This window comes from Polypterus senegalus, chromosome 5, assembly GCF_016835505.1.
Source record: "Polypterus senegalus isolate Bchr_013 chromosome 5, ASM1683550v1, whole genome shotgun sequence".
Lineage (NCBI taxonomy): Eukaryota > Metazoa > Chordata > Cladistia > Polypteriformes > Polypteridae > Polypterus > Polypterus senegalus.
In genome coordinates, this window is record NC_053158.1 from 153527370 (window position 1) to 154104085 (window position 576716).

At 37.7% G+C, this 576716-nt stretch overlaps 6 protein-coding genes and 2 long non-coding RNA genes across 8 annotated transcripts; 4 read left to right on the forward strand and 4 right to left on the reverse strand.

The window, feature by feature from the left end:
- The first annotated feature begins 3830 nt into the window (after positions 1-3830).
- On the forward strand, positions 3831-46788 carry cry-dash (cryptochrome DASH). Its single transcript, XM_039753522.1, has 14 exons — positions 3831-4046; positions 8778-8950; positions 17524-17617; positions 19101-19231; positions 24381-24529; positions 25581-25669; positions 27503-27576; positions 27933-28022; positions 34918-34997; positions 35394-35453; positions 37518-37675; positions 41115-41234; positions 42032-42208; positions 46287-46788. The coding sequence occupies exons 1-14, from the start codon at positions 3984-3986 to the stop codon at positions 46395-46397; spliced, it is 1569 nt and encodes a 522-aa protein (XP_039609456.1). The 5' UTR covers positions 3831-3983; the 3' UTR covers positions 46398-46788.
- Positions 36421-88171, reverse strand: LOC120529598. Its single transcript, XR_005633773.1, has 3 exons — positions 87914-88171; positions 86252-86338; positions 36421-36494 (listed from the first exon to the last, which is right to left on the reverse strand). It is a non-coding gene; the product is annotated as an uncharacterized LOC120529598 (long non-coding RNA).
- On the forward strand, positions 52538-68783 carry myd88 (MYD88 innate immune signal transduction adaptor). The gene is made up of 5 exons (XM_039753523.1): positions 52538-53187; positions 58972-59100; positions 60998-61178; positions 67112-67203; positions 67798-68783. The coding sequence occupies exons 1-5, from the start codon at positions 52872-52874 to the stop codon at positions 67950-67952; spliced, it is 873 nt and encodes a 290-aa protein (XP_039609457.1). The 5' UTR covers positions 52538-52871; the 3' UTR covers positions 67953-68783.
- Positions 88172-98891: 10720 nt separating the features above from the next.
- oxsr1b (oxidative stress responsive kinase 1b) lies at positions 98892-344280 on the forward strand. Its single transcript, XM_039753524.1, has 18 exons — positions 98892-99160; positions 186908-187020; positions 212048-212156; positions 221310-221451; positions 269009-269064; positions 277520-277629; positions 280411-280512; positions 284795-284928; positions 286489-286537; positions 289463-289528; positions 291366-291488; positions 305803-305838; positions 316239-316400; positions 319364-319443; positions 332388-332440; positions 332896-332964; positions 337321-337385; positions 341847-344280. The coding sequence occupies exons 1-18, from the start codon at positions 99091-99093 to the stop codon at positions 341919-341921; spliced, it is 1614 nt and encodes a 537-aa protein (XP_039609458.1). The 5' UTR covers positions 98892-99090; the 3' UTR covers positions 341922-344280.
- Positions 270701-292587, reverse strand: LOC120529600. The gene is made up of 3 exons (XR_005633774.1): positions 292448-292587; positions 289802-289889; positions 270701-270728 (listed from the first exon to the last, which is right to left on the reverse strand). It is a non-coding gene; the product is annotated as an uncharacterized LOC120529600 (long non-coding RNA).
- Positions 344281-388235: 43955 nt separating the features above from the next.
- Positions 388236-444868, forward strand: slc22a13b (solute carrier family 22 member 13b). The gene is made up of 10 exons (XM_039754184.1): positions 388236-388610; positions 408233-408336; positions 425848-426002; positions 426104-426272; positions 432181-432301; positions 436850-436944; positions 437631-437845; positions 440855-440963; positions 444285-444494; positions 444733-444868. Exons 1-10 carry the CDS (start codon positions 388236-388238, stop codon positions 444812-444814), a joined length of 1635 nt encoding a protein of 544 aa, XP_039610118.1. The 3' UTR covers positions 444815-444868.
- A 28052-nt stretch (positions 444869-472920) lies between these two features.
- LOC120529601 (xin actin-binding repeat-containing protein 1) lies at positions 472921-505329 on the reverse strand. Its single transcript, XM_039753525.1, is given in 5 exon segments — positions 472921-479437; positions 479439-480677; positions 484187-484243; positions 484579-484730; positions 505194-505329. Coding segments are annotated over 2 exon segments (7515 nt in total). The 5' UTR covers positions 484187-484243; positions 484579-484730; positions 505194-505329; the 3' UTR covers positions 472921-473161.
- A 19508-nt stretch (positions 505330-524837) lies between these two features.
- Positions 524838-541899, reverse strand: LOC120529912. Its single transcript, XM_039754121.1, has 5 exons — positions 541766-541899; positions 528265-528319; positions 527399-527761; positions 524994-525084; positions 524838-524842 (listed from the first exon to the last, which is right to left on the reverse strand). Exons 1-5 carry the CDS (start codon positions 541897-541899, stop codon positions 524838-524840), a joined length of 648 nt encoding a protein of 215 aa, XP_039610055.1.
- Between the last annotated feature and the right edge of the window lie 34817 nt (positions 541900-576716).

The window sequence follows — 576716 nt, forward strand, 5'->3', positions numbered from 1 at the left end:
ATATCCTGCCCAAAGTTACTATTAAAATATGTTTAATAAAGTTTATAAATATTTTTTAATATTGTTCATTACAATAGGTAAAATCCCATCATGTCCCTTGGTTTTATTAGTCTTCCATACATTGAGGTTCTAAAGCACATGTGATTTTTCTGTTTTTAAAATCTGTAACCTTTGAGCTTATTTTTACTTTTTTTCTGGGGCATTCCATTTATTTATAGCTTATCTCTGCCTCCTTATCTTTTCCTTCCATAAACTTGGAATTACGGATTCTGTGTTGACTGCTTCAAGCCCTGCCCTTCTGACTGATATCTGATTTCTTGTACTTGCCTTCTGATTTTCCACCCACAGAGTCTTCTCTAAGTGTGCATTTTCATGACCTCACTCTCCTAGCATTAATACTATTTGGAACAGTGGCGTAACCTGGAAGATTTCTGAGTCACACCAAGGAGTTGTATAGGTCTGGTTGTTTCTTTATTCACTTAACTGATTGTTCAGGCTATTTTTCCCTCTGTAGTGTGGACTGCTGCATATCTCTCCTGGCAACTCCTAATCATCTTTTACAAGTCATGCTATATTCTTTTCCTCATTTTACCCATTAGTCCCCATCTTTGTTCTCTCCAATGTCATAAAATAACTTTAAGGATTTAGTTCATGTCTGTTGCCCTGGTCTACAGGTTTCTGCATGGCTCTTCTCCTCAATATCATCTAGTCTCTGTATATCACTGCAAGAAGCCTCCAATTTTTTTCCAAAAAACAAGGTGGTTTAATCATTCACCAATCCTTAACAGATTCAGAAATGTTAAAGACAATGAATTGTGATGGACGGCACACATGGACTGGTGTACCTGCCAGGATTGGCTCCATTTCCTTAACCAGCCAGGAGCCCAATACAAAAGAGTGATCGGAGAAAGCTCCATATCAAGGCTATAAACCAGCAAGAAGGCAGCATCCATTGACTTTGTTACCCATTTGGACACCTGCAGTGAATGCTGGGAACTGTAGTCCAGAGGGGCTGACCCTACTAGGGGTCTATGGGTGCCGCCTAGGGGTGTTGCAGGGAGTTGCACTCTCTACATTATGAGACTTCACCTATGATCTAGCACTAGAAGTACTCCTGGATCAATAAAATGAATCACACTGCCTTATCCAAGCAAGTGCAGCCTTGAGGGGAGACAGGCAACACTCATCTGGGAGGAGTAGTGGAGAGAAGAATGGAAAAGAGAGGATTATATTGCTGTGCTGATGTGTTCTGTTCAATAAAAGCATGTATTTTTAACCTGGGACTGTGCTAATGCATTCGTGTTTGGGTTTTTCGGCTCTGTGGTGCCCATTGTTGATCACAGTATTTATAAATGTTATTGAAAAATAAACACACTATATGTGGGATATCTAAAATTATGGTAATTAGGAAACTCAATTCACTTGCTAAATAAACCATGCAGACTCAAAATGCAAATAAAATCACCAGTTATGCACTCTACCACAAACCTAATACACAAAGGGTAAGAAATTTAAAAAAAAAATCTACGAAAGCTGAAAGTTTTACTCTGGTGGTTAAGTTTAAATATGAAATGGAGTCAAAATCAGTGTAAACTGGACAGGTGATGCTTATGCGGTACAGACATGTCACTTTTGGTATGAAATAATGGTTAGTATTGACAAAGCAAAGCTATTTTTAGGGCACAAGTCAGATAAAAGTGTTAAAAAATAATGTTTTCAAAAATTAGGAGAAGTGATAGTTCAGTTGAGGTGGGTGACACACCCTTTGCCCCAGTGGAGCTGGGCTTGTCACTCTCTTTGTGGAATTTGTGCACTCTCCTCATGTCTATGTTAGTTTGACTCTGTATGCTTAGGTTCTTACTCCAGCATCCCAAACATGTACAGTGTCAGTTTATCGGGGGACACGACACTGACCAAGTGTGGGTGTGTGTCTGTCTGCGCTTCTATGGATGGGCACTCCATCCTGGGTGGGTTACTACTTTATGCCCAATACTGCTGAGAGAAGCTCCAGCTCTCACAACTCTGAATTTGATAACACTGGAATTGAGATTGGGTATATGCATTAAGATTAGAGTAGTGCATGGCAGAAAAGTAAATGGTTAACATGAAATCTTTTATGTGGAAAAATATTTCTTGCAAGGTGCCTTGTTTTCCATTATACCATGAATGATTTTTTCACATTTCATTTTTGATTCCTTTTCCCTAGTAATAGTGATGGTGGCAACAGGAAGAGTTGGTTCCGATTCCCATCAAGAGTATCTAGTTCCTTCTGGCAGATTCCCAAACTGGACAGAATATATAATTTCACCAAGTAACAGAACAAATATCTTTATCACTAAATTTGTTCCCTTTGGAATAAAATCTAGTTGCTCTTTAAAAAGAAAAGCCGATGATCCCCCATGAGATTCCTGACAGAAATTCATTTGTATCTCTATGGCTTGATATTTTTTTCTTCCAACATCAGTCCTCTTCAAGCTCAACAAGACATGTTCAGTACAGTTATCACAAACTTCAAAACTTTATATTCCCTTTCTACTTACTTCTGACAAAAGGAACTCACAATTACTGGATCTTAAAGACAGCTATCATATGAGCATTTTTTTATCTAGCTATCACTTCTTCTTGCACAATTGCCCATTTATATGGAAAGTTAGCAAGAAATGAAATGTACTATGGAAATACTGTATGTACATTGTATGATATTTAATAGGGTTATCAATAAAACAGTTGTTTGGACAAGTCTTATCTCATAGTGAAATAATAATCTGGATGATTTTTTAAATGCATATTATGGACCGTGAACACATTTTTACATTTGGTCATGTGTAGTTTCATTGATTGCAAAGATGGGGTAATTATGGTACAAATAAGAATATTTATCATGCACCTGGCTCATTGTTTCTGCAGTGTAAATGTGTTACAGCTAACTGACCTTATTAATAACTTGTATTAAAATCCTCCATCTGTTTTCTAATTTTGCTTTATTCAGTGCAGGCTTTCAGGAAGCTGTCCTAGTACTACTGGGCACAAGGCAGTCTGTCATAGATTCATCTAACACTCACTGTAGCAATTTAGAATCCAGGACTAATACCTTTGTGATATAGGAAGAAACCTGCAAGAACGTAGGAAGAACATGAAAACTGCTCGGAATTACTGACTTGACTGTTAACCGCAGTGCCATCATACAGTACATTTTGGTATAATGTTCAGATTCTTCTCAGGTAGGCAAGAAAAATAAGTACCATGTTTAAGGTTAAATCAAAATATGGTCTTTTGGTTTTAATGGTTGGATGTACAGTGTCTTTCATAATATTAAATTGTCATTAGAGAATCTTCCAACAATTTGCTTCTATATTCAAATCTAAACTTGAATAAAACATTTTTATAACTTAAACTAATATATCTGCTTTGCATCTCGTTTGGGTAAAAATGAATGTTAAAGCAAAATTCAAACGAATTTAAAAATTTGAAAAAACAAATTACGTGTCAATAACACTATCAAAAAGATTACATGGAGAAGTAACCGAAGATTTTTTTAATTACTATTATTATTTTGTTTTATTTTAATTGAAAGCAAGTGAACCAATGTGTTGAAAATTTAAAAGCTGTAGGGTGGATGATTACAAAATAAAGACACGGCTAGCTGCTCAGCCCAAAACTCACAACAATCAGAGCGGCCACGAACTAAAGCAGGAGGAGCTTTAAGAACAGAGCTAAAACGCAGTTCTTAAAGTTGATTTGCTGCAGTTGAACAACCATCCAATAAACTTCGAGCGCTGCGCAGATCTGCGCAGGTGTCTCTCTGCGTGAACACTCCGAGTTTGGTTATAAAACGTCTGTTTTGTAACCAACAGCTGGAGGAAGCGTGTTAATGTAGGGTGACGACAGAGTGATTGTTGTTCGTGTATTTGCCTTTTTTAATACGTAGGTTTTTATTTTAACTTTTTTTATATTTATTTCTGGGTAATTTTAAAGAAGTCAGTATGTGTGCAGCAAGAGCTGTAATCTGCTTGCTAAGAAACGACCTGCGTTTTAACGACAACGAGGTAAGACAAAAAGAAACGTAAAGTAAAGCAAGGTAAGGTATTGATTTATTAATATAAGGGCACTTCCAATAACTGAATGAATTGTCACATTGACAATGCCCCTTTTCATTGCTTTTACATGTGTGTAAAATAATTATTTTATTTTGCAGCGTGCTGACGTTGTTTGTGACTTGTGTTTGTGTGTTTGCTGCCTTACTGGTGTCTGACAATACAGTACTCCCAAACCAGACGCGCTCAACGCGAAATTTCGAACAGCATACTTTACCCGACTTTGGTACATTAGAAAGGGGGAGGGGGACAAGTGGGCTTATGAGACAGTGTGCATGCGTGGTGAATAGCCGTTTTTCCCACTCCACATATCGATTGAATTCGGACCCTTGCAAACCTATTGAAAAGGGGTGTAGGGTAGATGCTAATTTTCGGAAGACCGCAATGTCTGATGGGACGTTTCAAAGCCAGTGGCTGCATTTGAGGATTATTGCTTAAATTATTGCACTAGAGCTTGACACGGTTAATAGTGTGCACGTCGGCATATTGGTAAACATTTATGATACTTTTGAAATCACGTAAAATTGAATTGATCGGAGGTAATAAGTTAAGTTGAAGGGGTCTCCTGGTAAAAGACTCCCTTAGAAGCAAGTCTCATTGTTAAATAAAAATAGTCTGAATAAATATGTTAATGTGTTTATTGCTTTTTAAATGTAGATGCACGTTCATGTTATTACATATTTCGCAATTGACTATTTATTTTGGTGCATATGGTATTCAGTACTTAGCATGCCATTTTCTCGTAACTTTTAAGTAGGAGGGTATGATGGAGGAGGAAGTTGGGAGCATGCGCTGATTACAGCGCTTTGGCGCTCCCATAGACATATATAGATAGACACCGCATTCACTGTGTTGCCCAGTCGACGCGATACGTCAGCACGTCCGCCATATTGCGAGTGGCAAAAGTGCCGTTTAAACTAATACAGTACAGGTAGACGTGGAAACCGGGTTTTCTGATGAAAAACAATAACGTTTAAAACAGTATCGTTTACATACAACAGATTTTGGCGAGTCGTTTACGTGCAGTTATTTATATCCATGTATACACTAATAATGGCAATTATTAAATAATTATTATTATTAAATAATTTCTCTAATATAAGTAATATTTATCGGACTGCCTTCTTCCATCTCTGAAACATTTCTAGACTTTGTCCTGTTCTTACATAACACAGTACTGAAGTATTGGTTAATGCCCTAGTCACCTCACGTATTACTGTACTGTAATGCTATTCTATCTGGCATCCCACAAAATCTTGTCCATCGCTTACAACTTCTTCAAAATTCTGCTGCCAGAATAATAACTTGTTCTAAATCCACTGAACATATTACACCTATTCTCTCTCAGCTTCACTGGCTTCCTGTTAACTACAGAATAAAATACTAAATACCGCTCTTAACATTTAAAGCTCTCCACAACCTCACTGATCTCCTACAGACTTGCACTAATCTCGCTCACTCTGATTCTCATCTGCAGCTGTACTTTCTGTACCACACATCAAACTCTGTGCTGTGGGAGCTTGAGGGTCTCTCATAGTGCTCCTCAACTCGGGAATTCTCTTCCCTCTCATATACGTCAGCTCGATTCAATAACACATTTTAAAACTGCCCTCAAAACTTATCTTTTCAAACTGGCATACCAATTGTGAATTTTGCACTGTTACTGCCAGTTATCTTTGTTTGTTTTCTAATTATTGCTTTTTGATTAATCATTCTCTTGTTTTAATTTTACTAATGTTGTTTAATTTTATTGTAAGGCGAACTTTAGTGCTAAGATTATAAAATGGGATTTTATAATGACAAAATATAACCAAAACAATTGTTCAGCCTTACCTATGAAATGTAATCCCCCGGGATCTGGTTTGGAGCGTACAGCAGTTTGTACAATCCCAAGAGGCACATTATTCATTACTTCACCCCACAGCATTGCCACTCGCAATATGGTGGCGACGTTGACATATAATGGTTCCTCAGGCTGCTCTGGTTTCTTTCCGGTTTCTTGAACTGGTGATCCTAAATTGTCCCTAGTTGGTGCTGCCTCAGGCTGCTCTGGTTTCTTTCCGGTTTCTTGAACTGGTGATCCTAAATTGTCCCTAGTTGGTGTTGGTGTGTGTTTGTGTGTGTGTGTGTATGAGATTGCCCTGTGATGGATTGGGTTTGTTCCTGTCTTGTGCCCTGTGCTAGGTGGAATAGGCTTCAGGAGAGCCCAGTGACCCTGTTCATAACTATGTGGTTTAGAAAATGACTGAATGACTGACTGAACTGTGTAATGTTCTAATCAGCTAATCATGTGGCAGCAATGCATAAAAACATGCAGATACAGGTCAAGAGCTTCAGTTAATGTTCACATGCTTCAGTTAATTTTCTAACATGCTTAATCCAGACCAGGGTTGCTGGGGTGAGTATGGGGGTTGCTGGAGCCTATCCCAGCCTCCACAGGGCACAAGGCAGGAACAAGCCATGGACAGAGCATCAGTCCACTGCAGGGTGAACACACGCTCACACACCAAACACACACTAGGGCTAATTTGGCATCTCCAAATTACCAAACCTGCAAGTCTTTGGAGAGTTGGAGGAAACCCACACAGACATGGGGAGAACATGCACACTCCACACAGGGAGGGCTCGTGATACAAACATTGATCTCCTTATTGAGTGGCAGCAGCACTACCACTGAGGAAATGTGATCTTGGCGATTTCAACCATTACATGATTGTTGGTGCAGAGAGCTGGTTTCAATATTTATGTACCTACTAATCTCCTAGGAGTTTCTTCCACAGTAGTCTCTAGGGTTTACTCAGAGTAGTGTGAAAGACATCCAGTAAGTGTTCTTCCATGGCATTCTCAGTCTCCAGGTCTGAATCCAATAGAACACCTTTGGAATGTGCTAGAATGGGAGAGTCGCAGCATGAATGTGCAGATGACAAATCTGCAGAAAGTGTGTGATGCAGTCATGTCAACAAGGATTAGAATCTCAAAGGAATGCATTTAACATCTTGTAATATCCATGCTGCAAAGAACTGAGGCTGTTTTGAGAGTAAAAGAAGGCCCTACCCAGTATTAGTATGGTGTGCAAAATAATTTGCCTGCTTCCTTAGTACACATTTTTATTTGCCCTTTTGTATTGCATTTCTGGAAGGAACTGGTATTCTAGGATATACTACTGAGTGATGGAGAAGATCAGGGGGTGGATAGCACTCTAAAGACTGAATAACTGGTATTGCACTCCAACTCTTTGAGGGCTAAATATTTTTTCCAGAAAACATAGTTTCTGAAAAGCAATAATTTCACACAGAAATCAACATAAAACATCTGTTGCTGCATGCTTTGGCTGCCAGTTTGCCAAGAGTGTGCAGCAGGCTTGCTGCTAGGTTGTCTTTGTGTGGCTGGGGCAGCAGCAGCGGTCACGGTCGCAATGCATTGCAATCTGGTGTCTACCTCTTATCACTGTTAAGTGACAGTTCTCTCTGGCAAACATTGTCAGCACCACGATTTGCCGGGAACCTCACATTCGTTTTCGATCACTTGTATCAAAATCGGAGTTCAACAAGTCATAGTCTAGTTCAGAGATAATAGGCAAAACGTCGTCCACTGAATATTTTGCTTTACACATCCACTTTGATCTCTTGCCAGATGTCAGTGCCATTTTTGCCGTTGTTTGCGCATTGCTACTCGTATGAGTGCAGGAAATCTCGGTCAAAGCAATGAAGCTAACTTTCCTTCTAACAACGAGAGTCCAACTAAAACATAACAGTTGGTTTTGTCACAATTTGCAGATGATTGCCATTGTCAGCTCAGCTCTCCTTTTGACAAAAGTCGACATCACTCCTGAAACAGTTAAAGAAAAAACACTTTTTTTGAAGAGGAGAATGCTAGTGTTAGACTTATATAATGTGGAAGACAGATATATATCAAGGAAAGCAGTGTAATGAAACCTGAATCAAATGTTCACTCCTCTGGACTGAACAGAGTTCTTCTACCTATGAGCCAGAATTCAAGATGACATGTGCAGACCACAGGTACTCAAGCATTGCACTGAAAGCTAGATTATCTTTAATCACTTTATCTCTGAAAAGATGACTAAGAAATTTTTACAGTTTGTAATTAGCCAGGCTATTACTGTATATTAGAGGCAAAGATTATTGCCTAAACCACATTGCCCAAGTAGGAATCGAGACATTATTTCTAATAGTGTAATTTTAGAGTGGAACACTGTCAGACCCTGATAAAAACAGACTATCTCCAGATCTCACACTGCGACATAGAAAAGCCATGTAAAATTAATATTAAATCAGCTAAACATCCGTAAGCTAATCAGAAGAGCAGATCCTACAGCATAAGTCTAGTTTTACCCTTTCTAACTTTTAGTATGTTGTGTTTAGATGTAAGTAATTATCACATTTCTGTAATCCTTATGGTAATTGAAGCATAGCATTTCTTTTAATAAATGTAGTTCAGTTACTTTGATATAATTCCAATGGTCAACATCCCATTTCACAAAACAACTAAGAAAAGGTACACCTAGAGCCTTTGTTGGAGCCTGTTTCCCAAAAGTAAAGAAAGCAATTAATTAAATGTCACATTCCAGTTTTCCAAATACTCTGAGGTGTATCAGTGAGAATGAGTCATGAATATAATTCAATTGAGAGTCACTTTTCAAGAGGTGATTTTTTTGTCTTTCAGGTACTGTATTGGGCCCAGGCAAATGCAGAATATGTTGTTCCTCTTTACTGCTTTGATCCAAGGCATTATTTAGGAACACATACCTTCAATTTTCCAAAGACAGGTCCTTTTAGACTGAAGTTTTTGCTGGAAAGTGTGAAGGATTTAAGGGAAACCATGAAGAAAAAAGGAAGGTATGAATCAATAACTATGTGTTTGTCAGAGCAGATATACCAGTTCAACATAAATTATTATATGCCTGTCTACCCACCCATTTTCTTAGGCCACTTTTTCCATTATAAGGTTAGTGGGAGCTGGACTTTGTTCCAGCAGCTTCCAGCTAAAGTCATGATCCAACTCTGAATTAGATACTATTCTACTGCAGGGCACAGTTTTCTGCACATCTACTCTCCACATCATTGTATTTCTGGAATACCTCTATAGCAGATGTAATGCATTTGAATAAATTACTACAGCTGGAACAAATAGTTTCAACTGGAACAGAGCAATAGGCACACATTAGTATTCATGGTGTAATTTCAGGTTAAGAAATCTTCATATTCTAATTAATTATGTTCATGTGTAAAAATTCTGTTTTGGGTCAAATGTAGTTTGATAATCTGGATAAAATCATTGTGGAAACACAATGTAATCTGGAGTGACAATTTCTTATTTCAAAGTAGCAAATATCAGGGTTGGTCTGATACTGTAGCATTGTAATGTAAATCAATTTAAACATTCTGCTGAATAATGTCGTCCAATGCGCCTCTAATAACAAGTAACAAAACAGTCACTGAAGAATTAAAACAATTCATTACTCATTATTCCTTTATCTGCCATATTGAAACAACTTGAAAATAGTTAACTTTATAATTATTCTTTTTAAACAAAAAAAGTGAAAACAAAGAGCTGCCAGTTTGCAAAATATCCCAAAGTGTGCATTTGAAGCAATCAGACCTGCTCAGGGTGGATACATATCACATTATAATAATACACACATTTTCTGATAACACTATATTTTGTGCAGATCCACTCATAGTGTAAATGTGCCTAATATGTTTCTGTGGATATTATCTGGTCCATTTAGTGTACTTTCTTAAATTCAGAATATCAAAAAGATTGATAACTTTCACTGGCCTATGTGTGTACATATATATTGGTGATTCTGATAGCCTCATCTCAAATTTCCTTCCTGTGACTTTTACATCTTTGATAGGCTCTGGTTCTCTTGTGATCTAGAATGGGGTTATTTAGGCGTAGCAATATATGGATATGTAGAATATAACACTAGAATGCTTTGAACCCCACAGCCTAAATCCCTAGTGAATCAGCTTTTTTCTGTATATTTGTGTGTGCTGATCTAAACAAAGAATACTACTTTTAACAAATTGTTCAGGGTACTTTATAGTGAAGAGGAAGCTAGCACCTCCATATTTCAATATTGAAACCATGTATGGCACTGGAGAAAATGTTACTCACATGTACTACAGTTAAATTTCTAATGTATCAGAATCTGTCTGGAGTCAGCATATCCTCCCTTTTCCTGCATGGGTTTCCACCAAGTATTGTGGTTTTCGTCTACATTGCATAGACATGCAGCCTAGGATAATTGTTGAATCTAAACTGCCTCTGAATTAGTATATGCTAATGTTGGTCATCTAGTGGGAATGTCTGTTAGTGTGCCATATAGTAAACTGGCCTTTACTCCAAGACAGGTTCTCACTTTCCAGCTGTTGTAATTTTGAGAAGACCCAGACTCTCTATGGTTCTGAATAGGAAAACTGACATTATGAGCGCATAATTAAACAACATACTTAATTTGCTATAAGCACTAAATTAATGTTTGAGAAGCACTATGAAACTCGAATAATATAGTATCTGTGTACACAACACAACTACTCATGCGGATGCTCTGTGTGGCTCTTGCTCAGAATCCGGCTATATGTATGATGTCATCCCTACATGCTTGCCAAGACTGCCTGAGGCCGAAAATTTCGCAACAGACTGTATCTCATTTTGAGACAACCTATTGTAGGGTTCCCAAGACTCAGCATGAAAAGTATAGGAGTGTCATTAAGTATTTTTTGCATCGCATTATTATCGTTGGTTGCCATTTTTAGTCCGAGTTTTAGATTTTCTTAAAATGAGATTCATATAACATAATGTTCTAGGAACCCACAAAAAGTATTTGTTATTCTGAAAATTTTGTTACTTAGGTATCTGTCGTAACAGGATTTAACCTGTATATACCATTAGATAAGTTTACTATCATTTTTCTCAATTAACACATTTCCCTTTATGTTAAACTCTATACTATTCATTGTATTATTAAAAATCAGTAACCAATAATGCTTTAATTGGACTGACTTTAACTAGTAATGTCATAAGTGCTAATGTGATGATAGTCACCAATGAAGTAGTAAATATGGTAGATGTTATGTGTTAGATTAGATTCTGATTAACTCCAAATTGCATACAAACATTTATCCTTAAAGTCACCTTGTCCTCTCATACCAAATATCAATGGGCCTATTTAAAAATAACTACCTAAAAATATTTTCTTTTACATATTACTTTTACACTGAATGTTGACCATTTTATGTTAATCACATTTTCTAAACTCTTCAATTAAGTTATTCCAACTGTTGTACAGCTTGAATTCAGAACAATTTAAATTCCTAATAAACATGGAGTATTCCCATTAATAAAACAATAGTTACAAATTTTCAATAAGTACATCATGAAAAAAGCTATTTTGCTTTACTGTGATTGCAGATAATTAACTTTTCTTCCTGTATCAGCAATCATTCCATGATTCAGATTGTCTTTGAAAGATGTTGCTGCAGAAAAATCAATATTAGGTTGTGACAAAATTCCTTCTATAGAGGGGATTTAATATGATAATAAGGGTTTAGGGTCCAGTACTCCAAAGCTAAGGATATTAATATCTAAAACTCTTGATCCAAAGCAGCATCTTTTGGCATCAACGGTCACCAGCACGGTTGGCTTTTTAGCAGTACAGACCCGTGATCCCTTTAACTGGAACTTGAGTACATTGTAATAAACAGAGGTCCAGTGGTCAGTTAGTTGATGGCCTCATCTGTGGCTTAATCCCTCTCTGGCAAGGCTTGTTTCTCCTTGGAATCGAACAATTCTTTTTGTTTGCAGATCTTTACCACAGCCTAATCTTTGGATTCAAATTTAACCGCTGTTATCTCCGATGAGCTAGGAAGAGCAGCTTCTACCTGCAGGTATAAAGACTTAAAGAGTTTTGCTCAGTGTTAGTCAGTATTGCAATACTTCATCTGTAATTGTAGAAAGTTACTTATGGACACCATATTAATATCTTTAAACACGTTTTTTTTGTTGGTAAATTTTTTATTTGTCAATGTTAATACAGCCTTTGTCAATTTTTGTAAAGCATTTGATTCAGTTGATGGAGCTGCCCTGTGGGACATCCTGAGTATTTCTGGGATCCCCTCAAGGTTGCTGGATATCATGGCCGGCCAGTACACTGGTACTGTGAGTGCTGTGCAGAGTGGAGGCAAAACCTCTGTGTTTTTTCCTAGTTGATTGTCAGGTTCATCAGGGGTGTGTTCTTGCTCCTACTCTGTTCAATGTTTACATGGACTGGGTGTTGGGCAAGGTCGTGGGGTCCAGCAGCTATGGGGCATCTTTTGGTGAAGAAAGATTCATTGATCTTGACTTTGCTGATGTTGATGTGATCTTTGCAAAGTCAATAGGGGCTCTCGAGAGACTGAGCAAAGAGTCTGAGTGCCTGGGCTTATGAGTGTCCTGAATAAAAACCAAGATTCTAGCCTTTAATGACCTCTTGTGCACAGCCATCAGCAGTGTGTCTGTCTTTGGAGAGAGTGTCAACCTTGTCGAGAGGTTTACTTAACTCGGCAGTGACATTCATGTCTCTGGTGACTCTTCCTATGAAGTTAGTAGACGGATTAGGAGAGTATGGGTAGTCATGAGGTCCATGGAAAGGGTTGTGTGGCACTCCCAATATCTAGGCAAAAGGACAAAAGTCTAAGTCTTTAGAGTCCTGGTGCTTCCTGCCTTGCTATATGGTTGCGAGACATGGACGCTATTCAGTGACCTGAGATAAAGACTGGACTCCTTTTTGGAACTGTGTCTGTTCGGAAAATCCTTAGGTACCACTGGTGTTTGACTTTGTGTCAAATGAGCGGTTGCTCATGGACTCCCCAAAGAGGCACATTGCCTGCATTGTGAGGGAGTGTCAGTTACAAAACTGCGGCCATGTGACACGATTCCCAGAGGGTGATCCAGCTCGCAGGATTCTCATTATTGAGGACCTGAGTGGCTGGACCAGGCCAAGGGGACACCCACATAACATCTGGCTGCAGCAGATAGAAGGTCATTTTCAGAGAGCGGGACTGGACCACGTGTCTGCCATGCCTGGTGTTGCCAACCAGGATCCTGACCTGTTCTGTCATAAATTGGGTACGTCAACGCACTATACCTGTGCATGCTTCTTAACCTGACCTGACCTGAATGTTAAAAAAATAATCCCATTATAGTGAATACTGAAGTAATGAAAATTTCAGAATAACAAAAAACATTTTGTGGGACTGACAAATGTTCATAGAACATCTAGTTAAATTAATCTTGTTTTAATAAAAATGTAAATCTGAGTATAATAAACATTTTTTGACTAAAAATGGCTACCGAAGATGATAATGCGATGCAAAAAATACTTAATACTGCTCGTTCACTTTTCATGCAGAGTCTCGGGAACCCTTCAACAGGTTGGCTCAAAGAGAGAGACAGTCTGTTGCGAAATTTCCAGTTTTGGGCAGATTTGGCGGTCATGTACCCGTGACATCATACACATAGCTGGATTATGAGTAAGTGCTTCATCTAGCATCTGCTATAGCTCTTCTCAAATTTTCTTTCATATAAACAAAACAAAGTGAGAAACAGCGTCAGTTTACGCTGAAAGAAAAATTAACAAACCTAGAAAAAGTTTGTTCCAAAATGAAGAAAAATGATGTGGCATTTTGGAATTGCGCCTTCATCTTCATCTAATGACTCATTTTTATTCTGTATTTTCATACCTGTATTTCTATTAAAAAAGTTACATATAATGTCTCTTTTTCATTCTGTGTTCACACCTGTATTTCTATAAAAAAGTTATATCTGTCTCGTTTTCATTCTTTATCTTCATACCTTTATTTCTTTAAAAAAAGTTACATCTAATGTCTCTTTTTCATTCTGTATTTTCATACATGTATTTCTATTAAAAAAAAGGTTACATTTAACATCTCATTTTCAAATAAAATGTTTTTTTGCAGTTTAAATACAGGTATTGTCAAACTTGTGTCACAGAGTTTCACGAGAGACAGGAAGGCAAGTCCTGGTTTTCAAAGAAACTACAGGTACTTTATTACTGTATAGAGAAGGCAGGTACAGTCTCAAGACTTCATTCAGAATAGGAGTAGTTAGGAGCCGGGCCACAGGCGATCATCCTACTTTAGCTCCAATCTTCAGGTTAGATGAACACCAGCGGCTAGGAATCGCCACTGTGCTAGACATGGTCTGGGGAAGACAGATCAGGAGAGTGTGAGGAATAGCAGATCAAAGTCCAGAGGTAAATGTTAAACATTGTGCAAGGACCATGTTACGTGGTAACCCTGATGCTGCAGAGGACATCCAGTTTCTTTGTCCTTGGTTTACTGTTTACCAGATGCAGCAGAACAGCTACGGAGCTATCCTTGTGCCGCTGCTGGGATTACACCTGTATAATGCTAACTTACTGTACATGCTCTGTTCATCACTGACAAGGGGCTTTACACAACTGAAGGACACAGCAGAAATGATTGACAGCAGCCCAAGCCCATAGAGTAGACATATGACTGAAGAAGACCAGACATAATTGCATTTGTCTTGTATAGTGAGGTGTGAAATGGAAAAGATAAAGTTTGGCAAAGTTCAGTTGTTAGCAAGTGCTATAAAGCTTTAGTGCCAATGCCAGATACCAGTTGTAGCAGTGAGTGTAAGTGTTGCTGTAGCTGTAAATGCCAGGGCTCACTGTTGCCCCTTTAATCCCTACAGACAGACACTCAGGACACCAGGTAAAAGCAACAAGAAGTATTTTAATACTTTTTCTTTTAAGCAGTACCTCCAAAGCACCCCAGCCACAACGAACAGGCAAGCAAATATCCAATATGGTAATAATAATAAACAAAATTTCTCCTCCACACCTCCCAGGAAGCTCGGTCCTACTCCTTCCAACTCCGGCTCGCCTGCTGGGTTCCCATCAGTCCTTTAAATAGTCCTGAACGTGCTTCTGTTCTTCCTCCCATGTAATGTGCCAGCACTTTCAGGTCAGATGGAGAATCCTAGTTATTTAATCAGCCTGGAAGTACTTTGGGGCTTCCGTCCTCATGACTTCCTAGTAGAGTGGAACCTCGGGTCACGATCGTAATTCGTTCCAAAACTCTGGTCGCAACCCGATTTGGTCGTGACCCAAAGTAATTTCCCCCATAGGATTGTATGTAAATACAATTAATCCGTTCCAGACCGTACAAACTGCATGTAAATATATTTTTTTAAAGACTTTTTAGCAGAAAAATAGTTAATTATACCATAGAATGCACATTGTAATAGTAAACTAATGTAAAAACATTGAATAACACTGAGAAAACCTTGAACAGAGAAAACTAACATTGCAAGAGTTCACGCTACAGCCTTACAAACCGCTCGCTGTAAACACTTTTTTTTATGAGTTTTAAGCACAGGGAAAAAATGAACATTTGAAAAATCCTTAATTTATACAAAAACTAACCATAAACAACCAAGAAAACTAACCTTGCATGAGTCGAGTTCTGGCATGAAGGAAGTGAGGAGGAACTGGGTGAAGAGGAGATTACAGTTTTGAGGTAAAGTCCCTCTGCACGATGCACGTCTGACCGAAAACAATGTACTGTACAGGGAGAGACTGAACACGTGCATAAACCACTGGCGTGTATGAACCGGAAAGGAATTGAAATAGAGAACAAAGAGTTCACAGCGAATACACAGGGAGAGACTGAACACATGTGGAAATTATCTGCACGTACGAACTGGAAGGGAAACTGGCTTGTTCATCACCCAAGTGTTTGGTCATGAACAGATGCAAAACTTTGGCGAAATTTTTGATCGTAATCCAAATTGTACGTATTCCGAGATGTTCGTGACCCGAGGTTCCACTGTACTTCCGGGCTGCAAGGGAAGCATGACTCCCAGGTCCTTTTACAGTTCCCCCTAGCGACACCCAACAGGCCTTAGAAACCAAACTCCCAAGTCCATGGATGTCCTGCGGGAATCTGGGGCACCGCTACACTCCAGGGGAGCTGCCATCTAGCGTTTTGGGGGTTGCAGTGTCCTGGAAAAGCTGCCTTCCTCCATTCTTCTATCCTTTGTGCATCCCGGCCGAGTTGAGCTGCCGGCCGTCCCTCACACAGCAAAATGACAGGGAGTGAGTAGAGGCAGAAGGGGCTTCCAAAACAATGTGTACGGATGGTGTAAATTTAAGTTTAATGGGTTTCCCAAGAGCTACTAAATTATAATACACATTTGCCTCTATGGACTTTGAAAATCATATCTTCTGATTTTAAAGGAGGCCCCTGATCGTTTAAGAAACATCTAAAACATAATACCAGCAGTTATTTTCTTCAAGTTCAAGCAATAGAGAAAACAACCTCAAAAGTAAATACATTCAGTTCATTACATGAATCTTCTAAATGTGCTTACTGTTTACATCATTACTGTTTGTAATAAGGCAAAAGTTAATGTGATGTGTTACAACTACTGTATATTGTCTACCAATAGCTATGGCAAAACAAAAAAAAAAAAGCTCAAACGTATAATTGATGAAAAAACACAAAAAAAATACTTGCATGCATGACCTAAACAAGTAAAAACTGAAAACATCTAATAATATATACTCAAACTTCACATTATTCCTACTGATTACCCATTTCAATTCAAAAGAATACACTTTTTCTGTAAAATTGTGCTTTGCAATGACCATCAACAAAAGCCTAGTCATTAGGAAAAGCAGAAACAGATATAATCCAGGAATTTTTACTCATGTGCGAATTGTACAGTATATAGTGTGTTCATGAGTAACCAGCTCCAGTGATCTAATAATATCATTATTACTTATTTTTTGACTGATGCCTTCATACAAGGCAACATACAATATCTGAGATACAATTGGGTACAATTTATTTGTTTTCCATAGGTAGGTTGAGTGATGTGCTCACGGTCACACAGTGTCATTAGTAGCAACTGAATCCAGTCTAGAAGTCCTAGATTCAAAGCCTTAACCACTAAACCACACTGCCTGTTAATAATATTAACCTTTTGTGATACAAACTAGAAATATATACAGGTATATAAAAGTATAAAAGTTATAAAGTACTTCTGATACATCCGATTAGGTGAAGTTTGCTGCTTTATGAAATTTTGTAAGACAACTAGTATTAGAAAATGGGCACCTGAATAAAAACACATAACACATTTATATTTATATAATTTATTGAATGAACAGTTAATATGAGATTTTGATGGAATACATAAAAGCATTCAGAGTCAAAAATCTGTAATAAAAGAGGAAATCAGGAAGGGGAAAATACTTTTGTACACCTCTATGGCAGAAAACCTTTTGGCTCAGTATAAAATATTAAGTTGATCCAAAGATGCACTAACAATGAAAACTGAATATAGTAATGTTTAATGTATACATGTTTTACAGTAACTTGGTGGTGAGAAAAGGGAAACCAGAGGAAGTTATCCAAGAACTCATTCAAAAACTGAAATTTGTGACAGCTGTAACATTTCAAGATGAGGTAAGCAAAATAACATAACACAACATTCTCAAACCTGCTTAATTCTATTCAGTGCTGCAGAGCCCAATAGCTTATCTTGACAGCTTCAAGTTTAAGGCAGGAACCAGTCCTACAGGATCAGTGCAGTGCCATCTCCAACACACCTCCACTTGCATTCACACAAGGAACTGGAAGTGCCATTTGTCTTATTCAGAACATCTTTGGAGATGTTAAAGAAACACTGTAGAAATCAGAAGAAAACCCACACAGACGGTGGGAGAAAGTGCCAATTTCATACAGACAATGACTGGACTTGATGAGTTCTGGATCCATGGTGCAGCATTGCTAACTACTGCACTACTGCATGATTAGATAGAATAATAATATATAAAAATTATAACCAAACTCCATGAAATGTCTTTTTTAACAATATTAGAAAAACAAGATAATGAAAGAAAACTTGGCCCATAAATGCATCACCGATTATTTTTTCTAGTTGTACGTCAAAGAGTAAACAGAAGGAAAATCCATGCACTAAACATGTTGTAACTGAAAATGTTTGGGCATTCAAAATTGGATGGATCTTTTATATAATGTAGACTCCTGGCATTGCTGTCCTCACTAATAAATGCCAAAAATATCTGACCTCATATCTGCCTGGGTGGTCTGCTTTATCTTCAGCAGCAGAGATCTTCGGTTTCCTTTTTATTGTGAAGTTGTGTTTTAACCAGTCATACTGATCATAAAAGAAGGAGCATGTGCATAATAAGCTTTTTAGACATGGCATCCCAAAATGACCTTGAGGCTAAATAAAAGTTAAAATAAGATCACTTTTATTTGCTTAGGAATTACAACATCATATTGCCAGTTTTTGCATGGTTTTGTGTGTATGCCTACAGTAACAAAACTCTTGTTGTATTTCTAGTTGACACAAAAAGCTAAGCCATGCTAGGAGTCTGTCCCATGTGTTAAGTAAATTTTAAATATGAAAATGTCTTATAGGGTCATGTAGGAAATATTACACATAGGACCATGACTATAGCTTACAAAACCATAATGAAGAGTTTTTCTCATAGATAATTCTGTATGCCCATGTTTAGAATCTTAGCAGTGTCACTGTCAGTATGGCTCAATTACTTTTTTCTGATTAACTCAAAGAAGTGCACATTGGGTTAATTTATGACACTAAACTCCTGTATAAGAATGTGCCATGTAATGGGCTTTTGTTCTGTCCTGTTTTCCTCATATTTTGCACTTAGTTACTGATTTTATCCAGTTTTTCTGTCTTACTTTGCTCCTACAGTTACAGTACCAGGAAAAGCTTAATCTTTGCATTGTCTCTTAATGAAAATGTAGGTTCAAAAATGTAATTGATGACTGGTGTGTTTTTATTCACTTTGTGAACTGATTGTGTTGGTCAGTATATGAAACAATCAAAAATGCTTTATACAGATTACAAGAAAAAGTTAACATTTATAGGAAAATATTTCTATGTTTGTTTCAGGTCACAATGGAGGAAAAAGTCGTAGAATCTGGAGTAAAACAAGTTTGTTCACAACTGAATATCAAGGTTCAAACATTTTGGGGATCTTCCCTTTTTCATAGAGATGATCTACCATTTCATCATATTTCCCAGTGAGTGAATAAAATTTTGGTTGGTTATGGAGGGAAAAAAGGTAATGTTTTGATTGTGGAAAACCAAAGAAAACTACTAGGCTAAAGCTAAGGATCTGTGCTGGTATCTGGAAAGTGGCCAGTTCAAGTCTTGTTACTGCCAGAAGGGATCTTATCTGTTGGGCCCTTGATCAAGGTCCTTAACCTGAAAATTGCTCCAGGGGTGCTGTGCAATGGCCAATTCTATGCTCATGCGAAAAGGCAATTTCCCTTCTGGGATTAATAAACTATATAGAATCCCTAGGGAAAAGCAAAGGGGGGTAAGGTGATAGAACATTTTGTCTCCTTTACTTGTCCTGTCACATGTAGTGCTTTTACAATACTCACTTAACAGTCCAGAACAGTCCAGGTGGAAAATGGCAATCTCTCCATCCTTCACTACACTTCACTTCAATATGATTAAAAAGAAACTCTTTTCGTTCATTCTATACCCTTAATCTATGCCATTTATAGAAAAGTAGTAACTGAAACATTAGACTGAGGGAATTTCTTTATTTTCTTATTTTTAATAAACCAATTTGTTTAAATGCATATATCTAATATAAGTGATTTTAGGCAGTCAGTACAAAATAAACAAGGTTTATTAAAAATGTATATAGTGTGGTATTGCTGGCACTCTATTCTCAATTTACAGAAACATTTAACAAGGGAAAAGTCAAATATAATCTATATAGTTTCTAAAACTTACAAAATGCTCTCAAGTTAAAGTTCTGAAATTTTAAATCCACTTGAGTTTAAAATTTAGTAAAAGCCTTTGAAAAACTTCTGAAGCAGAAAGTAATGGCAGCATGAACCAATTATCAAGAATATAGGCACAACCAAGCCACAAACATTGTAAAGGAAGATAATTGCAAGCAGTTCAGACATGCATTACTTTAAATAACAATTTTCACAAAATGTTGAACTGATTGATTCATTAACTTGACTTCTGAACTGGTCAGCTCAAAGCTCATGTGGGTTGAGTCTGTTACTCCATCAGTTTTCCTGGGTCTCCAGTTATATTTAGGCTTATTAAAGCTCTGACCGTATATTCTTTTCAAACTCCATGTTTGTTCACTGAGTTCTTACTTTTTTCAAATACTGAAGCTAATGCATGTTACCCATGGTTCAAGAACTGCTCTTACTCTATGCTGTACCATTAGTTCATGGCAATACATACAGGTGCTGGTCATAAAATTAGAATATCATGACAAAGTTGATTTATTTCAGTAATTCCATTCAAAAAGTGAAACTTGTATATTAGATTCATTCATTGCACACAGACTGATGTATTTCAAATGTTTATTTCTTTTAATTTTGATGATTATAACTGACAACTAATGAAAGTCCCAAATTCAGTATCTCGGAAAATTAGATATATTGTGAAAAGGTTCAATATTGAAGACACCTGGTGCCACACTCTAATCAGCTAATTAACTCAGAACACCTGCAAAGGCCTTGAAATGGTCTCTCAGTCTAGTTCTGTAGGCAACACAATCATGGGGAAGACTGCTGACTTGACAGTTGTCCAAAAGATGACCATTGACACCTTGCACAAGGAGGGCAAGACACAAAAGGTCATTGCTAAAGAGGCTGCCTGTTCACAGAGCTCTGTGTCCAAGCACATTAATAGAGAGGCGAAGGGAAGGACAAGATGTGGTAGAAAAAAGTGTACAAGCAATAGGGATAACCGCACCCTGGAGAGGATTGTGAAACAAAACCCATTCAAAACTGTGGGGGAGATTCACAAAGAGTGGATTGCAGCTGAAGTCAGTGCTTCAAGAACCACCACGCACAGACGTATGCAAGACATGGGTTTCAGCTGTCGCATTCCTTGTGTCAAGCCACTCTTGAACAAGAGACAGCGTCATAAGCGTCTCGCCTGGGCTAAAGACAAAAAGGACTGGACTGCTGCTGAGTGGTCCAAAGTTATGTTCTCTGATGAAAGTACATTTTGCATTTCCTTTGGAAATCAAGGTCCCAGAGTCTGGAGGAAGAGAGGAGAGGCACAGAATCCATGTTGCTTAAGGTCCAGTGTAAAGTTTCCACAGTCAGTGATGGTTTGGGGTGCCATGTCACCTGCTGGTGTTGGTGCATTGTGTTTTCTGAGGTCCAAGGTCAACGCAGCCATCTACCAGGAAGTTTTAGAGCACTTCATGCTTCCTGCTGCTGACGAACTTTATGGAGATGCAGATTTCATTTTCCAACAGGACCTGGCACCTGCACAAAGTGCCAAAACTACCAGTACCTGGTTTAAGGACCATGGTATCCCTGTTCTTGATTGGCCAGCAAACTCGCCTGAAAATCTATGGGGTATTGTGAAGAGGAAAATGCAATAGCCAGACCCAACAATTCAGAAGAGCTGAAGGCCACTATCAGAACAACATGGGCTCTCATAACACCTGAGCAGTGCCACAGACTGATCGACTCCATGCCACGCCGCATTGCTGCAGTAATCCAGGCCAAAGGAGCCCCAACTAAATATTGAGTGCTGTACATGCTCATACTTTTCATGTTCATACCTTTCAGTTGGCCAACATTTCTAAAAATCCTTTTTTCCATTGTTCTTAATTGATATTCTAATTTTCCGAGATACTGAATTTGGGACTTTCATTAGTTGTCAGTTATAATCATCAAAATTAAAAAAAATAAACATTTGAAATACATCAGTCTGTGTGTAATGAATGAATCTAATATACAAGTTTCACTTTTTGAATGGAATTACTGAAATAAACCAACTTTGTCATGATATTCTAATTTTATGACCAGCACCTGTAGGAATCCTTGTCTGTGATTGAAAATAGTTTACATGGTAAGGGCGATGTATGACTTTCATCACGGCATGATCTGACCTTAGTAGAACATATGAAGATGAAGCAAGTTACAGGGCCAAATAAGGTAAATAATGTGCTGTGAACCATGAAAGATTAGACATTTTCTTATGAAACATTCTGTAAAATGGTGTGCGTTCAGAAAAAAAACAGTAAGAGCGGTTCTGTCATTGTAGTATATTTAGATCCTTTATAAATGACAGCATCCTCCAGATTCTCTTTGAGGCTACAGGTGGTTTATAAAAAAAAATACTTGCTTGGAAAACGTGAGGTTAAAGATCTTTATAAAGTTATTTGGAACCAGAAGGTAGTTTAGGGTATCCTTTTTGGATATGTTATTGGTAGTAGTTTAGTTCACATCTGTAAAAGGTTTACCATTTAGTTTTTTTTTTATTAGTTTCTTACCTTAGGATTATTATTTCCTACTATTATTTTTGATACCTACAACAAAACACAAATATTTCTCTGTTTTATTCTCTCTTCATTACAAAAATTAATGTAGACATGCAACTCAGATGTCCATTTACACAATGCACTTAATTTATACATGAAAAAATATTTTAGTTTCCACTAGTGTGTGAATACTGCGGTGGGCTGGCGCCCTACCCGGGGTTTGTTTCCTGCCTTGCACCCTGTGTTGGCTGGGATTGGCTCCAGCAGACCCCTGTGACCCTGTAGTTAGGATATAGCGGGTTGGATAATGGATAGATGAATAATGAGTGAATAGCCTCACTTCTGTGTGACCTTAACATTGTAGAACAGAGAATACACTTTGATATATTGTAGATATGAATATTGTTTGAATAGAATGCTTCAGAAATATACAGAAATGAAAGGAAATTTAGCTAAAAGCACAAATTCTAGTGTTTTATGTTTAGTAGCTTAAAATATGATAAGGATATGGTTGCACGCAAATTTAAATGAAGGCTACACATAGTAAGGTAACATGAACAATCAATATACTTAAAGTAAATATAATTTAATAAAGCAAATTGGATGAACAGGTGTGCAGCAGTCAAGGTCTGCAGCATACATGGGAGAGATCTTTGACATTCACTGTGGGTAGAAGCTTGTTGTATTCTCCACAATAGGGATACTTGACCCTCTGAGATACAGTAAGACGGAAAGAAAGAGTGAAGCCACAGAGAGAATTGCATTGCTACAGTCACAAGTACTTGAAAGACCTTCAAGTCTGCTCTCTGTAATCAAATGTAGCTTGAGTTCATCATAATTGATTTTATCAGAGGTTGCATGAAGTTTTGGCCAATTTTTCAAAACAAGGCAAAATAAAAAATTAAAATAAAATAAACAATGACAAATCAATAAAATACCGGACGTTGGCAACTTCTTTACATTTTCTAAAATATCATTTTGGCCTATGTTTTATCTACCTCACAATTTAAAACATTTATAAAATGAGTACATTTTTCTTATTTATTTATTTTCTTATTTATTTTTCTTACTGTGTCTTTTATTTTTCTATTATTCATTATGTAAAGCACTTTGAGCTACGTTTTGTATGAAAATGTGCTATATAAATAAATGTTGTTGTAGTACTACAGTATTTAGAAGTGATATGTAAAGATTAAAACTTTTAGGGTTTGACAGATGAAAAGGGTATCAGATGTTTCTAATCCTCACATGTAAGTCTCTTGTGAAGTCGTTTTCATTACAATGCTTGTGGCAAAACTTGGAGAGAAACTGCATTTCTATATGGAAGTGTTATGCCTTGTTTACTAGTAAACCTAAATACAGGTGTATGGCTGAGAAGGTTTTATTAGATCTCTGAATTAAATAAACGATTAAGGAATGTTTAAGAAAAGACATTCACTTGTATTGTAAAAATCTTTATCTGTAGTCTTCTTCAGCACATAGAGATTTTATGACTTTAAATTGAAATGTTTAATTTGAAATACAAGCCTATCAAAACCTTATCAAAACATTAATGTATATATCGGTAATAATATGTATGTGCTTTTTTACATATCTTCATCTCCAAAAATAGTAGTTCATTCTGTTTTGCTAGGACTGTGTGGTGTAACATCTAGCAAGCAAACCTGTCACTCATTTCTTTCTTCTATCGAATATCAATATCAGCTTTTGTCATTGCAGCTGTGATTCAGTGTTCAGTTTGTCTTTTTGCTAGTGCTGCTGTCTGTAGGCTGTACCTTTTTATCTGGCAGTGTTACATTCTGCTTAACCAGTTACTAAAAGAATACTTTAGTTGTTCAAACCCAGAAAGGACCTCTCCTCCTTAATTTTCCTTTCCAAAATGTTTATTTACATTTATTTCTGTGCAGGTTGCCAGACGTGTTCACTTACTTTAGGAAAGCTGTGGAGTCTCAAGGCATTGTACGGCCCACATTTGCAATGCCCAGTCAGATGAAGCCCCTTCCTGAAGGAGTGGAGGAAGGAGACATTCCATCCCATGAGACCTTTGGACAAACCTGTAAGAGCCTTATTGAACAAAATATCTATTTGTGGCTATGGCAATCCAATGATGGCTTAAACAGTGGCAGGAAAAAGAGAGAGAGAGAGAGAGAGAGAAGGAAATCCTCCTTTTCAATTGGAGAGCATTTCAAGATTTGAAGGAGATGCCTCAAGTCATATCAGTGAATTAGGTGATCAGAAAGTAAATTTTCTGGAAGAACCCAGAAAGGTGAGAAAACGTGAAAGACTAGAAAGATATCAAATTAACTTCTGTGAGGTAATACTAAGGGTATCCCAAGTAAGAAAGATGGAACCATACTAACTAAAATGAGGCGGAGGTAGCCCAGTAGCAATCATGGAGGCATGGCCCTATATAGGCAGGTTAGGTCTGTATGAAGTGGCATTGGTTAAGTGCTAGCAGCTTTGGGCTAGTGGTCCCAGAACTTTGTAATTCCACCTCAACCACAAGAATTATCTTGAAAAATTGTCCAAAAATAAATATTTAAATAATGTTTCCTGTATGTGTGAAGTTTGAAGTGAAGACTGGACATAAGCATAGTCTCACTGGCATGTGCTAAGATTGTTCCAGAAAGTGAGAGAGACAGAAAGTGATCAGGAAGTCCCCATTAAGCTGGAAAATGGGGAACCCACCTTATGTTGTAAATCGGGACAAAATATTGTGAAAGATAGAGGCTGTAGGGGCTTTGTTTTCTATTACTTAAGGACTCATGTCCGCCTCAATCCAATTGTAAGATGCAAGAACAGAGAAGGCATTTTTTTTTAAATATATAAAAAAGCTTATTTTAGAACACAATTTAATGTGGCAACTTAATATACACCATGATTGTGAAGAAATAACTTTGACTTGAAAAATATCAAAAAAACCAGATAGTGCAGTGTAAGAAAATGATTTCTTGTTTTTCATTCACAAAGTAGTGAGTCAAGTAGTTCACAAAGTTAAATACTACTGAACTGTATCCCATTCAGTTAAGTAAAAGTTTAGTTTGAAAACTTAGTGCTATGTTCATTCTGAGACTGATGTAGACCATTCTGGTTTTGTCTGTTGATAGGTCCCTTACTGGACCCACGCAGTGCATTTCCCTGTGAAGGGGGTGAAACAAAGGCACTGGAACGACTCATGTACTACTTCTGGGATAAGGTAAGTTAGCTTTCCATATTTTAAAGTATTACGATTATTATTACATATCTGTTTGCCTTCAACTTTGATGAAGTTATTGCATAAATAGGCGTGTATCATTCACTCTAAAGAATTGTGAGGAGAAAATAAATTATTGGAAAAGTCTGTGCAAGGTAAAATAACTTGCTTAGTGAAAGCAGATGTGATAAATACAGTAAATGCCTTTTAGGTCAGCATTAGAATGTTAAAGGTTAATGTCATTTAATAGAAATTTTCATAAGCATGTAAACCTAGTTGTGATATTTTGCTGTACTCATGATGAAATGGCCAGTGTAGTGTTTACAGAGAAGTACCCTGCTGCAACAAGTTTCATGGGTTTTTTCTTTGTTTACCATCTGTTTTCACAATTAGCTACATGTCTAATTTTCATTGCTATTCTATGCAGTATTTAAGGATGCCTTTGTTAATCAATTCTGTATTTCACAGAAGTTACATGCTTCCTGAAAATAGGTCTTTTACTCTGTGACCTAATGCTAGACCAAAAATACCAACATTAGAATACACATTAGAGAACATTGGTTAGCTTGACTAACATTGAGTTAAATTATTGAATCAAACAGCTATGAAAGCCACACATTAATATTATAAAACAAAAATCTAAAAAATCTAAATAAAGGCAAGTATTTCTCTCTGTAGCTTAGGCCTTGGCCTCAAATAGTCTGTGAGAAAGCAAGTCAGGGGGCTGCAGCAGGCTTTCTTATTGTCTTATTCAAATGTTTCAGGGGGCTGCAGCAGGCTTTCTTTTCATCTTATTCAAATGTTAATTACACAGATTAATCCAATAAATTGTATAATTCCATATACACCTTATGCCTTTTTTACTTTCTTTAACCAGAATGCTCCATCTGCTGCTTGGCTGCATGTGAGATTTTGTGCCTCACTGTCCATTAATATCTTGCTTTCTATTTTGACTATTTCAATGTTATAGCCTGTCATAGGTTCAAATCCCCAAGGCAAAACAAAGACAATTTATGAATCCCCACAATGAATCTCTTAATCAACAACTTGATAACATTCCAGAATTAAATAATTATCAACAATACAAATTAAGAGAAACTTAATAGAAAAAAGTAACGAAATTAACAAAGAAATCCTAAAGAATGGGAAACTAAATAGGAATGTGTAATACTTAAAAGCAATGCACAATAGTTAATCAAAGACACTGAAATTAGCATAAAGAAAGTGAAATCTTCAAATATACAGGTCTAACCTCAAATAACAAACTAAAAACCACTGAGGAAGCCAAATTATTTGACCTTACTTAAAGTTACTCTGTAATACTACACTTTAAACCTCAAAGGGTAAATTCACAATTCGGAGCAGAAAAATGTAAGGCAAGACCATAACATGTGATCATAATAGCATAAACAAAGCTCAGAAAAGTGTGAAAATCTTTCATTGAACGCTGATCCTTGAAAGGGGGGCTGCAGAGAAGATGAACTCGACACATACAGTATATAATTCCTCGCTAAACATCTGAGCAAGGACTTGTACTTTTATTGTTTACAGTTGTGCTTCATGTGTCTGCCACAATATGCAACTCACTTGAATACATTACGGTGACTAAAGATTTTTTTCTGGCACAGGACAGCCTTTAATAAAGACTGGAAAATGCACATTTTTACTTAAGAACGCAGATCTTCAACATTGTGAAAATATGTACGGTTCTACTGAATATTTCTCACCCTTGCTTAGAAGGGCCTAGGAGACATTCTGACCACTTTATTAAAATACCTGCGCTTATTTATGTACAAATAAAGTTAATACATGTTTTTTTTACTTTGCTTTTGGCAGAATTTAATTGCTTCTTATAAAGAAACACGCAATGGACTAATTGGTGTAGATTATTCAACAAAATTTGCTCCCTGGTGAGTTATATGTGTGTGTGTTTTAATAAAGTTATATAAATCATCTTCCAAGATGTGGAGTTAATATGTTTTGTAAGAGGGATTTCTAGGGAGAGTGGAACGGTTGCTTGCTTTTTGAAATAGCAAGAGACAGAAAAATTGTTTAGTGTATCAACTCAAGTTCTGGTAAATAATATAAGGAACCTATATATTAAAATGTTTGAACATTTCTCCTCAATTAATAGTTACAGTATATGGCATTGTTAAAGTAGAGTATGATTTGTTTACCTAAATATTTATTGATATTTACTTATAGTAATTAAAGAATTAAATCTCAAACATTGGATGGCTATAATTTTGTTTTATTGTTACTATAGGCTTGCATTGGGCTGCATCTCTCCAAGATATATTTATGAACAAGTTAAGAAGTACGAGAAAGAGAGAACGGCAAATCAGAGCACATACTGGTAAGCTGAACTTCTCATTTTGTGACTGAAGTTATGATCAGTGTTTTGATTTTTTTTTTGTGAACTCCTAAAAAAGATTCAGGCCTCAAAAGCAACAGTCAGACCTGCACTCCAGTACAGATCTGAACCAAAAATATAGACCTCACCTTTCCCGAGCAGCCTAGACCCAAATTCAAGTTGCAGGCGTACAGCCTACAAAGGCCCAATAGTTGTGCAAACACTTTAAAGGAATACTCCACCCAAAAATTATATTTATTTTTATATTACTTACCTAATATACTTTGTGGTGATGGCCAAGAAAAATTATTAATCTAATGTTTTCATGCAGAACAGAGATAACAAACTTTCCTTCCAATCAAAGGTTTTATGGTTTCTCCTTTTGTTGGCAGGTACTTTAATATTTTGGGACATTTGCATTATGTTGAGGCTTAAATCTTATTTTAGGTCTGCCGGGCCTGAAGCAGGCCTCTGGGGTTAGAAGCAATGATTGCTCAAGGGTAATCACGTGATCGGTTACTGTACTTATACAAGGGATATCCAGAAAAAAAGGTTACAAGTGCCCTGGAGGGTGCAGGGAATTTTTTTTTTTTCGAAGGTTGGCATACCTGCGTGTAGGGGGTTCCTAACGGTCAAAATAAGCCCGGGACCGTGTCAGTCAGTTGTGAAATGTAATCAAAGCAAGAGAGTTCGTCAACCTCTGCTGAGGCTGTTTGCTCCACCTACTGCCGATGCGAGATTCGTTCGGTCATCAAGTTCCTCACTTTGCGTCGCAAATCTGTGGCCGAGATCCATCGTCAGCTTGTGGAAACTTATGGACCTGAGGTAATGTCACGTCAGCATGTTTACAAGTGGGTTAGGTCGTTCAAAGAAGGTCGCACTGCCACTCATGACGAAGAAAGGAGTGGGAGGCCGTCTCTCGTTTCAGAAGAGCTTCTGCAGCAAGTTGATGAAAAAATTTGCAGTGATCGTCCTGTGACGATTGACACCCTTCATGAAATGTTCCCACACATCTCACGAAGTCTCATGGGTTAAATTGTCTCAGAAAAACTTGATTACAGGAAGCTGAGTGCAAGATGGGTGCCAAAAATGTTGACTCCAGAACATCGCCAAAATCACATTTTGGCTGCATGTAAATTTCTTCAGCGTTATGAAATCGAGGGTGATGTGTTCCTTGACTCTATTGTGACTGGAGATGAAACTTGGGTATGTCACTATACTCCTGAGTCCAAAAGGCAGTCCCAACAATGGCACCATACCCATTCCCCATCAGCCAAAAAATTCAAAGTTCAGTTTTCAGAGCAGAAGATTATGGCATCTGTCTTTTGGGACAGAAAAGGGGTTTTGTTGGTGGATTTCATGGCCAAAGGGACCACCATCAATGCTGAAACATATTGTGAGACCCTAAAAAAATTTAAAAAAAGATTAAAAACAAAAGGAGGGAATGCTGACTCGTGGTGTGTCCCTCCTTCACGACAACGCCAGACCCCATACCGCTCGTGTGACTCAGGACCTGCTTGTGTCCTTTGGATGGGATATTGTTACCCACCCACCCTATTCCCCGGACCTTGCGCCCTCAGATTTTCACCTTTTCACCAAACAAAGAATTCTTGGGTGGGAAATGTTTTTCCGACGATGAGGAGGTAAAGGAGACAGTGGAGAAGTGGTTTTCCGAGGTGGAGCGGAGCGTATTCGACGAGGGTATAAAAAAGCTGGTGCCCAGGCTGAAGAAGTGCATCGAAGTTGACGGCGATTATGTTGAGAAATAAACATATATTTTGGAACATACCCTGTAAATTTGGTTGAAATATATTCATTTTTCGATTTTTAACAGCTGTTGTAACCTTTTTTTCTGGATATCCCTCGTATATATATTTTAGGAGCATTGCTCACAGATTTTACATGGTTACTCACAAAGAGACCTGACTTTCAAAAAAAAAATGAATCTATCTAAAATTTATTAAATTAAATACCAACCTCTGAGGTGGACTGGCATCCTACCCAGGGTTTGTTTTCTTGCCTTGCTCCCTGTCTTGGCTGGGATTGGCTCCAGCTGAACCCTGTGACCCTGTAGTTAGGATATAGAGGGTTGGATAATGGATGGATGAATTACCAACCTAATTTAAACCAGTTTTAAACAAAATTATGCTATATGTAACAGTCTGTGCTGGTGTTTCATTGTCACTTTAACAATCTCTAAGTTAAAAGCAAAAGGGAATTCAATTATTAAACTGACGAAGTAGTGTTTGGGTTTAAAATGGAATGCTTGACTCTGGGATGTTTGTTAAAATAGACTTCACGCATAACAGCAGGCAACATGTGATTCTGGTGTAATTTGCAAAAAATGTTTGAAAGTACATCGTTTAAAAATGGACCTCAGGAAAAGCATGGAGTGATTGAAAAGTGGACCAATTTGAAAAAATATTTATATCAATTCAGTCACAAAAATGTAAAAATCAACCAATTGGTTTGTAGTAAAAAGATTAACAGAATCTAAGCAAGAATGTGAAGAAAAAAAGAACGTGTGCAGTGAAAACAAGTGGCAACTTACAAGGTAAATATTTTAATAGATAATATTTTTCTGGCTGTGAAAATAAATTCTTCTGTGTTGGCAGTCCAGGATAATCATGTTCATGTTGCCAAATACATGAAAATATCAAATAGTTGGTGAAGTAAGAATTACGCCTTTGAGTTGATCGAGTGCATAAATTCAACAATAAAAGTCAACGTGTTAAATGAAGTTACAAAATCAGCCTACCACACTTTGATAGTTAATAAATCAACTGGCATGACAGTTTAAAAAAGGTTCATTTTGTGTATTAAATTTAGGAATGAAAGCAAATCCATTTATAAAACTGTGTTCGCTTGCATAATAACATTAACAGCTTGTGACAGTTTATCTACTGTTGGTACTATTCACCAGTTTTATGGTTCAAGATACTGATTAAGGAAAATTAGAAACTGGAATTATAAAAAAAGCTTAAGATGTGGCTACATTTACTAAACAACAGGATTGCTTCAAGGAGCTATAGTATTTTCATATTTAGACATTTGTGCACATTTTAGGCCTCAAATACTGACTGCGAAAGAGGATTTAGTCCAATTATCAATATAAAATTAAAATACAAAAATCGTTTAGATGCCGAGCATTTGGAAAACTTGATGATAATTAAATTAATTTTAAATTTTGAACAGATTGTTAATGTTCATAGAGTTTATCACTTATGGAAGACAGAAAAGGTTAAGAGAGACTTTTGAAATATTCAGTGAAATTCTGAGTAGGAATAAACTTTTTATAACAAACCTTTTTATATTAGATTAGTTACTTTTTTGATATTTAACTTTAAATATGCAGTACAGTAAATAATCATATGTGTGATTTTTTTTTTTTTGTGCTATAAATGCAAAAATACATTGATAATACTATTTTTTAAAGCTTTTTCTTCTTCTTCTTTCGGCTGCTCCTGTTAGGGGTCGCCCCAGCGGATCATCTTCTTCCATATTGTCCTGTCTTCTGCATCTTGCTCTGTTACATCCACCATCTGCATGTCCTCATTTACCACATCCATAAACCTTCTCTTAGGCCTTCCTCTTTTCCTCTTTCCTGGCAGCTCTATCGTTAACATACTTTTCCCAATTTACCCAGTATCTCTCCTCTGCACATATCCAAACTAACGCAATCTTGCCTCTCTGACTTTGTCTCCCAACTTTCCAACCTGAGCTGACTCTCTGATGTACTTGTTTCTAATCCTATCCATCCTCATCACGCCCAATGCAAATCTTAGCATCTTTAACTCTGCCACCTCCAGCTCTGTCTCCTGCTTTCTGGTCAGTGCCACTGTCTCCAACCCTTATAACATCACTGGTCTCTCAACCGTCCTGTAGACCTTCCCTTTCACTCTTGCTTATACCCGTCTGTCACAAATCACTCCTGACACTCTTCTCCGCCCATTCCACCCTGCCTGTACTCTCTTTTTTACCTCTCTTCCACAATCCCTGTTACTCTGAATTGTTGATCCCAAGTATTTAAACTTATCCACCTTCACCAACTCTACTCCCTGTATCCTCACCATTCCTCTGACCTCCCTCTCATTCACACACATGCATTCTGTCTTGTTCCTACTGACCTTCATTCCTCTCCTCTCCAGAGCAAACATCCAACTCTCCAGGGTCTCCTCGACATGCTCCCTACTCTGGCTACAGATCACAATGTCATCAGCAAACCTCATAGTCCACGGGAAATCCTGTCTAATCTCGTCTGTCAACCTGTCCATCACCATTGCAAATAAGAAAGGGCTCAGAGCTGATCCCTGATGTAATCCCACCTCCACCTTGAATGCATCCGTCACTCCTACTGCAGTTTTCACCACTGTCACACTTAACTTTTACATATTCTGTACAACTCTTACATACTTCCCGACTTCCACATACAATACCACAACTCCGCTCTAGGCACCCTGTCATATGCTTTCTCCAGGTCCACAAAGATGCAATGCAACTCCTTCTGGTCTTTTCTATACTTCTCCATCAACACCCTTAGAGCAAACATCGCATCTGTGGTGCTCTTTCTTGGAATTAAGCCATACTGTTGCTCACTAATCATCACCTCCCTTTTTAACATAGCTTCCACTACTCTTTCCCATAACTTCATGCTGGGGCTCATCAATTTTATCCCCCTGTAGTTGCTGTAGTCCTACACACCCCCCTTATTCTTAAAAATCAGTACACTTCTTCTCCACTCCTCAGGCATCCTCTCACTTTCCAAGATTCCATTAAACCATCTGGTTAAAAACTCCACTGCCATCTCTCCTAAACACCTCCATGATTCTACAGGTGTGTCATCTGGACCAGTGGCATTCCCATTCTTCATCCTCTTTATAGCTGTGCTTACTGTCTCCTTGCTAATCCTTTGCACTTCCTGATTCACTATCTCCACATCATCCAACCTTCTCTCTCTCTCATTCTCTTCATTCAGCAACCTCTCAAAGTACTCTTTCCATCTGCTCACTTGTGAGTACATTTCCAGCTTTATCCTTTATCACCCTAACCTGCTGCACATCTTTCCCAGCCTGGTCCCTCTGTCTAGCCAATCGGTACCGGTCCTTTTCTCCCTCCTTAGTGTCCAACCTCTCATACAACTCATCATATGCCTTTTCTTTAGCCTTCACCACCTCTCTCTTCACCTTGTGCCTTAACTCATTGTACTGTTGTCTACATTCTGCATCTCTCTGACTGTCTCACTTCTTCATCGCCATCCTCTTCCTCTGTATACTCTCCTGTACTTCCCCATTCCATCACCAGGTTTCCTTTTCCTCCTTCCTCTGTCCAGATGTCATGCCAAGCACCCGTCTTGCTGTCACTCTTACTACTTCTGCTGTAGTTGCCCAGCTGTCTGGTAACTCTTCATTGCCACCCAGTGCCTGTCTTATCTCCTCCATAAACTCAACCTTGCAGTCTTCCTTTTTTAACTTCCACCATTTGATCCTTTGCTCTGCCCTACCTTTCCTCATCTTCTTCTTGATCTCCAACATCATCCTACAGACCACCAACCTATGCTGCCTAACTACACTTTCCCTGCCACCACTTTGCAGTCTTTAATATCCTTCAGATTGACTCTTCTGCATAAGATATAATCTACTTGTGTGCATCTTCCTCCACTCTTGTACGTCACCCTATGTTCCCTTTTCTTAAAATTCGTATTCACCACAGCCATGTCCATCCTTTTGGGAAAATCCACTATCATCTGACCTTCTTCATTCCTCTCCTTGACACAATACCTACCCATCACCTCCTCATCTCCTGTTCCCTTCAGCAACATGTCCATTGAAATCTGCTCCAATCACCACTGTCTGTCCCATGGGTACTCTGTCCATCACCTCATCCAGCTCACTCCAGAAATCTTCTTTCTCATCCATCGAACACCCAACTTGCGGGGCATATGCACTAACAACATTCATCATCACACCTTCAGTTTCCAGCTTCATAATCATTACTCTGCATGACACTCTTTTCAACCCCAAAACACTATTGACATACAAATTTTCCTCCCATACACACCATGATAGAACAATTTAATCCACCACCATCAACCTGGTCTTACTCCCCTTCCATTTAGTCTCTTGTCCGCACAATATATCAGCCTTGCTTCTGTCCATCACATCAGCTAACTCTCTCCCCTTACCAGTCATACTGCCAACACTCAATGTTCCTACTCTGAGTTCCACTTTCTTTACCTTCCTTGTCTCCGTCTGCCTCCGGACATGTCTTCCCCTTCTTCTTGTCCTTCTTCGTCCAACAGTAGCCCAATTTCCGCCAGCACCCTGTTGGCTAACAGTACTGGTGGTGGCTGTTGTTAACCCGGGCCTCGACCGATCCGGTGTGTAAATTTATATTGTTGTCCGCATATTGATCTGACAAAATTTTACACCAGATGCCCTTCCTGACATAACCCTCCCCATTTATCCGAGCTTGGGACCAGCACGAAGAAACACACTGATTTGTGCATCCCCTGTGGCTGGGTTTTTTTTTTAAAGCTTTTTGCTCAAAGGAAAAAAAATTGCACACACCAGGCTGCTCCTTAAAGGGAACATTGGTTAGGAGTTTAACCTATTAAAAGTGTGGCCTAATCCAGGTATGCATGGCAGGCCTGGAGGCCTGGCCTGGCTTGTTAAGGCTTTTGGAGGCCTCACACCCTTTTTGCTTTTATGAAGGTTCCAGTTCATGACATCACTACTGCTTCTCTCTGCATTTCCTTGCAAAATCATTCTTCTGTTTCATGTACTTCACATTCCTTAAAGCATTTTAATCAGTGCTTTAATTCAGTCTGGGGTCACAATGTGTACTTTCTTCATCTAGACTAACAGAAATGTCAATTTTCATTTTTCTTTTAAATGATTAGGGTGATTTTTGAGTTATTGTGGAGAGACTATTTTCGATTTGTGGCCTTAAAGTATGGAAGAAGGATTTTTTTCCCCAAAGGTAAGATTTTTGTATTTCTAATAGAAATTGTATTTGGTGCACTGATTAAAAAAATTCTGCCATCTCTATTATTTTTACTATTATTACCATTTACTTTTTTACTCTATTACTTATTTTCTTTTTCTGTATTATGCAAATAAATTTATTTATTTACCTTTTCATATTTGTACTTCTTTCCTTTGACCTTTTGTAAAATACTTTGGTTAATTATATGTGCCTAGTGAGCACCTGAAGCTAGAAAATATACTAAACCACATATCAGGAACTGGTGCTTCATCTGAGTGCTCCACATATATCAAAATGATATAAATTATAGCAATGTCTTTTGCAGCACGTTTATTTACCACTGGAAGACTGTTCTTGTTATCCATTTTGTGTTTTATCCTACTTTTTTAGGTCTTCAAGATAAGGCTGTGGCCTGGAAGAAAGATTGTAAACTTTTTGATACATGGAAAGGTAAACAATTTAGAAAAGAGCACAAAGTAATTGTGAAAACTGTATATATATTATGTAAATATATATATATATATATATATATATATATATATATATATATATATATATATATATATATATATATATATTGTGAAAGGCGATATATAGGCGCTCAACCCAACACAGACTGGACACGGAGGCACACATAAAATAAAACTACTATTTATTTTTCTTCACCTGTGGGCGCACTTCTTCCCCGTGTCCCACAGGCAGTACACAGTCCCAAGCACAGCACACACCAAAACACCAATAAAGATATAGAATATCCTCCATTCCTCCTAGGCAGTTTCATCTTCTCCCTCCTGACTCCGGCTCCTGAGTGGTGGCCGCTGGCTCCTTTTATTAGGCACCCGGAAGTGCTCCAGGTGCTCGATTGCAGACACCTGGCTACACTTACGGGTGTGGCGAAATTACTGCCAGAGGGGTTCAGCAGCTCCCACTGCAGCACCCCCTGGCGGTGCCTGCAGAATCCAATAGGGGTGCACCAAATTTCAACTCCCATGAAGCCCTATGGGAGTCAGAGGCACCGCTGCAACCCAGGGAGGCTGCCAACTAGCGTTCGGGGGGAGGTATTGGGTCTCCCATGCTTGCTGGCCACAATATATATATATATTGTGTGTGTGTATATATATATATATATATACACATATATATGTGTATGTTTGTGTTTGTGTTCATTTCTTTTTCTATGTTGTAATGAGAAGAACCAAAATAGAGCATACAGAGTTGGGGACCAAACGAATTACCCATTTATTGAAGTGAAAAATAAATAGAAAAAGACATCAAAGGAAAACTCATGGATGCCTCACTTGAAAGGAAGCCTGGGATTGCCAGTGCTCTGTGACTCTCAAAATACTCCATACTATTCAGAAACAGGTTCCTAAGTGAACTCCTACTTCCAGTGCCATTGTCCTTTAAATAGCCCCTAGGAGTGAAAAGGGCTGGGGCTTTGGGAAAAACTGGAAGTCTTTTCGCTCTCCATCTCTGGACATGTCTTCAGAGCTGTTAGGAAAATAGAAGAAAGTTTTAGTGGCCATGTTTCCTCACACGTTAGGGATGAGTGGCTTACCTCACTAAAGCCCTGTAGATGCTCCCTATGTGCTTGTGTGTGACACTGTGTTCCTTTTTCATTTAGTTCATTTTCATTTTTTCATTTAGTTTAATTTTTTTCAAGTATTTTTCTGTTTTTCATTCACTTTGCAATTTTCTTTTCATTCTTTACTAATCTCTTATCTATATATGTTATTGATGTTATCTAATATCTGTGGTTATCTATCCTGTGGTTTGTATATTGAACCCTTTGAACCTGGCACTTTGGCTGATGCTTTAGTCTTATGCTAATTATTCTAATTAATGAGTTTATTTAACAAAAATCTAAACAATAACAAAAGCAAAGAGTTTTCAAAAAGAGAATGCAAAAAAAAGTAAATAAACTCAAACTATAATCCAAAAATTTGATACAACAAACCATGCCAAAGTTAACGAAAAATCACTAAAGGAGCACTTGCAACAATCTGAAGATAATCTAAACTGGACAGTATAAAAACACTCAATGTTCTCTTGAGGGACCTAGAGTACTCAGATCAAATTTAAAAGCTGAGGACCACCAATAACTTCAGAGAAATGAAAAGACACCACAAAAGATCACCTGACTTAACCAAAACAATTTCCATAATCAAAAAAACCCAAGAGATTTTCCTATTGGATATAACAAATTGATACATAATTTTGCCAATAGGAATACAATTTTAATTTTATCTTTATTATAAGAAATGATTTGCAATATATTGCAGAAACACCTAATATTTTAAAACATAAAAACTATATATCATATACTATTATATCATACTATAACTCAAGAATGGGGAAAATATCATATTATGGTGTCTAGAAATATTGTAATGCTAGTATAACAGTCACTTTTTATTAGTGTTTATTCAATATTGCTGGTTTCAGTCATATTTACCTAAAGTGTATTGTGAAAATCTTTCAGTATCACTACTGTCTGATTTGTTTCTTTTTCAGAAGGAAAAACTGGTGTGCCATTTGTAGATGCCAATATGAGGGAGCTGGCATTGACAGGTTTTATGTCCAATAGAGGGCGTCAGAATGTGGCTAGCTTTCTCACAAAGGACCTCAACTTAGACTGGAGAATGGGAGCTGAATGGTTTGAGTACTTGCTGGTAAAATATTTTTGTTTGTTTGTGCTTTGTGTAAAATGGCACTCTTGTGTAAAACATTTTCTGTACCTGTTTGCTCTAGGGAGCTAGCATCTGTCTCAGCACCATTGGATAGGCTCACTCACACACTCATATGGAGATAATCAGTTTAAAATGCACACACTCACCTACAGGATGTGGGAATTAAACAGGTGTTCCTACAAAAACGACACAAATTCTGCATAGACTCAGACAGTGATGAAGTCAGAATTCAATCCCAAGATTTTTTATTTTTAAAGGCAAACATTTGTACATTTTTCAAAACAAATCCTAGCAAGTTATTGTTTCTAACATTCACAAATTCAAGGGCACAGTTGGAAATTAAGGGTGCTGCTTCACACAAAGATTTAGATGAATCTGAAAAAACTACAGATTCACAGGAGTTAAAACTTAGGGGAGATATTGAATCTACTGAGCTATTGGGCTTTAAAAACTTCATAAACAGAGTGGTCCCTTGCTTGTACAATTTTATGTTTATGCACTGTAGCATAGAAAATGCATTGCATTGTCACAGACTGCTTACAATTAGAGAAGTGGAGGAACTGTTCTCATTGAGTTAATTAAGCAGCCTCTTTCATTAACAGTACTGTCATCTACTATATTCAGATTACATAATCTCACCTTCCTTTTTTCTGAATCAGTTTTAATCATCACAAAATTATGGGGAGCCTGGCAGCTCTAGGAATGATGAAAAATAACTATTCGAGCACATCATGTCTATCGATCGCATGGCACACTTATGCCTGCACATCAAAACTCGTTCTTTGTAATCCAGTTTATATTTGCTATTTAACATAAATGGGATTGTTCTGAGAAAACCCTTTCAGACATTGAGAGAACATTCAACCTCCTCACAAACATGTACTGAAGTCATTAGGCGGTATGTCACTAACCACAGGTCATGTATGGATTTTATAATGATACTAGAAATGAATTATAATGTTAACTGTTTAAAACAATTTTATTTATATATATATACTGTCTAGTACAGTTTTCCTTTGTGTTACAAATAGAAATACGACAGCCTATCATTGTCCTACTTTATGTAATAATTCATCACTTGCATCTTATTTCAGTCACCTATTGTATTTTATTACTGTAGTATCCTAATACTGTGCACTTATTTAGAGAAAAGATTTGAAAAATATAAGTCACATTGGGACATCAGATTTAACACTGTTGAAATATTAATTCCAGGCATCATGCTAAAAATGTGGTGAAGAGAATTTTATAGTGTCTTATGACCTTGACTAGAACAGAAAGGGGAACTGAAATTAAAGAGCTTAATAACTTTTAATGAAAACATGTACATATTCCCTGGTGCTTGTAAATCATTGATCTGAATTATATTCTAGTTATAACATTTTTTTCTCTCACCCTGTAAATGAAAATAAATACATTTTTGAGGATGCAGCCTAAAACTGCAAATTAACCAGTTAATTCTGAAGCTAAGCACTTGTTTATAAAAACTCTCAGGTTAAATCAACCTGGGATAGTGGCTCTGAATTTCATTTGCACAAGATGTCAAATTTGCTGTTTTACCAGTAAGCTCTAAAAATGACCTAAATGACCTAAACCTAAGTGCTGTTCAGATCTTAAGAATATCATAAAAGAGGAATCTTAGTGGCTGTTGTGTGAGGCTTTCTTAAAGGCCTTCTTAAAAGCAACAACAGTGGGAATTCAGGCTTGATCACCAAAATCAAATGTGCTAGATAATACATGTAGTCAGGATATGATTAAGGCAAAACCAACAACTAAGAAACTGCTAAAGAAGTAAACTTTCTTACACTAGAGTGTTTTCTTTACTGGAAGGAAGTGAGTACCTAAAGGAAGTTCAGATGGTTTCTGACCAAGTGGCTTTTTTAAAGATGGTCACTAAAACCGTGCCTCATGGCATCATACGCACGAAGGCCACATTTCCTGAGAAACCTGGTATCATAATACCCCAATCCAAAATGTCAGTGCATGATGATGTCACAAACAACTAAAGAAGCACAAAAAATATAATAAACAAGAATAACAAAATAAGAAAATTATGTTATGCGTTACTGAACAAATGTTGGTTTATAGCAGCTGTCCAACGACTGATCACACTTTATAGATACTTGAGGACAGTGTAACAATACTGTACTGTGCATCATGAAACAATGCAGCAGAAGAGTTTTGGGACTTGAGTTTGAATTAGAATGCTGAGATTCAATTTGATTGAGAATTATTAGAGGCATTCTTATGAATTATTAGCATATCTTTGTTGTTGAGATCTCAGCAAGATTGCCTGAGGACTAAATTGAAGAAGTATGATCATGAGATGAAAATACCAAAGGGAATAAAAATAATTGTCAAAGGAACAAGCGAATGTCTTACAGGAAAAAAACAACAGAACATAAATCAACAAAATCAGTGGAAAAAAAAATCCAGAAGACATTCCCTTTGTTTTGTCACTGGTGGTGTTGACCAGAAAGAAAGGAAGAGGCTCCAGGAGTTAAGATAGAAAACTAGGAAATCAAGCTAAACTGTGGGCAAGTCAAAAAGGAGATCAAAAATTTCAAGTCTAAGGAATGTAACGTTAGGTTTGTCAGAGATATTATTTAGAAAAGCAGCACAAAGAATTCTTTGTTTATCCACAAACTTGGACAATGAAATTGCCATGGTGTTGACTTATAAACCATTGCCCCAATGACATAATTTAACATGGCCTTCCGGGACAAAATGGAGATGCACGTGAAAACAAAATGGCACAGTGCAAACATTAAGCAAACAAAACAGTATAACATTTCACCCAAGAGGAAACAACCTAGGAATCAAGAAAATAATGTTATGCCTGGATTTAATGATGTTTAAAATGTAAATCCACCCTAAAGAAATTAATTAGAAAAATGTACAGAGCCCAGAAAAAATGAAAACATTGGACTAAATACCCTTAACTAGCTCTGTCAAAAGACATTATTTTTAAGAAAATCTAATATTCAGATACATTCTGCTTGAGTTCTCATATCTGATACAGGTGGAGCTCACCGACATGGCACATCATGTGGTCTCATTGTCATGTGACTGGCAATGAGCAAAGCAACTGCAAACGACACAGCATTAGCGTTTTAAAGATAGATATAAAAAACACAAAATGGCATTGTCAAAATATGGTAAAATATATAAATACATAAAAATAAATGTGTAAAAATTACAGAGTGAAGCTTTTTTAGCTCAGAGTTGCTCACAAAACCAATTCACAATAGTCTACATCTAGTTGGTTCAGAAGTCACACTTGGGCCTCTAAACAGTGTCCACAAATTATTGTTCCAGGGCATTAGTGGTCAACATCCACATACTGAAACAAAGAAATACATTGTCATGGTATATTTCTTCTGTTTTCCTGAATTACTAAGCAGAATGTTATCTGTTGCAGATTGACTATGATGTATGTAGCAACTATGGGAACTGGCTATATAGTGCTGGGATTGGCAATGACCCTCGAGAAAATCGAAAGTTTAATATGATCAAGCAAGGTCTGGATTACGATGGGGATGTAAGTCTCAGTTATCTGTTAAACTATAATTGGAAACTCTTTCTTTTTTGTTTCAAAGTAATCTATTTTAAATTTGAAGTTTAAAAAAAGTTTTCTTATTATGTAACATATCTGTGGGTGCTTTTGGGTATTTCGTTTTTCATTAATTTATACGGAGACTTTTGTTTAGTTGAACTCAATTTGCTTTAGAGTTTGCAGCATTTCCACTTTTACATTCTTCCGAGACAGTTGAATATCACTGCAAAAACGTCAAGCTTTAAGGTGATGAAAAAGTAATTCATTGTTTTAAAAATGTGTAAACTCTTGCCAAAATAAGGTTCTCAAGATAAGAAAAAAAGTTTGCAATTTGTCATTTTGAGTTTTTCATATACTTTACAACTTTGGAATAAAATTACCCATCAGCTCTGGGGTGTTCAAAGATTAATGAGGAGGTGAAACGATTGATAAGGTGGTGGTGAGTGAGACAAAATGATACATTTCACCACCTTTGTGAATCTGGTGAATTCCAATTCACTAATTATAAAAAATTGGAATGTTCAACAAAGTGGCTTCAATGACGCAAATGTTTTGCTGATCTTGTTTGTTTATTGTGACCTACTGTATTTCTGAGGAAAAGCTGGAAATATCTTTCATTCTGTAACTTAATGTGATTGTTATGTGGCATTTTTATATTAGGGCAAACAGTGTTATCCTATGGTAATTTCCTTTTATAGTTTGACCCTCCAGCCTTATTGAATGAATGAATGCTTTTTGTCAAATTGCCAATTCTTCATCTTAGATTACATTCCATTTTTTAGGGTGAATATGTCAGATTGTGGGTTCCAGAGCTGAAGGAGATTAAGGGAGGAGATATTCACACACCATGGGCACTCAGTAGTGCATCTCTATCCCATTTCAACGTGCATTTGAATGAAACCTATCCATCTCCCATTATTGTGCAACCAGAATGGAGCAGACATGCCAACCAGAAACCAGTAAGTCACTCTAAAAACTAGTTATGTTATTTTCTTTACATTAAGTAGTGTTTTTTTTAAAAAACAAGGAACCTGATTGGAAGCTTCTACCGCACACATTATATGCAGTACAGTACATGCTTAACAAATTGGTTTAATTCACTTCTGATAAAAACTGAGGTGAATTTACAATTGACAAAAGACTTTTTATAGGCATTAAAAGTGGTGCAAAGAGAATAAAGGAGAAAGACTACAATCCAGGAACAACTATATTAGTGTGAAGAAATCGGCTGAAAATAAGCTATTAGAACTATTTGAGCCAACTGCAATTGTACAGCAAGATAAATTAAAGGATGCCACTAATCAGTGTTTGAAATTAAAAGAAGGAAGTTATGTGATGCTGCAGTTTAATAATGGCAAAAGGCTTTTTTAAAACAGGACCAGTCATGTAAAGTATGTCAAATGTATGCAAAATGCATAGTAAACGTACTGGTTGTCAGATTAATCTTGCATGCATTTTGTGATGTTTTCTTTCATGGAGAATTGTTAAAGCTTTTATGTGCACTTTTAATTCTTTGTGAATATTGCCTTCATTTTTAATAAAGTTTGCCAACTAGTTTTGCCTGCACTGCTTACACAGAAAGACAGCTTAAGTCCATAGGTCGTGGATGGGCCATACAGATTACATATGCTGCATCCCCAGTTACCATTATGACTTTTTTGTGAAATATCAAACTGCTACTTTGTCCAAAATTCTGGATGATTGCCTTGGTCAGATGCAGTGTCATCTTTGTTATCATTTTGAGAATTTTCTGTGTCCATTCCACAATGACAAGGGATCTCTTGTGTTTGTGGTGTAATCGCAGCTTGGCTCTGCTTATCCCTCACCCCTTTCACTTTTTCAACCATGAAAGCGTATTTCTGTATACAGAAGCCCATAGTTGTTAAATTTTGTTTTGGTTTTACATTTTTGTTTGCCTTATACTGTATGTTTTTCTGTATGTTTCCTTCAGTGTGAACAAATGTTTTAAATATCAATGATTCAAACATACCATAAATTTCCTAATGAAATTTGGTTGAAATCACTTCAGCTTTTTAGTCCTGCGTCTCCTGACAAGTACAAGAAAACCCCTCATACGATATACTGTTTAGTGCGTCTTAATGTTTAGTTATGCAAGACAGCAAGCGTTTTGGGGTTCCTCCCCACTGTTTTTGGCCCTCTAGTCCTGAAAAACTCTTCATTTTTAGGCCATTTTGTAGCATACTGTATTTACAAATTACACCCTTATGAAAGGGAGTAAATCAATGTGTGTCTTCAGCAAAAATGATCAGCAGGACTTGAAGTGGTGCATGCCATATCAACCAAATCTCAAGAGTTCACTACCTAATGAGATCCAAATTACTCATTTTCATAAAACTTTAAAAGAAGAAAGTAGGATTGGTAGTATAGATATGTAAAGTGTTGTTTTATGCTATTTTGAGGCTGCTGATCATGAATATGATAATATTTTTGATATGTGATTCTTTACTGGTGGTTCCAGCCCTCTAACAGCCAGTACTAAATAAGCATGTGGATTATCATTTTAGACTATTTCAGGATCAGCGATTACAAATATGATGTTATTCTTGATCCCTCTACTAGGGATCTAGCCCTCTGTGGACCTCTATTAGAGGTTGGTATAAAATGATAGATTTCTATTACAGTTGAAAATATTTAAACATTAAGCATTTAAATTGAAGCACACATTTGATGTATTGTTTTTAATTATATGCTTCTACCCATCCATCCATTATCCAACCCACTATATCCTATCAACAGGGTCACGGGGGTCTGCTGGAGCCAATCCCAGCCAAAACAGTGCGCAAGGCAGGAAACAAACCCCGGGCAGGGCGCCAGCCCACCACACGGCGTGCACTAGGGACAATTTAGCATCACCAATGCACCAAACCTGCATGTATTTGGACTGTGGGTGGAAACCGGAGCACCCGGAGGAAACCCACGCAGACATGGGGAGAACATGCAAACTCCACGCATGGAGGACCCGGGAAGCGGACCTGGGTCTACTAACTGCAAGGCAGCAGCTCTACCCACTGCGCCACCATGCCACCCTTATGCTTTATGCCAGTTCAGACATTATTAAAATTGATATGATTTTGGTTCTGTTTGTTTTGGTACTTTCCTGCTACAACATTTTGTGTTATTTACATTGCCATTTTGATGTCCCATTTCTATGACGCGATTTGAAATTGATGGGGCATGTCAACTGGAATTTATGTCAGGTGACGTCACTAGTGCAATGGTTTACAGTATAAGCCGTCTTCACAAAGACTTCTATGTTCAAGTTTGGGAATATTGTGACTACTCTTTACCATTTTCTTACTAGTTTTCTTGGCTTCAACGTTACACTCTTTTCCTTGACTTTGATTTTTTTTATACCCTCTTTGGCAAGATTATAGATAGAATCATTTCCAGATTCTTTACATTTTTCTTGCACACTGTTCATGGTTTCAGAACAACATTTCACTGCTGTACAAATACTTAACAATTCTATACAGCAAACAATTAACCCCTAATATACTGTATATTAAATTGACCTATCTGATCTGAACTCCTCAGAGTTTCACATTCAGAATATACCATATATATAAATACAAATAACCTGGTATTTAATGTTGAATTTTTACCTTGTGTATCATTTGTAGATTTGACACACAAGAAAAAAATGAGTTTCTATTATTAAAACAACAAAGTGTAGAGCCAGCATTTGGCATACCATCAGGAGTTACAAAGATAACATAACAGTTAGGGAATGCTTAAATTAACATTATAGAAGTAGTGGAGTGTTGTTCCATAAAGAAACAAAAGAAACAACTTAAACAAGAAAGAAGAAAAATGGGAATGGTTTTAAACCAAAAATAAAGTAACTTGTTGGTGTCATCTGCATTGCAAATTCAACATACACATCACATTAAAAAAAGTTTTACTAGAGTCAATGTATAGACAATCACTTCACCAATTTTACAATCACACTTCTCAATGAAAGAAGTATTCAGCTACACTGTATACCAGATTATTGTTATCCTTTATTGCTTGTATTCAGATTGATTACAGTAATCCCTCCTCGATCGCGGGGGTTGCGTTCCAGAACCCCCCGCGATAGGTGAAAATCCGCGAAGTAGAAACCATATGTTTGTATGATTATTTTTATATATTTTAAGCTCTTAGAAACTCTCCCACACTGTTTATAAATATTCTCCGCACAGTTATACAGTAAACCCTTGTTTATCGCGGTTAATCCGCTCCAGACAGATAAATGAATTTCCACGAAGTAGGATTCTTTATTTATAAATCTAATATTTTCGCAGTTAGAGCATAGAAAACCTGTTTACGACCTTCTAAATACGTTTTTTAACATTATTAGAGCCCTCTAGACATGAAATAACACCCTTTAGTCAAAAGTTTAAACTGTGCTCCATGACAAGACAGAGATGACAGTTCTTTCTCACAATTAAAAGAATGCAAACATATCTTCCTCTTCAAAGTGCGCGTAAGGACAATAGGGCTGTTGCGCTTTTAAGTATGCAAGCACCGCGATAAAGCAGCGGCAATGAAGGGATCAATGTGAAGGTAGCCTTTCAGCATTTTTACAGGAGCGTCCGTATCTTCTAAGCAAACAGCTTCTGTGCAAACAGCACCTCTGCTCACACCCCCTCCGTCAGGCGCAGAGAATGTCAGAGAGGGTGAGATAGAGGCAGAGACAAGCAAACAATCGAGCACCGCGCAGGAGGCATATCTTATAGCATTGAGGAGTTTTAGTTAATATGTAATACGTGCTCTGATTGGGTAGCTTCTAAGCCATCCGCCAATAGCGTCCCTTGTATGAAATCAACTGGGCAAACAAACTGAGGAAGCATGTACCATAAATTAAAAGACCCATTGTCCGCAGAAATCCGCGAATCAGCGAAAAATCCGCAATATACATTTACATATGCTTACATATAAAATCCGCGATAGAGCAAAACCGCGAAAGTCAAAGCGCGATACAGCAAGGGATCACTGTATATATATTTTAATTTGTATTTTATCTTTTTTTTCCAGGCTAATTCCTCTGGACATAGACGAGGAAGAGGAGGTTCTCACCATCTTCCAAAACAGCACAAGGACCGTGGAATAGATTTTTATTTTTCAAGGAATAAACATTCAGAGTAAGCATACAAAGAAATGTAACAATAACTTTTGGGATGAACTGTATATACAGTGTTTACTCAGTAAAAACTATACTGTGTGTGTCAACCAGAGAAGAAGGGAATATGTTTGAAAGAAATGCCTTACAGTGGGATCTCGGGTTCAAAAAGTGCAGTGTGTACAGTCTGATGCAATCTACCTACTTGCATTGAAACTTAACAAGTTCTCATCCCATCATGAAATCTGTAAGCTATGGTGACAGTTGATTCTGCAGTTCCTAACTTATGTGCCTTAAAGCCAAAAGCAACATTGGCATTGGTTGATGCTAAAATGCACCTCTTTAAAATCCTGTATTAAATGTTTTTGGAAGATTAAGACTAAGTAAAGAAGTAAAACCCAGTCTGAATAACATATACATAGTTACTAATTTGTTCAGTGTGCTTAATTGAATGGATATGACTGCTGTTGTGGAAATATGAATTATCTAAATTAAACTGTACCTGACTACTTCTCTGAAAAAAGAGGAAATGGTGAAATCTGTTTCCTGTCATGAAATAACCAAAGCTCTTTTCTTGTTTGTAGTAAACAGCTTTGTTTTATTTCTTATAAAGAGGAAGATCTACTGATACACCTTAAGTGACAGTGTCAATCTTGCCAAAATAACCACCTGTAGATCCTTTTTTGGCCCTGATTCTTGAGTAAAAAGACGAGCTTGATTTAGATGGCGTTTATTTCCTGCCTTGCGCCCTATGTTGGCTGGGATTGGCTCCAGCAGACCCCAGTGACCCTGTAATTAGGATATAGCGGGTTGGATAATGGATGGATGATTCAGATGGAAGAATGTTGAATACTGTAGAATCTCTTGATTCACTAGCCACTTGTTTGTGTTCCTTCAAGGTGAGATTTAGCAGAATGTGGCTACAGAATGGCTTGTACTCTTAAGCGTTTTAACGTGCATCCATCCATTTTAAGTTCCCTCTCTGTCCGCTATGGGGCTATTATCTACCGAGGGAATTCACTGCTGCGTTTCCGGCCGCTGTTTACATTTCCCCGCGAGCTAACTCTGCGGCAGTGCGCGGCAAACTCCATGACGTCATCAGCAACTTAGAGACAGCTCATCCCGATGCTGTTTTTATTGCAGATGGCGACTTTAATCAATGCAATATACAGACTGTACTTCCTAAATACCACCAACACGTGAACATTCCAAGCCCGTGAGAAGAACACACTGGATCACGTTTGCAGCAACATACCCGGTGCATACAGGGCTGCACCCCACCCCCACTTCGGACAATCAGGTCATGTCACCCTTTTCCTGTACCCAGCCTACAGACAAAGGCTGAAACAAACAAACCCTATCATTAAGCAAGTGAAACTTTGCACCCCAGAGACTGAGAGCACCCTGCAGGACTGTTTTGCTCAGACAGATTGGGATGTGTTTAGGGTTGCAGCCACTCTAGAGGACTCGTCTATCAGCATACAGGACTATGCTGAGTACGTGACTGGGTACATTATCACCTGTATTAACAACATCGTGCCCACAATACCAGTCAGGAATTTCCCCTAGCAGAAGCCCTGGATAAACAGTCAGGTACGCCACATGCTGCGTGCCCGCACTCTTGCATTTAGATCAGGCTCTGAGACAGAGTACAAAGCTGCGAAGTACGGACTAAGAAAAGCCATTACAGCAGCTAAGAGGCAGTACAGAGAGAAGCTGGAGGGCTTCTATTCTACTGCTGACTCTGGACGGGACTATTGTGGCAGGGCCTACAGCACATCACAGACTACAGGACCACCACCAGCACAATCAGCTCCACAGACAGTGTGCCAGATGATCTTAACACTTTCTGCACGTGCTTTGGGACATCCAGCAACAGCACAAAGTGGAGGAACACACACTCCTGGACCACACAATTCCCCCTCCTGTCCCCCAACGGTCTCTTCAGGTCAGGTACACAAAGCACTAAGGAAGATCAACCCCCATAAGGCAGCAGGACCAGACAACATCCCTGGGCAGGCTCTCAAAGCATGGGCCATAGAGCTGGCTGATGTTATGTGCTCCATCTTCAACCTTTCCCTCAGTTAGCGCATCCTTTTGTCCTGCTTTAAGACTACGATCATCGTCCCCCTTAATTACTATAGTGTCATTGTTTGTAGACTCACTGTTGGATGCAGACCTAGATGCTTAGAGCACAGCTTATTTGTGTCTGCAAAATCCATTCATCCATTTTCCAAACCCGCTGAATCCAAACACAGGGTCATGCTGGAGCCAATCCCAGCCAACACAGGGCACAAAGCAGGAACCAATCCTGGGCAGGGTGCCAACCCACCACAGGACACACACACTAGGGCCAATTTAGAATTGCCAATCCACCTAACCTGCATGTCTTTGGACTGTCAGAGGAAACCCACGCAGACACGGCGAGAACATGCAAACTCCTCTCAGGGAGGATCCGGGAAGCGAACCCAGCGCTACCACTGCGCCACCATGCCGCCCTCTGCAAAATCCAGTGCAGCTTTATTGAAGGCAGTCTCAGATCGAGCCAAGTAGTGGTTGTGATTTTTGTGATCACTTGTGGCGAAGGAAATCAGCCAGACAATGGCAGTATTGTTTCCTAATTTGTGTTATTGTAGGGCGGCACGGTGGCGCAGTTAGGAGACCTGGTTTTACTTCTCGACGCCTCCCTGCGTGGAGTTTGCAAGTTCTCCCCGTGTCTGCGTGGGTTTCCTCTGGGTACTCTGGTTTCCTCACATAGTCCAAAGACATGCAGGTTAGGTGCATTGGCGATCCTAAATTGTCCCTAATGTGTGCTTTGTGTGTGTGTGTGCCCTGCGGTGAGCTGGCGCCCTGCCCAGGGTTTGTTTCCTGCCTTGTACCCTGTGTTGGCTGGGATTGGCTCCAGCAAACCACCATGCCCCTGTAGTTAGGATATAGCGGGTTGGATAATGGATGGATGGATGTTATTGTGAAGGTTTTACTGTATGTGTGTGTTCCTATTAAATGTGATGCTTGTACAGGTTATTGTGTTTTCCCCAGTTATCAGCTCTTCATGTAAAGCACATTAATCCTAATTCAAATCACTGTATAAATTATCTATTGCTATCTACTCAGTCAGTGTAATTAAGTTATTGGATTGTGCTTGCTGCCCTACTGTTGTGGTAGGCCTGATCTCTAACAACAATGAACAGACTTACCTGGATGAAGAGGTAATTCTGTCACTCTAATGTGAGGACAACAGGCTTCTCCAGAATGTCAGCAAGATGAAGGAGCTGATTGTGAATTTTGGGATAAAATAGTAGATGCATTACCACCCCACAGTATTAACAGCACTTAGGTGCAGAGGGTAGACAGTACGATACTTTGGTGTCCACATCACAGAGGACCTGACCTGGTCCAAGCACATTGACTTTGTGGTGAAGAAGGCACAACAGCATCTTTACCACCCCAGGGATTTTCGGCTGTCCCCTGGACACTAAAGAACTTATGCATATCCACCATTGAAAGTATCCTGACAGGAAGTAGTACCGCCTGGTCTGGAAATGGCAGGCAGCAGTACAGCGAAGCTCTGTATCACACGTGGTAAGCTGAATCATTCAGTGTGCACTCTCTAACTTTGAGGACATCTATATCAAGCAATGCTGAAATAGGGCAAAGAAAATTATTAGTGATACCAGCCATCCGAACAATGACTTCTGTGCTGAGGTAAGAAAAATGGTACAGCTGCCTAAAGACCAGCTCAGAGAGACTAAAGAGGAGCTTCTTTCCACTGGCCATGCACATTTTAAATGAAGATAGTGCCTGGAGCAACATGATACCCTACTGTCAATTCTCATATGTTATGTGTAAGTATGCTTGTATGTATTTATTGTGTTTAAAAGGGTTACTAATGAACACTTTTAAATCACCTTTTTTTTTTGTCCGGTGCCTCCTGACTCCTGAAAACCACAACAAATGATATATCATTTGACTCGTCTTGATGTCTTAGTTATACACGGTGTCTAGCTTTTTGGGGTTTCCCCCCTCTTTTCTCATTTTTAGGCCATTTGTACATTATATTCTGTGCAGGAAATTACACTCTTATGATAAAGAGTAACCCAATAGATGTTTTAAGCAAAAATGATCAGAAAGACCTGAAGTTGTGCACAGCACATCAGTGGAACCCAGAGGCTCACCTCCTAATGGGATATGAGGGATTAAAGTTACTCCTCGGTAATATTGGCAAGTGAAGTGTCATCTTATGCTACGTATTTCTTGGTTGCTGAGCATAAATATGATAATCTGATTCTTTACGAATGGTCCTAGCCCACTAAGAGCCACCCTCAGACAAATTTCTTTTTTTTTTTTTTTTTGCATTTTCTTGATTTTATTTAAATCAAATAACATTCCATACAAGCAAGTCAAGTTTAACAATAACAAATCAATCCCCACCCATGAGAAAGAGACCAAGGCCACCAGAGTAAAACTTTAAACTTGTAAAAATAAGTAAATAGATTAATTAATAAATGAATAAAACTAAATACAATAAGAAAATTTTCAAATATAAGCATGTATTGTTTAAGACTAACTTAAGGTCAGTGATTATGAAAACTATGTTATGTTTGATTTTTAATGCATTACTCAGGATCTAGCTCTCTATGGAGTTCTTTCAGGGTTAAAAAAATGCAAATTTCTATTAAAATCAAGAATATTTTACACTTTAAAGCATTTAAATTAAAGCACACATTTTAATATTTCAAATAATTGATGCAATTATTCTTGTCTATTATGTACTACCTAATAAAATAAATCATTACATGTCTTATGCATACCTTGAATTCGCGTATTCAGATTTTTTTTAAATTAATTTATTTATTTTTACTATTTTTATTAATACAATGCACAATACTGCTACCATTATATGTATTGTTTTTTTTTTTTAAAGGTACAGCCTTGGATTTTAGCAATTAAGAATTCCACTTCATATTGTATTGTGTATAATCATATATGACAAATAAATTTGGATTTGATTTAGTTCAATAATGCACTTCTATTTGATAGGTGATAGCTGGCGGCAATGGTTGGAGAACACGACCCGCTGTCTTGCCAGTCCCAAGGTAATGATGGCCTTGGGATCCATCTATGTGTAAAGCAGGAGGTTACAATATTATACCGTCAGAATGCTTTTCGGTATCTGTGCCTGTAACACTTACGTACTCACATTTTAAAATAATGACAAATGTACTGATATCAAACAGAACAGTGGCACAGGCTTTAATAGTAGGACCAGGGACTGGGGTCTGCTTTCCAGCTCAATCACCATCACTTTGGAGTTTGCATTTTTTCATGATGTTTGTTCTGGTTACAACTAATCAGAACCTAATTTTGAAATCTTCTGTAATTGCTTTGTGCAAAAGTGCACATATGTTTGGGTTTGCATTTTTTCAAACTGGTGTCCCAACTAGCGTGACTTGCACCCAAAACAATCAGATGGACTAAAGCTCTCTAGGCTTCTGTAATGGACAAGAAATTAAAAAAATGGATGGTTGAATGATATTGCCAGGTACTGACACACAGTTTTTTCCATTAAAGACTCCTGGTTAGATATGAATCCAGCATATGTCTGAAAAAACATAAAGATGAATATTCCCATCACATTATAACATGGAGGAAATGAACACTGCTATGCCAGACTAGCTAATCTCTCCGTTAAAGTGGATAACCATGAATGCTGGTGCATATTTACTTTAGGCATTTTAAATACGCTGTGTCAATATAGGACAATGCTTGTGTGGCGCTGGTTACAGCCGGTAACCGTGAGTTTTCTGCGACACCGTTCTGTGTTAACATTCAGATTACTTAATATGGTACGCAGAAATGAGTTGAGGAAGTAAAACTGGCAATATCTTTAAATATTACATGGCTCGTGTATCATATGGCTACTTCTATTTTCTAACATGCGTAATTCAATTATTGAGACTTAACTTGGAAACTAAAACTGACCAGGACGGGACGCCAGTTCAGGGCAGAGCGCACGCATATCGACATCCGCACATTGTAGAACTCATCCGACGCCAACGCCTTTTTGGTTTACGCGTTGCCCGCCCATAATGTCTCCAGCCACCAATAATGGCACCAACAGCCTTCTCTTACTCCTAACTCCGCCCCTCAGTGACGTAACTTGATTTCGCTTCCTCGCAAAAGTCGATAGTCTGAGATTTCCCGAAAACGAAGACAAACCGGAAGAGGTGCGACACCAGGGAGCTGATCACCTACAGCAAAATAATTTTTTAGGTTTTTAACAACACGAAAATATGTTTTAATTATTTAGATGGGAGAACGTACAAATTAAATATGTTGTGTATGTTGTAGACCCAGTATTTTAATTTCCGAGAGCACAAAATAGCTGCAATATGTGGCTTTAAGGCAGCCGAGTAATTTCCTACATCGTCCGGGAACCCGAGCAGCTCAACTGCTACAGGACCAAACTATTTTCCGCTCGCACTTTTTCTCACTGCGATATGGCGGCATTTGACGGCAAAGACGCTGTAGACTTCGATAGTATTCCAGTCGCGGCTCTTAACGTGGACGTGAGGAATCGACTGGGTCTCTACCTGAATCCTCGTAACGTTGTCGCAGCGGACTGGACCGCTTTTGCCGAAGAGACGGACTTAAGCTATCTAGAGATTCGCAACTATGAGAAGTATGAAAACCCGACGAGGAAAATCCTGGACGACTGGCCGTCGAGATGCTCGGACGCTACCGTCGGGAGGCTACTGAATATTCTTGCCAAAGTTGAGAGACAGGACATCGTCGAGGATTTGCGCCCGAGTATCGGTGAGTATAGTGTACAGTAACTGCTGGGTCTTTTTGGTCTCTGTGGCACACTATAAAATGTGCACACGACGAGGGAAACTGTACTGAACAATCGGAATAACTTAAGTAAATCAAAGAGAGCTGGATGTCTGTTTTACAGCGGGTGGAGTATGAGACATCATACTTATCATGTAGATTAATTAAATCGATACTTTATCATTAATTGCACTTAAACACGCAGTAGGTTATTTTCATTAAAAAGTAGCTCCTGTATCTGCGATAATTTATCCAGTTAACATGTAATCCGTTTTAGTTAATAATCTACCAATCAGTATATTTTTGGGGTGTCAACTAGCAAACACAAAATCAAGTTTCACATTGTAGTGTATACATAATAGTTGTGTGTCTGATTGTGTATCATTTTGTATATTGTTGTTGGTGGCACCTCTGTGTGGTGCTGTAACTCATAACAAGGTTTTTTTTATAAATTTAAAGGCACCAAAAGTCATTTTGCTAAACAAAAATAAGAAATGAAGAAATTATCAAATGCTGTATGTGAAATGCAATAAAAGATAAATACAAAGTAAACCCAAACTACATGGAATCGGGTCCTTAACCATCTGCCATGTCTGGTGTCCATGTGCCAAAACTCTTTCACTCGACTTCCTCTCTCACTAAATTTCCAACCACACTGCCTTCTGACTTTGAGGTCAGTGGATCACTGGATGCAGGCAGCCTTGAAAACATTTCCCCAAAGGTTACATCCAGTTTCTTGAGAAAACGGATTCAAAAATTCCAGGGGCCATCCAAATAGAGTTTGTGCTCAGGATGCATGTTCTCCTGAGACCTTGTATGTTATTAAAGGGCCAGCACTCTGTATAGCTCCTGTATGGCCTACCCTCCAAAATATGTATGAGCATCTCACCTGTCCTGTGTGGGGCACTTTGCAAGCATGTAATGGTGCAATCCCTGTGCCATGGTGATAGCTCAGCAATATGGAAGGACCTGGGAGTAGAAGCACTGCATGTTTGGATTGTATTTAGATATTTTGAGCATGGAGATAGAATGCCCCATTGGCACCCCCGATGGAGATATACAAAGCATGGATCATTGGGAGCAGACCCAGGGCAGGCTGGAGGAATTATACAGAATCTGTTTGCTATCCTGGAGGCATTCCCCAGGTGATGTTGAGAGAAACTGCTAAGCAGAGGGTGATCTAGTCAGTGTCTTGGTACTGCAACCCCTCATCAGGAAATGTGGATCATGTTGATGTATACTAGCCTCTGGCAGATACCGCTTTTGTCACACTGGACCATTAAGTAAAATGGTTAATTTTAAATTATGGTTCTTATCTGGCACACCCATGGTTGTGTGCCATTCTTGTGCCCCAGCAGTTCCTGACAAGCCCCTTTTGTGGACAGAATGCATATTTTCTCATAACATATAGCAGAAGTAGACTAGAATGCTACTGTTTCATTTTTTAATAGAAATCATTTTTACAAAGTATGCAAAGTAGGAAGTTAGAAAATGCTAAAATAGAATGTTGATAGTAGCCTGAGACAGCGGCTGTGCTGCCTGAGAAAACAGTAGCATTTTTTTATTTTTGTATTCTGGTTGTCATTGATAAAGAAATGCGAAGAACATAATCAAGGATTTTTGCAGATGATTGGTTAGTGCTGTTGCCTCAAAGGCCCATAGGCCATTTTCTGGCTGTATCTGTGCAAGTGCTTATCAAGATTCTGAAGTTTTACTCCTACATCCTAAAGATGTTATTAATTTAACTGGCAACTTTAAATTTGCCCTTTAAGAGATAAAGAGTGTTTGGAGAAAGTGTGTGTATGAGGAGTGGGTGTATAAATAAATCAATAAAAAAATATTAATTAGAAACTTCCATGTAAAAATCTGAATGGGTGTATCTGTAGGTCGTATTGGAGGGTTTATCTTATTTGTAAAACCTCTTTTTTTATATACGAATGATGGGTAGCAGCTCTGCTCTCTCTTTATCAGTAGGAACTGAAACTTCTTTGTGGTTTTGAGTAGTTGGTTGGAAACATCTACACAGAATGGTTTTGTAGGCCCAGGTGGCAGCACCTGTAGTTTTATCATGAGGGCTGGTTTCCATGTTGTTACTCCAAAATGGACTGTGTGAGTCCAAATATAGATGAAGTAACCATATTTTTAATATATTATCTATTTATTTATTTTGCCTCAACTGTTTTTTTTTATAATTTCCTTTAACAGGCCCCTAGTATAGCTGCCTGGTGATGATTATAAGCTATAAGCTTTAGTGTCCGCAGAACATATAGGAGAAAGGTTGTGTTTGGCAGGGCATATCTAAAATTTCTGTGTATTTCAGAGATTATTGAAATACAGCCATAAAGTGTAGCTTTTTAATTGGCCAACTCATATTTCAAATCAAAATTGTGACATGAAAACAGTTAACACAGCCATCACAGTAATTAACATTTTTGTATAGGTCTGTTATTGGAAGTGTTGTGACATTTTTCATCATGGTTTGGGACAGCAGTCGCTTTGTATAGAACAGAAAGCAGCCCTTTTAAAATCAAAACTGTGGAGACACTTTAGTTTTCCAGACAGAAACATAAAGCCATTAAGATCTATTTTTTTTTTAAATGTGTCATTCCCCTTCCAACTCCTCTTCATATTCCTTCAATCTGATAAAGTTGGCTTAGCTTTTAATATTGTTTTTTTTTGTATCGGTATACTGCTGCTGGATTATGTGAATTTCCCCTTGGGATTAATAAAGTATCTAGCTAGCTAGCTAGCTAAGTCAAGAGCAGGACTACCAGATCTTATACAAGTTTACCCATGAACTTGTGTGCTGACCTTAAGAGTCGCCTGCAAAAATCTGATGAATTTGTCCAAGTGTGTTTGTGTTAAATTGGTTGTTTGCTGCCTGTTGGGGAATGATGACTGTACTTGCCTCCATTGTTATATATTTATATTGCTGTTTTGAAGATATTTTCCATCCTGCCAGCTTCCCACCCACTGATGTGCTTTGGGCATTGAAACTAAAAGGTTTAAATAGAATGTCTTGATGCTGATTTTTTTAATTGATCTGATTGGTTAGGTAGCTGCCATTTTATTTTCTTAATTTAAGAAATTCTGAAATATTTATATACATTTTACATTACATTTACTTATTTGGCTTATTCAAGGTGACTTACAACATTTATGGTACAGTTGGTTACATTTCTTTTTGGTTTCTATTTGGAGCACAGGCAGGTCAAGTGACTTGCTGAGGGTCACACAGTGTCAGTAGCAGGATTTGAACCCACAACCTCAGGGTTTGAAGTCTTAACCACTTCAAATGTTTAGTTTTCATTTATTTTCTGTTTAATTTAACTGTTTCCATAGAGTTTGGTAGTGTAATTGTAATCAAATGTTTACAACATTGTATGCTAAGGTGGAGTTCTTAACTTCACTGCCTTTTTCACTCGCCTGTGCATTTCTCAGAAACATTTCTTAAAGAGTAGACGAGTGAAAGTGGCAGTGAAGTAATAACTCCAATTTAGCATGCAATACTGTTTTTGCCAGTGTCTGCTGTGCTCATTGCTTATCATCAGCATTTGGATACAGTTACATTAAAAAGGAAATGGTAAAAGGTACGCAGTCATTTAAGGCAGCATTGAGATCAATCAAAAATAAGAGTGAAACACTGACTGTGAAACTGGTTGGAATAAAAACCTACAGCCATGGGGGGATCCCCTGGACTGACATCGAAAACCACTGTTCTCTAAGCATGCTGCATTCTCTGATGCTGGGCAGCTACCTTGCTGTCTTTTTATTGGCAGAAACTGAAACAGTTTGTGGTTTTGAGTAGTTGTGGACCCAGGTGGCAACTCCTGTATATTTTATCATGAGAAGATTAAATAATGCAATTAGAATTTCCTTTTTGTTTTAGAAGAATGAATGAATATTTTATTTAAAATTTTTAGATGCCTTATTGTCATGCAGAATAAACATTGTAATCTCATTGATTATTCACATCAGACTCTCTCTCTCTCAATGGGAGGGGTGGATTATTCTTTTATGTCTCTTAAAAGATATGATCAAGAGAAAAATATACAAACTACACCATGATAGATTAGTAAACATCTGGTTAGAATTTCTGTCTAAGTATCAGCCATTTGCCTTTCACCTTTGCTAATTGGGGCCAGCAGAGCACTAACTAAGCTGTGTTCATGCCAGTTTGGGTGCCATGTGGTATGCCAGCTCATGGGTTGTTTTCTCAATGGTCCAAATCACTGTCCTCAATCTGCAATCAAATCACTCTTAATGAAGAGTATCACTGAAAAGTTGTAAGAAACAAATACTGCATTAATCAATAAAAAAAACTATATCTCTCTATTATGATAAAGAAAATCTTGGGAGACGACATGACATTTTGAGAGACTTTTTGGAATGAAGTCCCATGAGACTGAGACTTTTAACATGAGATTCTTTCAAGTCATGCTCTACTTGCAATCATTTTCAAACAAGACCACAGTCATCTAACCTCTCAGTTGTGTGAAAGCATTTGTCAAGACACACTTCCTGCACTCTCGGCTCATATAATTTTTTTCAGGACAATAATTGTATACGTTCTAGATGACACATTAACGACTAAGTGAAGAAGAAAGAGCATGGACAAACATTCGAAAAAGTTGGTTTATTTATTAGAGAGAAAGAAACAATATTCACTCATGGGCAGTTATACTTTGTCACGATGTTAAGTCCAAACACAGAATCAAAATTCAGTGTGATCTTGAAGAAAAGTTAATTCGAAATATTGTTTTTACTGAAGTTTTAAAGTAAAAGTGAAAATAATGCATATGCAACAATTCCCATGAAAATAACCATCTCTTTAAATTGTATATCCCGTAAACCAAATCCGGGGGTGGGTTAGTAAAATGAGCAGGGGGCAGCGGCCCATAGTAAATGGGGGGCGGGAGTGACAATCATTCCAAAACCGGATACAGTTTGAAGAGTATTATCCAGTTGCTGCTTAGTAAATTACTAACTGCTGTTAGCTTTATGTGCCCACTGTCCTAAAAATGTTAAATATCACACAGACATTTTTTTGTCCCCACTTCCTTTTAATGCTTTATTTTTTTTAATTCAGGAAGTGTAGCACAAAATTTAACAGTTGTGTAAAAACGCAAATATTCACATGCAGCTGTAGTAATGGATAATTATTAGACAACATGTTTATAATTACTCTGCTTTAATATGTATTTAATTTTTACTTATTTTTCCAGACAGTGAGTTGAAAGGAGTCATTGACTATCCTGGAAGCATTTTTTATAGTGCCAGAACCCCACCATTGATTTTGGACCCATTCATCACAGAACACATACATACATACATACATATAGTTTGCATTAATTACTGCCTTGCACAATTTCAGTATAGCAAATGTATCCTTACCTTGAGAAAATAATACCAAGAATGTTTCATAAAATGTATTATTTCCAGTTTGCTTTCATAGTGACAAGTATGCCTCAGAAAGGTAGAATGCATGTTTTCTTAAATTGCAACCTTTGATACTTCACAGTGGAAGTATAGGTAAGTTTTAATGCTTTTTTTTTCACACTTAGGACCGTGATAACCATTGGCTCCATTGTAAAATGCAAGAGCAGATTAGTTATTTAAAAAAAAAAAAAAATCATGTGGCAAATGAATATATACCATGATTATGAAAAATATAGAACTTATTTTTTAGTGATAATCAGCAGTAGTTACATTTTCTGGAAAAAGCTGACCATAGGCAATGATGTTGAAAAAATGCATGTTGTCTTACAGAAAAAGATTGCATGAAGTATCTTACCAGGAGGCCACCGAGCGAAAAGCCAGTTCAAGTATATGAAGTTGATAGCTGTTTTCCAAGGACGCCAGAGAATAATGGAATTACAATCCTTGATGACCCACTGGGTAAGTACTGAATTCCTTAACAGCTGATAAAGTTATCAGAAGTGTTTTTTTTTTATGAATAATGTTAAACAAAAACGAAGTGAATTGAGTTAAATGTCTTAAGGAAATGTGTTTATTCATGCAGTAGATACTTCTATAACTGTATTATCATTGGATGAGTGGGATTGCCGCGCTCATTATGGATTGACCTACTTTGATGCACCCTAAGCTTTATACACACACACATAGAAAGACTCTGGCGTGCTAACATTTAAGCAGTGACTGTGAGTGGCGCCTGCTGCATCACCTATCACTCCTCAGTACTAGACTTGGAGACCCACTAGTTTTGGTTTCAAGTGACAAGACCTGTATCTAAGTGTGAAAGGTGATATAGCTTGGTTATTGCTTCTTAGTAATGCTGCGCTACTCCTTACTGTGAAACACACTACTGGAAGTGTCCCTCCTCAATCGCTATGCCTGTGGGAAAGTAGTGGCAATCTGAGGTAATCATGGAGCAAGTGCTGTCGGTAATCACCCAAGATTTTCAAAGTATATAAATTTAAAACAAAGCAATTTGTAATAAAATAGGATAATAGTAAAAACTCCCACACTCATGTATATTATATGCTGTTATGTGGCATTTCTTGACTCGGAAGTCAACCTGATGCCTAAATTGTGTCTTCAGTGCCCCAGTAGATGGTTCTCTCCTTCACTCTTGGGTGGTCCATCCTTAATTCTAAAAACGGCACGTGGTTCTGGACTCTGTGATGTTACATGCAAATAATTGGCTAACTACTCTGATGTTGGACAGCTTGTCCCCGGAGCTTCAATCACAAAAGTTTGTGCAAAACAATTTATTTTGTCAAGGGTGTTTGTCTATACAGTATCCACTTCCCTTGGCATTTGAGTTGTAGACTAAGAAGTCATTCTTACCTAAGATTTAAAAATTAGTTATATACTGAGTTGAAATAAAAAGAAAATATTGTCAATTTAGACAAAATGCATAAGATGATAAACTAGTCTAGAAGACAGAAGATTCTCACAGTGTTGCTCTGTGTGAAACATCTGTGAATTAAGTTCCATATTTATATGTAAAAAAACAGTACAGAGTTCAATTACAGTTCACCATAGATCATCTGCAGCTAAAATCAGTCCACTGTAGTTTTTAAGAAAAATGTCTGCAGTCACAAAGTAGTGATTTTTGTCTCCTCAATATGATTACACACGTAGCCTACATTTCACTGAACATAACAGATGAAATGAACTACCATACTGCCAGTTAAAAAATAAATTCATTCAGTTTTTATCAAAAGCATGTAGGAATAAAATGTTTTGGTTCATAAATAATAATATGCAGTTGCAGGCACAGCCATAATTATTCACTAAATTATTTCATGTTTGACTAAAAATTGAACAAAAATATCCTTTAATTTTCCTTTCTCGTTTTCCAGTGTTTTCTGGGTAATCTAGGTAGTGCACGGCATAGTCAAGGTTTCCCCAAGACCTTTCTTATTAAAATTTTTTTTTTTCTGAGCCATAATATACAACATTTTAAATATTTTTTTCCAGAATGCAGAAATGCTTTAAACTATAAACTAGGTTCAGAACTAGATTTGGGTAACAGATGTACTAATCAAATGCCAGTCTAATACTATTATGTTGGAATGTTTAGCTCTGCTAATTACATTTTGGTATTTTATGTAAAAAAAAAAACAAAAACTGAGTTTTTTTTTCAGTATTTAAGGACATATTACAATATAAAATCCTGGCTATGTGTTTTAATGCTTCCTGCTGTTGTAGGGTCTAGACCTTGTGAATTGCATTCACAAGTGGGTGTGAGAATGTTATGCCTGTTGAACATTTCTACTATTAATGGGCAGGATAAATGATGTTTTAATTCAGTATATTTCTTTTGTAGGAAATATTCCAGAAACATTTGATGCATTTATCTGCTATTGCCAAAATGATATTGAATTTGTCCATGAAATGATCAGGCAGTTGGAACAAACCCAGTACAAGCTGAAACTTTGTGTGTTTGACCGTGATGTCCTTCCAGGCACCTGCGTGTGGACCATCTCCAGTGAACTTATTGAAAACAGGTCAGATTTGTATGCCTTTGTTAAAATTCAATAAACACAAATGGGTTAATCTGTAAATATCTGGGTTCACTAGAATGAAAAAGTTAATTTACTGTTATAATAAATGAATATTTGGCAAATGACTGTTACCCATGTGACTTACAAGATCAGAACATACATATTTTATTATTATTTTTTTTAACAACTGGATAACAGATAAGTTTAGTGAGTTGGCCAAAGTTCTGTAGTCGGGAGAGAGAGAGAGAGAGGCAAATGTCAACCCCTCTGATTTATATTGCTGTTCCCTAGCCACAACATCAGATTGTTTACTTGTGAATAGAAAGGAAGAAATGCTCAATTTATAAAGCAGAGGTATAGTATAGCTGGGCTGTTCCTATTTCAATGTTTACAATCTTATGCAGTAAAGTGGTTCTGTCTTTTTTGTTGGATGGAACTCTGTTTTAATCAGTTCAGTGGATTTTAAGAGTCATGCTTAACTGAGTTGATACAATATCAGTGTCACAGTTTCTTTCTCTTTCTTCAAATATTGTTTTAGTCAGAAGTTACCATAGTAGAGTTATCTACCTTCTAGCACTTAAGTTGCTGTAGACCCACACATTGTTCTGCGGTGGTATTATATATTTATTTTTCATTGGTGTTTCTATACTACAGCAGCTTAGAGTCCTAACATTAGTGTGGTTTTACCTCATCACTTCAGACAAAAGAATACCATGGGGTATCAAACTTGCATCAAATGTTAGTTGTTTGTGCATCAGTAAAAAATAGTGGAGAAGATAAAATGTAGGTTTCAGGATTGCAGGAAATTCACATAATGTTAACTGGAATTGTGCAAGTACAATCTGAATAAAATGCAAGTCTTAGTGTGAAAACAACCAGAAAATTCCTGAAGCTGGTATGATACATCCTACATCTTGTTGTAAATGTAGATGCTGTAGTGTTGTAGTCACCTCATTATATGTCCAGATCAACTTTACAGAACCATTGTAAGGGTGTGGGAGTGTTTAAAGTCCCCTGCAACTGTCTGGGTATCTTGGATGGCTAACATTATTTAGCTTGCGATCTAGTGCACAGATCAGATAGCTGGATGTGAGAGAATAACATGGTGCACAGATGCTGCAGCTGTAGGTTAGAGTTGTTTCAGGCAATGACCTCACAGCCAGTAGGTGTTTTGGAATTTATGGATGATACACTTGAATGTGAAAATATATACTGTATATATTTTTTTGTATCCTTATGCTGCAGCCTCATCTTGTATAAATACAATTTAGGCTCAATAGTGTGTTATAACAAATTTAGGTGTTAATATAGCTTCTTTAGGTCTGACTCTTTTTGATAGTTTTGGCAAAAAGAAATGAAAAGACAGTCTATAGCTGTTGTAGGGATATAACCCTGTTTCCTTTCAAAATGTCCCAGGTTTATCTGCACTATAAATTATCAGAGTATAAAAAGAACCAAATAAATAGATGCACAACATACATCAGAGATTAGAATTGTATGTGACGCATGTGTACCATGTCTCACAGAAAGGCAACATTAGAAAGATATATACTGTATACATTCTTGCTTTGCTTCCAACATTTGAATGGATTTACTCCTGGCATTTGCCTCCATTAAGGTTAAAATGTATATGGTGCATGTAGCCAGTCTTCTACATGATATAGGTAATGGCTGTCTACAATATTCAATATTAGATCTATACTATTTAAAGGCAAAGCCCTCACTCACTCACTCACTCACTCATCACTAAATCTCCAACTTCCCTTGTGGGTGGAAGGCTGAAATTTGGCAGGTTCATTCCTTACAGCTTCCTTACAAAAGTTGGGCATGTTTTATATCGAAATTCTACGCGTAATGGTCATAACTGGAAGCAGTTTTTCTCCATTTACTGTAATGGAGATGAGCTTCAACGCCGTGGGGCGGAGTTTCGTGTGACATCATCATGCCTCCCACGTAATCACGCAGTACATAGAAAACAAGGAAGACCTCAAAAAAGCGCTGAAGAAAACATGCATTATATAATTGAGAAGGCAGCGAAACAATAAGAAGCGAAGCGAAAGTGACATATACAACCATATTCATGAGTTCTGCTACTTCGGAAACAAAGCACGATGTAAACCTACACTTTAAATTAAGTTCATAGACAGGCTGCCGCTGGCGTTTGTAATTTAGTGCCTGCCCATATAAGGCCGTCCGTCAGCGCAATCCAATAGCAAACTGCCACGGGTAAATATTCACGGGTGAAGGACTGTGCTTATGGAGAGGAAGATGAGATGGTCAGGGTGGTGTTTGACACAAACTCAGCGAAACTGCGAGAGAAAGTTTTAAGTGCCAGGACTAAGGTAACATTAAATACAGCCATGGACATAGCACAAGATGGCACCAGCACAGCTGGGAACCTTCGATGCATGTACACCGAGTGGCTCACGGAACTGACGCAGTGCACAGATAAAAAGCAACAGTTCCAAAGAGCGCTGAACAAAACCGAATTACACAATTGAAAAGGCAGCAAAAATATGAAGCGCCATACATACAAGCATATTCATAAATCCAACTACTGCGGAAACAAAGCACACGTTGGAAAAGTCAATGTCCCGCTAAAGGAAGACAGTGTAAAAACCCGTGCATGCAGTGTGTCAGGTCTCAGATAAAGAAGAAGACGAGCTGTTTATTGATGCAGTAAGAAACGAATCGATGAATGAAACCTGTCATCTTTACAACGATTGACAAACACGGAATGTAACTTGAACACAACACATCCTACAAATACAACCTGATTGAAAGAAATAATGATAATCAAATCCTTGATGACAGCAACACTCAGTAACACTCACAAAACAAATACTGTATATTGACAGTCATGTTACGTTATTTTTAAAATGTTCCCTTTTCTTTTCTAGCTTTTTAACACACTACTTCTCGCTGCGATACGCTGGTATATATATATGTATATATATATCCCGATCTACATACTCGAATAATGGATACTTTATTCGCCATCAATGATTGTTTTGGTAAAGCCATACTCAGTGTATTCATTAGATGAACGGTAAAAAGTAAGGCAGGGAGGATGACTTATTGAGGCATGCAGGCTGTAGTGCGCCAACTCTATCTGAATTGCGCGATCACATTTGAAAAATATATCTTTTCAAGTTCTATTTAGTCCATATGTGTCAAACTCAAGGGCGGGCCACATCCGCCCGGCGTAATTATATCCGCCCGAGATCATTTTATATACTGTATTATTGTTATTAATGGCCCGGTATATGAAGCGCTGGTAACACAATAAACTACAGATCCCATAATGCAGCGCTTCAGCTGCCTTGCTAACACTTACCGTTAATCAAGTCTAGCTTATGATGCTGCAAGTTATTGCGGCTAGCTCACACGATGCTGAAGAGAAAAGTTGATTCTGAAAATAGAGCCTTTAAAAACCGATGGGAGGCTGAGTATATGTTTACTGAACCCGTGTGTCTCATTTGTGGAGCTAATGTGGCTGTAATTACAGAATTTAATCTAAGACGGCACTATGAGACAAAACATCAGGGTAACCTGAATGCAATGCAGAAGATACAGAAAGCAGAAGAATTAAATAAGAATCTTGACACTTCAGCGGACGTTTTTACCCGTGCACAATCACAAAGTGATTTCAAGTGAAGCTGCTTTTATGGGAGACACAAATGCACCAGTGCAATTTGCCCCACTTTCCCTGTTGCCAAGTAATCTTAAACCAAGTCGTCACTATGGTGTTCCCAAATACGCACTTTGCTGATAAACTGAGCGCACTGAGTTTGCACGGCGCTTTGGTGACTTTGAAGAACAAAAAAAGTCCGTCTACATGCGGCTCGAACCTTGTGCATGTTTGGTACCACATATCTGTGTGAGAAGCTCTTCTCAGTGATAAAGAATAACAAAACAGCACACAGGAGTCGCCTCACTGATGAGCACCTGCAATCCATCCTGAGAATCTCCACAACACAGAACCTCACACCAAACAGAAACAAACTTGTTGCCAAAAAAAGATGCCAGGCGTCCAGCTCTAAAATGACATATGAGCAAAGACAACTGAATGATTTGATTTGTTATTGCTGAAAGGAACACATTTTATTTATATTTCTAGGTTTTGTTATGCAGCATGTTCATATTTGAATATATATATATATGACAGCAACACTCATCACTCACAACAGTGACAAAACAATTACATTGACAATCATGTTATGTTATTTTCAAAATGTTTCCTTTTCTTTTTCATTGCTTCTTTAACACACTACTTCTCCGCTGCGAAGCGCAGGTATTTTGCTAGTAGTGGATAAAACAACAAGAAATAATTTCTCCAAACCTGGTCAATGAAAATGTTGTGAAAACTGAAAATTAAAGAACACCTCCTTACCATTTTCTTTTGACCAGTTACAATTATGAGTCTAGGATTTTGTTACTCAGTGTTTCTGCTAGTTTGAAGAGTGTGGCATTGTTACTCCATTAATGCATTGTTTGCACCAGTGTTGTCCAGTTTAGAGTTGCTGGGCCGAAGTCTATCTTGGCTACATAGGGCACTAGGCAGAAAATAATCGAGTGTTGGTTCATTACATGACTGTGATAAAGTGAGGTCCGCGGCTAGTTGGCACTTGCATCTTTGTGTGGGGGAGGGTGGTAGCATGGCAAGAGGGGCTCCTGTGCATGACGCAAGAGCAGATGGCCCTGCACTTAGTGCACAGGTGCAGGATCACCCACAACCCTATTTGAGGATGGGAGCTGCTGATTGCCACAGCTGTGCCACGTCCCCGCTTTAAAAGGGAAGCGCAAGTGCAGGACGGGGAGGAAAAAAACAAAGGCAGATCAGAGGAAAACAGACTTTCAAGTGACGAACAGAAGAAGGAGGTTGAAAGGGAAATGGAAGGCATGAAGTGAGAGAGAGAGAGAGGGGGCGTGCGCCCGAGCTTATGGAGGGAGGAAGGTGGTTGAGAGTGAGCCACAGGCCCATGGGAAATGGAGGCATTGATAGGGGCACTCCTAATGAGCACTTTAGGAGTAGGAATGACCTGAGTCATGGCATCTCCCTGCAAGGGCTGAAGGTGAGCCGTAGGAGAAACGTGTGTGGCTTGTCAGGTTGCCCAGCAGATGCAGAAGGAAGGGTGTCGGGGAACGGAACCCAGTTAAGAAAGTTGACTGCACCTGTTGCCAGGCGTCTCCTAACACAGCATGGTCCAAATAGGATAATTGGAGGAGATGCCAGTTTCTAAAGTGAAGCATTGGGGCTCGCTGTTTTTATAGACTGTCTCTGGCTTTTAACCTCTTCATTTTAATGGATTTATTTATTTGCATTTTTAATCTCCACTGGTAACTTTTACTTTTTATGGATTATTTATTTATGGAACATTTTGAAAAACTGTACTTCAGGAACACTGTTAGAATTTTGTTTTACTAAAAGCACTGTTCACTCTTTCACCATCCCCTTGCTTGGTGTGTTTGTCCTCATCTGTCACACTCGACCGATTATGTTATCGACAGTGTGAGGTTCAAGAGGCTCTCAAAATGGCAGAGGGAGCATGGAGCCAACCCACACTGTCACAATGACACACTCATGTACTCATACATGGATTATTAACCTATTGTACTCATACATGGATTATTAACACATAGATATATAGCATATTTACGAGGTAAAAGGAAAGCTGAGGTACGTGTAGAAAAGGGAAGAACATCGAGGGCAGGACTGGAACACAGGACTCTGGAGCTGTGGGCACAAATCAGCACTGTCTTTGGATTGTGAGAGGAAGACATCAAACAGAATCATTTGCACTTTTTACATGAACAGCTAAACTCCTGCAACCTGTGACTACCCATCTTACTATTTTGATGCATTTATAAAGTGTATTACAATGGGCAGTGTTTTTGATTTTTTGTTTTTTGTCTTTTTTTTTTTTGCTATGTAGATGCAAGAGAATGGTAGTAGTAATATCAGATGACTACTTAGAGAGTGAAGAATGTGACTTTCAAACCAAATTTGCACTGAGTCTCAGTCCTGGTAAGAATATTTAACATTGATTATTATAGGTATTTGTTTTATTATTAATGTTACATGAATTTAACAAAGTAATGTATCTACTTTATCACTCCTTTCAACAGGAAATGCTGAGCTAGGTTATTTTGCTTGTAACAGGAAGCATACTTGACCACTTTAAAATCGTTAACTTTCTACGATGTTAATCTAAGAGTGATAAGCAAAAGCTGCCTTTTATATTTTATCTCTTTAAATTAGGTGATTCTGTGCTGAAAATATCAGAAAAAGAGAATAGAGTAAGGAGCCTGAATAACTGCTTTATTTTTGAAGAAAAGAAGCTATTTGACACTGACTGCATTTTTATTTTATTTTTTTATTTTGATGGTGTAAGTCACTAATTCTAGGGTTCCCCATTGTAAAATGTTAGTGTTTAAGTGCAATTTCATGTTTTTTGTAAATGTACTTGGCCAGTAAAGTAGTTCAGTTCCATCCATCCATTCCATTGATTTCTGCGTTTGGGATGTTTTAACATGAATAAATAATATAGATTTATAGAAATATATGAAGATGACGATATATAACCTTTGTCAAATTTTTTTTTTATGTGTGACATGACAGGGGCACGCTCAAAACGACTCATCCCCGTGAAGTACAAGACTATGAAGAAAAAGTTTCCGAATATCCTGCGTTTCTTGACGCTGTGTGACTACACAAATCCTTGTACCAAGTCGTGGTTCTGGGGCAGGCTAGCCAAAGCTCTGTCCCTTCCCTAAGGCCTCTGCTGATTTTTCTTTTCTCTCCCTTCAAATTGCATTGAAAAATATATGGTAAGAAAGGTATTTAGCATATGTTTGTGGAGAGCAGGCATAGAGAGTTCTCACGGTGAAAACAGCATCATGACTACTTGTGGACATTTTTTTACGAAAATGTTTTTATCATGAAAATGAGTTTTGTAAATACTGAAGCATTTTTTTTTCCTATGCTGCCATTGCTTTTGTTAAATTCTACACACAACGTGCCTTCATACACAAAAAGGGGCATCTGAAACATTGTGTTTAGTGTTGCATAATTTTGGCATAAGAGAAACAAATGAAGTATTTTCTTGATTCAGCTGGTGTGTGCATACCATCCAGTGTACATAAAGAAATGTGACTGGGAAATGACTTGACGACTGGTCTGACTTTGTGTAAGGAGGAACTGGACTGGTCAGCAATCAGATGTGTGCAACACTTCAAATGTGTTACAATGATTAGACAAAGTCAGAATGCCAAAGGGGGCATTCAATTGCTTATGTCAACGTCTGTCTCCAAGACTCTCTTGGAAAAATATGTGCTTATGACTCACAATTTTTATCAGAAAACATCTAGCAGAAGAGCTGCACTCACTTGCAACAAGCACAGTGCAACATTTTTGGCATCTGCAATTTGACTGTTACTCTACAAAAAATACAAGGTTGGACCACATCTGTCTGCCCAAGGAGGTGATCTATGGGATGTTTAGTTGGAGAATGTAAATTTACAGACTTTTCTGATTTAGGTGTTCAAACACATGTAACATATGTCTGTATCAGATTTAGTATCACATATTAAAGTATAAATGTTTGATTCCATGTGTTTTTTTGGTCATTCACACATACCATATATACTCATGTTTAAGTTCTCCCGCACACAAGTCGGGGCTTGATTTTTACTGTATAATTTCTGGTATTTTTATAATGTCAGTCGTATACAAGTCAAATGTGGAAAACTCACGCTATTGGTCTAAGAGATCATGACATGCTAACACCCACCTGAGAGAGTAACCACTGGGCACACGGCCTTTTTTTCTATGTATTGTGTCTATGTGACCACACGGTAATACCTGAACTATTCTGAAGCGATGCTTGCAGTGTTTTATGTTCATTGTATCTCACATCTCATAAACATTTATCGTAACAGCATCCCTTATCTATGATGGAGCGTTCAATCGGAAGAAAATATGAAGCTGGTTTTAAATTAAAAGTCGTTGAAGTGGCGAAAGAAATTGGTAACTGCACTGTTGCAACAAAATTCAAAACTTCTGAGGAACTTGCGAAATTAGAGGAGGCAAGAAGATGTTAAAAAAAAAAGTTTTAAATGTCATATTTTTGAACGGGCGTATAAGTCGGGGTCTGATTTTTATGATCGATTTTTCGGGTTTCAAGACTCGACTTATACGTGAATATATACGGTAAAAAATTTAATCTGTGTAACATATGAATGAATTAACTGCAATTGAGCTGCAGTATGAACATAGCCTGGCTTTCTTTTCTGTTTTCTTTTTTGAGCTTGGGAATAACCTTTAATTTGTTTATCCCTACACCTTGGTACATGCGTTTGTATAATCATTGTGTTTTTTATTCATTTTTTTTGTTTATTTCTTTTGTTTCCTTTTAAAGTAAAAGTTGTATACAATAAATGAGAATCCAGTACACACTTGACCTGCATAATGGTCATAAATAAATCTGAAAACAGACTATTTGTTATATAGTGAGTTGCTTTTCTGGTACCACTGTATCTTTGGCTAGAGTTACAATCTTTATCTGTCTGGCCGGACTCTGGTTATGTATTCCAAAATTTTCATCTTACTTGGCCCCAGAGGCCACTCACCTTTCCACCCCAGGGCTCTAGACTAACTTTTTGCAGTGGTGTGCCTAACTTTTTTTCTTAGGTGCACCCAAATTTTCAACTGCATCACATTTAACACCACAGTTTTACAAGTTCACTTTATTTATTTGTTTTTTTTTTTTTTAAATCGCTGTCCATATAGGCGATATTGACTTGTAAATGATTAACTAACAATCTGGTCAATATAAAGTTCTTTATTTGAAGGCAAGCACAATTCTACAAGAAAGGTAACGTACTGAAAAAGTGTTGGTGCTTAAAGTGCTTTACTGAGCTGAAATTTAAACTTAAAAAATCTCAAGATAAATTAACTAAAAAGAAAATCTAAATTAAGCGTTTTAAGGCCTTCAAACTGAACATCTCATGGCTCAATGTCTTATGGACTATCCTCCATTGCAGTCACATGCCCCTCGGATGGCCAAATCCTGTAGTTTGGCCTTCTTGATCTTTGGCCTTCTTGATCTTTGGCCTTGACTAAACCAGCTGGCCACACTCTCTAGCATCAAAATCTTCCAGACTTGGGCATGAGCATGCTCGACCTCAATGTGTCCAATAAGTATATTCACCGGTCTTCCTCTCCGCAAGATACGACCGTACACAATGACGCATTCCTTTGTGGCGATATCTGTGTCTCCGTCGATCAGGAATGCCATTTACGCACTGTTCGCAATTTGCACAGACGTCTTTTTTTCAATGTATCTGTGATGACTCCTATAAATTGGGCGCACGGGACATCATTGCTGTACGTCGGGTTTACGTTCAAGCCATCTTTCTTCATAAGAATTATTTCGGACTTGAATTTAGTGAAGGGAAGTTCTTCTTTTGCAATATTGTAGGCAACGTTAAACTTAATTATCATCTCGGCCTCGTCTGATGATCTGTTTGCTGCTGCCTGCCGCTGAAAGGCAGCGGGGAGAGGGGACACTTGAGCAGTGCATTTATCGCGGCATGTAATGTGTTTTATAGATGCATTGTGCTTTTTCAGCGTTTCAATTCTAAATGTATTAGAACCAGTCACAAATGCACTACTGCCGGCCATGGTCTTCCCACACTCTTTACAGTAAATACAGTGCATTATATTATCGGCTTTACTGTATCTTAGCCAGTGAAACTGGTCAAGCCACTCTTTTCGAAATGAATACACTTTACCCATTTTAATTTCAGTGGGCTCGGACTCAATCGTTTGTGGCTCATTATCTAATGCCGTCTCCGGACCAGGGCTTGCTATAACTTAGGAGGTTGGTGGCTCCGTGTCAGAGCATTGGTTATGATTTTCAGACAGATCAGGCCCTAACTTAACATTCTTAACGAAAAAGCTGTCAATCGTTCTTTTCATCTTCTCTCATAATCCGCGGCTACATCCACTGTTTACCTGATGGGCTACTCATCTCTCTCTGTCTGACTGCATCACATGCATTTTCAAACGTACACGCACGTACAGGAATATCTGGACCACGGCCAATCGGCGGCGGGATCCCCTTCACTATCTCTAATTGGTTTAGACCACAATATGGGCCTAATGTGTGTCTGTTGTTAAACAACAGGGAGACTTTAAGAGTCACGGAGTTTCGTTTTTTTTCCCCCTCGAACGGCTGGTCGCACCGGTGCAACCTTTGATTTTTTTTAGTCGCACCATTGAGAAATTAGGTCGCACGTGCGACCAAATTGGTCGCACTCTAGAGCCCTGCTCCCCATGGGCATTTTAAAGTTTTATTGACCCCGGATTTACTTGTAAACCACATGTTGGAGTCAGTAACACTTTCAGGCCAGACGTCTGTCAATGGTTTTGGATAGTGACGTGTCAGTGACTAGGCAAACAAAAGATAATTTTGTGAAAAAATAACTTCAGCTTAAAAATACCAATTGTAGTATATATCATGTTGCCAGGTAAAAGTGTGTTCATAAGTGAATTGTTACATTAATAAAAGGTTGGGCCAGTTCTTGATGATTAAAATGGGGTCTTAATCACATATTAATCAGATTACTAGGACAGCATTTTTCAACTTAAGAAATTCTAGCTAAAGTTAGACCTCTTATATCATTGAAATATGCTGAGAAATTAGTTCACGCGTTTGTTTTCAGTCGACTAGATTACTGTAACGCACTCCTCTCAGGACTACCCAAAAAAGACTTAAATCGATTACGAGTGCAGAATGCAGCTGCTAGAATCTTAACTAGGAAAAGAAAATCCGAGCACATCTCTCCAGTTTTGATGTCACTACACTGGTTACCTGTGTCATTTAGAATTGACTTTAAAATCCTGCTTATGGTTTACAAAGCCTTAAATAATCTTGTTCCATTTTATATTTCGGAATGTCTGACATCTTATATTTCAAATCGTAACCTTAGATCTTCAACTGAGTGTCTCCTTATAATTCCAAAAGCTAAACTTAAAAGAAGTGGTGAGGCGGCCTTCTGCTGTTATGCACCTAAAATCTGGAATAGCCTGCCAATAGGAATTCGCCAGGCAAATACAGTAGAGCACTTTAAAACACTGCTGAAAACACATTACTTTAACATGGCTTTCTCATAACTTCATTTTAATTTAATCCTGATGCTCTGTATATTCAATTAATATTCATGGTATTCATATTCAAAATCCATACTGGCCCCTACTTTCTCTTCCGTTCTTTTTCCGGTTTTCTCGGGTGGCGATCTGCGCCACCACCACCTAATCAAAGCACCGTGATGTCCTTACATTGCTAGATTAAAGGCCAGAAGTCCACATGACTGTCATCATCAAATTCTTCCATGAGAATACCAGGAGGACTGATTGAGGTCATTTATGGTAGGTAGAATGCCTAGAGGGGGCTGGGCGGTCTCGTGGTCTTGGGACCCCTGCAGATTTTATTTTTTTCTCCAGCCGTCTGGAGTTTTTTTATGTCCTCTCTGGCCATCAGACCTTAATTTTATTCTATGTTAATTAGTGTTCCCTTATTTGAATTCTTATTTATTTTGTCTTTTTTCTCTTCATCATGTAAAGCACTTTTAGCTACATAATTTGTCCGAAAATGTGCTATATAAATAAATATTGTTGTATGGGGCATTTTTCCAATCATTTAAAAAACCTCTAAATATATTTACTTTGAAGCAGCAAAGGTTTTCATTTCAGAAAACATGCTTTATGATAACAAGGTAAATACATTTTTTTAAACTGATTCTTGCCACTAGTCTTCCTGAGTTAACAACACATTTCTTTCAGTGGTCTGTACACAGACAGCGTCTTGGATGGAGAGTTCAAGTAACAATGACGTAAAGCAGCACCAAACCTCGCATGTCTCTGAAGCTCTTTAGCTTGGTGAAAAATAGAGATGTGTTGTATGAGGAAAGGAAGAAATGATTTACTGGCAAACTGAATACTGTATGGATGAGTGGCTCTCATGTAGGGAGGCCTGGTAGTGCTGCTGCCTCATGGATCTAGCACCCTGGTTTTGAATCTCACGCCTGGTGTTTGCACATCCTCCATCAGTGAATGTGATCTGCAAACACATGCTGTTTAGGTGAATTATCAATTCCAGTTTAGTAACTGGGAGTGTGTATGGGTGTGGGTGGGCAAGTGATTATAAAAATGAAAACTTCCATGTTTAAATCCAAAGAAGAATCTTTCATTGGGCTCAACAAACCCAGAGACTGTATCTATCAAGCACAAGTAAGGTGGCATTAGTAACCTCACAAGATTTTGTATACCGAAAACCCAACAGAGAGTCTGAATATACCACTTCGTGCAAAAGAAAATCATAAAAAAGAACTAAAAAGTAAATGTAAGCATATACGTTCAAAAATCAATAGTTTACCCTTCCATTGCACGCACCCAACACAGTGACTAAAATTACACAGTTAAGGCACTGGGATAACTGCAGCAGTTGTGATCAAAAATCCACTGCTGTCACATTTTATTATATTACAAAAGAGTAATTTTTTTTACTGTATTCCACTATATAATGTATTATGAAAAACACTTGTTTATTAAACATGTATATACATATACTGAACATATATACATCATCTATTCAGACACATTTGCTCCATGGCATGATTCAAAACATCCATCCATCCATGTTCTAACCCGCTGAATCCGAATACAGGGTCACGGGGGTCTGCTGGAGCCAATCCCCAGGGTCACGGGGGTCTGCTGGAGCCAATCCCCAGGGTCACGGGGGTCTGCTGGAGCCAATCCCCAGGGTCACGGGGGTCTGCTGGAGCCAATCCCCAGGGTCACAGGGGTCTGCTGGAGCCAATCCCAGTGACCCTGTATTCGGATTCAGCGGGTTAGAAAATGGATGGATGGATGTTTTGAATCATGCCATGGAGCAAATGTGTCTGAATAGATGCCAACTATGCCATAAGGTCTTGAATCTCTCTCAGCAGAAACAGCAATTACAACACAAAGGAAATGAGTTGTAAAACAAACCCTGAGGAGAGAAAGGCTGCCACAAAGGAAGGAAGGCAGTGAGGTGAAGAGCACAGCTGAGCTTCATTTAATAAAGCAGAATCTCACAAAATGTTTATATATATATTTTTTTTTTCAAAAATGAGATGGATATGCTGTTTCATAATCTTCATACAATCTCAAGATGCATAGCAATACTCTAAAACATTCTTATCTAGAAAATGAACATATTCCATAAATTTGAAGGTTTTTATCACATTTGTACTGATGCTCCACAAATCCCATTTTAAACAAGAAAAGTAAAGTTTTTTCTTTCATTTAGAAAAAAAATATTGTAAATAATGTATACAATTATTGTGGGGAAAAAATAACTGAGTTAAATAATACTGAACTTATCCTTTAAGTCCCATGATGGAAGAGGAAGTCTGCTGCTGGTGAAGTGCTGTCCTGTTTAATTAAACAAGACATGACTAGATTGTCTACCCTGCACCTTACGTTAACGGAGGACATGACTGTCCTTCCCAAACTGCTCTTCCTATTTCAAAGCATCCCCATATATATTCACAATTCATTTTTTAAGAAATTAGACTCAATCATAGCTTCAAGTATTTGAAATTCGAAACATCCTCACATCCAAAAGGCGACTCTACAACGACATAAAGCAGAATGAGGCATGGCACTACCCCACTTTCTGTTTTATTAGTGGGCGGCAAATATACAAGCTATAAAGACCTGGACATGGACACAAATTGATGAATATCCACAAGCCTGGTCTGCAATAGAAATAAAATCTTGCAGTACTTCTTTATATTCCCTGCTTTGTGTCCTTCTTAATACAAAGTACAGTCATTACATTAAAAATCCAATTACCCTTTATTCTCTCAAAATATAGAACCAAATCAGAAAGCACTTTAGGACAGAAAAGCTTTTATCTGTTTAGCCTCTACATAACAACCTTTTTTCACCATTTAGAATATATACACAATTCATTCATCCATCCATTTTCTAACCCGCTGAATCCAGATACAGGGTCACGGGGGTCCGCTGGAGCCAATCCCAGCCAACACAGGAACCAATCCTGGGCAGGGTGCCAACCCACCGCAGGACACACACAAACACACCCACACACCAAGCACACACTAGGGCCAATTTAGAATCACCAATCCACCTAACCTGCATGTCTTTGGACTGTGGGAGGAACCCCGAGCGCCCGGAGGAAACCCACGCAGGCACGGGGAGAACATGCAAACTCCACGCAGGGAGGACCCGGGAAGCGAACCCAGGTCTCCTAACTGCGAGGCAGCAGCGCTACCACTGCGCCACCGTGCCGCCCATACACAATCCAATGTCTAGAAAATGTCGGGGATTACAATAATTTGAGACTTGTGCATAGATAATGTATTTGCATTCTACAAACAATTACACTTCAAATACAACCTTTCATCAATGCAGTTCCTCATCAACACAGTTCCTCCACTACTTTCAGGCTGGAAAGTTTGCTAAACAGAACCTGCCCAATTTTCCTCACCTTCCACCTAGTTCTATTCCAGAAGAATTATTGATCAGTCTTGAATAGTCAGATATCACAGCAACAATTTATAAAAATATTTAAAAGTATATTGGGGAAAGGATCTGTCACTTAATATTACAGAAAAGGAATGGAAGGCAGTGATGCAGAGAATACACTTGAGCTCCATAAGTGCAAAGCATTCAGTCATTCAAATTAAAATCTTTTATCGAGCATATTTATCTCGTTACCAGGGCAAGATTCAACCTATGAAAGTTGCAATCGAGCTCCAGCCTCATTGGGCCACATGTTCTGAGCGTCCACCAAATTAGCAACATTTTGGACAAAAATCTTTGCATGCCTATCAGACTGCCTTGGTGTCACAGTCACTCCTAACCCAGCTGTGTTTGTTGTACTCCCAGACAGCCTTAAATTGGAGGACAAACAAACTGTAATTTCCTTTACTACGCTACTAGCACATAGACTTATCTTGCTCAACTGGAAGAATCCCACCCAACCACTCTTAAGTCAGTGGGTAACCAATGTTCTAACGCTACTTGAAGCTGGAAAGATCAAATTCTCACTCAGTGGATCTGTTCGAAACTTTTTAAAAATATGGCAGGATCGAATTAATAACATTTTAGAATAAGCTTCCATTTCAGGGAAAAGGATACCCTTCTTTTCTTGCTCCTTTTATAGAGTAGCTTCGGTTGCTGGCTTCTCTCTCTCTCTCTCTCTCTTTCGGATGGGGGCTGAATTTTGCTTTGATTTGTTAAATTTGTATTGACTGTATACAATATTATTTGTTTCAAATTAAAATTAACAAAAATATAAAAAAAGAAAAGTGCTGACCTGTGGTGTGTTCACCAGTTGTGTAACGTTAGATTAGTGAAGGGACGGCCGCAAAACCGCACACTCTCAGTGGTTACTAAAACTTCAGTCAACATGTCAGGAAAAAACAAAGAGAATCTGCCTAGGATTCTGTCTTGTTGCTGTTGACACAAATACATCCTAGCGTTGTCAGCAAACAGTAATTTAGCTTGATAATACGGTCCCTTTTAAAAGTATTAGAACAGCGATTTACAATGAAGACATTTGGGTTGGAGATCAACAGATGAACATGAGGCGAGAATTCAGAATTCCAGCTTTAGTTTCCTGGTATTGACTTTTTAGATATATTCCACAATATTGAAGAGAGCACTTTTTGTAGCAGACCACCCAATTTTTTATCTTCTATTTTTATTTTTAAATATTTTTTTGGTAATGCTGTTTGCACTATTAAAGAATGCAGTGCCCATAATTTGACAAATTAAAGGTAAGACAAGATTAACTTAAACATCAAGAAAATGAATATACAGTGTCCTCTATAATGTTTAAGACATCGTTTCCTTGATTAACCCCTCTGCTCCAAAGATTAAAATTACAAATCAAACAATTCAGACGTGATTAAGGTGCACATTGCAGACTTTAGTTTAAAGGTATTCCATACATTTTAGTCATACCATGTAGAAATTATAACAAAGGGAGACACAATGGGCAGTCAGAAAATTGAGAGTACACCTTATGAGAAGGATTTAGGAGTCATAGTGGACTCTACGCTATCAACTTCCCGACAGTGTTCAGAAGCCATTAAGAACGCTAACAGAATGTTAGGTTATATAGTACGATGTGTGTAGTACAAGACCATGGAGGTTATGCTCAAGCTTTATAATGCACTGGTGAGGCCTCATCTTGAGTACTGTGTGCAGTTTTGGTCTCCAGGCTACAAAAAGGACATAGCAGCACTAGAAAAGGTCCAGAGAAGAGCGACTAGGCTGATTCCAGGGCTACGGGGGTTGAATTATGAGGAAAGATTAAAAGAGCTGAGCCTTTACAGTTTAAGAAAAAGAAGATTAAGAGGAGACATGATTGAAGTGTTTAAAATTATGAAAGGAATTAGTACAGTGGATCGAGACTGGTATTTTAAAATGAGTTCATCAAGAACACGGGGACACAGTTGGAAACTTGTTAAGGGTAAATTTCGCACAAACATTAGGAAGTTTTTCTTTACACAAAGAATGATAGACACTTGGAATAAGCTATCAAGTAGTGTGGTAGACAGCAAGACGTTAGGGACTTTCAAAACTCGACTTGATGTTTTCTTGGAAGAAATAAGTGGATAGGACTGGCGAGCTTTGTTGGGCTGAATGGCCTGTTCTCGTCTAGAGTGTTCTAATGTTCTAATCTCCTTGTGACACTGAATCTGGTCCAGTCCTAATAACGAGGCCAAAAACATATAAAGAACATATGGACTCTGCTAACATCCCTGAATATTCGCCTGCCAACTCCTAAATGCAAATCCTTTACAATTTCTGCTGCTTACACATACATTTGTTCTCTGAGACTTTCATCCTGTTCCTCCATTCATGTTGGGCAGGAGAGAGACTGGCAGCCTAGTTGGAATGTTACTAAGGTATACCAGGGGGTATGCATCCTTACAGGTAGAAGGAATTCCTGACAGTATTAGGTGTATACATCCATTAGGTGCTTCAGCTGCTGGTTTGTATTGAACTTCATTTTTGTATTGTTTACCTGGAAATCTTAATTTGGTGTAAGGATTCATGATGGCTCCAGCTCCTCATGACCCTGAAATAGTCTGAGAAGATTTCAAAGCGGATGGGTGCTGTTTCACACAACTTTTTATTTCTTTCACACTTTATCTTCTTTTCAGCAGCTCTTTCACGAATGACAGTTAAGAAAGTTGCCTGCATTTCATGTCTTCCATCCTCCACCTACACGGCTTAACTTGGATTGCCACTCTGCTTCCTCACCCACAATTATGGCCCTCATCTCCCTGCCTTGTCTTTGCTCTTCCTCCATCCATCTGCTTTGTTTGTTCTTCCCAATAATGGACATCTTGTAATTTTGCATTATTCAGATTACCATTAATCCTTTGCTGGCCTTCTTCTTTAAAACATCTGCTTAATCATTTTTAGTATCTCTGTTTTAATTCTCTCTTAATGTTTGTTTTTAATATTTTGTTTTTAGTCCTGCTTCTTTTTTAACTGTACAGCGCTTCGGTCAGTTGTAATGCTGTGCTTTTAAGCGCTCAACAAATAAAATGGTATGGTATGGTATTTGCTTGGCGAACATGTGTCAACAGCAGCAGCTCATCTCAGGTCCCCTGAGGCAGAGCAGGCTCTGAGAGACTGCTTTGGAACAACGGACTGGGATATCTTGCAGGGATCACATAGTGAGAAAATTGAGGAAGTTGTTGACTGCACTACTGACTACATCAACTTCTTTATGGACATTGTAGTTCCAGTAAGAACAGTACGCTGCTATGCTAACAACAAGCCATGGATTACAAGTGACATCAAGGGCCTTTTGAACCAGAAGAAAAGGGCTTTTAAAGGTGGTGATCAGCATGAGCTCAAGCACGTGCAGAAGGAAATCCGAGTCCAGCTCAGGGCAGCGAAGGAGAAGTACAGGAGAATGGAAAGCTGGAGCAGATGTTGCAGAATAACAGTATGAAGGAAGTGTAGGATGGGATGAAGATCATCACTGGCTGCAGCTCGAAGCGGGGTGACACCATCAAGAGAGACATGGAGAAAGCAAACCAGATGAACAACCTCTTTAACAGGTTTGAACACCCTAACCCACTCTCACCTCAGAGTACTGCACCCTCCACCCTTCTGCTGATACCAGCATAGGAAAGAGTTTCCCCCCACCCACAATTACAGCAGTCCAGGTAAGTAGAGAGCAGAGGACACTTCGTGCCAGCAAAGCAGTGGGTCCAGATGGAGTATTGCCACGACTGCTGAAGGCCTGTGCTTTGGAGCTGAAGAGTCCAATACAGCGCATCTTCAACCTGATCCTGGAACAGGGTAGAGTCCAGAGGCTTTGGAAAACATCTTGCATCACCCCAATCCCAAAGGTATCACGTCCTAGTGAGCTGAATGACTTCTGGCCTGTTGATCTGACGTCACATGTGATGAAGACCATGGAGCGGCTGCTGCTTCACCACCTGAGGCCACAGGTCCGCCACGCCCTTGACCCTCTGCAGTTCGCATACCAGGAGAAGGTGGGAGCGGAGGATGCCATCATCTATATGCTACACCGATCCCTCTCCCACTTGGACAGAGGCAGTGGTACTGTAAGAATTATGTTTCTGGACTTCTCTAGCACCTTCAGCACCATCCAACCTCTGCTCCTTAGGGACAAGCTGACAGAGATGGGAGTAGATTCATACCTGGTGGCATGGATCGTGGACTATCTTACAGACAGACCTCAGTATGTGCGTCTTGGGAACTGCAGGTCTGACATTGTGGTCAGCAACATAGGAGCACCGCAGGGAACTGTACTTTCTTCGGTCTTGTTCGGCCTATATACATTGGACTTCCAATACAACTCGGAGTCCTGCCACGTGCAAAAGTTCACTGATGACACTGCTATCATGGGCTGCATCAGGAGTGGGCAGGAGGAGGAGTATAGGAAGCTAATCAAAGACTTTGTTAAATGGTGCAACTCAAACCACCTACAACTGAACACCAGCAAAACCAAGGAGCTGGTGGTGGATTTTAGGAGGCCTAGGCCCCTCATGGACCCTGTGATCATCAGAGGTGACTGTGTGCAGAGGGTACAGACCTATAAATACCTGGGAGTGCAGCTGGATGATAAATTGGACTGGACTGCCAATACTGATACTCTGTGCAAGAGAGGACAGAGCTGACTATACTTCCTTAGAAGGCTGGCGTCCTTCAACATCTGCAATAGGATTCTGCAGATGTTCTATCATACAGTTGTGGCGAGCGCCCTCTTCTACACGGTGGTGTGCTGGGGAGGCAGCATAAAGAAGAAGGACGCCTCACGCCTGGACAAACTGGTGAGGAAGGCAGGCTTTATTGTAGACATGGAACTGGACAGTTTGACATCCGTAGCAGAGCAACGGGCACTGAGCAGGCTCCTGTTAATCATGGAGAATCCACTGCATCCACTGAACAGTATCATCTCCAGACAGAGGAGCAGCTTCAGCAACAGACTGCTGTCACTGTTCTGCTCCACTGACAGACTGAGGAGATCGTTCCTCCCCAACACTATGTGACTCTTCAATTCCACCCGGGGGGGTAAACACTAACATTACACAAAGTTATTGTCTGTTTTACCTGCATTTTTATCAATCTTTAATTTAATATTGTTTTTTATCAGTATGCTGCTGCTGGAGTATGTGAATTTCCCCTTGGGATTAATAAAGTATCTATCATCTGCAGTCAAATTATTGGCACCCCTGGAATTTTCCCAGAAAATGCACAATTTCTATCAGAAAATTGTTGCAATTACAAATGTTTTGGTATACACGTTTATTTCCTTTATGTACTTTGGAACAACACAAAAAAACAGAGAATAAAAGCCAAATCTGACATAATTTCACACAAAACTCAAAAACTGGGCTGGACAAAATTATTGGCACCTTCAACTTAATATTTGGTTGCACGCTCTTTGGAAAAAATAACTGAAATCAAGCGCTTCCTAAAACCATCAACAAGCTTGTGACACCTCTCAACTGTAATTTCCGACCACTCTTTTTTTTGCAAACTGCTCAAGGTCTCTCAGATTTGAAGGGCGCCTTCTCCCAACAGCAATTTTCAGATCTCTCCATAAGTGTTCAATCAGATTTAGATCCGGGCTCATTGCTGGCCACTTCAGAACTCTCCAGCGCTTTGTCTTCAACCATTTCTGGGTGCTTTTAGAGGTATGTTTGGGGTCATTGTCCTGCTGGATCACCCATGACCTCTGACGCAGACCCAGCTTTCTGACACTGGGCCCTACATTGCACCCCAATATCTTTTGGTAGTGTTCAGATTTCATGATGACTTGCACACAGTCAAGGCATCCAGTGCTAGAAGCAACAAAACATCTCCAAAACATCTTACAACCTCCACCATGTTTGACTGTAGGTACTGTGTCCTTTTCTTCGTAGGCCTCATTCTGTTTTCTGTAAATAGTTGAATGATGAGCTTTACCAAAAAGCTCGACCTTGGTCTCATCTGTCCACAAGACGTTCACCCAGAAGGATTTTGGCTTCCTCAAGTACATTTTGGCAAAATCCAGTCTGGCTTTTTTATGTTTCTGTGTCAGCAGTGGGGTCATTCTGGCTCTCCTCCCATAGCGTTTCATTTCATTCAGATGTCGACGGATAGTTTGAGCTGACACTGCTGCGCCCTGAGTCTGCAGAACAGCTTGAATATGTTTTGAAGTTGATTGGGGCTGTTTATCCACCATTCGGACTGTCCTTCGTTGCAATCTTTTATCAATTTTTCTCTTCCATCCACTTCCAGGGAGATTAGCTACAGTGCCATGTGTTGTGAACTTCTTGATTATGTTGCGCACAGTGGACAAAGGAACATGAAGATCTCTGGAGATGGACTTGTAGCCTTGAGATTGTTGATATTTTTCCACAATTTGTGTTCTCAAAACCTCATACAATTCTCTGCTCTTCTTTCTGTTCTCCATGCTTACTGTGGCACACTCAGACACACAACAGAAAGGTTGAGTCAACGTTTCTCAATTAAAATTCTCCATTTTTACTGGCTTCAGGTGTGATCACTATATTGCCAGCACCTGTTTCTTGCCACAGGCGAGTTCAAACCACCACCATATGCTTGAAATAAAACGATTTACCCACAATTTTGAAAAGGCGCCAATAATTTTGTCCGGCCCTTTTGTGGAGTTCTGTGTGACATGATGTCAGATTTGGCTTTTTTTCTCTGTTTTTTTATGTTGTTCCAATGCACATAAAGGAAACAAACAAGTATATACCAAAACATTTTTAATTGCAACAATTTTCTGAGAGAAATGGTGCATTCTCTGGGAAAATTCCAGGGGTGCTGATAATTTCGGCCATGAGTCTGTCTATCTATCTATCTATCTATCTATCTATCTATCTATCTATCTATCTATCTATCTATCTATCTATCTATCTATCTATCTATCTATCTATCTATCTATCTATCTATCTATCTATCTATGTCATGTTCTCATTTTGTATTCAGTATTTCTCAAAAATGAGTGTCTGATTTTATAGTAAATCCTCCTACTTGTGACAGTCACACGGTAATTTAAATAGACATGGCCTAATTGTGAATGGATTCAAAGATAGTGATATACACTTTAAAATGTAGCTGCATCCTAAACATGGAGTTACACAATCAACAACTTGGTAACATTTATTTTGCTTTGAAGCCACAAACTGCAATCAGCAGTGGGAGCTTTCACCCACCCAAAAATTCCACTTAATCTCAAACAGCTGATGTTAAGCAAAACAACTGTCAGACTAAACTATTTCTACAGAATAGGTGCATCACTAGGCAAAAACAGAAGGCAATTACCATTTTAACTTTAAGAATGTCAAATACATACTCTACGTGTCTGTGGAGTTCTGCCATCCCTTCCAGTCTGATCAAGGCTAACCTCAGATTCTGTCAGTTTGGCTCCAATGACATGATGTTCTTTATCACAATGATGGGACACGGTAGGCTGGCGCCCTGCCCGGGGTTTGTTTCCTGCCTTGCACCCTGTGTTGGCTGGGATTGGCTCCAGCAGACCCCCGTGACCCTGTAATTAGGATATAGTGTGTTGGATAATGGATGGATCAATGGATGTTGTCAATTATAAAGTACCTAGTGTTGCCCAAGTATATTTGTGTAATTGGGTAGCCTTTCTTAGTGTTATGTTTACCCCCGGAAAAATTAGTCAAAACGGTTGTATTTATTTCAAATGGAAAATGTGTTATTATGTGTAAGAGAAGCTTGTAAATATCAAAACATCAATGCAAATACAGTAGGGAAAGGTATGTAAAATGTCCACTGCTGTATTGATGTAGATTTTAGTATGTCCTTTGTGTGAGTCTCCAACACACAGCCAACTTCACAAATACGACAGTAAAAGTGTGTGTTTTTTCTGTTGCTTACACATGAGAGATAATAATGAAAGTGCCTGATTCACTCGATTGGCACCCCTTGAAGGCTATCACAACACAAGGCTTAGTGACTTCCAGAGTTCTCCTGACAAGAACAACAGTTGCTGCATTGCAAACAGTGTGTTTTTCTTGTCTTTCTACCTGATCGTAATCATTCTGTCTTTTTGCCATGCATCCACTTGCACCACAGTGAACCTTACAGGCATATCATGGCAATTTGGTGCATAGTGCAATGTGCATTAGTGTCATTGTCTGCGTCAACGTCTCAAGACCAGTTCTCATTGTCATCACTATCACGTGATTAATCTAATGGTTCAGTTTCAGTTTGCTCTAAAACTGACTTTACAGCTTCTCATTTACATGCATAAGCATTGTAGTGTTAAGGGGGAAGAGTAATGATTATCCAGGGCCCACCATGGGAGTTGCTGGAAGCCTGGAATGAAGTTTGCTTTTAAGAGGAAGGGGCCAATGTATAGGGCCCAGAGTTCTGTGCTACACCCTTGTTCACATGCCATTGTGTTTTAGTTTAAGGCCCCACCCCTCATGAATATTTATGAGCTACTTTAGAGTGTGGCAAAATGCATAGAAATCAAGTACTTCAGAACAGGTAATCCACTTGACGTCAAGCATTTTCGAGTCTGGCCAGGAAAAGCTTGGGTGGCTGCTGGAAGAGGTATTGGTGAGGCCAGCAAGGGAGTGCTTACCTTGTGGTCTGAATGTGGATCCCAATGCCCCAGGGAACTGACACATACACTGTGCTGTAAAAATGGCACTGTGCTGTAAAAATGGCACTGTCCTCCGAACAAGACATAAAATCGAGGTCCTGACTCTCTGTGGTCATAAAAGATCTCTGGCCATCTTTTGTAAACATTAAGGCATATCCTGATGACCTGGTTAAATTGCCCACCACGGACTGATGATTCTGGGCTCCTAATCATTCCCTGTCTATGTTTGGCTATCTCTCTCTCACCCTTCATCATGTAACATCTAATGTGTGGTGAAGTGTACTGGCACAAAATGGCTGGTGTTGCATCATGCAAGTAGATGCTGAATATTAGTAGCAACTGAAGTGTCACCCCATTCACTATGTAAAGCGCTTTGAGTAGTCAGAAGAGTGCTAAATAAATGTAAAGAATTATTATTCATGATTTTTGCAGAATACTGTTAGTTTATCCTCTAGATGGCAGCAGAATACTGTCCCGAGAGTTATTTGGGCTTGACACTGTAAAGCAGATCATTAAATGTCACCCCAAGTCTGACTTGGGCTTAATCATACTTGCATAGAATTCTGAGCGTGAGTCATGCTAGAGGTTAATGCCGAGGAGGTTAAGGATAAGAAAGAAAATGCTTAATGTTTTTACTGGCTGAAATGCTAGTGTCCTATTCGTTATCTAAATTAACTCTTTGGTAAATATCAACTAGTAAGTTGCCCTATTTAAATCTAAATGAGCATGCATTCCATATGTTGAAGGGTACAAACCTCCAAAACAAGCATGAGCTGAAGATGGCAAAATTAGAGGCTTGGCAGAGCATCACCAGAGAAGATCCTCAGCACCTGGTGATGTCTAAGAATCGCAGACTTTAAGCAGTCATTGCATGCAAGTGATATGCAACAAAGTTTTAAATATGACTGCTTTAATATACCTACCATTACTATGTCCCAAACATTACAGTGCCCTGAAATGGGGGGACCACATATAAAAAGTGTTGTGATTTCTACATGTATGCAAATACTCTTAAATTCAAGTCTGCATTGTGCACTTTCATCATGCCTAAATTGTTTGATTTGTAGTTTTAAACTGTGTAGCAGAGAGGTAAATCGAGGAATAATGTGTCTTTGTCCCAGAAATTATGTAACAAATCAGAAAAGCATCTAGATAAAAATTAACAGGGAAAGAAAAAATTCTTTTTTCGTAAATTCATAAATTCAACATGGTTAAAACAACCCATAAGGAGACAAAAATTAAATACTCGTTTGCTTTTCAAAAGAAAATTCTATCAGCGTTTTAGTATAACATTTTGACATGAAGCACAGATGAAACAACCACAAGTCTGTACAGAGAACCCCATTTTGAGAAACACTGGCTTAGAATGCCCTTTTGTCTTTATTGTGTATGTTAGGCGTGACACTGACTCACCAGGTGTGGTGCACTGACTGCATATTACACTCAACTGAAACCCCTTGAATACAGACTGCTGGCTTTATTGAACTAATCATGTGACTTCAAAAACCAATGGGGTGCACCAGTGATGATTTAGGTGTGTCCCATTAAAGGGGATCAATTATTTTGTAATTCATTTCAAATATAACTATAACATTAAAAATGTCTTTTACTGTTGATCAATATCAAAAAAGTCATATTAGATCCATTGTGATTCAATGTTATATAACAATAAAATGTCAAAACTTCCAGTGGGGCGAATACTTAATTTATGCATTTAATATTTTATTCTTTGACTCAGTGCTCTATTGCTTTTAATTTAGCGAAAACAATTAAAACCTGGAAATTTCTCTAATATACAGTAGTTATTACTGACCTTGCTAAATATTAGCAATGAACCATGAGAAAGCTTACTTTGGCTGGCTGTTTACTTCCTGATTACACATGCAATTTATCTTGGCAATCATAGCAGTTTTCATGATGCCCAACGTTCAAGAAGAACTTTTGTTAAAGAAAAAAGAAAAAAAAATCAGTTTATTAACACACATAACATTTATACTTTGATTACTGAGGAAATTGTCTTTAAGCTATGCCCTGCACAGACTTCTTTACACAACTGAAGTGAGTACTTTTTATTTCAGATGCTGAGCAAGCACTTCACTGGCCTTCCTCTGGTCCCTAAATAAATGACTTATAAATACTGTTTGTTAGATTAAACCAACTTTTTGAATCTTTATTAGTTATTTCATATTTCTTTATGACACCTCAAACAATATAGTTTGAAAACCCAATTTGGTGTGTTAGCAGACTGAAATTTAACTAGTGAGTAACACAAAACTCTGCTCTGCATTAATACAGTGTACATTTCCACAGCACACCACCAGGTGGCAGTCAAATACTGATGTAAGTCCTCACATTTTAAAACCTGTAGTTTTCACAATTAACTGTTAACTTGGAGAACTGAAATTGGCTTACATTGTATTTTTACTAAAAAATATTTCCTAACCCAGACATGACTACCAATGCCAATCTATACCAATCAATAATGCTGACTTTGTTTAACAGGCATTCTACAGTACCTGACCATGTACAAACAACAATCATGCAAAGGAACATCCTTCCATCCATCCATTATCCATCCCGAACACGTGGAGAAAATTAAATACAAACCAGGCCATTAGAAGAATGCCATAATAGCTCCCCAGGGAGTAGGTATAAGGTGCTAGAATCCTGCTTATAGGAGTTTCAGTCGCTCAGTTTTTCACAGTGCACTGCCAATTCGTTATAATATCTTTTAAAGGTTTCATGAAGCACCCAGGAACATTGCAAACAATGCACTGGTGTGCAGAGTTAAATCACGCTGAACACTACCAACTATGTAACACTTTAAAGAAAAGCGTAGCTTCACCGAGTAATAGGTGGTGCAGTTGTTAAGGTTGCTGCCTTACAGCTCCAATGACCTAGAATTGTTTCCCTGCTAGATCTGTGCATTCTTCCAATATTTTTGTGGGTTTTCTCCACATTTAAAGGATATCAGTTATTTTTTGGCTCCCAATATGAATAAGTGGGCGATGCCTTTGCTAATGTCCTTTCCAGGGCTGCTTTGTGCTTTCATTTTGATAATGAAGCTCTCACTTTCTACACTCCAGAAATGAAACTAGCAGGTTTAAAAACACATGGTTGGATCTTTCGATATCGATGTAAATTTTGGGATCAAAAGAACTTTATGGATCAACCCTGTGAGAGCGTTTAGATGAAAAGGGTCTGTTAACAGCAAAGCTTTTGAACAAAATGTAATGTTTTTCCAATTTGTATCAAACAATAAGACAAGCACATGGTGTTTTACATGTCATGTACAGAAATGACTGCCCTTCACAGAAGGATTCAGTAAAAAGTATCATGTTTGCTCCTAAAACTGCACTTGTGGGATGGAGGAGCTGTCACAAAAAATAATGATAAATGTGTGAAAAAGAATGGAGTAACAGAACTGGCCAAAAAATAAATCCAGAATTAAATAAGAAAAATACATATATAAACAACTAGGGTGGAACTTAAATGAGATAAAGAATCACTCACCTTCATGCAGCAATACCCAGGCTGTGAAGATTGTGAAGAATGTCACATTTTTGAGGAACCACTATTTGAAGCTGTATAACATAGGAAGATCATTAGAGCTTTTATAGTCATTAAAACTCACCAGAGGCTTCTTTTCTGAAAAGATAAAGCAATTTGGAGTGTCACAGGAAGCAATGATTTTTCCAGAGGTTTATTACTGGAAGTATTTTGATCTTGTCCTTTACAGTTTGTTATGGAAATTTCTCTGTTGAGGACAAGGAAAATAGTGTTTACAACTTATAATAGCAATGATCTCTGCCTCCCCACTTTCGAGTCACTTTATATATTAAAACGAAAGCATAAAGTGATTAAAATCTTACCTGAACCATCACACCACACCCTGCTCACCCTCTGTTCACTCTCCATCTACTGTATCTGGTAAAGAGCTTAAGTCACTCATGACCATCACTGTTGGATTTCAGTAATCCAGGGGTTTTAATAAATTAAAATAATCAATAATCAATCAACACCATAGTAAGGAGTTAAAATGAACAGTAGAATTTCTGTGTACTTTAGTACACCCTCTATCCGGTCCTGTATAAATTGTATTCCATTTCAAATCCACCTTTCCTGTCTACAAACCCTTGAGCACATTAATTCCACACAGCCTATTTGACCTTTAGCTAATAATTCTCTATTTAAATATCTCTGCTATGAATTTTGTAAGTGGATCACTCCAAAATAGTTTCTACAGTGTCTGCTTGATTTCCTGATTTTGACACAGACTAAAATCGTAAAACTGTAATAACAGACTAAGTAGAACCTGCACTGTTCTTATCTTCCTGGCTACATGCAATCAGTCATTTTGTTGGTGAATTAATTTAACTTCAGCCAGTTAGCTTTTGACGTTCCATAATGTTCTGCTTGTATTTGTGTTTTACCCTTTCAATGTATTCATGTCCCACTCTGCTGTATGATTCACTTGCATATCCTTACCAGCCAAATGGGTGACATCACCCTTAAGATCACATTGGCTATGAACACTCTCAATGATATCACATGGTATAACAACTAGAACATGTGCCAACTTCCATACCATACCGTTGTCTAAGCTTGCTTTTGGAATCAGTAAACAACACATGAAACATTTTCACCAACCCTACTAACTCTTCCTGTCTTCAACTGTGATCAGCCTATAAACTCAATCATCCTTCATAGTACCCTGATGGCTGAATTGCACATTCAAATCAGTTTATTGTTATGATCTACTCTTCATTGAAGGCAGGCTCAGAACACATGCACAGACTGATGAAAATCACATATTTGTGCTGTAGTCAGGACATCCTTCCATCACCTAGGAAATATTGATTTAGCAGGTAAGTCCAAATGTATGTTTAACTTCCTCTTCCTGCTGCTGTCTCTAGAGCACATCATGCTGCATGAGCCACAAGACCCACCTCATATGGTGATTTTGTAGAAAATGTTGCCCCCATTGTATTTAAAGCTTATAACAAAGATCCTTGTATATTTAGGCTTCTTATTGACAGTATGGTCTATTCACTAAAACTTTGAAATATAAACCAAACAGTTGCTGCTTCAATATGTGCTTTGTTTGACCCTAAAGAAATCTTTTAATCTTACAGTTCCAGGTATATAAATATGCAAGAGATTGGTTTACTTAAGAGCATAAGAGAACATGTCACTTACTCAGATATAAGGGGTTAGCTGAAATACAGAGGGCACTATTAGTTAGTCAAAAACCACATAGCTGTTACCAACTAATGGCCATGTAAAAACCCATATGACCCTTACTTAATGGAAAGATACTGTGGGCTGTTATTTAAACTACACATTGTGCTAGGTACCTCAAACGTGGAGGAAAACATTGTTCCTAGTCATTTAACATACAGTGCATCCGGAAAGTATTCGCAGCGCATCACTTTTTCCACATTTTGTTATGTTACAGCCTTATTCCAAAATGGATTAAATTAATTTTTTTTCCTCAAAATTCTACGCACAACATCCCATAATGGCAACGTGAAAAAGTTTACTTAAGGTTTTTGCAAATTTATTAAAAATAAAAAAACTGAGAAAGCACATGTAGATAAGTATTCACAGCCTTTGCCATGAAGCTCAAAATTGAGCTCAGGTGTATCCTGTTTCCCCTGATCATCCTTGAGATGTTTCTGCAGCTTAATTGGAGTCCACCTGTGGTAAATTCAGTTGATTGGACATGATTTGGAAAGGCACACACCTGTCTATATAAGGTCCCACAGTTGACAGTTCATGTCAGAGCACAAACCAAGCATGAAGTCAAAGGAATTGTCTGTAGACCTCCGAGACAGGATTGTCTCGAGGCACAAATCTGGGGAAGGTTACAGAAAAATTTCTGCTGCTTTGAAGGTCCCAATGAGCACAGTGGCCTCCATCATCCGTATGTGGAAGAAGTTCGAAACCACCAGGACTCTTCCTAGATCGGGCCGGCCATCTAAACTGAGTGGTCGGAGCAGAAAGGCCTTAGTCAGGGAGGTGACCAAGAACCCGATGGTCACTCTGTCAGAGCTCTAGAGGTCCTCTGTGGAGAGAGGAGAAACTTCCAGAAGGACAACCATCTCTGCAGTAATCCACCAATCAGGCCTGTATGGTAGAGAGACCAGACGGAAGCCACTCCTTAGTAAAAGGCACATGGCAGCCTGCCTGGAGTTTGCCAAAAGGCACCTGAAGGACTCTCAGACCATGAGAAACAAAATTCTCTGGTCAGATGAGACAAAGATTGAACTCTTTGATATGAATGCCAGGCATCACTCATCACAAGGCCAATACCATCCCTACAGTGAAGCATGGTGGTGGCAGCATCATGTTGTGGGGATGTTTTTCATTGGCAGGAACTGGGAGAGTAGTCAGGATAAAGGGAAAGATGACTACAGCCATGAACAGAGATATCCTGGATGAAAACCTGCTCCAGAGCGCATCTTTCAGCATGACAACGACTCTAAGCACACAGCCAAGATATCAAAGGAGTGGCTTCAGGACAACTCTGTGAATGTCCTTGAGTGGCCCAGCCAGAGCCCAGACTTGAATCTGATTGAACATCTCTGGAGAGATCTTAAAATGGATGTGCACCGACTTCCCATCCAACCTGATGGAGCTTGAGAGGTGCTGCAAAGCGGAATGGGCGAAACTGGCCAAGGATAGGTGTGCCAAGCTTGTGGCATCATATTCAATGGTGCATCGACAAAGTATTGAGCAAAGGCTGTGAATACTTATGTACATGCGATTTCTCAGTTTTTTTATTTTTAATAAATTTGCAAAAACCTCAAGTAAACTTTTTTCACGTTGTCATTATGGGGTGTTGTGTGTAGAATTCTGAGGAAAAAAATGAATTTAATCCATTTTGGAATAAGGCTGTAAAATAGCAAAATGTGGAAAAAGTGATGCGCTGTGAATACTTTCCGGATGCACTGTATATTGTGAGACAAATGATGAATCTGTAGATGGTATAATATTGTAGAATCAAATATTCTAAGTGCCTCCCAAATGTGGCATCTGATGTAACAGTTCTATAAAGGGAAGGCTTGGCTTGTTGACATATTCTCATTAAAACAACTGTGTGTTAACTATTATACAGTACTAATCCAAGCTCCAGCAGTCAGATTCTGCCTCCCAGATGGCTGTTGCCCGTTTGGTATTTGCACATCCTTCACATATCTGTTTGGGCTTTCCTAAAACATGCAGGTTGGCTTAAATGGCAACTCTAAAGTGACCCATTATAAGTGAGTGTAAGCAAGTGGATTCCTGACATGTGCTCAATGCTGTGTCAAAAAAATAGATAGGAACACAAAGTAAACAGACTAATTATTTATTACCTGCCAAATGAAACAAATGCCTTGGTTAATCAAACAATGAACTTCTCTTCTCCTGCACACAAGAACATTTTCATAAACCATGAATGTGTGACACATTTTATGATACACCATTGTTACATCTTTTCCTAATATAAAAATACAGATATTTTTTACACAATTATGATGTTTTAGTCTTAAGTAACATTATAGAAGGCAGAGACCACATACCCAAACTCACACTTGGCCAGTCTAGAGTTGTCAGTAATGTAGCATACACATTTTCGGGGATCAGCAGAAAAACCTGTGCAGACAATGGAAAAAATGTGCAGGCAGAATTAGTTTCTAAATGATGTCTGGAAACACTGGATTCATGCCTGCCACTGCGCCACCATGTCTCTAGGCTGTGATGACATAGTCCCATAATTAAGACTCACATAGGAACAGGAAAGTAAGGAAACCTCTCTTTAAATATAGTTTGTACAATAGTAGGCCTACCAAATAAGTGTTTGAAGTACTTAGTTACGATCACAACCAATCTGAGCATTCTTCAGATTTCCAAAGACACTTCAGAATTATTACATGTCTCAGACAAGAAAATATGCTACCTCAGTTGACACTGGAAGAAATTACATTTAATAAGTTGCAACGAAGGCATAACAGCTGGAATAGAAAGTCTGAGCTTTTTCTGAACCTACTTATTTCAGTTCATAGCTGCTGGAAGCTGGAACTTATCCCAGTAGCATCTGACATAAAGCAGAAATCAGTCCTGGACGGGACATCATTAAACTGCAGGGCACCTTCATGCATACACAAACATTCTCCCATACAGAGCCAGTTTTTGGGATATACTGGGATCAATATCCACAGGGATACAGGAACAAACTTTATGTAGACAGTGGCCATGGCAGGTCTTGGTGCTGTGAGGCAGCAACACAAAGCAACTTTCCTAGAGAACAATTTTTACTTATTTATGGAGCAGTATCAAGTTTACTATGGCACTACCACAACTAGCTTGACACTTCATACAGCTCACCTCAGGGACTCCTAACCACCCTGCCATATCACTAAAGGAAAATGTCACTCTTTATTACTTTAAATTTGAAAAAAATAAATTAATTTAGTGTGAAACAAGTTAAATAATTTTGCAGCATTTGGTAGACTTTCATCAGTTCTGTCCTTGGCTACTGTTCTTCTTCTTAAAGCAGTTAAAGTAATTATTAACATATTGTTATCTTTTTACTTATCTAAATTGTTGGGGAAGGAGAATTTAAAGGTGACTATTGCACAATGTATTCATAATGTAACTGGGAGTGGTTTATGGACATAGTATGTTTATATTGTATTGTACTGATATTTTGAAACATTTCAAATTTTCATGAAAAAGATTCATTGATGTAAACGCCAGTAACCACTGTAAACATCAAGGACCAATATTTGTCTAGAAAAATGATGAATGTAGCCTGTTTTAGGAAGTAAGTTTGTGCATTACAAATAATTCATGACCTAAACACTTTCCTTACCTGACCATAATTGTGAACTGTGCAATCTTCTGTAAGCAAAATAATCCAGTTTGTTAAGAGATGGACTAAAAACGTTGAATCTAAAATACTGCATTCGAACAATACTGTTTGAACTGTTTTCTAATATTAAAAATATTTTTTCATATTTTATTTATTCTATTTCAACCTATCCCAGAGTTTTCCAAATCAAGGTAGAAATGGTCCCTGACCTTGAATTAAAGCTTATCAAAGGGTTGTCTTGTTTATTCACTATTTGTAGAATAATTACTATAGTAATTATAGTATCAATTAAACTTGTATACCTGAAGTATGTTTAGGGCAATATAAAAGCATGTTCAGCTATTTCAGTCTGCCATTCACAATGTAAAAGTAGGAAACGTCTTTAATGGCATTGTCTTCATGTTTTGTTTTGATTACGTCCACAATGCAATACACGGCACAGATTTTTCACAAAAGAATGTCTTTTCGCGTTGTACATTTGAATGTAATATATCAAACATTTACTATGTGCAAACTGAAATTGCATGATATGTTATGACACTAAAACAAGTTGCAAAAGACAAATTTAACTAAGCATTCTTACATACACAATATTAAATGTGTTAGAATTTCCCATATAATTTGCTGCTTGAAGTCTGTGCAATTTTTAAACTTCAAATCTAAGTGAATGTATGGTTAAATAAAAAAAAGATATCACTTGCACATTAGCTGTGAATACTGCAAACCTAATGCTGCTATCTTGAACATTTTAGAAGCGTGTTCTTATTTATTCCTTTGGTGGGGACAGATTTTTTTAGATATATAAAATGAGCATTTTCCATTTCATTGTTTGGTCTCTCATTTCTGTATCATTATTTATTGAAAAAATCATCAAGAGTTTTTGGCTTACAGGTATTTGGCCTTATACCTTTCTTAAATAGGTTTCATCATCATGTTTTTGTTTTTCTTAATTTTAAGTGTACAAGGAGCCTCACAACCTCCAGAGACCCAATTTCTAAGGCAAGGTGAAGTTATCTTTAATATTTTTCAACAATGACAGTTTAATTTGCTGAATGAAGTAAGCTACAGTTAGATAACAAAAATATCAGAAGTTACAGTAAAAGAGAGAAAAATGCATGTGAAAAGACAAAAAACAGGACTCCTATTTAGACTTAATATGCAGGGAAATTTCATTCCTTCACTTTGATCTAATCTATTACTGTTCTTTTTTGATTTACACCTTACAGTTAAACACCTAATTTTTGAATGTACAAATGATCACTTGTCTTGTATTGTTTTTATTTCAGCACCACTCTGGGTTGAGTTTGCAAGTTCTTCCTGAGGATTTGTTTCTGGGTAATCAAAGAAGTGCATGTTAGGTTATCTTAAAAACATTCAAAAACAATGTATTAAGGTCTTACTTTTTTCATGCTTTTCCCAAGTGTAAAATGAACATTGTCAATTAACTAGTTTATTAATATACTCTGCTGCAAGTCTCAAAACTCCATAATTTAGTATTAGCTTTCATTGCGTTAACTTTCGTCAATGCATCGGCTGGGTGTGTAGTCTGTATAGAGCAGAGATTCCCCAGTTTAATCCCAGGGGACCACTGTGGCTGTGGATTTTCATTTAAAACAATTTCAAAAATACAAGGTTCAGTCTTACTACTAAATGATCAAATTGTTTAAATATAAATTGGTTTTCTTCTCTTATTTTGCATTCAGAAATATGTGATATTATATTCACATATAAACATAAATTCAGAACTTGCATTTTTTTTGCCATGTCATGAAATGTTAAATTTATTTTACCATATTCTTTTTGTTTCACCATTTCCTATGGAGTTTACTCTCTTAATTTTATCTAAATATTGGCAATTAGTGATGAGCTGTACAGACACAGGAGCAAAGGACACTGAATGCAGTGAAGCAGCTACTTCAGTATAAAATTCACTTGTGAGCTAATTAATAAGAAAATTCTTACATGAGGATCATAAAAGAGAGTAAAATCTTAAAAAGTAATAAAAAGAACATTAACTAATGTGACACATGCCGATTCCTGATATATTCCATCCATCCATCATCCAACCTGCTATATCCTAACTACAGGGTCAGGGTGCGCGCGCACACACACACACACTAAGCACACACACACACCAAGCACACACTAGGGACAATTTAGGATCGCCAATGCACCTAACCTGCATGTCTTTGGACTGTGGGAGAAAATCGGAGTACCCGAAGGAAACAAACACAGACACGGGGAGAACATGCAAACTCCACGCAGGGTGGACCTGGGAAGCGAACCCGGGTCTCCTAACTGTGAGGCAGCAGCACTACCCACTGCTCCACCATACCGCCCCTTCTTGATATATTCTCTTAAAAAAATCAGAAAACCCATTTTGTAATTTTTGGTATCAAACAAAAATAACAGCTTGTTTAATAAAGGCAGGAGTCCAGATTAAAGCAGAATGCGGTTGGGATGAACACATGCAGCTTATAGAGGCCCACAGGACTGAATTTGAGGACAATTTAATTAAGCATTTTATTACTAATTAGTACACGCATGTAACATTTAAGTCTACTTTAACATTCAGGGTCATTTGCACCTGTGCCTGCACTGCTCAGCACTCATTGTCAGTGTTTGGATAAAATTTAAGGAGCACTCTCCACACAAAAGAGGTAGAATGAAGTAAAATGGCAAAAGGAAGTTAAGTGACTAAATCTATGACAAAAAAAACACAAGTCTAAATTTCTTCCTAATGTAAACATCATAGATTTGATAGATAGATAGATAGATAGATAGATAGATAGATAGATAGATAGATAGATAGATAGATAGATATACTTTTATACTTTATTTCACCCCAAAGGGGAAATTAAAACTTTATAGAAACTTAAGAAACACATACACCTATTTGAAAAATTATACATATTTTATCCTCTTTAATAAAACCCCTGTGTGTGTCCAGGTTTCCGTGTGTCTTCAGGTGAAGTACGCATGCGCAGGGCCGCGCATCGCACAGTGCGTCGCCCATGAGCACCGCACCGTGGACGAACACACACTGGAAGCTGGGCACACAGTGAATGGCCTAGCCACCGGCCCCACATGATAAGCAAATGAAGGACATCATAGCTGGGGAGAGTGCTGATTAGGTAGTCGCGACCGCGCACATAAAATCCGTTGCTGGGGAGACGCCATACATACAATAATCAGCTGCACGCCACCACAGATTAAAATACTTGCTGGGGAACTGCACAGTACTTGCTGGGGAGACACCACAGGCACGATTATCAGCTGCACGCCACACATTACATCAGTTGCTGGGGACACTCTGCTGACTGCCCACTGTTGTGACAGAAAATTAAAGTCATATTACGGACATCAAAGCCAGTATTACTGTCACAGAAAATTACAGGCATTTTACGGAAATACAAACCAGTATCACTGGGAGAGAAAATTAAAGGCACACAATACAGGGACACATATTACAGCCACATACAAGCCAGTATTACTGTAAGAGAAAATATTATGGATGTATCGACTAACAACATGTCACCCAAAAAGAAAAAGGACACGTCAAGTACGACAAAAGACACAATCAAATCCTATATAAACAACATCTCCTGGAAGAACGGTCAGCTCAACAAGTAAACATCAGCAAAAGAAAGGCTGAAAGACAAAGAAAAATACGAGCAAATAGATCGATTGAAGAAAAAGAAAATGACCGTCAGAAAAACGCTAAAAGAGAAAGACTCAGAAGAGCAAACCTTAGAAAAAGTTGTCATTTATTTGCCAGAAACACTATTCAGCCACTGTCAGTTATATGTTGCATTATCAAGAGTTAGAAGTTTTCTAGATGCGGTTGTCAAGGTTGTAGATGATCCTGAACAAGGCAAACTGTTGCCAAACTCAGACAGAATATTTACAACAAATGTCGTCTATAATGAAATTTTATAGAAACATTAAATGAGGTAAAAAAAATAGAATTTTTTTCCTAAACATCTTCTTCAGATATTGTGTATTACAGATTGTTACAAAGTTTTACACTAAGGCAATATTAATTATGCTTACTGTATTGTCATATACGTTTCTATTTTATTTTTATTATTATCTTACTTTAGGCTTCATGCAAAAATATTTTTGACAAAAAAATGAAGACAACAAACATAATGAGGTCAAGATCCCTTGCCATTTAATATAGACTGTTCCTAATGTTTATGCACTACTGTTCTAGCGCCCGTTACTGTAACGGGCTTAATGTCTAGAATATGTATATTTTAGTAATTAGTGAAACCGGTTGGAAAGAAAGTCTGTAATAACAGTGGTACACCAGGGCTGAACTTGGGAAACCCTGCAATAGAGGACTACTGCCCAGGACAGGTCCGATTCCTGCCCTCATCTTGAAGCTGCTAAGATGAGTCTAGTTTTCCGAGGCCCTAAATTAGATGGGTGCATTTACAACATTAGGTGTACGGGTGAAATCGTCAGACAGGACACACTGATTCAAAGCGGGGTAATTTAAAGACTTGATACGAGAAAAGCAAAGCTCCACACAGGTTATGTTGTAATTAACAAAAATGACATTTTTCAGCTTTAACCGAAAAATGTTCGTTTCTTGAGGCTACAAATGTTAAGGTAATTAGTTTCGCTGTAAAAAGGGTATACAGTACTAAGCAATTTTCATCCACAATAACTGAATCCACCTTTGTGGAACATAATCGTTTTAAAAAAATTACTCAATGCAGTGTATTTAAGTACTGTAAACATCTGAGCAAAATGAACATTCTGACATGCAAACGATGATTTGAATTTGATACAATATTGGCAAACGAAAACCTATGCTAATACATCACTACACTGACATACGTTATACTGTACTGTCAAAGAATACCCGCCTTTCTCCTACAATAATCCAACGCAGAATACCAAAATTCCTTTATGCTGCTGTTGACTGATTGAACAACAACCAATCAGTAATTCTCTAATATTGTGTACAAAACGGATGTTTGCCAGCTCATACAAAAAACACACCCATTGACCTGAAATAGGCGGGGACTGTGTCCTCACACCAAAGCTACGATTGGTCGAGACCAGTACTGTGAGTAAGGCACACTTGAACTTCGCCATTGAAAAGGTGGAGCCGTTTTATTGTGCAGGATGAATTGAAATTGTATACCTATTACAAATATTCAGAAAAGTATTGTGCATTTAGCATAGTAAATTACTGTTCACTGAGTACAAACTCGTCTGATTACGCCACTTCTTGTCACTTTTGAATTTCTTTTACAGAGCAGACCAATCCTTCTTTTTACGATGTTCCCGTTTAAATATAAACCAACCCATAGATTAAAATGATTTAATTATTTATTTAAAATACGAATTTATTTTTTTTTCACAACGCTTATGATTTTTAGACAGAAGGGTAGTGGTCCATGTCCAATTTAAATAACTGTGCTCTTACTTTTTGAAAGTAAATGGTTTTATTTTATACTCCCGCAGCTATCACTTCATCTGCACTACGCTGTTCGAAGTGGTCCTTAATATATCCTTTTGACACACTCAATATGGCCGCTTCTGGCTTCAGGTTACGTTAAGCTGCGTGGAAACGTTTTCAGCGTGGTGGGCGGGGCTGCTCCGGTTAGTGGCAAAGTTTGGGAATTGATAGTTGGTGGGGAGCTGTGAAAGATTGCAAACGAGCGAGCGAGGGAGGAAGGAAGGAAGAAGGGAGGGTGGTAGGTGGGGGAGTGTCTCTCTGTTCCGCCTTGGAATTTAAATCTACGGGATCGTATTTGAAGACGGGGATCTCCTCGGTGTTACTACAGCTCTGCATTTCACGCCCCAGACGAAAGCCATGTCCGAGGAGCTCGCTTCTCTGCCCTGGTCCATCAATAAAGATGACTACGAGCTGCAGGAGGTGATAGGTGAGTGTGCAGCGTGGTGTGCTTTGTGCGGCTGCTAATCGGACAAGGCTTTTTCACTTATGACAACTTTGTGTTTTGACGTGGTGTTACCGGCTTTGGTTGAGCTTCTGGTGGCTGCGTTTATACTGTAGTGTTAGAATGCCGATCTCACTGTGAATTGTACAGTTAACCGGTCCACAAGATCGGCGCTTGCCGGTGGCGTTATTGGAGTTGAGGGGTGGGTGGTGCACAGAAGGCCCGTGGAGCTGCGCTTCCCCGCACACTGACAGTCTTACACGCTGCAAAGAGGTGGGTGTGCAAGAGGGTGACAGAGTGAGTAAGGCCTTTTTGCCCTACAGCAACTTGAAAGTGGCCCGACCGCTTAGCCTGCTATCGCATGTGCATAGCCGCTTAGGAACTGTCTGCCCGTGTGCCTTGCACCAAAGGAGAGTCAGTAGCATCGGAGACTATTTAAGCTCAGTCCTAAGTGCTTTGGCTGTGCGTGTACATGCGGTGTCAAGAATTCACTGGCCCTTTCTTGCGTCTGTCAGTTTCTGGGGATAGACAGCCTAACACCGTGTCGCATCATTCCTCTTTTCAATGTAATAGAAGAATATCAAACCGCTTGTGAATGAGTCACCCATAGCTGCTTTCATATGATTTACAGATTGTTGCTTCATATTGTAACATTAGAAGGAGTTAAAAGTTTTTTATTGTTCTTGTCTGGGACATTTCTCAAGAATTCCATATCCAAAGCCCCTTCATTGATTCCGGTTTTATGAAAAAGGATAGTGTTGGTATGTGTACATGTCAAATACAATGGAAAAGTATAAAGAAAAGTGTAAACATCACACTGAATCAACTGCTGTCACTGATCATTGAAGTTATGCACCTCTCTGGAATGTAAGTCTTGTACAAAGGGTTCTTTTAATGCTGTTTGTTTCCACTGAGCTATTCGGTTCAGTTTGTTCATGATAACCTACCAGTTGTCAGTGAATGTGTACTCTAGATATTCTTCACTCCCAAACTCCGCAATGCTCCTTTCAGCCATGCCCACAGCCATACGTGAGTTTTTTTCTGTTCAGACAGGTCGACTTTCACTTGTCAGTTATGGTTAAAACTGTAGTATTGCCATTAACTCCTAAATACCCTGAACTATTTTCACCAATTTTTTTTAGGCAAGGATTTCAATTATTTATTGATGACTTGCTTAATGAACAGTATAGTTTTATAAGGTCATAATGTAAGAATGTTAGTTTATCCTGGTTTCTTCTTTCTCATCATTTACTTGTGGAAGTCTGAGGTGCATTCATTTCATGTTGTCCACCACTTCCATCCATATTTATTTTATCTTTCTTTATTGCCTCAACTACACAATCTATGATACAAAGTTTGTTTCGCTTAATTATTTCACTTGTCTAACCCTCCAGATCCAGTTACTCTTTACCTCATGACTTACTCTCGCTACACCAGTCCCTTCCTTCAACTGTACAGTTACGTTCCTCCTTAACCTTGAAGCTATGCATATTCATCTGGTCAATCTCTTTCCTTTCAGCTTTGTTTATTGTTCAAAATATATTGCTTACATTTTACCATCATAATCCATATACATGCTTCTCAAATGTTACATTTTTCTTTAGTACTGGAGGGGTTGGAAAATGGATGGATGGATGGAGTCTTCATTAGACATCAGTATGGAGGACAGCTTCTAGATTTTATTTTTGGAACATCTCACATTTGTTATTATCACCTAGTGTGCACCACTGGCCTCATTCATCTTGTCATTTTCTTCAAAACAATCCCAATGCCAATAACACTTTCTGCATCAGCATCTGTTAACCATCTTAGCCACTCCATGTGTCAATGAATAATTTCAAATATCCTCACCTTTTTATTAGAGTAATAGTTTTGAATTCCTCAAATAAATGATAAAATATTTTCAAATAAAGAGCTCTTAAAAATAGTGAGCTGTTGCAGTTAGCATCTCTGATGTCTTAAGATATCAGCATTAATCTGGTCATGCAAGAACAAGATAACTGTAGAGGTATGCTACACGTGGCTGGCTGGCTGGCTTGTTCTTGTCATTACATTTATTGTTAATAGTTATGTTTTTAAAATGATTGTTGGGAGTATGCTTAAAAAATCTGTAAATGGCTGATCTCCAAAAACTGGGTAAAGACTTGTAGTTAAATCCTCACAAGTGCAAAGTGCTCCTTGCAGTTTAAAATGGGGTTAAAGATAAATGCAGTACATGAGAGGCTAATCAACAGCAATCAAATTCTTAATTTACTAGTTATCTAGATCCAGAATTGCTGTGTTGTATTCTATATACAGATGCCATGAATAAGACTAGCAATTGTGAGGAAAAAATGCTATTTGTTTAGGTGGAGCCAATACTGCAGGGGTACTACATTCAATATTGCCTAGAGGTTAAAACTTTGGACCTGTCATTTTTAACCACAAACTTTCAGGTTCAGTCCTTGCCTCTGATTGACTTTTTCACAGTTGCACAAGCAATCAGTCTTTTTGTGCTAATGCACTTGTAATGTATACTTGAGAGTGACCTTTGTTAAAAGTGTCTTCTCATTACCTAATAATGATAATATAGCATAAAATGTGTGCAATTCTAATTGCATTTTAAAACAATCTGGTTAAGCCAAATGTAGCCCAAGACTTAATGGGGTAACTTAAGGCCATGCCATATTCCATGGCTTTCCTCCTGTTTTCAGTCGCACACGCCATTTACATAATCTTAGCAAGTTGGTGGCAGTTGCAGCATGTTCCCAAGACCTGCAGTTGTGTACTCGGACATACCCAGTGACTCAGGCCAACCTGTCTGCAACTTATTCCAACAAAATCAAATGGGTTTGATTATGACTTAAGTTGCAGGCATGGGCTTATGTGTTTGTGAGAGAGCCAACAACCAATGAGCATTCACCTGGAAGTACAATGCATGTGCCGCATCTACAAGGAATATTGACCTGTCTGTCTGATGTGGTATCTTTTACATACCATGACAAAATGGGATTAAAAGAAAAAAAAAAAGGGCAGTGATTATAGCTGAACTTGCTGCACCTTCAAAACCTGCTGGTTATACTTTAGAAATGTGAAACTGTGCTGGAAAATATTCAAGCAGTCATTTAATTTGACATACACTGTGATAACTAGTTGTTTAATCTGACATCCTGCAGCAACAAGATCAGCAACTGTAGCCGTCAAGTTTGACCAGAACTTGTGTAATGTGATGTCTGCTTTACAGGATGATGGAACTCAACTTCTCAAGACTTGGTTTAGAACACTTCGTTAATTTGTAATTTAATCCAACAGAGAGGATCTTAAAATACCTTTGTATATGATTCTTCATGCTGGAAGAAAAATGGATATGCTAATAATTATTGTGACATGCGGTTTCTGGTGAAAATATTAACTAGGGTGCCAGTGACTGTTAAGCTTAAAAATGCAGGAGACAGATCCTTATTTTTTTGGAGCCAAATATACCATACTTGATTTTTTTTTTCCAGTCAAGCTGTGACAAGTCCAGAGCCAGCCAAGGAGCAGTGACTTTCATCACGTAAACTCAACAATGTAACTGCAGATTGTGTTCAAGATTTCTACTCCTCCATGAAAATGTACTAATATGCTGTAACAATAAAATACTTTAAAAAGGACAAACCGTGAGACTGGAGAGACTTTCAAATTAAAAGTAACATTCGGCAAAGAACTTTATGTAGTACTGTTGTTGAAGAATATGACCCTTCACCTTACTTTGACTAATATTCATAAATCAAAAGAAAATATGGTTATAATTAACTTGTGTGCTTTAATTAAGCAGTTTATTTTTATACAAATTGGAGGGGAAAAGAAATATATATCTCATTTTTACAATTTTCCATTTTTTTAAAAATACAATTTACTGTGCCTTTTCTAAATTAATGTTGACATTGTAGTAACATTTCAGTTGACTTACGTTAATTAGAATTTAAAACAAGGACACTCATCTCTAAAAGCTGTGGAGAAAAATGTAACACAAAATTATTTAACCCTTTATGTTATACTGTAGTTTATTTGTAAGTATCCTATAACACCTGGCAGTGTACATGTCCCATTGAGTTTGATTTGGTATGCTTTTTAAGGGTTAGATCCTAAAATGAAATAAGTTACAATAGCAGCCAAATCTTGTTCGTTCCTTATAAACTGTACCAAAATAATACTATTAAGGGGTTTGCATAAATTATCTTTCACAAAGAAGAGTTCTTCACATACAACACATGTGATTGTGACAGCTGATGTTTACTTTATCAAAGACTTAGCTTATTATAAATGGCAGATTTGGTTAAAAAATAAAACCTCTCAGAGACATTCAGGTCCCTCTTTAAATAGCAAAGTTCTCTGCTTTCTTACGGACATGGTGGGACTTTTTGATCATCAGTAAATCAAGTGCACTTGTTTAGCAGCACTTGGCTATTAGTGAACTTACTTTTTCATGTATGTACCTGTACATGTGTTATATTTTGTTAAATAATGACAAAATAAAAACTTTTGCTTTGTTTTTCACATGATGTCAGATTTAACTAATTTTAGCACTTGATGAAGACTACATGATTGTAAGTCATTTCTTTGCACACAACTATGATAGGGTTAACTTTTTAATATTAATAAAGTATGTGCTTATGTTTTTATCTAGATTCTGCACATAGGCTTGTAAAGCTGTTAGGCTCATATATCTTATTGAGTTAGTAATTATTCTTACCTCTGGCTTTACTGGTCACTTTCAGGATTTCTGCCCACATAAATACAACTGTCATTCATGCATTTATGTTGCCAGCCTGAGAAATTCTAGTGTATTCTTCTGGTCCTTCTCTGTAAAGAGAGAACTTCCTACAAGTTAACTGAAAATTAAAGTTTGAATATTTATTTTAAAAATAATTCTATACTTAAATGCAATTAACAAATTCTGGTTTTCTACATTTACATTTGTACTTTATGTGGCTTGTTGTATTTAAACAGTTATTATTCAAATTGGTACTTTTTTTCTTGATGTCCTTGTAACGTACAAAGTGCTAATGAACCTTGTGTGGCTGCTTGAAAAACTCCAAGTCATGTGATAGTTAAAAACACAGCCCTTTACAAAAAAATTGATTTTTTTTATGCACACTAATTGATGTAATCAAAGAGAAAACAGAGCCGGGCACTCTTTTCGCTGCTTGAAATGCACATAATATATGTTGGGGGGTTAGGCGAGTGGACTACTTGTTAATGTTCAAGTGGGTTAAATGTTATTATAAATATTATTACCCCTAGCTATGCTTGTTTTTTGTTTGTAGACTTCAGGAGGTGCAATCCCGTTACTCATCTCTTGTATATAAATTGATGCACTATGTGTGTTTAACAAATGAGAACAACTGAATGCACCAAATGTTACATTAAAATGATCTTTAAGTATTTTTTTTAGTATGTGTGTTCATTCACAGCAACTTAGAAAATATTTGTAAAAATGAGTTTGAATGTTAACAATACTGAGCACATTTTTCAAGCAAAACGTAAGACACCTAGGCAGTTGATCAGTTGGAGGCAGGAACAGAATAACATACTGGATAAAGAATAACATACAAGACTAAATTAGATTTGATTTATCTTTTTTTCTACTTTAGATTTGCAGCACCTGAACATTTTTTATTTATGGCTCATTGTTTTATGCAATTGTTTTTAAGCAATATGTGTCAAGTCAGCAGTTGACTAATAAGCAGACTGTGTGAAAATGCATGTTTTGTGCATTGCTGACAATGAAAATACTCCTTAAAATGGTGACTTTTAATGCTGTTGTGTATATATATATATAATTATATATAAATATATATAAAGAAAATCTGAAACAGTTAACTGTATTTTTCATTGTTGTTAATGAGAAAGGAAACCAGCTTTTGCTTACTGCAATGGGACGCTTAACGGTTGTAGCATTAGTCAGGAATTTCAGGATGAAGAGTAAAGAAGAATGGGATCAGCAGCAGGACAATGCATTCAGGGTGCTGTAAAAAAGCTCTGTTTTTAGCGCTGAAGTTGATCCAAAGTTAGAGCAGTGTGGGAAAAACAGATCTGTCTTAAAATATGTTGTGTAGGGGTGTGTTTATGAAACAGAGGGATGTCTGTTTTACTAATGATGATACAACTTGCTATTCAAAAATACACAAAGACTTACTGTGGAAGTGATATGCAAAAACAGGTTTGCAAAATACAGCAATACCTAAATGACTGTGAACTAAAACAAGCCTTTGTTATTTTGTGTTCGATTGTCAGTTTTTTGGCTTTGAATAAGACTACTTAAAATATATTCAAATAGTAAAGTTTAAACTGTCAGCCCTATATCTTGCCCTTTCTCATAGGGTTTCCATCATACTCTGACAATCACGTCAACATTTTGGTCAAGCAACATCTTTTAGTTATAAGACAATGGGTGTACAGTATCATTAAAGATTGATAGCTTGCTGGCTTTATTCATCAAGATTTGCTTAATTTTAAATGATAGTCTTTTGTTTTCTGTAGAAGAGGTAAACTGGTACTAAAATGTTGTTATTATTATTATTATTATTTTTATGGCCAAATAGCTCAACCTTGGTCTCATCAGACCATAATACATTTTCCACATATTTTTTGGCGACTGGGCTTACGTATTTGTAAAGTTTAGCCAGCTTGAATGTTTTTCTTTGTGATGAAGTTCTTTCTTCTTGCTACTGTACCCCACAACTGAGACATATGAAGAATATGACTGATTGTTGTCCCATGTACGGCTCAACCAGTACTTGCCAGGAAACACTGCATCACCTTTAATGTTGCTGTAGGACTCTTGGTGGCCTCACAGACCAGTGTTCTCCTTATCTTCTCATCAGTCTTGGAGGGACACCCTGATTTTGGTAGAGTCATTGTTGAGCCATATTTTCTCCACTTGGCAATGACATGTTCATTGTGGTTCATGGGATGTTTAAAGCTCTTTGCAGACCATGGCATTTGGAGTATGTTACAACCAAGAGTATATCAGAATAATCCTACAGAAACTGCCAAACTTTATTTGAGCTCAATCAGAGCCACTTTCATTAATGTAAGGAGTATATTAGCCACTATTTGAGATGAGACTTATTGTCATTAAATGATTATTTTCTGATTTTCTGATTCTGATTATTACAGGGTGTATGTACACACTAATGCAACCAGGTTTTTGTAGGATTTATTTTCCTTTTTTCATTAAGCAGTTTCTGATTTGCTTTCATTTTCTTTGTATAGATTGCAATTTTGCAATAAAGGTGGAATATGTTCTGACAGGATGTATTTTGGTTTCATTTTGTTATTATACAAAATCTGATTTTGGCAGGGGCGTGTAGACTTTTTATATCCACTGTAACATAGACTGGCACATAACATGCCATGTTAAAATATGTTTGTCCATGAAAATATCATGCAGGGCAATGTCTTGCTTCCACAGCACAGCTGGTTAAATTCCCATTATTCCATCCATCCATTATCCAACCTGCTATATCCTAACACAGGGTCACGGGGGTCTTCTGGAGCCAATACCAGCCAACACGGGGCGCAAGGCAGGAACAAACACAGGGCAGGACGCCAGCCCACCGCAGGGCACACGATTTTTAAAAAATAATTTCTTTTTATTATCCTTCAGTATACCCTGTTAGATTTGTATTTTTATATTATCATAATTATTGTTTCAACAATCAAAATGCTTGTTTTTTTTTATGGGGACTATAGGAAATGCTTATAATTTGCAGATTAAGAGTAAGCAGTTGTGACAATTATTTCAGGGTCGTAAAAGTAGCATTAGCTAGGTAAATGACTATTCTGATCTTCAGACTTGCAAGTAAAAGGGACTGATCATCAGCTTTTGTGCAACAATTATCAGTTATTGGAGTTCTTAATGTAAATACTTTACATCTTAATATCATGCTTTTAGGACTTGTCCTAGCTGAATTATCTTATTATCTAAAAACAGAACAAAGAAGTGGACATAGATTAACGTATCCATTCTGCTGCTTTTTTTGCATCAACATAAGGAACTAGGGCCAGACTGATGACCTAGTTCCAGCTTTTTACAGTTAGAAGTAGTACCTTTAAAGAAATTGTGCCTTGTACTCGTACCTTTTATGAAGGATATGTGAAGTGGGTGGAGAAGAGTGTCAGGAGTGATATGTGACAGACGTATCAGCAAGAGTGAAAGGGAAGGTCTGCAGGACGGTAGTGAGACCAGCTTTGTTATATGGGTTGGAAATGGTGCCACTGACCAGAAAGCAGAAGACAGAGCTGGAAGTAGCAGCTGCTTCAGTGATGAAGATGGACAGGATTAGAAATTAGTACATTAGAGGGTCAGCTCAAGTTGGATGGTTGGGAGACAAAGTCAGAGGGGAGAGATTGTGTTAGTTTGGACATGTCCACAGGAGAGATGCTGGGTATATTGGGAGAAGGATGCTAAGGATGAAACTGCCAGGTAAGAGTAAAAGAGGAAGGTCTAAGAGGAGGTTTATGGATGTGATGAGAGAAGACATGCAGGTGGTGGATGTAACCTAACAGAGCAAGATGTAGAGGACAGGAGGATATGGAAAAAGATGAACCACTGTGGTGACCCCTAACTGGAGCAGCTGAAAAAGAAAGAGTAAACGACATATTTCTGGCACTTTATTTAAAGAGAGAAGAAGGTAGTACTGCTTGGTATTCAATATTAATCTAATCAATACCTTTTTTTTTTTTTTTTTTAAAAGTAGGGTGTTTGGAAAAGTGTGTCACATAAAGGCCTAAAATAGCTTTTCCTTGATGCTTCAATCTTTCTGTCGCCAATCTAAATTGGACAGTTTTCGCTGCAAAAGACTTGAATTGTGATTGATAAACTGGCTGAACACAAAACACATTTTTTCAGTGTCTGCTTTTCTAAGCCTTACGGTAATTTAGTTGTAGTGTGACTTTATGAGAGATATTATGGCATTTGAGAGTACATGTGTTTTTATTTATTTATTTTTTTTTTTGCTGCATACTTCCTGTAAATGGTGATCAGCAATGCAGACTACCAAAGAGAGAGTGAAAATTGGAATATTAACCTTTAAATTAAAGAAAGTGGAGTAATAAACTGATGAAAAGGATTCAGAGTAGTCATCCTTTGCAAATAAGCAAATTCAGACCTTTTTATTTTGTCGTTTAATTAAAATGGACAGTGCTTGCTTGAATTTGGATGGTGAGTGAGCTTGTGTTAAGTGTAGCAGCTTGCATTTTCAATTAAATAGAGAAGAATTAGGGTTCAGAACTCATCAATTAATTTATTTGTGAATTATACATGATTTCACTTGTATTTTAATCTGTTTAATCCGAATGAGGCAGATTATCTGCATTGTGAGGGAGCATCAGTTATGGCAGACGCAATTCCCTGAGGGTGATCCGGCTCGTGGGTCCTCAGTGGCTGGACCAGGCCATGGGGACGCCCACCAAACACCTGCTACGGCAGATAGGTGGTCATTTCTAGAGGGGGACTTGACCGTGTGTGTGCCTGGGAGGTTGCCAACCGGGATCCCAACCTGTTTTGTCTTGCGGTGGGTGTGGCAACGTACTGTACCAGTGCATGCTATCTGACCTGATGTGATCTGATTGATGTTCCTGTGCCTTTGAGAAGAGCAGTTTGGAGAAACACGTCAACCTTTGCTTTGCCAATTTTTTTTTTTTTTTTTAGTAGCGAAGGTTGACATATCAGTGACTTTAAAAATGAAATACAAATTCATGCATTACATTAAATAATAGTTTCACTCATTTCGACGGTTTCCTTCTTTTTTTTAATAATTTAATTCACAGTTTTATTTTAGTCAGCAGGTCTAAAAGATTCAAAGTGGTGCAGTCGGTTAGACCAGAATATAATGCATTTTATTCTGCTTGATCACATTCTGTTAACCATGTCTTGACTCCTGATGTGGAATAAACAATTGTAGATCCAGTCTGTATATACAGTTTACCCACTATACACTCCCTTGTGTTGTCCATAGAGTTGTTTTTTTTTTTTTTTTTCATATAAAAAGAGCAGTATACTTGATTTCAGAACATTTTATGTATAATTTGAAGTTTAGTTGTGGTGTTGTAGTTTTGAGAAAGGTTCCGGGTACAATGTGATTTATCAAAATTTCATACAACAAGCTGAGTGCACTCTACCTGCTTTAATGGTCTTCAAAATCGGTAGGGTCTCCAACATTAAAGGGTCATTTGTTGCCACCCTTTTGAAGGTTAAACCTGCAGACTTTCTGACAATGAAAGGCTTTAAAATTAAGGTTTTTTTTCCCTCCTTTTTGCTCTTAGAAACCTTTCTGTGAGCTTTCAATCAAAGGTCTATTGAAGGTCTGTTGAAACATAATTAGTAGCTGAGGACTAAATGCAGATTGATATGGTTGGAATCCTCCTCCCTTTCCTTTGTTGTCAAGTCGTCTCCTCCTTCTCTGCTTTTGAAAGCCGTAGTTCATTTTTAATGTCTTTGGTGTGATTCTAGGAGTTTTCTCTCTCTGCTGAGCAGCTTAGCAAATCCCTGAATCCACATCTGTCTCTCTTCTTGTGGAATTTTAAGCGTTTTTGTATTTTTTTTTTTTTGACTTCACCCTGTCTTTGCCCTTAAACATTTCCATTTGCTTTTCTAAATCTGTACTTTTGCTTTCCAGGAATAAGCACGTGGGTGTTGGTATAGACTGGTTATGCTTTCTAGATGTCCTGGAGCGCTACAAGCATGCTTTTATGAGTTAGTAAAGGAAGCATTTCTTATGAAAACTTGTACATAAAAGGTTCACTTTTGATGGGGGGCTGGGTCGGTAGGGGAGGGCATGTAGGCATTGTTTATGGGTTTCATTCTGAACAGAAAGATGATTTGAAACAGACTACATTATCACATTGCTTAAGGCTGACCGTAACTGAGTGGGTGCAGGGCCTGGCACAGTGAAATTCAGACTACCCTCCCTAGTCCACGCCTTTCTTGCTGCCTTGGCTAATTTAATGCCTGCTGGGTAAACCTGGCATTACTGTTCTGGCCTGCAGATACAAAGGGGCATGGGAAGGTCTGATGACCATAAGCAGACCCGCTTCTTTTTAAAATATTATGCCTCCTGGTTTGTCTGATACATATTCTGCAGGCTTAACTGATCTTTCATTTGTTATGTCCGGACAAAATCTGCCTTTTTTGAATTGCATGACCGAGATCATTTTAATATAAATGTTTTATTTTTTTCAACTTTAAGTCTTGAATATGATTTGATGTCATTTAAAAGCTGCTTTAGAAAGCACTTAAAATAAAAAAAGTGGCTACTTTAATTTACAAATGACTTCCAGTTTACCCATCCCACCTATTTTGATTAACTGGGTATTTTATTAGTCAGGAAATTTTACTTTTAATAATAATTTTACTATTTTATTTAATTACAATTATAAATGTAGAAAAATGTGTTTAAAGTCAAACAAGATGCAAGATTGCTTAAGTCAGAGTTGTACCTCTGTCAAAATTCAATTCACTTACCAAAGCGGTTTTGTGTTTTATATAGAATTAGCTGCCTGAAATCCAAGTAATTAAAGTAGACCTCATGTTTTTTATTTGATATATGTCATCCATTTGGTGTGGTATAATAATGTGCACCTGATCCCTTTCTTTTACCGTGGCGAACGACCAGGGCCTTCACTTGGCTGGGATGCCTATGGAAGGACCTGGGGAGAGAACTTGTACAGGGCATTATCTCCTCTGGAGCTTTAGATGGCAGTCCCCCTGGGTTACAGAGGTGCCTTAGACTCCCACAGGGAAACAAGGGAATTGGATTTTGGCACAGTCCTGTTGGGGTCCGTGGGCGCTGCTAGGGGGTGCTGCAAGGATTGCAGAACCCTTCTTTGTTGGACTTCCTCCTTACTCAGAAGTTCTTCCAGATCATGCTAATGCATCACTGGAAGCACTTCCGGATGCAGAATAAAAGGAGCCTGCTGCCATTGCTCCTTGAGCCAGAGTCGGTATGAAGGGAAACGAAGCTTGCCAGTAGGAGTAGAGGTGGAAGACAAAGAGAAAGAGACAAGAAAAGAAAGTTGTGTACTAGGTCAAAATGAGATTTGTGCTTGAGTAATCAAGCTGAGCAGGTGGGAAATGAGGGTAAACATTTCCCACAAGAAAAAAAAAAATGTGTGTGCTGAACTTTTGTCCTGCATCTGTCTGTGTCAGGTTTGGGGACCTGTGCATCCCCTGCAGGCTACACTTACATTGTCCTTTTCCTCTTCTGATAGAACCATCCGGTTTCTCTTCTTCTCTCAGTGTCGTTCATTGAAGTGACCATTCTAATAGTCATAGCATTTATGTGTGAAATTGCAGTGGTAATTGCTAAAGCATTGTCCTGGTTTAGCGGCTCTAGCCTAGTTATGTTGGGGCTTTGGTTTCCCTGACCTCTGCATTGATTTGTAATTTTCACTCATCGATTGCCCACTGCGCACAGTTATCAGTCATTAGCATTGCAATTATAAACTTAGTTCATTTGGCCTGAGTGAGTGTAAAAAGTCGCTACCACACTGCTGTTGCTGATATATAACACTGAACAACAGACTGTTAAGACCAATTTTCTTATTTATAGACTCTTATCTGGTATTTTTATGTGTTTTTTTTCTTTTTGCCCCTCTGCCTATTTTAAATTCTAATTGATCCTCGCAAATCTTAGCAACTGGATACAAACACAGATACTTGTACATTTTATTAAAATAGGTATTTTAAAATTACAACTAGTGAATAATGCTGTAAAATCAGATGCTGGCCTACTCCCTGTCTTAAATACAAGCTGCACTCCTGGCAAACGTTCAGTTACCCTCCGCTGAGAACTCTTACAGAGGTTACATCTATACTAATAAAAGGCAAAGCCCTGACTGACTGACTCACTCACTCACTCACTCACTCACTCACTAATTGTCCAACTTCCTGTGTAGGTAGAAGGCTCATTCCTTACGGATTACTTACAAAAGTTAAGCAGGTTTCATTTCAAAATTCTGTGCGTAACGGTCATAACTGGAACCTAATTTCATCCATATACTGTATACGGTGATAGCCTGCAGGTCGGTCGCCGTGTGATGCGGAGTTGCGTCCCACGTCATCAAGGCTCCCACATAATTGAGTGCCTGCACATATAAGGTTAATATTCGCGGGTGAAGGACTGTGCTTATGCAAACGACCTTCGATGCATGTACTCTGAGCGGCTTACATGAACTGACTGTGAACGCAGTACGCATACAAGCATATTCATAAGTTCAGCTACTGCGGAAACAAAGCACACGGTGGGAAAAATCAATGTCCAGCTAAAGGAAGACAGTGTAAAAAAAAACCCATGCATGCAGTGTGTGATGTCTCAGATAAAAGTACCGATTTGGGTAGTGAATACCATGACCTCTTTTTTTTTTTTTAATTTGCCAAAACCACAATGAAACTTATCAGTGGCACCAAAACATCAGTATCTTCATACTAGTAAATAACTTTGAATCACCCTTCTCAAACTGTATTTAAGTTTATAAAAGAAGAGTAACAGTCTATAGGTCAACTCAACCTATTTTCTGTGTCCTTATCCACATTTTGTGGTGTTTTGGAAATGATGAGGTTTTACTCCATTGCTGGATGGCCAAAGCCAGGTAACTACACTGATGAGATTTTACAGACAGCAAAGCCATTTGTTTGTAATTTTGCTTTTGCAGAAGTGCACGTAGCAGGGAAGTGGAGTTGGAGTCACAAGTGTTGTAATAAGCTGCAATACAACTTCATCTGTGACATCTGTCCATTTTTAGTTACTTATACAGTAATTGAAAGATACCAATATGGCAAGTGCAAATGTAAATTAGTGTAAACCAAATTCAAACATGTTGACACCTACACCAAGCTGGACTATGACAGTTGATAACAGTTAGACACATAAAGTCTAAGCTATGCAGCACAAGTATGACATGTAAGTTGAAGTTATGGGTAAAGTAAAAAATACGTTCCAGTGCAACTCCAGGGTGTGTGTGTGTGTGTGTGTATAAAGAAGAATGAAGAAGCGGTTGTGACATGGACAGAAAAAAACAGACATAAATACATTTGACTACAGTCAGGTATGAAAAGAAAGCAGGAAGTTTGTTGAAACTCAAGAAAGATGCAAAACTCAATAGTTCGTATGTGTACTATAATGCTGTAGGGCAAGTTCCAGCCACTGTGACTGTGAGAGTTGCTGTTGCTCTGTTAGAAGAAATAAGTTAGGGAGAGAGTGTTGCTACCTGATCGGCATTAGAAGTAGAAGTGGATATGGCATCTGAAGATCTAAGACAAGGTGGACAGAGAGGATAAGTTTACATTTAGGAGGTCCAGTTCAAGCATCTTCACTGCAGTATACATTCACATCTATGTGCTTTGAAGCACCACCCCAAAGTGCTGTAATCATTTACATTTATGTGCATCTGCTTACTTTGAATTTGTAAAATTCTTTACATCTTCAAACCAATCACACTGTGCTATGTATGTTGTAAATAAGTTATACTTGTATATATTCCAGGTAGAAAGCATTTGCATATTTTTGTTTTTTGTATTAACCATGTCCCTCACAATGTTTAAAATAAGAGAAAAATTGTGACAAAATGCACTATTAATAGACAAACCTTTATGTTAAGTGATTTAGGACATGCTGAAGTTAATGTTGCTTTAAAACAATAAATGCTACAGTATTATGTAATGATACTATTTATTCATTGAACTTCTGTAAAAAGTAAAATTCTCCCCTGGGGACAAATACAGTTCTGTCAACTATCCATCTGTCTATCTAAAATTACACATGTTGCAGCCTGCCAATTGGCACTTCCATTTGTCATTATATTGTGTTTAATTTAAAAACCTGAATTAAATTAGGAATACTATTTTTGATGACTTTATTTTAGAAGCAGTAAGTGTTCACACTGTAAGAAAATGTAATTGTTTATATGAGTAAAAAAATCAAGATGCTTCAAGAATAGTTTTATAATTGGCATTGTGGCATATGAATTATAATCACATTGAATAGTTAGGTGCTTGAAGTTTCCCAACCCTACTGCTTAGACATTGCACAGCACTGTCTGCTTAACACTGCTTAGGAAAAAAAAAAACAGCAGGGTGGCTGGCACTGGTTTAGACTGCTTGCTGGGAAAATAGCAAGGAGTGTTGGTTTTTGGTGCTTAGAGACACACTGAATCATTTCGGAATTAAGATTCGGAATGTAGGAATGCACCTTTGAGATGACCACTTTTAGTAAATGAAAACTTGTATTTATTTGGGTTGAGACACCAAGTTACACTTTGTTAAAAACAAAAAAAATGTTGATTTGAAATTACATTTCACAATGTCCTTATACAATAACATCTATGTTTTGAAGCTGCTGGGCTTGAAATAAGAAGAAACAAAATGTGCCAGGTTATGGTTTGGTTTACATTGCACTAAAGAGCATTATTCAAATTTGCCATATGTTGTGGCAATGTCAACAAGATATAAGCATGCTGTACAAATGGATGGATGTCTTCACACACTAGTCTAACACACTTAACTGTTTTTTTTTTTCTTGCTTCATGTTAGCAGGGTGCACATCTTGATTTTTCTCTGAAAAACAGTTTGGTTTGGCTGTGGATTATTAAATACAGCTCAGATGGTTCAACTCTTTGCCATATGAATCTGAAATTACTGTCAGCTTACTTGTATTGTTGGACTTCCCTATCTTACTCATTTTTTAATTGTACTGTACTGGCTTGTTTTGACTGCCCTTTGCCCTTTAGCCTGTTTCATTTTCTCAATCTAGATTGAATATCTGGTGCTCTGAAATAACATCATAAAAGTAATCATATTTTGATTGGATTTAAGTCTTTTTGTATAATATAATGGCTTTTGTTCATATTTAAATTAGTAACATTTGTCCATATTCAAATTATCATATATAAGCCAGTTTGTCTCCATTTGGGTTTCTCTCCATTGGGTATAATCATTGTTAATGTTTGCGATGTGCCATCTGTTGGAATGTATTTTGTAATACTATTAAAGTATATTGGATCTTTCAGTCCAACAGATTGTGCATCACAATTATTATCACTACTGTTGAGAGTCATATACCAAATGGAATATAATTGAGGCAATAGAGAAACTAGCATTATAACTTATTAAAGGATTTTTTTTTTAATTGGAAAAAAAATTATGATAAAGGGAGTACTAATTTCATTTGAGTTCACTAAACATTCTGCTGATCTGCCTTCTTTAATGCAACAAAGTGAGAGCAGGAATAAACTACATAAATAACAAGTTCCATGTTAACATCCCAGGACCCAAGTTTGAGACCCTTATGATCTTACCATCAGCTTCTTCCACCTATGTGACAGTCAGACGGGCTTCAAAGGAATTTGTGCTTCTCTTTTATTTTTTAAATTTTCTTTATTAGGTTATAATGTTGGTTGTATATGCCATTTTGTTTTTTAATTAAGAAAAGCAATAAGTTTTATTAATACACATGGCAAATGCTTTGGAATTGTGGTGCTGAAAAAAATGCCCTTGAGTGAGTGTGTTGGGAGGTGAAATGTAAGGTATTGTAGGCCACAGCTGTACTATGTTGAATTCACTTTAGTTACATGATGCTTCTGCACTTATTCCATGATGTATCGGAGACTGAACCAGCTAGTATTTTATTAGCCTAATGTAGAGTTTAAAGCATTTCACACGTGTATGGTGAGAGAAATATACCAAATGAATAGTAAGTATTCAAACTCACAATAATAAACTGTCAATTGGACAATATATTCAATGGGAACTTGAACTGCAGATGTTTAATACAAATCCAAATCTAAGCTGTAATTTTACCTCTCAGATGGAGTGTTATAAAATTAATACTGGTTAGAGAGCCAGCACTCTGTAATTGAACTATAACTTTTTTTCTAACAAAACCTATTGGAACTATTCTAGAACAAACCTTAAACTGAAGACTGCTAGGCATTTATTTAAACTCCAGATCTTTATCTCAAACACATCCAAATGCTAAAACAAGCCATAAGTTTACCTCATATTGATATAAATCTCATATTTTGCTTCTTTTATTTGATACTCGAGCAGTCTTGCAAAATTGCGGTCTCAGTTCTTTAGACAACTAGATAATAACTGAAAAAGTTATGTGATTGCTTGAATTCTTTTACTATACAGAAGCTTTTTTCTTTATTTTTCAAAGATGCTGCCTGATGCCACTGGATTGTTAAGGTATGGGTGTGCTTCAGAGGGACATTCTGTTTTGGCACTGATGTTCCTACAGTAAATGGTTTTGGCACCTAGCATTTTGACAGCAATCAAAATCACCTTGGCCACTCTTTGATATAAAACATTTCTATCAGCATGCAAAAAACTCTAAGGGAGACTCCCACACTCACTCGGTTAAGAAATTATGTAAAATTTGAAGTCCATTGAAGCATTATTCATCTGAATATATATTACTTAATTTCTTTGAAATGTGCAAAAGCAACTATCAGCCTGAACACATCAATGACCACAGGGACATCAGCCTAGAAAACACTTATGTAATCCATACATGACAGTTATTTTAAGATAATTGATTATTCATGTAAGAATTGTAAAATCTATGTGAAGAAAGGTAACTTTAAGTGGGATGCATGCTGTGCTTAGAAAGGAGGGAACAAAAAAAAAAGAACAGGAAAGAGAAGATCACCCAAAAAAGTTGTCTTAACTTACCAAAGAAATTGGCAAGACCTCTGAACAAAAATCTGAAGCAACTGTACACCCATCATTGAAGAGCTCTATGCAAAAATACAAATGATGGAGAAAATAAGTATCTTGTAATAAGCCATTTTTGTTTTTAAGATTTCCTATCCATTTAAAATTCTTTTCAAAAACATTTCGTATTTTTACTGTGTTTTATTATGTTTGCTTAATAGAATTACTGTTTTTATATTGTTTGAGTCAATCAATCAATCAATCAACATTTATTTATATAGCACATATTCATACAAAAAAATGTAGCTCAAAGTGCTTTACAAAAGGAATAGAGAAATAGAAGACACAATAAAAGATAAACATAAGTCAACATTAATTAACATAGAATAAGAGTAAGGTCCGATGGCCAGGGTGGACAGAAAAAACAAAAAAAAACTCCAAAGGCTGGAGAAAAAAATAAAATCTGTAGGAGTTCCAGACCAAGAGACCGCCCAGTCCCCTCTGGGCAATCTACCTAACGTAAATCAAACAGTCCTCTTTGTATTTAGGGTTTTCATGGAAGGACCTGATGATGATGGTCACGTAGACTTCTGGCTTTCAGTCCATCAATGTTGGTGCCTCATGATGCTTTGAGTAGGTGGTGGTGGCCAGGCCGCCACCACAAAGAAACCGGAAAAAGAAACAGAAGAGAGAGTAGGGGTCAGTATGGATTTTGGAGCCACTGTGAATAATTATTATGAAGAATTGAACATACAGAGTATCAGTATTAAGATTAAATTGAAGTTATAAAAAGGCCATGTTAAAGTAATGTGTATATATATATATATATATATATATATATATATATATATATATATATATATATATATATTGTGGTGGATTGCCGGCATTTCACTCCGGCCCTCAACCCCAGGCTGCCAGGAGGAGCTCTCCCGACAGCATGATCATGCCCCGAGTTCCAGCAGGGCATCATGGACTATGTAGTGTTTGTACACAGCCCTGCTGGATACCTTGGGGCCACCAGGCGTCGCTGTAGGGGGGCTCGTAGGCTCTTATGTGCCCTATAACCGGGAGTGCGTCACGGTCACGTGACAGGAAGAAACGATGTGCTCCCGGGTTGAAGAAAAGGACTATTTACCCTGACCCGGAAGGAATAAGGACTTGTGGACTGTTGGGCAGGAACACCTCCGGGTCAGGGAATATAAAAGGACTGTGGGAGCTCCCAGACGATGAGCTGAGTTGGGAGGCAGGGTGGCTAAGCGTCTGGGAGTGGAGGATTGTTATTAATTATTGTATTATTTGAGAATTGTGGAGAGGAGCGTGCTTTGTGCACTTTATTATTATAATAAATTTCATTTTTGGACTTTTACCTGGTGTCTGACGTATAGTCTGAGGGTACAAGGGTGCGAGCAAGCTTCTTATTCTATCACAATATATATATATATATATATATATATATATATATATATATATATATATATATATATATATATATATATATATATATATATATATATATATATATATATATATATGTATATATATAAAAAAAAAAATATATATATATAAAAATATAGAGTCAAGCTATATTTTTAAGAGCACCTGTTGTTGCTTAGGGACACCTCCAATAGAAAGTTGTGCAGTGAGTTGGCATCTGTAAGTTTCTTCGTTTGGATGTTGGCATAGATGTAGCTCAAGTCTGAAGACAACGGTTTGGTCTGTTTTTGCTGAGCTAGTAAGTTTCTTTGCTTAAAGCAGTTTTCCTTGCACAGATAAAGCAGTATATGTGGGATGTTATAAAGCATCTATATTAAAGTAAAGGTACATTTTCCGTGATTAAACAGCACACTAAACTTGTACTAATAGATCTTAGTAAATTAAGCAGTTACTTAAATACTTATCTCTCTATTATAACAAAAAATCCTTGAAAGGAAAAGCGGAGCGATGATACGTGATCTTCTTGGAAGTTCTCAGAAGACACTTAAAAGACCCGTGAGATGCAAACAATATCAAATAACACTCAGCCGTGTAAAGCACGTAGCACATACAGATCCTGTGCTCTCAGCACATATAAAGTGTATAAGGGCAATGAGTTCTAGATGAAACATCAACGAAAGAAAAAGAAAGAGCAGTGCGGAGAAAAGAGACCCAAAAGCATTGGAGAGAAAAGAGGTAGATAAGAGATTATGAAAGCAGTGGAATTCGAAAGGCTCAAACAAACGATGCTGTGATACACATGCAGAGAAAGGTAAAGAATTTGAAAGTAGTCAAATTTGAAAGTATTGTAGCGTCTCAGCCAGGTTGAAGCCTTTTTTGTTTTAAGCTACTGTTAGGTCCGATTGAGGGAGGCAGAGTACAGCACGGAAGACTGATAGCAGCGCGACGGCACCTCCTTAGCATGCGTTCAGCTGCCAACCCCGACAACATGAGCAGCATTATACATCCTGAGAATGAGATTTAACCATGCCCGGGGCCAGAAACAAAGGACAAGTATTGTGCTTACAATGTCCATGGACAACTAACCTAGCAGTTGTTGGATTGCTGTTGGCGGACATGCTTCATGTGCTCCCAGCTCTTAAAACAACGACGAGACAAGCAAAACATGCAGTTCGCCAGCAGTAAAAAAGCCTGCCGATGATCAGAATGCTTCTCCTTAGCGTGCGTTCAGCCAAACTAACCCTTGCCCCACACCCTTCACAACACGAGCGACAGAGATGCGAAGTGGCAAAAGGACAGCTGCTGTACAGGCTTTGAAATGATCGAGCAGCGAGACAAGTAGAACAGGCAGCTTGCCAGCAGCAGAAAGACAGCATATGATCCGACAACATCTCCTTAGTGTGCGTTCAGCTGCACCCCCTTCACAACGCGAGCAGCATTATACGTCCTGCGAGAAAGAGATGTAACCACTCCTGTGGCCGGAAATAAAGTATTTAAAATAAAAGTGAAAATAATGCATATGTAACAATCCCCATGAAACTAACTATTTTTTTAATTGTAGATCCGGTAAACAAAACCCGGGGGTGGGCGAGCGAAGTGAGCAGGGGGCAGAGCCCCCTAGTTTGTATAAATAAATGTTTGTTTTTTTCCTGATTACATTTCCTATAATGGTAGACCTTCCTAATTTGGTACCTTTGGGGTCTGAGGCATGCTTAATTAGTGAAAAAAATGCTTGATCACAGAGGAATCTCCTCAAAACAATAGCTAAATACCTCATCATATCTTTAGAATATCATGTAAATCAGTACAATTTGGATAATAAAGAAGAACATTATATGATAAAGTAAGTGAATTTTTAATGAAGTAATGTACTTGTACTGGAAAGGTGCCACAAAACCCACAATTAAAAATGTATGGTATTAGCATTTTGATATATATATTTTTTTTTATTCCAGAAGTAAATGTCAGGCTTTCTCTCAGTCCACACCCACATGTAAAACACACACACACACACACACACACACACACACACACACACACGCATGCCTCTTAGTGCTTCAACATGCTCGGGATGCATTGAAGCATCTATATGGATAAAAACAGGATTTTGCAAAAAAAAGAAAGCTATTTTAAGAGACTGACCTTGGGCTTTGTTTGTTATCATGGGAAATGTCAACTGGACAGAGAATTTATAACAACGAAGTCTGGCAAACGTTTTTGTACCAGCTGTAGTCTTATTTCTGGCGTGGCTGTGCAAAATATTGCAGTTGGTCTTTTACCAGGAGACTTTAGCACTGAACAGGTGGAATTGCCAAGGGTGCATTGCGGTGTTCATTAAATAAGGAATTTTGAAAAGAGCTTAGTTTAGAGGTGCTTGCATTTGAGGTGAATGGAGAGTTGTTGTCAGGCTTGTTGAGCAGTTTTTCATTTGATGTTTGGAGTCTTTCCTGTTTTATATGGTTGGGATTCATATCCAGATATATGCTTGAAATGAGGAAGGTACAAGACGTAATAAAGTTCGAGTCCTACTGTCTTGTGGCCTAAAGCTAAGGTGTTGGATAATAAACCATCCGATTAAAAACTCCATTCCCATCATTGATTTACTATGTGACTTTGAACAAGTCATTCCATTTGTAGAAGTATACAGACAAGTGCACTTAATGTCATGCTAATAACTATTCTAAGGCCAAGCAGAACCATAAGACCAACCAAAATGCCACATAAAAAGATGACACATCAAACTTGCCTATAATGGCCATTTGAAGAGATAATTACTTTAGAAAATATGCATTTTATATAGCATGTTTTTACACATTTATTAACTGCTTTTTAATGGGGGGAAAAACTATCCAAATGTTTTGAAGTGTTTTATTCAGTTTATGGTAATGGAGACTGAAGTCTATACCATCCACTTTGGGTGCATGTTGGAAACTAACCCTGGAAGTGTTATCAGTCATCCAGATCACATTCACATGCACACCAGCACTACTCACACCAAACCAGATAACCTACCCTGCACTTATTTGGGAGGTAGTAGGAAAACCTCAGTACCTGGAGAAAAAGTCAGAGATAGTTGCTTTGTGCACCGCAGTAAGTATTTATTCTAACACTTGTTTATTCCTGAGGGAATAAACATTAACAATAGAAAAAAAACCTAGAATTTTTTTTTTTTTTGTCCAAGTGAACACACATACTGTAGTTTCAGTTGAGTTGAGATTATCCCTTGCACGTGGCCAATCTAATACTGTTAGTGTTTTAACTGCAGACTTGAAGGTTTAAATTGTGCTTGCTGTGTGTTTGAGGTTATTGTTCTAAAAGGTACTCAGAATTTGTTTATACTTCTCAACAGTAAGCATTCCATCCATTCTGACCACAGCTCTTAACACTTTTGACCAAACTGAGCCTTCACATTGTTTCACAGGTTGCAGAAAGGCACTCATGTAATTCTCAACAACCCCCATTAGACTTCTTTGCTTTCAGTAATAATGGTGTTTTAGTTGCAATAAGAACTAGTTCTATATCATTACTTTTGAGATTTCTTCATACAGTTGAAGTGTGTACTTTTGTGGAAGATAACTGATCCTTTTGTCACTTAAAAAGGTAGCTTTTAAATACAGTTCATCAGATGCTGGCAGCATTTAGGTCTTCCATTGCATTTTCTGTCTTCAACTCAATTTCTTCATATTTTTTGATGACCACCTGAATGCCAAGGTCTCAGTGTAGTTTATTGTAGCTTAACGTGTATAACTTGTTGTTACAAAACTGTGATTTTTGTCTGTCAAAATGTGTCAACCTTGCCATGTCTAGATCTCTACTCAAGGTACTGTGGTATTTGTGGTAACCATCCAGCAAACCCATTTATTTATTAAATATGCCTTTTGACAACACCTGGTCTATTTAATCATTACTTCATTAATTTGAATAAGGTGTGTAAGTCAGGGCAGATTAGGGAGTATGCAGTGGTACAGCATGTTGCCACACCCACCACACAACAAAACAGCTCGGGATTCCACCTTCTGGAAATGTCTGTTTTTCTGCTGCAGTCTAATGGGTCCAGCTGCTTGGGTCCTCAACAATGAGGACACTGCAAGCCGGATCATGGTGGGGGAATCGCACCACATGGCCATAAGTGCAGTAACTGACACCCCCTCACAATGCAGGTAATGTGTCTAATTCTGGACTCTGAGCAACTTTCATTTGGCACAAAGTCAAACCAGTGGTACCCAATGATTCTCCGAAGAGACACAGTACTGAAGGAGTCCTGTCTTCATCTCAGGTCATTGGATAGTGTTCATGTATCGCACCCATATAGCAAAACAGGAAGTACCAGGACTCTGTAGACTTGGACCTTCATCCTTCTGCACAGATATTGTGAGCACCACATACCCCTTTCCAGGGACCTCATGAACCCCCCATGCTCTCCCTGCTAAACTTCATAGAAAGAGTCACTGCTGAGGAAGTAAATTTTTCGACAAGGTTGACACTGTTTCCGCATACAGACACACTGCTTGATGGCTATGCCTAAGAGGTCATTAAAGTCCTGGATCTTGGTGTTTATCTAGGACACTCACAAGATCAGACACTCAGACTCCTCGCTCAGTCTCAAGAGCCCCGATCAGAGCCTCCATTGACTCTGCAAAGATCACAGCATTCTTGGCAAAGCCAGATCAGTGAATCTTTGTGCACCAGCAGATGACCCACAGCCGCTGAAATCCACAACCCTTCCCCTAACAAAAGTTGATTCCATTATATTGACTTCATATGCGAGTCACTTTGGATAAAAGCAACTACGAAGCAAATAAATGTAAATGTAATTGACATGGGAGTAGTTTTATATTTAACATTTTGTTTGAGTACATGGTATACAAATGTGCGTTTTAAGCTTTAGGGGGCTGCATACATATATGCTTCCTTTACCTGTTTTTTTTCTTTTTTCTCCTTTCGTTTTTGCTTGTTGAGGTATGTTTAGATGTAGTGATGATAAACGTAAGCCAGTCACGAAGTGTACAACACAAATAGTTATTGTAATCTTGCAGATGATGAGCGGTTTCAGTTGAAATTTCTTGCTTCCTGCTTTCTTTGGTAACATAGAATGGCAAATTCTAATTCATCCTTCAAGCACTGTTGTCAATAGAATTTCAATTGTATGGAAATCTGTGAAGTAGTACGTTTGAGGGGAGAATATCTAGTGAAGTGTGTTTTGCGTGTACTAATAAATTATTTACATTTTTCATTCTAACAGATGGTGTGTTGCAATTGCTGCACCCATTCCCATACCTATACAAGATGTAATACAGAAAAAAAACATTAATATATCCTAATTAAAACATTTTGCAGCATCCAAGTGTATTTTTTCCCCAAAACTCTGCTGCTTCTCGAGTAAAAATTGTTTACTATAAAAGTGAAAACTGAAGGCATAACTAAAACATCTACCCCAGGGAAGCAGGTTCTTGTCTGTATCCCCCACAAGTACCATTCATTCCTGGACAGATGTTGGGCAGTCTAGATTAGGAGAACTGTCTACAAAAATACACTTTAAACCTGAATAAAGATCAATTCCAAGTTTATGTAGAGTTCAGTGAAGTTCTTACTTGCATGGCTGACCAAGATGCAACAGATAGTCACTTTCAGACACCATCTTACTTTGAAACCTCTGGAGTCTACCTTTTCCCAGGTGTCGCATAACATCTGCAAAATCTATTACAAACCAAATTAGTGGACATGTACAAGTTGATTTTGTGTTAAACGCAAAATTTTTTTGAAATAAACAGGAAAATAATCAAGTGGTATTGTGTCTATTTATTCATCTAGTAAACTTGGCTTGAATTTGTAAATCAGTAATTGGTGTCTCTTACACACTTAGGGCTCCAATTGTTATGTGAACTTTTTATTTTAAGGACCTAAGCAAGTTATAACAGTGGTAGGATACTACTTTTCTGCTTTAGTACTTTGTATTAAAATCTTTTACAGGGTCACTGAGAAATGAGCCCCAATGCTTGCTCTGCTTACAAGATGTACATGATTTTTAAATAGTCTCTTTCTACCTCATCTGGTTTTCCCTTTTTGAAAATAAAAAAAAAAAAATTAAGAAAACCTTCTTTCTCAGTGAAAACATTTTGGTGAAATTTTACTTAAACATGTTTTATTCCCAAGTATTTTATCTTACTAACTGTAAAAATAAGTATGCAATTAGGTAAAGATTAATTGTTTACATGGATTCTCGGAACATACTAAATAGTTTTTGAGTTGTACCATAAAGAAAGTAAATGCAAATTTGCTTGCAAGTATATTTGCATATATGTGCGTGAGTTGTGTTTTTTTGATTCCATATTTACTTTTAGGGATTACCTTTTTTAACAGTCATTAAAAAGCTCTTTTACTGCCGCTATTCCTGAAGAGATCCCTTAAGAGCTGAGCAGTGTTTTTAGATTGCAGATGAAGATCATCTTTCTTCTCATATGCTCAGGCTATTTGTCCCTTTAAGCATGATTTAGTCAAAGTATGCCTTCTCCAGTTTGTCATTTCATCTCCTATTAAAAGTGACAGTAGATTGCAAAGCTCATAGTAAAGATTAATAGTCTAATAAACATAAAATATATGAATATATGCCTTTACTAGGAAGTTAGAGAATATGGATTACTGTATAGCTTACTGGGTTATGTTTCAAACACTGTAAGTAATTCAGGCTAAATACAAAAATTGAGTTGCACATTACTTGCCACCTTTTATAAATCTCTTGATTACACTACCAAATATTTGTTGTAATGTCACATTCTCAGTAACCAGTTCTATTTGTTTTTTTTTTTAATTATTCATTTTCTTTATTAATTATGTGCTGTCCTCTTGTTGTCAGGCCTGTGTGGCGTGGTAAAAAGTGTCTCTGGGGGTCTTTTCTCTCCACTGCTACCAGACAATTCAGTGCTTCCTCCCAAAGTATTCCTTAAATTTATTATGAAATATCAGAAGAACAATATTTATTCATTTATTTATTGATTGATTGATTGAATTTTGTGTCCTATGAGTCAGTATCCTTGTTTTTTTGTTTCTGCTGCTGTACTCATCTGAATTTCCGTATGGGATTAGCACTTGGGTGCTGTACCGTGTCAGCCATTATGGATGTAGTGAGATGTTAAGCAAAATGACACCTTTTATTTTCTTACTAGAAAGATTACAATATGCAAGCTTTTGAGGCAACTCTGGCCCCTTCTTCAGGCAATACAACCAGCTATATCCAGGACACCACTGATTTCTTAAAAGAACTGTCTGCTATAGGCCCCTTACCTAAGGGAACCATCCGGGCCACAGTAGATGTTGAAGCACTTTACACAAACATCTGCCATGATGGTAGGAATATTGACATGTGAAACGTACCTTAAACAACATGATTCATCCACAGAGTCAGCTGTACAAATGATAACATTCACTCTGACACACACTTTATTCTCATTTGGACAAAACTTCTGCTTGCAACAAGTGGGGAATGCAATGAGCTGTCAGTTTGCACCTTAATATGCAAACCTGTTAATGGCAAAATGGAGGATGATTTTATGTCCACATGCGTCTTAAAACCAATGTTGTATCTCCATTACATAGATGACATCTTGACTACCAGTGAGAAGTTCCTCCACCATATTCTTAATGAATATAATTCTTTCCACCCCAACATAAAGATGAGGCTTAATTTCTCAAAAAAAGAAGTCTGCTTCCTTGACACCACTGTTCAACAGAAAGATAGCACCCTTGTAACCTCTGTTTTTCACCAACGGCCAGTTACCGTTCTAAATACAGGTTAGTAGCTGTGTTGCGCTGTATTATGCAGATAAACATTAGTGGACACTGGAGATGCATTTTTATCAAGCGTGTAAATGTAATGTGGGTAAATTGTACATGGCTGCAGTCTATTCATGAAATGCACATTAAAGGGGGTCTTTGAGAAAACTAATAGTTATTGTGGGCCATATGTAACATATTCTGAATATTGTTGACGCTGGCTGCATTTAAAACCTCCAAGGGCTTTGTTGAGCTGACAGTCCTTGACACCCCAGGTTTAAGTAGTAAATATGTAGATTATAGCGGGCTGTTCATTTTTACACCACCAAAACAGAACCATGCAGTGGTTCTTGTTTTAAATGGAAGATTGATATCTTTGGAGAACTTATGAGAAAATCTGGTATTGCCTACCTAGAATTTTTTTTTTTTTTTTTAATTATCGCTCAGACTTATCTACAGTTTGAAATCTATCCAAAACCATAGTCGATCAGAAAAAAGCATGACTTGTGATATTTTTATGTTTTGTAGTATTTAGTTTATTTTTGTATATCGCTCCTCCCTGAGTGCTGAAGCAGAGCATTGTGACAAGTTCTCACAAAAAATACATGTATAAATTTTACAGTTTACTAAATGCATAATTAGTACACATAATGACAACTATTTATATATCTAAAACACCTTTAGTGAAGCTTGCTTTATTTATGAATCTTTGAATTTTGTTAAGTTGCAGACATATAAAATCGATACTGTTCAGCATGATGAACTGGGAACTCCACTTACCTGAATTTTGATTTTTTTTATTTCTTTCCAGAGTGCTTTCTATGAGAAGCTTGTATGTTCTCCATGTGTCGCTGTAATTTTCCTAAGCTGATCTTAGTTTTTATTTCACAGTCCAAGTTAGGTTAATTGGTGACTGTCCCAGAGGGAGTGAGTGTGTATTTAATTAGTGACAAGCTGTGATGCCCTACACTTGTTTTAATCCATTTCCATGCCATTATTATTGTGTCTTGAATAAATGTTTTGTCAATTTCTCTGCTTATTACACTCCACCGCTCTTATGGTATTGAATCCTTTGTTCAGATCACCAAAATATGTTTTTGATTAGCATGTTTAGTCTCAATCTACGTCTGTTTAAGAAACCTTATGTCTCATGATACCTTAGACCTTGTGTCTGTTCTTGGATTTGACTTTGACTAACCTTTATTTTACTATTTTTGGTTATCTGTCTCCTTCCTATCAAACAACTTTTACTTTATACCCCCAGTTTCTCATCTATTTGTAATGCTCCATTTGGGAAACCATATGTTGGTGGTCTAGTGTTGGCCATTGCAGTTGGTTTAAAAACCAATCTCTAGCACTCTGCTTAATGCCTAAATGTTTGACCCTTACCTTAAGAACCTGTTTTCTTTTTTTTAGCTTTGTCTTCATTATGGATTTTTGTTTTGATGCCCTCCACATCTCCAGTCGCACTCACTCTGACCCCTGCGGTGGAGTAGCACTCCACCCTATGTTGATTCCTATTTTGTAAATGATACTGGCCTTGTGACTGTGCACTGGCGTGAATGGGCTTGGAAAACAGAATAATAAGTGATTTGTGTTTGCTACCATTATTAAAACGTATTTTTAGGTGTTCAGATAGTGAATCCTGGGTTATCTTTAGGGGTGAAGGTGTATGCTGTAATTGCCCATATGCTGCCAAATCCTTTTTTTATTGTCCAAAAATGCTATTTTTCTTGTGATTGTGTATGATGAATCTTTTTTTTCTTTTTGTAGTTGTTATATGTCTCAGTAAAGCTAAAGGCATCCTTTGTTACTTCATTTCCCTCACATGCCTTTTGTGACTGTAATCCCTAGCTGAGTTTCTTTCATTCATGGTATTTACAGTCTTTATTATCCTCCTGCTAATTGGTTATTAGATCTATGTGGTATTTGTTACAATACCTAAATATATCATTCCAAAATGTTACAGTGTTCAGTGCTCTTTATAGATTTGGGGATGTTCCTGGGGAGATGTCAGTATGGAAGCTTTGACCACTTGTTGTGCTCTGTAATGCTCATCTGCTGCCTTGTTTAATATTATGATATAGTTCAAATCTTTTAAATATAATTAAGCAAAGAAGGTTTGTCATTTTATGGTAGTAAAACTGAAATAAGTGTGTATATGTGTATAATAGATACAAAATAATGCCTATGTGTATAGAAATATAGGTGTGTGTGTGTATTCTTATATACTGTGTATGTAATGTGTAAGGGGGTGTATATTTTTTTTTATTTATTTATTTTGTATGCACTCTTCACGTTGACCTATTTTTTTTAATGTATTTTACTGCTACAGTATATTGTTGCAGCTAGAACTCTTAGAAATTATAACCCCCCCAGTCCTTAATTAATACTGATTTACCTTCTTTTTACCAGTTAAGCATTCAGTCATTATTGCTTTCTCTTATATGAAGTATAGGGAAAGTGTTGTAATCGTCCAAAAATTTAATGTCAAGATTTTGATGAATCTCAACATTTTATACCTCCCCGAGTCTGAAAATATGTTATATTTATTATTGATTTGATTTGATTTGTTATTGATGGTACTGTTATGTACCTCTCTCTATTATAATAAAAAAAATCCTGGAACGAGACGAGACTTTTTAGCCTGGGACGAGACGTGACTTTTTCAGAGAGATACTTTCATGTTTTGTGAGATGAGACTTTGTGCCAAGGGATATAACCATGCACAGGGCCGGAAATAAAAGACAAAGAGTAGATGACAAAGTAGAAGGTCGTGAAGAATTCAAAAACGTTGGCGCGATACACATACGGAGCAGGTTAGAGATAATGAAAGTACTAAAATTTGAAAGTCTTAGAAAAATGATAGTAAAAAGATCACATTAGCGCAAACAATTGGAAATTATTACTCTGTGAAAATAACAGAACTGCGAAAAAAGATATATATTGTTCACATTTAAACTTTAAGTCAGAGACTCGTAGATCATTTAATTTGTGCTGCCATCAGGGAAAAGTAGTGTTTCTTCTCAATGAAGAGTCCTATCTGGAAGAATTAAAAGATTTGTTGTTTGGTGAAAGTGAAATCCACATATGCGAGAGCTAGAGACACGAAGTGGCTGGCGCGTAGCGGAGGCCGGGGGGGTTGGCGAGCGAAGCCCCTAGTAATATAAAAATATAATCATTGTGTTGTGGTTTACTCCTCAAATCCATCCCCATATCTGAGTATACGAGAAAGTCTAGAGGAGACCACTCCCGATTTTTATTTACTAGGATAGTAGTCTGATTTATCAGATATTTTTTTGGTAGTACTTAAAATGCAGTGGTTACATTGAAAACTTGTGTAAGCATACTTTGTCATTGTCTCATATTGGGAACTGCAACACAACACACAATTTGTGTAAGCATACTTTGTCATTGTCTCATATTGGGAACTGCAACACAACACACAATTTGACACACCTATAGATCCTAATGAGGTTGCAGTTCACAATGAAAATCAGTCAGTTTAATAGTTTGCCATCTTCTCAAACTTGGATTGATATAATCTCAAAAAAGTTGAAATTATGTTTGGCTTTGTTTTTATCACAGGTACATTAGTCAAGTATTGTATTTGAGATAATACTGGATTTCAGCGTTCAAAGTAGAGTCATACAGCTTCAAATACAGGCAAATTTCAGATTACAAATGAATTTAGTACTTAAGTCAGAACATTAACTGAAAATGTCTGTTAAAGGAAATAGGCTAAAAATGTGTAATGTATAATTACATACTAGCTGTGTTGTTACCTGGTTTCACCCAGGAAATTTCCTAAGATAATGGTGATACATCTGTCTCTGTACTTTATAGTTTGGCATGAACTTGCCTTGAATTGCATTCTTTTTGCACCAAATTATGTCATTTTCTCATAGCACTGAGAATTATTTTTGTGTCGGGTGTAAACTAAATACTAAACATTTTAATAAGGCCCTTCTGTGTCTTCAAAAGGTTGTAATTAATTTTTTCCAATTTTGCAACATTTTCCAGGTGGTTCATCAATTTATTTCAATGCACAACAATATGGGCATTTATTATTCATGGATTATTTAAAAATGTCTTTATTAGATCCATAATAAATGTGTGAATTATAACTAAACACATCATTGAACTTTTTGAGGCAAGGCAAATATCTTGTTTGATTTGCACGTGAAACAGAACTTTCTCTGTTCATATCAGTATGTTTTGAGGTATATATAGTAACAGCAATCCTATGATTTTTCTGGATGTTTATGCATGTATTTAACAATTGCAACTCTGTTAACCTGTTGATTTTTTAATATATTTTTAGCAACAACAAATCTGTTCACTTCGGGATTTTTTTGAGTAGCAGTAGCTGCAGATTTATTTAATAGATTTTGTCTTATATTGTCTGTATATCTAGTAATGTTTTACAAGGGTAAATAAAAAAGTAATTTGAAAACTACATAGTAACCACAACAGACACAACAGATAAAAGCTAATGCAATACCACATATTCATGAAGGCTGCCATAAGCACGTGTTGTATTGCTTCCGCTTCTATCTGTTGTGGTTACCGTGTAATTTTCAGATTGCCATTACATTTTGATTTACCTTCATATCAGTATAGTTTTGAGATAATTTGGTTGAATCAGAGTGAGTTTAAAAAAAAATCCAAATACTGTGCAAAATGCAGTGCTCTAGACTGACAATAAATATTGCATAAAATTAAGTGTTTTGTGGAGATTAAAATCTATAAATACCAGCCCGGAGAGACGTCGACCAGCAGGTTCAGACACCCACCTCATCCGGCCTGTGTCCCCGCCATGAATCCCAGGCTTCACCCGGTGTGGGCACTCTGCACTTCCACCATTGCCAATGGCTCCACCCGGCGAAAGTACCTCCTGAGCATGATGGGCGCTCTTGCTCCCAAATTGTTCAACAGGAGCAACCCACAGTCCCCTCCTGAGCGATGGCCGCATGCTCATCTTTGGGGCTTCATTCCCGTCCACCTGCTTCTGTTTATTCCAGCGGCTTGTTCTCTCTCGCCTCTCTGCTTCTTCTCCCATCTTTTAACCTCCGTTCTCTTTTCCTTTCTTTCCCTCTTTTGATCTTGCGCTCCCTTTTACAGGCTGGGGAGCAGTTGCAGGTGCGATCGTCTGATTTCTGCCCATGGCTGATATTGAGACAATCAGACCACCTGCACATGCCTGCAAGGCAGTGCACGTTTGGATGACCGAATCACACCAACCCAGAGACAAGCCATTCTCAAGACAATTGCTTGCACCTGCTCCACTCCCCAGCGTGAGCGTGTTCATTGTTTATTTATTAAAAGAGCCAGTTTTTCTGAGCCAGAGACCCACTATACCAAACCTTGCTTGGTTTTGCTGTTCGTGTACACCACTTATCTGGTGGAAACTTTAACTTATATATACCAGCACAACTCAAACAGGATGCAGAGCCCTGCTACTCTTTCTCTTTGGGCCTCTGTCAACGCTGCATGGCATGAGTATAATGTACTTAGATCAGTATTATTATGGGTAGAGGTTGGGAGCACGTACTGATACATGCCGTACCCACCACACGATGAACAACCTCAGGATCCCAGTTAGGTAAGAGTGCAGCAGTGCAATGGGTGACACCTCAGCACCACACTAGTTCAGATGGAATGGAACGGAACAATGCAAGATTTTTTTTTTTTTTTTTTAAGTGTCTAGAGTTCCAGTCCTGCCACCAACCCCTGAATTTTTCCTTGCAAGTTGGAGGACCTGCTTGCAGAGCTGGATGCAGGATAACATCATACCCAGGACAGAGCAGTTGCAGGTTAAGAGCCTTGCTCAAGGGCCCAACAGAGTAGAATCACTTCTGGCATTTACGGAATTCAAACCGGCAACCTTACGATTGCAGGTCCCTAACCTGAGCCACCACTCTGCCCATTATAGGCAAATTTTAAAAAAAAAAAGGTTGTCTGATTTTCTTTTTTCTATAACGTTGGCAGATTTTGATCAAATCAGTCAAAGTATTTTTGAGATTTTGCCCTTTCTTTGTGGATACCTATTAACCTAGATGTGTTGTCCTGACAAATTTTAGTTTTTTGATTAAATGTTAAATATTGTCTTAGGTGAGTGAGTGGACATGGACAGGGTTGTAGAGGTGCTGGAGCCTGTGCCAGCTAGCATAGGGTGCAAGGCAGGAACAAAACCAGGACAGGGTGCCAATTTAGTGTTGCCAGTTCACCTAACCTGCATGTCTTTTGACTGTGGGAGGAAACCAGAGCACCCAGAGGAAACCCAATCGGGCACAGGGACAACATGCAAACTCCACGCAGGGAGGAGCTGTTGACACAAATTCTAGTCTCCATGCTGCTAGGCAGCAGTGCTACCATTGTGACATTTCAAACTTATTCCTAAAATGACAGTGAAGCAATATTTCTGTCATTTAAATCACAAAACCCAAGTAATTTAAAGTAACTCTTTTAATCTAGACATGGTGATAACACACACTTCAACAACAAAAATAAACCAAACCAAACCAAAATGTCTGACGTTCTAAATAAGTTGATGATCTAATCATTTGAATGTGATCAGCTTTTTGAGTTAGTGATAAATGTACTGGTGTACTTGACTTTTTCCATATGTGAAATTTGCACATGTTTATTTAAATTATAATATGTATTAAAATGTAAATATGGTATGATGTTTATTATATAATATCACCTTTATCCATAAATACTGTTTAAATGAAGATCAAATGTTGATATGTTCACATTTGTTAAAAAAGAAAAAAATGTAATGTTTTCTCTTTTACTTGACTGTATGCTTGTGGATGGTTTTTTCCATTTTCAATATGTTTTCTATTTAACTTTTTTCAGCAGTGAATGTCATGCTAACACATGTATACCATTTTAGATAGTGGAATGTTTCCATGTTTCAAAAGACTTAAGAATGTTCTTGAATAGGGTGTGAAATGAAATTTGTGTCTTACATGTCTCATTCTGTTCGAAGATGTCAGAGCTCTTGAAAGAGTGCCTTAATATAAATGGCTTACTTTGTAGCACATTGTGAACATGATCAGTTTTCCTCGTTTTGTAAAAAAAAAAAAATATATATATATTATACATATTTGACCTTTTTAGTTTAGGTACAACCTTTTTATTTTTTATGCCTCTTGTATTAATCTTGCTGAACTTTCACCTACTTTCTTTAACTGAGGAATTTAAGAAGTGCAAATAACAAAAGTGAGTCACTGAGATTTCTAAAAAGATTTAAGTGCAGACGTAGTATTTCAAAGCCTTATTACATGATTTTAAATAAAGCACTTATTAACACTGTGTTGATCGTCTGCTGTCCCTAATCATTGAAATCATTGTAATTCCAGGACACACCACTTGGGAAGACTTCAGTTCTGGGTTTAATTATTTTAACTCTATTAATTATAATATGTAGTTATATATATATAGTGTATTATCGTCTATCAGTGTTTTAATTTTATCTTGATAGAACATAATTGACTGTTTTCAGCACCTAATTTCGGGTTTATTTGAATGTGAATGCATGTATTAAGGAGACAAAAGGTATATCAGATTTTATTAAAATGATCTGAGAGCCAGGAATATACTCTTTAGTATGGAAATTGATTAATTAGAATTCCCACTAATACTATTGAAACCACAGAAAAATACAAGTATTGTTTGTTCTGTGCAAAATTACTTTGTTCTATATCTCAGCACAATTCATAATTTCACAAGCTTCATTAATTGTTGTTTTTCCCATTTGCTTTTGGGAAAACAAACTCCATTTATTATGTAAAAGACATAATACACCATCCCTGGAGCAATTTAGTTTTGGTTTTGTTATCTGTGTGAAAGAGCTTTTGGCACAGGCTTCATTCCTTTATTCATGACTCATGATATAATTGAAAGCAGTGTTGTGTGTTTCTTTTTCAGCCTGGTATCAAGCTATACTGTACCGCTATGGAATATTAATTACAAATAACATTTTTAGCTCACCACAGTTTATCATTTAAAATTAAGTTGTTTTTTTTTTTTTTCTTTTTAAATGGGGTTAAAAATGCTGATATATTTTATGGTAATTTTTCAGGCTGTCTATTTTTAATTTTAGATTTCAGTTATAAGCCATTAGATGTTTTGTTGTGTATTGCAAACATTTTTTCTGTTGATGGAGTGGTTCATAATTTAATTCAATTCAGTTTATTTTTGTATAGTACTCTTCACTTAGTGCAGCATCAGAGCATTGTAACATGTTCACAGGCAGGTGAAACTGAAAACTTTATAAATTACTAATTACATAATGAATACGCATAAAGACAGATTTGTTTAACAAGACAGGAAAACAAAGTAGTTTATTAGTAGAACCTAACAATATATGTCCATTAGTTAATTGTTAAGCTACAGTATGTCCAACTGATGGTGGAGAATGGCAAAAGGAAAAACTCTGGTCAGCATCACCCCTAGAGAAGATCATATTCATTAAGGCTGGGTGGGGTGATTGGGGTCTGTTGTCCAAAGTCTTTTCATTGGCAGAAATATAGGTAGGTAGTAGGACAGTGACACCTAATGCCACAGCAGGGAACAAAGAAGAGAACTGGAACAAGAGGAGTAGTAACAGTTCATAGTTATTGTGATACTGACATGCTATATGCACAGCTAATCAGCAGATCTCATCAGTTTATGCTAGACCTAGTGAGGCTTCAGCCTGGAATAAAAGATGAGACTGAAGGGGCAGCTTTTATATGTCCTGGCAGATCATTCAATAACTTTTGGGCCATGTAGCTAAAGGTTTCACCTCCCAGAATTCTTGGAATCTTTAGTATCTCAACAATTTGAGATCTTAATGAGTACTCAGGTTTGTAAGTAATGATATGTTCAGATAAGTATGCTAGGCCTTGGCCATTTAAGCCTTTATACAAGGTTGTAATCAGCCCTAAGCTTAACTGAAAGCCAGTGCAAGGACTTGAGAACTGGAGGTATGTGTATATAACTCATGATTATTGCAGTAGCATTTTAAATTAACTGAAAGCTGCATATGGAATGGTTTCAACAGCCGTTGAATAACACATTGTAGTAGTTAATCCTGCTGGAAGCTTTAATTCGTATAATCCTTGTTTAGAAATGTAGTTTTTCAGTACTTTTTAAGCAGGGTAAAACAGGTTTTAGATAGTTTGTAATGTTTTTAAAACATTTTAAAAGACATGCTACTGTCAGAGATAACCAAATTGCAAGCTGATTCAGTAGAAATAATTATGATAAGTCTGACTGGGTTTAAAACATGGCAGTGTATTGTTGAGGTAATTAAGCCAGTGTATGTCACGTTTTTATTTTTTTATATATATATTTTTTTCGCGAACATCCTGTATCAAGTCAAGACTTGTTTTACCGAGAGATGATTATAATATTAGCCTTTATGTTAAAGAAAGTGGAGTAATAAACAGAGAAAAAGGAATCTGAAAAGTCTTCCTGTGCAGTTAGACAAACAGCAATGTACTTTAAAGAATTCAGTTTTATTTTGTCCTTTAAATTGAAACAGACAGTGAGCTTGTTTTAAATTCAGCAGCTTGCATTTTTAATTAAATAAAGAAAAGATAAAGATGAATTTGAAATTGCTGCGTAGTAAACAGTAGGCTTGTTAGCTTAACTGAAAAAATATCTTTTACTTATAAACTTGTTAAGCATGTTAGTTTTGTGTATTTTTAATAAAGAACTTGCAAATATTTGATACAATTGTGGCTTTTTTTTTAAATATTTGTACTCTGTTTATTATTTGTTGAGCTCTGTTATACAGTATGTTTTGGAAGTACTGAATTGTTAAAATGGTAATCCATATTTATAATTACATATCAAGAATTATGAATTTTAGCTGATACACTGAAGAAATAGATCACACCAGTATAAATATAGTAAATGTATATTTTTAAAAGTGAAAAGGCTGTATTGCAATTAATGATTACAAATGATTAAAACCAGAACATGCAAGTATATTTACATTTAAACAGTGTTTAATTGTCAATGCCAATGAAGTGATTGTGTGGGTATGTATGTAGGTATGTAAAATCATATGTTATTAGAGAAGTGGTGAAAACTACTTGTTTTATAAGCCTTATTTCAGATTGGTACATTACAGAAAAAAATCAAATATTACAGCATGTAATTATGAGAATTACTTTAGTTTCGTTTTATGATATATTGATAAATATTTTTATTATGGATATATATTTTTGTAAATTTTTATTAGTATGTAATTTGGGGAAATTTTATTTATTTGAGTATTTTTTATGGTCAATAAGCCTACAGGATTTCATTTTGTTAATAAAAAAATGAACAGCTAACATAGGTAGCCTATAGTAATAATAATAATAATTAATTTTATTTATATTGCACTTCATATTTTAGAAATCTCAAAGTGCTACATAGTAAAAAACAAAAATAATAAAACAAGTTATAAAAATTCACTTTTAATATAGGATATAAGGCTTCTATGAATCTGGTTATGCAGGAGCTTAGTGTAAAAAGTTTTGTAAAGTGATAAAGGGGGGAAAAAACACTGTAATCAGTATCTACATCAGCTGATCAATAACATGAAATTGGTGATAGGTGTTGGCCTTAGAAAACATGATTGGAGCATCTCTAAACTCCCCCAATATATAGCATTTTCTAGCATTTTATATTTTTTATTTTTTTTTTTTTTTGTATTCTGGGATAAGTAGTTATCATTTATCCTCTGCTTTAACTCCTTGACAACATTAATTGAAGACATTATCTGGAACGTATCGTTTGGCGTAAAAGAAAGTTATAGTTGGGTATCACCTACATATGAGTGAAATGATGTTGTTTTTTTGATGATAGTTCACTTTGGAACGAAGCATTTAAAGTGAAAACCGTAAAGGTCTAAGGACAAAGCCCAGTGTGACACCATATTTAACTTTCGAGTATACTGACTAAGTACTGTCAGCACATTTTCGTATGCATCATATGAACTACATTACGTAAGGAGGTACCTGAGAAACCAAAGTAAATATTCTTGTCTATGAAACAACAGAGTGATCAATGGTGTCAAAGATTGCACTCAAATCTAACATAATTACTGCAGATCCTTCTTCATTAGAGGATAATTATATTAGAATATTTGTTAGAACACAGATTAGTGCCGTTTCTGTGCTGCCATTAGTGCAGAAGCTAGACTGCACTTTCTCAAATAAATTATGTGCAAGGTGAGAGAAAAGCTGTATAGCAACTACTTCTTTTTATTAGTATTTTAGAAACAAAATGTACATTTGAAATAGGCCTATAATTGTTTAGTCTGTGGGTCTAGTTCTGTGTTTTTTTTGTTTTTTTTTTCTCTTTTCAGTAATGATCTGATAACTTAGTAGTAGTAAATTACTGATAATGGGTGCTAATGAGCTTTTCATTAAATTGGGACTGGGTATGAAGGACAGTTAGGAGGTTTCACTAGGGTTCACTAAAATGGTGTATACAAGGAGAGACAGGTTTTGACAATGAAATATTTTTAGGTGATGCTGAAATCTGGGATCTTATATTATCATTTTTTCCATTACAAAAGTTCATAATCTGTCTAGCTAAAGTTGTAGGTATTTTGCAATTTAGATATGAATTTCCATATGTTAGCTTAGCAACACTTTTAAACAGTACACAAGGATTATTTCTGTTGTCAAGCAGCAATCTAGAATAGTTGTCAGTGTGGGCTGTAAAGTGCATTTTCATATTTTTTAAAATTATCTGTCTTCTACAATTTGGAAGACCTTAAGCTTTGTTGCTCCCCACCTACGCTTGAGTATTTGGCAGTCTAATTTAAGGCTAATTAAACCAGGGTGAGTTTCTATGTGCTTTAATCACTTTTTTAGGGGCATGCTTCTGTATCCAAGGCCTCTTTATAAATCACCTTATAATTACTTTTAAAGCATTTTCTTTGCCATTTGCATTGATTTGGACTACAATACCAAGTAATTTTTTAAATTCTCAATTTAGTTTCAGCTTATATGCTTTGAGCATTTAGCACTACTGTGGTGGACAAAAGACAAGTTCATGCCAAATACATATGAATGAAGTTAGATGGTGTTTAAATATGATGTCTGTCCTTTGTGTAATCCATAATGGAGTAATGGGAATCATTAAATACATTCATTTAATACATATTTGAATGTATTTTAATATATATCTTAAATTACAAAGTATTGGCAGACATGTATTTATGGATTTAACAGTGTTGATCCATTACATCAGATCAGCCAAGCTTGAAGAACTGGACCTTAGGTCCCCTGTCTTCTGCTTGATTTTGGACATTATAACTGCAGCATGCGCAGAATTGCAGCATCAATTCCTTTTCACTCCTCCTTAACACAGCCACAACTCAGGATAGTGTGTTGGGTGGGCTACACTTCTGTACTCCTTGTTCACCGATGACTGCATGGACAGGCAGCTTCAATTCCATTTTTACGTTGTTGATGATACCACCATTGTAGGATTGAACACCAATAATGAAAAGACCTTCAGATGCAGTAATGCCAAGACAAAAATCTATCCCTTAATGTCCACAAAATCAAAAACTGATCTTAGACCTCATGATTGAAGATGCACATCATAGTCCCAGTCTGCATCAGAGAAGATACTGTGGAGAGGGCGAGCATATTTAAGTTTCTTACAATGACCATTACCGACAACTTGGAAGTATGCACAACACATCTCAGGTATAGACAAGGAGACACTTCAATGCATTTTATTGTGCATAGTGGAGTCCACATACATTTTTTTTTCATGACCACCTAATGACAGCACCTACAGCACTCTACTCATGACTACTATACACTATGGAGGATGATGAAGTTAGCTGAGAATGTCACTGGCACACAGTTGTCTTTTATTCAGGACATGTATGACATAGTAACACATGCTGCCTTAAACCAGTATCTTATTACCCGACTTTTAGTAGTAGTACAGTATATCAGACTTGCCAACTGTAGTTGCTGATCTTGTCACAGGATCATGTCAATTTAGCTACCAGAAAATAACTGGCTATGTCACATTTACCAACTGAGCGCAGACCTTTCAGTGCAGTCATGCACTGCCATTTTTGTGCTGTCTGATGGAGCTGGCACTATATTTATTGTTAACAAGTTTGGTGAACCGCAGCCTCTACCCTTTTTCTTTTTCAGTTCTGGTGTGGTATGTAAAACACTTGACATTAGATGAGCTTCTCTTCTGTTTTGTGAGGTCAAAAAGATATGTATTCTTATTCCTTGTCACTGCATTATATGCATTGTACTTCCAGATGTACATTCATTGGTAGTCAGCTGTCATACACATGCAACCCACTCCTACGAATAAAGACACAATCAAGCTTGTTTGTTTTTAATTGGAGTGACTTGCAGAGTACCTGGAGTAAATCACTGGGCATGTTACATGATGTGGAGCGCACCACTGACTGCCTTCACTCTAAAAGATTATGTAAATGTAGTTATCAAATGTGACATGACCTTTAGAAAGACAAACTATATTGTTATAAACCTCAGAAATCGTGCAAAATCAATTTTTTCCATTTTTTTTGCTCATGTAGGTAAGTGTGTGTGTATACAGGTGTATGCAAGTATATTTGTGTGTATGTATTCATGTATGTACTTATGTATACACATATATATATAGACTGGGGTCACCAACTCCAGTCCTGGAGGGTCCCAGTGCCTGCAGGTTTTCATTCTAACCTTTTTTCTTAATTAGTGCACCGTTTCTGCTAGTTCTAATCCTTCAAAAGTCCTAAAATGAGATACATTTAATGTTGGTTGACTAACTACTGTACATGTAACTGACTTTCCTTTGTTGGTGTTACTTCAAAAAAAAGCCAACATGTATAAGTCATATTACCTTTCACATGACTGTAAATGTTTGTATACATACACACAAGTCTTCTTTGCTTTGTTTTTGGAAAACTGGAATGATCTGAGGATTTCATTGGGAATGGTAGAAATATGTATTCAGCAAACTGCTGTGAGTATAGGAGATGTTTGGCGAGGGGGTGAAAATTCTACACATGTATAATGTAGAAGATCATTGGCAGAAGTACTGGCATAATTAGAACCTTTTGGCATCCTGATTATGACCTTTAGTTTTTTTCCTTAGCATTTTAAGAATTGCCTATTGTTACATAAAGATATATTCTTAAACCTTTTGAGTACCTACTTTTAGGCATTTAGGTGGTTCTTCTTTCAGGAAGTTCTTTAGATACTCCAATCTCTTCAATATTGAGTTAAGTGGCACTGTAATTGTAGGTAATTACATACTGCAGTTCATTCATTAATCCATTTTCAAGCTCTCTTTGTTCAGACCAGCGTCTCAGGGATCTAGATGGTATTAGGGCAGTAGTATATTGCAGGGCCTGCTTAACACGCATACCCCCTTACTCACACCAGGACAATTTTGGGTTGCCAGTTAACCTAACACGTGTCTTTTGGATGTGGGTGGAATAGTGGTGTACCTTGACAAATGTCCACACAGAGGCATGACAGGTGCATACCAGCTTCATATGGGTATGCCTTTGAATTCATTCTGCTGGAGCTGGGTGCTACAGCACTATATACTTTAATTATATATATTTGAAAGCAAGTTAAAATTATTTTATTGATTTAAATCAATGCACAGACCCAAATGGAAGAGAATATAATTAGGAGAACCAATGAAAAAGTACAATTCAGATTTGTGTAGTGTTAACCCTCACTTACTGTTAGGATGTATTTTCTGCAACCACTCATCAAGTGATATTTGATGCCCCTTTTCTATACATTTCAGTTAGATAGTGCTTGAATAATAATAAACTTTTAGATTTTTTTTTAACCTTCATATCCAGTTCAGGATTGTGACCTGACTCTGATTTTTTTATTTTTTTATTTTTTTATTTTTTTTTTAAGATCAAATGAAAGCTTTCATATGTGGTACAGAATTCTGTTTCAGTTCTAAATACCCACATCCGTTCTGAGCTTAAAACAGTCACATCATTTTTTCACATAAGGAAGTAGCTTGATTACATCATGTTTGCGCATCATATAACACATTAAAACAGTCATGGGCAACAAAGCAAATGGTGAATGCTGCATTTAGGAAAGAAAGTTTTTAATACACACTGATATTTGAGTGCTAGCATCTCATATGAAATTTCTTTGGCTATTGAAAATCATTAAAGCACATAACATTACAATCCATCAAGTCTTGGCTCCTGTTGTGTATCCAAATTGTTCTACGCAGAGGTGAAGGAAATCACAGAAGAAAACGTTAAGGAATATAATGCCGTAGCCCTTCTGTGTTGACTCACCATATTTAAAAAAAACACAAAAAAACAAACTCTTCTTCAAAAACGTAGAAATTCAAGAGCATCAACATAAAAAATAATTCAGGATTCATGTTATCCAAAAACCTATATTATACGTTACAGTGCACGTACAGTGGATACATTCCAGGCAGGCTGAATATGTATGTACTGTAAATGCTGAGGCCACATGTAGACTTTTTCTTCTTTCGGCTACTCCTGTTCGGGGTTGTCACAGCAGATTATTTTTTTTCCATATCTTTCTGTCCTCTGCATCTTGTTCTGTCACACCCATCACTTGCATGTCCTCTCTCACCACATCCATAAACCTTCTCTTATGCCGTACTCTTTTCCTCTTCCCTGGCAGCTCCATCCTTAGCATCCTTCTCCCAACATACCCAGCATCTCTCCTTTGCACATGTCCAAACCAATGCAATCTCGCCTCTCTGACTTTGTCTCCCAACCATCCAACTTGAGCTGACCCTCTAATGTCCTCATTTCTGATCCTATCCATCCTCGTCACACTCAGTGCAAATCTTAGCATCTTTAACTCTGCCACCTCCAGCTCTGTCTCCTGCTTTCTGGTCAGTGCCACCGTCTCCAACCCATATAACAAACCTGGTCTCGCTACTATCCTATAGACCTTCCCTTTCACTTTTGCTGATATCCGTCTGTCACAAATTACTCCTGACACTCTTCTCCACCCATTCCACCCTGCCTGTATTCTCTTTTTCTCCTCTCTTCCACAATTCCTGTTACTCTGTAGTGTTGATCCCAAGTATTTAAACTCATCCACCTTCGCTACCTCTACTCCCTGCATTCTCACTCTTCCACTGACCTCCCACTCATATAATGTAAACACTGCAGACATCAGATTGGAATTCTTCACCATTTCTGATTTGAGTATCAAGTCCTGGTAGTGTAAACACAGCCTAAGAAAGTGACTTATGGATAATGTCACTTTTAACTGTGAAAGCAAGACTTCAAGCTGCAGGTTTGACAGGTCAAGTGGCTATAAGGAAACTTTTGCTAAAATAAGAAAAAGATACTTGCCTGGGTTAGGATCCCCCACCATTCTCAATGCACTATGAAGTTCAAGTACCGAAGAAATACAAAATGTGAGATATGGATACTGCACAACTGCTAAGCTGTGCTTGAAGCTATTGTCTTGTGTGGTGCCTATTATGCAAGCTGTTTACTCTCAGAAACATGTCTTCTGACTCTGTTGCAACTTTGGGTATGACAGACCTGTTCCATCCATCCATTATCCTAACTACAGGGTCACGGGGGGTCTGCTGGAGCCAATCCCAGCCAAGGCAGGAATCAAGCCCTGGGCAGAGCGCCAGCCCACCGCAGGACGCACATGCCCACACACACTCCCACACACCATGCACACACTAAAGCAAATTTAGGATCACCAATGCACCTAACCTGCATGTCTTTGGACTGTGGGAGGAAACCGGAGTACATGGAGGAAACCCACACAGACACGAGAACATGCAAATTCCACGCAGGGAGGACCTGGGAAGCAAACCCTGGTCTCCTAATTGCGAGGCAGCAGCACTCACCACTCCGCCACCGTGCCGCCAGACCTGTTCCTGTCAAGAGTTTTCTCTACATTTCAATAACCTTTTGATGGTGTAGGAAACTGTTCTTGTTGATAATGTTGTAATTGTTCTAGAAGACCTACACTTTTAAGGGTTATAATGATCTGCCTGTCTTCTTTTGTTAATTGCCTTTTTCTTACCTTTTGTAATCACAATATACAGTGCTATGTTGTTCAAATAAAGCTTTGGTTGGTGGAGCAAAGCAATTTGTTCCAATGCAGGTTTTATACAATGAGTTTAGAAGTAATCAAGAAAAGCTGAGAAACCTGTAGGAGTTTTTGTTTCAACTTTATCTTGCATTTCTTCAGAAAGGCTGTCAAGTTGTTAACTTTTTACTTGCTCGATGAAAAATGCCTGTTTGTGTAACTTGGAAAATTACATTATTTTCAGTATTTAGTAGCATTTTGCAGCATTTGAGGTTATAAAACTGTGTGTGTGTGTCTATGGGTATGTTATGGTTTCAACTTTACTTGACATAGTATATAGCGATACTATATTCATATAATAAAGTGAAAAATATATTATTTTAAAGGTTTAGTTCATATTTGTCAAAGTAACAGAATGTATTCAAACTCTCTGTAAACTGGGGGCAGGAATCTAATCTGGCAGCAGTGCTCACAGGGGCAGAAAACAGCCCTGGCAAAGTTATCAGTTCTTTAAAGGACACGCTTATGCACACCCCCAACACTCACACTTGAAGTAAATAGCGCCAAATTAGCACTGAAAGTTGTCCAAGTGCCTTGCTTCAGAACTTTATTTATTGTTATCTTGTCTATATTAAAGTGCTCAAAATATACATATTGTAGATGTTTAGGCATTTTCAGGCATTTTCATTTTCAGTATATCAGTACATTTTATTGCAACATATCATTGATACCCTTTGGGTAAATATCAGATTTTTTTGTTCTTTTTGTATTATTTATTGGTATGGAAGTACAGTATGTGTAGCAGTACTGAAGTCAGTCTACACCTTGTGTTTAATTTGTAGATTCTATAATTTTTTATTGATATGTGCATAACAAAATGGATTTCAGAAAAAGGCATACCTTCAGAGCTTCTGCTAGCAAACACCCTGCCCATGTTTATATCACAATCATGTTTTGTTTACAATATTACTTTGAAGAAAAATCTTAATATGAAACAAATTTTCAAGCATATTTATATTAAACAATTTAAATACTTGAACAAGCTACAAACTTGCATACTATCATCAACATGAGAAGACCGTAGCATTATGAAGTCTAATTTTTACCAAACTTCAGAAATTTTACAATTCATAAAGTGATTTAATGTAAAAGAAAGTGAAGAAGCGAGTAACCTCCTGCTGAAGTGTGCTTGTTATATGCAATGTACGCAAGGTCCTGCAAATGTTCTTTACTCTCATCTTTCCTGGCTAAAATTCAATTATGCCAAAGCTTCAGTGAAACTCTGAGAGCAAAAGACAAGGAAGCTAATACTCTGTGATGAAAAAAAAGTAAGTAAATACAAAGCACCCTGCAGATATTTAAACAATATTTTAAATATGAAATATTCAAATGGCAGTTGTTTGACAGCCTACCTACAATTTCACATAGACTTTCCTAGGTGAAAGGTCAAAGAGTGTACCAGTGAGTGCTGGAAGAAATGAAGGCTGGAAGCACACTGGCACACACTGGTCTCTGCCTATTAGAGAAAACTTCTATTTTATTCTTTATTTTTTTTTGCAAAAGACTTTCAGTAGGAGGCCTATTTTGCTGTAGATTATTTGTTACACTACTCTGTTGGCTTTGTTTTTTTAATTTTTAGAAACATTTTTGAGTTTGTTAAACTTCATATATCCTTACTTTAATAATCTTAAGTGACTTTAATATTCACAATGACTCCTCAAGTTGTTCACTCAGTTCAGATTTTCTAAAACTCATTGACTGCCTTCCATTAACTAGGCATGTGACCAAGCCTACTCATAAATACAGGCATATTTGCATCTTGCTATATAACAAGTGATTAATTATAGAGAATAAATGCCTGGGATTCCAAGACCAAGCTTAACCATTTGACCTCACTGCTATAATCCCATGGACTATGGGCAGTTTTGTCAGCACTTCAAAAAAAAAAAAAAAAAATTAGAAATATTAGGAAACAGTTCTCACTCAGCCTAGCCCTGCTCTTGTCACTCCTTTTGGCCTACTCTTTAGTAGCTTTTTAGAGGTCTCTGAGACAGACCCTACTTAGACCACTTTCTAGTTAAATTGCTCCCTGAACCCTATTCCATCTCCCCTGTTTAAACCTGTCTTGTAGTAGTTTCTTTACATTGTACTTGTATTTTTAATATATGTCTTTGTTGTCTGGCATAGTTCCTGTAGCTTTTAAGTATGCTGTTGTAAAACTAATGCTAAAATAACCTAACCTTGGTTCAGTTGTACTATCCAATTATCACTCTAGTTTCAAACTTGTATTGTCATCTAGACTGAAGTAATTTATTTGCAGTCTTTCAATCTGATTTTCATGCAGCTCATCAAAGTCAAAGTCAAAGTGAACTTTATTGTCATCTCAACCATATACAAGTATACAGATAGACGAAATTGCGAAGCTCAGGGTCCACAGTGTAACAACATGATGTGCAAATAGTAAATTAAAAATAGAATAAAAATTTTAAAATTTATAATTAAAACACAAACAAACAAGACAAGACATTGTGCAAAGATAGGACAAACAAGTAGCAGCAATATTGATGTGTAAGATATGTAATATAATAAGTAAATAAATAATAAATAATAGATATAGATAATACAGAAATTATCAGTGTATGATAATAGTTGTTTAAGACGTGTGTAAACAATGACAGGTCAGAATGTTTCATAAATCCTTAGAGGTCAGTATGAGATTTTCAGTTCTTTGCAGGATAGTGGTTTTCATGTATAAAAGTTCTGTTTTGTAGAGGAGGTTGAGGCCGTGTGGAAGGTCCCAGGGGGCAGCCTGGTGTTAAGGAGTCTAACAGCTTGGGGGTAAAAAAAAAAAACTCTCCTGCAGCCTCGCAGATTTGGCTTATAGTAGTGAGGCAGCATTGGTTGGGGTTGTAAATTACCTTCTTATGGTTGCAGACTCTGGCTTTTGAAGTCTGTTTATTCTACTTGAACTGATGACTGCCTTTGATATTGTCAATGAGGACATCTTACTATGTTGCCTCAAAATGTGGGAATCTCTGGTACCGTGTTGGAATGGTTCATATCCTATCTTACTGAAAGGAAAAAACACATTGCCTGTGGCAAACATCAATCAATCCATATTTTGTCTCCTCTGAGTTTCCACTGGGGTCAGTACTCAGTCCAGTTGTTTTCTTGATTTACATGCTACCTCTGCCTAAAATTGTTCACCAGTAATATGGGTCTTTCCATTGCTTTGCTGATGACACACACATCTATTTCCAGAACTCTCCAAAAGGGCATCTAGGATTATCACAGGCCAACAAATGCTTGAATGACATATAGTGCTGGGTGAGGGAGAACTATTTGCAGCTAAACTGTGGCAAAACAGAGGCCATTGTTGTGCATACTCCATGCTAGATTAAAAAAAAAAAAATCTGGTTGTACTTGTGTAACTGTCACTGGCCAGATGATTTCACTGTCCTCTTTAGCTGCAAATTTGTGTGTCATGTTTGAGCCCACACTCGCCTTCCTCTGTGTCTCTAAGACTTTTTTTATTACCTCTGGAATATATCCAAACATAGATCATCCAAGTCAATGAAAGATAATGAGGAGCTGATTCATGTTTTTATACCATCCATTTCAGATTACTACAACTCAGTGTTTGTTAGTCTCCCCAGGAAGACATATGGAAGTTGCAATACATACAAAATAGTTCTGCATGTGTACTTGCCAATACACTAGAGTATTCACATTTTAACCCCTGTGCATTTTTCTCTACAGTGGTTGCCTTTTAAGGAATAGATACAGTATATGACTCGTTCCTCGTTTACAAACGCCTTACTGCCACTGCACCAACATGTCTCTGGGCCCAACTTAACTCCATCAACTTCTGTTATCTCTCTGTCAGGTATGCATCCTCTAATTTTCTGGTTATACCATGGACAGAGCTTTCTGCAGTGTTTGATTCAGCCTTCTGCTCCACTGGTCCACACCTTGAAGCAAACTGCCAGAGTGTGTATAAGCCTTGCCATCAGTGGTCATTTTTAAATGGAGATTGAAAACTTACTTCTTTCAATGTGCTTTTAGGAATTTATAATAATTTATTTATTCTACCCTTTGAATTCTACAGTAATGTACTATTTGTATTTTAGTATACTTTTAGAATGTATGTATGTGTGTTAATTCTAATGTAACCCTAACCCTAGAGATGACATTTTTTATATGGTGTGTTATATAAGTGGTATGATGATTTTATATATAAATATAGATATAGATATGGATATATATATAGATAGATATGGATATATACTGTATATATAGAGATATAGAGATATAGATATATAGATATATATAGAGATATATATACAGTGGTGTGAAAAAATATTTGCCCCCTTCCTGATTTCTTATTCTTTTGCATGTTTGTCACACAAAATGTTTCTGATCATCAAACACATTTAACCATTAGTCAAATATAACACAAGTAAACACAAAATTCAGTTTTTAAATGATGGTTTTTATTATTTAGGGAGAAAAAAAATCCAAACCTACATGGCCCTGTGTGAAAAAGTAATTGCTCCCTTGTTAAAAATAACCTAACTGTGGTGTATCACACCTGAGTTCAATTTCCGTAGCCACAACCCAGGCCTGATTACTGCCACACCTGTTTCAATCAAGAAATCACTTAAATAGGAGCTGCCTGACACAGAGAAGTAGACCAAAAGCACCTCAAAAGCTAGACATCATGCCAAGATCCAAAGAAATTCAGGAACAAATGAGAACAGAAGTAATTGAGATCTATCAGTCTGGTAAAGGTTATAAAGCCATTTCTAAAGCTTTGGGACTCCAGCGAACCACAGTGAGAGCCATTATCAACAAATGGCAAAAACATGGAACAGTGGTGAACCTTCCCAGGAGTGGCCGGCCGACCAAAATTGCCCCAAGAGCGCAGAGACGACTCATTCGAGAGGTCACAAAAGACCCCAGGACAACGTCTAAAGAACTGCAGGCCTCACTTGCCTCAATTAAGGTCAGTGTTTTCACGACTCCACCATAAGAAAGAGACTGGGCAAAAACGGCCTGCATGGCAGATTTCCAAGACGCAAACCACTGTTAAGCAAAAAGAACATTAGAAATCGTCTAAATTTTGCTAAGAAACATCTCAATGATTGCCAGTACTTTTGGGAAAATACCTTGTAGACTGATGAAACAAAAGTTGAAGTTTTTGGAAGGCAAATGTCCCGTTACATCTGGCGTAAAAGGAACACAGCATTTCAGAAAAAGAACATTATACCAGCAGTAAAATATGGTGGTGGTAGTGTGATGGTCTGGGGTTGTTTTGCTGCTTCAGGACCTGGAAGGCTTGCTGTGATAGATGGAACCATGAATTCTACTGTCTACCAAAAAATCCTGAAGGAGAATGTCCGCCATCTGTTTGTCAACTCAAGCTGAAGCGATCTTGGGTGCTGCAACAGGACAATGACCCAAAACACACCAGCAAATCCACCTCTGAATGGCTGAAGAAAAACAAAATGAAGACTTTGGAGTGGCCTAGTCAAAGTCCTGACCTGAATCCAATTGAGATGCTATGGCATGACCTTAAAAAGGCGGTTCATGCTAGAAAACCCTCAAATAAAGCTGAATTACAACAATTCTGCAAAGATGAGTGGGCCAAAATTTCTCCAGAGCGCTGTAAAAGACTCATTGCAAGTTATCATAAGCGCTTGATTGCAGTTATTGCTGCTAAGGGTGGCCCAACCAGTTATTAGGTTCAGGGGGCAATTACTTTTTCACACAGGGCCATGGAGGTTTGGATTTTTTCTCCTAAATAATAAAAACCATCATTTAAAAACTGCATTTTGTGTTTACTTGTGTTATATTTGACTAATGGTTAAATGTGTTTGATGATCAGAAACATTTTGTGTGACAAACATGCAAAAGAATAAGAAATGGGGAAGGGGGCAAATAGTTTTTCACACCACTGTGTATATATATATATAATAGAGAGAGAGAGAGAGAGATATAGATATATTATAAAAAAAATCCTGTGGAATGAATGACTAGGAGACGATACATGATCTTCACATTAAGATCACGAAAGACAAATAAAAGAACTGCAAGACGAAAGAGAATGGGCAAAAAAAAAATCAGTATTGTAAAGGGAAGCAGCACACACAGATACAGGTGTTTCAGTGCATATAAAGAGTATAAAGGACAATACGTTATAAATGAAACGTCGACGAATAAAAGATCGCATTAGCGCAAAAAAAGGAAATCATCAGGACCAGGTGTAATTGAAAAAATAGCAGGACATAGCAAGGTCAGAAATACAAGGAAAAGAGCAGAAAAAGTCTTCTCGCATTCGCAACATTCAATGCACAAAACGTAGATGTACACAATAATGGAACATATGCTATGGGAATCTGTGGACTCGCAAAAGTTAAAGCAACGACAAGTTTAATTTTAAAGAAAACACAATTCAGTCAGGTGTATATTTATGATCACGGAGAAGCGATCATAACGTGAGCAGCAGAGACACAAAGTAGCAAAAAGGACGTTGATCACAGGAATCGTAGGAATGAGGGGTCCTTTCATTGGATTAGCTCTATTTCAGATGTATAATGGCAAAATGGGGAGGCAGCTTGATGAATGAGGTCTCCAGGACTTAAAACAAATCCAAATATATATATATTTACTACTTCTGCTTGGGCTCACTCTCGCTCTCTCTCTTGCTCGCGCACTCTCGCGCTCTCTCTCTTGCTCGCGCACTCGCGCTCTCTCTCTTCTCGCGCACTCGCGCTCTCTCTCTTGCTCGCGCACTCTCGCTCTCTCTCGCTCTCTCTCGCTTGCTTTGCTCGCGCTCTCTCGCTCTCTCTCGCTTGCTTTGCTCGCGCTCTCTCGCGCTCTCTCGCTTGCTCACGCACTCTCGCGCTCTCTCTCTTGCTCACGCACTCTCGCGCTCTCTCTTGCTCACGCACTCTCGCGCTCTCTCTCTCTCTAAATGCTTCCTATACAATCACAATATGCGTTGTACACAGGGCAAAACGATTTTCCTGATTTTCTTTGTAAAAATTAGGGTGCGCATCTTACACGAGGAGGCGTGGTACACGAGTAAATACGGTATTTTTGTATATACAGTGTGCTACCCGGATGGGGGTGGTACCCAGCCGGGACGCCCAAGACGATCGGAGGAGGGCTTAAGCCTCCTCCAGTCCTCGAGGGGTCGACTGCCCTGGGGGCCACGGGTACAGAGCTGGGAAGCTTGACCCTATAGGGGCCCATGGTTACCGCCGTGGACACCCCAATACCTGGAGGACCCTGTACCTCAGCACTTCCACCACACCCGGAAGTGCTGGGGGGAAGAAGAGAGGGGACACCCAGAGTGCTTCCGGGGATGCAGCTGGCACTTCCGCCACACTGGGGCTTGTCAGTGGGAGATTGCCTGGGAACACACCTGGAGCACATCTGGGTGCTTATTTAAAGGGGCCGTCTCCCTTCAGAGGATGATTTGAGTCGGGAGAGAAGAGTGAACGAGGTCTCTGGAAGAGAGAAGAAGGCGGTCAGAAGGCATTGTTGTATTGGCATGGGCTGTGGGGTATTGGGGTCTGTTGAGCTGAGTTGTAAATATGGAGAACCTCAATAAACGTGTGTGGGGTGATTACAACGTGTCTGCCTGTCTGTGTCCGGGTCATGTTCCACAACAGTCATGGCCGAAATTATCGGCACCCCTGGAATTTTCCTAGGAAATGCACCATTTCTCCCAGAAAATTGTTGCAATTACAATTGTTTTGGTATACACATGTTTATTTCCTTTATGTGCATTGGAAGAACACAGAAAAACAGAGAAAAAAAGCCAAATCTGACATAATGTCACACAGAACTCCAAACATGGTCCGGACAAAATTATTGGCACCTTTTCAAAATTGTGGGTAAATCTTTTTATGTCAAGCATATGATGCTCGTTTGAACTAATCTGTGGCAAGAAACATCCATCCATCCATCCATTATCTAACCAGCTATATCCTAAGTACAGGGTCACGGGGGTCTGCTGGAGCCAATCCCAGCCAACACAGGGCGCAAAGCAGGAAATAAACCCCGCGCAGGGCGCCAGCCCACTGCAGGTGGCAAGAAACAAGTGCTGGCAATATAGCAATCACATCTGAAGCCAGTTAAAATGGAGAAAAGTTGACTTAACCTTTCTATTGTGTGTCTGAATGTGCCGCACTAAGCATGGAGAACAGAAAGAAGAGCAGAAAATTGTCTGAGGATTTGAGAACAAAAATTGTGGAAAAATATCAACAATCTCAAGGCTACAAGTCCATCTCCAGAGATCTTCATGTTCCTTTGTCCACTGTGCGCTACATAATCAAGAAGTTCACAACACATGACACTGTAGCTAATCTCCCTGGAAGTGGACAGAAGAGAAAAATTGATAAAAGTCTGCAACGAAGGATAGTCTGAATGGTGGATAAACAGCCCCAATTAACTTCAAAACATATTCAAGCTGTTCTGCAGACTCAGGGTGCAACAGTGTCAGCTCGAACTATCCGTCGACATCTGAACGAAATGAAACACTATGGCAGGAGAGGCAGGAGGACCCTTCTGCTAACACAGAAACATAAAAAAGCCAGACTGGAGTTTGCCAAAATGTACTTGAGGAAACCAAAATCCTTCTGGGCGAATGTCTTGTGCACAGATAAGATCAAGTTAGAGCTTTTTGGTAAAGCTCATCATTGTACTGTTTACAGAAAATGGAATGATGCCTTCGAAGAAAAGAACACAGTACCTACAGTCAAACATGGTGGAGGTTCTAAGATATTTTGAGGATGTTTTGCTGCCTCTGGCACTGGAAACCTTGACTGTGTGCAAGGCATCATGAAATCTGAAGTCTACCTAAAGATATTGGGGTGTAATGTAGGGCCCAGTGTCAGAAAGCTGGGTCTGCGTCAGAGGTCATGGGTGTTCCAGCAGGACAATGACCCCAAACGTACCTCTAAAAGCACCCAGAAATGGTTGAAGACAAAGCGCTGGAGAGTTCTGAAGTGGGCAGCAATGATTGAACACTTATTATTGTATATATAAAAGTAATATATATATTTTTTTATATATATTTTTATAAATATATATATTATTTTTACATACTAGGGGGCTTTTCCCCCCTACTCGCTTCGTTCGAAAAAGCGCCGTTTTGTTTTTCTGGATACACACTTTTTTAAGATTTTTTTTCTTTGAATTGTTGCTATTTCATTAGTTTCACTTTTATTTCAGAACTTCTGTAAAAACAATATTTGGAATCTTTCGAGTCCCAATCTGCTGAATCTTTTTAATGAGGTCAGTGAGACATGTTTAATGACTTTGTACCATAATTCAGGATAGGTTTCTCTGTTTGGAATTTCAGCACAGAAAAAACGATCTTCATAATCAGCAGTTAATAATTTATTTTGCAAAGTAACCAATAAATGCATGTGAGGTAAAGCCCGTTTTTGAAATTCTCTGACTTAAACTTTAAAGCCTTACAATATTTACATACTTCTGACATATCACTTATGTACATATATTCAATCTGTATTCGCCTTTTCGTTATTTCTCCGAGTAAAAATTTCTCTTTCTTTCTTTCTTTTCTTTATTTGACCCTGTCGTTGTTTGCTGCTTCCATATTATGTATCTTGCTCTGCATGTGTTTCTACGAGTCTTTTGAATTCCAGTTTTCATTATCTCTAACCTGCTCTGCATGTTTGGACCCCTTTGTTTTTTAACCTCGTTATGACGTTTTACTTTGTTTTCTACCCTTTTTGTCTTTTATTTCTGACCTCACTTTGTCCTGCTTTTGTTTCAATTACACCTGGTCTGTGGTGATTATTTTCCCTTTTTCAAGTAATAATTTCCATTTGTTTACACTGCTGCTATCTTTACCTTCTTTTTTTTTTTTTTTTTTACACTTTCTAATTTTCCTGCTTTCATATTCTTTAACTTTCTCTGCATTTGTATCGCCCCAAGGTGTGTTTTTTTTTTTTGAGATTTTCGAATTCCACTGCTTTCATAATCTCTAACCTGCTTTGCATGTGTATAGTGCCAACGTTTGTGAACATCTTTATGAAGTTCTACTTTGTCTTTTACTTTGTCTTTTAATTCTGAGCCCGATTGGACGTTCTTTTTTTCCAATTCCACTTGTTCTGGGATGATAATTACTTTCCTTATTTTCTGAATTTGCACCTAGATTATTCTTTTTCTTTTTTGTCTCTCAGCGCTTTTGAGTCTCTTTTCTCCGCGCTGCTTTCTTCTTCGCTTAGTCGTCTACATTTCATTTATAATGTATTGTCCTTATACGCCTAATATGCGCTGAGAGTCCTGGGTCTGTGTGTGCTCAAAGCCAAAACACGACTGAGTGTGTTGCTGCCCCTGCTGTTGTTTGGTTTTAAGTAGGGCGTGTCTTAAAAGAATCTCATGTTCTACGTCATCGCAAGACGGTCCTGAATCAATCTCTTGGCACAAAATCTCATGTTTAAGGTCCCCGCGAGACGCTTCGAGGCTAATCTCTTTAGTCTAGCGGGTCTTAAGTGTCTTCTGTGATCTTATAAGATCACGTCTTGTCGCCCTACTGTTTCTCTCCAGGAGTTTTTTTTTATAATAAAGATGTCTTGCGTTCAAGATACAAGCTAAATTACTTTTTAATGGATGGTGATTACTGTATGGATGGTGATACTTGCTGATATTGCAAGTGAAACCTCAAACTATAGGAAAATATATATAGATATATGAATAATTGTTGTGGGGTACAAAATCTGTACACTTTGGTTTATATTTCCATTATATTTTGTTCAAGACAAGACAACAGATGAACTACATTCAGGACAAATCAAAGCATATCTTCTTCCCAGTTATATCTCACTTTTAAAACAGCTGTTCCAACAAGGAAAGGAAGACATGCTGGTGGCTCAATTACTTTATAACATCAGAAAGGAAGACATAGTGACACCTCAGAGAACATAAAGTTTTATTGTTTGGGAAAGCGGAGAGTGAATTCGTTCATCTTATTGACAGCCAGCCAATCAGAATATCTATCAATCACATCTTGCAAAACCCCCGATAGAATTTTAGAATAAATATTTCTTATCTGAGGAGTGATATAGTAAGTTAAGTCAGAGGAGAACAGAGCGATGTCAACGTGAATCCGTTTCCATCCGATTGTGAGAAAAGCATCATGACCTTGTCATCTTTACTTTTTCGTAAGCTTTTTTTAAAAACTATATATATACAGACTTTTCTATCAGTCCTACTTTCTGTTATTCTTTGTTCCAGTGGTATTATTATTATTCCTGTAATAAATACCATGCTGCTTTTAACTTTCTATGCTTTGTCTTAATGTCTGTAGTGTGATTGAAGTAATAAGTTAGATTTCTCTGGTGCGGCCAGAGGTTTGCTACTACCTCTGTGCTGCAAGGTTTATTAAGGCTGCGGGTGAGAGCTCCACTTAATAGTAGGCTGATAAATGGCCTGTAGTCAAGGATGCTGAGCCTTTGTATGTTAAAATGTATTCTTGTAGACCAAAAGTAATATTTAGGTCTGAGATATCATTAAAGCATCATATGTTGTTCGTGCCGATAATAAGAAAGTCTCTTGAAGTGCTGAGAAATTGACAGGCTGTGTTATTCCTAAAGCACTTGTGTGGTTTAAAGTGCTAGAGGTTAATCAGCTGTGTGTGTGTCATTCATGGGGCACTGTTGTGGTTAGGGTCTGTGTGTATGCGTATAGCTCTGTATGTGTGTGTTAATCTTAAAGTGCAACAGTAGACCAACCCGATAGCGAACCTGATGAGTACACTTAACCTTGAAGAAAACCGGTAAAGGGTAAGTATAGGGAAATAATACAGCAATTAAAGCATAAATAATGATGATATACTAATTATTAATCATATTTGCTGCACACTGCATCACCAGTGAAACTAGGTGCTTGCTGCTTTCTGCCCAGGTCACAAATGTATTTCATATGCGACCTGGGCAAGCGACTTATAAAAATTATTATTTGACAATATTATTAAATGTATTATTTTTACTTTTCTACCATAGATATCTTAATATTTTCATTTTCTGCCATATTACTTAGAGAACTTCATAGTTGCCTGTTTTTAAGATGTAATTTGTTGTTGTGTCAACTAGCTTAATCATTGTTCTTGTTTTTTAAAATGACAGTGTTTTTTTAGAACAGATGAGTTGATAGTGACTGGTGAATCTTAAAACAGTGGATAAAATATCTAGATTTAGCATGGAGGTTTTATTTGAAATGAAATTATAATTCTCATTGAATGTAGGTAGTTTGAGTAATTGATTATACACCTTGAAGTGCAAATGAACATCTTCAGGAATGAAACTAAGATCCCCCTAGAATAGACTACTGGTAGTCCCCAGGTTACGGACATCCGACCTACAACATACGACCGGGGCCGCAGCTGTGATGCATGCACCTCAGTAACTGCTGCTCTGTCATCTTTGGCCTGGGAACGCTGCAAATGGTGGCTGGAGGGGGGCGATTTTGCTGCCCGCGCAGTGTAGTGTCCCTCAGACGGCTCCCGGCGGCCAGCAGTTTCACTGTCCGCCCACCACACATGGCTGCCCGTTCATTCTCGTTGGGTGGCTGGTAATGCTGCAAGCGGTGACCCGGTTGTGGCTGAACGGAGGCCATTGAGGGTGAACGGGGTGGTGGTGGGTAGCATTGTAGTGTGCATCGGATGGCTGCCTATTGAATGGGGGCGATTCACTACCTGCCTTTGGCCGTTCTGTGTTCGTTCTCAGTGTGCGGACGGCTGGTGATGAACCGCCCGTCGATGCCCCTATTCATTCTCAATAGCAAGCCTGCTTGTACTGTTAAGTACATAGCAGGAAGTTGTTTCTTGTCAGTACATCAGACGTGTTGACGACTGGTGCCTTCCTGCTGTGATAGCGTGTACAGTGCTGTGCAGAAGAGCTCATTTTAATCTTTTGTCTTAACCCTTCAAGAATGTATCTGAAACACAAATTTGATGCAAGTGCTGGTGATACAGTAAAGAAGAGAAAAACCACCACCATTGAAAATAAAGTAGAAATAATAAAAAGGTCAGAGAGAGGTGAAACTCCATTATTCATTGGCAGCACTTGGTTACAGTCGGTCAACAATAGCATTTATTAAATTTATGTACCTGTTCCGACTTACATACAAATTCAACTTAAGTACAAGGAATAGATAGATGATAGTAGAGATTTTCTTCAAATGGGCAGGAGAGCAGCAGCTTTGATTAGATTGTGTAGGGTTGTGGTGTTATGGGTCCACAGCTCTTCCAGCAAAGGCCAGTTTTTAAATAAATAATCACCGCGCTCGCGGCTTAGCGGGGGGCGTTGGGCCATAGCAAGCCACGGGGCGATCTGCAGTGTGTGCGTTTCTCACCGAGTGCACAGGTGAGGAACTGCCCACATCCGTGATTGTTCCCGTGGCTAATGTGCTGCAGCTGCTATGGCACCTCGCTATATAAAAAGAAGTGCGAGTCGGTTGAGGGAGGAAAAAAAAAAGAAAAAGAAAGGCGGAGGTTGCAGAGAAGAAGGCAGGAAGCAGGAGTGAGAAAGCCGGTTGAGAGAAAGAAGGAGAGCGAGCAAGTGCAGGCTCACTCTGTATACGAGCAGCTGGGAGAGGCGAGCCCAAGTGAGGTGTTTGGCCGGCACCTGAGGGCCGAGGGTAGTGGTTGCTCCTGCTGAGCGATTGTTTGGAGCAGAAGTGACCAAGAGAAGGTTGGCTTGCCGCAGCAAAGACAGGCAGCGGGAGTCGGAGATTGGGAAGAGAAGCCCCAGTGTGAGCGTCCTGATTTCTGGGGAACCCAAGTCTCGGTCTAGGTGAACTGAACCGGAGCCAGGAATTGGAAGGCCACCAGATCAGTTGAGTAGGAGAAGGTCAGCTGCAGGTATGGCGACTCTCCTGTTGCAAAGCCCAATGGGAGAAGCAGGGGAGCCGCCAGGTAAAAAGACACCGCACTTTATGTTTTTAAAGGATTGCTTCCAGCGTTGTTTTAACCTCGTTTTAAAGGATTGTTTTTTCTATTTATTGATTTTACCTCCACGTTCTTTTTATGGATTATTTATTGAACTTCATGAAAGCACTGCACTTTATTTTGAACACTTTGTTTTTGATTGTTGACTCTTTTAAATAAAAGCACTTTTTCACTTTTTACCATCCCCTTGCTTAATTGTTGCCTTCACTTACTACCTCATCGGTGACATTACCGACGGTTTTGGGTTCAAGGGCTTTCAAACAGCCATGGATGTGTGGAGCTGAACCCACATCATCACAAGGGTCTGGAGACAACTTTTAATAAAGACGTATATAATTATTTTCCACATGAGGAAAAAATTGGATGTATACACTTTTTGGATTTTTAATTTATTTAATTGTAGTTTGTAGGTTTAAAGAGCAAAAAAATATTTTTTTGAAAGATAGTGTAAAGTATGCGTACATATATACCTTTACTGACTTTCTGAGATCATTATCTGTCACACAAGAAAGCAGTTATCACCTACATGTATGCCATATGTGACTTGGGCATGTGAAGTATAAAAATGAGTGTTTTACTATATTTTTATCCATGAATTATTTTTACTTCTTTTGTTCATTTTACTCTTTTGATGATTCAATTTAATTTATTCTTATGTTATTATGGCAAGATTCAACTAGTGCTACCCTTTGAGCACTATGCCTGAACTATATACTTGTAAAGTCATTCTTTTGAAGCTGAAGATGAGATGATATTTTGATGAGTGCATTGAGTAGCTAATAAACCCATAATTCTTAACACAAGCTACCATTTTCCTCAAATATTACATAACCATCATCGTCTCATCCCTAGTTGAGAATGTGGCACTGATTTTGTCATGAGATTTAACTTACTCTAAGTGCTGTATGAGATTTTGGTTAGTTTTTGGTTAGGCAGTATGTGTAGGATGTGCAAAGAACAACCCAGAGTGATAAGATTCTGAGTCAATTTTTCTTTGGATCAGGGATACTGTGACCCACTACCGAAGCATGTCTTGGAAGTGATGTTTACTGATGAGCAGCTAATGGCTGGGGAAGCCATGTAGTCTGGTTGGTCTTGCCTCAAAAAGTTGTGTGGAGCCATTTTGATGTCTGACCACTCGGAATCTGAAGGTAAACGATCTGTTGAGGTGGATAGGAGTATACTAGACTTAAGCAACTGAAACTGTCTTTAGTTGTTTGTTAAGTCTATTTTTAATTATATCGATTAAAAAAAAAAGAGGTGATTTTTACAGTACCTCTAAACATTTTCTCTTTTCTGTGTTGGTCTCTGAATTTTTATTCCAAGGGTATTGCAAATATTTGGAAAAGCCTGACAAATGCAATCTTCTGTTCGTTCAAGTGCTCGATTTATGTTCTTCAATTTTGTTACCTGCCTTGTTACAGTGAGTTGTATTATTCTAATATGAATGGATTTGTTCCTGCCTTGCGCCCAATGTTAGCTGGGATTGGCTCCAGCAGACCCCCGTGACCCTGTGTTCGGATATAGCGGGTTGGACAATGACTGACTGACTTGTTATTGCAAGTTGTTATATAAAGTAAAAATTGGTTTATTTTGTATTGTTACAGACATTTACAGCATAGGAGAACTGAATGAAGTAAATGCCCCTCGTTACTTTAGCAGAGTGTTGGTAGTAATGGTTGCCGAGGTCACCTTTATTATGCATTTTAAAAAAGGACATTACAAAAGTAAATCACTTTAATTTCACTTTGATTTCAAAGAGACTATCTTGTAGATGACTCAATAACATTTATTAGTTTTGCTACAGCATTATTCCATCTGATGGTATAGCTAGCCCTGGCATTTACCCAAACTACTGTTTCCATCGTTTACCCTTGGAAATTATTATTCTTTAAATAGGAAGTCACCACCCACAAAACCACAAGATAGCAAATACAAACCTGTCTTACTGGTTAAACTAAAGCCAGTGATTTTATCAAAATAAAACGTTAAAAGCACAGTTTTCACAGCCAAAAAATCTTTGTATAAAATCAGCTTGCCTGGCACCTGAATGCTATTTGTAGCCTTTGTTTAAGAGCACTTGTGTAAAACACTGTTGTTCTCCATCAAAGGAAGTAGTCTGTATTTCTCTTTAATTGCTTCTAATTATGTTTAATTGCTCTTTGCATATAATTTTTTAAATTATTGCCTGGCACAAAAGTCCTAATTCTTCTTATAGCTAAAACCTGTTCAATATGTAATGGAAGCCTTATGCAACCATACTGTAGCTGAAAGAAATATGGGATCAGATCCTGTATTATTACACATCTAGACAATTTGTTTTTGGTACTACACATATGACCTTTATATTCTTGAAACTGAAATTCCGTAGAATATCAGGTATTTCATCTATTTTAAAGCTTCTAAATATTATAACCCTATTTAGTGTTCCAGCATTCCTACTACTGTTTGGGTTATCTTCCTACAAAGACTGCTTATCTGCTTTAATTAATGGAAAATCTAGTGAAGAGGAATCAAGCTAACATTTGTGAAATTCAGACAGAAGGGACCTTAGGCTAACATCTAGGCGGCTGCAAGTGTTATCAGGTGCCACTTGAAATATTAAACATGGTCAAAAATGTAAGTGTTGGAAGGGTTAAAATCCCAAATGTTACTACAGTAGTTGTTTTCCTCTGTTGTGTTGTGTCCGCTGTCTTTTACTCCAGTAACATTTGGCTAGGCAGTACACAATGAAATAGTTAAAGCCACGTATTTTACTGTATCCTTTGAAATTGCCTGTTAATACTTTCCCACGGAGACAAACACAGTTCCAACCTCGCGGTTAAGAACCAAAATCTATAATTATTTGTTAATTGTTTATCCAGTTTCCATTAATTGAAACCACACGTCTTTCAGTATCCTATAAAGTACAGCTGAAATAGGCTCCACATTTCTGCTTCCAGATTGTTGCAGAAATGTTCTAAGTTACTTTATGAAGTTTAGTTATTTTTGATATGCTCTAGAGAGGAGAGGAATGAAGGTCAGTAGGAAAAAGACAGAATACATCTGCTTAAATGAGAGGGAGGTCAGTAGAATGTTGAGGATGCAGGGAGTAGAGTTGGTGAAGGTTGATGAGTTTAAATACTTGGGATCAACAGTACAGAGTAATGGGGGCTGTGGAAAAGAGGTGAAGAAGAGAGTGCTGGCAGGGTGGAATGGGTGGAGAAGAGTGTCAGGAGTAATTTGTGACAGACGGGTATCAGCAAGAGTGACAGGGAAGGTCTACAGGATGGTAGTGAGACCATCTATGTTATATGGGTTGGAGACGGTGGCACTGACCAGAAAGCAGGAGACAGAGCTGGAGGTAGCAGAGTTAAAGATGCTAAGATTTGCATTGGGTGTGACGAGGACGGATAGGATTAGGAACGAGTACATTAGAGGGCCAGATCAGGTTAGACGGTTGGGAGACAAAGTCAGAGAGGCAAGATTGCATTGGCTTGGACATGTGCAAAGGAGAGATGCTGGGTATATTGGGAGAAGGATGCTAAGGATAGAGCTGCCAGGGAAGAGGAAAAAGGAAGGCCTAAGCGGAGGTTTATGGATGTGGTGAGAGAGGACATGCAGGTGATTTGTGTAACAGAACAAGATGCAGAGGACAGAAAGATATGGAAGAAGATGACCCGCTGTAGCAACCCCTAATGGGAGCATCCGAAAGAAGAAGTTATTTCTATGTCTCTCTAGACACTTTTTAATTTTTTTGTTTTGAAATTCTTTTGACTGTTTTACTGTGAATTTGTAAGGTACTCATATCGATTATTAATTACCATGGCAATTGGTTATATTCTCTGATACAGTTATTTCTTTTCCACATCTGATGTTGGTGTCCTAAAATGATTGTGGGCATCCCTTTTTTGTACTTAGATCAGGTTATCCCTAATGACCCTGCAAAGAAATGGTGAAGTGTAAGAGAGGTATTAGCATCATCAGTTCTGACCCCTCAGAGGTCATGTGAAAACACTATCTCCCCTCAGGGATTAATAAAGTATATCAAGTCAAGAAACCAAGAATTAGTTAAAGACTAGCATAGGACCTTTATGGTATGTTATTAAAGTTAGCCAATGCAAAAGTACATTTTGAATTCTTAGTAAGGCATTAATTATACAGCCTAGTGGCATTACTGCCTTGTAGTTTGGGGTCTGGTCATTCAGTTTATGCAGGTTCTCTAATGGGTTCCCCTCACCCAAATTTGCTCTTGTGTAAAGAGTTTCATTTGGTGTGTAATGTGATTTTTACTTTTGCACTATGCAGAGTGCATTGTTGCTGGCATAGGTTCAAAAGGCTGCATTAAGTGGATGGTTATATAGGTATGTTTCCCATTTAATACTGTACAGTTATTGGGTCTATGTTGTATTTGAAGGCTCCTTGTTTAAGACATTGTTTTTTTGTGATAAAACATGTTTGAAAATAAATGAATGTGTCACACTGGGGAATACCCTCTCCCATTCTGTAAATATAAAATAGATTGTAAAAAATTGAATTATTCAAACATTTCACCTTTGACTATAGCACTGTTTTTTTTTCTGTAGGTATGAGTAAAAAAAATGTACGTGGCATCTTTTATTATTTATCACCAAGTGCTTTACTGTGCAGCATACATAATGAATCAGAATCTCACATTAACATACTGGCCAATATAATGAGTACTGTTAATACATCTGAAAGGACAATCTAGTGACAAAGTCTCGGATTAAGCAATACTACATTTGCAATGCATCATGACAGGTGTAGGTCACAGGAAATATACAGGAGTCAATTTTGAAGAATGAAAGGAAGTACAGCATCTGCTTCTGATTTCTAATAACAGCGCCTTGAGCATTGGAAAGCACTTAAATAAGATGTTTTATTATTATTATTAGGAATGAGGTAATAGTGTATATGTGATGTGTTTTGTGGCATGGAAGTAGTGCAGATTTGTTGAGTTTAGAAATAGTGCAGTAAAAATATATCCATTTTTGAAAAGTTGTCCAAACCCCATAAATGTCTTACAATTTTTCTTTATGATTAAAATCTTAAAATCAGCTAATTTTTCAGGCAAACCATGTACTAACCAATTTGTAATAGGAGTAAATTCTGACTAGTGCTATCAACCTAAATTAGTGTTAAGAGAAGTGTAGGTAAGACCGTTAGAATTATGAAAAGGTCACTATTTGAACTTCTTAGCTGTAGTTATAATGTTTCATATAATTAGATATAACATGCATTAGGAGGCATTCAGTCTTTTTTTTATTATTATTAATTGCATTTTCAGGACATAATTCATTTGAGGTCTTTATTTAACTTAAGGCTGTTTTGCACAAGGTTTTAAAAATATAAAATTGCTACCATCACAATCTACTTTGAAAATTTGCATTTAGCTATTAGGATTAACACGGATGTGTGACCCATAAGGGCTAAGGTGTTAGAGCTGAATGATTTATACTCAGGGTGCATGTCTGCTGTCTTTTGTTTAATTATTTAATATTTTGTAGCCTAATGGAAAAAAATAGTCATTAAAGTTTCTCGCAATTATTGTCCTTTTTGCATGCTTGTAGTTTTGTTTTCCCCAAGGTTTTCAGTTTTAGCAACAAGAATGAAACACAGCCTTGATCTAGGTGTATTGTAATTAAGTCTTATTACAACAGCTTTCACAAAATAGCTTCTCATATGATGCTTTTTAAAAAAAAACAGACTAAAAACTTGTTAGCAACCCAAATACACACTTATTGTACAGGTAACTGAATTCCATGAGCTGCTTATGAATATTCAGATACTGAGAAAGTTTAATAATTAGAATTCATTCAGAGTTGCATAGTAGTTGAGGGCACTTTGCTGCCTTTGTACGTATTTGCTTAACTAACACTAGAATTACCAGAGCCTACGAAAAAACTCGTAGATCCGTCCCACCTTAAATCGCTTCTGTCCTCTCCATCAGTGTCTTTTGTGCTTTAAATGTGTTGATAGCTAGCAGTCTGCTATCACATCCCACACCAGCTCCAGTTTTCTCAGCTCAAGTCTGTTTACCTGCGTGTCAGTTGCTTGGAGTTGTATAGAGTAAGAAATCGAGCAAAATCACACCTTTTATAAATACTATATCGTTATTTGGAACACATTCATTTTCATGTGTATTCCATGTCTACAACGATCTATGTAAACACATTGTTAAAAAAGAAGCGTTTTTCATGTTTTAGTAATAATTGACAAAAGGTAGACATGAAATTTATAATGTGTGAAGCCTGAAGTCCAAATATCAAAGAAACACTTTCACAAAAGGTACAAATATAACAGAACAAGTGTGCTTTTATTCAAAAATATAACTGCAGAAAAACAACATGCGTTAGGGTGCGATATTGACACGCATTTACTACGACTGCTTCGGTGGCGCAATGGTATCAACTGTTGACTGGCAATCAAAACTTGACAGGTTCGATCCCCGATGAGTCTATTTTGAGAAGTGAGCTGCTTTTATTCTTACTATTTTAGAATAAAAACATACATTTGATTTCAGTCTGTAACATCCAGTGTAAATGTATGATACTTGTAAAGGTTAGATTTTTATTCACATAAAGACGAGTTATACTTGTGACTTTAGGCTGTAGGACGTAAGTAACTAAATCCAAATAAATAACATTCGATCTGGCTCTTATATACAAAGTACAGCGATGGCAGCTTCCACCTGCAGCTATAGACTCTTCAGTTCGCGACTCTCCACGCCAGTGTTTACATCTGGACGGTGTATGTGCCCTAAAATGAAGTCTGACTGCATTCTCATACCAATGCTTGGAAACTGAAGTGTCAGCGTGCACTTTTCGTGGCATTTCACGTGTATTTTTTAAGCATGCCCTGTCGCTCAAACACTTGCTTTCTTTTTTCTTCGGTTATAGTCTTGAATAAAAGTGCTTTTGTTTTGTTATACTTGTACATCAACATTTATATGTTACTTACATAAAAGCCAGATCGAATGTTATTTATAACAGTTTGGAAAATTAATGACTTACAGGACTACCAACTTGCTTGTCCCCCTCCCTTTTCTTGCACCACTAGTTTGTTGCACTATTCTAGTTTGAATAATGTATAGTCAAAGGAAGAAGTGGCACCCAGGAGGCTAATAATAAAATAAAGCAATAAAAATTAGGCCCTTAATGATGATTTTAAACTAAATGTATTAAAAGAAGCAAATAAAACGACCTTGCTCACAGGTATTTCAGAAGGAAACTGTTCAAGAAATGATTCTTCAATGTGGTTTAAAATGTTGGAAGTTAGGCAATGTTTTATTACTCCCTTCATTTGTAAGAGTTTTAAAACTTACAATAATTTAGTTTATCTTTGGAATACTGAAAGAGAGTATAACATGTCACTGTTGGGTCCAGCATGCTATGTGTGAACTGATAAGATTGGTAAGAAAAGAAGAGTATGGCAATACATACCTTTTTAAGGTACTGTACTGAGTTTGGAATCCAGTGGATAGAGCTGAGAACAAAACAATACAATGCATGCAAAATTAAAAGGTTATTGTATTAATATGTAAGATTTAAATGTGGCAATGTAATTGCATTTTGGTGGTTATTTTTTTATATGTTGCATATAGAGTTTATGTTTAATGCATAAAGTTTCAATTTGGGGGTCACACTGAAGAAGAAAAAAATAGAGCGGTCCCATTTTATCCTACTGGGAAATCTGGTTTGAATTTTGAGGTTAGATAGTTGGTTGGTTTCTTAAAAGATACATCCTGCTTCAATATACACTTACGTGATACAAACACTAACTCCAATTTGTGTGATTTAATGACTGTTTCCTCAGGGCTTCAGTTTTTAACTGTTCATTCTTGACCATCAGTTTTAAATGTTTCTGTATTTTTAATGCAACAACACATTTCTGTTAATGCTTCGGTAAACGTTCTTTGCATAGCTCATGAAGTAGAGGTGTAGCCTTCATAAATATTTTCTGTATGATATGAGAGAACAGACTTGCATAAAATTATGTTTAAGTAAAGAGCTGTGCTCTTAATCCTCATTCATCCATTTCATGTTTCTTTCCCAGTTTGCCCTTCTACTACGTGCTTTTAGTAAATGAATATGTTAAAAGCATCAGACACCTATAGAATGAAGGCATGCAGCATTATAAATTTCATTTAAAAGTAATCCAAATGCATTGCTTACATTCACAAATATTTGTAATGATTAATAGATCTGGTAAAATTTAAAATTTCATCCGTAAATTGGTCTTTTACCATACAAAAGCCACCTTTTGGTTACTTGATTATTTTCCATAATTTTTTTGTCACTTGACTACACAATATGGCTATAAATATATGTATTCTATCGCATTTTGATTTTTTTTTTAAATATTTCCTGCTAATTACTAATTTTACCTTTTTTAAATATCTTTTTATAGCAATTACATGCCTTCCTAGTTTGTTGGAAACATGCCAGTTTGAAATTGCTTTTTAACATTTTACCATTTGTTTTTTCACTAAAGTTGAGATGGTTAATATAAGTATGCTGAAACATTAGCTGCCTTACCTCATTTTCTCTGGTGTGATATAATTTAAAGCACTGGACTTGAAATCAAGGATTGCCACTCCATTTGCTTTCTTTACTTACTATGCAACTTTGAGCAAGTTACTCAATTGTAGTCCTCCAAAGTGTGAAAAGAAATTTATGGAAACAATTGTAATATAAGACTATGCTTAGAAATCAATTTAGAAAGGTGTTACCTTTGTTATAGATGGATGTTTAAAAGTAGGGGCTAATTTTATTACAGTATATGATAAATGGTAATAAGGAAAATATCTTGAATGTGTACACAGACTACCTGTCTGGGTGGAAATTTATGTTTTTGAGAAAATTAAGTCAGTGCTTTAAAGTTTTATATACCCAACTTATTCAGTATAGAATCTGCTTATTTTGTTTTCTTTTTTTTCTTTTCTTCCATGGACTCCAGTGTACCTCAAAAGTCCAAAGACCATGAGTATTCACTGTCAGGTGTAGCATTTTAAAATGTCAGCAACCATTTTGTTTAGCTCTAAAAGCAGTACTTATGTGGAAATCAGATCAAACTTCTATGTAGTGTACTCCTGGCTTTTGTTCTAAACAAACACCAGCAGTACATTTGGTGGTAACCTGTTAAAAAAGATGAAACAGATGTAATTTTTGTATTGATTCTTCAAGAGAGTCAACCCTCTTCTGCAAAATATGCAAATAGGTTTAAGTGCTAGTGTCCAAGCAAAGTGGGCGATTGTGTTTTCACATCATATGGAGTTATAGTGCAGGTTAAAAAAAATCATATTACAGGCCAGGCTAGTGTGAAAAGGGCTGGCTGTAAGTTAACATGACTCATGGCATAAAAGTATTTTGCATGCATTTTTTTAAATAGACTATGAGCATTTTGCTTGTTTCAATAATTAGTGAGTTATAATCCAGGAAAACCTGACAATGTAAGAGTAGCTATAAATGAATACATTTTTGAAATTATGTGTATTGAGTCCTCATTTTGGCAAGTCACAATGTAATTTATTTTTTAAAAAGTTTCTGTGTTTCTCATTATTTTATCAATAACATTATTTTCATGCCATTTGAATTATTTTTTACTCTTCCATTTAGTAGTGTTTCTGATAAGATACTGCCATTTTGTTTATGATGCAATGCCCATTGTGCTCTTGTGCATATGGTTTGTGGTGCCTTCACATAACCCTATACAAGATGTCAATGTGTTGTATTGCTTTATCCATACATTAGACAGAAGACCAAATAAACAAAGAAATTAGACAGTTTTAGAACCTTTATTTTGAATTATCTTCACTATATGGTATCTGGATTTTTGCTTTAGTTTTGCTTTGACGAGTTCTTCAGATATTTTTTGATAGCGGCCGGTGCTTTTGCCTGCTCTTTTTTGTTTTCCCTATTTCCTGGTTAAATTCTTTTTATTTTCTACATAAAATAAGTCCTGTGATCTCTCTACCCTTTTACAGAGGTCACAATATTATGTTGAAACTGTAAATGATGGTCACTTCAGAGACATTCTGATTTGAGAAAAAAGTAAGTATATTCTAACTTAGAGGGATACTGGGATCAAAAGAAGTATTTGAATAATGAACATTTGTGAAATGAATATATTTGCACATTGCTGTCAGCAGAAAGGAAGACAGTAACACTTTTTTTTTGCCCAAAAATGTTTATAGTTGTATACTATAACATTTTGTTCTTTAACATATATCACCAGAATTTTAAACATGCATTTTATATGGTAATTTTATGTTTGGCATAGTGGTGGGGGCTGTGCCATTTCTACTCTGTGTAGCTGGTTAACACAATATGACTATCTAGCGAGTCATTTCCCTTTAACTGAACCACTTCCTTTCTTGATTGCTTTTCTAGTGAGATACTGATGGGTCTTTCATTAAATATATTTTACATTTGCTTATTTGGCTGATGTATTAATCCAAGGCGACTTGCAACATTTATGATACAGTTAGTTACATTTCTTTTGGTATTTCAATTGGGGTACAGGCAGGTCAAGTGACTTACTCATGGTCATATAGTGTTAGTAGATTTGAGTCCACAACCTCAAGGTTTGAAGTCTAAAGCCTTAACCAGTGCACCTCACTGCCTGCATTTTAATTTTAACTGAACACAACTGTTTGTCTGCTGCTGTATTTCTCTAATATGTTACCGAGCTTACTGATTTTTCAGTTTGCAAAGAGTGCTGGCAAGTCAGCAATTTGTGTGATCAATTACTACCACAGCAGAAATTAATGATCAGCTTGTGTTACAAATCAGTGCATTGATCTGAATTTCAATTTTTTTCACATGAGATTGGCTACTGGGATGCATAATAAACAAATGCTTACGCCACATAGGAGTTGGAAATCATTGTCATCAAATGAGCTTTTTTTTTTTTTTTTAAATCCATTCATCCATTCAATTTCTGACCCTGCATATTCCATTACAGCGTCATGGAAAGTTAATGCCTGGCTAGACATGATCTGATATAAGGCCAGAATCAACCATCTGGGATGCCACTATATTAAAAGACACATACAAACATGCTACCACTAGCATGCAAGGGCCATTTTAGACTTGTCAGCCTAAAGTGCACATCTTCGGGATATGTAAAGAAATTGCAGCATCTGTGGAAAACCCACACAGGTGTGAGTAGAGCATGTAATCAATCCTGATAGGTAGCTCTAAGGTAACATCACTAATTAGTACACTCCAATGCCATTCCTATTTTATTGTTCAATTATAAAGCAAAGGAATTCAAAATTAGTAAAAATTGTTAAATGCTAACTCCATTAAAATTGTTGGGCGATTTTATTAAATTTTGAACTATAAACACTATTCAAAGAAAAATGCATAACAGAATAATATACTGAAATTTTAAGTTCTCTTTCATCTACATCTATGTTCAGTTTTTCTGTTCAGTCTTTACTTATGATCTATGGTTTAATTAAAGTAATCCCTCCTCGATCGCGGGGGTTGCGTTCCAGACCCCCCCCTGCGATAGGTGAAAATCCGCGAAGTAGAAACCATATGTTTGTATGGTTATTTTTATATATTTTAAGCCCTTATAAACTCTCCCACACTGTTTATAAATATTCCCTGCACAGTTATACAGCATAATCCCTTTGTATTCTCTTAGATATTAGGAAAGATTCATTGAAATTATGTATGTAAACACACTGTTTATATACAGTAAAACCTAAATATTATTTTAAAGATATCGAGTGTCTCCGATATCACATATGTTACAGCCATTAAGCTAGACAGGCCACCAGCAATAAATACGTACAATGCAAGAAAAATTGTATACAGTAAATGTGTGTACAGTGACACTAAACGTACGTACATGTACTAAGTACTGTAAGTAGAAAATTAATTATGGTTACTCACCAACGATGACTTGTCCGATAACGATGAGTTTAATTTTACTGCACAACAAAGGAGAGCGTTACAGCCCTTCTAAAGGAGCCACTTCAGGCAACTGTGTAGCACAGCCGTTATTCTTCTTCAGTCCAAATACCTAAAGCAGACCATCCAGACTACGGCCTTATTACATCCACTTACAACTCGTTTTTCACCCTGGTTAAAAGGACACTGCGGCCGTAGATCTTATATTCCTTTCCTACTTTTTAAATAAAAAGAATCATAGCCTCATTGATGCTGTAATGGCGTCCTACAGCGGTGTAGCTTTTCCCTTCCTTCAAGAAATCCAAAACGTTTACCTTTTTGGCAATCGTTAACATCTTCCTTTGGCGCTTGGGCACAGACCCTGAAGCAGTAGCAGGAGCAGATCGTTTTGGAGCCTTAATGAAGGGCTTGACTATGCACAAAGATAAACCCAAAAGAGCACAAAAGTTAACTATTTACACAGCGAAACACATTGATGCTGAAAGAGCAAGACGAGACTTCCTGGTTAACACCGCATTCAGCACACAGGAACTTAACTGCGTGCTCTGATTGGTTAGCTTCTCAGCCATCCGCCAATAGCGTCCCTTGTATGAAATCAACTGAGAAAACCAACTGAGGAAGCATGTACAGGAAGCAAAAAGACCCATTGTTCGCAGAACCCGTGAAGCAGCGAAAAATCCGCGTTTATATATTTAGTTATGCTTACATATAAAATCCGCGTTAGAGTGAAGCCGCGAATGTCGAAGCGCGATATAGCGAGGGATTACTGTATCTCATATATATGGTGCTTTAGCTGCATACTATGTCTTCCTTCTTCCCTTGTAATGTGTGTTCTATCACACTTGGTATTATACAGCTAGTAATCACATCTTATATTCATGTTCTAAAGTTCTTTCTTATTTACATCAAGCACTTACCTCACATCTATCAATACCATTACTTCTCATGGTCATTTATACATCTAAGACAACAAAGAGTGGCTTGTGGATGAGAACAATAGATAATTCACCGAGTGTGAAATTTATAAACCAATCCAATGCCTCATGAAGGCAGAAATCAAAATATGATTTAAACGGCAATCGTGCTCTTGTCAATGCAGTTGACCGATAGTGATGGTTACGATAGATATACTATTTATGACTGGAATTTCTCCCAGAAGCATCCTGTTATACTTGAAAATGTGTGACTTGTGTCTAAAATGAAAAAATAAACATAACCAATTGGAAGTGAAAAACAATTTTGTAAACCCCAAAGTAAGCTTTGCCATTCAAAGAAATTATTGGAGTAGTGCTAAAAATGAATGATGCTTTGCCACTGACAGTATGTGGTCTTTATCTCGCAGGGTTAAAATCAAACATTTAGGATATTGTGAGGTTAAAAGATTTGGAATCTTTGTCTACAAAAAGATGAACTCAAAAATGTGCAATCAAGGTAAATGTGTATTCCCACCAAGTTAGAAGGAGGCAAAAGCAACTCACGTTAAGCAAGGATTTTTTATTGTTAATAGCAAAGTGCCACAGTAGATGTACATTTTTGCAGTCAATGCGTCCAAGGCAGTAAGTGTGGCTAATGACTCGGATACTAGCAAAAAGAAGGAAGAGGGTGCACAACATTCAGGTTTTCAGTGCACATCTAAATGAATAACATAGAATAATATAGTTACATTTAGTGTCTAATTATAAATGGCAAAACGCTATATTGGAATGCTTACAGACTACAATACCGTTATTAAATTGTACTCCGAACATTTACAGTACACAGACTAGAGGAAAATGACAATGTGTTTTTACGAAAGACCTTGTGTGTGTTACCATGATTTTAGTGAGTTATACCTTAATGTGTTTACTTGTTCCGAGAATCATGTTTGGTCCTGCGAGAATACTTGGTCTGAGGAAAATAAGTGAACTGTTTTCTGTTTAAATATTTAAATAAAGTGTTTTTAATGACCGTCCATCCAGCTGAAGCCTACCACTGGGCGCAAGACTACGATCAATCTCTGGACAAGGCTCCAACATAAAACAGTTTGTGTAGAACTGGTCATTCAGCATAGTTTTTATAGAACAGATGAGCAATGCAACTGATTCCCTACTTTCCTAACCCCCATTTTTTTTTTTGCATTATGAGTGGTGACTCCAGTTCACTAAAGTCAGTACTATATGTGTTATGCTGAATAGCCTTTGTGAGTTACTGTAGTTTGACAGGCTCTAATTGTATTGCTGTATATTGAGAGGGATCTGTTGAAAAGTTTTGGGCATCTAGTGAGAATGCCTTTCAGTTCACCATTGACCAGTCTGGGATTATATCTCTGCTGCTAGAGGAGTGCTTGGAAATTCCCCAGGGGAAGCTGGAGACTCCTGCAGGAGTTCTGTTTAGACTTGCTCAGCTTATTAGCATCCCATACATTAGCAGTTGTATATGATAGAAGATAAACACAAGGCAACACTTCTTACTAATTATGTTATTATTTACCAAGTGTTACCAGAGCAATATTTAGGCTTGGTTTAAAGGTATCCTAGGTACAAAAAAACCACAGTGGCTCAGAGTACTGACAGTGTTGACTTATTCAAACATGTCTGTAAGGGATGGCCAGAGTACAAATTTCAAATGTAAATTGTAATTTTTAAGTCAAATTATTGTATCTTTTTCTTGATCTCTTGATGCACTACAGTTGCAGGTGTGGAAAGTTAACCAAGAACACTACTATTTCATATTTTAATTTTAAAAAGCAACAGTACAAGCACAGAATTCCAACTTCTTAAAATATAACTAAAGTTTGTAAATATGAATATTCATGTACTCAGGAAGTTTAAATTGTTTTATAGCATAAAAGAACATTCTCAAACTAGCCTGGATTGTATCCCAGTTCTTTATAGAATGCCTATCTCTAATTTCCAAATTGTTTCATATGACCTAAGCCCTTTCCATAGCAACTGGCAAGTTACTGAATTCTTAAGTATTGAGATCATTACAAAAATAGGTATTAACTGTATATTTTTGCAGCTTGCAACTATACTGTCATTATTTATGACACTTAATGTGGCTATATTGTGTTTATTAATGTTTCTACACACAATAATAAGTTTACAATTACACATTTAAAATGTATCCTGTACATTTCAACATTGTGCTCTATTGTTATCTATCTTCAGCACTGGTCTGACATTCTTTTGTAGTATCATGTTGTCATTGCCCTCTAGATTGGGCTCCCTTAGATGCAAAAGAATTTTGCTTAGAACATCAAACTTGACGTTATTGTAGAGTCTTTAGCAGAAAACTTATTAGTCCTTCTCCTCTTGCCACTTATGTCTCCAAACTGTATCTCCGTGTGGACAAAAGGCCGGTAGATTTTCTATTTGTTATTGCGAAGAATTGAGAATGTTTAGCTGCCCGTACAATGTAAAATAGAGTTGGATAACTTGGCTAGATTTAACAAACTGTGCGATAACTGGTGTTAAAAAAAATTAACATCTCTACATATAGGATGCCCACAAAAGAGACACTGGCAAAGAATGATTGCTGGGGTAGCACAAGTAAACCACTTGCCAACTTGATGAACACATTCTGTCACCTATCAGTGTCAAAGAGACCAAATTTAACTAGTACATAGAAGTGGACTTTGCTCTGGTCAAGATGAAGGTGCTTTCTTTAAAAAACAATGTACAGCCCTCTCCTAGCTTGCATCCACATGTGTTTGCTTACATTTATAGGTGTGCTGCTCTTACACCTCTGGCCGTCTGCCAACAACACAACCTAAACAAGGGTGAAGAAGAGTCATTTTTCAGGTGGCAAATGCCAGCAAAGTGAAAGACAACAATTTAATGTGTTATCTGTGTGTCACAATAACTGCAATGCATTTCAATCAAAACATAGCCCATAAGTCAACCAGCCAAAGCAAAGTGAGGAACAACAACAACAACAACAACAACATTTATTTATATAGCACATTTTCATACAAACAGTAGCTCAAAGTGCTTTACATATTAAAGAATAGAAAAATGAAAGACACAATTATAAAATATAATAAATCAACATTAACAACGAATAAGAGTAAGGTTCAATGGCCGGGGGGACAGAAAAAACAAAAAAACTCCAGACGGCTGGAGAAAAAATAAAATCTGTAGGGATTCCAGACCATGAGACCACCCAGTCCCCTTTGGGCATGCTACCTAACATAAATGAAACAGTCCTCTTTGGATTTAGGGTTCTCACGGAAGGGCTTGATGATGATGATGGTCACGTAGACTTCTGCCTTTTAATCCGTCCATCATTGTTGGAGCATCATGAAGCTTTGAATAGGTGGTGGTGCCACCACAAAGAAACCGGAAAAAGAAACAGAAAAGAGAGTAGGGGTCAGTATGGATTTTAGAGCCACCATGAATAGTTATTATGAGGAAACTGAACATATAATCAGGATTAAGTTAAATTGAAGTTATAGAAAAGCCATGTTAAAGTAATGTGTTTTCAGCAGTGTTTTAAAGTGCTCTACTGTATCAGCCTGGCGAATTCCTATTGGCAGGCTATTCCAGATTTTAGGTGCATAGCAGCAGAAGGCCGCCTCACCACTTCTTTTAAGTTTTGTTCTTGGAATTCTAAGGAGACACTCATTTGAGGATCTGAGGTTACGATTTGGAATACAAGGTGTCAGACATTCCGATATATAAGATGGGGCGAGATTATTTAAGGCTTTATAAACCATAAGCAGAATTTTAAAGTCAATTCTGAATGACACAGGTAACCAGTGTAGTGACATTAAAACTGGAGAAATGTGTTCGGATTTTCTTTTCCTAGTTAGGATTCTAGCAGCTGCATTTTGCACTAGTTGCAAACGATTTATGTCTTTTTTGGGTAGTCCTGAGAGGAGTGCGTTGCAGTAATCTAGTCGACTGAAAACAAACGCGTGAACTAATTTCTCAGCATCTTTCAGTGATATAAGCGGTCTAACTTTAGCTATGTTTCTTAAGTGAAAAAATGCTGTCCTAATGATCTGATTAATATGTGATTTAAAATTCAGATTACAGTCAACAATCACCCCTAAGCTTTTTACCTCCGTCTTGACTTTTAATCCTAATGTATCCAGTTTATTTGTAATAGCCTCATTGTATCCATTATTGCTGATCACTAAGATTTCAGTTTTCTCTTTATTTAACTTGAGAAAATTACTATTCATCCATTCTGAGATACAAGTCAGACATTCTGTTAGTGAATCAATAGAATCAGGGTCATCAGGAGCTATTGATAAGTACAGCTGTGTGCTGATGGATGACCCTACAGATGAAGAAATCTGCCATGCAATGGGCATAAGGAGTGATTTACAGTGAAATGAGCTTATTCCAACAGGTCGCATATCAGATACCAGTACACAACATATTTTTAGTAGTTTGATAGACTGCATCTTGTGCATTTAACATTATAGATTGGTAACATGAAGAGAGGTTACATGAGCAAGAATGTGCTGTTGCACTGCCAACTCTAAGTGTGAGTGTTTAACATGCTGAACCTTGAATATGTTTATCGGTGTCCCTGCTGATGAAGTAAGGTACACAGTGATCCATTCAATGTAGGGCATACACATCCATACAATTATCATTATCTCAGGAATGTCAGAAAAGGACAGGATTTATTTTGCTATTTTCTTTTGTTTTGTGATGTTTTTTTCCATAATGTGATATCCATACTTGTGTGTGTTCACCTTGCATTGTGCTGGCATACTATCCAGGGAATGTTCCAGCCTTATGTCCTATACTAGCTGGATTATGCCCCAGCTCCCTCAGGACCCTACTTAGGATTAGGCGGGTTTAGGAAATGGTATGGTATGGTAATTCTAAAGTACCTTCAAGAAGAAATGGGTATTTTTTCATTAGTAGCAGTTTATTTACCTTATTACTGAAGATATGTGTACACTGTTATTTTTCTTTTAACTATCATTAGAACATTCTTTGTGTTTTAAATTGTATTTGTCATACTGCTTTTTATACCTGCTATTTTTTGCTTTGCGCCTTCTCCCACTATAACCTATCATCTATGGGGGAGGAGCGAAAGGTTTATGATCTCGGTTTTTGACAGATCTCGACATTTTAGGGTCTCCTGATACCAAAAACATTGATATCTCAAATGGTGTGCATGTGTTAGTGTGTGTGTGTCACAGTTTCTTAAGGATGGACCAGAGCTAAAATGGCTGGACGAAAAAACACCAAACTCAAAACTTAAGCCTATTATGAGATGATAATATGCTTAGTTTTTGAGCCAAATTTTGCCACAGACAGAGGTACTCTAGAGGAACCCTCAAATACTGTAATTCTGCAATTAATTATGAATTCTTCTCATCAATTGCTATCGTAATGATGTATTTTATGATCAGAAAGATCAGCATCACAGCAGTAAATAATTACTGAAATGTAATTGAATAGCTTGGGTAACTTGTTTCCTATTGTGCAAAGCTTACCGACTCTCGCATCTAAATATTTTTAACTTAATTTTATTCTTCTAACCATCTTCACATTTAAGAGTTTGTATTGGTATGTTTTCAGGCTTTTGCGATCTGCTTAAACTGTATCATTCTTTACTAGGAAAACTGGCACTAATTCTTAAACAGTTTTCATATTTTCTAAACTCGCTTTGCCTAAAGTAAAAGTAATACCACATTCAAAAGTGGTGCAGCAATGGGCTTTAACAGGCCCTTCCTCTTGACAGCCCCCCAGCCTTGACTCTCTTAAGACGACAAGAAAAAACTCCCAAAGAAACCCTTGTAGGGAAAAAATGGAAGAAACCTTGGGAAAGGTAGTTCAAAGAGAGACCCCTTTCCAGGTAGGTTGGGCGTGCAGTGGGTGTCAAAAAGAAGGGGGTCAATACAATACAGTACAATACACAGAACAAATCCTCAATACAGTATAAAAATAAAAAATCTAGAAGTACAGAGTAGAATTTCACATTAGATGATATCACATAATATGATTTGGATTTGTTTAGAGTTCTGGAGACCTCATCCATCAAGCTGCCTCCCCCATTAGGCCATTCCACATTTGAAATAGCGATTATCCGATGAAAGGACCCCTCTTTCCCACGATACCTGCGATCCTCCATCAGGCAAAACAACTTGGCAGGTGGGCTGTGGCACCAAGTGCCACATTTGAGTACTGAGAAGAGAAACAGAATAGGTGAGGGTTAGTATCCAAATATAAATATCATGTTACTTATGTTTTAGTGCTAATGGCTAACAACAGAGATGCAGTCTGTACAGTTAATCAGCAGCTCTAGTCAGGATATACTAAACTGAAGTAGTGAGTCTTCAGCTGGGATTTAAAACATGAGACTGAAGGGGCATCTCTTATAGTAGCAGGCAGACCATTCCACAGTTTAGGGGCCCTGTAATGAAACGCTCGACCTCTCACTGTTATTTTATTAATCCTTGTAATCCTAAACAGACCAGCATCTTGAGATCTTAATGTGCGCTCTGGTTTGTAAGTCATGATAAGTTCAGACAAGTAAGCTGGATCATGGCAATTTAATACTTTTATATGTTAAAAGGAGGATTTTGAAATCTGCCCTAAACTTAACCGGGAGCCAGTGTGAGAATTAAGAACTGGAGTTATATGTTTGTATTTTCTTGTTATGGTAATAATTCTTGCAGCAGCATTTTGGATTAACTGGAGGCTGTGTAAAGAACATTTTGAGCATCCAGTGAACACCACATTGCAGTAGTCAATCCTACTAGAAATAAATGCATGCATTAATTTCTCAATCCAGTTAATTTAGAAAGCGTCTTAATTTCTCAACATTTTTAAGATGGAAGAAACATGATTTAGACAACTTTTTAATATGCACTTTAAATGACATGCTAGAGTCAAAGATAATTCCTAGATTCTGGGCTCATCCAGTAAAATTAATGGTGATTGCAACTGAGTTAAATGATGACAGAATATTGTTGTGATCAGTGTCATTCCCTCCAACAATTAACATCTCTGCTTTATCTGTGTTTAAAGACAAGTAGTTCTCATCCATCCACTCCTTTAATTCACTAACACAACTAATTAAAGACAAAATTGGAGAAACTTCATTTGATCTAAATGAAAGGTGTAACTGGGTGTCATCTGCATACGAGTGAAAATTAACATTGTTTCCTAATGATAGATCCCAGTGGAAGCATGTAAATTGAGAATAGTAAAGATCCCAGTACTGAGCCCTGCGGGACACCATATCTCACTTCTGTGTATAATGATGGAGTACTGTCAGCACATTTCTGTACATATTGGAATCGATTTGATGAATAAGAACTAAACAAAGCGAGCACTGTGCCTGTGCAGTAAAATAGAATGGTCAGTGGTGTCAAATACTGCACTTAAGTCTAACAACATAATTACAGTGGAGATTCCTTCATCAGAGGATATCAGAATGTCGTTTACAACCCACGTTCGTGCCACTTCTGTACTATGACCAGTGCGGAAACCAGACTGGAATTTCTCAAATAAATTGTAATGCGTAAGTTGTGACTGAAGCTGATTGGCAACTACGTTTTCTAGTATTTTAGAGAGAGAGGGTAATTTTTGAAATAGGCCTGTAATTATTTAGTATGTGTGGGTCTAGGTCTGACTTTTTAAGTAATGGTTTAATGACTGACACTTTTAGTGCATCAGGTACTGTGCCATGCAATAATGAACTATTGAAATGTAATTACAGTATTTTTCGGACCATAAGGTGCACCGGATTTTAAAGCGCAATATCAATGAATGGGGCATCGGATTATAAAGAGCCTTCAGCGAAACAAAACAGTCAGATAAGTCAAACTTTATTCAACTCATTCACAATAACTCTCAACATTGTTCAGTTGTAACATAAAATACAAAACAATACCCTCACTTTTTCAGTTCATTTCTCTTCCACAAATCCATCAAATTCTACATCCTCAGTGTCTGAGGTAAACAGTTGGTCGATTTCAGCATCAAGTATGCCCGGATCTCTCTCGTCATTATCCGAGTCAGTCTCATTGCTGTTACTTAGCTGTTTAGTGATGATTCTGCCCTTCGTGAAAGCTCCGACGGTAATTGAGACTGATACCTTAGCCCAGGCATCCACGATCCATTGGCAGATAGTGGCGTAACTCGCCTCGTGTTGCTTTCCTGTCTTGGTGAATGTGTGTTCGCCTTCCGTCATCCAATGCTCCTACGCAGCTCACAATTTAACTTTGAACAACCTGTTGACACTGATATCTAACAGTTGGAGTTCTTTGGTTAATCCACCCGGAATGATGGCAAGCTCCGAATTAGTTTGCTTCACTTGGATTTTGACAGTATCGATGAGATGGGCGCGCATGGAGTCGCAGATCAATAGAGACTGAGATTTGTGGAAAAAGCCATCTGGTTTCCTGACGTAAACTTCCTGACTACGGTAGCCGTAATGCTCCAACAATCCATCAAGTAGTGCGGCTTCGTAGCTTACCAAAGTCATTCTAAAATATTTTGACAGATTTTTGAGTACCATGTACCACATAAAATCGGTTCAAGGTCAGTAAGCACAACCAGAATTAATACATAAGGCGCACTGGATTATAAGTCGAACTGTCGATTTTTGATAAAATTAAAGGATTTTAAGTGCGCCTTATGGTCCGAAAAATACTGTAAGTAGTGATCGGAAATAACTTCATTTAATGGAATAATATTTAAATTTTGAATTTCATCTTTGTAAGTTATAATTAAATCTAATGTGTGGTTATGATTATGAGTTGGACATTTGACATTCTGATTAAATCCTACTGAATTTAACAAGTAAAACATTTGCTAAAAGGGACAGTTTCCACATCAATGTGTACATTAAAATCCCCCATCAGTACTACGTGATCGTAATTTATAGCCAAATCAGATAAAAGGTTGTTAAATTCAGTCATAAAGAATGAATATGGCCCTGGTGGTCTGTAGAGTAGCACTATAATTGTGTTGGAATCTGTTTTAATATTTAAAATGAATGCCTCAAAGGATGTAAAGTCACCTAAATTTTTAAGCATTATTTGCATTTTGTTACAATGAATTATTCCAAGACCTCCTCCTTGACCAGAATCTCTAGACTTATGAAGGAACGAGTATCCATCTGGTGACGTCTCAGCTAGGGGAACAGTGTCACATTTACTAAGCCAGGTTTCAGTGAGAAGACACAGATCAGAATTTGTACTTAATATATCATTTACCAAAACAGCTTTACTGCCAAGAGAGCGAATGTTCAATAAGCAGCATTTAAAACTGCATGCTTCTTTCTGAACTGGTGATATTTTTTTTGTTTTAATTTGAAGTAAATTTCTATTACAGATGCTCCTGGTGGAGGGTCTGGATTTATCCCTTGGTTTAATTATACACCTTATTTTTTGGTTATCAAGTAATTTTCAGGTTTGCATCAAGACTAAATTTACTGGATACCCCACAACAGGGGATATGATAACAGCTTCAGGATAATAACAGGCGGGATAAACAACAGCCTGTGATTTAAGATCACATGACTGCGGCCTGGATGGTGCGGATGGATCCACATGGTTATTGGATTTCTAAGGATTCATTAATATTTTAAATATTGCACATGCTCAGAGCTCATATGTTTACAAATACGGTATGATGAAAAACACATAAGAAACAGAAAATAAAACAGTATATTTAGCTATTGATAGTTCTATGTACCTAATTAGTTTTAGGCTTGCTTGCTTTCTTTTGTTGGTGTTTCTTGTAAGAGTTACTGAAGAAATGTTGGTCCTCTGAGTAGGTTCTGCAGTGTTCTCTACATTAGAGATAAATTAAGCAGTACATATTTGATTCACGTTTGGTAAGGCAGCTCTATATTGCTGTTGAAGGCAAGCATTTTCTTAGTAATGATTTTACTTAGTAATGATTGCAACAAGGGCAAGAATGAAGCTGCTTTTTTTAAATTATAAGCTGTTACTTTCCAATAATGCACAAGTCATCATATGTGATGCCAAGATGAGGCTGATAAATATAATGTTTCCATGGCCTGGGTCAACTCGTGATTCATTTATTTTGAGGCAAATGAGTTTTGGCAGCCCTCGGTTTTCTATACTATTCGTTGTATCAGCAATCATTATATGTGGCAGGTATTTGAGGCTACCCGCTCAGGTGCTGACACCATACACCATTCCTGGACTCCAGAACACTGTGAAAAGGTGCTGTAATGCTGCACATAATGTGTGCTCAGTTGTGGAGCGTAGGCAGATGCTCTTGAGGGCAGATGGTGTGGTCTTGACATGTCAGAAGAAAGGTTGCTCTACAGGCCAATGAACGTCCGCAGCATCATTATTGCATATATATGAGGTTGATTAAATTCGAGGCATGTTCACAAACACATAGTTACAAGGATACGTTACATAGAAACTTTAAGTAATTGCTTGATTATAGTTGCAGGGATCTATCACTAGCCAAGACAATTTCTTGAGGTGATCAAACTAGTAAATGTTTTCCAGTAAGTGGCTAACAAGCCTTTTTTAATAGAGAGAATTATTATTATGTTTTGTAAATGTGCATCAAGAACCCTGACCCTAACACATGTTCAGAATGTAATTTTTAGGTGTTTTGCTGTGTTGTAAAGAAGCAGCCATTTGCAACCAGCAGAGGGCAGCAGGATTCCTAACTGAGTTTTGCTTCTATTGTGGGTTTTGATCTTTAATAAATATTTTCATTTAAGCACCTCAAACAAATTTAGGGAAAAAATTAATTTTTTAGGAGAACTATTTAATATTATTTCAATGTGGTGTTATTTACTTACTACATGTTGCTTTCATAATTTATGGCTTTATTACAATTTTTTTATTTTAAATATTTCATTACCTTTTTGCTGTTTTTTTAACTTGTCTTATATGCAACATTTATATTGGAAAGACCAACAGCAATGGGGGATTGTCAAAGATTTCAAGTGAACAATTGCATTTTTTGCTTTTAATGTCCATTTTTGAGACATGGTAACTATTTAACCAGAAGTAGTGACTAGGGTTAAGGCACTCACTGTATTGCCAAGTACTAATTAAAGACATCAAAGAAGTACCATATACTATAGTTGCATGAGCTAAAAATCTTGAAACAATCTCAAATTTGCTGTATTTAGGACACAAAACATAAATTGAAAAATCAGTAACAATATCCAGTTTAAGCAAACCGACTATGCAGCATTAATTTTAATTAAGCAACAAATTTAAAATTAGATGATTAAAGGATAAGTTCAGTATTTTTCAAGTCAAGGTTATTTCTTCACAATAATGATGTGCTTTTTTTATATAAGTTTTAAAAATGTACGTCTTACATAGTGGGCTGCATAGGCAGTGTCAGCCTAATGGTTGAGGCAGGGTAATATTAAAACACAAATGTTCCAGTTCAGTCCCTTCAACTGATTCTGTGTATGCCACAGCAAGTCTCTCCAACTGCTTGTGCTAATATATTTAAAAAATTACTATAGTTCTGTGGTTGTAAAGCACCAAGGAATGGTTTCAGTTGGACAAAGGCAAAGTGAACATGCCTGGGGGTGGGGGTATTCAGGGGTGTGTTTGAAGAGAGAAACTCATAAGGAGTACAGTAACAAAGAAATAATCAAAAGGTTTACAGTCTCTTCTAATAAGTAAAGGATTCAATCACATGAAATCAGCTGTAGATAATGGCTTTCCTTTCCGTAGCCCCTGTACATGACAAAGATGAATTAGAACACTGACTGAAAATTGAAGTTAATAAAATTTCACTCCCAGCAAATGGTAAATTATTAAAGAAAAGAAAAATGTTTTGTCTGACAGGGAGGTTTAATGTATATGAGATCATCTACCTAGTAATAAAAGTCTCCATATATAGGTATAGGTTTCTTCTTCTCTTGTAATAATAATGGATTTAGACTAGGAAAAGCTTAATGATTCCAGGTTTTGTTTAGCCCTTTTGTTTTGATGTATACATTTTGAAAATTAATATTCTGGTTAGACCCTTTTTGGAAATTGTTCTTGAGCTTGCTTAGCCATTTTAAATCACTACCAATCAAAATAAAATATTTATTTGAATTAAATTTATTCTGTTTATGAATTGATAACTCAATACATCGTCTGTATTTTTATATGTAAGATAGAGTTTGTTCCTTTGTGAGGCATTGGTTAAACAGAAGGATTCAGTATTCTAAAATCTCAAGCTGCTCTTCCAGCTAAAATGTGAACAGCAAAATGAAAACATTTAGTAAGTGACACCCTTGGAAACTGCAAAGTAGTATAGCCTGTATAATTTGGATTTTGCCTGCAAGCTTCTGGATGTTATGTTAGGGGAAAGAAAATCTGACAGGTTTTGTTCATACAGTAAAATTTGACTATTTTTGACTAAAGCCTCTTATAGTATATTTTTACCCACAGGCAAACCTAATGAAGGGAGCAATAATTCCATTTGTATTAAGGAATATACTTAATATGTTTAATATATATTTACTAAAAAAAAAGAGATTGTGTTATTTGTTTTCTTCTGCATGTTGGATGACTTTATTGTATCTATAGGGGCATAGCCATTCTTGACTGCTCAGTTCTATGCTTCTTTTACAGTCTTTATATGCAATTCCTGCTTGGCACTTTTAGACTTGTGCCCTTGTGAATTATTCCAGATAACGTGCCACATGCCCCATGTTTTCATAAGTATGTGTATGGCAACACAGAATCAAACAATGCACAGCAGTGATCTTCTACTGTAATTCCATTTGCCTGTCACTTTGTTGTCTTGTGGGTAACTGTGTATCACCTTATTGAACATTGTGTTTAGCCATCTTTTAATGTTCAGACTAACTAGACCTCTGTAGCAGTGTTTTAATTCATTATACTTTTTTTTTTATTATTTATTATTATTTCATACAGCTCCCAGTTTATAGTCGTGATCAGTTCAATTGGACTCTGATTTTTTTTTTAATACATTCCCACTAAATATAGTCATATGAAAAAGTTTGGGAACCCCTCTTCATTCTTTGGATTTTTGTTTATCATTGACTGAGCTTTCAAAGTAGCAACTTCCTTTTAATATGTGACATGCCTTATGGAAACAGTAGTATTTCACCAGTGACATTAAGTTTATTGGATTAACAGAAAATATGCAATATGCATTATATCAAATGTAGACAGGTGCATAAATTTGGGCACCACAACAGAGATATTACATCAATACTTAGTAGAGCCTCCTTTTGCAAATATAACAGCCTCTAGACGCCTCTTATAGCCATTGATGAGTGTCTGGATTCTGGATGGAGGTATTATTGACCATTCCTCCATACAAAATCTCTCCAAATCAGTTAAACTTGATGGCTGCTGAGCATGTACAGCCTGCTTCAAATCATCCCATAGATTTTCAGTCTTGATATTCAAGTCAGGGGACTGTGACGGCCATTTCAGAACATTGTACTTCTCCTCTGCATGAATACCTTTGTAGATGTTGAACTTTGTTTTGGGTCATTGTCTTGTTGGAATACCAACCCCTGCGTAACTTCAACTTTGTGACTGATGCTTGAACATTATCCTGAAGAATTTGTTGATACTGGGTTGAATTCATCCAACCCTTGACTTTAACAAGGGCCCCAGTCCCTGAACTAGACACAACCTCACAGCATGATGGAACCTCCACCAAATTTGACAGTAGGTATTCACACTTTGCAACTCTTCAATTCCACCCGGGGGGTAAACGTTAACACTACACAAGATTATAGATTGTTATACCTGCCTCACACTCTCCACCTTGCACTTTTTTTTTTTTTTACTTGCACTGTGCTTTTATTGCTCTTTAATTAATATTGTTTTTATCAGTATGCTGCTGCTGGAGTATGTGAATTTCCCCTTGGGGATTAATAAAGAATCTGTCTGTCTTTCTGGTGTTTTTCTTGGAATGCAGTGTTGTTCTTCTGCCATGCAAAGCACTTTCTGTTATGACCAAATAACTCAATTTTTGTCTCATCAGTCCAAAGCACTTTGTTCTAAAATGAATCTGGCTTGTCTAAATGAGCATTTACATACAACAAGTGACTCTGCTCCTTTTTCATCACCCTGCCATACAGATGTTCTTTGTGCAAATTACGCTGAATTGTAGAACGATGTACAGATATACCATCTGCAGCAAGATGTTCTTGCAGGTCTTTGGAGGTGATCTGTGGGTTGTCTGTAACCATTCTCACAATCCTTCGCATAAGCCGCTCCTGTATTTTTCTTGGCCTGCCAGACCTGCTGGGTTTAACAGCAACTGTGCCTGTGGCTTTCCATTTCCTGATTACATTCCTTACTGTTGAAACTGACAGTTTAAACCTCTGAGGTAGCTTTTTGTAGCCTTCCCCTAAACCATGATACTGAACAATCTTTGTATTTTAATTCATCCAGTTATTAACATATGTAAAAGATAGCTTTGTAAATTTTTAATACTCTTTATGAAAAGACTTTTTTGCTACTTTCAAAAATGCCTGTGGTAAATCTTTAAATTGTGCATGCTGAACTGTATTTAATATTAGGAGTTTTAAGGACAGTACCTAACTTTATAAAAATACCAATAGGTAATTAACAGAAGTTTCCAGGATAAGAAAAAACTAGTGTGCCCCTGACTTCAGTGTCTAATTTTACATTCTTTGACAGAAATATATTAGTGGCTTACATTGACATACTTATTAAAACATTCTTCATTTTTGAGGGTGCACTTTCTCACAACACTTTATGTAAACTGAGTTGTCAGTTTATACTGTAACAGGAATGTTAATATCCAAAAAATCTGGAAAATATTTTGTATAAAGAATCAGAAACATGTACACATTAACATGGAACTGTGAACTTAATCTCAAAGCACAGCACCTCAAAACTGGCAAATCTAAATTTCAGAACATTTTTGCATTTTCTTCTGAGTACTAGAAGGTTCATGTGGACCATACTATGCCTCTGGAATGTCATGCAGCATGATGTGAAGGTTCCACTAGTTATTCTGTGTTTTATACGTCTATACCTGGTAGATGTTTAAATGGGGTTGTTTCAAATGTGCACCGCGCTGTCTCCTGTTATCTGTGAGCTTTAAAGCAGTTTGTCATAGATTGCTGATTCTGTAAGCTTCTATTTGTTTTATATCTCTCGCTCCAGCTTGTGAAAAAGGGAACAAAGTAAAAAGGAATTTGTGCTCTGGGGTTAATTTTAATAAACTAGTTAAACCCTATTTGCATTATGCAGAATATGCCAGGTATCATCATTTATGCCCACGTGTTTCAGCTGCTGTTACAGGAAATGCCAGGAAGTAGAGGACCAATGTTAGGGAGGGCTGCACTTTCATATATGCGTTTACTTCAATGCTAATCTACAAGGAGAAAGAATGTACAGTCGTCAAATGTAAGATTTCCTTATTTAATATGTGAATGAGAGCACACAATCTCATAATGGATTAGGGTTGTGACGATACCAAAATTTCAGTCTTCTATATGTTACTAAGAAATATATTGAAATTTGATACCATTTTCAAAACCCAATACAGATACTGTAATTATTGTGTTTACTGTAAAAAATGCAATATTAAATATACCCCCTTACAATAAGCATTTGCATGGGAAAATTTTAAAACTTGTACAAGATGCATAATCTTTATTGAAATATGGGAACTGCTTCATTTTACATTTAGCACATTTACTGGATTAATGAGTTTTGTCCCATTTTTGGAGTCATGACAATCTGGTCAGCTTACTAGTTGTTTGGTTTGGAACTTTGAAAATCATGTTCCCCAAGGAGGGAGAATAGAGTTTTGAAAAAGGAATGCTGGAGTTCTGTCGGAGGGAGGAGAAAATCCTAAAATGTACACCACACACAAGTAGAAGTTAAGAAATATGACATTGGCTTAACAGGTCAAGACAGTTCTCCTTGCAACAAAACACCCGATAATATAACATATTTCCACAGGCTGCGTTTATAAAAGAGAAAATTGAAAGAGAGTGAAGATTAATGTGATGTTTCACTGAATTGTTTTGTAGGTTTTGAGCCCTGTAGCTCCTAAACACTTCTGAATAACACAATTTTATTTTTATTTGAAAGAAGGTACCACGGTATTTTCTTCATATTAAGTGAAAAATCTTACTCCTCCAGTCAAATGCCTTTTTTTCGAGTCTTAAAAATCTTATTTTACTTATTTATCTCAATATGTTGACAAAGTCACGGGTCATTTTTAAAAATACAAGTAGGAGCTATTTAATGTATTTCAGTAAGAAAACAAAAGGTATTTGACTTGACTTTGATTTTCAGGCCTTGCATTTGTTTTTTATAATAACCAAAAGTAATTAAAAAATATACTTTTAATAAAAAGAATCTTAGACTACTTTTTTTTTTTTTTTTTTACTTTCCAATGAACTTCAGCCATGTAGCTTTGATAGCAAAAAATGACAGCTCATAAGAAGATTTGTTCACAGTGAAGTAAAATGCCTATCTATATCTCCATCCATCCATCCATCCATTATCCAACCTGCTATATCCAAGCTACAGGGTCACGGGGGTCTGCTGGAGCCAATCTCTGCCAACACCAAGCGCAAGGGAGGAAACAAACCCCGGGCAGGGCGCCAGCCCACCACAGTATCTATATCTCAAGAAGATTTTTTTTTTTTTTTAATATTTATGAACTCTCTAAGGTAGATGTATTTCATATACCATGTTTCATCAAAATCAAAAGTAGTGATGCAAAATCTTCTTGGAATATTGTTTGAATTAAATGGAATGATCTCTGTACCAGAAGGGCACCACCCAAGGTAGTGCAGGCTAGTAATCTTCCTCCTGTTGTGTGAATAAGTTTCACTTGTGTGCAGTTTGTCAAGATGGCAAGATAAATTATCATTCATTAATGTAAATGTAATGGTGTACTTCTTTGTTTTTCTCCTTTCCAGGAAGTGGAGCTACTGCAGTAGTGCAAGCAGCAATGTGTATACCTAAGAAGGAGAAGGTGGCAATCAAAAGAATTAATTTGGAAAAATGCCAGACCAGCATGGATGAACTTTTGGTAAGTTGCTTTTAATTACAAGGTTTTGTTACATGGTTGCGTTTTAAATAAATAAATGAATTAACAAATGCCATTGATCATTGTATTTGTAGTTTAAAATGTCTTTACAGTATTTCAAATGTATTGGCCATTTGTTCACAGTAGATGCACTTGTCCTTCCATTTTGTTTATTGTTTCTGTCTGCTGTTGTTATTATCCAAGTATTGTAGAACAGCACAGGGAGTGAAATCCTCTTAACCCTTGTAATCCTATGTTTATTTTGCTTTTACAAACTGCTTTCATCTGTGGCCTTGTATTACAATGCTTCACATTACAAGTACATATTGCAATCTGTTGTCCTTTTTTCAATCACATCTTGCCCAACACGGTCCATAAAAAATGTCTTAACAAAGTGAAATGAAATTCTGTTGCACAGAAAATCATTGCAAGCGGTGGAAAGTGCCATATTAGAAGTGGGAATATCTCTGCATACTATTGTTGGGCATCAGTAAAGGCTGGGGTGCAGTAGGTGCTGTTATTAATGGAACCCTGGACTGAAACAAAAAAAGACACGAGAGAGCCTGAGAATGATTCCTTTGCAGGAGCCTTAGGATATTCATCATGGTGCAGAAGGGAAGATGACTCAATGACCCAGCAGTAATTAATCCTCTACTCAGTGACAAATACTGAGAGTAAAAGAGAGCAAAAAAAAGCTGCAAAACTCAATTCATTTTTACAGTTTAAAATTTTCTTTAATGTGCTATAAACTTTATTAACTGATCTATCTAACTATGGTTATTTTCTTACTTTAGATAGTTTCTAGTTGTGCACTTGTTAATAACAGCGTAGAGGCACCTGTTAAAAAGCTGTTTATTATTATCTGTGACATCCTGTGCATTCACTTTCATTTTTTTCCAAAAACTTGTTTTCATAAGTGAAACCTTCTTTATTTGAAAATAAATAAATAAACAAATAAAAAGTATCTCCCCCTCAGGTTAAAATGTTTTTCTGTGAGGCACCAGATTCTGATTCTCTGTGACTGGCAAGGGTGCATTTTTCTTAATGGAAGCTATAGTGAATAATCAGATGCATTATAGTGGAATATCATGAAGTATTGCACATGTCTGTAGCTATTTAGCATGGAATAGTCCTTCTGCTAAAGTGTTCTGAAGTTTAAAGACCGTAACCCCATTGTCACATGAATTTCTTTGAAGTATGAAAGGCAAACTGGAGTACATACAGAAACCCCCACACCCCCACTGAAGAAACAGATGAACTCCTCACAGTCACTCTTACAAATGAAAAAATGATTCTGGAACTTCTACGACTGATGAAGCCCAGAAACTCATTCCCACCAGTAACACAAATAGCAACAATACATGATAAAGCAAACTTTTCTAAAGACACATTTTATTTTTCAATGAAAGGTTGCTATGTATGGGCAGAAGGAATGATGTGAGAAAGATAAGTAGACTTTTTTTTAATAATGGTAGGGTCTTAAAAAATAAATTACTATGCACTAATGATACGAATACATACATTACTAATTAGGGTTGTGCAGTGTACCTCTTTGGGAAAAGGTACTGAAAAACCCAAATTTTAAAATAGTGTACAGTACCACCATTTTGAGGTTTTTGGTACTGGACGTAAATATCAGTTTTCCTCTCAATTGCACCGACCTTCCCCAACTCCCTAAAACAGTCACTAATGCGTTTTTGGAAAAATGAAACTACTTGCTTTGACGTGAACTTGACTTCACGGCCAACAAGTTGCATTCAGTAAAGTTTAAACTCTTTGATTTCTATTTTCCGCTGCTGCTCTCTTCCTTCTTCACTAACCCTGAAGTATACACTTTTGAGCTGTGACTAGAAAGGAAACAAGATTACTGATTACAAAAATCTTAGACTTCTTTAGTTATGTAAAAAGAGAAATTAAAATTTACTCAAAACTTTCTGTAGGACTAGGGTGTTGTACCATGTTAGCGTTTATGAATGTAGTGAGAAGTCGAGCAAAATGACACCTTTTATTGGCTGACTAAAAAGAATACAACATGCAGGCTTTCAAGGCAACTCGGGCCCCTTCTTCAGGCAAAATATAATTACAAGCTTGCATGTTGCAATCTTTTTAGTTAGCCAATAAAATGTGTTATTTTGCTTGACTTCTATCTACACTCAAAACATACTAAACTTTACTTAAACGTTACATTTGTTTTATTTGATTCATAAAGGAAATCTTGTTCATTGAAGTTAGAGCATTAGTGAGAGTATTAGATTGTTTTTATGATCAGTTGTGAAATTTCCGTTGTTCTGTTTCTTGAAATAACTGTATAGCTAGGAGTTAAATTTAGCCTGATTTTATATTCTTACAATCTGCTATTTTGTCTTTGAACACTGATTTCCATATTAACTGTCTGTATTTAAATAAGTGATGATCTGAGCCATCTTACATATGCTGCAACATATTCTACATTTTATTTAACAAAAGGAAAATATGTTACTTAGTCATTTCAATTTTGGCTGATCTTTTTATAAATGAATGGCAACATGATTTATTCTCATTAATGCTATCCATCTTCTGCCAAGTTAGATACATGCATACAAACATTCACAGTATCAGACCAATTCAGTCTAGTTTAGAGACCTGTTTTAGCCAGTTCTGCCAACCAAGCTACCATGTTGTTCTTTGGGGTATATGTGGAAATGCTCTTTGTCTACATGGGAATATTTAGACATAGATAGTTAGATTGATAGATAGATACTTTATTAATCCAAAGGGGAAATTCACATACTCCAGCAGCAGCATACTGATAAAGAACAATATTAAATTAAAGAGTGATAAAAATGCAGGTATAACAGACTGACAATAATTTTGTATAACATTAATGTTTACCCTCCCGGGTGGAACTGAAGAGTCGCATAGTGTGGGGGAGGAACGATCTCAGTCTGTCAGTGGAGGAGGACAGTGACAGCAGTCTCTCGCTGAAGCTGCTCCTCTGTCTGGAGATGATACTGTTCAGTGGATGCAGTGCATTCTCCATTATTGACAGGAGCCTGCTCAGTGCCCGTCGCTCTGCTACAGATGTCAAACTGTCCAGCTCCTTGCCTACAATAGAGCCTGCCTTCCTCGCCAGTTTGTCCAGGCGTGAGGCATCCCTCTTCTTCACGCTGCCTCCCCAGCACACCACTGCGTAGAAGAGGGTGCTTGCCACAACCGTCTGATAGAACATCTGCTGCATCTTATTGCAGACTTTGAAAGATGCCAGCCTTCTAAGGAAGTATAGTCGGCTCTGTCCTTTCTTACACAGAGCATCAGTATTGGCAGCCCAGTCCAATTTATTATCCAGCTGCACCCCCAGGTATTTATAGGTCTGCACCCTCTGTATACAGTCACCTCTGATGATCACGGGGTCCATGAGGGGCCTGGGCCTCCTAAAATCCACCACTAGCTCTTTGGTTTTGCTGGTGTTCAGTTGTAGGTGGTGTGAGTCGCACAAATTGATTAGTTTCCCCATACTCCTCTTCCAGCCCATGATAGCAGTGTCGTCTGCAAACTTTTGCATGTGGCAGGACTCTGAGTTGTATTGGAAGTTTGATGTATATAGGCTGAACAGGACCAAAGAAAGTACAGACCCCTGCGGCGCTCCTGTGTTGCTGACCACAATGTCAGACCTGCAGTTCCTGAGACGCACATACTGAGGTCTGTCTTTAAGATAGTCCATGATCCATGCTACCAAGTATGAATCTACTCCCATCTCTGTCAGCTTGTCCCTAAGGAGTAGAGGTTGGGTGGTGTTGAAGGCGCTAGAGAAGTCCAGAAACATAATTCTTACAGCACTACTGCCTCTGTCCAAGTGGGAGATGGATCGGTGTAGCATGTAGATGATGGCATCCTCCGCTCCCACCTTCTCCTTGTATGCGAACTGCAGAGGGTCGAGGGCGTGGCGGACCTGTGGCCTCAGGTGGTGAAGCAGCAGCTGCTCCATGGTCTTCATCACATGAGACGTCAGAGCGACTGGCCAGAAGTCGTTCAGCTCACTAGGACGTGATACCTTTGGGACTGGGGTGATGCAAGATGTTTTCCAAAGCCTTGGGACTCTCCCCTGTTCCAGGCTCAGGTTGAAGATGGAGGACTCCCCAGCTCCAACGCACAGGCCTTCAGTAGCCATGGCGATACTCCATCTGGACCCGCTGCTTTGCTGGCACAAAGTCTCCTCAGCTCTCTGCTTACCTGGGCTGCTGTAATTGTGGGTTGGGGGAAACTCTCTCCTATGCTGGTATCAGCAGAAGGATGGGTGGAGGGTGCAGTACTTTGAGGTGAGAGTGAGTTCAGGTGGTCAAACCTGTTGAAGAAGTTGTTCATCTGGTTTTCTCATTCCACGTCTCTCTCAATGGTGGCACCCTGCTTCGAGCTGCAGCCAGTGATGATCTTCATCCCATCCCACGCTTCCTTCATGCTGTTATTCTGCAACTTCTGCTTCAGCTTTCTCCTGTACTGCTCCTTCGCCGCCCTGAGCTGGACTCGGAGTTCCTTCTGCACGTGCTTGAGCTCATGCTGATCACCGCCTTTAAAAGCCCTTTTCTTCTGGTTCAAAAGGCCCTTGATGTCACTTGTAATCCATGGCTTGTTGTTAGCACAGCAGCGTACTGTTCTTACTGGAAGTACAATGTTCATACAGAAGTTGATGTAGTCAGTAGTGCAGTCAACAATCTCCTCAATGTTCTCACTATGTGACCCCTGCAGGATATCCCAGTCTGTAGTTCCAAAGCAGTCGCTCAGAGCCTGCTCTGCCTCAGGGGACCACTTCCTGAATGAGCATGTGGTTGTAGGTAGCTCCCTCACTCTTGGATTGTAGTGAGGCTGAAGCAGAACCAGGTTATGATCTGCTTTCCCAAGCGCAGGCAGCAGGGTGGCGCTGTATGCGTCTTTAACGTTTGCATACAGTAGGTTGATAGTCCTATTTCCCCGGGTATTACAATCCACATACTGGCAGAAGGCAGGTAATGTTTTGTCCAACGTCACATGGTGAAAGTCTCCAGCGATTAGCACAAGCACCTCAGGGTGCTGTGTTTGTAACTTAGCAACAGCAGAATCGATGATGTCACCCGCTGTCTCCACGTCCGCCCAAGGAGGGATGTAAACAATAACAACAATGATGTGTCCAAACTCTCTGGGCAAGTAATAGGGACACAAACTTACGGCCAACAGTTCGTTGTCCCTACGGCAAGTGGAGATTTTAATGTTTACATGTTCAGAGTTGCACCACCTTGTATTGACATAGATAGCGACTCCCTCTCCTTTCTGCTTCCCGCAGGTAATTGTGTCTCTGTCCGTTCTAACTTTGCTAAACCCGGGTAGCTCCACGTTAGCATCTGGGATGTTAGTTGTTAGCCACGTTTCACTAAAACACAACAAACTGCATTCTCTGTAGATCCTGACATTTTTCACCAGCGCAGCCAGTTCGTCGATCTTATTTGGTAGTGAGTTCACATTTCCCAGGATCACAGAAGGCACCGAAGGTTTGTAGCGCCACTTTCTTGCTAGACATTTGGCTTTTATCTAAGCTCCAGCTCTGCTGCCACAACACCGCCTTCTTACCTCGTCGGGTAAATAGGGAACCACACCGGCATGGGCCTTAGTTCTCAGCGCTTGAAGTTGACTACTTGAATAGACGAGTCTCGGCATGTAAAAATCCGTGTCCAAGTAGTAAAAAGTGTCCAGGAAACTAGTCCACATCTCGCCGACAGCGACCATAGCAGTACCAACCACTTTAAAGTGCTAACACTGTCTGAAGATTTGGAATTTAAAAAGCTGTATTTACTTTAATATGCTGACTGTTTATTGGGGTGCATCACAATAGCATAGTGGTTACAGCTACCTAACCACAGCATGTCACTGTCTGGATTTCACACACTCTTCGTGTGTTTTTGTTTAATTTTTTTCCCTGTCTATATCTCAAAATTTAGCATTTTTTAGTTATTACGGACTATAAATTACAGCACTAGTTGCGTTTGAACCACATATAATCTGTGCCAATTCTAGAGTCCTGTATCACAGGGGTGTCAGCCAATTGCAAAGAATTACCCTGACCGGGTGACCTTGATCTCCCTCAGAGTGCAGCCCCAAGGGCCTCCGGTGTTGAAGGTACTGGTGGTACATTTATCTAAGCCACTATAGGCTTTTAGTTTTGGAATAACTTATGGTCTGAGTAAAAACTTTGTCTGATTTCTGTACTTTATTTCCCTTGCAAAGCACAAAGCAACCAACTGATTACACCCTACCATATGTGTCATATTAAATAAATGAAAGTAGAAAATAAAATGCAATTACAAATGATTAAGCAATTATTCACAATGAAGCAGTTATTTAAGACTGAGAAATAGTGGAGGTGTTTATTTTGGAAAAAATATCGCTTCTTCCAGAATTTGTTGTGGTGTGATTATTACTGCATATTGACTGTTGTGTGTTGCACTCATTGCCAACAACTTGGTTGACTTAATGAATTTTTCCAAGCTGATGACATTCATTTCAGTGCAACATAACCTGTTCAGATCTCACTGTATATGAATAGACACGTAAAGGTATGCCAACTTTTGAGTTGAAGATCTGCCTCTCCCTATCATTCAGTGAGAAAAGCAAAGTATTATATGAGTACCTTTCCAGTTTATGATGTGTGCTGATTTATTCAGAAGTTAACTATTATTAATATTTAAGCAAAATAGGCATGCAATTATGCAACACAAGAAAAGTAAGAATTTTTGAATTTTTCCCTTGGACGTTTTTCACATTGTTTGCCATTGTACAGCACTGGTCACCATTGAGTTATGTTATGTCATAAACCCTTTTTCTCTCATTCTGCATGAAAACATGAGATTATAAAAAAAAAAAATTAATTCTTGGATGGACAATTCCTTCAATATCTGTGTAATTTCCGGGTTTTCAGTAGGGAAGACAATTTTGTACATTCTTTTTTTAATGTTTCATCTTGTGGCTTATTACTCCCAATTGTAAGCAGTTGGGTGTGATGCCTACTCTTAATAAATATAGTGTCTCTTAGCATATGTTTCGTGGACAAATTAATATGTGCCATATTTGAGAAAAATAAGATTGAGAAAAAAATTGCCAAGCTTATTCTTTATGCAGTGTGCTTCAATGCAGATTGCAGTGTATTGGGATGCTGTCCATTGTTTGTTTGTCCTTTCTGCTTATTATATTTATTTCTTCATCACTTACTCTTAATTAATAAATATAGTATCTCTTAGCATATGTTTCGTGGACAAATTAATATGTGCCATATTTGAGAAAAATAAGATTGAGAAAAAAATTGCCAATCTTATTCTTTATGCTACGAGCTTCAATGCAAATTGCAGTGTACTGGGATGCTATCCATTGTTTGTTTGTCCTTTCTGCTTTTTATATTTATTTCTTCATCAAACGATGTACTGTATATAATGAAATAAGAAAAGAGATGGATGGAAAACATTAATTAACATTTCTTTAACATTTCAAGTAACAGAAGGAGTTTTAAAAGGGGTTATTTGGGTATGTTAATTGTCACTTGCACATTGTCACTGTGTGAATATGGTGCATGTTTGTGTGTGTGTGTGTGTGTGTGTTTGTGTGTGTGTGTGTGTGTGTGTGTGTGTGTGTGTGTGTGTGTGTGTGGGAGTAAGACTGGTCTTTGTGATGAACTAGAATCCTGCCCAGGCCTGTTTTCAGCCTATTCTGCAGTCCTGATGGGATAGCCTCTTGCTGCCACAATGAAATGGATTAGGAAACTTCTAGAACTGACCTGCATAACAGAGTCCATTGAAGGCTACAGTATGTGTACATTTTTGAATGTACCTGAATGCTATGCCATACGTACATTTTCTAAGTTGTTTGTTTTTAAAATTCATTATTTTTCAATTTGGAAAGAAATAGGTATCCTGTACATGTACTGTAGTACAAGGTTGCTCTTTCTATAAGTACTTCTTTAAATACTGCATCCATCTTTTCTTTGATGAGCCTAATTGTTTTTCAGTGAAGAACCCTAGGGAACTGGGACCAATCCTAATAAATAAATATCATTGTTTATAAAATGCAAATTAATGAGAAAAGTGAAGAATGTGGATGTTAATGTATGCAGCAGTCATGTACAGAAATCTCTCATATACATCACCCCTTCTACTGGGATATAGTTTTATTACTTTGGAGTGCACAGACCTTTTTCCCCTTAAGGCACAATTAAGAATCCCCACAATAGAAATCTCTTAAGTAATTTTTAAACCATAATACAATTGCTTTTCTTTTTATTAAGTTTCCGCACTGTCTCATTTAATTGCTTTACTCAGAATCGCACCCTTAATCACTGATGGACTTCTATGGACTGTAGAATCTGATATAATAGCCACTTGACTACACTACCTAACATTTCACTCTCTAGGAATTATTTTCAAATGCCAATTTTCCTAAGGTATACAGAGTAAAGGAGTTGCTTTTATAATGCAAGATTAATCAAGTCACAAGTGACCCAGTGTAGCACACTTTTCTTGCATAGTGAATCAGTGTAAGAAATTGAACTAATGTTTTGCTTTGTCAAATACTTAATGGATTTGGCAGACATTTTGTCTTATAATGTGGAGTTGTTAACTCCTCCAGTATCATTGCTTTTTGCAAGCAAACCTTTGAGGAGTTAAGTTGCTTTTCATTTTTTTGATGTTTTTTCATGGTTTTTTTTTTATATACAGAGTTAAGTTGTAGTTGTCAATCCTCAAGTAGTCTAAAGTTTTCTAACAAAGGATAAAGAATTTTCTTCCACTTCAAATGACTTCTTCAGTGAGTATTTTATATGCTGCAAGTAGCCTAGTCTTTTATTAGTTTGGTCTGACATGTTTATGAGCGCTTATTTGGAAGGTAATGACATGACAATCACAAATCAAAAAGATTATAGGATGATTCATTTGAAACCCTGACTGCCGCTGGTGGAGAAAGCTCAGTCATTGCCACTTAATAGATGGTGGGTGCTACACTTTCAGTGAGGTGGAAATAAAAGCAGCCTGTTTTGCTGGTGGCTGGGAGGAGTTTGTGCTAATGGATGTTTTGTCCTCAAATGAACTGAATTAAATGGCTTTTAAATTATGAGTCTGGATTTCATCCAGGTTGCTGTGTTCCTTTTACATTTGGTTAGTCTAGTGGATATGCAGACAGAGCTTTTATTCTTACACTTTGTTATGTAATAATGGAAAGTGTCAAAGGTTCTCACTTAAATTTTACATACATGCACCCTTACATGCACCCCTAGTGTGTAAGCTTTATGATTCTGTATAGTGGTTGTTCTTTAAGAAATCACAGTATTGTTTTCTGTAACCTTAACCTGTAGTTTTTATATTGCGCTTTTTAATTGTAAATATAATTTCAAGACTACTTCCTAACTAGAAGGCTACACACCATCTAAATAAACTAGTGAACAGACTAAGGAAGGAGGATCAATAGCCTCTTCCATCATAGGGGGTCTGAAAAGTGAAGGTTACTTGAATTTGCAAAATTACCTATCCAAAAAGGATTATAAACAGTGCTTTATGTGTACTGGGCATCCATCTATTTATCAAATTGTGTATTTTATGTAAGGGTCATGAGGGCCAGATTCTTATTTTATCATAAGTCACAAGGCAGGCACCATCACTGGATATAGTGTCAATCCATCACATTGTTCACAAAGTTTTATAATAGGCCAGTTTAGAGCAACCAGTTAATCAAATTTGTACATTTTGGGGTTTTGGGGAAAAAAAAATTCCTGGAAGGAAAACTGACATGGGTACAAGAATCATGTATAGACTTCACATAGATGAACCTCATATTCATCCATCCATCCATTTTCTAACCCGCTGAATCCGAATACAGGGTCACGGGGGTCTGCTGGAGCCAATCCCAGCCAACACAGGGCACAAGGCAGGAACCAATCCTGGGTAGGGTGCCAACCCACCGCAGGACACACACAAACACACCCACACACCAAGCACACACACGGGCCAATTTAGAATCGCCAATCCACCTATCCTGCATGTCTTTGGATTGTGGGAGGAAACCGGAGTGCCCGGAGGAAACCCACGCAGACACGGGGAGAACATGCAAACTCCACGCAGGGAGGACCCGGGAAGCGAACCCGGGTCTCCTAACTGCGAGGCAGCAGCGCTACCACTGCGCCACCGTGCCGCCCCCTCATATTCATGTAAAAAGTAAAATGTTTTCACATGATCCTGATTAAACTTGGCAGGTACATACAAGTGTTCAAACTATCATCATGTATTTTGGGTGATTTTTAAAATCATTTTCTGCACTGTTTCTTTAGCATGGCAAGCTGATTAAGGTGGCCCCAACAAAGCCACCACTCGAGGCCATTGCTTCTGTGACTCATTTGGCCAGTGTATAAGTTACATGGCTGTCTGTCTAGAGATTACATTTAGCTAAAGCTGATATAGTTGGAGCAGATATTAAACTTGACAAATGAAGTTCCTGATCTTGTCATTTGAGGATGTTGGGTTACATAGCTGGAAATTGAAGGGTATGATGAATTATGGAAAAAAAACAAAAAAAACAACAACATTCCAGTATAGTTTCACATTTCCAAGGTATTGTGAGCCTCCCTCAGTTTCTGACAGCCAATAATATGCTGTCTGTCTTCAGGTTTGCTGCCTGAATGCTTTCCAGGTGCAGCAATCTCAAAATATGGTTCTCTGTTCAGGTTGATAAAGCTGATATCACATTATGTGACTTCTAGTCAGAGACTTTGTCAGATTGCTGAATGCAACAGCTGAACAAGGAAAATTCACATGACTGAAAAAATGTCAAATTTAGAGATTGTATGACTTTCTAGCACAGTTGTGTTTGCCCTTTTTTCTGACACCCAGTAGCACACTGCATGATGGACAAGCTGGTGCTATTAGAAGGGCCAATGGGTATGGGGAGTTCAGCTACGATCTCTGACCTTTTTCTTTTTCCCCCCCTTCTTTTGTGGTATTTAAAATGTGAGACATCTGACAGATAAACCTCTGTTCTATTTAAGAGTTCCAAAACAACCGCGTTCCATATTCCACATAGCTGTATTTTATGCATTGTACCTCTGGCTAAGTTCTCAACTCACACACACATAAGACAAGACAAAATCAATCTTGTTTGATTTTGTTGAAGTGAGTCACAGACTGGTTGGACTGAATTGCTGAATTTGTCAGACAATACAACTGGCAGTCCAGGGGGAGGGTGTGTCACAACTGCTTCTGAGTTGCTAAGATTATGTAAATGAGGTTTGTGACTAATAATTGCTGGAAATGTTGTGTAATGTGACTGGGCCTTAAATTGTTAATTGGATTTGCATAGCCCTTTAGTGTTGATTCACTACTCGGTGATCTCTTCCAATACCTACATTTCCACCAAATATGCCCTGCTTTTAAGTTTCTATTGACTGCAGCATTAGAATTGTCAATATTTTTCATACTTAACACTGTAATTGATATGCGACTCGTATCTGTATCTCGCGCAGCACTTTGAACATTTAAAAGCCTGTACAGCAGCTGTCCTACTCTTTGTCTTTTATTTCCGGCCCCGGGTGTGGTTAAATCTCTTGGCACAAATTCTCGTCTCGCAGGACGTGAGTTCTTGATATTTTTTTAGTTTATAATTTAAAAACGGAATATCAATCTGAAAATCTAACAACATCACATTAAAGATTGATAAATTCTGAAAAGAATGATACCAAACATATATATATTTGCAGGGTTTAAATAATAAGCCCGATTTAAGGTGTGACAAAAAATGTGACATAAAATTGTTGCACAAAATCATTGCACTTTTAGGCTTATATAGATATATTTGAAAATCACATTTGATATCATTTTTTACATCCAGTGTGTTCACTGCTTGTCTCGTAATTGATGATATACAGTATATGTTTTTTTTCATTTTACCCAAAATGAGATGCATTGTATTGCAGTTTGAATGATGGTGGAATTTTAGGCTAACCGTAAGAATCTGTAATTGATTGACTGATTAATTAATTGTAATCTATTTGCCACATGGGCACACAACCAGTCTGTGGGAGCCAGAATTCTGGTTGGTACAAACTTAAGGACATTTTCCCAAAGTTGCTTCATCATCTGTTTAAATGTTCAAGAAAACTTTTGGTTCCTTAACTTATATTTCAGTATTGTTTTCCAGTGCATAAATAATTGCAGTGTTTTTTCAGTTTCTTAGGTGTGTGCAGTGAAGGAAATCAGATCTGCATGTTTAGTCATTAGGTATCATTAGGGCTGGGCGATTTGGCCTAAAATCAAACTCTCGATTAATTGAACATTTTAACTCGATTACGATTAATGAACAATTATTTTATTTATATTTTTTTATTTTTTTGCCCTCATAGTTCACTGACAGGTTTTGTACAGTAAATATGCTCACATATTACAAGTGAGAGATTTTTGAATGAAGGGTGCATTACTTGATTTTAAAATAATTGAAGGAAACACACTATCTACTATCTGTGATTATTTATTGAACATCAATGTTGAACAACTGAAATTAAAGCACTCATTGCCTAAAACGAACAGTCACTTTGTTCTTATAAAAAAAGTAAAAATAAATAACTTGCACTTTTGGAAACAAAATAAATTATTTTCAATGTTTTTCTTATTAAAAGTAGAAAATAAGCAGTATCTCTTCTAAATAAAATAACTCTTATATATCCTGTAAATAATATTTTAAACAGTGCATTTCTTGCAACTTCTGTAAACAAATATTTTAATGTGCAATGTATCAATGTAAACAACAGATTGTTGTAATGAAAATAGAACTCTCTAAACACTGTTGCATGAGGTGATCTTAGCGATCTTGTCATGTTACTATATGAAAATGAATTTACTCTAAGTTTTTACTAAGAAACACGAGCATGTTAACCTTTTCAGGTTTCAGGCAGGACCTGAGGCATGTAACAATGTTTCCGCCCGAACTGAAAACCCGCTCTGATGGGGAGCTAGTAGCTGGTATGCAGAGATACTTTTTTGCCACCTTACTTAGAGTGGGAAAGTGTACATGATGCTTCCTCCACCAGTCCAGTGGATTTGCCTCACTTTTCAGCATGGGGGACACCAAATAGCTGCTCATCTCTGCACCGTTGTCTGTCGTAATGGCTGAAAGTTTTTCTTCCGCGAGGTCCCATTCAGAAAGCATATTTTTCAGGCCTTGTGCAATCATATCTGCCGTGTGATTGGCTGGAAAATATCCTGTCTCACTGCATCTCTGGCGCAGCTTCCAATCGTCGTCATTGTAGTGCAAAGTAAGGCACAAGAATAGGTCCATCGTCCTACTTGACCAGAGATCAGATGTGGCTGCAAAGTGTTGAACATTTTTCAGTTCAGCAGCTACATTTTTACATGTCTGGCAGCGCAGTTTTAGAAGAATGTGATCGCGATGGCACAGTGTATCTTCTGTCGAGAGTTTTAACGAGGTGTGTAAACCTGCTTCGCTCCACTGTAGCCAAAGTAGTCATATCCTTTGTGATGTAATAACAAATAGCGTCAGTTATTTCTTTCCATCTTCTTTTACTCTTCTCATACTGTGTGGCATTTGTGAATGCTTGTGTTATCGACATCTGCTTTGCGGAGGCACTTGTTGCTGGGCACTTCTCAGTCTCTTTTTGTTTTTTTTGAGCCATGCACTGTTCGTATTCAGTAACGTGATTGTGCTTCAAGTGTTGAAACAAATTGGTGGTGTTACCTTTGGGCGTCAAAACTGTTTTTCTACAGTGTCTACATCTGACTTCATTGTGTTCGATGTCATCCTTACTGAAGCCAAAATGTGTGCAAATGACGGAGACTGAGTTTTTCTTTGGTACAAGCTGCTCTTGTTGCTCAGTTGTGTCAGTGTTTAAGCTCTCCATGTTTGACATGTCGGCGGAATAACATAACATAACGGAGCGGGGTCACGTGACTCCACACGCGGTAGTGTTTTTAAAGGGAAAGTAATCGAAATAATCAACCTGGAAAAATTTGATCGATTATAGGTTCTGAATGTCGATTTCGATTACTTTTCTATTAATCGCCCAGCTCTAGGTATCATGCATGTTTTGGTGATAGAAAATTGCAGTTTCTGTTCTGTCTTTAGTCTTCCTTTTCTAATTTCTATATCAATAGTTTTAAAGATAACAATGAACAATAGGCAGCAAATAAACCACTCGATCACCTAGCCAGCAATGCCTTATTATACATTGAAATTCTTTAATACATTTTTAAGTTTCTGTGTGTTGTATTTGGACTTTTAACAATTGTGATTGTTTAATGTAATGTTATACGGTTTCTTGTGGGTTGACGAATCTCACATACAGTACAGTGGTTAGCACTACAGCTCACATGGTCCCAGTATCCCAGGTTCAGATCTTGCATCAGTCTAATCACTATCTGTGTGTAAGCCACTTATTCTCCCTTGTGTCTGCTTGTGTTTTTCTGTATGTGCTTTAGATTTTTCCCCTCACATATCAAATTTGTTGATATTGTGTGATTGCAAATTTACTACATGTGAGTGGCTATTTGTGCATAAGTAGGTCTTTACAATGGACTAGTGCCTCATCATTGCTTAGCTCTTGCTTTGCAGCACATGAAGTGATTAAGCAAGTTTCAGAATATACATTATTTTCTTGTGGAGTCCTCTACATGGATAGATACCTGCGGTTTTTCTCAACTTCCTTTTCTTTTTCCTCCAAACCTTACCGCTACAGCCATTCTCATCAATGACCTTCCCTGATGACCTTCTTCGTACAACTCTCAGCTTTGCTTCTTGCCTCCTTTCACTTATTGCAAGATAAATTATTTAAGGTTGTATGCTTTCTTTAATGTGAATTTCCCCTTGGGATTAATAAAGTATCTATCTATCTATCTATCTATCTATCTTTTGAATTCCGTCTTCTAGGCTTCTGACAATGACACTTAAGTTTTCCTCATCTCATGGCTAGGCCTCATTGTGGTTGAATTGTGGAAGGCATTGATGTATTATGTAGATCATATAAAACATTCAAGGTAGAAGAGGGCTGTTTACATTTATTTATATTTCAGAACTGCTGTCTCATAGTAGGTCTTCCTTGCAGAGTTGCCAAACAAAATATAATAATAAAAGTGTGTACAACCAAAAACACAGTACTTAGCTCTTTCGACTTGACCTCGTACTGGCCTAGTCCTTATATCATCCATCCATTATCCAACCCGCCATATCCCAACCACAGGGTCACAGTTGTCTGCTGGAGCCAATCTCAGCCAACACAGGGCGCAAGGCAGGAAACAAACCCCGGGCAGGGCACGCACACACCCAGACACCAAGCACTAGGGACAATTTAGAATCGCCATTACTCTTGTGAAACGGCACATATTGGATTCAGTCTTATTCTGTGCTATTTGTCTTCATCGGCGCTTTTTATGTTCTGTGTATATAAAGCTTTGGTTATGAATAAACATGAAAGGGACAGATGGCTCCCCAGAAAAGGTAGCATGAGGTATACATAAAAAATGTGTTTACTTACTTAAAAGTAACTTTCATTTAGCTATAACTAAAAAGCCATTGTGCAGTGCTTTACCAGTGCCGGAATCAAAAACATGTGAAGTTTACCAAACAGAATTACTCAAAGGACAAAAATTTGTTTGTTTGTTTTTTCTACCTGTTCACTTGACAAAACAGAAAGTGCAATTATACTGAAGTTATTATAATACTTATTTTAAATTTTAGGACAGGTTAATGAATCTACCTGCAAAGAATTAGGGTCTTCGGCTAACCTTTAGTTTACATTAATTCTCTCTGGCATTTTTTTTAGGTATTTGGTTAATGTATGCTGCTAGATATTGCATTAAACAATGCTTCACTCTATTTTATTTTGCATATGCAGCAGTCTTGTATTGTGACTACATCTGACCAAAGCTTGAAGCCCATATGACCTTTTTGGAAAGTTTATCTGTTTAAGCTACCTACTATATATGAGAGCGTGTGTAAACACAATTAAAATATAATGGCATTTCTTGTTGCCCAGAGGCTTGATTATGTCATTTTAACTCTCATCATTATTCTTATCACTCCCTTCCTTCTGGGAAATGGCTGTATGTATGTATGTATGTATGTATTTATTTATTTATTCATTCCAAGGTTGTAGCTCTTGGGTATACCATACCATAGTGTATTTTCAGATTTTAAGGATTACTGAAAGCTAACAATATTACTTTGACCTCATCTTAGAAATCTAATTTCTGCAAGAGCAGTATATTGGAATTGGAGCACACTGTCTACATCTGTGTGGAAATCTAAAGTATATCTTTTATGAATCAATAAATTAGCATCAGCTTGACTTGTAAAATCCTAAATATCATTTGGTGACAAATGTAGCCTTTTTTTCTTTTCTTGAACTTCTGAAATGTTGTCTGACGTTTTCTTGTATCGTAGAAAAAGTTCAAATTTATTGCCATTTGTAGACAGTGCAATGAAATTCTTAGAACAGTGACAATGTTATATTGTTAACAAAAAATTCAACACTTACATACATAATTATATACAGTGTATATTTGCAGGAGTTTCCATATTTACACAGTTTATGTTACAGTATTTGTTATTATTATTAAGTAATTTTTGCATGTTCTTCTCCGTGTCTGTGAGGGTTTCCTCTGGGTGCTCTGGTTTCATGCCACAGTCCAAAGACATGGAGGTTAGGTGCATTGGGAATGCTAAATTCTGTGTGTGTATGTGCACATACGTGTGTGCATGCATGTACAAGTGTATGTTTTCCCTGTGATGGATTGTTGCCCAGTTTCGGAGATTGTTTCTGCTTTGTGCCCCAAGTTGTCTGGAATAGGTTCCAGCACACCCTGTGACCCTGTTCAGGAATAAGTGGTTTATAAAATGACTGACATTCTGTGGACAGAAACTGTCCCTCAATCTACTGGCGCGAGTGTCAGTGGTCCTGAGAAGAATAAAGGAAAGCAACTGTGCAGGATGACTGAGGTCTATTTGCCTTTCTAAGGCTGTGACTTCTATATACAGTCATCGGCTTTTTTTGAAACAAATCAAGAAAAAAAAAAAAACTTTAAGGTCAAAGTGAAGAATTCTGTGCAAAGTGGTCTAATGATGATGTTGGGATGGGAAGGTGCAGCACCCCAAACCTCAGACACAACCTCACAGACACAAGTCCCAATATAAATAAATGGTTTATTAATAATAATACCATACAAAAAGGCTTCACAGTTGGCATAAACCTATTAAGTAACTCTGAACCATGTTGTCTCAACAACTGATTTCTTCAAATGTCATTCATAAAATAAGGGTCTTTTTGACACCGTCTCTTTCCTGATATCATTTGAAAATCATTTTGTCTTTTCCAAGTGTTATTTTTTACTGTTTTCTCTTGATATTTTTGTGAGGTTTTGAATCACAATGCATATCAATAAAGTTATACTTCAATAAAATTCAAACACAAGGGTGACTGTAGTTGGTGCATAGAGAAATAGTTTTTGGTCAAGTTCTTCCACCTAGATCCCCTTAATAAATAAGTTTGGTATTTTCAAGTCAAAGTTATTTCCTCAGAAACATACTGTATACACATTTGCCTTACAAAGTTGTGTTCTAAAGTTAATCGCTTTCTAGAAATTTAAAAAAATGTTTTACCTGCATTGGCACATTACATTGCAATTTAAGGGGCAAAATCTTACCAAATAAATCCATTTCTCAAACCAAGACAGTTGTATAAATGTAATTGTAAAAAGCAAAAACAAGAAGTATCGGGAAGAAACAACTTATTATTGTTATTCTTTTCTGATTTACCTCTTGCAGCACACTATGAACTTACTTTTATAATGATTAATTAAAGAATAGTCTGAAGTGCATTAAATATCTTTATCAACAACATCTAGTCACTTTTTAACTGAAAAAATTATATTACAAATGTTTATTAATCTGATACTGTAATCGGCTCTGAGCCTTGCAGTAGTGTAAAAAGATATTTTTTTGCTTTACAGTAAGAACTTAGTTATTGTTTCATTCATTGTGTATAACAGTACTTGCAGTATAGTTAAATGGTTATTTTGTTCGAATACAAACATATCTTCATGGTTAGTAGCATATGAATGTGATTACATTTGAATTCAATTTGTATTACGGTTAGCATCTTCTGAAATACCAAGTGCAAGTCTGTGAATTTCCTATTCATGAATATTTGAGGAAAATGGTTTATACTGTACGCATACATTGTACTACTGTCTATCAATTTAACATTACTATTTCACCTTTTCATTTGTTTCAGGTGGTTTTCCCAATAAATGAAACTTTCTTTTGCTCCAGCTTTCGTTACTGTGCTACAGTTTTTTTGTTTATCATAGTCAAAAGATGAATGTTTAAATTCAGTTTTCGGTTTATTTTTGTATAGCACTCTTTACTAAGTGTAGGCTCAGAGTGCTAGTTTACATGTACAAACCCAATACCAAAAATGTTAGGACAGTATGGGAAATGCTAATATAAACAAAGTGATTTTTAAATTTATGTTTACTCTGTGTTATATTAAAAACAAGACAACACATGATTTGATTTTTTCCTTGTGAACTTAATCATTTTTGTGAAAATATGCACTCTTCAAATCTGATATCTGCAACACTCACCAAAAATTGGGACAGTGTTTACCACTGTGTAACTTCATTTTTCATTTTAATAAAATGTCAGCGTTTTGCAACTGAAAACATTAAGTTTAGTGAACAAAATTTTCCTCTATCAATTATCAGGTTTTCAGCTGTGCAAATGTATAAGGCCTTCACTGCTGTATCATGCACTTCATGCTGTGCCAAAATCATAGACAGGTCAGGATTCCAAACTGCCAATCTAATACCCGCACTCTCTGCTTACATAGCCATAGACTTGTAATTCAGACAGGATGTGGTTTGGCATTGTGCTAGAAAATGTAGGCATGTCCCTGGAAAAGAAGGCATCTGGATGGCAGTATTTTTTGCTCCAAAATGTTTATGTATTGTTCTGCATTAATTGTGCCCTGACACATGTACAAATTACCCATGCCATGGGCACTGATACAGGCTCATAACTGGATGGACACTGCCTTTTGAGCCTAATTTTGTTAACAACTTGGAAGTTCCCTTTCCTCTGTGGCACGAAGAACACAACAGCTGTTTATTTCCAAAACCTATTTGAAAAGTTGACTAATTGGACCACAAAACATGATTCCATTGTGCTATTTTCCATCTCAGATGACACCAACCTCCGAGAAATTGGTGGGGCTTCTGGACAGTATTGCTCTGTTTGCATATTAAAGCCTTAATTTGCTTTTGTGGATCCAGTGGCAAATGGTGTTGACTGACAACATTTTACCAATGTATTCCAAAGTCCATTTTATGATAGTCATTAGAGACTCATAACAGTTTTTAAGTCAGTGACTTATGAGGGATCGAAGATTGCATGAATTCAGAAGAGGTTTTAAGCCTTACTCCTTTGCCCAGCATGATTTGACCAGATATTAAAAAATCTTTTAATTCTATCGATTTGTCTTTGGGTAGTTTTGTTCCCAAAGTTCCTATCCTTGCTCTTGAAGGATTAGTATTTTTTGAGGGCTCCTTTTATACTTTAGCCTTCATGCCTTACCTGTTTACTATCACCTGTTTCACATTACCTTCTTGTTTCAGCTTGTAATATCGTTATTAGTCCTAAACTACCCTTGTCCTAACATTTTTAGAATGTGTTACAGGCATCAGTTTCAGAATGAATGTATATTTAAAAAAAAAATGCAGTTCATTAGGCAAAATATGAAATACCTTGTCTTTCTACTATTTTTGTTTAAATATAAATCAAAGTAAATTTTCATATCACTACTTTTTTTATGTTTGTTAGCATTTTTCGTCATGTCTCAGCTTTTTTGGAATTGTGGTTGTAATTGTAAATGCAAACTTTACAAATTACAAAATGCACACATTTAAAATAAATAATAGTTTACAGACTAAGTAAAACAATACAGTTTCCATCTGTTTAACATAAATTAACAATATTTGTATGTCTAGTGTTGCATTCGTTAAACTTATAGGCTCGTGGCTCAAGAATCATGAGTACTGTGTGGAGTTTGCCCTTTTACCACATGTCATTCTCACACTGTAAAGATTTGCATGTTATGTTACTTGGCCTCAAAACTGGCCCAGTGTGAGTTGGTAAGGGTATGTGTGATTTGCTTAGAACTGCTGCCCCATCTAGTGTTGACGTCTGTCTAAAACCTACTGATGGGATAGGCGGCAGTTGCCAATGACCCTAAACTAAAAAAGTAGTTTAGAAAATGCATTTTTATTATTTAATGATAAGCATTTTTGTAATAAATATTTCAGTTTTTACTTTTATATGTGGGGTACCATTTAACTATATACTTTAGACAATATTAATATAATTTTTCCTCCTGGTTATCTCGTATCTTGGTATTAGGTTTGGTAGAAGTTAATTTTAAAAAGCACATCATTATCTGTGAAGGGTAAGTGTCAATAATTAAACACATCCTCTTGAGGACTCATTAATTGCACTCATGACTTTTTATTAAATTTAGACATAACTTTTGAATGTCATACAGACGTATTTATTTATTCCTTTTCCAAACCAGTTTATCCCAATCAGGATTGTGAAAAACTGTTTTGTTTCCTGGCAGCCTTTCTCAGAATGTAAATGTTGTGACTTAGGAGTTCCAAAACACACAAGTCCCAAAATGCAGCTCACTAGATTGACAAAAATGTGAAACCCTGCTGGTAAGAAGGACAAATATAGAACTTTCTAAACATAAAAAGATTTTATTTCCACAATAATGTACTCTCAAAAAGTAAAGCTCTATAGAGCACAAAATGCATAAAGGATTTCCCTAGGCAATCCATAGCAAACCCAGTCCCAAAAATCACAAATCCAAAGCAAGGTCTCAACACAGGGCAGAAGGTCAAAAATCCAGATATATCAAAAAGAAACTCGCCAAAATTCCCAAACACATTCGAATGAACCTCTGGGAATTGTGGAAGACACTCTGGATTTATAGGTTGAAGGACCGGTTTTTAATATGTTCAGTTGAAAAAAATACCTGAACAGAACACTGGTTTCTCAAATATCTTAATGTTTTCATGCAAGCACTGCTGCCTGAGTTATAAGTTTCCATTTGGTTGCCACTTTATACTAGCTAAAAGTGGCCTTACTGACTTGTTGAACTGAGCTAAAGAACACTGGTTAGGCTCATGGAGTATGCATGTGTCCATGAGATACTTCATAAACGTAAACCTTAAAGTATTCATATCATATAAAAGTTCATACATATTGCTGTAGTGGAATGTATACACATCTTGTTCCAATCTGTATTTTAATGTAAGATTGTATACTGAAAAATATTTGAAAAAGACAAAATTGGTTATTTGTTAAATGTCTTGAAAAATGAAATCCGCTGTTAGCATAAGTATTAAGACCTCTGTTAGTTTTAAATTTTAACATGTGAAAGAAATTATCCTAATGTGCCCTAATGTAAATATAAATGCCTTCCAGTTGGCCTCTGCCTGTGCCACAATGGAGTCTTTTTTTCCTTTTCTGAATGAAAACCTAAATTAGTTTAGTAATAATTGATCACATGGTGTTACTGAAACAAAGTAATGAACGTGAAGTCTAAGCATCATTCTGTGTGTGTCTGAGATATAACAGTTGAAATGCACAGATTACAAAATGAGTGCAAAACTATATCAATATATTCTGATCTATCTTTGAGCACAGAAGACTGTAGTTAAAATGTTTAAGTTTATTATCTAGACACTGACTAAAAGAGGTTATATATTAAAACTGGGCACGTGAACTGGAAAGGTACATGCAATGAAATCCACCAGAGGGTTTTTGCAGAGGTCAGTAGCTGAGGGTTTACTTAAGGTAACTGACTTTAATGGAGATTAATTATTGAAAGGCTTTGCCTACAGTTTCTAAAAAAGCTTAAGAGTGAACGACATATATTGTGGTTTTTCTAAACATTATGGTAATAATGATGTGGTTCTCTGCTAGGTGTTATGGTACTTGAAGTACACTCAGGCGAGATAAGTATTGAGGTTTTTTGCACCATGTGTACTACAGTTGTAACTCTGCCTGTGCCCCAAGCAGCCCTGTTTTAACATGTGTTAATGCTCCTAGAATTGAGCAACGTGTTCTGTTAAAGGTGGTATTGCTTCTTTATGTCAAACACTGAAAATCTAGACACAGGGCCATGGCAAAACTTGAGTATCTTAAAAAAAAAATGGCAGTGTTCAGTTAAAGTCCCATTCTCAACCTCTTTAAGAATTTCAAGCATCTTCCTAGATGTTTGAACTAGCTGGGCACATATTCATACAAAAAAATGTAGCTCAAAGTGCTTTACAAAATGAAGAATAGAAAAATAGAAGACACAATAAAAAATAAACATAAGTCAACATTAATTAACATAGAATAAGTAAGGTCCGATGGCCAGGGTGGACATAAAAAACAAAAAAAAAAACTCTAAGAGCTGGAGAAAATACATAAAATCTGTAGGGGTTCCAGACCACGAGACCGCCCAGTCCCCTCTGGGCATTCTACCTAACATAAATCAAACAGTCCTCTTTGTATTTAGGGTTTTCATGGAAGGACCTGATGATGATGGTCACGTAGACTTCTGGCTTTCAGTCCATCAATGTTGGAGCATCATGATGCTTTGAGTAGGTGGTGGTGGCGCAGGCCGCCACCACAAAACCGGAAAAAGAAACAGAAGAGAGAGTTGGGGTCAGTACGGATTTTAGAGCCACTATAAATAGTTATTGTGATGAATTGAACATACAGAGTATCAGTATTAAGTTAAAGTGAAGTTATGAGAAGGCCATGTTAAAGTAATGTGTTTTCAGCAGTATGGTAATGATGATAGGTATAATCACTCCTAACTAGTGTGCAGAACAGGTCAACAGATAGTTTCAGTGACTCTTCCATAAAGTACTGTATATTATAGTGTGAGTTTCAGAACTTTGCAGATTGACCTAGGTGTGTAGATTTACATATACAGTGTCCTCCTGATTTCCTTGATTTACTTCTCTGCTCCACAGTTTAAACTACAAATCAAAACATTCAGGCATTATTTAATGTACCCTAACATTGCTATGTCCCAAACATTATGCTGCCCTGAAATGAGGGACCATATATAAAAAGTGTTGTCAGTGACCGAAATGTATGCAAATACCCTTAAATTAAAGTCTGCAACAACAACATTTATTTATATAGCACATTTTCATATAAATAATGTAGCTCAAAGTGTTTTACATGATGAAGAAAGAGAAAAAAAACAAACATAAATAAGAATTAAAATAAGGGAACACTAATTAACATAGAATAAAAGTAAGGTCCGATGGCCAGGGAGGACAGAAAAAAAAACAAAAAAAACTCCAGATGTCAGGAGAAAAAAATAAAATCTGCAGGGGTTCCAGGCCACGAGACCACCCAGTCCCCTCTGGGCATTCTACCTAACATAAATGACCTCAATCAGTCCTCATGGTATTCAGGGTTCTCATGGAAGAACTTGATGATGATGGTCATGTCGACTTCTGGCCTTTAATCCATCAATGTAGGGTACTATTTACTCATGTCTGAATTGTTTGATTTGTAATTTTTAACGGGAGCAGAGGGGGTAAATCAAGGAAAAAATGTATCTTTGTCCCAAACATTAGGGAGGGCACTGTACATGTAAAGGATACAACGAGCAGCACAGCAAAAGATGTCAACAAGCTGCACCTCTATAAGAAAGACACCTGTGTCTTTCTCATATTTCTCATAGTGAAATCAAGAATGCTGACATTAATTCATTAATTATTTAATTAACCTGAGAGAGGCTTGCAGTTCCTTATACGTCAGTCTGAGTTCTTCTGGGACTTCCTAGAAGTTACATGTACTCTTGGGGAAATTTTTCTAGGCTGGGTGTTCCTGTGCAGATTTACCTCTGTTCCAAGTTTTCTCCATTTGGAGATGGTGGCTCTCGTGGTGGTTTGTTGGAGTCCCAGGTAGAGATTGCTTTGTAACCCTTTCCAGACAGATATATTTCAGTAATTTTCTTCCTCAGGTTTTCTGAAATTTCTTTTGATCGAGGCATGATGTGCTACTGCTTGAAAACATTTTTTCAGTTTCCATTACAAAACAGGTTTTATTTCAATGATGTTTAGATTCAATAGGGATGGCAGCAATCAAGCGTTGGGTGTTGTGAGTCTAATTTAACCCATTATCATTTCATTTGTTTAATTAGTTGATTTAGTGGCTCAGTGGGCAATTGTTTTTCACTTGAGTGTTATATTGTTGGTGAACTTTTTTCACATAAATCACATGATATAAAAACTGTGTATTGTTTTTATTTGGGTTGTCAGTCAGTCAGCCATTATCCAACCCGCTATATCCTAACACAGGGTCACGAGGGTCTGCTGGAGCCAATCCCAGCCAGCACAGGGCGCAAGGCAGGAACAAACCCCAGGCAGGGCACCTGCCCACCGCTGGGCACACACACACACACCAGGGACAATTTAGGATTGCCAATGCACCTAACCTGCATGTCTTTGGACTGTGGGAGGAAACCCACGCAGACACGGGGAGAATATGCAAACTCCACATATGGAGGACCCGGGAAGCTAGCCCAGGTCTCCTTACTGCGAGGCAGCAGTGCTACCACTGCGCCACCGTGCTGCCCTACTTGGGTTGTCTTTATACTAAATTTGTTTAGAAACCAGATACAGTTTAGTGTTATGATTAAGTAAAATAAGGAAACCAAGAAAGAGCAAATACTTTTTCATGGAACTGTGTATGTATATATGCAGAGAAACATAGCTCTGTAAAATCTTGACATGGAGGTCAAACATTGAGTTACTGCTTGTACCAGTGATAACCTGATTTACTGTTTCACTAAATATCATGCCTTAAATCTTGCCTGTGATTTCACCATTTGAATTGCTCCATCTGAAAGGCAATTTTTCACTTTGTATATGTGTACTGTAATTAAAGTTCTGACAACACACTCTGTCTTCCCTTCCTACAGAAAGAGATCCAAGCAATGAGTCAGTGTCACCATCCTAATATTGTTTCCTACTACACCTCTTTTGTGGTGAAGGATGAACTGTGGCTTGTGATGAAGTTACTAAGTGGTGGTAAGTATTCTTTCTGTTGTTAATCAGATCTGTGGATTTTTTGTTCAACTTCTAATGCATGTGCCTTTTTAGATTTGGGCTTTTCAAGTTGTACATCATGTTCTTGATGTAATTGTAATGACTTGTAACTAATCCACAGTTAGGTCAATTATTATAATGGTTGTTACAATGATTGGTAGTAGCATTACAACCTGTTGATAGGAACTTGTCTCTGAATCCTTTGGTCTAGCAACAAAACCTAAATTTCTAATGTTTTATACAGTGGTATTGCAGTGGTATAGCTCCAGGAAACTAGATTTGAATCTCAGCCCAGTCACAGTATGTGTGTAACTGAGCACTTGCATTGGTTTGAACATTTTCCAGGTGCTTTGGTTTTCCACCCTTATACTGGTTGTGTAGGTTAGTCTAATTGTCTTTAAATTTGCCTGATGTTTGTAATTGTGACTGTGTGCTTGATTGTTAACTTGTAATATCCAATATTGGTCCTAATTTTACTGAAATTCTTTAAAACTAAAATGTTCTGTGCAGCTTAGGAACTTCTTAATTTTAACAGTTACTCTTCTACAGCCATCCCATTAAGATCGTACTGAGCTGTGTTACTCTGGTTTTGCCTTTAGTGTTAAAGTAATTCTTGAATAACCAGAAAGCTCAGCACGGTGGCGCAGTAGCACTGCTGCCTCTCAGTAGGGAGACCTGGGTTCGCTTCCCGGGTCCTACCTGTGTGGAGTTTGCATGTTCTCCCCGTATCGGCATGGGTTTCCTCTGGGTGCTCCGGTTTCCTCCCACAGTCCAAAGACATGCAGGTTAGGTGCATTGGTGGTCCTAAATTGTCCCTAGTGTGTGCTTGGTGTGTGTGTCCTGTGGTAGGCTGGCACCTGCCCGGGATTTGTTCCTGCCTTGCGCCCTGTGCTGGCTAGGATTGGGTCCAGCCGACCTCCGTGACCCTGCGTTAGGATATAGTGGGTTGGACAGTGACTGACTGACTGGCAGAAAGCTCAGAAGTTAGCCTGATTTAGTGGTTTCTACTAAGATTTTCAAGGGATTGCAACAGTACAACTTAAACTATTAGTGCATATGATTTATTGATTTGCTGACCTGGATTTTTAAAAAATATATATTTTAATTTTTGTTTTTTGGCAAAGTATCAGTTTCATTGTGCTGCCACTGTTTTCAAATATCAAGAATAGAATTTCCACCAGTGTTACATAATGTACAGTAGCATCAACCATTGTAGAAGTGAGGCAGATATTCATTATATGTTCTGCAATTTTTTCAGTGCAAACCAGTATCAGGACCTATGTACTTGTGCTAAACATTCATGCTGTTCAGTCCAAAAATATCAGTTTTAAAATGCAGTACAAAAATGTTGAGGTTCAATGAAGGGTTTTAACAGACATTCTTAAGCAGATTCTCAAGAAAGTGTTTATTATATAGCTGAATAAGCAATTTTCAAAAGTTGCATTCAAAGGCTTTAGACTTGAAAGAACGCTGGTATTAGGAAAATTCCATTCACGTGTATGAGATAAGCATTGTAGATGAATATTATTGGGTTATTTTTGAACTTTGTATGTGAGTATCACAATAGACAGAAATCTGCAAATATTCTGCCTAGTAATGCAGGTCAGAAATAAAATAATAAAAGGTTTAAAAAGCATGGCAAATAGATACAATAAGCTGTATTACTTAGCTATAAGGCATACACCATAGACTGAAATGTACAAATGAGAACCCAGATTGAGCTGACTGTTGCCCAGGTTAGCATTGCTTTAATTAATTTAGCCTACACTGTGTATTGCACAACATAACTATTTTAAAGAGCATAGCTCAGACGACCTGCTAACAAAGACAGGAACTAGGTGATATAATAGAAGGAAGGGTAGATGCAGAAGAAGTAACAAAAACAGCATTATGGTGTGGTTTGAAGTGCTGTCGTGTTTAACAGCATTAAATTCCTTAATTACTGACAGATTCATTCTGTCAGTCACAGAAGCTTTTTATCGGAAATAAGCTTTTTCTGGTGCATTCTAGTATTTTCTTTAACTGCCTAAATATTTGCCCCATGAAAGTCAGAAACCTATTTCAGGTTATTTATTTTTTATACTAGCTAAACCGTAGGAGGATTTGGGAATTATGTGTTTTGAACTGAATATTATTAATCAGAATTAGTATTTGCTAGATAAAACTATTTAATTTTTACAGCAACCCAGAGAGATAAGAGTTTTTAGGTGGACCTCGGGGGGAAGACCTTTTCAAAGACATTTTAGGCAGGCAGGAATTCTAATTTAATGTGCCAGCTTTGTCTATTTTATCATATTAATTTAATGAGTTGGCTTAATCTTTTATGACTTAAGTTGCACTTTAAGTTTGTTTTTCTCTGCATTTATTCCAAAGATTAAAATTAACTCAAATTAACAAGTTGGAATGATAAATGCTACCCAGACAATAAAATGGGCTGTATCCTTCAATTAGATTTTTCCTTTGTGCTTTTCATTAAATGATGTGACCTTCTTTCAGTAAACAACTCTGGTGTTTTGTTTTTTTTTTGTGCGCCCTTTTCTGTTTCTTCATAACATCTTTGACTTTAGACAGCCATTCATTTAAGCCATCATTTGTATTTAATATTAAGGCATGTTTAACCATGTAGGTTCTTTTATCTTTGGTTTTGCATAGGTGTACTAGCAGGGCAAATTCTTATACAGGGCGAATTTAAGGTAACCATTTAATCTAACACACATGTCAATCATGTATAGGGGTAGCTGCATTAGCCACTGTGCTACTGTTCTCTCCTTTTTTGTCAGTTTTTATCACAGAAATGCAAGGTTTATATGTTTGGGAAATATTTTACAAAAAAAATGATGCTAATCATGCAAATATTTGTACAGTATATATATAATGCACGAACCCTAAATTGTATTATTTGTTTCGTTAGTAAGTAGAACTTCATTTCACAATTGAATTTTCACGAAAAAAAGTATTTCAAATGACTGAGCTTGATCATGTGAAATGACAATAACACCAGAATGAATACAGTACAACAAATGCTTGGATGATTCTTCAACTTAATGTATATGTGATGTGAATATGTGGTTGTTTGGAAGAGAATATAGATATTCCATGTATTGCACATTTATCTTGAATGAACTTTTATACATAATATTGTGACTCTGACCGGTGAGGAAATGTGCATGGAAAAATTTAATGGGGGGACTTAAGCTATATGTGTCGTACAATCTATACACTTTAGGTATCTTTAGCAGCAGGAATGTGTGGAGAGTTTGAATGGTGCAGGTGCTGAATTATTGTTAATAAGACACACAAGATGCAGTAAATAATTCATATCAAAATTCAATAATAACTCCTCTGTTGCCGCTTCCATTATAAGGTCAGTTCCTAGAAGTGGGATAAGTGGGGAGAGGCACAAGTATAGCAAAAACAGCACCTAGAGAAAAAGGGGCAGGTGCTCAGCTACCCTCAGGTCCCCAAACTGTATTTTCCTCTTTGAATTACACTTGAATATTGAACACAAATGAACAGATGCCCCGCATATGTGTTGTCTATATGTTCATCAATGGCTAGAAATGTATGAACAGTATGACTGACACAATCTGTCACCCAATTTTGAATAACCAGTTTCATAGACTGAGTAACATTATCACCAGCAAGCTCCAATAAAATGCCTATAAAGCACTCTTTTACTGCTTTTGCATCAGTGAAGGCTTTATTGTGCTTAGCTGGTATTGTCCTTAACTCTGCTTAGTCTTTTCCTTTAAGTTTATATATTTCTCCATACTTGCCAAAAAAAAAGCAAAGTCAGAGAGCATTAAAACATTTGGTTTTACAATACACATTGGCCATTATATGGAGCATTATATGGCTGTTAGCTCAAAGGATGCACGTCAGTATGATAAGCAATTTTTCATTATTTTTTAATTTAAATTATGAAGGGGAATCAAGCTAAAGTTAGAAAATGTGGTTTATTAGGAAATGGAATGAACCTTAACAAAACAGATAATGTAATTTCTCAATGTAGTCTCCACCCTTCTCAGTGCACTTGTGTGGTGCACTGCCTGGAAGTGCCTGGATTCCTGCAGAATAAAAGGTTTTTGTCTTGCCCTTGCAAACAACTCATGCACCCGAGTTACTGTTAAGCAGTACATGCCAAGGGGTACTGCAGTCACTAGTGCAAGCTACTGTGACTTGCTGGAGACCAATGTGAAGCATGCTGTTTGATCCAAGCAACGGGGACTGCTGTCTCTAGGAGTCATTTTGCTGCGAGACAATGGCCACCCACATACTACTAAGGACACCAAGGCTTGTCTGGAGAAACTGTGAAATTTGAGGTATTGCCACATCCTCCTTATTTACCAGATTTGGCACTGTGTGATTTCCAGTGTTTGGACCGCTAAAAAAACATCTAGGTGGTCGTCGATTCAAGACAGATGACAACTTGAAGAAAGTGGTACACGAGTGGTTGCAAGGACAAAACAAAACCTTTTATTCTGCTAGAATCCAGGCACTTCCAGGCAGGTGGCGCAAGTGCATTAAGAAGGTTGGAGACTACATTGAGAAATGACATTATCAGTTTTGTTAAGGTTTGTTCCATTTCCTAATAAATCCCATTTTCTAACTTTAGCTTGACTCTCCCTCATATATTTGTAGGTGTCTCTCTTTTGTTAGAAATGTGTAAAAAAAGTTAATATCCTTACTTTAATTTCTTATACTCCGTGCTGTTGTTTTATTTTATAAATATAGGTCACAAGTGTTTTGTTAGGCTGATTGGTGGCTACAGGAAAAAGATGATTATTATTTTTCCAGTTTGTTATATTAACATGGATATATATTTTGCTTAAGCTTTGTTGCATCAAATTCCAACAGCAGTTGTTATGACAACAATGTTTTTTTAACGAGCAATGCTAGTTTTGAATTAAAGGAGTAAAAGATTAAAATTGTAAATCAACAAAGTGTGAAACTTATGGAAGTATCTGTGTGTCACTGCAAGTTTCATTTATTTGTGGTAATATTTCTAGTTAACATTCATTTAAAAGGTAACAAGATTTATAGATTTTATGGGCCTGGAAAGGAGGTATTTTCTTTACACAAGTCTTATATAAAGTGTGTCTAAAAGTTATTTGAAAAGTGTTTAGCATGAATATGCTTTAAAGATTGATTTTTATTGTTTGGCATGTGCACATTTTTTTGGCATGGCAATGGGTGTGGGAGGCAACATCCATCGATCTTTTAAATCCACTTATCCAGAGTAGGGTCACGGGGCAGCTGAAGCCAATCCCAGCAAGCAGCTGGCGCAAGGCGGGAACCATTCCTGGATGGTGTACTAGCTGTTCACAGGGTGAGCACACATAAGACAATTTAGCATTGCAGTTTTACCTAACGTTTGTCTATGGACTGTGGAAAGAATTTGGTGCAGCAGGAGGAAACTCGAAAGGACATGTAGAGAACATGTAAACTCCTCACAGGAAGCACATTGAACACACTTAGGTTTTCTTATTTTGAGGTGGTATCAGGTCAGGTCAGTTTGGGAAGTATGCACCGGGTACAGCATTTTTGCCGCACCCACCACACAACGAAACAGCTCTGGATCTTGGTTTGCCAACTCCCCAGGCAGATAAACGGTCCAGTCCCACCATTCGTAAATGACCATCCATGTGCCCCAGCCATGTGTTACGTGGGCATCCTCTTGGCCTGGTCCAGCCGCTCGGGTCCTCAACAGTCAGGATCCTGCGAGCCAGATCACCCTCGAGGAATAGTGCTACATGGCTGTAGTGCCGTAACTGATCCTCCCTCACAGGTAATGTGTCTCATTCGAGGACTCCATTCGACAAGTCAAACCAGCGGTACCCAAGGATTCTCTGAAGAGACACAGTACCAAAGAAGCTCAGTCTTCATTTTAGGTCACTGGATAGCATCCATGTCTCCCAACCATATACCAAAATAGGAAGCAACAGAACTCTAAAGACTTGGACCTTCGTCCTTTTGTAAAGATATTTGGAGTGCCACACACCCCTTTCCAGTGACCTCATGACCCCATGCTCTCCCAATCCATCTACTGACTTCATAGGAAGAGTCACCAGAGACATGAATGTTGCTGCTGAGATAAGAAAGCCTTTTGATAAGGTCGACACTCTATCCACGGACAGACACACTGCTGATGGCTGTGCCTAACAGGTCATTAAAGGCCTGGATCTTGGTTTTTATCCAGGACACTCGCAAGCCCAGACACTCAGACTTCTCGCTCAGTCTCTCGAGAGTTGCAATTGATTTTATGAAGATTGCAGCATTGTCGATAAAATCAAGCAAATAAATGTAAATGTAATAGTGCTACCACTGCATCATCATGCCACCCGGAACAAAAAAATTGCTTAAATAGTATTGTGTTCCATGCAAAAGAATGATTGTGTAAAATGCATTATATCAAGTCAACATGGTCCAAAATCCCTAAGGAATATCTTTGGCATCTTGATAAATCTGTGTCTCACTAAATTCAAACTATTGTAATAGACAGTGGCTTCATTGTGTTTTAGATTTAGTTATGTAAATAAGTATATGGTTGTATATAAATGTTTGTATGTATGTGTATATAAATATATAAGATTGTATTTACTGTAATAGTATAAAGTAAGTGCATATAAGTTTGTTTGTGTATGGGCATTTGTATAAACAATATCATCTTAATGTGTGATATGTATAACATGATAGAATGTTTTCCCAGAACCTTTATTTTTCTTTCCCGCATTGCAACTGCCCATCATGGTACAATATAGTTTAAGACATAAAGAGATGCATTTAATGTAACATATTTTAGCTTCCTTTACATATACTAGAGGCATGCAGAGACTTTAGTGACTTTTTTTTAGTTCATTGTTATTGATTGAAATGAAATATTAGACATCTCAGAATCCTTAGTCAGCTGGCAGAAGATTAGAGTGCATTTGCAAAGGGGATTTTCAGTTCAAGGAGACACTCTGACTTCCTGTAGGCAATTCTTTATGTTTCTGTTATGAAGAATACCTTGGCACATTTCCAGAATATGAAGAGATGAATAATCCCTCAGTCATATAATAGGGCTGAATTGTGAATGTAGTTAGCTTATAAATATTAAGCTTATCATCAAAAATTAATGTTATTACCCTGGTGCACATACATCCTTTGGAAATATTCATTTGTAGCATTTTCATTGCTTCATTTAAACCTTCTTACTTCAATTTAGAGTCATGTGGGTTACAGTGTTTCTTTTGCATAAAGCATAAACCAACTTTAAATCAGATATGTCCTGCTGTGAGAGTAGGGGTGTGTGATATTGGCAAAACAAATATATTTTAATATTTTCTGGGACATTGATGATAATGATAATTAGACAATATTTTGCATCCTTTATAAATGTTTGCAAAAGTCTTATTGATCTAGCTTGGTCTTTTTAGTAGTATATTATTTGTAGCGTATTAATAAGATTAATGGCAATAACAGTAAAGGAAAACAGGTCTTATTTATTTACATAAAACTGAACTCAAGATAACACAAAAACATTAAAATTACCAGTCAAAGTATTAATTGAGATCAAACAGTGCAAGAATGAGTAAACCATTTCAAAGTCGCCAACAGGAGTTACACAATCAATTGCACTAAAGCCAGCAAAGCTTTTATAATGAGAGCATTTTAAACAGACACTTACCCTTAATATAAACAAGATATAAATTCAAAGGGAATAAAATATTAATCATAATTGATGTACAGGGCATGAACATTACAGTCTGGATAAACAAAAACTGCTCTACTCAAAGGTGAATTGTGCAGCATACAAGCAAGGACAAAATTCTGACATACTATATTATAGTGTAAAAATCCAAAGTTCTGCCAAATACTGCACAGGAAAAAAGCTACAGCATAAGTAAACAAGTTCTGTTATATATTGTTCAAAGATCGAAAAAAACAAAACGTTTAGCATTTTTAAACAAATTACTAACTTTAAGTTCTTTCCAATATTGCACAAATATATCAGAAAAAATGAAATGACTATAAAAATTCTACTGAGAAAACTTAAAGTTGTGTGACAGAAACACCAGTTGTCCGCAGCATCTGGCTCCAGAGCAGCATGCTTGCATGTTACAATTTCCTGTGATGCTGAAAGCCCTCTCAGAAGGTCTGCTTGAGGCAGGGATGTACAGGTACTTTTTTTTGCAAGTTTCCCCAATTCACCACTCAAGTGAATTTACATCACTGTCCACCTGAGGTATTATTATCAAGTAACTGTTCATCTCATTTTCAATGGCAGTGTGCAGAGAGTCACCTTCCTGTTGGTGTTTAGTTTTTTTTTTTTCTTTAGCTGGTAAAAGACTTTTTTGTTCCTTCTGTTATGCCATCACCTGCTCCAACTTATGCAGCAATAGGGGTGGGATGGAGCAAGACAAGGAGGTGGGAATCTATGCGTGTCTTTTAAATAATGAAAGATGATAAAGTGCTTTGGAATCAAGGACCCCCAACCAAGAGGGCTTGTGAAATAAAATTTGCCCGATAAACATATGCTTCTTATGGAAATAAAAATAATCCATTTGAACAAATTACATAATTTTTTTTTTTCCCCCTGTCTGAGATCTATGGGGCTCTGTAGTTTTAAGCAACATCAGACCACCTCCACATGAGCGAGGTTGATCTATGTATTGCAATTAAATCCAACGACATAGATTGTAAGGCTCTTTTTTGCCCTGGCACTAATTTCTCACTCATTTTTAGGAAGCTACGCTAGTTTAATTTATGGTGTTCTGACAATGTACATGCAGTAGTCTATCCTGTTAGATTACATTAGACAGTGAATGCATGGACTCTAAAGGTGTGTTTTAATTGTTTTTCCGCAATGTGAGTGACATACTTGATAATTTCTGCTTGCACAATGTTAAAACATCAATTAAGATATTATCATAGATAATATATATCTGACACTCCAATGTGAGAGTTAAAAATATTGAATGTTAGGGAGGCCTGGTTATTTAGTATACTATACAAAACAATAAAAGTATGATTTGAGAAACTGGTCTGGATTTTGTACCAATCTTCACTTATTAACTGTTGCCACTGTAACTAAAACATACTTGAACAATAAATTAACATGCCTGTTGCTTTGTTTTATTTTTTCTTTTCTAGGATCTGTGCTAGATATTATCAAGCATATTATTTCCAGAGGTGAGCATAAGAATGGAGTCCTGGATGAGCCAAGTATAGCTACTATTCTGAAGGAGGTCTTGGAAGGTTTAGAGTATCTTCATAAAAATGGACAAATTCACAGGTAAAGTTTATTATGCCTTTAGATTTAATTCCATGCAATATCTTTATTTTGGTTTTGACTTTATCTGTTGTGGGTACCTGTCTATAGAGGTGTACCCGGATAGACCAAAAAAATAAGATTCTACATTTCAGAGAGTTTTTTTTTTTGTAATAAAATATTAACATGGTTATAGTTCATGACATTCAGCTTTGTTCATCTATCTCAAATCTATTTTGAGCCTCATTTGCAGCTAAGATAGAAAGAAAGGAAGACAGAAAATGTAAGGCCCGAATGAGGAGTTGGGAATCAGAGCAAATATGCAAAAGTACAGTAAAGCTTAACATGCTAAAACCAGCTTCCCAATCTGGACATACAGTTCCCTCTATAATGTTTGAGACAAAGTCACATTTTCTTTTGATTTACCTCTCTACTTCGCAATTTAAAATTTACAGACAAAACAATTCAGACTTGATTAAAGTACATATTGCAGACTTTAATCAAAGGGTATTTGAATACATTTTGGTTGCACCATATAGAAATTACAGTACATTTTATAGGGTCCCCCATTTCAGAGAGCCATAATGTTTTAGGATAGTTGGCATCAGAAGTGTTTGTGATTACTCATGTGTGTTTCGTTGCTTCATTAGTGCAGGTATAAGATACCTACAGTAGGTTTGCCTCTACCAACAGACTACCTTTAGAGTCTGTAATTGACATTGTTCAACAGGAGGACAAGAGCTGAGTAAGTGAAAGTCAAGGAAGCCATTATGAGGCTGAAAAACAAGAATAAAATGATTAGAGACATCAGTAACACCTTAGGAAAACCCAAATCAACTTTCTGGAATACCATTAACAAGAAAGAACACACTGGTGAGCTTGGTATTCACAAAGGAACTGGTAAGTCAAGAAAGACTTACACTGCTGATGACAAAAGAATCCTCACTATGCTAAAGAAACAGCCCCAAACATTTGTCCAACAGATTAGAAAAAGTCTTCAGGAGGCAAATGTATTATGTGTCAGAGACTACTATCCACAGAAGACTTCATGAACAGAAATGCAGATGCCACGCTGTAGGATGCAAACCACTAGGTAGACACAAAAACAAGATGGCCAGATTACAGCGTGCAAAAATGTATTTAAAAGAGCCTGCAGCATTCTGGAAAAATGCCTAGTGGACAGATGAGACAAAGGTTAATCTGTATTAGAGTGATGGCATGAGCTAAAGTGTGGAGATGAAAAGGAACTGCCCAAGATCCAAAGTATACCACCTCATTTATTAAGCATGTTGATGAGGGTGTTATGGCTTGGGCATGTATAGCTGTCACAGGTACTGCCACATTTACCTTGATTGATGATGTAACTGCTTATGGCAGTTTCACAGTGAATTGTGAACTGCTAAAGTTCCAAGAAATGCCTCCATACGCATTGGTAGTGCTTTTTCCTACAACAAGATAATGATCCCAAACATACTGCTACAGCAACAAAGGAGTATGTCTAAGCTAAGAAATGGTAAATTCTCAAATGACCATGCCAGTCACCCAGTTTGAATCCAAATTAACTTTCAATATGCTGAAGCCAAAACTGAAAGGGAAAAGCCCCAGAAACAATGATGAAATGAGGGTGGTTGCCTTAGAGGCTTGTCAGAGCATCATCAGAGAAGATACTCCACCCCTGGTGATTGATGTCTATGAATCGCAGACTTCAAGCAGTCATTGTATGCAAAAGATATGCAACAAGGTATTAAATATGAGTGCTTTAATACAGTATACTCAACATTGCTATGTCCCAGACATTATGATGCCCCGAAATGGGGGAACCATGAATAAAATGTGTTGTAATTTCCAGGGGTATGACCAAAATATTTGCTTATACCCTTTAATTAAAGTCTTTAATGTGCACTTTAATCACACCTGAATTGTTTCATTTGCAATTTTAAAATATGGCAAGAGGGGTAAATCAAGGAAAAACACTTATTTGATCCAGACATTATAGAGGACACTATACATGGTGATGTCAGTGGGGGTAAAGGTGCAATGCTGGACCCTGCTGAAATGGTGTAGTACATTTTTTAACTTTGGCATCCCCTGCTGATTCACCCTGTGTTTAATTTCACAATCTATTGTCATACGTATACAGTACAATGGAATTCTTAATTACATTTTTTTCACAGACTAGTCACAATAGTACAATACCACAAGACTAAAAAGACAATGAATACATCAACATACTTTAACTGTAATATATACATTGTTTGGAAAGGATTTTGGGCTCCAACCTAATTCATTGTCACAAGCTGGGAATTTGTACTTGTAAATCAAACACTCTTTTTCACAGTAATATCCAAAAAAAGAAATTATAAACATTTAAAAATTAACTTTAAAAACTGAACAGCTTGTAGGTATTAATTTTAAAGAATTCATTAACCTACCTCAACCATCTATTACAGCAAGTAGTATTTTTGGAAAAGTGTCTTATTAATTTTGCAGATTGTAATGAGACAGAATTGCTTAATCTGTGCCAGGTTTGTTGGAAAGTGACAATGGCAAGCAATTTATAGTTCTAGCCACAGATGTTTTATGGTATTCAAGTCAGAACTCTGACTAGACCACTCAAGGATATTTAGCGTTCTTCATTTTAAACCTCTCCTTTGTTGTTCTGATGTTGTGCTTTTGGTAATTGTCCTGTTGAAAGACATTTCTTAAAAGTTTAAGCTTTCTGGCTAAGTATAGCAAGTTTCCTCTTGGATCATCCTATCAGTCCTGACAAAGTTGCCAGTCCCTGTTGCTGGATAGCTTCCATTCAACTTTATACTGCCACATTTTTCAGCGAGGCTGGTATAAGTGAGCTGATATGGAGTACAGTGATCCTTCGCTATATCGCGCTTCAACTTTCGTGGCTTCATTCCATCGCAGATTTTATATGTAAGCATATCTAAATATATATCACGGATTTTTCGCTGGTTTGCGGATTTCTGCGGACAATGGGTGTTTTAATTTATGGTACATGTTTCCTCAGTGGGTTTGCCCAGTTGATTTCATACAAGGGATGCTATTGGCGGATGGCTGAGAAGCTACCCAATCAGAGAATGTATTACATATTAAATAAACCTCAATGATATACGATATGCTTCCGGCACGGTGCTTCACATACTTAAAAGCCTGAACAGCATGTATTGATTTTTGATTGTTTGTTTTTCTCAGTCTCTCTCTCTGTCTCTGACATTCTCTGCTCCTGACGGAGGGGGTGTGAGCAAAGGGGCTGTTCGCATACTGGCCTAGAGGATACGGATGCTCCTCTAAAAAATGCTGAAAGACTACCTTCACATTGCTCAGTTCCTTGCAGCTGCTTTGTCGGGCGGTGCTTCGCATACTTAAAAGCCCAAACAGCCCTATTGATTTTTGATAGTTTGCTTTTTTCTCTCTCTCTGTCTCTCTCTCTGACATTCTCTTCTCCTGACGCACACTCCTTTGAATAGGAAAATATGTTTACATTCTTTTAATTGTGAGACGGAACTGTCATCTCTGTCTTGTCATGGAGTACAGTTTAAACTTTTGAAAACGAGACAAATGTTTGTTTGCAGTGTTTTAAAGTCCCTGTCTCTACAACCTCCTGTGTTTCTGTGCAAATCTGTGACCCAAGCGTGTCAATATAAAAATAACAATATAAACGCAACCCCCGCGATCGAGGAGGGATCACTGTACATCTCTTCATCTTCATCGTTAAACAAGTTGCACTATTTTCATAGGTTAGTGGTTGTGTGTAAGAACTGTCTGTGTGTTTTTATTAAATGTACAATAATAATATGATATTTGTAACGTCTAATATGTCTTATTTTCTCTTATTTTGTCTAATATATTGGGTAACTGAGTGTAATGGTGACTAAAGGGTGTTATTTCATGTCTAGAGGGCTCTAATGTTAAAAAACGTATTTAGAAGGTCTTAAACAGGTTTTCTATGCTCTAACTGCGAAAATATTCGATTTATAAATAAAGAATCCTACATCGCGAAATTCATTTATCGAGGTAGAGTCTGGAACTGATTAACCATGATAAACGAGGGCTGATTGTATTAGAATTAAACACAGTCCACTCTCTTTAGACCACAAACCGTAATTTTCCAAGTGATGTTTTGCCAATTCTTTACAGGCAAGTGATCCTTGCTCAGCAATCTGTTAAAGAGAAATGTCCTTCAAATATGGAGGTGTAGCCATAGAGGTTCTGTATCATTTGCCATAGTAGAGGAGACAGAGTGAGAAAAATGACTATGCAGAATAGATGAGGTCTTAAATAATAAAGTTTGTTTTTCTAAAGCATGTTATGAAGATGGACTTCACTGAGCAATTATACAAGTTGTTGAGCGGAGATAGAGAACTTAATAGCTTTTCTCAGGTATCTAAGGAGGTAAAGGCAATTAGGTAATTAGTGATTTTGAGCCCAGGAAACTTTTAGCTGCTGACCCTCTCCACTACATACCCTTTGATGTTGGTGTGAATGTAGCCTGTTTCCTAAACATTATGATTACCATTTTTTGTAAGTAGTTGTAGCTCTAACTAGACATGTTTTTGATTGATTATTTAACATAATATCTTCTTTACACCCTGTTTACATAGCATTCCAATAGGTATTTGTTTCACTAAGATGCCATTAATTATCTTTCATTATTATTGTTGATCAAGCCTGCGATGGTGGTATCATCAACAAATTTACTGAAGGAGGTGGAGCCACACAGTTGTAGGTGAACACAGAGTACAGTATGAGGTGACTTTCTTGAGGATCATTATAGAAGTTCTGCTGCCAACGTTCATAGGCTGTGTAACAGATTGTGCATAGTGTATAAGAACTAACCAGTCTGCTTTGGTGTTAACATCAATATTAAATACTCGGCTATAATCTATAAACAGTACAGGTGTGCCAGAATGGTAGGAGGAGCAAGAGATATGGTTTCCTTGGTGTACCAGCTCTGAGCATGCGTAGTGGTAGTCCACACAGTCTGTAACATTATATTTAATGTATCCCAACACAAGTCTCTCAAAACATTTCATCACATTGGAGTATCTGTAATTTTCAAGAAAGTCCAGTTTTGTTTTCTTTAACACAAGGGTAATTGTTTTGATTTGGAAGGGGATGGGGACAAGAGATTCACTCAGTGAATCATTGAAGAATTTTGTGAAAACACAGACTAATGGGTTGCTACAGGTTTTTAATACATGAGATTACATACATTGCAGTTGGTGCTATACTCTCTATTCAGTTTACCCCAGTAGTGACATTTAGTAACTTTAATTACTCTCCTCTCTGTTTACCTGAATCTCCAACATGAAGTGCTTTTTTTCAAGGCTTCAGTGAATTATGGATGTTGCCAGTGACCCGTGTTTTACTCTTAGAAAATATGCAAATTATTTTCATAGGCATGTAGTTTCCATCCATCCATTTTCCAACCCGTTGAATCCGAACACTGGGTCATGGGGGTCTGTTGGAGCCAATCCCAGCCAACACAGGGCGCAAGACAACAACCAGGCGCAAGGCAGGGCACCAAGCCACCACAGTAGGCATGTAGTTTTGTACACATTATTTAATAAATCTCAGTGATGGAGTTGGTCTCGTCCGATGCGAGAGATGGACGTCTGAAGTGGAGCTCCTCTATGCAGCAATGTTATTTTTCATATTATTTGCTTATTATCCTGAGATATCCTGCATTTATTCAACCCAAGGACACTGCTACAGTATATATGTAAGCATATATAAATATGGCCAGCAAGAAAGGGGGTCCGAAAGAAAAGAAAACTAAAGCTGCACCCAAGCCAAGATCAGCAAGCCCTAGCTCAAGATACGGCCTTTCAGAGAGAGAGCTGGAACAGCTGGGCGAAAGTACAGACTCTTAGGGACCAAGGTCTGCTACATCGTCGCCGGCTGAGAGTGAAAAGGGGAGCGAATGTAAGATCGGGAGTGCAGATCTCGATAGCTCGCTGATCGGAGAACACCTGAAACTGGAAGGGGCCTTACAGTCCGCGATCTCAATTACTCTACGCGAGCCGGGAATAGCGGGGGCACTGGCTACAGTAGAGCCTGACGCTTCACCCACGGTACAAGAAAGCACAATTAAAATGTCTAAACTGGAGGTGATGCTCGCTGAGATCGTACAAGATATAAAGAAAACCGAGAAGGCAAATGAGAAAGCAAGGGCAAAGGCACATGAGAGGCTGAAACAAGAGTTGCTGGAATTGAAACAGGAATGGCAGCAAGCAAACAAAACGCAACGGCTGATGCTGCAACAGGCAAATGAAAGGCTGCGACAAGAAATGCAAGTGGAAATCCGACAGGTGCTGGGTAAAATTGAAACGCTTACTGATCAATTGGAGGATCTCAAGGAGACATTCACGACTAGGATTGAATTAGCGAAAATTTAGCCACCAGTGCTGAAGAAAAGCAGAAAATGTCAGCTCCAAATGCAAAAACTCGGAGACAGACTGGCTGCTTTGGAAGATGGAAGTAGAAGGTATAACGTCAGAATTGAAGGTCTGCCTGAGAATCGAGAAAGTTCAAACCCGTGAAATTCGCTGCTGAACTTTTTCTAAAATAATCGGGGACGACTTTAAAGCAGAATCTGAGATAGCAGCAGCTTACCGCGCACGCGGATCAAACACGTTAGACCCAGACCAAGGTCTTTTATAGTTCGTTTTGAACGATTATCATTTAAGCTAGAGGTGATGGCACTCCTCAGAAACAAGGAAGATATTACATATGAAAATAACCACATTCATATCTTCCCTGACTTCTCTCCAGCAACAGCTACTAAGCGCAGCCTTCTACAACATTAAACAGCGGTTACGGCAAGCCAGCGTCAAATACAGCCTCTTGTATCCGCAAAACTGAAAGTGGAATGGCAGGTCATTTCTATGTCTTCGCTAGCAAGGAAGAAGCAGAAAAGGAATTAAGAAAGCTGATCCCGGACTATTCTGATACATAATAGTGAGTCATGGCGGTTAATAATCTACTGTCTGATCTATTTTTTAAAATAAGGGTTTTATCAGCATATATTCTCATTATTCTCATTATTACTTAGTATTACTAGGGCTATCTGTTTATGTTTTATTGTGCTTAATTACTTTTTCTTCCTTTTTTTTTTTCTTTTCTAATTATTTCATCTCTACCCTAAACAAGACTGTTCAATATCATACCCTTGGTTTATTGTTATTGCTATTACTGCATTAAGACTTGTTATGCTTATTTTGGACACATCTTTAACACCATCACCGGGTTTATTATCTGGGTGTATCATCTTAATGCACTAAAATTGCTGAAGACTATATATATATTTTAAGTGCAAAATTTTTTTTCTTTTTAAAGACTATATTGGTAACAGATATCTCTATCTTTTAACCCTAAAGCGCGCTGCATTGGGGCTTGTTTTGCTTTGGACGTGCTCTGTCTCTGGGTATGTCAGAGGACTGGGACTGTGTGAAGTGGGTTTTAGCCTCACTTGGGGAGGCAAAAGGGAGGGTGGGGGTTAAGGGGAGAGAAAGAGAGCAGGCTTGATCTATACCTAATCTATCCTATTAATCTTTATAATTATAACTACCAACGTAATAATAAGCTGCATGGCAACAACTCTAGGGGAAATAGGAAATTAAGACCTAAGCTGTCTCACTTCCAGTTAAGACTATAAAATGACATCAAAAACTCAGAATCAGTGTCTCCATGATGGGACAGTTAACTTCGTAAGCTGGAATGTTAAAGGCCTGAATCACGAATTAAAGAGAAAGAAAGTACTCTCTCACCTAACAGGTCTAAATGCTAAAATAGTATTTTTACAGGAAACCCACTTACTAAGCAAGGATCAGTTCCGGCTGCAAAAAGACTGGACTGGCCAAATGTTCCATTCTAGTTTTACAAAGAAAACTAGAGGTGTGGGAATTCTCATACATAGAACAGTACCATTTGTAGCATCAGATGTAGTATTGGATCCTGAAGGGAGATATGTAATGGTCATGGGAGACTTATCTAACTGTAAAATGATTTTGATAAATGTTTATGCACCTAATGTTGATGATAAGGAATTTATACAAAATTTATTTGCATCCATTCCCAATCTGAACACTCATAAAGTTATAATGGCTGGGGACTTTAATTGTGTTCTAAATCCACTTTTAGATAGGACTTCCTCCACAGGGGAACACATCTAACACGCAAAGATAATTACAAAGTTTATAACTGATCACAACTTATCAGATCCCTGGAGGTTTTGAAACCCAAATTCAAGAACATATTCTTTCTACTCACCAGTACATCATTGCTACTCAAGGATTGATTACTTCTTTATAGACAATAACTTCTTGCCTAAGATTAAATCTTGTAAATACGATGCTATTGTTATTTCTGACCATGCACCTATGATCTTGGAGCTAAAATTACTAAGCCCCATACACTCACCCCAGATGGCCTCAACCCGCTTCTATTAGCTGACGAGAATTGTACTGAATTTATATCCAAACAAATCAAATTCTTTCTAGAGACAAATACATCCCGAGATCTCTGCAGGAATACTCTGGGAAACTCTTAAGGCCTTCTTAAGAGGACAGATTATCTCATATCTTTCCCACAGAAATAAATCCGAAGCCAAGAAAGTAGCAGAGATAAAAGCAAAATTACTAAAATAGATGAAGAACACGCCAGACTACCAAGCGAGACTCTACATAGGAGGAGGCAGGCTCTACATTCAGAATTAAACCTCTTGACAACTAAAGAAACTGAACAACTAATCTACAAATCCAGACATCATTATTATGAACATGGAGAAAGCTAATAAGCTTTTAGCTCAACAAATTCACAAGCAAGAAGTGCAACGCAATCTCGGTAATCACTAACACTAACGGAGATAAAATCGATGAACACAAAAATATAATGCACACTTTCAGAGACTACTATAAATCCCTATATACTACTGAGTTTAAAGAAGACAATACACAATCTAATGCATTTCTGGATACATTACAGATACCACAAATAGACGCTTTTAGTGTGGAGGAACTTGATAAACCTCTGGCATTATCAGAATTACTAGATGCTATAAACTCACTCCAAGGTGGAAAGCAGCAGGCCCTGATGGCTACCCTGCAGAATTTTACAAGAAATTCTCCGCTCAGCTAGCTCCCTCCTATTAGCAACATTTACAGAAGCCAGAGATAACCAATCTCTTCCACAAACCCTTTCGCCAAGCACTAATCACCTTTTTTCCAAAACAAAATAAGGACTTATTACAATGTGCATCATACAGACCAATTTCACTTCTGAATAACGACGTTAAAATACTCTCTAAAATCATAGCTAGAAGGATGGAGAAAGTGCTCCCCTCGGTAATATCACAAGACCAAACTGGATTTATTAGGGGCCGACACTTATCTTCAAATCTTCGACGCCTGTTTAATGTAATATACTCACCAACTAAATCAAACACCCCAGAAATATTATTATCATTGGATGCAGAAAAAGCATTCGACATGATTGAATGGAAATACCTTTTACTACATTGGAGAAGTTTGGGTTTGGCCCAACATTTGTGCATGGATTAAATTACTGTATACTAACCCAGAAGCTTCAGTTTGCATCAATAACATTTGCTCAGACTACTTTAAACTAGAGCGTGGCACTAGACAAGGATGCCCTTGTCACGCTGCTGTTTGCATTGCCATTGAACCACTGGCAATACATTGTCGAAATACTGATCAGATAAAGGGGATTAGCAGAGAAGGACTGGAACAGAAAATCTCATTATATGCAGATGACATGGTACTGTATATATCGGACCCAGAAAATTCTGTGCCTGCAGTCTTAGCAGCACTCACAGAATTTCAAAAGATCTCTGGTCTCAGAATTAATCTGAATAAAAGTGTACTCTTTCCAGTGAATTCTCAAGCATATAATATTAGATTAGACACCCTACCTTTTATCATTGCAGAACAGTTTAAATACCTAGGGTAAACATCACAAGTAAACATAAAGCTCTTTATCAACAAAATTTGCGTCTGCATGGAAAAAATTAAACAAGACTTGCATAGATGGTCAACCCTTCATCTCACACTAGCTGGAAGAATTAACACTGTTAAGATGAATATTCTTCCTAAGCTCCTTTTTATTTCAAAACATCCCAATATACATTAATAAATCATTCTTTAAGCAATTAGATTCAACAATAACCTCATTTATTTGGAATTCAAAACATCCACGCATCAAAAGAGCGACCCTACAAAGACAAAAGGCAGAAGGCGGCATGGCTCTACCTAACTTCCAGTTTTATTACTGGGCAGCAAATATACAGGCGATAAGAACCTGGACACAAATAGAAGAACATACACAGGCTTGGACCACAATAGAAGTAAAATCCTGCAGTACTTCTTTGTATTCCTTGCTCTGTGCTCCAATAAACACACGCTATCGGCAATATACAAATAACCCAATTGTGCTCCACTCACTTAGAATCTGGAACCAATGTAGAAAGCATTTTAAGACGGAGAAGCTTCTATCTGTGGCACCTCTGCAAGAGAACCACCTCTTTCAACCTTCACAAACATATGCAGTTTTAATATCTGGAAAAATTTGGAATTAACTTGCTTAGAGATCTTTATATAGACAACGTCTTTGCATCCTATGAACAATTACATTCCAAATTTAACATTCCAGCTACACATTTCTTTCACTATCTTCAAATCAGGAACTTTGTTAAACAGAACCTTCCAGATTTTCCTCATCTTGCACCCTCATCCATGCTGGAAAAATATTGCTCAATCTCAAGGACTTAGACTCCATCTCTACAATATATAAAATCATTTTACAATCCCTCCCTTTCAAAGATCCAAGAGGACACTGGGAAAAAGATCTCTCAATTAATATATCAGAAAAGGAGTGGAAAGTAGCAATGCAGAGAATTCACTCGAGCTCCATATGCGCAAAGCATACAATTATACAACTTAAAATTATATATCGAGCACATCTGTCTCGACTAAAACTCTCAAAATGTTTCCAGGGCATGATCCAACCTGTGAAAGTTGCAACCAAGTCCCAGCCTCACTAGGTCACATGTTCTGGGCCTGCACCAAATTAACATTATTCTGGACACAAATTTTTAATTACCTTACAGACAGCCTTGGACTCACAATCCCTCCTAACCCATTAACAGCTGTGTTTGGGGTTCTTCCAGAGGGGCTTAAAGTGGAGAAAGACAAACTAATTGTGATTGCATTCACTACACTTTGGCACGCAGACTTATTCTGATAAACTGGAAGAACCCAAACTCTCCTCTTTTAAGTCAGTGGGAAACCGATGTGTTATATTATTTGAAATTGGAAAAATCAAATACTCAGTTAGAGGATCGTACAGACTTTTTCAAAACATGGCAGGATCTAATCAGTAATATTTTAAAATAAGTTCATAAAGCACAGAGAATTTATTAATTTAGGTATGTTTAAAGCCTTAAATTTTATGCCGTTTGGCTTGCTCTCTCTCAAGGGTGGGGATCGATCTGTTCTTAACTCTTATTTTTCTTTTTGTAAAAACTTGATTGCTTTGTATGGAGTGCAATAAAATTAATTAAAAAAAAATAAATAAATCTTAGTGATGACCATCATACAATCATCCAATGAGTTAATTATGAATCTCTCAATATATCCCCATTTACAAAATCACAACAATCCTGCAGTTTTTCCTCCACCTCATTAGTCTACCGCTGACAGAAGTTGAAATGCTTTTTGATGTCACCTTGTAAAGGTGGTGTTTTATTTTTTGTTTGTTGAAAGAGTGGGCGCTACCTTTCATAACCCTATGTGCAAATGCAATCAAAACCTGCAAAAAACATGGGGGCCCATTGTATCCCATCAGTTGTTCCATAGGAAAATGTGCCCTCTAATAGCACTGTCTGTTTCAGTCCAATAGCTGAGGACCCATTCTATGGTCTGAAACTGTATCTACTGGATATTCTTTTTATAGACTCCAGTCCTTGTGTTTGGAGCAGAGTATCCAATGACCAGAATATCAAATTTAGCTGTATTTAAAATAAAAATGTTAATTGACAATCCTAAAGTACTTGTTTAAGTGCTACATTTTTATGCCTGCATGCTTATTTTTAGGTGTAAGTTTATTCCAGGTCTAATAAGGAAAAAGGTAGAAACTTTTTTATAATCAGAAGTTAAAAGTTGAAAGTATGCTGTATTTTTATGTGAGAATTACAGTTCCCTGATGTTTTGTGAGATGACAGTTTACGTAACTAAATCATAATTTCAGGAAATCATAATTTGTAGAAGCACCATTCAAATTGCCTTTATAATTTACGTAAAACTTAAAACATCTACGGCAAAGATACTATTTGTGTTCCAGTTTATCACCTGGATTTTTGGAGAGTTTTGGCAGCAAATATAAAACTTGTTTATCGTAGAGGAACAATACCATGCATCACAAAAAGAAGAATAGTACTCTCATTTGTTTTCAATTTTTGAAAAAGTTTTATGTAATATAAGAGGGAGCTGTACAGAAATGTCACATTGTCCCTTATTTGAAGAGTATAGACATATCCAGTAGTTAGATGCTTGCAGTGCAGTATTCTTAAAATAATTTAGAAAATTTCACTTTGGTATTGACAGATTGCTGCAGAAGCTGTGTGGCTTCAAAATAAAAATAAATTCTTAAAGTGCTTCACTTTAGCCTCAGGGAGCTTACGCTTAACCAAGATAAATAAGTAAATAGTGTGAGTTAATGCTTCACTACCCTGAAGCTGAATTGCATGTATTAGCTGGAATAGTCGGCAGAGGAACAGTATATAAAAAGAGTATAGAACTGAACTGCTCAAAAAAATTAAAGGGACACTTTGAAAACACATCAGATCTCAATGGGAAAAAGAAATCCTCCTGGATATCTATACTGATATAGACTGGGTAATGTGTTAGGAATGAAAGGATGCCACATCGTTTGATGGAAATGAAAATGATCAACCTACAGAGCCCTGAATTCAAAGACGCCCCAAAAATCAGAGTGAAAAAATTATGTGGCAGGCTAGTCCATTTTGCCAAAATTTTATTGCAGCAACTCAAAATTGTACGCAGCACTTTGTATGGCCCCTGTGTTCTTGTATACATGCCTGACAACATCGGTGCATGCTTCTAATGAGATGACAGATGGTGTTGTGGGGGATCTCCTCCCAGATCTGGACCAGGGCATCACTGAGCTCCTGGACAGTCTGAGGTGCAACCTGGTGGCATTGGATGGACCAAAACATAATGTCCCAGAGGTGTTCTATTGGATTTAGGTCAGGAAAGTGTGGTGGCCAGTCAATGGTATCAATTCCTTCATCCTCCAGGAACTGCCTGCATACTCTCACCACATGAGGCCAGGAATTGTCGTGCACCAGGAGCCACTGTACCAGCATAGGGTCTGACAATGGGTCCAAGGATTTCATCCTGATACCTAATGGCAGCCAAGGTGCCTTTGTCAAGCCTGTAGCAGTCTGTGTGACCCTCCATGGATATGCCTCCCCAGACAATCATTAACCCACCACTAAACTGCTCATGCTGAATGATGTTACAGGCAGCATAATGTTCTCCATGGGTTCTCCAGACCCTTTCACTTCTGTCACGTGCTCAGGGTGAACCTGCTCTCATCTGTAAAAAGCACAGGGCACCAGTGGTGCATCTGCCAATTCTGGTATTCTATGGCGAATGCCAATCGAGCTGCATGCTGCTGGGCAGTGAGCTCAGGGCCCATTAGAGGACATGGGGCCCTTGGGTCACCCTCATGAAGTCTTTCTGGTTGTTTGGTCAGAGACATTCACACCAGTGGCCTGCTAGAGGTCATTTTGTAGGGCTCTGGCAGTGCTCATCCTGTTCCTCCTTGCCCAAAGGAGCAGATACTGGTCCTGCTGATGGGTTATGGACCTTCTATGGCCCTCTCCAGCTCTCCTAGAGTAACTGCTTGTCTCCTAGAATCTCCTCCATGCCCTTGAGACTGTGCAGGGAGACACAGCAAACCTTCTGGCAATGACATGTATTGATGTGCCATCCTGGAGAAGTTGGACTACCTGTGCAACCTCTGTAGGGTCCAGGTATCGCCTCATGCTACCAGTAGTGACACTGACTGTAGCCAAAAGCAAAACTAGTGAAGAAACAGTCAGAAAAGATGAGGAGGGAAAAATGTCAGTGGCCTCCGCCTGTTAAACCATTCCTGTTTTGGGGTCATCTCATTGTTGCCCCTCTAGTGCATCTGTTGTTAATTTCATTAACACCACAGCAGCTGAAACTGATTAACAACCCCCTCTGCTACTTAACTGACCAGATTAATATCCCATAAGTTTCATTGACTTTATGCTATACTCTGATTAAAAAGTGTTCCTTTAATTCTTTTGAGCAGTATATATACAAATTAAAGTTTGCCAATTGCCTAAAATATTAATTGACATTTTATAGTATTCAAATGCAATTATTGGGCAGGTCTCAGTATTCATTAAAATGTATAATTTTTCACGTTCAATAGTACTTTATTAATCTTTAGGTGATACATGTTATAGTAACTTGCATCATCATCACTAGTTCAATGGCCATCCATACCCCAACACCATACTTCCCACCCCAAATCACCAAATGTCTCCATCCTGCATTCACCCCCAGCCATATCATCCTTGGTCTATCTCATGACCTTATATCCTTGACCTGCATCTTCATGCAACTTTTCACCCAGTCATCCCTCTCAGTCATCTTTCGCTCTACATGTCCAAACCACCTCAGTCTATTTCTCCTTAACATGCCTATCACTTCTACCACTAGCTTATCTCTTAAATTGGCATGCATTTTCCAGTCACTCTCTGATATTCTACACGTCTATTTAATCATTCTCATTTCCATTCTTTCCAGCTTTGCTTCATGTTTTTCCTTCCTTAGCCATGATTTACTTCCATGGAGCATACTAAACCCTGCACAGCTTTCAGATGCTTTTTCCATCAATTCCATAGAAATTCCTTTTTAAAAGTCAGAATACGGGGCAGCTCCCATGAATTCCTCCATGTATGTCTTACTCTACCACTACTGTGACAGCACCTCTGTTTTCACTCAACATATCAGCTGAGTAGCAGAACTAATTTACTTTCTCCAAAACAAGTCAATCAAGGGTTGCATTTGACACTAACAGATTACTTTTTACACTATTATGGTTTTTATTCTCCCACTTCCAGAATCTTATGCACTGAAATGAGTTTCTCAAGATGCTTTTACCACACACTATCCCTGGTCATACCCCCATCCCCTCCAAACTTCCTACCCCAACACCTCCAGCCTTCACTTTGGTGTTTCATTTATTTAAACTGACATCTTAATCAGTCTAGCATTCAATTTCTGTATCTTTTCCTTCAAATTCACTTTACCTTTTGCCAGTATCATCAGCAAGAGCTCCCATGCAATCCTTCATACACTTCTTTGGTTACCTCCTCCATCACTATCATTAAACACTGCATATTCAGAAAATATCCCCAATGCAGCCCTAACTTCACCTCAAACTTTTCATTATTCCCATCTGTCATCCTCAACCTGGACTTCCTTTTTCACGCATGTCACAGGCACAAACAATTCCTTCACATCTAAATCACTGCTCACTTCACCATCTCTCACAGCACCCTGTCAAATGCCTTTTCTAGATTTTTAAATGTATATTGCAGCTTCTTTCTGTTTGCCTTTCCTATATTTGCCTGACAACAAAGATCACACCTGCTTATTTACCTTTCACTTACTATACCATAATAGCTTATAAATTAGCAAATTTTACTTTGTTTATATCAGATAAACTACGTAGCCATTCATAATTAAAAGACATTTATTAAAGAGCACATACTATTGTGAATTGTTTTTCACCTTCTACCATTGTTTCAATTATAGTATATGGGCAAAATGGCCGAGTTAAAAAACCTTCACAGTTTTTTCAGTTTCTGCCACATTAATCCAGTATATATTAGTTATTTTTCTTACCGAATTCTCTCATGGTAGCCCATTTAGATTAAGGCCCTAACACACCACACATTTTCTCCAGTGATTTTTCAATTTCAGACTTCATTTACCCGTTTGGTTTTGGCTTAGGGGCCAGAGCTAACAACCAATGAGAATTCACTGGGAAGTGGAATGCATTAATTTCAGCTGCATATAAAAAGGAGAACCATGTGTTTGGACTTCGCAAAGAAAAGAGAGGCTCTTTTGACTTATGTCTTGTGTTTTGACAAAATGGAAAAAAGAGCTTAAGATTGCTGAAGAGCATACCATAGCCTGAAAACATTCATATAGCACCAGTGTGTTAATACAGAACTTTACTGGTTCTCAGGAAAATTGCAGAGTTTGTGATACTTTGTAAATGTGAAACTGTGCTAGAAAGTAGTAAAGGAGCCATGTAGGTTGTCATCCCTTCCAGTTACTGGTTGTGCAATCTGAAATCCTCATGTGACAAGATCAACAACTGCAGTTATCAAGATTGCATCTCGTCTGACTAGAAGTTGTGTAATGTCACACTGCCTTTAGGGATAACTTAACTGCACAATGAAGTGGGATCTCCGTAACCATATTAAAACCTAATTTTTAATCACAAATTTACCTTTCTAACCTTTATCCAATGGTACTGTGTTCTGGTATATCTAAACCCATTTTATCATTGCCTTTATCCTTACTTCCCAGACTTAATGTTTTTAGTCAACAGTGATTTTATTTTCAGTCTGTTGGGTTATAGGTATCATGTATGAGGACAATGATATCTGGTAAGTTAGACTAGTTATGGTAAATTGTGACACCTTTCCTTAAACCATTCAAACATGCTTTAAATTTTAGAATGTGTTGACTTCAGGTGTCAATTTGTAGTTTTTTACCAGAGAACTTAAGTCATTAATAATGTTTTAATAATAATAATAATACATTTTATTTAAAGGTTAGAGTAAAAGGCATACATTAGTCTACATAGCAAGCACTTCTCTAGGCTGTTGACAGTATACTTACAGTAGCTATACATCCTGTACTCTTTATTTTATATATGTTCCCACTCTCAAGCCAAGTGGCTTATGGGTAGAAGCCTGCACAACTTTATTTCTTTATTACCAGGTTAACTCAAAAGGAAATAGAAAGGCAAAGCAACAAGCTCTAGACATATGCAGCACTCCTTTGGAACACCACCCACATACAGTGGAACCTCGGTTCACCAATGTCTCGGAACACATACAAATCGGTTTATGACCAAAAAGTTTGCCAAACTTTTGCATCTTTTCATGACCACTCACTCGGTATACGAACAAGCCAGTTTCCCTTTCGTTTTCTGCGCGCCGATGATTTTCGCATGTGTTGCATTTTTCTTGGTCAGACGTGCGTGCTTGCATGTGCGTGCCTGCTTTCGCTGTGAAAACTTTGTGGTCTATTTTGTTTCCCTTCCGGTTCGTACACGCCGATTATTGTATTTAAGCACGTGTTCAGCCTCTCTCTGTGCATTGTTCTCAGTCAGACGTTTGTTCTTTCGCTGTGAACTCTTTGTGCTCTACATTATTTCGTGTGCTTTTGCAGTTAACAATGGCTTCTAAACAAGTGAAGAGTGGTGAGAAGAAAGGTTTGAAGAAAATTGAAATCGAAGTAAAGAAAGAAATTATTGAAAAGTATGAGCATGGCATTCGTGTTCTTGATCTTGCCGCAGAGTACAAGAAGTCAAAATCTACAATTTCATCTATTCTAAAGCAGAAAGAGGCCATTAAAGCAGCTCATGTTGCAAAAGGAGTTACAGTGTTAACCAGGCAGAGGCCTCAAGTGCTAGAAGAGGTGGAAAAACTGTTGCTAGTGTGGCTGAACGAGAAGCAACTTGCAGGGGACAGCGTAAGCGAGGTGATGTTATGTGAGAAAGCCAGGAAGATTCATGGCGATTTGCTGCAAAACTATCCTTCTACAAGTGGCGAAAGTGAGAAATTTAAAGCCAGTAGAGGATGGTTTGAAAAGTTTCGCAAGAGAGGTGGCATTCATAGTGTGGTAAGGCATTGTTTATTAAATTATGGATTTTTCAAATGTTCATTTTTTTTCCCTGTGCTTAAAACTCAATTAAAAAAATTGTTTATAGCGAGCGGCTCGCAAGGCTATAGCACAAACTCTTGCAATGTTAGTTTTCTCTGTTGTTCAAGGTTTTCTCAGTGTTATTCAATGTTTTTACATTTAGTTTACTATTACGCTGTGCATCCTATAGTGTAATTAACTATATTTGTGTTTAAAAATCTTTAAAAAATATATATTTACATACAGTTCATATGGTCTGGAACGGATTACTTGTATTTACATACAGTCCTATGGGGGAAATTACTTCATTTCACAGCCAAATCATGTTAAGACTAGAGTTTTGGAATGAATTATGGTCGTGAACCGAGGTTTCACTGTAAAATGTTTTTGTTATCTACAGTCTTAGTCTACTTTGTATTAAATATTTATTTTTGACATTTTGATATGCAATAATCATTCCTAAAACCAAACCCGCCAATGCTTAGTTCCCCTTTTGGAGCTTACATCATAAATGTATTTCATTACAGTGTATATGTTTCCTAGGAGAAGGGATGTTTCTTGTATAATTCTTGGAAATTATTTATTTGGCATAGTTTAAAACTAAGCATTAAAGGGGCCGTATTTACACATACTATTATATTTTTTGGTTAGTGATGACCTTATGTTCAGGTTCAGTTAATAGTTTCAAAATCAGGTAAGCATATTTTGATACATTATGTGGATGAACAATTCACAAGCAAAGAGAATGGGCAATAATTAAAGATTTAAGTAGTTTGAACAGGGCATGGAAATGGATGCTAGACTTGCTGACTGAAACTATATCTGAAGCTGCAATCCTGCATGGGTTTTCAAACACTCCAGTGCTAAAAATGTGTTGAAAACCTTCAGTTCAACAACTTTTTGATCATAAAGTAGACAAATCATGAAAGGGACAGATGGACTTGTACATAGTAAAAGAATCATTCAGCAGACTGCCCCACCACAATTCAGATTTGGCACTGCTTATGCATAAGGAATCTAGTGAGAGGATTATTATTATTAATCACAATCTAGGGTTCGTATGGATGTGTACTGTAATAAACCACAAGTTTTATTAATTACACTCGGGGTTTGCTTATCCATTTAGGCTAATTAGATGAGCAAGACTAGCCAAGACTACCACTTTAAACTGTTACGCAAGCTATTAGAATCTTGATGATGGACCATATCATCTTACCAAGCTCCTTCAAGTCCTGTTGAATAGCTGAGGGATCTGTCAGTCCCAACTCTGGCCACCCATCCCTGACTCTTTGACATTTACGCTGGTTCTGATCAGCAGACATTGTAGAACTACTGCTAAGTGCAGCATTTTAAAACAACTAAAACTTTAAGGTTGCAAATATAAAAAAAAAGAGAAAAAAAGTCTTGTTTTTATAATGCATTCCCTCAGACAGCAGCACTATGTGTGCTTCTCGACTTTTATCATCTTGGTGTCTTCAAGAGAACCCACTTTCTCAAAGTTAAAACTGAAAAAACATCCTCTGCAATTTAATGATACAGCATAGTCTCAATGGACTGGCTACAATTTGCACAGATCAACAACTAAGTGATTTGAATTGAAGCAAGATGTGTTTAGCAAACTGTCATTAAAGCCTCAGAAATCTTACTAAGTTCAAGCAGGCTATTGTGTGTTTTCTAGCCTATTGGCAGAGAGTGAAAGTGGAAGTACCATCGAACTACAATGTTTACTCTGTATGTGTATGGGCAGATACTGAATTTAATACAGGTGTTGTTTTTTGCTTTTGTAATGTTCCAAATTCAAAAGGGGTGGCATAATTTTGTTTTACCTAAGGTGGTAGAACAGCGTTTACTTGCCCTAACAGTGAAAAAATAATTTCTCTAGAAGATAAGAAGTTCTGAAACCTTTACTATATTGTTCTGTTAGACTAGCTACTGATTTATAAATATGTCAGAACTGTAATGTAGGGAATTTTGCAATTGTTGTAAACTATTTTATGGAATATTTTTTTTGTCAGAAAGATACCTGCCTTTAACTCTTACAGTGATATAATTTTAATGTAAATTTTGGATAATACATTTTTCATCAATCGATTTTTGAATTATGCCTAGCTTGGTTTTGCCTTGAATGGTCAATTGCAAAGTCTTGCACTGTTAATGGACTGTAGTATGAAAACAGAACATTTACCTACACTTAAAGTAAATTTGCACCATTAACAAGAAAATGGCAGCCAGGTCTGAAATAAACTTCATAAATGCAGTGTGGATGTAAAGTGATATGCTGCATTAAAATAATTCCATAATAATTATATAGTACGTTTATAAAAATCCCCCAAAACTTTTTTCTTTAGTGCTGTGCTGGTATTAATAAACCCAAATAATTTTTCTTTTTATGCACCATCTAAACAAGTAACATTTTTCTCTTTCATAGCTGATTTGTTCGTAGTATGAAAAACACTAACATTAATGTCATTTATAGAGTGTCAGTTCTCAAACTGTAATTAAATTTTAATAAATACCTTATTGACCTGGAATATATAAATTTTCTTCTTAGCTTAAAATAAAGTAGTCTTATAGCACATATATAATATATTGAAGTACCTGGAAAGGTTCATGAAAGTGAGAGATAGTAGCAGACTTTAAGGAGACAAAAAGTGTTATGTGTTTAATAACTGGCAGTAGAAGGCTTCAGTGTTCTAGTCAGGCATAGTCTTTCCTTGAATAAAGAGTAAAATAAAGGGAGATTATTTAAAGCATTCTTTGTTAATTCCTACTTTCAGTTTGGATCTTTGTCAAAGCAAGGTGTAGTAGAAAGACTTTGGAATATCTCTTGTTTGTTTTAAGCAATGAATAAGAGTGTCATTTACCTGAATTTATTCTAATGTAATGTACATCCAATTGGCAAGTTTAAAGAGGAGTACACATTTTAAAATATGATACAAGAGAAATTTTAAAACAAAGTTGTGTGGTGGATTAGAAGGCTTGTATCATAAATTATCTAGAGTAAAACTGGTAGCATTTTTTTAATACATGTACACTAAACAAACAATTGATCTCAACTTTCATGAAGTTAAGCATTTAGCACCTTTAAAAAAGGAGCTATACTCCTTCAGCACCCATATTAGATGAAAACCTTATTGACCATTACTTAAGTTCACTTATCTCAAATTGTTAATTGTTAAATGGTCATCAATGCCCTTACATATATACTGCACATAAGAAACATTACTTCACAGATGCACTTTGCCCAAGGAAATTCAGTCCAGTAAAACATGAATGTTTGCAGAGCATAGTCAAAGTACTGAATTCCCTATGGGTACCATTTAAGTTTGTAAATTTTTAAGTTCAAGCCTAGATAATCCAAGGGGGAATTTTATTTCTTACTGAGCGTTTTTAAGATGTGATCTTTACAGCTTCCATTAATGTTGGCAGAGGACTAATACAAAGCAGCTGGCTCATAATCATTACAGTTACAGGAGTCTATTTCTTGCCAGCTGGCCAGCAAAGCCCAGAGGTGTCCTGGTCCCTAGGCAATTCCCACATTATGACGTTCATCCCCTCAGTGTCAGTGTCTAGGTCCCTGTTAGTCAGTTTACAAAGACATTCATGACTTGGAAATTACGTAAATTTGTTTCTATAAAATTCCCAATTTATTACCTTGGCAAAATATCTTCAAACAAGACTTTAGCCTGATAGGAAGGGAAATAATATAAAATTATAAAATCAACAGAAACAAACAAAAAAAAACCCAACTAATTTCTGTTGAAACATAGACAGGTCTACAGAAGCTTTTAAAGCTACAGCTTAAATTATAAGTATTTTACAAATCAAAGTTATTTCTTCATAATCATGGTTTATGTTAATTTGCCACATAAAATCCTGTTCTGAAGTAAAATGTTTTTTTAAAATGTTAAAAATGCTTTGTCTGTTCTTACAACTTACAGTGGAGCTCTATGGAACCCCTCATCTACATGTGATAGAAAAGCCTTAAAACTTAACAGATACATCCACATTGCGACAAAGATTACAATTTAGGATAATGTGCCTTCAGCATTTATGAGTCATCCTTGTCATAACAGAAGGAAAAAATAATTTTATCACAGATTCTTGGCCCTATTTTCTTGAGGGAGGGATATGTTTCTTGCTCATTTGCATGATTGCTGCAGCCCTGGATTTACAGCAAAGCAACGCCGTTGGGCAAACGCCTGTTCCAGGGATTTTTCCTGCCTTATGTTCGATGTTTGGTCGGATTGACTCCGGTTGGACAGTGACCCTGCCCTTGATAAGTGGCTTAGGAACGTGAAAGGATGGATTATCGATGTATGTAAGACATACAGGCTTTCTCATGTTCAAGTGCTGGATTAAGCCTATAATGTCTGTTTAGTTCTTGTCATATAGCGCCGAAGTTACTGCTCTTTACCATTCTTTCCTCTGCATGTCCTGGAGTACAAAAGAAACAGCATACAGCAACATGGGGGACTGGCAGGAACACTCAATAAAACTGAATAAAAAGAAAAGCAAGTGACGGTGAGATACGAAGAAGGCAGCTTCGCCAGCGTTTGTGTGTCAGAACCCCTGGGGGGGCGTTAGTATGCATCGTGGTACACTGCAGAGCTATAGCGCGTCTTTAGTGAAAATAGCCGTGTCAGATGGGGTTGTATGGATTGATTCTGAACGCGACTGAGAGAATGAAAAGTGAATTAAAAAAAAAGCTAACCTTTACAAGGATCATAAATTGCACCGCCTGTTACAGACTGAAAACAAATGTATGCTTTTATTCTAAAATAGTAAGACTAAGAGCAGTTTACTTCTCAAAACGGAGTAATGCAGAATCGAACTCGCGACCTTTTGATTCCAAGGCGAGAACTGATTCTATTACACCACAGAGGAAGTTATAATAAACTGCTGTCAATGTCGCATGTTAACGCAGCTTTTTGTTTTTGCAGTTATATTTTTGAATAAAAGCGCAATTGTTGTGAACCTTTTGTGAAAATGTTTCTTTGCTATTTGGACTTCAGGCTTCATACATTATATAGTTTATACCTACATTTTGTCATCTACTACTAAAATATAAAAAAACGTTTCTGTTTTAACAATGTGTTGACACAGATTACTGTAGAAACGGAACAGACATGAAATGCGTGTGTTCCAAATAACGATCTATTATTTCCACTCTAAAACTCCACTTCACTCCCAGATACTCAATCAACGCATGGGCTTGGAGAAGTTCGTGCACATTCTAAATTAGTGGGGGGATGGAATAGCTGGCTGCTCCTAGCTTCTCTTTATCAGCACATTTAGAAGACAAAGGACGCTGGCGGAGAGGTGTGAAGGGATTTAAGAAGCAGTTTAAGGTGGGACGGAATTACGAGTTTTTTCATAGGCTCTGGTAATTCTAGTGTTAATTCAGTGTTAAAGCAACATCAGTATGTGCGTCAGCTCAAGGTAAGAATCAGTAATCAATAACGTAATAACTTGCAATATGCAGTAGTAAGGGTATATATCAGACATTCAAAAATAACTCATTAATAGATACATTGACTGGAAAAAAATTGTATTTTTATGAGGAGTTTAACCTCCTCCTTTGCTTCATGACTACTACAGCCAAACATGTTTGTTATATAAAATGAACCTTAGTAAGGTTTTTGAATTCTGTTTCTAGCAGTTATTATTTAAGGGATACATTTAATATCAACTAGTTTTATAGAGAGCTTCCATGGTGGACATGTTTGAAATAATTATATTTTCAATTACATAACTTTACTAAATTCTGTAACAAAAGCAGGTTACATGATATGCTCGAAGTCGCATTGCAGCAGTTAGAAGACTTTTCACCCTTTATATGCCTCTGTTTTCTTGTTAAACTCCTTAACCCCTTGAGCATTTTACCTAGAAGACATTGATTATATATTCTGTAATAGGAGGCAATTTGTTATATAAATTTCAAGTTGAGACAAAGTAAGTGATGACAAAGTAAGCACTGACTTGGATCTGCAAATCAATTCCCCATCAGTGTTGAGATTAATTGCTCCACATCTGCAAATTAGTCATCCTCATCCTGACAGCCTAAAACACTTCCTAAAGTGGAAAAGCTTTTTAAAAGGCCACTGATCTCCAAGTGCCATGGAAACACATTTCTGATGAGCCTGTATTCTATCAGTATCAAATGCTTCCACTAGGGCAGTTTGCAGTTATGCGTATTTGGATATTTTCTGGATGACGAGCAAATTATACTAATAAACACAAAGGTGTCACTTGTGCTCATTTTGATTACAAATATTTTTAGACATTTCAAAAAGATTACTGCCTAGAGGCTTTAATAAACTTTAATATTTATTTTTAAAATATATTTTAAGCCTGATTGCTTTTGCAATCCTCCTGGTACTTTCCGTAATGTTATGATTTGGCTTTTGGAAGTATTCAAGTAGATCAGTCTGAATACAGTCCTGCATCATCAGTTAATCAAAGAAGTTGTTTAGAAATTCATGCAAGATGAGCTCAAAACAAGGGTTGGAGTGCTAGGCACCACAGATAAGTATAGCTTTAAATAGCTGACTCAGAAAGTTATGAAAATGAAATAAAGCTGTTATTAGCCTTCCCTGTGTATTAACACTAGAAATTTATATTACTCTTGGTTTTGACTGCAGCTCTGGATTTGGTGTTGTCTGCATTATGTTTTGGACTTTGCACTTTATGTTCATGTAGTCCCTAATCTGCATCATATTTCCTGCTCTAGTTACATTCAGCTTTCAGATCATTTTTTTCATCCTTCATATAATTACAATTGCATACTCTCCTACAATCTGATGTATATCCTTTAAATCAGCAGTAATAGCAACTTACAGTCCCTGACAAAAGTCTTGTCGCTTGTGTACAAATTGACCTGAAGTGCAGCTAAAATATATTTCTAATCAAGATTTTGTTACAAGAAATGGGTCATTTCAATCCCATCAGCTTTTGTAATAATGTTTCAGTGCAAAACGAAACTGACAAAGTATTCTAATATTCACAGCTTGGTAAAGCCCATTGAGTCGATTTTTGGCAAGACATAAGTGTTGTCGCCTTGTCATATGAGCTTCACATGTGACTAATAATGGATCGATTATGTCTCAGGTGTGTATAAAAAGAACCCCAGTACACTAGACCTTCACATCAACTGCAACTACAGTAGACCTCTGCAAACATGCCTAAGATTCACCCTGAGACTAAAGTGTTGATTATCAAGAGGCTGAAGACCAAATCCACTGCTGATGTGGCAAACACCTTCAATGTGTCTCAGCGTCAAGTTCAGAGGATAAAAAAAAGATTTGACGAGACTGGAGACTTTTTTGACAAGCCCAGGTCAGGAAGACCCTGCAAGACAACTGCTCGAGTGGACCGTTTGTTGGCTCAAAAATTCAAGGCCAGCCCATTTTCCACTGCAGCAGAGCTCCACGAGACCTGGTCACCTGAAGTCCCTGTGTCAACCAGAACAGTTTGTCGGATTCTGTCTCAAAATGGCCTCCATGGTTGAATCAGTGCCCATAAGCCAGCACTAAACAAAAGACAATTGAAAAACCGTGTGGCATTTGCCAAGGCCCACAGCCTGCTAAAAGGATGGATGCTGGAAAAGTGGCAGAAGGTGGATTTTTCAGATGAATCTTCTGTTGAATTACACCACAGTCACCGCAAATATTGCAGGAGACCTACTGGAACCCGCATGGAGCGAGATTTACCCAGAAAACAGTGAAGTTTGGTGGAGGCAAAATCATGGTCTGGGGTTACATCCAGTATGGGGGTATGCGAGGGAACTGCAGGGTGGAAGGCAACATCAATAGTCTAAAATATCAAGAAATCTTAGCTACCTCTTATATTCCCAAACATAAAAAAGGCCAAATTCTGCAGCAGGATGGTGCTGCATCGCATACTTCAATCTCCGCATCAAAGTTCCTTAAAGCGAAGAAGATCAAGATGCTCCAGGATTGGCCAGCCCAGTCACCAGACATGAACATCATTGAGCATATGTGGGATAGGATGAAAGAGGAAGCATGGAAGACGAAACCAAAGAATATTGATGAACTCTGGGAGGCATGCAAGACTGTTTTCTTTGCTATTCCTGATGACTTCATCAATAAATTGTATGAATCCTTGCCAAACCGCATGGATGCTGTCCTTCAAGCTCATTGAAGTCATACAAGATATTAAATTTGGATCTCACAGCACCACTACTTAATTTGCTGACATATTTTTGGATTTGCAGTAAAGTTGTTCATTTTCTGTATAGGCGACAAAACTTTTGTCTTGCCCAAATATGACCTTTCTGTCTTGATTAAATGATAAATCTTTTTTCAGTGAAACTAATTTATTTTAGTGCATTAAACATCATTTGGGAGGGCTTTAGCTTTTCATATGAGCTATTTCTAACACCAGTTGATTAATTAAAAGTCAGGTTAATAGTAGGAGTTTCTACAAAATAGAGAAGCGACAAGACTTTTGTCAGGGACTGTATGTGTTCCTCTGTTGGCATTAGGCAATTAGGGGCATTTAGTTCCAGTTGCAGAAAGAGACAATGTAAGTGAATATACAAGAAGAAATAAAAATCCAGTGCAGAGTGATAACATGATCATATTCAGTATCTTATCTGAAAATTATATTTTACTGTATTCCTATAGAGTTGTATCTTGCTTCTGTAAATAACCTTATCCTCAGTAATAAAGGTTCTAGAGTGTGATGTGTGACAGATTACATCCATAATTTCTAGTAGTGAAAATTTTAATGTTCCTCCATATCTTACTGTATGGTTGTTTGGTAGATAGATAGACAGACAGATACATTAGATAGGTATACAGTAGGTTTAGATCTCTGTCTCTCATTGCCTCAACTCAGTAAATATTTTAAGATCAACTTCAATATCACTTTACTTCAGGAAACTAATCTATACTTTTCTGATTTTACGTGTCCTTTATATATTTTTGTACTTGTTAATATGATAAACCCAGCGTTTCATACAGAGGAGAAAAACATGGTATGTTACTAGAATATTCACTCAACTGTTTTACCTGCTCTTTATTAGGCCAAAGTACTGGTGGACAGTAGTAACCATCAGAAAAAAAGTTATACCCCTGATGTTACACTTATACTGCCAAAATCTTTTTATATGATTAGTAAAATGTACTTGCTAGCTTTCGTGCAACTACACTGCTTCTAGAACGCCTAAGCATTCTTTCAAAATGTTTACAAGTGAAACAAGTCATGGTTCAATGATGGATGATTTTCTAAACTGGTGTGATGACTCTTTTCTAAAACCTAACATTACAAAAAATAAGGAGCTAATAACTAACTATTGAAGAACCACCATTCATCTGCATGAAACAATTATGAAAGGTCGTTCAGAGTAGATTGTTGAAATTTATAATTATGTTGGGGTGATCATAAGCTCAAAACTGACATTTAATTAAAACACAGAAGCAGTTTGCAAATAGAGACAACTACACCTTTACTATCTATGAAAGCCAAGACTTTTAGTTTGAATTTTAACATTATGTGAGCTTTTTATAAAGCTTAAGTCTGTTTTTTAACGTGTGTTCTGCTGGCTTATTGTGGAAATATTAATGTTGGTAACAAAAACAGAATCAATCAATTTGTAAATTGCAAAAAAAAAAAAAACACAACCAAGGTCTTGACAGTCAAATCTGACAGACCTATTGAATAAAGACAGTGTCACATTGCACAACTTCTACTCGAAGGGGATGTCATACTTGATGATGGAGATGCCAATTTCATTACTTGAGCATGTCTACATGACTACATGACTTTACATGACTAGAAATCGTGGTGAATGTCAAAATTACATAACTGCATGGCAACTTTCCTCCACAGTTTCACATTTTCAAATTGTCACAAACTTGCATCTTTTTCTGACACCCAGTAACATGCTGTTTGACAAAGATGGTGTCCTTGGAAAGGGTTTACAGGTACAGCAAGTTCAGCTACAATATCTACCCCTTTCCAGAACACGCATGTTTCTTACTCATGCTTTGTACTTCTGGGTGAGTGCTAATTGGTTGTCTGCTGTCATGCACAAGGTGTGCCCATCATAGTGACTTAATGCAAAATCAGACCTGTACTGCAATTGCCCCTTAGTCAGTAAGGTTATTAGTGAAAATTACTGGAAAAGGCATGTAATTAGTCATGGCCTTTAGTAAGTTTTACGGAAGGCAGAGAGTACTCTCTCAGGAAGAAACTCATTCACTGTATTCACAGTTCCAGTTGTCATTATGTTGCAGGTTCTAGGTTCTCCCTTTACAATAGAGAGCCAAGTAAATGTACTTTTGTTTCCTTTAAGCCACAAAAAAGCCGGTGGCAACTTTGAAGGACCTTTAATTTTTAGGTCGAAAAGCAACAAATATCTTAACAACAGTATTTCAGTATTTTCCATGTTTGGGCTATATGAGAGTGTGGGTAAGAATACTGTAAAGCCACTGCTAATGAAAACCTATATTATGTCTCATTTAAGGTATAAGAAAAGTAACACTGGCATTTATGAAACTACACTACAAAAGTCTGCAATGTGACAAAATAAAGATAAGACTGTTTTGACTAAATGCAAAACATAACTTTAGTTAAAGTGTCAGAACAGCATATCACACGGAGTACTATCTCCACTATAATGCTTGGTGTTAGCATTATTTTGTTATAAAGGAAATACCGAAACATATCACATAGTCTAATATAGCTCATCAGTTTCTTCATAATGCTTTCAGAATATTAAGTCAAACATTTAAAGTTTCCAAGGTGCTGCTGTCAGCTACTCCCCTTGGTATCTTGTTCCATTTATCTCTGATTCTCTCTGTGAAGAAGTACTTTTAAAATCTGAGCAAAATGTAGCCTTACTCAGTATTCCCATATGTTCTTGTTGAAGAATCGGCCATGCCCATCCACCTTAATTTTTTTTCTGTATAAACATGTTTGTTTCACGTCCTCTAACAACCTCTGCTTATTTAAGATATAACATGTTCCTTATTCTTCCTCATAGCTCATTTGATTCAGTCTGAGTGTGATAAAGTGCGTAATGAGGTCCATGATAGAGTTATGTTTTTAGTAAAAAATAGTGTGGCTTACCAGTGGCTCGTGGGTGCATGGCAAAGTTGCGCAACCACAGAGTGTTCAATTAGGGAGGTGATGTGATTGTTACATGAGGACATGTTACAAGACTGGCTGAGCTGTTCCCCAGTGACATTCTGCAGGACATTAGGCAGAGCACTTGTACCACAAGGCATAAAAGGAGCCTGGGAATAGAGTGAAGGTGAGGCGAAAAGAATCTTAAAAGATCCAGGAGGGCAGAGAAATCTAGATGATGATGGGTCAAAGAAAGTCACGATCATGGTAGAGCTTTTGCATCAGAAAGAAGGCATGGCAGTTGGGAAGAGGGCCCCATGTAGCAGTGATGCTTCAGGCATAAAGTTGCTTCTTGCTTGTTATCGACAAAGAGCAGGGGCGACCATATACTCTGTGAGGTCCCATGGACACAGAGTGAAGGCAGTAGAAGAAGGGAGCAGGGATCATGAGCTGCCAATGGACACCAAAGGATGGCAGTGGTTCATGAACCAGTTAAAAGGTTGACTGCTGTTGCCAGAGGGCGTCCTCTGTAGCTGAGCAGACCTCAGAAGATAAGCCGTAGAGGTATATAATTGCTGCAGTGGGCTGTCGCCCTGCCCGGGGTTTTTTACCTACCTTGCGCCCTATGTGGGCTGGGATTGGCTCCGGCAGACCCCTGTGACCCTGTTACGATAGAGCGGGTTGGATGATGGATGGTATATAATTGATAGGACACACTCTGGCAGAATTTTTAATGAAGTATAATCCTGACCTGTGTTTTAAACTGATTTTTAAAACTGCTTTTGGATTTATTTATTCTTTAGGATTTTAACTTCAACTTTTATCACCTTTTTAATGGATTATTTATCAAAGATTGTCTGCACTGTGCACTTTGAACACTGTTTGGATTATTTTTACATGAAGGTTGTGTGTTACAATGATTAGGTAAAAATAACTAATTCAGTGAAATTCATTGCACAGATGATAGATGAAACATCTAAAATTAATTGTGCTTCATTGCTTTCTGTATTTGTGAGACACATTGATAGTCTTTCATCTGGTAGAAACTGATTATTTTGAGGTGACTATGGCAGAGCTAGTCAGCTAGTATTTGACTTGATGTAAATAAAATTTAATTTTATGGAAAAGACATAGGATAATAGTCTCACTTCACTGTGCTAATTCCCTTTATAATTTTAAACACCTCAATCATTTCACCTTTTAATCTTCTTTTGCTTAAACTGAAAATGCTCAGCTCTTTTAATCTTTCCTTATAACATATCCCCTGCAGTCCTGGAATCAACCTAGTCGCTCTTTTCTGCACTTTTTCTAGCACTTGTTTGTCTTTTTCTGTAGTTTCTAGATCTAAACTGTTAAAAGTGTTTTAGATGATGCCTCATCAGCACATTATAAAATTTGAGCGCAACCTCCATTGACTACCCACCATGCTATATACGGTAATCTGACATTCTGTTAGCCTGTGTATTGTGATTACTTTCCTGACTGCTAAAATCTGTTTTCTTAAGTAAAACTTTTAACATACTCCTTCCTTCTTACAAAGAAAACATGTTAACTGAATTTCAGTCTGTATTTATTTGTAATCTTTACTAAGATGTATATACTGCTCAAAAAGGTAAGGGGACACTTAATCATCACAGTCTAACAGCAAGTCAGTTAACCATCAGGGATATCAGTCTGTCCAGTTAGGAAGCATAAGTGATTGTGAATCAATTTCATCTGCTTTGGTACAAATTAATGTGACAACAGGTTCACTGAAGAGGCAACAGCAAGATAACCCCTAAAAAGGTAATGATTTTGAATCTGGTGGCCACAAACAATTGCTCTTACCTTTTCTTCCTGACTGATTCTTCTCTAGTTTTGTATTTTGTTAGTGACCTTGTCTCTACTGGTAGCATTAGGTGGTACATGCAGCCGATTCAGGTGGCACAGGTAGTTCAGTTCCTCCAGGATGCTACATCCATATGTGCCATCACAAGAATGTTTGCTGTGTCTCCCAGCACAGTCTCATGAGCTTGTAGGAGATAACAGGAGATGTGCTGTTACATGAGGAGAGCTGGACAGGGCTTTTGAAGGGCATCAACCCTGCAGCAGGACTAATTTCTTCAGGACGAGCAGTGCCGGAGCCCTTCAAAATGACCTCCAGCTGGCTACTGATGTGCATGTTTGTGACCAAACTGTCAGAAACAGACTCCATGAGGTTGGCATAAGGGCCCTTAGTCCTCCAGTGGGACCTATTCTCGAAGCCCTTCACCCTTGCAGCTCAATTAGCATTTGCCATAGAATACCACAATTGGCAGCTCTACCATTGGTCAATCAATCAATCAACATTTATTTATATAGCACATATTCATACAAAAAAATGTAGCTCAAAGTGCTTTACAAAATGAATAGAAAAATAGAAGACACAATAAAAAATAAACATAAGTCAACATTAATTAACATAGAATAAGTAAGGTCCGATGGCCAGGGTGGACAGAAAAAACAAAAAAAAAAACTCCAAGTGCTGGAGAAAAAAAAATAAAATCTGTAGGGGTTCCAGACCACAAGACCGCCCAGTCCCCTCTGGGCAATCTACCTAACATAAGTCAAACAGTCCTCTTTGTATTTAGGGTTTTCATGGAAGGACCTGATGATGATGGTCACGTAGACTTCTGGCTTTCAGTCCATCAATGTTGGTGCATCATGATGCTTTGAGTAGGTGGTGGTGGCGCAGGCCGCCACCACAAAGAAACCGGAAAAAGAAACAGAAGAGAGAGTTGGGGTCAGTATGGATTTTAGAGCCACTATGAATAGTTATTGTGATGAATTGAACATACAGAGTATCAGTATTAAGTTAAAGTGAAGTTATAAAAAGGCCATGTTAAAGTAATGTGTTTTCAGCAGTGTTTTAAAGTGCTCTACTGTATTTGCCTGGCGAATTCCTATTGGCAGGCTATTCCAGATTTTAGGTGCATAACAGCAGAAGGCCGCCTCACCACTTCTTTTAAGTTTAGCTTTTGGAATTATAAGGAGACACTCATTTGAAGATCTAATGTTACGATTTGGAATATAACGTGTCAGGCATTCCGATATATAAGATGGAGCGAGATTATTTAAGGCTTTATAAACCATAAGCAGTATTTTAAAGTCAATCCTGAATGACACAGGCAACCAGTGTAGTGACATCAAAACTGGAGAAATGTGTTCGGATTTTCTTTTCCCAGTTAGGATTCTAGCAGCTGCATTCTGCACTTGTTGTAAGTGATTTATGTCTTTTCTGGGTAGTCCTGAGAGGAGTGCATTACAGTAATCTAGTCGACTGAAAACAAAAGCGTGAATTAATTTCTCAGCATCTTTCAATGATATAAGAGGTCTAACTTTTTCTATGTTTCTTAAGTGAAAAAATGCTGTCCTAGTGGTCTGATGAATATGCGATTTAAAATTCAGATTACAGTCAACAGTTACCCCTAAGTTTTTTACTACCTTCTTAACTTTTAATCCTAGTGCATCAAGTTTATTTCTGATAACCTCATTGAATCCATTATTGCCAATTACTAAGATTTCAGTTTTCTCTTTATTTAGTTTTAGAAAATTACTATTCATCCATTCAGAAATACCAGTAAGACATTGTGTTAGTGTATCGAAAGAGTCGGAGTCATCAGGTGCTATTGATAAGTACAGCTGTGTGTCATCAGCATAGCTGTGGTAACTCACGTTGTAAACTGAGATAATCTGACCTAACGGAAGCATGTAGATTGAGAAAAGCAGCGGACCCAGCATAAGAGCCTTGTGGAACACCATATCGGATATCATGTGTCTTTGAGATGTGATTACCACAACTCACAAAGAATTTTCTACCTGCCAGGTAGGATTCAAACCAATTTAAGACACTGCCAGAGAGGCCCACCCATTGACTAAGGCGATTTCTAAGAATATTTTGATCAATGGTGTCAAATGCAGCACTCAGATCTAAGAGGATGAGAACAGATAAATGGCCTCTGTCTGCATTTACCCGCAAGTCATTTACTACTTTAACGAGTGCAGTTTCTGTGCTGTGATTTGTTCTGAAACCTGACTGAAATTTATCAAGAATAGCATGTTTATTGAGGTGGTCATTTAATTGCAAAATGACTGCCTTCTCTAGAATTTTACTTAAGAAGGGCAGGTTGAGATGGGTCTAAATTTTTCAAAGGCAGAGGGGTCAAGATTATTTTTCTTGAGCAGGGGTTGGTGCCCCCATTCTCTTCAGAGAGCAGGTTCACACTGAGCACAGTGGAACATTATGTAGCTTGCAACATCATCCAGCATGATCAGTTTGGTGGGGGGTCAGTGCTAGTTTGGGGAGGCATATTCTGGAGGGTCACACAGACCTCCATGTGCTAGGCAATGGTACCCTGACTGGTGTTAGGTACCGGCATGAAATCCTCAGTGCCATTGTCAGACCTTAGGCTAGTGCAGCAGCCCTGGGTCCCCCTGGTGCATGGACCCATGTGGCTAGAGTGTGTAAACAGTCCTGGATGACCAAGACATTGATGTCATTGACTGGCCCACACGTTCCCCAAACCTGAATCCAATTTGAACTGCTGGAAAATTATGTATCAGTGATGTATCTGATGCTACCAGATAGTGCTACAAACTTTCCAGGAACTCACCTATTTTAGGTGACGTTTCTTGACATTTAGCTTTCTACCCCATGATGTGGACTTTTGACATCTGCCCTGAAAGAGTTAACAACCTTGGCAATTAGTGGAATTCTGAGTTTTTTTGGTTAAGTCTTGACAGTAAATTCATTTTGACTTATTTTGGGCAGCCAAATTCCTCCAACGCATTGAATATTTGCTTTTAAGATTCTTTATAACTCTACAGTCCATCTTGTGGAAGGTTCTACAAGAGTGTGGTGTTTTGTGGCTACTTTAAGTCAGTCGTTGTATTGAAAAATGTTTTGGTTTGCGTGATTGGAATTAAGTTGAAACCAATCAGTACCAGTTTTGTATTCGACCAAGGGAACATCTTATCTCCTGATTTGTGTAGCTGTCCTCTTGTCCTCCTCAGATGCGATCTCGAGTGTGCATTGAAAATATTTTCAGCCAAGTATGACGCTGTTGGCATGAGAATAAGAACCTCCAAATCTAAGTTCTATCTATGGTCCTCCTGAGGAAGAGAGTGAAGAAAATGATTGGGCTGGATAAATTCAAGCACCTCTGAATCTTGTTCACAACTGATTATGGAGGTAATTGTATAACTGACCAACGAATTTGAATAGTGGCAGTAGTTTTACAGGTGTTATGCTCAACCACCTTAATGAATTAGGAGCCAAGTTCACTGATGATGCTGTAATTTTACTTTCCCATCCTCATCATTGGCTAGACATTCTTGGTGGTTATTGTCAGTCCAGTGCAGCATGGACAGAGTTCTCCATTTTCAAGTGAAATCACTTGGCTTCAACATTGGTTTGTATGGTGTTGTGTATTTTTGCCAAAGAGTGCAACCTTTTCTTCTTCTGTCTACTGAGAATTGTCCTAGATGTGTTGTGAAACATCTAATTGGTCTTTAGCAAACTTGAGACATGCAGAAATATTTATTTTGGAGAGCAGTGGTAACTTTGCTAAGTATTTTTCTTATGGTGTAGACATGATCAGAGATGTTAGCACGTTTGAAAATTTTCTGTAAGTCATTTACTATTAACCAAAGGCAATTTCTCACTTCAATCAGAATGGCTAACTATGCTTTCTTTGTGATCTTAGTAGGACACCCGCTCCTAGGTCAAGTTACAAAAGTATTGAGTTTCTTCCATTTCTAGATAATGAGTCTTACTGCGGATTGATGAACACTTTGGCACTTTGTAGGTGCTTTTTAGCCTTTTGAAGCCTTATAAATCTCTACAATTCTTTACAGTTCCTCTGATATTTCTTTGCATTTTAGTGCATGGTCAACACGAGCAAATCTTTCTTGAGAAGAACAGTCTCTGTCAGCAACCAATGTGTGCATTTTTTAAACAGCAAGACAACTAAAAGCCACAGCTCCGGTCTGATCATATTGATTGGAATTTCTAGAGAAGTAGTTAGCCTAGAGGTTCACATATTTTTCAAGAAGCAAGTAAACAGAAATTGAACAAAATGGCCACTTAGCTTGTGTACAGCGGTGCTGACAAGAGTAGCTCCATGTGTTAATAACAAAATAAAATTTATTTAGTTTTTCAAAACTTGTAAAGACAAGGCACATCTCTCTATTAATATGATGTACTGTGTTAAAAGAGGTGCATTTTCACCAAAATACATAGTAGGACAATCAAAACCACAAAGTTCATTGCTAACAACAACAACAACAACAACATTTATTTATATAGCACATTTTCATAACCAGGAATTTACATTCACTAAATTTATGCTATTCATTTGGCTTTGACTACTGTTCATTGATATAACATATAAGTGAAAGCACATATCATATGTTTGAATGGTACATTAAAGAATGTAATGCTGCCTCACAGTTATAAATTTATTGAGCACATGTAACAAGAGCAAGTAATTTTGATTCTGGATTTCTACACAGGCATAATAATAAAGTCTGATCAGCCACACAATAAACCACAGCAAAACACTTTAGCTTTAAAGTTTGGACAAATGTAAAAAGAAAAAAAAAAGGAAGGACAGATTTGGGAAATGTTAAACACCATGAGTTTCTAATATTTGACATTTTAATTCATTTGACTCATCTGTTAAATATTACTCTTTGGTAATACTTTTTAATCAGCTTCAAATATATAACCAGATTCAGACCAGATTGTAAATCTTACAATTACAAATATTACAAACCTAAGCAACTGGTTCATTGACAAAACAGAATTTAAAACATGTTACAAAATCCGCTTTAAAGAGTTGGTTTAAATGGAAATATCTGGAGTTATCTTGAAATTCACTAATTCAACAGTACCTATATAATAATGTTTAAATTTTTATATTAAGGATTTTAAGTAGTAGTTTTGAGTTACTGGACAGAAAATGTCAGAATAAATTTAGAATGTGCACATGCTAAAATCAGTAAGAGAGTTCATAGCATATCATTCTTTATAAACCATATACTGGAGTCTTCTGGTGATTATAAACCCTATTTGTTGTCACACTATGAGGAACTTAATGTCTTCCACATAATACAATGCAAGACATGAATTTTAATTTGATATTTATGAATGCCAGTAATAGTTTACTTAAGTGATAGCTGGGTAACTATTTAGTGGATATACCAGTATTTTAAAGCTGTTGTTACTGTTAGTATTTATATGTTTTATTGTGTATTACAGAAAATGGCAAAATATTGTTCTCTTCAGTAAATAGAGGTACTTTAATAAAAAGCCTTTAAATACTAAGTTATAATCAGAAAGCTTTTCAGATGCTTACAACATGATGCACTGGAACATCCTACAATGAAGTATGTCTTGGAATATACTTTGACACTGAAGTCCTTTGAGAACATTTATGGTTAATATATATATGACAGAAAGAATTAATCTAACAGAGGGCATTAAGCATCTTGGTGTGCTACTTCTCTAATAAATGTGTCAAACAACATTGTAGTGCTGCTTGCCATAGTATCACTATATTTGACAGACAGTTTTTGTTTAATAAAGTCAAGTATGAGAAGCATGTGAGCAAAACCCAGCTGAAGATCATGGCATCTAGGTCAGAGAAAAAGCTAGAAAAGCTCCTTAGGAAACCCCAGAGACATAAATAAGTACCTGTAAGTAAAAATTAGTTCTGAATTTTTTTTTTTTTTGGGGGAGCAAGGTTAACTTTTTTTTTTTTTTTGATATGTAAAAATTGCACAGAAAGCAAGGATAAAAAAACAATAAAAAAAGACAGTTGAATGAGAAGGTTGAAGCTAAACAAATTCTACAGAATTCCTGATATGTGGGTAAATGACTATGCATTCTGTTAAGTTAGATATTATAATGTAATTTAAAATCCATTATTGATCAGAGACTCAAGATTTATAGAGGTTCCTTTTCAGGCAGGACTAGAGTCATCATCCTGATTTATATTTGTATATCAGATCAAATTTTGCTGCAGAGAAAGACAGGAAAGATAACGATAGGAAGGAGAAATACAGTATAAGGAACCACATATATCTGAACACCAACATGCAAACTTATTGCATATTTTTAAACATACATATTGTACATAAATATACAAATACATATACTAAAAATCTTTACACCTCTCTATATAGCTTTTTATTTGAATTTGCTCTATCAGTGATGAACCTATATTTCAGTTATCAGTTTTCATTAATTAGCCTAATTGCTGAGGGTACAATATGTGTGTTGTAATTTGGTCTGTTCATTAAAACATTAACTTTTGAACCAAAAGAAGGAAATACAGGGTGACAAAGAGGTTTGGTGATCAATTTTTGTGATTTACTTGAAAATAAGTTGTGGTAAAGCCAATGTTTTATAGCCCTCCCAGTTACTGACTATGTTGAGCTTGCTTATTCTCTCCACAGTGGTTGAGATTTTCTCTGGATACTGTTTTTTTTTTTGCATCTTGAAGGGAGTACTCTTTAGATTCTTTGGTGACTCTAAATTGGAATGGTTGTGTAAATCATATAGTAGGTGCCAGTGCATTTGAATTTCACTTTATGGGGTAGACTGCCTCTTGCTTTGCACTGGATAGTTTGGGTGTTTTTTATGGATCACACTGTACCTATAATGAAAAAAGGCTTATAAGATGGATGGATATTTAGTAAATAATTCATGAAGCAATTGCACTGCTTATACAATTAACATCACTTAGAGCTGTTTTGATATTGACATATATGTAAGTGCCTTAAGCAAACTGTTGATTCCTGTAACATTTCCCGCTTTTCATATGTCAAAAGCCTTTATAGTAGTGTATGTTTCTGATTAAACTCAGCTGTGTTGTTCATTTTACTGATTTATTTGTTGATGTTGTTAAACAATGACCATGTAACAGAAAAAGTGGGTTCAGAAAATGGACCAATAGATGGGTAATAGTTGTTCGCTGATATTTTCAGATGTACAACAGTGCCCTCATGTGCTTATTTATGGAACTGACCAGGAGAATTGTAAGGATGGATATATGGAAAGGATATTAAGATCATTATCATAGACTGATAGTAAAGATTATTACTTTAATTACTTAAAAAAAATTAGAAAAGCACAATTTGCATGATTTTATTCATAAATTCATATGAATTATTCACTATTCTCTTTATTGTTTGTGGAACAATGTGTTTCTTCAAACAGCTTCTTCTCTGTGAATTAGTAACTAAATAATTTATTAAGCAGTAACATTTACCTTACACAGACTTAGGTATTTGAAGTCCTCACATATTCCACTAATTATTTAAAATAGGACTTGTTAAGTTGAACTTTTTTAACCATTAATCAAGATGTCTTTGGTGAATTTGTCACAATATCTACTTTTGGATTTTGTTTTTACTGAATGTTTTAAGAGATTAAATATTTTAAGGCTAAGAAGATAAGTGACTGACAAAGAGGGCACTATGTAAAACTGCAAAGTAATCAGAACGCAACTGATTTATTTTTTTGATCCTGTCATAGTTTAAGAGGTTATGGAGCAGTTAATAATTTTTAGAGCCATGAAGATTATTATCCCAGGAAAGTAAATACATTAGAAAGTGAAGGTGGAAGGACAACATTTTGAACAGGTCCCTACTGAGGGCAGCTGGGGTTCCTGCCTAATGTTCTTGGTATTTGAAAGAACATCATCCTGGTAGATACCTGTCCCTTTAAACATTGACAGACCCAGGGTTTCTAGACTGCGTTTGTAACACCAGAAGCAATTTTTTGTGGTTGACACATAAGTGGTCTCATGCTTAATTTATTAGATGACCATTCTCTCACCAAACAGAAATAGAATTTGAGGCAAGGCCTCGACTCGTGGAAGGAAGGGAGGCCAATAGAGAAGAGAAAGAGTGTGGAATTTTAAGGGAGGTAATAAGAGTGTGAGAATTTGTATCTGTGAGAAAATGAATTAGGCATCACATGTGATACTCAAGAGTTTATTGCTTGTAAAAGAATGCCCAATGCAGCAATATGCATTTTTTTATTTTATTTGTATTTCCATGGTCTGTGTACTCTGACTTATGCTTTTAGTCTTTGTTTGGGGACAACTTCTCTGTTTATATTTCTACATGTATACATACACAATGTGTATTATGTATAAATTTGAAGTTTTCTAGAATTTTACTACATGTGGAATAATGTTTTGCACAGTGAATTTATAAATGTGCTTTATAAGAAAAATCTAAATAGGGTTTTCATAATGAAAGATATCCCCATTTAGTTTGCTTCATTAATGTATGTATACAATTAAAAGTTTAGAAATTGGTGGATTTGTATTGACATTAAACACAAAGCACTTCATCATACAGGGGATACGGAAGTGACATAGCCTGCCAAGTAATTTAAGAAATGACTAGAGAAGATATTCATTTCTTTTGTGAATTATTAGATTATTTCCCAGCATGGATGCTTTGAGGGTAGAATTTTCATGTTCTCACTTACTTTACATGGATTATTTTCTAGGTATTCTTGTTTTACTCCCTCCTCCCAGACATGTGTATAATTGATTAATTGATATTTCTGAATCGGTGTAGTGTGTATAAGAGCATGTTCTACAATGAACTAGCAACCTGCTTTGATTGATTTGCATGTAGTGCACTGTGCTGACAACATAGTCACTGGCCCCTTGAAATTCTGAACTCGTTATCACAGGTTAGAACATGAACATCTGGGTAGACAAAGATATTGACAAAATATACAGTAGACATTTAATTTTACATCTGAAGAGGAATGCCAGGAACAACTGGAAAACCCACACACCAATTAATTCTTGTAAACCACTAAATTTAACTTAGGGTCTTGGTAGCATCAGATGGCCAAGGCCACAGTGCAAGTCTGTTACAGGAGTTGGGATGCATACTGACCAATTTTAATAGCAAGTATCATAAGAAGTAGTCAGTGTATAACCACAAAGAATGACACATTTCTAAAATGATAGATGAGAGAATAGAATAGTATAAATTGATAAGTAATTGTTAGAGTTTTTAGAGTTGGCTGTTCAACCTACCATAGTATATAGCATACTTTAGTATAGTACAGTACAGAATAGTTATAAGTTTAGTGATATGACAGTAAATTCAAAAGTCAGATCCCATTTAAATGCTATACACAGCTGTTCTCAAGACGATTTTCTGGAAGTGATTTAAAAGTATTTTAATTACATGTCTCTGGAATGTTGCACATGTAAAACTGAATATCTGATATATGGGTTATGTGACATTAGATCTTTCTTTTTCTTTAGTGGATATTTTGACATTGTTTGCTGTTTGTTTATTGCTGGTCCCCTTTGAGAGTTTGCTATCTTTTTGTTTATTGCTGGTCCCCTTTGAAAGTTTGCTATCTTTACTCTCCATTAAACATCAGATTAGACAAGATTAAAACCGTCCATTACTAAAAACAATACAGGGGTAGTACTACAACAACAACATTTATTTATATAGCACATTTTCATACAAACAGTAGCTCAAAGTGCTTTACATATTAAAGAATAGAAGAATGAAAGACATAATTATAAAACAAAATAAATCAACATTAATTAACATCAAATAAGAGTAAGGTTCAATGGCCAGGGGACAGAAAAACAAAAACTCCAGGACGGCTGGAGAAAAAATAAAATCTGTAGGGATTCCAGACCATGATACCGCCCAGTCCCCTCTGGGCATTCTACCTAACATAAATGAAACAGTCCTCTTTGGATTTAGGATTCTCACGGAAGGGCTTGATGATGATGATGGTCATGTAGACTTCTTCCTTTTAATCCGTCCATCATTGTTGGAGCATCATGAAGCTTTGAGTAGGTGGAGGTGGCGCAGGCCACCACCACAAAGAAACCGGAAAAAGAAACAGAAAAGAGAGTAGGGGTCAGTACCGATTTAAGAGCCACCATGAATAGTTATTATGATGAATTGAACATACAGAGTATCAGGATTAAGTTAAATTACGATTTAAATGAAGTTATAAAAAGGCCATGTTAAAGTAATGTGTTTTCAGCAGTGTTTTAAAGTGCTCTACTGTATCAGCCTCGCGAATTCCTATTGGCAGGCTATTCCAGATTTTAGGTGCATAACAGCAGAAGGCCGCCTCACCACTTCTTTTAAGTTTTGTTCTTGGAATTATAAGGAGACACTCATTTGAGGATCTGAGGTTACGATTTGGAATATAAGGTGTCAGACATTCCGATATATAAGATGGGGCGAGATTATTTAAGGCTTTATAAACCATAAGCAGAGTTTTAAAGTCAATTCTGAATGACACAGGTAACCAGTGTAGTGACGCTAAGACTGGTGTGATGTGTTCTGATTTTCTTTTCCTAGTTAGGATTCTAGCAGCTGCATTCTGCACTAGTTGCAAACGATTTATATCTTTTTTGGGTAGTCCAGAGAGGAGTGCATTACAGTAATCTAGTCGACTGAAAACAAACGCGTGAACTAATTTCTCAGCATCTTTCAGTGATATAAGAGGTCTAACTTTACTTATGTACTAGTGTGTACTAGTAACACATAATAAAGTTATAATTTTTGGATGGAATATTCCTTTAAGAGGACTCCTTCCACTATTCAGTGCTCCTTCATTAAACCAGAACCTCCATTTCCCTTTGTATTATGTGTTTTTCCCACCATTTCTGCCCCTATTGTGTTTATTTTGACATGTTTTTGCCTTATAAACATACTGTATGAATCCAACCTGTATTCATCCCTCCATTTTCTTAATTAACTGAAATAAAGACTGGACTATAGCCAGTATGCACTATCTTAACGTATCCTAATGACACCACATCACGTGGACAGGTTGTTTTGTATGTCTTGTGGTCTTCATGTCATTTTATTACATCTTGCAGTATTTTACAGATATAGGTTTAATGATTTTCTTATGTCACAGCTTTGGACCTTGGATTCAGCTGTATTGATTACAATGCAACACAAAGATCTACTGTACAACACAAAGCCACATCTGACACTTTTTAATTCACTATCTAAGTAAGCAACTTTAAGTCAACAATTTTGCCTGACATGCAAAATCCTTGAAATTTAAAACCTTAAACTATAATGATTTAATTAGTTTGATTTTTTTTTTCTTTTAATTCATATTGGGTCCAATTCATGAAATGTTTCCATTGTTTTATATTTACACATTACTGGTGCGTTTATCATTGCAACCTGGCTATTATTATAATAACTTTTGTTAAGCAACATGTTTTTTTCTCCTGTCAGGTGTGAAAAGTAGTAATATTCTTGGTGTGCCATTGTGGAATAAGCACAATTGTTCTAATCTAATACTCTCTGCTTCAAGTAACTGCCTTTGAGGGTTGTTTATAGTAATAGCAAGCACAATTTGCACAGGATAATGCAGTTGTTTGAAATTAAAATACATTTTAGTATTTACCAGGGGAATGCATGGAACAAACACACCTTCTTTTCTGACTTCACCAGTTAATATTGTTGCTTATGTAATATTTGGCATGAAGTTTTTCACAAGCAGTGTTGTTCCATATTACACAATTTAGGTGAGTCAGGATTAACAGTAACATTATAAAGGATCCAGTTTTTAAAATTAACTTGTGCATGGTGTCTTTTAGCCACTTCTGGCAAAAAAAAATCCAGATTAATATAATATAGCCACTAAGATTGCAGCACACATCATATACACATAAAACTGAATCATAAACAAAATAAATCATCAAAGGGTTGGTTGTTTACTCCTTAATAAAGCATGCTTACCTTCTAACTTCAGCATATGCCTGACAGGTTTGTGTGTGTTATATGTGCTATTTACATGGCGAAGAGGCATTTGTCACTTTCTAGCGAAATGTTGCTCTCCTAGATAAACCTCTTCTTAAAACTGCCATTTTAATAAAATCAAACTTATGTTGAGCAATTTCTTTTGACTGATTATGTAAAAAGCATTACAAATGAACATCATATAGCCTCTACAGTTTCTATATTTCAATCATAAAAAAATGGATGCATGAAGACCCAGCCCATTGCTTTATCCATCTGTGTGACTATGTCGGAAAGTTACTTTGTAAAGTTTGATTCTGATGTATCAAAAGGGACTGTATAGAAGACAGACAGACCGACAGACATTGAGTCTTATGCAGTATGTTAATGAATATTAATGAATGCAGTCCAAACCAGTTTTATTTAGAGTTGTTTTGCCACCTGGTAAAATAAATATTGCTTCTTGCATTAGTGTTTTTTTTAATTGTGGTGAACATTCTTTCTCTGTCAGTTAGGGGATTGTATATTAGCTTCACATTTTACTTAAATATAAGAAATCTTTGAGTAAAGACCCTCTATTAGCTGTCAGGCATGAGGAACAGCTCTCAATCTCCCTACCTGAAATCCTTCAGTTTTATTTTGTGCTTTTAGCTAAGACTATAACTTCTTTGATGTTCCAAAATATAGTATTCTTCATTCATCTTCCAAATTAATTTAGACTTTCTTTCTGATTATCCTGAACCTTGCATTAATTACACTTTGGTCCTCTTTGCGTCAGCTAGCAGGAAGAATACCGCTTCCAAGATGCTTTCATTTACATTTTGTCGGTCAGTTCTGGTGCAGCTGATCCATGTTTACTCTGCTGACTTTTATGAACAGCAGTATTGTCACAACTCATACCTCTTTATGTCCTTTTCCCTGTGTCTGCATCTACTGCTGCTTGGCAACAATGATTATAGCATGCTTGCCTGGTCCCATTTTCTCAATAAGCGGCTACTGTACCTGTGTAAGCCTGGCACATCACCATACATTTGGAATTCTTATTACATAGGTTTCTTTATTGTAATTATAATTGCTTGATATTTCGCTTGTGGTGTCTCATTACTTTTTTTTTTTTTTTTGCTTTACCCATTTGCTCTTACACTTTGATTGTTTCAAAAATATTTGTGTTCCTTTTAAACATTCACTTTTATACCACATTAATTGACAAAACAACATTATTATTTTATGTCATTGACCATTTTTTAAATACACCTTCACTGTTGTGTCACTGGCTTAAACTTATACCAAGTACAAATTAAGGTATAAAGTAGTCATGCAGCTGTTACCTCTACTTCTTCATAGGTTCTAATCACATATGCGGTTGCTGTCAGCAAGGAAACTGCACACTGTCATTATATCTGTGTGAGTTCTTCTCTGAATCTTATGACTTTCTTCCCACATCACAGCATTGTTTGTCTTTGGTTAATGGGTAGCCCTAAATTCATCTTGTATCAATGTGTATACGTTTGCACTTAGTTAGACAGGATGCTCACCCAGTAACTTCTGCCTTATACCAGTTACTTCCAGGATAAACTCTTTCCCTCTGAAACCCTGGATTAAATTTAGCAGGTGTGATTATATTGTATTACTTTTAGTCATCAAATTTGATTAAACCAGGCAACCTCATAGCATACAATTGCTATCATTGCATACAGTGCATCCGGAAAGTATTCACAGTGCATCACTTTTTCCACATTTTGTTATGTTACAGCCTTATTCCAAAATGGATTAAATTCATTTTTTTCCTCAGAATTCTACACACAACACCCCATAATGACAATGTGAAAAAAGTTTACTTGAGGTTTTTGTAAATTTATTAAAAATAAAAAAAACTGAGAAAGCACATGTACATAAGTATTCACAGCCTTTGCCCTGAAGCTCAAAATTGAGCTCAGGTGCATCCTGTTTCCCCTGATCATCCTTGAGATGTTTCTGCAGCTTAACTGGAGTCCACCTTTGGTAAATTCAGTTGATTGGACATGATTTGGAAAGGCACACACCTGTCTATATAAGGTCCCACAGTTGACAGTTCATGTCAGAGCACAAATCAAGCATGAAGTCAAAGGAATTGTCTGTAGACCTCCGAGACAGGATTGTCTTGAGGCACAAATCTATAAGATTGGGCATCTTGAAGTTGGTAAACTTGCTGGTGGAGGATAAAGAATAGTTTGAAACCCTGAATTGAATTAAGCATGTTTTAGAATATTATCTTACAATTAGTCATAAAATGTGATTAATGCAGGCAACTTCATACAATAGCTCTCAAGTAAATGCTCTTTGCATAAAGCTGATACCATCTAGCACTCTTGTAAATGGTAAGCATACTGGTGAAGGAAAAAAAATCATGTCTTATTTTTTTTATTGAACATTTTAGTTCTTGCTGAATTAATTAAAAAATATTAAGGCTCAGATTTGTGGTAAACATTCAAATAAACATAAAGTAGCCACCATTTTCCCTCTTCAAGGCTTTGAGAACCTTCAGTTAAGAGTTAGTGTATATGTGCCGAAATTTATATAATCTTGGAAGTATGTTTATAATGTAAAAGTGACATAAATAGCTGTGCTGGAGAGGAATTATGCAAAATTATTTTAACCTGAATAAAGTCCTAGCCTTGTAAATTTTATTACAAAGCAATAAAGTCGCATTGTAGGCTATATCACACTGAAAAAGCAAAGTACCTGATCCATGAGATATTCTTCATTATTTAATCTTTCATATCAACTTTGGTGAACGTCTTTCATAGATTATGATAGAGGAAAGCATTAGATAAAGAATGATGTCATCTTTTGATGATTTTCATTGTTTTGGTGTTTAAGGTTGTACAATCTCAGTTGGAATCCATTGGTTAAAAATCAGGTGTGATTAATGTCAGTCCAGCTCTTATAAATCTGACTAAAGACAATATGTGACTTCTTGTCATGGCATATGTCATATTTGCCAACTGCAGTCGCCGATTGTGTCTCTAGGCCATGTCAGTTTAAATGACTGAAACTTGCTGGGTATGTCTAATTTACGGACTGTGTGCCTAACATTTAGCACAGTTGTGCTAACCCTTTTTTGTGAGAGCCAGTAGTGTGCTGCCTAACAGAGCCTGTGCCATACGAATAGTTAACAGGTACAACAGATGCAAGTGTAATCTCAAACCTTTTTTCTGTCTGTTGTGGTACATAAAACTAAAACGCAAGACATCAGACAAACAAGCCTGTCTTCTGTTTGTAAAGTCCAGAACATCTGCATTCCTTATTCCTCGTCACTGCATTATTTGCATTGTACTTCCAGCTAAGCATTTGTTGGTTGCCTACTCTTGTGTCTAACGACAAAATCAGATGTTTATGTCAAAGTGATTAGTAGACAAGTTGGACTGGGTCTCCTTGCATGTCAGGTAACGCCTTTGACTCTTTAAGGTTATGTAAGTGAAGACTACCACAAAAAATCACTGCAAAAGTCATTAATGTGACATGGCCCTAACTTTGGCTGTTAATATTAGAGTTCTAAACACATTTATGCCATGATTAAAAAGAATTACACAAACTGGGATGGGTAGTAAACCTTCACAGTAGGGGCAGTCCTTTAAAATTTTATTCAAGAGTAAAGTGTAAAAAATATGACACACTTGCATCCAGGAATGTGCATTGGTCTCAGCTACCTGGTCAAGATCCATTGTTATTGATTCCATAAATAAATACTAATACAAAATACTAAATGGCCTGTTTATTGCTGTCACCTAAATTGCCAATAATCCCCAAGAATTCCGGAACTTATTTATTTGGACAGATAAGATAAATTTGGAACATTTTGTCCAACGGCACCAGTGTTATCTGGTGGAAATGTGCCACTTTGTTCTACTTCCAATCTGTGGTCAACCATTTTGAATGGTGGTTACTTTCCCTGTTGTTTACTATTCATGTTCTGTTAAGCATGAAAAGGGGATAGAAATATTGTGCATATTTCAGTTGTAATCCTCGTGCTAATTTCAGCATGTTACCCTTTCTGGTGATGTTTTTGAAGTATCCAGGTATGTCAGTACATTAAAGTATGTTAATCCAGTTTGACAACTCTAGAGAGCATAGCAGGCACTCAACCCGACACAGACAGACAGACACAAGAGGTACACTTGCAAAACTCACACTTTTTATATCTTGTTTTCCAATTTAGCACGCAGCACCTTACACAGTGCTCCAATCGCCAGAATAACTCAGTCCTTTCTTCTTCTCTATTTTCTTTCTCTTTTTCTCTTCTTCTGCCACCTCCTTGCTTTGCAAGCGCTCTCCTCCACCTACGAACTCTAGCTCCCAGAATGGAGTGAACGTAACGATCTTCTTGCAGCACTTCCTGGTGTGGCAGAAGTGCTACTGTCAGTGGCTCCGTTATTGTCCAAGCACCCTCTTGTGTTCAGGGGGACATATTGCCTCTCTCCCGGTCTTCTCATCCTCCAGGCGTCCTGGCTGGGCAACAGCCCCAGTCGTCCGCCACACCAGTTATACATTAACTGCAATGTGGTACAGTATATGTTGTAAAAAATTTTTCATTCTATTTGCCGCATCACTATTTTTATTGACTTGTCTGTTGCCATGTAAAGTGTGATCATATAATCACTTTGTTTATTTTACAGAGATGTGAAAGCTGGTAATATTCTTCTCGGAGAAGATGGCTCAGTGCAAATTGCAGGTATTTTTTGTGTAAACACATATAAAAAAAATATTTTCATGCATGAATTTCTTAATTTAATTAAATTGAATTTTTTTTGTGAATGCTAAGTTGTTTCTTGTTTAGTTGTTTTAATTAGATGTTTTAAAGTGGTCCATTAGAATCTAGTTTTAATTTCTAATTAGATTTCTAATTTTCAGATCTATCCATCCAACCATCCATTATCCATTATAGCTGTATCTTAACTACAGGGTCAGGAGCCAATCCCAGCCAACACAGGGCGCAAGGCAGGAAACAAACCCCGGGCAGGGTGCCAGCCCACCGCAGGACACACACACCCACACACTAGGGACAATTTAGGATTGCCAATGCACCTAACCTGCATGTCTTTGGACTGTGGGAGGAAACCGGAGCAACCAGAGGAAACCCACGCAGACACGGGGAGAACACGTAATCTCCACGCAGGGAGGACCTGGGAAGCGAACCTGAGTCTCCTAACTGTGAGGCAGCAGCACTACCCACTGCGCCACCGTGCTGCCCATTTTCAGATCTAATTAAATTTATACTATTATGCATTAAACACCTATGAAATTACCCACAATACTTCACATATTACAGAGTTTAACAGTGTTCTGTATTAAGAAAATTTTTGATATACAGTATATACTTGTAAATTGAACCTAACTGGAGTTTTGGACAGTCTGACATCCCTAATTTTTTTTTTCTTGAGGATTTTATATTAAAAATCAATACTTGTGAAATTTATGAAAGAAAAAGCAGTAGTGCTCATCAGAATAACATCTAGGGTCATACTATTAGTGTTATATACATGTGTTGTTGCTTTAATTTTTGGAGATCACTTAAAACTGAAATTATGTTATCTTGTGCTACATTTTATGTTAGTTCCAGTTCTTGTTAAGAGCCGTCTTTTAAAACTTAGGACTGAAAGTACTAGCCGCTGTACCAACACAGAGTTAATTTCTCATATTTTTTTCCTCTGCTAGTCATATATCTGAAAAACATTTTAAATTACTTCTTGCCTGCTTATTGCAGTTAGCATCTGGTGTATGGGTTTGTCCAGAGATGGTGGATGAAAGAATTTCAAAAGACTTGAAAGCTTCTTTCTACAGGACACATGCTAAAAGGTTGTGTTAACTTCTCATTCACTCAGTATTAAATGTTTTACTGAAGCCATGGCAATTTAACTTGTTGCTCGAGGGGTTCAAGCTCACTAGTGAGTCTGGATGGTGGGAAGTCGTGCTGTGGTGATGACTTTCACAAAGTTGTTCCATATGGCTGGCACCTGCTTCTTTCACAAGTATTCAAAATATATTAAAATAGGTCTTTACTCTCGTGATCACATTGGCATGAGTGAGAAATTGCAATACCTAATGTCCCCAGAACAATGATAAAGTAAATAACAATAACGAGCTTGTTTTGTTTGTATCAGATTGTTCATACTGTAAGATTGACATTGTAGACTTTTTTAACACTAGAATTCCTGAAGCCTAAGAAAAAACTCATAATTCAGGCCCACCTTAAATTCCTTCGCACCTCTCAGTCAGCGTCTTTTGTATTATAAATGTGTCAATCAGCACAAGCTGCCTGCTATCCCACCGCCGCAGCTCAATTCACAAAGATGGTTCTCAGTGCTCAGTGTTTATCTTGGAGTGAATTGCCTGGAGCTGTAGAGGGTAAATAATATATTGTCATTTGGAATACATACATTTCATTTGTGTTCTGTGTCTACAACAATCTATATATTCACATAGTTAAAGCAGAAACATTTTTCATGCTTTAGTAATAATTGACAAAATGTAGACTTGAAGTGTATAATGTGTGAAGCCTGAAGTCCAAATATCAAATAAACACTTTCACAAAAGGTACAAGTATAACAAAACAAGTGTGCTTTTATTCAAGAATATAACCAAAGAAAAAGAAAACTGGTTAGGGTAGGCTATTGATACGACAGCTTGCATGGTGCAGTGGTAAGAACTGCTGACTCCTTATCAAGAGGTCACTGGTTCGATAACAGCTGCCTCCCAAATTTACCATTTTGAGTAGCGAGCTGCTCTTATTGTTAATATCGTATAATAAAAACATAAATTTGATTGGCGTCTATAACAGCCAGTTTAAATTTATAGTACATACTTGTAAAAGTTAGCGTTAATGGTCATTAAGTGCTGTAATTCCTAAGCAATTCATCTAGTTAGGATGTAAATACCAATAAGTTAAAGCTGTCACCTGGACTTTAGCCCACATTCATTATATAGCTTCAACTCTAATATCAAGCTAAAAAAACAGTATCTTTATCAATGTCTAGACCTAGTTATAGATGTCTAGGTCAATGTCTAGGTCTAGTTATCTAGTTAACTGTATATGGTACATGGCACTGCAGTCTTTCTACCACTGAGCCAGAACAAAATGTTAAAAGTGCATGCTGTTTCAGAAATAGTTTAGTGGGGATTGCTATATGCCACTGCATCCTGGAGTGTTATACACATTGTCCCATGGTAATGAGAATATTAATCTTAGCAAAATGACTTGCTGGAGCCCTGTTTTCCCCCCAACAAGAGATTTACTGTCATAGAACAAGGTTCATAACTATGTGTCATTGTACATAAATTTGAAACCCTGACTGCTAAACTACCAGGCACAACATCAAAGAGTTTTCAGATGGGGTAATGTACATTATTTTGTCTAGTAAAAACGCTTCCTCCCACATCAGGTACAAAAAAAAGTACAACTACAGTACTTGTTATGCTAAATCAAAATACTATAAAAAAAATCTAAGCATCATCCTCACAGGTGCATATTTAAGCTAATTTAGATAGGCCTTTACGAATACAATCAGTTAATATGTAAAAAGTTGGAAACAGGGTTCTCTGGTCCAAATTGATACCAAAATGGCACAGGACAGGGTAAGGACCAAGAGAGTGTTACCAAGGTAATGAGAAGTATATTCACTGACAATGTAAGTTAACTACCAGAGAGTGTGTAGTGGAAGATATATTTAATAATAATAATCATAATTTATTTTGGTGGGAACCAAGTTGAGAGGAAGAGACTGGCAACTGGCAGGGTTTGGGACAGATTTCCAGCAGACAGAAAAGGGTCAATGATCCAGTATTGGCTATCAATTCTGGATTCTATACACACTGAGTTAGCCAGGAAGGGTGTCTCTTGGTGGTTAATGGTACAAAGTCAATAAATAACCAGCAACTGTCTGAAAGACCATGCTGTCTAAAAGATATTGGATTAGATAAACTTTATTAATTCCATGGGGAAATTCAGATGCATATAATAGCAGAAACATAAAAAACAAGGATACAGACTCACAGTACAGATAATATAGTCAGTCAATCAATCAGTCGATAAGTAAATAAATAAATAAGAAATAAACATTGGGTGAAAGCATTGAATTGCCTGATAGCAGGGGGCAGAAAAAATTTCCCCAAAAGTACTTTTTAGCTTACAATGGTGGAATGAGCCTGTGGCTAAAAGTGCTCTAAGAGAGCACCTCATGGAGGGTATTTTCATGATGGCATCCAATTATGAAAATTTCTGTAGAATACAAACAGTGGTATTGTGCAGGAAGTCTCTTGTGTAGAAGGTGAATAGGATGTGAGACAGGACAGTTCCCTAAGGTGTTCCAGTATTACACACCATCATTTCTGACAAACAGTCCAGCAGCCTCACAAACTGCTGTCGGTTGGTCAGGTAGTAGATTATGACTTAGGTGATTATAGGGGTGTCAGTATTTATAGTCTTGAGCTTTTTTCCCAATTGATGAGGCAGAATGGTGTTAAAAGCACTGCAAAAGTCAAATAAAGATATCCTTACTGTGGTTCCGGCTTTGTTCGAGTGGAAGCAGGCTCTGTGGATCATGTATATGGGAACATCCTCCAAACCTATCTGATAGGCAAACTGCAGAGTATCCAGATGTTCTGAAACCAGGGGTTGTAGCAGTTTTAGGACCAGCCTCTCATAGGACTAAATGATGTATGAAGTAAGAGCAACTGGCCTGAAGTCCTTGGGATCACGGTAATGCCCTTTGTTTGACACTGGAACCGCACAGGATGTCTTCCACAGCTGGGGAACCTTCTGCACTGCACTAGCATGTTTTTATGCTCTTTTGCTTTTGAAAGCCCTAATTTAACTGAGAGTTGAGAAATAACATTTCAGTGTTAAAGAAAAGACTTTCAGCAATATGACTACTTTCCAGGTAAAGCAAGTCTGTGATTAATCATGACAGCAGTAGACGCATATTTTACTACACAGTAGATGACTTGTATATTATTTCACACCTCCCTAACCAAGAATCTAAAATAACATAGTTACTTATCTAGTATTTCTTTCTCACCATCTTGGGCCTTGTCTCTTACTATAGCCAGAGGTTTGGTGCAACCATTAAAGTTAGTTTTTACTTGGTATTTCTATAGCAGAAGTAGGACAGCTAATGACTGTTTGGCATTTGGTCTGAAAAAACCCTAGGTCTATGGAGCTTGTTACATATATATATATATATATATATATATATATATATATATATATATATATATATATATATATATATATATATATATATATAATATTTTTTTTTTACAAGCATCGGTTTAATTGCTGTTTCACTGTTTTGCCCATTTTGGCTGTTTACCTTCCCAGCAACTTTTTTTACTCTATTTTTGTATTGTCTTGGCCACTCTTTTGGGTAAGACCCATTTTGCTCATATTATTCACCACCTCCTCCAACCAGGTCATCTTATGGTTTTCTAGAGTCATAGAGTTTATTTACCAGTGTTGTTCTATGGTCTTCCCTTGTCCAAATGGTTTTTCTCGCTGCACTGTTATTTCCTTCCACACCATCTGAAACAGCATAGATTGATTTGTCATTGTAAGTTGGCCTAGTGTCAGTCAGTATGCTATACTGTGATAAACAATTTACAGTCCCTGCAACTGTAGCTTTACTGAAATAAGAGGGTTTGGAATGTGAAGGATGGTAGCACTGTGGAGCAGTGATTAAATTTTTAATCCTGCACAGTTTATATCCATGTGAAGTTTACAGTTCTTTCCATATCAGTGTGTTTCTCTCCTGCACTCCAAAGATAAGCAGGCATGGTTGATTGGCCACTCTAAATTGGCTGTGTGTAAACAGTTATGGATGTGTGAGTGTGTGTGCCCTGTGATAGAGTGGCACACCATTCAAGGCTGGACCCTAACTTGTGCCTCACACTGACAGGGAGCCTTTGAATCTTCCCCAGTCTTAAGCTGCTTCAGTAAATGAATGAATGATGAATAAATGATGGTATTGTTCTTAAACCCATCTGCTTCTTATCAGTGCGATCAGTTACCAGAACTAGATAATAATAATGGTTTTATACTTGTCTTTTTGTATGCATTCCTTCTCTTTATTAGAACATCAGAATTCTGTGATTTAGTGCACCCCTTTCCTTTTTTTGTACTGGGCTCCAAGAATGGATTGACAGACACATAATTATTAAGACATTAAAATCCAGAGAGGAAGGAGGCAGACAGAAAAGGTTCTTGTATACAAAATTTGTTATTGCTGACTGATGGCTTAATGAGTTCAATATCTGATATGATGCACATCAAATTGTGTTGATGTGAGCCTTCAACACATGTCATTCAATTAGAATTTTTACAATAATATGTCCCAAACCATCCATCTTTGTTTATATAGTTGATTAAAGCTGGCATATTATACATTACATAAAATCTTGCATATCCTATAAGCAGATAATCATAGAATGATGATGCTTGAAATAGCAGATACTCTATAGGATAATCATGGATCAATTGAATCCATTCTTCATGAGCAGTTGAACATAAGCAAGGTTCCTGCACTTTGGGTACCCATAATATATGCTCCTGACCACATCCAATGTTTCAATTGAATTTGAACTTGGACAAGTTTAAGAAACATTTCATACATGATAATGAAACTTGGATACATCACTATAACCTAAAGTCCAAACATTAGTCAAAACAATGGAAACATGGTGATTCTCCAACACCAAAGAAATTCAGGGTCCAAGACAGTGGCAGCACGATAATGTGCACATTGTGTTATATGATATCGATGGAGTAGTCCATATTGTTTACATGCCTCAAAATGTCTATATATAGTAATTATTCACTATTATACTGGTTTACTTTTATGTTTGCAGCATAATGCATACTTGTGTATAACTGAGTATAGTGCAACATATATTCATATTTGTGCATAGACTGAGCATAACTAATGTTTAAACAATGCTAGGTACCTTACATTTTCATAATTAAGGACAGGAAGCATCAGTGATAGTTTTTCTTATTGACACTCTTACATTACGTAAACAAGTTGATGATTATTTGTTAGACTAGCTAGCTACTTCCCAGGTTGAAAGTTAATGCAGAGAAGTCATTCTGCATTTTGTAATGTTGTGTGTGTGTGTGTTATGAGCCAAGACACCAACAGTAATAACAGCCTATTTATAGCTGACTGCTAAATTAATTTTTTAAACCACATAGAGTATGAGCAGTTCTATTGAGCTTGTTACCTTGGATTTGGAAATGCCTGTCACTAATTAAATTGACCGTTACTTCACAGGAAAGCATATGAATTGAATTCCTTGTTTCACTGCCTAAAAACAAAGACAGTCTGTTTAGTTTGATGAACTTTCAAGCTTTTATTAAGAATCTGTCTCAAAACACTTATTTATTCACAAGATAGACTTGTGGTGGAATGTAGCAGTTAGAGGGATTTTATATTTATTGTATTACACAAAGTCTGTCTACTTGTAGCAGTGTTCAGAATTCTATTGCAGAAAAATATATATTTTTTTCATCATTCTTTAAAGAAATCTCTTATCAAAATATGTGCAATATTACTCTTTCATGGGACAGCACAGTGGTAGTGCAGTGGTCTCACAACAAGTAGACCGAGGTTCATGTCCCAGTTGCCCAATCCATAGAGTTTGCATTTTCTGCACCATGTCCGTGTGAGTTTTCTCAGGGTACTCTGGTTTCTTCCAGTCCAAAGATGTACAGGTTTGGTTAGTTGGTGTTGTTAAATTGTGTGCATGTGTCTTAATGGTGTGATGGGCTGCCACCCCTTCCAGCGATTGTTCCTGCCTTGTGCTTGCTGGGATAGGCTCCAGATTGCCCATTATCCTGCTCTGGATAATCGGTCATAGAAAAATGAATAAATTACTCTTTCATCTTGGCAAGGGTGTAAGCAGACCAAAAGCGTCTGGGAAATGCTTACATTAATCACATTTCAGTGTAAATAAACAAAACAAAAAAATTAAATATGGATCTTTATTGAGTTCTAATTTTAACCCATTAAAGATTTAAATTCAGAAATAACAATACATGATTAATATGTATTGTAATCAGAGTGATGTGCAGGTCGTTATCTGGTTAGCTTGGGGATTTAAAAAATCTATCAGATTTCATAAGAGTCCTCACATGTTGTTGTAGTGTGAGTTGGTCACTTTTTATACCTCACAGACTCATTTGAAGGCCACTAAGAATGGTGAAGGGGGCTTGCACTTTTGCCATCTTTGTGGCCTTATCAGTATTATTTGTCAAAAAAAATATATCAGTCAGGCACTATTTGTGAACAAACCAGATTTGAAAAGAGTGTTACAAAAACAGCTTTACGGTTTTTTGTAGAAAGGAAATACATGAAAACAGTCAAAATGAACTTAGTATTTAATAATTTGTGTACCGCTGATATATATTTTTTTAATTTTGACTTTGTTGGTATTCATTTAAAGTTGTTTTTTTGTTCAGTTGCTGAAAGAGAAAAGCTAATGAATATATCAGGTACTTCACAGCGATTAATATCACTCTATGTAAAGCCTATTCTGAAATTTTCTAAACCTATAACTCTACACCCTCGAAAATTCCAAATGAAGTTCAGGCCTAGGCTCACATCAATAGGGAGCACAATTAATAGGATGAGGCTAAGTGGACTTTAAATTCTAATACTAGCATTATTAAAATTGTATCAAGCAAATTGAAAAATGAGAAATTGTAAAAAATATGTAATAGATGTGACTAATTGTAAGCCTTTCAAAAGTGCTTACGTGCTTCATCACTGTTCAATGCCCATCCTTGCCACATTCTTCTCTCCTCTTTTCTTGGGTCACCCTTTGTTCTGTGCACATTTTAATTGTACTATAGTGCAGAATACCCGAAAACTGAAAACAGGCATTGTTCTAATTTGAATTTGACTTTTCGCAGTAATTTCTCAGGCTCTTTTATTCCTTAGTGATAACATTTCTAGTATTTGAAATACACTTGTCAATTTCTGCATATTTATGTGTTAGGGTTTAAATATACTATATGGATTTATAATTCTCATATGGTGGTTTTCTAGAACAGGAAACATGGTATATATATTTTTTTTTATAAAAACTGATTTTTTTGAGGAATCATAACATTTTTTTAAAACTTTTTTATCTTTCAGACTTTGGTGTTAGTGCCTTCTTAGCCACAGGTGGAGATATTACAAGAAATAAAGTCAGAAAAACCTTTGTAGGAACCCCTTGTTGGATGGCTCCAGAGGTCATGGAACAGGTACTTATCAAAATAAACTGTTCTTTGCCTTAAACGATTCTGCATAATACCTGTAGTATCGACAGCATCTGGCAAAAGGTATTCCAATCTGTTAAAAGGTTTATGCATTTAAAGTATTATAAATAATACTTTTTTGGTCCATTTGGTGTTTTATATTGCAGACTTCCATGACAAGGGAGACACATTTTAAAGAGAAAGTGTTATTTGTTTTCAGATTACTTTAAGACTGAAAAATGATTTATTCAGGTCCCTGTATTCTTGTCACTATTTTTTCTTTTTTTTTTTCCACAAAAAGTTACTCTGCAAGAGGATACAAATGCCTTACCACTGGCCTCTGCATGTGTACTGCCAAAGTCACTGTCATGTTTAAGGCATAAAAGCCCCAATTGCTTTAGTATTTTTTTTCTTCATAGCTAGTGTGAAGGAAAATAACCAAAAAGAAGACAAAAACTCATTATATGTAAGTCATTGGTTAAGTGTACCAATTTCTGTGTATTGTTTTATATTTATAATATAATATAACTTATTCACTTAAACACTTCTATCCAAGAAGTCTCAACATAAATGAGTAAACATCAGTCAAGGGGACTGTTTGGGAGCAAGGGTTTACAGCACAAGATTATAAAATTAATCCTCACAATTGAAGAACTCTAAACCAAACAGAACACTGAACTAGTTAATATTTCCTTAGTTACAAGAACCTGTAAAAAACATAATAAATTAGATATTCACAGAAAAGGAGAGTCTTCAAACACTTCTTAAACACATTAAGAGAGTCAGCAGTTTGGAAGGAGGTGGGCAGCTTATTCCATCAGCTGAGAGCTACATACACAAAAAAGAGAGTCTGGATTGAAATTTGATTCCATGCAGAGGTGGTGTCACCAGACACTGTTTGCTAGCAAACCTGAGTGGCCGAGAAAAAGTATAAGACCTCATAGATATCTCCTTATGCATAGGTGCTGACTCATTGACTATTCTGTAGATAAGGATTTGAACTTAATATGTGCTACTACAGGCAGCCATTGTAGCAAACGTAAAAGAGCAATGACCTGTGCCTGTCTGTGCTCGTTGAGCACAAGATGTACCACTGGCTTTTGAAACTACGACACATGCTTGTTAGCACATGCTTCTATCAATAGAGAGTTACAGTAGTCCAGGTGTGACCAGAGCAAAGCCTGGAGCAGGGGTTATGCTGCATACTGTGTCAGATATGTTATGATCTTGTGGATGTTATAAAGAATAAATCTGCAAGACTGAAAGACAGTTGTAATGTGCTTCATGAAAAATAGCTAGGCGTCAGTCACCCCAGGGTTACTTACTGACTTGGCAGGAATTGAGAATAATCAGCTGAATTGAAACATTTGTGCCAAGCAGTAAAAAAATACAGTGGATTCAGAAAGTATTCAGACTTTATTGTGTTGTAGATTTACTTTTGCATGGATAAATGTGCCATTTTGCCCATCAGTCTACACTCATTAATTCATAATGACAAAAGGAATTCAAGTTTCATATTGATATGTAGGTTTCAAAAAAGATTTTAGCAATTTTTCAGAAATCAAAACCTGAAATTTCTCATTCATATACTGTAAGTTGTACCCATTTAAAATTAAATCTATAATATAATAATTTGTGCAGAAAGTGAAAGAGTACTTTTTGAATCCACTGTGTCCCCATTGCTAAAAACTATTTGAAATCTTTCAGTACAGTAATACTACATCAAGGAAATAGAGTACCCTTTTGTTGAATATTTTAGTATTTTCTTTTGGGTTTTAACTGTAGAAGATGATGTGACTAATAATGTGTAAAAATTCAATATATAAAGTATCTTTTTAGATTTATAGTTCTAGTTTATTAATCCATGAGAAAGAAAAAAGTAAATGAGGCTTACATGAAATTATAAGGCTTGAGTTTACAGAAGGATAAAAGTTAGGAGGAGTCTTGCTTCTGTTAAACAGGTAAGAACAAGTTAAGTATTTAAGATAAGACCATGTCATTTTACACAAGTTTTCCTAAGATTTACAGTCATATACTTCATGTACTTAATCTTTGAGAGTCGGTGGTATGCTTCTGTGAAGCCAGTTGTGTATTATGATATGCCCAGTGACTCACTCTAACCAGTCCATGACTCGCTCCAACAATCATCAAGCAGATTTTGTTTTTAGTCGCGGGGCAGGCTCTGTGTGCATGAGAGCTGACATCCAGTGAATGCTCATCCAGATCTACAATGCATATAATGTGGGTGTTTTGGAGTTTGCAAACAGAAGAGAAGCGCATCTGTCTGATGTCTCTTGTTTTACATACGACAACATAATAGAAAATGTAAAAAAAGAAAAGTCAGAGATTACATCTGAACTCACTGTACCTGTTAACCCTTCATACAGCATGAGCTGTGCCAGGAAGTACGCTATTGGCTGATACAAAAAAGGGTGAACATGACTGTGTAAATGTAACATGGCTATCATTTTTAGGCATGTAAACTGACATGGTTCAGAGATGCAATTAGCAACTGCATTCAACAAATTTGACATACCCCATACTGGAAGTCGTGTAATGTGGCATAGGCTATTGGCTGATAAAACTCTAATGTAGAGTTGACATAAGTGAAGAATTATTTTGCAGTCTTGTATACAATTTGTGACTTTGAAACAGATGCAGCTATTTACATTAGAATTTTAAGAAAAAAAAATATCCAGTGTGTAAATGAAAAGTCAAATTTGAAGTGTCCATGGCAACTTTAGAATGAACAAACTCTGTTTTCCTTATGTTCTTTGTTAATTTTAGGTTAGAGGATATGACTTCAAAGCTGATATTTGGAGTTTTGGGATAACAGCTATTGAACTGGCAACAGGTGCAGCCCCATACCACAAATATCCTCCTATGAAGGTAAATTACGTTTTCTTTGAAAATTCATTGTGGCCCTTTTTATTTAGTCTTTAATATCTGCAATATGTAACATCACTCCAGTGCCTTTTAGTATTATGTCACAACAACTTAATTTTTAATCACTGAATTGCTGTGTGGTAATATATTTGGAATCTTTTTCCCTCTCCTGCCACTTAGGTTTTTTAAAGTATTATTTTTGAGTTTTAATTGTATTGTTTTGCAAATGTTTTACATGTTATATATATTGTATAGATAGTATATATTTCTTGTTATGTATACTTTTTGTTTGTTTATTTCTGTATTGTATTTTTGTCCTTTTCTGAGACAACGTGCAAGTAAGAATTTCATTGGGCTACATACACGCGACGGTAAACTTGACCTAATTTTTTTTCTAATGGGCAAGTAGGGTGTAAGGTATCAGTTTAGGTTTAAAGATTATGTTTTGGTACATAACCAGATTTAATTTCTAGTGTGAGCATATATATATATTTTTTTACTTGGGTTGATTGCTATGAGTGAGTATTTATGGCAGTACCTAGTAATATAAGGTGGTTCTTGCAAAAGGCTGTATGCTGCAGACATAGGTTCTGAATATCATGCATATGTGTACTTCTACCCTGTGGCAACTGCACAGAGATCAGTTTCAAAATGCATGTAGCAGTAAGACCCATGTGGTCCAGAGTCAAAATGCTGATAATGTAAATGTGTATTCTAAGTGTATATTTTAATTCATTTAAAACGTTTAGCAGAAATCCATGGACGTAGAAATTATGTGCATATATAACAGTATTCCATCCATTTTAAGTACCTACTTTGACTAATTCAGGAGCATGAATCAATTTGACTGTAATGAAAAAGGTAAGAGTCCCACTAAATGCTCACAGAATACAGAGGTCTCTGATTTTAATGCACTAGTAAGAACAGGCACAGAGCAAGAACCAACTGTGTACAGACTCTCATCCGGTTACAGAGCACATGGACGCATACATTCACCAATATTCACACTTGGTTAGTTTAGAGTAGTCAATCAAAAACTTTTAGTTCGTTTTGCAGTGTTTTGCCTAATCTCGTCAGAGGAAGGGAATTCAGCAAGAGGATCAACTCCACTTAAAGGTCATGTATTCCATTTATCCATTTTCTGATGTGCAGAGAAACAGTTTTCATCGTAATTCACCACAGGACTGGGCTTTTCTCCCTATTAGCAGACTACCCATACTTGACATTAAAATACTTCTAAAGTACATTTATAAATATAGTTGTAGATTCTCATTGAAAGTGCATTAAACACATTCTCTGCACTTTGAAGAGCTATATTATATATGAAACCATGTGTATGAAAATTTAGGATAAATCACATCCCTTATTTATTCACTAAGGTATGCAACTTTTTTTTTCAGTACAGGAAAATCCTATAGGAAAAGGCACAGGTGGCAACTCTAGTGGTGTGTATGGATTAAGATCATTATCAAAAAAACAACATAGAAAATGAGCAAGCTTCTGTGACCCACTACTATTATTATTAGACTTGAATTAATTAATGACATGGGAAGCACAGTCAAATTAACCAGATTTGGGGTTGCCATCAAATATTTTAATTTCAGAAATTTTTAACATATTATTTGCATGTATTAATGGAGATTAATCAGCAGCTAAAATATATAGCATTTGTTATTATGACTGCTGTTTGCATTTGTGCATAGAAATTATTGGTGTAAGTTTGAAAGGTCCTATACTGTTGGTCAGAAGGGAGGAGTGAGAAAAGCAGCTGTGTGTAATGATTGATGCCTTTAGTAATGTTGTTTACCTCTCTAACTCAGCGGTTTTATACATATCTTAAACAGAAGGCTGCTTGGTACCATTAATGGTCTGTGCCATCATGTGATCCTCAGTGCTGTATGATCTTCAGCCAAGCAAGGGCAATTTACCAGGATGCTACACAACCCGTAAGGATAGACTCCACTGTCCACTCATAAAAGTTTTATATTTGAACAACTATTAAAACAATTTTCATAATACTAGTTAGAGCTGGGATTAGATTAAAAATTAAGTATTCAATTGCATAATTGTATGTAATTTATTGTGATTAAATGAGATTAATTGCATCTAACCTTAAAACATCTAAGTAGAAATTAATACGTAAATCATGAAGTAAATATGATGAATCAGTGAATCACAAGTTTAATGTAGAATCAACACAAAGGAATTAAAAAAAAAAATAAATAAATAACTAAACTAAAAATCAACTTGAACAATAATCTTAAACCTAAACCTTTAACAAAATACAACTTGAGCTAGCACAACCTGAATTTAAATGCCTTCCTAAAAGGAAAGTTGAAAAAAAGCTTGTCTATCCCCTCTATACTGTCTTCCACTTCTGTATTATAGCCCAGAAGCATGCCACTCTTTCCGCTGTTGCTCCCCTCTACTCACTCGTTCATTCCATGCTGTTCATGCCCATTGTACTGCTCCTTCTCATCTGCAACCATGCCACCCCGTGTGGCTCCTGCGGCCCATCACCAACTCCAAGGAACAGCGCTTATGTTCCAGCATCTTCCACACTCAAACCCATCTCTCACGTTCCTTCCACTCTTTTACTGGAATTTCCTCCTCTGGCTCAGATGTTTCAGTTGTATAATGCACTGTTCCTTTTGAAAGCACAGTACAGCCACATGGCCCTCTGAATTTCCAGCCTGATCATTACAGTATAATTGTTTCGTAATGTTAAAAAAAAATGCATGAAAATACCGCTCTGACAAAAGCACTGCCTGAGGTGTTTGCCTCGTTGCCGGCCCTGGATATGACAATATGTTTTAACGCATTAAACAGGCCACATTAATCACAAAAATGAATGCATTACCTTTTCCAGGCCTAGTACTAGCCTAGTTCAATTTCCCATCTCTTAACTCTTAAGAACTTCAGATGGTTTTGAGTGAACAGGGGGAGGATGGTTAAATAAGGAAGAAGTTGTTTTAGAAAACTTTAGAACAGCCAGAAACCTGCCCCACTTGTGACTTCAAGTAAGGTATCTTTCAAACTAAAGTAAAGCAGAGCTTAGCACAAGTGTCATTGAGAATGGGAGGAAACAGTGCGTCTGAAAAACAACACAGTCATATTTATGATGTTCATCTATTGCAAGACATCAGCACCTTTGGCAATGGAAAAAAAATCACAATACAGATATATTAATAAATAATCACCTTTATATTCAGAGTATACTGAAGATAAAATGCAGTAAGAAGTTCAAAAAGTAGTTTGTATGTTCTGATTGTATTAGTTTTTCTTTTACAGTTTTCCTCTCACATCCCTAAAATTGGGCATGTTAGGTTAATTGGTTTTTCTAAATTAGACCCATTTGAATGCTATTAAAGATGTGTACTTGAACAGGCCATATGATGAATTGGCGCTCTGTCCGGAGTTGACCTCAGTTTTTCTTCAGAGATATTCTTTATTCTCCCCATGACCCTTAACTGGAGTAAGTGGGTCTGGGAATGTTATGGTATGTTATTAATAGAAAGCATTTTATAACATATGCTCCCCATGGAAAGTGTTATTGTTATTATTATTAAAGCATTACTTTTACTTTATTTAAAACTGAAATGTATTATTCAGCAATAAGATCTAATCATTAAACATTTCATTTAATATGTTCTTTACAGCCATATGATGGATTTATTTTTTGCTAAAATGCTTATTACTGTACTGTAAACGCACACTTTGTTTTCATAATAATTGTAATCTGCTTCTTTTTTTTTAATTTTTATGTATTTTTAGTGGAGGTCCTTCTTGAAACTATGTTTTTTGACTATTAAGCAATTAATACGACACTTGTAAACCTTATGTTTTGGTCTTTTGGGAACTGTCTACAAAGAAATTGTTGTATTGATTTATTAATTTAATATGTGACACTTTATTAGGCAGATTTTTTTTTTTAAAGAAAAATACTGTTTTTTGACTTTCTGTATATTTTAACTGAAGCTGATAAAGCAAATGTTTTATCTTGAAGGGGCAAGTATTTTAATGATTCAATAATGGAAGTGAAGTGATTGTTAGGCAGTTGTTTTGTGTATCAACCTTTTACATTCGAAGATTTTATCATGAAAAAATTAACAGATATAAATAAAAATATCACAGAAAATAACATTTCAGTGTATGATTTGTAAGTCAGTAAAATTAGTGAATTATTGAAGAGTCTAAATACAGAAAACCCCAGAAAAGTTGTTTTGGTAATTAATCTTACTGTCCTAATAGTCTCCATTTTTTGGGGGGTTGGGTGCTTTCCTAGGTTTTAATGTTAACTCTTCAGAATGATCCACCATGTCTAGAAACAGGCGTGCAGGATAAAGAGACGGTGAAGAAATATGGCAAGTCATTTAGAAAGATGGTCTCACTCTGTCTCCAGAAAGACCCAGAGAAAAGGCAAGTTGACTTCTTGAAATTATTTGGTTAATTTTTATATATTAATTACAAGTTCAAAATACATATATTTTTAATACTATAAACATTCCAATGTCGGGTCAAGCAGAAAAGCAAAGTGCAGTTTTGGCCTCTTGTGCCCATTATCATTTGGTCCTGTTTTGTTTATTATTGCATTTTTAGCAGTCAATGTAGACTTCTCCCAAACATACTTTCTATGTTCTCTGCATATAGAGTATAGAACTTAATGTTTTCAGTGGATTGACAACAATTTCGGCCACTCGAAACACTATTTGATCTCTTTTTGAACTATATCTCTGTGTATCAGAATTAGAGTCTGTGAACATGAACTCATAAATGAATAATGAACGAATCTTTTCACTTACTAGCATAGAAAATTAATCAATGCCTATTGATTTTGAGCAAATTGCTTGAGTAGTTTAAAGAGATAAGTACATATAGCATAGGCATATAACATACTATGACTGAATCAAAATTTGGAATTTTTTCTGTTCAGTGCATTTATACAGCTCAAGCACGCTTGAACCCAATTTGACCAGTGATATTTTTTCATATGTCAAGATGCGAGACAGTAAACACAATAATTCAAATGAAATCACCATAAACCTAAATGAAACTCAACACAGTTATCGATATTGAATAATTGTAGAAATCTATTCATTTTGGAAAACAAAATCACACTGTTAATATTTTTTTATGCAGACACAATGATTTTGCATTCTTGCAAACATTGGACTGCAATGTTTTGTTTTTACCCTGTGTTGGACTGGTGCCATGTCTAGGAGTTGTTCCTGCCTTGTATCTGATTGCTGGTGTAGGCTCCATTTACTTCACACAACCCTGCCTTGAATAAACGGGTTATGAAAATGGATGGATGTTTAATTTCTAAAATCAGACCTGTAAGCAGGGAAAAGTTACATAAAGGATGCCTTGCATGTTTATGTTATGTGTTATTGTTTGTTTAGAATGATGGTTATATTCCTCAATCATTATCAAACCCTTAGTTTTCTTTTCCAAAGTTAAATAAGTCTGCTCAATTAAAACTTTCCTGTATTATAAATTTAAAAATCATATATGCAAAGTATTGATCATACAAGTTTTTGTTCTTTGAATTATTATTAATACACTGTACAGTGTGCATTTATGTTTTGTTATATTCTGTCTGCCAGTTTTAGTTCATCAAGAGCATGATGGATCAATGAAACGAACCTTCCTCTGAGACATTAACTGTAGAACAGTGAAGTAGCAGCATTGATTCAAATTGCTATATTATAGTAAGCACACAAAGCAATGCTCAAAGAGTCATCTTTGAAAGGCTATTATAAGTTTTTGGAAAGCATTCAAGAGTCTTTGGATCAAGGCGTCTGCTCAGAACATTTACAGTGCATTAAGCTGACATCTTTTTATTCTCACAAATAGTTTTTTCGCAATATGCAATATGATTTCAGTCCATGGGGTTTTAAATAGTTTGTGTTTCTGCATATTGTTAGTGCTCAGTATAAATCATTTATTCCTTCTGGTTTTGGCTTGTTTCGCTTTTAGGCCAACAGCAGCAGAACTTTTGAAAAATAAATTCTTTCAAAAAGCAAAGGTGAGTGCTGATTCATCCCTCCTTACCACCCGCCTTCGGTTTCAAGTGTATTTTCAACTTGTTAAACATTCATTTGTGCTTATTAATTTGATCTTTTTGCTTGTGTATGGAGAGGCTAAAGGTTTAGTAATGACTTTAATTTAATCTGGTTGCGTGGTGATTTAAGGTCAGTGGTGGCTGGCCAAAATTCCATTCATTTTTATGTTGAAACCCCTTTTGATTTGCTTTTTAATGCAACAAAAGTGGGATTATACTCCCATCCCCCAGCCCTCCCTTTATCTGATACCACATTATGCTTAACAACTAGAAAGCTGTGTAAGGGGTTTGAAAAGTTAGGCCCTTTCTATTTAAATTGCATAATTTGAATAATTACTCATCTGAAACTGTTTTGCATTCTAAGCAGGATGCATTACAGCTAATTTCCCTTTCCCATTACTACATGATATGCGTGCAGTGTAGCTTTTTTCCATTGGACTCCTGAATAGTGTGATCACACATTTATCAAATGCTATAAAGTCGCAGCTTAATAAAATATGTGCTTTAATCAGCATGACATTGATTAGACTTATTTTAAGTGGTTAATAAGTAACTGACTTGATGGATGAATGATGACAGAATCTTCCTGGTACAATAAGTAGAGAGAGAAGAGAAAAAAAAATTTGTAAGGGGTTTCGCTTTTAATGAAAAAACAGCAGACACTGAAGACCTGGTAGAATCTGTGGAAAGATGAAACTGGAAGGTAGTGCCTCTGTATAAAGGAAAAGAAGATTTCATTGTATATATAATAAACAAGAGAGGTCAGTGTTAATGATTTTAATGTTTTCAGTCTATACATTTAGTTCTTTTCTTTTCCACGGATACTCAAACTGATTACAACAATAAGCACCTTCACACACACTTTAAGATACTGTCACTCAAGAAACAAGATGAAGAACTAGAGAAAAAATTGTTTTAAATCACTCTGTATTTGCAGTATTTATTCAAATAATGTTCATATTAGATCACACCATTAAAAGTAATAATATCAAAGGCAATGTTTTCCTTGCAGTATAAAAATAAGAAACCTGTGTAAAAATAAGTACTTATCACTGCAAACTCAAATGCGCTACATTTTTAAATACTAGTTTTAAACCATTTCTGGTCCTGGAGCACTTCTATGGCTTCAGTTGTCCATTCTGGCCCTTTTCTTAATTAGTGACAAGTTTTTGATGCTTTTTAGTATTAATGTCCAAATGTGAATTGTGGTCTCTGTTCTGTAAACAACTAGACAGCAGTAACTGAAAAAAGTTGCACTTGCGATTCATTACAATTTTTCACTGTAAAGTAGCATATTTCGTTACTACACAAAGATATTGCCTGCTGCTACTGGCATGATAATACATGCATGTGCTTCAGTAGTCTAGTGAGAGAAAAACTACAATTAGTTGAGAAGTCCTGAACATATGTTATAGGCATATATTTAAATTTAAACAGATTGAAGTTTAGTGAACATGCTTTCACACTTGTGGAGTGGTAGCACAGAGCTTTCATTCCTGCCTCACAGCACCTCCCAAGTATTGCAAATGTTACTATTAAAGAAGGGAGGTTTAATCCCAGAGGTGCATTAACTTTTCCACTGCAGGGTGTTGAATTTCTAATAATAATTAATTATTATTACGTGATTACGAAGTACATGCTTTCATTCTTACATTTTGATTTGGATACTTCATCCCATTGATAGGAGTAAAATGAAGATTTAATTTCTATATATTTATTTATGTTATACAATTTCACATATAGTGTTTTAGATGTAGCCTTATCCACAGCACCATACTTTATTTTTTTTTTACTTTATTATATGCGTTTATTGCTACATAAGAAAGTAAAGAAGGAAAGAACTTACAACTTACAATACTTGTTCCCATGGCTTGAATCAAATCGTTTAATATGGATGTGCAATATGTACTGTTTGATTTCTGTTTATAAAATGAAAGCTGTTATAAATAAAATGATCTACTTTGCTGTTATTTATGAGTCATGCAGGTATGCTGTTGTTGTATATAATATACACTAAGACATTCATAGTTGTTAAATTGTTTACTGTGGACAGTGGCCGGCCATTCATCCAGGCCAATACCCCCACGCCGCTAGATGGAGCCCTTCCGGTAGTATGGAGGTGCCCCAAATTCCAGCAGGGCACCATGGATATTGGAATTTTCCTTCACAGCCCTGGGGATACCATGGGGGCTGCAAGGGGATGCTGCAGGGAGGCTCAAAGACTTATATTTGCCCTATAACCCGGAAGTACGTCCTAGTCACATGGATAGAGGAAATGACGTGCTTCCGGGATAGCAAAGAAGAGTTTTGATCTGACCCAGAAGTGCTAGGAAATCACATGGACTGAGGGTTCAGAAGCACTTCCGGGTCATGGACTATAAAGGATTGTGGGAAATCCCAGATGGAGGAGCTGAGCTGGGTGGCAGGGTGGCAACGCGTCTGGGAGAGGAGGATTGTTTATTGTTTATTGGAGAATTGATTTGTTTATGAGTATTGTGGAGAGGAGGGTGCTTTGTGCACTTTATTATTATAATAAATTCCACTTTTGGACTTTTACCTGGTGTCTGACGTATTGTCTGAGGGTTCAAGGGAGCGATAGCGGCCCTAATCTGTCACATTACTAAAATTTTTAATAGCCTTCAATTATAGGGACAATAACTGTATTTTATGTATCAGACTTACTTAACAGTATCTGAGTCCTAAAGTAATTAATCTGTAAAGTTAATGTCACAGCACACAATCAGGTAATGAGTGTCTGCAAGATAATATTATTGTTATATCAACAACTTGCTGTCTATATTTATTTGCCAGTCACAAAACAGCAACAGCTTACATCTAGTTTTTGTGAGTTTTAACATAATAAGCATTTTAATATTCTTGACTTTTTAGAATAAAGAATTTTTACAAGAGAAGCTGCTTCAGAAGGCACCTACAATCACAGAGAGGTCAAAAAAGGTAACATTATATAAATACCCTTTTCTGTCCGTGTGGATTAATATTGCAAACTTGATATATGAAAGAATCGTCTGGCATACATTTCAAAAACACTAGACATTTTCTACTTTGAAGCTCACTAAATGAAAAGATTCCTGCATATGGGTGCTGCTTGTAAAGGCTCCTATTTGTACACTGTTCAGGTAATAGTAAACAAAAGTTGTCATTTTTATTTGCCTGTGCTTACAAGGAGACTTGTATAATAATAGATACTGGCGTTTTTGTAGCTCTGACCTTGACCTTCCCACTTCAGTACATTTCTGTGAGTTTCCTGTTGGTCTTTTTGGAGAAATGCCAGGTCACTGCTGATTTGTTACTTGGTCTGCAAAAAACAAAGAGTAAAGTAAACATATTAAATGTGTATCACTTTGCTTCAAATGCAGTTTGATCACAAAAATTGCATTTCTGTCTGACCAGGTTATATTTTTTATTTATGCACTTGACTAAGGTGAAGGTAAAAATGTTCCAACTTAAAGAATTTGGACAGCTTTGTTTTCTCTGAATCGTCTGACTTGGAGGTCAGAGTTTCTAGGGTGGTTTTAAGGAATTTTCAAATCTTAAACTCTTAATTCCCAGTCTGTCCTATTGAGAAAGTAACATTTTTCTTTAATGGTAGTAAGCTATCCTTGAAGTAAATTATGGGATGGAAATTAATTATGGTTACAGTTTATAAGTTTCTTTAACAGGTCATTAACAAAGTATTGATTAATCTATATTTAAACAATTTTAAATGAAATTAAATGATTATATATGCATTGCTAAAACATTATTTTAACTTTTATTAATAAGTTATTAATACAAATTATATAATGCATCTTTACAAATTATTTATTCATTATTTGTAGATCATTTTGACAAACCTAACCTAAATTTGTAACTATTTAACCATTGTAAAGGTTTATCAGGGTATACTAATGAAAACATGAAAGATTCTGAAATGTGTTCTAAAAGTTTATTACAACCAACGTAAAGAAAAGGTTTATTATAATTCTTTATCTTCCTATAACATGAGCAGTCAAGATCATTGTAATTTAATGAAATCATATAACATCTTTTACTGTTCCCTAAAGTTGCATAATTATCTTTTTTTCTACTTTGATTCTGTTGCATTCTTACTTCAGAATTTGTTCCATTGTTAGATATTATTTTAAAAAGAAACAAAATGATGTTTTACACTTTTGTTTGAGCTCTCAAGTTAGTTGTAGACTGTTGTACATCATCACCTAAGTAACTTTTTCTTGGCTATGTCAGTTTGTTTTACATAAGAGTGTGTTGATGTTTGGAGTGACTTTATGGCTTTGCCTTGCCATTGCAGCATTCCTAATAATCATAGAAAGTTTTGCCTCGGGAATATTGCTTGATCTATCTTTCTACAGTATTGAGTCTGATTTTTGTTCCCAAATTACCTCTAACTTAAAATTTGCTATTAAATTCCAAAATAGTATTTTTTTTTAAGCCATAAAAATAATTTTGGTACAAGGTACTGTTTTAGATGTTATACAGAAATGCATTGTTTTTTTAAAGTAATGCCCTATACAATCTGTATTAAAGATATTGTGTAATTGTGAACCTTCTTACACACCAAAACCCCATCAAATTCTGTATAAGCCAGCACCAGGCAAATGATACATGTAAAGGTTTGTAATGTACCACAAAAATGCCTAATCAAAGTAAATGCAAACATGTTTGTCATAAAAGAGAGGAGATGAAAATACAGAACATCTACAGTATATATTTTTTAAAAAGTTGATGTAATTATTTGTCATCTGTACGGTACAACCTCTGTCAACCTCAACAGGTGCGCCGGGTGCCAGGATCAAGTGGTCGACTACACAAGACTGTAGATGGAGAGTGGGAGTGGAGTGATGATGAACTTGATGAAGAGAGTGAGGAAGGAAAGGCTGCAGTGGCTCAGTTGCGAGTAAGTCATCATATATGAAATAAAAATGATTCCATCATAACCAAGTTGTTCATTTAGTTTATATTTTAAACCTTCTAAAGCCATCTATTGTGATTTTTATTTTAATATAATCCAGGCATTTTTTCATTAATTGATTTCAGATTATTAGTGTTTAAAATGTAATTTTCAAACAGAATTATGAGACACCTTTAGATATAATCTTAAGTATTTTCTTTTGATGATTTTCATTGTCCTCTATTTTGTAGTGGCTAAAGCTTTTCATAATTAAAGTGGCTTCAAACAGTACTGAATACTGAACGTTCCATGTCTAGAAATATGCTAATTTATTTCACACTCAGCCAGCTCATTTTTATGCTTTTCAAACATGCTGCAAATCAAAAAGGTCTTGAGTTTACATGTATCCAGTCCAGAAGTGAAGTGTGACAAGTGCAATGTGATCACATTATAATATGTAAGCAGTTGTTACACACTTTTAATGTTTTGTAAAAAAATGCATTTTACCTGTCGTAAAGTAAAAAATGCTTGTATTTTTCACTTTGGGGCACAATGTCTAAAGAGCAGGAAAAAATGTGGAGGCAGATGTATCAAAGTGAAAGAAATTACAAACCGTACATAATTTAAAAAAAATTGATTAGTGTTTATGCTATATGTCCAGAGTTCCAGGTATCTGCCAATTCCTTCCAGGGTAGGTAAATCTGAACTGAACAAAATATGCGTGTATAATGAACAGATGAAAGAATAATATTAAAGTTAAAGTTGTTATATTTTGATCTCCTGCGTTGAAAGATAATGTATATTCAAGAAACTTCCTTTATCATAGTGTATAAAGAGCTTCTGTTAGGTGAGTAATCATTTTTTAGTTTATTAAAAATAAAAGCAAAAAAGAGTAAATTATGTAGAAAGTTTGTTCTGAGATCTTTAAACACTATGCAATAAAGATTGTCTTCTTTCCTACTTACCTTATTGTCCTTTTCTTTTTAAGCAGCAGCAGTCGGAAGCAATAAGTATCCTCAAGCGTCAAGTTCGGTTTTCCCAGCCACTCGAACAGCCTCCACACAGGGTTGTTAAAATTAAACAAATACAGATGGGTTTTTCTTTATAAAAGGAATGTCTAACATGGGAGGTTCAAAATTAACTCATAGGCATAAGAGACCCTAAATATCAGTTAGTGTGTCCCAGTGAAAATTCAGAAACCTTCCTGAAGCTTTTTGTGTACAAATCCTGCTTTTTCATTTTCTTGTGGTATATGCATAGGTACCCTAGTGTATTTTTCCTGTTGAGTTTTAGGGTGTATACACGTATTTCAGGACTTTTTGTTTTTTTTCTTTTTACACTTCTAGATATAGGTGTTTTGTATATATAGCTTCAGGTATTAAGTAAATAATGTTTTGCCCTGTTTGTGTTATGATGGTATTATAATGGGTTATTTTCACAAGGCATATGAATACATCTGCAGTTCAAGTTTATTATTATACACTTTCTAAAAGAGGTTTAGGGAATTCATAAAGAACATGGATTATACTTGTTTGTTTTTGTGCATTTGTATGTTTGTATTTTAAGGTTATATTTGCGTGTGCTTTGTTTCTATAGTCCTTTAGAGAGCTGCTGGCAGTTTGTTTTTCTTGCAAGAATGTGAATACTGTGTCCTATGAACAACTTTTTTTGTTGCAGAGAAGTGGCAGCAGCAGCTTACATTATTATGACACTACTTTCAAAAGTCAGGCAGTCAGTCATTATCTAACCAGCTTTATGCTGAACAGGGTCACGGGCGGTCAGCTGCAGCCTATCCCAGCTAGCATAGGGCACAAAGCAGGAACAACCCCTGTGAGAATTAAGTGTTGTGGCACACCACATGTTAGGACTGTCTTAATTATATTCACATTTGTGCATAAACAAGGTTGATTAAATAAATGGTTTCCTTTAGTTTGTCAACCTTTTAATGTTCTTATGTTCAGTCTGAGAGTTATTTGAGACAAATATTAACTCACTTTAAACTTACAGTGTTGTTTGTAAACTACATACAATGTTCTGTTTTGGTATGCATGTAAAATATCTGATTTCAGTAAAAAGTACAGAATGTGTCCTTTTGTTTCTGTGCAAAGGTACATAAAACTATTTCAGATAAATAAATGTAAGTAGTAGGGCAATTTGCTTCTAGGTGTTTTTCTTTGGTTGAATGTTTTCTGTTGTAATACTGTGCACACATATACTAAAAGCATTGTGAATGTGTTGTGTTGAACCTAATCGTTATTCTTAGTTTGAATAACAAAAATTTAAAGCTTGTCTGCGAATTTATATTCAGGCAAACTTGTATTTTAGTTGTTAATAGGTTGGTAAGATCAGAAACCCATAAAGACAAACAGTAATTGAAAGTAGTTAGAGCAGAGTCTTGGTAAAGGATTTCACAAGAACAAAGACGTAGTAGCAAGGAGTTTTATTTACAGCCTTTTTTAAGGATATTTTATAGGTAGTTTTTAAAGATTTTAAAAGTAAAAGCTATCACTAGCATATATTGTTTTTTTCATACACATGCATAAAGTAAATGATAGGTATTTTTTAAATATTGTGTTAACAAAAGTTTTTTTTTTTCGTAAATGCGTATTTGTTTATATTTTGTTATTCTGTTCGATTCAATATCTAACAATATTTGTGCAGGAAACTCACTTTTCAAGTTTAGCAACTTGTTCAATTTATGTCTTAGTAAAATGGCCATTTTATTGGAAAATCAAATGTTCCAGATAACATTTATCATGTTCAAAAGCATTAACAGACTTTAATAAACTGTTCATAATCACAATTCACATTTCTTTAAAATGCACTGCACAGTACCATTTTAGTTTACCGTTAACTTATTATATGACTATGTTTCAAAAAATATGTATCAAAATTGTTAAAGGAATAAAAACTGTCCTTGTATGCTCAGTTGAGCCTTGCAAGTGAAGTTATTTCATTACTTGGTAATAATGTTGGCATGGTAATAAGGTTCTATTTATATATCTAAGAAGCAGTGGTTAATTTTAGAAGAAAGAATGTATACAGCTGAAATCTACAAATATTGGTCCCTGAGGTTTATAGTGAAGTGAATTTATTATTAAAGACATCATCATCTGTTACTATTTTACACAGGTGATCGATGTAGATGTATATGTATATATATATATATATATATATATATATATATATATATGTATATATATATATATATATATATATATATATATATATATATATATATATATAACCTGTAGCAAATATTCACTCTGTCATTAATTGTGTCCTTTCTGAATTCACAGAATTGTGTGAGTAGAATCTTTCTGTGTTGTGTAAAAATTAATGTACACCAAGTGACCACTTCATTTGGTATACCTGCCTTTTCCAAGTGACAGACCATTCAATCTGTGACCTTATTAACAGAATTTCAAGATGGTAAGCACATACCAATGTATCTTGAAATTCAGAAAGAGCATGAACAACCCTAAAAATTTTGGTGGCTTTTACTATGCCATTATATGTGCATGAGAAGTTACAGCTAACACTTGACATCTCTCAAGTATCTGTAATGGGTCCCTAAAAATAGTAATGAACCAAAGCATAATTTTACAAAATCTTTTTTTGTAATTACAAACTAAACTAAAAACAGTAAAAGCTATTCATTGGTCATAGAAAGATGCCCATTAGAGAATCCTCCAAGACACCAGTAACAAGTCTGAAACACTTTGCAGTCAGCACTGGTGAAACTGTGCCTTTGACAATGAACCTCATTAACATAACGCTGTCTGGGTTCTAGGATAGTGTGGAAGCAGTGTAGAAAATCATTCTACCTTGAATCCAAATACTGAAAATGAAAGATTCTTCAATACATTTTATTTGGTTAATTAGTTGCCTGTCCAACACACTGTATAATATAATCCTTACTTGACTAATGTAATAGCTACCCTATGCAAGAAAAGTCAAAACAGAAACTCAGATTCCGACTTTGGCATGACAACAACCCAAATGACACAGCAGAATCTTCACCAGACTAGTTTAGAATTTACAAGTAATTTGCTTAATGTGATTTTACTTAAGCTCTAGAATAAATCCATTTTAAAGTTTGTGCAGTGCTTTGATGGAGGCTAATACTAGAAAAGGTAGGAAAGCACAGCCAGTATTTTGGATTTGAGATGGAATTAGAAAAACCTATGTAAATGTCATATAACACATTTATTCTTTTAAAAATGTTAGACTAACAGGCCACTCTGAATTATGGATGTTTGCCTGAGTGTGCCATGCAGTGAACTGGTGCTTCATTCAGGGTTGGTTCTTGCGTTGTGCCCAGTGGTGCTAAGATAGGTTCTAGCTCCTATGACTCTGAACTTGAAGCAAGTTAGAAAACGGTTATATACATTTTATGAACAAATCATTTAAGTATTTAAATAAGTATAGTCATATTTATTGTTATTCTTATAATAGTTACTTCATTAATCAAGGCATCCCTCCAGATATTTTTCTAATTATTATATTAATAAATACAATAATTCACTCTAACACAGTTACCAGAGTTCATGTTGCACATTCAGAGCCTTTTTTTTTTCATATTTGTGTCTCTGCCTTTTTTTTAGGCCGTAGCCGCACATTCAATAATTAACAGAGTTACAGAAAAGTACACTGAGTAGCTTCCCAGTGAACATTTGTATTTGCTACAAAAATTTAATTAAATATATTCTTGCAGCTTTTACTCTGGGTGTAGTTACCTTAGTATGCATATTTTTGCAAAACCTTTTTTTCCTAATATTCTGCATGCTGGGATATTACTGTGGCTGAGTAATAACCTTGCCTCTTTCATTATTGAATGGATGCAGTTTTGACTCCCTGCCTTTAACATTTAATTAAAATTATCCTAGGAAATTGTGTTTTCCTGCCCATTTTTCTTTAAATGATAGTTATTTTAGCACATATGAAGTCTGTTTGATATTAGAAGGACTTTATAAGTCCGCTGTGATTTGAGGTGTGTGCGCTTTTAGAATTTTTAAAGTGTTCTGTTTTAGGTAACACTGCATTTAAAGAAGATTACCATACAAACAGTTTAATCTTCAAGCTGCATGTTTGTCCTTGGAAACAAATCGTATCAAAGAATAAGCAAAATTAATTATGAGTTGCTAAGTAAAGCAAATTGTTAACTTTCAGTTCCTGGCATTATCATTCTAGCCTTTAATCCCAGAATTGCAGGCTTGAAAGTCTTTTGAAGTGTTCAGCTATCCCAGTAAATTTAAACCTTTTTGAAGCAATCTTCTTGTAGTGTTCCTGCTAGAGTTTTAGAGAGAAATAATATCTTAGAATAGCATTTTCCAATGTTTATAGGTTGTTGTTGCCATGGGTTTTGTTTCTAATAAGAAATTCCATTAAGGATGTATTTCTGCTTGACAAAAGCAACTCGAAGATTAGGAATGCTTTGGATAATTAACTTTTCTTTTTTGGAAAATAAAGGCTTTCACTCCATGCACCCCCATGTCAGTAAAACACTGGACTCCCTTAATTTTATCATGGCCTTCTAGTTAATGTGGTGAAAAATATCTCATTCCTAGAAACCATCTGTATTTGTGCATTTTTATTAAGGGATTAACTAACATACTGACAAAATGCAACACAACAGCAAAGGTTCTACAGGAAATAAAGCCTTTGTATTAATTACAACCTAACACTTAACCATAGTGCTTGTATTATTCAGAAATGTAGGTTTGACTTCATGCATAAGGTGTTGCCACACTACATACTACTTTATGGGAACTGTCAAAAGGTGTCTCAAAATGTAGGTGCAAGTTTAAAAAAGAAAAAGAAAACAATTCCTCGTGATACCATTTTTGATGAACTGTAAAATTTGAACATGTTATTGACATGTATATGTGTAAAGAAGAACTATAATGAGAAACATGTTTAAGGGCTGTGGTTATTTTTAATATATGTGCATTGTCTCAAAAAATCTATTGCTTAATATTATTTATTAAATATTCACTTCATAATTCTGATTAATTTGTAATGTTATGCTTAGTGAATAACAGGGTATATCTGTGCTTTTTTCATTCAACTAAAGCAAGAAAGGGATTTGGAATGTATTACTTGAATTTATTGTAGACTATAAAAATAATGCCTCCCAGTAAATATAGAGTTTAGCAGTGCTCCAGTTTGCATAAAAACTAATGGAAAGAAGAGAGGCACATGAATGGAAAGCAATTATTAATTGGTTCAGAATGAGGCTTTGAATGTCCATCAGTACTGACTAAAAGTGGGTAAGTTGTGGAATGGAAGCTTATGAACTTTATGTTCAAATTTATTGTCAAGTATACATAGTACAATTAAATACTTGCTGCATGTCTCCCTTAGACTAGTAGTAGTAATGCAATACCAACAACAGACAATAAATACAGTACCATACATTAAATGCTAAATCAAATTATATGTAAAAGAAACACTTGTGAGGTGTCAGTATGAGTGGCCAGACATGCTCTACTTGAGCCTGCTGTACAGTAGATTGAGACATTAATGGATCTTCTTGGCATACAGCTCCATACAGATATTTGCCAAATTATATATATTGTTGACATTTGAAGAAAAAAAACAGTAAATGCAGCTTCAATATTAAACAAGCAAATACAGTTGTATTTTTATTAAAATGTTTTGTATAGTTAATTTATTTTTTGATCTAAAAATTTTTTTTCAAATAAAAGAGTAATTGTGGCCTTTGCAAAGGTTTGGCCACCCTTTCAGTTGTAAGCTCTCAGAATTCATTGGCAGCGTCACATAACCATTATCTGTAGATGGTAGCACTCTAAGGTCGGGCACTCTAAAATTGCAAAATGACACCAGGAATCTCTGCTGCAAAATGTATAGTAGGGCACTGGACCTTTTTAGCCTATTTTCATGTGATTAAACTGCCACGATCAAATAGCTGAGCTGACTGACATGTGGCACCCCATGCCAGGATATTCATTTTTCTGGTGTGCCATTCAAGAATGTTGTTCAGGTTATATTGTCTGTATTGGCAAATCTGGTGGTCTAAAGAGAAGTGGGACTTATCACTGACAGTGCCCTGATGTTCATTCATTGCAGCTCAAGGTACATGAATCCATCATCAGCCTAGGTACAGTCAGCAATTTCAAGGTGACCTCTTGACTCATTAAAGACCAGTAATTCCACCTTTATAAAACTCATTCAATTTTATACAGTTGATAAAAGTATTGTCAAGCCACTTTTGGTAGTGGTAATAAAGGTGTTACAATATGACCATGATCTGACACAGTCAGTTTATCTTCTTTTTTGGTGAGCCCAATGGAATTGAAAAGCATGGAAATCTCAAAATATAACTAATTGTAATGTTCTTATTTAATCATGCTGATCTCACTTGGTAGTTTTCATGTATACTGAAAACTGATTCTGGGTGCAACGGTCCTTTTGTTCTATAGTGCAGAATTCAAGCCTATTTTATTGTGTTTTTTTCTCTTGAGACATTAATTGATTTAAGATCTTGCTTATTAGGTGCAACTTCTGTGTCTGACAATAAAGTTACAGGATTAAAGAGCAACTTGTATTTTCTAATTACATATTGCGGTTGCCATATTTTCTATTGTTGTAGCTTCATTGCAACATATTATTTTGATTTAATTACCTTTCAAGCCATCCTCTTAAATTTGGGTCAGATATTACAGTCATCTCCCATTGTTCAAGTGTTTGAGGCTGCAGCTAAACAAAATAAAAGTGGCATCTTTTTTGGATATTTCTTTCTCGAGTAAACAAGTATAAAACCCAGGTAAAACAAGAACTATTACTTTGCAAGGACCTAAACAACAACATTTATTTATATAGCACATTTTCATACAAAAAAAATGTAGCTCAAAGTGCTTAACAAAATGGATAATAGAAAAATAGAAGACACAGTAAAAAATAAAAACAAGTCAACATTAATTAACATAGAATAAGGTCCGATGGCCAGGGTGGACAGAAAAAAAACTCCAGACGGCTGGAGAAAAAAAATAAAATCTGTAGGGATTCCAGACCATGAGACTGCCTAGTCCCCTCTGGGTAGAATGCTAGAAAGTCAGAGAGTGAAAGTGTCTGAGCCATAATAAAGTGCCTCACTCAATATGTTTGATCTCACTCCCTTTGTTTGTCATTACACAGTCATTCACATTCAATAGTGCAGACTTGACAGTTAGTGCCGAACTGCATTTTGTTTTTACATTGTATTTAAGTGTTTCACCACTGTTGTTCCATTTTTTTTTTATTAGAATTAGTTGTAGTCTGATATTATTGGGTTTGGGGATGGGGATCAAAACAATCCTAATGACTTCTGTGGTTATTATCCCCAGCTCCAATGAACACATTCCACCATTTGAGTACAATATTTTCCTGAGCTCATGTTAAGCCTGGTGATTGTACTTGTCTCCTAAATTTATTTTGACAGTGCCATTTAAAACACTGTCCTGTGTCCCATCTTCGGATAACTTCAGCATTGACACGTGCCCCTTTGCAGTAATCAGTGGTCTACATAAGAACTTCATACTGTATACTGACAGGGGATAATGATTAATATACACATACATTGGTGAAACAGCTTATCCACGATATTAGCTGTTTGCTCAGTTCCAAGGATTTAATTGCAATTGAAGTTTTATATAAACAAAGTATTCATTTATTTCTGGTGTAAACTAATGTTTAAAAATCCCATTAATGGACACTTATCTCAATTAATGGATAGATAGATAGATAGATAGATACTTTATTAATCCCAAGGGGAAATTCACATAATCCAGCAGCAGTATACTGATACAAAGAAACAATATTAAATTAAATAGTAATAAAAATGAAAAAAAATAAAATTAATGTTAGCATTTATCTTGTGATGTACATTTGTACATATTTCAAGACTTAGTTCGTGTGCAAAAATGAGTGTAACTGTGAATACGGATCAAGTTATGAATTGAAATCTTAAGTCTATTCCTCTGCCTTTTTAGATAACAGATGTGGGCTGCATGAAGAAACCAAATTGTGTTACCAACTCCACTCTTTCCTCCCTCCTTCCCTCTTCTTTATTATCTTTCTGTGCCAAGCCGCATACAGGTCTGGTCAGGTTGGGAAGCATGCACTGATTGATACAGCATGTTGCCACACCTACCACACGAAGAAACAGCTAGGGATCCCGGTTATCTATCAAAATCATTTTACAGTTAGATAAGTCTCCCATGACCATCACATATCTCCCTTCAGGATCCAATACTACATCTGATGCTACAAATGGTACTGTTCTATGTATGAGAATTCCCACCCCTCTAGTTTTCTTTGTAAAACTAGAATGGAATATTTGGCCAGTCCAGTCTTTTTGCAGCCGGAACTGATCCTTACTTAGTAAGTGGGTTTCCTGTAAAAATACTATTTTAGCATTTAGACCTGTTAGGTGAGAAAGTACTTTCTTTCTCTTTAATTCGTGATTCAGGCCTTTAACATTCCAGCTTACGAAGTTAACTGTCCCATCATGGAGACACTGATTCTGAGTTTTTGATGTCATTTTATAGTCTTAACTGGAAGTGAAATAGTTTAGGTCTTAATTTCCTATTCCCCCAAGAGTTGTTGCCATGCAGCTTATTATTACGTTGATAGTTATAATTATAAAGATTGAGATGATAGATTAGATATAGATCAAGCCTGCTCTCTTTCTCTTCCCCCCTTAACCCCCCACCCTCCCTTTTTGCCTCCCCAGGTGAGGCTAAAACCCACTTCACGCAGTCCCAGTCCTCTGACATACCCAGAGACAGAGCACGTCCAAAGCACATCAAGCCCCCATGCAGTGGCGCTTTAAGGTTAAAAGATAGAGATACAGTGGAGGAAATAATTATTTGACCCCTCACTGATTTTGTAAGTTTGTCCAATGACAAAGAAATGAAAAGTCTCAGAACAGTATCATTTCAATGGTAGGTTTATTTCAACAGTGGCAGTTTGCACATCAAAAGGAAAATCGAAAAAATAACTTTAAATAAAAGATAGAAATTGATTTGTATTTCATTGAGGGAAATAAGTTTTTGAACCCCTACCAACCATTAAGAGTTCTGGCTCCCACAGAGTGGTTAGACACTTCTACTCAATTAGTCACCCTCATTAAGGACACCTGTCTTAACTAGTCACCTGTATAAAAGACACCTGTCCACAGAATCAATCAATCAAGCAGACTCCACACTCTACAACATGGGAAAGACCAAAGAGCTGTCCAAGGATGTCAGAGACAAAATTGTAGACCTGCACAAGGCTGGAATGGGCTACAAAACCATTAGCAAGAAGCTGGGAGAGAAGGTGACAACTGTTGGTGCGATTATTCGAAAATGGAAGAAGCACAAAATGACCATCAATCGACCTCGCTCTGGGGCTCCACGCAAGATCTCACCTCGTGGGGTGTCAATGGTTCTGAGAAAGGTGAAAAAGAATCCTAGAACTACACGGGAGGAGTTAGTTAATGACCTCAAATTAGCAGGGACCACAGTCACCAAGAAAACCATTGGAAACACATTACACGCAATGGATTAAAATCCTGCAGGGCTCAAGGTCCCCTGCTCAAGAAGGCACATGTGCAGGCCCGTCTGAAGTTTGCCAATGAACACCTGAATGATTCAGAGAGTGACTGGGAAAGGTGCTGTGGTCTGATGAGACCAAAATAGAGCTCTTTGGCATTAACTCAACTCGCTGTGTTTGGAGGAAGAAAAATGCTGCCTATGACCCCCAAAACACCGTCCCCACCGTCAAGCATGGGGGTGGAAACATTTTGCTTTGGGGGTGTTTTTCTGCTAAGGGCACAGGACAACTTAATCGCATTAACGGAAAATGGACGGAGCCATGTATCGTGAAATCCTGAGCGACAATCTCCTTCCCTCTGCCAGGAAACTGAAAATGGGTCGTGGATGGGTGTTCCAGCACGACAATGACCCAAAACATACAGCAAAGGCAACAAAGGAGTGGCTCAAGAAGAAGCACATTAAGGTCATGGAGTGGCCTAGTCAGTCTCCGGACCTTAATCCAATAGAAAACCTATGGAGGGAGCTCAAGCTCAGAGTAGCAGAGAGACAGCCTCGAAACCTTAGGGATTTAGAGATGATCTGCAAAGAGGAGTGGACCAACATTCCTCCTAAAATGTGCGCAAACTTGGTCATCAATTACAAGAAACGTTTGACCTCTGTGCTTGCAAACAAGGGTTTTCCACTAAGTATTAAGTCTTTTTTGTTAGAGGGTTCAAAAACTTACTTCCCTCAATGAAATGCAAATCAATTTCTATCTTTTATTTAAAGTTATTTTTTCGATTTTCCTTTTGATGTGCAATCTGCCACTGTTGAAATAAACCTACCATTGAAATGATACTGTTCTGAGACTTTTCATTTCTTTGTCATTGGACAAACTTACAAAATCAGTAAGGGGTCAAATAATTATTTCCTCCACTGTATCTGTTACCAATATAGTCTTTAAAAGAGGAAAAAGAAAAAAAAGAAAAGAATTTTGCACTTAATATATATATATATATATATAATCTTCATCAATTTTAGTGCATTAAGATGATATCCCCAGATAATAAACCCAGGTGATGGTGTTAAAGATGTGTCCAAAACAAGCATAACAAGTCTTAATGCAGTAATAGCAATAACAGCAAACTAAGGGTATGATATTGAACAGTCTCATTTAGGGTACACATGAAATAATAAGAAAAGAAAAAGAGGAGGAAAACGTAATTAAGCACAATAAAACATAAACATTTAGCGCCCTAGTAATACTAAGTAATAATAAGTAATAAGTAAGTAATAATAATAATAAGTAAGTAATAATAAGAATATGAGAATATATGCTGATAAAAAAACCCGTATTTTAAAACAAATAGATCAGACAGTAGATTATTAATCCTAGCTTTATCATTTACCGCCATGACTCACAATTATGTATCAGAATAGATCAGAATAGATCAGCTTTCTTAATTCATTTTCTGCTTCCTCCTTGCTAGCGAAAACATAGAAATGACCCTGCCATTCCACTTTCAGTTTTGCCGGATACAGGAGGCCGTATTTGACATTGGCTTGCCGTAGCCGCTGTTTAATATTATAGAAGGCTGCGCGTTTAATAGCTGTTGCTGGAGAGAAGTCAGGGAAGACGCGAATGTGGCTATTTTCATATATAATATCTTCCTTTTTTCTGAGGAGTTCCATCACCTCTAACTTAAATGATAATCGTTCAAAAGAACTATAAAAGATCTTGGTCGGGTCTGACGGTGTTTGATCAGCGACGCTGTAAGCGCTGCTATCTCAGATTCTGCTTTAAAGTCGCCCCCGATTATTTTAGAAAAAAGTTCAGTTGCGAATTTCACAGGGTTTAAACTTTCTCGATTCTCCGGCAGGCCTTCAATTCTGACATTATACCTTCTACTCCCATCTTCTAAAGCAGCCAGTCTGTCTCCAAGTTTTTCTCCGAGTTTTTTACATTCCGAACTGACATTTACTGCTCTTTCCTCGGCACTGGCAGCTAGATGTAGGGATCCCGGTTATCAACCCCCCCATGCAAACACATGGTCCAGTCCCAGTCTCCATACTATTGCAGCCAGGTGTTATATGGGAGACCCCTTGGCCTGGTCCAGCCACTAGGGCCCTCAACAATGAGGATCCTGCATGCCAGGTCACCCTCGGGGAATCACGCCACATGGCCATAGTCCCGTAACTGAAGCGCCCTCACAATGCAGGTAATGTGCCTGATTCAGGACTCTGGGAGCAACTGCTCATTCAACACAAAGTCAAAACAGCAGTGCCTTAAGGAGTCTCCGAAGAGTCCAGTCTTCTTCTCAGGTTACTGGATAGTGTCCATGTCTTGCAACCACATAGCAAGACAGGAAGCACCATTAGATATCAGGAGTACCACACACCCCTTTCCAACGACCTCATGAACCCCCATGCCCTCCCAATCTGTCCACTGACTTACAAAATAAAGATGTGTGCAGCATTTCCATTTGTTTGGACAGTGTACTAATCTAGTGATCCTTTTGTGTTTATTCCATAGCAACAGAATATGTTGAATTGTCAGATTTCATACATCATTCTATTTAGGTCTTATGCATACTGGTACAAGTGACTCTATTGTATTGAAAGTTGATGAACTCTACTCAGGGCACATCAAGTTAAAGAGACATTTTATTAAGAGAGGAAGAAACCTTTAGTGTAATTTTACATAGCAGCTTCCTTAATAACAAAAAAGCACAGCTTTTTTGATGAAGTACAAAGTGCAAAGAATGTTAATTTTTTGCACATATATTTATTTTGTACTTGCTTATGATTTCACTACATTTGCTTTCAAGCTGTTCCCTGTAATAAATCCTCTGAAGGCCTGGTGTGCTCTGAAGTTTTCATTTAACCTGGCAACTTCATTCAATATGCTAGATCAAAAACGTAAACGATAATGTAAGCATATGTTTCAAGTTTCGTGGAAGGTTTCATATTTACAGAAAAGAGTCTCAGTCTCAGAATGGTGAAAAGGGTCTCTGACACCAAATAATTGCATAACAGAAGTAATAGCATGATGTAGAATACATTTTTTATGCATTACCTGTTGTGCAACATGCAAAGCACATTCTTCTGAACAATTCCAAGGAACCTCAGTTTATTTGACCATTTTTATTACTAAATTTCAAAGCCAGCTTGCAAAACTTTGTATTTTGTTGTTGCAGTACAGTTTAATACTATAATCTCTCACCTTTGTTATTAGAGTACTAAGACAACACAATTACAAATCCTTCTCCTATTGTGTGAAAAATGAAAAAACTAATCCTGAAACTTTAATGTCAGTCTTTAAATACCTATTTTCTCATTCACCTAAAACTTTAACTTGAGAAAAAATGTGTTGGACATTTTTTTCTGTCTATGAAATGAACTAGATCTGAAAATATTATACATAATGAATCTTTTCCTTATGCAAAACACGATGTGGATGACATGATTTCATCTGCATTAAAATGTTTTCTTTAATAACCATGCTATCATGTATATTTTGTAAAACAAACAGGAGTTCTGCAACAAGGGGCATTTCTGCAGACTGAGCTTTAATGTTGTTTATGAAAAGTATGTCTTAATGAATATACTAATGAGTATTTGTGTTCATTTATCACTGAGTAGAAAGTTAAATAGGACTGTATTATTGGTTTAATAGATGTTTACTCTTCTGAGTAACTAAGCCTCTATATTTGCATTAACTCTTGTTTGTACTTTAATCAAAAATCAAAAGTTGTTGTATTTGAATGCTCTTTACTTGTCCTGTTTTGTTTTTTACACAGTCACCAAGAGTCAAAGAAGCTTCACAAAACTCTGAGGTAAGTGTAAAATGATTTTTTTCTAATGTGTTTTTGCATTCTATGACACAGTAAGCACAGTATGCTTCAGCTTGTTGGACGGACAAATTTAAATATACTGTGCTAAAGACTTAAGTTTTACATTTTGGTTTTAAAATCCCTGAAATTAAAGAGCAGTTTGGAAAGAAGGTTTATATTCTTTGTGGTGCCACACCACAATTACAGAGAACACAGCGCTAAATTCATATAAAAGGAGGTTTCATATAACATCAGATAAACATTCATATGCAGGAAATGTGAACCTCATGCTACCATCATTCCAGATTAGGTATGTATAAAATCAGACAGGAGTTTGGTGAATAAAAAGCACATCTTTATGTCTAAAACATTAATACAATATAATATATAATACCAGTAAACCCCAGATTCTCTAAAGAATCGCAAATCCAAGAATGGCAATCACTTTCTGTTCCCTCCGATCTTTGGAGGGATGAAAAATGATGGAGGGTGGGAGCGTCCTGAGAAAGTTTTCATTTAATTAAATAAATATATTTGTACTAAAATTAAATAATTTATTAAAAGTAAAATTGAAATGTAATTGTTATATCATTTAAGTCCAAAATGTCTTTGAGTTGCTGCACTTATAAGTAAAACAAATATCGGAGTGCAAAGGTTTAAGTGAAGTAAATTGGAAACAAAAAATTCATAAAATGGTAAATTTAAAATAGTTTATCAAAAATTTCCTTATAAACAACATTTTTGGTAAAGATGGTTTCCTGTCCTTGAATTAGCTCTCCCTGGTATGGAGTAGTTAAAACTTAATGTCACATGAACGCTGGACTCTTGAAAAGGCAACATAAAGTTGTCCATGTCAAAATACAGGCTCAGATAGGTAAATCCCTACTTTCTCCATGGTTTGTCCTTGGGATTTGTTGATCGTCACAGCAAATGCAGCCTAAATGGCAAATTGGTGTCATTTAAGTTTAAAAGGCAATTCCAGGTCAGAACTTGTAAGGTCAATTCTGGGAATCAAAACATTATTGCCAGTATGGGATCCCGCAAGCACTTGTGCCTCAATAACATTTTCTCTCATGCTGTTTATGACCAACCGTGTACCGTTGCATAAACCTTGTTTAGTATTAAGGTTTCTAATAGCATGACTATTGTCCCTACTTTAAGATTAAGATTGTGTTGTGGTAATCTGGCCGGGCTAATAGTGTTTAAATATTCTAATGGGAAATTAAGATGCTCAGTTTCATGTTCAGAATCAACACTGTCAGTACTTAGAAAGACATGGCTTTCTCCAGGAAGCAATCCAATCACTTGGTTATTTATCTGGTCAATGTCAGTATCTGTGGTGGTGTGCATGTTCACGTGGCGGTTGTATTGTGTACAGCTTGCTTCTGGCCTCTGATCCCGGCTTGGAGATCTACATTACTAAACGAAGGTTGTATATGCGGTGGTATGCGCGTTCGTGTTCGGGTGGCGGTTGTATTGTGCACGGCTTGCTTCTGGCCTCTGCCATCCGTGCATATATACAAACATTACTAAACGAAGGTTGTATATGCGGTGGTTTGCGCGTTCGCGTTCGGGCGTCAGTTGTATTGTGACCTGAAGTTTAGTTTTACAGGTTGTGTTGTTTGGGCACCACCTACTGACTCTGGGAAGCCGCTGGGTTTGACTCTGTGGCGCTGAGGTGCAGTGCGTGTGCGCTTTCGGTACTTCTTACCACTGGCATCCATGCATATATACAACCTTCATTTAGTAATATAGATAAGCCTGCTTTAATATGCCTGGTTATTCACAGAAACTTGGTTTTTAACATGCCAGTAAACCTTTATTTTAGTGAAAGAAACTGTGTTATTAGTCTATGAGCATCCTGGTTAACAGATGTAGATTTATCTGCGAGTAACCCAGTTGTTTGAACCTATATACCCTTTACCAAGTTACAATTATGGATTTTGTAGTTTGTACTTGTCTGTTGCGTTCTGTTTGATGCTTTGCTTTGCAAACACTTTCGGAAGCCATAGGTAGAAGAGTCCACAAGAGCAGTTTCCTGAGGTAAATACTCAAGGCATCACATTTTTGCTTCTCTTAGCTGAAATAATCTGTCACAATATTTCAGAAATTAGTAAATTAATGTTCATTAGCGGAACATACAGTGGTGAGCTTAGCTACACAATCTCGGAGAGCACTAGGGTAAATGCCTACTTGAATTACTTTTTAAAGTAACGAGTAATCTAACACATTACTTATTTTACTGAAGTAAAAATACCTGCATTGTTATTATCACAGCAGCACTGGGTGTAAAGTAAGAAGCATATGTATAAGTGCACCACTCCTGTACAGAGCTCAGTCACACAGCCAAGCAGAAAAGAGTGTGCATCATGCAATCCAGTAACAAAAACATATGAATAAAATGTCAGTTTAGTACTAATCTAGCAATTTGCAATAGATATGTTAAAAGTGTAATTGGGTGACAAAGTGGCCAAGATGAGGCTGAAGCTGGCTACTCATTTAGATTTTCTGTTCCACCTTAAATTATGCTATGTTTTGCGGTGGATGTTATTTACTTCACAGCACATGGAAGACTAATTGTGTATTTATAAAGCACAAGAAAATTATCACAGGCTCCAGGCTTGTTTTCAGATGGACAGTGGCCGATGATGTTTAACGGTTTTTTTTTATGGAGGAAAACTCCATAAAATTACTTGAGTGTAAATGGAGGTTTTTTAAGATACCAGGTTTCTCCTTTCACCAGGTTACTTATCTTATTGTGGTTTTTTATGTGCATGTAAACAGCTTTCATTGTTGAATCAAAAATTCGTTGAAAAATTTAAAGTTTTCATTTTACATAATAAAGTAATATTTTACTTAACAGTACAGGTTAAAAGTTTGGACAGACCTCCTCATTCAATGTGTTTTCTTTATTTTTATGACCATTTACAGCACTACATCACTCTCCTTCTTGGTCAAATAGCCCTTACACAGCCTGGAGGTGTGTTTGGGGTCATTGTCCTGTTGAAAAATAAATGATCGTCCAACTAACCTGACTTCTGCACAACACAACTGCTGGTCCCAATCCCATTGATAAAGCAAGAAATTCCACTAAATAACCCTGATAAGGCACACCTGTGAAGTGAAAACCATTTCAGGTGACTACCTGTTGAAGCTCATCGAGAGAATGCCAAGAGTGTGCAAAGCAGTAATCAGAGCAAAGGGTGGCTATTTTGAAGAAACTAGAATATAAAACATGTTTTCAGTTATTTCACCTTTTTTTGTTAAGTATATAACTCCACATGTGTTCATTCATAGTTTTGATGCCTTCAGTGAGAATCTACCAATGTAATTGGTCATGAAAATAAAGAAAACACATTGAATGAGGAGGTGTGTCCAAACTTTTGGCCTGTACTGTATATAGTGCCTTATTGTAAACTCAAGTTACATTTCAAAGATAATCAAAATTATACAATACAATAAAACCATAAAAATGTTAAACTAACACAGAATATTATAAAAGAAATTAAAATATATAGCATAATACATTGTTATTTTAAAAGAAGAACTGATCAGTATAGACTGTCAGATTTACAATTACGAAATTGTCATGTTGAGCAAAAAGATTTGTTCTGTGGTTGGACTTAAAGGAAGATAAATTTGTGCATTTATGGAGAGGCCGCAGAAGATTGTTCCAGTGTGTGAGAAAAGCTACACTGAAAGATCTGTCTCCCACAGTACACTGACATGTAACAGGAACAGAAAGTTGACCACTGCCCATGGATCTCATTAAGCATACAGGTTTGTAGGGAAAGGGAAGTTCAGAAATTTAAGAAGGTGCAATGCCATTTAAAGCTTTAAATCTAAGAACAAGTAGTTTTATTCTATATGAGCTGCAATAGGAAGCCAGTGTAACTGTCATAGAACAGATGTGGTTTGTGCAGCTTTCCAAGTGTGAGTAGGTAACCTGGCAGCAGACTTTTGTATATATTGCAGTTTATTAAGAGATTTGGCAGGCAACCTGAAAACAGTGAATTACAGTAATCTACACGAGAAGTGATAAAAGCATGAACAAGAATTTCTGCATCATGAAAAATGAGAGAAGAACGGAGATGGGCAATATTACATAAGTGACAAAATGCTAGTCGTTAACCTTTGAAAGAGCATAGTCTCCATATTCATTATTTTATTTTATAATTGTCAGAACTCAGCAAGAATAAGTTTGGAAATTTTCAAGTCAAAGTCATTTGTTCACTATCATGGTATATATTAATTTGCCAAATTGAATTCTGTTCTAAAGTGAAGTATTTTTTTTATTAATTTAAAAAATATGCCTGTTTTTGCGGTTTAAAATAGTTTTCAAGTAACATAAGTCAAAATGTGAAAACAACAGCCTTAAAATTTCATGGTGTGGATCAGTACTCGATAATGCTCTTGGCTTAAAAAATTGACACATTTTAAAAGAAGACCATCTGTATACTTCACCTCACTGCTTGTCTCGTTCTATGCCATAGGGGGATGGTTTCCTTTAGCTTGTACTTTTCACCTTGAAAAATCATCTACAAGCTCTGTTATTGAAATTATTGAATGCTGATGCCCAGATCTGAGTTGCCGTATCTGTTCTGTAGACAACTAGACAGTAATTACTGGAAAAAAGTCACACAATCACTTGGCCTGTGAGAAAGAATATCATAGACAAATCCAAAAATAACTCCACTTATTTAATGCTGTGTTCCATTTACGTCAGATGTTGGATTTGGCAATGACGTCACACCTGAGTTTACCACTTTCCACTAAAACATTTAGAAAACCAATATGGATGCCTTCAGGAATATCTTAGTAGTTCTTAGAATATTGACAACTACTGAGCAATGCATTATGCGGTACTTAGCACATCGAAACACCATAGCAACATGCCTACAGATAGAAGTAAGGCAGTTCTGTGTGTACTGACTTAATGAGGCACAAGTAGATAGAAGTGCTAAAATACAGTATAATATTACAGTTTTTACTTGCTGTTGATGCAAGGTACAGACATACAGAGTAGGATATCTGAGATGTGGAAGCATTCCACTTAAATCTTTCTACTGAGAACTCGGATATTCTGAACTCTTATTCATGGACCACGGAAAGCATCTGCAGGGAATAATTGTGGAGACATAGTTATTACAACAACAACAACAACATTTATTTATATAGCACATTTTCATACAAACAGTAGCTCAAAGTGCTTTACATATTAAAGAATAGAAAAATGAAAGACACAATTATAAAACAAAATAAATCAACATTAATTAACATTGAATCAGAGTAAGGTTCAATGGCCATTACTGCTGGATTATGTATTAACAATGGACAACATCAATGATGTTTCATTATGCTATTTAAAATAATTTAGTACTTTGCTATAGTTGTGGAAAAAACTTTCCTCCATTTTAAAAATAGTCATTCACGGAGACCAGATGAAAATGCAGAAGAATTATTTATTTATCTATACTAATAAAAGGCAAAGCCCTCACTGACTGACTGACTAACTCACTGACTCACTCACTCACTGACTCATCACTAATTCTCCAACTTCCCGTGTAGGTAGAAGGCTGAAATTTGGCAGGCTCATTCCTTACAGCTTCCTTACAAAAGTTGGGCAGGTTTCATTTCGAAATTCTACGCGTAATGGTCATAACTGGAAGGTATATTTCTCCATATACTGTAATGGAGTTCAGCTCGAAAGCCGTGGGGGGCGGAGTTTCGTGTGACATCATCACGCCTCCCACGTAATCACGTGAACTGACTGTCAACGCAGTACGTAGAAAACCAGGAAGCACTCCAAAAAGCTCTGAAGAAAACATGCATTATATAATTGAGAAGGCAGCGAAACAATAATAAGCGAGCGAGTTACATATACAACCATATTCATGAGTGCTGCTACTTCGGAAACAAAGCACGGTGTAAACCTGAAGTTTAAATTAAGTTCATAGACACGCTACCGCTGGCATTTGTCATGCCCACGGGTAATGTGGGATACAAGTTTAATGAGAGGACGCGGCATATAAACGAGAGTTTTGATCACTTTGTAACTAAGTTAAAATTGCAGGTAAAGGGCTGTGCTTATGCAAATTCCGAGAGACTGTGTTTGTGGGGGATTGACAGTTAAGGCGGGTGGGGGAGTCACGTCATCATTTCCCCTCCCATTCACCTCATTTCGCTCTGAGCTGAGCTCCGCAGCTGACGCAGTCTTACAGAAGTGACTTTGTGACGCTGCTACCAAATACTCACAAAAAAATCCACAAGTTAATACACACGCTGTCTGTAGAGTTTCTCCACATTGAATCCTCCAGGCACTACTTACAAAAGGTTACATTGACAATCGTGTTACTTTATTTTTAAAATGTTTCCTTTTCTTAGCACAGGCACAGCTGAGAAGCTTTGATGCATGTGCTCCATAACACCTTAAAAAATAATGCATTTAATCACACTTTCAATTCCAAGCAAAGGGGAACTCCTGTCAATGCATGATTTCCTGGTACACCGATTACATTGATCAGCGTTTCCCGATTCATTTTACCCTTGCACCCAATTGGTTTGAGAAGAAGTATGAAAAAATATGAGGTTAACAAAGAAAAACAGATCACCAATTGAATCTTTATGAATAATCGATTCACCATCAATAATTGTTTTGGTAAAACCAGACTCCGTGTAATCCTCCTTCCATTTTATAAATTTTCCGCCACTAGCCATGATTAAATGAACGTAAAAAAGTAAGAGCGAAGCGAGGGTGACTTATTCAGGCAGGCAGGCGACGGCTCAATAGCTCGAATTTGGACATAAGTAGATTCTATTTAGTCACCAGAAATATCTTTGGTAGTAATGGAAGTTGAATTTAGTCTTTAAATTTCTATGGTAAAGAAATAGTTATGCAATGATGGCTAAATCTAACTAGATTTTATATATTCAGGTTTTGACTTTATATATTCTATCAATGACTTTATATATTCAACTTTTGACTTTATATATTCAGAGACAAGTTTAACTTTATATATACCGACGCTAACTTTATATATTCAAGTTTTAACTTTATATATTCGGTAATGACTTTATATATTCAACTTTTCACTTTATATATTTCAGCGCTGACTTTATATATTCTGACGCTGACTTTATATATTCAAGTTTTGAATTTATATATTCCGACAGTGACTTTATATATTCAAGTTTTGACTTTATATATTCAGACGCCGACTTTATATATTCAGAAAATCAATGTATTTGCCTGTTTGGCACCCCATAGTATATGTGTCTGTGTATATATGTACACATGTATGTGTATGTATGTATGTATGTATGTATATATATATATATATATATATATATATATATATATATATATATATATATATATATATATATATATATATATATATATATATATATATATATATATATATATATATATATATACATACACAGTGGTGTGAAAAACTATTTGCCCCTTCCTGATTTCTTATTCTTTTGCATGTTTGTCACATAAAATATTTCTGATCATCAAACACATTTAACCATTAGTCAAATATAACACAAGTAAACACAAAATGCAGTTTTAAATGATGGTTTTATTATTTAGGGAGAAAAAAATCCAAACCTACATGGCCCTGTGTGAAAAAGTATTTGCCCCTTGTTAAAAATAACCTAACTGTGGTGTATCACATCTGAGTTCAATTTCCGTAGCCACCCCAGGCCTGATTACTGCCACATATATATATATATATATATATATATATATATATATATATATATATATATATACACACAGTGAACCCTCGTTTATCACGGTTAATCCGTTCCAGACTCTACCGTGATAAATTAATTTTCGCGAAGTAGGATTCTTTATTTATAAATCGAATATTTTCGCAGTTAGAGTATAGAAAACCTGTTTACAACCTTCTAAATACGTTTTTTAGCATTATTAGAGCCCTCTAGACATGAAATAACACCCTTTAGTCACCATTGCACTCATATTACCCAATATATTAGACAAAATAAGACATATTAGACGTTACAAATATCATATTACTAGGCTCACTCGCCTTTTAAGGCGACCGACTTTTATCCTCAATTTTGTGCTCCATGTGTACATCAGGCATGTAAGTGTAGAGAATGAGAACATCAAAGTGTCCATTCATAACATCTCCCGAAAACCTATGTTTTTTTTTTTATCCCCTCAAATGCCTGCCCAAAGTCGTACAATGTCAGCCCGAATCTGTACCGCTAAAGACGGAGTTTCATGCACTAAATAAGTTATAGATGAGAATAAGCAAGCACCATCTCCCCTGATATTTACTACGCAGTGAGGCATTTGTACTCCATCAACATTAATTATTTCCAGAGACATCATTTTGTCTATTTTTCCAGCGCATCGCGCACAAAAGCAAGGGAACAATGAGAGCACCAGAACTCCGGTCACATCACGTCGCTTCGTACCTCAAGCCGCAAGTAGTAAGTCTGTAATAAGCTGAATACCGCTACGCTTTGCACTCACGGGACGGAAGGACAATCCCGAACGCTTTTATATAGTAGATTATTGTACTGTATATTGTGACGGACAGCCGGGTCCCATGCCCGGCCGGGACACCCCTCTTGTGTATATTCCGGGGGAGCCACCATGGACACTTCAGTACCTCCCCCGGGACGCTTGGTGGCAGCCTCCATGGCGGACGGTGATTCCCCAACCACCTGCAGGGTTCCATGGGAGATGGAGTCCTCCACAGCCTGGTTGGGGGCTCGGGTGGCCGCTAGGGGGAGCTGTATGGAGTCCGTAGCCTGGCTGCTTGAATTCTCAGCCCCACCCGGAAGGGCAATTAGGACCAGGTGGTCAACCAGCTGGAACTCTTCTGGGTGGGGTATAAAAAGGGCCAGCCACCTCCACTCGAGGCCAGAATCGGGAGGAAGAGGACGAGGTTGCCTGGGAGGAGTGGTGGAGCAGGAAAGTGGTTTGTGTGGGGTTTATTTGTGCTTGGACTGTGTTGGGCCTGTGGGACATGGGGAAGACGTGTGCCCACGGCTGAAGAAATAAAAATAAAGAACCGTTGAGTGTGAACACGTGCCTCTGCGTAGTCTGTGCCGGGTCGGGCGCTATATGGCGCCTTTCACAATATACAGTATATGGCTTTATTAGTATTAGTAATGTATTTATTTATTTGTGACTTGTGAGTCGCTGCGTTGCACCCAAAAGATGAGGCTAAGTCTGAGGACTTCAGGAAAACCAGACTGGAACCAATTTTAAACAGGAACAGCAAGGTTATTTACTACAGCGGGTGTTACCACTCTACTACACACAGACACGTCAAACGTGGCAGGGCTAGGATCGGGGCCAGTTCAGGCGACAGATGTGTTGCACGAGGAAGCAGGAGCTTACCTTGCTTCTGTGGCGCTGCAAATCTGCGGGGCGCTGTGAACCTGTGTTGCCTCAGTGACAATCAGCCCTTAACAGACTTGTCAATCGTTTTTGATGTGTCACCCCGTTGGAGAGGGTATCTAGAAGACTGTTGGCTCAAATCCTGTTACTGCCAGAAGGGATTCTACTTGTTTGGACCTTTAAACATGGGCTTTAACCTGAAAATTAGTCTGGGGCGCTTTACAATGCTTGCCCCTGTGCTCTGACCCTCAAAAGGGCAAGTGAAAAGAAAATTGCCACTCATGGATTAATAAAGTATATCATCATATAAAATCACTGGGAATGGGATTACAATGTTTTTCACACACTTGGAGTAATTGCTACACAGCCTGATCTGGCAAAGAGCAGAGTGTGGAAGGAGCAAGCTGCAAAGCAGTAGTACACACACAAAAATATCTAGTATCCACAAAACAATGAGCTAAAAGATTAGACAACAAAAAACAACTGAAAACCAGTAAATAAAAGTTACAAGCTCTTCAAAAATATCAGTAAGCTGATAATAATTTCTCCAGTTCATTCTGAATTTCTTTAAATTAAAAAAAAAAACACTTTTTTGTCATAGCAATATAAATGTTATATTCAGCTGTTCATTTGACTTTTTAATATATCAATATTAATTATTATTAATTATTAATTATATCAGTTATCAATCTGTCCATCCATGCTGATCTGTCTTTCAAACAAGCAAGCATAATGACGATCACACCTACATGACAACCTGGAACCATAAAAGATGAGTAACTACTAGGAAAGTGAGACACTGTAAACGGCACATAACATTTAACAGAACATGACAGTAGATATCTGCTACTCTGTCCAAATGTATACTGATATCATAAATGGTATGGTATTTTATGGTTAATTGAATATTTTCAGTTGCTCTGCAGGAAAGGCATTTTTCAGTTCTATTCCTTTTGTAATTAATTTAAAATGTTTGTTTTATCATGAAAAATGTATTTTCAATTTTTTATAGGTTTTTCCATCATCAGATACTAGTGGTCACCTTCAGCCTCCAGGACAGGTTCCTTGTCAGCTACCTCAAGCTCCTGCACAAATTCCAGCAGCAGCTGTTCCACAGGCTCCCCAGGCTTCTGTTCCTGTACCTAGTCAGCCAGCACCTCCATTGGCTACTCAGGTATTATAGGCTATTGAGTCTGAAGTCATCTAATTTATCTGTCTATAAAATAATTTTTAAAAGATTACTGGAGAATGAAGAAATATTTGCAGCATATGGTCAAATTTTGTTTTTATTGTTAATTTTGAAATTTCAAACTTGCCTGTATTTGAATCAATACTATCGTAAAGGACATAAACCGCTACTGGCAGTTTTACAGTCTGTATCCCACACTGATGATTTTGACATTTTTACTACTCAAATATGTCTTGTGATTGTTCAGTGAAACTAATTGCAAGTTAGAAATACTATATGTCTGCAGCAGCCAATAGGCCACTGTTTTAGTTAACCAGTAAAACACAAGAGATGGATTTCATGTTCAAGGTTATTGTCATTGTACATAGTTAAAAAGCTTACATGTATCCCTTTGGTTAGTGACAGGTAATACTATAGCAACAACAGGAAAATGATACATTAAATGCAGTATCATAAATTGAATGTAGTATATGTACAATGTATACAGTGCATCTGGAAAGTATTCACAGCGCATCACTTTTTCCACATTTTGTTATGTTACAGCCTTATTCCAAAATGGATTAAATTCATTTTTTTCCTCAGAATTCTACACACAACACCCCATAATGACAACATGAAGAAGGTTTACTTGAGGTTTTACAAATTACTTAAAAATAAAAAAACTGAGAAATCACATGTACATAAGTATTCACAGCCTTTGCTCAATACTTTGTCGATGCACATTTGGCAGCAATTACAGCCTCAAGTCTTTTTGAATATGATGCCACAAGCTTGACACACCTCTCCTTGGCCAGTTTCGCCCATTCCTCTTTGCAGCAGCTCTCAAGCTCCATCAGGTTGGATGGGAAGCGTCGGTGCACAGCCATTTTAAGATCTTTCCAGAGATGTTCAATCGGATTCAAGTCTGGGCTCTGGCTGGGCCACTCAACGACATTCACAGAGTTGTTCTAAAGCCACTCCTTTGATATCTTGGCCCCTTTGATATCTTGTCGTTGTCCTGCTGAAAGATGACCGTCGCCCCAGTCTGAGGTCAAGACTGCTCTGGAGCAGGTTTTCATCCAGGATGTCTCTTTACATTGCTGTAGTCATATTTCCCTTTATCCTGACTAGTCTCCCAGTTCCTGCCGCTGAAAAACATCCCCACAGCATGATGCTGCCACAACCATGCTTCACTGTAGGGATGGTATTGGCCTGGTGATGAGTGGTGCCTGGTTTCCTCCGAACGAGACGTCTGGCATTCACACCAGAGTTCAATCTTTGACTTATCAGACCAGAGAATTTTGTTTCACATGGTCTGAGAGTCCTTCAGGTGCCTTTTGCTAAACTCCAGGCAGGCTGCCATGTGCCTTTTACTAAGGAGTGGCTTCCGTCTGGCCACTCTACCATACAGGCCTGATTGGTGGATTGCTGCAGAGATGGTTCTCCTTCTGGAAGGTTCTTCTCTCTCCACAGAGGACCTCTGGAGCTCTGACACAGTGACCATCGGGTTCTTGGTCACCTCCCTGACTAAGACCCTTCTCCCCAGATCGCTCAGTTTAAATCGCCGGCCAGCTCTAGGAAGACCCCTGGTGGTTTCGAACTTCTTCCACTTATGGATGATGAAGGCCACTGTGCTCATTGGGACCTTCAAAGCAGCAGAAATTTTTCTGTAACCTTCCCCAGATTTGTACCTCGAAACAATCCTGTCTCGGAGGTCTACAGACAATTCCTTTGACTTCATGCTTTGTTTGGGCTCTGACATGAACATGAATCCATTTTGGAATAAGTCTGTAACATAACAAAATGTGGAAAAAGTGATGCACTGTGAATACTTTCCGGATGCACTGTATATTACATATATGTTATAAATAGCTACAATAGCATGTATTTTATAGTATGAGAGCTGTTTGAGCAATCTTAGAAGTTTTGTATGCAAACTTTCTCCAAATATACTGATGTGAGTGTTGATGGTCCTTTACATTTGCCAGAATGGCACGGGGAGGACCCTCCACATTGCCTTTTGGTCTTCATCTGAACAGGTACCATACCAGAATGTTATGCAGACATTCATTGTGGACTTCACTACATACCTATTTGTAAACTTGCCTGATGGTAATAGAAATGTGTCACTTTAGGTTGTTGACAATCAACAAATTTATAGCTGCCTGCCGTCCACAGCAACGACTCTGATATAGATATGGTTGTGATATGCCTCCTGCTTCCTGAAATCTATGACCACCAGAAGTTGTATTCTTTCATAGTTGTTTGATCAAAGCAGTAAGTCAAAGCTCTGAGATGAGCCCTCACTTACATGTCCTAAAATGCAATATACATTGTATATGTATTCAAGCCAAGGCCTTTCATCTGTGCAGAGAAAAAATAAAAAAAGCAAAACTGTTTCCAAAGTTACTGTATGTTGCATGAATAAACCCTTACACAATTTGTTCCATGTTGATATCAAGTAGGAATGTGTTTAGAGCCCTATCAGCGAAATGAACTTGTATAACAGAATCCAAAAAGACAATGCTAAATTTAAACTTGGATTGTAATCAATAGACACCAGCTAAAGAACACCTAATAAAATAATCAGTTTTAAAGATGGACATTATTAGTTTTCTTTTCGACATCTATTTCTTCATACTGTAATTCATTATGATTATATCTAAAGCTTCATTATTCAATAAATATCCATTTACCATTTCAAAACAACACATTTATTGCTGTTTATAGCAATGGTTTTTATTTCTTGTCTTCTTAGAGAATCAATCCTGGGGGGCTATCAAAAACAGGGCCTGTTAAGCCCCTTGAGACATTCATTGTGTGATTTTTTTTTTTTGGGCTATACAAGAAATAAATTGTCATTGAGTTTTGCAGCGAGACAATTACACTTTTTTTTTTCACCCTTTGTTCTACTGTAAAGCAAACCTATCAAAGAACTCTTAATATTTTTTTTTTTTTTTAATTTTCAGGTTCCATCAGCACCTGTTCCTACTAATGTGCCTGTAGACGACTTATCAAAAACAACCATCAGTCTGGTATTAAGGTTAAGGTATATAAAAGTTTTCAATCATATTCTCCCCATTCAAGAAATATCAGAAAGTTTACCTTGAAGTATTCAAATTGTTCAAAAATATCATAGAATTTACCAACAGAAAAATACATTTCAGAGAATTAAAGTAAGTGTAGTTTAGAGATAGTTATTGATAAATGCTTGTATCCCTCTGTGAAATGTTGTCCTATCCTTAAGTATTAATAAAAACAGGGGAAAAATAGTATACAGTAATCCATCGCTATATCACGCTTCGACTTTCTCGGCTTCACTCTATTGCAGATTTTAAATGTAAGCATATCTAAATATATATCACGGATTTTTTGCTGGTTTGCGGATTTCTGCGGACAATGGGTCTTTTAATTTATGGTACATGCTTCCTTAGTTTGTTTGCCCAGTTGATTTCATACAAGGGACGCTATTGGCGGATGGCTTAGAAGCTACCCAATCAGAGCATGTATTACATATTAAATAAAACTCCTCAATGATATAAGATATGCTTCCCGCGCGGTGCTTGATTGTTTGCTTTTCTCTCTCTCTCACCCTTTCTGACATTCTCTGCGCCTGACAGAGGGGGTGTGAGCAGAGGGGCTGTTTGCCTAGAGGATACGGACGCTTCTCTACAAAATGTCATTTTATCACGGTGCTTCCGCATACTTAAAAGCACGTATTGATTTATTGATTGTTTGCTTTTATCTCGCTCTCTCTCTCTGACATTCTCTGCTCCTGATGGCGCTCCTTCGAAGAAAAGATATGTTTGCATTCTTTTAATTGTGAGAAAGAACTGTCATCTCTGTCTTGTCATGGAGCACAGTTTAAACTTTTGACTAAAGGGTGTTATTTCATGTCTAGAGGGCTCTAATAATGTTAACAGTGTGGGAGAGTTTATAAGGGCTTAAAATATATAAAAATAACCATACAAACATATGGTTTCTACTTTGCAGATTTTCATCTATCGCGGGGGGTTCTGGAACGCAACCCCCGCGATCGAGGAGGATTACTGTATTTGAAATGTGTCTCTCTTGCTTAAAGGATTAATGGTTTTAAAGGCATTTTGAAACAATATAAGAGTATATAACGAATTCTCTTTAATTCTATCACGGTTTTAAGTAGTGTAAACAATACCTAGATAGTTGGTCATTCAATCAAGAAATGTAGAAATATTAAAGCAAACAACAACCCTCCTCAAACAGTCACAAGAAATTCTTTGGCTAAAGGTTGTTAATGTTAGTGTGTCATATTTAATATGCGTGCGTGTGTGTGTGTGTGTGTGTGTGTGTGTGTATACAGTGGAACCACAAATCGGGTTACGACCAAAGTTTGGCAAACTTTGCATCTGCTCACAACCACACACTCGTGTGACGAGCAAGCCAGTTTCCCTTCCGGTTTGTATGCATCGATGATTTCCGTATGTGTTCAGTCTGTCCCTGTGCATTCGCTGTGAACTCTTTGTGCTCTTTTTGTTTCCCTTCCGGTTCTTACGCGCCTGTGATTTACGCACGTGTTCAGTCTCTCCCTGTACAGTACATTGTTCTCGGTCAGACGTGCATTGCGAGAGGGACTTTGTGGTATAGTAAATCCACATCTCACATCAAGAGGCCAGTTTTAAATAAATAATTGCCGCGCTTGCAGCTTAGCGAAGGGGCATGGTAGTTGATTGCTACAGCGCGAGGCGACTTAAGGGAGGAAAAAGAACAGAAAGACGGAGGTTGTGGAGTGAGGAAGTAAGCAGGAAGCAGTGTGGAAAGAATCGGTGCAAACGAGTGCATTCTCACAGGGAGGCAGCTAGCTGGGCAGTGAGCCCAAGCAGGGTTGTTTTGGCCGACACCCGGTGGGGCAGAAGGAAGCGGTTGCTCCAGTTGAGCGATCAAGGAGCTGGAGTGACCAGAAGAATGAAGGCTGGCCGTGTAAGGCCAAGAAGGCAGTTAAAGAATGCACCGGGCTTGTTTTTAAAGAGACTGCTTTGAGCATTGTTTTAGCCTTGTATTTAATGAAGACTTTTTTCTATTGGATTTTAACCTCCACTTCACTTCTGTTTTCATGAGACTAGTTATTTATTGAAGGATTCTGAAAGCACTGCACTTTACTTAATTTGGACATTGTTTTTGATTGTTGTTTTGTTGATTTTAATAAAAGCACTTGGCACTTTTTGCACCATCCGATTGCTCCATTTTAGTGCCTCACTGTCGTGCTCATCAGTAACATTACCGACGGTGACAAGTTTAATGGCTCCCAGAAGCGAGATGGGAGCATGCAGCGAACCCGCATCATTACAGACTTTACCTCAAAACTGTAATCTCCTCTCCACCCAGTTCCTCCTCACTTCCTTCATCCCAGAACTCGACTCATGCAAGGTTAGTTTATGATTAGTTTTTGTATTGCAGATTTTTCAAATGTTCATTTTTCGGTTCGTAGCGTGAATTGTAGCAATGTTACTTTTCTTGGTTGTTCATTAAATTACGGATTTTTCAAATGTTCATTTTTTTTCCCTGTGCTTTAAACTCATTCAAAAAAAAGTGTTTACAGCGAGCAGTTTGTAAGGCTATAGGGTGAATTCTTGCAATGTTACTTTTCTCTGTTCAAGGTTTACTCAGTGTTATTCAATGTTTTTACATTTATTTTACTACTAGCAAAATACCCGCGCTTCGCAGCGAAGAAGTAGTGTGTTAAAGAAGTTATGAAAAAGAAAAGGAAACATTTAAAAAATAACAATCTGATTGTCAATGTAATTGTTTTGTCACTGTTATGAGTGTTGCTGTCATCAAGGATTTGATTATCATTATTTCTTTCAATCTGGTTCGTATTTGGAGGACGTGTTGTTTTGAAGTTACATTCCGTGTTTGTCAACCATTGTAAAGATAACAGGTTTCATTCATCGAAGTGTTCACTACGCAAATCGCAACTCGTGAATGTAAGATGTTTAACAGGCATTTCCGGTATTAACTTATGTTAAATGTACCATGATGTGACGTAAGGGGAGCTGACTGTAAAAAGACAAGGAGGAACGTATTTTGAATGAAAAGGGAGAAGACAGCGAAGGAGCAGAAAAGTGAGAAGGAAAACTGTTTAAATAAAGAGCTAGGAAGGTGAATGGAAAGAAGCAGCCAACGGTAAAGCAAGGAAGACTTTGTAATAAGGACGGTTCGGTGCACGTAGAAGGTGTAACAATAAGATTGTTAAGCCTTATGATAATGTTCCCGCATGGAGGATTTAGAGAGACGCACTGGGAGAAGTATAATCTGAACCTCTCTACAGTTTCGTTTATGTTCGGATTGTAATGTTCATCAAATTTACGTATCTGGTCCAGTGGCAAACCGTGCATTTCACACCTAGGCCTTCAGTAGTGCTCTGTCTGAATCAACCCGCCCCTCAAAAACTAATTTATGGTTATAAAAACCATGTTAATATGCAGAAATACAGTATAAAGAGCCGCTGCATCACAGATAGATAACTCCTGTAGCCACAATAAATGCCTTTATTGAATAGACAAACCAGGGGTGAACAAGTTCCTTTCTACTGCAGCTACAGCCGTGACACACATAAAAAACATCAATAATAACTCATAAACTTAATATACGCAATATTATTTAGGAAAATTGCAACATTTCACTCACTAAAAATTTGGATTATTTGTAAACAAAATCCATCCTCCTCTCTTTCCTCAAAAACAGTTCAATTACTGTGTTGTACAGATTATCCGTGCACTTCAGTTCCATCAAAAAGTCCCTTTCTATCGTCATCAACGCTAATGCTGAAAGTCAAACCTGCCCTGTCGTATTTCTGGCATAAGTTTTAATTCGCTTTAGGGCTGAAAATGTCCGCTCGACAGAAGCAGTGTACACGGGAATGGTCACTGCCAAATATACAAATGTGTACAGCTGCCCCATGCTCTCATTCAGATTTTTCTGATGAAGGAAGTCAAGGAGATCAGTGGGAGATTTTCCTGCAAAATCACCCATGTCATACATTACAGTCAGTTCTGTTTTTAGCTGAGACAGATCAAAAACTGCTCTGTGGCTCTTGTGTTAAACTGGAGAAGGCTGCATGCGGGAATTTTTTCTTGTATTCCCGAAACTTCTGGGGGTCAAGGAGTGTGACAAACATCAGTTTTTCGTGGTCTTGAAATCTGGTCTGTATCTGGCAAATAATATTGTTCAGAATCCTGCCATGGAGTTGGCGGTAGTGCACGCAAGGATTTTGCACTCGGAGCCTCCTCGACATTTATTCTGTGTTAGAGGGCCTGCAGAACGGATTGTGAAGGCCTCTCTGCCTGGCAACAAATGATGGCTAAATTGAGATTGGTTAAATGCTTTAATACGAAAATACATGTATGGAAGCAGCACAACCATCGGAAAAGCTATGAAAGAAAGCGGACAGACTGTTTGGAATTATTTAATAAGTATTCATGGACAAAATATAATTAACATCAGTTTGTGATTCAGATATTTTTTTTAGGCCAGCAGAGAAGGCCTTGCAGGCCCTGACGGCCCAGCACTCAAGCTCATGGTTAACTCATCAGGTCTTAGGGCCAATTTATACTTCACGCTCAGAACGCGTACGCGCCCGCATCATGGCTACCACGCGTTCCCAGCGTTCATTTCACGCGTCCTCTGAGCAGGTCCTCAGAAATTAACGCGCAGAAATTAACATGACGCATGCGTGAGTTGCAGTACCAGCAAAAAGTCGGGGGGGCGCAGTGTGCTAAAAGTCGGAACGTGACGTCAGAGTCTCTGTTTACTATCTACATGTGACAACAGTTCAATGTGGTGAAGCAAAATGCCGACATACAGATGCATTCGTGGTGCTTTTATATTCAAGCGTCGCATATTCCCGATCGTAATGACACGATACATTTTAAAAGTCTCACATACCATCTTTTGTGCCGTCTATTTTTTATTTTTTTACTTTAGCTGCTGTCAGGTTCAAGAAGCTCGTAGCGATTAAAAACTGGGATGACGTTTACAATAGTCTGCTTTAATAATAAAGTAAACTACGAGGTTAAAGTGGACATTTCGAGATTAAAACCGCAATTTCCACTTTAATCACAAAATACACGTTTTCACCGTGTCTTTTATTTTTTTCTCAGTGGCTCAAATACAGCGCTATACATTATGTTGCCAATGTGAAGTTGCAAAAAAATAGACGGCACAAAAGTGAGACTTTTAAAATGTATCGTGTCATTACGATCGGAAATATGCGACGCTTGAATATAAAAGCACCACGAATACATTTGTATGTCGGCGTTTTGCTTCACCACATCGAAGCATTCATCCCGTAGGATCTGCATAGAGGCTTTCTGTCACATTTAGATAGTTCCCGAACATAATGACACGATATATTTTAAAAGTCTCACATACGATCTTTTGTGTCGTCTATTTTATTTTTTTATTTTTGCAACTTAACAACAACAACATAAAGTATAGCGTTATATTTGAGCCACTGAGAAGAAAAAAAAGGACACGGTGAAAACGTGTATTTTGTGATTAAAGTGGAAATTTCGGCTTTAATCTTGAAATGTCCACTTTAACCTCGTAGTTTACTTTATCATTAAAGCAGACCGTCGTAAACGTCATCCCAGTTTTTAATCGCTACGAGCTTCTTGGACCTGACAGCAGCGGAAAGCAGCAATAGATCGCCACAGAACAAATTAAATGTATGATATTCCAACTCTCTGCACATTTAGAATCTTTAGATTTATACTTGATATCACTTTCATGATGAAAGGCATTAAAGTGTGTATGTTACATTTTACATATAATTTCGTTTAAATAATGAATACTGCTAATTACACACATGGGGGAATAATTACACACATGCGGGTGTCACGGTGGCGGAGCGATAGCACTGCTGTCTCACAGGGAGTTATGTTGCTGGTATTTCCTGCTTGTATTCCGCACTGTGCTCCGGTTTCCTTCCAAAGATAGGCAGATTTGGGGATTTGGTGCCGCTAAAATGACGCTAGTGTATGTGTGTGCTTGTATTCACCTTGCGATGAGCTGAGGCCTCGTCAAGGGACTGTTTCTCACTCATGTCCAATGCTTCCTGGAATGGACACATCCCTGGATTGATGGATTTAATCAATAAACATCCTTTTCAGAGATATTGCGGGTAAGGTGTCATCAGAATTTAATAGGTGTTCTAGGCAATTCACAACACAGAGAAGCCGAACATGTTCTCACCGTGATAATATCTCGCACTGACACCTGGTGGATTCCTCCAGATTTACGTAAAGTACGCGCGCAAGTATGAACACTACAACGCTTGCGTAGCAGGAGCATCTGCTGCAGCATGCGTCGCATCGCGTGAAGTATAACTCCGGCCTTACATCACCAGTCAGTGCCTGACACAATTCTCTGCCACTCTCTCCAATAAGATAACGGAATAATCTGACCTTGGTGTTTTCCTCTGCCTCCGGCATTGCAAGTTTTGTGTTCTCCATGACTTCGCCAGGTCTTTAGCATCGAGGCTTTATACCCTGCATCTTCTCATTAAACTTGTATCTCGCGAATATCTTGTGCGATCTTGCGATATCCACAGCTTTATTTAGTTTTAACTCAGACCCGGCGCTTAAAAGATTCTCAAGCACTTTCGCTGAGGGAGAGTTTCCACAGTAGTTGCACTTATGAATATGCTAAGCACAGTCCTTCAACCGCGAATATTTACCTTATATGGGCAGGCACTCAATTACGTGGGAGGCGTGATGATGCGAGACGCAACTCCGCCTCAAATGGCGACCGAGCTGCAGGCTATGGCCGTATACAGTATATGGACGAAAGTAGGTTCCAGTTATGACCATTACGTGTAGAATTTCAAAATGAAACCTGCCTAACTTTTGTAAGTAAGCTGTAAGGAATGAGCCTGCCAAATTTCAGCCTTCCACCTACAATGGAAGTTGGAGAATTAGTGATGAGTGAGTGAGTGAGTGAGTGAGTCAGTCAGTCAGTCAGTCAGTCAGAGCTTTGCCTTTTATTAGTATAGATTACGCTCTGCATTCTGTGGTATTAACTGTTTTTGTGCTTAAAAATCTTTAATAAAATATATTTACATACAGTTTGTACGATCTGGAACGGATTAATTGTATTTACATACAATCCTATGGGGGAAATTACTTCACTTCACGACCAAATCGGGTTACGAGTTTTGGAACGAATTACGGTCATGACCCGAGGTTCCACTGTGTATATATATTTTTTTTATTCTGTGTATGTATATATTAGTAGAAATTACTTCTTTGTAAAATTGTAAAAAATAAGATTTTTTTTCTAAATTGATTTTAATTAGAAGCAAATAACATTCCATACAATCAGACAAACCAAACTTCAACCCCCCACCCAAGAGAAAGAGAGGAGAGCCAACAACCAAAGCAAATCTTTAAAAGCAGCAAAGAAAGAATGAGTATCCTTTCCCCCGTGTACTGTAGCTTATTCTAAAATGTTATTGATTAGATCCCGCCATAGTTTTAAAAAAGTTTTAAACAGATCCTCTAAGTGAGAATTGGATTTTTTTCCAATTTCAAATAGTATAACATCAGTGGCCCACTAACATAAAAGGGGTGGGGTGGGATTCTTCCTATTGAGCAAGATAAGTCTGTGTGCTAGTAAGGTAAAGGCAATTATGATTTGTTTGTCCTTCTCCACTTTAAGCCCATCTTGTAGTACACCAAACACAGCTGTTAATGGGTTAGGAGTGTTTGTGACACTAAGGCTGTCTGATAGGCATTCAAAGACTTTTGTCCAAAATGTTGCTAATCTGGTGCACAGCCAAAACATACGCCCCAGTGAGGCTGGAGCTAGAATGCAATGTTTACAAGTTTAATCATGTCCTAGAAACATTTTGGACAATGTAAACAAGATAAATGTGCTTCATTAAAAAATTTTAATTTGAATGATTGAATGCTTTGCGTATGTGGAGAGTGTAATCTGTGCATGGCTACCCTCCACTCCTTTTCTGAAATATTAAGAGAACAATCCTTTCCCCATTGTATCCTGGGAAAGGAAGGGACTTTAAAATGTTTTTATAAATCGTAGAGGTGTTATTTGAGTATTCAAGACTGATCAATATTTCTTCTGTAATAGAAATAGTTGGGTGGTGAGGAAACTTGGGCAGGTTCTAATTAGCAAAGTTTCTAGCTTCAAAGTAGTGGACAAATTGTGTTTTTGAGAAGTTAAATTTAAGCTTAATTGCTTGTTGAATGCAAAGAGATTATCTATGTACAAGTATCTAAATGTTTTAACCTTGGAAATTTTCTAAACATTAAATACTGTGCGTGTTTGAGAGGGTGCAAAAAGGTAGTTGTCATGTAGAAGTACAATAGATAAAAGCTTCTCTGTCTTGAAGTGCTTCCTACATTGGTTCCCATATTCTGAGTGAATGAAGGACAATGGGACTATTATTGTTTTGACAATATTTTGTTTTTACCTTGGTACAGAGTAGAAAATATAAAGAATAAAGAATAAATATACAAGATTTTAATTCTATTTCAGACCAGGCTTGTTTATCTTCATCAGTTTGTGTCAATGTCCAGGTCCTTATGGCCTGTATATTTGTTGCCCAATAATAAAATTGAAAGTTAGGTACTGCCATGCCCCATTCTGCTTTAGGTTGTTGTAGAGTTGCCCTTTGGATGCATGGATTTTTAGAATTCCAAATGAATGAAGTGATGATTGAATCTAATTTCTTAAAACAAAATTTGTTAAAGTACAGGGTGAGTCAAAATTCTGTTAACATTTGAATGGCGGAAACAATTTATTCACAAAACATACTTCATATGTGTAAGATGATTTACAGGAATGCCTCAGCTTGTTCGCCATTATGTTCAACACACAAAAGCCAATGAGCAACAGTACCATTTAAAATCCGGACACACATTTCATGGGGAATAGATAATACCACAGTCCATATTCTGTTCGTCAGGTCATTGATATCACAAACTTTCCTGCTATACACGCTCTACTTCACCATACCCCATAACCAGAAATCACAGGGTGTCAAATCAGGGGAGTGTGGAGGCCATGGCAATGGTCCACCACGACCTATCCATCGACCTGGAAAGATGAGGTCAGGATAAAAATAATCTATTCGTTTTAACATAATTTTGACTCACCCTGTATATGATGATGCTTTGAAATAGAAAATGAAGCTTGGGAAGGATGTTCATCTTAACAGTGTTGATTCTCCCTGCTAATGCGAGATGGAGGGTAGACCATCTATTTACGTCTTGTTTAATTATATACGGTACCATATCATCTTCATATAGAGATATTTTCTGTTCAGGTTCTTGTCTGATGCATTTTGAAAGTAAATAGCAAATGGCTAAATGACAATTTCAAAGAGTAATAGGGGCATCTCTGCACATGTGTTTGGGCCAAACCCAAATTTGTGCAATATGGTGAATAGGTAGTTCCATTCAACCATATCAAATGCTTTTTCTGCATCCAAAGATAAGATCTCTGGGGTGTTAGATTTATTTGGTATATTAAGGGTTGCCCACGAAAAAGTGGCCTGCCTCCAGCGAGACGACTGCATCATGTGGTAAAGAGAAAAATAGTCAAATTTGGTACTGACATTTAATAGAAGATGACAGCAAGGGGTCAGACAGAAAGGAAACAAGGTAGGCGACACGACCGCAGCTGCTTATCTGGCGGCAGACGAGACAAGAGTTGTCTCGGTGGAGGAAGGCTACTTTTTTGTGGCCCACCTTGTATTATATTAAGCAATAGTTGAAGAAGCTGAGTGTCTGCCATTAATAAATCCAGTTTGGTCTTAATGGTACTATAGAGGGAAGCACTTCTCAATCTTTCTGGCTAGAACTTTGCAGAGTATCTTGATGTCATTGTTCACGAGTAGTATTGGTCTCTATGGTGCACCTTGTAGTAAGTCCTTATTTTTATTAGGAAAGTCTGATTAATGCTTGGTGAAAAGTTTGAGGTAGAATTTTGTTGTCTTCATTAGCTTCCATCAACATTAATAATAGTGGAGCTAATTTATTAAAAAAAACTTTTTTTAATAAAATTCCACTGGGTAACCATTGGGACCGGCTGCTTTCCCACTTTGAAGTGAGTTTATAGCTTGTAGTAATTCTGAGAGTGTCAGAGGTTTATCCACTACAGCAGTAAGATTATCTAGCTGTGGTATCTGTAATGAGTCAAAAAACTCCTTAGATTGTGACTTGCATTCTTTAAACTGACCAGAATAACTATTATAACTAACATAACTGACTTTTAGTATTCTCTAAATGTGTGGGTTATATTTATAGACAATGATTTTATCTCTGTATGTGTTGGTAATTGCTATTATTGAGATGCATACTTCCTGTTTGTGGATTTGTTGGGCTAATGTCTTATTGGCCCTCTCTCCATGTTCATAATACCTGTAATGATGTTGCCAATTAAAAATAAGCTGTTCCATTTGTCTTTTCTTATAAAGTGCCTCATTTGGAGACCTGGCATATTCTAGATCAATTCTGGTAATTTCACTGATTAACTCAAAAGCCTTCTTTGATTTCCAAATTATTTTTTTAAGAAAGATAAGAAACAATCTGTTCTCTTAAAAATACCTTCAGCGTTTCCCAGAGCATTCATGCAGAGACCTCTGTTTTCTTGAGAAAAATGTGTCTTCAATCAATTTGCTCACATTTGAATTCTGTACAGTTCTCATCAGCTAATGATACGGTGTTAAGACGCCAGCTACAAGATGAGTGTAATTTTCTAGGGGCGCCGCAAAAACTTTTGTAAAATATTTAAAATTGCTAGTGTTTTTGAACTTTTGGTTGATTAAAAAGATAATCGTTAAAAAAATATATTTTATGTTGGAAAATCAGATAACGGTTAATCAAATTGTTGAATAAACAAATGTATTTTTTTTTAATGCAAGTTAAAATTTTCGCTGTTCACCATTCATTATAATATCAACACCAGCGGTGTCAAAAACACATCTCGTGAGACTTAAAAAGTCTCGTTGTTAGAAGATCTCGCTCACTGTATGGATAGAAGAAGGCAGAGCAAATATAGAACGAGAAAATACGAGTGCTACATTTCAGCTCTTGCCGACGAGAGAGTATCGCTGTAGCTGCAGCTCTCACCACTTAATCATCTGAGTATTACTATGGAAAAATTAACCTTATTTTCGCTCTGACACCACTGATCAACACAGTAAACTTTGTAAACTCAGTGACCTTTTCCAGTTCTTTGTGGTGAAAAACATTTTGTTGTGACGCAAGCATTCGATACTTCCTTGTAATTTAATTCTCAACGATTATCTCTCGCTTTTTATTTACGATAATTTTAATTAAACTTTATCTAGAAAAATTCATACATAGTTTATTCTCGTCACGACTTTATTTATGGTCAGTCCCTCAGGTGTGCCGCGAAAGAAAATTTTTGGACTTAGTGCGCCGCAACTCGAAAAAGGTTGCCTTTCACTGGTATAGGGCATAGTGATTTAATTTCCATGATTAGAGGGGTGTGGTTATAGATAACAATAGCATCCTACTTACAAGATTTGATAACGGGCATAAAATAGTTTCTGAAGAAATAAAAAAAGGAACAGTGATGTACTTGTGAGAAGAAGGAATATGCTTTTAGGTTAGTATTTAAAACCCTGCATGGGCCTGATTAGTTCTGATCCATTACAGTATTAGATGTTATCGACAGTGCAGCTTGAAGATCTATTCATGTCTGGATTTAAAACATAGTTAAAGTCCCTGGCCATTATAATATTTTGAGTGTTCACTTTAGGAGTAGATGCAAATGCATTTTGGATGAAATCTCTATCGTTAACCCCGTTAGGTGCATAGATATGTATCAGAATCACTTTAGTATTAAATAAATTTCCCATCATCATGACATATCACCCTTCAGAATCACATATTACATCTGACACTACAAAAGGAATAGTTTTGTGCATTAAGATTCCCATACCCGTAGATTTCTTTGTATAGCTGGAGTGAAAAATTTGGCCAATTCACTCTCTTTGCAACCGAAACTGGTCCTTACTTATTAAGTTGGTCTCCTCCTGTAAAAGTACTACCTTCGCATTTAGACCTGTTAAGTGTCGAGAATACTTTCTTTCTCTTTAAGTCATGATTAAGACCTTTGACATTCCAGCTCACAAAGTTCACTGATGGTCATAAAGACATTGCTTGTGAACTTTTCTATTATTTTGTAGTCTTAAGTTAAGGTAGTACATTATTACTTATGATTGCTTTGACCTAGGTTTCATATTATTGTCAGGTGTTATGCCTATGAATCCTTATGTTATGTTGGCACTTAAGGTTATTGGGGTAGAAAGGATAAATAAGAAGTAGCATTGCTCTCTTTCTTTGACCACCCCTCTGAACCCAAAGCCCTCACACTTCACAAAGTCCCGGTTCTCTAATATACCAAGAGTGGGGGATGATGCAGCTGACTCACTTGGGTTATTGGCTGTAGTTGACAGCAGGGATAAAAAGGCCGTGCTTGGTTCCAGTAATCCTCCTGGAATCGATGAATTCTCCTTGCCCGCCTTGCCTTCAGTTTTGCTCCCACTTGTGCTTTTGGCTGGGGTTGTTGCTGCAGTGTCAGGTCCTAGCTGCTCTGTATCTTTACCCGTCTGTTTCAGGTCAGTCTCTGGCAGGACATACAATGAACTTTAGGCTGGTTTATACTTTGATGGAACTTCAGTGTGTAATGTACTTAAATCATCTCAAATTAGTAAATACTAGATACCACAAGAAGATAAAAAAGGGTGAAATAACACTGCTGTTCTGTCTAGTCATCTTGTACCACAGACAAGACCAAATCCCTAAAAGTAAAAATTTTTCATAGAAGTAGTTTTTGTGCTCATAAAAACATTTACAAAACAATGCATTTTGGACTTCAACTTTCTTGTGTATTAATTTATACTTATTTTGTATTATATTACTGAGCATTGTTTACTTCTATTTACTAGTTTTTTTTTCCTTCCAGAAATTTGAAGAAGGAATTAAATGATATAAGATTTGAATTTATGCCAGGAAGAGGTAAGATTTCTAAACACAACAATGAATTCATTAATAGGAAAAGCAAAGCAAAATTTGTAATCCTTTCTTCAATAAGTTTGTAAATTCTTGCTCAGTGGTGGATTTTTTTGTATTATGGTTGAAAGAATACTCTATTTCTCTGAGACTAAGCATCCTGAAATCATTCTTTTTTGTGGTCCACTGAAATCAGTATGTGGACTACAAAGCAAAAGGTTGTGTTGTAAATCACAATATTGTTTGCTTAGTCCCTACATTTGACTCATTTTGCCTCCCTGAGCAGACTGCTAATTTGCTGCATCCCAGCTATAAATGCAAACCACTCTTCTAGAGTCATGTACTTGTAAGGCATTACGGTTTAGTGTTTATTTTTATAGAATATTTTGTTATTAATGTTTGTTGTACTTGATTTGTAGTTTATGTAAGTAATGATAATACCAGCTTTTTTCATCTTTCAGATACAGCTGATGGTGTTTCTCAAGAGCTTGTGTCAGCAGGACTTGTTGATGGGCGAGATGTAGTAATAGGTAGGTAAATATGTAGTCAGCACATAGACCAAGAAATTCGAGGGGCCACCAGAGCTCAGGCTGTTATTAGTGATGACGCAGTGATTTAAGTGAAATTTAATTTACAGTGAAATGCAATATTTCACTTCACAAAAAAAGTGGTGAAATTATGCTGCTTCCCAACCGGTAAAATATCTTTTGTCAGAAAGAAAAGTGTTTAGTATATACAAAAACCTGTCTTTTCTCCCTGTACATCATCTCTAATCTTGCAGCAGTGCACTGTGGCTAATTGGATGAGGATGCCTTTATCAATTTAAATAGAGCTCTGGGAAAAGCAGGATCTCATCTGAGACTGCAGCTGCATTTTTTTTTCCCCCCAAACACTGAATAACCGTTTAATTCCCTCATTTGCCTAGAGGTTCTTGATATGAGTGTGTCTTTTTGTCTCATTGTGGATTTTATTTAGCTGCATTACATTTTCAAGATATTGTTTTCGCATTTGTTTTTATCCTAACCCTTTTGCAACAAATGTATGGGTTCAAAAGTGGTGTATGGTGCTGCCAAACCCTTAGGAAGAAGTATTTTTAGTAAGCTGTATACTTGTGAAATGGTCAGTGACAATTAATTGTATTTTGTAACAATATATTTTACATATCCAATGGAATGAGATTGGGACTGCTAGACAAGGACTATAAAGGACTGATCAAACATGCAAATAGGAATTTAACTGAACTGTGCCATCTGTCTATCAATCAATCTATCAATCATTCAGTCAATTGCAAAGTTAACTCACCCACTCGCTAAAAAAAACAGTATTTCCCGTTTAGTTAAAGAATAGAAATTTGGCAGGATGCTACATTTAGGACATTAGGTATCTGCTAAGAAAGGACATTTTGATATATCAATATTTAGTGGTATTAAAATTTGGTGACGTTATAGAAGAAAAAAATTGACTGGCCCATGTTTTTTTAATTTGTCGATATTTTTTAATATTATGCTAACTTACATGCTCTGTGCTGTGCTTAGAGTATGCTTTATGCAATTGAAGGATGGGGTATAAGTGAGTGACAGCCCTGACAGCAGCACTAACCAGTGGGACTGACAAACTACTGAAGAAGAAGTTTGTTAGACAGGAAAAAAGAGACATGATGATGTTTGGCATATACCGTCAAGTGTGAAATGAACTGATTACATTTTTTGTCAAAGGAAAGCTTTGTATTTTCGAAGAAGCCAGGGTTATTGTCCACTTGCATGTCATTACTAAGTTCAAAAAACCAATCAGCACTCAGCATTATGTGCTTTTTGCTGCATGTCGTGTGTACACACAATAAGGAAAATACTAAGACGATAGTAAAAAATACAGACTAGTGATTAGATAAACCACGATGAAACAGTATGAAGTTTTTCCATAGCACATGCTGACATACTATTGTTGAGAAGAGGGTAAAATGAAAGACTGAGGACAGCATTTATGAGTTAGTAAAAGTAATTATTAGCTTCTACTTTTTCTTGTTGATAAACATTTATACAAGTCAATTTTATGATGAGATGGTTTTAATTTTTTTGGCTAGTACAGAATTGTGATTTGCAGTTATTTTAATCAACTCTGAATGAACCACTCTTGAGTCACCTTTACAACTTTACTGAATACTTTTATGGTTAGGAGAGGCGTCATCATGAAAAGTAAAAAAACTAATAATGATAACATAAAATAAATTTGTCCACAGGTCTATGCTATAAATTTGTTTTCTGTATGATTCCACTAATTTTGATCATTTTTATAGTCTAAATTGCTGAATTGGTACATTTCCTGTTCAGATAAGAGGAAAAACACAAGATGCGGCAGCGAGAAGCCTCACCTCACCTCAGACTGTGCTGTCCTTCACACACTGGGTTGATGCCTGCAATTGGTGCATGCCTGTTGCCATCTCTCTGAATGTCACCAATATAATGTTTTCAGACCATTTTTATTATACACCCTGACTTTCCACAGTCTAGCTAATATCTTTAATGAATGTGTGTGACATATTATTTGGTCTGGCTGATCGGAAATAAAACAGTAGTGAAAAGGCACAAGGTGAGGCAGACAGTACCGTGCCGCTCTGAAGGGGGCAGATGTGAGCCCAACAGGTGCTTGTTGCTACTGTTCTAAGCAGAGGCTCTGGGCGCCAATAAGTTGTCGATATCAAAATGTCAGGTGCACTGCATTGGTCCGTTTATTTTTATTTTTTTTTCCGACTGACTGCCAAAATGGAAGATTGAGACTTTTAAAATTAAACGAAAATAGTGAGGACTTTTAAAAGAAAGTATTGGAGATTTTCGTGGAGAAGGATAGGCGCATGGACTTCATTTACTAGTAAAGGTAAAACCATAAACAAAAAAATTCAATACAGGAAGTCCCCTGGTTACTTAAAAGATAGGGACTGTAGATTTGTACTTAAGTGGAATTTGTATGTAAGTCGGAACAGGTACATTATTGTAATAAATGCTGTTGTTTACCGACTGTAACTAAGTGCTCTGAATGATGGAATTTCACCTCTGTCTGACCATTTTATTATTTCTACTTTATTTTCAATGGTGATGGTTTTTCTAGTCTTTACTGTATCACCAGCACTTGCATCAGATTTGTGTTTCAGAGACATTCTTGAAGGGTGAAGACAAAAGGTTAAGTTGTGCTCTTCTGCACAGCACTGTACAGGCTATCACAGCAGGAAGGCACCCGTCATCAGAAAGTCTGATGTACTGACAAGAGACAACTTCCTGCTACAGTATGTGCGTTACAGTACAAGCAGGCTTGCTTTTGAGAATGAATGGGGATGGCGAGGCCCACCCACCACACAGTCACCTCCACTATAGTATGCTGCCTGCAGTATCCGCCCACTGAGAACGAACACCATGTGGCCAAAGGCAGGTAGTGAATCACCCATCACCGCCCCCATTCAACAGGCAGCCACCTGAGGCACACTACAATGCTACACCACGCCGCCCGTTCAGCCACAACCAGGTCACTGCTTGCAGCATCACCAGAGAACAAATGGGGCAGACGTGTGTGGTGGGTGGGTAGTGAAACGCCCCCCTCCGCTTCATCCAGCCTGCGTCCAGTCAGGTGCAGTAGCTGTGGCGCCGTGGTGGACGGGCAATGAACCTCCCCATCAAGCCTCCGTCCTGCACACGAGCGATAGCTGTGGCCCCGGTGACTATTGACCACGGGTCACCGGATGCCGCCGAGAGCTGCCCAAGGGACACTACACTGCGCGAGGCCATCGCTGGCAGCGTCCCCAGGCCGAAGGTGACGGAGCAGCAGTTACTGAGGTGCATGCGTTCGTAAGTTTGTAAGTCGGATGTCTGTAACTTGGGGACTACCTGTATTTAAAAACTAAATTTTGACCTTAAATAAAATATTCTTTTGTTTTTCTTGTTATCCTTTTGTTGAACAGCCTATATTAAAATTGATTAAAGCATCAGAATTAAAAGCTTTTAAAAACAACCAAATATTTTAGCTTCATATATTTGTAAATCTGACTCTGAAGGAGTCAGTACCTCACAAGCCATGAACCTCACTGCACATCACTGTTTAATGGTTGATGTAATGTCTAGCCCTGCAGCGAACTCCTCACCCTACCTCAAACTTCCCTCAAGCACCTACCTACTGTCCCTTCTCCTGGCACTCCCTACAGGAGATGGATTTCACAGTCCATGAATCAGCAAGATCATGGTCTGCATACAGATATGTTTTGTAATCTGTTAACTGCTAGTCACACTTTGTGACATTGCATTTAATCTGAAAGGATGGCTTTGAAAATGTTTGTCTGCTTTGAATGGCCAGTGGAATCTACTGGAACACCACTATTAATTCAGCATATCAAGTAATATACATATTGCAAGCAATAATGAGTATCAAATGTGACATGTCTTGATTTTGTGGCTGTAATTTACTATTGTGGTTTTAAATGAATGAAATAATCTTTGTTTTTCTTCTTGTGGAGTTTACAAATAAAAAATAAAAAAAATTATGATTTGTTTTGGTGCTTACATGGCTTTCCCGCACATCGTTAATGGTACTTTTGATTTTATTTTTTTTCCTCTCTTGACCACAAGAAATATATCATTTGCTTATACAGTATGTCTAAGTGCAATGCTTTATGCTGCTAAATTATAAAAAATCGTGTCTCCTTGAATATTTTTATATTTCTCATTCTGTTGCTGCAATATACATTATATTATTTTATACTTACAAAGTATGTTTTTGTCATTTGCATGCTTCTGAATTTGACAAAACAATGTTATAATGTTGCACAAAAATCATGAGCCACATTTGAAGTAGGTGGCACTGTACTGTTTAAGCTTCATTATGTGTAATGATTTTTTCCCCTGTAGTTGCTGCTAACTTGCAGAAGATTGTGGATGAGCCTCAAACAAATCGATCAGTAACTTTTAAACTGGTATGTGTTAAATCAGATGTTTTTAACCTCTGTTTGTTACAGTGTTTAAGTCAGGCTTAAATAAATTATCTGAAATAAATAAATTAACTGAATATGTACTTGAAAGTTAACTTGTAAAAGTCAAGCGGTATGCAATGTGTGCAAGGTAAAATATGCATTTTAACAATCTTATTTGCTGTTGAATCTTGTTTAAAAAACACATAGGGTCATGCAGATTCATTCTGAAGAGGATATTGTGTAAAAGCTATTCTCATATTAATGTTGCCCTTCATAATCTTAAAATTTCTTCACTTAGAACTACATTGAATTTTAAGATGTGCCAGTTGTTTTATGAGGTGTACATGATAAATACCCTAGTGCCATATTTGTGTTTTTCCAGACATAATTCATTAACTTTACCCATACTATAGAGCATCAATTAAAAATAAGAAAAGGGGTTGGAAGATATTTTTTAAGGACTGATAGTTATCTCAAAGTAGCATGAATGTATTTAGTCCAAATTGGAGTAAAAGTACAAAGAAATTAATGCATGTATGTTTTACTCAGGATGGGGCACTGGTGTGTCCTCGTTCACGGTTTTGCCCTGCAAAAGATAGACCAGAAAAGGGCGGGGAGATGCCGCCATGATGCCACCCCAAGGTGTCCTTCGCAGTGCTATCCGGACAGCATTTCCACCCGTGACCTCTGCTCCACCTCGTCCCTAGCCAGGTTCAGGTGTTCAACCACCCCCACCCCGCTGTGGAGAGCAACACTGATCTGCTGTTTGTTGGGAGACACTGTCTTCCTTCGCCGGGGCCTCCCTTTATTTTGGGGTGCAACAACAGCTTGGACCTGCTGCAGCCTCTTGGGGCAGGGTAGTCTGGGTGCCGACACATACAAGCTGGCCCCTCGCCTGCGCCTCAGCCGTTTCCCTCACAGCGTGATCAGTCTTCATCTCCCGGTCTACTATTGGACCACCTGCTATTATAGTCTGTTCAGCTACATCCCGGCTCAGTTCACTAGGGGCTCCCTTTCTATCTGTGGGACCGGCATCACTTACTTGTACTGCTGCATCACTCTGAAGAATCCCATGCTGCACCACCTCAAACACTCTTTTATGGACATCGGGGCGCATCCGCCTTCTCCTCCATCCTCCCGATCACCTACTGCAGCACCCATAGGACCTGCAAGAGTGACTGCACGGGCTGAAGGACTGCCTCCAGCTCATGTACAGTCACAAAGCATTTAAGTCAGCCAGTGGTGGATTCTTACTCCGTTCATACCCACCTGCCGACTGCAAGCCACAGAGTTCCTGCGCAGGCTCTGTCAGATCCTTCTCTGGAGTAAGGAGGATGTTCACCATCCCTGCCTGTGCTACTCTAGAGGCAGGAGTGCGGCACACACCCTCCACCCTCTTACCTACTTCCTGGTGTGTTTTCAGGCCGTTCTTCACCCCCTCCATCGGGTTATACTCGTCCGGTGCTCTTCCACCAGTTGCGGTTCCTCTCTGAACAGTGGGCCCTCATCTTTCTTGGACCTCATCCCATCATCATCCCTGGAATTGGCACCCTTCGGCCAGCAATATGCATCCAGGTGGTCTCCCTCTCTGAGGTAGGCACCCAGAATAGCACAACGTGACTCCCAGGGCAAACTCTCCCTGGGTCCAGTACCTACCTCCTGGATCCCATCTCCCGGAGGCAGCTTCCCTTGCCTGGCTGCATTCTCTGGCATGCCGATCCATTTGCTGATGACAGGCTTCTTCGGATTTCCTGCAATCTTCAGGCTGCGCCTGACCGTCTTCCATGCTATGGGGGAAAGCGGTGCTTCCATGGACCTTCAGCGGCTTGCCAACTGAGTTGCGTGTGGCAATGTGTGAGGGTGTGCCGCAGCGTATGAATGCCTTTGCCTGCTGTGCCAAGCTGTTCATAAAATTATTAAGGGGTCCCCTGCCGCCCCACGTTGGGTGCCATTCAGCCTGACTGCAAACAGACACCAGGACACACAGAAGTCCATATATATATATATATATATATATATATATATATATATATATACTGTATATATGTGTGTGTATATATATACTGTATATTTGTCCCATCTGGACCAAGTTTTGCTGTTTAGGACCATACAGGCAAAATAGATTTCTTTAGAACCCATATTTTTGGCCGAGTATCCCGGTGGGTTTTTTTCTTCTCCTGTGTGCTGCAGTTTATATTCTAGTGCTACATTCTAGCTTAGAGCAAGTGAAACATTCAAACTTACTGAAGCCAGACAAGCTAACTAAATGACCAGATTATAGCATTACTTACTCATGCAGTGCCACGTGTTGCTTTTATCTACTATACTATAGTTAGATAGGTGCACTGAGCACTTTTGCAGAGCGTTGCTGGGTGAGGAAGTTGAATTGTAGCGCAACACAAAGGATGATGAAAGGGTTGTTTGACTACTGTTTTGTTAGCTTTTCTTTTTAATTTAAGCATTTTGAACTATCCACCTTGAACCAAGAGGATGAGTCAGACATGTTTGTGGTTACAACCCAGGAAGGAGTTACCATGATTCTTGAATCCACTCAGACCTAAAAAGAACACATTCTCAACTCACAAGAGCAGATACATTAAACCTTTGCTTTCTTTCCTTAAACCATTCTACAAATATACCCACACAACTCTGAATACTTCAGTTAGCACAATATAAACTTAACTTACAGCTTTCCTGTGTTTGTCAGGGCAAGTGACTATTGAGTAATCTTATATAATATCTGGATTGAAACACTCCAAATCTAGGAAGGAGGGAGGAAAGTGACTTTGTAGGATATCTGTGTTTTTAATAATGCAGTTTGCCTTTCTAATGCCATGTGTGCTATAAGTGCCCAGAAAAAACTGGACCTGAGCCAAACAGATGCAATACCAAAATTTTATGCAACCAGGGGATATGGACGTCTCTGTACACCTATAGAAGATGGCGAGTATGGCGACATCTAGGCTTTCTTCTGTTGTTTAAGAAAATAAAAATGCTGGTAAGCCTTATTGACTATAACCGAGTGGTGCTGTGCCCACTTCAGGTTCTCCGTTATGATCACTCCAAGAAATTGAAATCTGCTTACTTTCTCCACTGTATCTTCTCTGGTATAAATTAGAGTGTGGTCTGCCTACAGCTTGCTTAGAGAATATTGTCCTCTACTACAGTGTTGAAGGCAAATCTCTTTTCTGTAAGCCATCATCATTGTTGATCAGGCTTACAAGTATTATGGTGGTTTCATGAGTAACTTTATTATTGACGGTGTAGCTGTTTCTGGTCACAGAGGTATAGGCAAATGAGTACTATAAGTGGAGTCTGAGCATAATACCACATAAGTCATTTTGCTATATCTCCAGTGTTACTATTTACATTTTTAAATATTCAACTACCTGGAATCCAAAGAAATGGATAACTTTACTAATTTCAGTTTGTGATCCCCTCTATCTCCTCTCCTTTCTTTATATACAGTATCTTCAAAGAATTATTTTATTTGATACCAAGCTATGTCAGGAGGCATGATCTCCATGGCTTTCCCTGTTAGATCAAAGCATGTTGAAGCTCTGTTTATCCTTACCCATAAGCCTAGGATAGCTGGCCATAGTCTCTGCACAAAAGACTGCTGTGCAGCACATACATTTTAGACAATAAAAGCTCAATCTAATATGCAAAACAACATAAAAACAGACAACACTTGAGTACGCAAGATGTGATAAGTCACCATCATAAAAGCAAAAATCACATTGTTTCAAATCAGGCAATGATTATAGGCATTAGTATAGTTAGCAAGGAAGTTTTATTTTAGTTTACGGTACATGTTATCTGTCTAGTCATTTCCCAACCTGCTATATCCTCACACAGAGTCATGGGGGGTCTGCTGGGGCCAATCCCAGCCAGCACAGGGCACAAGGCAGTAACAAACTCTGGGCAGGGCACCAGCCCACCTCAGGGCACACGCACACACTAGGGACTATTTTCGATCGCCAATGCACCTAACCTGCATGTCTTTGGACTGTGGGAGGAAACCCACGCAGACACGGGGAGAACATGCAAACTCCACGCAGGGAGGACCAGGGAAGCAAACCCAGGTCTCCTTACTGCAAGGCATCTGTATTTCTGTAATTGGCATCTTACATACTCCTTTCATTATATTTTACCCTTATTTTCTTATTTAGGTGATAATTTATTAAGAGAAAATTGAATATGAGTCACAAGTTTCTTATTTATCACAAGTCTTATCAGTCACAAGTGTCTATTTGACTTAATATATTTGTTCCTTAACATTCTGCATTATAGAATATTATTAAAAATAAGTTTTATACATTTATATTAGTTTTCAGAATCTTAAAGATTCCTTTGTTCATTGACAGATATACTGTATAGTATTTGATTTTAGTAAAGATCATTTTATGTCGTGATTTAGATGTTTTTGTTTATAAAAGCTATTTCTCCATTTTCTTTCCACAGGCTTCTGGTGTTGAAGGCTCAGAAATTCCAGATGATGTAAAACTTGTGGGATTTGCACAACTCAGCATTAGTTAATTTTTTTTCTGCCAAGGACCTGAAATTTCTGGAAAAAAATAATAAAACTGCACTTTCGTGCATATTCCTTAATTTTGTTGGCCTATTGAAACCACTACTGCCAAAGAAATTTAAAGAGCCACCACCCCATAGGATTGAAAACAATGCTTTATGACTAGGATTATGCTTTTAAACTGCAGTTTATAGGAAGTAAAGTTAAACGTTTACAGTGTATTGTATGTATGATGCAAAGCAATCACCAACATCTCAACCCATCAAAAGCTTTTTTCAAGTTTGCTCAGAATTTAGAAATGCGTTTATATCAACATGAACAAAAGCCTGCAAGTCCTGGTAATTTAATAATGCCTTATCTAAAACAGTACTACTGAGTAATCATCTGGGATATCCCTATTCTAGTATTGACACTTAACTGTAGGATGAATGTGGTTTCAGTTACTAACATCTAACATTGCTTTCCATACTGAAGCAAGACACTCCCTGGCATGTTGGTAGCATATTTGTAAGACTAAGGCAGGGAGCCAAAACAGTTGGCAAAAATCAACATCTGTATTATACATTATACTTGAGGTGGGGTTTTTTTCTTCCTATTTTGCCACTTTCATTTAAAACTAAATGTTAAATATTGACTCGCTTACAATTTTTCAGGTTCTTGAAACAGTTTGTGTCCCACTGAACTCATGTGTTTTACTACAGGATTAAACATGTAAGCTGTTTTTCTTATGGGCCATACAGAACACATGGGAATAATGCATTGATGTCGACTAGTGAGCATCTTGCACCTACTGTAGAGTCTGCTTAATCACAAAATACATGGTACCATAAAAGAATCTCTTGTCTTCAGTAACGCATGCTCATGCTTTTTTGTGCTAAGGTTCCTGTCCTCTGTAATATAAAAGTTGGTTTCAAAGTTACCAGATCATGCTTTTCCTACTAAAACTTCATTTTATGGTAATGTGGAAGTATGTGGTCAAGAGGAAGCATGTATTATAGTAGCAAGGGTTGGGTGGGTCTACCAATAACTGTCAATTATTGTAGGTTAATATTTTATGTTTTTAATCTTTGCCCAAATCTGTTTCCAGAAATTTTCTCGAAAATAAGAGTTGTATGCAGACAAATTACCAGCAATGTGCTCTACATTCAGTAGTGTAAACTCAAAATACAATGTGCATTGCTGTTGTTAATCAAAGTTTATTATAGAGCAATTTATTAGACTTTGTAATCTACATTAGTTGTATTAACAAATGCACATGTTGAACAGCAACAAAGTAAAATCTGCAAATGATGACAAGAAAATGTTAAGATTTATTTTTTAATTTCACATAATATGATTTTTTATTTATTTTTATTTGGGTTAAACAGCTTAGTAACTGAAACCACATTCATTCATTCTTACAAATTGTATACTGGTCTGTGGAATTTAGTGGTGATTTTCAATTAAAAATATTTTTCTTTTTCTTTTTTTTTAATGAAGATTTAAAATTAGGTAAGAGAAGGATAGGAAGCCACAAAAAGTACTTGATTGAGAACTTTACTACTTTACTATGTAAATAATAAAATTTGGTGTTGATTTTTTTATACTGGTGTTTCACACTTGGCCTTTGTATCTAAAATAAAAATAACTTAGTGCTATGTATGGATAAATGGAAACAGTAAAATATGGAATTTTCAAGGTTATGTCTCACAGCACTTGCAGTATAATTTGGAATTGTAAGGATTCAGTTAATTAATAGATAAAACAGACAACTATAATCTCTGACGTATAAAGAATCATTGTTGCTTAATACATTAAGGTGTTTACAGGTACTGCCAAATTATGTGTTTAGCAGCATTGCAGAATGCTTTTACTGTAACTCTTCTGTTATTTTTTTTTTTTTTTTTTTAAAGTTATTTTTACATGTACCTCATTGGCAAGAGTGAACATGAAAACGAAATAGATTTCCAGTGTTAAAAGGTAATATTATATTGAATGTGTTTTTGGATGTCACATCATTCAATTAACTTACCTATATTCTCATTAAAGTGTACATTTCATGTAGGAAATGTTATGAAAATGTAAGATTTTGCTTTATTTCTTGGAAAAACGTAATTCCTCCTGAGTGATTACTGTTTATGCACTAGAGTGCTTTTCAGGAGATTATTAATGTACCACCAGTGCCATAAGAGTTACTTTATTTACCAACATCCATTTTCAAAAATTGTGAATAAACTGAACAAACTGGACTATTTATCATATTTGCCCCATGACATGACTAGTGCTTGTGCAGAAAGTTAAAGAGGTTAAATCAGAAGATCTCTCTTATCCATGTCACTGCTGCCTTGTTCAACATAATATTCTTTTTTCTTTTTTTTTTTTTTTCTAGCAGCAAGTAATGTTTGTTACGGTACACTTTTTACTTTCTAACTTTTTTTTTTTTTTTTAAACAAAAGATTTTTAGGAAGTTGTCTCTAATAAGTAAGCTGGAAATTCTTGCACTGCCTCAGCCAACCATAAGCAAAACCCAGGAGCAATGAAGTTGCAGTAATGTTTGCTAAGGATAGATGTATGTATATCAACACAGAGTAAATTTCAGATTTCTATCAAATTTTAAGTAATATATACTGAATCCACAATATCTTTTGTCATCTTTATTCTCATTCAATTCTACTTCAGGCACAATATAATTTGCATAGATCATCGATATATGCATTTTTATATTCTTTGATCTTTTATCAAGATAAACACAAAAAGGAGCTATGTGATGTTAAAATTAAGCCTATTCAGAAAAGTACTTTATAGTACTTGTATTAGATCTACTCGTGTGTACTACACTCACACATGCAAGTAAGACCAAGATAATACCAATTATGTAAGGTCAGTTTTTATTAATGCTGCTCCTTGATAAATTTCAAATTAACATATTCTATGTACAATCTGAAATAAGTTTCTTGGATCTTCCTCTTACAGAAATATTAAGGCTTCTTTCTGTTTTGTTAATGCTAAGAGAGAAAATACCCACCTTATTGTTTTCAGAAGTTAAAATGAAAGACCACTGTCCTTTGCCTCATGTCCAAACTGTATCTCCGCTACAGGAGATCCAACTTCCTGAAATGTCATAGTTTGCTAGTTGCCTGTTGGGAGTAACTTTGTAATAAGCAAGTAAGGCATGTGCCTATGCGGTACTGCTTCTGTACATGCAAGCTTTCCAGTGTAGCCATAGAACATTAGGTTATGTCTGTAAAATAAAAAAAAAATGCTGCATCTCCTTGTAGCATTACAAGAACACATTAAAAATGCTTTTTTCTCTAAGATTCATGACGCTCAGTAGTCACCACAAAATCATTCTGAGCTGAATTTAGGATTCAGGAACAGCAGGAAGCTCACCCAGCTCATTATTTCCTGAAATAACTGTGGCCTCCCATGTCTTGCTGTTTTGTCTTTGGAAGGCTGATGAGTTGCAGTGTAGTGAAGTCTCTCACTGATTATTATTTTTAATATGCTGGATGATATTTCTGTTGGCTCTCAACCATTATTAAAGTATTCTTGAAGACCACCAGTTCATGCAGTATATTGCAAATTAAGATTAATCAACAAGTACTGATTACCTTGCTTGTAATGGTGTTTCTTCTATGTTGCACATTCTAAAATCTCACAGTTGTCAAATTCATATGCCATTCACAGTTACAACATTACATGGCTGTTTCACTGCAAAGCCCTTCTAATAAATAAATAATAAAGGAGGGCATCCTGAAGCAGCATTGTGCAGCTGGGAAGAAATGCCACTACAAGTAATTTGTCTTTTTGCTTTACTGTAATACATTATTAACAGTGATGTGGGCAACATGGCAGAGTGTTTTACACAGTACTTTTTTTAATGTGGGTAATAACACAAATGTATTTAAAAGAAAGTTTGTTACTCTCTCCTCAATTTTGTTTATTTTTTTTTTTTTGTTTTTCTTTTCCCATTTGGTTTTGGATTTTAATGCATGGCTCTCTAATTATTTTAAATCAATAAAGACTGAAATGATCAGTTCTGCTTGATTTTTTTGCTTTATTAAATTCAGATAATGATGTTTTAGAAGCCATGAAAAAACTGGCCCTCATTAAGGTCTTCTTATTGCAGTTGTTTTAATTATCTGGTATTGGAATTGTTCAGATGTTGTCAGTTTTTAAATTTTGGCAAATATATAGTTAATTTAATGAAGTAGTGCTTAATGGCTAAAACATTTGTACTTAAGTTGCCTTTAAAGTAATATTTTTTGAATTGTGTGATACAGAATTACTAAAAATTAAATTTTGAGAAATTAATTTTTTTAAATTTACATTTAAAAGCTGTCTATTATGCCAAAATTACACATTGTTTTAACAACTATGGTTGAAAAGAAAAGGTTTGACACTCCTTACTAAAGTGCATGTTTTAGTGAATGTTCAAGTTAACACAACCACTGTACATTTTTTCCACAGTTTCTATTTGTTTTCAGTCAAGTAGATGAAAAAGAGAAAATCATGAAAATTATACTTTATTTACAAAATATAAATTGTGGCCACAAATCAATGTAAGCATAATACATGTACCTGTGGAACAGCACTTAGAAGGCCACTGTACTGGGTGGCATACCAGTTGATTCTGTTTACCTAATGAAATTCTTCTTTCAATATGGATTTAAAAAAAACTAGTCTGTAGTAGTGCTGAAAATTAGTGGAAAACTTGTGAACACATTAACACATAAAACAAAAGGCGAAAATCTTTGTGCGTGCAAAAATAAATTGGAAATGTCATTGTATTAGAGTCTTGATTAAGTGGGATAAATAATGGCATGACTTATTAGAGTCTTGAGGTATTTTCTGACCTGGTTCTTTTGGTTCCATTTTATCAAGCTCTGTTGCAATTTTCTCGAATGTTTGGTGAGTTTACATAGATTTTGTTCATGTATATTGCACTCTGGTGTGGACCAAAACAACCGTACTAAGACTGTTTGGGAAAAAATAGTCTTGATGCGTTACCAAGCAAACCCTGGAGTGGTTCACGTGAGGTGTGTACGTGATGTTATATGGGGTCGATCTAACTACAGGAAATACTGTAAATTATAGGTGGAAATGTGTATACTGTGGTCGTCACACTAAGTGTTTTCTGTCAGTACTTAGGAAGTCTCATTCACTGTAAAATGAGTAACATGGAGCATTAAAAGTAATACAAAGGCAAAAATAAATATGTACACAAGTACAAATGTAACACAGTTCACATAAAACAACTCGCACAGTTACTTGCTCAATCACAGCAACCATAGCACCTGACAGCAGCTGACTATGGTTAAAAAAAAAATAATAAAAGGTGTAAATTCACTTGTGATTCGGTCAGTCACAACACATTCAGAGGTGGCAAGAAACGAATAGCAGTACAGTACCCTGTGACACAGATGATTAAACCCCATAATCTTACTCCATGATAGTACTGCATGCAGGTGGGGCATCCTCTCCAACCGCACCTAACTTTGACATACTGTATATAGTAAATGTTAATCAAATATTCTGAAGTGAACATTATTGCCAAATTTTTAGAAGAGTTAAGACAGTAGACATATAATTTGAGATAACTAAATTGATGCTACTTTTGTATGGTGGCTTAAAATCTGACATTGTGGTGCAAAAAACTCAAGTGATGATAGTAGATTTCAGTAAGTAGTCACCTGTTCACCTATCACTTTCTATAAACGGCTGAGCCGTTGGGATGACAGAATCATTGTAAGTTTCTGGGCACTGTGCTGTCACAAAACCTTAAGTGGGACGATAATGTCACACGCATTACTATGAAAGCCCACCCGGGATTGTTCTTTTTATGTCAGCTAAGGAAATTCAATATCCCTCAAGCAATACTTGTCCAGTTCTACACAGCCATCAGTCATGTCCATTTTGATTTCATCTATAACTGGTTTGGTGCAGCCTCTGCTCAGGCTAAGGCCAATCTGCAACACATCATCCAAGCCTGTAAAAAAATTGTAGGCTGTAACTTACCTTCCGTTGAAGTCCAAAAATCAGTCCAGGGTTAGGAAGAGTGCTGCTAAGATCACTGCTGACCTGACTTGCCCTGGGCATCACCAGCTTCAAAGACTTCCCTCCATCAAATGTCTTCGCCCAGTGAATGCTAAAACAACACATCACAAATTTTTTCCATTTGCAGTTACTCTTACTAAGCAGGTCTGAGCTTCTACTCCATATCTATTATCCCTGCACACTAACTGTATGATGCATTATACTTTTTTATTTTATCTTCTTATATTTATCTGTTGCACCAATACTATTAAGACAAATTCCTAGTATACATAAGTGTACCTGGCCAATAAAGTGAATTCTGATTCTGAACAAAAAACGAGAAAAAACTCACTGATATACCTGTCATAAATGAAAGCACATCAATATATACCCTCAGCAGACCTTGCTGCCTTTTCTACACGCACATATTTGAAATGTGTCCTTTTCTTATCATGTGTAGTTGCATATAATTTCCAAGTAGTCTTCTAGTTGAATGATAATAGCCATTTTTCTCACAGAGCTATGTTTGGTAAATAAATTAAATAATATTACAAAAGGCAACAATGCACAAATAACAACTGTTATTGACTCTCCATGCCTATGGGATGTTTATTGATATGTTTCGTTCACTTGAAAGTTTTTTAGTCTTAAATTGGAAATTGAAACAAAATAATGAATCATCCCATGATATGTAACAATACAAACAGACAATGAATGTGAAAACGTCTTTCAATGTAATGTCTTATTGCATTTACTTGTCAAATGAGTGTAACAAGTGAACCTAACCCTTTAAGTATATTACCCACAGTGCTATACAGATCAACCTTATGGGTAAGTCGATGCAAGCAGAAAGGTAAGACCAGAAGGGCCCCTGTCTTGTGCTTGCTTGGCAGCAGCAGAGCAAGAGAGAACCTGTATTTTTATCAGTTCAAGAAAGGTGAGTATTTGCAATTAAATCTGTTCGAGTAGCAGAGCATTAACTGTTTCAATGGATAAAAGTTGTAGTCTGTGCACACAAATAATTCAATAATTACATAAAGTCTACAGGCCAGACCAAAGAGAGAAACGACAGACAGGTGTCTGTTGCCTATTTGAAGTGGCAGAGCAACACTGTCTGGAGGAACTAGCGTCGTCAATTCACAGTTACTGAACAAGGCAGTTTGAAGCCCTTGAAGTTGCTAAAGGTCAAGGAGCACTGAGAAGCAGCTAAGGAAGAAGGTGGGCGTCTCTGCTGCAGAATAAACTATATTTTTGAGGCTTACCTATCACCATTAATTTTCACTCTCAAAGTATATTGTGATAAGGATTTTTCAGCATACCGCCTACTCCTACTGTCTCCCAGTATGTTTTTTCTGGTTGCTATACCTTGTACAAGTCAATATCATGTGACTTGTAAACAGCGAAACCCAAATCTGCAGTTGAAAAAGAAAAAAAAAAAGCATTTGCTCCTATCATTGGAGCGCCAAGGACAATGAGTGTGAAAATGTCTTTAAAGATAATGTCTTAATCACTTGTCAAATGTGTGTAACAAGTGAACCTAAGAATATAGTGCTATACAGTACAACCTTATTGGTAAGTCAATGCAAGCAGAAAGGTAGGACCAGTAGGGCCCCTGTCTTGCACTTGCTTGGCAGCAGCAGACCAGGTGAGAACCTCCTCATAAGGTTCTAAATAAAGAGAAAGAGACTATTAGGAGAGTACTTCTTCCCTTTCTTGGTGTTCACCTTCCACACTGTATGGGAGGACTACAGCAGTAACTATTATGTGACTATGAAGTAGGTGAGTCTGTGGCGAATCAGCTGCAATCTACTTAGGCCACAGCTGAAAGGAAATGCTAAGAAGACATTTAAGGTATTGGCAAGAGATTTTCAACTAATCTAACTGAAGAAAGGGAGCCTTTAAACAGAAGGACCCTACTATGGGCTGAATCCCTATTCTAGTTGGGATAGGCTCCAGCAGACCCCCATGATCCTGTTCAGAACAACTTGACATACAGAACATGTGATGTGTATAATAGAAAGAGCATTACTGGTTTTGGTATTGCTCATGGCGACATTTAGCCTTGTCAAATAAAGCAAGAAAAAACAGGTGTTCATTTTATTGAAAACATGACTTTTAAAAATGTCATGCTGTGTTGTAATCTTTTTTGCACATTAAAATTCTTTGTGATGGTGCATACAGTACACGATGGTATATAAAGTGACGATGGATATATTAAGTGAATGCATAGTTGCATTACATTCATCCTGGATCTGCATTTTACACAGATTTCATATGCGGACAAGAAAATATAAAACTTTAGTCCAAAAATATCATTACACATAACAAAGATGTCTATTGTCAAATAAACATAATATTCCAGGCTGACGGTCACCAGGGTTCTGCTGTCAGCTGCACACTTAGTTTACTCCATGCATCTAGGGTTCCATTTTTGAGTAAGTATTTTCAAACATTTGAACATTTCTTGTTAATAAACTTGTTGAATTTGAAAGAATGGCACACAATAACTGTGTGGTTTTTCCCCTCAGAGTCTAAGCTATTTCAGTAGTGTCTGCATTTAATCTTTCAATTATGTTTTGCAGTCATAAAATAACTACTAGAGCAAATATGAAAACCCATGCTTCAATTGGTATTGTAGATGTGACCTCACATACGTCTTATGTGGCTTATGTGTATCCATTTTTACATCATGCACAACGTGTCCTATTAGCTTCTTTCTATACACAATATGTTTGTGGACAGGAAGAAGTTCTCTGGTACTGTCATGTCGTTCTCACAAGGCTTCGCCCCCTGCACGCTTCGTTTGCCAACCCCCCTGTGTGCACTTTGTGCCAGCAACTTCGCGTCTCTGCCACTCACAAACAACAGAACTTTTAATTCTCATGGATATGCCTCTTCATTGGGAAGAAACACAGCCTTTCCTCGATGGCAACATGAATTAGAAGATCTACAAGCCTCCGACTTAAAGTTTAAAGTCTAACAATATCTACATACTGTCATATCACCTATGTCCATATATTAAATCTTTTTTTCCTTTTTACCAATATTGCTTTGAATTTTGATTCTGTGTTTGGAATTACATCGTGACAGCGCAACGTATAACTGCCCATGAGTGAATATCGTTTCTTTCTCTCTACATGAACTGTGTCTAACAATAGCATTTACACAAATGAGAAATGATTGAACCGTGTGCGTGGTTGTAAATGTTTTAGATGTTTGCAGGACTTTTCCAAATCTCTTTGCATAAAGTCTTGTCTCGTGGGGCTTGAAATTTCCTCTTACTTTCACCAAATAACCAATCTTTTAATTCTCGTAGATACGCCTCTTCATTGGGAAGCAACACTACTTTTCCCTGATGGCATCACGAATTCAGCTATCTACAAGTCTCGGACTTAAAGTTTAAATCTGAACAATATATTTGATCTCTTTTCATTGTTCCAATATTTCACCGAGTAATAATTTCCATTTGTTTGTGTTAATGTGATCTTTACTATCATTTTTTTGAGACTTTTGAATTTTCATACTTCCATTATCTCTAACCTGCTCTGCATGTGTATCATGCCAACGTTTTTTGAATTCTTTACGACGTTCTACTTTGTCATCTATTCTGTGTCTTTTATTTCTTGCCCGTGCGTGGTTAAATCTCTTGGCACAAAGTCTCATCTCGCGGGACGTGAAAGTGTCTCTCTTCAAAAGATCACATCTCATCGCAGAATAAAAAGTCTTGTTTCCCAAGATTTGTATTATTATAATAGAGAGATATAAAGTTTGTATGCTTATACAGACTTTTTTAGGAATTCAGATGCTTTTTGGTTCTTTCCATTTCCCTTTCGGCAATTGTATAAAATAAAATATATAACCTGCTCAGGCGGGTCAAATTGCACTTGGAGTGATGTGATTCATATTTAATAAGTTTGTTATGTTTGGTAAGAGGTCTACGGCAAAGCTCAATTTTAATAAATAATCGAGAGCCCTAGAGTGTGCAGGCTACAAGCTTGTGCCGCTCCAAGGTTGATTGAGGTTCTTGGCTGGATCCCGTGTGAGTGGAATGGAAAAAGACAGTTAGGAAGACAGCTGTGATTGTAGAGCACGGCTGGCACTTGAGAGGCTGGGGTCGCGATTGTTGAACGATCAGGAAGTAGGAACAACCTAGCACCCTGTGTGGGCTCCCGCCTTAAGACTGTGCTGTGTATGGAAGATCATTCAAGATCTGGCGTGGTACCCCACTGATTCCCAAGGTTACTGGCAATGGGGACCCAAGCTGTGTTATGATTGATGGTGCCCATTGGTAGACATCTCCCATCTAAGGTAAGCAGAGGAGATGTTAGTTTTTAGAAAGGAGGCAGTGTGGCTTGGGACTGTTTTTAAGGGACAGTTTCTGCCTGGGATTTAAACAGATTATTTGTCACGTTTGGGACATTTTAACGTCCCCTTTAGTAGCACCTGGTTTTATAATGGTTTATTAATTGTTGAAAAGATCTGCTCTCCACTCCTGTAAACTACTTTGTTTTATTTGAAGAAAATAATATTCCATATAATCAAGACTTACTTTAACAACAAACAAAATAGCGTTACAAATAATCGAGTCAAACTTAACAAGCCTGAATTCATCCCCCCCACCCAAGAGAAAGAGGAGAGCCAACAGCACGAGCAAATCTTTAAAACGCAACAAAGAAGAGAGAATATTGTTTCCCCTGATATGGAATCTTTTCTAAAATTTTATGAATTAAACCTTGCCATATTTTTTAAAAAGTTTTGAACAGATCCTCTAAGTGAGAATTAATTTTTTTCCAATTTCAAATAGTATAAATTAACGTCAGTTACCCATTGACTTATAACAGGTGGGCTGGGAGTCTTACAGCTGAGCAAGATAAGTCTACATGCTAATAGTAGAAAGTATCGTCTTTTTACATGTATTCATAATCTCTCAGCATTACATCAGTAGTGTTTGCACTAATAACAGCATAATACACTATTCTCATAACAGTGTGAATAATCTACAAAATTATAGCACGATTCATATTTCCTTTCATTTAACAATTACTATGCATGCTCTATAAAAGATACATTTACTGTATATTCAAATACTATATTAATTATCCTTAATCAAGAAGCTATTACATCCATCCATCCATTATCCAACCCGCTATATCCTAACTACAGGGTCACGGGGGCCTGCTGGAGCCAATTCCAGCCAACACAGGGCGCAAGGCAGGAAATAAACCCTGGGCAGGGTGCCAGCCCACCGCAGAGAAGCTATTACAGCTAATTAAAAAAATGAAGTATAATAGACTGAATTGATTTGTTGCTTTCTTATGTTGGCTTCTTGCCCGTCCAGTTGCATTCATGAAGCAGATGTTGAGAGAGTGTCAGCCTGATAAGGCCTTCATAGAAGAGTGCTAGTTCAGCTTAACAGCGGTCCCATCTTAGAGGCAGGGGAGTTCTCCTTTATGACTCGCCGAGTTGAGATGTTATCTTTGTAATCCAAAGGTCTCTTGGTTCTCGATTGGCTAACAACCTTCAGCTATGACACTACAGAAAAAGGCATCTCTTGTAAATTGTTAATTTCTCTTCTGCATATTTCAATCACCATAACAAAGAAAATTATAAACCATTAAGTTCTAAAAACTGAAATGTTAAGAATTTGTAAGTATTCACCCTTCCCATCATTCTCCTCTAATCTTATCACCAAGCTCTGAGACTTGCATCTGAGTGCTTCATTAGGCAGCTAGGTTTTTAACATCTTGACTTGCAGTCCATAAGTGTTTCAATTGGGTGGCCACGCTTTTTCATCTCTCACTTTCAACACAAGTGCTCCACGGGTTTGTGTTCGGAGTCCTCTGCTGTACTCCATCTGTACGTACAGCAACACTGCTTGGCTATACATGACTCTAATATCATTGTCAAGTTTGACGATGACACAACTGTTGTGGGCCTGATCTCCAACAACAATGAGCAGGCTTACCCTAGTGAAGAGGAGAGCCTGTCACATTGGTGTTAGAACAACAGTTTTCTCTTGAATGTCAGCAAGGCAAAGAAACTTATAGTGGACTTTGGGAGAAAACAGCAGAAACATCACCACCTCCTCTGTATTAGTAAGACTCAAATGGAGAAAATGGGCAGTTTCAGATAGTTTGGTGGTCACATAACAGATGACCTGACCTAGTCCAAGTATATTCACAACTTCCATAACTTGGTGAAGAAGGTACTAAAATATCTTTACCAGCTCAGATGCCAGAGTGATTTTAGGCTGCTTTTCCAATTACTAAAGAACTTCTATATATTGACCAGCTGCACTATCCTGACGGGCAGTATTACAGTCTGGCTTGAAAACAGGACCCATCAGGAATGCAAGACTTTGTTGAGACTTGTGTGGTCAGTGTTCTGTCTTATGCATCGAGGAGGTTTTGGTTCTTACGGTTTTTTATGACAAAAATACACGCAGCAGACCTTTTGGGTAACAAAAATAAACATTTATTTCTCTCAGACCTCAGTGATGCTTACTCTTCCATTTTCTTATTTCTTCACCACGATAAGCACCCAGGAGGCATTGTACATAAAAAAAAAAAAGTTCCCATCCCACTTTTCAGACCAATTATAAAATGAACATTTACATTCTGGGGTTCTGTGCTCAGACACCACAGTCAGCTGACCAAATCACTTGGTATGCACTTTCTAACTTCCAGTACATCAATACCAAGCAGTGGTGGATCAGGGCAAAGAAAACTGCCACAGAGATACCAGCCATCCCACCAATGGCCTCTTTTCTGTGCTGTGGTCAGAGAAATGCTACCCGTGCCTGAAGTCCAGTTCAGAGAGACTGAGAAGGAGCTTCTGCCCTCGGTCCATCCTCATCTTGAATGAAGAATTTGCCTAGAAATATAGGATGTCTTACTGTTGTTTCACTTCTATTGAACTGTTTAAGTTACTTATTTATTGTTTGTTAAAGCATGTTTTGTATTTCTGGTGTGATGCATACAATTGCATTCATTTGACAAAGTGTTTTCTGTAATATTTGTAAAGTTGTTTATTTTGGTTTATTGTCCTTTTACATTCTGAATTCTCCTTTAATGCACTTTAGGAACCCAACACCTAAGTATTTCACCACTTATACTATATAACGTATAATTGTATGTGACAAATAAAAATTGATTTGATTTAGTAAGTTTAGAATTCAAGATGATAAAAAGTTAAAATGGTTTTTGGGACTGAATACTTTTTCAAGACACTGTATATACCTGTGTCTAGTGAACCTTAAACCTTCATCCTCATCTTACCTAACTGACCTGGTTGGACTGCCAAAAGTGGTTTAAAGTTTTACAACAATGTAACTGAGGTTCATCCTCGTAGGCTTTCACTGTGTCCCTTTATGCAAAATGGATTAATTTTTACACATTAAAGCCTCCATTGAAGTAGCACTTTTTATTATTTTTTTAAAGCTCACAACCCTGCCTTAGTTTACTTTGCTGTGAACATTCAGAAGCTTGGCACTTCTGTAAAACACAGCACAATTATTTTGAAAGAAGAGTGGGGTAACCTCTGTCCAAAGCCAGATTATGACCATGCACACCCCACCCACTGCCATCAGGGTGCCAAAATTCAAAACAGTCCCCCTCATCTCACCTCACTATTCCAGTAGACCATGCAGTTGCTCACACTCTCTGAACATCACATAGACTGATAGATAGAATGTCAATAATCCTTCTAATATAAGAGCGGTCGGGATTGTCCTTCCGTCCTGTGAGTGCAACGCAGGCGCGGAGTTTCACACACGCCCTGTCCATTTTGCAATGCACGATGGGATTTGTAGTTTCGTTTTTCTAGGTAAAAGATGATTGTCTACTCCAGACTGTGCGATTTCTTCTTCTTCTTTCTTACTATATAAAAGCGGTCGGGATTGTCCTTCTGTCCCGTGAGTGGAAAGCGTAGCGGTACTCTGCTTATCACAGACTTACTACTTGCAGCTTGCGGTACGAAGCGACATGATGTGAGCAGAGTTCTGGTGCTCCCATCGTTCCCTTGCTTTTGTGCGCGATGCGCTGGAAAAATAGACAAAATGATGTCTCTGGAAATAATTAATGTTGATGGAGTACAAATGCCGCAACGCGTAGTAAATATCAGGGAGGTGCAAAAGGGCGACCTCAATATAGAAAAAAAGTTAAAATTTCATCACAAAAATAACAGAAACTACGAGTATTAAAGTAATACCGCTCAAATACAATATAACCAAATTAATGAGTTTGTATAAAATATCAAATTGATCTACATATTGAATTGCCTTAAGAAGTGGTCAACTTAAAAGTCAGTCGCCTTAAAAGGCGGGTCTGCCTAGTAATAATAATAAAAGTGTGTGCTGTTAAATGAATAGACTCGACACACTTAAAAAGGTTTGGGGCAGCCACCTGTATATATATTCCTGGCTGCAAAAGGTTTTTAAAGAACAAAGATGTTCTCAGTACGGAGTCCAAAACAGAACTGCAGAGGGTTTGCAAAGATGGCGGCTTCAAAGGATCAGACAGGAAGTAATGTTCTTCAGATGTTAGATTGGGTGCCGGAAGTCATATTCTTCTGGGCATCGGAACTGGAAGTGACGTCATCTGCTCTGAATCAGACAGATTTTTCTGCGGCTGGTCTGTAGAGATAATAGGTGAAGGTTTAGTGCACCCTGCCACCCCCTGGCCTGGCATGGAATTGCCTTTGCTTGGTCCATACAACATTTGTGTGACCATGCCTATCTATCCTGCTACCCTTATCAGAAGCCCTGAGTGAACAGTGCTGTTCACATGTGTCTGAGGGAGAGGACTATTGGTTTTAATTCAAATGACATAGCAGTACAAGAGCAACCGGAATGAGCTATGGAAGGCGATCAAAGTGGCAGACTTAGCATGAAAGCAGGCCAGAAAATGATTTCGCTGCCAGCTACCTGCATCAACTGTGCAAATGTCTGCAGACAATCAAAGATGAGAAAATATCACTAGCTGAATCCAAAACACCGCACCTCACTCCTGGTTGAGCTGAATGATGTCTTTGCTCGTTTTGCGCCTCGTGGCTCAGACTTAGTGACTGTTGCAATGTTTCCAGTGCTATTGGCAAGCAGAGCCATCACGCAAAGTATAGTGGCCAACGTGAGTAAAACCTTTAAACAAGTTAAACCCGGCAAAGCTGCTGGCCCAGATGGCATCCCATCCTGGGTTGTGAAGGCATGAGTCACCCAGCTGTCACAAGTGTACACTGACATTTTCAACGTGGCCCTCATTTTATGTGTAGTGCTGCAGTGTTTCAAGAAAACCACAATTATGCCTGCCCAAAGCAATCTGCTTTTTCCTGCTGAAATGAGTATCAGACAATTGCACTATTTTTTTTTTTTTTTTTCTTTATTCACCATATATACTTTCTTGTATTAGGAATGTGTCATTTATCGCATATCCCTACTTACTCTCTAGAGAATGTTTTGGGGTCAGGGTGCTGGGTCAGCTATTTGTACAGCGACCCCGGAGCAATTGCAGGTTAAGGGCCTTGCTGAGGGGCCCAACGGAGTAGCATTTGTTCTGTCACTGCCAGGATTCAGACTGGCAGCCTTTGAGTTACCAGCCCAGCTCCTTTAGCCAGATAGCCACCACTCTGCACTAAAAAAGAGGAGCGCTTCCACGATTTTGTATGATATCCTTGAGCTCCCGCTATACCAATCTACTCTGTATTGCTCCAATTTTATTTGACGTGCTGTCTGAGGAAGTATCATCTGAGGTGATGAAGAGTCTGGAGAAACTGATCACAATGCACATTAACCACAACATTCCTGCCCCCCTGAATCCACTATAGTTTGCACACTAGCGTAACAGATGTAGATGATGCCATCTCACTCACCCTGCACATTGCTCTGGGACATCTGGAAAGGAAAAACACCTATGTGAGGATAGGCCTTGGCCTGAGCAACTCTGTCTTTGACTTGGTGTTTGACTTTCTGACAGATAGACCCCAGTCAGTGAGGATAGTTAACTCCTCCATGCTGTTCACCAACACTGGTGTTCCACAAGGCTGCTGCCTCGGCTCACTTTATATGCAGTCTACTCACCTATGCATAGCAAAGCATGAGAACTACTGCATCATCAACTTCACGGATGATGCCACTGATATTGGCCTCATCAGTGATAATGATGAGGCTGCTACAGGAGGGAGGTAAATGACCTTACTATATGTGGCATAATAGCAACCTCTCCCTGAATGTCACACTTCACTCCACATCAATGGCTCCCCTGTCATGACTGTTGGCTGTCTGTTCCAGATCATCAACTGCCTTTCCCGGTCAGTCAACACCCCTTGCATATGCAAAAAGACTCTTGGCAAAAACTAAAGAGCATTGATAGATAGATACTTTATTAATCCCAAGGGGAAATTCACATAATCCAGCAGCAGTATACTGATACAAAGAAACAATATTAAATTAAATAGTAATAAAAATAAAAAAAAATTAAAATAAAATTAATGTTCGCATTTACTCCCCCGGGTGGAATTGAAGAGTCGCATAGTGTGGGGGAGGAACGATCTCCTCAGTCTGTCAGTGGAACAGGACAGTGACAAAAGTCTGTCACTGAAGCTACTCCTCTGTCTGGAGATGACACTGTTCAGTGGATGCAGTGGATTCTTCATGATTGACAGGAGTTTCCTTAGTGCCCGTCGCTCAGCCACAGATGTTAAACTGTCCAACTTTACTCCTACAATAGAGCCTGCCTTCTTAACAAGTTTGTCCAGGCGTGAGGCGTCTTTCATCTTTATGCTGCCACCCCAGCACACCACCGCGTAGAAGAGGGCACTTGCCACAACCGTCTGGTAGAACATCTGCAGCATCTTACTGCAGATGTTGAAGGATGCCAACCTTCTCAGAAAGTAAAGTCTGCTCTGAGCTTTCTTACATAGAGCATCAGCATTGACAGTCCAGTCCAATTTATCATCCAGATGCACTCCCAGGTATTTATAGGTCTGTACCCTCTGCACACAGTCACCTCTGATGATCACAGGGTCCATGAGGGGCCTGGGCCTCCTAAAATCCACCACCAGCTCCTTGGTTTTGCTGGTGTTAAGGTGTAAGTGGTTTGAGTCGCACCATTTAACAAAGTCTTTGATTAGCTTCCTATACTCCTCCTCCTGCCCACTCCTGATGCAGCCCACAATAGCAGTGTCATCAGCGAACTTTTGCACGTGGCAGGACTCCGAGTCATTGGGGTGGGAACCAAAACACTACTGAACTTTTACTGCTGTAGTGTTGAAAGTATCCTGACCACATGCATCACAGTGTGGTTTGGTAATCTGACTTGCCAGGATCACAACTTCCTGCAAAGGACTGTCTGTTCAATTTATAAAATCATTCCACCTGATCTTCCATAGCTTCATACCATCTAATCAACCAGATGTCAGAGGAGAGCTAAATTCATCATCTCTGCTGACAGCCATGCAGCTCATCCTCTTCTCCACTTTTTCCTTCTGGGAAGTGCTACTCTGCTACTCACCACTCATTCCACCTGCTTCAGTGACAGCTTCTTCCTTCAAACCATAAGGTCACTGAACTCCCAGTAACCCGATGCTACCTGCCCTGTGCTGTCTACTGTAACCACCTGCTGGTTTATGTGTAATTGTATTGTAAATTACTTATTTTTCCAATTTATTAATACATTTTCTGAAACTGTTATTTACTGTTTTTATTTATACATCACTAGAACTGTGGCAGTATGCTTTGTTGTGTATGTGATAATAAGGCTCTCTAAAAATCAGGTACAGAAAGCGAAGCAGAAAAAAATACAGAACTTTACATTGGGTCGTTTTCACTTTCCTTTTTTTGTTCATTAGTTTCTTACAATAACAACAACAATGCAACCTCACATCTATAGGAAATTACCTTTCTTCTGATAATGCAGTTAACAAGCATCAATTACACATTTTTAAAAGGACCGTGCCACTTTGTGGCAAAAGAATCAGAGGTAACTGAGCATATTGGGGTTGCATATTTAACAGAAATAAAATAAAACCCAGGAAAGGGAGCTGCTCATTCAGGTTTGGCATTGTTTGATGCCTTATTTCTCCTGCAGTGGTCTTCTTGTCTTCCAAATTGTTGTTCACGTCTGTGCTGGTGTTTAGCATACTGCAGTTTACTGACGAGGCTTCTACAGTTGTGCTTGAAAGTTTGTGAACCCTTTAGAATTTTCTATATTTCTGCATAAATATGACCTAAAACATCATCAGATTTTCACTCAAGTTCTAAAAGTTGATAAAGAGAAACCAGTTAAACAAATGAGACAAAAATATTATACTTGGTCATTTATTTATTGAGGAAAATGATCAAATATTACATATTTGTGAGTGGCAAAAGTATGTGAACCTTTGCTTTCAGTATCGGGTGTGACCCCCCTTTGCAGCAATAACTGCAACTAAATGTTTCTGGTAACTTCTGATTATTACTGCACACCGGCTTGGAGGAAGTTTATCCCATTCCTCCGTACAGAAGAGCTTCAACTCTGGGATGTTGGTGAGTTTCCTCACGTTAGCTGCTTGCTCCAGGTCCTTCCACAACATTTCGATTGGATTGAGGTCAGGACTTTGACTTGACCATTCCAAAACATTAACTTTATTCTTCTTTAACCATTCTTTGGTAGAACGACTTGTGTGCTTAGGGTCGTTGTCTTGCTGCATGACCCACCTTCTCTTGAGATTCACTTCATGGACAGATGTCCTGACATTTTCCTTTAGACTTTTCTGATATAATTCAGAATTCAATGTTCCATCAATGAAGGTAAGCCGTCCTGGCCCAGATGCAGCAAAACAGGCCCAAACCATGATATTACCACCACCATGTTTCACAGATGGGATAAGGTTCTTATTCTGGAATGCAGTGTTTTCCTTTCTCCAAACATAACGCTTTTCATTTAAACCAAAAGGTTCTATTTTGGTCTCATCCGTCCACAAAACATTCTTCCAATAGCTTTCTGGTTTGACCATGTGATCTTTAGCAAACTGCAGATGAGCAGCAACGTTTTTTTTGGAGAGCAGTGGCTTTCTCCTTGCAACCCTGCCATACACACCATTGCTGTTCAGTGTTCTCCTGATGGTGGACTCATGAACATGAACATTAGCCAATAAGAGAGAGGCCTTCAGTTGCTTAGAAGTTACCCTGGGGTCCTTTGTAACCTTGCCAACTATTACACGCCTTGCTCTTGGAGTGATTTGTTGGTCGACCCCTCTTGAAGAGGGTAACAATGGTCTTGAATTTCCTCCATTTGTACACAATCTGTCTGACTGTGGATTGGTGGAGTCCAAACTCTTTAGCGATGGTTTTGTAACCTTTTCCAGCCTGATGAGCATCAACAACTCTTTTTCTGAGGTCCTCAGAAATCTCCTTTGTTCGTGCCATGATACACTTCCACAAACATGTTGTGAAGAGCAGACTTTGATAGATCCCTGTTCTTTAAATAACACAGGGTGTCCACTCACACCTGATTGTCATCCTATTGATTGAAAACACCTGACCTGAATTTCACCTTCAAACTCACTGCTAAACCTAGAGGTTCACATACTTTTGCCACTCACAAATATGTAATATTCGATCATTTTCCTTAATAAATAAATGACCAAGTATAATATTTTTGTCTCATTTGTTTAACTGGTTTCTCTTTATCTACTTTTAGGACTTGAGTGAAAATCTGATGATGTTTTAGGTCATATTTTTGCAGAAATATAGAAAATTCTAAAGGGTTCATAAACTTTCAAGCCCAACTGTAGGTCCAGTGATATTAAGCGTTTCCTGACTACGTGGTTAGGTCTGCCAAATTAATCTCTACAGTATTGTTTATGGCTTGTTCAAATCATCTTTCTCAATATTGGGCTTTATGTTTGAATGTCCATCCATTTTGTCTTTTTTTTATTTGTGGCATGGTAACACTTACCTCATATACTTTGTAGTTCTTGTGAGCTCAAGCATTCCCAATATTTGCTCAGGGTTATATTACCACCGGACCCCAGCTAGTAATAAATAAACACAACGTGTATTCTGCCCTGATTAACAGTAGCAGATAAACCTCTTAACTAACATTCATAAAATAATTATTTAAAAGAGAGACTTACAGGCATTTCTTTGCCAAGGCTTAACGTGAAAGAACTGGTGTCATGAGCAGCGTTCAGAACTTCACTAAACTGCTTTTATACGACTGGTGAACTGAACGACTTGACAACGTCAATACTTAAAATGATCGCTAGGTGGCAAACCTTAAAATAAAGTGTGAACAGAATGCTCCCTGCCTGGGATAACAATCATTATATTACTACCTATATCTTGTTTTAAGAGTAACATGACTTCAGAAATAGGTCTAAGGTAAACCCTGGGCACTTCCTGCTTGACGACTTTCACCTCAACCTTGCATGCCTTGTTGTCACTGCTAAGAATGTTTTTTACAATAATTTCAACAGGCCACTCATTGCGCTTCACCTGGTTGTCCTTAAGCAAGACAACATCACCTTCTTTTACATTTGGTTTGTCTCCTTGCCATTTTCTTCTCATTTGCAGTGTAGGTAGATATTCCTGTCTCCATCTCTTCCAAAACGTGTCAGCAAGACATTGTACTTGCCTCCATTGATGTTTTTGTAAGTCTTTCAAAGCAAAATCTCCAGGAGGTGCTGGGATTGCACTTACTTTCTGGGTTAAGAGCATCTCAGGTGACTGGAACCAGAGGTCTGGCATTCATTATGGCCATCACTTCAGCCATCACTTCAGCCATCAATGTAGTCAGAACCTCATGGGTGAGGCAAGTACTGGTATTCTTTAAGAGCATTGAATCCAAGATTCTTCGAGCAATGGCGATCATTCTTTCCCATGCACCTCCCATGTGGGACGAATGGGGTGTGTTGAAAATCCAAATACAACCTGGTCTAACGGATAATTTTTTACTTCTGGGTCATTAACCTGCATGTTAAGTTCATTACAGACTCCAGTGAGATTTGTACCACTATCTGAATGGAGTTGTTTGATTGGCCATCTGATGGACAAGAATCGTCTCAAAGCATTGATAAAGCTTGAGGTTGACAAGGACTCAATAAGTTCTAAATGAACAGCCCGCGTACACAAGCACAAGAAAATGACTGCCAATCGTTTACTATCAATGCTACACCTTTTAGTGTGACAAGATGTCATATTCCATGGTCCAAAGACATGAACACCCACATAAGTAAATGGTGGATCTACTCTGAGTCTATCTGTTGGTAGATCTGACATCCTTTGTTCTTCAAATTTCTTTCTCAGCTTTCGTGCACGTAACACATTTGTAGATGACACTAGAGATTACTCTTTTGCCCCTAATGATCCACAGCCCTGCTGAACACAATGCACCTTCCATAAAATAACGTCCTTGATGTGCAACCTTTTCATGATAATGTCTAACTAGTAGAACAGCAACGTGGTAATTGGTTTGGATAATCAAAGGGTGTTTTTCATCCGTTGACAAATCAGCAGAAGATATGCGTCCTCCTATCCTTACTAGCCCATCTTCATGAATTACGGAGCGCAATTTTGTGAGTGGACTTTGCTTAATAGTCATTTTTCCTTCTTGCAAATATTTGATTTCAGTCTTGAACATTTCACTTTGAACAAATTTAAGAATAACAGTTCCTCCTTGGATGAAATTGATTGTACTGTAGTAGGCTTACTATCGCATCTGTGCCAGCCAATGCAATCATCAGTGCGTGAAGAATGGGTGAATGACCGTGCAATGTGAATAAGAACTGCAATACCCCGTACAAGAGATTCTCCAGGTTGAGAAGCGTTCAAACCGGTGTGATCCAAGTGTCCTCTCTTTAATTTGTGTTGCTAAAGTTGTTACTTCCAATCGAACTTCAATATCAAATTATGGGTTTTCAAGCTCAAATGACTCAGTGTTGTCTTCTTCTTCTTCCGAAACACTCTGCTGTAAAAAGACTGGTCCTGAAAGCCATGGTCTGCTGGGTTATGTGATGTAGTAACAAAGTGCCACTGATCTGGGTGAGAAGATTTCCTGATGCGTGTAACTCTATTGGCAATATACATATAAAGTCTTCTGGAAGTATTATGTATGTATCCTAGGACAACTCTACTATCAGTGTAGAACCTAACCGCATGCAGCTTAATGTCCAGCTCCTCAGATATTAATTCTGCAAGCTCAACCACTAGGACAGCAGCATATAATTTTAAGCGTGGTACTGTATGTGCAGGACGTGGTGCTAATTTAGCTTTGCCCATAATGAATCCCATGTGACACTGCCCTACGCTGTCTATAGCTCTAAGGTAAGCCGCAGCTGCAATTGCCATAATAGAAGCATCAGAGAAGATGCACAGGTCTTTCCTTTTTACTGATGAAAGTGAAGTTAGTAGATAAGGCCTGCGCACCTGAAGTTGCTCAAGATCTATCAGTCCATGCTCTCCAATGTGCTTTCTTATCTTCTGGGAGTGGTGGATCCCACTTGTGTTGCTTTGAGCATAACTCTCTAACAAATGCCTTGCCCTGTATAGTTATAGGTGCAGCGAAACCAAATGGGTCATAAAGACTATTGACTATAGACAGAATGCCCCTATGTGTAAACGGCTTTTCCTCACGTGTCACACGAAAGGTGAAGCTATCAGTCTCCAGATTCCAGCTGACTCCTAGGCTTCGGTGAAGCGGCAAGGGATCCCCTCCCAAATCTAAGTCCTTCAAGCCCTTTGCCCTGTCTTCAGCAGAGAATGCTTCCATAACTTGACTGCTGTTTGAAGCTATTTTATATATTCTAAGGTTGGATCCTGCCAACATTTCTTTCATTCTTTTCAAGAGGTTAACTGCTTCATCCTCTGTAGACAGAGGGACAAGTCCATCGTCAACGTAAAAACTTTTTATGACAAACTGTTTTACGTCTGTACCATATTCCTTTTCACCTTGTTGAGCTGCCCTTTGTAAGCCATAAATGGCTACAGCTGGCGAGGGACTGTTCCCAAACACATGCACCTTCATACGGTATTCAGCGATTTCTTTGTTGGAGTCATTGTCTTTGTACCAGATGAAGCACAGATCATTTCTGTGGTCTTCCTTCACCATAAAGCAATAAAACATCTGCTCCACGTCTACTGTGACTGCAACTAGATCCTTGCGGAACCGTACTAGAACACCCAAAAGGTTGTTGTTTAAATCCAGTCCGCTAAGAAGTACATCATTCAGGGAAACTCCTTCAAACGTAGCACTGGAATCAAAAACGACTCTTATTTCATTTGGTTTCCTAGGATGGTACACACCAACTATTGGCAAGTACCAACATTCCTCCCCTTGTCATAATGGTGGAGCTAGCTCAGCTTGCTTGTTATCAAAGATCTTTTGCATGAAAGCAAAAAAGTCTTCTCTCATGTTTGGCCTTTTTTCAAGCATGCATTGCACAGTCTGGAGGCATTTCACGGCTTGCTGATGGTTATTTGGAAGAGTATGGCGGGGTTAGCGAAATGGTAGGGTTGCTACCCAGTGATTTGTATCTTCCATATACATGTTTCTGTCCATGATATCAAGGAAGACTGTATCTTCTACTGAAAGAGCAGGTCTGTCATCACATGGCGTTCTCTGAAATACCGTACTTCCAGGTTGCCCAAATCTGCGTTTACACCTATAGCTTCTAAATTGTATTGAGGGGATGAAGAATGCCACTTTGCAGTGCAATTAAATCTCTCTTTGATCCGTACAGTGTTGTTGCAGGATTGGAAAAAAGATGTTCGTCCATTATACAGAACATTGGTCTTGAAGCTGCTTATTTCAGTTGGTTTATGGCTTCTCCCCAAACAAATTTCTCCAACAATGACCCAGCCCAAATCCAGACACTGGGCATATGGAGTATTGTGTGGGCCATTGATGTATTCCTGTACCTTGTGAATGCTCAGGATGTCCCTTCCCAGTAAGATGAGGAACCTTGGGGTCAGGTGCTGGGATTTTATCCTCAATTGGCCTAAGATGTGGGTAATACTGTGCGACCTGTGGTGTAGGTATTTCAGTTCTGTCATCTGGTATTGCATCACACTCAACAAGTGTAGGAAGCTTTAACAGTATATTCCCATCAATAGACTCCACGATGAAGTTGCTAGCTCTCCGACCTGTTGTTTCCAACTTTTCTGAACAGGTGCTCAAAGTGTATGAATACGAATGTCCACTGATCTCAAATAATTCAAAAAACTTTGATCTTGCTACTGACCGATTACTTTGGTCATCTAACACTGCATACATTCTTTGTGCTCTTTCTGGGCAATGGTAAGGATAAACATTCACCAAGCAAATCTTGGAGCATGACCTAGGCCTTACAGACTCGCCACAGAGCTCAGTACATTTAGATGTAACTGATGGTGATTCTGTTTCCTCTAGCTCCCTGCCTTGCCCTTGCTGGATTGTTAAAACCTCTTCTGTCCATGGAGCTGGGCCTGGGTGGAGGGCTGACAGATGTCTGTCACTTTCACATTCTTTACATTTCACAGAAGCTTTACAGTCCTTTGCAATGTGCTTAGTGGATGTACAACACGTAAAGCATATAGCTCTTTCTTTAAGATATGCTCTCCGTTCATCACTATTATTGCTTTTAAATGCACAACACTTTGCTAATGAATGTGGCTTATTGTGGATGGGACACTGGCTGCCTGGATCATCTACTTTCCTTTGCTGAGTGTTATTTTGTGGAGCTGCAGATGCCGTTGACGCTTCAGTCTTTTTCACTGTAACAAGGGTTCTGTTGCCGTACCTGGAAGGCTTCTCTGTTTTTTTGATGGACCATGTTACTGGTGATTGAGATCATAAAGCTTGTGAAACTGAATGGTGGAAAGGAAACACAATGTTCTTCTTTGTATTTGGAGCCTTGAATAATCCATCTTTCTTGCAAACTGGGTGGAAGTTTTTCTACAATTGGATTAACTCCACGAACTATGTCAAGGTATGTTAACCCAGGTAAACGCTCTTCCAACTTGGCCGATTCCATTTCTAGAAGAATATCCCTAAGCTCTCTTAGCCTTTGGTTATCTCTGTTGTTAAGTTTAGGAAATTCTTCAAGTTTCTTTAGCAAGGCTTGCTCGATTACTTCAGGACATCCATAGCATTCTTCTAATCACTTCCAGATCATATTGACACCTGCTGCAGGATTATATCTATTAATCGTATATCTATTATATCTATTATATCTATATATATATTGATCTGATTTTCATAGCATGCTGAGATGACTCTGGCCCGAGCCACTTTGTTAGTAAATCAAGCTCCTCTCTAGCCATCAGATTTAACTCTTTTGTGATATCTTGGAAAGATGATTTCCATGCCCAATAATTTTCAGGACGATCATCAAACCTTAGCAGCCCTGAATTTACAATTTCTTTATGAGTTAAATACTTTGCCAGATCATTAATTTCTAAAGTGTTAAGGGTATTGTTATTCATGCTGGAAACATGAGGTAGTGGAGGAAACATTGTGCTTGGATAATGTACATTTCTTATGCTGGAGCTCCTGTCATTTTTAACATGCACTTCTCCCATTGGACTTGCTAGTACATTTACATTAGGAGGAATAGGGCTTGCATGCTGCAGAATGTCATTTAAGTTTTGTATGTTTGAAGGTGGTGGCAATGCTGCAGGAAGCTGCTGCATACTGTGACGTTCTAAAGCATGATCTTGTATATACTCTGGTGCGATGTACAGGATCTTGAACGGGTAACCGAGTAAGTTCATCAGGGCCTCCATCCTCTGTTTCAGCTGCTGCTTCATAAACAGCAGCTTCCACTGAAGCTGCTGCTTTTTGCGATCACAGCAGAAATAGGTTAGCTTCCACCTCTGCTTTGTGTTGTGCTACTTCGGCTGTGATTCTTTGCTGCTCTAACTCAATATGTGCCTTTTCTTTCAACATGGCTGCCTCCCTTTGGCATACGATACTTTCGCTTTTGCCCCTGTTCGTAAGGCTGCTGCGCTTGCCGCTGACTTATTAGACAGCTTTAAATACTTCATCCCAGAGACGCAAGACATCATCCCAAATTTTTTCAGTATTAATTCGGTATCTTTAAGCTGTTCCATGACTGTGAATCAGATGCTGTACAGTTCTCGTAGTTTTCGCCCGCCGCATGGATGCCGTTTTACTATTTTGCCCTCGCGATTGCATATCCGTGCAAAGCTAGACAGATAGCGAACAATAATTCCAGTAAACTCGTTTCTTGTTCAGAGAGAGGTTTTTACTGTTAAATCTTTCATTCTTGATTGTAAAACTACAAAACACAATACAAAGGGTGCTTTCAGTACAATGTTCACACTAAACAATCAATCAATACAGAAATGCATTTAAAAACTTAATTAACTGTAGCAGATAAACATCTTAACTAACATTCATAAAATAATTATTTAAAAGAGAAACTTATAGGCATATCTTTGCCAAGGCTTAACGTGAAAGAACTGGTGTCATGAGCACCGTTCAGAACTTCACTAAACTGCTTTTATAAGACTGGTGAAATGAACGACTTGACAACGTCAATACTTAAAATAATTGCGAGGTGGCAAACCTTAAAATAAAGTGTGAACAGAATAACGTCTTTTATTAAATATAACAATGTGTTCTTCTGAAATATTCTAATCATAAAGTAGGCTCTGTGGAGCACAAAAGGCAAAAAGAAGTTGCCTGAAAAGTCAAAGGCAATCCAAACACAAATCCAAATAATGGTCAAAAAAACTGAACACGTATGTCAAAAATTGAGTAAATCACAATGAAGCACTCACTAACTCCCAAATGCGTTCAAATGAACCACAAGGATCTGTGGGCTTATCCCCAATCTTTATACCGCTAAGGGCAGTCCTTTGCAGTGATGGACAAGTGGCCCCGCCACTTGGGGAACAACCCTCAAGACACAAGGAACACAACACAGGAATCTATATACAGTGCAACCTCTAGATACGATCACCTCTGTATACGAGAAATTCAAGATAAGAGGAAAGTATGAGTGAAAAATTTGGATCTAAATACGAGCATTGGCTTGTGTAACGAGCCACGAGCCAGGCTGTGGTTATGCGTGACGCGTTTCCCAATCCGCCTCGACTCGGGGATTCACCCAAGCTGATGCTGCCAACCCGTCAGCTCACTCAGTGTTCCTTGTTCTCCCGTAGCGTGAGGATCTACGCGTTTGTGCGCTTGTGATTTCATTGTTTCGCTGTAGCAGTTCGCTGTATAAGCGTATCCAAAAATAGCGCGGACATACAGACGGAGAATAGGAGACGATTGCCCTCAAGAGGAGAGAGAGAGAGAGAGAGAGAGGGAGAGAGAGAGGGAAGGGGGAGAGGCACGAGCGAGTGAGAGAGATAAGGAGAGAGAGAGAGAGAGATGCGTGCACGAGCGAGAGAGATAAAGAGAGAGAGATGCGCATGAGAGAGAAGAACCATCAGCTCAGCTATGCTCACATGACGCTCAGCAGACAAAGTGTATCCATACTACTTGTATTGCAAGACATCGCTCGTTTTATCAAGTCAAAATTAATTAAAAAATTTAGCTTGTCTTGCAAAACACTTGTAAACCAAGTTACTGTACTTGCAAACCGACTTGTATATATTATTTACTAGCAAAATACCCGCGCTTCGCAGCGGAGAAGTTGTGTGTTAAAGAAGCAATGAAAAAGAAAAGGAAACATTTTGAAAATAACATAACATGATTGTCAATGTAATTGTTTTGTCACTGTTGTGAGTGATGAGTGTTGTTGTCATATATATATATATATATTTACACACACACACATAAACATATATATATATACATATCTATACATATACACATATATACATACATATATATCTACATATATACACATACATATACACACACACATAAATCCATACATACACACAAATACATATATATATATACACATACACACACATATATATAAACATATATATACATATACATACATATCTACATATATACACACACAGCTATTTCGTATCAGTGCAATACGCTGTTTGTTAAAACGGATGACTCCCGCTCTTACGTGCAAGTCTGCGTGTATATTATGAACTATCGTATTTGTTCAAGTTCTATTTAAATTTTAAATAGAAGGAATTTTTATTTAGTCGACAGAAATATCTTTGGTAGGAATGGTAAAAACAGACAGGAATATTATTCGTGAATAAATCAACTCAAACCTTAAACAACTTATAATATTTTGCTCTCCATAAAAATATATCCTGTCTAAATTATACAAGTTAGAAATAAAGTAAACGTTAAAAGAACAAACATTCAAATTTCTTTACTCTTATGTAATTTTATATAAAAAAATAAACTTTGATTTTAAATATCCCAAAAGATTTTGCTCTCCATAAAAATATATCCTGTCAAAATTATACAAATTCAAATATGAACATGCTGCATAACAAAACCTGGAAATATAAATAAAATGTGTTCCTTTCAGCAATAACAAATCAAATCATTCAGTTGTCTTTGCTCATATGTCATTTTAGAGCTGGACGCCTGGCATCTTTTTGGCCACAAGTTCGTTTCTGTTTGGTGTGAGGTTCTGTGTTGTGGAGATTCTCAGGATGGATTGCAGGTGCTCATCAGTGAGGCGACTCCTGTGTGCTGTTTTGTTAGTCTTTATCACTGAGAAGAGCTTCTCACACAGATATGTGCTACCAAACATGCACAAGGTTCGAGCCGCATGTAGACGGACTTTTTGTTCTTCAAAGTCACCAAAGCGCCGTGCAAACTCAGTGCGCTCAGTTTATCAGCAAAGTGCGATTTGGGAACACCGTAGTGACGACTTGGTTTAACATTACTTGGCAACAGGGAAAGTGGGGCAAGGTGCACTGGTGCATTTGTGTCTCCCATAAAAGCAGCTTCACTTGAAATCACTTTGTGATTGTGCACGGGTTAAAACGTCCGCTGAAGTGTCAGATTCTTATTTAATTATGCTGCTTTCTGTATCTTCTGCATTGCATTCAGGTTACCCTGATGTTTTATCTCATAGTGCCGTCTTAGATTAAATTCTGTAATTACAGCCACATTAGCTCCACAAATGAGACACACGGGTTCAGTAAACATATACTCAGCCTCCCATCGGTTTTTAAAGGCTCTATTTTCAGAATCAACTTTTCTCTTCAGCATCGTGTGAGCTAGCTTCGCAATAACTTGTTCGGCAAGGCGGCTGAAGCGCTGCATTATGGGATCTGTAGTTTATTGTGTTACCAGCGCTTCATATACCCGGCTTTAATAACAATAATACAGTATATAAAATGATCTCGGGCGGATATAATTACACGCCGGGCGGATGTGGCCCTGCCCTTGAGTTTGACACATATGGACTAAATAGAACTTGAAAAGATATATTTTTCAAATGTGATCGCGCAATTCAGATAGAGTTGACGCCACTACAGCCTGCATCCTCCCTCGCTGTTACTTTTTACCGCTCATCTAATGAATACACTGAGTATGGCTTTACCAAAACAATCATTGATGGCGAATAAAGTATCCATTATTCGAGTATGTAGATCGGATATATATATACATATATATATATATATACCCGTATCGCAGCGGAGAAGTAGTGTGTTAAAAAGCTAGAAAAGAAAAGGGAACATTTTAAAAATAACGTAACATGACTGTCAATATACAGTATTTGTTTTGTGAGTGTTACTGAGTGTTGCTGTCATCAAGGATTTGATTATCATTATTTCTTTCAATCAGGTTCGTATTTGTAGGATGTGTTGTGTTCAAGTTACATTCCGTGTTTGTCAATCGTTGTAAAGATGACAGGTTTCATTCATCGATTCGTTTCTTACTGCATCAATAAACAGCTCGTCTTCTTCTTTATCTGAGACCTGACACACTGCATGCACGGGTTTTTTACACTGTCTTCCTTTAGCGGGACATTGACTTTTTCCACCGTGTGCTTTGTTTCCGCAGTAGCTGGATTTATGAATATGCTTATCAGACGCTTCATATTTTTGCTGCCTTTTCAATTGTGTAATTCGGTTTTGTTCAGCTCTTTGGAACTGTTGCTTTTATCTGTGCACGCGCCAGTTCACGTGAGCCACTCGGTGTACATGCATCGAAGGTTCCCAGCTGTGCTGGTGCCATCTCGTGCTATGTCCATGGCTGTATTTAATGTTACCTTAGTCCTGGCACTTAAAACTTTCTCTCCCAGTTTCGCTGAGTTTGTGTCAAACACCACCCTGACCATCTCATCTTCCTCTCCATAAACACAGTCCTTCACCCGTGAATATTTAGTGGGAGTTTGCTATTGGATTGCCGCTGACGGACGGCCTTATATGGGCAGGCACTAAATTACAAACGCCAGCGGCAGCCTGTCTATGAACTTAATTTAAAGTGTAGGTTTACATCGTGCTTCGTTTCAGTAGCAGAACTCATGAATATGGTTGTATATGTCACTCGCCGCTTCTTATTGTTTCGCTGCCTTCTCAATTATATAATGCATGTTTTCTTCAGCGCTTTTTCGAGGTCTTCCTGGTTTTCTATGTACTGCGTGATTACGTGGGAGGCGTGATGATGTCACACGAAACTCCGCCCCCACGGCGTTCAAGCTCATCTCCATTACAGTAAATGGAGAAAAACAGCTTCCAGTTATGACCATTACGCGTAGAATTTCGATATAAAACCTGCCCAACTTTTGTAAGGAAGCTGTAAGGAATGAACCTGCCAAATTTCAGCCTTCCACCCACACGGGAAGTTGGAGAATTAGTGATGAGTGAGTGAGTGAGTGAGTGAGTGAGTGAGGGCTTTGCCTTTTATTAGTATAGATCAGTGTTATTTGTTAGGAAAATTGATTTTTATGTTGATATTTTTGGGGGTGCGGAACGGATTAACTGGATTTCCATTATTTCCAATGGGGAAGTTTGTTCTAGATACGAGAAATTCGCTATATAAGCTCAGTGCTGGAACGAATTAAACTCGTATCTCGAGGTTCCACTGTGTATATATATATATATATATACTCAGCAAAAAAAGAAACGTCCCTTTTTCAGGACTGTGTATTTCAAGAATAATGTTTTAAAAATCCAAATAACTTTACAGATCTTCATTGTAAAGGGTCTAAACAATGTTTTCCATGCATGTTCAATTAACCATAATCAATTAATTAACATGCACCTGTGGAATGGTCGTTAAGACCTTAACAGCTTACAGAAAGTAGGCATTTAAGGTCACAGTTCTAAAAACGCAGGACACTAAAGAGACTTGTCTACCGACTGTGAAAAACACCCAAAGAAAGATGCCCAGGGTCCCTGCTCATCTGCGTGAACGTGCATTAGGCATGCTGCAGGGAGGCATGAAATTTGGAATGTAGGTTACCCTTGGCCCATAGGTGCTCACTAAGAAACTGTTTTAAAAATTTCATGGTCCAAGCGCGAAATTTCTTATAGTATTTTAGACCCACTTGTATGTCTGTCCCCTTTTCATGAGAGAATTACTTAACGGATTTAGATTGTTTTTTTTTCTATAATTTGCTTGAACATTCTGTTCATTTTGTGACTTTCTCATTGCGCTAAGTATCATAGTTTGCTTGCAGTACCAATTTATTACCGTGAATCCAAGAGAGACTCATCGGGCTGTGGGGAGGGGGGTGTGGCCCTGCTCACTCACGCGTCTGCCTCAGGGCGCAGCCTTAACTCCATTTAGTTAGCGAACGAGAGAACTACTTAACGGATTTACATCTTTTTCTTTTCTATAATTTGCTTGAACATTCCGGTTGATTTTGCGACTTTTCTATTTGTGCTAAGAATCATAGTTCACTTGCAGGAGCGATATATTCGCTCTCATCCGAGACAGAGGTTGTGGGCCAAGGGGATGGGGAAGAGTGACGTCAGGAGTAGAGAGCTGGGTAGGGCCCACCTCACTGTCCTGTTTCACTAATACGCGGACAAAGCCGCAGGAGATAGCTAGTAAGGAATAAAATAAATAATTAACAAAGGAAGTAGAAGACTCAAAAATGAGCAAAAAAAGATATAAAAAGAGAATTTGAGCCCCAACCAGGTGTAGAACCCTGACTGAAATATAACAATAGTGGTGGCTGAGAAAAAAATTGAATCTCGTGTTTTCTTGGAGTAAGTACACGAGGGATTCCCATAAACAGGATCAATAGGTGATGTACGCTGGTCAGTCACAAATTTGTGACAAATATCATAGTACTCATGTTGCATAATTCACATATCTTTCATACAGTTGCTAAATCAAAATGTGCAAAACAAATGCATTTTGGTAACATGTTGTTAAATAAGTACTGAGTTAATAAGTACTATGTTGTAAATAAGTACTTTCTAAAATATCAGCCTGCATGTCAGCAGGAATTTCAAAGGCTTGAGGGTGGGACCTTTTTAAATTGGAAACAGAACTCTTGACCAATGAATGAGGAGTAGAGGCAGATTTTCAAGACAAAACTTCCCTCTTGTGAATGTTTGGGTTTACTGTTTATGCTGAGAACTGCAGAAGTAACTAATATCATTTTAGCAAAAAATGCATTTGTTTTACATGTTTTGAGTCTCAGACAATATAAAAGACTAGGATTATACAACACAATTTTTTTTTCCATTTTTTACATGGAAGTTTTACACAACTTTTCAGTCCCACTTATGAGAATCTCTTTTATGTACTTTCTCCAAGAACATATGAGATTAAACATTTTTTCATCCACTACTACAAAGTACATGGGGTAAGCAACCTATAAAAAATAATAATTTTTGGGGTCGAGCGTTCCTTCAAATTTGCCATGAGTGGAATTAAAAATAGGGGGTCAAATAGTCATTTAGGATATGCATTATATAATAAAATATAACATCCATCAAAGAAGGTTTAAAATGTTAATAAATATCAGAAACCTGTTCACCAGATGAAGGTCAAGTGAACAACAAATACAAGAATGTGCCAGGAGCAGGCTGATGTACTGTAATACACCAAATGTAGGATTAAGAGATCAGCAGATGTCACATACTCAGAGATTTCAAGGGTTATAAACTTAGAGATATTGAAGAACAAGGGCATGATGGAGAAAGACTTTTATTTAGGCTGGTTGTGCTCTATGCTAAACACCAATCAGAGTATGAGGTGTAAGCATCAGTCAGCACTGTTATATATATATTCATATATACGAGGTGTGGCAGAAAAGTAATGAGACTGGCAACACTGCAAGCGATCTGGCAAAGCTGCGCTGTTGTCCTTGATAGAGCACGTGTATCAGTACCCTCCCATAGCTCAGTGCGAGTTTCAACTACGTGATTTTTGTGACTGCTATTAGCGAAGTTGTGTTTTTGGTTGTGTGTCACGCAAAATGGAACAGCGGAATTTGGAGCAACGTTGTGCCATTAAATTTTTTGTTAAGCTTGGAGAATCGGCAAGTGTGACGTTTGAAAAGTTAAAACAGGCCTATGGGGAACATTCTTTATCCCGAGCTCAAGTTTTTCAGGGAGGCCTTCAACTTTGAAAACCAATGAAAACATCGAACGTGTGAACACTCTTGTGAGATCAGACCGTCGTTTAACATTAAAAATGTTGAGTGAACAATTAAATTTGAACAGATTTACCGTTCATCAAATTTTGACTAAACATTTGCACAGGCGAAAGGTCTGTGCCAAAATGGTGCCGAAAAACTCACAATTGAGCAGAAGGACAATTGAAAAAACGCATTCCTGTGGTTCCCCAGCCCCCTTATTCACCTGACCTCAGTCCGTGTGACTTTTTCCTTTTTCCTAAACTGAAAAATGTCCTCAAAGGACGTCATTTTGGGACTTTAGAAAACATCCAAAAGAGTGTAACGGACATGTTGAAGACCATACCGGTTGAAGACTTCCAGCGCTGCTACCAACAGTGGGAACAACGTCTCCATTGGTGTGTAGCTGCCCAAGGGAACTACTTTGAAGGGGATAACATTGATGTTTGAAAAAAATAAAAACTTTGGTAAATAAAAAATCAGTCTCATTACTTTTTTGCCACACCTCGTATATATATATATAATATATATTCAGTTATCAAGAAGTATGAGCTTCTGCTGTTATTCTGTGATCACACCAGTCTGTTACAAAATGAAGGATGCTCCTTCTTCAGCACCGTGCTTGCTGCAAGAGAATAAATGATGCCATGAACTGCTTTTCTCGTGCCTGATTACTGACTCATCAGACTTGTCTTGTTAGAGGATGAGTTTCTTTCTTTAATTAAGATGTTGATTTCTACCACACATGATACCTTCAGTGTTGGTTGAATGGCAGGATCAAACACAGAATGGGTTCAGTTCATGCCAGTGCACACATTTACTTATACGTTTCCAGTTTAGACTCTCTAACGAAACTAACTGGAGCCTTGGTAGTTGAGCAAAAATAGAAAAAAAACAATACCTGGAGAAAAAAAAAGAACATGACAACGTCATGCATACAGCGCCTGAGTCTGAAGGTCTTAACGTAGAAGTAAACTCCTTGTCAAAACGTAGCTTGAAGCATTTAGAAAGAGTGGTCGATTCTGCTAGCGAAGCATTCCAAGAGGGCATTTAGCAATAAAGCGCTTTGCATTCTGCTGTTATCAGGATGCAATTATTGCAGAGCTCAGGTGTCCAGTGCTTATGTACAAAGTCCTTTTGTCAGTGAACAGAAATCCTTTTTATTAGCTGCAATTCTTTCAGAGTGAAGAAAAAAGTACAAATAGAACTCTTATTCATATTAGTTGATAAGAGAAATGGAAGGATTAATCAAGAGAGCTGATAATAAAGAAATGATTATGTTCAAAAGGCAGATTGGCCTGCCATGCCTGTCACTATTTTCTTTAGCAGCCCACCCCTCAGAGTTTATTGGTGTGTTGGGAAACGTGCAGGGTCGCTGGTTAAGCGATTTACTCCGCAGCACCAATGAGCCACTGCAGTAGTGTGAGGAGGAAAAGAAAAGGAAATAATAATAAGTTCTGCTTTAGCCCCATCAGTTGAATGTGCAAGGCACTGATCAGATATTAGAATTCACGGATTGATAAAGCCTTGGAATCTCTTGAGGTCCCCAAAACAATGGGGAGAGTAATGCAAGTGTGGTTGAGCAGAACTGGTTTAACTTTCAGTGTAGTGTTAGGCAGTTGTTTTAAAGCGAGTATTTCATTCAACAAGTGCTGCAACATGGAGGTGACGGTCCACGTCCCAAGAGTCAGACATGTCGAGCTAGGAGGAGACACCAGCAAAGACCCAGGGCTTATTGGTAGGATTAGATCTCCCAGATGGCCTGCGAATGCCTTGGGATTCCACAGTATGAGTTGGCAAGCGTAACAGTGGAAAAAGATGTATTAGCCTCCCTGCTAAGAATCTTACCCCCCTTGGCGTCATCTTTGGATAAGGGGTGGAAAACGAATGAATGCAATGTGGAGGGGACTGTGATAACTGGTTCCTTTAATGCTGCTTGCTGTATGTGTAGACAGCTATGCTCCACTATTACATTCATCAACTTGGGGTCTCTCGTGATCCTTTGGAAATGTGAGGCCCAGTTTATACCTAACACATCTGCGCAGGCGCAAGGGCAGCACAGCTAAAGTTACATCCGATTTGGAGACGTTACGTACATGCGCTGTGTTTTCACTGCATGCTCAAATTTTTCTAACTACATGTCACGGTGGATGCGGCGATCAGGTATCCAAAATGGTGATTTTCAAAGCCTAGCTACATGGGGGACAGTTTGATGAACAAATGGCTGCTTTTGATGCAACAGGTCATCAAAACTCATTGAAAGCATGCAAAAATATTTGAAATGTATCTGTTTATCACATAGTTACCTGTGACGATGCGGGTTCTGCTCCATACTCCCACCGGCTGTTCGGGAGCCCTTGAACCCAACACTGTCGATAGTTATAGCTGAGGTGCGCTAGACAGTGAGGCAACAACAAAGCAAGGGGATGATGTAAAAAATGTAAAAGTGCTTTTATTTACAACAGTCATCAAAACAAAAAAGTGTTCAAATAAAGTATTCAATTTAAATAAAGTGCAGTGCCTTCCACCAAGTCTTCACTGAATAAATAATCCATAAAAACAGTGACAATCGTGGAGGTTAAAAAAATAAAATCAATAAATAGAAAAACAATCCTTTAAAACCCGAGGTTAAAACGTCGCTGGAAGCAGTTTTCTAAAATCGACAAGCCCGGTGCCTCTTTCAAACTAGTGTCTCACCTGCTTCTTCTGGTTGGGCTTTACAGCAGGCGAGGCACTCTCTCATAGTGATGGAAAGTTCGGATCATTTTACCGACTCGGACCTTTGAGTCTCGTTCAGCAAAATGAACGAATCATTTTTCGAGTCATTTCGTTCAATTCTCTTTCCGGCTCAGACTGCATAGGTTAAGCTTATGGGGCTGTCACGTGATGAACGAATGACTCAAACCCGAAGACTCGAGAGATGAACTAATCAATTCTGTTTCCGGCTCAGACTGCATACTAGGTTAAGTTTATGGGGCTGTCACATGATGAACGAACGACTCGAACCCGAAGACTCGAAACAGGTGAATCAATTCCAATACAGAAACTATAGGAAGTTGCGCAAATGTGAATGCACGACTGAATGAATCACTCCAACGAGATGACTCGTTCTTCCCGAGTCACATTAAAGATTCGTTCAAAATGAACGAATCGTTCAAGAACAACCCATTACTATCTCTCAGCAGCTGTCCGTTCGTTCACACACAGGTCTGGAGTCCTCCCGATCCTGGCTTCAGTCTGGCACTTATCCCAGGCCTAAGACTTGGAACCTTGGCATCCAGGTCGCCCAACACCAAGGACTTCACCTCCAAGCCTCTCGACTCCCGCTGCTGTCCCGGCCTTTTGTGGACAGTCACTTCTTCATTGGTCACTCCCGCTACATGATCGCTCAGCGGGAGTGACTTCTACTTCGACTCCCGGGTGTCGGCCTAACACCCAGGCTTCCACACAGCTGCTTACGAGCGTTCTTTCGCTCGCTCTCCCACTCGCACCGTCTATCTCACTCTCCTGCTTTCTCCAGCCACCTCCGTCTTTCTCTTTCCGTTTTTTTTTCTTACTCCGTTTTTTCCCTCTCCTAACCAACTCGCGCTTATTTATATTGAGGAGGCATAGCAGCTGCAGCGCATTAGCATCCTCAGGAACAATCATGGATGTGGGCAGTCCCTCACCTGTGCACTAGGTGAGAAACGCCCACACTGCAGATCACCCTGAGATCATGCTACAGCCACCATGCCCCTTCACTAAGCCGCGAGCATGGTGAATATTTATTTAAAAACTGGCCTCTGCTGAGAGGGCTGTGGACCCATAATACCATACTACCCCGCTGACAGGAATATTACACTCACCCATCCTTTACCAGTTTTGGTCAATAGGTCTGACACTCCAACTTCTCCTTTTCTTCCTCTTAAAGCCAATAATGGTAGGCAAAACTGTTCTTCCATCAGCAGATTGTCACATCCTCTGCTGTGACATTATTAGCTATGTGACACTGACCAAACACGGTCACTTATTGAGTAGAAGACTATAAATGTGGCAATCGACTAGGCCACAACAAGTATTAATGTGTTTTGGTTGCTCATCGTGCATGCACTTTGTGTTGTGATCTGTGCGCTGGCATCGTGCAGTGTGTATAAACTTGACTTTATGGACATGTAAATTGCCCGAGGATTATTGTGAGCAGGAGATGAAAAAGAAGACCAGAAAATGAATTGTAAGGGTCAAAAATAAAGAGACAGAAGTAGATCAGGAATCGGGTTCAAAGGCAAAACACAGTCGTAAATCAAAACCAGAAATGATCTTAGAACTAGGGCCTACTTAAATAGACACTATCACTAAAGAAGATGAAAGTATTTGTGTATCCATGATTGATACATTATCTGTATTTATAGAGAACTTCCTGTGACATCACAAATGTGACAAATGTGGTCACATGATCACAGAAGACAGCGTTGCATGAATACAGGCAAACAAGACGATAATAAATATAAACTTTATTACAAAAAAAAAAACTGCAAAACAAATGATGGATTCAGAATCTGAATGGATCAAAACCCCTTGAAAATGTTCTCTCTGTTATAAAAAAAAAAATCTTGCGGCGAGACATGATCTTTGGAAGAGAGTCAGAGAGACACTTTCATATCCCCTGAGACGGTCAAATCACGTCATACTTTCAACCTTTAGATGTCCCGTGAGAGCAGGTTAGAGATAATGGAAGTAGGAAAATTTGAAAGTCTCAAAAAAATGATAGTAAAGATCGCATTAGCGCAAACAAACGGAAAATATTACTCGGTGAAATAACGGAACAGCAAAAAGAGATTGAATAGTGTTTGACGATGTCTGGGGAAGAAGAGAGAGACAAGGCAGTGAGACAAAAGGACAGCTGCTGTACAGGCTTTTAAACATTCGAAGCGCCGCACGAAATGCAGATCACATGGCACGGCAGCAGCAAGCCAGCGTGGTATTGTATCATGGTGGCGCAATGGTGGTGCTGCTGCTTTGCAGTAAGGAGACCCTAGTTCACTTCCCGGGTCCTCCCTGCTTGGAGTTTGCATGTTCTCCCTGTGTCTGTGTGGGTTTCCTCCGGGTACTCCGGTTTCCTCCCTCAGTCCAAAGACATGCAGGTTAGGTGCATTGGCGATTCTAAATTGTCCCAAGTGTGTGCTTGGTGTGTGTGTGTGTGTGTGCTCTGCGGTGGGCTGGCGCCCTGCCTGGGGTTTGTTCCTGCCTTGTGCCCTGTGTTGGCTGGGATTGGATCCAGCAGACCCCTGTGACCCTGTGTTAGGATATAGAGGGTTGGATAATGGCTGACTGACTGTATCACTGTGTGCTGCAGAGATTTGTTACACTAAGCAACTGGAGAAGGTTTCAAAAAATGGCAATAAATTTGCAGCTAGAATGGCATCACCTGCTTGTAGCTGATCTAAAACCAAACCATCTTCTGCAGTAGCCATGAAAGTTTATCCTTGACGGGCTTGTATTGTTTTTCATTCTGCATGTCACATGCTGCTGGGATAGATTCTGGCTTACCAAGTTCTAGTAATGAAAGAATTAGATCTAGAAAAAGTGTGGCTGGACATGCAGATCATGTTGTCGCCGGTCATGACACATTTCAGCACTCTTCTTGACTCTTGGTGGACTGGAAAGTAGAAAAAAGCACTTGGCCTCCTCATGAAAAGAATTAAAAGAAAAAAAAACACAATGTGCTTCACCGACAGATCTGATCATGTACAGTAAGTAATTCCTGTTTCCATGTGTTAGGGAAAATCCAAATTAATAAAAGTATCAGAGTCTTTGTGTCTGTCTGGTTGCTATGTCACTGTCATTCCAAATATTTAGTATTAAAATGCATTACATTTGTCTTTCCAATAGATGGCACATCACAAACATTAACAATCCCACACCAAGTGGCATATAACACAGACTGAACTGCAAAGGTTAGTGCTGAGAAAGAATTAGGTCTAGAAAAAGTATGGCCGGACATCCAGGTCACGTTGTCTCCGGTCATGCCAAATTTCAGCACTCTTCCTTAATCTTGGTGGACTGGAAAGTAAAAAAAAATGGTGCATTATGAACATTTAGTATTAAAATGCATTGCATTTGTGATTCCAATGGATGGAACATCTCAACCATTAACACTTTTATGAATCTTATATGAAAATTGCATTTAACAAAGTCAATTTCACGGTACAGAGACAACCCTGGTTAAAATCTCCAATGACCTGCTGATAGCAGCTGACTCTGGGCAGTTAACCATACTTGTACTCCTTAATCTGAGCTCTGCCTCTGATACAATCTCTCATGATATTCTTCTTGAGAAATTAAAATCAATTGGTATTATTGGCACTCCACATTCCTGGTTTAAATCTTATCTCTCAGATTGTATGCAGTTTCTACAACTTCAGATCACAGGTTTGTCCAGTTTGTTAGTGGTGTTCCCCAGGGCTCCGTCTTGGGTCCCCTTCTATTTATTATTTATCTTTGCCCCTTGGTCATATCTTTAGGAAATCATTTTCACTGCTATGCTGACGAAACCCAGCTCTATCTGTCTACTAAGTCTGATTCCACTCTTCCACCTTCTTCCCTCTCTGACTGTCTGCAGGAAGTTAAATCATGGCTGTCTGATAATTTTCTTAAAATAAATAGTGATAAAACAGAGGTTCTTCTGGAAGGAACTAAATCTGTTTTGGATAAATGTGATAATATTTCACTGACTATTGATAATTCTCTAATCTCTTCTTCCTCCCAGTTTAAGAGCTTAGGTGTTATTCCTGATAACACCTTAAAATTCGAGGCGCATATTAATAATGTCACTTGGTCTGCATATTTCCATCTACGTAATGTCAGCCGTTTACGTCCATCTCTTTCAGCTACCAGCACTGGGATTCTTGTACATGCTCTGATTACATCTTGTATTGATTATTGTAATTCTATCCTTTCTGGTCTTCCTCACAAACTCCTTTACAAACTTCATTTGGTTCAGAATGTTGCAGCTTGTATTATTACCAGAACCCCTTCCACAGAACACGTCACTCCTGTTTTTCAGCAGCAACTTCACTGGCTCCCTGTTGAATATCACATTGATTTTAAGATTCTGCTTATTACTTACAAGACCCTTCATAATCTAGCACCTCCTTGTCTTTCTGATCTTCTTCATACCTCCATTCCTTCTTGTATCCTTAGATCATCTTCTTCTATCAATCTTATTATACCTCCTGCTCGCTTGACTATCATCGCATTTAGAGCTTTCAGTCAATTAGCTCCTCGCCTCTGGGACTCTCTCCCACAAGATATTCGTAATATCGACTCTCTTCCTACCTTTAAATCTCATTTTAAAACACACCTTTTTAAGCTGTCTTACTCTGTCTGATAATTTCAGCTGATAAATTTAAATTCAATTTTATTATTGCGTTTATTCTGCTTTTATTGTACTGTAATATTTTAATAATTTTATGTTGTGACTGTTGTTATTAATGTGCTCTGTAACATGTCCTTGTGTGCCTTGAAAGGTGCATATAAATAAAATAAATTATTATTACCGTATATTCTTGCGTTTAAGTTCTCTCACGGATAATTTCTGGTATTTTATAATGTTGGTTGTATAAGTCGAATGCGGAAAACTCACACTATTGGTCGAAGAGATTATAATAAGCTAAAGGCCATCTGAGAGAGTAACCACGAAGCACACTTTCTTTTTTTCTATCTATCGTGCCTACATGACCACACAATAATACCCACACACCCTCATACACCTTTATCGTAAGAGTATCCCTTATCTACGATGGAGCGTTCGAGCAGAAGAAAATATGAAGCTGATTTTAAATTAAAAGTCATTGAAGTGGCAGAAGAAATTGGTAACTGCGTTGCTGCAACAAAATTTGACGTGTCTGAGAAACTGGTGTGAGACTGGAGGAGGCAAGAAGATGTAAAAAAAAAGTGTTGCATTTTTGAATGCATGATTTTTCGACTTATATGTGACAGCATTTATTATATGCATTGTGTTTGTCATTCCAACAAGTGGCGCAACACAAACATGTGTAGTAATGCATTTTTTTACTACAAATGCTTGTGATATGCCATCTTTCAGAATTAAAAATGCAGTGCGTTTAATTGTGTCATGCATTACTAAATACATTTCAATACATGGTGCACTGCAAAGAGACGATCTCAAACCTGTTTTAGGTGTTAACACATCTTTGACAGGTAGCACAGATTCATAAAATAATACAAAGTTGCGAGTCATTTTGAGTAAAATGACATCACAAGGATCTAAAACGCGGCACTTTAATTTACATATTATATTCAGTTCATTCCAATTTACCCCAATTAGAACACAGATAAGTTATACTCTACATTCTAGGAACATCCTTAATATCCATCCATTCATCCATTATCCAACCTGCTATATCCTAACTACAGGGTCACGGGGGTCTGCTGGAGCCAATCCCAGCCAACACAAGGCACAAGGCAGGAAACAAACCCCGGGCAGGGCACCAGTCCACTGCAGACATCCCTAATATGTTAGTTAATATAATGTATAGGTCCCAAATTATAAAAAAAAAACGTATTAAAAGTCTTAGGTAAATATCTCATTCACAGAGTAAGGCTTCCATCCATCCATCCATTATCCAACCCGCTGAATCCAAACACAGGGTCACGGGGGTCCGTTGGAGCCAATCCCAGCCAACACAAGGCACAAGGCCAGAACTAATCCTGGGCAGGGTGCCAACCCACCGCAGGTAAGGCTTCTTATTTGTAAATTAATATATTGTCACAAGAGAACAAAGCAATAAAAAATAAAAATGTAACATGATCTCATCTCCAGCTTGATGAACTGGCACAAATAACGTTAGCATGACCTACTGTAGTCTAACAGGCAGGCAATCTGAGAATTCTGAACCACTTTTACTATTCTTACAGAAAATGTTTCCTTCACACCATGGAGGGATTTTAAAATTGCAGCCTAACCATCCTGTTCAGGATTTTATAGTTTATTCTGTTGTTGTCGGCTTTGTTGCCGATTAACTTTTCGCCTACCATGATGGTTACAGCCTCAGAAACGTATCTAAATTCCTACTGATTTTGAAGTTTTAAACCCACCAAGGAAGGTGCATCCATAGGGTTTAGGAATTCCTCAAAATGCTCCTTACATCTCTCAACCTTATCCCCAGTTGAGGTCAACATTCTTATACCCTTGTCTGTAGATATCCTGTTTAATCCTTTATAAGTCTGTGAATGACTACCTGTGATCTCGTATCATTTTCCAAGACATCATCAAACTTCTACTGTTGCAGCTCCCATCTTCAAACTTCTTATATTATACGCTACTGTGGCTGTCCGTTTGTCTGTCCAGGATTTTAAATCACATGTCGCTCGCAAACCGTTTGAACTATTGACCGGAAATTTAGAACACATATACTGCGTGGCGCCTACTATCCGCTTTCGGGGGTGATTATTGACCTCCAAGGTTATTCCTCTTTTTATTTTTGTTGATTTTATTGTAGAATCAACTCTCAGCAGTGGGCATCAGGGCGGCCATGTGGCGGATGCATACGGGTGCCGTTCTCATCCCTATCACCTTCGCCATCACTTCCCCTACTTCTTCATATCACAAATCATTTTTAAGTCTTCAGTCTGCCTCAAGTGCCAACTTTAGTGAAAAATGAAAGAAAACGTACTAAGCAATTGCAACACAAACACTGACTTAATCAGTTTTAACTCGAAAAGATGCCGACAAAAGATGAGAAGATGCGGGATGCTAGGGTGGAGAAAAGTAGAGCTGCTCAGGAAGCAGCAAATGCATCAACCTCTGATCAAACGAATGCTAAACATACAGAGAACGAGGATGAAAACTATGAAAAGTGCACTCAGCATTTATTTTTTATTTATTTATTTTTTTACTTTTTTTTTATTAATTTTATTACAATCCATACATAGCAATCAAGTTTTTACAAAAAAAAAGAATTATGCTAAGAACAGATCGATCCCGACCCTTGAGAGAGAGAGCAAGCCAAACGGTGTAAAATTTAAGGCTTGTAAAAATACCTAAATTAATAAATTCTCTGTGCTTTATAAACTTATTTTAAAATATTACTGATTAGATCCTGCCATGTTTTGAAAAAAGTCTGTACAGATCCTCTAACTGAGTATTTGATTTTTTCCAATTTTAAATAATATAACACATCAGTTTCCCACTGACTTAAAGAGGAGAGTTTGGGTTCTTCCAGTTTATCAGAATAAGTCTGCGTGCCAAGAGTGTAGTGAATGCAATCACAATTTGTTTGTCTTTCTCCACTTTAAGCCCCTCTGGAAGAACCCCAAACACAGCTGTTAATGGGTTAGGAGGGATTGTGAGTCCAAGACTGTCTGAGAGGTAATTAAAAATTTTCGTCCAGAATGATGTTAATTTGGTGCAGGCCCAGAACATGTGACCCAGTGAGGCTGGGGCTTGGTTGCAACGTTCGCAGGTTGGATCCTGCCCTGGAAACATTTTGGAGAGTTTTAGTCGAGACAGATGTGCTCGATATATAATTTTGAGTTGTATAATTGTATGCTTTGCACATATGGAGCTCGAGTGAATTCTCTGCATTGCTACTTTCCACTCCTTTTCTGATATATTAATTGAGAGGTCATTTTCCCAGTGTCCTCTTGGATCTTTGAAAGGAAGGGATTGTAAAAAGATTTTATATATTGTAGAGATGGAGTCTAATTCCTCAAGATTGAGCAATATTTTTTCCAGCGTGGATGAGGGTGCAAGATGAGGAAAATCTGGAAGGTTCTGTTTAACAAAGTTCCTGATTTGAAGATAGTGAAAGAAATTTGTACAAAAAAATTGTGCACTCAGCATTTATGATAGGCCGACACAGAGCGAAAGAGAATTGCTCGAGCAACTGAGAGCAAAGAACAGACCATACAACAAAGATGGGCCAACACTGAGCGAAAGAGAATCGCAAGAGCAAATAAGACTGAGGAAGACGCTAATCGACGTCGGCAATCAGGGGTCAAACGTGTCATAATTGCAAAGGTAAATGAGTCAGAACAAAATGCCACCCAGCGACGACAAAAAGACACTGATCGCGTGAGAACAGCTAGAACGCTCTTAGTCAAGTGGTTGCTGGTCTACTGTACATTTATTGTGGGCATCTTTCTTTAAATTCCTTTTACAACTAGTTTCCATCAATAGGCCAGCTTCATAGGTATTACCCACTGTTTCATAATTCTCCTTTTTAGCTTCTTTCACAACTTAAGTCTTCAACTAGGCCTATTGAGACTCCCAGCAATGTAGAAGAGTGTTTTCTAGTGGTGACAACTGAGGTGTCTTTAACAAAAGAAGGTAATACCTCTATCTGTGTGTGTGTGTCCTTGATTTTAGGTGTTAGCCACTAGTTGATCATTGGTTTAGTAGCTGCTTCCAGTCATCACATCTTCAACTGAATCTATTGAGACTCCATGTTCCTGGATTTGAACTTTGGAGCTGTAAGATAGCACTGCACCTCCTCCATGTATTCATCCTGACAATATTTTAATTTTAAATGCATAATGAGTCCACTGTCCTCTGTGAAGTCCTCTTCTTGAACTACATGTGGTTTTCAGGGTGTCGTTACATGCTTTATCTTTGGCACGGGCCATTTCTGTACTCTGCCCTACAGCGTTCAACAAAGTGAGAATTAATGTACAAGAGCAGGTCCTACTGTTGGTTTTTGTTTGCTTTGGAAACAGTAAATGCGGTTGGGCACACAAATGTCTGATCCATTAACCCTTAGTAATGGTGCACCGCAGGGATGTGTCCTTTCCCCACTACTCTTCTCACTTTATACAAGTGACTGTACTTCTGGCGGATTAGTCTGTCAAACCTCTTAAATTTGCAGATAACATAACACTAATAGGCCTCATTTCAAACAATGATGAGTCCATATACAGACAAGATGTGGAAAATCTGACATTGTGGTGCAGCCATAATTATTTGGACCTTAACATTAAAAAAAACTCAGGAGATGATCATAGATTTCAGGAAACAGACACCTGTTCACCAGTCAGATACTATAAACGGCTCAGCATTCGAGATGACAGAATCATTTCATTTTCGGGGCACTGCGCTGTCACAAAACCTTAAGTGGGACAATAACATTACATGCATTATTAAGAAAGTCCATTAGGGAATGTTCTTTTTGCATCATCTGAGGAAATTCAATCTCTCTTAAGCAATATTGGTCCAGTTCTACACAGCCAACATCAAGTCCATTCTGACCTCATCTGTAACTGTCTGGTTTGGTGCTGCCACTGTTCAGGCTAAGGCCAATCTGCAAGACATCATCAAAGCCTGTGAAAGGATCATAAGCTGTAACTTGCCTCACATTGAAGTCCTTTATTAGTCCAAGGTAAGGAAGAGTGATACAAAGATCATTGCTGAGCTGACTTACCTGGGTCATCACCTGTTTCAAACATCTTTGTGCAGTGAAAGCTAAAACAACATGTCACCTAAACAGGTTTTTTTGTGCAGTTATTCTTCACTCAGCATCTAGGTAGACCTGCACACTGGGCTACCGTGACATGTTAATCTTATTCTATCTCTTTATAGTTTGTGTTGCCTTTGTATGCTGCATCATATTTAATACTTGATCTTTTTTATATTTACCTTTTGCATTCTGTTTTTTGTTTTCTCTCTCTCTCTCAGATCTCACCGGCTATCTAAATTACTTCTAAACACTCACCAAGTGCAGGTTTAAAGTGCGTGCTTATTATACCTGACCCTTAAATTAAACATTAATTTCTTCTTAGATAACCTTCTCACTGAGGACTTGACTCCCAACATCTGGGATTTGCCAGAGTCTACAAGCCGGCAGGAATGCAACATGAGTGCTTTTGGGCAAATCCTAACCGAGATTGGGCAGTTTGGACTGTTTCAGAAGCGCCTGGTGGTGGCCATTAGTGTCCCCAACATTTTCATGGCGTTTCATATGTTTGCCCAGGTGTTCTCCGGCATTAGCGTCCCACATTTCTGCAAAAGTGACTGGATCTTGAAGATCAATTCCAGCCTAACAAAGGAGGGACAGAAAAACCTAACTATTCCCAGAGATGAGGGTGGCTTCTTTGAGAAGTGTGAGATGTATACCCCGGCTAACCGGAGCTTGGAGAACATTGAAAACTACGGGCTTAATGAGACCATCAAGTGCAATGATGGATGGGAATATGAGAGCCTGCAGTACAGTTCAACGTTAGTAACTCAGGTTTGTGTGCCCATTTTCATTACTTGATGATCGAACAACAGCATCTCTGCTGGCTCGTTATTCACTGAAAATCTAAAATGTTTGATTATCCTGACAAATGAAATAATAGTTGAAATATCGGCCTGCTTTTAGCAAGTGAGGTAAGAGTATAGAGAGATTCTTGTACGTGGGAAATTTATGCAGTTATTATCAGAAATGTGGGCTGAAAAATCTGTTCTACTTCTAAACCAACTATCTTCTGTGCTGGCTGCACCACAGGGGTGTAGGACCGAGTGTTTATTACTTGTAGAGAGTGTACTTGTTATCTTATTGGCAATGTGGATCAATCTGATGGCAGGATGCACTGCCATGCCATGCCATTATTATTATAATTTGTTATACTGGAAGGAGCAATCGTGTCAAAGTCTGGATTTGTGTACAGTTGCACCATTAACGACTAATTTGCAATGACAGTTGGTGACAATAGCAAGTGATGAGAAATTCTGCAATCAAGTTTATCAAGGCATATATTCCAATACAACTTTCTTATTCTCTATATCCATTAACGACAAATATGTTCTTTGATTTTTTCATGTAAAGGACACAAAGCTTTCGAGGATAGTTAGTTATACTTGCTGATTGTGGTGCCAGGAAGGGCTGTCTTAACGCACGGGCACGCTGGGCAGTTGCCCAGGGGTACCACGAGCATAGAGGCCCATGCTAATCTACTGTGACTTGCTGTCAATAAATAAATACAATGCTATCTTCTTCTTCTTTCGGCTGCTCCCGTTAAGGGTTGCCACAGTGGATCATCTGTCCGCATATGGATTTGGCAACCGGATGCCCTTCCTGACGTAACCCTCCCCATTTATCCGGTCTTGGGACCGGCACGACGAAACACACTGGTTTGTGCATCCTATGCGGCTAAACTATGAATATGTGTTATTGTGTTACATTCGCCTCTGATTTAGTATCACGGTCACCTCTGCAACCTCACGTGCAGGTATGTGCACGGATCTCACGCACTGCATAACGTAAAAGCATCCAAGTTAATGTCACTTCATCTCAATTCTCTGCAAAGAAATTTCACAAATGTTTGTGTTGAACGCTTCAGTAATAATAAATTATTCATAGCAATTTCATACTGTGCTATCTCCTTCTGTATGGTTTGCCAATTGAGTATCATTTATATGTTGAAATGTTTATGTCTTATGTCAAGGCTCATGTTATATTGTTCATATGTTTGTGCTGATTAATCTTTGGCTGTACAGTATGTTTTTTAATATTTAAACACTTTTTTTGTTAAATATATATGTTTAATTGTATCGACCATTTACATTTTTATTCCTGTGAGTGATTGCACTGCTTTGCCCAGGAGCCTATAATGCTGTTAAGACGGCCCTGGTGCTGGAAAGGGGCGCAATGTTGCATGTTGATTAGTACATTCAAGTAATACTTGGGTGTTGTACCGTGTTAGCCATTATGAATGTAGAGAAGAGCCCAGCAAAATGACACCTTTTTTTTTTTTAGTTGGGCAATAAAAGGTGTCATTTTGCTGGGCTCTTCTCTACATACATTCAAGTAAGAATTTCACTGCACTCTGTATATACGTTAAAAGAAACACTCTAAAATAAATGAAGTCCAGTTTGTGTTTTAAAGTGAAACCTCATTGTTGGTGAAATCCCACCATTATCTTAGTTCATGGGTGTTGAACTCCATTGGCTGCAGGTTTTCATTCTAACCATCTTCTTAATTAGTGAGCCGCTGATTCGCTTGCTTTGCCTTAGTTTTAATGAATGTGACTCCAGCCCTTAGTTGTTTCTTTTTCCTTAATTAGAACTCTAACACTAATGAGACACAAAAACAAGCCGCCACATGACCAGCTAACCTGCAAATAAAGAAAAGACAAGGTCTCAGTAAGGTTGATCAAACATGGTCACCAAAACATTTTATCAAAGTTAGAAAAAACAGAAAATGAACAGTTTGGGAAATTCGAGCAGTAACAAGCCATGGAATTAAATAACAAGTTTAATTAACTGCAATAATCAAATTCTCATTAAGAAACTGGTTGGAGTGGAATTGGTTGGAGTTTGACGTTCCAATTTAGCTGACCATCTTTTGGCTCGTTTCACATTTCATTTCTGTTTGGCTGCCATTTAATGAAGAAAGAAATCAATTCAGAAGACTGAATCCTTAAAAAAACAGGGCTATGAAAATGAAGGATAAAGGAGTTAATTAGCAGTGAAAACCGGTCACTAATTAAGAAGAAGGTTACAATAGCCGCTTTTCCACTGCATAGTACAGCACGACACGGTTCAGTTCAGCTCACTTTTGCGGGGTTTTCCACTGGGAACAGTACCTGGTACCTGATCCTTTTTTTAGTACCACCTCAGCCGAGGTTCCAAGCGTGCCGAACCGTTACCAAAATGTGACGTGTAAACTCTGCTGGTCACTGATTGGCCGGAGAACATCGTCATTACTGCGTCACTGGCTATTCTTTTCTTTAAAGGTACAGACACGCGGAAGTTTCGAAAGTTCTCCAGCCACTGAGTGTTTGTAAAACCGGGAACAATCACATCCCACCACTCTGAAGCACGGTTAAATGTCCAAACAGATGGTCTGTTGCGACTTTTTGCAAAATGTGGAAGATCTGTAATATACAGAATCAGCATTTTAATGTTACACTGGCAGTTAAGTTCATTTTATGCTTTGCAACAGTGATAAAAGTTAGCTAGTGATGTGCTTTTTTTAGATGCTTAACCTTGCGCGTCGTCGAGCTAAAGTGTTGTCGTTGTCTGCGTGTTGTTGTAAAAGTTCCACGGTGTCACGGCAGTAGAGGCGGCGCAACTATAACGACACTTGAATAATCCCGCCCACTCTAAAGCGGTACTAAACTGCAGTCGAAACGCAAACCGAGCTGAACTGAGCCGAACCAAGGTGAGCTGTACTGAACCGTGTCGTGCCGTACTATGCAGTGGAAAAGCGGCTAATGAAAGCATGCACTCACTGTGGCCCCCCAGGCCCGGAGTTTGACACCCGTGTTTTAGTTGATTATTTTTGGTTAGAGTGTTATATTGGGAGCGTTAACTTAAGAAATGCTTTTTAAATATCTGCACAAGGACAAACAGTGAGCCACTGTTCCACAGTGAAATCCAAATCGCCTTTGGTAACCCTAAATTTAACTCCCACCTGATGTCTCCATTTGAGTACACACAAAGGTTTTCATGAAGTCGGAAGGAGGGTAATGGAAGTGTGAACTCTTACACTTTTTTAAAAGTTGGACCACCATTCCAATCTTTTTGTTTATGAGCAAATCTTTATTATAGAGAATAAGTAAAATACAGAGAGAAACAGAATGAATGAAATTGCGAGATAATGAGATAAAAACAAGCCACCACATGACACAACCCTGTCAGGAACAAAATAAGCAAAAATAGAGAAAGTGACTGAAGTAGTGTCGCCATGAATAAATCAGTAAGAGCAGCGGTCCACAACCAAACTGAAAATGAAAGACAGCATGGAGGATAAGTTCGCATCATTGCTGGCCGCCAGATAGTCTTTGCCGCACAAGCCTGGTGACAGAAAGCTACTTCATGATGTTGGAACGAGATGTGCCGTGAATCCTCAGTGCTGAGAGTTCTAGGAGAGTTAGTTTATACAAAAAAAAGACATTCAAGAATTAGTAGAGACAGAACAGGGGGATTTCCAACGAACAGCCATAGCAAGTATGGCAGCCATGGTACCCAGAGAAGAGAATAACCTCTGGGTTGGGCGGAGAGAGAGAGTGTGGAAAGGGCCAGGAGAAGGATAACAATGAGAGTGAAATGTGGATAAAGAGCACTGAAGAGCGGGAATTTGAAATAGAAAGCCAGTCAGAAGTGACAGTGAGTCACTTCCAAAACATGTTGAGAAAAGATTTAGGGACATTTAAGGAGATGGAGTGACAAAGGCTTCAGTGAATAAGCCAATACCAAAACATTTACGTGGGTTAAGATATATGAGATTGATGGACACAATTAAGTATGCTGACGACGGGGATTCCTGGAAGACTGGGTGATGTTTCTAAAGACGATGTGTTATGAAGTGGGAGTGCACTTTGAGAATACAAGGGAAAGGGCTTGTAGGAGCAAATAAAGTGGCAACTGTTTTAGTGTGATGAGAATGAGCAAGCAAAGACAAAAAGTGGATGAGACAAAAGAGGACAGGAAACTTAAGGACTGACATCAATTGGAGATAAAAGACAAAGAGGGGATGGAGAACCAGAACTAAGAACCTGGAATTTCTAGAGTCCCGAGTCATCAAAGATATCATTGTCAGTGTTAATACCAAAGACAGACAAATGTGGAAAAGAAATGGACTGTTCACCAATATGGAAAGCTTCCTTATGAAATATGAGGGTGTTTGAGTGCCAAATCAGAACTGAACCTAAAGGCTTTTCTATCTGGCGCCACGACTTTAAAGAATAAGGAATAAAAGGACCAGATTTAGACAGAAAGAGCTTTAGGTTTAAGGAGGTGAAGGGGAAAGTGTGTAGCGGGTGGGAAGAAGCAAGTCTTTGTTTAATGAAAAGACAAAATGGAAGGTTGGTGGGAGTACTGAGCCAGTTCTAGATAAGGCTTAAGGGGTATGAACCTATTTGGTAAAAGTCAGGAAGAGAAACTCCTCCATTGGACTTAGAATGCGTAATACAAGGTCACACCATTCCCAAGAAATTTGGAGAGAAAAGCTCAGACTTCAGGTCAATAACTAATAGGAGGAGAGAGAGGAAGCATTGAACATTCATACGGGAGACAATATTCATTTTAATAAGTGAAGATGGAGGGATATGTGTCTAGGGAGAGAAGGGTGTCTTCTAATTTGTTTAAGGACGCAACGATAATCAGAGATGACTGTGTTCTGTACCAGATTAGAAATGTCAAGGCCGAGATATTTAAATGATTTAGTCACGGGGATCGAATAAGTGAGAGGAGATTATTGCTTAAGATCTTATAAAGGGAGAAAGGCAGATTTGGACCAGTTAATTCTGTACCCTGACACGTCTTCATAAGCCAGCGGTTCTCAAACTTTCGCATTTTGCGCCCCCCCCTTTTCTACCTGGAATTATTCTGCGCCCCCTGCATAATAAAAGATAGAGTAGATGACAATAACCCATGATACAACTAACAAAGGTATGATACTCAAGCGGTGTCACGGTATTTTACTTCCATAAGATTTGCATGTGTTCAGCTAACTTAGATGAAATATTGCAATTGATTCTTTTTAAAGTGCTTTAATAACTGTTAAAATGCCTTGTGTGGTCTTTGGTAGTAATTCTAATGCCAAAAACAAACAAATAAATTATTTATTTTAATTTTTAAAAATCTCATAAATGAGGACACCGATGAAGTCAATCTGCGCAAGACAAACGTATTGTAGTGACCCGGCAGCCAGCGCTGGCGGCATGATGCATTGTGGGTAATTTATGTAAAAGCTTATTGTTGTGTTAAATTAACAAGGTAATCGAATAGTTTGTCCTGATGTAATTGTTGTATGTGTTTGTGCTCAACTGGTGGGGTGGGTTTGGGTTATTGCCATCCGAGGTTGTTAATTGTAAATAGTTACCATCAATGAGAAAGATGGCTTCGTTAATGACCTTGGCAATGGTTATGCAATGAGTTTGAGCTTTGTTTTCTGACTATCTGCTCTAATAAAGAGATACAACAGGACAGAGCTGTGTATTGCTAAGATTTCATCTAAGCAATGATTGCCGAGACACTCGGAGTCGTGCGGTGTATGGGACACGAGTGCTCGTTACTTAAAGAGCTGGGTACAGCTGCGTGCATAACGTTGGCAGTCCGCTAGCCGACAGCTTGGGAGAAGTGCACGGCAGAATTCGGCTCTAAAAACTTTAAGACTCAACCACGGGTCGCTACAGTATTTTCGTCCGACAAACATTATACCGCTGTTAGTTGTATCATGAAATTAACCCCATACGCAGTAAATTGTTTAACTCAATTTGGCAATATTGGCTATGCTGCCAATGTGGTGCAGTTGCACCGCTTTATCACCTGATCTACTGTTACCCGAATGTTTGCGACAGATACCAATACGACTCGAACTTTCTGGATTGAAAATACGCGACTATAAAAGCAGCAGCAGCAGCGGCGCCGCTCGTCAGTCAGTCATTAGATCTATGCCTTAGAAATGTTTTATTTTATTTTAGTTATAATGTGTTCGTTGTGATTATTGTGCTTGCAAATTTAAATTTGAAATAAAAATGTAAAAAATTAATTTTGATGTCTTGTTCATTTATTTGACGCCCCACAGTTTGAGAACCGCTGTCATAAGCACTAAAGAAATGTAGCACCTCTGGTATGTCTGAGGGGGCAGGATATAGAAATAGCAGGATGTCATCAGCATATAAGGACATTTTTTGTGGAATTTCATTTGTAGTTAACAGGGATATTAACTCTGTTTTATGGAGAAAAATGGCAAACTGTTGGAGGGAGAAACTGTAAAAGAGGAGGAAAGAGGAAAGCCAGTCAGTCAGTCATTATCCAACACGCAATATCCTAACACAGGGTCACGGGGGTCTGCTGGAGCCAATCTCAGCCAGCATAGGGTGCAAGGCAGGAACAAATCCCGGGCAGGGTGCCAGCCCACCGCAGGGCACATACACACCCACACTCCAAGCACACACTAAGGACAATTTAGAATCGGCAATGCACCTAACCTGCATGTCTTTGGACTGTGGGAGGAAACCGGAGCACCCTGAGGAAACCTGGGGACAAAATGCAAACTCCACATAGGGAGGACCCAGGAAGCGAACCCAGATCTCCATAATGCGAAGCAGCAGCACTACCACTGCACCACCATGCTGCCTAGGGAATGCCACCATTGCAATATTTTGGTTTGGTGTGTCCTTTCTTTTCACAGTTTTGAAAAGATGTGTTAACTATGGCACCTGCACATCCCTGGTGGTTTAATTTCCTTTTGCTCTGACCTCATCCACTTTTGCGGTTTTGGTACCCACAAGCTTTTTTGTCTATGGTTTCAGTTACAGCCTCAGAAACTCCCCTTGGTTGCTAGTGCCTTTTGAACTTTTACCTCCATGAAGGAAGGTGTATCGACTGATTTTGAGAGCTCCTCAGAATGTTCCTTACACCTCTCAACAATATATCCACTTGAGGTCAACATTCTTCTTGCTGGTTGGTGGATGACTTTCAGGTGGCTTCATATCATTTTCCAAGAACACATCAAACGTCTACTGTTGCAGCTTCTATCTTCAATCTAAATTTACAGAGGGAGCTCTTCTTTAAGTTCCCTTTACAAGTTTCCATTAATGTGCCACCTTCATAGGTATTACCCGCTATTTGATCATTATCCTATACAGTATAGCTTCTTTTACTGCTTAGGTCTTCAACTAGGTCTACTGAGACTCCATGTTCCTCACCTCCCACAATCACAGAAGTTTTTTTTCTAGTGGAAAGAGCTTAAATTGTCCAGAAAAGGAGAAGGTTGTACCTCCATCTGTGTCTTTGTTTCCTTGATCTTAGAGTAACATCTGATTCCAACCATATTTGCTCCATCAGAATTATAAAAACTTCCATCATTCCACCGTTTAACATTGTTTATGTAAATTGAAGAAAAAATATTCTCAAACCTTCTAGTCTTGGTCAAATAGCCATGTCTGGAGTTTCTTTGGCGCTGGTATGTCATCTTTATAATATGGAGACCAGTACTGTGCACAGTATACAAATTGTGACCACACCAGTGCATTTCATAGGGTCACTTTCCTTAACTTCTGACAAACAGTACATTGCAAAACAGTTCTTGTAAAGGCATGCCGTTAAGTTCCAGGCCCACTATTATTTAATTACAGGTCATTTGCATCCTATCTATAAAATGTTACATTTATGTACATTGATAATTCACGTTCAAATTATGAATTTAATCCAGGCCCACAGACAATGATTTCAAGTTCATGAGTATACCGTATTATACTACTTTATAGTTTTATCAGTAAGTAGCAGCTAATGGGATTTAATAATAAATATATAATAAAGCTAATGGGAGTTGTGTACAAAACACAAGTTCTTTTCAATGATCTTTATTTATGTGCCAGCCCTTCTCTCCTTCCTTTTTTCCACTATCTCTTGTCTCCTTATCTCGTCTGAACTTTTTTTTGCTTCTCACCAATCAATTTCAATGTCAATTTATTTATATAGCACATTTAAAACAACATAGTAATGCTGCAGCCAAAGTGCTTTACAATAATAGAATAAAAGAAAGAAAAAAAAACAATAAAACATAAATAGTAATAAAATATATTAACATAAAATAAGATAGATAATAAATAAATAAATAAAAATAATGTTATATGATCACAAAGAGGAAACCATCAGTATTACTGAAGGTCACGAAATGCAAGTGAATAGAAATGAGTCTTTAATCTTGTTTTGAACAGTTCAATTGTAGACGACTCCTTTATATGATGAGGTAAAGAGTTCCACAGGCGAGGAGTGTTGTGGCGAAAAATTAATCATCACCTAAAAATAAAGGCTATTAGGACTCGAGATAGATAGACAGAGTTTTAAGGCTTTATTGCAATAAATCAACCACACGGACTCAACCCAATTCGGCTGAATGAGATTGAGCGCCGATCATTACAGCCATTGAAGTTTTTATAACAATTTCTTATCATTTTTACCTCATTCAATTAGCTCCTTCTGCACCTGGTTTTACTATCCATTATTCCTCTTGGTGTCTGTTCAGCTTATTTTGATTGGTCTAAGACTGGTTGGATGGCTTCCTCTCACCATCTTTGGGCTTTTCTATGTAATTTCTGATCTTTTCTGACCTCGCTTGAATGAGCTCTCTTGCCCATTTTTTTCTGACTCCCTTTTACTCCTGTCTCGCCGAATCTTGAGTTTCCATGGGAACCCTTATTATCTCCTTACTTTTCCTATCACTGGCCCCCTTATGGAATTTATCTTTCTACGCTGTTCCCATTTTCTCTAACTGGCCAAGGCTTCAATTCCATATATGGGTTTCCTCTCATCGTTTTCTCTCTTAAGCCTTCCAAACTTTTTAAAATAGTGACCTGAAGCTTATGCTTTAATTAAAAAGAAGTATAGTATGTGCTTTCATTTAATCATTGCTTGGCATGCTTGATTTGACTTAATTTCTACACTAAAGTTAATTGCTAATATATTCTTCTAGTATTTTTGCTAATGCCTGAATTTACTAAGATTTTCTCTTCATGCATTAGGTCAGCGTGACCCTGCTTACAGCAAAAGCCTTTTGTTGCCTTTCTGCTGAAACATCAACCCAGCTGGTTTTCGATTTGCCTTTCAGAGCCATCTTTATCGCTTCCTAGCCTGAATCACAGGTGTTCTCAAACTCTTATCCTGTCCAAAGCTGGTTTTAAATTTTACTGTAAGCCTAAGAAATAATGCAATATAACTGATTTTTTAGTTAACTATTTGCTTGACCTATATTATTTGCTTAACATTATAATTTATGCTTAATCTAATGTTTTAGAAGCTTTTAATTACTTTTTATGGCTCTTCATGTTAATTTGCTATCCTCTCATGCTAATATAAAAAAATTTCCTTCTACAGGAGCAGCAGCTAGAAAAGTCCTGTCCCCCTTAGTTTTACACTTAGTACGAGGGACAACAAGAGACAACTGACCAGAAGATCTAAGCACTCTAGATGGCTGGTGTAAAGCACACAGTTCAGATAAATAGGCAGGAGCAAACCCATGTAAAGATTTAAAAACTAGCAGCAAGATTTTAAAATCAATTCGAAAACTGACAGGCAGCCAGTGTAAAGAAGCTAAAATAGGAGAAACAGAATCGGACTTTCTTGCCCCAACCAGAAAGCGAGCGGCAGCATTTTGGACCAGCTGTAACCTGTGTATCAGAGATTTGCTAATCCCAGAATACAGCGAATTGCAATAATCGAGGCAAGAAAAAATAAAAGCATGAGTAGCTTTCTCAAGATCTTTAGAAGATAAAAAAGGCTTTATCATACCTAATAGATGAAGTTGGAAAAAAACAACTCTTGACTACAGAATTAATCTGTTTCTGAAAAGAGAGGTTACTGTCAAAGATAACACCAAGATTGCAGACTTGAGGTTTGGAAAAGACAGAGAAAGAGCCGAGAAGTCCAAGACCAATTTGGGCTTTAGCTGATGGACCCACTATAAGCTCCTCTGTTTTATTTTGATATAGATCAAGAAAATTATTAGCCATCCAGGATTGTAGTTCAGAAAGACAATCGTGGAGCTGATTTACTGCAGAGTTGCAGACGAGAATATAAACCTGAGTATCATCAACAGAGCAGTGAAAAGAAATGTTAAATTTCCTAAAAATCGCTCCAATAGGGTGAAGGTATATAGAGAATAAAATAGGACCGAAAATGGATCTCTGAGAAACACCATATTTGAGGGAAGCAGTAGAAGAAAAAGAGGAATTGAAAGTCACTGAAAAGTGTCTACCAGTTAAATATGACCTGAACCAGTTAAGAGCAGTCCCTTTAAGCCCAACAAGATGTTCGAGCCACATCAGCAATATCTCATGGTCAATGGTGTCAAAGGCACCGGACAGGTCCAGGAGGACAAGGACTGCAGCTCCACCTGAGTCAGTAATAATAGAGATGTCATTGAACACTTTCAGGAGTGCCGTTTCAACACCATGATAACGCCTAAAACCAGACTGTTAGGTCTCAAATAAATTATTGGAGTTAAGGTGATTGACTAATTGATTATAAATATTTTTTTCTAGAATTTTAGCCAGAAATGGCAGCTGGGAAATTGGACAAAAGTTGGTTAAAACTCCAGGATCAAATTCTGCCTTTTTTAGATGGGGACAGACTGCAGCATGTTTAAAAAATGAGGGCACAACCCCCGAACTAATAGAATCATTTATAATGTCTAGTAAAGATGGGCCCAACACATCAAAGGCTTCCACTAAGAGACGTGGTGGTACAATATCGAGGGGGCTGGAAGCTGGTTTAAGGGTGTCAACAGTTCTTTTTAGCATTGAAAGTGAGACTTGATCAAAGGAATCTAAAACAATGTCATGATTAACAGTAGGAAGTTCCTAACCAGTTTGAACAATGCCACGGCGGAGAGTATCAATTTTGCTGACAAAGAATGATAGAAACTGCTCACATGAATGAACAGTGCTATTTAATCCCATCACAGAATGAGGGTGAATGGCCGTATTAATTGAATTAAATAAAACCCTAGGATTGTTTGAATGACGAGATACTAAATCGGCAAAGAAGTCATGTTTTGATTTCTTAACTTCAGCCTGGAAATTCAAAAGAGAAGTCCTGAAAATCTGTTTAGAGATGGTCAGTCCATCGTTTTTCCAACGCTGTTCAGCAGTACGACAGGCGCGGCATAGTGATCGCGTAGTTTCATTTAGCCAGGGAGCAGGGGCCTCATGTATAATGCCGTGCATTGCTGTCCCACCCCAACTCCTCCCAGAATTACGCCTCTTTGAATATGCAAATCAATATAAATCGCCCTTAAGCTCAGCCTTCTGTGAAAAGACAATGGGAAAAGCACGGGGGGAAATATAAGAATTTCAGCGAATACCAAGTGGTGGCAAAGGAAAAATTTACTATTTGTTTAATTAAACCTTGGTATAATCAACAAAAAGAAGTTGATTGAGTGACATAGCGTGTTGGAGAAACTTGAAAGCTCAGCTATCAGTCGCAGTGAAAAGGCGAGTTGTAGCCTACCGTCTGAGTGTCATATGAAAGCTTTTTAAGGTACAGAGAAAAAAAGGCACACAGTGGGGAAAAAAAGCACGAAATGTCAACTTCAATCTCTAAATTTCCACTTTAATCTCGTAGTTTATTTTGTCATTAAAGTAGAACATCATAAACTTCATCTTAAAATCGTTTAATTAACCAGTTTCTCAAATCACATCCTAATTAAAGTAGCACGTTAAATGCTTTGTTTTGAATGTGATCTTCTATGTGCTCTATGTGTGTGAATCACTACTTGCTTCTTAAACTGGCTCTCTTCCTCCGACTGGACACAGAATCCATTACATTCGTGATATTACAGCTCTCTGAATAACTAAAATACTGAGATGTATACATGATATCATTTTCATGATGATAAGAGTTAAAGCACATTAAACATGGGTTTTACAGCGCAGCGATTGTGCACGACCATCGATGAAATTATTTATTGCAGCAGTACTCAAGGGTGGCTCTAGGCTTGTGGTGGCACTGGGCAGAGGAAGAATCGATGGCTCCTTCGCCCGCCAATGTCAGTGAGGCACGGCAGATGGCTACGTCCTTTGCAGACACTGCATAGCCGCCTTGTGCTCATGACACAAGTGTTTAACTTTTGTTGAAATTTGCCGCTGCATTTTTAGCTGTGTCGTTATTTTCTCTTTCTGTTTTATATTCAATATATATTGGCGTGGCCGCCCATGCAGTTCTTGCTTTTCTTTCTCCAAGTAACCGATTGCCACACAATCAGCTCTGTAATAGACGTTAAGCCATCTGTAAGCTTAGAGCGCTGATTCTTTAAAAAGTTTAAGGAACATTGAACTATCTTCGTAGTACATGTTTAATTATTCTATCCTTCATGCCAGTCCCAGTGAAGAATATAGATTATTTAAATGAAGTTAAAGTTTTACCTGTATAATATAATAAACATATTTTGCTGCATTTCATCTTAACAGTGATATTGTCATCATATGTAAATACGCGCTTTATAAAGTGGCTCAGGTTGTGCAATATTATAACTGTATAGTGCAAGTTTACAGTGAGGTGATTGTACTTATAAGTACAAACAGTTCTACAAGGAGCAATTGATTGAGTGCGTTTATAGTTCTTGGGATGAAACTGTTTCTGAACCGCGAGGTCTGTACAGGAAAGGCTTTAAAACGTTTTGCAGTGGCTGAGACAGCGTGTCCTTAAAGCTGTATACCGATAATTCTCTTTCCGATCAGCTGCTGCTGTGATTCACACTCAGATACAGTGATATAAATACTCCGAGTGGTGCAGTGAGAGTAATATGGAAAAAGATGATCCGCTGTGGCAACTCCTAACGGGAGGAGCTGAAAGAAGAAGAAGGTGCAGTGAGAGTAACAACGCTAAAGCAGTTATGGTATTTGGAATACTATGGCTATTCCCTGGACCATTATATTGTTACAAGTTAATTACAATCAGATGCATTACACTAATAAATGATATGCGGTTAGTTTCAGTGTATTTATAAAGCCGCGTCAGGAAAATAAGGTGTAACCACACAGGAACAGTAGCATTGCTTTGACGCTGGGTGCCGCCAGTCTGCAAAACCGAGCGGAGAACTTTGCGACAAGGCATGAGGTACCGTGGAAAAGTGCGTGGCTTTACGCCAAGTGTAGGTTTTATACATCGCGATTTGAACGTGGAAAAGTTCTTATGCAACATTTCTGTGCGTACGCACCGTTTATACATGAGGCCCCTGGTCTTACCTTATTGCTGCGTATCTTGGGCGGAGCAATTGCGTCTAAAACCGTTTTACAGGAGGAATTAAATTTTACGACAGAATCATCGATATCTTTATTTTGGTCATGCATATAAAGACTAGAGAAAACGGTTCTAAAATAAGATATAATGAAAAAAATTTAAAAAGCGCGAGCAGCGTGGTGGACGGCCATTAGTTGGGAGATCAACAGTAATATGCAGATCCATCATTACAGAAAAGTGATCAGTGAAAGAAACATCACATAAATCAATACTATTCACTGAAATATCACGAGTAAGAACAAGATCAAGGGTGTGACCGAGAGAGTGAGTTGGCGTATTAATATGCTGTATAAAATCAAATGAGTCCAATATTGATAAAAAGTCTTTGGCCAAAGGTTTCGATTGACAACAAACGTGAGTGTTGAAATCACCAACAATATATATTTTGTCATGGGAGAGGGTAATATCAGCCAGGAGATCAGAGAATTCAGAAATGAAAGTATTGTTAATTACAAGAGGTCTATAAACCACGGCAAACAACAAAGAAGGGGAGCTGCACACTTCGAAAAGTTGAAGTTCAAAGCTGCTAAACGGACCCCTTGTAAAAACAGTAGCAATGCCCCCCCCCCACGACGAGTCAAACGAGGAGAGTTTAAAATGAATAACCTGAAGGAACCAAGTCAGTAAAACACGAAGAGTCACCATTTAAAATCCAAGTCTCAGTGATGAAGAAGAAATCCAGATTATTTGATGTAATAAAGTCTTGCAGAATAAAAGTTTTATTAGACACTGATCTCACGTTCAGGAGAGCAGCCTTGATAGAAGTAGAAGAGCCCGTTGCAGGATGAGCATGGGTGAGTGTGCGAAGATTAGCAGTGTCTACTGCCCGATTGCACACCGAGGAAGAGTGATGCTGTCTTGAAATGGAGAAATTAAATCCGGTGTCCAGCGCCCATGAATCAGTGATGGATTCCTGAGCAGGAGAAGATGGGTCATAGACAACTTGCAGGCATCGGGAAACAAAGCTCTGGGACTTGAGTCGGCTATGTTTAACAGCAATTCCGGCTCTTTTCCCACGGCGGTGGCGGTTGCGTTTGCGTCTCCGAGTGGCATTCAACTCATTGATACAGGTGAACACCGGCGTCCAGGTGAAGAAGTCAGGAGATGAATAAAACAAAGGTGGAGGTTCACAAAGTATCCAATCAGAAGATGAAAATTGAGAGGAAAGTAGGCCAGAAAATATGTCTAGTAAAGACTCCCGATCATAGGACAGTGATCGTTGGGATGAACTAAAACATAAAAACAAAGTTAAAACATAGACTAGAGAGACGAGCAGACAGCCAGCCACACCAGTCGGCGCCATCTTCAGAATGAAGAATCAATCCAAACTAGAAGCCAATAAACAGAACAGAGCAATTCCTCACAACTGAGAACATAATAGATAGAAAACCTGAAGAAAGAATGTCTAAATTATGAAAAACATAATTTGCAATTTCAATCTTACGGTACAATGAAATTCTTACTTGCATGTATCCTAAGATTAGTGACAGTAATATAATGCTAAAAAGACACACAGATGTACAAGAAGAAGCACAAGAATGTCTGACTATTAAGTAATCTTACAAACAAGAACATTTGGACAGAAACTGTTCGTATCTACTGCTGCATGTGCCAGAAGGGACAAATAGGAAAAACTGTGTGGGATGACTGGCATCTTTAATAATAATTCTTCTGTTCTAGGGTCATCTTTAAAATGAAACTGGTTATTAGTTCTATTTTCTCCTAACTCATTTTTTACCTCAACTAATTCTAAAACAGGTCATCATACTATAAGCCATTGTTTTCTGGGTTTAAGCTTGTTTTACATCCATTTTCACATTGTGCTTTGCATGTAAAGGCACACAAAACTCCTGATGAAACCATCTTTCTTTCATAATTTCTGAAAAATGTGTATAAAAAAAAACACAATTTGGTTGGGCTAACTATTGCCTTAAGAACAGCAGCAGTTCTCTTGGGTCCACCTGCATGCAGTTTCCTGTCTGTCACAGTAGGTTGATCTTACTTGCTTCTGTCTCTGTTAGTAATCCTAGACTGGCTCAGGGAGGTTGAGATCGGGGCTCCGGGCTGCCTTACCACCTGCCGCAGGATTCTCTGTGCCTCTTTTTGCTGCAGATAGGTTTCAGGATTTTGGTCATTTTTTTAGGGTCACTGTCAGAATGAAGTCGGGACACTTCCTTGAGCATTATGGATAAGTTTTTGCCTGTACTTCTCAGCACTACAGAAATAGTTCTGATGAAATAAGTAACTTTGCTTGTGAAAATGCAGTCTCAAACCTGCAGTGAACCTCTACAGGGCTTCAAAGCCATTCGTACACATTCATCCATATATTGTTCTTAAGCTCTTCGGCGGACAAACTGCCTACTAAAAATTTTTAATTTCATTTGACTCATCAATCCAGAGCATCTGCTGTAATTTGTATGCACCCCAGTCCTTATGTCTGTTTGGATTATTTATGAAAACTATTTCATGAAGACCACTTCTGATAAGCCTTCTCCAGACTGTAGAGGGGTGTACCAGAGTCTAAGTAGTTTCTGCCATCTTTCGATTTTGAAGGAAAGTAAGCTTTATGTCTTTTTCATTTAATGCACTTTATTATCATAGCCAACTTTTGTGTTTATGGTTCTTAGCCTTGCCGAATTGTTTGTACTTCTGCAGAAGATCTTGAACAGCACCTGAAATTTCTACTTTGATGATGCAGGATGACCTCCTTGCATCTTGTCATTAGGCTCCCTTTTGCCATGACATAAAAATAGCTGGTTAAACTGACACATCTACTGCAATCTCACCCTTCTAATATGGTTGTCCTTTGCTCAGTTTTATTCCTTCTGTTTCAGTTAATGACGTTGGTTCAAACTACACATCATGTCATTGATTATTAGCGCCTGCTTGATATATTTGCTGTATCAAGCACTGGGCCATTTGCCTGCAAAAGTCTCACGTTTTAGGTCTTTAAGGGCATTTAAATATCTTATTGTATTGCCTGACGTTTTGCAAAAGGAACTCTAACATATTCTCTTTTCTATTAACCCCTTCTTCAGAAGACATAAAATAATTGTTTATGATGAATAGTTTTGTGAACTACAAAGAATGTACAGTAGTGTATATGTGTACAGTATGTGCATTACAGTATCTGTATATGTGTGTGTATACCATGGACCGCCAAAAGAACAAACAAATCTGTGCTGGAGGAAGTTCAACCAGAATGCTTGTTAGAAGCGAGGATGGCGAAAATATGGCTCACATTCTTTGAACACATTATCCGGAGGAAGCAATCTCTGGGATAGGACATGATGTTCAGTAAAGTAGAGGGAAAGTGGAAGAGAAGAAGGTCCTGCACAAGATGGATTGACACAGTGGCTGGAGCAATTGGTTCAGATATGGAAGAAATGGTGAGGATGGCTCAGGATCGGGCAATATACAGAATTAATCATGTTAAAATGAGTATTCTCCCAAAGCTCCTATATCTTTTCCAGGGTATCTCTATATGCATCAAGAAATCTTTGTTTAACAACTTAGGCTCAGTTGCAATATCATTTATCAGGAACTCATTAACAAAGTAACTACCAAACTTTCAATCCTACTAGAAGGCTGCAAACATTTACACAATAAAATTGTAGAAATCCAAAAAAACTATTCTAGCTTGATTTTTTTTAATGAAGAAGAAATCCTGTCCTAAATCTTCTTTGTATGCTCTGTGCTTCAACACTAATTATCGTCAATTTACCAGCAACCCAGTTGTCTTCCACCTACTAAAGATATAGACCTGATGTAGGAGGACACATTTCAAGGCAGCTAAGCTTGTATGTGTCGCTCCTATATTCTATAATTACAATTTTCACCCTTCTCTAATCTACGCAGTACTCAACCCATGGAAAACACTAGAGTTTTGATAATGTAATTTGCATCTTTTAATCAATTACGCTACAAATTGAATCGTCCAACTATACACGCTCAGTAAAATCATAAAAACTTAGCCCCTCACCAAGTGGTGTAATAGGTATCAACTCTAGACAAGTATGTATGTCTGCAGCCCAGAGCTTCTACACTGGAGCTGCAAGTTGGTGGCTTTACACCCGGTTACATTATGGTTAAGATTAAGGTGTTGAAAGGGTTATCAGACTCAAATAATGACTGTTAAGTAAATCAAGTAACATAAACCTGCAGTCCAATGTGGGATGAGTCAACTCCATCTACCTGCAGCTCCATTGTAGAGGCAACGGAATGCAGAGACGACCCTCTCATTCTAGGAAAAAGGTGGGCAAGCACTCCACAAATGGTACCTTCCTGACTGCATGAAATAGAAACTATCTTCCCATTCATCTGTTTTATTAACTTGCTCATTGTATTTAAACATTTTACAATAGACACCAAAAGTAAAAGAAAAAAGAAAGGTGGTACTAATAAAACAAGAATTAAGCGAAAGAATAGCGTTGGAGGAGGATGCAGTTATTGTATGAAAATATCAACTTTATTTAGAGCTGGTGAGGTTGTCACTTGGTAACTTTCTAACATTGCATTTGTTCACGAGTTCAGTGGCACTTAGGGGACAGCAAAGTAGCTAGCTAGGTACCAGATGCGATTGGCGCTACAGTCTGTCATACTGCCTGAAAGGAAACTGCTTCTAGTGTCATTAACACGCCGTGTCGAGCTGACATCGATGTGCGGTGCTTCGCATATTAACACTGTTTACGTTTGCTTGCTAGTATAGTTATAATTTAGTGCCACTACCTACCTCTTATAGCTAACTTTAGGCTGTGTGTAGCCTACAGTATTAAGAAAGGGGAAATGTTCATGTGAATTTGTGATGCAAGTATTAAGTAACTGGAACGCTATTTACAAGAACAAAATACTGCCTGTGTTTCACGGTTCTGCTCCAACCAGCTGTTATTTTGCAGCCACTGGGAGTCAGTCCAGTGATGTGGATGAAGCGAGGCTGGAAGTAGCAAAGAAAAGACTGCAACAGGTAGAGTATGTACAGCATTGTGGTGCTGTGACGTGATGAAAGGATGAAGGTTTGCAGGTATTGTTTCATATAATATGACAAGTGTGAAATATTATTATGACTGCAGGATATGAAGTCATTATGAATGCATAATAATAATATAGCTAAGCCGGCATCATGTACTGTAATTATATATTGCAAAGTTATAATTAACTATGGTACAGAGTAGTACACACTACACATTAGAAGTCATATTAATTATTTAATTTGTTTGTGATTAAAGATGAGACTGGACATTTGGGAAGGGAGGAAGTTAAGTCAACTGCAGGATTCATGCCAGAGACCAGAGAGGGTTATACTTCTGGAAACATTGCAGAGCTAGAAACAGCTGAGGACAAATAAAGAAAGAGACACTAAAGTAGATTAAAGAAATGTAGAGAAGGTTGCCGTAAAGCTTTGAGTGCTTAACACATCCTCAAGACAGAGTTAGGCATCGATGGTTGTAATGCATGGCGTTAACTATCAAAGGTACAAAGCTAAAGCAAACTGTACTCTACAAGATACTCTTCACCATGCTTCTCAGTGAGTGTGACACCTGCTTGCATCAACATCTACATGGTCATGCTTTTGAACGGAAGACCCGTCTCTCCCCCTCATTCATTGGTCAAGAGTGCTGTCTTCAATTCAAAAGCACAATCCCATGTGAAGGGGTTTCCTGTTTGTTACTTTCATTTTCCACAGTTATTTATTCAGCAAATAATATATGCATTTTTCATGTTGCGAGCATTTGATTGGATGACTTGAGATGCGGATTAGGTGAGATTTTTTCATGGACATTTTTTATACTGTTGGTTTACGTTGGTCACCATTGAGTTCTCTTCTATGAAAAATACTGTTATGTCTGATCTTGACAAAAACATGAAATTAGACATTTTACGTGGCCATCACTACAAACAACATGGGATGAGTAACATATAAAAATATATAATTTTTGGGAGGAATATTCCTTTAAGTTCCTTAGCACAAGCTTCTTTTAGTTTTCTACCAACTGTGTTGTGCTCTCATGTGTACCTCTGTAGTGATTATTGGACAGCACACCCACTTATTGCTTCACTGTACACCAGTGCGTTCTGAAAGCCAGCAATGTTTTATTTTGTTGTCTTGTATCTTTTCAGTTTGATCTGGTTTGTGACAGCAGTCAGCTGAACGAGATCTCACAGTCACTATACATGGCTGGTCTCCTTGTGGGGGCCCTGACCTTCGGTCCTCTAGCTGACAGGTAAGTTTTGAATTAAAACCTTCAAAAAGGACATTTCCGTCGCTGTTTTGGTATTTTTTAATATTGTAACTTCATTACATCCTTAAAAATTAAACATTATCCTAATACAGAGTTATGACTTTTCTGCATTAAGGGCCAGGTGGGCACAACCCCACCAGATCTTATGCAAAATAAGTGGTAAACTTCCCTCAGTAATTTAACTTACTATTAAAATGTTTATGACAACCCTGAGCTTTGTCTGCTTAAGCAATTTGTCTTCAGTTTTCTATCATGTACTCAATGTAATGACTTATACAGGAAGATATTGCTTCTTGAGTAGGTGGAGTTGTCTTTGTGCCAGGTATGGCAAGCCTGTTGATGGCTGAGAGGTAGGACCACTTGGCCCTGCAGTGTCCTTGATACTCTTGATCGTGTGTGCACATATCCAACCTGAACTTTCCAGTTTAGTAACGGGACATGAAGGTTAATAAAATCTGGACCACCTGCAGCTTTTGTTCTTTCTTTTCTTCCATCCTGTGTTTGCACTTTCAGTTCAATCTTTTCCTACTCGTGGCCTAGCAGTACACACCAGCAATTTCAGCACCTTTTGCTCTATTAATGCTACCCACAGTAATTAAAAAAGGAAAGATGCTTAATTTTAGAAATGTATGATTGACAAGATATTATGCTGCTGATTTTGATTTTCACCCACTACTGAGGGTGGCCTTTCTAAAATTGAAAAAGCTACCAAGGAAGCCCACATATGCTTCTCACAGTTTTTGGATAAGAAGCTGGAGGAATGATGCTGCTGATGCTCCTGACTAAAAAATGTGCAAAAAGAATGTGCAAAACAGAACACTCTAGACGAGAACAGGCCATTCAGCCCAACAAAGCTCGCCAGTCCTATCCACTTATTTCTTCCAAAAAAACATCAAGTCGAGTTTTGAAAATCACTAAAGTCTTACTGTCTACAACATTACTTGGTAGCTTATTCTATTGTTCTTTGTGTAAAGAAAAACCTTCTAATGTTTGTATGAAATTTACCCTTAAGACGTTTCCAACTGTGTCCTCGTGTTCTTAATGAACTCATTTTAAAATACAAGTCTCGATCCACTGTACTAATTCCCTTTATAATTTTAAACACTTCAATCATGTCACCTATTAATCTTCTTTTGCTTAAACTGTAAAGGCTCAGCTCTTTTAATCTTTCCTCATAATTCAACCCCCGTAGCCCTGGAATCAGCCTAGTCGCTCTTCTCTGGACCTTTTCTAGCGCTGCTGTGTCCTTTTTCTAGCCTGGAGACCAAAACTACTCACAGTACTCCAGATGAGGCCTCACCAGAGTGTTATAAAGGTTGAGCATAACCTCCTTGGACTTGTACGCCACACATCGTGCTATATACAGTATAATAACATTCTGTTTGCCTACTTAATGGCTTCTGAAGTTTTCTGACCACAGTGTGTGGTTCAAGTCATACAGAATGTGTAGTCTGCTTGCTCTTTCCTGGTTACTGTAGCTTGTCCTTTTTCACTTTAAAGCTGTTCAGTTCTAAACTTGAGGCTTGCCATTGCAGTTTTAGGCAGTTCATAGCCAGATGATTTTGCATAGCACCAGTTGTAGTAGCTCTCACTCTAGTCATCCGTTAAATGTGCACGGCTGGATTTTGTCAGATGATAACAATGTCCGAGGGTATCACAAAGATCTGAGCTGAACATGACAGACCAGACACTAGCATGGCATTGTTTGTTTGGCTTTGCTGTGATGTGAAAGATGTGTGAAACTGCAGATCCCATGACTCATTTGTAAACGAGAGACCAATATTATTAGTTGGATTAGTTAATTAGGTTAGAGACGTTGGCACACACGTCTGAAAATTCTGGTATGGCCTCCACCACAATTAGTATGGCCAAAATCTCCCCTCTTCCAGAGACTTTTCCATTTTGAAGTTGAAAGAAAAATAATTATGTTAAGAAGCTCAATGGATTAATTGGCTAAAGTTTTTAATGTCTTTATTCAAATTGTAATATGTGGGTGGTAACAGATCTAATAGTCCTACAAAAACACAAATATGAACAGAATATATAAGAAAATGTAATTACCTTCAATTCAGCCTCTGTTTCATGGGTTACACTATTAGAAATTTTTAGAAAGAAGTTTTCTTAATTTTTTAAATTCAAACAGAATTTAATTATGTCCTGGCTTTACATGAGGCATATTTATCTGTTAGTATTGGCAGCTGTGAGTTTCCATTTTTCATCTTCTTCTTCTATGTGTGTTTGATGTGCTTGATCAAACCTCTCCATACAGCTCGGCCCTGCAACTCCTTCCCTGTCAAGCCGTTTTCATTTTTTATTTCATTCATCCACCTCTGCTTTGGATTGTCTCGCTATGTCTTCCCCTGTACGTCCATTGCCATCACTCTTTTGCCTACATATTCATTATCCCTCCTCATCACATGTCCATACCACTTCTACCTACTTTCCTGTACTTTCTTAGATATATCTCCCACTTTTGTTGTACCTCTGCTTGTCTTATTTCTTATTCTGTTTTTTTGTAACTCCACATTTTCATTTCTGTCACATCCAACTTCATCTCCTGTGATCCCTTTCCGGCCCATGTCTCAGCTCTGTACATCATTGCTTTTCTTTCTACTATCTTAAAAAGCTGACCTTTAACCTTCCCCTTAATTCTTTAATCACACAATACTCCTGATACCTCCTTCCAATTGTTCCATTCGCACTGCACTCTATGGATTATCTCTGCATCCAATTTTACATGTTGTTCTACCTCTGGCCCTACATATTTAAATGTATCCACTCTTTTCAGTAGCTCCACCTGCAGGCTAACTTCTGAATTCTGATTGTCATTGAAACTCTGATATTCTGTCTTCTTCCTCTTTATCTTCAACACTCTATTTTCCAAAACCCTTCTCCGTTCTCCCAACTTGCTCTCCATTTCTTCTTTTGCGGTGCTGTCATCAGCAAAATGCATGTAACAGGGGGATTGGTATTTTATTCCATGACTCAACACATCCATAACCAGATCAAAGAGGTAAGGATTCCTGGTGCAGACCTCCTCTAACTGGGATCTCGAGTCCTCCCTCCTTCATACATATCCTGGACAATCTTAGGAGTTTACGTAAGAAAAATAAAAATGTATTCTGAGGCGGTACAGTGGAGCCATGCTAAGGTTTTGTCTGATGTGTCCATTAGGGGGCGGAGCGCTAAATCCACAAATGGACAGGCTCAATAATGGGACAAACATTAGAACAATTTGGAAGAGAACAGGCCATTCAGTCCCACAAAGCTCGCCAGTCCCTTTTACTTAAATCTTCCAAAATAACATTAAGTCCAGTTTTGAAAGTCACTAAAGTCTTACTGTACACCATACTACTTGGCAGCTTATTCCTTGTGCCTAAGGTTCTTTGTGTAAAGAAATTTACCCTCAACAAGTTTCCAACTGTGTCCCCATGTTCTTGCTGAACTCATTTTAAAATAACAGTCTCGATCCACTGTACTGATTCCCTTCGCAATTTTAAACACTTCAGTCCTGTCATCTGTTAATCTCCTTTCTCATCTTGTTCTGCTTACAGTGCTACCTCAAAGCCACAACAGTGGCATATTAACCATAACTACAACAAACCAAAAATGATCACAACACAAATTATAAAACGTTTATACTTTGCTCGTATTAAGAATCATTCATAACATTCCACCTAAGGCTGTGCCAAGACAACTCAAATGAATATCAGCCAGGTGAATGTTGCTGTAGCAGTTAGGATGCTCTCTTCGTGTTTCTCCTCCACCTCATTATTAGCTGAGCTGCAATCGGTGCTCTGGCTGTAATCTTCGCCAGGTGCTGTCTGAGCAAGAAAAGAAATTTGAAGGCTGGAAGGTCACAGAGTCCTGAGGTGGAGCAGGTCAGTGGTTGTGGTGCTGCAGGGTGTCCAGGGTTCAGCGGCTGCACAGTTCCCAAATGCCAGGGTGGGGTAACACTTTCTTAAAATATGAAGGCAATATTATTTTAGCACACAAAACCTTTCTGTATCTAAGTATGAGATTCACCCTTCCCTTTTGCTATGATCTCTGGAAATGAGGAGCTTTCTCAGCATTTATTCCATAGCAGCAGCAAAGAGATACTGTACTTTGCTGACAGATTTCTAAAGGATGAGAAAGATAAAACCCAAGAATGTACTGTATAATAAGAAGGTCGTCAAACAATTCAACCTAATCATAATATTAAGTAGAAACACAATGCACTCACTGAGCAAATTGTTAGGCAGACAATACTACCACTGGGTAGGATCCCCTTTTGCTCTGAAAACAGCCCCAGTTCTCCATGGCATGGGTTCCTCAAGGTGATGGAAGCATTCCACTGAGATTGTGGTCCGTGTTGACATGATTGCATCACGTGATTTCTACAGATCTGATGCCATAGCTCTCCTTGTCTTCTACATCTCAAAGATCTTTTACTGAAGTGGTTCCCCAACTCGGCCTTGGAGACCCCCTGTAGCTGCAGGCGTTTGTTCCCATCAGACTCACAATAAGTGATAATAATTGATCTCATTTAGTTTAGCTGTCTTCTCTTATTCTGCATTCAGAAAAGCACATAAGTATGATTTTTGCATTATGAGACATTTAGAAATATTTCTGTTTTTTACTATAGCTTTAAATGTTTAAGTCTTTTTTGTTGTTTTCCTATTATTTTTCTGTGTAGTCTTCTCCCTTCATTGCTATCAAGCAAAGCAGACACCCAGGCAAACAATATTAAATGATGAAAGGCTGCAACTGCCTCAGCATCAGACCCACTAATCTATACTAATAAAAGGCAAAGCCCTCACTGACTCACTGACTCACTGACTCACTCATCACTCACTCATCACTCACTCATCACTAATTCTCCAACTTCCCGTGTGGGTGGAAGACTGAAATTTGGCAGGCTCATTCTTTACAGCTTACTTACAAAAGTTGGGCAGGTTTCATTTCGAAATTCAACGCGTAATGGTCATAACTGGAACCTATTTTTTCGTCCATATACTATAATAGACTTCTGCTCGCTGCCTGTGGGAGGCGGAGTTACGCCTCCCACGTAATTTAGTGCCTGCCCATATAAGGCCGTCCGTCAGCGGCAACCCAATAGAAACAGTGCCGCTAAATTTTCACGGGTGAAGGACTGTGCTTATGCAGAGGAAGATGAGATGGTCAGGGTGGTGTTTGGCACAAACTCAGCGAAACTGCGAGAGAAACTTTTAAGTGCCGGGTCTTAGCTAACATTAAATACAGCTGTGGACATTGCACGAGATGGCACCAGCACAGCTGGGAACCTTCGATGCATGTACACCGAGCGGCTCACGTGAAATGACGCAGTGCACAGACAAAAAGCAACAGTTCCAAAGAGTGCTGAACAAAAACCAAATTACACAATTGAGAAGGCAGCAAAAAAATATTAAGCGTGTGATGCATACAAGCATATTCATAAGTGCAGCTATGAATATGAAACAAAGCACACGGTGGAAAAAGTCAATGTTCCGCTAAAGGAAGACAGTGTAAAAAAAACCTGTGCATGCAGTGTGTCACGTCTCAGATAAAGAAGAAGACGAGCTGTTTATTGATGCAGTAAGAAACAAATCAATGAATGAAACCTGTTATCTTTACAACGATTGACAAACAGGAATGTAACTTGAACACAACACATCCTACAAATACGAACCTGATTGAAAGAAATAATGATGATCAAATCCTTGATGACAGCAACACTCATAACGGTCACAAAACTATTACATTCACAATCGTGTTACGTTATTTTTAAAATGTTTCCTTTTCTTAGCACAAACACAGCTGAGAAGCTTCGATGCATGTACTCCATAACGCGTTAAAAAATAAGCATTTAATCACACTTTCAATTCCAAGCAAAGGGGAACTTTTGTCAATTCATGATTTCCTGGTATATCGATTACATTGATGCACACATCAGAGCTACAAAAATGTAAGAGTCGGAATAAAGCGCGTTCCTACGACTGATCGGAGGAAAATTTCATTTCAAAAGACTACCCGACGGAAGCCTTGATAAAAGCATGGTTTTGTGCACATTGAAAAGCAAGCAAAATTAGATGCATTACAGAAAGCGTACTTTCTGGCTCTTACTGGGGATCATTGGACTTCCATGACCGTTAGTAATTCTAATTACATCTAATTACAAAATGTTCAATGATCACACTGTTTTAGCCTAATGTACAAAATAATTTTGGCTAAGGTTACTCAGAGTTTAAAGGCGAAGCTGGTCAAATTACCTTTTATGTTTCTGCCTTATTTTTTTAAGAAGAAAAAATGCACTTTATGTTGAATTTTTTGTTATTATTTAAAGACAATACCATTCTGAAAATGAACTTAAAGTACTTAAACTACCACTTTATTTTTGAGTCTGCCCAATTTTAGCCAGGGATGATATTTTTGTTTCTGTTTTGAATTCAAATGCAGTTGTTATGGCTGATATGGCATCACGTTCTGGTGTTTGATGTGAGCATAAACTAAATTTCCTGACCTGTGCCTGCAGGAGTTTATGCATTGTGCTGCTGACACATAATTGGCTGATTAGATAAATGCATGGATAAGCAGGTGTACAGGTGCTGCTAATAATTTGCTCAGTGAGTATATATATCACATTTGAAAGAATACAATTTCATACCTAGATTAGTTTATTAAATACATAGACCACAGACCATAAGTCTACTAAGGGCACCAAAAGGAGAGTACCACAACAATTCTGGGTTTGTAGGCAGCAGCAGAAATTCTCCACTGGTGACCTAAAAGTTCAAACATCAGCAGAGAAGCTTTCTCTGAGTCCTTGGATCCTTAATAACGGGTCAGGTCTCAATGTTGCAATTAAGCTGAGGACCACTAGACTGCACTCCGGCCTGGTGCTTCTCAGCACTGCAGACCTCAGAAATGATTTGGGGGTTTTACCAGTAAGTGAACAATGATCTGACAGAGGGATCTGGAATGAAAGTTGTCTGCATGGAAGTAGAAAGGTGATAGGTTTATAGCAGTGGTTCTGAACCTGTGAGCAGGGCCCCCCTAGGGGCGCGCGAAGATGTGAAAAAAAGAAAACAAGAATCAAAAATATGAAAAAAACACCTGTTGAAACCGAAACAAATTAACTTAAACTACATTCTGATACTAGAACAATAAATATGGAGTTATTTAACGTCAATAAAAGTTAAGTAGGTATAATAAAATATGCATCTACATTTCAAAAAAATGTTAGGTGGGGGCGATTAAAACTGTTATGAAAACTCAGGTCGCAAATACTTAAAGGTTGAGAAACGCTGGTTTATGAAATAGCAGAGGGAGGACAGACATCTTAGAATTTTAAAAGGTTGCAGAATTAGTTTTATCTTTGTTGTTCCTTTGCTAATTTGTTTTCTCCTTGAATACATCTCACCCTGTTTGTTACTTTAAAAACATATTCTTTGATATGTCTATATGACTAATAACGTTTTGAGTCAATAATAATAATACCTTTATATAGCACCTTATCATACATTTACATGAAACTCAGGGTACTTTCCACACATTAATCAACAAAAACAAAATATACCACATTTAATGGATTATTAATATTAATTAATACTATGATAATCTCTCTATATATAAAATCAAACGTCTGTCTGTTTATCTGTCTGCTTTTTACTAAGGAACTACTTAACGGATGTAGATCGTTTTTTTTTTGATAATTTGTTTGAACTTTCCGGTTTATTTTGTGAGTTCCCTCATCGCGCTAAGTATCATAGTTCTGTTGCAGAACCGAAAACCTGAGAGACAGGCTGCGAGCCAAGAGGAGGGGGAGGAAGGACCTCAGGAGTAGGGAGCCAGGTGGGGTCCTCCTCACTCACGCACCAGCCTCCATTCAAGTCGCTGTACCTTTCGCTACATGTTGGAGTGTACCTTGCCTGCGCTTAGCTAGCGATACCTGTTTGTTTAGCAGACATTAGCATCTAGAGATTGTTAAAGAGTAACGTTTGACGTTTTTGAGAGAGAGATCACAGTTACGTGTTTTTTAGATGGTACCTGCTCATTGGCAGAGATATCACGGCCATGTGCTCTTATTCCTATGCAGGGGGCTCTTTCCCATCAGAGCTGGGCACGATCAGATACAGTGGCAGCATTTGACGCTGGAGTGTACCTAACCTTACCCTAGGCCAGACATACCTTGCCAGCTTTTTACATTTTTGGCAAAGAGATCACAGCTACATTCTTGCCGCTGACAGCAAAACCAAAAATACTGTATTTCACGAGGCCCAATGAAAGTTAACAATATAAGTTCTTCTCAATACAAATTATCCATCCATCCATTATCCAACCCACTATATCCTAACTATAGGGTCACGGGGGGTCTGCTGGAGCCAATCCCAGCCAACAAAGGGCACAAGGCAGGAAACAAACCCCGGGCATGGCACCAGCCCACCGCACAATACAAATTATTACATCCATCCATCCATTGTCTAACCCGCTGAATCCAAATACAGGGTCACGGGGGTCTGCTGGAGCCAATCCCAGCCAACACAGGGCACAAGGCAGGAACCAATCCTGGGCAGGGTGCCAACCCACCGCAGGACACACACAAACACACCCACACACCAAGCGCACACACGGGCCAATTTAGAATCGCCAATCCACCTATCCTGCATGTCTTTGGATTGTGGGAGGAAACCGGAGCGCCCGGAGGAAACCCACGCAGACACGGGAGAACATGCAAACTCCACGCAGGGAGGACCTGGGAAGCGAACCCGGGTCTCCTAACTGCGAGGCAGCAGCGCTACCACTGCGCCACCGTGCCGCCCCTCAAATTATTACATTTAACAAAAAATGTTATTGATTTTTAAAGTTTGTCCTGTTTCGCTACTACTCGGACAGAGCCATGGGGAACAGCTAGTTTCTAATAAAAGTATACTAAGTACTAAATTAATCAGGTATTGTTAAGCAAATTGTAACCACTAAAGTGCAAAACAAATCTTCACTCCTGTCAGAAAAAGTTTTTCTAATTACAATATTTAGGGTATATATTAAGGTTGACAAAAGAACAACCAGTTCTAATTAGTCAGTCAGTCAGTCAGTCATTATCCAACCTGCTATATCCTAACACAGGGTCACGGGGGTCTGCTGGAGCCAATCCCAGCCAACACTCTAATTAATAGATATAAAAATAAATATATGCAGTATATATCTTATACCCTTTACCTAGACATATGTGCATGGCAACCCATTGAGTAGAAACAGTTTGATGTTATTAAAGTTAATGAAAAAATACAACAGCAAATATTGTATAACAGTCCGTAGCAGTTTCAGTTAATTTAGAATGTAGATGGATTTTTAATTTTAATTTTAATAAAATTTTTTTTTTGATTCCTGGCTGTGATTAGTTGACCAGCTGACATGAAGGAGAGGAAAACAAAAAACTCCTATGAAGGGCCGTAGGAGATAAATAAACCTCTGGAGGGCAAAGGTCACAAAACAGAAACGAACAAATGAAATGGTCAAGTGTGAAGGTAATCAGTGTCTGCATCATGAAAGTCAGAATGACCTCGGTCAGCTGGTTGTCCACCCTCCACCGGGCACAGTTGATAATAAAGGTATCCAAGTCCTCCTCATTTTCTCGAGTATCCCTGGTGGGTGTACCATAGAGTACAATGAGCAGGTGTGGGGGATGCATTGTGCCACCACACTGGAGGGGAGACAAAAAAGATAAAAAAGCATTGGATTAATGCTGGGTATTTATTAATGCATCAAAGAGCTAAACTTATAATTAGACTACTATATTATAATTACTGGAAAGCCAGATTTAAAAAAGGGCTTTTAGAAGTTTTTTGAAATCTGTTCTACAGATTTAGCCTGGCGTATTTCTGTTGGTAAATGATTCCAACTTTTTGGTGAATAAGAACAGAAAGCTGCCTCACCAGTGTTGATGTCACACTTAGAGTACATGTTGCCCCATAACAATCCATATTTTTATGTTTAAAAAGGGACACCTAAGTAAAGGTGTGCTGGGGGCTGTTCTGATCTAAACAGTACTTGCTAGGGGCTTGTCAAGGGGCAATGTGGAAATTTGAACCGGAAAATCACATCTCCACAGAACAACATAAGACACGATCATTCATGCAGGTGTACAACTTAGTCATATTAGTCACAAACTTCGTCTCCAAAAAGTCAGAGAAGAGAATGCCGGCAGCCTTTCAGGTGAAATGCCAAAGAGAGCACAGGAACTGTGTCTGACAAAAACATTCACATAAATGAGACATGAGAGGACCGTGGCTGTGGGCCGTTAACCGGAAATTGTTGAGAGGAGGGCGGGACCCTCTCTACCAGCTTGAAAAAATCTCTTGGCAATAGTCTCGTCTCAAGATTTTCTTTTATAATAGAGAGATGTGTTATAAATCACGAGGAAGTATTGTAGCAGCTCAAGTTGAACGGTTGGGAGTCAGAGAGGCGAGATTGCATTGGTATGGACATGTACAGAGGAGAGATGCTGGGTATATTGGGAGAAGGATGCTAAGGATAGAGCTGCCAGGGTAGAGGAAAAAAGGAAGGCCTAAGCAAAGGTTTATGGATGTGGTGAGAGAGGACATGCAGGTGATGGGTGTAACAGAACAAGATGCAGAGGACAGAAAGATATGGAAGAAGATGATCCAGTGTGGCAACCCCTAACAGGAGCAGCCGAAAAAGATGAAGATTGTCAGGGGTAATGATTAGCCCTTGGCTTCACTTAGATTGTGTAGCCCTTTCAGAGGTAGCCATTGTGATTCAAAAGCCCAACAGGAGCAGCTGTTCCTGGCTTTTGCTGGTGTATTGTGAAGTGTAGCTCTTTCAGGGGAAGGAAGCAATCAGAAGACCAATCAACACGTAAGCAAATCCTGATAGGGATAACTTATGAGTGGAATGGCTTCTAGCCCCTGGTAAAGTATGGACAGTGGCGTAGCTAGAGTTCATGTTGCTCGGGGCGGGGCTTCAATTTGCCGCCCTTCAACATATTTAAATATGTTAACCTATTTAATTAGAAAATTAAAATGACGTATAGAGAAAAATGAAGATACATTTTGTATAGATTAGATTAGACATATAGAGAAACAGCAATAATTTTTCACATATAATTATTTATAAGCATCAACTAGACAAGAATATAGTATAGACGCACTAATAAGCCGTGTGCAAATTATTAGTTTAATATAATTACGTGGCGAAAACCAGAACCAGTGTAGTGTACAAGTGATAGGTGGGGATGTTTTCTGTGCAGAGCAGGAACACATTCGGATTGATAAAGAAATGAAATTATAAATTGTAAATTAGTTGTTTATCTTCCTAGAAATTATTATCGGTGTAATGTTTATGTTTATTTTTGTTATTGTCTCATAAATTTCAACTGCTGTATCTGATGCCATCACAGAAGGACACTCTGAAAATTATTTTTGAAGCATTTGTGGGTAAAAATCAGAGAATTTTAGTTTTTTCATTCATGATTGATATTTTTCCGAACCCTGTTGCTTACACATGAATTGTACTGAGCCTTTTGGCCAATAATGGCGCCCCCAAAATGTGCCGCCTGTTGCGGACCACCCCCCTCTGCCCAACCCTAGCTACGCCACTGAGTATGGACATTGAGGTAGCTGGCCTCGGCCAATGTTGAGATGTTCTTGCTTTGTATTTGTGCTTATCTGTGCTGAGTGAATGTTGAATAGGTAACATTTGTAGAATGTATGCATGAATTAAGGATACCAGTTTAGGCATTTCCTATGTTAATTTGTTCACCAGTATAGAAAGAACCTTAGAGATGAAAGTGCCTTTCCTGGACACTTATACAGCGCAAAACAGGCACTTTTGTGTTACACAGACATATCTATATATAAGTCAGTTAGATGTAGAAGGCCATGTCACTTTTACTTAACCAAAGAATCCATATACTATATAATACGATTCATCTAACAAAGATATGCAGATCTTAACTGATAGTATTCTCCTTATATTAATCTATACTAATAAAAGGCAAAGCCCTCACTGACTCACTGACTCACTCACTCACCACTAATTCTCCAACTTCCCGTGTAAGTAGAAGGTTGAAATTTGGCAGGCGTATTCCTTACAGCTTACTTACAAAAGTTAAGCAGATTTCATTTCAAAATTCTACACGTAACGGTCATAACAGTTGATAACGGTCGCCAAAGTCCTCCATGTTGAACTTTCTTATTTATGGCCCCATCTTCACAAAATTTGGTAGGCGGCTTCCCTGCCCTAACCGAAACCGATGTACGTACTTATTTCGATGGTATGACACCACTGTCGGCTGCCATATTGAATTTTCCAACGTCACTAATTTTCCAACTTCTCGTGTAGGTAGAAGGCTGACCCCATCTTCACGAAATTTGGTAGGTGGCTTCCCTGCGCTAACCAAAACCGATGTACGTACTCATTTCGGTGGTATGACGCCACTGTTGGCCACCATATTGAACTTTCCAACGTCACTAATTCTTCAACTTCCGGTGTAGGTAGAAGGCTGAAATTTGGCAGGCTCATTTCTTACAGCTTACTTACAAAAGTTGAGCAGGTTTCATTTCGAAATTCTACGCGTAACGGTCATAACGGTCAACAACGTCCACCATGTTGAACTTTCTTATTCATGGCCCTATCTTCACGAAATTTGGTAGGTGGCTTCTCTGTGCTAACCGAAACCAATGTACGTACTTATTTCGGTGGTATGACGCCACTGTCAGCCGCCATATTGAACTTTCCAACGCCACTAATTCTCCAACTTCCCGTAGGTAGAAGGCTGAAATTTGGTACTTATTTCGGTGGTATGATGCCACTGTCGGCCGCCAAATTGAACTTTTCAACGGTCTTTGTTACTTATGGGCCCATCTTCAAGAAATTTGGTACGGGGGTTCCTAACGCTAACTGAATTCTACTTACGTACATATACACGTCAATAGCCTGCAGCTCGGTCACCGTGTGAGGCGACGTTGGGTCCCCTATCCCAATGCCTCCCACGTTGTTGGCTGCCTGCCTATATAAGGCCATCCTTCGCTCCAGTCTCTACATTCCCTTCCTTGCTTCGCCACAGGATTCACGTCTCCCTGCTGATAACTACAGCCTTTTTATTTAATCCACGGCTTCTCCGCTGTTTTATTGTTCATTTATTACGATTATAGTTATTGTGTAGGTATTTTAGACTTACTTTACATTGTTCAGGTACCCATTTCCTTTATCATTTCAACCGTACCATCATTAACATGTCTATCGAGGTGATCACCATCGATCAAAGAACTGTCATTTACCAAGTGGTTTCCATGCCCGGAGATGGCACCTGCCTTTTCCATTCTCTTTGTTACATATTGCACGGCCATTTTAGGCTCACTCTTGATATCTGGAGGAACATTGTGTCTTATGTATTGAATGACTGGGACAGGTTCAAGGTGTGGACTGATGGTACAGGAGATAATTATTCTACACAGGAGCACTAGAAGAGTGAAATGCTTAAGCCCTTCACCTATGCATCTGCATGTGAGTTGATGGCTGCCGCTGAATTGTTCGGTTGTCGCTTTCAAGTGTACCGAAATGGCCAAATATTTTACACCTTTCGACAACCGCCAATGCCTCTTAAACATCTTAGATTGACAGGTGACGATTTCAGTAGTGGACACTTTGATGTTTATGAATGTTTAAACTCTCAAAAGCTGGATGTGAAGTTATCGATGAAACCGGTTGTATACTTACAACGCTTGACAGATGCCGAAAGTCTCTTCAACACAAGTCCTACAAATACTGTCGTAATTGAAACAAACCATGAAACTGAAACCGATTATGACAGCAGCAATCCAAGCTGTGAGATTTGAAACATGATTACTGTTCACATGGCCAACTGTACGTTGCATGCTCAAGAGTAAGCTCAGTGCGCAGCTTGGTCATATTACAACCGGAGGGCCGAACTCACAATGTGGTGTACAAAGAGATCCTTAACAAATAATTATTGCTATATTTTCCCTCAGTTTAAAAAGGTTTAATTTTCTTCTTAATAAAAATTTGAAGGCAGTACTTCGCCACTGCGAAGCACGGGTATTTTGCTAGTGTATTGTATATTCCATAATACCAGAGTAAAACTTTAATGGACCCTCGATTGCCATTGGATATATCACACAATGTCTCATACCCAACATGTGTACGAGAAAAGTTAAAACTGACAGTCAATTTACCACACAACCTCCCCTTATGAAGGGGTCTTGGCTCACCAGCTCTGTAGATAGCAAATCTGCAACCTGTTAATGAAAAATTTCCATATTACTTTTGTAAAATATGTAAAACAGCTCTGAGGTGTTACTTACATATTTGTTGAGTGCCAGTATACTGTGATATGTTAGTACTCTTTGGATTACTAGGGTAGTGAATAATTTTGTATAGTAAATGTGTTATTATTTTGAGGACCAGTGTTTGGGAACAAAGCCTGGAGAAATGGAGGCTTAATCGACACTAATGATGCGCAAACCCCATGGAAATTAGTGGAGGGTTTAGGCGGAGTGGTGTGGCTAAGGATCTGTGCTTGTATCTGGAAGGATGCTGGTTCCAATCTCATTACTGCCAACTGGGATCCTATTCCATTGGACCCTTAAGCAATTTACTTAATCTGAGAATTGCTCCAGGGGTAGTGTACAATGGCTGACCCTGTGTTTTGACCTTCCAAAAGTCATGCAAAAGGGACAGTTGTCCCCTGGGGTTTAACAAAGTATATCAAATCAAAAATCTCAGTAGCCGAAATGTCATCTTTTTTTCTCTTGCGCTTGGTACCCAGCTACGGCCACATCGGCAACAATCTTGCAGTAGGCATGTGTGAAAGTTCTCTGCATGGCATCTACAACTATGTGACGTCACACTGGCCTTGCAAAAACATCATGAGGCACTAGGAAAAACAAGTTTGTCTAAGCTGGCCCCACAGCGAATTATCAGGAAAGTAATCAGCAAACAAGGCATTCAGTGAACCCAGCAATTTCGTCTCGAAATATGTTTGCTGATTTTCATCGAATAACACTAATGGTCATCAATTGGGACACTCCAGCATCTAACTAAATAGGTCTAAGAGGGGCATTGAAGCTGTAAGTGTCTGCATGTCTGTTTCCTCATTGCCTGTAAATTAAATGTTTCTCACTGTAACGATGTGGGTTCGCTCCATGCTCCCATCTTGTTTCTGGGAGCCCTCGAATCTGACACCATCGGTAATGTCACCGATGAGCTAGGCAGTGAGGCACAACATTGCAAGGGGATGGTGCAAAAGTGCCAAGTGCTTTTATTAAAAAACAACAAAACAGTGTTCAAATAAATACTGCAGTGATTTAAAAATCCTTAAATAAATAATCCAATAAAATGGGTGAAAGATGGAGGTAAAAAAACACAATAGAAAAAAAAACAATCCTTTAAAACAAAGAGGTTAAAACAATGGCATGAAGTAGTCTGTTTAAAAAACAAGCCTGGTGCATTCTTTAACTGGTGACTCCCCTGCTTCTCCCTATCCAGGCTATGCACCAGGGTAGCCACCCTACCAGCAGCTGACCTTCCTTCTGCTTTCTGGTCTGGAGACTTCCCGATCCCTGGCTTCGGTTCAGCACTCTCCAGACCAAGACTTGGTTTTTCCCCAATGGCCAGGACACTCACGCTGGTGAATCCACCTTCCAAGCCTCCTGACTCCCGTTGCCTTCTTTGCCTTATGCGGTCAACCATCCTTCTTCCAGTCACTCCTGCTCCTCCAAAAATGCTCAGCAGGAGCGACCACTACCCACTGCCCTAGGTGTTGGCCAAGCACCCCACTAGGGCTCACAGTCCAGCTGCCAGCGAGCCTTCACTCGCTCGCTTTCCTGCACCAACTTTCTCCTCCTGCTTCCTGCCACCCTCTTCTCTTGCAACCTCCATCTCTCTTTTCTTTGTTTTCCTCCCCCTAGCCCTATATTACGAGGACGTGGATCAGATGTGACAATTAGCAGCTCCCGGGAACAATTACGGATGCAGACGACTCCTCACCTGTGCACTTAAGTGAGGTTTGACCGCATGACAAATTCACCTGGAAACCACTTCTGACCACAACTACCACGTCTCCGTCTCTAAGCTGCTAGTGCAATGATTATTTAAAAAAAAAAAATGGCCTTTGACATGAGCTATGGACCCGCAATACCACACTCACGTGAAGGCATTGTATTTCTGCCCTGTTTATAATAATTGGTTTAGGGATACCGGACTCCTTTGGTACTGTATCTCTTTAGAGAATTCTTGGGTACTGCTGGTTTGACTTTATGTTGAATGAGCAGTTACTCATGGAGTCCTGAATGAGGCACATTATCTGCATTGCGAAGGAGCATCAGTTACGACACTTTGGACATGTGGCACGATTCCCAGAGGGTAATCCAGCTTGCAGGATCCTCATTATTAAGGGCCTGAGTGGCTGGACCAAGTGAAGATAGATAGATAGATAGATAGATAGATAGATACTTTATTAATCCCAAGGGGAAATTCACATAATCCAGCAGCAGTATACTGATACAAAGAAACAATATTAAATTAAATAGTAATAAAAATGAAAAGAATTAAAATAAAATTAATGTTCGCATTTACTCCCCCGGGTGGAATTGAAGAGTCGCATAGTGTGGGGGAGGAACGATCTCTTTAGTCTGTCAGTGGAACAGGACAGTGACAAAAGTCTGTCACTGAAGCTACTCCTCTGCCTGGAGATGATCCTGTTAAGTGGATGCAGTGGATTCTTCATGATTGACAGGAGTTTGCTTAGTGCCCATCGCTCTGCCACAGATGTTAAACTGTCCAACTTTAATCCTACAATGGAGCCTGCCTTCTTAACAAGTTTGTCCAGGCGTGAGGCGTCTTTCATCTTTATGCTGCCACCCCAGCACACCACCGCGTAGAAGAGGGCACTCGCCACAACCGTCTGGTAGAACATCTGCAGCATCTTACTGCAGATGTTGAAGGATGCCAACCTTCTCAGAAAGTATATTCTGCTCTGAGCTTTCTTACATAGAGCATCAGTATTGGCAGTCCAGTCCAATTTGTGAATTTCCATGTGAAGGGGGTGACCATGTAACATCTGGCTGCAGCAGATAGATGGTCATTTCTGGAGTGTAGGACTGGACTGCGTATCTGCCTTGGGAGTTGCCAACCAGGATCTGGGGCTGTTTCATCATGTTTTGGTGAATGCGGCAATGTTGTGTACCAGTGCATGCTCCCCAACCTGACCTGACTTCACCTGGAGACTTGATTTTCTTATGAAAATAAATTAACGGTTGATGATTCTACAAAACAACAGATTTTCTCTGCAAATCTTCACATAAAATTAATCTCCTCAGTGTGTTGACAACATCTTGCAAATACTGGATTAAAATTATTTTAAAAGATTTACAGACAGGGTGAAATTTTTGTCATTTACGAAATTCAATAATGTCTGCTAACCATGTGCTGAGTGTTGTCTGCCTGGTTTAAACTTCTCTTTATTTTACACAGGTTTGGTCGCCGTCCAATTATCATGATCTCAGTTTTCTTGCAAGTTGTTTTTGGAACGGCAGCAGCATTTTCACCAAATTTCTATGTCTATATGGCCTTTCGTTTTATAATTGGGTCTTCTATATCAGGAGTAATGATAAACTCACTTACTTTAGGTAAGTGTTCTCTCTTTGTCTTGGGTTATAGTTTCCTGTCAGTCAAACTGTATGTGTCCATCCATGAACTGTTTGCTATCTAAAATGCTTTTTTGTTTCAGGCACTGAATGGTCCGGAGTGAGTAAACGCTCATTAGCAACTATAATTACACACTGCTTTTCTGGTGTTGGCTTGATGACATTGGCCGGCATTGCTTATGGTGTTCGTGACTGGAGAATACTGCAGCTTGTGCTGTCTCTTCCTGCTGCTGTTCTTGTAGTTTATTACTGGTAAGATTACTCAAAAACCACTGCTGATGGATGTGATTATGTCCTTTTGCTTCAAATTAAGAGTGAACTATGAAAATTTGTTTTTATAAAACATTAATAGCAATATTATTAGCACTGCTGCTTGTGTAGCTCACATCCTTAGATCAAATCTTACATGAGTTGACTTCAGTTGAGAGTTTATTGTCATTTGCACAATAAATGGTCAGTTACACCATACAATGAATTCTACTGTTTATGCTCTTCTGGCCACCAATCTATAGAAATTAATCACAAGATAATACAATTGATATGCAAATAGTTAACAGGCAATAGATAAGAAAATCAGATTTCTGTAATAAATGCAGCAATACAATGTAAGCATATATATTATTGTGAAAATACTATGAGTATTACATAAACATATAAATCAGAGAGTGAGATTGAAATACATAACTAAAAAAGTAATACAGATACTGTATCATTATTCAAAAGGTGATTAGAGCAAATAAATTACTATCTGGACCCATGCACCAACAAATTCAGATATTATGAGGGGAAAGGGTAATAGACAGCAATCATTCACAAGTCTAAATTGTTCTGTAGTTTTGTAGTCCTTCACCTATGGTGAAATAGCTGTTGATGGCTGTCCTTTATAATGCTGTGAGCCCTTTTGTTAACTTGGACATGGTAAATCTCCATCATAGATGGGAAAAGCTGTTTCTGGAATAGTTTGGACAGTTTCGTCCATCCAATGTAGGGTTTTATGGTCCTGTGCAGAGCGACTACCAGACCGGATTGTGATAGCTATGGTAGGAATGCCCTCAATAACACCCCTATAAAAGCTACCAAGGATTCCTGCCATTACTTTTCAGGAAGTTCAAATGCTGTTGAGATTTCGTTACCGATTGAATAGTAAAATACAATACTAACTAATATAATAATAAAATTTAAAGGTTTTCACTCTCTCCATCTTTGCCTCACCGATGTACAGTGTGTTGCTCCCTCTTTTTTCCGTGGATCCAAAAATCATCTACTTTGTTTTAATGATCTCTGTATATGTACAATCAACGTCTGTCTGTCTGTATGTCTGTCCACTTTTCACAGGAGAACTACTTAACAGATTTAGATTGGGTTTTTTTCTATAATTTGCTTTCACATTTGCGTCTTCTCTTATCACGCTAAGCATCATATTTCGTTTGCGGTACTGATTTATTTGTCCAAATCCAAGAGAGATGCCGAGGGGAGGGGAGGGGACGGGGTCTTCCTCACTCACATGCCAGTGCTGGGGCATATCTTACATCCACGTAGCTAGTGAACAAGAGAACCACTTGACGGATTTAGATCAGGTCTTTTTTTAGAATTTGCATGAACATTCCGGTTGATTTTGTGACTTCTTTCATCGTGCTAAGAATCATAGTTCACTTGCAGGAGTGATATATTCGCGCTAATCTGAGACAGGCTGCAGGCAAAGGGGAGGGGGAAGTGTGACGTCAGGAGTGGGGAGTCGGTCTACCGCTGCATTTTGGAGTGTACCTTGCCTCCGCTTAGCTAGCGTAACCTTTTTGTTTATTAATTTTTAAAGTTTGTTCTGTTTAACTACTATGTGGGCAGCACTGTGGGGAATGGCTAGTATTTAATAAAAGGTTGTTGTCCTGGTACCACGTTACCAGACTTACCACCTCTATCCTATAGGCTGTCTAATCTCCCAATAATTGGTCCGATAGATAGATAGATACTTTATTAATCCCAAGGGGAAATTCACATAATCCAGCAGCAGTATACTAATACAAAAAAAAAAAAAACAATATTACATTAAAGAGTAATAAAAATGCATGTAAAAACAGACAATAACTTTGAATAATGTTAGCGTTTACCGCCCCGGGTGGAATTGAAGATTCGCATAGTGTGGAGGAGGAACGATCTCCTCAGTCTGTCAGTGGAGCAGGACAGTGACAGCAGTCTCTCGCTGAAGCTTCTCCTCTGCCTGGAGATGACACTGTTCAGTGGATGCAGTGGATTCTTCATGATTGACAGGAGTTTGCTTGGCGCCCGTCGTTCTGCCACAAATGTTAAACTGTCCATCTTCATTCCTACAATAGAGCCTGCCTTCCTAGCAAGTTTGTCCAGGCGTGAGGCGTCCTTCATCTTTATGCTACCTCCCCAGCACACCACCGCGTAGAAGAGGGCACTCGCCACAACCGTCTGGTAGAACATCTGCAGCATCGTATTGCAGATGCTGAAGGACGCCAACCTCCTAAGGAAGTATAGTCAGCTCTAACCTTTCTTACACAGTGCATCAGTATTGGCAATCCAGTCCAATTTATCATCCAGCTGCACTCCCAAGTATTTATAGGTTTGTACCCTCTGCACACAGTCACCTCTGATGATCACGGGGTCCACGAGGGACCTAGGCCTCCTAAAATCCACTACCAGTTCCTGGGTCTTGCTGGTGTTCAGGTGTAAGTGGTTTGATATCGTCAGCCAATGTCAGAATATTGGTGTTATTTTGTGAGTCAATACAGTCCCTCATGAACAGAGTATAAAGCAGAGGGGTTAGCACGCAGCCCTGAGGGGTCCCTGCATGTAAAACGTGTATGTTGTAAATGCAGTACTGATTTTGGACTACCAGAAGTCTATTTGTTAGAAAGTCCAAAACCCTCACCACCCTGATTTGGGTTTAGCATTTTTAAAAGTGTTGTGTTATGTTGTTTAGCATGTAAGTTTTATTAAACAAAAGTATTATTACATGTTATTAAAAATGAAAGAGGAGACATGGAAAGATTTCTGGTTTAATTAAGCATATCCCATGGCTTTTGGAGTGAGGCGTAGTGGAGTGGGAACAACCAAAGAACTGAAGGTAGGCCAGGCGTTGGTCACACAAATGTGACTTGCTGAAGTTTCATTTTCTGTGTTTTCCTATGACTTGGTGTAATAATGAAGTGTACCAAATACCAAAAACGTCACTCAGGAACATGACCAACTTTATATATTGATTAGGTCATGAAAATTCAAAAAAAGGGGTGTTTTTAAACCCATACATGGTTACTGGTGAGAGGTGATGGAGAGGAGCTAAAAGTGCATGCAGAAGCACATAGTTTCAAGTTGTTCTGAGATTTATAAAGAACTTGGTGTGGCATGTGGCATATGTAGTCTTATAAATTTGATTTTTTTTCTGTGAAAGCCATTTCTGCCTTTTTAGCATAAGCAAAATTTTATTATGGCAAATCTAAGCAAGGTACAGTATATAGTATATATAAGTATGGTGAAAGGAAAGTCAAACATGCCTGGTTTTAATATTAGAAATCAAGACACAGGCTAGTAAGACATCATTATTTATTATACTCAATAGCATTTAATTGTTTATATTTTTTACTTTGTTTCCTATTTATTTTAGTTACACTCATTTGCTAATTAGAATTTTTCTTTCATTGTTAATTATTTTTACTTTGTTTTTTTATTTTAGTTAAACTCATTTGCTAATTAGAACTTTGCTTTAATTGTTAATTATTCTTAATTTGTTTGCTTTTTGTTTTAGTTAAACTTGTTTGCTAATGAGGACTTTGCTTTCATAACAGCTGCTAAAGAGATTTTTTTTTGCTTTGAGCACAAATAACATTAAGCAGGCACAGGCATAAGTAACAAAAAACAAAAGTGCCATCAGACGCTATATTCGTAAGCCTAACATATTCTGAATAAGCAGTTGTAACCAACACAACCACATGGATAGTAATTTTCACTTTGCAAATTGTTTTCAAAACCAAGAAAGCTACATTTTTAATTAAGAATTTAAATTTCACACCCTTAATAAAGAAGATACAGGGTATTCAGAAAGCATTCAGATCCCTTCACTTTCTTCACACTTTATTGTGTTGTATAATTATTTTAAATATAATATATACATTTGCCATTTTTGCCAATCAATCTACACTTAATAACCCATAATGACAAAGTAAAAACATGTTTTCAGAAAGGTTTGCAAATGTATTAAAAATGATTAAAATATTTATATCAGTTGTGAAACCCTTAATTCAGTACTTTGTAGAAGCCCTTTTGGCAGGAATTACAGCTTCAAATCTTTTTATAAGTCTCTACAAGCTTTGCACATCTGGATTTGGGCAGTTTATTCCATTCTTCCTGGCAGGTCATCTTAAGTTCCCGTAGACTGGATAGGAAACGTCTGTAAACTGCCATCTTCAGGTCTCTGCACAGATGTTTAATGGAGTTTATGTCTGGGCTACTCAAGGAGTGTCAGAGACTTGCACTAAAAACCACTCCATTGTTGTCTAGGTTGTATGCTTTGGGACATTGGCGTGTTGCCTAGGCTGAGGCTGCATGTATTCTGGAGCAGATTTTCTTGAAGGACCTCTCCGTATTTGAATTCATTCATCCTTCCTTCAGTTCTGACCAGTCTCCCTGTCCCTGTTGAGAAGAAGCACCCCAATAGCGTCACCTGGTATTAAGCAGAAGATGAATAGTGCCTGGTCTTTGTCAGACATAGCTCTTGGAGTTCTGCCCAAAGAATTCAAATTTTGTCTCATCAGACAAGTGAATCTTTTTCCTCATTCTCTTAGAGTCTTTAAATGCCATTTAGCAAACTCTAAGTGGACTGTCATATGCCTTTTACTCAATAGTGGCCTTCTTCTACAGTGGAGGATGCTCCCATAATGGGAATGTAGGGGCACACAGACTCAACTATTACAATTTAATTGTATCAATTCTAGATACAGCCAAAGAAATATCTAATTAAATAAATAAATCTAATTTATAATATAGTGATTAATAATATTTCTAAAAGACATCTAATAACCCTAATAAAAATCATATAAAAATATTTATAAATAATAGGGATCTCAATTAGGACATCCCCTATACAGTATATTAAAAAAAGATTTAAATCAGGCATATAAATAGTCTTAAACTATTAATACTAAAAACACTATAAAAATATAAATTATATAAATAAATATTATTGTGAGGCTAAACATAGGGTTACTATTAGCGCTGTTTTACTGACTTAACAACAGGGCAATAGGGTTAAAATTTTAAGATTAGGGATAAAATACATTTTTTAACCTCAGGATTGTAGGAAGGGGTAGATTATTGTTTAGAAAAATTATATAGCCCAGTGACAGCGACTTAACATCAGGGCCCCTTTTACTGACTTTAAGTTTAATGTTAGGGCGAGGGCAAGATAGTCTATTATGCTGCAAACCTTTCTAGAAACACATTTTAATTTTGTCATTATAGGTTATTAGACTGCTTCTTCTTTCGGCTGCTCCCGTTAGGGGTTGCCACAGTGGATCATCTTCTTCCATATCTTTCTGTCCTCTGCATCTTGTTCTGTTGCACCCATCACATGCATGTCTTCTCTCTCACATCCATAAACCTCCTCTTCCTGTTTTTCATTTGCCTGGCAGCTCTATCCTTAGCATCCTTCTCCTAATATATACAGCACCTCTCCTTTGCACATGTCCAAACCAACGCAAACTCGCTTCTGTGACTTTGTTTCCCAACCGTCCCACTTGAGCTGACCCTCTAGTGTACTCATTTCTAATCCTGTCCATCATCACACCCAATGCAAATCTTAGCCTCTTTAACTCTGCTACATCCAGCTCTATCTCCTGCTTTCTGGTCAGTGCCACCATCTCCAATAGGCAAAAATTGCAAATTTTGAAATCTACAGCACAATAAAGTGTACAGAAAGTAAAGTGGTTGGAATATTTTCTGAATCCACTATACTTGGAAGATAGACCAGCGACCAGAGAATTGGGTTTGATCACTTGCGAGTGAAGTTACAACAAGGCTAACAGCATCACATTACTCTGTACATGTGTCAATATTAATCCTACTACCAATTTTCCTCCTGGGCTCTTTATCTAATGGTAATGCTCGTCCTTTATCTGTCTAATGACTTCCTTTTCGGTCTCAGGATTCTTCCTGAATCTGCTAGGTGGCTTCTGACACAAGGGAGAACTGAAGAGGCCAAGAAGATTATAGCAAATGCAGCACATGTCAACAAACGGAAGGTGCCCTATGAACTGCTGGAAAAGGTAACTACTCGGATGCCATGATAGTGGTAACAGATCACATAAATGTCAATGAGTCTGTTTCAGATGGCTCTGTTGAAGGTACCATCAGTAGGTGTCTAGTATATTCTTCTTTAGAATAAAATGTCCCGGATGACAGCTTAGGTTCTGTTCAAAGAATAATTGATAATTGAACCTTGTGAATATTCTAACTAAAAGGGTAAAATCCACACTTTGAATGGGGATCAAGGCCCAGGTGTGGTGTTCGCTGGCTAGGACATTGAAATAAAATGATGTTTTTCTGGCTCGAGAGGAACCAGTTGAGGTGGTTTTGAGCATGCAGTTTAGGGTGCCCACTGGCTACTTCCCATGGGAGGTGTACCAGGCACAGTACACAGTGACACGAGAGTGCCACACAAAAGACACGGCAAGGCACTGCCACACATAATAAAAGCAAAACATAGGCCTGAAATTCCCCAAGAACTGTAAGATTGGACACTTTAGAAGACAAACAATGTATCAACAGTTCCATATCTTTAACATCCAAGACAGCCTCTGCTGATAATTCCCCCCACACCTCCAACACACTGCATACATCTTTGAATCAGTTCAAGATGAAAAAAACAAACACCACACACACCAGACAGTTGCAATAACATATTGTATACTGTACATAGCTTTCATGACCAACAAATACAGACATCTCTCCTCATTACCTTACCAAGATATGGGATCTAATTAATCCATATAGCCACTTAAGGCCAACCATATACTTTGGAATTTGGGGTTGGGACACTCAGCCCTGGGCTATTTTTAACTTATGCTGACATGCCAGCGAGTTCAGCAAAATTGAACATGTGAGAAAAGTTACAATTTCACTTCGCAAAAACAATCCCCAAACTTTCAACCAGTTAAATTCATACAATCGATCCAGCAACACATGTATTTAATCTTTATAACCTCTCCCCCACCCCGATATACTGTATTCATCTCTTCTGTGGCAATCCTGAAGAGAAGACTACAACTCCCATCATGCTCTGCGGCAAGCGATTTCATCCACACCTATGCAGTTTCAATATAAACACTGGTAATAATGCAGTATCATCAAAGATAGTAGCTTCTATGTTTTTTCTTTCCTCAACCACTTTGTGGTAACAATTTCACTCTCTCACTAGATTACACCTTTTATCTTCAAGTTCGTCTTTTTCTCTCATTGTTGGTTGTGTTTAACCAAATTGCATTTATAAAAGATACTTTTCTCCTTTCTAATGTCCAAAACTGGCTTATACAGCCCTGCTAATCATGGCCTGTTATGTTGTTATGATGATGTGCTGTGAGATTTGCCCCACCATCTTACTCCTGCTCAAGTGTGCGCTGTATTTTAATGTGTACATCACACTTGACAATATGAAATGCACAGTCTTCTGTTTTTCAAAAAGCTTATACTGTTTTCCACCTGCATATTGCCATTAACTGGCCAATATGTATCAACAACCAGCGTTAACCGCTTTTTGAAATAAGCAAAATACTGATGTAAATTTCTCTATTATAAAAAAAAAATCTTGCCTGGAAGGAGACGAGACGTGATTGTTTCAGAGACACTTTCACGTCCCGTGAGACGAGTCTTCATGCCAAGAGATGTAACCATGCTCAGGGTCGGAAGCTCCGTGAGACAAGAGCTTATGCAAAGACATTTAGAAAAGTCCTGCGTGGTTATGTTAGATACTCATGGGCAATTATACGTTGCATTGTCACGATGTAATTTCAAACACAGAATCAAAATTAAACGCGATATTGATGAAAAGGTAAAAGTGAAAAGAGACCGAATATATGGACAAAGGTGATATGACAGAAGTGTGCTGCACGAGATGCAGATCACGCGGCATCGCAGCAGCAGGTGCAGCAGCAAGCCAGCAGCTGATCGAGCAAAGAGGAGGTAAAAAAAAAACTGCTTCTGAAAAAACGTTTCCCATTGTATCACCCTTTAAGAGGGTATGTCGGAGGAGTGACTGCGTCTCCTTGGGGTGCGTTCAGCCCCCCTCTTCACAATGTGAGTGGCAGAGATGCGAAGTGGCTGGCGCGTAGCGCAAGTGGGGTGAGATGGGGTTTTGGCAAGTGAAGTGAGCAGGGGGCAAAGCCCCCTAGTTATTTAAAAAAAAAAATGATGCGATGTACCTAAGACATGACAGAACAAGGTCAACCCTGATTTCTTTTAAAGCTCATGTAGATGCTCTTCTTTTAGAATGTGATAGAAACAGACCTTTTGAAGATGGCACTTTTCAGTGAGTATATGTAATTACTAACTTCATTTTTATTTGGTTAGAGGACATTTTTCAGCCCCACTGTATAACAACTCATTTTTGACTTTAATGCCAACATTTCGCCCAGTTACTTTCAGCAAATCAACATTTATAAAAATACTGATTACTACTATTGGCGCTGTCCTATAAAACTCCATTTACACACAACTCACGCTGTTATAACACACAGTACCTCAGGCTTTTGGTTTAATGTTTCATCATATTCTTGCATTGCTTTTTCTGTGTATTCTATGCTCTTTACTTTTTATACAGTATATATATTTTAAATGACTTCCACATTACACCCCCTCTGAGTGCATTTTCAACTCCCTTTTATCCGAAGATCACACAAACACATACGTTGTATCAACAACTCCTTATCTTTGCCATCCATTACAGTCTCTATTGCTATCCCCCCAGGAAATGATGTCTATGTGTTCAAAAGTTATATATATGTTGTGGGGGATGGCTAAGGCCCTTGTCCCATGCTGGGAGGACCATGGAAGCTTGCGTGGTCAGAGTGTTACCTCCCCCGGAGCACTAGATGGCACCTCCCCTGGGTTGGAACGGTGCCTAGGACTCCCGCAGGGCTCCATGGGAGTTGAAGTTTGATGCAGCCTTGTTGGAATCCGTGTGTGCCGCCAGGGGGTACTGCAGCAACTGCTGAGCCCTCATAGCCATTTCTTCTGCCTCACCCAGAGGTGCTGCCGGAAGTTGGTCATCAAGCACCTGGAGCACTTCTGGGTGCCTTACATAAGGGGCCAGCAGACACTACTTGGTAAGCCAGAGTTGGGGGAGGGAGACGAACCTTGCCGAGGAAGAATGGAGGAATAAAAAGACAGAAGAAAAGAAGAAGAAGAATTTGTATGGTATTGTACCTTATTGAACTATGCTTGGGACTCTGTTTGACTTGTGGGAACGGGAAAGGCGTTGCCCACAAGGAGGAAAAAAGAAAATAAAACCCGTGTGTTTTCCCAAGTGCACCTCCTGCGTCTGACTGTATCAGGTTGGGTGGCTGGTACTCCCCTACTGGTGTCACAATGTTTATCGTTATAATGGTGGACTATCATTTAGTTGGCAACAAGAAGACAAAATCCTTTCATCTCATAACAGCTTAGAAGTATAGCAATTGCACCAAGTATCACAACAGAATACAGAGAAGTGAAAATGAATAGAGAAACATCGTCAACATACAATAAATATAGTACAATAAATAGTATACAGTACAATGCCTATCGCTAACAGTAGTAACAAACAAAGATGTCCATAAGAACAACTAATTAGCAGTTCTAAATGAGGTATGCTATACTAAAGTAGGGAGTCTTCAGCCTGGCTTTAATGCCGAGACTCTCTTATACAAGCAGGCAGTTTTGGGATTAATTAAAGAATTATTAAGCAGGAGTAAGTCAGCATTCATATTTCTCAATAATTACAATCATCATACCTTTTAGAGCGTTCATTTCCCGGTCAGCCAGGCGTGAGCTGTCCTCTCTAGTCATTTCTATCTTGTGCATTGCTCTCTTTCATGCCTTTGGGTTTTAACTCAGCATTTACTACCTCCTTCCATGGTCTCTTAGGCCTGCCTTTAATCCGACTTCTGCTAATGTTGCAAGGTTATGACTTTCTTGATCCAAGTGCCTTCATCTTTCCTTTGTGCATGTCAATGCCATCGTAAATGACTTTTGCTCATTTCTTCTGCCACATCTTCTACCTCAAACAGACTGCGAATTTCACAACTCGTTCTGTGCTCTCTCAGTTGACACGCTGGCCATTCACCTCAGAAATCTCACCTCCATTGATTGTATAGCCATGATGTTCCCTCCTTTGAGATTCCACGTCTCACAAACATACAGCACGGCTGGCCACACAAATTTATACACTTTATACACTTCATTTTTTGAGAAACTCCTTTTGGTTTAGAAACACTGCAGAGAATTCGCTAAACTTCACACATGCACAATTTATTCTTACAGCAACAGCATCCTTACGTCCCCCTACTACACTCAGAGTGTCCGTAAGATAATACAATTATCACAGACCTAATTGTTATGGCCACACAACGTGACTTTTGAACTTTCTTTCATATCATCTTTACAACATTCGATAATTACAATGCTTTTGTTATTTATACCAGATAAAACATTTCTGATTCTGCACCATAGTTCTTGTTGGAGATATTTTATTGTGGTATACATCACTACTTGGCAGACATTTGTGATCACCCTACAAGCTGCAAACTGAAAACTCATACAATTGTGATTAATATTTGAAGATGGAAGTTGAGAAGTCAAGCAGAAGTGGGAGCATGTTGGATCTTTTCAGGATATCCCGTCTAAGGAAAATGACGCTAATTATGTGCTATGTCTGGTAGGTTTTGCATCTTCCTTTTTAAGTAAAACAAATTAATGGTCAAAAAAGTGTCACTGATAAAAATAGATTAACAAGCATAACCTTCTCATTGGCCCATGTCCATTTTGAACCATATTTGCTTGCCTTTTTAAACATGAAAGACATTGATTGGCTTTACTTGCTGGCATGAAAAATGTAAATACATGGTTGGAGTAAAATGATCTTCTAGCTATCACATTCTAAAGTTCCCACCAGCAAATGCTGAAACAAACTTTAAAGTTTTCCTCCTCACGGAACTGACGGTCTGACAGTTTCTTCCCCTGAGAGTTTTCCCAATTTTTATCCAAAGAACATGAGACATGATGGGATGTTGTCGATCACCAAGTGTGGACTGTGCACGTCTTGTTATTCCCAAGATGATCAACAGATGGCAACAACAAAAAGAAAATGAGTGTGGATGACTTCAGTACAGTTTCAGCTTCAGAACCATTCATTTGTGAGAAAAAGGCCAAAGCTTTAGGAAATAAATTTTTCTGTTGACACAGAACTCTCAGTGTTGCAATTTTTAAAAAATTGAAATACTATTGTGGAAATGATCTGCCTAAAGAGGTAAAAATGACTAGTTGTGCTAATTAGTTTAAAGGATGAAAATATGAGGATTTCTTGAATTTAAGCAACTTTCTTTGTATCCTTTCAAATGCCAGGTTAGTCAACAGCCTTGTATATTATGGACTGGGACTCAACGTAGGAACCTTCGGGCTTGATATATATTTAACCCAATTTATTTTTGGATTGGTGGAGATACCTGCAAGAATTGGATGTGTCCCCCTCATTGAGAAGTATGGAAGAAGGAAATGTCAGAGCTTTTTTCTGGGCCTGGGTGGAATTGCTTGCCTTGTAATTTTAGCTGTCCCTGAAGGTAATATATATATTTATTTTTTCAAAAGTTTATTTTATTATAAAGTTAAATAACTGTTGTAGTCCTTGCAATGTAGAATCTTCACAATCTAATCGACTAGCACTCTGCTCAGAACTTTTTCATCCTTCTTCATCCCTTGAGTCCGAATCAGATTAAGTGGGTTTGGGAATGTTATGTTACGATTACAATGAAAGTTTGGGTAATCCACACGAATTCCTCATTTTCTAAAGGAGATACCTATAAATTCTACAAAGACGTAAAGCCACAGCAATTGATAAAGAAATAATTTAATAAGAATTTGCTCAAAAAAGTTGACGGACCACAGAGTTTGTTAACTCACACAAAGTAGTAAGCATTACCAAGACAAATGTTTGGGTATCAACAAATCAAAGTGGCAATCATCAGAACAAACTTTCAGAGATTGTCAATGGAATAATTAATTGGAACATTAGAACACTCTAGACGAGAACAGGCCATTCAACCCAACAGAGCTTGCCAGTCCTATCCACCCAATTCTTCCAAAATAACATCAAGTCGAGTTTTGAAAGTCCCTTACTGTCTACCACACTACTTGGCAGCTTATTCCAAGTGTCTATCGGTCTTTGTGTAAAGAAAAGCTTCCTAATGTTTGTGTGAAATTTACCCCTAACAAGTTTCCAACTGTGTCCCCGTGTTCTTGATGAACTCATCTTAAAATAACAATCTCAATCCACTGTTAGAATTCCCTTCATAATTTTAAGCACTTCAATCAGGTCTCCTCTTAATATTCTTTTGCCTAAAATGAAAAAGCTCAGGTCTTTCAATCTTTCTTCATAACTTGTCCCCTGCAGTCCTGGAATCAGCCTAATTAAGTCTCAATCACACATAATCATGCCTCTCGTGATTCCATGATGTAAAGTGGCAGTGACTGTGTGGAACTCAACGTAATTTAAAGTCAAACTGTAAAGCATATTTTTCAGTGTGGCTTTCTCTTACTTTACATGAACAATAATAGTAAAAGTAATTCATGTTTGTATCCACAGCAACTTTCATATATTTAGTATTTTATAATTTTATGTTTTCAATTACCTAACTCTGGAAATAAACATTTTAGAATAAAGGTTTGTAGGAAACTCCAGAAAAAATGTATTTTTTTCTCTGTCGTGTCAACAGGTTTCTGCCAGTCCCTTCCTTGGGTGTACCCTTTTCAACCAGGCCATTGAAATTACTACTGCCAGTTCATATACTACTTGGTGTCCTAATGGGCTGACTTATCAAAATGCTCAAATCTCTGGTGCCAACCAGTCTGTCTGTCACAGCTTACATAAAATGTAGATTGCATCACCACTGGTGATCACAGAACAGTTATTTGAAATTATATTACTGTTAATGTACATCAACACAAAGCTGGCAGCACTAGGACGATTATGTTTTTTGATTCCTCCAGTGCTTTCAGTACCATCCAGCCATTCCTGTTAAGGGGTAAACTCAGAGATATGCAGGAGGTTGAGCCTATGGTATCCTGGGTAATGGACTACCATATATACTCGCGTTTAAGTTCTCCCATGGATAAGTCGGGGCTTGATTTTACCGTATAATTTCCAGTTATTTTATAACGTCATTCATATAAGTTGAAAGCGGAAAACTCACGCTATTGGTCCAAGAGATTATGATATGCTAATGCCCACCTGAGAGAGGAACCATGGAGCACACTGCCTTTTTATCTCTATGTATTGTGCCTACGTGACCACACGGTAATACCCAAACTATTTTGAGCGATGATTGCACTGATTTGTGTTTTTTGAATCTCACACCCTCACACACCTATATCGTAAGAGCATTCCTTATCTGCGATGGAGCGTTCGATCAGAAGAAATATGAAGCTGGTTTTAAATTAATAGTTGTTGAAGTGACGAAAGAAATTGGTAACTGCGCTGCTGCAACAAAATTCAATGTGTCTGAGAAACTGGTGCGAGTTTGGAGGAAGCAAGAAGATGTAAAAAAAAATGTAAGGGTCACATTTCTGAACGGGCGCATAAGTTGGGCTCTGATTTTAATATCTTCAGTTATATGTGAGCATATACTGTATCTGTCAGGCAGGTCACAATTTTGTGAGACTCAAGGATGGTGTTTCTGATTACAAATGTGAGCAACACCGGAGCACCACACGAAACAGTCCAGTCTCTTTTTCTTTTCATTGTGTACACCTCCGACTATAAATATAACAGCAGGTCATGTCACTTGCAGAAATTCTCACATGATTCTTCACTTATTATGGGGTGTATTGATAAAGGGGATGAGACAGAGTTTAGGAGTCAGGTGGAGAACTTTGTTTCTTTGTGCAAAAGAGAATTGTCTGCAACTTCACATCAGTATAGCTAAGAAACTGGTTATTTAATTTCACCTTACCAAATAGATTCTATGTCCTGTCACTATTAAAGTAGTGGATGTGGAAGTGGTGCACTTCTACAAGTACCTGGGGTCCACATCAATAGTGGTCTGGACTGGTCTATTGAACTACAATATATAAGAAAGGCAACTGTGCTGCTTTAATGTGGGCCCTAACATTCCTTACATGTTCTACATATAACTCTGTGGTGGCCTGTGGGATTTTCCACGCTGAGGTGTGCTGTGTTGGCAACATCAATTCAAGAGAAGCCCACCAAATCACCAGTCTAATTTAGAAGACAGGCTCAGTTATTTAATGGTAGTAGCGGATCAGATAATGAAAGTCAAAACTCATAATGAACAATGCTGCCCACCCTCTTTGACACACTAACACTGAGTACTTACAGCCAACAAAGTATTTAGCAGATGTATGTCAAGAAACACTACTAGGGTTCCTTCATACCATTGCAGTAGATCTGTATGATGTCTCACTGAGTCTCAGAACCATTACAACTCTGAAATGGGCCATGCGTTGGAATGAAAGAGTGCAGAAACAGATGTATGAACATAAATTTACCCCATGCATACTTTAATTATGAGGTGCAACATTTCCTATCTCACTGCTTTCTTTTCCTTTTATAGGTGTACCTGTTGCTGTTACTGTCCTTGCTGTTCTTGGAAAATTTGCCATTTCTTCTTCTTTCTCTATTTGTTATGTGTATGCTGCAGAACTGTTCCCAACTGTTTTAAGGTAGGTTGTGCAGTCCCGTGCCCACAAGTTTGTGATGTATAGTATCTTTGTAAAGATTTGGTTGACTACAGCTACTGAACAGCAGTCTCCCCCAAATTCTCAAATGCTGAGCCTTTTCTGTGCTTTATTGTAAAGCTTTCAAATGTTAAGAAAGCAATGCAAAGCATCATGCTTAATATTCAACAACAATATTTATTTATATAGCATATTTTCATACAAATGATGCAGCTCAAAGTGATTTACAGGATGAAGAAAGAGAAAAAAAAACCAAAATATAGGAATAAAATTAAGCAATACTAATTAACATAGAATAAAAGTAAGGTCCGATGGCGAGAGAAAATCAAGAACCAAAATTTGCAGGGGTTCTAAGGCCACGAAACCAGCCAGTCTCCAATGGGGATTCTACCTAACATAAATGATCTCAATCAGTCCTCATGGTTTTCAGGCTTCACATGGAGGAACTTGATGATGATGGTCTAATCTAATTTAATCTAATAAAACCAGAGGCCTGTTCGCTGAATTGCTTAACTTCATGGATGGTACTTGGCACATAAGGAGGTGCCAGTAAGTAGCATAGACTTGTTTTTATGAAGATGCCAGATGCTGCTATAAAAAAAGGACAATCTTAAGCCTCAAGTAGTGACCAAAAAGTGTTGGGATGCCAACAGGGTCACCCCTTTTAATTTTCTAATATATAAATCAAAATTCAGTGCTTGAGGGCACAAAAATGGAGGCAAAATAGGCCATCTCCTTGGCTATGAAAAAAAGTGACTCCAGAGAGTAGGTCTGTCACTGGGAGTTCCATCCTTCCTCTGAGTCCGGGTCTGAATGAGATGCCATCACTCATAGGTGTTGGATTTTATAACCATACTGCTTGAAGGGTTATTTTCCTTCAAGGGGTGTCTTCTCGCTGCTGTAGAAAAAAGATGAGGTTATTAGCTACAACACCCTCTCATGCCCCAACCGAGTATTGCATACCTGTAATGAGCCAGTAGGGTGTTCTTCTTCTACACATTGTTATATTCATAGATGTATCAAAAGATGGAGATCAGGCAGAGAGGATAAAAATAAAACTTCTGCTTTAAAATCACTTTTAAAATGGATGTGCTTTTTAGTATGAGATGAAATAAATATTTATTTCAAGCAAAATAATTCCTATTAAGCATAACTAACATTTTGTAATGGATGGCAGGCATGTTCTGGTTGGTTCAAGGATCCTTACCTGGCTGGGACTCTGGCTCATTAAATAGGCAGGGTGGTCCCTGCCGCAGCCCAGAAATGAACAGAAACGGATATTCTGGCATCCCAGAAGGACTTGATGAAGGATTCTTAATTGGCCGGGATGGAAGCACAATGGAGGAATAGGGGGAGAGGCTACTTATCTGGGTTGTTTACTCCTCTGAAATGCTAGAATGCAGTGTCTCTGGGTTACGGTACCTCTACAGGTACCCACAGGGCATGCTGGAACTGTAGTCCCTTGGGGCAACCCTGTTGGGGGTCTGTGGGTGCTGCAGGGACTAATGGTCCTTACTTCACTGGACTTCTAGCTAACCCTGAAGTGCTTCTGAGAGACGTATCATGGCACTGGAAGCACTCCCAGCTCCTGGATAAAGGAGCAGCTCTGCTTCATCTAGGACAATTGGAGTCGGGTGGAAGAAGGGCAAAGCTCACCTGGAGGCATGGAAGGTGAAGGAAAAGAAAGAAGATGAGAGTTAAGCTTGTGTTTACCTGGGACTTGTGTCATCATAGTTGTGTCTGGGGTTTCAGCTGCTGCAATGCCCCCTACTGGTCACAACTTATAATCCTTGCATTCAATGCAATAATTAAAAATAAAATAAAAGATAACATTTACAAAACATATGGTTAAAGCTTAAATGGAAAAGCACAATGAAATAAATCTTATTTTCTTTTTACTTCTGTCAAATTATTGCAGATTTAATTTACTTAATACTAACTGGGAAAAGTACTCATATTGCTAATTATTTTGCAGTTATATTACTCATTAAACCCATGCAAATATGTATTGATTGGAAAGTACAAGTGTGACACCCAATTGTCCTTTTAATAATATAATAAAACATACGAATCAGCAAGTAGAGGTCTTTAGTTTACAAGAAGAATCCTTAATAAACAATAAATCTTACAAATAAAAATGACTTTGTTGCAATACTACCAAGTTGGACTGTAATGGCAGGACTATTGCCTTCCTCCCGACTCTGGCTCTCGGATTAGTGGCTATGGTTCCTTTTATATAGCATCCAGAAGTGCTCCAGGTGCTTGATATCCTTCTTCTGACAGCACTTCTGGGTGCGGTGCAAGTGTTGCAACAAAGGGCCCAACAGTTCCTGCAGTGCCCCCTGGCAGTGCCCACACAACCCAACAGGGCTGTTCCAAACACAAATTCCCAAAAAGTCCTGTGGGAGACCGAGGCACTGCTGCAACCCATGGGGGGCTGCTATCTAGTGCTCCAGAGAGTGGTAACACCCTGAGTAAGTTCTCACCCCTGGTCCTTTCACTGTCGAGGTGTCCAGGCTGTCGATCACAGAGATATCATTCAGCATCTCAGAACTGTGTCATGCCAGAAGAGAACATGAAGCAGACATAATTTGTGCAAGCAAAGGGATGTTCAAATATCATTCAGCAGCAAAAATAAACTATGATCTGAGTGACTGTGTAAGTTATCATATGTGCAAGCAGTGTCCAAGTGGTTGAAGATAGCATTGTAACAAAGCAAAAAGCCTCCAGCAAGTTCATAAGGTGTTCTTATAACTGCACAAGCAATAAAACACCTTATCATATGAATGGCTTTGAATGTTGTATTTGTTTAGTTCAATATTTTTAGAGTTGTCTTGTGTATGAGCAGTGTCAATGAGTTTGTAAAACAATCCCCACTCCTCAACAACCCTCTGCTTCCCCATCCTGCATTCTATCTAAGAGAATCTGGTCGCCCTGCCTTTGCCTTTTGCAATTCCATAACCCTTGACAGTAATTTGTCTGCTAAGTTATATCATTATTATTCCACATTGCTCCTGAATAATTGAGCAAACAGAGCAACAAATTATGTCGACTCCAGTTATAGAAAATGCAAAAAATATGAAACTTATTCAAAATATACCTGTTGCTAATTAAATATAATATGTCATGTGAATATATTTAGCATGAAAGGACTCTTTCAAAAAAAATGATCAACCGAATCTGGCCCATCCTTATATTTTAAGTACTGTAAGATGTTTTGCATGAAGACCATTAAAGAATGGAAATGATTTTTAATAATGACATCCCGAAACTGGTTTTCTCATTTTTCAAAATTTTTTTTTGCAGACAGAATGGTATTGGGTTGACATCCATGGCTGCCCGTGTGGCTGGAATCATTGCACCCATGATCAGACTACTAGAAGTGTATCACAAGTCCATTCCAATGGTGATATATGGAGTAACTCCATTGCTGGGAGGATTGCTTTGCTTTTTCTTGCCCGAGACCCTCAACAAGGAGCTGACAGATTATGCAGATGAGTTTGTCCAGTCCAATCAGTAAGTGACATCTTTTTATTTTATTGTGCTGTTGATCACAATGGGATTATATAAAGACAGTGTGATGCTGAGATCATTAGATCCATTAGACTCGCTTCTAATGCCAGCTTGGGCAATGCTTTTGTATTACTTGCCTGTTCTCCCCACGATATTTTTAGTTGAATGTTAGATTATATAAATGTATTTAATGGAAAAATTATTGTTTAATACTTCATTTTACTTTTTGTTTTTTTTACAGGAGCACAAAGAATAATAATAATGAAAAACCTTGCCAACAATACGAAAACCCTCAACACATAATAAAAAGCAGTTGGCTGTAATAGTGTTGCAACACGAACACTCACCTGACTTTATAGTTGTTAACAATTTCTTGCGCATTTAATAGCCACAAGTGCCATCTACCCTGGTGCAAAGCAAAGACGGTGCAACACAGGACAGCGCAACATGGAGGTTCTTCACTGTCAAGTTGCTTCAAGGCTCCTTTATGATACTCTTTGCTATGAAATGAGAGCTTAAAGTGCTGCATATTTAAATCTTTTTGCTACTTGAATGTTTAGTGTCTGAAATTTAGCAAAATTGGAAATCAGTCTTGTTTGGCTTGTTTAGTTAATAGAAAAAAAAGCACAATAAGAATGTAGTTTAATCTTTAATTGGAACACATTAACATGGTGAATTTATCATTGTGACATTACTGGGGTTGTCTGTTACTGTCCTGTTATCTTTCAAAGCAAATTGTACTAATTGTTGGGTGATGTGATAGTGATGATAACTTCATCTGACACTCCCATTGTGAATCAACCACAATCAATGGGGCAGGGCGGGGTTTCTTCTGGGTTTGGCCATGGCCAGCTGTGCCACTGTGAATCCACTTCCATTGCTGGAGCAGTGTAGGAGGGTGGCATTTCATCAGGGGTCAACCATGGCCGTCCTGCAATGCCGCCATGGCCCACAGGTTGGGAAATGCTGTGTTAAACTGTTCATTATCTCTACAGCTTGTCCTGTTGATGTTTAAATGTCCAAGTGATGTTTTCCATGAACCATTTGACCCATCCAGTTACCCAATTAATTTATACTGTGATGTGTTAGTTGGGGTCTTGAACCCCAAAGACGAGGCTGAGTCTCAGTTCTTTATCACAGCCAGCTTTATTCCACTCAAAACAAGAGCAGTAAGGTTATTTATTGTACCGGGATCTACCATTCTACTCTACAGAGACACAGCAAACAAATAGGGTCGAGACCAGGTCAGCGGCCAAGTTGTTCCCTGTAGCATCCATCGGGTGACTGGCACTTTGCACATGGTATCTGTCAGCTTGTAGTTGTTTCTGTGGTGCTGAGAATCTGTGGCTGCCTTGGCAACAGACAAGCAATCTTCAACAAACATAACAGTTGTGCATCTGAGTGTTGTCCCATTTGGGAATGGCCTCAAAAGAGGCAATCACACTTCTGCATGTTGTCCCATTGGGCAGGGTCTCAGAGTGCTCAGAAGTCTCATAATACAGATTTGTCATAATTTGTGGTAAGAACCACATATCTATTCTTAGAGAATCTCCATGTGAAATACAGTTGTAGTGTTCTTGGTCCAGGCCTGAGAGAGGGAGAGACAGACATGTTTCTCAGGTGGCTCAAGACTATAAGAAGGGATGAGGGGCTGCTTGAAGAAGACAACCATAAGAGCAGCTCCTGGGAGTTGAGAAGAGGGTTACACAGATACAGGATTTAAGAGAAGCACTCACAGAACATGGCTCCTCTGCTGCTAAAGTCCTCATGCAGGATTCTGGTGCTAGATTGGCTCATGGAGCTGGAGAAAGTGTGGCAGATGTTGTTGAAACTGACCCCAGATGAATGGTGAGAAGCAGACCCGGAGACATGTATGTGAAGACTCAGCGCGAGGCAGTTGGTAATGTGTTCAGCTGCAGAATCTCATCATGGCATGGCACAGCCACAGAAGGAGGCAGCAGATTTGGCTTCGAAGGAACCACCCGTCATTTAAAGGGCAAACTACTCTTTGTGAAGCTATAGTATGCCTGCAAACTACTGCATACAACAGATATCCACATAATGTTGAGTCCCTGTATCTGATAATCACCAGAAGTTTCAGTAAATCCTAGGCTTGATGCTGATATCCTTTCATACTCACAGCCTCTTTTAGCCCTGGTTCCCTGTATTGTTAATCTCAGATTGTTAAGGACATGTTATGGATTTTATAGCAAAGAGGCCAAGGAATTCTCATAATGTTAATTCAGCAGTGTGTCAGAAGGTGTGTTTAGTGGTGAATGGTTACTAAATAATGGTAGGTATCATCCTCTTCATGCTTATCTTTTGACACCTACTAGCCCTGAAGAACAATACAATGTGGCACATCAACAAAACTGTAGAAGACAATGCACTTCATCTACCTTCATAAATCATTGGGTGGCATCAGCCATTCACCTCAGCTGTGCTGCACACCACTGTGAGGGCAAAGAACTGGCATGCGACCTTACATCTGATCTGCAGCATAAAGGACAACTTGAGAAGATCAAACCACCCGCAGTTGGATTCTCCTGTTGGGTCACCTGACAGCTGCTGTCTTTAAATAATGTATGCAACAATGTCACCACACAGCACAAATATAGTCCAAGGAATGCAGGAAAACTTTGCCAGTAAAAACTTTGTTGACAAGTGTAGCTTAACCAGAGACAAATTCTAATGCAGACGTAGAAGGCAGGGGGCCTTTCTTCAGAAGGATTAAGTTGCTGACCCCGCTTAGTGTCCTGTTTGTGTTGAGTCTCACTGACAAATGATGGAATTGTTCCCATGCTTAATGTCCTGCTACATAAATTAGGAATTGATTTATGACTGCAAAGTAGCTTTAAAGGTTGAGGTATAAGCCATCTTAAGGAAGGAGGAGAAGAGAGTTAGATCTTAAACTTCTCAGCAGGCCAAGGTACAGATGGTATCTTTTAACTTCTTCTGCTTAACAGATTTTAACCCAAGTGCTGTGACCTAGAAAAAGTAGACAAACTCCTGGGGACTGGAAATAGTTACAAAACAATGGTATTTCTATTCTGCAATCCCGTCCCTGGAGATGCCACTCTGATATTGTCATATTTGAGGATAACAATAACAATGGACAAAAATACTTTTAAGGAAAGAAAATTCATTTTTTAAATTCTGTTTATTAATAAAGTCTAAATTTTGGCTTCAGAACTTTATTTGGTTGTAGATGTTATTTTAAATTGTTAAATTAAGATTTAATTTTAAATGGTTAAATTTGCTGTTTTTGTTCATCAATCAGTCAACACCTTGAACTCTTTGTTATATTCCTCAAACCATTCCCGAACAATTTTTGCAGTGTGGCTGGATGCATTATCCTGCTGAAATAGACCATGGGAATCCTGCCGCCATGAAGGGGTGTATGTGCTCTGCAAAAATCTTTGGGTAGGTGGTACATGTCAAAGTAAGATCTACATGAGCAGCAAACAACAGACCTTCATATGGCATTCTGTTTCTTTGCTGTTGGAGAGCAGTAGTCGATGAAATGATGACAGATCAGACTTTCTAGATTCACACATGTGCTGTGATGACCTGCCATTCTGACAAGGGCGACGGCTGGTGGTTCTTCAGAATGCTTTCCCTGACAGACCTGAGTGGGTGAGAAGTAACACATCATTCCCCAGTGTCTCCATATAAGCAGGTGCTGACCCATTGACTACTCTGTAGGCAAGCATCAGGCATCTGAACTTAATGTGTGCTGCTACAGGGAACCAATGTAGCGACCTGAAGACAGGAGTGACATGTGTCCATCTCAGCTGGTTAAGTACAAGAAGGGCTGCTGCAGCGACTTGATAGCACATGTGGGTACTCCTGCCAGAAGCCAGTTGCAGTAGTCCAGAAGTGACAAGACCAAAGTGTGGACCTGAAGTTGTGCCACATACTCTGTCAGATAAGATCTGATCTTGCTGATGTTGTACAGAATGAGCCTTCATGAACGAGAAACCATAAAAATGTGGTAAGAAAAAGACAGCTGCACATTAATCACTACTCCAAAGATGGTGTACTGACTTGGCAGGTGTTAGCAACAGTGAGCCAATCTGTACAGGGATGTGCAATTGAACAGACTGGCTGGCCGGGATCACAAGAAACTTGGTTTCTGCCAGGTTGAGCTGCAGATGGCGGCCCTTCATCCAGATTGATATATCAGTAAGACATGTAGAGACTAGCTGATACTGTATTGTCCTCCAGAGGGAACAACAGGTATAGTTGCATATCATTGGCATAGAACTGATAAGAGAACCCTTGGAACTGGATGTGGTGTACAGAGAGAACAGTGGAGGACCCAGCACCTATCCTTGGGGTACACCTGTGTATGTCTGGTGTGCCTCTGACAACTCTCCTTGATAGGACACCTGTTGGATCTGCCCAAGATGTAGGACTCAATTCACCTTCCACCTTAAGTCTGCTTGACGTATGTCTTTGTTCCATAGGCACTGTTTGAGCAGATGACGGGTGACTTTTTGTCATTTTTATTTTCTTGTATACATAGCATAGAGAAAGTATAGGAATCATGAAAAATTAAACCTTGAGAATTTGATGACTCTTGACGTTTTTGACCTTCCAAAAATATCATTTGTCTAAATTATGTCTGTCTGTCAGTCTGTGTGTAAACACGATAACTCAAAAACACTTTGACCTGGTTAATGAGATTTTGTGCACCTGTTTTATATCAAAAAAAAGGAATCCTATCAACTTTTGGGCCACCACCAGAAATGGTACTTTAACTGAATACTTTCACAAATTGTCAAGTAAACTATGGTTATAATTACAGACAGAGGATTCAAATTTTGATAAAAAGCAAACAGATATGAAATTTGAGAAAAATGACTCAACCGGAAGTAGTATTTTATTTAAACGACCACCCAGATTGTTTGTATCATAGAAATACTTTATAAATGTGTACACAATATTAAAAAGTGTATTCAATATAACACATATTGTTTCAAAAACTACTATTAATTTTATTTTAATTTATATATCATCAGTTTAGCAATAATGCGTAAACATTGAACATGCCATGTAAAAATTAAGATATAATGTGAACAATAAGTTGCTGCATCCCTGTCGTGTTCCTGGTAATACATTTAATTTTATGATTTTTTTTTATTTCTATCGTCATTATCATAATTAAATGTAGCTAAATGCAATTTTACCTATAGCAATTTATTGCCATAAATATTATATAATACTAACACCTTTTCCATGGTTTTAGGTGACTATAACTCTTTTTACTTTGTGCATTATCTAGGTAATGCATATGTAATCATGAAAAAATTCCACCACTATTTTTGACCTCCCTAAGTGCGAAAATATTTTAATATAAAGTTTGATTATAAATACAGATAAATAATAGTGTATCGATTTTATCAATTAGTTATGATGAGAAACAAAGAGAGATGATATTTGAGAAACATTGCACAACTGGAAGTGGTTCTGATGACGAGAAAGTCGGTTTTATCTGTTGCTCATGCGAAACATCATAGAATGTCAGTGATTGATCCACATGATCTACGCCACCCATTGTGTTGTTTTAGTCTACCATAGCACAAGGATTAATGACTACCACATTTCCTCTGACATGAACAGTGATGGATGTGGCATTATGAACAGAGCTTAGGAGGCAGACACTCTTAATTGTCCTTCCACTTGACAGCAGTCCTTTTGCCTTTTTGCCACACAGCTACTGCACCATGTTGCAGCGTCACCCGACCAGAAGCATTATGATAGTTTGGCTACACAGTGCTGCATGCATCAGTTTTCCTTTTCAGTAAAATTTCAAGCAGTTCTGGTGAGGTGTAAAAATTGTCCATTGTAATACAGTATCCTTGATCAAGCAAAGGGTCCACAAGTAGCATCTTAGTTGTAACAATGTCATATTGACGGTACCAGTAGATAGGGACCCTGTGGCAGGCACACCCACACTCACTTCTAAAGACTCTCCTCTGCCTCGACCTACCTTGGGTATTGTCAGGCATGTCTTAAAAGCCCACCTTATCACTTACAGTATTGTAGTTCCACCTGATACTACTTAAGTAGTTTATCCTACAGCTGATATATAACAGTTATAATATAATGGACTCTTGTTTGTAAGGTTTTACTTGGCAATCTAGTTTTGGCGCTAACTTCTATGTTACACTCCTTATACTCTACTTAATACTTTTGGTATCAGCTGACTGCTGACTTTTTCCTCTCTTGGCATGCATAACAATGTATTTTATGCAACATGGCATTTTATTTTATCTTTGATAATGGTATCTTCATGCATCCTTTTTCAAACCTGCTTAATTCAGGATTATTGGGGCAGGTACATAGTGGAGCTTCTCCTGAGGCATTGTTTCCAAGTCAAGAACAACTCTGGACTGGGTTCCATTTCATCACATGGCACAATCATGCACACACTTAAAACTGAAATGAATCAAAAAACTGATGAAGGACGAAGTAAAAAATATTTACTTAGACATGAGAAGAACACTGATACTTAGATATACATAGAACACATTGGTAGAACATAGATTGTGCCTACCCAGGATTGGTTCAAGGGCATGAAACCTGCACATGAGAATGGAGTTGGCCCCTAAACTATGACTCCCCATTGATCCAATGAGTACAGTAAGAATGCATAAGACTTGCATAAATATAGGAGTAGCTCTAGGTCTCTCCATTCATCGATTTCATCCAGAGATCACACCAGATCAAAAATCTGAAGTATAACACAAGTTTGAAAGAGCCCCCGACCCTCTTAAACACATTGGGTGACTAGACTTCTAGCAAGAAGAGCTGAAATCCATCCAGGTTGTAATGTTATGAATTACTTCACTCATTATGCTCCTCTTCTCACCTTGGACACTTTCTAAACCATCTAGGGTCCAGAAATAATAAAAGAGATTTTAACCACAGACACCGTCAACAATAGTTCATCGTGATGGTGACCACAAGTCGTGCTGTAGACTGCAGATGCCTCTATGCAACAGGCTGGTAAGTGTGACTATAATAAAGCAGGAGTCAAAGCTTTAGGATATTCAGGTCTATAAGTACTAAGGTATTGTACCGTGTTAGCCATTATGAATGCAGAGAAAAGCCAAGCAAAATGACACCCTTTATTGGCTAAATAAAAAGATTACAATATGCAAGCTTTCGAGGCAACTCAGGCCCCTTCTACATCTTGCCTGAAGAAGGGGCCTGAGTTGCCTCGAAAGCTTGCATATTGTAATCTTTTTAGTTAGCCAATAAAAGGTGTCATTTTGCTTGGCTTTTCTCTACAGGTCTATAAGGAAAGACTTAAGGTGAGGATAGGGTCACCACCAGAGCACTTCCATGACAAAACACAGTACAATGCCTTTAAATCATTCAAATACGCCTTCTATAAATATAACCTCCCATAAAAACAGAAGTTGAATTACTGTGCATGCATGTAATATATTTGATTTTTTTTATTATACCCATGTTCCTAATCTAGTCTAGTTGGCCCTAACTGAGACAATATAGAAGTTAGATTTTCTAATACAGTGACAGGAAAAGGACTTAGCTGAACTCTCGTTGAACTGGACTTTCTCAGTCCGGGCCAGACACAAACACGCCGTAAGTCATATTCATGTCTCAAAACACAGACCCAACATGTAAGCCATTTTTCCGGTCACTCGTCTCACTGAAGAACATGGTGTGGCCATCTCACCCAACAGGCTCATTATCATCTCTGCACCTGCACTCCAAACAGCTCTCTTTGGAGTTTGTCAATCGTGCAGCATTTGGCCTAATGGGCTTTAGTCATGGTGGTATTGCTTGGCTGGGGGGGCAGCCTACTTTGCTCCTTACATTGCACTGACTAAAACTTGAAAAAAGTCAAATTAACATAAAATGGACAATTTGTGCTATTTTATAAAATATAGCAACACTTCATAACACTTCATCATCATTGTTTCCTTGCAAAGTGTCACCACACACTTCTATAGATTTGGTGATGACTTAAGGTGACTATTTAATGGTTAGGGAGAATGTACAAAATGTTAAGAAGTATGTTAAAATACACTGTGAGTAATCCTAATTCTATTGTAAAATGTTCTGTAATAAAACATGCACACAGAACCATTTCAGAACAATTCTTTTATTCAGCATAAGAATGTGAATATTATGATTTAGTCAGACCCTTTTTATTCTGTAAAATAAATGATTTCATATGGTCAAAATAATTTAAAGTGTTTAGGTACAATCATGTAGTATGGCAGTTTTATACAAATGGCTGGACTATTATTCTTTACTCAGTTATTTATAGACAAGCTGTGCTACCCGTCTAAGACAGGCTGAGCAATGAATGGAGATTTCAGGATTAACATTTGCAGTGCTCCATGAATGCATACGTCTGTGCTGTATGCCATTTGGTATGAGATTTGTAGAAGCAGTGTTAATGTCCATCATGCACAATCTTTTGGAATGACAGAGACATAGCAACTGGATGGACATACGGATAGACACACATACACTTATTCTTTTAATAAGGTGGATGAGTTCTTACAATTAACTACAATTTATTTTCAGTTTTTACTTTTCTGGAACTTTGTCCAATTTAAAATATCAGTTTTATCTGTTTTTCTGAGCCAACTCTTTCCATTTAAGGTTTATTGTGGGACCACCAAACTCAGGGCAGAAACCAGCCATGCTAGGAAGATAACTGACACCAAATGACTGAGTCAGGATGCAAACTGAAGACATACAGCTATGACATAACAGTATTAATTATAACTCTACTTTACTACTCTGTAATTATCTATCCATCCATTTCTAACCTGGTCATGAGACGCACGTGCAAATTGAGGCAGCAAGGCAGAAACCTTCTTTAGAAGTGGCAGCAATCCATCGCAGGATTCCCACTCAGACTCTAAACATGGCCTGTTAATGTAACACATGCATTTTTGAGAGGAAAATCAATACAGAGGAAACGTGGAATTTACACACAGACAGGAATGGATTTGAACCCCTAGGACTCCTTCCATCTCAGTAGCTCTAACCCTCCTAATCCAGTTCAGTGTCAGCGGAGTCTATGGTCTAGGAAACAGTCCCAGACTTTGCGCCAGTCCATCACAGGGCCCCTTCTCACGCACAGACCCACAATCACCTTCACGTAGGGCCAGTTTGGAACCATCAGCCAAACTAACCAGTAAGTCTTTGGGAATGTGGGAAGAAAATCCAGTCAAACTCCACACAGGTAATACTGGGCATGATTTAAATCCAGAAGACTGGATTCCTGAGGGAGCCAGGCTAGCTGTTGGCACCAATTTGTCTTCCCATAGTAATTATTTAAGCACATTTTTAGAATTACACACATATAAATTGAATACAAATCTTTTTCCTTTTATTTGTTATCTTGACTGATCATGTAATAAGTATGATTTAAAGAGATGCTTTACTCCTTTATATAATTTTTGGCACTTATGGTGTTTATTTGAAAGTCATTTATGTTAGTATAATCATTGAATTTAATTTTACATTTTAAAAGCTGTAAGTTCATGGTTTTGATTAAATGTTAATATTCTGTATTAGGTTTGATTAGATTTGTCTTCCCAACAAGTAATCCTTATAATGCACAGAAACATTCACATAGACTTGGCCAGGGTATATACCTCCTCATTATCCACTTTTTTAATGTTTTATAAAATATTTCTTGATCAGGTAAGGATGATTGTTCTTTTTCAAACACAATTGTTACTTTCATTAACTACATAATTAAAATATCAGCAATTTTTGAAGACTCTACCTACAGAAACATATTTCTTAGTATCTTAAGTATCACCATTGTATGATTTTTGAAATTCATGAATACAAGTATAACAATTGAATCACAACCATCAACATATTTCTATCTTTTCATTTTGAACCCTTAGACATTTAATGCAATAATAGCTTGTGATGTATTAAAATGTCTTCCCCTCTTTATGTACATCTATTAAGTTTTATCAACTGGCTATCAAGGCAGTAAGAAACACGTTAGGTCACGTAGAGCCTGGTGCTGAATGTGCACAACTCTACTTAATCAGATCTGCAAACTGGTGTCCTCTTATAATGGTCAAGAAGCTTTTCTCTGAATCATTTATTCGTTATCAAACTCTTAATTGAGGGAAAAACATAACTGGGCCATGACAAAATAGAAATATTTGACTGAATTCCTTACATCGATGAATTGTTTCTATACACAAATTTCTAAAACGTAAGTTATGTGGAGCGTTCCAGCTGTCATGGAAGTTCCAATACCTTTCAGCCCAAAAGGTCATCAAACCACTGATTATCAATGTTCGGCTTTGGTATCATCATAGAATCATTAGGTTCAGAGCTGATAGGTGGGAATAGGTGATCAAAATCGTTTTCTAAGTTTGGTTGTTGAGGTATTTCTGAAATCAATGACTCTGACCCAAATAAATCTCCAGAGAATATCATTCCACTGGGGTCTAAACTTGCAGGTTTTGATTCAGTGGAGGGATCCAGACTAAAGATGTCATCACAGTTCATCACTGTTGCTTGGGTTTCATTTTCTGTTCTAAAACCAGTAGTCCCTAGGAAGTCCTCCACAGCAAAGATATCATCTTGAATGGATGGTACTGAATGATCAGCTAACAAGTTTAGATCAGTTATGTTTTCGCTGAAAATCTCTGCTTTTGTTTCAGGTGATGAACCTTGAGGTGTCGTGTTAAAAATGTCAAAGGTGTCATCTGCTACAGCTGAGAATGGCTTGCTAACATCAAATGGATTACCTTCACTTTCTAATGGTTGATATCCTTTACTTAGAGGATGACTATCAAAGGGATTAGAGGGTGCATTAGAGATCCCATAATTATCAGTAGACGTAGATTTTTGAGATGGGGCCATGCTAGGATTATCAAAGTTCTGATCATTATTCTGTGTGATTATCTTTGTAGGATCCATTTCAGATGCAGAAACCTCAAGCCCTGCCTGTGTTGACCCGTTATCTGATGATTCAGTTCCATTTTTGGCCTGCGATTGGCCGGCATCTGGTATATTTTTAATTAATCCAGAAATGCTGACTGATTGTTCTTCAACACTATTAGACAAAACAATCTCAGTGGGCTTGCTGCTGTCATCACATTCTTCTTCGGATGAAAATAACTTAGGCGATCCAAATGGATTAGAAGTTATCGATACAGTGCTACCTGCCATCTCCTGTAAATCGTTGAAGTCAGACATAATGTTTATTTGATCAGAAACTGGTGAATTCATTTTTTCATTTTCAATTTTCTCAGAACACTCATAAGACGCTGACTCAGATGTTGCATTTTGGATTATATTCACCTCCATAGCAGGCTGTGAATTTGTAATTTCACTGTTATGGGTCGATTGTATATTTTTTACATCATTTTCATCAACAAGCTGATCAGGGCAAGCTTTGCTTGCGTCTGACTGTCCGCTCTTTTCATCTATTTTACTCGATTGTTGCTTTTCCTGGTCCTCTTTGCTGGAGGTTTCCTGACTGATCACACTCTCCGCTTCTTTCTTTTTTTCTTCTTTACCCTTTTCTGGCGATGACAAAAATAGCTTACTTAAGGGAGACTTGGATTTTGATTCTGTTTTTTGGATGTTCACTTGTCCGTTTTTGTCTGAGTTATCTTTGCCGATAGAACTTAAAAGCTTTGAAAGAGCATTCTTTCCTGGCCCTGTAGATTTGGACCAGGATTCTTTTCTTATATGAGACTTTGAATCATTTTTCTTTTTAGAATTTGATGAAACAGGTATTTCTTCATTTCCCTGTTCAACACTTGGTGCTTGGCATTCTACTTCATTCACCAGGCTGTGGTCTAATTCTGTTTTTACTTCATTTAAATTCATTGCTAAGTTGGACATCTCAGAACTTTGCTCAAAGGGTCCTTCCTTAATGTGTTCTGTTGTCACCTTAATACTTGTGTCCTTCACATGTCCATTCAAAGTAGGTTCGTTTATCATATGGCCAAGATCATCAGATAGGTTTTCAGCATTAGATTTTTGGTATTTATATCCATCTGCGTTTCCTTCAGTCTTAAGGACAATGTCAGATGTGTCCATCGATTTTTCAGCATTTCCGTGATCTGCTTCATCTTTATAAGCAGGGAGATCTGGTTCTGGTGGTAAATCCAGTTTAGCTTTGTCAGTATCTTCAGTTAGGCCTGATAGATACTCAGTTAGCTTGATTGCGACAGGGGTGGTCAGATCTTCATTAATGTATGTGTTTGTACTTTCAGTGATCAAGGCTTCTTGGGTGTTCAATTCCATTGCTTCCATGTCCACCCTGCATGATCCTAAATCATCTATCCTCTTCTGATATGTATCGCTGCTTAGCGATTTCTTATTTCCTGTTCCAGCCTTGCTATATACTTCAGAAGATAAAGCTGGGCTCTCACTAAAAACAGATATCAGCTTGGTCAGTTTTGTTGATGCTGAATGAACAATTTGTTCCTTATTGTTTTCAGGTATTCTGTTGATATGTGTAGTTTCACCTCCTTGGAATGAAGCCACCTTAGCTAATACATTTATTGACTTTTTTGATTCCACTGCTGTGTCCAGTGTCGTTTTTCCTGGTGACCGAGTAAGTGTTGCAGTGCTTAATTCTAGTTTATTGTTCTCAGTGGAGGAAACAGGGCTAGCAAGTTGTTTATCTGAAGTTTTGAAAGATTGTGATGGAAAAATCTTTTTGTTGACGATATCTTTCTCTGAATGGGATTTTTCCTCATAGAATTTTCTGAGATTTCTTGGAGATACAGACATGCTTTTCTCAAATTCAGGAATTACTTTTATGTTCTTCTCTGGTTTTGTATGCATTTTGTTTTCTAATGCATCATCTTCCTTCGAAGGTGGCCAACTAAATCGTAGAGGTTTACTAGATATAAACTTCTTCGCAGGCTCAATAGGAAGTTCTAACTTTTGTGCAGAAGCAGAGGTGCTAGTGCTTCGTTGCTGGACCAAGTCTTTGACTTCTGAAAGACGAGTCTCTTGCTTTGTATCTTTGCAGGCAGCCGTCTGGTCAGAACGTTTTCCGACTGGCTGAGTTTCTGTTTTCTGAAGCCATAAATCTGTATGCCTTTTGTAGCCAATGCCTTCATCTGAATTTTCCTTCTGTTGGGGCAATTGCTGATAATGCAAAATGCAATATAGGTCCCCAGACATTGCAGCATAGTTATGCATGCTAGAAATGATTAAAAACAGAAAAATAATTAGAATCCAGAAAGGTACTACAAATAAAGAAAGAAAAATAATTAGAATCCAGAAAGGTGCTAGAAATACTTTGATAAATATTTCAATACCTGCATTTTGCAGAGATGTTTGTGAAGATCAAACATGCAAAATAATACATTTGATCTTAAAGTAAATATATAACAATAAATTTATGTAAAACTAATATCATTTCTTGACACACTTTTTGCCAGGTAGTGAACAATGATAATGCTGGAATGTGTAACTTAATTTGCAAATCTGGTGATGGGATGTTTTACTTGTTCAGCTTCTTCTTCATGTTGACTCTCTCTAACCTGTCAGCACAGATTTTAATTGTTTTTGAAATCACAGCTCTCTGTTTGATATGAAAGCTATTTCTGGTTAGTAAATAACAGTGCCAATGACATTTAACACTCATGACACTGTTCAATTATCTGTGTTTTGCTGTTCAGTGGGAAACTTTTGGAAAGAAGTAATGTGGCTCAAACCAATAATCTGGTCTATCAAGAGAAATTGTATAATAGTTTGACAAAGATCTTTTCGAGATGAGAGTGAGGAAGAAAGAGAACAGGCTTTTTTGTTTAATTTGGGAGATGCCGAAAAGAAACCAGACATTCAGGGTCAAATTCAGTAACACAGCAAAATCAAGTAGCATGGTGTTAGAACGGGAAGGGTTGAAAAAGTGTTCAGAAAGCAAAATAAATTACAATTGAAAACAAATGTAAACTTCTGAATTTTATCTAATATGCCAGCTTTAAAACTGCATGCCCTGCATTCGAGTTCACAAGCTGCAATGGCTGGCCTCATAAAATGCCATGTGTATAATGCGGAGATGTGAGTTTTTTTTGTAATTTAATAAATAAGACTTGTAATATTTAATTTGTATGTTTTATTTTAGGATCATTCTGGCAGCTTTTTAAGTGAATAAAGTTACTTGTAATTGTGTGTATTAAACAGGACTTTAGCAAAACATTTTGGGGAAAGTAAATGCAGACATATGACAGTTTAGTCAGTGAGAGCAGGCAGTTACCACAGACATCATGCTGTAAGCAAGTGGATGAGAGAAGCTGCAAAGGCTGAACTGTGAATGAAGACAAGGTTAGCGAGAGAGATACATGTTTTAGAAGACATTGCGAGCGTAGTTTGAGACCACTTTAGAACAGGGCCCATAAGATCTATCCTTCTTTTAAACCATTAGCTCAAAATGACAGGAATAGCAATGTATTTGAACAGAGTGATGAATTCTGGGATGCAAATAGACATGCTAATACAGAGAACTCCTGAAAAAAATGCAAATGTAAAGCAAATGTTAGGAAGAAATGTTATTATCTATTAGAATGATTTTGTTTAAGGTCAGATAAACTAACCAGTGTGTAAAATGGGGCTTTCTGGGACTTTGTAGTGTAACTTCTAGATCATAATTATATAAAATAATTTCAGGTTGGCAGGAAGGAAGATGGAAGGGAAATTATCAGTTGTCAAATTTTGACTTATGTACCTTATTAATAATAGCGATTAAGCCAAGGTATAAACAAATCATCTCTACTGGTGTGATACATAAGCTATACAACTTTTAAGAGGGGCATATGACATATGAATTTTAAAATGGAGGGATGATCCGCAGCCTTTGAGGGCTCCAGTGTTGGTTGGAGAGAGTGTGTAGGCAGTTCTAAAGCCACACCGAAAATAACATGTTATCCAAACATGAAAGTACAGTGCTACCCACAAAAGTAAAATACACTCCAATGAAGAAGAGAAAGACTGCACCATAGTAACACATAGTTTTAAGGAATGCCTTAGTTGGATTAAAAAGAATGGACTCTTTAAATTGCTTTGATGTCTCTCTTAGTTATATTGAAGTGACACTTGCTTTCTGGACATTAATTTGAATCGTTCTTTTGGTTGTATGTTTTCTTAGTCTTCTGGTATTTCATGCTTGGTTTCTATGCAAATAAACATAAATAATAATTACATTAAAGATTGAATATTATCTTACTGAAACTATCCTTGTTTATTGATATAATATGCACCTGTAGGCTTGTTCAAGTGATTTGTTATTTGTTTAGTTCTTTCAAAGGTAATGACTAAGGAACTGAAGGATAAAAGTAACCAGGCAGAAGAGCCCCCTGGCCTCTGTTTGAGTATTGGTGCAGCCCTTTCAGGGATAATGATGAGGTAGCCAGCCTTTGGCCGCTACTAAGGTATTGAAGTTGAGGTAGCCAGCCTTAGCCATAATACTAATGTTTTTGATTTGTGCAGCTTAACTGGGAACTCCTGGCAGGAACACAGCTCTTGACTGTTGCTAAGGTAGTTTGAAAATATGGGCCTTCCATGGGTAACAATTTGGCTGTAACGACAGGAGTGTGGCTTGTGAGCAAAGCAACTTCTTGTCCTTCCTAATTATTGATGCTGAGGTAGCCAGCCTCGGCCCTTAACATCTGCGGTGATAAATAAGAGCTAAGCGATTGTCACATAGGTAAGTATTGCAGAGTGTACATGTAAATCAAAACTAATAGTTTAGGCTTTTCCTGTATTAACATGTCCACTAATTTAAAACAGCCTTAGAGTTTAAAGAACCTTTTATGAAAACTTTTATAAAATAAAACAATGATGTTATGTAAAACAGTAAAAGTAATTGATAAAAACAAGCAAACAAAATTTCTTAAATTTTAACCGAAGTTAGCTAAAAGCTAAAAAAGAGAAAAACACCTTTAAGAAACAGGATAAAAGATTTGGTCATAAATTTTTAAATAATTTAATCATCAAATTACTGGGACTTGCTCCCAAGACAAAGTTTAATAGTTACTGATGGAAACTTGTTTTTCTTTGTTCTCAGCAAAAGAAGTCAATATAGATATGATGTTACATGATTCTCATGTTAAGGAACGAGTTCTCGATGATCGATTTTATAGATTCACAATAAAATTCATATTTTTTTAAATCCTTTACTGTCTTCATTGTAATAGATAATTGTTTGTATTTGTAGTCTATTTCAGACTGAAGTTTAGATGTTAATGAATTGGACATATGTCATCATCAAGATGATCTTCCATTGAAACATCCTGATCGTTGTGACTTCCACTCACACCACTGTTACTTTCAATGGGGGTTCGAAATGTTCTCTGGCTCCCGGACTCAGATGCCATGGCGTTGAAAATGCAGGCTTGCTTTCTTTTATGATCCAAGGCAAATTTAAACTTTCAGTCCTAGACAGGTTCAGATCTTAGCAGGTTTCAAAACTTCAGGCTGGTTTTTTAACTTTAGTGTAGCCGCTTTGCGTAAGGTGAAGTCAGGCACGGGTAAGACGCGTGTCAAAGAAATCTCTCAGTCCAAAAGTTTGTTTTTAAAAATATGTAGTGAAAGTTAAAGGCAAATAATCCATACACGAATAAAAAGAAAAATAGTTACACACAAAGAATAAAGGCAAAAAAAGGGAAAAATGTATCTTCTATAAACTTAGTTTTTCTTATGAAGCTTTGGTTACTTCTGTACTTAAAGGTTATTTACTTCTTCTTCTGTATGCTTTAAACAACATACGGTTCAAAACTTAGATCTTTTAATTTACGAGTTACTTTACACTCAAAAGACCCTTAGGCCGTTGGCACTTAGATATGCGCCAAGCTCAGTTCTATGCGTAAGCACGAACGCGAGCATAAAAAGAATTCTTTCAAGGACACGGTTAAAAAACCGTATGCCTCTATACCTTACACAAGGCAAGGCAAAACACTTACTAAAGAACATTGTTTACTCAAAAACTGTTAAGAAATGACAGGAAAATACCAACTCAATTCTATTCACGGGGGTTTTAGGAACCTCCCATATTTTATGCATTATCATCTAGTAAATATTCATACATTTTATAGAACTAGGAAAATGGCTCTTACATTACCAATACAAGGATAAACTTCACGATTGCCTTTAAATGTCAAACTATGAAATAGAAAGATTGTAATTGGCTCCAGAATATACCTATGTGAAACATTCACTTGTAGAGTTGAGTATTGCTTGTAAAATATCATGCAATCTTTGTTAATATATGTACAGTATGTGCTGTTTAGAAATTACTATTTGATACCAAAATTACATTTTATAAATACTGTACATAGTTAATGTTATTAATCACATCACCTTCACCTTTTCACACTATTAATTTAGACCATTCTAAGAAAGAAGGGTTCACTGATTCTAAAGGGTATGTTTGGGTGAACAATGTACATTAAAACATAAGAAACAGTTTTCACCTTATTAAGTGGCTCTATTAGGATAACATGCCCACACATAGGATTTGCATTTCATTTTTAAAATAATCTCATTTTTGCTTGCTTTCTTATTGACTTCAGTTGAATTGTGTTTAGATATTGCTTTTATTTTATTGTTCATATTCTTTGCTGAAAATCTTTTAGACATGCTGATCATGTACATTTTTTTCCATTATGATTTATTTACTGTATTTTGGTTTTTAATTTACAAAATTAGCAATGCATGTGGTTGAGTATGTTATTCCTAATAGGGAACAATCAGGAAGATGGTAAGATTGATAACATAGACAAGGTGAGAGGCAGGCTGGCGTCAAAAGTACTGAACTTCTAAGCCAAATTGGGTTCCACAAACCAAAATGCATACGGAACTATACTAATCACACTTCCAGAAATTTGTTTTGTGTTCATAAACTTTGACATCAAGGATAGCACGCCACCATGTTAATTAGCGACAGCGCAATGTTATCATGCGTTGCAATTCCTGTGATCATGTGACAGTAAGAGTGGTCCATAGCCAACAACAGCATGGCTGTAACCATGTGGGAGTAACACAAAATGGAAGTGAGGTCATCTCGTGCATATTACTATAGAGAATTTAGTGTGACTACTAATAGATTAGTTCTTGCTGCTTTTTTGTCAGGATTACAGAAATATTTTATTTGTTTATATTTTTATCATTTCTGCTGGAAAAATGTTGCAGTTTAGACTCAAACATGTCTGAACTTTGTTGAAAAAGAATGGAAAAGCACGTGAGATCACTTGAATTTTGATGAATGATTTTTTGATCTCGTATAATTCTAACTTTGCATACATCTACAGTATCTCACAAAAGTGAGTACACCCCTCACATTTTTGTAAATATTTTATTATATCTTTTCATGGGACAACACTGAAGATATGACACTTTGATACAATGTAAAGCAGTCAGTGTACAGCTTGTATAACAGTGTAAATCTGCTGTCCCCTCAAAATAACTCAAAAGCGAAAAATGGCCACATTGTGCCCAATTAGCCATTTTCCCTCCCCGGTGTCATGTTACAAGGTCTCAGGTGTGAATGGGGAGCAGGTGTGTTAAATAGGTGTGTTATTGCTCTCACACTCTCTCATACTGGTCACTGGAAGTTCAACATGACACCTCATGGCAAAGAACTCTCTGAAGATCTGAAAAAAAGAATTGTTGCTCTACATAAAGATGGCCTAGACTATAAGAAGATTGACAACACCTTGGAACTGAGCTGCAGCATGGTGGCCAAGACCATCCATCAGTGACAGGTTCCACTCAGAACAGGCCTCACCATGGTCGACCAAAGGAATTGAGTGCACATGCTCAGCGTCATATCCAGAGGTTGTCTTTTGAAAATAGATGTATGAGTGCTGCCAGCATTGCTGCAGAGGTTGAAGGGGTGGGGGGTCAGCCTGTCAGTGCTCAGACCATATGCCGCACATTGTATCAAATTGGTCTGCATGGCTGTCATCCCAGAAGGAAGACTCTTCTAAAGATGATGCACAAGAAAGCCCGCAAACAGTTTGCTGAAGACAAGCAGAATAAGAACATGGTTTACTAGAACCATGTCCCGTGGTCTGATGAGACCAAGATAAACTTATTTGGTTCAGATGATGTCAAGAGTGTGTGGCGGTCAGTCAAGCATGGTGGTAGGAGTGTCATGGTTTGGGGCTGCATGAGTGCTGCCGGCACTGGGGAACTACAGTTCATTGAGGGAACCATGAATGCCAACATATACTGTGACATGCTGAAGCAGAGCATGATCCCTTCCCTTCGGAAACTGGGCTGCAGGGCAGTATTTCAACATGATAACGACCCCAAACACACCTCCAAGACGACCACTACCTTGCTAAAGAAACTGAAGGTAAAGGTGCTGGACTGGCCAAACATGTCTCCAGACCTAAACCCTATTGAGCATCTGTGGGGCATCCTCAAATGGAATGGGAGGAGCGCAAGGTCTCTAGCATCCACCAGCTCCATGATGTCGTCATGGAGTAGTGGAAGAGGATTCCAGTGGCAACCTGTGAAGCTCTAGTGCACTCCATGCCCAAGAGAGTTAAGGCAGTGCTGGAAAATAATGGTGGCCACACAAAATATTGACACTTTGGGCACAATTTGGACATTTTTCAGTTAGGGGTGTACTCACTTTTATTGCCAGCGGTTTAGATATTAATGGCTGTGTGTCAAGTTATTTTGAGGGGACAGCAGATTTACACTGTTATACAAGCTGTACACTGACTGCTTTACATTGTATCAGTGTCATATCTTCAGTGTTGTCCCATGAAAAGATATAATAAAATATTTACAAAAATATGAGGGGTGTACTCACTTTTGTGAGATACTATAACTGCACTCCCACTCTGTAATGCCCCTAAAATCTTTGCCACTCAATCTATTTATTAGGTCTGTCTAGAGTTTTTATGAGAAACTCTTAACATTCACAACATTTCTGATCTTGAATGCTTTTGATTTTCTCTTGTCATTTAATGTCATATTCACTTATGGGTCAGCAAACCTGGATTACTGACAAATTACTATAAAAAATCAAGGCAATTTATTATGTGATAATTATATTTAATATCATACTTTACAACAGTGCTGCTAATGAAGGATTCTACTGTCATGTAGAACTTAATCACACATCTTCAGGACTGTTTAAATGATGAGTTAGAGTGAAATAGCATCTAAATGATTTTTTTTTTCATGTGTTTTTGGGTTAATGCTAGAATTAAATATTTTTTCTTTTTACTCAAAATTAGCTTTAGGGTTTCAGCTTTGGAAAATATTTTTCAATTTGGGATTTTTTTGATATGCCTGTCCTGTAAATCAGGGTATAAAAATTTTGTTCGACATTTGATAACATTATTTTTATGTTAAACAGGCTTACCTGAGTTTCTTTTTGCACTGCTTGCAGCAAAAACATGACTGATGAAAAATTAATTTATCTGTTACCATTTTTTCTGCAGGATATACATCTTTAGAACAAGCTGAGCATGTTTCTTTGACAGCTGGTGCCTGGAGCTGTAGTAACAATAAAAATATATCTGAATGCAGTTAACTCCAAATTTATTAATTTACAATTTAAATTAACTGTAATATATGCAACATACTGTAGCTACGTTTTAACATATAAGTGATGATTGAATGTAGAATACTGAAGAATCTTTTATAATATAATATATACAAAAACATCGGTTAAAGGGGATAAAAAATATGTATCCTGTTCATGAGAGCTGATCACATCATGGGCATAACATATTGGACTGACCCCAAGAGAGTTCCTATAGAATGGCATGGATGTTTTCTTTTCTTTAAGGACAAACAAATAACAATCATCATACATTGCACTGTTACTGTAAGAAAAATCAACAGCCACAACCAAAAAGGCAGAAAACAGGCCTTACAAAATCTGGAAAGAAGCTGCTGAACTATCTGGAATTTTTTTCCTAAGTTAACTTTATAAAATATGAAAATTAGGCACTGAAATGCAGGTCGCTCATGTTTATATTGCACCGTAACACACAATGATAAAGTAACAAAGTGTGGGTTGAAAACCTCACCACTGACACTGTGTGACCATGAGCAAGTCAATGACCAATTGCATCTCAAATGTTGTAAGTTGACTTGGATAGAGGCATCAGTCAAATAATAATAATAATAATAATAATAATAATAATAATATTGTAGTAACAAACAAAAGAGCCCTGAAAATGTGTGTAAAGAAACAAAGCAATGAAAAATGAAGGTTAGAAAACAGAAGCAATTCCATGACGCAGACATGAATTCATCTATCAAGTCAATTCAATTCAATTTCACTTTATTGTCCCAAAAGTTAAGTTTAGTTTGTCTGTAGCTTTTATAGACAGAACATGATATAACATTTAAAACACATCAATGAAAAAGACAAGATTAGTACAAATCTATAAAATATAGCAATGAGCATAATACTGATGATGAAACATTAGATCACACGTATTACACCAAAAATTAAATCAACATTTTGCCTTGACTGATGATCGATGGAAATGCTAACTGCACTCCAAATGGTTATTTAACAGGTGAAGCAAAGTGACAATGGTGTCCTCAGTACCTCTAATAAAAATAATAATATATTTTATTTATATAGCCCCTTTCTCATGCTCAAGGCACTTCACAGAATTTAAGAAAGAAAGGCAGGGTATACAGTGTATAGCATTGTACAAGCCAGATAAACAAATAAAGAAGAGTAAGATAGTAAATTCAGAGAAAAAAATCTAACAGACAACAGAATTGATGGTCTAGCACACACACACACGTACAGGTTACATGAGCATCTTGACATGGAGGTAAACTGAGAGAAGAATAATAAAGTCAAGTAGAGCTAAAAACCTACCTGAACAGATGAGTTTTGAGTTGTTTTTTAAAAGAATACATGGAGTCAGTTAATCTGATTAATTTCGGTAGGTCATTCCAGAGTCTGGGAGCTATACAGCTGAAGGCCCTGTCACCTATGGAGTGTAGATTAGCATCTGGCACAACAAGAAGTGGGCAGACAGGCAGATAGTGATGGAGAAGGTCACTGATGTAGTTTGGCGCGAGGTCATTTAAGGCTTTGTAGGTTATTAGTAGGATTTTATAATCAATTCTGTAAGAAACACAGGGAGCCAGTGAAGACGGGTAAGGATGGGTGTGATGTGCTCGCTGCTGCTGGTTCGAGTAAGGACTCTTGCAGCCGAGTTTTGAATAAGCTGGAGCTGTGATATAAGATTAGAAGGGGCACCTGCCAGTAGGGAATTACAATAATCTATGCGGGATGTGATAAAAGCATGGACAAGTTTCTCAGCGTTAGAAAAGGAGAGGAAGGAGCGAATACGTGATATGTTACTGAGGTGAAAGTAAGAAAGTTTCTTAATGTGATTTATGTGGGCGGAATAAGAAAGGGAGGAATCAAAAATGACACCAAGATTCTTTGCAGTAGAGGCAGGTCTGATGAGACCACCGCCAAGATGGACTGGGAAGGAGCTCATTCTATTAAGTTGCACTTTGGTCCCAATTTGCAGGAGTTCAGTTTTGTTGCAATTTAAATTTAAAGAGTTCTGCTAAATCCAGGTTTTAATTTCACTGAGGCAGGTTGTGAGCTGAGAGAGGTCTGAAGAAGTTCCACTATTAACATTGAAATAGAGTATGTCTGCACAAAAATGATAACCCAGTCCAAAGCTACGAATATTATGGCCGAGGGGAAGCAAATAAATACAGAAAAGCAGAGGACCGAGGACAAAGCCCTGAGGAGCTCCTTGTGTGACTGGCGCTGAGCTGGATCTGCTGTTGCCAAGACTAACAAACTCTTGCCTATCAGTCAGATAGGACTTGAACCACTGGAGGGCAGTGCCAGAGATACCCAGTCTATTGGACTGGTAGACAAACTGAAATGGATCTAATAAAGCCTGCATTTTCTCTTTTAGTTTTTCGAATGATTTCTTAACAAGTAATGGCAGAGTCACTGGTCTAAAGTCATTTACATTTTAGGATTTTTGTTTCTAGCTGCTGAAACTAATGTAGCCTGTTTCCACAGCTTTAGGACCTTCCACTGTTCTAATATTAATGTAAAAATAAACTAAAAAATTGAGCTGTGCTGTTCTGCACAAGCATTCAAGAACCTTCCACTAAAATGGTCTGGAAAGCAGGAAACAGATGGTATTAGCAATTCAATTATTAGAGCAACATGGAAGGCTGAATTTCTCTGTCAGGAACCAAAGATGCTGCTCAGCCAATGTACCACACTACCATGCCAATGAATCAGATATTGTGTTCCAGTAACCAAGAGTCAAGTATTTTAACTAACTTGAGTAAAAAAATGTTTTTGATGGGTTCTTCGTCCACTTTGCGTTGCAAATTTAACACAGAGTACCATCGATTATTTGTTTCCAGTGCAAGCACAGAGTCTAAGAGATAACTCAGCACAAATATATGCAAGAAACAGTAGGGGGGAAACACTGACAGCCCCCTAAGCAGACACGTGGCAGTGTACACAAGGCTTCCTGCTACAATGTGCGATGGAAAAGTGATCCTCTATAAGAAGTTGGAGTCACAGGGACATCAGAGGCCATTAGAGGGAGCTCCCTGACATGCTGCTTACCTCAAAATGAATTCCCAGGCCTGTCTCAGAAGTCATTTCTGGTGGGCCTTAAAAGTCTTTTCCAACCACAAGACAGGTGACCCTGGGGTTGAGAGAATTTCTGTTGACAAGTGCTGGTAGAAGGAAGCCATGACAGAAAAGGGGGAAAGGGTGGTAGCAGCTAGCAGGAAACACAGTCGATGTAGGGAAATGGTTTAGCCATCATAGCAGAGCATAATACGGATTTTTTGTTTCCCCCGTTGTTAACCGTTGTTTTAATATCTGCCACCTTGTTAAGCCTCTTTGCTTTAATTTCGGTTTAGGGTTTGCTTAGAGAGCATCTCCTCCTGGTCACAAAGGTTTGATCCTATTGAAGAAGCAGCAGACCTACCTTGGGCAGAATACACTCAAATATAAATCTAAACAAAATTTTGATTTAGTTATCAAAATGTTGCATATTTTGAGATTAGGGAGGAAATACAAAAAAACTTAGGAAAAAGATAACTATGTGATATAATTATATTAAATTTGTTAACCAATCAAATGATAATTATAATTAAAGCAAACTTGATAGAGTTGGGTTTTGCTTACACAACAACTCATAGTAAACAAACAACAAAGCACCAGTTGGGATGGCTCATTCGCTTTCAAAAGTCTCAGTGGCTAAAAAAATGTTACGTTACCTTCTATTTTTAGCTTTAGTTTTAGAAATGTGCGTCAGTGGAGAAAGTGGAATCTTTCCCACTTTTGGGAATCCAATAGACTTGGGACTTACTAAGCCTGCTCTCTGTCTTTAATGGGTGCAGCTTGGCACCCCTTCTGCTAACCAGAGACAATATGTAGCCTTATAATGCCCACAACTGTTTAAGTAGCCTTCAGTGCCCTCAGTCTGTCCTTGTGCCATAAGGGTCAATCATCCCTGACACTTGCACAGTTGCCAGCCTCCTAGCACCCTGAGCAGATATTAACAGTTTCTTCTGTGGCCATTCCTCTCTTTCTGTCTTTTACACTAAAATCTTTCCTTTTGGCGCCTCCTTCCTGCACTGGCATGTTGATTTGGATCTGCATGGACAATGCAGATCTCGTCTTCTTCCAAGGGCATGGCTGAGTCCTTCCCTGTCCTGCACCATCCATTCCTCACTGGCAACTTCGTGCCCACTATGTAACACTTCAAACAAATAAAAAATAAATTAGCACTTTTTTACTTAGTGGGGCAAAGTAGCAATGGCATGAGGGGAGTCTTTCATGCTCCCTTGGTCTCTCATCTCCACTGGTACCTACCAATGTATACTGCTCAAAAAGTTAAAGGAACACTTTTAGATTAATTAGAGTATAGCATCAAGTCAATGAAACTTCTGGGCTATTGAACTGGTCAGTTAAGTAGCAGAGAGGGTTGTTAATCAGTTTCAGCTGCTTTGGTGTTAATTAAATGGAATGGTTTAACAGGTGGAGGCCACTGACATTTTTCCCTCCTCATTTTTTCTGACTGTTTTTTCACTAGTTTTGCATTTGGCTACGGTCAGTGTCACTACTGGTAGCATGAGGCAATACCTGGACCCTACAGAGGTTGCACAGGTAGTCCAACTTCTCCAGGATGGCACATCAATATTTGCCATTGCCAGAAGGTTTGCTGTGTCTCCCATCACAGTCTCAAGGGCATGGAGGAGATTCCAGGAGACAGGCAGTTACTCTAGGAGAGCTGGACAGGGCTGTAGGCAGTTCTTAGCCCATCAGCAGGACCGGTATCTGCTACTTTGGGCAAGGAGAAACAGGATGAGCACTGCCAGAGCCTACAAAATGAGCTCCAGCGGCCACTGGTGTGAATGTCTCTGACCAAACAATCAGAAACAGAATTCATGAGGGTGGTCTGAGGGCCCAAAGTCCTCTATTGGGCCCTGTGCTCACTGCCCGGCACCATGGAGCTCGATTGGCATTTGCCATAGAATACCAGAATTGGCAGGTCCACCACTGGTGCCCTGTGCTTTTCACAGATGAGAGCAGGTTCACCCTGAGCACATGTGACAGACGTGAAAAGGTCTGGAGAAGCTGTGGAGAACGTTATACTGCCTGTAACATCGTTCAGCATGACCGGTTTGGTGGTGGGTCAGTGATGGTCTGTGGAGGCACATCCATGGAGGGATGCTCAGACCTCTACAGGCTAGACAATGGCACCTTGACTGCCATTAGGTATCGGGATGAAATCCTTGAACCCATTGTTAGACCCAATACTGGTGCAGTGGGTCTTGGGTTCCTCCTGGTGCATGAGAATGCCTGGCCTCATGTGGCGAGAGTATACAGGCAGTTCCTGGAGGGTGAAGGAATTGATACTTTTGACTGGCTCCCATGCTCACCTGACCTAAATCCAATAGAACACCTCTGGGACATTACGTTTCAGTCCATCCGATGCCGGCAGGTTGTACCTCAGGCTGTCCAGGAGCTCAGTGATGCCCTGGTCCTGGGGAGATCTGGGAGGAGATCCCCCAGGACACTGTTCATCATCACATTAAGAGTATGTCCCAACGTTGTCAGGCATGCAAACGAGCACTTGGAGGACATTAAAAACTACTGAGTACGATTTTGAGTTGCTGCAATGAAATTTCGATAAAATGGACTAGCCTGCCACACCGTTTTTAAACTTTGATTTTCGGGGTGTCTTTGAATTCAGCCCTCTGTAGGTTGATAATTTTCATTTCCATCAAACAATGTGGCATCCTTTTGTTCCTAACACATTACCCAGTCCATATCAATATAGATATCCAGAAAAAAAAAATTCCCATTGAGATCTGATGTGTCTTCAAAGTGTTCCTTTAATTTTTTGAGCAGTTTATATCTGCAGATGTCTTGTTATAGACAGCAGAAAGCAAACAGAAGGAGAAGGTCTGTTCAGTTCAAGTAAGGCAAGCGAGAGTGAAATGGTCACACATGTTATCCAGCTTTTTGAACTTTCTTTTTTTACTTCTGTCTAACAGGATTAACCTCAAAATGTATGGATCACATTGTCGAATCTTATAGATGCACCCTCTAATTACCTTATGACCTTGAATAGCGATAATAACTATAACTACTAATAGTGATTAGTGAAACAATGAATAAAAACCTGCTTTCAAACCTATAACAGTTTTCCTTACTTGCCAGGTTACTGCTCTGAAGTTTATCTGCAGTACAGCACAGTCTGCAGTTTAGCTGCAATTCTAAATTACAGCAGAGGGAGCAACTGATTCGTTCTTGGATGGTCCAGAAAGTTTTTTATGTTTGAGAAACTGTGGTAAATGTTTAGGAGTGACCGGTGGTGCAACAATGGGAATCACAGGTGGGGCCCGCAGTGACTGCTTGGTTGTGGTCTCACAAGGATTTATTATTAGCATGCTTGCCTACTTGAGTTTGGGGTTTTCATTCTCACATCTCCATTTAGACTTAATTATGACTATTGACCCTTTATGTAGCTAACATGCTTGATGTATTTAATTGATGATGGTCAGCTGTTATTGGCTTTACTTTAATTTCACATTTAAATGTATTTTTTTGCACTAGGAGGCATCATATTTTAGCTATGCTACTGGTAGTAGCCATGAGATTGTAATGATGTTAGAATTTCATTTCTTTCCAAAGGATTACGTCTTGCCTGAAGAAGGGGCCTGAGTTGCCATGAAAGCTTGCATATTGTATTCTTTTTAATTAGCCAATAAAAGGTGTCATTTTGCTTGACTTCTCACTGCTCTCCAAAGGAGAATTATTTGAGCCATTGAGAATTTTATAGGTGACTGAAATATATATATTTTAAGAAATATCTTTAGGAGGGCCCGTTATAAGCAGACTTCAATAAAATTTAAAGGGGTAATTTAAGAAAAAAGATAATGTTCTATTACTGTAACTAAAAATGCAAGTCCTGTGTCCCCCCTCTAGTGTTCACTGTTCTTCTGCTCCTCTCATATTTTATATACATTGCTTCTTCGGTATTCTCTTCTCTTTTATAGTTTGGTGATGTTTTAATGGCGTGAGTGGAGTATTTTCCATTTTTGAGGGGTTCACAGTTTTTGCACAACGAACACTCCCAACACCTCGACTCTTTCATGGTAATCTGTAGCTACTGATGCTCTCCAGAGAAATTCAATTCTGTTGTAAAAATGTCCCTATTTATAGGGTGGCCATGGTGGATGGATTACATAAGTGGTGGTGCAACTTGGCCAAGATAACTCTAGGTTCCTATCACAGCTGGGACAATTAAAAAAATAGAAAGATGGGAGAAACTGTTTATTAGTTTATCCCCCAGGGTGAAAGGTGCCAGTGTTATTCTGGTATGACCCTTGTTTGGACTCCCGTAGGGTGTCATGGGACCTGTAATTCAGAAGGGCAACCCTGTTGGGATTCCTGGGTGCTGCCAGAGGGTGAAAGGAGGTTTTCCTCCTTTCTGCATGACACGGAAGTTCTTCCATCATGCTCTGTCATGACATTGGAAGTACTCCGGGGTCCATGATAAAAGGAGCCAACTAGCCTTACTTAGATGTGTCGAGAGGAGAGGGAATAAAGTTTAATGGTGGAGTGGAAGGACAGAAATAAAACTTTAATTAATGGTGGTGATTAAACTTTGAACTGTGATTTGTCTGTTTAGTGAAGGTACTGTATACATAAATACCATTCATTTGCATGTGTGACAGTGTGGGGTGTAATTGTGTTGGGAGATTGTGGATCAGTGGCACCGCCTTGTGGTCACAGAATATATAAATATGCACCCGGTCTCAGCTGGAAAATGATAAGATTAAGTAAAAGGCAGGGTCATGCTTTCCAAAATAATGAGACAAAATCATTTTATTATTATTATTATTAATATAATAATATAGTAATAATTTTACAAAAATGAATGAAGAGAAAATGTGCTTAATAATTTGCAAAAAGTACACCATGTTTAGGTAAATCTATAAATATATGTTTACAGGATACATAATACATTATTACAAAAAGTTAAAAAATATTGAAAACATCTACAATTAGTCTATAACACTTAAATACAAGACACATGGAACTATGCTTAAAAACACGGCTATATCGAGTAACGCAGGGGTCAGACAGAGCTGTCAACCAGCCATTACTATTTTTTTCCTAGTTTGGGGCTTCCAAATGTGACAATGACAACTCCACCTTCTTTGACTTTGCCATTGCACTGGTTATTTTCTGCTAGGGAATGGGCATGCCTTCTAAGGACAGGGGATGCCATGACCTCATATCGTGTTGGACTGGCAACCACCTCGTACGTCGAGGATGTTTTTGTTTCAGACTGCTTAGTGACTGTAGTCGATGTTTTGGATGTTATAATTCTGTTTCCAAAGCAATCCATTTCTTCATATTTTTCTGTAACAGTCTTTGTCCCTACTATGCCTGGTACTTCTGGAATGGTTTGGAATGCAATCACACTTTTTTGTCTTCTTGGATTTAACGGACTACACACACTGTCTACCGAAACTGATGATACATTTCTGATGGATTCGTTATTGGGACCACGTAAGCTTGAGCTCTCTGCTGTGTTTTTAGGCTTTGATTCTTGGGGTGTGAAAGCTGTGGAGTCACTTGACGATACCTCATTAACAATGTGCTTTTCAGAGTTCTTAGGTGTCAGAGGGTCTGAAGTTTTTCTTGCGGCAGACTGAATAGAAATAAAAGAAGGAGAAGAGGGACTGCTTGCCCGTGGTTTTGTGACTGGAATTTCTAAGCTCGGTTTCTGCTCTCCATCTGCCTGTGGAAGTAATGGGCTGTTACTTTCAAAAACAGGCTTTACATCGTCACTTTTGGACCTACTGGAAACTATACTAATTTTCCTGATGCTATTGGTGTTGGCTATAGGCTCATCAGTAGACAAAGATTCTCTGAACAACCCTGATAGGCCTGCTATATCAGCCTCCGATTTCAAACTTGAAACAGAAAACAAAGCTTTCTTAATGGCTTCCTCTATATCCATCAGCTTTGCCAAAGTCTGCTCTTTCAAGCGAACAATTTCTGCGCTTGCCCTTTCAAGATCTTCAAACACCACCCCAACTGGAGAAGTGCTTTCTGTATCATCCTTCACTGATCCTGTCACTTTCACTTTCTGTGCCTCTTTCAGTTTACTCTGGTTTACTTGACTAGATGGAGTCACAATCCATTTAGGAACGTTTTCAAAAAACTTCCGCATCGACCGTACATCTACTTTCAGAGTCTCTCCTTCTAACTCTTCAACTTTGGACAGGATAATCTGGAGCTCTTCTTTCTTTCTCAAGTTTTCAAAAATTTCCATTGCTGCCTTAACATTTCCTCTCATAATTTCTTCTTTATGAACTGACAGTCTTTGACGCCGTTCATCTTCGGTCTCATTTTTACGCTTCTTTTCTCTGAGGATAACTTTGTTTTCTTGCTGTTTACTTGGCCTTTCGGGTGGGCATTGCAACTGTTTTTGCTCACTTGCAGCATTTCCATCTGGCCTGACATTTTTGGCAAGTTGTTCTGAAGATGTGCTACTTGTGCTGTCAATAATGGTCTCCTCCTTTTGCATCCTTAACTCTTCATCTACTGATTTGTAAGTGTTTTCCGTACTGTCACCTTGAGAAATTCTGACTTTTTTTGGTGACACCACAATAGGAGCCACATCATCTTTCACCATTTCAGATCCCGAAGTCACATTAACATATCCTGTCCTCCGACCTCCAAATTTATGAAGGCTTGCCTGAAAGTCTTGGTGGGTATTCATGCTGGTAACACCTTCCTTTGAATCAGACTGCATTGAACATTGCAAGTCTTTGGTAGCAATTATTGTCTGAGGCAGACTTTTAACATTGCTTTTCTCATTATGGCTCTCTGAGGACAATCCTGAAGTGTAAAGTTTCACTTCTGCTGATTGCTCCTTGTTTTGGATTTTACTCTCGACTTCATTCTTTTTTTCAGCCACCGGATTTGAAGTTCTACTTGCCTTATTACAGACTTGCTTGGAACCAATTTGTCCCTCTCTGTGTGACTCTTCATTGTGACATGAAAATTCTTTGTGGGACTCCTTCTCCAGTGACTCTGTAGCATCAGCTTGAATTACCTCTCGACAAGGCAATGACTTTGATGGAAGTTGTTGAAATGAAGCAGATTTTGGAAGTTTTTGGGGTGTATCTTTCAAAAGGACTGTAGGTCCTTGCTGCCTTTCTTTTAGGTGGTCTGGCTTTAGTGGGAGGCTGGGTTTCTGTCCTTTTCGTCCTGAAGTTCCTGCAGTCAAATGCTCAGGTTTCGGTGGAAGAGCTGGTTTGAGGGGTGAGACCTTCTCTGGAGATTTTGGAGGGTTGGCCAAAACAGATTCTTTAGAGGCAGTAGGACAATCAGACCTCTCACTACGTGTTTTTGTCTCACAGGGGTGGGTGACGACTGCAGAAGGCTGGAATCCCCCATCAATCACTGAAACTGGAGTAGGAAACTCAGTGTCAGATGAAGACAATGAAACAGCACATGATTGGTTGCACACAGATTCATTATCACCTTTCTTTCTGCTAACTGAAAGTGACTGTCCTGCATTTCTGTAAATCATAGCAGCCTTAAAATCCCCTTTAGAGACATTAACACTAGACTTCTGAAGAGACTGAAGAGCTGCTTGTAAATCCCCTCGAACAACCTCCTCCTTTTCTAATGGCCTCTGTTCTGCCGCAGCATTATGCAAAGATTTAATTGCAGCCTTTACATCTCCTTTAACAACAAGCTCTTTCTCTGACTTCTCTTGCACAGTCTGCGAGTCATAATCTGAGCTGAGAAAAGGATTTACAGTAGTGTTCACTGTAGCTGAAGCAACTGGTTTAAGGTTAATATCTGCACTTTTTGAAACTTCATTTCCCTGGCAGGCATCAGTTTGCTGCCTTGCACCCTGTAAATCCACAGATTTACTGACCTTTGGCTGTGTCGGAAGAAACTTCTGCTGACTTGTAGACGAAGTAGCTGATTCTTTTACTGTTGTTGTAGAGGAAAGTTTCTTCTGCTGACTTGTAGACAAAGTAGCCGATTCTTTTACTGTTGTCATACAGGTCATTTTCTTCTTTTGCATAACAGTTTTCTCAACCTTTTTTGATTCTTGCTTGACTTGTATCTGCTGCTGCATCTGCTGCTGTTGGCCAGCAAACTGAGAAAACACATCCTGCTTCTCCTGAATATGGTGGTGAAGCATTTGTTGCTTGGCTGTTTCTTGCTGAAGACTTTGCATTGATGCCTCATGATCAGCGGTAACAGACTCTTCACTTGCTGATCTTGCTTGACTAATTTTCTCTTCCCTGTGTTTTTCTTCAGCAGTGCATCCAGAAAAATGTCCTAATGTTTCTTCATTGCCACTTTCTGTGAATGTAATCTCCTCTGTTGGCAATTGGATGTCATAAATTGTACCGGGAACAATAGTTTTCCTCTCTTGCTTCAGACTTTGATTTTTTGCCTCTTCTAGAGATTTTAGGGTTGCTTTAATATCTCCTGAAACAATTTCCTCTTTTTGGATAACTAGTGGTTGTTTTACTGCCTGATTCAGGGATTGTTTAGCAGAAGACACATCACCTCGCAGGATCTCTTCTTTGTTGACAACATTGGAGACCATTGAGTTTTCGGAAAGGAACACCTTTTTGGTACTTCTTACATCTCCAGGGACGATGTCAGTAACTGTTCTTTCAACGGACTCCTTAATTTGACCAAAGTGTCTTTTTGCTCCCTCAACATCCCCTTGGATAATGTCAACTTGATCTTTAGGCCTACTGTCAATGGTATCCTCTGAGGTCTGGTCTTGACAGCTCTTGAGATAATCTAATTCTCCTTTCTCAATGCAGGTCTTATACAAGTTCACATTTCCTTTTTCACTTTCTTCTAACCTGATAGTTGCTGCAGCTTTGTGCTCCTGTGTCGATGCCAGAAGATTGCTAATGGTAGACTTCACATCACCTTTAATAGTTTCTGACTGACTGAAAAGGGAATACACCGTCATTTCAACACTACCCTTGTTCGATTCTTGAATCAGAATTCCTTTCTTCACTGATTTGTCTTGACTCAAAAGGTTGTCAAGGGCATGTGCTACATCTGCTCTCGTATGCTCAGTCTCTGTCAATGAGCTGGCCTTGGCATGATGCACAGACAAATCAAGCTTTGTTACATTTACATTTCCCTGATCATCTTCTTTAAGAAGAATGCCATGGGGCTCCACATTCATTGTGCACAGCAACTGTAGCATTATTGCCTCAATGTTTCCTTCAACAAGCTCATCTTTCTGAATCATAGGTCCTTCACTGTTGGTTAACTGATACTTTGCCATTTTTACACTTGTCGTTTCATTAGCTTCAATAATAATTCCATGTGAGCGAATTGCACAAAAACTGCTTAGGCGATGTAATGTTTCTTTTATACTTTCAGTTATTTGCATAGACTGATTTGTTGCATGCTCTGAAGAAAATTTGTCAAGAGGTGTTGTTTCAAACAACCATGTTGTTCTCTTTACATCTGCCTGAGACATTTCCTCTTGAGTCTTCACTGTTGAGCTTATTTCTGAATCCTTTAATGTATCTAAAGGCTGAGTTTCAAATAACCAAGTACACCTTTTAACATCTCCTTTGTGACTATCTTCCCTGTGCACCTTTTGAACTGATGTGCTTTCCTGAAAGCCACCTTTTAAGGAATCGATGGGTTGATTTTCAAAAAGCCAAGTGGAAGTCCTGACGTCTCCTCGGTGAACATCACTAACGCTCACCATTCTAACATACTTCTGGTTACTCCTTTGACATTCAAAAATTTGTTTGTTTGACTGCACATCACCTTTTTGAATATCATCCACTGTTTTCACTACTGTCTTTTCACCCAAAATGAATGAATCCAGTGGTTGTGTCTCAAACCTCCATCGTGCTGTTTTGACATCACCTTTCTCAATATCCTCCTGTGTAACTGCACGGATAAGGTAAATTTCGTCCTCGGGTTTAATGCTATCCAAAGGCTTTGTTTCAAACATCCATCTTGCACCTCTAACATTTCCACTCATAATTTCTTCTTTCTTAACAGTGGTGACCTCATGAAATAGTCCATCTTTGTCTTGAATGGCATATAAGGGTTGGGACTCAAATAACAAGACAGAGGATTTCACATCTCCTTTTTGCAAGGTCTCCTCAGTTGAATCTGTGACACATTCGGACTCCTTGTTTAAATGATGAATCTGGTCTAAAGAGAAGGTTTCGAAAACAAATCTTTTGTTTCCAACTTCCCCTGGTTTGACTTCACATGTATGTTGTTTGTTGCTCTCAGTACTATTAATAGTATCAATGACACCATTTTCAAAAAGCCAGGTGAACTTGTGAACTGAGCCTGCCTGGATGCTTTCTCCTTCGTCGCCTACTTCTGAAACTTTTACAGAGGATGCACCAATGCTGTCAATTGCCTTAGTTTCAAAGACTTCCTTTACTCTTGACACGTCTCCCGACTGGATGTCTACTTTGCTTAAACATCTGAAAGCTTGTTCTCCCGTCTGAAGAGAAGTGCTGCTATCTAAAGATTCTGTTTCAAAAAGATGTCTCACTGTTTTCACATCCACATTTTTAACATCATCCTGATAGACATCACATACTTTTAAATATTTCTCAGTGTTTTCTTTTATAGCATCCAAAGGCTGGGTCTCAAAAAGCCACGTATAAGATTTCACATCTGCTTTTGGTATACTTTCTCCCTCCTTTATGGTGTCACTTTTTTCGTACAAAACATCCATGGGCTGCGTTTCAAAAAGCCACCTGCAAGTACTGACATCTCCCCTTTCGGAGATTTCTTTCTTCATCCCTAAAGACTCTTCAGTTTGGTTGATTTGCTTGTGGATACTATCAAGTGGCTGGGTCTCAAAAAGCCATTTAGCTGTCTTGACCTCACCAGTGCAAGATTCTTGCCTAGTAATGCCTTTAATAATCTTAACATTCCCTGCTTCTTCATCAAACTGGTCTAAGGGTTTTGTCTCAAACATCCACCTGCATTTTTGGACATCACCCTTAATGACTTCTTCGCGGCTTACTGTCGTTACCTTGTAATAATACCCAGAATTGTCTCTAATCGCATATAATGGGGTTGATTCAAACAAGTGTCTGTTGCCTTTGACATTTCCAACCAGCACTTCTTCTCTTTTTGCATTGCATTCATTGTCACTGGCAGATATACTGTCCAAAGGGAGGGTTTCAAAAAGTTGTTGATACAGTTTAACATCTCCCTTTTCTATCTGTGTGATATTAGATGCTTCTTTGTTTAAGGTCTCAAGAGACTTGGTCTCAAACTCAAGCTTCCTTTGCTTTACTGCTCCTCTTTCATCTTCAGTCACAGTGACTTTCTTTAAATGACCAACTTCACAACTGTCCTTTAGTGTTTCTATTGGCTGGGGTTTCAAACAACCACAGAGTTGACTTCACATCTCCACCTACCATTTCTTCTCTTGCTTGAATGTCACTGGAAGATTCACCTTTTAAGGAATCCAGTGGCTGGGTTTCAAAAAGTAAGCGTTTCCCAACAACATCACTTCCTTCTATTACTTCCATGCTTGCTCTGAAATGATCCTCTTGGATGGTTTCCTGAATCGTATCCAAAGGCTGAGTTTCAAACATCCACCGTTTTTTGTCCACTCCTCCCTTTTGAGCTTCTTCTAGAGATATTCCACGAATGATTCGAACCCCAGATGCACCTTTGTTTATAATATCTAGTGGCTGGGTCTCAAAAAGCCATCGTGCCGTTCTGACACTATTAGTCTGGACCTCTTCTCTGCAGATAGACTTAATTTCATGGATATTTCCTGTATCATCCCTAATGGCACAGCATGGCTCTGTCTCAAACAGCTTCACACTTTTTTGTACATCACCTTTCTGCTCTTGTATTTCAGATTTTAGTTTCAGAATTTGATAGTCTTCCACCGAATTGCAGCGCCCAAGCGTATCTAAAGGATAGGACTCAAAGAGAAGCCTTGCTCCTTTTACATCTCCTCCTTGTACAGGTTCTTTCAGCACAGCTTCCAAAACATCTCCTTCCTCTGGATAGATTTTATTTAAGGAGTCCAAAGGCTGGGTTTCAAACAGCCATGATGTTGTGCGGACATCTCCCTTTCCTTGATCTGTCTTAAGCATTGCTGTTGAGGTGGAGAAATGTAAACTATCTGGGGCATGCCATTCAAAGCAGGAAGAAGTGCTTTTCACGTTTCCAGTGGGAACAGATTCCTCTTCAAGCATCTTCTTGGTAGCATGGTGTTCCCCTATGGAATCTAGAGCCCAGTTCTCAAAGATCCAGCGCATGGACTGAACCTCCCCTTGAAGTCCTGCATCAATACATGGAACATCCCCAGCATTCATCACTTCCACAAATTCTTCATTTACAACATCCTCCAAGTTTTTTCTTAGCTCTGGATGCATATGTTTATAGAGCCTCTTAAGCTCATTTTTTTGTCGCTGCTGGTAAAACTCAGAAAAAGTTTCTTTGGGAGGAGGAACCGGAATGAAACTTTCACTTGCATCTCTCACAGAAGCTAGCTCTTCCTGTTGCGTTTTTGCAGGAGGTGGAGGAGGCAATTCACAGTCTAGGTTTTGTCCGTTGTTTGTCAGGGTTGCCTTCATTTGTTCTGTTTTCTCTGCCATCTTGGATAACAGAAAAAAGATAGTCACCAATGTGTTCTGGGATTAATTTATTGTTTGTGTAAGTCAAGAAATATTTATACATAAGCAGGATGTAATAAAAGCATCATACCTTTTACTTGTGAGCAGGGCATTATTTGCATGCGTTGTTCTGCAAGTACCACAGCAAACGTTTCTCCACACACGTGCATAATGTTAGCTGAACTGCAAACATTTAGTGCTCCAGTGGCTACTCAACCAAACACAAGTTGTTTTGCAAAGGAACACAATGGTTAGTTAATACAGTCAATAAAATGTGCCTATAACCACAACATTAAAATTGATTTGAAAATAAGATATTTATATTTCAATATTATTAAAAATGCTGTTCTTAAAGGAATACTCTACACAAAACAGGAAGCCACTTCAAACTGGGTCTCGCTTTTGAATTGAAAATAGGACTCTCGACAACTGAATGAATAGTTTGCAGACTACTTTCATTTTCTGGAGTGATTTACTTAACAGTATTTTACCAAAATCTAACATGTAACACTGTATTGTACATTCGAACATGCAACTGAATGACTTGGCGTGTAGAATATGTGACACAAATTAAATTTTTCATAGACATTTTGTATTGCTTGCTATTGTCCAGCACTGGTATTGGGTCCTATTCTGCCAAAAATTTTGTTGTCTTTTTTCCACGAAAACGTGAAATAAAAATTTTTTGGCCACCGCTATAAACTGCATGGGGTATGTGACATAAAAAGAAGTCATTTAAAGGGGCATTTAATACATTTGGTATGTTCCTATACTGCACATTGAAATGTTTATTTGCGATAAGGCTACCACGACCACTTGGGGTGTCAAAAGACCATGTTGTAACAGGGTGACAGACTTTTCAGAAATACATCAAATCAAATTCAGGTATTTCTTTCTAGAAATTTACATAAAACACCTTATTTAGAGCAGGGGTTTTAAAACTTTTTAATGTGAGGCCCAAATAAGACAATTTATACCATACTGAGACACATGAAGTGGATTATTACCGTTAGGACAGCAGAGCCATACATAGACATTTGAGGGACGTTCAAAAAGTTTCCATACTTTTATATTTTCGTTTGAAACGGTGAAGGCTGGAGGAGTAGTAATTGACCGTGTCTGAGAGTATCATGTGGCTGGGTAAAGAAGATAACTATGTAGAAAAGTAATGTCATTTGTTTTTGAAATTCTTAATAAATAGAGTTAAAATAGATTTGAACGTCTCTCATATATCAATGGCCATTATAATAAAAATAATATTTTTCATATGAATATTACTAAAAGAGAAAAGTGGAGAGTAAACATGTTGTTGACACAATAATTATTATTTCATAATAAATTCATATCACTACCAGCGTAAGTACGAGAAAGAAATGAGAGAAAGAAATTTGTGGGACTTGGAGCCGATGATTTTTTAAAGAATAGTATGAATGGTCACTTAAATGAGTCACTTGATTCATGGCACCGGATAATGAATAATATAGTCAAAAAAAATGAATCAATACAATTTATTTACTTTATCTTATATCACATTTGTTTTTTTTCAAATGTTTTTCAAAGGGCTCCGCCATTAACAAAACAAACAGTATTTCTTAACGAGTTTGCAAATAGTTTAACATAACCTGGTTTTCATTTAACTGGGTTAGAAAAAAATACCTAAATTATTCCTAAAAAATGTGTGTACTGTCTGTGTTTCAATGTGGGAGATAAATATTAATTAATAATTTGATGAACTTTCCCTTTAAACTGTTTAATGCGGCCAACCGACATTGTGCTGAATGTTTCAACACTTTGATATTTTCTGGTGTTCTTACAGTTCTTATTGGCCCAAATACAGTATATCCTTCACACTACCACTAGGTTGAAATTTACCCAGACACTTTAGCATAGTGTGACAAGATGGAATTCTTCCTCACTGCGGTACGATAATTTTATTGCAAAATCTTCTTTGCACCTATGATGCAGATTTTCATTCAATATATGCCTGGATAGTGAACACAGGATGAAGTATCGACCATGGCCAGTGAAAATGATTTAAGTAAACAACATATATACCCCAATCATATTCACTCACCTTTTATAATACTGTGATACTCTTGTGCCACATCAGTTACTGTATTTTCATTTTGACAATTTAAATTAGCACCGTAGTTCCCTTACCTCATAATCTTGTTTGTCATTCCCACCTCTCATCCCTTTAATATATGTGCCTTTGCTGTGAATCCTCTCAGTCTGATTATTTCAAAGGTTATGACAGAGAAGGCAGTGTCATGGGGAATATTTTTTAGATTTATGTGCCATAAAAATGAAAGCTCTTTTATTTCACACGCTAAATCGTGGCTGGTATATCACACACCTTGGCCGAACTCTGGCAAGAATGCTACATAATCATGTGGCGACTCGGTGACCCATCACTAACACATCCACAACCCAATTTGAGTCACAAGACATAGTTTAAGAAGATCAGTATATGTAGGATCAAAAGGCAAATTGAGCATTGTTTTATGTCCTGGCAGAGGGATGACCTGTAACTAGATGTGAATTACAAAATGATGCTGTATGAAAGTAGATGGTAGGATTGTGAAGGAAATGTCAGCTGGGATTTCTGGTTTGTTTAGATTTTGATGTTTACATCACTTGTCACTTTTTTTTTTTGGTAGTTTTGTAGGACTGGTAGAAGTGATGAGCCCATCATAAAATATGAAATGTATAATCTTGTTAAATATAAGGGGTGTGTAATAAATGAAATATACCTGAAGATTTTGTTTTTCAAACAGACAAAAGGTTTAGTCACAGAGAGGCAAGCAAGCAAACTTTCACGGGTTACTCATACAGTACAGAGATATTAATAGGTCAGCCTGATTCTCTTCACATAGCTTTTGTGTATACAGAACATTCCATCCAGCAAGCCATTTTACATTTCCACCTTTTCCAATACAGGATCATAGGAAGGTTGATTCAGAGCAGGCACTCTTGGATATAAGGCAAAAACGAGCACTGGAAGGAATGGCAGAATACTCAAAACACATCCCTTTTCTCATCCAACCATTTGAGTTACAAATTAGCCTGACATCATTTTCACTAAAATGGTCCTCCATTTGATCACATAATATGAAAAATTATACAACTAAAGGTAAGCTAATTTTATAATAATTAGTCTTTCTCCCCATATAATAAAACTAATTGAAGAAAGATTAATTTAAGCAGCACTGCTATGACTTTCACATTTAAAAATGTGCCACTGCATCCACTTTCTACTGTGTTGTTTCCTTAGGATGTGCTGTTTCAAAGACTTTACTCCACTTTTTCCAATCCTTATTAATTATTTTTATGCACAGGGTTTTGTTTGATTCATCTGGTTTCTTGGTAAAGCACTTTCTAAAGCTTATTATGAAGGGTGCCAGAGAGCTCATAATGACTGTCCTTACTGAAAGCAATTACAAGCACATAGGTCTCACTATTACTTGACATAACACATTTCTTACTGTTACCTTGTTTGTTTTAAATGAGGTGTCGGAATGAGGTACACTGTCATGTAGGAGGCCAACCTGTGGGGAATAAGCAAGAAAGGTAATTTCACAGAATCCACAAAGTGTTTAAAGAAATTACAGAATATCAAATAAAACATTAGGGCTGTATTGGTTTTAAAAAGGCCAAGGATGGCATAAGTCATGTTTAGAATATATATTAAGTATTCTTAGACTTACAGTGTAAGAAAATGGAGCTTTATTATTAGAGTATATCAGAGTTTAAAGAAAAGAGAAACACTAACTTATCAAATATATTGATATTTATTTGGTTAATGCAAAGAGGCTTTATTTTAAACTTATAAGTCGAATTTAACATTATAGTATATCTAAAAAAAATAAACAGCAATGCTTACGGCCTTTGGTGGACTGTCTGCTGAATTCCGTGTAGTTATTTTTGACAAATAGAGTTCAGAAAGTTCTTTCACTGTAGGCACTGGTTTATCCTGCACTCGGTCAATGTCTTTATTTTTGTCTTCAGGTTCTAAATTTTGTTGATTCTGCTCATCTGAAAAACAGTTGAAATGGTGGCTTATTCAACAAACCCAGGGTTCAGCCTGCGTCATTAATATCAGTCAGAACAATCTACCGGGTAAATGGAATCAGCATTGTTTATGCTATTAACACATCACAGTCAATTTAATTAGACAGAGCAAGAGGTGAGCAATGGTTTCTTTCCTTGCAATGATTAAATCCTGAAAAGTTCTTACAGTATTCTTCATTTACTTTAAAGGACATATTACATATACATCCTGTACAATAGATCAATTGTTTTCAAACTGAGGGCTGAAGGCTCTGCAGTATTGGCCAGAGCTGCCCCGGAGAGGTTGACATTCTTAAAAAAAAAAATCACCAAAATTTTAAATATTCCCTTTAAGTCGCCTCGTGTCATTTTTAAATGAAACATAACCCAAAATGCTCTTTGGTTGTTGCATAAAACTAGTCCTATATTAATGTAGTTAATGAGTAGAAGTGCAGTTCTCTTGACGTGAGCAGCATGAAGGAACACAACGAATGAATAAATGAATAGATAACTGGAGAAAAAGGGACCCTTAAAAGGACCACTAGTTACAGCGGCTGAACCCGAGGCACAATTGCTTGGCTGTATTTGAATTCCACTGCTGCGAGACAAGAAGAAGTCTTTCTCTTTCTATCTCTTTCAGGTCCAAAACCCAACGTTACTGTCTTTTAAGTTTTGGTCAACTGTTTTTTGCGTACCAACACTTTTACAGCAGTTTTAGAAATTGTCAGAATAATTGTGTAGAATATAAATTAAGAAACAAGGACCAAAGTTCACAAATTCCTAATAATAAAGTAACCATGTACATTTATTGTTAGTATTTATTAATATTAATCAATAATATTCAGTAACAATCATTCTTAAAAAATAAATACAGGAACAGATTGAACTAAAAGCAGAACTGGGCAGCCATGAAGCAGGCTCAGCCTTCACATTGACTTCCAGTTATTTTCCTCTTTTTTGTATGTTATTTTTTAATTTTGGCATCTGAATTCATATATAATTGTATCATTTTTGTAAATTAAAAGTAAAGACATTTAGGCTTTCTGTTTTTTTTTTATTTCCTACCATGCCACACTACAGTTTTTAAATTAAAAACAATTAAAAACTAAGAAAAATGAAAAGACACACATATACACAAACACACGTATTTGCATTCCCTTGTTGAAATTCCCAAATACAACACCAGGGGTAAAGTGTAGAAGAAGTTTCACTTTTAGTTGTGCCTATCAAGAGTTGATTACTTAATAATTTAAGAGCGGAAAAATGGTAATACTTCAAAACATTTCGTAAGGAGCACACAAAAAATAAAGGTTAAAACGCCTGGCCTAGAGAATTCAAACAACCTTTGATCACACATGCATCAACAATCTTCTCTAAGCATTTTTGTGGTGGTTATCTGCAGCTAGCATTAACATCCTTGAACCTGGGCCATTGATAGTTACGACTCAGAATTGACTGTACAATGAGGAAACATGACAACAAGAGTTAGTTGCAAATGTGCAAGTAGTGCTTGTTTATTTTCCACAGTGTACCAACAATAAAAAAAGTGCAGTGCAGCTTCTTCATCGAAATATTAATAAACTAGCGACTGGGAGCCCGATCGAATCAGGCTACAAATTCTACATTTGTGAAATCCATACTTTCTCTGCAAAGAATTATTTGTTTTTTTAAGTACTTGAAATGATTTTGTTATCATGGCACTGATTTGTGCTTAAAATAGACCTTTTCGGCCGATGTAATGAAGAGCTGCCTGTTTAAAGGGGCTGCGAGACGTGAACTCAGCTCTTCGGCGCACCTCATTTGATTTTTTCTGGCAAACAAATTTTCAAAACAAACCATATTTTACGACTCTAATCAGAGTCGGAGTAATAATTATGTTGGCGTGGTCATTTTAGATCTGAGATTGGCTAAAATTTAAGCAATGACCATTGTTAATACCCAGCCGTCATTACTCAGTTTGCCAATTGATGTCAGAAGGATGGATGACAAACTTGAACTGCCCAAAGATAGATTTAGACGATAGACGTACCAAGCAAATGGCGATGCATTCTAAATTACTTAAGGTTCCAGAGCTGTCGAAGGGTTTAAGACAGTCGACTTAAGACTCTGGTGCAAACAGTCCTCTGACTCCCTTCCTGGCCACCATCCCTCAGCATCCTCCAGGACGTGCTGAGCCCAGCCCTGTCTTCCCTGTACTAGAAGCCACGATTGCTCCCACTGTCCACACAGCTGTAGGATCAGTTTGGTCCACCCCTGGAGAGCCCTTCATGCCCCTCCATCATCATAGGGTTTTCCCTGACTGATTCCTCATTTCTCTCTGCACTGGATTCACAACAATACTGTTCTCTCTTCTCCATCATCACTACCTTGACTTCTCACCCATCATTCTTTTTTTGTCTTTTTCCTTTCTCCAGTCCCATTTATACTCCTGTTGATGTGGTGTCTTAATTACAATGCATGGAGTGCCGATGTGGAACAGCTGATCCAATTAAGCAATGTGCTTGCCTCCGCAGCAAAGGCCCCGTGGCCACACACATGGAACCTGAGAAGAGCTGGTTTTAAAACTTGAAACCTGCACGCTACCACAAATGATAAAAACTCACATCATTACGATGTGCTTTGATTAATAGGTCATCTTGTATCCAAAATCAAGCTGTGTGACTATTGCTAGCAGTAACCAAGATCCAAGCTCATGGTCTGCTTTACAGCACTAGGTTCATATTAGTGGGGGCCCTGATCGAATGGTACTTTATTGCTGGCAGTTTTTAAAGGGCGCACTTTCAGTGGAAACGTGTATGGATGTGGCTTCATTTCCACACAGTTGTAATTCATTATTTTAATGTTACTATTATCTTTCAGAGATTACAGTTTTCAAAATATAAAATCACTACACTAATCTTTTCTAAAAGATGTTGTTACCACATTTCAAATATATCAGAATTTTATCTGTTGCAATATGAATACTTAATAATAAAGTATAAAACTATTCTAAGTTGTTCAGCTCTATCTACATATTAATCCCTTTCATGGCATGCACATATTTCTTTATAGCTATAACAATGCAATAAAAATGAAGCACAAAACCAAACACACAACATAATAATAAATGTAATTATTATTCACAAATAGCCCATAAACAGGAGTTTAACAAAAAAAAAGCTTAGCCGTATTGTCAAATAAAGAGTAGAAGTAGGGTGAGCAGACGTTCTACATTTGCCATGACATTCCTACATATCAGCCTCAAATTAGGTGTCCAGAATTATTTTTTTAAAAGTCTTAATTTAACCCTTAGTTAGACTAATTCAGGTGAGTTACACAGATGTTACACAATATGTGTTGTTAAACATAAATCTGCACTAGCTGTATAGTGGTGCTTAATCACCAATCACATCAGTTCTATTCAAAATAGACAGAAGATCTGACCAATCAACAAAGGAAGTAACATGTCTAACTGGCTTGCAGGGGTTCTGCTTTAATCCAATGTTATTGATGATAATTGGTGTGCCAGATTGTTCATTAAGACGAGCAACTATGAGTTTATGGTCATTGTTGGGTCTCAGACAATCTGTAGAATTCTAGCAAAATGACGTTAAACAGGCTTTTATGTGCTGATTATATTTCATTATAATTATAATTGTTTATCTTTCAATTTTTATGTTTTATTTGTTTTAACTTATTTATGCATGCACAGTGTGCTTGAGTGTCATGAAAGGTTCTTCGTAGTAAAATATATATTATTATTATGTCATTTTATTTTGGTTAACACTAACCTGATGGAGATGGAAAAGCCCCCAGATGGTGGATTTACTCATACAACACCAGAGGTACCTGTTTGTCTGCTTACAAAAAAACATCTTTTTAGATTCATAAAACATTCACTTTGGGTTTGCTGGGGGTTAGTGCTCAAATTTTAACAGTCTTGGGATCAGGCCTATTAATCGGCAAACTTTCTGTACAAGCATTTTGTGAGATACAGTACATAATTTATTTAAATATACATATATACGCACACACAGAATTATTCTCTATCTTCTGTTATACACTTACTTTATATATTAATCTTGGATTGTTTAACAAACTCTAATGTCTTATACTGACTTTAAAATAATGAGATTAATACTGCAGTTTGTTTTTTATTAGATGAATAATCATTATTAAGTTTTTCTACAGACTTATCTGTTTCCCACATTATAGAAAAATTACCCACAATTAATTTGCTGGTAATATTATCAAACAGTGTTTAGCATTTTTACAAAGGTATAATAATCCTGAAGCATCAAAATATAATATTTTATATGAATTTTATTTTTTATTTTAGTTTATACACCTTTCATTTGCTGCTGTGGGCTGGCGCCCTGCCTGGGGTTTATTCCTGCCTTGCGCCCTGTGCTCCAGCAGACCCCCATGACCCTGAAGTTAGGATATAGCAGGTTGGAGAATGACTGATCTTTCATTTGTTTCTTTATCCTTTTGGGATAATTTAAGTCATTCATGAAAAACTGCTGTCCTCATCACTTTTTCAAATTTGCAGCATCTCTTGTTGTTTTCACATCATAATAACCACATTTCTGAAAGTTAAAATATATATTTGTATATGTTCAAAATATTTTTATACATACATTATTCTAAGTGAATTTTTATGTATGTTCAAAATTAAGATATTGTATGCAACCGGCAAAACTGCAAGTGCGTGTTTTGCATGATACATGCCAATAAAATCTGCCAAATGATACGTAAGTTCTTAAATCTTCTAAAAGCTGAAAATTAAGTACTCTTAACATCTTATCAAGCAAAGTGAAAATCCCCTAAAATGAACTCTCTTATCTAAAAAACTGCCATTCCATGAAGCTATAAACTTGTTCCATTTGTCGGAGCTAAAAATAAACACCCCAAAGAAGGAAGTGCATTCACAACTGGTCAGTGTACAGAATAACCTTTGTCTGGATGTCATTGTAATAATTAGATAATTGACATGCAGTCATCAGTCTTCATCTTCAAAATTCAACAGGAAATCAAGAAAATCACACAACAGAGGCTCCAGAACAGTGAGGGGTAGATATGTTCTAAACTTTAAATAGCTTTCAGAATGATTTTAATCCACTATTTATAGCTTTCACCTTAACAAGATGACATAGTTACTGTAGCAGTGATAGTGTGAAGAGAGAAAACTCTCTCAACACATGCTATAAAGGAGCTAATTTTGTACATGAGGCCATGGCAACATCTTTTATTGACCAGTATGTTTCTCAGGTCAAACGACTAACCATTATTTGCATCTGAAGAAATCATTTTTTTCTAAAATACAATTTTATAAATTAGCGCTATTATTTTTAAAGAAAATTCTAAACATAATAAGTTGATTTAACATAAGTGGTTTGGCACTAATGGATTGTATTGACAAGTCAGGGTCAGACAGAGAACTTTGTGTCTTTATGCAGACAAAAATGTCCCCAACTCAACATCAGCAAAACCAAGGAACCTCTCTGTCTGATCACTCTGAAGGGACTGCATGTGGAGGTGATGCACTGCTGAATGTACTTGGGGGTCCAACTCAATGACAGGTTGGACTGGTCTCATAGTGTACAAGAACTATATAAAAAAAACAGGCAGATCAGGCTCCTTTTCCTTACAAGACTGCATTCCTTTTATGTAGTGTGGCATACGGCTGGAGTCCTCAGGGGGAGCAGCCATGGACGCTGCAATACCTCCCCCTGGACTCTAGATGACTGCCCCCCTGGGTTGGAGCGGTGCCTCGGTTTCCTGCAGGGCTCCATGGGAATTGGAGTTTGTGGCAGCCCTGTTGGGTCCCGCAGGCGCCGCCCTTGGGCTACGGCTGGAACTCCTGAGCCCTTATGGGCAGTGTTTTCACCACACCTGGAAGTGCAGCCGGAACTCAGCAATCAAGCACCTGGAGCACTTCCAGGTGAACTATAAAAGGGACCAGCAGCCACCACTCCGGTAGCTAGAGTCGGGAGGAGGAGGAGGACGAGGTTGCCTGGGAGGAGTGGTGGAGGAAGAAAAGAGTGCTTTGGTGTGTGTTTTATTTGGTGATTATGCGTGGGACTGTGTACTGCCTGTGGGACACAGGGAAGATGTGCACCCACAGGTGAAGAAAAAATAAATTGTTTATTTATATGTGAATTTCCCCTTGGGATTAATAAAGTATCTATCTATCTATCTATCTATCTATCTATCTATCTATCTATCTATCTATCTATCTATCTATCTATCTATCTATCTATCTATCTATCTATCTATCTATCTATCTATCTATCTATCTATCTATCTATCTACCTTACGTGTGCTTCCGTGTCCAGTCTTTTCACAGTAGATAGTGGTGATCTCTGTAATGGCCGGTACGATTTTCTGTGTCAGTAACATTACTTCCAGAAAGGCCTATCAAATCAATAAGCTGATTAAGAAGGCAGGTTCAGTCACTGGAGGCAGTATTGAGAAGGACAATAGAACAGAACTGAAGAACATCATGAATAAGACCGTGCATCCTCTCTCTGCCACACTAGAATGGAGTACTTTAAATGAATTATTCAAAGGAAATGTGTCAAGAAACGCTACTGGGACTCCTTCACACCTACGGTGATACGTCTTTATAAAGCTTCACTTCTGATTTTATCTTTAGCCAAGTCAAAATTTTTTTTTCCCTTCTTTTTTGTAACTCTTGTGTGTTTGAGGAGGATTGTTGTTGTTTGTTATATTATTCCTATACTGCCTGAGCTTCTGAATAAGCTAAATTTCCCCTTGGGATACATAAAATAAAGTACATCTATCTATCAATGAGAAAAATACTATAATTTAAATACTGAATATCATAAGCCATATTTTTAATAAAGTCAGTGAACATCTGTGTTAGCAAGCATCTGCAAAATGAAAGACCTTAGAAGATGTATGCATGGTGTAATATTCAGGTGGGTTTGGGGACTTAGTTAACTCTCTATATGTCACCAGAAGATCAGAGACATGTAGACTGTATATCCTTCATCTGGTGTGTCTTTGAGTGTGAGACATCTGATGAATGCTTAACTCCCTACTGGCAGGTGCCGCTTCAAATCTTATATCACATCTCCAGTTAATTTAAAACTCTGCTGCAAGAGTCTTTACACGGACCAGCAGCAGCGAGCACATCCCACCCATCCTGCTTTGCCTCCACTGGCTCCCTGTGTCTTACAGAATTGAATATTAAATTCTATTAATAACCTACAAAGTTTTAAATGGCCTCGCACTGGACAACATCAGTGACCTTTTCCATTGCTTTGTTCCTGTTTGCCCACTAAGGTCCTCTGATTCTGGCAATCTTGTTGTGCCCCACACTAACCTGCACTCTATGGGTGACAGGGCCTTCAGCTGTGTAGCACCCAAACTCTGGAATGACATCTCTGAATTAATTAGATCAGCTAATTCCATTCATTCCATTAAAAAACAAAGTAAAACTCATCTGTTTAGCAGGGCTTTTAACCACTTTTAACCTCTTTTTACCTCTCTGCCCAGATGCTCAGGATAATTTGTGCATGTGTGTTATATAACAAATGATGTTATTTGTTCAGGCTTTTCTTTGAGTACTGAATTTAGTATTATATGATGGATTATTCTTTCTTTTATTCTATTTAATGCTTTTATATCCTGTGTTTTTTTGTTTATTGTTCTTTGCAGAAACTATTTGTATCATTTTGTTTTGCGATGAGACAAGACCTTTTTGAGATTTTTTCAAGTACTGCAAGAAAAGACTTTTGCCATGAGATTTTTTCAAGTCCCGCCCTCCTCTCAACCATATTCAACCACGCACACAGTCCTCTCACCTCTCATTCGTGTGAATACTTTTGACAGACACACTTCCTGCTCTCTCAGCTCTTATAAATTTTAATGTTTTCCTCATGTTAAGTTCCCAATTAAAGAATAGGTATTATTATTTTCAAATTTTATTGAAGAATTTCATCATGAAGGGTTATCAACAGAAAAGATGAGAACATGGGCAATCCTAGCACTGAGAAACGATGAAGTCATACGAATTAATGCCAAAAATGTTGATCGGTTACACGGCAAATTGGTTAAAAGTGTATCAATAGACTATGCTGAAACAGCTGGTGGTGTCGTGCGGAAGATGAAAACATCAACTCACAATATCCCGAAGAATATCTACAACCGTTAACACCATCCAGTCTTCCACCGCACAAATTACTGTAGAAAGAAGGATGTATCCAAGAAAGGTAATGGAGTACATCTTCTGCGGATAACATTAGAATTAGAAAAAGTCATTTTATTTAATAGAGAGAAAGAAACAAAATTCAATCATGGGAAGTTATACATTGAGTTGTCACGATGAAAGTCCAAACACAGAATCAAAATTCAATGCAATATCGATGAAAATTGAATTCAAAAAATTGTTTTTACTGAAGTTGTACAGTAAAAGTGTAAGTTTAAAAAGTATTTGCGTGTTAATTTCAAAGCCAAACAAAATGAAATCATATTACGCAATGAAAAACTCTAACGCAACATGAAACATAATTTACTTTCAAATTATTACATTTTACTATTTTTTAAAATGGTTAATTACTCATTGTAATACATCTGTATCCCCATACGCGAGTGGCAGAACCGCAAAGAGGCTAGTGCATAGCTCAGGCCCGGGGGTTGGCGAGGGAAGCGAGCAGGGGGCAAAGCCCCTTAGTAATCATTAAAGTTAAATATTTTATAAAAATAATACATTGGTGCTGGGCGGCACGGTGGCGCAGTGGTATTGTTGCTGCCTTGCAGTAATGAGGCCTGGGATTGCTTCCCATGTCCTCCCTGCGTGGAGTTTGCATGTTCTTCCCGTGTGCGTGGATTTCCTCTGGGTGCTCCGGTTTCCTCCCACAGACCAAAGACATGCAGATTAGGTGCATTGGCAATTCTAAATTGTCCCTAGTGTGTCCTTGGTGTGTGTGTGTGTGCTCGCCCTGCGGTGGGCTGGCGCTCGTCCCGGGATTTTTCCTGCCTTGCTCCCTGTGTTGGCTGGAATTGGCTCCACCAGACTCCCGTGACCCTGTATTAGGATATAACAGGTTGGATAATGGATGGATGGATACATTGGTGCTGACTTCTTTTGAATGTGTAACCTGATAATATAAAGACCTCATATCTGATTTCCTTTGCCATTATGGATTAGTAGAATCTCTCTTCCAGAATCATATTTGTGTATGTTAACTTCATGGAGTGGATCTGTACTAGTCTCTGAGATACCTTATAATGTTCTTACTGTTTTGTCCTTTCAACATTAACTTTACACTACCTTTCCCTTTTCTCTTTTTAAAATAAAGATAGGTGGACTAATTGATGTAGCTGTATTGTTAATGTAAGGGTCAATTAACACAAAAAGAAAAATGTATATTTTAAAGATCAGATTTCATGGGTTTGTATTTCAGTGTCTTTATGCTATCTGTATGAGTGACATGTATCTACCCATCAATCCACAGTGCCCACTTCTTCTAGTACTAGATCAAAGGGGACTGAGCCTGTGCTAGCAGCAAACAGTACAAGGCAGCAGTGAACTCTGGACAGGACACATCACCGGACGCGCCTGCATACAAACCTTTCTACAATCTGCGGTCACCAAGCCACCTTGCTGCACATCTTTGGATGGGAAGAAGTAGCCTGTAAACAGTAAATATTTCACATCTAGTTGGTGTTATGGGCTCCATTATCCAAATTTACTGTCATAGTAGAGTTAATTCTCAAGCCTCTTAGCCACTTTGTGTATAACATTTTGCCTTTCTTCTTTGATGAAACAGTAAATGGAAGCGTGAAGCAATGTAAGTGAATAATTACACTACATCTATGAATTGTCCTAACTGTGAATCAGAATCTTTGACATTTTAAATACTTTACCTTGGAGTCTTTCCTAATCTATTTGGCTACTCAGCCAGGAAGTAGCACAGCAGCTTTGAACATTATTAGACAGAGAGTTTGTACTTCCTGAACTGTTGTATTGAAAGTAAGGGTAAAAATCCCCTGACAATTATAACTCTGCTGGACCTTAGTTTGGGATGTTGGAGAAGAACATAAGAACATTAGAAATAAGATGTGACCATTCAGTCCTGCAGGCTAGTATGTAGAGTTAATAGCTAAGCTATCTCAATATCTCATCCTGGTTGTCAAGGTTTCTCTTTCAACTAGATGGTCCGGTAGTTTGTTCCACAGCCCCACAACACTGCATAAAAAAGTGCTTCATGGCTTCAATCCTAAAAGTACTTCCTCTTAGTTTCCACTGGTGTCCTCAAGTACATGATTCGCCGTTACATTGAAAGAGAATCTTGAAAACCTGGATTAGTTCTGCACACAGTCTTCTCTGTTTGAGACTGAACAGGTTTAATTCTCTTAAGCCAATGTCACATTACGCAACTTTGTGTGTGGAATCCCCAACCCAGTTGCTGATCTAGTCACTGCACCATGTCAAATTACACAACTGATAAATCGCAGCTCATGTCTCATTTACCAACTGAGCACTGATCTTCCAACCCAGTCATGCTTGTCCTTTTTCCAAACAGTCAATAGCGTGCTCCTTGACGGTGCCTGCGATTTACAAAGTGTTATCAGATGCAGCAGGTTCAGCAACAATCTCTACCCTTTATTTCTTTTTCCATTGAGTTATGGAATGTAAATTATGAGACAGCAAACACATGTGTTTGTGATATCAATAGCTCATGTGCTGCCTGACAGAGCTGGTGTTGTAAGGGATAATAGCTATGGGGAGTCCAGCCTCCTCATTGCTGAATTCTATACATTGTACTGCCAGCTAAACTCTCATTGGTTTTCAGATCTCACATACAAAGAGACCGCTTCTGCTACCAGTTTGATGTTATCCTAGCAAGTTGCTAGATATGTCACATTAGGCAATCGTTTTTACAGGAGCACACCGATGACTGCCTCTGACCGGCTAAAATTATGTAAATGAAGGCTAACAGTGAAAATCAGTGGAAAAGTCATCTAATGTGGCATGAGCTTAAGTCTGTCAGAGTAGGTCCTGTCCTTAAGTCATGGGATGCACCTGGTTGCTCTTCTTTGCACAGCTTCAAGTGCTGCTCTTTCTTTCTTGTAGCACGTTGACCAGAATTGCACACAATACTACAGATGCAGTGTCATTAAGGTGTCTAATGTGAAAACAGAAAATACATAATATAAAGCCCACTTCTGCTCTTGGAGTGTTAGTGAATGAAAAAAATAATACATTGAAAAATGTTTACTGGGAATAGCAGGGTTGCACTTCAGACAGTTGACTAATTGCCTTACTCAGGTTTGTCTACATTGCTTTATAATAATCCATTCATCGAAAATCTCCCTAGTTTAGTTCAGCATTTCAGGAGTGAAGACTTTCCTAGCAGCACTAGGAATAAGGCAGGAACCATCTTTGGATAGGGCATTGATGCAATTGCATAAATAAATTAATGAATGAATAAACACTAAGATATAAATGCAACTCTAACCTAACATTAATACAAAATTTATAATGAGACACATAACATGAAAGCAACCCTAGATAGGACATCAGGGAAAATGCATAAGTGTGTAAATTTCATTTTGATGGAAAATCCAGTCTAAGTGTTCTCCTTGATTCCCCTTTAGAGTCATTGATTTAAAACCAAATACAGCATACCCAGCAGATACCTGATTTTGTATGCGTTTCCTGTAGACCTAAAATCTGGTCAGCTTTATTTCATGGAGATCAACAATGAAAATCACAAGCTTTACTGATTAATAAAATTTGCTAATGTGATACATTTTCTCTTGTGCTTATTTCTCCCACTGGATTCTGCCATGTAGACAACACTCAATGCCGAGACCTCACGTCAAAGAGGAATTTGGTTTTATAACCTGATGTAACAAAGAGGGGACCTGCTGTATCAATTTGTTGCTAAAAAATATCTAGTCCGTGTTTTATGCCATAAGCTCTGAGTGAACAAAAGATCTGCTGCAGAGTGGCGCCACTCTTGGTTTGGGTCTTAGGCAATTTTTATAGATGGATGAGCATAAAGAATAAATGTCAATAACTCTACTTAAGCCGGGCTGACCTTGTCAACTGCCTCACACAGCAGGTTGCGCTCATCTGTTTGTTTAGACGTGTGGCTTTGCTGGTGATGCTACTGACACTGCTAGATGAAGTCCCATCAGTCTGTCTCTCTTTAGTTCCCCATATCTAATTAGTCTATATATATAAAAATATATACTATGTGTATGTATAGATAGAGTACTATATATACATAAATATGGAGAGATCAGGGAATTATTTTCTGAAGAGTTATTAAGACAGAATTTTCTTTTGGATGTTCTGATTTCCCTCCAGAAGGAAACATCATTTAGAGTCATGAATCTGTCTACAAAATACAGTGTCCTGTGTGTATGGTACTGAATATGTATCTGAGTGCAATACGTTGAGTTGGCATTCTAGAAAAATTGTAATTGTGTCTCATTCATATTCTAGGTGGAATGAGATTATGCAAATATACTAAAAACAATGGACAAAATGTAAACTTTCAAATACTTGATACTTGTCTGGGTACACTGATTTGGCACTAGCAGACAGGTGGGCAGCAAAGCATCTTGTAAGAGGACTGAACGTGAGAGCTACAAGACCCAGGCACATGCACAAAGGGGTGACAAAGAAGTCCCATTACTCTCTCTGGTCTAACTGGCATTTTCCGCACATTAGAAACTAACTGATTACTTCTGATCACAAGCCATGTGCCTTGTTAGAGCCTGGTTAGATTAACTATTATTTTCTGTCACATATGAAAATGAAATATGGCCTATGATACTTTTTGCTATTTATTCCACAAGGATCCTTAATAAATATTTGTGTACTGATTGTGGTTTGTAAGATGCTATGATGTGGAAGATAATGTCCCACACATTCACTTTGCTTATAATGCCTGCATTTGTAATTGGCTTGACACACTTATCAGCTAACTCCCTATCTTCAAAATGTATTAGCAATTTATAAATGAGCTGTTTTTCACAGCGCACAGCATCTTCTGCCTACCAAATCAAGCTTATTCCATCAAAGCAAAACACCATCAACTGCTGGTGTCTCATGTGAGCACATCACCAAGGGACCAGTTTTGGGTTTCAGATTTGGCAGTGCCATTCAAGCTCAGTCGGGTCAGGTATGCTGACAGAGCTGGAAGTATTTTATTCTACATACAGCAGCCTAAAGAACAGAGTTCAACTAATGCTGGATATATTCACAGATTTTTAAGGCAATCTGAGTGTTCCCCATCACTGTTTCAGTTGCTAAAAATCAATGCCACATTACTGGTATAAACATCACCTGCTAAACAAAGTTTTTCCAAGCTCAGTTTGGTTAAGTCTGAATTCAGAAATCAATGAGGACAAGAACATCTTTTTGAAGTTCTGATTCTGTTGATATATATATATATATATATATATATATATATATATATATATATATATATATATATATATATATATATATATATATATATATATATATCACTATTAACAAAGGAAGCTATTGCAATCTATCAAAACTTAGGATCCAAAGAGCAGATTTTCCTATAAAGCCCAAAAGCAGACAAACCTCATTTTTGTTACTGAGAGCCCTTAATACAATAGACACAATACATATAAAATCATCTTGCATTGTACGCGAGGGTTCTGGAGCATAAAACATGTACTTTCCTTGCTGAATGCTTCATGCACAAAAAATGGTTGCATATCATACAAGATGATCAGGTCTAGTGGATTCCTGAATATCTGACACATCTATATAGGGAAAAAAGCCTTTGACTTAATGTGAACTCTTGCTGTTAAGGTCTATACGATATTCAGGAAGCTACATGGGAATTCCATTATATACTGTTTTGTTTTGTTAATATGTGCTACATTAGGAAAATAAACAGTAGGCAGAGTAGAGGAGGTATAGTGACCTTCTTGATAATCTAACATAATCAACAATCACAGAGAAAGGGTTGTGAATAGTATAATGGTGATTCCTGTGAAAAATTAACTTTTATTTTAATCCAAGATTAAAATGTAACAAATAATGTCCTTTATAGTGCCCCTTCTCCCCTTTTGAGCTACTGCCCAAGAGAAGGTCTTTGCACATCACTGACAAAACGTTCGGTTAGTATTCTAGCCTGACTTATACTGCGAGCCTAAGAAATCATTTAAAACACATATGATCTGTTTATCATGTATAACTAACATAACATTAAATTCTACAAACTGCTTAATCCAATTCATGGTAGCCTGAGCCCAGAGTTTATCTTGGCATCACTGGACATTAGGCAGGAACCAACACTGGAGAGGATGCCAATCCATCTCAGAAGCACACAGATTTACACATGACCAATCTAGTAAGCTTATCTTTGGGATGTTGGATGAAGAAACCCCATGTAAACATGGGGAAGACATGTAAACTCCACAGAGACAGTGATTTGATTAAGATTAGTGCTGTCTAATATATATAAGACAAGAAGCTGTTGCTCCTTATAAACACTTGGTAAACCAATTTCTTATGTTGCACGAGTACTCGGGTGTTGTACCGTGTTAGCCATTATGGACGTAATGAGAAGTCAAGCAAAATGACACCTTTTATTGGCTAACTAAAAAGATTACAATATGCAAGCTTTCAAGGCAGAAGGGTCCTGAGTTGCCTTGAAAGCTTGCATATTTTAATCTTTTTAGTTATCTAATAAAAGGTGTCATTTTGCTTGACTTCTCATTATGTTGCACTATAAATGGCATTTTACATATAAATATTCCACCTATCCTACTCTTCTTGCACTGTTAAGACCTCACAAAACACTACTGTGGAACACTTCATATCTCTTGATCAGAGCCACACTGATCTTTTTGTTTGTGTTCTTTCACAGAAATTCAAAGACATTTTTCAAAGTAAAAAAAGAAGACGTTAAGCTAACTCTCAGATTGGAATCACATATTTCTCAAGGCCTCAATTACCAAGTAACTATAACCTCTCATCTTCATGTTCTCTAATGGCTGCTTTTTCTTGCCTGCTCTTACATTTTCTCCTTTCATCTGCCATTGGCCTTGTCCTTTACTTCCCCTCCTATATAAGTTACCTGCTTTTTCTTTTCAGTTGCACTCTTGGTGAAGGCTATGTAGCTGAAACATTGTGTCTTTCACCTTCTCTCGTTTTCAGTGTGGAAGTTTGTTTTTTATTTTTTTCTTTATATCCTGCTTAATTCATTCTGCGGTGATGGAAAAGCAGGTCCTAACTGGCAGCCTTGTCTGCATTGATGGAGCCCGCCACAGGCAAACTCACCCACACTCGCGCAGTTACACATGCTGAGCCAGTTAACACACTCCAATCAGTCAAACTCGTACATATTTAAATTTGGGAAGAAAACTGAAACCTTGGAGAGGTACCCACAAGATACAGGGAAAATATTAAAACTTCACACATGCATTGGCCATGACAAAGTACTAAGCTTCTGCCTAAGTCTATCCTACCTACAGTGTTATTATTATACAGTATAGAAGACTCTTCTTGTACTGTGTCAATGGACAGTGGGATCTGAGTTTTTCACAGTATGCTTTGAATTCCTAACAGCTGAGACTTTAAACTGTAGTTCCAGATTTTACCTCTGAAACATTCAGTAATGCAAAGTCAGACTATAAGCAGTGCTGTTGAAATGCATTACTTTAAAAATTCACCATCCAACAAAGACTGGGTGAGCTGCATAATTAACATTTTGCCAGTTTCATCAGTCTTTTGAGCAGTCAGAGATCTATTTGTAAAGTCTCCCATCATCTGTGGGAGCGATGATCAGCTGTCCACATTTCCCTGCTTGTATTCCTACTGCAGCTTCAACGAGATTTTACTGAGTTAAAGTTTAGAATGTCATCCTTAAGGTAGGGGCAGTCGCTGAACGCCAGGTTGCCATTGTTTGTTTTAGATTCCGGTGGTGTCAAGTGATCTGGCAATTGTCAGCCCAACAGGAATGTGCTATTCCCAGCTCAAATATGTGAAGATGCCTCAATCACTTACAGCTGTTCAGAAAATCCCAGAATGCAGCTGGTGAGGCTATAAAACCTTCAGCTGCCTTGCTGTCACATCCCTGCAAAGGAATCTCCTGCTCCTCCTTTGAAATAAATGTTCTGAAAAATGCATGAAGATTTTTGCACAGCATCTCAGTGCACCAAACTGCAGCAATTTAAGATATGCTAGAAGTTCCAGGCAAATTTGATTTTAAATGGTGTCACCATGCCAATAAAGGCTGTCAACCATTTTCTCACAAACAATGGCCTTGCAAATAACATAAAAGAACTGTGAATGTGTAGCCAGAAAAGGTTCAAGCACCACATTACACACACACACACACACACACACACACACACACACATATATATATATATATATATATATATATATATATATATATATATATATATATACACACACACACGTGTTTGTGTGAAAGGCATTAAATTAATAATAACAATTTATAGTCTAACATAAAAACAAGAAGACAAGAGCAACACCAAAGCATTTACCTTTTCATTGTAGTACTAGTGTCAAGTTCAGATGAGACCTAATGTTTGTTGCCCCCTTTTTAATGTCAATGTGGTGACATATAGCAATGTGACACATCCCTAACACAAAAATTGCAATACCCATTCACAAAATAGTAATGTCATGTTGTCATGAAATAATGACAAAAATATAAACAAGTATAAAAATCAGAAACACATGGAAAGGATGTCAATATGTTAACAAAGTTTCTGACTAGTATAGGCTCCAGTACTCTGCAGCCCACAACTGGAGATGTCTCTTAAATAAAAGAACACCGGTTATCATGTTTTAATGATAAAAGGAATCTCTGGGTCATTTCCTATTTGTGGCTGGAATTCCAGCTTATATGAAAACTGGAGAGCTGATTAAAGTTTTACATTTAAGAACATTTTTAAAAGAGATCATAGTTTTGAATGTTTATTTTTAATTTTAACTCAACTTTGTGGTATATCACCACTGGGGGTAAAGCATTGCTCTATTATTTAGCTCCAAACTGGACAGGCTTCTCTTTGTATCATGTTTTTTCCTTGGGTTCATCTTAGGCTCTTCCAAGGTTTTCACTCCTTCTATAGTACACATGTCTTTATTCAGACATATGCTGACACCTAATTGGTTTACACTCAAATAATTTTCTTACTTTATGTCCATCCATCCATCCATTTTCTAACCCTGCTTATCTTGGTTAGAGACATGGGGAAACTGGAGCCTATCCAAGCAAGCATCATGCACAGGGCAGGAAAAAAATCCCTGGTAGTCCATCACAGGGTAAACAGAAACATTAGTCAATTTTGCAATGTCAATTCACCTAACCTGCATGTCTATGGACTGTGGGAGGAAAACCAAACAGACATGGAGAGAAAATGCAAACTTAACACAGGGAGGACTTAGGAGGTGAACCCCAGCCTCCTTGATTTAAGGCAGCAGTAATAATAAGAAATCAAATAAATAGGAAATATATAAAATATATATGTATATATCCAGTATGGTGCTCTGGGAATAGCCTGAAGCTCTGTTAGCCTGGAAACATATTTACCATATATGCATATTTTATGCTCTGTGTGGTATATATATATAATATATATATACACACACAAATATATTGAACGGGAGTGTGGCATACAGCATGGAAATGTCAGAAAGAACAATATTAAACTAAAAATAATTTCTCTAAAACAAAAGGTGTGAAGAAAAGATGCACATTAACTATAGCTGTCTTATGTATGGTGAGGCACAATCACGGTACGGTTAGCTTTGCTGCCAAAAAACTCCACCCACTATGGTGTGGTTCTCATCCCACTGCATATTCTCTCCATTTTGGTTCTTTCAGAGCACTACAGTTTACTAGCACATGTAAAAGATGTTACACGCTATATAAACTGCAAACTAAGGCCCATTTGAAATTTAAACATCTAGAGACAAACTACAACACAAAATAGATACAAAGCTCTGTGATGCAAAATATGCTTATGCAAAAATAAAACTTCAAATGGAGTGGTTTTGCCTTTACTTAGCAAACGAAAAAAAAACACTTTTGGGGTAAGCAAAATGAACTTGACAAGATTTCTTTAAATAAGCTAAATAATGTTAAACAAATTTCTTAATAAGTCAATAAATCTTACAGATAAGGAGGACAAGCGTTAATGACTTGATGTACAAACTTTACATTTGTTTAAATATCATCAAGAATTCTGGATGATGTTTCTTTTCTAATTGGACTGCCCCTAATTCTGGTAAACATTATTTGAGTAAGATGTCAAAGGGCAGCCACCACACTCTGTTACTCAATGGCTGTCTGTCTGCCACCAAGGTTAACATCTGTGCAGTTCCTCTTGAGTCATTCATGTTTTGGATCTTTAGTACAAACCAAGCCTGGTGGGTGCAATGGAAGAATGAAGACTTCAACCATAAACAAGAAATTTGCTGATGTTGCCCAGTCTTGGATATTCTGCCTTACAGTGCCTTGGCAGCAACTTGTTTTAAAAAGTTAAACCTAAATTTAAAGTCAGGCGAAATGCTATTGTATTTATTTTTTATAAGTTTTTGAAGCGTTTCTTCCATTACTGATAGGATATGAGACAAAAGAACCAGTTTTTAATGACAGCATGTGGCTCTGCAAAATATGTAAGCAAAAAATACTGTCTATATATATATATATATTTGTATATATTTGTATATATGTATGTTTGTATACATCCATCCATTTCCTTAACCCACTTTTTTATTTTTAGAGTGTCTGAAAGACAGAGCCTATCTCAATAACATCTGGAGCAAGTCAGGGCCCTTAATTGGATAGGACACCTAAGGTAAGTCCAACAAAAACCTACACACACCTCAAACTTTGTAAGTGCAGGAGGAAAATCCATCCATGACAAAAAGTAATCCTGCAATGCCACATGGGTAATTACTGGGCTAAGACTCACACCTGGGATTCTAGAGAGACAGCAAGAATCACCACTGTGATGCAGATAGAGTGCATTAGACATCTCTGGCTACTATGTCTCTTTTCGACTCACATTCACACGTGCTATATCGTTTTCTGATTATTACTATTACTATTACTATTCTTCCAAAGCAGTTCTCTTTAGGTCTATTACCCGATTATATTTACACAGAAAGGGTGGCACAGCTTTGCAGTTCTATGGTTCATTATGTGTGGAGTCTGCACGCTTCCCTCTCTCAGAGTCCAAAGCAATCTGGTCAACTGAGAGAGTTAAACTGCCTTCTGTGTGGTGACGCTGATGTGTCTCTTTGATATAATGACTATACTTAGATTTTTGACCATTGTTACCGGTTTAATCTGAAGTCTGGCTGGCACTGCTGTATTGGTACTCTAGGTGATTATTAAAAAGAATTATCATTATTAACGGTTTTGTAATATTGAACCTATATATTCATTTGGGATACTGCTTATTATCAAAAAGAATATATTGAAATTATCATGTTATATAACTGACACCATTACTGTATAATAAAAAAGTGCTTTTAAAATAACAAGAGTTTTAATTAAAAAGCTGAATGCCAAAAATGTTTCGGTTTTTATTCTTTGTCGTATTTATGAACATCTTTAACTTGCTAAGCCCTGAAAATGTTAATTTCAATATGATTTCCAAGCTATCGGTTTTGAGATACATGATAAAAAGTAGAACTTTCTCATCAATGCAGTAACTTTATTTTCCCATTTTTGTTATTGCTACCAGGGTGGTCTTTATTCAGGCCTGGCTTGAGCCAAAAATCGGTGTGAATATCGCAAATGTTTTTTTTTACATGGGATTCACATCCAAGGAAATTACAATTAAAGCCAGTAGTTCCAAAGTGATTCAAATCTTGAAAACTTTTTTTCATTGAATCTATTTGAAATATTAATTTCTGTAAATGAATGAGCTAATAAACTCATTGTAAAAAACACTTGATACACATTATTATTATTATTTACTGTTTGGTAATATTGTAAATGGAAAAATACAAGTTATGATACACTATGTAAGAATGATCCAATTATATTACTGATAATACGATTTAATTAATGAATCATAAAGCAGGACACTCAAGTTGTGATTTTGTGAGAGTATGTCGTCCAATACAAAGAGATGCTCTATGAATTCTCTAGAATTTTGACTTGGGAGTCTCAAAATGAATTGTAAATGTATGGGTTTAATCTCCTAATACTGTCACTTTTGCACATTAAAATCTTTCCATACCAGTTACTTGGAAAAAAAAATCATATTGATTTAAAGTTATGAAATGACAATTTTCATAATAAAAGAAATTGAAATCTGGCATTCAGAATTAAACATTTTTTTCCTCTGCTACAGTCTTTATAATAAACTTCAGTTCACATCCCCAAATTAAGCCTGTTTATGTACACGGTCACATCTAACACAACCATGCAGAAGTAGCGTACTTACTAGTCTGTGTCCTTTTCCCTTTTCCTCCAGCAGTTAGAAGGTCCCGTGTGTCGTGTACAAGTCCTCTATTTGGGAGCTGTGCTCAGCTCTCTGTCCTGCTTTGCTATCCCTACCACTTCTCTTTTGCAGCTCCCTCCCTTGCAGCAGCTGATTTTTATCACTGAGTAGGCAGCTACGTTGGGATGATGAAGCCAGGGTGCTATTTTTGGAGAGCACTTTAACTGGTATTCCATCAGGCTGAATCAATCACTGCTTCTGGAAGTCAGAAGGGACTGGGGCCAGATGACTAACCATACATGACTGAAATACCTTCTGCACCTGTCCTCGGTGACGAGGGTCCAAAAACTGGTGACATGTACATTACAGTCTGGACTGCATCCTAGAACCATTTAGAATGTTTGGCTGATGTCACAGCAAATAATACATACAAGACGTTCATTTTGAAAGAGTGCAGTGAGCTAAGTTCTCTTTTGGTTTTCTAGTAGTGACCACTACCATTTTTCATGGTGGGAGGAGAGGCATTCAGCAATTATACAACGATGCAGATGCAAGTCCAATATGGACATGCAATTACTTTTAATCAAGAGTATTTACAATAGAATAAAAGGTCCTCTTCGTTACTTCCACTTGAATTTGCATCCTCATTGTGCTGTTTATCATACTTATTTTTTTACTTGTTTCTAAATCATCTTCAATGCTTGTGTGAAACCAAAGTACTGACACCTACACAGGAAATTAACTGAAGGTGAACCTCAGGATGAATCAGAGTAATTCTAGATAAAATATTCATTCATAAAGATACAGGCTCTATGTAGCTTCATGACAAATGCTGATAATTTATCAAGACCCATTTCAAGGGTGTCCTAAAATTGTGTCAGCTAATATATGCACCCTGTAAAAACTGAACTCTAAATAAAGCATTCATGTCTACAAAGAATGCATTTCCTCCATTTTGGGGTCAAGGGTAACAGAGTTTTACCAACATTGGATGCAAGGCAAGGATCAATCTGGACAAGTGGTCAGTCTACTTATGGGCACCCCCGACCCACCATGCACAATTACTCCTACCAGGACACTATATCTTTGTGTTGTGGTAGAAAACTAGAGCACCCTGAGAAAACCTCTGCAAACACAGGGAGTGTGTGTAAATTTCATATGGACAGCAATCAGTCAATGGATTTGTGTGGCATTAATAATTGCAACGTCCTAAAATATGTACTAAAATCAAATATAAAAGGAAACATATTAAAAAAAGATGTCATGTAGCCTTGAAATAGTTAACATATCAAGTGTTTATTAAAAGAAAACAGAAATAGGAAAAATAAAAGATAAGGCTTATTAGTACTCTATTGTCCACTCAAACCACCGTATTTCTCTTTAATATTTCTATTTGACCTGCAACACCAGGACATGACTTGTGTAGTTAACCTCAACAGGACATGACCTTCATTTTAATTCACATGTATAACTGAACACCAAAGTTACATGCAAAGTGTTATATTATCTTGTATGGTCAGGATAATGAGGATGAGGGATCTCAAACTGTCTCAATGGCAGAAATTAGGAAGAGTCATAATTAGGATCCATTATGGTTTTTTTTATATTAGATGTTGTTATGCATACAATTTTATACAAGAACACTCAAGAACCAATACATTACTCAACCCATTGATCTGTAGCTGGTGTGTTTAGATCCCAGAAATACATTGGGTAATCCTTTTGGTCCAAAACACTTCAACTGCTTTGACTTTTGTGGACCCTCAGTTGCCTAACACTTTGTCTTCCAACAGTCCTATTAGGAGAAATACAATTGAGGATCTCTACAGGCAGGTGATTTAAAGGAAACACTTTCTTAATTATTGATGAGCTTCTGAGAGATATGTAGCATCCCACTGGCGGTGTTTGAGAAGCACATCATTCCTCACAAAAACTGTTGGATATTTAGGTTCAGGCATTGCATTATTAATCTCACATCTAACATCCAACATGGGCATACTTTGAAGATATTTCAGATGGATGATTCTGAATACTGCTAGATCATAATGGTCAAGATCTTTTTAGTAAGTACTGAATGCATGCTATAATTGCTGCACCACACTAACATGATGCTCTTATTGGGGCCCATCTGTCATCTTGGGTGGCTCTCCTATTAACACTTTGTTATCTCTTCTTTCTCTCCGTCTGTGAATGCACTCACAGCCACCTCTTCTTTACGCCAATGAGTTATGCACATTCTTACAGTACATTAGTAATTCATTGCTGGGCTTGTTTGCCAGTCTTTCCTTGCTGACAGGACTCAAAATGAATTTTGTCTCTCTATGGCACTCTTTGTATGCACTCTATTTGTTCATAGTTACCTGCTCTAACTTTCTTTGTTCTCCCCATCTGTCTATACAGCCAATAACACTCTCCTGTTCCCAGTTACAAAGAGTGGACTGGGTCAAGGCTCAGCAGTGGAAACCCACTAACAGACAGAAGCCTTCCTACTACCACATGCAGTGGTCTATATTGCAAGAATTTTTAAAATATTACTTCAAACTACTTTTTTGTAGATTTTTTAGAATTTTTCTAAAAAAAGAAAAAATATTTCTCCTTTTTTACAAATTTGGAGTATTACAAGCAAAATATTTTTCAAAAAGCTTTATTTTTAAATGGCAATTTTCTGTACAGCTCTTTTTATAAATGCTTTAAAAAAATAAGGAAATATACAGATCTACAGTGTACAGTTGTATATTCATCCATCAGTTGCTTTAAATCTGGTTAATGCTGCACAGGGTTGTGTGGAGCCAAAGTCTGTTCTTGCAACAATGGGCACAAGGCAGTGACTGGAAGTTGGGAGCATCACACCCGACTTGCTCATCTTTGGACAACTTTAAAGTAACCATTTAATATCATGTGACATTTGGGTGGTAGGGAAACAGCTGTACAACAGTTCATTTCCTGAAGCTGCTCATCAATTTCAGGTTCATAGGCCTTCCCAAGGACTAAGCATAATGTCACTACCAGTCTTAGAGAACGTGCCAGTCCATTGCAGAGCACAGATGCACCCAGACTTTCTCATACCAGGCCAACTTAGTCAACCTGAACATCTTTAGGACAGGAAAAGGAAAATACAGCTGTACAGTATATCCTAAAACAGGGGTCCACAACTTCAGTCCTGGAGGGCTGCAGGGGCTGGCAGTTTTTCATTCTAACCCTTTTCTAAATTAGTAACCTGTTTTTGCTGCTAACTAACTTCTTTTGCATTCATTTTCTTGAAGATTCAGACTGTTCTGTTTTCCTTACTTAGCAGCCAAACAATAATGAGATACAAAATGAGCCAAAACATGACCAGCAAACTGTGCCCATCACACGTGTGAAAATAAAGAAAGATGAAGGTGTCAGGAATGCTGATCTGCTCAGCTCCCCAAAACATTTTAACAGTACTCTTAGAAAAGAGAAATCAACAATTTTGGAAATGTATGCTATTGCACAATGAGAGCAGCAACAAGCCATGGAATTAAAGAACGGGTTTAATTAATACAAGAATTGGCACCTCATTAAGCAACCGGTAAGAGTGAAATTGGTTGGAGTTTGAGGCCCTGACTTTCTGTTTGGGTGCCATTTAAGGAAAGAACTGAAGCAATTTAGTGGAATGATGAAAAAATTCAGGGGAACAAATCTTAAAAAAACAAGGCAATTAAAATAAAAGAAAAAGGATTTAATTAGCAGCAAAAACAGGTCACAAATTAAGGAAAGGATTAAAATGAAAACCTGCAGCCACGGTAGCCCTCCAGGACCTGAGTTGGGGACCCCAGTCATAAAATGACCGTATACATTTTGACTCAAACATCTGAAATCCACACATAAGTTTTTTTTTTCCAGAAACGTTAGTATCACATACTCCGCACATTCACAGAGTTGATTGCTGAATGGAAATGGCATCATTTTATACATTTTTAGTTACTGGAAAAGTCTTTGTCATTCAGCCCATTTTGCATAATAACTAAAACATGAAGAATAACTTTGCTTACAATTTCTAGTCATCTAGATATCACTTCAAACAAACATCTTATATGTTGGCTTATTCATTTTTGCACTATGCAAGTTGAAAATAATAAACTATATATTATATGCCAGTCACAATCAAACTAACTGCACTATACATACTGATAATTTGCCCAAACAAGTCATAAATAAGGATTAATCTTTGATCATTGTAATTATGTAATGCACAATTCAGAAACTGTGTAAACATTTAGTGCTGTTCCACATGTTGACTTCACTAGCATTATTACAAACAAAATATACGTTTTGATAAATTCAGTGAAAACATTGTCTCTCACAAACTGTGCTATACCAAAGTAAAGATCCTATATTATACTCTTTAACATTAATGAAATGTTTTTCATATCAGATATCACTTTATAGTATATCAAATTCTATGAGAAAGACCTAGAACAGAAACTACAAGTGCAACACATTGAAATTTGAAAAACTTAACTAAATCCCATATGTTACTAATTGTATTTGTTAATGTCCTGAAAGCAGTGCTTGCATTGCCATTGTGTATGGTTACTTTCTGGTAGAGTAGACTCCACATTCATTTTTGGTGCTACATTGAGCTCGATCACCATTTCAGTTTTCCTGATTTAAGGAGGCACCTTGGCAGCTGTTAAATTTTATTTCAATCTGCATTCTCTGTCTTTGTCTGTACACTTTCCTGATGACAAAGAATACGGTGAAGTGAGGGGTTCCATCCAGGAGCAACCAAGGAATTAAGAAGGCCAGGATGAGCAGTGATGAGTAAACTAGAGCTAAAGATCTACACCACATTGGCTTTTGAACCAAGATCTACACCACATTGACTTTTGAACCAAACCTGCTTACAGAAGAGAAGGGAAAATGCAAGCAATCTGTGATCACATAAAATCTTACACAACCTGGACACTCAAGAGTTTCCCTGTAGATGTCAGGTAATGCATTACTTGTTTAAAATCCCTAGTAAACATCAGCTTTCACCTTTGACTAATCAAAAAAACATTAAAAAGGTCCATTAGTTGAACTGTTATTCCTTCATTAAAAATCCATTTTTTTGAAAAAATGTTTTGGGTGGGGTAGACATTGTCATTATTTTGTGACTTTGACTTCATTTCACCATGACACATTGCATACAACTATCTAAGCTTACAAAATCTGGTGTGGAATCTTCAGATGCAGAATTGAGATGGTAAAATGAAGTATTGGGAGTTTTCACTGTGTTTTTGGTATTTAATGGAATGACGTAAGGAACCATTATTTCAATAGACCAATTAAAGAATTACTTTGGGGTAAGGCAGAGTACAAATGAGGTCATCTCAAGAGCTAAACTTTTACAAGCTCGGAAATAAAATGTAAAACAATATTTAACCATAATACAGTATGTTCTACCAGAAATCACCTAGGCTTATCACTGCTACATGTAGGTTGTCTGTTATAAAATATGAAGCTAAATATTGCCCTATTTTTTTTTCCCAGAAAGACTGCTGACATGTGTGTTGACTGGAATGTAATCTTGTGCAACAGTTTTCTTTGTGTGAATGCCACTTCACCTTTGTAAAATGAAGTACATTGAGTTTAGGATCTCCCTTGGTCTTGAACATCAACCTATAGGACTGCAACATTTTACATTACAATTAGAAAAGCTGACATCAACAAGTCATTAGTTAAACTGAGATACTGAAATAATGTTTTATTAGTGGAGGACATGCTTCACATTTCTTGCAGGTGAAATTTAAAGTCTGTGACCTCTTTCTTCAACTAGTATGTACTGGAACTCCGTCACACTTCCTATTCGGCAATATCCTGGAAAAACAGCTGAAGACCTTTCAAACAAACTGAATGAGTCGTTTGTGAAGAAATGAAACTGAATTAGAGATTTTGTTGATCTGTTAACTGGCTCTGAGGCAATGGATCTGCGCTGGTATCTGGAAGGTTGCTGGTTCAAATCCCATTACTGCCAGAAGGGATCATACTCTGTTGGGCCCTTGAGCAAAGCCCATAACCTGAAAATTGCTCCAGTGGTGCTGTATAATGACTGACCCTGCGCTTTGACTTCCCAAGGTCATGCAAAAAGATAATTTCCCCTCAGGGATTGATAAAGTATATTAAATCAAAATTTTAAAAAAAAGTGTATGACTAAATGAGCACAATAGCAGATTGTGGCCAAAAAAAAAAGTCATACACAGTTTAGTTCAGCAATTTGTTGTAGGAGCCAGTATGGCGTTTCCACTAAGAGCCACCAATTCCACCACAAATGATGAAAATCAATGCAGTGCATAGAAAGTACACGTCTGCAAGTGATACTATAAATGTAAGTGGTTGCCGTCAGACCCCTTTTAGTAGCTCTTCCCTTTTCTCTGTCCTGTGGTATTTAACAAGGGAATTCATGTGAGTAGCAGTCAGAGTGGATGCATAGTCCTTTCTTTAGGTGATTGCTTCAACGTTTTTTTTTAGCTCTAGGTCACAGACAAATCTAAGTTAAGAAAGAAGGAACATGATATAAATAAGGCAACAGTAGCATACAGTACACATAGCTAGAAAGACACTCGGGCAGCTAAAATCTCCTCTACCTCTGAGTCTTCTTCCTGTCTTAAGTTAGCAACTCACCTTCACATGACGATGTCAAGGCGTGACTCGGACTGAGTTTTCCTGAAACATAACTGCTGTAATCCCTGCCATCTTGTATTACTTTCTGCAATGACATTCATCACAGTTTGCTCAGTACTTCTAACCTTTATTCCTGAATGACTTTTGGCCTAGTATAGTATTAAGAAACTCTGAGTACTCAGTACATTGAAGGAGCATGTTTTAGATTTTTACTGTTTGACTTGTCTATGAATACATTTACCAGTAGAGTCCTAAAAATATTAATTTCAAAATAAGTTCTCATTTTCATGGCTAAATTTGACATGTGGTTTACCAGAGCAATTTTAAAATGTGATGTACTAGAAGTCTACATTGCTAACAAAGAATCACATAAATTCCTTTATTTTAATAATGTATGGGTATTGTGTGTTTTTAAACTAGCCAAGCTCAGTTAAACACTTCCTGAATTCTTTCTGAATTAAAGGCAAATGGCAAATTATAAAGTAAAGAATACTTAACTCAAAAGTGACATTTGAGCTTGAATTTAAACATCAAAAATCATGTTAACTTAATCTTACTCTCTGATTCTAACAACAGTGCAAAAAGTAAAAACAAATGACATCAAATCACTTTCGTCACTTTTTATCCTGTTTGTATTATTTACATAATCATAATGTAAGTAACTATAAAGTATTAGTTGTAGTAGGTAAAAATATGTAATTTAAATACACAGTGTGAGATCTGAAACTTCAAAGTACACCATATGAGAAGGAGGACCTAGGAGCCATAGTGGGCTCATCACTGTCTACATCAAGACAGTGTACAGAAATGATCAAGAAGGCTAATAGGATGATAGGTTATACTGTCTATCACGATGTGTGCAGTATAAGTCAAAGGAGGTTACGCTCAAGTTATACGGGGAGTACTGTCTGTTTGGTCTCCATATTACAAAAAAGACATAGAAGCACTAGAGAAAGTTTGGATAAGAGTGACTAGGCAGATTCAGAGACTAATGGGTATGATGTATGAGGAAAGATTGAAGGAGATGAACCATTTCAGTTTAAGCAAGCAGAGATCAAGAGGTAATATAATTGAATTGTTTAAAATAATGAAATGAATTGGTACCTTGGATACCCATTATTACCTTCATATAAATTCTGCAACAACAACACAGCAACACAGCTGGACTGATTTTGCACAAATATTAGAAAGTTTTCATTACACAAAAAAAATGATAGACACATGGAATAAATTTCAAGTAGTGTGGCGGAGAGTAGGACTTTAGTGACCTTCAGATCTAGACTTGATATTATTTTAGACATTCTAGATGAATAGGATGGATGCACTTGTTGGACTGAGTGGCCTGTTCTTGTCACCACATTTCTACTCAGGCTAAGTTGTACTGAAAGTACTGCAATTTTTTGACTGTTTTCATTGTAGTTTTTTCTTTCATTGTTCTTGGGAACACATCATGCATTCATTTGTATGTGACAGAAGGATTTATCCCACGGTAAATGCACAATTTTTATCACCTGTATATCATTTAAAATAGAGCCAGATTGATATCGGACCCTCATTTTAAAATTATTTTGTTTATTTTATTAACCTATATCTCTGTTTACACCATTGATTTAACATATTTTTGTAAGTTGAATGGAATGGAAATAATTGAGGGAGAGAGGATTCATATTATAGGTTGTTGGTTATATTCTTATGATCTACTGATGCCATTTGAAATATTAAAAAATATCTTTATTTCAGATTTGCCTTTGTTAACCTTTACTGATTTTCAATCAATAACTTCAGGTAGCCCAGAGTTTAATCAATGCTGCTGGCTTACAGCTGCTGAGCGCTATTTGAATCAATGCCCGGTTACCATCTTGTGTTTGCATTGGGCTTTCTGTTAATATCCTCTCACATTCTAAAGATTTGTGTGAAAGTTAGTTTGTGACTGTTCGATCAGAGCCTTCTACCCCAAGCTACAGGAAGTGGGTAAGTGTTACTGAACATGTTAAGCTAGACTTAATTTATTGATTATGGATTGTCATACCTCCTTAAATGGACCCTTTCCTGCACACTTTAATAATTATACTTAAATTGTCATTTTATGTATACATTTCATTTCAAGCTTTAGGAACCTTTTTGTAGTTTAGTTCTAGCTTGAGTGGATTCAGGTAAAGTCCCACGTTTATGAGCATTTACAAAGTCTAGATAATATGCTAGAAATGTCTTACCTTTTAAATAATTCACACAATTTCTGAACAGAAAAATATTGTAGTTTTGATTAGCAGCAAAAGACAGCTGTCCCTTGGAAATCTTGTTATGTTATCTCCCTATTTTACCAACACACCATAGAGAACACTGAAAAAAAATTCTCCTTTAAAGTCAATCAACTGTAAATGTTTGTTTCTGCCTGTCAGAAAATGATCCCTTGCATCCAAATGTGTACCATGCAGTTCATGGCCCTTTAAGACAAGGTGCACTTAATTTGTTTCCACTAAATTAATCAGTTTTTTAAATTAAAAAATCATGTTCCTGGAGAAAAAGAATCAGAATTCATCAAGCTATTTTGTTGATTAAAAGAAATTAATGAATTTTAACACTTTTTACAAGTGTGCTAGTTCAGTTGCCTTCATGTATACCTGTGCACTAGATAGCCTGGACATTTTCTCTTTATTTTTTTGTATTGGCCTTGTAAGCTCCATCATATTTTATCATGTTACAGTACTGTATATCATTTTATATTTTATCTTTTCATATTTATCTTTTGTATTCCATGTTGTCCTTGTATGTTGAACCAATGAAACATTCCTAGTACACATTAGTGTCCTGGCCAATGAAGTGAATTCTGTTTCTGATCCATGACCTACCATGGGATCCTAAGCAACACATTTATTTGCCTGGGTTGCAATTGTAAAAGTATAGAACTTACTTTACTTTAAATGGTCAAAACAATATAAAAAGTAATTATAAAATTCACTGTACTAAGGGCCAGGCTTGATCCTTGCAAACAAATTGCCATTCTCTCAGCTTTAAGTTAAGGAGTGTTAGAAGTTGCAGTGTTGCCAGACTTTTCCTAATGCAGCAGATATTACAATCCTCAATGTGCCATCATCCAAAATCAACTAGGAAAAATGTGGTCGTCCAAATAGTCTGTAACTACTAATAAATTCAGAGATAAATCTTGATTGTTCAGTCCATCTTTTGTGAACTGAACCATACCGAAATTGGAAGATAATACAAAGCAATCAAGGCTTTTCAAAACATGAACCAATAAAAAGAGTTAATTTTGCTGAAACTGAAGTATTACTTAGAAAAAACTGCAAACATTATACAAATATAACTAATCAGTGACCTCCTCTAACACTTTCATAAGCTGAATGAAGATACCGAGACACCAGCAACTCTGTCAATTTCTTACACAGAGTCAGGAGCAGGCAGAATTATCAAAAACATTCTGTGGTTTCATTGACCTGACAAAGGAACTGGCAGACTAGGATCAATTGCCGTTTCTTCCATATGAGACAATGCAGAGTAAATCAGACCGGTGGTCTGACCTCAGTGCACCTGGTGCCCTGACACTGAACTAAAGACATCATCACACAAAGTCATTTCTGGCCCCAACTAAAAATGCTACCAGTTGTTATTTTATTCTTATTCAGTTAATATCATCTAAATAAACTATCTATTGCTTGTAAACACCCATGCATTCTTAGGGTTACATTTATTTTTAATCAATTTTAACATAATACTATCAAAACAGTTGTTAACTTGAGAATGTACTGAATTCCAGGCAACCCAGTTAGGAAGTGTTTAAAATGCCTGCCAGCAACTGTCTTGTGTTCCCTGGCTAAGAATGCTTGAAATGTTAGCGCTATCACATTCACACATTTGATGTTCAGAATTATTTGTGGAAGGTCTGGTGCAAATGTATTGAGCTGAAATGAATATTGCACTTGAGACTAATGACTTGCTGAGACACAATTGCTTTACTTAGTGTTCCTTTCCAACTGTGGGAAAATTAAAACGGAATGATAATAGAACCAGCTTTTTCTTCCTTTTCTTTTTAGTGTCTCATTTGAATTTGTTGCCAATGCCATTTTGGTCCAGTTGACCTCCTTGTTCTTAGATCAGAAAGTTGTTATGCTCGCGATAATGAAGAACCCAGGGTCAGATCAGAATTTTGGGTACATGTCACTTCATTTATTTAAACTACTGGGGGCTTTGCCCCCTGCTCGCTTTGCTCGTCAACCTCTGTGTTTGGTTTTCCGGGTACACACTTAAGATTTTTTTTTTTCTTTGAATTGTTGCTGTTTCATTAGCTTCACTTTTATTTCAGAACTTCTGTAAAAACAATATTTGGAATCTTGAGAGTCCCAATATGCTGAATCTTTTTAATGAGGTCAGTGAGACATATGTTTAATGACTTTGTACCATAATTCATGATAGATTTCTTTGTTTGGAATTTCAGCACAGACAAAACGATCTACATCATCAGCAGTTAATATTTTTTTTTTACAAAGTAACCATGCGCAGTAAACTCCATTTTTGCAAGTCTCAAGATTCTTTATGTGTCACATGCATAGTTATACAGGACAACACGCAGTGAAATGCATCCTTATCCGCTTATCAAAAACTGTGCAAGTTAGATGAATATCAGTTAGATTTACAAAAAGTCATAGATTGAAAGATAACAGTATAGTAGAACATAATAAGTAAAATTATGTGAATAAAGTAGAATTAAGTTTTAAGGTACAATACACACAGTGATTATTGTGCAAAACCAAAGTTAGACAGGTGCATAGTTAAATGAGTTAGTTTGTTTGCGCTACTGCGATCTTTACTTTCTTTTTTACTTTGTCTTTTAATTCTGAGCCCGATTGGACGTGCTTTTTTTACCCAGTTCCACTTGTTCCGGGCTGATAATTACTTTCTTTATTTCATGAATTTGCACCTAGATTATTCTTTTTCTTTTTTGCTCTTTTTTCTCTCCAACACTTTTGAGTCTTTTTTCTTCACGCTGCTTTCTTCTTCACTTAGGTCATCGACGTTTCATTTATAAACGTAGTGTCCTTCCTTATACGCTTTATATGCACTGAAAGCCCTGGATCTGTGTGTGCTCAAATCCTTTTGTAGCGGATGCCACATGTGCTATTATTCTGTGGGCAGTTTGCTGCTCCTTAGGGTGCATTGCAGGGAAAGTGGACACTGTAAATACACCCTTAGGGGGGAGGTCATAACACAGTCAGGGCGGTTGGTGCTGAAGACTTAAAAACCAGAAAAGAAGGGGAGACAGAGAGACATCCTGAGGTGGAGCAAAGAGAAGAGACGAGGTAGCACCAAGAAAAATATCTGATGGAAAAAGGTTTTTTTCGTGTTCACTCAGCGATACAAGGGAGACACATCTCTGAAGGACGGACTCTTTTTTTTTTTTTCTTTGGTTTCGCCGACGATTCCTTGGACCGGTAGGATTGAACTTTTTTGTTATCGGCTCGACGGCTGCCGTATTCCGGTAGGATTTCGCTTTGCCCTAAACAGTAAGGACAGTAAACATATTTGGACAAACTGGGTTCTCCTATTCATGAACATCGTGCTCCTAAACCGGGAGGGGTGGTTTTGATTGCTATGTAATTGTTTTGTAAGTTTTTTTATATGTAACTAGAGGGCTTTGCCCCCTGCTCGTTTCGCTCGCCAACCCCCATGTTTGGTTTTCCGGCACTTTTTTTCTTTGAATTGTTGCTATTTCATTAGTTTCACTTTTATTTCAGAACTTCTTTAAAAACAATATTTGGAATCTTTTGAGTCCAAATATGCTAAATCTTTTAAATGAGGTCAGTGAGACATGTGCTTAATGACTTTGTCACATTAGAGATAATGAAAACTGGAATTCAAAAGACCCTAAAAAAATGTAGGCGCGAAACACGTGCAGAGCAAGATACAGAATATGAAAGCAGCAAAAAAACAAAAGTGTCCCAAAAAATAAACTTCACATTAGCGCAAAAAACCAGAAATTATTACCCGGAGAAATAAGGAAAAGGCGAATAGATAATGAATATATGGACATAGGTGATATGTCAGAAGTATGTAAATACTGTAAGGCTTTGAAGTTTAAGTCAAGAGAATTTCAAAAATGGAGTTTACCTCACATGCATTTATTGGTTACTTTGCCAAAACAATTATTAACTGCTGATGACGTAGATTGCTTTGTCTGTGCTGAAATTCCAAACAGAGAAACCTATCCTGAATTATCTCTAACCTGCTCTGCTGGTGTTTGGCCCCCTTTTGTTTTTTAACCTCTTTATGACATTTCACTTTGTTTTCTACTCTGCCTTTTACCTCGGACCTCTCTTTGTCCTGCTTTTTTCAATGACACCTGGTCCGTGGTGATCATCTCCCCTTTTTCGAGTATTAATTTCCATTTGTTTGGCGCTACTGCGATCTTTACTTTTTTTTATACTTTCTAATTTTCCTACTTTCATATTCTTTAACTTTCTCCACATTTGAATTGCGCATACTTTTTGGGATTTTTTGAGCTTTTCGAATGCTCTGCTTTCATAATCTGCTTTGCATGTGCAAGTTCTACTTTGTCTTTTACTGTCTTTTAATTCTGAGCCCGATTGGACGTCCTTTGTTTAATTTCCACTTGTTACAGGCTGATAATTACTTGCCTTATTTTCTGAATTTGCACCTAGATTATTTTTCTTTTTCCTTTCCAATGCTTTTGAGTCTCTTTTCTCCGTTCTGATTTCTTCTTTGCTTATTCGTCGATGTTTCATTTATAACATATGTCCTTATACGCTTTATATGCGCTGAAACCCTGTATCTGTATGTGCTCAAATCCTTCACAAGACTGAATGTTTTGCTGCTCCGTTGTCCTATTTGATAGATTGTAAGTAGGGCGTGTCTTGCAAGAATCTCATGTTCTACGTCATCGCGAGACGATCCTGGGTCAATCTCTTGGCACAATGTCTCATGTTTACGGTCCCCACGAGGCGCACCGTGGCAAGTCTCTTTGGTCTTGCGGATCTTTTAAATGTCTTCCAAGAAGATAATAATAGACAGAAATATATATGTGTTATTCTTTTGCCTCTTCATTTTGTGATATGGCTTGTATTTTAATGCTGAGCTGGGACTTGTGGTGAGGGGTCAAATAAAAGGACGAGCGTTGGTCATGTTGCCCGATAGATTTTCGACATTGAACTGCTTTACTCCAGCAGTTTTCTAATCGTGTGGTAACCTGGGGTGAGTTGTTCTCCCGGGGCAGCGGTACACTTTAGACGACTGAATGTTTTGCTGCCTCTGGGCTTATTTGATATTGATTATAAGTAGGGCATGTCTTGCAAGAATCTCATATTCTGCATCATCACGAGACAGTCCTGGGTCAATCTGTTGGCACAAAGTCTCATGTTTAAGGTCCCAGCAAGACGCTCTGTGGACAATCTCTCTAGTCTCGCTGTTTCTTTTAAATGTCTTCCGTGATCTTAATGTGAAGATCATGTCTCGAAGCCCTTGTGTTTCTCTCCAGGATTTTTTTTTATAATAGAGAGGTATTCCATAATTGGAAGTGTTGGGCTAATAAGTGTCATTATAATTTACAAGAATAAATACACTAGAAGAAAGGTTTATAAACATGGGGTAAGACATGGCACCATTAGTTTTACTGTATCAGCACCCAATTTAGGTGTAATCTCTGATGCTAAAATGTCATTTAACTATGTAAAACATGTATTTTTTCAATCTTAAAAATGTTAGAAGATTAAAACATTTTCTAAATGTACAAGATACTGAAAAATTAATTCATACATTTATTTCTAATAGGACTGACTACTGCAATGCGATGTTCATTGCCTGTTTCTTCATGCAGCTCTCAGTTCATTCAAAATGTTGCTGCAAAGCATACAATTATTCAACTCAAAATTATATATCGAGCACATCTGTCTCATCAAACTCTCCAAAATGTTTCCAGGGCAAGATCCAACCTGCGAACGCTGCAATCAAGTCCCAGCCTCACTGGGCCACATGTTTTGGGCCTGCACCAAATTAACATCATTCTGGACCAAAATTTTTAATTACCTTTCAGACAGCCTTGGTGTCACAATCCCTCCTAACCCATTAACAGCTGTGTTTGGGGTTCTTCCAGAGGGGCTTAAAGTGGAGAAAGACAAACAAACTGTGATTGCACTCACTACACTTTTGGCACGCAGACTTAATCTGCTGAACTGGAAAAATCCAAACTCTCCTCTTTTAAGTCAGTGGGAAACCAATGTGTTATATTATTTGAAATTGGAAAAAATCAAATACTCAGTTAGAGGATCTGTACAGATTTTTTTCAAAACATGGCAGGATCTAATCAGTAATATTTTAAAATAAGCTCTTAAAGCACATAGGAAGCAATTATTTCTGTATTTCTTTTTCTTCTCCATTCATCTCTATTTCTTATCAAATTTATCAATTTAGCTTATGTTTACAAGCCTTAAATTTTACTCCGTTGGCCTTGTTCTCTCTCTCAGGGGTGGGGTCGACTTGTTCTCAATTCTACTTTTTGTAAAAATTGATTGATTTGTATGGAATGATTGCAATAAAATTAATACAATTTCAAAAAAAAAATGTTGCTTGAATTATTGAATGAACCTGAAAATACAAACACATAAGTCCAGTTCTTAAGTCCTTACACACTGGCTTCCAGTTAAGCTTAGGACTGATTTCAAAATCCTCCATTTAACCTTTAAAGAATTAAACAGTCAGGGCCCTGTTTACTTATCTGAACATATCATCACATTAAAAAAAACTGAGATCTCAAGATGCCAGCCTACTTAAGATTCCAAGAATTATTAAAATTACAGTTGGAGGTCGAGATTTTAGTCACAGGGCTCCAAAGCTGTGTCTACAGAAATTTTCAGATTACTCTTCCATCATAGGCAGCATTAATAATGGGGATGAGTCAGAGTACAGGAAGGTCATGGAAGACTTCATCTTGTGTTGCAGGGACAAATACCTGCAACTGAACATCAGCAAAACAAAAGAGCTGGAGGTGGACTTGGGACATTCCAAGTACCCTGGGGTTCACATGAACAACAACTGGATTGATCTGACAACACAGGGGTGCTGCACAAGAAGAGCCAAAGCAGATGGTACTTGCTAAGAAGACTCAGGTCTTTTCATATATACAGCAAGCTGCTGGAAATGTTCTATTAGTCCAAAGTATGCAAGGGTGGTTTTGAATGGTACAGACTCCTGGGGATGTACGCGGAGCACAAAGGAAGCACAATGCCTGAACAAAGTTATCAGCTCCTCCAGGAGGCACTCTCTTGGAGCACTTTTAGCCACAGGCACATTCCACCAAGGAAGCAGCTCTGAGGGTCTTTCTGTCTGCTGCTATCAGGAAATTTAATACTTCCACCCAATATACTCATTAAGTTTATTTTTATCAATTGCTTGATTGATTGATGACTGGATGTATTATCTGTCCTGTGAATCTGCTATTTTGTTTTTTATGTTTTATGCTATTGTATGCATTTGAATTTCTCCATGGAATTAATAAAGTTTATCTAATCTAATTTACTCTAATATAAAAGAGATGCCCCTTCTGTCTCAGCTTTTAAATCCAGGACAAAGACTTACTACTTTAAGCTAGCATAACCTGACATAGAGCTGTTGATTATCTGTGTATACTGCATTTCTGTTTGTTAGTTATTTGTATAGAAATATAATTATATTTTTAAACCATTACTAACCCTCCTCTATTCTGTTTCTCTTTGCGGTATCTGGATGTGGCAGTTAGTGCTCTCTTGTGTATGGAAAATCACCTCTGATAAAGGAGTGTTGGAATCATCAGATGGATTCTGTCATCAGATTGGACAGCCAGTATAGACTTCACTATAGAGAACTCAAGAGGGAATAGGCAGCCAGTTGGCTGAAGTGTCCAGGACTGTGACTTTGTTTTTGACATTCTCTTTTACAATTTTAAAATCCTGTCTTTGTCGACTGACCATAGTTCATCAATCAATTAATGGACAGATGTTGTTGGTTTCCTTTTGGCTTATTCATTTTCTACCTTGTTCTCTGTGTGTTTTAACGAACCTGAATGGATATGTGTATTGAGCCTTTATTTAGAAATTAGTATAATCTATTTTTGTATTTTGATTAAAAATTGTTCACAGTGCTCTGCACCTGCACTCAGTGAAAAAATAATTTGTTGTTGCTAGGGTTTTCTGAACTCTTTTGGGACTCCCCCACCAACGGGACGACACACTGAATAGCGTCCTAAAGTGCAATCGCCGTGTCTGTGGATGACAGCCTTTTAGTTGCCGGGGCAACCGCAGGCTCCCAGTGCTGTAGCGGCTCGCAGTGAAAACGAATCTGTGCCAACTGCATTCACGCTATAAGTGCCTGTCGTCGATTGGTGATGCAAGGAACATTATAAATGCAGGGAACAGTATTACTTGGCCACAACCCTGCCTGACTGCTGTGTCTGTGTATAGGAGTGTGGCAGATCCCACTACAATAAATAACCGTGCTGTTCCTGTTTCAAGATGAATAAAAGCTGGTTTTGCTAAAGTACTGAGACTTAGCCTCAGATTTTAGGGTGCAAGACAGGGACTCACATGTCGCAATATATTTCTGGTATTATTTTATATGTAGAGTATATAAGAATGAATTAAATGAGACAGCGATGACAAATAAAAGTATTATTTTATATGAAAAGTGCCCATCTTGCTATATATCTATACTTCTGAATCAATCCAAAACACACTGAAATTAATAATGTTAATTATCTTAATAGCACACTTTTAGTAATGTTATTTTCCAAACTAATTAATCCAATTTAGAGTTGCAAGAGATTGTAGCTTATCTTCAGCAGCTTGAGATGCAAGGTAGAAACCAACAAGGCTCTGCAGTCCATCACAGGGCCTACTAATGCAATGATAATGATAAATGGGGCACATTTTGAGTAGCCATTTATTCTAACAGATTAAATGTTACTTGGTGGATTCAATTTCTTTTGGTGGAAACCTGGAGTACCCTGAAAAAGGCTTCTGCAGACATTTTAAGAATGTGCTAATACTACACAGACAAAGATTATGCATGGGATGCAAACTGAGGGCACTGGACCCACAGCAAGATGTGAAGCGTAATCACAAAATGTTCAGTGAAATATTACTTATTCGAAGAATACCATAATAACAGTATAGTATTATAGTATTCTTCTAATAGAAGAATATTATAATAACCACCAAGCCACCAGGGATGCACAAACCAGGGTGTTTCTTCATGTCAGTCCAAAGCCTGGATAAACGGGGAGGGTTACGTCAGGAAGGGCAATCAGTGGAAAATTTTAGCACATCAATATGTGGACAATATGTATGTAAGAATGATACAGGATATATAAGAGGATATGTAACAGTGGTGAAGTCAGTGGTAGGAGTGACAGACAGGCAAAGGTGGGATGACTTCAGGCATTAGCTCTTAACCCTTTCTTATTTGCAATGATGATGGACAGGTTGACAGACAAGAGTAGACAGGAGTCCCCATGGACTGATGTTTGTGGATTACATTGTGATCTGTAGCAAGAGTAGGGAGCAGGTCAAAGAGACCATGGAGAAGGTCAGTAGGAACAAGACAGAATATGTGTGTTTGTAAATGAGAGGGAGGTCAGTGGAATGGTGAGGATGCAGGAAGTACAGCTGGTGAAAGTGGATGAGTTTAAATACTTGAGATCAACAGAACAGAGTAATGGGAAGTGTGGAAGAGAGGTGGAAAAGAGTGTCAAGGTGTGTTTTGTCACATGCGGGTGCCAGCAAGAGTGAAAGGGAATGCCTATAAAAACGGTAGCAAGACCAGCTTTGTTATATGGTTTGGAGACAGTGGCACTGACCAGAAAGCAGGAGACAGAGCTGGAGGTGGCAGAGTTAAAGATGTTACGATTTGCATTGGGTGTGACGAGGATGGAAAAGATTAGAAAAGAGTACATTAGAGGGTCAGCTCAGATTGTGTTGGTTTGGACATGTGCAGAGGAGAGCTGGGTAAACTGGGAGAAGAATGTTAAGGATGGAGCTGCCAGGTAAGAGAAAAAGAGCAAGGTGTAATAGATTTATGGATGTGGTGAGAGAGGACATGAAGGTGATGGGTGTAATGGAGCAAGATGCAGAGGACAGGAAGATATGGAAAAAGATGATCCACTCTGGCGACACCTAATGCGAACAGCCAAAAGAAGAACAAGTAGAATCTTCTTATATAATATGCTACCGAGGGTGTCCATTTGTCTGTCCAGGATTTTAAATCACCTGTAGCTCGCAAACTTTTTGAACTATTCACCTGAAATTTGGTACACATATACTACATGACATCTACTATTCACTTTCGGGGTGAAGATTAACCTTCAAGGTTATTCTTTTTTATTTTTATTTTATTTTATTGTAGAATCAACTCTCGGCAGTGGCCAGCAGGGCGGCCATGCGGCACATCCATACAGGCTCCATTTTCATCCCTACTACCTTCACCTTCTCTTCCTCTACCTCTTCATATCTCAAATAATTCTTGAGGCAGATTGAAGACTTAAGTGCCAGCTTAAGTGAAAAATTAAGGAAAAACTTACTAAATAATTGCAACACAAACACTGGCTTAATCAGAGTTAACGTGAAAAGAAGTTGACGAAAGAAGAGATGAATCAGGCCGCTAGGGTGGAGAAAAGAAGAGCTGCTCAGGAAGCAGCAAGCACATCAACCTTTGAGCAAACAAATGCTAAACGTACAGAGAAAGAGTATGAAAACTATGAATGCTCAAGTCAAGTGTATTCACTGCATGTTATCGCGCAGTACTCCGTTACTGGTACTATAATAATGTTTATCTGGCACTTGCATTTTTTATTCTACAATAAATCACAATTTAATTCGTTGCAAAGAACCCTCAATGTCTGTGACACAAAGCACCAACAAATCCCCAGTCTATCAAATATACACATACTGAGATCAATCTGGAGTCTGCAATCCATCTAAGAGACATACTAATGACAATAGCAGGAAACTGCATCACAGGTAGTCAACCTAAGTGAAGAAATAAAAATAAAATTCCACATAGAATGTGTCTCAGCCTGAAATTCTATGGATTGTCTGTGAGGTGTCAGTGCCCTGTGCTATAGTGTATTATTTCCGAGTGCTGGCCCATCAGACAATAGATTTGTATTAAAATACTTACAGCTGTGCTCAGTTACCCCACTAAACTGGACTTGCACTCCTGGTACGGAGGTCCTGCTTTCCGATCTCTCTTCCTTTCTGTGCTTCAGTTGCTATTAAATGAAAGAAATTAAATCAACAGTTGTGCCTTTATCTTTAACATAATTGTTAAAATTGTTCCAAAAAATACATTGAATGGTACTGAATTTTCCCTAGTTTTAATTTATAGTAAACTAGAGGATGTTGCCCCCTGCTCGCTTTGCTTGCCAACCCCCATGCTTGCACTACACACTAGCCTCTTTGCGGTTTTGCCGCTCGCGTATGTGGATGCGGATGTACAATTTACTGTTTTACATTACAGTGAGTAATTAACCATATTATAAAATAGCAAAACGTAATAATTTGAAAGTAAGTTATGTTTCATGTTGCATTAGAGTTATTTGTTGCGTAATCCGATTTTGCAAATACTTTTTAAACTTACACTTTTATTGTAAAAATTTTTTTAATTACATTTTCATCAATATTGCATTGTATTGTGATCCTGTGTTTGGACTTACATCGTGACAATGCAACGTATAACTGCCCGTGAGTGAATATCATTTCATATCTTTCTCTCTAATAAATAAATGACTTTTTTGAATGTTTGTCCCTGAGATTTGTAAATTGTCTTTGCCAAATCTATTCTAATGGGAAAATGTTAACATTTTAATATGAATGGCACATCAAGATCTCCTTTGCTGTCTAATGTTATCCCCTGAAGATGTACTATATTACCTTTCTTGGATACGTCCTCCTTGCAACAGTAATTCGTGCGGAGGAAGACCGAACGGTTTTAATGGTAGTAGATATTCTTCAGAATATTGCAAGTTGATGCTTCATCTTCTGCACGATCACCTACAACTGTTTCATCATAGTCTATTGATATGCATTTAACCAATTTGCCGTGTAACTGATCAACAATTTTTACGTTAATTCATTTGACTTCATTGTTTCTTGCTGCTAGGATTGCCCATTTATTCATTTTTACTGTTGATAACCCTTCGTGATGAAATTCTTCAATAAGACTTGGACATAACATGTCTTCTTTAATTGGGAACTTAAAGTGACAAAAATGATAAAATTTATAAGAGCTGAGAGAACAAGAACTGTGTCGAAACGATGAAGTCAAACGAATTAATGCGAACATTGTTGATCGGTTACATGGCAAATTGGTTAAATGCGTATAAATAGACTTAAACAGTTGGTGGTGATGTTGTGGAAGATGAAAACATCAACTTACAATATCCCATAGAATATCTATAACCGTTAACACTGTCTGGTCTTCCACCTGCAGAATTACTGTTGAAAGAAGCATGTATCACAAGGTTATTGTGTAATTCATATTTGAGTAAAGGGCTTTGCAATAGGACAAGATTTCTTGTATTCAAAATTGGTCAAACAATTCTGACATTTAAAATTTTAACAGGCGACAAGAAAGGTAATGTAGTACATCTAATGTGGATGACAACAAAAAAGATCTTGATATGCCATTCGTATTAAAACATTTACAATTTCCCATTAGAATAGCTTTTGCTATGATAATTAACAAATCACAGGGACAAATATTCAAAAAATTCAGTTTATTTATTAGAGAGAAAGAAACGATGTTCACTCAGTGCAGTTATATGTTGGTTTGTCACAATGTAAGTCCAAATATGGAATCAAAATTCAATGCGATATTGATGAAAAGTTCATTCAAAGAATTGTGCAGTTTTACAGTAAAAGTGTAGGTTTAATAAGTATTTGTGTGTTAATTTCAAAGCCAAATAGAAAGAAAACGAGTAATGCAATGAATACCTCTATCGAAACATGAAACATTTTACTATTTTTTACTATGGTTAATTACTTGCTGTAATGTAAAATACTTCTTTTATGCATATGTAACAATTCCCATGAAAATAACAATCTTTTTAAATTGTACATCCACATTCCCATACACGAGCGGCAGATCCATGAAGTGGCTACTGTGTAGCTCCTGCCTAAGGGTTGGTGAGTGAAGTGAGCATGGGGCAAAGCCCCTTAGTTTTATTTAATTTTTTAAATGTAAATTGACTATATACAAGTACAGTAAGTGTGGGTATACAAGTGTCGGACTGGTACCTTGTCTGGGGTTGATTCCTAACTTGTACTTGATGCTACCAATATAGGCCTTGGCAACCCAAAACCATAAAATTGGGTCAACTGGATTCAGAAGATGGATGGTATGATGATTGCATAAATGTCTTGGTATAACTGTCACTTTAGAAGTAAAAGTTTAAAACGCAAGTTATTACTGATATAATGTGCCCTTTTAAAATTCTGACTGAGGCATGCATTAACTTATATACACAGATTGCAAACTGTTATACATTCAAACTAATTGGCACAAGAAACATCTGTCACACTTACCTCTTTCACCTTTCCACCACGGCCAGATGTATACTTTTCTGGTTTCTCATAAGTGGATGCAGCTATGTGCCATGGGGTAGCAAATGTCACCTCATGTTTGGCTGCACTTTTTCCAGGTAAATGAAAATACTTGGGATGAAATCTTTTGATGGGAGAACCCTTTGGTTCAAAAACAGCTCGTAGTGCACAAATGTTGACGCCTGCATCAGCCTTTCGAATGGGAAGGTGTTCCATGGACTTACTCCTTTGAAAATGACTGAAGATACTTCGGTCAATACCTGACCGCTTCTTATCAGCTTTCTTCTCGAACACCATTTTCAACATTTCCATCTTATTTTCTGGGGTTTCATTTCTATGTAAAATCTAAACACAGAAATTTAATTTTAGGTTATCTAAACATTGTTTAAACTGAACATAAAAATACTTAACATTGACTACACAATAAGTAGAGCCTTTTCTGCATGTTTCTGATTTACTTGAATTAGACAAATGCTAAACATTGAGAACCAATAAAATCTTTTCAGTCTTATTCAACCAGAGGAACAAGATATTTTCTCTCTGGTTAGCCCAAACATCAAACCAATGATAAATACTATTCAGAAAAAGCAGAATTAGGCCCCCATGATAAAAATCTGCATATAATTTAACTCATCACCCATTATGAACCTTTCCAAAATATTATTCAAGCGATTTGAAGAATGGCAATTTTCCAAGATGCACCATCCTGTAATGTAAGGCAGACACCTCTGACTAATGTTAGCCATAACTTTGTACTACAAGTAATATGACAGGGGCAATGAATTCTATTGGAAACAAAAGGAATACTGTACATAAGCAAGTGAAAAGAGTAAACCTGCTCCACATACTTTTTTTCGTTCTTCTTCTGTAAGTGCATTTCTTAAATCCAATGTACTCTGATACCTTTGGAAGACAAATTAATACAAATATATTAACTTTTTATCATTTAATGGATTAGCTGAAGAGTCATTTCATGACAGTAAAGATGCACAATGAAATAAAGAACACTATGAAGGTTTATTAATATTAAGTCCAAATGCTTCATTGTTAATTGAAAAATAGATATTTTGACACAATATTTTAGCTTGTCACAATGTTTCCACTAAGCAAAGACTAAGTATTACATTAAGATTAGATTCTACTGCTAAGCAACTGTTTTCATATTTAAATAGGCTAGTTGGATACTGTAGTATGTACTTAGTAAAATAAGACAGATCTGTAATGAATAAAGAATTTGTCTTCAAATAATCAATAGCTCATTTCTATACTGAGTCAAAGGGGGAGACATCATTTTAGTGTGGAGGAACAGAAGAATGAGATGTGATCAAAAATCATGCAAAGATCATAGCCAAAAAATCATCTCAGTGAAAATACGCAGCAAAAAATATTGAGAACCAGAGAGAACAAAAACAGCAAGTGTACATGAAGTATTTTAAGAAATTGCCACAAACTTGGGCAGAAACTGAATGACTTTTTAAGCTGTCACGTTACTAACATCATATGTCATGACTCATCTGATCACGTCCCCCACCGACTGGGACCTGGATCATGGCAACAAGCTTACAAAATGGCATTTTACGTATGGAAAACCAAATCATTTTTTGTTATTGAAAACTTACATACATTTTTCTCATAATTTTAATTGGATATTTGAAATCTCCATATTCAAAACCGCTATTTAAAAACTTGAATGAGAGCTAAAACCAAGTAAAACAAAACCACATCATCATAATTATCATTTATAATTACATTTATATGATAGATAAGAGAAAAAATAACCCATATAAAAGTTAGGAGACAGTCAGGTTTTTGTTTATGACTCAAGTGACACAAAGGGTAACACCTCAAGATTACGGACACTATGTAGTTTCGTATAGTTTTCCTATATAAAATTATTCTCTGGAAGTATATCATTCATGATACTCACTGCGCCACAAGCTGCAACACAGACACTTTTGTATCTTCAGGGATTGGATTTTCCTCAGAGACATTTCTCAAAGAGTGGACTCTTCTCAGACTAGTTTTCTGTTCCATAATTGATATGGTCAGCTTGGAAAAGATATTAGCCAAATAGAATTCTAGAAGAAACAGAATTGAAAACAGGGTGAAGTTAGCAGATGACTCATACATTGTTATCTTTTCACTTGTTATAGTTGGTCACCTCTTTCTCACACCTTTAGATCATCCTTTTCGTTTATAAAGCCTTAAATGCCCACGACCCTTCTTACTTATCTGAACTTATTACTTACAAACCAGAGAGCATATTGAGCTCTCAAGATCCTGGCCTGGACTACTTAAAATTCCAAGGATTAACAAAATAAGAGTGGGAGGTTGAGCTGTCAACTACAGGGCCCGGAAGCTGTGGAATGATCCTCCTAATATAAGAGATGCTCCTTCACTGTTAGCTTTTAAATCCTAGCTGAAGACTCACTGCTTCAGTTTAGCATACCCTGACTAGAACTGCGGATTATCTCTGCATACTGCATCTCTGTTAGTCATGTGTACAGAAATATATATAATGCAAACATTTTAAACCATTTACTAGCCATTCTCTATTCTATTTCTCTTCTTGGTATCTAGACTGCCAGGCTGCTTTCCTGTGTATGAAAAAGTCATCTTGAGAAAAGAAGCATTGGAATCATGAGATGGAAAGATTCCCCCATCAGATTGGATGGGCAGCATATACGCCAATATAGAAAGCCTAGGACAGGTTAGTCGGGCACTTGACCAAGGTCTCCAGGACTGTGACTTTGTTTTTGACTTTCTTACAGTTTTAACCTCCTTTGTTGTTAACTAACCATAGTTCATAGTTTAACTAATGGACAGATATTCCTTGGTTTCCATTTATGTTTAATCAGTTCTATCTTGTTTTGTGCATTTTAATGACTTTTCATATATATGTGTACCAATTCTGTATTTAGTAATTGGTATAATCTATACTTCTCTCACAGTATTCCAATTTTAGCTAACTCTTACTTTTTCATGATTATTATTGCACTAATTATTAATTTTAGTTGTTTACTTCTTTGGTTGTCCATTGCTTTCTGGCTATTATGTGATTATAACAGCATGAGTGTCTACCAGGAAACCATCCCAAGTCGCACTGTTGATATGCAAGTGTCAGGGTGTGGCATCATATTGGCTTGTTTCCATAAAAGACTCATTACCATACCATTTCTTAGTCTTAATGGCTTTTTTTTACAATGGAAAAATATATTCGGTACAATGTGAAAGATTTAAAGTTAACAGTAATTGACAGTTCATTGGGGTTTTGGTGATCTAGTGAGTTTAATTATGGTTTTCCATATTATTTTGAAGAAATTCAAGAAAAATCAAACAAAAACTATAAAGGGTAAATATTGTGTTTATTTTTATGGACAAATCTTTTAGAAACAATGTTACCAACTACATGCTATACTGGTGTTTTTGAGGTTTCACCATTAGCATATGAGGGTTGATCAAAGACTTTTGAGTTCTAATCTAGAAGGGAAATATGATACTGACTTAGCAAATGGCCAAGAATCAACTGATATGTGCTGAAATGTAAAGTACAAGATTCTAGTATTTGTGGTTTATAGTTTATGCTTTTTATTTCAGAACCAAGTCAAGCCGGATGCCAAAATCTGCATGATCAAGTATAATACTATCACAGAATTTCTGCATCAGAATATTGGAAAACACTATGTCCCTTGGGTATTCATTTTCATGTAGTCAATGCCTACCATGATTAGTTCCCTGCATATGCCAATCATGATACAGACTGTAGAATTCTGTAGTGGCAGGACATCTCCTGTAGTTGATTCAAGGTTTGAGCAGCATACGATATCAACGACAGAAAATGTTGCCACTGTGAAGTATAATAAAGAATTGAAAAGTTATGGAGCTTGAGACTGCAGACCCCACAGATTCAGTTGAATCAATTCCTCTTAAACAATTAAACATGAGACAGCTCTCTGCATGTTGGATACCCAGGATGTTGAATACCACATTCCATGCATCAAGGAGCATTAGATCTAATGAATAGAAACTGAGAGGAACTTAAATGTTTCATAACTGGAGACAAATGATAGATACATTGCCATAACTCAAAACAATCAAATCAAGGGAACACATTAACAATGAAATTTAAGGTCCAACCCGGTGGCAGCAAGAAAATGTGCATAGTTTTCAAAGTATTGAAGTTATAGTCCAAATTGATTAAAATCAAAAGTCCTACATAATAGTGAATATCACACTGATTTGCTTTAGCATTTGTGGTAGTTAATAGGGAGAATCAATAAGGAAAGCTGTTTACCAATCCTCTTTCTCCTTCAGGATTATTCCCCTGCTCAAAATACAAGGACTGAAAAATCTGCTCTGCAATACATTTGAAGAGATGCCAGACCCACTCTACTCTCCAGATCATCTATTCTAGAATGCGAAGGGCCAAATTCATGAGACACAAGACATCAAATCAGCTACAGGAGACTGGTTGGACAACCATGACAAAATGTTTCGTCTGAGTGTCATAGAAAAGCTTTTTGAAAACTACAGCAAGTGTATTAGAGTTCAGAGGAAGAATATTACAAATAAAACTAATTTTGGTTTTACTGGTGTTTCTTGAAGCGTATCAGGCTCAAAAATGTTTTGATTATTACTCCTATAGGACCAGTACAAAATATCACATTGACACTAGTCCAATTATCTTTTTAAAACCAGCTGCTCGCCTAGACTCAGTGCTGTCTACAGCATGCTGAGTAAGGAGGGTCAGGCATTCTTTTCTTTAGTATTGGGATTCCAGATAACACTGAGGGATTCCCGCAAACTTCCTAGGACAGCTGGGAGACACTTGGTCTGCTCCTTTGTCTCCACCCTTCTGGATATTCACAAAGATCTTCAAAGTGAGCCAAATAAAAATAGCCTTTATCTTTAACCTTCATCTTCTAAAGTTGTTAAAAAATGACTCAGTTTAACAATAATTTGTAACTCATTTTTATCTGTAAAATTACTGCCACAGCACTGTGTGCTTTTATCATTGATTTCAATCTTATGGAGTAACCTCAAACAAGTTCTAACTTTAAGCACTTGTGTGCTGAATGACTATCATGTGCCTTCAAACAGTTTATAAAATCATAACATTAACTTAGGATGCATAAAATTAATCAACCACCTCCATTCCTACATTTCTAACCAACAATCCTATGCACCATAAATTGTTACCTTGCAGTTTCTCAGAATTCTCTTCTGCAGTCACCAAAATGCTAATGTATAGGATCATTTTTTTCTAGACATACAAAATATAGACTGTGGGTAAAGGGCAGAGACATATACACACATTGCACAAGCAAGATAAGCAAAAAAACATGAAACATAATATATTGTGTTATTCCTAAATGATAATTTCATTTTCACTTTGTTGCATCTTCTGGGGTAAATAACTGTTACAATCATGCATAATAAATGTCCTGTTCACTACTCTACTGACTCATTTACAGGTTCGGAACAAATGGTATCTGATGTTGTTTGATGAAATAGAATTCCACAGCGGCACAAGTTATTATAAAAACTGGGGCTTGGCTCGGGCTGGTGGGTATATGGAATTCCACTGTACATCCATGATGTGTTCAATGGGGGAAGCAATGCTATTGCCGGTTACATGCAAACATGATAGAGTCATCTACAGGGTCACCAGATGTGCAGTTTTCACTCCATATTGAATGATTTTTGAAAGCATTGTGCTGGTATAAATTTAGTTTTGCATTTTCTGTGCTATTTTCAACGGATACATGCAGCCTGAAAACCACACCCACAACAACCAGCCCCTCACCACCCAAACCGACTCCAACAGAAACTAAACTCCAATGGGAATCTTCGGCCAGAGCTCCTGGATTTCGATGATGGCAAAACTCCAAGGTGAAGGGATGTCAACATTTCCAAAACCACAAGGGGGAATAAGCCATCGGTATCATTCATTGGGCTGGTCCTCAGCGCCATTAGCTGTCAGCAGTCTTTGAGTTGGAAATATTTCCAGGAACTGGCAGCCGTACTCAGCTTTTCCCCATTAACATGCTTTAAGTCATTAGGTGGAGTACCTGCACCCACGAGGTAGAAAAGGAGCTTGAGAAGAGAGCTGAGGAAGATCAATAAAGATGAGAGATGTCATAAGTTAAAGTAAAAGAAAGAAAAGGATTGAATTGGAGGCAAGTGGTTGGGTTTGGCCCAAAATAGCAGCATGTGGCCAGCACTTGTGGGGAGGAGGTCACTCCTAATGAACGCACAAGAGCACGAGTGACCTACCACTCCAAGTGGTATCCAGCCCAGAGGCAGTGGATAGGAGAAAGAGCCGGGCTTGTGGGGCTCTGGTAGACACTGAGGGATGGCTGTGAGGGACAGTAGTCAGGCTTGGGGCACCCCAGCATTGACCAGATGAGGTTGTTGGGGTGCAGGCTCATGGGATGGACAACTGTGCCTGTCAGAAGACATCTCCTTGAGCCGAGGAGACCTTAATGATTAGTTGAGTAGAAAGGAAGACAGTGGCTGGTACTGGGATTTACAGACTGATTCTGTGTGTTTTAGATAGATAGATAGACCTCATTTTTATGGATTCTTTATTGATTACTTATTATGACTTAACTTTCACCATAATAAAATAAAAATTTATATTAAGATGATTATGCACTGCACTTTTTGAACACTTTGTTTTGTTTAAATAAAATCACTCTTGCACTTTACACATACTTTTGATTGTATGTGTCCTCCTTTCACAACTCATCCCAGTCATGTTACGAATGGTTTCGGGTTCAAGGACAATGTGGCAGCTGAAACCAACCTAGACCATCACATGTTGCCAATGAGATTAACTGTTGGGAAATCTTTACATTTATCAGATTACAATTTGCATAAAGAAATACATAAGCCAAGAATATTAAACTTATTTCCAGTAAGGGCATCTAGTTAATTCAATTGTATAATAATATAGCTTATTCCAATTCACATTACACTACATCAAAGATTTCAAAAGAACCCCTATAAAAAGTCTCGTAATAACTATAGCATACATACTAAATTTCTAAACAAATTTTGAAACAAATCCAAATCATAATATGTCAGCGTTTCTCAACCTTTAAGTATTTGCGACCCAAGTTTTCATAACAGTTTTAATCGCGCCCCCCTAACATTTTTTTGAAATGTAGATGCATATTTTATTATACCTACTTAATTTTTATCGACATTTATCTAACTCTATATTTATTGTTCTAGTATCAAAATGTAGTTTAAGTTAATTTGTTTTGGTTTCAACAGATTTTTTTTATTTTTGATTCTTGTTTTATTTTTTTCACATCTTCGCGCCCCCCTAGGGGGGTCCGTCCCACAGGTTGAGAACCACTGGATTATGTGATATTATCTACTGCTGAATTCTGCTTTGTACTTGTAATATTTCTATTGCACTATTATATTGTACTAGAGGGCTTAGAAATTGAGAACCAACCCCCTTTGCCAGGGCTACGTGCCAGCCACTTTGCGTCTCTGCCGCTTGCGTTGTGAAGAGGGCAGGCTGAACGCAGCCCAAAGAGACGTGGTTGCTCCTCCGAAACACCCCCTTAAACAGTGATATAATGGGAATATATATATAACAGTTTTTTTTTTTTTTGCTCCTCTTTGCTCGATCATCATCTGCTGCTGCGCTTTGAAAATTTAACAGCCTATACAGCAGCTGTCTTTGTCATCTACTCTGTCTTTTATTTCCGGCCCCAGGCATGGTTAAATCTGTTGACACAAAGTCTTGTCTTGCGGGACGCGAGTTCTTGATATTTTTTAGTTTATAATTTAAAAATGGAATAAGAATCTCAAAATCTAACAACATCACATTAAAGTTCAATAAATTCTGAAAAGAATGATACCAAACATATATATGTATGTTTTAAAATAAGTCCGATTTAAAGTGTGACAAAAAAGGTCACATAAAATCATTGTGCAAAATCATTGCACTTTTAGGCTTAGGATTTTATATATAATATATCGAGAGAGAGAGAGAAAGAGTATACAGTAATCCCTCCTTGATCGTGGGGGTTGCGTTCCAGAACCCCCCGCGATAGGTGAAAATCCGCGAAGTAGAAACCATATGTTTGTGTAGTTATTTTTATATATTTTAAGCCCTTATAAACTCTCCCACACTGTTAACATGATTAGAGCCCTCTAGACATGAAATAACACCCTTTAGTCAAAAGTTTAAACTGTGCTCCATGACAAGACAGAGAGGACAGTTCTTTCTCACAATTAAAAGAATGCAAACAGATCTTCTTTTTAAAGCAGCGCTGTCAGGAGCAGAGAATTTCAGAGAGAGAGAGAGAGATAAAAGCAAACAATCAAAAAATCAATACGTGCTGTTGCACACCACGATAAAGCAGCCGCAACAGAAGGGAGCAATGTGAAGGTAGTCTTTCAGCATTTTTAGAGTAGCGTCCGTATCTTCTAGGCAAACAACCCCTCTGCTCACACCCCCTCCGTCAGGAGCAGAGAACGTCAGAGAGAGTGAGAGAATCAGAGAAAAGCAAACAATCAAGCACCACTCGGGAAGCACATCACATATCATTGAGGAGTTTTATTTAATATGTAATACATGCTCTGATTGGGTAGCTTCTAAGCCATCCGCCAATAGCGTCCCTTGTATGAAATCATCTGGGCAAACAAACTGAGGAAGCATGTACCATAAATTAAAAGACCCATTGTCCGCAGAAATCCGCGAACCAGCGAAAAATCCATGATATATATTTAAATATGCTTTCATTAAAAATCTGTGATAGAGTGAAGCTGCGAAAGTCGAAGCGCAATATAGCGAGGGATCACTGTATTGAGAGTTACTTGTGTTTTCTTCTGTTTATTGTATTGTCTTTACCCCCTTCTTTTTGACACCCACTGCACAATCAGTCTACCTGGAAAGGGGTCTACCTCTTTGAACTGCCTTTCCCAAGGTTTCTTCCATTTTTTCCCTACTAGGGTTTTTTTTGGGAGTTTTTCCTTTCTTCTTAGAGAGTCAAGCCTGGGTGGCTGTCAAAAGGCACATTTAGGGCTATATAAAAATAAATTGTGTTGTATTGTATTGTATTGTATTGTATGCTATTGCATTCCAGAATATTCTTAAGCCAAAATTAACAAAAAATGTCCAGAACTTACTCTGTAGTTAATTTAAAATATCCCACTTGCTACTACAGCAACACAGAATTGGTAGTCTCCTAGAACAGCTGTCTTTAGTTTTTAAAATAGTATTTGGTGCTGTGTGTTTATAAACAGGGCGGCACGGTGGTGCAGTGGTAGCGCTGCTGCCTCACAGTTAGGAGACCCAGGTTCACTTCCCGGGTCCTCCCTGCGTGGAGTTTGCGTTTTCTCCCCGTGTCTGCGTGGGTTTCCTCTGGGAGCTCCAGTTTCCTCTCACAATCCAAAGACATGCCAGTTAGGTGGATTGGCGATTCTAAATTGGCCCTAGAGTGTGCTTGGTGTGTGGGTGTGTTTGTGTGTGTCCTGCGGTGGGTTGGCACCCTGCCCAGGATTGGTTCCTGCCCTGTGTTGGCTGGGATTGGCTCCAGCAGACTCCCGTGACCCTGTGTTTGCATTCAGTGGGTTGGGAAATGGATGGATGTTTATAAACAATGGGCTGTTGCTGAAGTTTTTCTGCTGAAGAAAGTAACAATTATTCACCAGTGAAAAAAAATAACATTCACTGGCAATGCTGTTGATAAAGACCCTGCTAGTTGTTTCATTAAATGAATTGTGGGTTATAAGAAAGGTTTAGTGCTTTGGTGATGACAAGGTTATTTAAAGAAGGTGGAAAACTTATTCATGATGTAACTTTCAGGTGCATTCTGGGACTAAATGATCACATTTTTGTTTGTTGAATATTCTTGTAGTAATGAGTTGTATTCAAAAATAACAGTGATAATAGAATGTACAGCATTCATATGTGTCATTAGACTATGTTAAATACTTGCGTTTTAACAGTACTTTACAATGTCTTGTAGTTAAAAATCGAGCACCAATAGGCTTATGGTGGCTCATATTGCTTTCATACAGAAGATTCTAATTTAAATAATAAAATGGCTTTGATTGATTTGATGTCAATTGTCGTGGAAGGACTGTATACAAGTGTAGTTTTTTGTTAAGAATAAAAGAGTTCTAAAAAAGATAAAAACCTCAAATAGTCACCTAAATGCAGTAAACTTTCATAACCTACATGCTAATCCACTTTTTGAACAATAAAGTGAAATTACCTAAAGAAAGGTAAATAAAAAGAAAATGAACAATACTAGCATAAAATCAGTATTACTCCAGGAAAGAGCAAAAGCACCTAAATTAAGTTCTGTGTCTCACCCGTTTATAAACTGCAGTTCTCTTTCTAAACCCATGCTATCATTATATCACTTAGTTGATCTGCACCCCCATTAATTAGTTCAAACACCTTTTAGGTTGGTAACATCAGTTCAATACAATAGTAAAATGGAGATAATGCAGTCACTAGGGTATTTACACTGTTATGTAAACCAAAGACATGTTAATTCAGACTAGGCTTACAGAGCAGAGAATTTCATTCCTCTATTATTAATGTGCAGATTTTTTTTTGTGTGTATCGTTCTATGAATGGCTTTCGCAGGCGCCTCCTGTGGAATTTTTGTCTAACTTGTACTGGAAATCTGAGCAACTGTCAAAGAATTAAGGAGGAAAGTATACACACTGATATAACTGCTTGGAAAGCAAAACTGAAACAGCAAGCCATTCAGTAATTGAAGTCGCACAGAATGATTCTCTGAGTTAAGACAGGCGAGTTCACAAATTTGCCAATGCTTTTCAATGGGAAATTTTACAGTTTCAAAATGTTGTGCAGCATGAATTGTCTGAGGTATTGCAACAATAATTAAATTGCCTTGAGGAAAAATTGTGCTGCGTTTCAATAAAATTGGTTCACTTGGGGCTGAGTTCTTTCATGTGGATGGACGGACAGAAAGACATGGCAATTGCAGTAGGTGCTTCTCACATTATGTGCAAACACCCTTAAAATGAAGAGGCTGCAAGTACAGTAATTTGAAAATACATGCAGTTAATGGAGATTATGTAGAAAAATGTGGAGTGTAGCAGGTACATATAATTATCCTATGAATATGCTTACATAGTTCTATAATAATAGCAATAAACAAATTGCTTTGTAAAATGTTATATGCCACTTTTAAAGTGCTGCACAATTTAACTTAAACCTATATCACATTAGTCGACTTTTCCAGTAATTTCCAGTTGTACCCTTCATTTACGTAATCGTAGCCAGTCGGGGATAGTCAGCTGCATGCTCCAGTGAAACCAGAGCTCGGTGGGTAAGTGTGACATGGGCTATGATTTCACTTATGTAATCTGACAAGGTGCAGTGAAAAGATCAGAAACTGTGATTAGCAAATCTGAAAAAAAGTTGCACAATGCGACATTAGCATTAGTGGCTACTGCACATTGGTTTAACTATAGGATCATTTTTTTATATTTCAAAATGTACAATTCAGTGGGCTAAGAATTATAATAGATAGGACATTTCATGATTGCACCAAGTGTATTAGCATACAATTACTTCTCGTTTATAAATAGCCAAAAGGATAACATGGGTCTTTAACAAGATACATTGTGAATTAAGCTGCTCTATATAGAATATGAGGCATATATTTTATATAACAAATGTATAAACTGGAATCCATTAGTAAATTTTCACCTGTAGTTCTTTTCTCTTGTTATTATTTTAAATTTTATTTAAAAAAATATTTTATGACCAATCCATAGAGTTACAAATGGAATCTACTAGCAAGTCTCATATTAGCCATTTGATGTTCATTTTCTTTGGTTTTAGTAAATAATTAAAGATCAAGACCTTTATTTGATATATACGCTTCATTTATTTAAAGTATGTGCACTTGATGTCTCACTGCAATAAAGATCTTTGTAACATTCATACATTAGACAAATTATTTTTAACTACACTTATAAATAGTCTACTAAATACAGTGCATCTGGAAAGTATTCACAGCGCATCACTTTTTCCACATTTTGTTATGTTACAGCCTTATTCCAAAATGGATTAAATTAATTTTTTTCCTCAGAATTCTACACACAATACCCCATAATGACAATGTGACAAAAGTTTACTTGAGGTTTTTGCAAATTAAAAATAAAAAAAAATATAAACATTAAGTATTCACAGCCTTTGCCATGAAGCTTAAAATTGAGCTCAGGTGCATCCTGTTTTCCCTGAGATGTTTCTGCAGCTTAATTGGAGTCCACCTGTGGTAAATTCAGTTGATTGGACATGATTTGGAAAGGCACACACCTGTCTATATAAGGTCCCACAGTTGACAGTTCATGTCAGAGCACAAACCAAGCATGAAGTCAAAGGATTGTCTCGAGGCACAAATCTGGGGAAGGTTACAGAAAAATTTCTGCTGCTTTGAAGGTCCCAATGAGCACAGTGGCCTCCATCATCCGTAAGTGGAAGAAGTTCGAAACCACCAGGACTCTTCCTAGAGCTGGCCGGCCATCTAAACTGAGCGATCGGGGGAGAAGGGCCTTAGTCAGGGAGGTGACCAAGAACCCTATGGCCACTCTGTCAGAGCTCCAGAGGTCCTCTGCGGAGAGAGGAGAACCTTCCAGAAGGACAACCATCTCTGCAGCAATCCACCAATCAGGCCTGTATGGTAGAGTGGCCAGACGGAAGCCACTCCTTAGTAAAAGGCACATAGCAGCCCGCCTGGAGTTTGCCAAAAAGCACCTGAAGGATTCTCAGACCATGAGAAACAAAATTCTCTGGTCTGATGAGACAAAGATTGAACTCTTTGGTGAGAATGCCAGGCATCATGTTTGGAGGAAACCAAGCACCACTCATCACCAGGCCAATACCATCCCTACAGTGAAGCATGGTGGTAGCAGCATCATGCTGTGGGGATGTTTTTCAGCGGTAGGAACTGGGGGACTATTCAGGATAAAGAGAAAGATGACTGCAGCAATGTACAGAGACATCCTGGATGAAAATCTGCTCCAGAGCGCTCTTGACCTCAGACTGAGGCAATGGTTCATCTTTCAGCAGGACAACGACCCTAAGCACACAGCCAAGATATCAATGGAGTGGCTTCAGGACAACTCTGTGAATGTCCTTGAGTGGCCCAGCCAGAGCCCAGACTTGAATCCGATTGAACATCTCTGGAGAGATCTTATAATGGCTGTGCACCAACGCTTCCCATCCAACCTGATGGAGCTTTAGAGGTGCTGCAAAGCAGAATGGGTGAAACTGGCCAAGGATAGGTGTGCCAAGCTTGTGGCATCATATTCAAAAAGACTTGAGGCTGTAATTGCTGCCAAAAGTGCATCGACAAAGTATTGAGCAAAGGCTGTGAATACTTATGTACATGTGATTTCTCAGTTTTTTTTATTTTGAATATATTTGCAAAAACCTCAAGTAAACTTTTTTCACATTGTCATTATGGGGTGTTGTGTGTAGAATTCTGAGGAAAAAAATGAATTTAATCTTTGGAATAAGCCTGTAACATAACAAAATGTGGAAAAAGTGATGTGCTGTGAATACTTTCCGGATGCACTTTAGCACACTTCCTGGATCTAGTAAAAACATCAACCCATTTTCATATGTGTTTAATCCATATTTTAATCCATATTTTATGGTGGTATGGGAGCCTGGGGCAGAACTAGCAGTACCAGTACCAAAGGTCTGGATTATTCACACTTGGACTGTGAGTTAGAACAGGCGCACACGTCAAATACTTTTACCTTACTAATTTACAAAAGCAAAGGCGTGTTCTCAACTGGTAATTAAGAGCTTTAGTGAGCATGGCTAGGCCATCCATCCATCCTTTTCTGCCGATTTCCAGGTCAGCGTTGTGGGGGAAGCAGTCTAAACAATGTCACCCAAGCAACTTTTTTCTCTGCCACCTCCTCCAACTCCTCCAGGGGAATACCAAGACATTCTCAAACCAGCCAAGAGATATTATATCTCCAGATGGTCTGGGGTCTGCCCCAAGGTCTCCTTCAATTTGGAAATGCCAGAGAGACCTCCCCAGGAAGGCATTCAGGGGGATTTTTAATCAGACGCCCAAATGACCTCAACTGGCTCCTTTTAATGCGGAAAACCAACAGTTCTATTTTGAGCTCATCCTGAATGTCTGTGCTTCTCATCGTATCTCTAAGGCTAAGCCCAGACACTTTGCAAAGGACTCATTTCTGCTGCTTGTATCATGAAGATAGGAATGTAGATCAGGCAATAAATTGAGAGCCTCACCTTTCGGCTCAGAAATGACCGGGTGCAACGTCCACATAATTGCATACATTGCTCTCATCTACCTGTCAATCTCCTGTTCCCTTTGTCCCTCAGTCGTGAACAAAATCCCAAGATACTCTTCTGCTTTGAGGTAGCACCCTGTCCCCAACCTAGAGTGGCCAAGAATCATGACATCAGACTTGGAGGATGTCCTCATCCCGGCTACTTCACACTTGGCTGCAAACCACCCTAGTGTGTGCCTAAGGTCATAGCCTAATGACGCCAACAGGACCACATCATTTGCAAAAAGCATGGCTTGGCCTTACAGAATATTGCTGCTGACATATTAAAAGACCTCTGTACCCACTCAATCCCAGAGACAGCAGTAGATGTGCTATAGTCTCTGCTGTACCATCTCATTTATCCTGTTATAGCTAAAATCTGTTGCAACATCCATGTACGTATGCATCCATTAATCTTCTGGCCTTGCCTAATTTTAAGGCCCTGGGAATCTAAAAATCATCTTAGTAGTCCAAGGTACAAGGCAAGAACCAGCCATGAACAAGATGTCAGTACATCACAGGGCTCACTCTAGCTCACACCCACAAAATACACAGTCTCCACTTAACCACACATTACTTTAAATGTTGGTAAGAAAACGGGAGTGCACAGAGTAAATCCATTAGATTTGGGAAAAACAGAAAATTCACACAAGCAGTGTAAGCTGTGATTAAAAAAAAGATAACTGTAAAACTGTAGGGCCACATTAAACTACAGTATATTTAAGAAAATTAACAAGGAATTAGTTGTGAAGGGTTACCAGGCTCAATGGAAGCGCTAGTATGACTCAGAGAAGGGGCAAGGTCCATTGAGGCCAAAGAGAATGAGAGCATGTTTTGATATGAAGGATGAAATTCCCAGGAGCAACTATGCAAGTTGTGCCAGAAGTAACAAGTGTGTGATGCCCTAAAAACCAAGGTCAAGGGAGTTTAAATGGGTGCCAGTGATGCCTTAAAGAATGAAGTGTTATGGTAGGTTGATGAGATGGTCAGAATATGTCCTAGCTGATCGGTAGCAGCTGTCTTTTTGAGAGTGAGGACTGGCCTGGGAGGTTAGTTATTACCCAGTGAGTAAATGGTGGCAGAACATGGCCCCTATAGGAATTCAAATACCACTGCTCTTTTGTACTGCCCAAGAGATCTAGTCTTCAAAAAATAAAAAAATAAAAATCTGAAGTTCTAGGGTCATAGGGTAATTCTGGAATTAACAGGAAGTGACACCTGAGAGTGGGTATAAAGTCATCTCTTGTCAATAATGAATTGATTATAAAGGCAGAAGGGTATGGGTGTAGGGTCACCGATTGGAGGAAGAATCTAGGGTCATGAGAACAGTGGGAAGAGAACTCTTGAGGAGGCTCCTAATATGTAAGGACATATCAGTTACCCAACACATCACAGACAAATAGGTTCAAGCCTGCTGACATAGGATCATTGTTTTGTTGTACAAATATTTTGTGTAATTTGTACTTTTGCACCCTGTAGAATTTTTCCCACCTTGTTATGTCTGATTTATTTTTTTACATTGAACTTTACATGCTTTTATCTATTTCTCCCTTGTGTGAAGATATTCAAAACAACCACCCTGTTCTGGAAACACCATACAGATTGCCTAATTGCAGCAGAGGGTGTACTTAAAAAAGGACATAATTATGTGATGGGTGTTCTAAAATTTCTAGATGTACCTGTACAGTATGATGATGTTGTGGTGTTTCAGACAAATCCATATAGTGCTATGGAACAGGCATTGTCATGAAATGACACAACCCCGTAAAATGGACATTTTTATAGTGACCATGATGTAAAGCAGGGCATTCATTGCAAGCTGACTTGAAACCAGGCCAATAACACTTTGTTCAAAAGATATACAGTTGTTCAGTAATCCAGTAGTTCAATTAGCCTTTATTATTATATAGCACCCTTTCATGGTGAAAAACATCCCAAAGCACACAATGAGTACATAGATACACAAAAACTGTTTATATACACATAATTTAAGAGGCTTCTGTGTGAGAACTGGCCCAGGGTCACACAATTAGTCAGATGCAAGGTCTGAACTGGAAACTTTGGTATTTAAAAGCCCATGTAACCTGCTTATTGCATGTGAAAAGACACTGCAATAAGCAGGTTACACAGGCTTTTGAGAAACAGTGTGTGTAAAATGTTGTAAAAAAGAATGATACTATTCTGTATTATCATTAAACTTGGGAACAAGCTGACAAAAATACCCACCATGCTATTAGCTTAATGTTTAATCTCTACTACAGAATCCAAGATTAGTATTGAAGCCACTGTAACTGCCAGTGACATGCACAGACCTTTTGGTTGGCAGTAGTATGAAAGGAGAGAAGGGGCACTTTCATGATAGCATTTACGACATTTTCATCCTGGACACAAATTAGTGCCAACTTGCATTTCTGTGTTTTTAATTTCACAAGAAGTTGACTGTACCTTCAGGGGCATTATAATATTCACAAACCTAGCAAACAATATTTGCTAATTAATTGTTAATTATGCCAGATTATCAGAAGAGACATTACCCCCTTCCTATTGTGTAGATGTATATACTGAATATTTTTATTATTTTTTAATATAGCACATCTTAACAAGACAAAAGAGAAAATAAAAAAAAATCCTATCTATTTCCTATACATGGACCTTAACAGAAAAAGTTCAGATCATAGGACATCAAATCAAAAATTGTGTTCCTCTATATGGATCAAATTTTCAGGAAGCTACCAAAACTGATCATGTGGTACCATATATCACCTTTATTTTTTGTTCATTAGACTTCAGAAAATGTACTTTAGAAAAAATTTTAATTGGAAAAAATAAAAATAGAACCATAAAGCATAATATAATGTTATTATATATACTATACATATTAACATCTGTCAGTAAAACAAACATATTAATAATAACCTGTAACTTTCTAGGTATAGTCATCTTTACAGTTTTATAGCAAAAACTCTTATTTTAATTTTGGCTCCTACTTCCTATCAAATTGTACTAAAAGAAATTGAAAAGTATAACCAAATATAAAAATAATGACAACAGGTTTACTTTTTCAAAGAGGACCCTTATTCCACATATAAAATGTAAAGATGACTGATTCACAGACTGACTCATTCACTTAACAAAAACACCATTTTCCAATTAGTTCAAAAATTGTCAGGGTCGTACATCTAGGGCAGTAGGTATTCTCTTATATTAATATTTAAGGGTAAAAACAACCCCATATAATACATAAACTAAGCACCCCATAAATCTAAAAAAAAACTGATTTGATTAAAATTTTGTGTCATTATAGAAAATAAATGTAATCAACCTGTGTTTTTTCTATTTTTTGGCTAGTGCTATATGTCTAAGACATTTTGAAATCTAAGTAATTAATGTAGAGCTCAGCATTAGCATTTACAGTGCACCAATTAATGGAATGTATATTGCAATGCAGGAAGTGATAAAATGTGTTGTATTTTGTCATTACAACTGCTGGTGCATCACAAACATTTGTAGTAATAAAATACATTTCATTTTTCATTCCAACAGATGGTGCCTTACAAACATTAGCAATGCTTATAAGAATCCCATGTCAAACGGCCTACAAGAGAAACATGATAGATAGATAGACAGATAGATAGATAGATAGATAGATAGATAGATAGATAGATAGATAGATAGATAGATAGATAGATAGATAGATACTTTATTAATTCCAAGGGGAAATTCAAATAATCCAGCAGCAGTATACTGATACAAAGAAACAATATTAAATTAAATAGTAATAAAAATGAAAAAAATTAAAATAAAATTAATGTTAGCATTTACTCCCCCGGGTGGAATTGAAGAGTCGCATAGTGTGGGGGAGGAACGATCTCCTCAGTCTGTCAGTGGAGCAGGACAGTGACAAAAGTCTGTCACTGAAGCTACTCCTCTGCCTGGAGATGACAGACACAGGTATTTTTATTAAGGTGGATATGCCGATTTCTGTATGTCTGGCATTTACTTTCTGTTAGATTTATTCAGCTTTGACATTTGCAGTGCATTGTGTCCCTCTAGTTGTTATGTACCTGTTATATGCCATTTGGTATAGGATTTGTAAAAGAAGTGCTGATATTTGAGATGTGTCCTCTGTTGACTAACAGCCACATAACAACCAGATTAACACACGGATACACAGAACCTTGTCCTTTTATTAAGGCGGACATTTATTGATAATAATACTGTAATACGTAGGCTATGCTAGCACACCACATCCTCTTATGTCAGTGCTGAGAAGGAATTGTGAAGAGAAATAGAGCTTGCCAGTTTATACAAATGAAGGACACCAACAGAAGCAACATGGCACGAGGAAAATCCATCGAAGCTCAAAGAACACGTGGTAAGGAAGCACAAGAAAGCTTGAGTGCATGCCGGGTGCTGTGGCTGTGAGCATAGGGGTTGCTTTATCAAAACCAAAATGGAGGAAGCGAGAAGTGTAGGGATGAAGTGTCATTCTTGAATCCAACACAAACCTGGAGCAGTGCTGCCCCACGGTTTAAGTGCTAGTGCAGCTCAGATAAGGGTGTGCAGCCTGTAAATGTCATTGCTGTTTACAATAAGTTAAAGTAAAACAATTGTCTGGCTATAGCTTTCAGGATAAAGCCATATCAATAAAATAAAAATAAAATAAAAAAATATATAATACTATAGAACTAATTCCAAGGTGAAAATATGACTGGCGATAAACTCGAAAATCTTTAACCTGAACCTTAAATGTACTTTTCCAAACATATTATGGTCACAGATGAAAGGTAATAGTGTAACATACTTGTACCAGACTTGAGAGGGACGCACTCCAGCAGCCATAAAAGCAGCTTCTGTGAGTGTGGAAGGGGAAGCCATAAAAGTGAAGAAGAAAAAGAAGTGGAAGGGGACAGAAGGGGCAGACACAGAATTTAATAAATCACTTTGGCCCTTGGGTCAGCTCATGCCATAGGAAACTCCGGCTTATGGGTTGCCTCTGAGCCTGGGTGATTGGAGTTAGGTAGGGTGAAGAGTGTATATATATGGGCATAGGCAGCCACAAGCGCATGGAACCACTTAAGCCCTGATCAGCATTTAGGAGCAGGTGATAAAGGAGGTAATGGGTCCAGTCGGAGAAGGAAGTAATGGGTCCAGTCGGAGAAGGAGGTAATGGGCCCAGTCGGAGAAGGAAGTAATGGGTCCAGTCGGAGAAGGAAGTAATGGGTCTAGTCGGAGAAGTAAACCAATGGTTCTTCTAAGGCAATGCTTATTCTGTAAACAAAATGGTGGCGGTATGCATATGTTGTTTTTGAATCACATTTGAGTTACTGTGAAGGTATAAAAAGGTGAAAGTCCTAGTGCTACATGTTTAATTTGGTCAAACGTAATGTTTTAAATATGAAATTAACAAATCATCAGGTGTCATGTTCTGCATAATATTGTGTTTGACAGTTTAAAATTACACAGAATTTCCAAAATCGAAGAATATCAACCGCAAGTTAATAACAAACTCTACATTCTATGACAAATGTGTTATATAGTCCCGCAAAGCAATCAATGCTTAATTTGATAGAGTTTTAAAGAAAATTCCAAACTTTTCTGCGGTGGGTTGGCGCCCTGCCCGGGGTTTATTTCGTGCCTTGCGCCCTGTGTTGGCTGGGATTGGCTCCAGCAGACCCCCGTGACCCTGTAGTTAGGATATAGCGGTTTGGATGATGGATGGATTCCAAATTTTTTGCATGTTTTCTTCAAATGCAGTCTTCCGAATGCACTCTTTGCTTTGAGTGTCAATGGCTGACCATTGAATAAATTAATGTAATCTCACAGGATTGAAGTGTATCAGTCGAGGGCCAACCAAATCATATGAAGACAAGCGTAGAGACAGTGCTTATCAGTTAACAAGTCTCTCATTGGAGTAAATATTAGATTAATTTACAAACAACCACATTTGCACTCACTTGATGAAACTTGAATACAACTAAGAGCATGCAATAGGCTGCAGTTTTTTTCAGACTTTTTCGATGAAGTGCTGATGGAAGCTGTGAATTGTGTCTCTTTTAGATAATTGTAGTTTTCTATAGATATCCCTAATATGGAAGGATCTAGTACGTATTGGAACCAGTTAACATGGAATGCACAGGGATGGGTAAATATATACAGATTTGGCCAGCACACATTTGATTATAGAATCATTTAATATGCAGTTACTGCCACGACCAGTTGTTCCGTGTAAGGGCAACATTTAGTTTACCGTGGCAAACAACCCATGATGGGACACGCACAAATGCACATACCACCTGTCTCTCACTCCAGGCCAATTTAGAGTGGCCAATAAACCCAACTTGTTCATGTTTGGGATGTGGGAGGAAAATTGACCTATCTATAGTGTCCAGATGAGGATTCTGACCGAGATTTCTGCAGTATCACCAACTGGTGAAACTCCCTGCCATCCTGAGAAAAATACTTATTTCTATAATGGATACAGAGGCAGGAAACACAGTGACTGGCACCTGAAAACACCATGCGCCAGTGAAGACTCATTCTCGCTGGCTATTTAAATAGGCAGCCACCTTTATGGCTCAGCTGCTTTCCATTCTTGAAGAGATCCATCTAAAGTTTAAGAGACTGCGTATGACACATGCTCTCATATGACTTAGTTAATATTTGACTTTTCCATCTGAACTTAGATCAAACCTTACCTTTACTTGAAATCTTACGGCAAATACAATTAATCAGTTATAATAAAAGGAAATAAGAGTTTAACACCAATTTTAATATGCATTAGAAGCCATAGTTTCAAAGCACAAGCAATTACTGTAACAGTAAAATTAACAGATTGCCTTTTTATTTTTAATATTTAAAATGAAATAATATAACCAAAATAGGAATAAATCATAAAGTCAATAAAGTTATATGACCCCGTTTACTTTCAAGCACTGTAAAATAGAGAAAGGGGGAAAAAAATCTGCATCTAAGTAGAGCAATTTTTCAAATGATTCATTCAGTTCAGGATTGCATCTGCTACATGCACAAGCTTATAAACAACTCTGACACACAGCCAATTTAGAGGGTCCCATTAACTAAACAGCACTTTGGGGTGTGTAAGTGCGTAAGGAAAAATGGAGAACCCAGAGAAAAAGCCACTCAGACACAAGAAGAAACTGAAAAAAAGAGCCAACAGATATCTGAACTCAGGCTTCTGAAGCCATGAGGCAGAAGAGCTATTCATCATGACAATTACAGAAAGTTAATATGGTAATTCAGCTATCCATCCATCCATGTCAAGAGACCCGTTAATAAGTAGAGGAAAGGAGGGATTTTAGGACCCTTCCCAATTACATCAAGCAGAAAATGAAAAGAGTGACAGTCATTGGAGAAGACACTCACAATTAATCATCGTTACTCATTTTGGACAAAGAGCACCGAGTATGTGTGTATTTAGGATGAGAGAGGCAACTACTAGTTAGATATTAAAAACATAAACTAATTTTTTGCTGGCTGCATTTCAAATTTATGCTATATTAAAATAAACACTTTTATAAAACAAATCAGGGAGTTTTTCTTGCAACATGTTCTAAGCTTTGTTAGGAGAAATTCCTTCCATTTAGGCAGGGTGTCCTTAAAGTCCCACTTCAACCAGTAACTCATAGTGCAACCCCTACCAAGACAATTGACACATCCATTTTTTCAAGCGTGTTACCCAGTCAATCGGATGGACTGAGTAACACAACATGCACAGTCGCACACAGAGAAGAGTCAACAGTTGGCCTTACCTTTGGGATGAGCTTTATTTCATTCCATTCTGATGCACGCAGCCCCGCTTCAGAATAGTTTTCTGGGAAGGAATGAGCAATCTGAGCCTCAGAGCTCCGACCCTGGATGGGCAAAGTTCACTTCGCAAGCTGCTCCTTGGCAAGCAGGAGGTACGTGAAAGTAGGCAATGTCTTTCTTTTTAATAGCTAATCGGAGCTCAAGTTTTATAATGTCTATACAGTGAGAAAATTATGCTATGCCTCTCTAAACGGTTTCCTTCTACCTGCAATGAAAGAGAAAACACATGAACACATAAAGAAGATAAGCACAGGGCTGATATCAACCAGTCATGAGTCTACTCACAAGGTATGGGTAAATAATCAAATCCAAGTTTAGTACTTGCCCCTCGACTAACTGGCACTTTAAGACAAGCTGTGTTCACACATTGGTAAGCATTTTGCAAAAGATCATTTTTAAAAAGTATAACTACGAATGGAGGAAGTAGCTCCTTTTGCCTTGCATGCAATAAAAAGATCATGGTCTTCACCACTAATTACTGCATTTTGTACTAAATTAGGAATATTTTTTATGAGTAAATCTTTTCAAAGATAAAAAAATGAAAAACTCCTAATGTAAAAGAGAAGCACTAACACCTGATGTTTAGTCATGGATATGGAGGAAAGTGCATTGACCAAATTATTCTATTACATATATTTTATAATCTAATCCAATCCAGATTATAAGGTATTATATATTAGAGAAAGCACGTTCATCTTAACCAGTAATACATAGAGCTGGGCTAAAAAAGACAAATTTATTGATTCATTTTTTACGGTCAAGTCTCCTGCATAGAGTGCATCCTGCATTTTTCCCAGCTATGTAGATTTTTCTCCTTATAATTCTCATAATGGTGACACATTCATGTACTGTAGAATACACACAATGGGCTTTGGCCCTGGAACTGCTTGAGGTTTATTTTCTTCAGCATTCAACTATCTGGGCAGTTTGACAGTTGAATACAACATTTTTTAAATTAATCAGGACATTGTGTTTCTCATTTCTGTTCTCTGAAATAACATTTAATAAGTTAGTTACTTGCTTTTTCATAGGTCTGTTAAGCCATTGTTACTGTAAAGCACTTTGCCATATTTCATGTATGAAAATGAGTTAAAATAAGTGCTGTTGCTGGTTATTTGGTTCCTCCCACATTCCTAAAATATGTGTGTTAGGTTAACTGGTGAGTCTGAAGTGGCTTAGTTTGAGCATGAACATCCATCCTGACTGACTGTGTCAAATCCTGGTACTTCATCTGCCTGGCTCAAGATGGTAAAGCACCTAGCTGCTTCTTTCTCCTGAGGACATTTCTAGCACACACTGCCTTGAAAGGGCCAACAGGATAATTAATGACCTCAGCCATCCTTCTCAACCTTTTTTCTCCTTTCCTTCCTCCTACCTTCATGAAAACGATACAGGACCATTGGCACTTGCACCAGTAGACTTGAGGACCAGTTGTAAAGTTGTTAAACAGTCAATGAAATAGTCTTAAAAATGAATATTGTATATGTGTGTAAGTTTATATACACATTATATATACAGTATATATATATATATATATATATATATATATATATATATATATATATATATATATATATATATATATATATATATACACACACACACACATACATTATATACATACATACATACATACATACATACATACATACATACATACATACATACATATACATATACATATATACATACATACACACACATACATACAGTGCATTATATCTTCTATCTATCCAAGATAGATAGATAGATAGATGTCACACACATGCAAATAGGAGACAGCTGAAGGGCTTAACAACTGGTAGTAACATATCTGCCCACGGGTGCACTAACTCTTTTTCTTCTGCAGACCTTTCCCGGGAAATCCCACCGGAAGCTGCTACCTCAGCATGGGACACATCACTTCCGGCCCCGGCCCAGAGGACAACATCATTTCCCAGGCCCAGGCCCAAGGATGATATCACATCCCCCAGACTCCCTATAAAACTTCACTCCCTTCCTCTGGATTTCAGTTCTGTTTTGGACTCTGTCTTGTTAACACTACTCGCTCTAAAATCTTTTGCTTTTGCAGCCAGGATCACATTATATGGATGGCTGCCCCAAACCTTTGCAATGTCTGGTGTCCTTCCTTGTTACAATAGATAGATATGACACTATATACAATCTATTTCTTGATTTATTGTATTTGTCCACTAGCACGGAGGAGGCATACAAGTTAGATGATTATTGTACTACATACAGATGAAAATAAACTGGACTTGACTTCAATGGACAAACCATTGTATGGCTGCAAAAAAGCCGCATCAGTGCTTATGTCTTTAGGCCAATTAAGTCACTGAGTTAATCACAAAAAAAAGATGTAGACAAAAACTATGCAGATATTTGATTTATAGGTATTTTTTTCTTATTCTTCAACCCCGGACATGACAGCAGCTCCAATGGGATAGACTGTGACACCCAGCTGATGAATAAACAGAATGGGTGTTTAGAAACTTTACACAACATAAACTCTTGTATAGGAAACTATATATATTTTCCTTTGTAATCATTTATACTTTACATTTTTAAATAAATATTTTATCAGTTGTTCTATTGTATGTACTCAACAGCTGTTGGGATAATGAGGCAAGTGGGGAGAACAAGGGAGCCCATTATTCTAAAATAATGGGACAGGAGTTGAGTGCTTTACAGTACATATTCAGTGCTAGCTGTTTTCTGTCAAGACCCCATTAGTTGTTTTGAACATATTAAGAGTAACTGTAACTGGTGGGAAGAGATAATAATTCTAGCATAGCACAAAGTCCAGAAAACAAAATCTTGCATGTGGCTGTCTCTCTTGTACCATATGCTGTACAATAGGATGAACCTCCCAGGTCTCTTAAGAAAAGCATCTTCTTGGGGAATCCTAACACTGCAGTTTATCCAATCATGATCATTTTTGGCCATTTTTTGGTACATTAAAAACCATAATCACTCACTCATGAGGGATCATTCAAGAACCATTTAATCATATCATCTCTCTTATTGCATGGATATTTCCATGCTCAGTTAAAATGCACTTCTATTACTGGTATTGACTACATTTCTTTGAAGTGTTTCATTTTTTGAGAAAAGGCACACACATACACACACACACACCACAAATCCAAACATGAGCTTTCATGTGACTAACACACAGATATTCACATAGTAAGGAAATGGTATCCCATTCAGTCTGAAAGTTTGGTTGCATGGACAAGATTTTTTTTTCATTTACTGAGCAATAGCCAGTCAACATGAAATAAGTTTTCTTACAATAAACTAATTCAAAACAATAAAAAAAAGGAAAAAGGCAGAACCAGTCAAGAAAGCTCAGACTGTGTGTGATCCCCATAGTGAAGCTGAAGAACAATAGCTACCGCACTGACAGAGTTCCAAGACGCCTCTGTGTAGGTCCTAGTCCGAATTTCCTCTGTCCAGTAGAATAACATTTGAAGCTTATATAGACAGCCAAGCTTGGTCGTTGTCAAGAGCAACCAGGCTTTGACTTGTTATTGGCTCTGTGTTTATTAACCATTTATTAACCCTTTAAAGATAGGACATCTAATCCTTTGCATGCATAGTTCAAAGTATATTTGAGATGGCTTATTGTACTTATAAATTTGGGTGTAAAGAAAGAAAATTACCAATACTTCACTAAAATTAATTCCTAATGTTTTGGGTCTCTTCAGCACTAAGCCATTCTTTCCAGGTAAGCACTATTCTGTTATCAGTTCACTAATAGTCTGTGCAGTTATGCAATTTATAATTGTCAAGTGAACTGGTGAGGGCCACTGTTGAATTTCATTCACTATAATACCACATAAGTGGAGCTTTTGGGAGAGAAATGCATATTAAGTTTCTGCAGGACACTTCACTTGCACACAATTACAGATCAAAAAAATAGAATCATTTAACTCAACTTTAAAATTGTTATAGGAAAAATATCACCTTGCAAATGGAAATCCATACAATTTGTATGAAAATTAGTTCAAAAGAAATTAATTTGCAGCAAAAACTGGTCACTAATTAAGAAAAGGGTTGGAATGAAAACCTGCAGCCACTGCGGCCTTTTAGGACTGGAGTTTGAGTTCCCTGATTTAGAACATGTTTTCACTGTAGGAGATAGTTATTTCTGATACATTACTGTACCACTGTAAAATAGTCATATTTTTCATTTCCCATATAATCATGATATTTAATATATGGAACACAGGACAAACTTTATGCCTGAAGAATTTCTATATCCATTCTTTCATCCACCCAATTTCCAAACCTTCTTAATCTAAACAGAGTTGTGGGGAAGCTGGAGTGTATCCCAGGCACTGTCAGAGGCAAGGCAGATACTGACAAGATATCTGCATCCCTTGAACAACAATGTCTCAAATATAATTTCATCAAGATATTTATTTTACTGAATGCAAAATAGGCAGTTTGGTCTAAGAAACGTAACCAACTTTCCTTTTAATGCCTTAAAATCTGATCTAGGATTTTTGTAGATGTAGAGTCATACTATACGTATCTTTTCAAACACACGTCTAAATAATCTAAAACAGTGTTTAGAACAATACCTTTCAATTAACATAAGAAACATAACATTGTTAAACTCACTTGAGTTGATTCACTGTCACAAGAGGCCAGAGTTTACAGTAAACAATCTTGAACAAGAAAGCTAATGCTTTTTAGGGCCGACACACACAATGGCTAATTTGGGATTACATTGCAACCTAGCCTGTACCTGTTTGGGGAGAAAAACTGGAGTGCCCAGAGAATAAATCTGTGAACTACATGCTAGATTGCTGAAATCTAATCATCTGGGTACTGGATCTATGAGCTAGCAGTGCTATCCACTGTGCCACTCACCTGCTGATTAGGTTTAATAGAAGCTGGCACTAGATTAAATATTTGAGAAACATAGTTTGACTGAACCCAGAATTGTACTTTGCACTCATCTTTGTCATCTCAGACTTTAGAAAACATTATTCTGAGCAATATTGTTAGGCAACTCCTTCAGGAGTTCACATGTTTCGGGAATGCTTTATTGGAACAAAATCTTTCCTTATTTGCTAGACAGCCTTGGGATCACCATAATGCCAACTACTCGGTCGGATTTCACTCTGGCATACAATTTCACATGGAAAAGAGCTTAAGGGCCGGGTTGATAGTAATTCTCTACCGAGACATGAGGTGGCGCTGCATAATAGCGATCTCTCTTCTCCTTCCTCTGTAGAAAGGAAGACTGACACCATTCCACCTCTGACACCACTTGCGGAGTCTATCCACCTGGACCTGCTTCTTCTTCCCAGAAACCCTAATGAATGGAAGACCTGTCAGGAGAACTTAACACTACACTGCTGGCACATCACTTAATTGTGGTGAACTAGAAGAATCACATTCCACCCAAAATAACACAATGGGAAAGTAATGTCCTATGTTTGCCTTAAATGAGAAAACTATTACATCTCTTTACAAGGAACAATTCAAATCTTTCTTAAAATATGTCAAACATTCATCATTTAACTGACTGAATATGATGAACCATTGTTAACTGATCGGAGTCATTACTTTGTATTGTTTTTTTTTCTTTCTGTGCTCTCTAGATTGGGAAGGAAGAGGACATCTGATGTGAATAAAATAAAGTCCTGTATCACTTACTGATCTGTAATGTATGCATTAGAAGTTGCAAAATCAACTGGAATGTTCAAGCAAATTATAGAAAAAAGCCTGATCCAAATCCGTAACGTAGTTCTCTTGTTTACTAACTAAGCGGATGTAAGATATGTCCCGAGGTTGGCGCGTGAGTGAGGAGGGCCTGCCCCCTTCCCCTCAGCTCACTGCCTATCTTTGAAATTTGCGCAAATAAACCGGTACTGCTAGTGAACTACAATACTTAGTACCATGAGAGAGGTCGCAAAATCAACCGGAATGTTCAAGCAAATTAGAGTAAAAAACCTGACCTAAATCCATTAAGTAATTCTCTTGTGTAAAGCGGGCAGACAGACAGACATTGGATTTTATATACAGAGAGATAAGTCTATAATGTATATACTGAAAATGTATATATTTGCAGTATAGGCTTATAGGATCATTATTGCCATGCAGTGAAATTTTTACTTGAATTCTTAAATTGGTACCATGAGCTAGTCAATTGCCACCCTCCGATTCCTTGATTAGTGAGCATAATAACCCTATAAACAGATGGGGAAAATTTGAGTTGTAGTCTAAAAGACCTGGAAGAAGATGAGAGGCCCAGAGACAAACATAAAATAAGAATATGAGCTGGTTCTCATTTAGGGGTGCAAGAAAGTTTTGAACATATCAAGTAGGACAGCATTTATGGTATTAAATGTTTTCAGGGTCTTTACACAATTCTGGGAAATAACCTTTTATTTCTTGTCTTGTCTGTTCTGAAAGTTGCAGAGAGGGATGGGGTATCATAAAAGGCAAACATAGCAGTCGGTGGCGGTGAGCACAAGCTGGAGTTGCGAGACAGAATTTGCACCTAAATCAATAATAATGCATTATATCATTGTTTGATTCTTCTGAAATGTACTGTTTTTGGTACAGACAATCATCAATGTTTTACGATGTTCCTAAATCATTGGTAAGACCTTTTTGTATAACTGTCATTGTAAAAAGCACTGTTCAACCAGAATACTCATTGATCTGTACTTAATAAAACTGCCTGATAGCTGTTGAATGAAACGCAAACTTTTTTAGGAACTACGAATCTTTTAGTGACACAGGTCAGTTAATGTTTGTTAGAATGTCTTTAAAGTGACGGAGAACAACATACTTATAAAAGGATATTCAAGTTAGAAAATCATTATACAGGTATTCTAATTGAAAGTGTACTTTGAATTCCACAGTAAATTCAAAGAGGCATGAAAGGCTTTGAATGAATAAGCTTTTACATTTTTACAACAGGTTGAAGTTACAGCTACAGTTGAACATCTTAGACCCAAAAATGATTTATTTTTCAATTTTTTTTAGTTTTTACTTTAAATGTTTTTAGATATATTCCTTGGTTCTCTCTGTTCTGTTCTACACAAAAGAAGATGTATACATAGATTAGAGATATACACGTGTTGTGAAATTGTATAAATTTGTCCTAACTGTTCAAATTTTAAAATATTTTATATTTTTCCTTTAAGTTATTTGATTTTTTTCTACTCCTGAATGCAGTATGCAGGTTTAATATCAGATCACTCTGTATTATGAGATTCTTTTTCACTTTTATAGACTTTTCTTTGTGTTTATTTCATATCCCTGTTCTTTTAGGTTACACATTTGGTTGTATTGTATTTTGTAGAACATGAAGATTCAATAGACAATCATTATCCTTTAGTGAGTATGCTGTATTTTACGTAGAAGACAATAAAACTCTCTGGTCCCTATCCATTTTAACTTCATCACATCTGGCTTTATCACATTCTACAGCAATAGGAGTGGTTTTCTCCCAGCAGCCAGATGGGTTTGATAAACCATTTGGTGACCACACAGCTTTCTTATATGTATGGGCCTTTGTTCAAACCTTTTTGCCCACCATTGTCATGATTAGGAGCTCCACACATAACAAAAGGATATGAAGCCTTTCAAATAAGCTACCATAGTAGGCTAGCATCTCTAATTGCCTAGCCAAAATGCCTTCACCCCAGACTAGCTAGCTCCCCAATTACTACTGCAAGCTTTAGCCCCAAATAGGGCATAATTTATAGTCCCATAATATCACAAATGCTTCACAAGAGGTAGAAATTATGAGAGCTCAAACCAAAACTATGATTCTTTATAACAAAAACAGAGCACAAAAGAAAAACAAAAAATTAAAAAATCAAACAGTAAAAGGATGTGCAATCTGGAACAATCAACCTAGGGACACAATCCATCAAGCAGAATCTAAAGACAGAAATGAATACATTCAAAAACTAGGAAAGTCCAAATGAAAAAAATCAATACTTACTACACAATTCAATCCAATCTCAATGTTTCTCTGCCGAGTTCTCTTTCTGTCCAATTTATAAACCAGAAGGAGGACACAGCTGTAACATCAGGGTGGATGCACCTTTTGGGATTCCACCCACAATATACATAGCATGGCCGTACATTGAAAGACACAGTATATAATTAAAATATAGTAAAGACTTTAAAAAATGGGAATGTGAGCTTGACAGGTACTGTATATTGGAGCAGCAGTGGATGCTCTGAAGCCATACCAGTCCATGCTCTAAAGCTAAAAAAAATATGTTTAGCACTTGATCTACTTCCTTGTCCTCGCCTATGGTTATGAGCTGTGGGTAATCACTGTAAGAATGAGATTATGACTGCAAGCAGCACAAGTTAGCTTTCTTAACAGGACTGCTAGGCTGACACTTTGGGATAGGGTGAGAAGTTCAACTATTCGTTAGACCCTCAGAGTCGAGTCTTTGGTCCTTTGGATTGAGAGGAGCCAGCTGAGGTCATTTGGGCATACTAGAAGGATACTTCCCTGGGTGGCTTCCCTTGGAGCTGCTCTGGGCACATCCCACTGGACAGAGAGACCCTGCAGCAGACCCAGAACATGCTATAGAGATTAAATCTCTCTGGCCAGCTTGGAAATGCCTGGGAATGCTCCAGGAAAAGCTGAAATTTTTAACCGTAGGAGGGATGTCCTGGCTGATATGCTTGGCCTGCTGCCACCTCAACCCTCACCAGGAAAAGCATTTAGCATGTAAAATAATTCAAAAAAGGACAACAAAATGGAAAATAAGCATAAGCTAAGGAATAAACCCTGGCTGACCATTGTTCAACAACCTGACCAATCTAGAAACTAGGTGGAGTGGCTATAAAATTTAGTTGAGAAATGCATACCGGTAAAACAAAACATTTTAAGTCACACTTGTTTTATGTAAGTACTGTTGATATGACTTCATCAACTTGAAATTCAGCTTTTACAATCAGAATGTTATCATTCGCAACATATGTGGAGGAAACTCCAAAGAACAAAAAACTAAATACAATAAAATAACAAAATAAGAACTAAGCAATGCTCTTAATGGAAATGGTGCAAAACAAATGCTAAATGACAGAAAGATGAAAAAATATTACATTCCAAACTCAACACAGAGTAGGAATAACAGAAAAAAACAAAAATAAGATAAAATGGTGAAAAACTTAGAAGAAAATTAAAATGTTTCAAAATAAAATGCCTTAAAATAGTAATCCAAAGCCTTATCATAAAAAACATTTCAAAAATTGAGTATCAATAAAAATAAGTGTCAGATCAAAAAGCTCCAAAAAAAATAAATAAATAAATAAAAATAAAAAAAATTGAGAGTGGTCTCCCCTCAACTTTCTCATATACTCAGATATGGGGATGGACATTTGAGGAGTAAACCGCAAGACAATTATTATATTTGTATATTATGTACATTAAAGAACCATCAACAACAAATCAAATAAAATATTGAACAAGTTTTATTAAAATAAAGTTTAACAAATCGGACTCTACAGCTGCACGAATAAAAAATGAAAACTTAAGGTTAGCGTAAATAGCTCAAAAGTTGATGGAAATCTATGTTTTGAACCTAATACTTGTATGCAAAATTTGGTTGACCTACAGTAACTGAAAGCGAACTCAAGTTGCCGTATTTATACACACACACACAGACAGAAACAAAGATATAATTCCAAAAATGGTATTTTCAGACTCAGGGAGGTTTAAAACGTCAAGATTCATAAAAAATCTCAAAATCTAAATTTTTGGATGATTACAATACTTTCCCTATGAGAAAGTAAATCAGACTCAGGGAGGTCTAAAACATCAAGATTCATCAAAATCTTGAGGTCTAATTTTTGGACAATTACAAGATTTTCCTTATACTTTATATACGAGAAGGTAAAAACAAAAAGAAAAGGCAGCAGAAGAATATGAACGACGATCAGTGAGGCTTAGGTAGTTGCCAGGGTCTGAAAAGTGGCTGATTAAAGCACCTGGGGCCTGCATCCTAATTATAAGTCTGACCACTCCACCATCATCCACAATAGTACAATTAATACAGACATAAGGGGAAGTAAATTAAACAAACAAGAAAAATGAAAAGAGGTCAATTAGCAGTTACAAAACAAAAGAAGATCTGAATCAGAACAAAACAAGAAAAGAAACAACACAATCCAAGGGCCAAACCGGTGACAAACCATACCATTCTACATCTGTTATTAGTATTCTTCCAGGGTCCCTCACCCTCAGTCCAGGAGTTGCATGGTGTTGCTACAACTAATCTCCACACTAGAAGCCAGTTCCTACTGTTAATAAAGTGAGTTATTAAGTTATGTGTCTAAAAATTGCCCTCATTCCATCTTTTCAGGCATTTTTCATATTGTAGTGTTTTCCATTCTGAAGGCGTTTCCTGGACCAGAGCAGACTTGGTTCTTCACTTACTTTTTACTTTTCTTGTTTTTCTATCCAGGTCCTTTAAATAAAATAGCCATTTAATGATGAAAACATACAGGATTAATGGGATCAGTTTAGGTAGTTAGTATGCTATTTGTTTCTTTAAGCAAACGGGAATCAAATACAACCAGTGTTAAGAGTTAAAGAAGAATTTAAGGATTGTGATTCTTAAAATCTGAATTAAAATAAAGGACAAACCAATTTTGTGTTAGCAGTAATAACTGGCTTCTGATCAAGAAATTGAAAGAAATGAAAACCATCAAGAAATGGAATCCCCAAAAAAAGAATATCTAAATATCGGAAAAGTCTGACAATTTAGGATGAGAGCACAGCTGAGGAATAAAATTGGACAACTTTTTTTTTTTCATGAAAGCAAAAGATAGCTTCTATTGTGGAGATTTGTTAGAGCAAAAACCTTCAACCATGTAGGCCATGCAGGATGGAGAATGGAGACCCCTGAATTACTAGGGCTATGGCCTTCTTGGATATCAGTAAAGATCTGAAGCCATTCTCACATATCAAGAGAAGCTGTCTTGATGGAAAGAGACATACATCATTACTGACAAAGCAAACGCTCACTACTGAGAAGCATGGCTGACAAAGGTCACAAGGTAATTTTAAGTCAGATGTCTGGTGGCTTGGAATTGATCCACATACTGAGTTTCACGTCTAAGAAAAAGGCATGCAGGCTGAGTGAATGGATGGGAAGAAACTGCCTCACTGATTCTCCAACCATTAATGTGGTCTTCTCATCAATCACAGGTATACATTGGTTTAGATTATTTCATGTTGTTTTTTTTTTGTTTTTTTTTTATTAATTTTATTACAATCCATACATAGCAATCAAGTTTGTACAAAAAAAAAAGAATTATGTTAAGAACAGATCGATCCCCACCCCTAACTATTTCATTTAGTTTTTTTAATATATTTTTAGGCACTGTATTCAAAAGTGAAAACCATTTTTGTTCATTGCCTAACATTTTGTCACAAAACACAATTTTAGTTGTCAATTTTAGTTTTTTTATTGCATATGCACTATAATTAACTAAATATCAACATTTTATTTTATCTGAATTTAGTATTTTGTAATATTAAAATCTATTTTTAAAGGAAAACATTTATTTTAATCATTAAGAAGGTCAGAATGTAGCTGGAATAGAACACAGTCATAGCAGCAGTTGGGCCAAACACAATTCCCAGTTTTTCTCTGTAAGTGGGATAGCAGAGCCAAGAAATTACATTGCGTTTAGAAGGAATGCCCAGCTAAAAAAAAAGCTACAGCTTGGTGCCAAAAACATCATCACACCCAGCTGGATGGAAAGAGATCAAGTGCTGCTACCACCGCCTCATAGTAGGCTTGGTTTAATGACATAGTTTGGCCAAGACTATCAAAAAGATGGAGCCAGTGTTATGGATTTGTGCCCAATGTTTGTGGATTTGTGTGTGGCTGCATTGAAAGAGGCTGTGTTTGCCTATAAACTGATGTTAGAAAACTGTGTTCTGATGCAAAATTAGATGATGTGATGAACAACCCGCAATGAGAGACTTAGGTATTTTAGGTAACAATGAAAAAATATATTAGTCAAGTTTAAGGAGTTGGGTGGCAACTTGAGTCTCAAGGTTCACGTTTTGGATTCACATTTGGAATTGGAGAAGTTAGTGAAGAGCTGAGTGAAAGAGTCCATCAGGATATCAAGAACATGTAAGGAATGTACCAGGGACGTTGGGATGTCAGTATGATGGTGGACAACTGCAGGATGATTTGTAGGGATGCAACAGAAAAAGTGGACAAACGACGGACCACCAAATAAAACTTTTACATCAAAAAGGCTAAAAAGTGACAAGTCATTTTTATGTATACTGTATTTAGATTGACAAAATATTTTCATGTTAAATTGATTACATACTTGAATAAATTATGCAATTTAAAAATTTTAATCAAAGTTACTTTCACTTTTGTAAATAAATGTGACATGATGGAAACATTCACCTTAAAAAAAGTAGAAATGTCTGTGTGTCCATCTAGATGCTATCCCTCCAATCATTCCAAAACATGGTGCATCACAAACATTCTTTGTAATAAAATGCATTGCATTTGCCATGTGCGGTGGGCTGGCACCCTGCCCGGGGTTTATTTCCTGCCTTGTGCCCTGTGTTGGCTGGGATAGGCTCCAGCAGACCCCCGTGACCCTGTAGTTAGGATATAGCGGGTTGGATAATGGATGGATGGATGGATGGATGCATGCATTTGCCATTTCAACAGATGGCACATCCTAAGGATTAACACAGCTTTTTCGAATCTCATACCGAATGTCATATACCAAAGATAAATATGCTTTACACATTGATGACTATGTTCGTTACTTAGTTTTCAACCCCTCTTGAACAATTACATTCCAAATTTAACATTCCATCTACACATTTCTTTCACTATCTTCAAATCAGGAAATTTGTTAAACAGAACCTTCCAGATTTTCCTCATCTTGCACCCTCATCCATGCTGGAAAAAATATTGCTCAGTCTCAAGGACTTAGACTCCATCTCTATAATATATAAAATAATTTTACAATCCCTTCCTTTCAAAGATCCAAGAGGATACTGGGAAAAAGATCTCTCAATTAACATCTCAGAAAAGGAGTGGAAAGTAGCAATGCAGAGAATTCACTCAAGCTCCATATGCGCAAAGCATACAATTATACAACTCAAAATTATATATCGAGCACATCTGTCTCGACTAAAACTCTCCAAAATGTTTCCAGGGCATGATCCAACCTGCGAACACTGCAAACTAGTTCCAGCCTCACTGGGTCACATGTTCTGGGCCTGCACCAAATTAACATTATTCTGGACAAAAATGTTTAATTACCTCTCAGACAGCCTTGGACTCACAATCCCTCCTAACCCATTAACAGCTGTGTTTGGGGCTCTTCCAAAGGGGCTTAAAGTGGAGAAGGACAAACAAATTGTGATTGCATTCACTACACTGTTGGCACGCAGACTTATTCTGATAAACTGGAAGAACCCAAACTCTCCTCTTTTAAGTCAGTGGGAAACTGATGTGTTATACTATTTGAAATTGGAAAAAATCAAATACTCAGTTAGAGGATCCGTACAGACTTTTTTCAAAACATGGCAGGATCTAATCAGTAATATTTTAAAATAAGTTTATAAAAGAACAGAGAACTTATTTATTTAGGTATGTTTACAAGCCTTATATCTTACACCGTTTGGCTTGCTCTCTCTCTCAGGGGTGGGGATTGATCTGTTCTTAACTCAACTTTTCTTTCTGTAAAAACTTGATTGCTTTGTATGGATTGCAAAAAAATTAATAAAATATAAAAAAAAATAAAATAAAATAAAATAAAAGGGCACTGCTGAAGTTTAAGGGAAGTGTGTTCAAAGTGGAGGGCAAAGTGGCTAGTGCTGTGGCCTCATGGATGCATCATGCTTGGGTTATTAAAATATTTATTTAAGATTATTTTTAATACAATATTGTTGGAAATATAAGTGATTCCTAAAATGATTTTAGCTAAACATGGTGCTTAAGAATATGCAATTAAATCTTGGTTTTTGAAAAAAAAAAAAAAAAGTTTTCAACCCCTCTTAAACACTTAGCTTATCTAGTTCTAAGTATATACTTTTTGGTATGTTTATGAATGCAAATAAAAATAACTAGTCACTATTAAAACCATTTTTATGAGTTTAATTTTCAGACCTGGTTCTTTATAAGTCTTCTATTAAGATCCTCACACCAAGAATCTTGAAGTTGGCTCTAAATAATTAGTATTACCCCATGTTAAAATCTGTAGACAGTGCTTACTTGCATATGAATATACTTGTGTTTTACTTTGGCTGTTGGCTTTTCTCTCTTTCTTATGGGTGGGGTTTGATTTGAATTTAGCTTTGTTAAGTTTGACTTGATTGTATGAAATGTTATATGCTTTTAATAAATTCATTCATCCATCCATTATCCAACCCGCTATATCCTAACACAGGGTCACGGGGTCTGCTGGAGCCAATCCCAGCCAACACAGGGTGCAAGTCAGGAACAAATCCTGGGCAGGGCGCCAGCCCATTGCAGTGCGCGCACGCACACACACACACACACATACCAGGGACAATTTAGGATCGCTAATGCACCTAACCTGCATGTCTTTGGACTGTGGGAGGAAACCCACGCAGACACAGGGAGAACATGCAAACTCCACGCAAGGAGGACCCGGGAAGCAAACTCGGGTCCTTTTACTTTGAGGCAGCAGCACTACCACTGCGCCACTCTTAATAAATTCAATAAAAGATAAAAAAAAATAAATGTAAACTGGCTCACAACAGCAGAAAGACGAGTGATGTGTCCCTTTTGAGACATTAGAGAAAAACAGGACATGCTGTAAGATAGGTTTCTTTAACTTCTCTTATATAATTACTCAGCAGTAATGTGCTTCCCCAGAGCAAAGCTGCCAATATGTAATTGAAGGAACCCACTGATGAATGAGTAAAAGATTAATTTGAACCCACAGTGGCTGACGGTTAGCAGTTTGTACAAGCTGGCTGTCGGCCAGTGAGCTGTTACACAACTGACGTTCACACGTATCCAGTAATGGATGAATCAAACCACAGTCAGGACAATTTTAGATAATTTTTAAAGTGGCCACAGTTAAAAGGCACTTTACAAAATAAAAAAATGCACCTCACCTCAACATCACAAACCGAAGCACAGAGATGTAGAATCTGTGACATTCAAATTCTGTAATAACGAAAGTATCTCATCTTGTTGCTAAAAAAAAATCTGCCAACCTGCAAAACAGCTGGTGCTTTAATTGCTGTATTTTAATAGCCTCAGGAATGGTTGAAAATGAAAGCATCTGTGTAAATGAATTAAGACGTGTGACCAGTTATTGGAATGAAAAGCATGTAACAAGTAAAAACTGAGACTCCTGGTTTAAAGATGGTCTTAGGATAAAGAACTGATTGTCTGTTGATAAAAAGGCTTCAGCTAACAGTTTCAATTTGTGTTTCATTTCAAATGATCTCATGCCCCCTGGTGAGATGAAGTGAGATGAAATTTTAAGCATTAGAATCTGTATAGACCTCGGTCTGTATTTTTACATTCACTTATTTCTGTTATGTAAAGTAAAACTGTTCTGTGAAATAAATCTGAAATATTTTAGAGCCTATACCAGGGGTCTCCAATTCTAGTCCTGGAGAGCTATTTCGGCTGCAGGTTTTCATTCTAACCCTTTTCTTAATTAGTGACCAGATTTTGCTGCTAATTAACTCTACCTTAATTTTAATTGATGCACAACATAAGACTCAGGCCCCTTAATTATTTCTTTTTTCCTTAATTAGCAACCAAACAATATTAAGGCTCAAAATGAACTAACACATAAACCACAACCTGCGTCCATCACACAATAACTAAAAATAAAGAAAGGTGAAGGCCTCAGTAATGTTGATCTGCTCAGCTCCACAAAACATTTTGACAGTGCTCTTAAAAAAGAAAATCAACAGTTGTGGAAATGTCTGCCATGACTGAATGAGCACCATGGAAATAAATAACGGGTTCAATTATCAACAAGAATGAAGTGAAGCTGGTTGAATTCTGAGGCCCCAACTTAGTCGGTGATCTGTTGGCTCACTTCACATCAAATTTATGTTTAGGTGCCGTTTAAGGAAAAAAGAATCAATTCAACAGTCAGAGTCTCAAGAAAAGTCAATTAAAATAAAGGGAAATAGTCAATTAGCAGCAAAAACTGGTCATTAATTAAGGAAAGAGTTCTAATGAAAACCTGCAGCCACTGTAGCTCTCCAGGGGCCTCATGTATAAACGGTGCGTACGCACAGAAATGTTGCGTAAGAACTTTTCCACGTTCAAATGTATAAAACCTACACTTGGCGTAAAGCCACGCACTTTTCCACGGTACCTCATGCCTTGTCGTACGCAAGTTCACCGCTCGGTTTTGCAAACTGGCGGCACCCAGCGTCAAAGCAATGCTACTGTTCTTGTGTGATTACTCATTATTTTCATGACGCGGCTTTATAAATACACAGAAACTAACCGCATATTGTTTATTAGTGTAATGCATCTGATTGTAATTAACTTGTAACAATATAACGGTCCAGGGAATAACCATAGTATTCCAAATACCATAACTGCTTTAGCGTTGTTATTCTCACTTCTCCTTCTTCTTCTTCTTCTTCTTCTTCTTTCAGCTCCTCCCGTTAGGAGTTGCCACAGCGGATCATCTTTTTCCATATTTCTCTCACTGCACGACTCGGAGTATTTATATCACTGTATCTGAGTGTGAATCACAGCAGCAGCTGATCGGAAAGAGAATTATCGGGATACAGCTTTAAGCACACGCTGTCTCAGCCACTGCAAAATGTTTTAAAGCCTTTCCTGTACGGACCTCGCGGTTCAAAACAGTTTAATCCCAAGAACTTTAAATGCACTCAATCAATTGCTCCTTGTAGAATGGTTTGTACTTATAAGTACAATCACCCCACTGTAAACTTGCACTACAGTTATAATATCTCACAACCTGGGCCACTTTATAAAGCGCGTATTTACATATGATGACGATATCATTTTTAAGGTGAAATGCAGCAAAATATGTTTGTTAAATTATACACATAAAACTTTAACTTCATTTAAATAATCTATATTCTTCACTGGGAGTGTCGTGAAGGATAGAATAATTAAACATGTACTACGAAGATATTTCAATGTTCTTTAAACGTTTTGAAGAATCGAAGTTAAGCTTACAGATGGCTTAACGTCTATTACAGAGCTGATTGTATGGCGATCGGTTACTTGGGGAAAGAAAAGCAAGGACTCTTGGGGGCACGCCAATATATATTGAATATAAAACAGAAAGAGAAAATAACAACACAGCTAAAAACGCAGCGACAAATTTCGACAAAAGATAATGCTTGTCATGAGCACGAGGCTCATGAAACACATGTTTAATAATGTGCTTTAGCTCCTATCATCATGAAAATGACATCACGTATACATCTCAGTATTTTAGTTATTCAGAGAGCTGTAATATCACAAATGTAATGGACTGTGTCCAGTTGGAGGAAGAGAGCCAGTTTAAGAAGCAAGTAGTGATTCACACACATAGATCACATACGAGTAGAAGATCAAATACAAAACAAAGCATTTAACGTGCTACTTTAATTACGATGTGATTTGAGAAACTGGTTAATTAAACGATTTTAAGATGAAGTTTATAATTTTCTACTAAATGACAAAATAAACTACGTGATTAAAGTGGAAATGTCGAGATTGAAGTTGACATTTCGTGCTTTTTCCCCACCGTGTGCCTTTTTTCTCTGTACACTAATAAACTTTCATATGACACTCAGACAGTGGGCTTACAACTCTTCTTTTCACGGCAACTTTGATATGTGACTTCTTTTTTATTTCCGGCACTGTGCGATTTTGTGAATGTGAGCTTTCAAGTTTCTCCAACACGCTATGTCACTCGATCAACTTCCTATTGTTGATTATACCACGGTTTATTTGAACAAATAGTATGTTTTTCCTTTGCCTCCACTTGGTATTCGCTGAAATTCTTATATTTTCCCCGTGCTTTTCCCATTGTCTTTTCACAGAAGGCTGCGCTTAAGGGCGATTTATATTGATTTGAATATTCAAAAGGCGTAATTCTGGGAGGATTTAGGGCGTTACATAATGCGCATGCACGAGCGTTAGTTTTCACGCTGATCGGGATTTATGTAACGGAAGAACGTGGAAGTTGGAGTACGCACAGATTCCTGCATCTGGATTTTTCTGTGCGTAATCACATTAAGGCTTTTGTGCTTATGCCATGTTATAGTGCGAGTTCTACGCACGGCGTTATACATGAGGCCCCAGGACTGGAGTTGTAGACCCCTGCTATATACAAATTGAAATGTAGGAGATATGTCATCAGAGTAGCAATGACAAACTCCAGTAATCGTCTAGGCTTTACTTGATGCACCTTCTCAATTAGAAAAATCTCTTTATGACAGTGCCAGAGAAAGGATCAGCAATGCTTCTGATGGGCTGTGCTTTTGATTGTGTGTGTAGTAGCTTATTTATGGGTCATTTAATTATAGCACAGCTGAGCTTTGCAAAATTGCATTTAATACTAATGGCTCAGTAACTTTACAGGTAGACGTTTACCTACGTGGTCTTACTTTATGGTCATCACCATCCTACTAGATTGCAGTGCTGAATAAGTGGCTATGGGAATGAACACTTTGTTAAAGTCAATGAAGCGGCCCTTAAGCTTCAAAACCTGCTTCATACGTTCGCAGGCTACTTCTGGATGGGGTTGAGATGTCATCACCTGGTTGGTCTGCTTTTCTCTCTATCTGGATGTACTGTAGATGTATGTTAGGTTCATTTACAACTCAAATTTGAAGAGTGTCAATGAATGAAACTGCCGTGGGATTGGGATAATGTCTCACCCACTGGTGTTTTTCACCATTTACCAAAGGCTACCAGAATGGGCAATGGCTCTTTGCAACTTTAAAAAGTAGATTAAGTGTGTTTGGAAAATCTGTGAATGGATGGACCACAATTATTGAATCGTAAGCCGTATATGCTTTGGTTTTCTCGTAAAATCAGCCTGCTCTTGAATTACTTTGACTCAGTTTAAGCCAAATTATACCCTTCTTAATTTTAAAAGGTGCATTAATTTAAAAGGAAAATTTATTTTATTTTACAGCACTTTTCACCATCTCAAAGTGTTCAACAAAGGCTTATAGAGAATTGTTTCCATACCATCAGAACACAGGCTGGGTCATTATCTTACTTGCAATGAAGCCTGAGTGAGATCTGAACTTTAACTCTTATTTCGTCCAGTCTGGTGCCATAGTCACACAGTTGCAGTGCTGGATGAGCTATAGCAGGCATTGGTATTATCACTATAAACATATAGGGGTATATAGGGTCATTATTGTCGCACTTGCAGAGGACAGTGAAATTCATACTTCAATGTGCCAATCAATATGCACCATGTCACCACTCTCTGGATCCATGATAAATAAATATAACAACCTTACCTTGACACTTCAATTTTCCACATGTGAAGTAATCGCCTTAACTCGAAACCCCTGTCTTCCTTAAAGGAAAAGTCTCAGAATATGTCAGAGTGCATATTGTCATTAAAATACTTAAAGACTAGTTGGACTATATGATTAATCCAGAAGTTGACAAGAAGGTGAGCAGACCCAATCAAGCTCTTCCCTTTGTGAAAGTCCTACATGTCCAGATGCACTTCTGTCCAAGCCTAGCAGAAAGACATTTGTGTCAGTGGTCACCCCCACGCCTGGTTCGAGTGAAGGGTCTCAGGCCAGCCTAATTTTCTGTGACCGTTCTCCTGCTTCAGACATGACTTGTTCACCATATAAAATAAAGTCTATGCGTTGTCCACATCAATTGTCTCCTGTTGAAGTACTGTCTTCATAGCATTTTGTTTCCAAAAGTTAAATCAGCATTAAAGTGAGGAGTTAACAGGTTGGAAAAATAATTAATGAATGAACATAATCTAATTTAGTGTCAAGGTGATTAGCAGCGGTACGGAGAGCAAGGCAGAGACAAAGGAAGTGGCAAAGTACAGTTTTATTCTAAGAGTTTAGATTGAGGTTTACATCTAGTAGTCCCATATTGCTGGGTCATGCTAATAAGGTCTTATTAAATATCAGTAAGTGACTAGTAGGTGCAGTACAGGTGATCCCTAACCTCAGGTGTCATTAAAGCTTTGTAAGTCTTATTAAAGCCACACAGATTCTTTGTTAAGACAGTTTTACATAGCAATAATTGACCAACAGCCTCTACATCAGGAGTGGGCAATGTCGGTCCTGGAGGGCCACAGTGGCTGCAGGTTTTTATTCCAAACCAGTTTCTCAATGAGATGTCAATTAGTGCTGATGAATCACTCATTGCTGAAGTGACATTTTGTTGCTTCATTTTATTTGTCTTGCTTATTAAAGTTCCCCTTAATTGCTTATTTCAGTCTTAAACGGCTGCATTCACTGCTTTTAATGGCTCCTTAGTAGCAATAAGATGCAAGTGACAAGGGAGCCGGCAGTTCTCCATCTAACTTGTTTCCATTTACATCTGGGTGGATGTGTGTGTGTGTGTGTGTCCTGCGGTGGACTGGTGCCCTGCCCAGGGTTTGTTCCTGCCTTGCACCCTATGTTGGCTGGGATTGGCTCCAGTGGACCCCTGTGACCCTGTTTTAGGATATAGCGGGTTGGATAATGGATGCATGGATGGACAATGACTGACTGACTTAAAAGAAAAATGTGACAGACTGAAAATTGGGGAGGAAAAAATTGACAATATAAGAACTTAACATTCTAGACTAACAAGCCATAAAATGAAATAAGGTCTGAGACTGGTAAAGACTGTTTTTTAATTAAGCTCTTAGGTTGAAACAAAAACCTGCAACCACTATGGTCCTCCAGAACTGAAATTGACCACCACTGCCCTATATTATCATTATTGGTTAGAAGGTGTAATTTAACTACAACCACAAGATGGCACTCTAACACATTGATTGGATTTAAATATTTAACACAAGACTACTGAAAAGGAAACTCTGAATGATTGAGTAGGGACAAACATTTTGCTCTAAGACACAGCTGCATATTTGTCATTGTAATGCTGTAGCATGCTGACACCCACCCTTGCACATGCGGGGCTCTAATGGTCTGCCAGTGGAATTTAGGACAGCAGTTTGTTCACAGCTGTAACAGTTTGGCATTGTACAAGATGAAAATCTGGACCTTTGGTATGTTAAGCGGTCATGATCCTTGACCAGTTGGCTGCTGTTATTTAGAGTTTGAAACAAGAAACATACCTCTAAAAAGATTCCAAGATCAAGGGACAATTTGGTCTATTAAATACACAACAGAGCTGGCAAAATAGATCAGCGAATAGGGGAAAAATATTTGAAACAAATCATTATTGCATTTTCAGTTGTTCAGTTTTCAGTCTGTGTCTGTTACTCATTGAACATGCTAGACGTTTTACTCTGAAGCCAAAAAAAATGTTAAACTGTAAAATTTGACTGCTGAAAATATGTTTTTTTAAATCTAAAAGTATACTGTTATTGCCACATTTTTGTGAATTTTACTGTTTTCAGTGCCTCCACAAAAAAAAATGAATTCTTAAAGTTTTTTTTTTCCTTCAACAGACAGCCACACCCAAAGTTAATAATACCAGTGACTCCCAGAAAGCTCTCTGTACCATCCAGTGCTGACAGCAAACACCCAAATATGGGACCTTTGCCATCATGGGTTGGCAAAATGTTCCTTTTTTTGTTGTCTTCTGAAACATCTGCCTATATTTTCTAGAAGCTACCCCTAACCAGAAATGACTAGATTTGTCTCTGTGTCATGGGGTGCCTGGAACTTCTTGCCTCCAGCCTGCAGGGATACACCTGGCATCTGGATGTCAGGAATTACCAGGTTAACTGGAATTAATTGGTTCATAATTTATTTTTAAAATTACAAGCCACATCAGAAAGATGAGGGGCTGGCTTTAGCATTTCTGCTGTCTTGGCTGATACTGTACAATGAATGGCACCAGCCGACCAATCATATGACCTTTTCTATGGAATACTAGGGGGCTCCGCCACCCTCATGTTTGGTTAACCAGATATACAATTTAAAGAGATTGATATTTTCATGGGAAATGTTACATATGCATTATTTTCACTTTTACTTTAAAACTTTAGTAAAAACAATATTTGGAATTTACTTTTCTTCAAGATCACATTGAATTTTTATTCCGCGTTTGGACTTACATCGTGACAACACAATGTACAACTGCCTGTGAGTGAATATCTTTTCTTTCTCTCTAATAAATAAAATGACTTTTTCGATTGTTTATGCTCTTTCTTCTTCGTTTAGTCGTCGACGTGTCATCTAGAATGTATGAAATTTTTGTTGTGATAAAATTTATAAGAGCTGAGGGTGCAGGAAGTGTGTCTGCTAAAAGCATTCATATGACTAAGAGCTGACAGCTCAGGAACTGTGTCTGACAAAAGCATTCACACGACTGAGGTTAGATGACCGTAGTCTTGTTTGAAAATAGTTGCAAGTAGGGCGTGACTTGAAAGAATTTCATGTTAAAAGTATCATGTCTCACGGGACTTCATACCGCACCAATGTTTTTGGAATCTTTTAATTCTGGCTGGCATTAGACGATCTACAAGTCTCTGACTTAAAGTTTAAATCCGAACAATATATTTGATCTCTTTTCACTGTTCCGTTATTTCCAAGTAATAATTTCCGTTTATTTGCGCTAATGCAATCTTTCCTATCCTTTTTTGAGACTTTCAAATTTTCATACTTCCATTATCTCTAACCTGCTCTGCATGTGTACTGCACCAACGTTCTCGTGGGACGTATAAGTGTCTCTCTGAGAAAATCATGTCTTGTCTCCTTCCAAGATCTTTTTTATAATAGAGAGATGAGTTTTTAAAGTGTCGGATTATTACTATTTTACCATTTGAATTTGTATTACCTTTATAACATTTTGTTTGTAATCTGGTTCTGTTTGTAAATACAATTAGCTATAATGCTCCATGCATGCATGTGACCAACAATATACCCATGTCAGCCCACACAATCGTGCACCTACTCTTACATTTTCTCAATCCTCCTTTCTTTTATACAGTAGGTTTGCTTCAATATATTGACTCTGGATACTCCTGCCACTATAAAACTACAAGTACATCTATGGATCCTGAAGGAGCCAAATTGAAGGAACACCGGCACCTGTTGCATTTTATTAACATACTAGACATTAAGCCCGTTAAAATAACGGGCGCTAGAACAGTAGTGCATAAACATTTGTATGAACAGTCTATATTAAATGGCAAGGGACCTTGTATGTGGCTGTAATATGTGTCACTGTATTGTGTGCCTTTAATTTTCTCTCTCAGTAATACTGGTTTGTATTTCAGTAAAATGCCTGTAATTTTGTCTGACAGTGATACAGTGGAACTTCGGTTCACGACCATAATCCGTTCCAGACCGTATGAACTGTACGTAAATACATATTTTTTTAAGTTTTTAAGCACAAATATAGTTAACTATACCATAGAAAGCACAGCGTAATAGTAAACTAAATGTAAAAACATTGACTAACACTAAGAAAACCTTGAACAACAGAGAAAACTAACACTGCAAGAATTTGCGCTATAGCCTTATGACCCGCTCGCTAAAAACTCTTTTTTTAATGAGTTTTAAGCACAGGGGAAAAAATGAACATTTGAAAAATCTGTAATTTAATAAACAACCAAGAAAACTAACATTGCAACAATGCACGCGCGTGCCTGTGTGTGTGTCTCTCTCTTGCGCGCCTTTGTGTGTGTCTCTTGTGTGTGTCTCTTAAGCGCACGCCTCTGTGTCTGTGTGTGTGTCTGTCGTCTCTCGCCTGTGTGTGTGTCTGTCTGTCTCTCGCCTGTGCGTGTGTGTCTGTCTGTCTGTCACGCGTGCCTGTTTGTCTCGCGTGCGTGTGTGACTCGTGTGTGTGTGTGACGCGCTCGCGCCTGTGTGTGTGTGTGACTCGCGCGCGCCTGTGTGTGTGTCTATCTGTCTCTCTCTGCACAGTGAATGCACAGGAAGAGACTGAACACGTGCTGTGTGGCCCCGCGCATGCGCACTTCTTCAGAAGACACACACACACGGACTGTGCGCGCCTGTGTGTGTGTGTGTGACTCACGTGCGCCTGTCTGTGTGCGTGACTCGCGCGCGCCTGTGTGTGTGCGTGACTCCCTCACGCCTGTGTGTGTGCGTGACTCCCTCACGCCTGTGTGTGTGTGCGCCTGCGCCTGTGTGTGTATCTCTGCACAGGGAATGCACAGGAAGAGACTGAACACGTGCTGTGTGGCCCCGCGCATGCGCACTTCACCAGAAGACACACACACACGGACACTGGACGCACACAAGGGTTTTATTAAAGAGGATGATGCAGTTTTGATATCAAACCCCGTCTTCTACTGTTTAAGGGAAACATGAAAGGTTTGTTTATTCCTTTTAGGTTAGGTGGAGTCTTCACAAAGAGCACCATGAGATGATGAGGTTGACTTAACTGTTTGCATGTGAACAGAAGGAGTGGCATTCCAATGAGACAAAGTGACACCAACCATAAGACAAAGCTGTCATTGTGGTCTCCTGGTTAGTGCTTGTATGGGAACATAAATAGCTATCAGGAAACTGCAGCCAGACTGAAACCTTTGCTAGAGCTATAGAGCACTGTGGAGTGCAATGTTTACAAGAAGAATGTGTAGACATACAAAGCCTGTTTACTTGCACTTGAAAATCACTGTAAGGCTTGATTCCTGTTGTATTGTAGCATTATTCTGTTGTCCTTTAAAATGTATATTGATTTCTTCTTCTTTCTGCACCTACAATTTTTGAATCTGATCTTTATAATCTTTGACTCTGTGCTACATTTTCTTATTGTCACATTATATTTTATTAACTGTATTGGCTCCATGTACATTCAGTAATTTCTTTGTTTTACTCCTTTGAACATTGTATTTGTACATATATCTGGCTGGCAAATGGCTACAGAGCCTAATAAGGTAATATTAATGCCATGAAATAGGGGATGGCCCTGATGGGAACCCAACAAAAACATGCAACTGGTGTCCTGTGAGAGGACTTTCTAGAAGCACCACAGGAAGAGAAAATGTTAGATATGGGAGTATGCCTGCACTGTTCTCTCCGAAGCTAGGTGGCAGTAGAAAAGCCCTACTGAGGGCAAATGACTCCCTGCTGTACAAAAACATTGACAGCTGCCTTATAATTTGTCAATTTAATGCACATCAGGGCACAGAATTGCACAATTTGCAGAATCTGAAAGCTCTGAACTCAGTAGTGTGTCCATAAGTAGAAGGTCAATCCTTGCCGATACCAACTTGTGTCTATAAAAGGGAGATGAGAAGAGCAGAATTTTTCTAACAAAGATATAATCCAACTGAGAGAAATTCCCAGAAAGAGAGAGAGAGAGATTATATGACTTTATGGTGTTGTTTGGAACACTTTATTTAATTGAATGTGGCTCAATGGCTGATCTAACACTCATGGCAGACAGATTGAAATTTGGTGTTGTGGTGAAATTTTCATTTGTTTGTTTAATTTTTGTTTTCAGTCCGTTTGCTCTCCCTTCCCTTTGTTTTTAGGTTAGCTAATTTTACATTTTTGCACTACCAGGAGCTTCTTGGCTGTTTTATGTGGAGTTTGAGCACCAGTAATGAGGCAAACTATTACTCTGTACAATAACTTTGTAGCTAGAGCAGATTCTTAATGTTGTTTCTTCTCCTTCAGTTATAATCATTTTTTTATTTAATAACTACATTTATTACATTTTCTTACATTACCCTATCATATAGTCATGTGAAAAAGGAAATGGGGCAAAATGGAAATTGTTGAACTTTTCAACATACTGTATTTGAACTGGCAAACAGTAGATCTTCATGCAAATAGTGCCTACAGATTAGGAAATATACATGAATAAAAACACAGGCAAATTTTACCCTTTCAATAATTTATTCAACACAAATATCAATAGGTGATCTACTGGGGAAAAGCAAATAAATCCTTGACTTCAGAAGCTGGTATTCTCCCCTTTAATGAAAATGAGCTCTTGTAGGCATTTTGCCTAACTTCCCAGAAGTCTCTGACATCAGCTCATTGAAATTTTAGACCACTGCCCCATGCAAAATTCCTTCACTTGAAAGATGTTTGTGGTGTTTCTTGCATGTACTGCCCTTTTCAAATCCCCCAACAAAATTTCAGTAGGAGTCAAATCAGAGCTTTGACTAGGCCAGTCCATAAACCTCCATTTCTTCTTTTTGAGCCATTCCTTAGTGGATTTGCTAATATACTGTACACCTGATCATTATTGTGCTGAAGGGTTAATTTACAGTTCAACTTCAACTTTTGGATAGATGGCCTCACATTCTCCTCAAACACACTCTGATATGATCCAGAATTCATAGGTGATTCATTGACTGCAAGCAACCCAATCCATAAGGTAGCAAAGCAAACCCAAACCATAACATTTCGATTTCTGACCAACATGTCTACGGATACTGTGGCCAAACAACTCTATCTTTGATTCATCTGTTCAGAACACATTGTTCCAGAAGTCCTGGTCTTTGCCTATATGCTCAAAGGCTTGTTTTAATATTCCTTCAGGACCAGGAAAGTTTTTTTTTCTTGGTTACCGGGGGTCCCGCAATGAAAGTTTGGGGTTCTTGGAGACTTCTTTTAGTATCAAACAGTCAGTTCTTTGGCTGAATTGTTTGTTACTTTGTGTTTTTCCCTTTGTTCATCTCTCAGTTGGATTTTTGTCATAAAACAATCATCTATTTTTATATACTGTGGACCACCAAGGTGGGCACCACTGCCTCAACCCAACACAGACAGACATGGGACACAAGTTCAAGGCACACACTTGTTTTTACTTTTCTTTTTTCCCTTGTGGGAAACGCCTTCCCCATTTCCCATAAGCATAACACGGTACAAACAAGCACAACACAATTTCTGCCTTTTCTCTTTCTCTTTTTTCTCCTCCTCTCCTCTGGTCAAGCTTCGCCTCCCTCCTCCCGACTCTGGCTCCCGAAGTAGTGACTGCTGGCTCCTTTTATAAGGCAACTGGAAGTACTCCAGGTGGTCGTT

What these genes read in the sequence shown, in the direction of transcription:
- cry-dash (XM_039753522.1), top strand. Translation starts at nt 3,984, where the DNA reads ATGTGTGCAGCAAGAGCTGTAATCTGCTTGCTAAGAAACGACCTGCGT. An exon ending in ACCATGAAGAAAAAAGGAAG is followed by an intron (nt 8,951 to 17,523) that starts GTATGAATCAAT and finishes CATGTTTTACAG; the next exon opens with TAACTTGGTGGTGAGAAAAG. An exon ending in GTCTGGATTACGATGGGGAT is followed by an intron (nt 41,235 to 42,031) that starts GTAAGTCTCAGT and finishes TCCATTTTTTAG; the next exon opens with GGTGAATATGTCAGATTGTG.
- oxsr1b (XM_039753524.1), top strand. Translation starts at nt 99,091, where the DNA reads ATGTCCGAGGAGCTCGCTTCTCTGCCCTGGTCCATCAATAAAGATGAC. An exon ending in CTGCAGTGGCTCAGTTGCGA is followed by an intron (nt 291,489 to 305,802) that starts GTAAGTCATCAT and finishes TTTTTTACACAG; the next exon opens with TCACCAAGAGTCAAAGAAGC. An exon ending in TGGGCGAGATGTAGTAATAG is followed by an intron (nt 332,965 to 337,320) that starts GTAGGTAAATAT and finishes TTTCCCCTGTAG; the next exon opens with TTGCTGCTAACTTGCAGAAG.
- slc22a13b (XM_039754184.1), top strand. Translation starts at nt 388,236, where the DNA reads ATGAGTGCTTTTGGGCAAATCCTAACCGAGATTGGGCAGTTTGGACTG. An exon ending in GTTCAACGTTAGTAACTCAG is followed by an intron (nt 388,611 to 408,232) that starts GTTTGTGTGCCC and finishes GTATCTTTTCAG; the next exon opens with TTTGATCTGGTTTGTGACAG. An exon ending in AATTTTAGCTGTCCCTGAAG is followed by an intron (nt 437,846 to 440,854) that starts GTAATATATATA and finishes TTCCTTTTATAG; the next exon opens with GTGTACCTGTTGCTGTTACT.
- LOC120529912 (XM_039754121.1), bottom strand. Translation starts at nt 541,899, where the DNA reads ATGAGGACATCCTCCAAGTCTGATGTCATGATTCTTGGCCACTCTAGG. An exon ending in CAGAAGAAGAACGAAAAAAA is followed by an intron (nt 527,762 to 528,264) that starts GTATGTGGAGCA and finishes TTCTGTGTTTAG; the next exon opens with ATTTTACATAGAAATGAAAC. An exon ending in GTGGTGGAAAGGTGAAAGAG is followed by an intron (nt 525,085 to 527,398) that starts GTAAGTGTGACA and finishes TTCATTTAATAG; the next exon opens with CAACTGAAGCACAGAAAGGA.
- myd88 (XM_039753523.1), top strand. Translation starts at nt 52,872, where the DNA reads ATGGCGGCATTTGACGGCAAAGACGCTGTAGACTTCGATAGTATTCCA. An exon ending in GGATTTGCGCCCGAGTATCG is followed by an intron (nt 53,188 to 58,971) that starts GTGAGTATAGTG and finishes GTTGTCTTACAG; the next exon opens with AAAAAGATTGCATGAAGTAT. An exon ending in TGCACTGAGTCTCAGTCCTG is followed by an intron (nt 67,204 to 67,797) that starts GTAAGAATATTT and finishes GTGACATGACAG; the next exon opens with GGGCACGCTCAAAACGACTC.